Source organism: Triturus cristatus, chromosome 7 (assembly GCF_964204655.1).
Source record: "Triturus cristatus chromosome 7, aTriCri1.1, whole genome shotgun sequence".
NCBI lineage: Eukaryota > Metazoa > Chordata > Amphibia > Caudata > Salamandridae > Triturus > Triturus cristatus.
The window spans coordinates 1,226,287,933-1,226,864,648 of record NC_140590.1 but is presented as its reverse complement, the minus strand read 5'-3'; the positions used below and the strand labels follow the sequence as shown (position 1 = coordinate 1,226,864,648).

Below are 576,716 nucleotides of genomic sequence, written 5' to 3'. Positions count from 1 at the left end.
TCTCCGCAGCCTTTGACAGTATTGATAGCAACAAACTCGGGCAAAACTCTCCAAAATGAAAATTAGGAGCAAACTTCTGAACCAGCTGATTCTACTACATAGCGATACTTGGATCAAAATCAAGCTAGGGGCTGGAGAAAGTATATCACAGAGAATTCCGACAACCAAGGGTCTGAAGTAGGGGTGGGCGGAATTTGCGTAATCGCGTTACGCAAATCTCCGCAAAACGGTAAAAAATCTCCGCGAACATGCAGAAATTCCGCGAACACGCGGAATTGCTTGCTCGCGATGTTCTTTCCTGTTCACAGTTGCTGTTTGCGTGCTCGGGGAGAAATATCTCGCGAACAAGAAAAAATTTCGCGAAGTCGCGGAAAGCAGAATTTTGGGCAATTTCGCGTTCTCCGCGGAACGCGAAATTACCGAAATTCCGCGAGCGGAACGGAATTTACCGCCCAGGCCTAGTCTGAAGCAGGGGTGCATGGTGGCGCCCATCCTGTTCAACCTGTTCTTGGCAGACCCCTCGCCTGAACTGGACAAGTGCAGCTGTCATGCCCCAAACTTTGGCGGTTTCCCCCTATCGAACGTACTATACGCTGATGACCTGGTTCTGATCAGCCATAATCCAATTGGCTTACAACATCTGCTAAATACCACGAGCAACTTCTCTATCAGAAATGGTCTACGAATAAACCTGAGCAAAACTAAAATGATGATTATCAATCCGAAAAATAAACCATACCACTTCCAATGGGTTCTGGAAGGGAAGAAACTCGACGTTGTCAGTGAATTTAAATACTTTGGCATAATTCTGGACACTAAAGGCACATTTCTCCCGCAAAAAGTATCTATAAAAGGCAAAGGAACACTGCTTGCAGTTGCACTAAAAAGCATTAAACAAAAAATAAGCGGCCCAAGCCTTACCCCCTTGTTACAAGTAATCCGTGCAAAACTCCTTACAACCATCAGCTACGGAAGCGAGTGCCTCAGAGGGAGAGACGCTGAGACCCTAGACAGGACAGTTTCGAAGGCAATCAGAATCATTTTTAACCTCCCAGGTTATACATCATCAGCTCAAATCAGGTTAGAGTTCGGCATTTTGAAACAACAAATCGCACGAAAGGGAGCCTACCTGAAATGCTGGCATAAAATCAAAGGAGCAGCACCAGGCTCACTAAATGAATTACTATGGAACGAACTTAACCGAAAAAAAGACTGTGCAGCTCTGATTTATTTAAAGGAGTCCTTGGCCAGCTTGGCCTTAGAAGCTCTCTGAGACACAATTGGGGTTCATAAAACCTTTAAGGAACTTGTCAACAAAACAGTAAAAATGATATCCAATCTCGAAGACAAAGCCTCCCTCTCTGAAAGAGCACATGGATGGTTTGTCATTCAGAGCTATAACAACTTCTCCTCACAAACCTACCTAGAGACTGGATTCACCAGGTCCAAAAAAGAAACATTTCTGAACTTCAGGCTGAGCGTTCTACCCATACTGCCGCATTTACCGCCTTGGAAATGGCCACAGTCTAAAACATCCTGCAGACTGTGTGCAGAGGTTAAGGAAGACATTTTACACATTGTCTACACATGCAAATGCTTAGACAGGGAAAGAAGATCCATATTAAAACCCGCCTTGCACAGACTACGCATCAGAACTTGCAGACAGGCAGTCAAGGCCTGCTTTGAAGGAGAGGATATCCGGCTGGCCTGCTGTCTAGTTCGCTTCCTCGATGAGGCGGGAAAGAAACTAAAGGCGACAGAGAAAGAATATAACATTGAACCAAATGACAGCAACTCATAACCTCCTGTGCATTCATTTTTACTCATATTTTAAAAGTAGTTTTAACTGGTAAGTGCTAACTATTTTTTTAATATTTCAATCTGATGGTTTTAAAGTGTAAAGACATACGCATACTGTAAATTTGAACTGAAACAAATTATGTTCAAGTAAAAAATAAACAACGTAATCAGAGACTGTGACCATAGAAACCTGGATCTGCTACAAGTGATTTAATTCTATTTGACCCGGAACGAAGGAAAAAATCCACAGACGGCCTCAGCATCTCACAGGAATGAAATATTGATGTGACAACACTGTCTGTTTTATCTAGCTATGCATACATTGTTTGCACTATTTTATGATGCCATTTATTTTTCTTGTATGCAATGGTTTTTATTAACTAAGCATATAATAAATATTACTTACTATTATTCCAATCTACAAAAAGGGGGTAAGGATAAGCCCTCAGACCTGAGGTCTATTAGCTTACTGTATATTAGCTTACTGAACACCAGCCATTTTTCTGCAGACAGGTACTAACCAGGTTGCAAACTTGGCTTGCTGACAACCATGTATTGAAAGATGCCCAGGCAGGTTTCAGGAATAAAATAAGTACTATAGATCAGGCCTTTCACTTTAATGTTCTGAGTTAAAAGTTTCTTACCTTAAAGAAAGAACATCTATATTTTGCCTTCATTGACCTTTGGTCAGCCTTTGCGTTCGTCCTAAGGATAGGTTATGGAGGTTGATAGGTAATTATGGGGTCCCAGATGATCTACTCTGGATTCTCAGATTACATTACTGACACCTATTCATAGGTATAGTGGAACAATATTGGTGACCTCACAGATAAGACCCCCCTCCGAAGTGGTGTCATACAGGGCTGTGTACCTGCCCCAACTTTATTTAGTATGCATATCAATTGGGCTGTGAGCTGGCTATCCGTAATTGACCATGATGCCCCAAAATGTGCTGGTATCCCCGTCCTGATTATAATGTCCACTGATGACACCCTACTCATCTCCAGAACCCTGGAGGGACTCCAGAAGAAACTAAATTCATTTAGAGCCTGCCGCAAAAACAGAGGTCTAGAAATAATTCCTGATATGTCCAAATTTATGGGGATTATTTCCCATAGGTCTTTCAGAGGAAAAATTAGAATTGAAGGTGCCCTGAAAGAGCAGACTGCTCAATTTGGTTATCTGGGCATAAGGATGACAGACTCTTTAAAAAGGGGGGGTGCAAATAGACAAAAGTAAGGGCGGACTATACCAGCGCACACTTTTAAGTAATAGGAAACACAAGTCTATGGCTGGAGGGGCTGTGTCATCAGCCCTACAAATCTACCAAGCCACTGCAGCGTTGGCTCATCTCTACAGGGCAGAGATTTAGGGCTTTACAGATGAATCTATACTAACCATTTAGGAGAAAACATTTATTAAAGGTCTTCTCAATTTGCAACAAGGTATCCCATTATTGCAGTTAAGATTTGACTTAGCCCTTAACTCCATCCACTTGGTATCCTTCCTTAAACCATTGCTATACTGAGTGAGGGAATGGTCTACCTCGGAATCAAACACTTATAGATAGGCACTTAGGTATTTGATTAATTGTGATAAAACCATCCATACCACATGGTTAAACATGTCAAAAAGCAGTTTAAACTGCTTAACGTAGGATATATGTGGGCTATCCCGGATGGAGTCACCAAAGGTGATAAGTTGCTCCTAAACAAAATCTAATAGGAACAGGAGCTTATCAGAATTTGGGCTGAGTACAGGGAGGGTTCATTAATAGGGTAAATTCTGCTTCATAAATGCTCACCAAGTTTTGAATCCTATATTCATAGGATATATCCTGTAGGGGTGAAACAAGCATACACCCAGTTTAGACTTGGCACCCTACCCCTGAGATCCCTTACCTCAAGATGGTGCAAAATGGAACGTGACCTAGAGAGTGACCTAGAGAGTTGCCCCTTTTGCCTATCGTTAAAGAAAACAGAGGCCCATTTTCTGCTCTTTTGCCCCAGATACTACATCTTAAGGAAAAAATGGATGATTGCATGGTGTAAACACAACGGTGTAGGACACTATTGGGATATTGTGATTATATAGATATGTTAATAAATATATATATATATATATATATATTCACTGAAAAAACCAAAGGTTTCACACACGTTATAGTTAGGAATTAGCATTTAAAAAACCTTGCAAATTCACTGAAAAAACCATAGGTTTCACACATGTTATAGTTAGCTGGACATTTCACTCGTGAAAAACCAATGAAATTCCCCCGTTATAGTTAGTTCAGCTAACTATAACTCGCGCCCCCGCAATGCACTGCTGATGACGTCACATATTACATCACTCATGACATGGTCAGTGACATCACTCATGACATCACTGATGACATCTCAAATGACATCACTGATGACATCATCCAGTGAATGTGTATTTTTCTGAAAATTAAATATGTTTTATATATGTATATCTCACGGACGATGGAAGAATAAATGGGTATATAAGTGTCTAAATGGATGATTTGTTTTTGAAAAATTGATTGTATAACTGACTGATTAAGTGTATCTTAGTGAATACATGGCTTACTGAGTAATGTTTAAATATGTAAATATCTTTATCAGTCTCTCACTTTGTGTATAAGTGGCTGCATGGGTTGGTGAGTAGCTACATGGGTGTTTATATAGGTTATTAGTTGGTTTTTTTAGTATCAGTGTGAGTGTGTGTATGGTTCGGTGGGGGGTATTACGTACTGCATAGGTACATGAATGAGTGACTCACTGTTTGTATGTGTTGAAGACAGCATGTCTGCAGGACTGTATGGGTGGATGAGTGTGTGCATGGGTGTGTTAGTGAGTGAATGACTGTCTCAATAGTGTCTCTATGAGTAACTACATATGTTTTAAACTAGTATATGTGACTATTGGTGTATATAACTGAGTATATGTGAGAGTGAGAGATTGAAAGAGTTGCTGTATGAATAAGTATGTGTTTCTATAAGTGATTGTTTAAAAGACTAAGTATGTGTAAGTTCCCGTAGAAGTAAGTGTGGTGGTGTGTGTATAAATGTATATGCAAGTAAATGTATGTTTCTTTCTTTATTTTCATGAGTGACTATGTCTGTCAGTAACTCTGTGGATGAGTGGCATTGTGTAACAGGATGTATAGGTGTATGAGTACATATGATGAGTGAGTACATGTATGAGTGACTGTACAGGACTGTTGGTGAATGAGTGGATGTGTATGTGGATCTTAGAATTACTCAAGAGGTTGTTGTAACTGGTATTGGTATGTCCATTTTTTTGAAAATTGTAGTCTCTATTTTTGAATGTGTGTATCAAAGGTTATATTAGGGTGAGAGGAGGTCTGCCACTCTGTCACAAGGATGATGTCATCAGTGATGTCATTTGAGATGTCATCAGTGATGTCATGAGTGATGTCACTGACCATGTCATGAGTGATGTAATATGTGACGTCATCAGCAGTGCATTGCGGGGGCGCGAGTTATAGTTAGCTGAACTAACTATAACGGGGGAATTTCATTGGTTTTTCACGAGTGAAATGTCCAGCTAACTATAACATGTGTGAAACCTATGGTTTTTTCAGTGAATTTGCAAGGTTTTTTAAATGCTAATTCCTAACTATAACGTGTGTGAAACCTTTGGTTTTTTCAGTGAATTTGCAAGGTTTTTTAAATGCTAATTTTTGTATTATTTAATTAAAAAAAAAAATGTTATATTAAAAATAAAATTCCTATGTATTCATTTATATATTATCTGTATCTTTTTATTTGTTTTTGCTTTTTAAAAAAAATTTCAATTAGGATAAAGTTGAACAGTTTTTTTAATTTTTGCAATTAATTTTTCTCCACTTTTTTTTTTTTATATAAATTCTTGGAGTGCGCGCTCTGAGCGCGCTCCTAGTACAATTTTGTAAGTTTTTTATGAATACCGCCATACGTTATTTACGTACGCAAATATACGTTCTAGTGCGCGCTGGGAGCGCACACCCAGTACGTATGCGTACGTACGTACGCATGCGTGCGTGCGTCCTACGCGCTCCACGCGGTTTACTTCTGCATACGCTAAAATTACGCGCAACAACGGTCGCGTATACGCGTGTTCAACGTATGCGCGCTACGTACGCGCATATGACGTATGCACATGCGCTCCTATGCGTTCGCGCATACATAATCACGAGGTGCACGCTCGGAGCTTGCGCAGTGCGCGCACCTCGGGTATATGCATAATAAAACAGCACTTCTTATTGGTTATCATTACTTTCAGTTTCTGATTGTTTCAACACCACACCCAATCCCCTCATGGCAAGTCATGTGATCAAGAATCATCACTTTTGATTGGTTTGAAGTACTTTCAGTTCCAGATTCTTCCCAAACCACACCTACTCCCCTCATTATTAGTTCTGATTCCTTTGGAGAAGGAGCTATTCTGTTGTTGAGAGACAATGGCTGAACAGCAACCATCTTCAGACAGTGACCAGGACACTCTTGAGAGGCAGAGGAACAGGAAGCAGAAAGACAGCTTTATATGGCAGTTTTTCACTTTTCCAGAGGGACAAAAAAAGGTAAATGCACGTAAAGTTACATGTGTACTTTGTCAAAAAGTCTTGTCACGTGGGAATCCTAACAAGAAATATTCTTTTAGCATTCACACTATGTTGAGGCATGTTGACAAAATGCATCCAGTGACTTTTCGTCGAGCTTCTGGAGCAAACCCTCCACCTGCTCTACCGACGACATCTGCAGCAACTCAGCCTAGCACATCTTCGGCTGCTCAGCCGAGCACTTCTTCTGCAGTGGTGCCTTTGCCTTCTTCCACACCTCGTTTTGGACCACCTTGTTTTGCTAGGTTGTCCACACGCTGCACTGATTGCGGTAAACTTATTTCTGTGTGTGAGACCAGTCTTGATCTCATTCAGAGAAAATTTGATGCCCATGAGTGCAAGTAGGCCATAGATGTTTTTTCTTTTTTTTCTTTTTTCTCTTCCTGTTTCCTTCCATTAACTCAAGGGCTCTTTTAAGAGCCACTTCTAAACGAAACCCCCCCAAAAAATTTTTGAGGGATTTTTTTTAAATTTTTTTTTGAGGTGCGCGCACCCTGCGCGCTCCCAAGGTTTTTCTTTAAAATTTTTTTTTTTTTTTAAATTTAATGTACAAGAAGAGGTGAAGAAATGGAAGCATGAAAAGGGAGGATTGAGTAATACTAATATTTTTCACGTATTTTTTTTAAAAAAGAAATTTTTTCGAAAAAAAAATTTTTAAAAGTATTTTGCAAGGGAACAGAATTTTTTTTTAATTTTTTCTTTCCAGTTCTGCAAAAAAAGAAAAAAAGTATTAATATTCAATCATACATTACAAAAAGCATTACATGTTTTTACATATTTTACTACGCAATTTTTTGCCCTTTTTTTGCTGTTTTCAGAATTTTTTATTTTTCACTTAAAATAGTGAAAACAATTGTATTCATCATTTAACAGTGGGCAAAAAAAAAACAATCTGAAAGATTGCTTCAAAAAAGCCCTAAAACTTTCCTCACTAAAATATACCTTGTTAGAAATATTACATATATATTACAAGTACTTCTCTAGATGAATCAAAATTTTCTAGATAAACCGTCTTTAAACCTTGTCGCAAAAGCACACATGCCAAAATAATTTCTGTCAAAGGAGTCCACAATTGTTTTTATTACTTTTCCTTTAGGCCAAATAGTAATTTCAAAATCCTTTTTAAGTGATATCTTCAATTATAATCCTTTAAAATTACAAAAAATGCTTTCTTCAGATGCAGTTTTTAGTTTTCAAAATTTAGGTTTCAGAAAAATTAAGTAAGAATTGGGTAAATCATAAGGCAAACGTTGCTTGAAAATCAATTGGGAATCATTACACAATGTCCAGCCTTTTTCACATTTAAGATAAACTGTGTAATGTCCAGAAGTTACAGTAGGTCCTTCATGAAAAATTATTGCAACTGTAACAAAAGTTTTTCCAGAAATTGATAATTGTTGTCCTGTAAACTTCTTTATTAAAGTATCCAATTTTGAACCATCTGCTCTACAACGTTGCATCATTAAAATTACATACTGACCATATTTCTGTAAAAATAACGTGGAAAACATGTCAGATTTACATTCAGAACATTCCATGTTGTGATTGGCATCTTTAACTAATTTACTAAAAGTCACTGATTTACTTTGTGGTAATGGTAAACATATGAACCTTTCTGAATCAACATTACTACTACATGTGTTCATACAGTTTTCACAGCAATGTTCCCATTTGTAAGAGACACCAAATAAGTTTTCTACTTCTACTCCTTCATCTTCAAGTACACTCAAATATATATTAAGAATTCCTGTGCATCTTGCTGGACATTTTCTTTAAACTGTGTAGAACCACAACATACATCTAAAAGATTTCTAAAATCAGTAGCACTTTCTATTTCAGTTTTATCATTACTCAGCTTCTCATAAAGGAGACTCAGCAGAGAACACAATCTTTTTCCATGATTTACTATTATCTGTTCTAGCAACTTTTCAAGATAAAATACAACATTCAGCACTACATTTGCATAGCAGTTGACACCAGAGCTATTTTCAAAATGGCAACCAACAACCTCTTCATCACTGTCCTTTTTTTTTTGTTCTGTTCATCCACATTACAGATATTCTCAAATCTCCTTTTCCGACAAACAACATGTTTTTCAATCACAGGATACTGACCTAAATGAGGAGCATAGGTTCTTCTTAATCTGTTATACTCCTGCACACAGTTTGTATCAGCACTAACTTTTGAGTCATCAAAGTCTATCATAAATAAACCAGATAATGTTTTCACTCGTGACAAAGCAACATATGCCATACCTTCTTTGAACACAGTAGAACCAATGTTTACAAAAGCACTATCTACAGTCAATCCTTGAGACTTGTGAATAGTTACAGCATATGCTAGAGAAAACGGAAACTGCCTCCTACGTACATATAAGTCTTTCACAAGCATGAAACGAACTGAACAACGACAAATGTCTTTAACTTCTTCTATCTGATCAAATTTTATTTTTAAACATTCAATTCCATCTTTTTTCTGGTAATTAATAAAACCCACAACTCTTTCCATAGCTCCATTCACTAAACCTTTTTCTACATCCAAATTTCTCCTTAAAATCACTCGACAATTCATGCAAACATATAGATTTTTTTCTAATCCAGCTGTTTTGGAAATATTCTTCTCTAGTGAATCCAATTTATTTTTCAGTTTGCCTGTTAATGTAAAAGTAATTCTTTCATGCTGAATTTTGTCCTCTGCTTCCATTTTCTTAATCTCTTCCTTTTCCAATTTCAAAAGTTCCTCGTTGAATATTGAGCACTCACGTAGTGTTGGCATTAAGCAGATCACAGTATTTTTTTCTGCAATGTTCTGGTATATTTTCTCTGCAACTATTTCTTCATTTGGAAATAAGTTATGTAGCAACCGACTCTGTAATGCTTTTTTGCCAACTTCTGTGAGTAGTCCAATACTGATATCTTTCAGAATACTTGCATAATCTTCGTCGTTTGCTTGTCTCATATTGGTAGTGAGTTCTTTGTACTCAAAGAACGACCAAATATTCGCATTACCAATGCTTCCTAATGACTTCTTCGTGTCTTCATGTGTCACAGTATTAAACACTGGTTGTCCTTTAACTGGAGTGAGCTGCAGAAGATCCCTAAAAACTATGACGTGTTTTCCTCCAAATAACACGTCATAGTCTCTCTTAAGAATTTGTTGCATTCTTAAATGCACAAAGGCAAGCATTAAATTTGAAACCATGCTCACCTCATCAATAATGAGAACTTGCATCTTCTTCAACAATCTTGAAACTTCGAGGCATGCTTCTCCAGTTAGCTTGTGGTATTCTATTTTGTTCTCATGCTCCACTGGTAACATTAGCAAGTGATGTAAGGTAATTCCTTTTATGTTATAGGCTGCTAACCCAGTTGGAGCAGTTACCACATAAGACAAATTTGAAGCTGTTTTTTGCTGTAGGTAGCTTCTGATGACTTTTATTAAGAAACTTTTACCAGTTCCAGCTTGTCCACTCACATACATCCTGATTGGTTCAAATGATGTGCATGAGCACTCTTTCTTTTCATGTAGTAATCCATGATCAATTTTTTTGATGACTTCTTCATAAATTTCTTTTTGTTCTTCATTCAGTTGTTGTTCCAGATTTAGTAAGTCGATTGAATCTTCCTGTGCTTGATTCATAGCCGTTTCTACTTCAGTCATGGCTACTGCAGCTTCATTTTCTATGATTGGTTGTCCTAGGGGATCTTGACTAAGTGTTCCTGAACTTTGGCTGTCTTGAGAACTGTCTCTAGCTACTTCAGCTGCAATTTTTGCTTCCTGTTCATTTTCTTCATTTAACATTTGGACATAAGTTGTGAAAGTACTGCATTCTATACTGTCTTTGCTAGCATTAAAAGAATCTTCATAGCTTTGAAATTCTCCGAGTAGTTCGTCCTCTGAACGCCATGGTTTAAACAGCTGTAAAAGAGCCAAGTAGTAAAATTCCTTTTTGTCAGTAGTTTCGCAACTGAGCTTCCTGTGATTTATCAAACTTCCTTTTGTTTGCTTTACCAAACATCCTTCCTCACCAATGACTTTATATTTTCCATTGTTGATGTCTTCTGTGGCTTTCCGTGAATAAATGTAGTTCTGCAGCACTTCATAGAGACACATGTTCTCAAGATGATGACTTCTCTTTGGGTAATATGTGTCCAACATGTTTGATTTCAAAATATCTGTACTTTCTGGGTCATTCTCGGCCAAATATTCAATTTCTCCAACAGATTTCAGTACCCGATTTCTCATTCCTGCAAGGCCTAAGCTTACCCAAATTATTCTTCTGGATTTCGAGTAAAGACTTGCAGATGATAACCTATCTAAGCATTCGTAGGATCCAATTTCTCGATGCGATAACATCTTTAAGCTGAAACTGTACAGCTTCTTACTGACAGTCTTCTCGTGAGAAATCTCTTCCCACATTTCCTTCAATTCTGTTTTCTCAGATTTAGTGATGTAAGATGTCACATACCGAGCAACAGCAATAGAATTGTCTGCCACATACTGAATATCCATGTTAGCATTCCACATGGATAAAATGACTGGGTTGAAGTCATTTATAAATTTTGACTCTTCATTTCTTTTTAGGTTGTAGGTATTTTTGGGAGATTTTCTGGTTATAGTATGTCGCACAGCTGACATAAAACTGTTGACTCTTCCTTTTGAAAGAACAGGTCTAGAAAATCCAAATCGACACTTTGTGTAGAATTTATCTTTCGTCTTGTACTTCCGTCGACAGTATTTTCCACACCGATGACTTTGGAAACGTAAAACTTGCTCTTTTAACTTTTTTTCTTCTGTGCTTTTAGGTATAGCACAGGTTGCATATTCTTCAATGAAAGATAACACTGCTTCATCAGTATCTGTTCCAAACTTTGGGGCATCCTTGATCCACAACAGCATATGAATATGAGGAGCACCTCTTGCCTGGTACTCTTTTCTCCAAAAGAAATCCACTACTTCTCCAAGAGGTAGATTTTTTTTTATTGCAGATGAAGGACATCATAGCCTCAAATCTATGATTGAAATATCTGCAAACATTAACTGGATCCAATGAGCACAGTTCTCCAGCTGTCTTGTATTCAATGTTTTTAATGTTTGAATTTGCCTCTCTTAGAAAATCCAGTAAATCATCCCAAGTGTACTCGGCACAGCTTAGGGTTAGAAACCATGTAGGAGTTCCTAAATTATGTAACATGCATTTTAATTCACCATGGCGTCGGTACCAATATTCATTTGTCCCACGCTGACAAGCCATCAGATTGATCAGTTGTGTTTCCAAATGATCATCTCGGTGCTGCACTTTCTCCATAAAATCCTTAGCAGACACATTTTGTAAATGTACTCCACTTTTTAAAATGTGATTTACTGCATAAGATAATGCAGACAAGTCGCTTTCAAAAAAAGATGGAACAAATAAGGAATACTTTGACGAAATCTTGGATCTTCTGCATATAGTCTTGTAGTCCGATACTCAGAAGCTGGAATCTGTTCTGGACGTTCATCGTATCGTCCTCCTTTTCCTGTAGGAAACAGCTGGGGAAAACATCGAGCTTCCAAGCTCTCCTCCCATACACTCACGGGAGTTCCTTTTGCTTTCTTCATCTGAAACAGATCAATAGTGTCTCCCATAACTTCTTTTGAATGAAGAGGATGTATGCTAAAATGTTCATAAATTTCTTCTTCCTTTGACTTGTCCACTTTTTCAATTTGACCAGTTGGTGTTTCTGTGTCTTCTTGTAAATCTTCTTCTTCTATATAAATTGATTCATACCATTTATTATTTTTTTTCAAATACAAATTTGCTCTTTGTACTTTTCGTACATCCACCAGCTCCTGCCAAATCTTCTTATTCTTTGTAGGTACACCATTAACCAGAATTACTAATGGTTCAGTTTCCAAAGTATCTGCATCAATAGTTTCCATATTTTTTTTCAAATCCAAGGGCAAATACACCACTCTTCCTTTTAAACCTCTCAGTAAATCAGAAGGAGGTAATTTACCAGTTTTGGGCTCCATACGTACTATGGTCTGGAACAGATGAACACATTGAATGAGTATAGACTCATATGTATTCAATTCAGAAAGTTCGGCAGGATTAGCATCCAATTCTAAATTATTATGTACAGCTCTGGTCGGCATTCTATTTTCTTCTAACTTATTATAACAGTATTTACAAATACGCTGATCTTCACCCAATTCAAAACAATTTTCAAGAAATATATATGTTGCAAAATCCTTCCACTTATAATTATCTTCATTTTCACTTTTCTTTTTTTATACAGATCAACATTCCTTGTTTGAATTTTATAATGACTTCTGCGGCAACAAATACAAGTAATATTTGGTCTTTCATTAGAGGTGATAGTAAATTTTGTCATTTCATCCTCAAAATTTTTAGTAATAATGAGTTCTACATTCTGTTCCTCATTTTCCTCATTGACTGTGTCCTTTTCTGCACTTTCTTGTTCTGGACCAAAGTAACAAAACTGAATCTCATCAGTAACCTTCACTACATCTGATACAGATCCACGGAACAGAGCATTATTCAACTCATTCAACTTTACTGCTGGACTTTTAGCAAAATACAATGTTCTCACAAACTTTCTCATTTCAGTATGATGAACAGCCAGCATCCTAAAATGATGAAAAACACTTTTACACACTTTTCTAGATAGACAAGCCAGAGAATGTCCCTGCAAACCAGTATTTTCTCTCACTCTGCATGGATCTAGTGTTTGAAGCACCTTCATCTTCTGTTTTACACTCTTTTTACTATATTCTCTTACGAAGTCACGTAATTTATCAATAGATTCCTGACGCACAGTACAAATACTACTACAGTTCCAAGTGTACACTGGGGCTTTTGGACGTCTCCCCATAGCCTCAGCAGCCATTACTTCTTCCTCATTTCTTGGGACCATTTTCTCTTTTTGCATCACACAACCATCCTTAACTTCATATGCTCTACCATTGGTGTCAACTGCATGCAACAAACTATTACTTTGAAGATAACTCTCTTCATTAAAAAATGGTTCAGTACTTGAACTGTGTTTCCATTCTCCCAAGAACACTTTACAAAAGTTACTTTTTTTCACTTCTCTTTTCCTTTTGCTTTGTGACTTCATTGCATTCACTAATTTATCTAATCTACGCATCCTATTCAAAATTAGAATAAAAAGTTTTCTTTTTATTTCCAAAGCCTTACTTACAATATTTTCTATAATTTTTTTTTTCTTAATAAATTTTGTTTTTTTCTTATATGTTTTCACATCCTTTAGCAAATTTAACATCACTCTTCTATTAAACATTTTTCGACGAATGTTTTTAAAATCAAATTTTCGTGTTAAATCAGTTTGACATACTTCTGATTGTACATTAGCTTTTTTTTGGTGTTGACTGTGTTGTTGCTTTGTACATAAAACTCTCTTTGTTTTACAGTTATTTTTGCCATTTTTTTGTTTTTTGAAAATCTTTTTTAAGAAATCTCTGCTCTGCTTACCAGTAGACTTTTTCTTTTTGCCATCACCAGCTTCTCCTGCTATTTTTTTTTCCCAGTTTTGTCCAGATATACTTGTTGTTGCTTTTCTTTCCTCTTTTTTGTCCTTAAAGGCATTTTTTTTTCACTGTTGCTCAGCAATACCTGCAAGGAACTAAAAAAAAATCCTTTTTGTAATTATAATTCATTAAAATATTTTTTTTTACTTTTCATTTATTTCAAATGTTTTTCCATTTGTCTCTCATTTGTGATTTACTAATATGTGCACAGTGCTAACCACCACAGTTGAAAAAAAACAAGCTGCCCCTTTCCTGCAAGTGCATTTTTTAACAGAACAACTGCAACACAAATTATATCTTTGGCCACAATTACTGTGCGCACACAGCCTCATGGTGTGCTTCTAAGCAGAAAACAGAATTTGATTTGAAAATTCAAAGCACATTTACTACTCTGGTAGATCAAGTGATAATTGCTGTTACAGCCTTACACATTTTCCTTGTAGATCACAGAGGCAGAAAAGAGCACATTTCCTAACAGCTACTTCATACCATAAGTATCTGCAACCTGGTTGAGTGTTTAGAGTAGAGCAAAGAAAATGAGGCCTTGGTGATGTTGAATGTGTTTGCATTACACACAGTCCTGAGTAGTACGCATGGGAGTGTTGGAGAAGCTGCTGCGTGTGTCCCAAGAGTGTGTTTCTGCAGAGTATGTATTGTCAGCTGCAAGAGACATGAGCAAGGAGATTTCCAGAACTGCATGAAGACTGCAGGGATGTATGTAACAGTGCATGTGTGCTAAGGGATAATTTGTGTAAACACAACAGGCTGCCCCTTTCCTGGGACTGCAATTCTTACTGAACAACAACTTCACAAACTAAATCTCTGCCCACAATTCCTGTGCGCACACAGACTCATGCTATGTTTTTTGGAACAAAACAGTGTCCCTGAATAGTACCGAATTACTGTTACAGCCTGACACATTTCCCTTATCATTTACAGAAGCAAAAAAGAGCACATGTCCTAACAGCTCCTTAAGACCATGACCATGTGTTACAGGGTGAGTGATTAGACTAGATCAATTTAAATGAGGCCTTGGTGATGTTGAATGTGTTTGCATTACACAGTGCTATCTAAAACAGCAGACAGAGCTGAGTACTACACATGAGAGTGTTGGAGAAGCTGCTGCGTGTGTGCCAAGAGTGTGTTTCTGAAGACTGTGTATTGTCTGGTGCAAGACAGATGAGCAAAGAGACTTCCAGAACTGCATGAAGACTGCAGGGATATATGTAACAGTGCATGTTTGCTAAGGGATAATTTGTGTAAACACAACAGGCTGCCCCTTTCCTGGGAGTGCATTTCTTACTGAACAACATCTTCACAAATTAAATCTCTGCCCACAATTCCTGTGCGCACACAGACTCATGCCATCATTTTACACACATAACACAGGCTGCCCCTTTCCTGAGACTGCATTTCTTACTGAACAACAAATTCATAAATTAAATCTCTGCCCACAATTCCTGTGTGCACACAGACTCATGCCATCTTTTTACGCACATAACACAGGCTGCCCCTTTCCTGGGACTGCATTTCTTACTGAACAACATCTTCACAAATTAAATCTCTGCCCACAATTCCTGTGCGCACACAGACTCATACTATGTTTTTTGGAACAAAACAGTGTCCCTGAATAGTACCAAATTACTGTTACTGCCTGACACATTTCCCATATCATTTACAGAAGCAGAAAACAGCACATGTCCTAACAGCTCCTAAACACCATGACCATGTGTTACAGGGTGAGTGATTAGACTAGATCAATTTAAATGAGGCCTTGGTGACGTTCAATGTGTTTGCATTACACATTGCTATCTGAAACAGCACACAGAGCTGAGTACTACACATGAGAGTGTTGGAGAAGCTGCTGCGTGTGTGCCAAGAGTGTGTTTCTGAAGACTGTGTATTGTCTGGTGCAAGACAGATGAGCAAAGAGACTTCCAGAACTGCATGAAGACTGCAGGGATGTATGTAACAGTGCATGTGTGCTAAGGGATAATTTGTGTAAACACAACAGGCTGCCCCTTTCCTGGGACTGCATTTCTTACTGAACAACATCTTCACAAATTAAATCTCTGCCCACAATTCCTGTGCGCACACAGACTCATGCCATCATTTTACGCACATAACACAGGCTGCCCCTTTCCTGGGACTGCATTTCTTACTGAACAACAACTTCATAAATTAAATCTCTGGCCACAATTCCTGTGTGCACACAGAGTCATGCCATCATTTTAGGCACATAACACAGGCTGCCCCTTTCCTGGGACTGCATTTCTTACTGAACAACATCTTCACAAATTATATCTCTGCCCACAATTCCTGTGTGCACACAGACTCATGCCATCATTTTAAGCACATAACACAGGCTGCCCCTTTCCTAGGACTGCATTTCTTACTGAACAACAAATTCATAAATTAAATCTCTGCCCACAATTCCTGTGTGCACACAGACTCATGCCATCATTTTACGCACATAACACAGGCTGCCCCTTTCCTGGGACTGCATTTCTTACTGAACAACATCTTCACAAATTAAATCTCTGCCCACAATTCCTGTGTGCACACAGACTCATGCCATCATTTTAAGCACATAACACAGGCTGCCCCTTTCCTAGGACTGCATTTCTTACTGAACAACAAATTCATAAATTAAATCTCTTCCCACAATTCCTGTGTGCACACAGACTCATGCCATCATTTTACGCACATAACACAGGCTGCCCCTTTCCTGGGACTGCATTTCTTACTGAACAACATCTTCACAAATTAAATCTCAGACAACAATTCCTGTGCGCACACAGACTCATGCTATGTTTTTTGGAACAAAACAGTGTCCCTGAATAGTACCAAATTACTGTTACTGCCTGACACATTTCCCATATCATTTACAGAAACAGAAAACAGCACATGTCCTAACAGCTCCTTAACACCATGACCATGTGTTACAGGGTGAGTGATTATACTAGATCAATTTAAATGAGGCCTTGGTGATGTTGAATGTGTTTGCATTACACATTGCTATCTGAAACAGCACACAGAGCTGAGTACTACACATGAGAGTGTTGGAGAAGCTGCTGCGTGTGTGCCAAGAGTGTGTTTTTGAAGACTGTGTATTGTCTGGTGCAAGACAGATGAGCAAAGAGACTTCCAGAACTGCATGAAGACTGCAGGGATGTATGTAACAGTGCATGTGTGCTAAGGGATAATTTGTGTAAACACAACAGGCTGCCCCTTTCCTGGGACTGCATTTCTTACTGAACAACATCTTCACAAATTAAATCTCTGCCCACAATTCCTGTGCGCACACAGACTCATGCCATCATTTTACGCACATAACACAGGCTGCCCCTTTCCTGGGACTGCATTTCTTACTGAACAACAACTTCATAAATTAAATCTCTGCCCACATTTCCTGTGTGCACACAGAGTCATGCCATCATTTCAGGCAAATAACACAGGCTGCCCCTTTCCTAGGACTGCATTTCTTACTGAACAACAACTTCACAAATTAAATCTCAGACAACAATTCCTATATACACACAGACTCATGCTGTGTTGGTAGGCACAAAACACAGGCTGCCCCTTTCCTGGGTTATCAATTCTTAGAGAACTAATGCTTTTTTCAAATGTGCTGCCATTTTCCTCTCTTTTCTTTCAAAGTGATTTCTGCTAAATGCTAACCATCACAATTAAAAAGAAGCTGTCCTTTTCTTTCAACTGCAAGTCTTACTTTTCAACAGCAACACAAATTAAATCTCTGTCAACAATTCTTCTCTGCACACAGACTCATGTTTTGATGGTAGGCACAAAACAGTATTCCTCATTGTTACCAGTACACATTAACTTATGGTGAAAACATACTCCATAATATTTTACATATTCAAAACAGTTATATATCCCAAAACAGAAAATGTAAATCACAACTTTAAACAAATAATCACAATTCTTTTTTTATATCTAAATTAACCACAAACACCCCCTCTCAAACTCATAACTCACCTTTAAAATTAGTTAGTTGTGAAAGAAATGTGGCAGTGACACAGCAGTTTATCAGACCAGAATCTCTGAGCTGAACACCTCTTTCCTCTCAGCAGAACCAGTTAATGGCACAGTTTCCCTCTCTTTTTTCACACATATACATGTTAATTTCAAATCTCAGTGCTTCCCACATTTTTTCAAATGAAATCACACATTTCTATTGGTTGAAAACTTCAACCCCTTTCCAAATGTACCCTTCCCCCAACTTGACTTCTGCCTGCTACCATAGCAACAGGTCATGGAACACAGGTGTGAGCAGAGAGGTCAGAAGTTCAGCAGACAATGTTTCATTTCCAAAGAGCAAGAGTGCTTGACTTTTCAAACCTAACAGCAAATCCAAACTAATGTTCTTTGTTCACACATTTTTCTGAACCAATACAAAACATGCTTTTTAAAATTTAAACATACAGCCTAGTTTTTAGTGTAGAATGGTTTGAAACAGCCAATGAGTTCTTTTTATAAAAAAAAGTATGTGTGCCCCCATTTTTCAACTGTCTTTCATTTCTTTTTGCCTTTCTACTGAAAGACACCTCCTGAGTGCATCCAGATCTCCTTTGAAGATGCTCACAGTGTGGATTGTAGGTCACAGCTATGTCTTCTGGAGTGAAAAATTTGCAGAAAAAAGAGGTATGGTGAGAGACCTTGCTTTGCCAAATGTAGACATTAAATGGATTGGTCAGAGAGGGTTAAAGTGGCACCAATTAATGCCTTTGGTGAAAACCTTTCTACATCTCCCACAGCCTAACCTTATTATTGTGCACTGTGGTGGAAATGACCTAGGCACTTTAACTGGGGTAGGTCTGGAAATGCTTATTAAGGACACCTTTGTGCAATTGATGTCGCTTTTTCCTCAATCTGCCTTTGTATATTCTAACATATGCCAAAGGCAAAAGTGGAACTGGTCCAACCAATTTTGTCCGCAGATTGACAAAGCAAGGAAGCACGTCAACAAATCTATTTCTGCTTTCCTCAGAGACTATGGTATGGGTTCTATATACCACAACAACTTGCGTTACAACATGCAAGACATTTATAGAGGAGATGGTGTACACTTCACTGATGAAGGCAACAGAGTCTTACTCTTGAACTTTAGACTCTGCATCAGTACTTACTTGTAGGTACCAAAAAACAAACAATAAACACAAGGGCTCTTTTTAGAGCCACCTTATATCTAAACACTTAAATGCGATTTTTTATTATTTTTTTTAAAATGTTTTTTTTCGGGTGCGCGCTGGGTGCGCGCACTCGGCGATATTTTTTTTCAAAATATAAATCTTTTTTTTTGCCCTACAAGGTCCTACTGTGACCCCCTTTCAATGCCTAGTGGGTCAATATCTCCCCACTCTGCCCCCTTTTCAAGTTCTCCCCCTTTGTTTATCACCCCCTCTTTATGCGAGAGACAAAATGGCGGCCGCCGCTTCCTGATTTCCACCGATTCGAATGTTTACTGATATCTAAGAACCAATCAGAAGTGCGCTCGCGATCGGCAAGGTGCGCTCACAGGACTTGCTCAGTGCGCGCACGGTACGCGCGTACAGATATATATATATTGTTTTAAATGCTAATTTCTCAGGAAATACTGAACAGATTTACACCAAACCTGCAAAAGGCACTTCATGGACCTTATGGCTACCTCTCTGCCAAATTTCACATAATTCTGTTCAGCCGTTCGGGCTGTAGCTGCGACTAAAGTCCCTATGGAAAAATGCATGGGGAAAACGCGTTTTGGGACCCCCCTTTTTTCTCAGCCCCCGCTTGACGAATCCCCCCGAAACTTTCAGGGTAGGAGCTGAGCGGAGCGCCCCATTAGTTTTGAAAATTTCGCGAGGATTTGTGAACCGGCGCCAAAGTTATTCAAAATAGAATTTTGAGATTTCCTATGGAAACACGGTCCTAACTATAACTACCTACTGGCGACCGCCAGTAGGTAATATATATATATATATATATATATATATATTCTCGCAACCTGTGATGTTCCCTTTTCATTAAACAAGTGGCTACAGAAACTCACCTGTGTGGGCTCCTCATTGCAGGTAACTTTGCTGTTGGATATATATATATATATATATATATATATATATATATATATATATATATATATATATATATATATATATATATATTAGCTACCAAATCCGACTTTCTCCAGAATCAGACACCGACACTCAGGATGCTTTCAGCCGTCCGGCTTGGGTTTTATTTTCTCACGTAACGCGTTTCGGGACGTATCCCTTGCTCACACAATCTAATGTGGACCAAACGTTTCCATTTAAGCAAAAAATACAGGGTCACATGATTCGCTCCTCAATAGATATAAACAACAGACTATTATTGCCATAGCGGTTGATTTCTTCAATACAATGTTATCATGACATAGTGCCAGAAATCTTTCTTATATTCAAATTTATCTCATTTAAATAAAATCAAAAAAATGGATTGGATTTAAAAATTATTTACAAATATTTCATATATTTACATATTTATATTCAAATCAAAACATCCATAAAAAGTAGAGAAAAAGATTTCAAAAGAATAACATTGTAGTCAATAAAAATCTATCAATAATGTATCTCTCGTCTACATCATTACACAAAATCATTTATAACATTATTACACACATCATGATTTAGTCATATAACTCTAGATCCCTTGTCATAGTTGATTTGTCCATCGTTCCTATTTTAGAATCAACGGGATTTTCAATGAATAGTTCATTTATAGTCCATTTTGGTAACCTTTACATCCAGGAACCAAGGCGGAAGAGACAGGGGAAAAGAAGAAAAGAGACTTAATAATATCAAAATGGGACATACACTGATGACATAATTAAACAGTAGGATTCAACTCGATACCCATAAAGTGCTAGTGCTTTGTGCAATTCAATGCTTAAGAGTAAAGTGCTAGTGCCTATCTTTGTGCAAAGAATCGCAATGTTATCACAATAAAGTGCTAGTGCAACATATAAAAGTATCGGGGAGTCCCATAATCACTGTATTACAACAGATGTCCTAAAAACGATTATATTTGGTAGTTTGTAGAAGAAGAAGACAAGAGACGGAGCAATCAATTCATCACAGGATAATTAAAATCAAAATTTAAAACCACAACTTTTTAAAATCAACGTGATTGAGAATGATACCTCTATTTTAAATGTATATGTAGATCTTCTTCAATGTTCATACCATGAGGGCTTTTTGTGTTAAACATGAGTATGTATTTAGACTCTAATTTTCTTAATTTCTTTTCCCTATCACCTCCTCTTTGTTCTTTAGGGACTTGGTCAATGGCAAAGTATGTCAGATCATTAGTATTGCCTTTGTGAAATTCATTTATGTGACGAGCAACCACATAATTTTTGTCATTATTAGTAATCGCCCTAAGATGCTGCAGGATACGCACGTGAACCATATGAATAGTGCTTCCTATATACATCTTTGGGCAAGAGCATTTCAAGACATAAACAACAAATTCACTTTTACAATTCAGTGGCTTTCTTATTTTCCATGGACTATTCAAAAGGGGAGACATTATCTGCTGTGTATTTTTACCGTGTCTACAGGCCTTACATTTAAAACATTTGTGGGAGCCTGGGCTCACTTTAAGCCAACCCCCACCTTTCTTCGCTTCAAAATCTGTTTTAAAAAGGTCATCTCTCATAGATTTAGCACGGTTAAAAGTCAACAAAGGAGTTCGTGTAACCTTCCCCTTTAGAATAGGATCCTGCTTAACAAGGTGCCAGTGTCTACTCAGGCTATCTCTCACTCTAGCCTGGTATGTACTGTAACCAGTAATCATGCGGATCTGACTTCCAGTACTTTTCCGCTTTTCTTCAACTTTTTTAATGTCTGGTTTCAATAATGCACTTCTATCCATGTTGGCTACTTTCAATTGAGCCTGTCTTAACGTTCCCATTTTGTATCCTCTTTGTAGGAATCTGTGGCTCAATGCTTCCTGAGTCTGCCCCAAAGCAGTAGTCTCACTGCAGTTGCGTTTCATTCTCAGATTCTCTGCATAAGGGATACTCATCTTAAGTTTAGTTGGGTGGAAACTAGCTGCATGCAGGATCGAATTTCCTGCAGTTGGTTTTCTGAAAGTGCACGTTTGGATTGAATTTTGTGCAATGTACACCTCTAGATCTAAATAAGTCACTTTCTCTGAGCTTATGTGTTCAGTAAATTTTAAGTTCAATTTGTTTATGTTTATGCTTTCAATAAACTTCTGTGCCGATTCTCTTGATCCGTTCCATATGATGAATAAGTCATCAATGAAACGGATCCATTTAATGACATTTTCTCTCCACTCATTAATGTAATCAACTTTGAGCACCTGCTCCTCCCACCAGCCCATGTGTAGATTGGCATAGCTGGGGGCGAAGCAGGTGCCCATCGCCGTGCCCTTGTTCTGTCTGTAAGTATCACCTCCAAAAAGGAAGTGATTGTTGGTGAGACATAGCCTACACATCTCCAACAGCATATTAGTGTGCTGGTAGAGATTAATAGGTCGCGAATTTAAAAAATGCCTCATCGCCCTTAGACCATCTTCATGGGCAATACTTGTGTACAGACTCACGACGTCCAATGTTATGAGGAGATAAGACTCCTCCCATCTTATATCCTCTAATTGATTTAAGAAATCCCTTGAATCTTGAATATAAGCGGGTAATGCCCTCACATACTGTTGTAAAAATGAGTCTAAATATCTGGAGGTTGGTTCAAAGAGACTGCCAATGGCAGAAATAATGGGACGCCCTGGTGGTTTATCCTTGTGTTTATGAATTTTTGGTATTAAATATAATATAGGTACCACTGGGTTGTCCACCTTCAAAAACAAATATTCTGGTTGATTAATCAACCCAATTCCTCGCCATCGTGCAAGGTCTTTTTGGTATTTGAGTTTGATTTCAATTAGATTGCTATGGGGGACTACAGAATAACATTCTCTATCTCCCAATTGTAATGCTGCTTCATGATTGTATGCTTTAAGGGACCACAACACTAGGTTGCCACCCTTATCAGCTTGCCTTACAACTATGTCCTGTCTACTTTGAATTTTAACCATCACAGATTCATATTTTTTATCAAAACCAGAAGCTTTCTTTAAAAATTCTTTGCTAGAGTTTAGGGATATTTCCTTTAAATCTTTTATTACCAAGTCAGAGTATATATCCAGAGTATCTCTAGGGGTATTGGGTGTGAAACTCGATTTAGGTCTAAAATTCGTGGTAGTGCTGTCAAAAACATCTAAACAAAAAAGTTCATCTGTTTGACTAACTTGACTGACTGAATCTGCCACAGCCATACCATCCCCTTCTCTTATGAGTTGTTGACATTCAAAAAGTACCTGCATGTCCCCAACATCTAGATTTCCTGGTTCCTCACAGACAACTGGTCTCATTTCCTTCCGATTAGTATTTTTTTCATCAAAGAATTTCTGTAGTTTTAGTTTTCTTACAAACTTAAAGAAGTCTATGCGCGTCTGAGTATAGTTGAAATTAGTTCGTTTGCAGAAAGAAAAGCCTAGTGAAAGGATTCTTGTTTCTTCATCCGTTAAAACAAGATCCGTTAAATGTATAACCGTTGACTCTATTTCTTCCAGCCCTTGCGTTGAAATTGTTTCTTCTTCCCTGAACGTAATTCCATGGCTACTCCGTCGGTTTTTTCGCTTGCGTAGCTTTCTTTTCTTTGATTTTGGAACGAGGGACGTTGGTTTTGAGTCCGGTCCTTGTATAAAAAACCAAACTCCTCAATTACCGATGGAGGGTTTACCATAGCCAGTGATTGTGCTCCTCCGTCTTCAGAAAGCGATTCAACATCCGAGCTTGCTACTGAGCTCAGATCCGACGTTTCTCCTGAGATGTTGGGTGGGGTTTTAGTTGTCGCTTCTTTACTTGCTGAGGTCTGTACCTGTGAAAGACGCTGCTTTCTTATTGTATCAAAGCGTCGTGCAAAAGTATAGATTTGACCGAGTAAGTAATCTTGTCTGTCTCGTTGAAACTTAGTTGCTTTTCGTGCCGTTATTGATTGCTCGTACTTAGTTAGGCGGGTTTTGACGTCAGCTTTGAATTTAGCTGTCTCATCCTCTCCCAAACATTTTAGTAACTCCTCTTCCAACATGGTAATTTCAACTAGAATTTTCTCTCGGTCCCTCACAGCATATTTCACCAAGATTTTCATCATGCACTCAGAGGCCTGTGCATTATTGGCTGCCCACTCCTTTAACATTTCGGGATCGGGGTTTTCATACGTAGGGGCTGTCAATACTCGCAGACCTCGGGGAACCCTCCCCACATCCAGGTATCTGCTTAACGACTTGACTTCTCACCACTTAGAAATTTCATTTCGATATATATATATATACACATATATATAATAATACCTACTGGCAGTCGCCAGTAGGTAGTTATAGTTAGGACCTAGTTTCCATTGGAAAAGCATTTTTTGTTTTCTCAATATCTTTGGCGCCTGTTGGCGAATCTTTGCAAAATGCAAAAAACTAGTGGTGTAAATCCGTTCAGTAGATCCTGAGAAATTTGTAAAAGAATACATTTCAATATATAGGGACGCTGTGGAGTCATGACACCTCCCGAGCATGAGCTTCACTGTGATTGGCTGCCAACACTCCAAGACATAGCAAAAAGGAGCTAAAAGGGAAAAGTACAAGACTGGGTCATCCCCCACTCAACAGTTTTGCAACAAAAAAGACCCAACCTATTGAGTACAGGACTACTTTAAGCACTGTGTAGAAAAGGGAATCGAGAGGTATCAAATTAGCCTCTTCAGAACCACCCACAACTATCCAAATTTGTGAGGTGGCTTCCCAATTTACCAGGGTCTGTACTGGTTTAAAACAGTTTTGCAAGAACCCTAGACCAAAGAAGCAGTCACTGTGTTAAAAAAATTAAACAATATGTGAAGAAAACAGTTCCATCACAGGGATATAACGACCCACACCGTGAATCTCAGTGAGAAAAAATGTGCAGAGCAAGGTAGCACCTCACGTGCGCAACACCATAGCGGGCTGACACTGGTTAGATCATCACCAGTACTGCCACGTTTCTCATCATAGGTTGCCACCTTGCTCAAAGAAAACTGGATAACTCAACCAGAAAAAAATCAAAAAAGGTGAAAATATGTGAACATCAACCAAGAAGTGTTGCCAGCAAGTTGGAAAACAAGAAAAGGGGGCAGAGTAGAAACACCCTGAACCCCTAGGCCTGTTCAGGGGGTCCCACAAGGACCCCCAGTGCAAAAAAAAGCATTTAAAAAAAAAAAAAAGTACAACGGAATTCCCGCTGGGGTCGCGAATCCTGTCGATTTTTTTTTTAAAATGAAGCGCGGGCTCCCATGCTTCATTTTAATGAGGCCCCCGGGTGGGCCAGGTCCCTGGGCACTGCCAAAAATATAAGCAGGGGCCCACAGGGCCCCTGCAGCCCCGGGGACTGCCACCCCCAGGGCTTCTTTTTTTAAATAAATATTAAACCTGTGTGGGGGCAAGTGCCCTCCCACACGCACTGGGGACTGCCACCTCCCCGCGGCACTTATCATGTAAATTCGGGGGTCCATTACGGACCCCGAGCCCCGGGGACTACCACCTCCCCGGGGCTTTAATCACATTGAGAGGGGGCCACACAGCCCCCCTCTGGAGCCCTCGATGGCCCTGAGGACCACCACCCCCCAGGGCTGGCTCCTGCAGTGTCCCGGGGTGCCCACTCCCGGGACACTGCTGTTTGCTATGGCAGGGTGGGAGCCATGCAGCTCCCTCCCTGTCATAGCCAACTTGCTTTGGATTTTGGAAGCAAGAGCAGGGAAACCTGCTTTCTCAGCTCCCCATGTGGAAAACAGTGCCACCTTGCGCAGGCGACGGGGAGCCGGCGGGACCGTGGGGGCATTGGGGCTACCCCCACGGTCCCTAACCATGAGGCCAGGTCCCGAGGGATGGGGTCCCCTGGGCCCAAAATGGCCAGGGAGGGGGGTGGTAGTCCCCCCTCCTTCGTTTAAAAAAAAATATATGTATATATAGATTTGGGCATGCTCCGGGGAATGGGGTCCCTGGTGCGAATGTAAATTAATGAATGTGGACGGTTTAAAAAACAAATAATAATAATTTGAGTCGCAACCTTAGTGTGGCGCTCAGTGCGGCCCCTTGGTGTGAACGTGTGGGGTGCGCAGCTCCCAGCGCAGCCCCCTGGTGTGAACATGATGGGTACACGGCCTCTGGTGTGAACGCGCGGGGTGCGCGGTGCTCAGCGCAGCCCCCTAGTGTGAACGCGATGGGTGCGCGGCTCTAGGTCACGCTGGGTGCGCGACTCCTAGCAAAATAATTAACTTTTTTTTATATAAACCTAGGTTATATGTTGGGTTATTGGGTGGCTCTAAAAAGAGCCCTTGTGTTTATTATGAGTTTCTTGCAGCTACATGTAAGTGCGGATGCAGAGCTTTAGGTTGTTGAGAAACACTCTGTTCCCTTCATCAGTGAAGTGTACTCCGTCACTCCTGTATATGCCCTCCACATGGAAACGTAGATTGTTGTTATATATGGAGACCATTCTATGGTCTCTGAGGTAAGCAGAAACAGCTTTATTGACATTCTTTCTAGCTTTCTCAATCTGAGGACAAAATTGATTGGACCACTTCCATTTCTGTCTTTTGAATATGTTATAGTATACAAAGGCGGATTGGGGGAAAAGCAACACCAATTCTGCAAAGGTGTCCTTCATTTGCATTTCCAGACCTACTCCAGTCAATGTGCCTAGGTCATTGCCACCACAGTGCACAATCATGAGGTCAAGGGGTTGGAGATGCAAAAAGGTTTTAGCCAAAGGCATCAATTGTTGGCACTTTAATCTTCTCTGTCCAATCCATTTCATGTCTACATTTTGCACAGCTAGGTCTTTGTCAAAACCTCTGCGTTCAGCATACCTTTTGCACCAACCCAACTATCCACACTGAAAGCATCTTGAAGGAATCTCTGTAGGTAATCAAATGATGTCTGTAGCTGAGGTAGTCAGTTGGTAGAATGAGAGATATCTGCAAAAGATGCTGTTTTTAAGAAAGTAGAGATTTGATTGGCTGTTTTTCGAAGATTATACATTCAAAAATAGGGTGCATTTTACTTTGTTTAAAAAGCATGTTTTTTATTGTTTAGTAAAAAATGTTTGAAAGGTACAGCAGAAAGGGTAAGGGCATATTTTGCAAAAGCAACCACACTTGCTGTTCTTATTTGCTATATTCTGTGGTGAACTTGTAACTTGACAGTTAAGTTAAATATTGCATGAGCGGTTGCTATGGAAACTGGCATTAAGCAAAAGGGGTGAATAAGTCAGATGAAAAGTGTTATTATCTATCACCAATGGAAATGTGTTTTTCAATTTGAAAATCTCTGGGAAGCAATGTGATTTGTTGCTTATGTGTATTTGTATGGCAAAATAGAGGGACATCTTGCCATTACTACATTTTACGTTGCAGAGTCTGGTGATCTATATTGACTGTGTGTAAAAGAAAATCCTGTCTGAGTGTGTGAGATTTTTCATTCAACAGATTTATTTGAAAGGTGAGTTATATATTTTTGAGGTTTATTTAAAATAGATTTGACATTATTGTGAAACTGTGTTGTTTGAAATATATTATTAAATGTAGAGATGTATATTGGGATTATTTTTATAGTACTTGAAGTTTGTTTAAAAACAGTCTGTACAGTTATGTATATAATTTTAAGTCTGTTCAAAGGTATACCTGAATGATGCCTCTTATTTTTAGATGGTTGGTTGAACATGCACTACAAATGTGTATTTTCAAAGATGTTCATATGAGGTGTAGTTTATTAGGCATCATTTTTTCTTCTTTTTACAAAGGTATAGTTTCATGGTACTGCATAAATTTAGATAGATTGGTTAAATGTAGCACAACTTTGCTGTTTGAAAGATAATCATATAAGGTGTTAATACCTAAGTTTCTGTGATTAGTTTGTACAGAAGGTTAAGGGAAATTATGCCATATGTTTTAAGATAGATTGGTGAAATAAGGTGTTGTTAATTTTGCTTCTTTTTGTTGTTTGAGCTAAGGTATAGTTGAATGATGCCACATAACTTTAAATATAATGCTGAAGATGTATAATAAAGTGTGGTTTTAGAAATGCATATAAAAGGTGTTGTTTATTAGTCTTCTTCCTTAAGTCTGTTGAGAGGTATAGTTTGATGATGTCGCATATTTCTAGATTTAATGTTCAAGATGTAGCTCAAAAGTAAACTACCACATTTTACTCTTTCTTGTATGTTGTAGTTATCTACTTAACTAAATAGTATGTCATGACTCATGCATGTGTTCAGATGGTATTTATATAGTTGTATGTATATTTACTGAATTATTGAGAGTTGCTTGACTGATTACTTGAGAAATGATTTACTGATTCGATATTGTGCAATCACCCAGTTTGTATCCAAGCACTACCCATGCATTCATACAATGACTCATGCACTAACTTATGCAGTGGTAATATTTCCAAAGCACTACACATGCAGTCCAGCAATCCCCCTGTCACTCCCTGTGGACTCTTTTAATCATGCTGCCATGTCCTTATGTAATCACTGCGCCAAAACCTAAGCACTTATAAATTCACCATGCTTTCTACTTCCAGCACTTCAAGTATCCAGTCACTATCCATGTACTTGTACAATGACTCAGACATTAACACATGCAGTGCTACAATCAAATGTGCAGTATCCATGCAGTCCCCTAACCACCTCCATAGTACTGATTCACTTCTCCAATTACCCAGGTAGTACCCATGCAGTCCAGCAAGCACACTGTCACTCTCTGTGCACTCCTGCAATCATCCAGCCAGCACCATGTCATTACCTAATCACTGCGCCAAAACCTAAGCACTTATGAATTCGCCATGCTGTCAACTTGCAGCACTCTAAGTATCCAGTCACTATCTATGTACTTGTACAATGACTCAGGCATTAAGACATGCAGTGCTACAATCAAATGTGCACTGTCTATGCAGTCCCCTAACCACCTCCACACTACTGATTCACTCCTCCAATTACCAAGGTAGTACCCATGCAGTCCAGCAGTCACACTGTCGCTCTCCGTCCACTCCTCCAATCATCTAGCCAGTACCATGTACTTATCTAATCACTGCGCCAAAACCCAAGCACTTCACCATGCTGTCAACTTGTGGCACTCTAAGTATACAGTCACTATCCATGTACTTGTACAATGACTCAGGCATTAAGGCATGCAGTGCTACAATCAAATGTGCACTATCTATGCAGTCCCCTAACCACCTCTACACTACTGATTCACTCCTCCAATTACCCAGGTATTACCCATGCAGTCCAGCAATCACACTGTCACTCTCCATCCACTCCTCCAATCATCCAGCCAGTACCATGTCCCTATATAATCACTGCGCCAAAACCCAAGCACTTATAAATTCACCATGCTGTAAACTTCCATCACTCTAAGTATCTAGTCACTATCCATGTACTTGTACAGTGAGTCAGGCATTAACACATGTAGTGCTACAATCAAATGTGCACTATCCATGCAGTCCCCTAACCACCTCCACAGTACTGATTCACTTCTCCAATTACCCAGGTTGTACCCATGCAGTCCAGCAATCACACTGTCACTCTCTGTGCACTCCTGCAATTATCCAGCCAGTACCATGTCCTTATCTAATCACTGTGCCAATACCCAAGCACTTATAAATTCACCATGCACTCACATTGCAGTACTCTAATTATCCAATCACTACCCATGTACTCATGCAATTACCCGGGCACTTATTCATGCACTTCTACATTCTTATTACTGCTAGCTATACAGTTTACTAATCTCCTTATTACTACGTATGCACTCCTTCAATTACCCAGCCAGTCCCAATGTTTTTTTTCTAATCACTCTGCCAAAACCCAAGCACTTATAAATTCACCATGCACTCACATTGCAGTGCTCTAATCATCCATTCAGTACCCATGTACTCATGCAATCACCCAAGCACTTATGCATGCACTTCTACATTCTTTTGACTGCTACCTATAACGTTTACTAATCTCCCTGTTACTACAAATGCATTCCTCCAGTTACACAATCAGTCCCATGTCCTCTGCCAAAACCCAAGCACGTATAAAATCACCATGCACTCTCCTTGCAGTTGTGTAATCATCCAGTTAGTACCCATGTACTCCTATAATAACATAGGCACTAACAAATGTAGACCTACAATTACCTGTGCACTACTCATGCAGTCCAGCCATCTCCCTGTCACTACCCATGTACTCTTAGAATCAATCATGCTCTACACATGTACTCTAGCAATCACCCAGATGTCACCATGCAGTTATTTCTCTTTGCTAACCAAATAAGGTAGTTCTGAAGAGAACAGTTTTTTTTCTTCGTTTTTGTTTTTAGATTTATTTTGTGTTTTTTAAACAATTTTAAGAGTTTTTTAGTGTTTTTTGAAAAACAAAAAAACAAACAGTCAAAACTTTAAATTTTGGGAATTAAAATGTCATTCCAACTGAAAAAAAATAATTAGCGGAAATGATTTTTTCACATACACGCACCATGCACCCATCGCAAACCAAACACGGCCCCTTCCTGACTTTTCCAATATGGCGGCTTGAATTTGTGCACCCACCGTGATAGGTACACAATGGGTACGCGACTCCAGTATTTAAAAAAAATATATATACATATAAAGTGATGTCACTGGCCATGTCATGAATTATGTAATATGTGACGTCATCAGCAGTGCATTGCAGGGGCGCAAGTTATAGTTAACTGAACTAACTATAACGGCGAAATATCTATGGTTTTGTAGGAGTGAAATGTCTAACTAACTATAACGTCCCTGAAACCTATGTTTTCTTTCAGTGAAAATATATATATATATATATATTCACTGAAAAAACCATAGCTTTCACACACGTTATAGTTAGGAATTAGCATTTAAAAAACCTTGCAAATTCACTGAAAAAACCAGAGGTTTCACACATGTTATAGTGAGCTGGACATTTCAGTCGTACAAAACCATTGAAATTCCCCCGTTATAGTTAGTTCAGCTAACTATAACTCGCGCGACCGCAATCCACTGCTGATGACGTCACATATTACATCACTCATGACATGGTCAGTGATATCACTCATGACATCACTGATGACATCTCAAATGACATCACTGATGACATCACTGATGACATCATCCAATGAATATGTGTCTTTCTGAAAAATAAATATTTTTTATATATGTATATCTAAAGGTTAATGGAAGAATAAATGGGTAAATAAGTGTCTAAATGGATGGTTTTGTTTGTAAAATTAATTGTATAACTGACTTATTAACAGTATCTTAGTGAATACAAGTATTAGTGAGTAATGTTTAAATATTTAAATATCTGTATCAGTGTCTCACTTTGTGTATAAGTGGCTGCATGGGTTGGTGAGTAGCTACATGAGTGTGTATATGGGTTATTAGTTCGTTTTTAGAGTATCAGTATGAGTGTCTGTATGGTTCAGTGGGGGATGTTACTTAGCGTATAGATGCATGAATGAGTGACTCACTGTTTGTATGTGTTTTGAAGACAGTATGTGAGCAGGACAGTATGGGTGGATGAGTGTGTATATGGGTAAGTAAGAGAGTGAATGACTGTCTCAATAGTGTCTTTATGAGTAAGTCCATATGTTTTAAACTAGTATATGTGAGTATTGGTGTATATAAGTGAGGATATATGAGAATGAGAGATTGGAAGAGTTCCTGTATAAATAAGTATGTGTTTCTATAAGTGATTGTTTAATAGAGTTAGTATGTGTACGTTTCTGTAGAAGTAAGTGTAGTGGTGTGTGTATAGCTGTATATGCAAGTAAATGGATGTGTATTTGCATGTGTGAGTATGTGTGTGAGTAACTCTATGTATGAGTGTAGGTGTGTAACAGGATGTATGGGTGTATGAGTACATATGATGACTGAGTACATGTATTGAGTGACTATATAGAAGTGTTGATGAATGAGTGGATGCGTATGTAGATTTTGGAATTACTGAATAGGTTGTTCTAACTGGTATTGGTATCTCTATAGTTTTCAAAACTTTAGTTTGTATTTTTCAATGTGTGTATCAAAGTTTATATTAGGATAAGAGGAGGTCTGCCACTCTTACACAAGGATGATGTCATCAGTGATGTCATTTGAGATGTCATCAGTGATGTCATTAGTGATGTCACTGACCATGTCATGAGTGATGTAATATGTGATGTCATCAGCAGTGGATTGCGGTCGCGCGAGTTATAGTTAGCTGAACTAACTATAACGGGGGAATTTCAATGGTTTTGTACAAGTGAAATGTCCAGCTAACTATAACATGTGTGAAACTTATGGTTTTTTCAGTGAATTTGCAAGGTTTTTTAAATGCTAATTCCTAACTATAACGTGTGTGAAACCTATGGTCTTTTCAGTGAATTTGCAAGGTTTTTTAAATGCTAATTCCTAACTATAACGTGTGTGAAACCTATGGTTTTTTTAGTGAATTTGTAAGGTTTTTTAAATGCTAATTTATGTATGTATTATTATATTTTTTATATCTTTATTTTACAATAAACTACCTATGTATATAGTTATAGATTGACTGTATCCTGTAATATGGAATGGCTCAGCTCTTTTTTTTTAATTTGGATAAAGTTGAACAGCATAGTTAATATCTTCTATAAACTTATAAACAGCTTAAAATGTTTTTTTTTGTTTAAGGGTTTTTCCCGGTGCGCGCACCGGCAATTTTTTTTTATTAAACAAAATGGTTTTTTTTTATTTACGAGGTCCTTTAGGGACCCCCTGAGAAGGTCTAGGGGGTCAGGGAGTGTCTTCCCTGCCTCCTTTTCATGTTTTAGAAATCGGGTTAAAAGTAATTCATTTCTGATGCGTGCGTGCACCGTGAGCGCATACGTGCAAGCACCTTGCGCGCACGGCAAGTCATGTGATTACGAAACAACACTTTTCATTGGTTCATAGTAGATTCTGTTCCAGAATCTTCAAACACCACACCCACTCCCCTCAAATAATTCTTCTTATTTCCTGGGACAAGGAGCTGAACAGCTATTCTAGTACAATTTTACTTGAAAATGGCAGACCAGCAGTCTACTTCAGGGAGTGAGGAGGAGACCTTTGTGGTACCACCAAGGCAGACCAAACAAAAAGACTCTTTTATCTGGAAATTCTTCACCTTTCCAGAGGGCCAAAAGAAGGTTAATGCCCCGAAGGTGACATGCACTATTTGTGGAAGTGTGTTATCCAGAGGAGATCCCACCAAGAAATACTCGTTTAGTATTTATTCAATGTTGAGACACTTCAAGACAGTGCATCCTGTACCTTATGCTCGAGAGTCAACAAGAGCCCTAAGTGACAACCCTCCACCTGCTCAGCCGAGCACATCATCTGCGGCCGCAGATTCTCCGTGTACCAGGTCACTGGACATCCGCCCACTTTTCCAGAAGGTGCACATACATTGTAATGTGTGCAATGCTGTTCTTTGCTACGGTGAGAGCAGTATTAACTCGATCGAAAACAAAATACAGCAGCACACATGCTCCAGCCCATAATTTTTTTCATTTATTATTTTTGTTCCTGTTGAACAGTTTTTCATTACCAGTTTTTTTGGTGCTCTAAAAAAATCAAAAAAAATACAAAATTGTTAAAAAACTAAAAAAAAAATACAAAACAAAAAAGACAAAAAAACCTGTTCTTTTCAGAACTCACTTCACTTCTCCAAGAAGAGCTATATTCCTAATATACTGTGTTGTAATTTTATTGAATGAATGTGTAGTGTATACATGAATGATTGAAATGACTGAGTGAAGAGGAGGAAAGGACAGTATGATCAGTCATGAAAGGGAAGTGAAAGACTGACTGCAACAAAAGGACTAAGGGTAGAGGATACAGGTAAGAAGAGTGAATGAGTAAGGGAATTGCAGTGAGTAATGGAGAGTGATGGAGGGGGAGTGAGAAAAGGGGAGTAAGGGACGGAGATAGGAAAAGGGAGTAACAGATGAAGCGGATGAAGTACAGCAGGGTAACGGGATTGAAAGTAAGAGAAGTGGAGTGATGGTGAGATAAGGGGTATGAGGATTAGAAAAGGGGGTAAGGGAAATTGAAAGATGGGGAGTGAGGGTATGGAGGGATTTAGGAAACTGGAGTGAGAGAAAGGGAGTCAGGATTTCAATGAGCAAAGGAGAGTGAGGGAGAGTGAAGGAAAGAATGCGAAAAGGTGAAAGGGTGTGAGATACAGACAGGAGGAAGTGAAGTAGGAGAATAGGAGTGACTATGAGTAAAGGATAGTGACAGTTAGGGAAGGTGAGGGAAGGAGAATGCCATGAGCATGTGGAACCTGGGTGAGTGATTAGACTAGAGCAAATGAAAGGAGCCTTGGTGATGTTGAATGTGTTAGCGTTACACACTGCTATCTGAAATACCACACAGTGCTGAATAGTAAGCATGGGAGTGCAGGAGAAGCAGCTGGCTGTGTGCTATGAGTGTGTTTCTGGAGACTGCGTATTGTCAGGTGCAAGAGAGATCTGCATGGACGCTTGCACAACTGCATGAAGACTGCAGAGATGCATGTAAGATCACCTGTGGTAAGGGTTAATTGGAGTTTTGAACATGTAGGAACTACCTCACCCATTGCAGGAGTGGAAGGAAAATCTACCCTGTTGTTTTCAAATGTGTTAGCATTTGCCTCTCATCTGTGAGATAGTGATTTCTGCTGAATGCTAACCATCACAGTTCAAGAAAACAAGCTGCCCCTTTCCTACGAGTGCAAGTCTTACAGAACAAGAGCAACACAAATTAAATCTCTGACAACAATTCCTGTGTGCACACAGACTCATGATGTGATTCTAGGCACAACACAGTATTCCTGGGTGATACCAGTACACCTTAACTTATGGTGAAGACATACTCCATAATATCTTACAAATTCAAGGCAGTTAAATATCTTCCAAAACATAAAATGTAAAACACAACTTTAAAAGAAGAAACAAATTTCTATTATTTATATCAAAATACACCACATACATCCCCTCTCAAATATAACTCACCTTTAAAAGTAGTTATTTGAGAAAGAAATGTGCCACTCACACAGCAGATTATCAGAGACAGAATCTCTGAGCTGTACTCCTCTCACCAGAACCCCTAAATGGCAAAATTTCCCTCTCTTTTTTCACAGATATACATGTTAACTTCAAATCACATTGCTTCCCACCATTTGTTTTAATGGAAACACACATTTCTATTGGTTGCAAATTTCAACCCTTTCCAAATGATTCATACCCCCAACATGACTTCTGCCTGCTACCATAGCAACAGATGAGGGAACACTGGTGTGAGCAGAGAGGTCAGAAGTTCAGCACACAATGTTTCTAATCCAAAGAGCAAGAGTGCTTGACTTTTCAAACCTAACAGCATATCCAAAGTAATCTTCTGGGGTAACACATTTTTCTGAACCAATACAAAACATGCTTTTAAAAATGTAAACATACAGCCTAGTTTTTAGTGTTGAATGGTCTGAAACAGCCAATGAGTTCTTTTTATTAAAAAAAAAAGTATGTAAGCCTCCATTTTTCAACTATCTTTCTTTTCATATTGCCATTCTACTGAAAGACACCTCCTGAGTGCATCCAGATCTCCTCGAAAGATGTTCACAGTGTGGATTGTAGGTCATATCTATGTCTACTGGAGTGAAGAAAAGTATGAGGAAAAAAGAGGTATTGTGAAAGACCTTGCTTTGCCAAATGTAGAAATTAAATGGATTGGTCAGAGAGGGTTAAAGTGGCACCAATTATTGCCTTTGGTGAAATCCTTTCTACATCTCCCACAGCCTGACCTTATAATTGTGCAATGTGGTGGAAATGACCTAGGCACTTTAACTGGGGTAGGTCTGGAAATGCTTGTTAAGGACACCTTTGTGCAATTGATGTCACTTTTTCCACAAACTACCTTTGTATATTCTAATATATGCCAAAGGCAAAAGTGGAACTGGTCCAACCAATATTGTCCGCAGATTGAGAAATCAAAAAAGCACGTCAATAAGTCTGTTTCTGCTTTCCTCAGAGACTATGGTATGGGTTCTATATACCACAACAACTTGCGTTACAACATGCAAGGCATTTATAGAGGAGACGGTGTACATTTCACAGATGAAGGGAACAGAGTCTTCCTCTTGAACTTTAGACTCTGCATCGGTACTTACTTGTAGGTACAAAAAAAACCTCAATGAACACAACGGCTCTTTTTAGTGCCAACCAACATCTAAACACTTTAACTTGCTTTTTAATTCTATTTTTTTAATGAATTTTTTGCCGCCATGCGCGCACCGTGCGCGCCCCGTGCAATATTGATACATTTGGTTTTTTTTTTTGGGACCTTAGGGGTCTTTCATGGTCCCCCTGAGAAGGCCTAGGGGGTCAGGGACTCTCTACCCTGCCCCCTTTTCACGTTCTCCACTTGTGTTTTTAGCTCTCTTCTGCCTCTAAAACTCAAAATGGCTGCTGGGGGGTGCGCGATGCGCGCATCCCACGATTTTTTGAAAAAAAATAAAATGTTTTTTTCACCCTTCGGGGTCCTTCAGGGACCCCCTGACAAAGGCTAGGGGGTCAGGAACTCTCTACCCTGCCCCCTTTACATGTTCTCCACCTTTCTTTTTCACTGTCACACACAAAATGGCGTCCGACACTTCCTGATTTCGACCGATTGGAATGTTGACTGACATCTAACCACCAATCAGAATTACGATCGCGGACATTTGGTGCGCGCCCCGTGCGAGCACCGTGCGCGCACGGTGCGCGCATATAGATATTTATGTACTTTTAACTGCAATTTTCTCAGGAACTACTGAACAGATTGACACCATATATGCAAAAGGTACATGCCTGACCTGAGGACTACCTCTTTGCCAAATTTCAAGTAATTCTGTTCAGCCGTTCGGGCTGTACCTTCGACTAAAGGTCCTATGGGAAAATGCATGGGGAAAACGCGTTTTGGGACCCCTCTCTTTTCTCAGCCCCCGCTTGACGAATCACCCCGAGACTTTCAGGGTAGGAGCTGAGCGGAGCGCCCCATTAGTTTTGAAATTTCACGAAGATAAGTCAACCGGCGCCAAAGTTATTCAAAATAGAATTTTCAGATTTCCTATGAGAACTCGGTCCTAACTATTACTATCTACTGGCGACCGCCAGTGGATAATATATGTAGTGTTATACTTACCTGCTAAATACTTACTTTTTTTTTGTAAAGGTATGCGTGGTAAAGACATTTGTTGCAAAGGCATGCGTTGTAAAGACGAGGTAATTGAAGTGACTCCTTTGTTAAGGCATGCATTGTAATGGCATGTCTGGCTCTATCATACAACCCCTCCAGGGTAGTGTTTACATGAAGATGAGCATGGGAAAGCAGAATGACAGAGATTTTGACAACTTCATATTTAAAAATATTCGACTGAGAGCCTTAATAGCACATGGACCCAAGCTGAAGAAGGCACACTGCTTCTGGCTTAATACAAGAATGTCCCTAATTCAGTTGAGTTCCATTCATCTTTCTTTTGGTTCTTTAAACCATAAAAGCATACACAGACATTACGGACAAGTAATCAATAACAGTTTAAAAATCAAATTTTGTTTTGTTAAAATATATAAAATCTTAAAACCATTTTTACAAGGTATAAAAATCAATGAAAGAATCAAAAACGATATAATCCCATTCGCAGTCCATTTCTACTAAACCCATATTTGACCATTAGAGAAGGGCTTGCTTGAAAGAAAATTAAAAACGTAGCAGCTGACAGTTTCCCAATAAAAGTACAGGAGCTTCAGAACTCGAATCCATCAACCCAAGAAAATCATAGGACATATCATTGTGTACTGATGGATAATTACAACAGATATATATCCAGTTAAAACAATGTACCCTGCTTTTTCCTGTGTAGCCACACTGTGTAAAAATATTGACTAACACCATATACCACTACCTGGCCATCTCAAAATGTGATAAGCCTCCATGTATGCCCTCATACCCCAGAGAGTGCACAGTGGTTTGGTCCATCCTCGACTGAATCTAACATAGGCAGGACAAATAAGAGGACGTGTTCAACATCCTCAACATATCTAATCAGTTCACAGTCTCTCCTTCAGGGATGATTTTGCTTTGGTATCTAATTCCAAGGTAACAAATGTGCTGCTATTTGCCTCTATCAGATGAACAAGTTACTTACATTCGGTAAATTCTTATCTGGTAGAAACAGGATCTAGCCGCAGATTTCTCATCGACCCTCCCCTTCTGTGAACTCATTTATTTTTACCTACAGTATTCTGCTTGATATTACTGTTTCCATGGCCAGTTTTTGTAAGTGGCTCTGCGTTTATGGAGCGGAATGTAGTCACCGAAGAAACTGACGTCTGCACATCAGGAGGGGCTATATATGGACTCTGTCACATCCGATTGTTGACGTCACTACAGAGTCACACAATGCCCTCTACTGACACGCAGATGTACTACTGAAAACATATGGAACCAGACTGTCACCTGGGGAGAATTCTAAGGTTAGGAATCTGCTGGTAGATTCTGTCTCTTCCAGATATGGCATCACCGAAGGTAGGTAACTTGTTCATCACTGCTGAACTGAAAGTGTGAAATGAATAACTGAGTGAGTGTGACTGAAATGGTGTATTGTATGGAGGACCCTAGGTTCTAATTTGGGAAGCCCAGGCTCGCCTATTGAAGACATGAGAAGTAGAGGAATCCCCAAGAAAGATTTGTGAATTGCTGCATTCCTAAGAGCTCGGAGGAGGCACACTGGGGAAAACAAGCTCCTTTTGCATTTTAAAGACTTCTCTTTGATTCAGTGATAGATCACAAAGGGAATAGATCTGGACACATCTCAGAAAGGGAGATGGGTCCGATAAGAGAATCATAAGGAGGAGGGCTGTTGGGCTGGGATTAACCCTTTGACGCATATATCACTGTGGCTGAAATGCAGGTTTAAACTCTGGTTACATCCATGAATGAAGTTGTGGACAATCAGCTTCAGAATGGTGCCTGGTGTGGCAGACCACTTCCTGGAAAGATAAAAAGTAGAAGTGGCCACTTCAAAAGAAGACCCAGATCCTAAATCACTTTTGGTGTCTGGAACAGGACAATAAGAAAGGGGTTGAGTCCCCCAAAAATGTGTCCTCTGCCAAGCAGCCAGATGGGCTGTTTGAGAAGGGGAAGCTCTGCAAGACTTCTGCCTGTGATGAAGTACCAAAGCCTGGTAGTCTCCCTGCTAGATGAGCAGACACTAACAAGGGAAACCAAGATCACCTGCCCTGGATCCTGGAGCACCATCCCCCGCCTGCTTGCCATAACCAGTGTTTCCTGGGAGGAAGAGGAGAGCATTGAAGGGAACAAGGTCTAGTGGGGAGCCATGTAGAGAGGCCCCTCTATGGTAGGTGTGAGGAGAGCAGCTGTGCACTGATCGGGTCATTGCCTGAGTGCAAGAACAATCCAATTCCCTCTGTATGCCAGGAGAGGGCCCCCATGACCTCAGCCGTGTGAAGTGCATTATGTGAGAAGCACCATGCCCCGACCTCTGCACTACAATGACCCCGTCTCCCATGAGGGGCCACCTGCGAACTTCATTTGATCAGGATGTGAGACTTTTGCCTGCTGTGTTTGGGGCGATCACACAGAAGAATTTCTGCCCCATAGTGAGCAATGTGGACAGCCTGTATTCCAAAGGGTAGTGCCGGTATCAATGTAGTGAAATGTTTGGGTCGTGGCCCAGAATAGAGAATTACTGCTGTCACTAGCAGGTCAAGCCTGCCAACTACTCCTGACTGTTTTCTTGAGGATCATAGTATGCCACTAAGGATGTCTCACCCTCTCTGGAGTCTGACTCGGGAGCAGAAGAACCCCGCCGCAGTTTATTTGGGAAAAGCAACATACCTTTGGTGTCAGTCAAGTAGGAACAGTTCTGATCACTGAAAACTGACCAGTAGTGCCTCTCGTCAGAAAGAGCCTGCGCCGCTGGGTGCTGGTGCATCCATTGTAAGCACCCTGACTTCGCCATACAGGATCCAGACTGGGGTGCACCAATGGAGATCACTGCACCCCTCAACACAGCCTTACCTCCATAGGGGTAAAACCAAAACCGGGCCTTAGGGACCCCTGGGGATTCGCTGCTGAAGGTGCTGTGACACCACAGACAATTTTGACTGAAAACCTAGAGAGTCAAAAGGGAACACTTCAGTATGGCCTAATAGTTTGCATTCCCTGATGCGGCCATCAGTGAATGGGGAATAACCCTGAACACATTACATGAAAGAAAGTGGTTACAGGGTTGTGCCTGATAACTACTAGAGCCCCAACCTCAAGGGGGATTGTGTTGTTCTTGAATGCCGTATTACTTTGTATGTGTAGAATGAGAAATAAAAATGCTACTTTTCTTTTAAACACAAGTATCTGACTAGACATTAATTGGTCGTACTGTCTGCACTTTGAGTTATGAGTTGTGTGCATTAACCTGTATCTACATCCCTCCTGAGAGACCCTTGACTGCTTGACCACACCTACCACTGAGAGTCTAGTGCAGACGGGGTACTTGCCCAGTTGCTCAGGACCCATAGTTAGTCGGGCCTTGGTACATCAGGAGTATATGATCTCAACCACCACGGTGGGGCCCTGCTCCTTCTATGTGTCCTGTTGCCCTCTCAAAGGGGTTCTGACAGCACTGTTTATGTCTTTAAGATCCACTCTGTTCGGCTCTGCTTTTTAGGCTCCTCTCTTTTTCGTCTCATCATCCTTTTTTTGCCTCCTTTCTACGCCCTAGTCTTGTCGGACTGACTCTGTACGGGCTTCCTCTCCCAGCTTGGTGCTGGTATATCCGGTATCATTCCCGAGCATATTCCTGTATACAACACCCATGTTTTTGCATATATATGCTCTTGTACATCGACTTATCAGATTTGTGCTATATGAGTCTCCTTCACCAGTTCGGAGGTGTGGCTGCCTGTATCCTTCATGTTCATGTTGGTGTTGTGTCCTACTTCTCCCATTTGTTCCTGACTATTTATAAAGCTGGGTCATGTTCGTGCTATATAAAACTCTTATCAATAAAATAAATAAATACATGCATTCTGATGAAGGTCTTGGGGTTAGGAGTAGTAAGGAGAAGTGTGTCTCACAATGAACAGTAAGGAGAGTAGAGGAAGGGTCCCAGGGCTGGACAGGCTTTTTATTTCACCAGACATTTCCCTGGTGGGCTGGAGCCTTGAAAGCTGATTTTGCACAGCCAGGTTCATTCCCCGTGCCTCTTCACTTTCCCCAGCTCCTGAGGTTAATTGCATCTGGGCAAGGGGAGACTTCAAGAGAGAGACAAATAGAAGGAGGGGACAGAAAAGCAGACAGCAAGCAACCAGAGAGAGAGAAGAGGGAGAGGAGAGTTGGGCGTGGCCCGGGAGCAGAATAACGTAACTTTGTGTTAACAAGTTTTTGCGCTGCTCAGCTATAGATTTTTCAATCCCACCATTGCAGCATGGCATCTGCCAACATGAACTGCTATGCACTGCTACTTGGTACACAGCTACATATTTACCTCTGTACTGCATTTACGTGACTATTAAAGACGAATGGGCACCTCCCTTTTCTCCCAAAATATTCAGTACATTTTTAAACATCTTGGTGACTAGCAGTTATTACATTGAATACTCCCAACTTTGTCCAAAAGAGAGCAGCAGAGCAATAAGCAAGGCCATGGGAATTATGTGGCAGGGGAGGGTCAAATTATGCAACAGGGATGAGAAATCTTGCACAAAGAAAAGGCATAATATATGGCGTGATCCGGGACATTTTATGGTAGTATTGCATCACTATATTGCCATTCGTGCACTTATTAGCACTGCCTGGGCATTGGTTACACTTAATTAGTACCGGTTTAACATAAAAATTTAGCAATAAGCAACAGAAATGTAACCAGTCTAGCTTTGCAAAGGATCTTCGGATGCGCAGCACCACACGTCATTGTGTTACTAGCAGGGCCAGACTGGAAACCCAAGGCAGCTCTGGAAATATTCTCAGACCAGCCCCTGAAGAAGAACTGCCTGGCCCCTGGAGGCTGGAAATGCTTGCCTGCTGCATTTGTTACTGGGGGCTAATATTCCAGCACCACTGCTAAACCGGCCCCCACCATTACAAAACTGTCCCCCACCCTTCCAGGCTCCCAGGAAAACACCTGATGCCTGGTACGGCCAGTGTGGCCCTGGTTATTAGGAACTTTGAACCATTTGAGCTAGAAACAAAAATTGTTTTTTTTTAAACCTGCAGTTTTTGCAGCACATGATGAATTTGTGTCAAATGCAGCACATCTATAACTATTCAAGAAATGCAGTAGCCACACAATTGCATAATTCCTGTGGCCATGGCAATAAATCCAGAAAAGTGATTGCCCACGAGCACACATTATGGCCAAATGGGAGGCCAGGATTAAAAAACACGTCTCCTGGTTCCATATTTCCAAATAGTCCACTAGACCATAACTGGGGTTCCAGTTATTTTGTTGGCAAGGCAAGGGAGCTGCCCTTCCTAGGGAATCGCCACTCTGTTATCGGCCCTGCTCAGCTTTGGAACATGGTGATTGTTTCCATCCTAAAACTGAGATTAGATGTCAAATATCCTAGTTCAATTTTTAAAATGTACCAGTTGGACCAGGTCCTGTGGCAGTGGGCACTTACTGGTAGATACAGATAATTAGCACTAATGTTTCAAAGCTTAGGACTGTTTCATTTTGTTTGAATACCAGAGTTCATTTTCTAAACTTGTCGCTCAAAATTTGCAATTGCGAGCAGTCAAGGCTTACTCCAGGAAGTGGTAAAGGGATTTGAACTCAAATATAGTATGAAGAGTTATCACACTCGATTAACTTAATCTCTAGCTGAGTTATCTTACAATAACATGATTTAGAGGGGGGATTTAGAATGAACCCCTAAAAATCTGCTTTTTGACTCTTGGTTCCCCTGATCCAACAATAAACATCTTCCAAAGTCTCTGCAAAATAAATGTGTCTCCACACGTGCAGTTTTTCTCCAAAGGCATACATTGTCCTGTGAGGTGATAATGGAAAACTGACCACCCTACTTGGCTCTTGCAGTGATGTCTCGGGCCGTGACTGTGAGGGCCAGGAAAGGGCAATCTCCTTCCGAGGTCTTGCAGCACCAGACCATGGATTTGGAGCCGATGGCAGGTGGGGGGGCACATCCCATGGGCCATGCAGCATGACATCAAAGCTGTGAGGACAGAGAATGAAACCACACTCCCATAGGGCTCACAGCTGTGGATTATGGTGGGGTGTTCCATTGGAAGGAACACACTTCCCCTGGTCTTGCAGGGCTATGCTCTTGTTGTGAGGTCAATAGTAGAGGGCTACCCTGTCTTAGGTGCCCTCTCCTGGGCCTTGCAACACTGGACTATGGTTCCAATGGCTAGGGGAGTAGAGGCCCCTACAATATGCCTCATGGTGTGGCATTCCAGGCTATTGGGAGGGCCCATCTCCCCTGGGCCTTGCAGCCATGCTTATGCGCTGCAAGCAATGTTCCCGCTCATTTGTTTCCCCTGTATGCGGTATTATAATGTCTCTGTGCACTGCAGCCAAGGGTACGTGCGCCACAAAATTGACCATTCACGGGAGGGCAGTGCACAACTACCATCATCAGTGACTTTATTATTGATTCCTGGGGTCAAAAAAGTACATCACACATAAATCACATAAAACACTAAAGACCATAGAACTACTATTGAGATAAAAATACAATGATAAAATCATGAATGAAATGTCAAGTTACAGTATCAAATGATAAAATGATACAGTTTGTACAACATGAAACCCCTACCAATTGGTAATTCCTGATGACTAAGCAGCAAATGCAACAGGGTAGCAACATACAATGTAGTGGATCCAAGGCAATTATCAGCACAATACTGAAACCTTGACCTGATCATGTGATACTTCTGGGAGAGATATCCTTTATGCACTCACTATATCACTCCTAATAATCGAGTAACAGTGCCTCCTGACCTCTCAAAACCAGTGAGTAACTTTATTGATCAACAAATCGTCATCTTTCCTGATTACCAGGGTCAGCCAAGGTATCCGAGTAAGGTGAATTGTGGCCTAATTTTCCCTGCCAGTCTGGAAATATAGAAACCATTTTCAATAATCCCTCTAGAATAAGGCATAGGAGGTATCTCAGCAGTGGGAACACATAGGCCCGATGATCTCATTCCCCACCCCAGACCCGCCACAGGAATACTAATTTGGAAACCCCCAGCCCCACATTGTTACACGAGCAGTTACAAGGAACAGAAAGGACATAACAGGGTAGAATACAGGTGGGTAATAGAGGCTGCATCAGTGAGGCTGTAGAGTACAAAGAGGACCCAACACTTTCACCTCCCCCGGTCGACTAGGAGAGCTCAACACCTACTGTTTCTGCTGTTACACCCATTAAGATTCCCCACTACCTTTAGGAGTGCCTTAAACTGGTCTCTCAGCTCCCCAATTACCCCATCAAACTCTGCAGCATTGCAAAAATCCTTAAATGAAATGCACTAACTTATCTGCATGAGGCCTCTGTTGCAGCAACTTCTAAGAAAATAGCAGAATAGCAATTACAACACTTAATTTCATCCATAACCTGTACATGTGGGGACTTCCAAGTGCTAGCGGTGTGGGGGAGCTCTGAGTTTTCCCCCAGGGAGGTAATGTGAACGCAAGACTGTTTTTTTTAAAACATTCACGGGATACGTTTTACGGACTCAACTGAAGTATGATTAGTATTTTTACTGTTTCTGGGAAGGGGGTTATAATATCTGCACATTCAGACATAAGATTGACAATTCTTTCTATGACAATTGTCTGCTGCCGAATTTAAAGGTTTCTTTGATTTAGAAACCCTCAAGGCCCCATCCACAGCCTTCCTTTTACACATTTATTTGTCTAGTCTATGGATAGCAGATTAAAGTACTACTTAGACACCCAGTCACACATTTATCATAAATTTGTAATCAAAAGCAACCAACCACACGATGCTGTAAAAAGAGAGTATTGTAGCTTCGCCAAACTTAGGGCATATGTACAAGCCGCTATCGCAAACACAGCGTCACTTCTTCCGACATTGTGGTGGCGATAGGGGCATTGCCTTACTTAACGTGGCTTAACGCTGCCTTCTAAATAAGGCCCCCTTTTACGCTATGCTTAGCATAAAAGAGGTGGGCAGTGGGTGTTGCATTGGGGGTTCCACCGCAACACCCATTGATTTTGACACTGCCCCCATGTACAAGGGCAGCATACATAGGAGGCAGCGCCAAAATTAAGACCAGGAAAAGCCGAAACTAGGAGAAAAGCATTATTTCTCCTCGTTTTTTTGCTTTTTTCATGTGTGCTGCCTTGTGCAGCACACATGAAAAAAGTAAACTGCCATGGATTGTTTATGTACAGGAAGGTCCCCCTTCCTGTACATAAACAATCTGGAAAAAGAAATTACATTTTGTTATTTTGTTACTTTCATGTGTGCTGCATGAAGCATCACACAGAAAAGTGACAAAATTGCATTTTAGGATTGTTTATGTATAGGAAGGGACACCTTCTTACACATAAACAATCCTCCCCTGCAAGCAGACACCCTTGCACCATGGTGGAAGGGTGCCTGCCTCGACGCTGCCAGCGCAGGGGGAAATGCAAGGCTGCATCATTTCCTCGTAAATATGGCGCAGCCTTACGTTTCAGAAGTGGCGTATTGAGGCCTTTAGCCTTGGCGGCTAACGCCTCACTCTGCCACTTCACTTGTACATATCCCCCTTAGTCTCTCACTCCAGAAGAGTAATCTACAAGCAGTCACAACTGTGGGGGAATACAATCCTTGTCTTCCATGTCACACATCAATGACAGTGACAGTAAGCTACCCAAGTCTTCCTCTGCACTCTGGCAATGACAACGCGAAGCAGTTTTATGTCTAGGCCTTCCCCGTAGACACTCCTCACATGAAACTTGTCATAAGAAATGAGGTCTGAACTTAAATGATGAGCCTGACGAAGGAGAGGCTGACGTAGCAGTCAGTGTGGCTCAGACCAGCACAGAATTGAGCATCCTGCATACAAACCTTACAGCCTTCCCTCTTTTGGATGCAAAGCAAACAAGTCCCAGAAATGAAGGGTGGAAAGTTGATGACTTAAGGAGCTGGGGGGAAGCCCTGCCATGCCTCTTTCTGGTGCTGATGGGCACAGAATGGGCCATACCAAAATTATTTTTACCTGAATAATTAAAGTACAGAAAGACAGAAGAATCATGTTACAGATGATTACAGTTTTTTTATTATGAAGTCCTGTTCACATCTAGGCCTTTGAGTAATGCTAAAACATAATCAAAGGGCTGGTATTTTTTCTCTTGGAAAGGTGGCAACCCAACCTCTTAATAGGAAAGGGTAACATTAAAAAACACCAGTTGCAAGGGAAGTAGACAGTTAACACATCGGTTTGTTATCTTTCTGTGGAAAGAATGGGGCATTTTGTTTACAAAGGCCCACACAATGAACACTTAAATAGAACTGTATATAAAATTGTCTCAAATCATTGGGAACATTAGCTTTCTGTCTCTGTTTACTTTAATTATTATAAACAAAAAAGGGGGAGATGCTTTCATTATTAGTCAGGGATTATCAACGTAGCCCTGGACCAATTACAAGAAATATGAGGGGAAAACTCATTTCAATGTGTTCTAGAGCTGCATTAATGATCGCTGAGTAATACTTGAAGAAAACAAAGGCCAAACATTCATGTTAAAACATCTGGTACGTTTGCCTCCTAATCAAGAGAAAAATACCAGTCAAAGGTATGCAAACGGCTGTAACATCTCTGTAAGCCTTTGTAACATGAATATTCTGCCCGTGTTTACTTTGACTAGTATTAGTCTGGCATCACTAAAGCAGGATTTAGAACAATACATATTAAGAAATATTAACTGGGGCATAGCCATCGGTAGTGCAGCAGGTACAGTGGCACTGGGCCCAGGGGTATTAAGTGGTCATTGTTCCTAAATGATGGCTTTATTTTACTCGGCAACCAGTGGACAAGAGTGAGGGGGCACTTTTACTTTGCACCAGCACCCATTGCACCATTGTTATTCTACTGGCCTCTCTTGCATGGGCATTGTAGCCATGTTCCAGAGCTGTGAGGCTTGAAAGAGGCTCACCCTCTTTTGGTCATTGCAGCCAGCTGTGGTAAAACACAGACCGGAGGCGGCACCAGTCCATGAGCTTAGCAGAGCAGGAGGAAGGCTATGATGCTCACTGGGGACCTCAGGGGTGTAGCTATCAGTAGTGCACCAGGGCTCATTGATGTTCCGGACCCAATACACCCAGATTATGGATGTATTGTACTGTCCACAAAAAATAGTACACAAAAAGTGATGGATGGAATGTTTGAATTAATCACAGCAACTGATAATCACTCAGGCGGCATCCCACTTCATCGTTATTTTAGACACCATGCTATCTCAGTTTGGACCCAGCCATAATCAAATAAGTCTTGATCCTGCTCCAATGGGAACAGTCCAGACCAAACTACCAGGAGAGGTAGTCTCTGGCGCCAAACACAATCAAACCAGGAGAGGTGTCACCCTAGTTAAGGCTTATCAGCCAGGTATAGCTTGGTTCCAGTGACACAATATTCACTGGACCCACGTTTCGGCATACCCGTCCGACTTAGGGTGACTCACTAAAGTGTAAAAAAAAAGTGAAGGATGGATTGCTGGAATTAATCTCAGTCACTGTTGAGGCTAATGCCCCCTATGTTAAATTGAAGTCCACCAGGGGAGCCTAGCCCCAATTTGAAGATCTCTGCTTATATCATTTGCCTTTATATTTTGTGCACTTCCAGTTTGAGAGATTTTACTTAGCTGATGCAGCACAGATCTATATTGTTATATCCATAGAAGGTTTGTTGAAATTTTTTCTTTTTTTTGGTCTGGTTTAGATGGAAAAATCTATTCATGATGGTAAGATACTGACCAGACACGGCCCAAGAGGCCTGGCTTCTCTCTCATGGAATTTGCAGTCATAGTCCAGCACTGTGAGGCCCAAGGAAATAGACAGTTTAGTGGGCATGGCTCTTAGCATTATTCAAGTGAATTTAAACGTGTGCTTTCCAGGTTTTGTTCAAAATTAGAAGGAATCAAATGAGAGTCAATGTATCTCAAATCTGTTAACTGAATCTGCATCGTGCTAACTTACAAAATTAAATGCACTTTATAACCATGGAAGTGTATACTAATGATTAGTATCAGAACATTTAAAAGCATCAGAGGACATTGATAGGGGTGTTGTAGCCATGGCTCATGGCACATGACTCTAAACCCTTTGAGCCTACATATGATTGTATTCTGGTAGTCTCTGGTGTTTTTCAGTGACTAGAATGATGCATTTAATAGAAGTCAAACTATTTTCAACTGTTTTATTTGCTTTCGTATGGTTTTTGCACACATCCTATCTTGCACTAGGTATCTGGGAAACCATCTTGGATTTTTAAGCCAACGGGCCTCCTTAAGGGCATTTTACATGCTTCAGCACACCTAACTAGTCTTGAAGAAATATGACGACATCATAACACTGTGATAGAACTTCACAAGTCCTCCTTGCTGGCCTGCACCATCTTCAAGCTCAGCTGTATTATCTGTAAAGTTATCACAGTGCATTAAAAGTCCACAACCAGCTACCTATCCCCTCACTCCTTGATGTTATGCGTGGTATTGACACTGTACAGTGGTCCACTGCTTTTGGCTAGACGGTTGATACCCCTGCCTTCATGAATGACAAGCTTGCCATCTCCAGTGGCTCTCCACACACCTGCAGCAAGGACACCTTCAGACAGAAGAAGAAGAAGATGTGCTAAAAAGAGAAAAAATAAGAAAGAGGCATTTTACATCCATGCCCCAAGGATTTGGATTGTTATTCCGATACCCTTCCAGACATCCCAAAATCAGCTCCAATTTAGGAAACAGCAAATACTTAACTTTAAAAAAACGAAATTATGATGCAGTCACGATTAACTTTTTTTAAAAAAAACTCTTGAAATACTCTCCGCTACTTTCCCTCCTCTCCCCAAAGTGTTAAAAAATGTAAAAGAAGCCATTTACCTGTTATCTGCTGCCTCCCCGGCCTGGACGCTCTCCGTCCTGCTCCTCGAGCCATTCTGTAATTAAAAAAACACTATGTTGTAGTCTCTCTGCCCAAGCTAGTCTCCGCTCCCCCAGGCACAGGCATGGGCTTCTCACGGGCTACACTCCGCAGCGGGCCGGAAACAGTGTTTTCCAGGCACTTGGAATGACAGGAGTTGTAGTCTCTGCCTCAGTCTCTCTGCCCAAGCTGGTCTCCGCTCCCCCAGTCAAAAAGTGTATCATCCGTAATATTTACAAGCACAGTTGTGAGAAGTCTCATTGGTCTGCACATGAGAATTTCACGGGGAGGGCAATCATATGCTTCAATTTGGGATACTCCTCGGACTCACCAGCACCAACAGAAGGGTAGCGGACCATTTTAAGACATGGGTGTGCACATTTCAGCAAGAAGCAATTTCCATGTGCTGTTTAAATTTTCCACTATGCCTAAATCCTCAGGTCTGTAACTACAGTAAAACCTCTGATCTACTTGCAAAGCTGTAAACAAAAGTTTAATTACCTCATTCTTGAAGTGACTACCAAACACTGAGTCAAAAGGAAGCGGGATTGCAAAATGGGGGATCAATTCCCTCAGCAATAGATTGGCCTTAGTAAGACTGTCATTTCTCCTGATAGGGTATTCCTCCACTCATCGGGAAAAGAGACAAACTAGCACCAGAATATATTGCAGCCCACTAAACATGGAAATTTTAACAAAATTAAGTTGCACAATGTTAAAATGACCACCTGATCTCCCTATGTGGCTTGTGATAACTACAGTTCTCCCCCTTACATTTAAATGTTGACATGAGGCATATCGGTAACAGAGGTTTGCTGCAATAACATGGAACCAGTGGTTAAAAAAATAAGTGCTTAAGAGACAAGTCATCATGTCTCAGTCTATGTGGGTGGTGTCATGAAAATGTCAGGCAAATCGGGGGCAATATAATATCGACAAACTAAGCCTTCCATCTACTGAAACCCAAACCTAATTTTTAGTACACCGTGCTCTGATCCACCTCTCCAGTTCAGATTCTGGTGCCTCTTCTGGTAAGCTCTTAACCTCTTACCACATATCAGTAAAGTCAATATAAAGTTCATGGAAGTGCCGCTTTCTGACTCGTTCAAATAATCTCCATTGAAGGTGCAAGACCCAAGTGGACAGTATCTAGCTACTTCCGCATACCAATTGCCAGCAGTCACAAAATCACTTCCGCTCTTCCGCTCTTGTGTGCTGCGCACTTCACCATGGCTACTTCGAGCTTCAAGCAAATGCATGGCATGGTGTTCTACTGTGATGAGAGATCCAGACAAGGCCATAACAGCTGCCCAAAAGTATGGTCCATGTCAAACCTATATTAATTATCAATGTAGGTGATGATTATTAAATTGTCAGAGACACAGCAAGCTCCAGTAGAAGTGATAATTTCAGTCAACTGTGTGTAGGTTGCATTGAACAAACAGGAGGCTTCCAGTACAACTTCTAAGGTGCAAATGACATTGGTTGCTTTCAAAATCTCTCTTTCATCTCTTAATCAGGAGCCATCAGCAAGCAGCAAGTAATCAGGGTCTTCCAAAGGGATATCTCGAATTTTGGGTCTTGGCTTGGTACACAGTGCTGTCACATCAAGGCACTCAGGCTTGGTACACAATGCTGTCACATCAATGCACTCATGTTCTAGCCTTTCATCACTATTATCATGAGTAACAGGCAAAAGGCTACAATGTGCCGGGTTGAGATAGGAGCTCCTCCGCAGAGTGATGTTCTCATTCTCTAAAGCGAGGATAACTCGCTCATATCTGGTGAGTCTGCTGTTGGTCATGTGTTAGGGTCAAATGTGGGTGAGTAGAATTTCAACAGTGTGGGACCATAACTGTAAGAGGATACACCTTAACTATAGCCTCACATTGCTGAATGTTGACCCCAACTCTGGCCACCACCTTTAGGCAACCTGGAAATGTTGTGGCTACTGGCTAAAGAGTGGCTGAGAACTATGCAATAGGGCAGTTGGAATTGCCATGTATCTTTGTTAGTACTGATAGGGAGCACCCTTTCCTTGCAAAACAATACAAAATTAAGAGATTTTCTTGCAGCTCATTGAAGGCATCCCTATATTTGTTGTCCCATGGTAGTGGATCCAACACATCTTTGTGTGTAACATTCTGTAGAGGCTTTGCCACAAGAGAAAAGTTGGGAATACACTGACGACAGTAACACGCCATCCCAGAAACATCCTGACTTCTCACTGCGTTTGGAGAAGGTTAATTTGCAATATGGCAGAGATTTTCTCTTAGGACTTATTTCTTGCTCCTTACTCAATATGATGTTCTAGGTATAGGACTTCTTTCTGACAGCACTGTAATTTGGTCAGGGACACTTTATTTCATCCTCTGTCAAATGATCCAACAAGTCAAAAGTATATTTCCTGCATGCCTCTTGGGTTGTCAATGTAATCAGCAGGACATTGATGTACTGAACCAGAACTGAGTTGCATGGCAACTGCAGGGTCTTCAATCTTCAAACAGAAACTGAAAAAGAATCTGAAGGGATTTCTGTATACCCTTGAGGAACTTGGAACCTTGTAAGAACTTTATTTTGGAAATGGAATTCAAAGAGTAACTGACTGTACTCGTGCAACAGTTTGGAAAAGAATGCTTGAAACAGGTTGATAATTCTGAACCACTCAGAATCACAGAGTATTTGGAACAATATCACTATCAGATTTGGTACCACAGGACAACATGAGACAACAATATTACTAATCTTATGCAGGTCCTGCATGTCCACCCAGTTTTGGTTTGGTTTCTGCAGGCCCATGATCGAGTACTGCAGGGGCTGCCTAAGATATTGTTTAGAATGCCTTGTTCTAACATGGACTCAAATGCAGGAGTCGTTCCGGCCATCGCCTCTGGTGAGAGGTTGTACTGGTGTGGTCGGAGATACTCTGCCTTTGGTTTTCTTGTTATTCTCACATATTCAACATTTTAATCAGACCAATGTCTTTGCCAGTAAAATCACAGACTTCCTTCTACACAGAGTCCCTTAAGTCAGAGAGAAAGTCTTAATATGTCAAAACTTGGAACAGGCCAACAAATAGACTCTGGAAATAGTGAATAAACTTAATGCACATCAGGGAAAACGTACTTGTATGTTTACTGAGGATACCTGCGTATGATACTTGGAGGATCTCTATGGTTCATCATCATTGAAGGCTAATTCAGAGCCATGCCCTACCATGGGTTAGTTCTGCGATTGGTTTTCACCCAAAGTGATCGAGCTGATAATTTACCGCCTGAAGATAGACAAGAAAATATTCCAGCAGTCTTAGTTCAGGTAAATAGCGGTTGGTGGGCTAAAGTTTATGGCTACTGTTTGGTTGCACATTCACAACTGGGATCTATCCTCCATCATAGAAAAGCCTTGTAGTGAAACACATTCTGAAAAACGGGAATGCCAGACTTTCCTCACACTACAGATTGATTATTCTCCTTAATATTTCTGAGAAGGTCTTTGCAAAAGTCTTATTGACTCATCTGGAGGAATGGGCTAAAGAAAATACGATCATTCCTATTGAAAAAGGAGGTTTCCATGAAGGAGACTCTATTATTGATCACTGTTATACCCTATGGGTGATTATCAGGAAATCTGTGGCAATGAATCAAAGGCTGTGCTGCTTTTTTTCATAGATTTCTGTACAAGTTTTTATACTGTCCATAGGGGATTACTCCAAGAGAAGGTCACCTCCTGGAAAATATCATATGAGTTACTCTGTATGATCAAGGTATTACATAACAACAACTGCCCTATGTAGAGCTCAATAAAACTGGGTGTCTATCAAGGAGAATTACACTTCAAAATTGCCTCCGGCAGGGGTGCATCTTGACCCATCCCCGTTTTTTTAGCTGGTTTACCCTCAGTTTTAAAATTATGTAAATCATTTTAGCCAAAAGTGAGGGAGGTGCATATTTCATGCCTGTTATATGCAGTCAAACTGATTTTGCTGGAACACAGTCCACTGGGGATACAACGAAAATTGGAATCTCTTGATACTGATAGTAAAGCTAACTCCTTGAAAATAAGTCTGTAGAAAACAAAGATAATGGTGTTTGGCAAAAGGCTAACCAATTTTACATGGGTTTCGAACTCAAACCCTGTGGAAGTGGTAGATTGGTGTAAATATTTGGTGCTGACATTCACTAGGAACAAAAAGTGGGATGCTCGTATAAGTAGTATAAGAACTAGAGCTTTGTTACTAACAGTGGGTTAACCAGATGTATGGGGGTCTTTCTCCGGTCTGCCTTATAAAAAAGTAGGAAGGGAAAATACCTCCTCTCGCCCTGTATGGGGCAGAGGCCCTTGCTCTTGATTTAGCCTTAGTTCGGGATTTGGAGGAAAGTGCAGTTCCTAATGATTTACTCGATTTCCCCCGGGGAACCATGGTTCTGGGTATAAGGAGAGAACTAAACATGGTTCCTTGGCATATAAAGACTAGATCCTGCATGCTGAGGTTCCTGAATGGAGTAGGCCAGGATGAAGAAATATTAAATATTTCTAAGCTATGCTTCCTTGTCAGATATTGCAAGTGGCCTGAGGATGTTCGGCTAAGTATAAGGTATATTAAAGCTGTGTATACCACATGGGGCAATATTTTTACATAGTCTTTCTTCCCTAGTAAAGAACATCAAGCAAATGGCCCAGAAAGTGGGTTACACGGTGGATGTAGCCTACCTACTGGAGAAACACTCAATAAAGTTTTTGTTGCTGATTTTTGGTCTGGAACATGTTTTTTCCTATCTGTCCCTGCTGCTAGATCCTAAGCTTTGTAAAGATATTCTGAAAATGAGATTGGGGTATAACAAAGTACGCAATGCAAATGATGTCTGTGTGTGCTCTCTTAATGTAAAATGCTCTCTATGTCATATTTTGTTGGATTGCACTTTTTACAAGGCTGCTTGTATTCAATTCGATTTGATAAGCTTTATTTCAACATGTAATGTCATAAAAGCAAATATATAAAAACAGTAGGGAATAAAATTCATATCATAAAAGTGCTAAATGCAATATCAATAGAGTAAGAGAGCAATAGCATTGCAGCATACAACACAATAAAATTAAGATGTCTAATACAGATATACCATTTCTACTCCATGGATTGCTTTACTGCCTTGTTCTTGAGTCATAAGAATGTAAAGACTTTAATTACAATGAATATGCTGACATTGAACAAGCTTATCAATCTAAAACAAAGACCCACACAAATGTGCAATGTATCCATCTCATCCTAGAGAAATTTCACAAATCATTCCACTTACTGCTTTAAATATGACCATGTGACCAATAACCTCAGGCAGTTGGTTTGTGGGACTTCAAGAAAGGAAATCGATCAAACCCTCGTATTAAGTTTCTAAGACCATTCATTTTTAAATATCAGTTTCCCTAAGGTTGGATGGAGCGGCACTTCTGCCCCAGATGCAGCTTTATGATGTTACAGTGGGAATTGCCCATTTAATACTGTCAAATAACCAGAGTTGTTAAGATTGTCTAAGCCGGTTTTGATTGCATTAGTTTACTGTTTTTATGATGTTTTATGAATAATTGTCCCGATAACCTTATTGCTAATGATTGACTGGGCTTTGTGGGCTCAATTTAAAGTCTGCATCTCCATGTGCGTTTGAAGCTCAACACCATCCAATGTACAGTTAATCACACAATTCAGTTTACACATAAGATCTCTACCCAATAGATTAACTGGGTTTGAGTCACAAACTAATGACCCTCTTCAAGGGGATCTATCTTCACAGGGACTTTAACTAGGACAGGGGTAGGTTTGGGACTTCTAGAGCTCTCATAGTTGAATGGGTAGTGGAGGTGTCAATGAGAAAGGACATCAAATGACCATTCACCTATCTATCCACATATGCACCACTCTGGTCCACCTCAATCATTGAGCCAAGCATGCAATTTTCCACCCATCTCAAGCATTGTCATTATGATTGATCAGACCCTGAATTTCCTGGGAAACGATCAAAGACTGGGAACTGTTTGAAACTGTCAGAATTTGAAAAGGATTCTGTTGAACTCTGAGGTTCGGACTTACAATAAATCTCTGATTATTTAGATTATGCTGCATTAATGGGGCTTGTGGCATACTAGTGCCTTGAGGTTTTGGCATTTGCATATTATGAGCTAGAATAACATTCACTTTAGGCATTTGGCCATCAAGCTGAATTTGATTCGGGTTCGATCTGCATTCTTGCTTCCAATTGCCCAACGTGTTACATTAAGGAAACAGCATGGTTTTCTTTATCATGGCTATATCCATTCCTCAATTAGGCTCAACAGGCATTCCTCCTCCTCTATCATGTGGGACACCATTCTCATTCGGTATCAACTGACTGCCACCTTGATTACCAACACCCTGCATTCTAGCACCAATTCCAGAACCAGGATTTGCCATAAACGCACCTTTATGAAATCCCTTCTGGGCTAACTTTGTTTAGCCACCATGAATTTCTATTTGACTTTCTTCTGCTTTGCTTACAAATCAGCACAACAATAGTTTGCATATTGCAAGATTTCATCTAAGGTCTTAGACTGCCAACAAATCATATTTTGCTGAACATGCAGGCTTATCTTTGGGCCCAAACCAAGAACAAAATATTATTAGGATTTTACCATTCTATGTTTTCAAAGCCATTATCCTGATTGAAAAACATTCATGAGCTTCTCATAATATGCATGTTCTCCCTGGTGGAGAAGAATGCTCTCCTGTGCGATATTTATGAAGGTTGCAGCACTGAAAATTTTCCATTGTATGACTCATGACAAGAGGGCTGACGGCAAGGGTTGCGTACATGTTTTGTGTGGTTGGTTCTTACTCTGCGGGAACCGTAGTAGGTTCTATCCTGCTGAGTTTCATGTTCTAATTGTGTTTCACTGTCTTGTGAGACGTTATGCTTCTTTCATTTCTGCTCTTAGAGTTAAGCTCTCAAATAAACCCTTTTCTCCTGTTGTTACCCGCTTTGTGAAATACATACTGTCAGTAACAAGGAAATTAACACTTGAATAGTTGAGCTAGTAACATTCTCTGTGACTTTAGCACAATGTATAAGCACAATGTTTATTTTTGTCTGATAGTCTTTTTGAAGTGGGTCGATAGTGCTATTGTATTTTGATTTGAATGTTACATTGTATTTATTATGCAATGGTTTTGAGTGATCTAAGGCATTCATAAGTTGATTTGATTTGAGTCTCAGCTGCACTTAAATGGATGGATCCTTCACTTGAATTAAGGATCACCCTCAACAGTTTAATAACATATCTCTATCTGTGAAGAACATTTTGCCCCACAAGGTTGACGGAGAGCAGTAGATTTGCAAAGGTTTTATTAACAGATTAGCAAATTGAGGCAATCCGCAGATGAGTTTGGGGGCTTCCGAGGAGTAAGGTGCAAAGTTGAAATCTGGTGTTCTATCCGTTAAGAAGAACATCAGGGACAGCAGGTCCTTGAAGGCCAATATTGTGCAGGTGCCTGATGAGGATGAGGGTGAGGCTGTGTAAAATGCTACAGGGAGGAACAGGAGAACGAGGGCTGCAGTATCTCCACTGTCAAGGATCATGCAGATGCCGTCTGTGGCGGTGATGAGTACTGTTTGTGTTCTGTGGTTGGGCCTGAATCCGGACTGCAAGGCATTGAGGAGCTGGCGGTTTTTGAGGTGGTTGGTGAGCTGTTGGTTGATTTGTTTCTCTAAGACCTTTGCTGGGTAGGGTAGGAGGGAGATGGGTCCGTAGTTAGAAATCTTGACTGGGTAAGCAAGTGGTTGCTTGAGCATGGGCATGAAGGTGTCTGGGAATGTGGCTGAGTTGATTGAGGCATTTACGATATGTGTTAGTGCTTCGCTGATTGGAAGGAGTCCTCTGGTGAAGGGGTGGTGGGAGCGAGGGTCAAATGGAGCCTGAGTGGATGATCATCATTGAAAGCAGTTATTTCAAATGTGGTACTGGTGGGAAGCGAGGTCAGGGTTCGGTCTTTGACTAGTGATGGAAAGTTGAGTTGCAACAATCATGAGGTCTAGTTGAAGGTCAAAGTTGCTGTATATGGAGATGATTTTGTTACAGTTGAATTCTGAGAGATTTTTTCAAAGGTCTTGTGTGGGGTTGATATTGTTTGAGGCGGAAGGAGGTGCAGTGAAATCTTTGATGATGGCAAAGATCTACTTGCTGCTGTTAGTGCAGGCATTGATGTTATCTGAAAGAGTAACTGTGTCACTTTCTGTTTCATACCTGAGGTGGTTGCATCTTAGAGGGGATTAAAAGATGTCTTTATCTGTGATTTCTTGACTTGTTCTCCATTTGTGCTCCAGTTGCTTGCAGTGGCGTTTTGTCAGCCGGGGTTCCTCTGTGCACCAGCTGGCCTGTGGTCAGGGTCTTGCTGTTGGGTTGCACTTGAGGGGAGCAAGGGTGTCAGCACATGCGGTGGTGCAGCTGTTGAGATGTTTGATTTATTTCGGCAAGTTCCTGGTGTGCTCTGGCCAGTGTGCGGAAAGGGCAGAAGCCCCTTCCTCTTCTGTGATACTTTTCCGTCTGCAGTTGGAGGTTCCAGTGGTGGTAGGGCTGCGATGGAATCCAAAATCCTCCCTTCGTCACAGACCACAACTCTTACTACCATACTCAATCAATACATTCACTGGTGGGGCCCATAACACCAACATTCACACTTCACTGGTCTGTTTGTCTCGGGAGATGATTATTCCAAACGCTGACATGGAAGGAATGCCTTATAACCTAAAGAAACCATAAATCTGCATAACTATATTTTAACACATCTTATACCAGACCTTCTAAATATCCCTTCCATGTGTCTCTACGGATCTGTGTTAGTTGCGGTTTGGCAACAACTAATATCCTTATTACCTTAAAATTTGAACATTTCTCATAAATAAACAACGCAACTCATTTATGATCAATAACAATTAATCTTTATCTAAATTAATACGATCTGGAAGGAAATATTATTCAAATCACAAATTACCATATTTACCTATTCTGGCTAAATGTCGTCCTCTAAGTCAATCAGGTTGTCTCGCAGCCTGCTACAGTCCCACAGATGGGATAGAGACCATAGGAGCGTACCCGTCAATCAATGCCCATCTAATTGGTTCAGTTCATCAGGAAATTGGGCATCAATTCAGTCCGTCAAAGATTCAGGGAAACAGCTGTCCTGCAGTGTCACTGTCCTCTCCGTCAGCATAATGTCAGGAAATCAAAAAACGCTCTCTACCCTCACTATTCTATCGATTTTATAGGAAAATCAACATAGGATTGTAACAAATATCAATTTTAGACAGTCCACATTGGTGGATCTGGGGTCAGACGGTGAAGTTCTCACATTTTTTCTTAGGTTAGATCATTCCAATTGTCAGTTCCGGTTTAAAGACAGTTCATTGTTCATCTCAGCTTGGCACTGCTCCCAGTGCTGCCTTGGTGGGTACACTCTGCCTGAGGTCAGGAGAAGGCCACTGCTGTTCTTTCTTGCGCAGGCGCATTTCACCCAGAACCCTCGTGGAGCGTCGTCAGTCACGTTAGGTACAGGAGGCAGCCATTTTGTGGCAGGCCCAAATGGTCAACTTAAGCAAAGGAAACACAAAACATAATTAATACATAGAAATGACTAATAAAATGTTATTCCCTCACTAATACCCATATGTGTGAGTATTTATCTAGCGAAAGCTAGACTTAAAGCGATTTATACTTACTTAATAAAGCACAAATCACAAATACATCACAAAAGCAACATATGTCATACAATATTCTAATTATCTATTATTAGTATGCGTACATAATTTAGTTTACATATTAATTGAACCATGCAAATGCAAATCCCACGTGTAATTCATTTATTAGTAAGGTTGATAAGTATTCACTGCAAACCAATTAGTAAAATTACTATTAGTTAATTATTCAAATTAATGTAAACATGCAGAATGGGGGGTTATACAACATGTTTCAATACCCGCTCCAGCAGTGCGGGATGGGTATGTTGAACCTGCAAAGGGTGTGATCTGTCCAGGTCATAGATGCTGGCTTGTTGACTGTGATGTTGCTGATTGAAGAGAAAATCGTGTCCAATAGTTCTCCGACGGTGTGAGTGGGTGCAGTAATGTGCTGGATGAGGCCATGGTTTACAAGGTTTTCAGAGGTGCCATAGAAGTTGGGTCAGTGTGGTCTTCTAGTTGAATGTTAAGGTCTCTGAGGAGGATGAAGGTTCTGGCACTGATGATGAGGGGTGTGACAAAGTCCCTGATGTCTCTGGGTAAAGTTTGAGCAGGGTGCTGGTGGTCTGTATATGAGTATTCTGCCTAGGAAAAATGTGGCTGTGATGTTTATCTTGAACATGAGGTTTTCTATTTGCCTGGTGGGGGTGTCAGTGTAGGTGCTGCTGCATATGGTATCGTTACACATGATAGTGACTTCACCTCCAGGGTTTTGCTGATGTTCTTGCCGAGAGATCTTTTAGCTATTGGGGAATGCTGTAGCAATGTCTGGTGCAGAGGTTGGATTTAGCCATGTTTCTGTGAGGAAGAGCCGGTCAGTAGAGCAGTTGTGCAGTAGGTTCCATATCTCAGTGGCATGTTTTATGAGGAAGCTGGTGTTGAAGACCATGCATGCAAGTGTGGCATGTTCTGTGGGTGTTTTTTGGTCAGCATGAGTGTGAGAGTGAGTAGTTGGCTAGTTTCTGTGAATGTGAGTGAGTGGGATGCTGTGTACTGTTTGTGAGGAGTAGTCTGTGTAGGGTGTGGGAGAGTGCACGAGAAATTACAGGAGGTGCATGTGAATGTATTTTCATGTTGTGTGGTGTGGGAGCAATTCAGAGCACAGAGGAGCATGGTAGGGTAGTAGTGAAGAGGAGGAAAAGCAGGTTTTCTGGTGCTGGATGCAGTTCAAACATGGAGGGGTGAGCTTGCCTTTGGCACGCCCTTGACGTGAAAGTGGGGTGTACGCTAAGTGAGTCCTCTGCACGTCCGTGCTGCAGCCGCCACTAAGCAAGTCCTAGGGGGTACACTGATTTACTGCCATTTCCAATGCATAATTCATTAATTATCGGAAAATGTTCATATTGGGTATTTAGTGCCATGCAAATTGTGTTGGAGTAAAAACTTCTCCTAGCTTTATGGTTGAGGATACATTAATAGAAAGTGTGGCCTTATGCAATACAAGTGTTTATGTGTGTTGCCTTTCAGAAGGGGGTGGGAATTGTTCATCTTGGTTAGGCACTATGTAAAATGGTCTAATTCATCAACATGCACATAAATCTCTGTGTATGGGGAACAGTGCTCTCAGGCCAAATAAAATGTTGGATTCCTGTAGAGATATTCATGGGGTTTTAGTGGACTAATGCAGTTTAGTAATGCATCTCTTATCTATCTGGAAAGCCAAGTCTTCAAACCTAATTGCCATAATTTGGTTTTATAGACCTAGTCATAATTCCAAGCAAGCATGTCTCAAACATTAACATGTTGTTATGTGCTGTGATAGACTCAAAACAGTCATCTCACGGCAGAACCACAACGTATGTAGAAAGTCTGATGTACCAGAGTGACACCTATGGGAAGTATCTGGCATATATGTTTATGTAATCTCCTCAGTGCCAGGAATGTGCGTTGTAGGACTTTGTTTTATCAGTTTGAATCTCTGATTTCTAGAGATCATAGCACATTGCCCCAGTGTGCGTCAATCGGGTTCTTGATCAGGTCAGCATTTCATCCCTCTCTCTCAATGAGTCTGGAGATAGCTGGGTTATCCCAAGTGCAACACAAAAACCTGGTGCACTATCAGTGCAGCTCCTAAAGGCAGTACTCTGGAGGGAAGAAAGGGGGTCCAATGGACCCCACCAGACACCCTCATGCAGGTGGGTGCAGTCACTCACTGCATCTGCAAGGGGATTTCTCTCCCCTATTAAAATTGGAGGCAGTTTGCCGCCTTTACTTTGAAGAAACCGCTCTATATTTAAATTGAATGTGCTGCGCCAAGAGCTGCATGAGTTCGCTGTTACCCTGGATGCAGCACATTCACAGTTATATGGAGCACTCTCCCTGATGGCGCATCTATTTAAAGGTGTGCCGGGGTGTAAACATTGGAAGTACATCATATATGTACAGCCCCTGGCGGCATATGTTTAGGGGCTGTAAACCTGTTTATGGCTTAGTGTTGGCCCCTTTGCTTAGGCCTTTGTTTTACCCGATGGCATGGGTTAGACTTGCCCTTCTTCATCAGGAGAATCATGAATTCAAGAAGGCCTTCATCTAAATTTATTAAATTTATTAGAGATTGGGAATTGATGTGGGGGACCTACATCCATCTTGTACTGCTAGAGACAAAAGCTAACCAATAGTCATCAAAAGGAACCTGGTTAATAGATTATTGTTAGACCCAGCAGTTTTTGGCTGGCTGGGATGCATCGAAGCCAGACATAATACACAGTCATAGTTAGGATGAATATAATACACTTGTCCGTTAACCTGTACCCTCACTTGGGTATTTTGGTACAGAGCAGTCAGGCTTATCTTCAGGGTCAAAGTGCTAAGGTTTGGCACAACAACCCCCTCGTACACTACAAAAAGACTCCCCACCGTATGTATAAAACACGGGTCTTTGTATTACACACACATTGAAATCAAAACAACATACACATTGTATATATGCTTTACGGTTATATGCAACTGTCAAACTTTCTCATTAGCAGCAGAACAACATGAACATATATGTACTGGTCATAGGTATTCACTTGCCCGTTATCCCCTCACCTTCATAAGCAACAACAACTCATGTGAGTACTTCCCCGTGGTGTTAACAATCCAAGCAATCCTTTCCACAATAAAAGCGACAGAAACATATATGCAGCCAGTTCAGAGGTTTCCACTTTCCTGCTTACACATTAGCAGAAAACACAACATCCCAATATTGCACACCCGTATAAGTGTAATGGTCAAGAAATCACAGGTTTCGACTCAGACCCTTAGCCACTCAAACTACACGAGCCAAGGATTCACGTTGTACCCACTGGTGACACTTTGATTAGATTGTCGGGACCACCTACAGTGGAAGGAAACGTTTTCTTGGTTCTGTCTTTCCAGATTAGGCTTTCAGGCACCCAGTGGCACCTTCATGGTGGTGAGATCACTATCCTCCCCGTAGGCAAAATACTGTGATATCAGAATCTTGTACGCTTCCAAATTAGGGAAATGTTTCCTCTCAGGCGGTGGTCAAGCTGCAGTTGCTCCAGGCAGCCAGCAGTGGGTGCACACAAAGCACAACAAGACCCCTTGACTCCCGTCACAATATCCTCAACAACAGAGTACCTTGTGGTGTGGGTCTGGGGGGAGGGAGCCAGCAACCTTGGATTAAGCCACCATGTCAAGCACTGTTGTCATCCCGATCTGGAGGCTGGAGACAGTCTAGGTTTCCAACTTGGGACCCACAGACTTAGCACATGTCCTCCAACACCCCTCAGACACCACACAATATGGAGTGCAAGCTAGCACAGGTTTCTGGTTGCAATCACAGGTCCCTCGGACTCAGCAAACATCCGCATCACTTTTGAAACTCCTCACGTTCTGGCTCCCCAGGTGATCTTTACAAGCACACTACTCTGCACAGAGTGATTACGGCATACGTCAGGTGATCACTTCCACCTGTTTCCACAGCACCCTACGCAGTCCTTGTGATCTTGTGGAAATGGAGAGATCCTTTCTGTCCCTGGGATCACGTGGACAGGAGGCCAGCCAACTGGCCCTTGGAGAGTGCTTAGGGACCCGGGCCATGACAGTTGGCAATTAACTGCAGGCCAGTAACATCTAGAGAAAATCCACCAAGTTATAGTCCCACCCTGGAGCATGACAAGCCCCAGGCCACCACAGGTCTGTGAATAATCCAGTGGCAGTCCCTCCTGCCCCAATGGTTCCTCTTGTCAAGCCTCAGTAGTTATATCCACAATAGCCTTTGAAAATGAGATCAGCTAAAAAGGCCATCTTTAAAATGTACAGGCCCTCTCTAAATGAACACACCATCCAATGCTGTTCACTACAAGTGCATGAAGGGCACCTGTGACCATGCTCTGCCTCTTCCTGACACGCATCCTGCTCCAATGTAGCGAGAAACATGCAGAACCATGGCAAGTAGTTTTTTAAATGCCAAGCCAAGTAACAGTAACCTGCACACAAAGGTCCGCCAGGACAAACCTGTGACACGTTTGAAGGGCACAACCAGTGCTGCAGGCCCACGGAGGAGCATTTGAGTTACATGTTCTAGGTATATTTCATACCCGTAGACAAGGGACTTAGAGTCAACTCAAATCAGCCAATCATGTGTACACCAATCACCAGTATGTATCTGATAAGCACAGCACTTTCGCACTGAATGGCAGTGTCAAAAGCGCTCAAAGTCCCAAGACTACCACATAGATCAGCGGAAATCCAGGAGGGACAAAAGCAAAAAGTTGTGGGATAGCACCATAGAAAGTGCAATTTCCAACAATTATCCTGAGACAACAGTGGTCCCCTTAATCAAGGAAAAAAATATATACCTGTGCATATAATATTGTGGACGATTATTAAATAGTGGAAAATTAGAACCTGTGTGAAATGTGGCAAATAAATCAAAGAAATTAAAAAAAACATATTTGTCATTCAAGAAAAGCGTTGATGTAGAATGCACGATCACACATGGGGTGTGAAACAGTGGAATGATGGCACATGATGCATCAGCTGCTTAAAACAAAAATGCAATATTTTGTAAATATATCATTATGATAAATGGGAGGAGTTATAAAATATGTTGGCATGTTACACATAAAAATCAAGTTTTCTATGAAGCAAGGGTCCAGAGATTATGCATTGAAGTTTAGCTACTAGTATCCTGAGTCCATGGGTCTTATCAAGAAGGGAGGGGCAATGTGGAAAAGGAATCTCCTTTGCACTGTAGAGAGGGAAGGAAATGAGCGGGACCTATACATTTTCTGCCCTTAGTCTTTAGTCATTAGTTCATGCTGGGAGAAGAGTTTCTGTGGTCCCTGCAGAATTTGAGCAATCAACATCAAGGGGCTTATTCACAAGCCCCTTGCGCCGCCGATATGTAACTTTTTCCATATTAAAAGTGATGCACCGGCGGCGCAGTGGGCTTGTAAATAAGCCCCAAAGTCTCTAAGAAGCACAATTGCAGAAAAGAAGTTGAGGTAAAGATATATCCTGTTTAGGATTGCTAGAATTACAGCATCTAGATATACTGTGTAAGGATCCGTTTACAAAGCTGCAGAATCTGTAGTCCGAGACGTGTCTACTCCACACAAAGGGGTCGATTCTGATCTCAGTCGGAAGGGCTGCGAATCGCAGTTGGCTTTGCCTAAACTGACCCGGAGCCCTTGTTTTTGAGCGAATCGTTCACAGTTCCGAACAACCACAAACGATGCCTGGAAACCCTTAGCGCTGACCGAATCGGTTCCGGAAGTCATTCAGATAGATAGAGCCTTTCCAGAGCCAATTCCTACAGCTCTATGGATTCGGTTTCTGAGCGAGCAAGTACGATGAACGATTCAGACAGCCTTCGAATGATTTGGACAGAACAAAAAGGCTGCTGGGATTGGTCTTTTGGAGCCTGTAGCAGTCCCCCCTTCACCCAGGGCCCTCCGAATAAGGCCCATTGGTGTACCCATGGGTCCCCTCTTCCCAACCATGCACAGTGTGCCTTTCACTACGGGGTGCCCACCACAGTGTGAACGATTTCCCCCAACCACCCGTTTCTTCAAGGGTGGCCTTTGTTCACGTTCGGCACACAGGCTCCCATTGAAGCCAATGGGAGCCCCATCGAATCGTATCGGATGCATCTAAATGTATTGTACTCGTTCGGTCGGACTCCCCAAGATCTGAGTCGTATGGAAAGCATTCCGGACCCAAGTTGTTTGGTATGATTTCCGAATGAGATAGGAATCAGGCCCTAAGTGTGAATTACTGGGGTCACTGAGCTACCAAGGACATTTGCTGCACGATGATGGAAGGAACCTAGGTGTCCTCACGGGCCATTTTTTGGAAGGGTCTCCTCGTCTTTTAACCTTCCAGGGATATGTGGATAATCCCATAATCTCTCCCATCTAAAGTTTGCTTTTCTCCTCCCCCTACAATAATGGCCATTAAAGGGATGACAGTAGTTGTGGTTGTAGTGAGGCTGTAGTGATGACAGAGGTCATGGGGCCACTTGCTGAACTGACAGCAAATGAGGGACGTTAACATGTAGAAGGGCACTTGTGATGGTAGTCACCTGCAGAGGAATGTGTTGATTAGTATGTGGCAAAGGTGCCTATATCCCATTCAGCCAACTCCTGTCCATCATTCTTGACTGTCAACTAATAGGAATGTATCACTCATGACCCATCATGGCATTACCAATGCAGGATTTACAGTCGAATTACTATTTTACTTGAACTGTATATGTCATACAGTAAGTTTTAGGTTTTAAATGCAGGTGAAGCCACACAGTATCGTATTTCCATGAAGTTTCCACCATGAACAATTCTACTGGTGATACCTGGAGATATGTGCACGGATATCACCCTTGGCTCAAGCACTATTGTTTAAAACTAGGTGCAGATACTGTTTGCGGTGAATATGGTCGATAGTATTCAGTACAGATGAGGTGCAAAAACATCACACATAATAGACCTTTGTGATTAAGCCTTGTATTTGTTACATTCAATGGTAATTGGGAGAGCTCAGCCAACTCATGATTGGCCCTATAGCGGCAAATACGCCCAGAGCTTTTTCAAGGCGAGATGGACCAATCAAAACTTAGAACAATGGCCATGAAGTATGGCAAATAATGGTGTGTGGCCAATTGGTCGAATGCACGAGTACAATTCTCAAGGTGAATGTTACTGAAACTGATAATCACTGGTCAGGAATATGAAAGCAGGGGGTTGTCATCGTCCATGGAAAGCGTTGAATGCATTTCAACCATTTGCTCACTGGGAGACAGACCGCATGAGATGCTTTCCACTGGCCCATTTTGTGCATTATAGTTGATAGTATGTCATCTATAATGACCCTATTATGGTGTGACAGCTGTATCATGAGCCAATTTTGTAATTTGAAAGACTCAGAGTAATGAAGATTACTGGTAAGTAATCAAGGCATTACTTTTTTTGTCTGTCTTCCTCATCCCAGTCCTCACAGAAATTAGCATATACCCAAGCCATTAAACGGGATTAAATTGCTCAATATAAAAGACAAAAGAGTCTGAATAAACCCCATATTAATATATTTCAGAAAGTGTTATCAAAAACAAAACCTATTCATGGACTGCTGAAAGAACCACAGATCAAAAAGAAGGGGAAAAAAACATCTATCCACCATCCTCAATCTGCAATGAGAGATGAATGTGTGCAGTATCGACCAGGTAGCCATTACACAAATGTCCCTTAGAGAGGCTCCTTTGAATGTCATCCACAAAATGAATATGCCTGTGATGGACTAGCCCTAAACACTGGAGGATACAGATGGTCCTGTCTTTGGATATGTCTTGGAAACAACCATTCTGAACAAACCACATATAGTTGCAGTCGTTGAACGATGACCTTTGCTGGCTAAACCAAGTGTCACAAAAATAGGTAATCCCCCTTCCTAATGGAAACTGTCGTTTCCAGGTATATAGATAACATGCAATGCATATCTAGGGAATGCCAGGGTGTTTCCTGGTCGAAAGACAGGGACAGAAAAAAACTGAAAGTATCAGGTAACGGTACAGATGAAAACAAGAGGAGATTTTAGGAATGAAAATTGGACCAGGTCTTAAAATTATTTTATCATGAAAACATCTTATAACTGTATCATCACAAAGAAAAGCTCCTATCTCTCCCAATCGTCTTCCTGGTGAAAAAGCCACCAGGAAGAAGTACTTTAGTGTCAAAAACATCAAAGAATATATAAGAGAGGGGCTCACAGGGAGACTCTAGAAGGCCGTTTAAAACTAGAGGCAGATCCAGTGAAAGAGCCAGGGAATGGATGACCGGCTTCGTAAGCTGAAAACCCCTAATGAAATGAGAGGCGAAAGCATGAAATTGAACTAGAGTTGAAGGGCCTTGATGACTGCCCATTGACTTCAGGGAGTAGAAACCCAACAACAAAAAAACTTAAATACCCAAGAACTCCCCCTCACAGGAGAAAAAAATCCTCAAATTACAGCATCTGCAGATTTTCTTATATTGCCTTTTGTAGATATTCAAAGTACTCTCCTCTCTGGAATTCTGGATGTAGAAAGCCACCTGTGGAGAGCAACCAAATTCCAAATGTCTTAACCTCTGCATTTCTCCAGAACCCTGGTAAAAAAGTGTTGTACTGTTCTTTCTGGTAAAAGAGGAAAACTCAGCAGTGAGGGATTAATTGGAAATATCCAAGTAGGCTGCACTGCTAGATGGAAAAGAAAAGGACACCAAAGATACTGATCACATGATGAAACCACTAGCAGTGCCTCCACTTTCTCGTCTCGGATCTTGCACAGTATTCTGTTGATTAAGTGGATTGGGGGAAACATGAAAAGAAGACATTTGGGCCACTGGAAACTGATTGTGTCTATCCTCAATGCCCCCGATCTGGTTGGAGGAAGCAGAACCTGAGGAGGAGCGGATACTATGCGGAAGTGAATATATCCACTCAGAGGACCCCGACATTTCTCACAATATCCTGGAACACCAGTAGTAACAGTGACATGGAACTCAAAGAGGGGAATATATGGCTCAGGAGGTCTGCATGACAGTTCTCCCTCCACTGATGATCTATTCCTGTCAAAGATAGAAGGCTCTGCTCATCCCAGGTGCCAATCTGGTCCACCAAGAAGGCTAGTAAGGGGGCCCAAATGTTCCCAGGATGATTCATGTAGGCTGTCATAACCTGATTGTCTGCACAGACGTGCACAGCTTGATCCTTGAGAAATGCCAACAGAGCATTGAGGACCATTAAAAAATCCTTCCAATTGGACAAGGACATTTGTTCCTTTCATTGAACATGGACACTGAACAGAGTAATGGTTAATTGTCACACCCCACCTCAGACTGCTTGTGTCTGCAGTGATTGCGACCAGGAGAGGGAGAGCTAAGGATACACCTCTGCAGAGGTGATAGGAAAAAAGCAGACTTTGCAGTTTATGTATCACATGAGGATAAATCAGAATCAATAGCCCTTTGATCTGAGATCGTGGTTTCCAATGAGACAGGAGGTGGTAGACTGAGGGTGAGTGGCTATGGGCCCCAGGTACCAGATAGAGAGCTGCAGCATATCTCCTATCTCCTGGCACTACTTGACAGTTCTGAAGCTTTCAGAGGCATGACGTCAACTTCTGAAATTGTTATTGAAAAGCATCTCTATAAAGTGCAACTCATGGACCAGCACCACATGTGATTTGCTGGTTAAGAAGAAATTTGTGGTGAGAAAGGCAGGTGCACACTTGCTTTCCCCCTTCTAGTCCCTTAGTAAAAGATATATTGTACTGTTCTTCAGGTACTGGAAAACCAACATTCCATGAGAGTATAGGTAACCCACCAATGGAGCCAAAGTCTTAGTGAATGCCCTTGGAGCAGAGGGTAACTCAAAAGGAAGGACACAAAATTGAAGATGCTGACTCATCCCAAAGACCCTCAGAAATCTCTGAGAGATTGGATTCATGAAAATATGGAGATAGGCATCTAAAAGGTCTATAGAAGCTAAGAACATGACAGAAAGCACCAGAGGAATAATGTTCTGAAGACTCACCATTTTGAATCGTTGATACGGAATGAAGAATTTTACATCTTTCAAATTCAGAACAGGGCGGTACTCTACTCCGTTTTTCTGCACCAGAAACATCAGAAAATTACAGCCCTGACTTCTTTTGTGTTTGGGCACAGTACCCGCTTTGAGAAGGTTTAGAACTCCCTTGCTTGATTAAGGCCTGAAGCTTGGCTTGATTGTGAGGAGATGGGGTCATGATAAAAAATATGTATTTGTCATAAGGTCTATTGGGTAGCATTCGTTTATGAGTCTTAACACCCAAGCATCCAAGACATATGATTGCCAGGCTGTGAAGAAAGCCTTTATTCTTCCTCCCCACTATGTCCGGATAGTCAGGACTTGGATAATGTCAGACTAGTTGGTGGGATAGCTGGCTGCTTCTGTGATTTATTGGAACAGGGAGTCCTATGGTCTCCTCACCTGCTTTGAAAGGACTGGTTGGAACCTCTGGAAGAAGCCTGACCAAATGCTCTTTGCTAACCAAGCTCTCTGGTGTCGGGTGCGTCACTGACCTGGAGAAGAACCCGAACCACAGGAACGAAGAGAAGCTCCCCACACTCCCAGAGGCAGCCTATCTATGAAGCTTTTATATCTACATACAAAAGGCTCACTGAAGGAGATGTGGGGAATACACTCAGGACCAACGAACACCTCTTGATTCCCTCAACGAATTCAGGACTTCACGTCAGAAGGGAAACCATAATTCATAACCTGAGAAAAGGAAGAGAAAAATATCCCTTAAAAGTATTCCACTCTGATATGCTATCTCTGACTTAAGTGAGTCTTAAACGCATATTCTGCAGACATCAAAATTCCACTTACCAGCTGTATGTTTCCAGGAGTACAGTACAAAGTATCCAACTGCGTACAAGCAGCTTCTGTGCTCCTTCACACTTTGCTTTAGTAGATAACAAAAATATTCAAGGCAATCCAAGTCCAGATAGCCAGTAGCAAAAAATTGTTAACTTCAATCAAGTTCCAAATAAAATTATTCTCCACTCAAGAGAGGTCGACGCTTGTCTCTAAGATTCAAAATAAAAGGCTGGACAAAAGCAGCCGCAAGCCAAATTCATTCACAGCCGCCAAAGGGGGACAGCCGCGTCTTACGAGCAAATGCTGGGTAAACAAATGAAACACGTCCGCGAATAAAATGCGGAGGAAACTCGGCCGCGAGTCATAGGAGACGGACGCGGTCGAGGTTACAAACAAAACAAATGGACACGACCGCGAGTTAAAAAAAAAAATACCGCGGTCACGAGTTAGCTATTAACAAAAAAATAAACTGTGCACACAGAGTTCACAAATAAAAAAGGGTACCGCTTGATCTCGGAGTTTGGAACAGGAACTCCACAAGGAATCTTCTGGGCAAAGGCGAAGACACCGGTCAGGATCTGAAAGCCAAGCAAGGGCTCACACAGCTGACTCGCATTTAACAGTTAAGGGAGCGTGTGTATACTCTCTCTCGTCCTTCCAGCAGCATGGCAAGGGAATCTCTATAAAGAATTGTTCATGTCTACAGAACATGCCCTCCCTCTTCACTTGCTATACAGTATTGGGGCCATTTGATAATGCATGAAGCGTGGGCTCTGACATCTGGCCCTTGAAGGAAGGTGCATCAGGGTTAACAATTTAAAATTCTCAAAGGATTTCTAGACAAGTCCCACTAGATATATGGACCAAAATGTTTCACTCCAGAAAAAGGGAGAAATCTTCTACGCAGTGTCTGCCTGGCTGAGATAGAATCTCCAGTCAAAGATGATGATAGAAAGAAGTCTTACTTTTGCTACTCGATTATTGACAGGTTGGAATTGCCACCTTCTCCTAGTTGTAGTTTTTCAGTAAGTGCTGGAAGTCCTGAAAGAGTGATTGGATCATGTAAGTTGTACATGCACCTGCTGAAGAGAGTATAAGATCTCTTTGTTGCTCCTTCCACCTTCTTATCATCCGTATATGGGGAAGCTGCAGCTTACAAAATATTATTTCTGCTTGACGCTGGACCACCCGTCAATTAATCAATCTTAACAGATGAAGAGAACTGTCCAATCATTTTTTTTATAGAGAATATTTCTTCACCAACAACCTTGATAAATTGTTCTTTTAAATGTTTGTTCATTCTTTGGAGAGTAATCCTCAAATGGGCTTATATGTAGGCAAGGCGTCTGGTTCATTTCTTCTGTACTGGCAGAAGAAGTCATTGACCTCCATCAGAACTGCGACCTCAGGAAAATAGAGACTATCCTTCAATGTGCTACCAATTCCCTCAGCTCAGTGCACTGAGCCTTCTGCTCTTTGCAGTGATTAGAATCTATCTCCTGAGAAGTAGATACCTTAGGTACTTTAGTTGCTGGCCACCATTCATGAGGTGCAAATGCTGCATCCACCAGAAACACCAAAAGGACAATGATTTACAAATATATGATAATGAAGTAAAATGAACAAAATTGTCTTGTCATTAATGTCTTTGGGTCAATAATTTAGTGACTGTATGTCTTTCTGAGTAGTGTTAAATGTTACACCATGTATCATTACAGTACATTTAATCACTTTGGGCCCAATTACGACTTTGGCGGTACGGCGTCCACTCATCCTGCCACTGCACCGCCAAAGCCATGGATGGGCCACCCGCCAGATTAGGAGTTTCCTCCTGGATGGTGGCTTTTTTTGGTGTTCCCACAGAGGTACATCTAAAAATGGGCACCGCAATGGGAACGCCAAATACAGTTCCTGAATGGCATGGACTGAAAAGTCCATGTCGTCCAGGAACTGTCATGCATGTACCAAGGGGAGCACATATTGTGTCCCCCTGTGTGCATCCACAGGATGTAGGGCCCCCTTTGTTTCCTGTCTGCCAGGGTTTTCATGGAGAAGAAAAAGAACAGGTATAAATTAAGAATCTTGCAAAATTCCCGCTAGGGATTTTTGCAACTGCTAGCATCAGACACTGCCGCGCCATTTCGTACCTGTTGCATTCCTTAGTGATTGTGCACATTATTTACAGATTTGCCTACAGGTGTCTTTTTAACCCATGATGGACTGTTGTACTACCGTGTGACGCATTCACTCATCAGTTATGTTTGCTTCCATTATCTAGTGCTCTGCAGATCACTGTTAGTTGCACACACTAGTGATTGCTGCCCTCATAATTAGTTGCTCCGTTTTTTTTCATCAAATTAGATTACTAAATCAGATGCATTCACTCCAGGCACGCAAAGCATCACAATGCCAAGGGAATTCTGGCATTCCTGTCAGTAAATGGGTCTGTTACCAATGGAGCACAAGAAGAAAATCCTGTTTAGATTGGCCTGGGTGAACTTGTAATAACACTGCGTAATTTTAGGAATTTTGCATTATGCTTACTACAAAAAATTCAGTAAATACACCAATATTCTCTGCAAAAAATAGAGCTGGAGCAACATGAACAACCAAAACATGAGTTGCTGTTGTTTGTAACATTTATGTTTTTAGTGCTTTTTTAGAACAAAATGCGTCCTCGCATCATAAATTGACGCATGGATGCATTTTGCTCTACAATATAGTGCTAAATTACAGATTTGCAGTATTGAGCATAATTTTGCGCAATCCTCAGAAATATCAAATAATTATTCAAAAGCAAATGAAGCAAATTTTGCACAGACCTAGGGCCCTATTATGGACAGGGCGCACTTTCCCTGTTTGCATCCTGGCGCACATTAAAACAGGTACCCCAGGCACATACAAGGAAAGGGTGCCCTATTACATAGAATGTGCTGGCCTCAGGGCAGCCGCAAGCTTGTGCTGCCCGGGACAGCACATTCATCTGAAAACCTAGCGGCTGCTTTAAAGCCTCTCCATGTTTTCACAGTACAGGTGGCACCCGCCTGCACTTTGAAAGGGGATTAGAGATTCCCTTTCAGGCGGGTGCAATCAGTGACTGCACCCGCCTGCAAGGGGATGTCTGGGGTGTCCATTGGACCCCCTTTCTCCCCTTCAGAGGGCTGCTCTCAGGGGCAGGGCCGGACTGGCCGTAGCGGGCACTGGACAATCCCCAGTGGGCCGCATAGGTGGGGGCCGGTTCTGGGCCCCTGGAGGCCGTTTTTCTTACAGGGCCGAATCATCCCTGTAACAAAATCAGCCAAAAACCGGCCATGGCAAAGAGCTCGGCCACACCCCCAACCACCCGGGGATGGGGGGGGGGGGCGGCTGAGCACTTTGTCGGGCCGGTGGGCAGGTTTTGGTTCCCAGTCCGGCCCTGCTCAGGGGGCGCACTAACAGTGAGCCTCCTGAGAGTTTCTTTGCCTCTGCCCTTGTGTCAGTAATAGCGCATGGGTGCAGAGGCAAAGTGTTTCCCTCATTTACATGGGGCACGCCCCCATGCAAATGAGGGAACTCCCGTGAAGATTGCGCTTGTGCTTTATGTGCGCCTGCGCTATCGGTACTACAGAAGGGGCCGCACAAATGTCTGCGACCCCTTCTGTAATACCAAAGATACCCAGGGGTGCGCAAAGCGGGCGCACATGCACTTTGCGCCCCCTGGGGCACTTTATGTAATAAAGACATTGTGATTAATACCGGTAGAACTCTTGAGTTACTCCAATCCAGAATGTTGTAAGTTTGTGAATCTTGTTATGCCTCCTCATCTCTGCCTGCATTGCCAGAATGTAAAGTTAAGTAACTATAATCTTTGGTTTATTTCCTCTAGAGTGTGGGAAACCAGTGGTTTCCAACCGTATTGTGGGCGGACAGGATGCCGTGAACGGGGAGTGGCCATGGCAGGCCAGTGTGCAGGTGGACCAACGGCACATTTGTGGAGGAGCTCTAATCACCAATAATTGGGTAGTGTCGGCAGCACACTGCTACTACAGGCTGTAAGTAACATTGGCATGACTTTAAAAACCCTTTCACAATCACATATTCGACAGTTTGATGAGCAACTGACTGGGTGATGGAGGGTACCAGGTTCAGGGTACATGTGGCCACTGCAGGCTTGGAGGGTCATTTGGGATTTGGCAGAATGGGAGGACGTCTATACATTGGCAGTGCTCCTGCCCTGATAGTTTGTGGCTCACCCACTCTACTTGGAGTGAAGGGGAGGGCTGGATTTCTGATGATGAAGTTTTGCCGGGTCTACATTGGGAAACGTCTGACATAATGACCTAGCCATCGGATAACCATTGGGTCATACTGACAACTGCCCCCCGCTCCCATTTAGAGTGGTGCGGCCATCATTTGGTGTCTCTGCCTAGAGCCACCATGTGAGTCATGCTTGTCCCAGACAGAAAATCTCCCCATGAGCCCCATGCACAGGGAGAAAACTCTCTGCATGTGGGGTAAGTAGATGTTTTTATTTTCTTAAAAATAAAAAGAAACATTACATTTGTGGCGCCGACTTGGGAAAGCTTCACTACTCACAGTGCAGCATCTCCACTGAAGGTAGAAGGAACCCTGCCTTCCTGGAAGGGATATCTAAGTATGGGAGATGGCTTCCACCAAGAGGCGGAAGCAATGGCCCCTACCTTCTTTTGAGACCTGGCGTATAATCCGCCATACTTGAAATGGCCCTAGTGTAACAAGTACAGGAGACACCTATGATGGGAATGGAAGTGTGCATAGTCCAAAGAGTGTTCGTCATGGCATACCTAATACTAGAAACACTCAAGCATCCCTGCTTGTGTAAGAGTCTGAAGCCACTGGTGAAACATTTCTTTTGAGTTAGGTCAATACACCGCAGCCAGAGATTCTGTTTCTGGTTGATAGCCAAAATGTAGTCAGTGACACACTCGGAAATATGTCCATGGTAAGTTGGCAGTACACCCAGGGCTTTAAGTGAGATGAAAAAACTGGGGGTGGGGGTGGGGGGGGGAGTCTGTCAAAGGGGCGTGGGGATGTAACTAAAGGCCTGGCTTTATGACACATAAACTGAAAATCTGTGCTTAGCACAGTGTGCCACCTGACTAGTATTTTGCTGCTTCTGTACTTGCATCCATTCAGAAAATACAACAAGTAACATTACACATACAACAAGCCAGGACTGTTGGCTTTGTCAATGGTTGATAGTTGCATAAAATAAATAAGCAACAACTATGGCTTTGTTAAATGCTTCAGTTCTGAAATGATGAAACTGAAAGAACTATAACGTGTCTCTTTGAAGTTACATCAAAGGCAGCGAAGGTTGTCACAATTAAGATTTATGTTTTTTCACTGAGGATGAGGGCGAAAATGGAGAGCCCGATAGTGACCCGTATTGGCACCTGCTTTTTAGATGTGCAGGTGCTGCGTTCTGGTAGGAACCAGCCCACATAAAGCCCTGAGTACACCACTTTCAGGACCATGTGTTGCAAGCTCAGACCAAATTTCTCCTTGATGTCAGTTTTCATAGATCTTGAACCCTTGAGTCAATTATGGAAAAAAGTCAGGGGCATATTATCAAGAACGGCGTTAAAATTATTGTCGTTTTAGTGGCAGGAAACTGCCGCTAATGCGGCGATAATGGGCTTGATAATATGCCCTTGAGAATTCCAATAGAAGCCCATGTTCACAACAGAACCTGGGCTTCTATCAAGGGCATATTATCAAGCCCATTATCGCCGCATTAGCGGCAGTTTCCTGCCGCTAAAGCGGCGATAATTTTCACGCCGTTCTTGATATTATGCCCCTCAGTGCTTAATTTCTAAAAGGAGGAGTGCTGGGTCCAAAGCTCTGCTCACTCAGAAGCTCGTGGCCATTGCAATTAAATGTGGGTAGGCCCAATACCATGGCTGGTAGTCTTAAATCCGCCTCATGCCTCTTTAATCTACTGCAATACCTGTGTTTCCCTTGAGACAGTCTTGCCGTCTTTCTCTTCCCCCGTCTTTCGGATCTGTGGGGCAGATTTACAAGCCCCTTGCGCCACTTTTGCGTCATTTTTAACATGGGAAAAATGACGCAAAAGTGGCGCAAGGGGCTTGTAAATCTGCCCCTACATGTTTTCCTTCTCAAGTTGTCTGTAAATATCTGATGCAGCAAACTAAGTGCTCAAGGGGTCAAGACTGATTTGCATATGGCTGGGTTCAAACTGGAACGGCATGGTGAGCAAAAATATACAATGGATTTAGGCCCAGATCTCTGTACTGGGGTGAATGTATGACATTGTTCTGCATTCTGTCCATCTACTGTTGTCATTGCATTTGTCACCCCGAGTGGGACGGGTATACCCAGACGTGGGTCCCGTGCTCTCCATGCCATTGGAATCAAGCTATCCTCGCTGAAGAGGGGTGATACCCCGAAACCGGTCCTAGTATGCTTTTTTCCAGTCCAGGGAGGACCTGACTGTTCCCATGAGGCACAGGGTCAAGGCTGATTTGCATATGGCTGGGTTCAAACTGGAATGGCATGGTGAGCAAAAAAACGATGGATTTAGGCCCACATCTCTGTGCTGGGGTGAATGTATGACATTGTTCTGTATTCTGTCTATCAACTTGTTTTTGCATTTGTCACCCCGAGTGGGAAGGGTATACCCAGACGTGGGTCCCGTGCTCTCCATGCCACTGGAATCAAGCTATCCTGGCTGAAGGGTGATGCCCCGAAACCGGTCCTAGGATGCTTGTTTCCAGTCCAGGGAGGACCTAGCTTGGCAGTTCAGGCTGGACTGTTCCCATGAGGCACAGGGTCAAGACTGGAATGGCATGGTGAGCAAATGTATTTTGAAGACAACATTTTAAGAGATGAAAATTAACGTTTTGGTCCTATTGCTATTTCCACCTCTAGCCGCTGCAGTTAGTTTGGATGTGTTTTGATAATTAACTTTTTGGGAAAATTGGCACTTCCTTGTATACTGGAAGGCCTGCTGATTCTCTGCCCTTGGATTACGAACCACAGGTAACATATATGATTTACAACAAGGTGCATGCATGTCTGTTTTTGCCCTGGGTACTTGGAATAACCAGACGTTAAACTTCTTAAGGGTTCAAGAAGGTCTCTGGCTCACAGTTTTACTCTTTTAGTACTGCCGGACATTTCTTTATTGTGATTTTGTCTTCCGATGGCTTTGTTTTTTAAGATTGTTCTTCCCTTAGTGTGGTTTGACCTTTCAGTGCTTATTGACATCTACTGGTGAGATTAATGCCACTTTCTGTCATCAAACCACACATCAGTGTGGTATCTCTGATATAGGTGTAAGCCAAAGCTACATCCCATGCACCGCAGTCACCAGTTAATGGGTATCTACCTCTTCTTAAATTCTGGCCTAATCACAAGTGATCACTATTGTGTTTTAAAATAATCCTAAATCGACTAAAAATTGTCCAGCATATTATGACGTTTGCAATTGACTTTTTCACAGTGTGCTGTCCCACATAATTCAGTCAACCATTCGCCTGCTTGTCGGTGCAATGGTCTTTACGCCATTCCCGCAGTATGTAGAACTTAACTGAAGCTAAGGATGTACCAACCATCTGTGAGTGTGTGTCTATATGTTTCAGATGTTCCATGTATCCTCAAGCAGAGGCGGGTGCCCTGTTGCCTGCATCGGAATGACCACTCTGGTATGCTGAGCAGTGGGTGTGTATGCCTGGGCATTCCCATACAATGAGATGTATGGTGCACGCCTCAGAGCATTTTCAATACTTAGCGTAAATTTAAGGCCTGGCCCTATGCAGCTTATATGGTGACCAGTGTCAATCATTAAGTATTTTAAAATTGAGACATTTGAGTTTTGAAGGGGTATATTCTTTGTTCAGATGGCTTTATCAGTACAACACAGAGGCAAAAAGATTTTGGTTAAAAAATAACTTAGTTATAAGTGTTCCATACAGGCCAGAGACCATGGCATGATAAAGACCACATACCCGCAGGCTTCCAGCAATGGTATGCATCCATAATTTGGGTGCTTTTAGTCTTGGCATGGGCTTACTGCATATACAGGACCTGATGCTAAAGTCTGTTTGAGTGAGTAATGCTTTGAGGATCGAGAGCAGCACCATGCCAAAAGGTATTTTAATCTAGGTGCAGTAGTCATTTTAACAGTTTGGTCTCTAGCATAGAGGGAAATGTGTAGAAGATTCCATCGTGAAAAGCCTAATTTAGTGCATGGCAATATATTGTCCTCCACCATTTTGTCCAGGCTCCGCTGATAAGAATTCCCAAGTTCCAGAGTCCATTTGAGATCCGCCTGGGTATCAAGGCCTTGCAAACTCGCGTTGTTTATGACGTGGGACATGGGCAAGGCTGTGGATTTGCTCCAATTGATTTTGTAGCCAAAAAAACTGCAGAATTTTTTAATGGTGAACATTACAGGTGATATGGAGGTTGTGTGATTGAACAGTGTCAACAAGATATCATCTGTGCACAAGAATTTACATTGACCCACAGTAGCATCTATATTCTGAATCACTGGAGAGAGTCTAATTGCTACAGAAAGTGATTAAAGTGCAAATAGGATCAAAAGAGAAGATAAGCGAAGGTCTGGCATGTGCCCCATTTGAATTGCACAGTCCTTGACAAAAAAACATGCAGTTCATATCTGCAATGGGGGAGTCATCAAGCCATTGCACCTTACTTTTGAATTCTGCACCCAGACCAAAACATTTCAACATTCTAGCACACTTCTCCCACCAAGAACCACTCTGCCTGTACACGCGTCACGTGTTGGTTGCTTCCTGTGCCCCATTCCCAACACTCCAACATTCTAAGTTGATAGCTCCATTCCACAAGATCAAATGCCTTCTTGGCATCTAAAAAGAAGCCTAAGATTGCTTCTGGGTAGGCTTTAGTTTACCAGAGTAAAGGCACTAACATATGCAACTGATTCGGTGACGAGCGCCCCAGCACTAAACCCGACCAGAGAGTAATGGATCAGTAGGGGTACAACTTTGCAGAGTTGGGTGGCTAATATTTTAGCTAGAAGTTTAACATCAACATTCATTATCTACATTGGCCGGTATCTAGTGCCGTGGTAGTCTAGAGTAATGGTGGCCTTATCGGCAAGAGTCTCAGCGAGCCTGAAGATTTTGCTTCCTTGAACACACAGTACAATATTAGTGCTGTGAGATTGTTGCCTGTCTTATAAAATTACAGAGGAATCTTACTTCTCCCAGGGATTTGGAAGTCAGCAGAGGGCAGATCACATCCTCGATTTCCTCCTCAGTTATTTCATCTCCTGCTAAAGCTCTTCAATCGTCGGCTAAAGTCAGGAGGTGCTGGTAATGAAAGAAATCTTCCTCCTGTGCCTGATTGTCATTATGGGTGGAATCATATAAACATTCATAATAAGAAGCAAATATGTCTTTAATTTGATTTTGTGAGTGTGAATCTGTCCCCCTAAGTCTTTTATTGCTGCTATGGCCAACTGGGATTCTCTGTGGCTAAGCAGTGCCGCTAACAGTCTGCCAGCTTTTTCACCCTGTGCATATCTCTTTGTTTTAATTGACCAGCGCCCCCTCTGTGGTTTCAGTTAAACGGATAATTAAGCAGTCCTTGGCCGATATTAATAGTTGTTCATTATATAGACTTGCTTTCCACGTATATTGCCTACTCAGGGGTATATTCCCAAGAACATGGAATAACTACCACAAGAGTAGCGTAACGCAACTTTCAATATCGCAGCCCATCCTGGGAAAATAACCCCGTGACAACGTGGGATTACCCAAAAAGGTGGTAGCATGCGATAGTCTGCCGAAACTGCGGACAACGTCTGCGATAAAACCACTTAAATGGCGATAAGAACACAAACCACAACACCAAAAAACCTGCTCTGGGCCAAAGCGCGATGAGGAAATCAGTGATAAGCAGCGCCAGGCCTGCAACACACACCTGGCAGGTGGGAAAATCTCTATAAAAGCAAAAAAAACACCCACACACAAACTGATCTACACCCAAGCACCATGGAGGCTAGCCGGAGAAGGCGCAGGGGACAAGCACACCCCGGACGACCGGCCTGGGACCTCGGGGACAGGGAAGGGCAAGGACAAGAAGACGAGGAAGACGAAGTTCAGTACTCAGTCGAACAGGATCATAGTCATGGAACACCATCAGCAACTGTTTGTCACCTCCAACGTGTCACTGGGCACTAAAACTGCAATATGGTGGGACATCGTCGACAAGGTGAATGCCGTCGGAGAGCACAAGCGGACAATGGATGAGGTCAAGAGGTGATAGAATGACATCAAGCGGAAGACCAAGGAGAAACTCTCTGCCAACCAGAAGGCAGCAATGCAGACTGGAGGTGGGGGCCCAGCACCACAGCTGGAGCTGGATGAAATGGAGGAGCTGGTGTCGACAGTCATCAGTGTGGAGATTGTGGCCAGAGTCGGGGGACCAGACACTGCTCGACAGGACACAACACAACCGCAACAGGGTGAGTGACCACCAGGTACTGGGGGCACGGGTGGAGATGGGCACAATGGCACACATGCACAATCAAGCAGATCTATAGACTGTCACAATGTACAAAGCCATGCTGTCTGAATGTCAACTTGTATCATGCGTCTACACACATGTAGCACATTGTAGTGCACCACCTCCCCTTCACATCGTAGGGGCACCATCAACACCTCCTGCAGAGCAGTCCCAGCCACTCTTCACGGATGACGAGGAGCCCAACGCCAGCATCGACACCCAAACCATCCAAGACATCATTGACCTCATCCGCCACTCACCTACAGGCTCGGGTCGGAACTGACGAACATTAGGCACAGTTACTAGCCCGTCCTATCGGATTAGAACATCCTCTTTCCTTTCTTCTATGCTTCTTTTTTGCACCTATTTTTAGCACCCTGAAGTAATTAATTGCTTACAAGATGTGCTTTAAAAAGCTGGAAAAAAATGAGGTCATCGAAATATGCCCTTAGTCTTTAATATTAAATCATGTCAGCACTAAGGACAGTGTCAGTACTGTCCAAGGTGCTGAACCAACAACAACCCGCTGTAGACAGGAGGAACGGATGCGTTTTCTATGCTAAGTTTAGAACTTAATAATTTAATGCATTTATAGCTCAATCTAACTACTTTAAGGACATTGATATGTAGGTAGGCGGCACCTTCTCACGTCCAGGGCGTGCTTCTACCACGAGAAGTTCTGATGATGTGACTAAACGTGAAAAACCGTCTCCAAAGCAAATTTTGCAATAGTCTCCTTTAACATTAGGGATAGTAAACAAAAGTATAAAATGTTGACTTAGCTGTGCGAAGTGGAAATGTTATTGACATCAGATGTGCTTCCATTTGACTAAAAAAAGTTCAGCATCCTCATAAAGAAAATGTGCCATATACATTCAGGGATTTTAGTGGTGAGCTGAATTGTAGAATTGTTTTTAAAAATTCTCCATAGCTTTTTTGTGAGCAATTTTTGTGAACTTCACGAAGTTTACAAACCTCTTGAAAATATGAAAAAGTCTCCAAAATGTAGGTCTTTTTAGGAAGAAAACTGCAATTGACTCGATTTTACCGGCTTGAAAACCGGATGGTAAATTGATTGGGGACAGGGCTAAAAGTGCAATCAGACCCTGGTCTCCAACCACTCCAAGCACAGGTGAGCATGTAATGGCAGGCCACGCCCCCCCCCCCCCCTCCCTAAGCCACGCAATTCACCCCGCACAGGCCCCTGTTTACATTGCCAACTGCTCAGAAAAGGTTGTAAATGCAGGCATTAATCACCACAGAATTGTCAATTCCATACTGAATACCGGTATACCACCTGAAAAAACGGAATTACCCAGTTCCGCCCCCCCCTGTCCCCCATCCCCCCCACCAAAACCAGTATTGTAATTAGGGGTAGAGACACCATCCAGAATGGTTAATTCTGACTACCCGGTATCTCCGCATCTAAACATGCATACGTCTGCAATCAATGGACCATACATCTGTAATCAATGGACAGGACACAATTTAATTGACACCAAATGAACATCATAGAGGTTAGCGATGCTTGTGTTACAGAGCAAGTGGACACAGTGGGGTACCTAAGCCTGTCAAAGGAGGTGGGGTGGGGCTTAGATGGATTTTCTACAAAGGTTTTTTGGGGACAAATTACTAGAAGTGTTCAAGAAATATATTTCTCCAAATGCATTGGTCAATATTTTATTGGTTATATAGTTGAGTGTGGGGCCTTTTCGAGGGGTTCTGGACAGAAAGGATTACTGGGCCTTACCTTGTGTGCGTAAAGTTGTTTACCAATGCAGTCTCAGAGTCACAACTCGATTGCACTCTAATTGAATGAACCAGTTCTCCCTTTAAGGGTTTTAGTGTATAGTAGCCACTGAATGAAATGAAATGAAATTAATGAAATGAAAAAGACCCTTGTATAGCTCATGGCTACCTGGAGGCCTCCCAGCGCTGGGCATGACTAGTGATCAGAGACGACGATATTTAGGGGAACAGGAGTGTTTTTTCAGTTATTTTCGGAAAACAGGGTGGTTGGGTTCCCTGCGGAGATGAAGCAGCGGTGCGTTCCAAAGTTTTACTGCGTTAAGAGAAAAAAGTTGCCCACCGCTTCTGGCCCTCTTAATTCGTGGGGCTTTAATTAAGTGAAGTTCGTCCAAGCAGAGTTTCCTACACTGCTTATACCTGGGCATAGATGGCTTCAGAGACTCAGGGAGAGATTTACTAAGATTTTACGCCCTGTATGTGTAACAAAGTATTTTTTCTGATTTACTTTTCAGCGCTAAACTTGTTTAGCGCTGGAAATAACGCGAATGTAACACAAAGCAGCACATAAAGCTGCTTTGCATTACTTAGCGCCAAGGGGTGTTCCATGGGTGGAGCATGGGCATTAACATGCAACCACCCAAGGGTTCTGACGCTAAACCCCCTTTACTAAATAAACACGGTTTAGCGTCAGAAAACGACGCCCTTTTGAAGTTGGCACAACAAAAGAGAAATGCTTTCATTTCTGCTTCCTTTTCCGACTTTGTACATGTGCTGCACTTATCAGCATGCATACAAAGGGGGAAAAGGGTTAAAGTCAGTCTAGGCAAAATATTTTGTTACCCTTCCAGTATAAAACCTATGCTAGACTCACCGAGATACCCTTGCATGATGGCGCAAAGCTGTCTCTGTGGTGCACGGCAGCTGATTTCAGCACTGGCCTTAGGGAAAGTGTAAGAGAGAGCCATATTTCTGAAAATATGGTGCTCTCCTCCTGTCTCTCTATCATGCAGCGCAGCATAGCGTTTGCAGCTGCTGCACTGTGCTGCATGAGTAAGTGTTAAATCTGGCCCACAGAATGATGGATGACACCATAGATAGCAGTTCACATATCAGTCATCGATTCACTGTTGAAACGAAAAGCACTTTAATAACAGGTTATCTAAAAGGTGCACTTAAAACTGTGACCTGTAACGAAAATCAGAAGGTTCTGGCGAGTGTCTGTGGCTTCAAAGCATTATGCACTATGGCCATTGTTAAAGAATGGGGTAAGTTTTGGGTTCACTTAGGTAACTTTAGTAGTGTTCAGCGTTGGGCCACAGTCAATAGAGAAGAGGGTCAAGACAATAAGATATAATTTGGCAACTATTGCTATGATATATCTTTACATCAATTTGGTGCACCTATAAAGTACGGTCCTGGTGCATTCTATTGTGTATTTAAATCACAAACTTCCACTAATCCTTGATTGATATGAATTCATACACATTACATTTCAATGATATAAAGAACATTTCTTGCAAAATCCCCAGTTTTCATTGCTCGATTCTTTCAATGGACTCAACACGTGCTGTGCGACAGCTTGAATATCACTCCAGCAGGGCATTCACTGGTGCAAGAAATTCCAAGTTTGTAACATGCAGCAATTGAGGATTCTTTGAACAAAAGAAAAGAAAATGGAAGAACAAAAAATAAAAACGATATCCTATTTTCAAGGAAAAGATAGTTACTTGATTTCAATTGATCAATCATAGTTTCCAATCCAACAGTAATTATTTTCACAGTGTAGCACAACGAATCCATACGGACCCTGATACAACTGTGCAACTGTGAAGTATCATAATTCACACCATATGTAAAGTGACTCGCTATGGGGGAGACAAAAATAAAGAGTTCTTTAGTTTCTAAAAGGAGATCATTTTTTTGTGTAAGAAAAACTCCCTCTATGTTTGTGCATCAGAGAGCAAGGCACTCATTTATGGGATTTTGGCATAGGGCAGCTGTTAGACCCGGCCCTCGTAACATAGCCAGACCTGGCCCCTGCACCTCGCACCAGCCCCCAAACCCACGGCCTAGCCGATCCTTCCCACCAGAACTCACACGCACCCAACCCAGACTTCCCGTCCGTGGCCTTCCTCCCTTCGGCCACACCGGGCCCGCGTGCCCACTTCATGCATCAAGATGGCCGCCCAGCCCCAGCGCGACCCGGGCCTAGAGGTGCCACTCCGGCTGGAGGACACCACGCTCCCCTTGGGATGAGAGAGGGAGGAGCAGTTTCTATCACACCTCTGCGCTTCCCTGGGACGGTGGGTTTCGATCGACCTGCCGGCCTCCCCGAGGTCTGGCTCCACGCCTGCTGGGCGTCTGGGACTCCTCCCGACCCAGCCCTGAAAGGATCAAAAGACAATGGCAGGAAACCCCAACAAGCGACCCCCAGGTGACAAGACCCCTGCCTGCACAGACTCCGGACATCAAAGAGGAGTCGCCCTATAACAAGGGGTGCTCTGGGACTGTCCGGCAGATTTCGCCTTGGAACACCTGAGCCCTGCTGAGTGACTCGCGGCTCCCTGAAGATCGTAAGACCTCCGAACTTGTGCTAGAGCCCTGCTGAGTGACTCGCGGCTCCCTGAAGATCGTAAGACCTCCAAACTTGTGCTAGAGCCCTGCTGAGTGACTCGCGGCTCCCTGAAGATCGTAAGACCTCCGAACTTGTGCTTGAGCCCTGCTGAGTGACTCGCGTCTCCCTGAAGATCGTAAGACCTCCGAACTTGTGCTTGAGCCCTGCTGAGTGACTCGCGGCTCCTCGAAGATCGTAAGACCACCGAACTTGTAACCGAGCCCCGCTGAGTGACTCGCGGCTCCCACAGACTCTCTTGGTCCCGCCGGACCCCACGACGACAAGCGTATCCCCCAGCTCGAGGATTGTGAGCTGTGCGCCGGGTACGCTCCTGCATTTGATTCTTATCCACAAAGACTGTCCCGCTACCTCCTAAACCCCCTCCAAGACTCTGTGAGCCCACGCTCTGCTTGTATATATTTGCCTAGCTGATCATAAAGATCTTACCACTTCGATCTGATAAAGATTTGCTCGTAAGAACTCTTCGTGTGGTGTCTCTCTGTCGTGTGGTGCCGAGTGTGCGATCCTAGATACGAGGTTCCTCCCCTGAGGAGTCTCCCGCCAGTGCCCGGCTACGATACCTCGAGGGTGGGTCTCAGGGCAGTCAGGGCCCCCTCCGGGCCCCTCTGAGGTCGCCTTCTAACATTGGTGGCAAGCGACGGGATTCGGGCCCATAATCTAGAGATCGTACCGTGAACGGCTGACGCACTACCGACAAAGATGGCAGAAGGAAACGCCGTGGTTCTCATAGAAAACGACGCCAGTACCGTGTTCCAGGTGGAACAGCTGGAAGAGTACACTCACAAGGAACTAAAACAATTCTGTAAGGAGCTCAGAATCGCTACCACTGGTCTCAACACCAAAGAAGATATGCAAAAGGCACTGAAAGCTTGGGTGGATTCCGGAGCCTCCCGCCCAGAAGGAGCGGGGGAGCCCCACAACGAAGCGGAACCCTCCCAAGGAGAACGCAGCAGCAACCAGGTGCGAGGCTTCGTACCAGACGGGGGCCTATCCCCGGAGGAACTCGCAGACAGAGAAAAAAGTCACCATCACGAGCTCGAATTAGCCAAACTCAAAATAGAGGGCGAGTTGAAATTAGCCGAGAAAAAGCTAGCAGTAGAACAGTTGCGAGTACAAGGAGAACTAGAAGAGAAGAAACTCCAACGAGAACACGAGGGAAGGGGACTTCAACTGGAACATGAACGCAGCCTGAAGGAGATAGAATTGAAAGCGAGAAGCGAAGAAACGCGGCCCTCGGGGAACCGGGAGGCGGCCGCGCCGACGGAGCAGAAGGTCCACATTCCCAAGGATGTGGTCAAAGAATATTACAAAAATGATGACATTCAGCAGTGGTTCCGGGCCTACGAGGTCGCCATGACCTCCCATCGGGTCCCGCAGAAGGATTGGGGGGCTGGGTTATGGGGACGATTCCTGAGCGAAGGAAGAGACACCCTGCTCGACCTACCCACCTCCATGCAAACATCCTATGAACACATGAAAGCGGCCCTCCTCACAAGGTACGGCCTCACCCCGGAGATGTACCGCCAGTGGATCCGGGACTGCAGGAAGATCCCGGGTACCACCTGGGTGGAATATGTGAATTTCTTCAGCCGCGCCTTCGATGGGTGGATCAAGGGCAGCAAGGTATCCACCATGGAAGAACTAACCGACCTTATGTTGTGGGAACACCTGGCGGCCAACTGCTTTGTGGAACTACGCCAGCATCTGCTCGACAGCAAGCTCACGGACCCAAGAAAGCTGGCTGTCGAGGCAGATCGCTGGACCAACACCCGGGTCTCCCGGGGCCTTGTAGGAGAGTACCCCGAGCCAGTCAGGGACCACCCCGCCAGAGAGGGGGGGGGAACCAGGGAGGGCAGAGAGAGTCCCAAGCTAGTCCACCGAAGTCCCAACCTCCGCCTTTCCCGGCACCCCCACCAGCTGTATCCGGCCCCCCCCTTAGACGGGGGCACCAGGTAACCATCACTTGTTTCCGTTGCCAGAAGCCCGGGCATTACGCCAACGACCCTGAATGCCCCATGGCCCCACGCACCACTCCGGCAGCACCCCCTGCTAGACAGATAGCCAATGTAGCCCTGGGGGAGGAGGTTGAGGAGGCCGAGGAGTGGGAACCCGCAGCTATGTCCCTAGTATCCCTAGGAGATAGGGAGATGGTCCCTGGGAGCCTCCTGCCCTCTAACACCAAGAAATATGGGCAGCTCGTAAAGATCAATGGCCACCAAGTAGAAGCCCTCCGTGACACCGGGGCCAGCATCACCGGTGTCCTCAGCCACTTAGTACACGAAGACCAGGTCCTCCCCAATGTCTTTTGCCCTGTCATCTCAGCCGACAACACAGAAAGCCTATGTAAGGTAGCCCTGGTGCCCTTTGAGTGGGGAGGGGTGGTCGGTAAACTAAAAGTTGCAGTGAGAACCTCCCAGCCCGTCGACTGTCTCCTGGGGAACGACCTGGAAAGTTCCCCCTGGGGACAAGTTGAGCGCAAGACCCACCTAGGGATGATGGGCCTCCCTGAGTGGGTGTGCACCACCACTCGATCTATGGCGGCTCGACTGACCCCCCTGAGGGAAGTCGACGATGCCCCGATCTCTGAAGATAGAATGGTCCCAGCCGAGGGTCCCCCCATTCCCCACCAGAAGAGCCGATCGCCAGTGACGAACACCCGCCTTCCGACTCCACCCCAGTCACCGAGGTAGGCGACCTGCCCGAATTAGCCCATTGGCGCCACGAGGGGGGCCCCTCCCAAGAAGAATTCTGCCGAGAACAGGCTACCTGTCCCTCCCTGGTCGGGCCCCGGCAACAGGCAGAGGCCCAGGCCGCAGGCGACCAGACGGGGACGCACCGGGTGTATTGGGAGAATGACCTTCTGTACAGCGAACAGAAGTCGGTGGAGCTAGGGTCCGGCCGGGTGCTGGTGGTACCCCTACGCTTCCGAAACCTCCTCCTGGGCTTGGCCCACGATGTTCCCCTCGCAGGCCACTTGGGCCAGGACAAAACGTACAGTCGCCTCGTGACCCACTTCTACTGGCCCAGAATGAAAGCAGATGTAGGAGCCCACTGCAAGTCCTGTCCCACGTGCCAGGCCAGTGGGAAGAGTGGAGGGAAGAGCAAGGCTCCCCTCCAACCCTTCCCTGTCGTCAGTACCCCTTTTGAGCGGGTCGGGATCGACATTGTAGGGCCCCTGGACCCCCCAACTTCCCAAGGGCACGGGTTCATCTTCGTCCTGGTGGACCTTGCCACCCGTTACCCTGAGGCCATCCCCCTGCGCACCGTCATGGCCCCCGTGGTGGGCCGGGCGTTGATGGGAATCTTCTCCCGCATGGGTTTCCCCCGCGAGGTCGTGAGCGATCGCGGTACCAACTTTATCTCCCGATACATGAAGTCCTTATGGCAACAATGCGGGGTGTCCTATAAGTTCACCACCCCGTGCCACCCCCAAGGAAACGGCCTGGTAGAGCGGTTTAACCGGACTCTGAAGGGGATGATCGCGGGCCTGGAAGAGCCCCTCCGGCGTAAGTGGGACATCCTGCTCCCCTGCCTTCTATTCGCATACCGCGAAGTTCCCCAGAAATCCTTGGGGTTCAGCCCCTTTGTGTTACTCTACGGGCACCCCGTCAGGGAGCCCCTCAGCCTGGTCAAGGAAGGTTGGGAGGCGGCGCCCCGAAGCCCCCCCGAGATGTGTTCCGTTACGTCCTGGCCCTCCGGAACCAGACTAGAAGGTTCCGAGAGATGGCCGAGGCCAACCTGGAGGCAAGTCAGGAGGAGATGAAGCGCTGGTACGACCAGAACGCCACTCTGGTCGAGTTTCAGCCGGGCCAGCAGGTATGGGTCATGGCCCCCGTGAAACCCGGCGCCCTCCAGGATAAATGGACCGGGCCCTTCAAGGTGGTTGAGCGGAAGAGCCAGGTCACGTACTTGGTGGACGTCCAGTCCCCCCGGGACCCCCTCCGGGTCCTCCACGTGAACCGCCTCAAGCCCCACTTTGTGCGAACGGAGCTGAGCCTCCTACTGTCCACGGATGATGGGTCCGAGGAGGAGTCAGATCCTCTCCCGGATCTCCTGTCCACCAAAGAGAAGGACGGCTCCGTAGAAGGAGTGAACCTCGCCCCGTCTCTCACTCCCCAGCAACGTGAAGATTGCCGCCAGCTCCTAGGGCCGTTTTCGGACCTTTTCTCCCTGGTCCCTAGGGTCACCGACTGGTGTGTCCATGACGTGGATACCGGGAACAGTCCGCCAGTGAGACACCGGGCCTACCGAGTCCCTGATCGGGTCCGGTCCTGCATCCAAGCCGAAGTCTCGAAAATGTTGACCCTAGGCGTGATCGAACCCTCCGACAGCCCCTGGGCCAGCCCCGTGGTCCTGGTCCCGAAAGCAGCTGCCCCCGGGGTCGCGCCAGAAATCCGCTTCTGCGTGGACTACCGGGGACTCAATGAAGTCACCCGAGCCGATGCCCACCCCATTCCCTGAGCCGACGAGCTCATTGACCGTCTCGGGGCTGCTCGGTTCCTCAGCACCTTCGATCTCACCTGCGGCTACTGGCAAATTGCGCTCACAGAAGGAGCCAAGGAGCGGTCCGCCTTCTCCACCCCGGATGGGCACTATCGCTTTCGCGTAATGCCCTTCGGGATGAAAAATGCCCCGGCCACCTTCTAGCGACTGGTAAACAGAGTCCTGGCCGGGCTGGAAAAATTCAGTGCCGTGTATCTCGACGATATCGCAGTTTTTAACTCCGAGTGGAGTGAGCACCTCCAGCACCTTCGGAGGGTGCTGACCGCCTTGCGCCAGGCAGGCCTCACCGTGAAAGCCAGTAAGTGCCAGATTGGGCAAGGTTCGGTAACCTACCTGGGGCACCAGGTTGGAAGCGGGCAGGTCGCCCCTCTACAGCCCAAAATCGACGCCATCCTAGCCTGGGAACCCCCCACTACCCAAACGGAGGTCCGAGCCTTTCTGGGCCTCACGGGCTACTACCGGAGATTCATCCGGAATTACGGCAGCTTGGTCAGTCCCCTCACGGGACTCACGTCCAAAAAGCAGCCCAAGAAGGTGCAATGGTCCCCTGCCTGCCAAGAGGCGTTCGAGGCCCTGAGAGCGGCCATGTGTACTGCCCCCGTCCTCCAGGCCCCCGACTACTCCAAAGAGTTTGTGGTACAGACTGATGCTTCTGAGCATGGCATTGGGGCAGTCCTCTCCCAGGTGAATGACCAAGGCCTAGACCAGCCCGTAGCCTTCCTCAGCCGAAGACTGTTGCCCAGGGAACAGAGATGGAGCACCATCGAGCGAGAGGCATTCGCCGTAGTCTGGGCCCTCAAGAAACTACGCCCGTACCTGTTCGGCACCCATTTCAAGGTCCAAACTGACCATCGCCCCTTGCGGTGGCTCATGCAGATGCGAGGGGAAAACCCCAAGCTACTGCGGTGGTCAATCTCCCTCCAGGGGATGGATTTCACCATGGAGCATCGCCCTGGGGCTGACCACGCCAACGCCGATGGCCTCTCCCGGTTCTTCCGCCTCAGCGAAGAGAACCCCCAAGAAGATGGGTAGTTCTCTCCGGCTTTCAGCTGGGGGGGGGCGCATGTTAGACCCGGCCCTCGTAACATAGCCAGACCTGGCCCCTGCACCTCACACCAGCCCCCAAACCCACGGCCTAGCCGATCCTTCCCACCAGAACTCACACGCACCCAACCCAGACTTCCCGTCCGTGGCCTTCCTCCCTTCGGCCACACCGGGCCCGCGTGCCCACTTCATGCATCAAGATGGCCGCCCGGCCCCAGTGCGACCCAGGCCTAGAGGCGCCACTCCGGCTGGAGGACACCATGCTCCCCTTGGGATGAGAGAGGGAGGAGCAGTTTCTATCACACCTCTGCGCTTCCCTGGGACGGTGGGTTTCGGTCGACCTGCCGGCCTCCCCGAGGGCTGGCTCCACGCCTGCTGGGCGTCTGGGACTCCTCCCGACCCAGCCCTGAAAGGATCAAAAGACAATGGCAGGAAACCCCAACAAGCGACCCCCAGGTGACAAGACCCCTACCTGCACAGACTCCGGACATCAAAGAGGAGTCGCCCTATAACAAGGGGTGCTCTGGGACTGTCCGGCAGATTTCGCCTTGGAACACCTGAGCCCTGCTGAGTGACTCGCGGCTCCCTGAAGATCGTAAGACCTCCGAACTTGTGCTAGAGCCCTGCTGAGTGACTCGCGGCTCCCTGAAGATCGTAAGACCTCCGAACTTGTGCTAGAGCCCTGCTGAGTGACTCGCGGCTCCCTGAAGATCGTAAGACCTCCGAACTTGTGCTTGAGCCCTGCTGAGTGACTCGTGGCTCCCTGAAGATCGTAAGACCTCCGAACTTGTGCTTGAGCCCTGCTGAGTGACTCGCGGCTCCTTGAAGATCGTAAGACCACCGAACTTGTAACCGAGCCCCGCTGAGTGACTCGCGGCTCGCACAGACTCTCTTGGTCCCGCCGGACCCCACGACGACAAGCGTATCCCCCAGCTCGAGGATTGTGAGCTGTGCGCCGGGTACGCTCCTGCATTTGATTCTTATCCACAAAGACTGTCCCGCTACCTCCTAAACCCCCTCCAAGACTCTGTGAGCCCACGCTCTGCTTGTATATATTTGCCTAGCTGATCATAAAGATCTTACCACTTCGATCTGATAAAGATTTGCTCGTAAGAACTCTTCGTGTGGTGTCTCTCTGTCGTGTGGTGCCGAGTGTGCGATCCTAGATACGAGGTTCCTCCCCTGAGGAGTCTCCCGCCAGTGCCCGGCTACGATACCTCGAGGGTGGGTCTCAGGGCAGTCAGGGCCCCCTCCGGGCCCCTCTGAGGTCGCCTTCTAACAGCAGCACACCAAGGCACCTTTCTGTACTGCCCTACACCAAAGTGAAAGAGCAGGAATGTACTGTTTTATGCAGGACAGTGGATTCCTGTCCATTCTCCCTGCACTGGTGCTCTTTCAGCAGCCTCTCACCAACGTAGGCACCATTGCACCAAGATTCAAGGGTGCCTCCATTGCATGAAAGATTGTTCTTGTGCAGTAAGGGACACCTTTCCACACAAAATAAATCCTAAGAGGCGTTGTCCTCTTCCTATGTGTGGTGCAGAATGCAGCACACATAGAAAGGAAAAACCACAAGGCGAAATATAAATTTTTCTCCTCATTATGCCTCACCTAATTTTGTAAATCTGGGACATCGTCAAAATCCATTGGTGCTGCTTGTTAAAACCCACCACAATGCCCATGGAACTCCTCCCGGGGTGCAAAGTAAGGCGACGCACCGATTTGCACTATGTTGTCTTACTCAAAATATTTATGAGGCCACTCAAAGCCATGCAAGGTGGCTTTGCTTGGCTTCATAAATAAGATTGAGATCCCTGCTTCACACATGTACCACTTTACGTGGTGGAAAAGTGATGCAGGGTTCTCATAAATAAGCCCCCAAGTCTGTGCAGGTGATGTGCCTGGAGATCTCTGAACGTAAGAAGTGACGCAGAGCGAAAGAGGAAGTGGTCCGTGCCAAACATTGAATGCCGTACTCAGAGCTGTTTCAACCTCCAGCAGCACCATGCCATTGCTGGGCGGGGGTAAAAAAATAGTGCCTATGGCAAGGGTCAGCTATTGGCATGGGTGACCTGTGCCCAGGCACAGTGCTCCATTAACACCCCTCCCTGACCCACAGCTTGGAACTAGCCTAAGGGAGGTGTAGAGATGTGTGTTAAAGGTAAGTCACTGCTTTCATGTAGCCTGCTAGGGACTGGCCTGTGAAAAGGGGTTGCTACCTCATTTTATATTCACCAGCAGTCCTGAGGGCGGCAAATTTATTTCCACCCAAGGAGCTACTGGAGCAAATGCTGGGTCTACCTACAGGTACTGCATTTATCCTGTGGCCTTGCTAAAGTAGAGGAGAGGGTCTCAGGGGGAGGAGGAAGGGCTTTGAGCACCAACCCGTGAGTTGCGGTGCTCAAGAGTGCTACGTGCACAGCTTTATTCTGCAGGCTGCCTTGCCCAGACTGGCTGTCATGCGTCTGTCAGCTGAGTGGATGTGCAGCTGACAACAGTTATAATGCTCTGCTGTTGCGAATGGTGGGGGCCATTGGAGACTCTGCGAAGTGGTGTACGACTCCATTAAGGAAGGGGTGGAGCAGAGGACGGAGACTCCTGAGACCCCCCCCCCAATGCCCATTGCCCACTGCCTATTGTTGCCCATAAATGGACCATAGTAGACTGTAGCAGCACCTGGAAACACTGGGAAAGTGCCTGGAGTGAGAGCACTCACCAAAGCAGGGGGTCAAAATTAGCTGGTGGCTGAAGAGATATCGCAGTTACTCCAGGGAGTGGACGGACCAACCAAGGGCGGAGTACTGGGATTGGAGTAGCGATTGGAGCAAAACTCACAACAGTCTCTGGAGGAGCTGGGGGTGAGCAAGAGGTGAGCAGAAGATGAGATGGAGGTGAGCCACACCACAGCAGGAACAGTGGCACAGGATTGAGCATGGTGGTGGGTGTCAGTGTGTTTTGGGCACCCCCAGAGCTCCCCCATTTCCCTCACATCCTTGCTATCTTACACCTTTATCATTGGGCTCTAGCCAATAGCAAAACATATTCTAAGAATTGGAGAATTACATTAAGAGACTGGAACATTATCCCTTACATATTAACTTGCAGGCTCAACTTCAAATCCGGAGTAGTTTACAAGCAAAAGGAGAGGGGAAAATAAGAAAAACAAGAGTGTGCAACGGGAGACTGGGTGCCCACCCAATGGAGCAAGGAAGATGCAGCCAACTTCCTAGGACCAAGATTCAAAAGGCTGGGTACTACAGCAGTAGGATCACAGGAGAAAAGGCCTCCGTAAAAAATGATTGGAAAGGACAGCCACTATATCAACCAGAAAGAGAAGGGAAGCAAGATACTATCTGCAAATGAGAAAGTAGCATCACAGCAAGGGGGATATAGAAGCTACAGATGACTTGATCCCCAAAAATAACAATAGAGCCATTGTCACACGAGCCATATAGATTAGGCAAGATATACCCTTAAATGCATTAAGAGAATCAACTTGGCCTACCATGGATTCCTCTACATTTCTGAATCTGAAACCCAATAAACTCAAATCCAACAAAAGGCATGTGAGCACAATAGAGTGCAGAAAAGTTGTTGAGAAGCAAGTGTGTGAATATGTATGTGAGTATCTGGGAGAGTTAACACATATGTAATGTTATAGACAATTGTAAAGGGCACGAGTAAGGGGTCTCTCAGTGCTCGGGCAGACCACACAGATCCAGTTTTATATAAATCTACAGATTTAAAAGCCATGGTTTTAGGAGTTTTTTAAATGCGGGTAGATTGATGACGGGGCGTAGATATAGTGGCAGCTTATTCCAATTGTGGGGGGCCAAAAAAGGGAAGGAGCAGCCTCTGTACCTGACAGGAAGTATGCACAGGGGGCGTAATAGCAGTTGCTCAGTGGATATAATGTTGCTAGTAGAAATGTAAGGTTGCAACCTAATTTGTAGGTAACGAGGCCCATTTCCATGAAGAGACCTATGGACCAGACATAAAAGCTTAACAAGGGTGCACTATCTAATATTGAGCCAGTGTAGAGATCTCAATGTGGGTTCAGGAGAGTGAGAGGGTGAGTTGAAAACTAACCACGCTTATGTGTTCTGTATCACCTGAAGCTTGGAAAAATACCATCCTGCATTGCAACCATCAGCGAATTTCCATAGTCCAGGCGTCTCACAATGGGTAAGTGATCATCTGGTCTACAAAAGTAGCCACTGAAAAGCTTTTCTGAGCATACAAATCAGGCCAATCATATTCCGGAGATTGAATTCACATGTTCTTTCATGGACAGATTTTCGTCAGTTAGAACGCTCATGTTTTTTACTGCTTTTTTATGGAATGGGAAAAGTCCCCAGTTCCCTAGGCCACCTGTTGCTGGACCAAAAGGAATGAGCTTCCTGAAAATCAATATCCCTGAGCATACACCACAGGGCAACCCGCAAGAGGATACAAGGTCACATTTTGGGCTGGACTTGGTGGCTAGGACAAATCAGAAGGCAAATTAGACAGAGGAAGGGAACTACCACTAAGCTCAATAAATTAAAAGGGGCATGGTTTAATGGGAACCCTGCACTGAAGCAGCATATGATACAAGCAGTGTTAGAAATTGGGTTTCTTGTTGACAGAGGTGTGTATCCTGTCCAAGCAGGAACGATAATCATAGGCCAGGTGTTAGACCTGATAGCCTTTGTGTGGTCTTCCCCAAACCTTTTGCCTGCTTGTTTCACCCTTTTGATGATTTATTTTTGTTGGCCTTAGGCCTCTGAGTACTTTACCACTGCTAACCAAAGGGTCTGGTCAGCATAATAGCTGAACTTTGGAAGGTTCTGTTGATTGCAAGGAACCCTTGAATATAGCCTGATGTAATATTTTTCACAAACGCCGTGGGGACCTCTCAATCGAGGCTCGATTGAGAGGTCCCCACGGCGACGCTTTATTCGTCCCGGCACTGCATTTTGTGAAAAACATTACATCAGGCTATATTCAAGGGTTTCTTGCAATCAACAGAACCTTCCAAAGTTCAGCTATTATGCTGACCAGACCCTCGGTTCCCTAAGATTCCTCAGCAATTATCCGTTCTGCTAAGAACCTTCCAGGAATAGATGCCCTGTGCTGTACTGTCCCCAGAAACGCTGTCCTGAAGAGACCCCGTATCAAGAGAGGGTCGAAACGTCGTTGACACAAAAACAGAAGAGAGAGCCTATAATAATTTATTCCTTATTGTATACAGCTCTCCTTTTGATGTTGTTTTTCCAATAACCAATTCCCTATTTCTTCACTTGTTTTCACTTAATGTTCACTAAGTTAGGTTATGGTCACTTCACTGGGACTCGCGTATCACACACAATGTGCTATTATATGCATAACTACCAAATGCTTTTTGGATAATGCGATTACATTTGTGGTATAAGTCGTGAATGCAAAATAAATGTGACTTACTTCGGCTGAAGTAAAAAAAAATTGATTTATTGATGTGATGGGCTTTTTTAGACACAATTTATGGTAATGCGTACTTGGACCAATCCAAAGGTCGTATTGAATATTAATAGTGTGATTTTCATTAAGTCTGAGCAAATAATTCTATTTTGCATATCAAAAATTGTTTAACCAAATGAGTTCCTTGTGAACATTTGTTTTTCTGACACAGTAAACTATGGCAGATTTTAGCCACTATGGGGGTGAAGACTTCACTGTTTAAATTTTTAAGGCAATTGTACTGCAACGCAAAAGCAAGGGTTTGTTATGGACTTAAGGGAGAATGCACTGCACCGTTCAACGTGGAGAGGGGGGTTATACAGGGATGCGTCCTGGCACCGTTTTTATTTACATTCTATACCAACGCTTTGGAATAAGCATTGATAGAAAAGTGCCAGGACTTGCCACAAATAAATAACCATTCCATACCCACCCTTCTCTACGCGGACGATTCAGTGTTGATGGCCTGCACACAATCAGGACCCTAAAAGGTACTCACTAGCTATACCGAGTACATTGAGAAGTTGCGCCTACCAGTTAATATTACTAAAACTTTTATAATGAAGTGTGGTAAAAATAGCTCTAGGTGCAGGGGCATTTTTATTGGTAATGAAAAGGTGGAACCTACCATAACTTTTCCTTACGTCTGTATTCTATTTGATAATAAGTGGACATGGTACCAGACAGTAAAAAACAGGAGTCTGCCTTTTGTGAAAGCTACTGCAGCCCTGGCCAATTTCACGAAAAAGTTGGATAGAAAACCACCAGTGGAACTTTACAAATTTATAGGGCAAAATGTATCAGTATAGCAATGTATGGTGCGGGTGTGTAGGGCTACCGTGACATTAAACCTATTTAACAGGTGGAGAATGCTTTCTTAAAATATCTCCTGGCAGTTCCAGATAGTACCTCCACCTACGTATGTCACTCAGAACTAGGATTGCCTTATATTTCAGACTTAATAAAAGTCCAACCAGTTCTCTTGTGGAATAGGATCTGAACTACTCCAAAAACCACTTTGTGATATATTAAAAGATAGCCTTATGTTAGATCAGGCTCTGGAGATTCCTTGGCTGAAATATATAAGAAAAAAAATTATGAATGATTTCAGCCACTCTGAATATTTTAATAATCTTAGAATTTTACAGTCTGTTACCAGAAAGCACCTTACAAAATGTTGTTTGACACATATGGGACAAAAATAGATTTGCTGCCGAGGCAGCTAAATCGTCGGTACAATCTAACCATCTTATACTCACTACTTATGGTACACAGCCGTACTTAAACTTTGCATTAAGTGGGTATGTCCGATTTGTTTTAACCCGTTTTAGATTCAGATTTTTTCATCGTATGATAAGCTTTACTGAATTAAACGATTGGCCCACAACATTAAGTAGTTGCCCATGCGATAAACAATCTTATCAAACAACTATGCATGTGGTTTTATTCGGTAAGTTTTATGTAATGCAAAGAAGGAGATGGATTTTACCTATTTTAAGACTGTTAGGATTGAGACAATGTAGGCCAGCGCTTTTATCATTACATTTTTTAGAAATTGAATGTTTCGCAAAGTCAATAGCATCTTTTTTTAAAAGTATTGTAAACTGCAGGAAAGGAATCTTTATATGAAATTCGCTGGAGATGACAAAATGAATTTGTAAATTATCATTGCAATTGAATGCTGTATTATTGAGTAATTTGTATTTAAAAGTATCCTGTGCACTTTTTTAACATGTAGTATTGATGTTTTAAACTGTATGCTTTTATGATTTTTTGCACACAAATCGAATAAAGCTGGCATTGAATTGAATTGCATTGAATTTGCAGACCCTAAGCACATTTACTACACTTTACTGGGAACTTATTGGTAAATTAAATGGGCCAATTGTGGGTAATTCAATAAAACCAATTTTAGGGGAGTGAGCACAAACACTTTAGCATTGATTAGTCATGACAAAATGCACATAGTCCTACAGCCAACATAAACGAGAACAGCAAAATTAGAGGCAAAACTTTTGGGGGAAGATCACCCTAAGGCTGACAGATCTAACACTCGGAGAAAGCATCAATCTCATTCACTGGTGTATGACCACCTCCAGATTCCAGAATAAGCAAACCAGAATTCCCAACAAGTTAAGTTTGGAGAGATCAGATCCGGGAAAACTGGATAGCAGACAGTCCAACATAAATGGAACAATAAGTAAAAGCGGTAAAGAAATGACCAGGTGCAGAACAGATCAGAATGGTGATGCTCCCCAAGCTCACAGTCAAGCGTGAATACAGGGCGATGTAATAACATCGTAGAAAGAGAGCCATTTACATAGAACATCCAGAGGAAAAGGAGAAAGAAGGAGCAAAAAGAGATAGTTATATGCAGTTCAAATCAGAATAAGTCCGGTGAAGGGAGGATGGAGAATTTTCTAATAGTTTATATGGATGAAAGTCCACTACTTAAGGAATGATTAAAGTATCTCAAGTCACCATACAAAACCTCACAGCCCAGATCTCAAGTGACACCTCGGCAACCTGGCGCAACATTACTTCCATCAGCAGCTGCTTTAAACTCAATGACATCAATTTTATGTTTTGGTGGTGGATACCCTGAATATGACGTCAATCAAAATGGACGTCCAAATAGAAATCCTTTGAAGAATAGTAACATAATGCAAGGAATTGAGAGTAAATTGACAACGAAAAAAGGAGAGTGCACCTCACTGCTTTTGGGCGATAGCATTGAAAAACTGAGGACGCTACTGAGCATTTTACATTCTATGATAACAGGACGGATGCAGATTGAAAAGGATCTAAGGCTACAATTAAGAGGCAAGCCATCAATAGATCTGGTAACTACAACAGAAAATCAGAACACTCACAACATTGGCAGAAACAATGGGGATCAAAGCAATTCACTGCCACACTGTAATTAACCAAGAGAGGCTACAAGCCCTACTTCCAACATTAAAGAGACATTTATAAACACCTCCCAACATCCACCATTTAGTGACCAATTAAAGGATTAATCAAACAGCAATAAAGCAAAAAGCCTATTATCAATGCACTCAGAGACGCTGAGGTGGGATAGCACGGAAGACATTATAGAAGAGAACGGAAGTTCCAAGGCGACTTAGTGCCAGTTTGTGATTAAATATTAGTGAATATTTGTGTTTTGCTATTTTGTCATTGCAAACACTCATGTACAAATGTGTGTTTAATACATTTTGCTATTCCCAGTGGGTCGCAAAGAGACCTACCTCATTAATATTCATCAGGTAGGTTTCGGTTTACGAGCCATTGGAAATTGCAAAACTCATAGGAATGGTGGCCCGCCGGGGTCAGCAGACCACCATGTATGTGATTGCTTTTCAATAAAGCACTGTTTTTTTATATGCAGCCCATTTTTCTTAAAGGAAAACAGGATGCACTTCAAAAATAAAAATGAAGTTTTCCTTTGATTTTTTTAACAGTAGACAGTGGTCCGTGGGACAACTGCTGGCTCTTAAAATGTTTTTACCAACATTCACAAAGGGGAAGGGGCCTTTAGGAACTCATTCCCATTTGTGAATGGGTTACCACCTCTTTGAAGTAGGTGGTAAAATGTGAATGTTTTGCAACCTCATTTCATGAGCAAAACATTCACACATATATAGTACAGCAATTCGGTATTAGGAAGGGATGACCTAAACATGCCCCTTCCTAATACCAAATCACAAACCCATTTTGTGATTTGGTAATAGGTTACTGCATCACAAATTGGGCATTTGTACATTGAAAAAGTCCGTTCTTTATTCGCAAATTCCATTCTGCTAATCGGGCCTTTTGGGAATGAAAAAAACCTTTGTACATCTGGCCCAAAGCTCCTGGAAAACTATTAAGGAGGAACCAAAAATATTTTTGAAAGGGATGTTAGCCAAAATGGTAGCAATCTATTAAATTGTAACCTATTAAATCACAGAGGGTTCAATGCTAAGAATCAGATACCCCAGGGAAGAATACTGAAAGCCCAGAAGAAGTGAGTCCGCATTTACTCAGCAAAAGTAGAGCAGAAGGACAAACCGCAGAGCAATCAGGAACACCAATGACCACTCTTATCTCAGCTCCAAATCAGGTGGAGCTGCTGAATGTGGACTATCAACGTGAACCAAGAGTGGTAATGGAAGATGAGCCTAAGGCTGAGAACATGAATCCCGAAAGAGTAAGTGAAGCTCCTAAGAAGGGCGATTAGAATGCAAGAGTGTCATCAGAAGCATTGGAACGCACCTCAACTAATACAAGTTAACTTCGAGACTGAGTGTGGAAAAACAATGTAATTCTGTACAAGTGGGTCAGCACTGCCGGAATTGGCTGCCGGGCACACAAATGAAGGAAGATACTAGCATTACTGATCATGAATTAAGTTGTGTCAGCTTGGCACAGGGAGGCACTGAGCACATGCTATTCAACCTAAACAGTGCAAACACAGGCAAACAAATCACAAGCCCAAGGGAGCTTTAATGTAAAGGAATTATATTAGAAAGAACATCCATGGAGATATTTACAACACAGCTCGCTGTTTGGTTAGCACAGAGCCATGGATCAACCCCCCAAATAAAATATGAGCCCGACCAAGACAAACTCAGACAACGGCCTAGCAACTAAAAACCTGTGTGATTAACTGAAGGCCTGTTCCGTTTTATTACGGGCTCAATGCAATAGTGAAGGCTCATGTGACAAATAATTAAAAAGGGGTACCCTACTACTGTTATTTGATGCAATCCCAGCACTAGATAACATCAAGTCTAGAGCAGTGATGGCTCCAACGCTATGGCGGAGGAGCGTTGCCCCACTGCTTTTAAGCAGTGCGAAGTAGAAACATAAAATGATAATAACTTTGAGTTATTATCATGTTCTGTTTGTGCTGCTTTGCGGGTGAGTGGGCAGGTGGGCGGAGCTGCTGGACAGGGCAGAAGGGGTTGCCCACACCTAAGTGTGCAATGACTGTTTGGTCTCTCGGGCAGCCCAAACCAGTCATGCACACTTTCCCCGTTCTATAAATCAATAGAGTGAAGGAAGAGCAAGATAATTTACTGAGGTCCTACATCCTATCTCCTCCCAGAGAACAGTTCATTTTTTATCAAAATAAGGGTAGTTCCTCCTATGCCAAGTAAATACAACCAGTTGAATCAGATCGCTAAGGTACGTGTCACTGGAAGATCTGAGAATCATATCTTAGTGCCCTCACACACTTGCATTCATCTATACTCCACATTCCCCATTCTTCCTGCAGGCTGCATTAAAGCTGAAGTGTTTGGTTGCAGGTGGGGGGTGGGCAGGGCTGCTCTATGAGCAGGGCTGGGCAGAGGAGGAGTGGTGTGCCCACTACTGAGTGAGCATGACTGGCCCTCTCGGGCCACACAAACCAGTCATGCACACTTTGCCCTTTTTGTATGCCGGTTGCAATACAGCCTACATGGAGAAAATGGCCCCCCATAGGCGCCTGGCATTGCAGAGTTGTGATTGGCTTACGGGAGAGGAAGGAGGCTGCCTGCTTCCTGTTCCTGCCGGAGGCAGGGGAGCAGGAACAGGTGCCGAGCAGGACTCGCACCGAGAAAACGCGGGACCAAGTTGGCCGGCGGACAGGTACATTTTTAAAATGTATTATTACATTTACTACCCCCCCACACACAATCCCCTGCCACCCCACACGGTATAAATGCCGGCTGCAATGGAACAAACAGCTTATACAGATCTTGAAAACATAGCAACAGCAAACCTAAATGAGACATTCTCTCTGGCATGCCTCAAGCCCTGGACTCACATGAACTCAATTTACATTATAAGAGCCCAGAAAAGGTACACAACTCCATCACAAGAGGCAGAAGTAACGCAAAGTTCCAGACCAGCATATTAGATTGGGGAATGAAAAACTTAAATGGCTGCTTTAAGCCCGATTTACCTTCAAGGCCAGCGCATACCCAAGGTATTGGACAATATACTAGTACGTCCATTGCCTGTTGAAACAGATAGCATCTTTCAAAATAGCTTCTAGTGAGAAAATCGTTCATTATCTGCAGGTTGTAAAAATTAAGGGAGAAGAAAAATAAAAGGGAACAACTTCAGACAATCTCCTTGGAAGAGCCAGCCTGCACAGAATAAAATGGAACGTCCACTCACAAAACAAGTAGACAGAGTAGAACCAAGATGAAGTGGTTGATCGTTTATCCAAAATAAGTACGCTGAATGAAGATCTATCAAGAGTCTCATTCTGGAATAACAATATTAAATCAATGGTCGACCATCAGCAAGTGAAAAATAACGTTCATACAATGTCGCAAAAACAGGTCAACAGTGGGCAGCAGATGAATGAACTCACATGGTATACAAAGGAGTTAAGAACCCTTCGCAAGGAACTCCATAAACACTTAAAACAACGGTACAAGGATGAGCCAAGGGTAAATAACAATTCACTCATAAAACAATAAGTAAATAGAAAATAAAACGCTGGTAAGCTAAATCATAATTTGAGGTTAGGAGAGAGTCTGATATTCTTAATTGGGGCCACAGCATTCTTAAGGTTAGTTTAAAAATTCAAATCATCTGAACTTTCAGTAAATAACATTGATGAGAATTCCTGGGAGATACAATCGTCAAACCTCTTGTATGTTGAATCTCTGCCTAAGGAAATTGTGAGCCTTTTCATCAGATCTAGTGATAGTATGATTCACAAGCAAACTTTAGGATATATGGAACATAAACATTTCGTTTAAAGGAGGAAATGACAAATAAAAATAACTCAGCATTGGACCTGAGCGGAATTCGTAGAGTTTTACACTATGGAACTCCGTGACGTGCCAGAAAAACTCAGTCAAACTCCACAGAGTTCTTCAAGCTGCTGAGTCTGTTCAGTCACGCTGCCCGCACTGATTTTTAGTGCCAGGAGTTTGTCCTGCACCGTAAAATCAGCCCAAATGGCACTACGTGTTATGCCAGAGGGCGTAGACATTCGCCGCGAGCAGCAGCTTCCTCAACGTGAATTGCAGATTTCTCAATGCAAGCGGTCGCAACCTGCCGTGGCCACCCACATTGAGGAATCTTGCCAGGAGGAGGTCTAGTGCGTGATTTTATTCTCACAAGCGCTTGCCAATTTAATGTTGGCGAGTTGCTCGGGAGAAATAACTCTGCTCCGTGTCACTTTGCTGAGTTTTTCAGTACTCTGCAACTCCGCCAGTGGAGTGGAATTCTTCGTCTACCCCTACTCAGCATAAGAAAGATGATTAATTTTCTATGAAAAGAGGGAAAAGAAAGAAATAGAAGAAAGAAGAAAGATTAGAATTTTTATTGTTTCTTATATATTTTACAAATGACAATACCTCTGATTTGTAATTATAATATTGCAATGTTACACCTGTTATTATGATTGTTTTTGTTCTATATATCCTCAAAAAAAAGTATAAAAAAATATTTATATCAGATTAGTGTGTTAGAACAGTAATAATCTTAAGAAGGTCTGGTAGCGAGAGAGAGAGACAGACACGCTTTTATCTTTGTTTTTATCTGTGTATTTTAAACTTTGGAGTAGTCAGGACTCTTCAGAATGGGAGCCGTGCACATGGCCTGCTTCAGGTCATCAAATGCCTATTGACAGCTTGCTGTCCACTGAACCTTTTTGGGCATCTTTTTAGAAGTCAAAGGTGTCACTATTGATCCATACCCTTTGACAAATCTACTATAGTGCCTAGTCAGGCCTAAGAAGGCTCTCACCTGAGTCTGGGTAGTTGGAGCAATCCTTTCCATTAAGGTCTGGATTTTGCTCTGCAAAGGTTGAACCTGGCATCCACCTACAAGGTGGCCCAGGTACACAATCTGACTCAGCCGCGGCTTCTTGGTGCCATTTGAGCAGAGAAACGCAGCCCCTCACAAAGAGGCCAAGTCCACTTCCGGCAGCCAAGCCGAGCCAGTGGCGGGATTCACGAAGTGTTTTAAGTTGAATGCTGCACCAGACGCGCAGCGGACTGAAGGTCTGGTAGAGAGAGAGAGAGACACGCTTTTATCTTTGTTTATATCTGTGTATTTTAAACTTTGGTTTTATCTTGTTTTTTAAACGAAGCATATCCTGCATTAATAACTACTATTTCGGGGCTCTTACCTTTGAGAAATACATCTTTTACACTAGCCTATTTTGCACATCATACAGCATTTGGGGGAAAGTATAAGCTCCCTAGTGGTCAGATATTCAAATTTTACAGTCCAAGGTGACTTTAACTTTCACCTTGAAGCAGCTGATACTACCAATACAAAAGACTTTCACAGAAATGATAAACACATTGGGGCTAATACAACAGACAAAGGGGTCCACACACTGTGCAGGACATACCCTAGATGGGATATGTACCAATGCCACCAACCTAATTATCGCACCTCCAGTTACGATAACCTGATCAGACCTTTAGCTAATTCTCTTCAAATTTGACTATAACAATGTCCAACTAGAAATAAATCCCAGTCAATCGGGTTTTATACGGAAGTGGAATAGCATGCTCTCTAATCCCAACTTACAGAGCGTGGCAGAAGCCCTAAAACCTATTCTGACAGGAAATCCTGTAACTGACAATAATCTTTTTAATAACTGGATACTGTCACTGGCCAATACTTTAGCTCCGCTAAAGAAAAACAATCTCAACAAAAGGTCAACCCCTTGGTTTACCCCCCATCTAAAAGCCCTAAAAGGACAATGTAGGCAATTGGAAAAACAATGGCGAAACACAACAAAGCAGAGGACCTGGGACTTTTTAAACTAGCCCTCAGATCATATCATCAGCAAATTAGAATAGAAAAAAAGACACACTATTCTAATTTGATAACCAGAAAACTATTTTTAATATTGTGAAATCTTTCACAAATCCAAAATGCCTAGACCAAGAAAGTCCCCCATCACAGGACCTATGTGATCAAATTGCTGAGTTCTTTGATAATAAAATCAGAAGAAAGACTTTACGAATATATCATCTCATCCAAATAAAGACCAAGCCTTGGGAACAAAAAGGGAACTCACTTGATTTAAGGAGATTATTTTAGAACAATCCAGCCAAGCCATCCTTGCCTGTAAGTCATGTTCGCCCTTTGATCCATGCCCCTCAAACATTTTACATGCATTGGTGGATACTATAAATCCTGTTATCAACCAGATTATCAATACCACCTTTAGACTAGCAAAAATCCCTGATATTTGGAAAATTGCCGCTGTGAAGCCACTCCAAAAAAAGAATCTTTCTGATCCTGCCACTCTCTCCAACCTCAGACCTATTTCACTACTGCCATGTCTGAGTAAAATTGCTGAGAAATTAGCTAATACCCAACTTAATGACTTCCTGCAAGAAACTAACAACTTACACCCCAGGCATTAGGGTTTCAAACCTGGCCATTCAACAGAATCAGTGCTGCTCCACACCACCAAGACCTTAAGGTTTGCCCTGGATCAGGGTAAGGATGAGGTACTGGTTCTGTGGGATTTATCAGCAGCGTTCGAAACTGTCTCTCATGACATCTTGAGAGACAGGCTTGCACACAGCGGAATCACGAACAAGGCTCTGGCCTGGATCACATCCTTTTTAGAAACAGGCATCAGATTGTAACATTGGGAAGTTACGTTGTCATCGGGGGTCCCCCAGGGCTCATCCCTGAGCCCAACACGTTTTAATCTTTATATGACACCACTTGTCTCTCTGATGGCGACTTTTGATGTTGAATCCATTGCATACACAGATGACACTCAGTCCAATGTATTTAGGCCCAACCAGCAATGGTCCTCAAATTTGGATCCACCTTCCACAACAATAGATACAGTGAGAAATTTGGGAATAAAATTTGACCCCACATTATCTTTCCACAATCAAGCACTTCCTATGGCAGGCATGTGCTTCCAAACAATAAAAACTCGCCGAAAATTCTTCAACCTACTCCAGGTGCCTGCTAGGAAGACTGTGGCAGCAGCCCTAATTTTGTCTCACTTTGAATACTGCAATAGTCTATATGCAGGAACGAAAAATGCGGTCGTGAAAAGATTGCAGGTGGTCCAGAATGCTGCAGCGAGGTTGGTACTTAAACTGCCTGGCGATTCTTCCTCAGCTGCAGCACTCAAAACTCTTCACTGGCTACCTGTCTATAAGAGGATCCTTTTTCTAATCATGACCATCACCTACAAAGCCATAAGAACAACCGGACCGGAATATCTAAGATCCAGAATTAGGCCATATACCACCCAACTTACTTTGCGGTCATCCTCTGAGAATATTTTAACAGTCCCCAATTTCAAACTGAAATCCAGAGGTGGCAAGACTATGGCGGTCCTAGGGACCAAAGCCTGGAATGCCCTGCCGACTCAGCTGAGACACACACAAATGGAAACCAGTTTCAGGAAGCTTTTGAAAACTTGGATCTTCGCTACCCCAAAGCATACGGTGTTATCTCTACTCTAAGTTCCCTCACTTAGCTGTCCTCCCCTCTGCAAATTCCTTTCAGATATCTTATCTTTGCTAAAGCGCCAAGATGCTCCTTGGAGTGAACGCTGCGCTATACATAAACCTTTCATTCATTCATTCATTCAAGAAGCATTGGAGCACCAGGACCAAATGGAGTTCCTGTGTTAGTCTTTAAACAAGACCTGAACTCCTGGATAACCCCTCTGCTAATACTCTATAATGGGATCTTAGCTACGGATACCATTCCTGTCAATTGGAGTGGATCAATTCTGAATCCCATCCACAAGAAGGAGACTACAGACAAACCTCAAAACCTTTCAATGGTAGACCTCTTGGATGTGAAAGTGAAGGCTTTTGCCGAAATGTTGTTGAACGAATTGGAGGTTTGGATCATCTTTTCAAGATTTCAGACAGGTTTCAGAAAAGGCTACAAAACACTGGTTAACATTACAATTATCAATCTACCAGCCAACAAGGATCTAAAACATTAGTCCTTACTACATGTATGTTTCTTCAACGATAGTGCAGCTTTTGAGAGAGTCAATCAGAAAATTCTGTTGAGAAAGTTGAAGGCCTCTGATATACCAGACAAACTATTCAAGGAGATCTGAACTTTACACACCAATAAGGGGGTCCTTATCAAACTGGGCAATTGGACAACGATCTCAAAGAAAACTCCAACCAATAGGGACAGGGAACAAGGTTGTGTGTTGTTGCCAATACTAGTCAATGTATACACTGCCAACCTATTACCATTATTTGCTAACCTGAAAAAGTATCTTCCAAAATAAAGGGGAGAACATGTGCCCCTGTTACAGTATACTGATGACACAGTACTGCTGGACCAACCAGCACCTGGCCTGCAAAGGGCAATAAATGGTCTACAGTAATATAATCAAACAAAAAATCTATAGTACATTTATCGAAATCAAAAATGTTGAAATTCAACAATACTTAGACAAAGCCCAAATGGTGGATAGGAGATCAAAGAATATTGAATATAGGAAACCTGACTTTTACTGGTCATATGGGTAGATAAAAAAAAACATATGGTGAAAAACCTTTTAAGGGCAATTTCCTCTAAAACCAGCTATCTGCAAAATCAATTGAAGAAATTTAGCAAAAATGTAAGCCTGAAAAGTACCTGTATCCTAGAGATATTGAGAGGAAAATTGGCACAGTTAATTCTATATGGGTGCCGATCTGGGGCTTGAAGCTCCATAAAGATATAGAGAAGAAATACCATGCAGATCAGGGTGGTATTTGGCCTACCAAAAGGCACATCAGTTTGTCAACTTTATTGAGATTTTGAAATGGTGGATATAACAACTCTTGCTGATATACAATTTATCAATTATTGCTCTAAATTGAGGAATGCAGCAGAGGTGTCTTTAAAAAGCTTCTCTTGGAAAGAACCAGATTTTCTTCACAACATTCACATTGGGAACAGCAAAATGAATTCGGATAAAATCCTAAATTAGCTACAAATAAGGAATACTGGGAAGACAAGATCGACTGCAGTCCTTTTAAATTGGTCATCAAGTCAACGGCAAAGTTGTCTTTATTCAAGAAGAACCAAGAGGTCTTTCACTACGTTGTCAAGAGTACAGCTGCTTCTGATGTCCTATCCTGCATTGTCTCCACAGCTGTACTTGTTTTTAAACATGAAACAATCTATAAGAAACAAATTCCTAAGATTCAGATGCATGTTGTTACCTCTTAAAACTTTACAATCATGAAAGAACGGTGCTGCATGTGCCTGCTTCAGAGGGTGCGAATATTGCTCGGAATCAATAAAACATGTACTCTGCTTGTGTCCTCTTTTACTGCCCCTTGTAAGGAATTTCCTACATGTTTTTTTCAACAGACCGGGTATAAGGTCAACCAAGGCAGCAATTAATGAGTGCCTGTGAGTGCCTGTGCAAAGTGGATATACAGCTTATGAGCTGTTTATTGAAATTCTTGGATCTAGCTATACATGAGGTGGAGAAAATGGCCCTTCATGCAGTCATGCCCTCTGTATTAATGGACTCGTTTGCCAGTGCAAGTTGAGAGTGAGTGCTTTGTGTGATGTACCCCTGGTTGTACTTGAATGCACTGCTCAAGGCACTATGTTGTAATCCATTTTTAGGTGGACTTACATATTTAACTGGTACTTTAATAATGAATCCAGTGATCCATCTTGAATTTTTGGGTATTAGGTCGAAGATATGCAAGAGGGATTCAGCATAATACCATGAAGCATGTATTAAAAAGCACAGCACTTGGCATTCTATTGATACTATACACATTAAGAGGCCAGTTGCCAGGTTTGGGACTCATCTACGCATTAAGTACTTTAACCATAATTCAATTGATCTTGATGCTAAACCTCTGCACATGACTGATATGACGTTAATATAAATCTAGGTTTTTGTAGGGGGTCAAGTTGGGGGGTTCAGTCTAATACATTTCCTTGATCATGATCATACCTCTTCATTGATTTTACAGCTCGGTTTCGACAACTACTTAATTGTATAGCACTGTGGTGCATCCTGTTTTCGTAAGAGAAAGCACACTTACTTCCTAATGAGAACGTGTATTCCCCCTACAATAAATGTGTTGGACTTAGCTTAAATACTGGAGAACTTGATTTGAATAATGCACTGCACTGCAGTGTAAGTGTTAGATTTGGGTTGTTGGTTGAATGGGGCTTGGGTCCCACAAGAACCACCATCCCTTGCAGGGTGAACCACAAAAAGTCACTACATTAACCTGTGCTTAACCCTGGGTATTTTAATAAATTATTTGACACCAAATGAACATAAATAGAATCAGTAGAATCAGAGTTATGATTTTTAAAAGTGGTTAGTACAAACTACAACCTAATAGATCAAAGTGTCAACCAGGGACATATAGTCTTGTGAGACCGGCTCAAAGTTGAAAAATGTGGCTGATAGTCATATAGCTCTGGTCAAAACTACGGTGAAGTTATGACTTAGGCTGTAGACAAAAACAGTTCCACAAGGTCAGATACCCCTTTGACGAAGGACCGCTGAAACTGTCTTGTTGTTGTGGAGAAGAACGCAGCGGGAGAAGCACCAAAGTCAATCTGACCAGTGATGCACATCGGGCGGATAGGCGAGCAAGTTGGCCTCTGCCTCCTCCTGGTTCGCAGAGCAGTTTTTAGCCAAAGATTGTAGCCCTCACCTTTGGTTGTGGCTATCTGGGCAACTTTAGCACAACGTCCAAGGGTCCAGGACTAGAAGGGCACCCCATGGAGGGTCATGACTCACTCAGGCTGGGTCCAGATGTGGGTTTAAGATGTAGGAAGCTTTTTGTGTCCCTGTGGGTCTGAACAGGAGGCCAGCAAACTAGCCCTGTGAGTCACTCTAGAGGACTTGTGATAGTTGAAGATCCTGTCCTTATCTCCAGGCAGAAGGCCGCAGGGCTGCAGGACAAACAGGGCAGACATCCAGGCAGGTCAGCAGTCTTGTAGAGCAGCAGAGTGGCAATCCTTCTGGCAGTACAGCAGTTCTTCTTTCTGGCACGGTATCCACAGGTCTAGTAGTGTACTGAAGAGATAGGGGCATATTTATGTGAGCTTTGCGTCATGCTTGCACCATGCAACATGATGCATGCGTGACACAAACCTCAAAGTCATATTTATGAAGCTATGCAAAGCCACATTGTGTGGCTCTGAATGGCTTAAAAAACCTTGAGTAAGACAACGCAGCGCAAATCGATGCGTTGCCTTGCTCAGTGCAAAGAAGCCATTCCATGGACGTTGCGCGGGTTCTTCCCACACAACTCCCAATTGTTTTTACCCATTCCCAGATCAGAAAGGACTTGTAAACCAGGGAATGTGCCAAAAAGATATGCCTCCCCAGGTGAGGCCTAATAAGGAGAAATATCTTTATCTTTAAGCTAGCCTAGCCAATGAGGGGTGTTACCCAGAAACCGGTCCCAGTATGCTTGTTTCCAGTCCAGTGAGGACCTGGCTTGGTAGTTCGGGCTGGACTGTTCCCATGAGTAACAGAGCCAAGACTGATTAGCAAAAGGCTGGGCCAAAACTGGGGTGTCGTAGTGAGCAAAATAATAATGGATTTAACTCAGGTCTCTTGACTTGGGGTGAATGTTTGATTTATTAAGCATTCCATCCTTGATTTGTTGCCACAGCACTTTTCACCCTAAGTGGGATGAGGATGCCCAGACATGGGTTCCTTTTTTTTTGGAAATCTGTTTTTATTGTTTTGTTTTAAACAAGAACATTCCTTGGCAATTGACACAATAGGTAAGCAGAGAGTTGAAAACATAAGTGGGGGAGCACCCCGCATCAGGATCAATAACTACTACGTCATGGCCTGCAATCAGGCTTATTTGTGATCACTGTCCCCAGCGGAGCCAACTACAGTCTCTTTGACAGTCCCGATGTAGTCTCATCAGAAGTGCCCAGACATGGGTTCCTTGCTTGCTGTGCCACTGGATTCAAGCTAGCCTGGTTGATGAGGGGTGTTATCCCATAACGGGTCCTAGGATGCGTGTTTCTGGTTCAGTGAGGACCTGGCTTGGCAGTGCAAGCTGGACTGTTCCCACAAGGAACTGGGTCAAGTCTAAGTGGGAAGGGTATGCTCATACGTGGGTCTCTTGCTTGCTGTGCCACAGGGAACAGGGCAGGGTAGTGGCGCTCCCAGTTTTCTGTTACCACAAACTGGTGAAATGTATTGGGTATCACCAAATGACACCTACATTGAGAGGACTGCAAGTTGTGGATTGCATGTACCATGATGCAAAGGAGCAAACTTTTCTGAGATGTGATGTATTGTCTGGCCACGCCCTTTTCCCTGCCCAAAGTGGTTTTCGTAACCTCCTCTACCATTTATCTCACATTCCTAATGGGTTTTTTTTGGTGAAAATTGGATTCCGGCCCATTGATTACACCTCATCCAGCCCGAGCTGGATATTCAGGCGGAGATTCCGACCCAAACTGGAGATTCCAGCCCAACTGCTGACATAAAGATACAACTCGTAAATGACCTGTGTGAATTCCAAAAGAAGTAAAGTTAGACATTTGTCTTGGACTAGCTTTGTGAATCAGGCCCACTGTTTCCAAATCTCTTTTTGTTAAGTATATCCCATTATGAGGAAATCAGATCTCAATATATTTTCATGATTTCCAAAACATTTTGAATTTAGACTTTTTCTAAAATATTTTTGAATTACACTTCTTATGTGTGTGTTTTGTGGCATCTCAAAAAACATTAATGAATAAATATTTTTTTCCATGGCTAAAATGTACATTGTGTAGTCAGCTGAGTAAGCAGCTGCCAGGTAGTCAACGAAAACAGAGTAATTACTGGTGTTGTATACCTATAAGAATACATGTGGTTTTCATGCCTGAGAACAGATAGCAGAACATTCTGTCTCAGTTCTTTGCAGGTGGTGGAGACAAAAATAATGTAAAAATCTTTTAGACTTGGCTGTTGTACAATTGACACACCGGCTGAATAAATGACAAATCATACCTTTAGTCCTCTATTGTCATTTGATATTTAAAATTCCTCAACTGGTCTAGATTCACCACTTTATACTGGGAACAGTGACACATATGGGTTGATGAGATATTGGCACATTCTTTGCATTAGGTTGAATCTGATTTGTTTTAATGTTTTTTTTTAGGGGCTATGCCCAGTCCTCCTACAGAGTCTGCATGGGAATGTATCAGCTATCGATCTCCAATCCTAATTCCGTGTGCTCTGCAGTCAAAAGGATCCTTTACAACCCTCTCTACACTGCCACAGGAACACCTGGGGACATTCTGCTGCTGGAGCTGGACACCACAGTGAACTTCACTGATTTCATCATGCCCATCTGTCTGCCAAAGTCCACCATCGAATTTCCATCTGGCTTAAACTGCTGGGTCACCGGCTGGGGTGACATTGCCAGTTCAAGTGAGTGCACTTGTGGGTTCAGGTAACAGTGACAATGTTAAGCCAAAAGTTCAGTCAGTTACTGCACCTGCTCCCTAAATCTGATTGTAATCTGCAGGCCATAAGGTAGTATCCAGCTTGAACCAAGTCAGCATTCCATCTATCAGACATTGATAAAATAAATACCTTTGAATTAGGTAATAGCAACATCTTCTGATAAACACATATTATTTCTTCAATACTGCTATTCCAATCCTGAAAATGGAGGAGAGAACCTGGGGCCTGATGTATTATGGGCATTTCACAATCTACAATGCACAAATTTCACACCCACTAGTTTGTAAAGTGCATTTTTTAATTGTAGCTTATGTCGTAGTCCATGGCATCACAAAATGTGTATTGACAGAGGTTAGTAGAATTTTCATAATCTGTTGCACACATTCACCTGTGTTTGCTGGGCAGGTACAAAGAAGCACTTCTCTGAAATGTAGAGGTGCTTGAATCTTCTGCTGCAGAGGAGGTATGTGGTGCATGCAAAATGTGGGGGCCACTTGGTGTGAGGCTTTGTGGAGATTTTATTATGTTCACCACACAAGAGGAGCCAAACAAACTACATTACCCAGAGAGACACTGGACTCTCACATCTACAATTGTGGCGCCCATCTTACATCCATTAGGCCTGATATACAAAGGTCAGTTTACATGTGTGGGTCTGAATATAGCATGTTGCTACGCATGATATTACATCGCGTTCCATTACAACACAGTGGTTACAACGATTGTTTGAGCGCGACACCTTTACATTGCACGTCATTAGATTGATTTGCTGTAGGGGGCACGCTGGACTTAGGAATAGTATAATTTACTATTCCAACTCCAGCGTCGGTTGAAATAGTAAATTCTACTATTCCTTAGTTTAGAGGGCCCCTACAGCAAGTCCATCTAATGACTTGCGATGTAAAGGTATTGCGTACAAACAACATGGTCATTGTAACAACCGTGTTGTAAAAACACCGCAATGTAATGGCAGCGTTGTAAACGCTGTTTAGCGTGGGTCTACTCAACTGTAGATCTGCTTTTATACATATGTGTAAATCTCAACTTTTGCTATTCATACTTTCCGAGTGGAGATTTACTCCACATTCCTAGTAGAAATGTAGACTTCAGAATCTCCGCTCCCTCAAATGAGGCTCCCGCGACTGAATTTGCAAGTTTAAAATTACAGTTGGTACCTCTTCACCTGTTTCTGGAGCTCTCAACCCCAAAGGGAGCTTTCCCTGTAAGAAAATTTAGGGCAATTTAATAAAGAGATCCAGAATTGGAGGACACGCGTTCTCCTATCTGGCTGTGAAACGGTGGAACCTCACTTCGGTTCAATTTAAGACCCTCATAGTCCATAAAAGCTTCCCAATTGTTTTTTAAACTTAGCTATTTTAACTTTCTGAACTTTCACGTTTATTCATATTTGGTTCATGTTCTGCACTTGGACATTCTATGTGCTTTAAAACCTTTAAAAATAAATATGTGGCTTCTGGCGCACTGCTGCTCGGAGGATGAAGTCCAGATGTGTCCTGGGGTCCTCAGGACACAAGAAGACCTCACCGCCCCATCAGCTGTGCACCAGAAGCTGCGTTTGCAGCGTGGTGTAAAAAGGGGCGTGGCCTCGGAACACCGCTCTGCAAAGCAGCTCTGTGGCACTTACTGTAGGTACCTGGTGGGCTAGTTGGCCCTCAGGGACCCTCAGGATTAAAGGGGACATAATCCCCCAAGTTACAACGCGCCAGGGGGTGCGTTTGCACATACTGGTGGGAGGGGACAGGGCCTGATATAACAAGTGTGAAAAACACCCCCTGGTGCGTTGTAAATTGGAGGATTAAGTCCCCTTCAATCCTGATGGTCCCTAGGGGCCATCTAGCCCACCAAGGACCTCCAGTAACTGCCACAGAGCTGTGTTGCAGAGAGGTGGTACAAGGCCACGCCCCTTTTTACACCACTCTGCAAAAGCGGCTTCTGGTGCACAGCTGGTGGGGCGATGAGGTCCTCTTGTGTCCTGAGGACCCCAAGACACAAGTGGACTTCAGCTTCCGAGCTGCAGTGCGCAAGAAGCCACATATAGACACAAATGGTTTGATGTACTTTGTAATTGATGCTATTCCACTGAATGTAACAGGTGGAACCGGGAGAAAAAATTAAGAAGACTTGAATCTTGTTATAATATAGAGTTAAATACTAAGATCCCGGAAGGCCTCAATATGGAATAGGATTTCCATAAGCATTTGTAGTTGGTATTGATGTGCTGCCCCTTCATATTCCCTGAGGTTTTAACTGTTTTTTTGTAATTGTGAGTTAATATCTTTTGCATGAGCACTTTTTGTGACAGAGGGTTAATGATGATGTGGTTCCTTGGCCCACTTGGGCAGGATACAAGGTATATTGTATTGTATGAAGGTTAAAAATAACAGTTATTAATTTTTATGCTGCAAGGAAATTGAACTAGCCCACTGGGGCGGTATTTTTGACTCTCGATACAAGGTATATTGTATTGTATGAAGGTTAAAAATAACAGTTATTAATTTTTATGCTGCAAGGAAATTGAACTAGCCCACTGGGGCGGTATTTTTGACTCTCGATACAAGGTATATTGTATTGTATGAAGGTTAAAAATAACAGTTATTAATTTTTATGCTGCAAGGAAATTGAACTAGCCCACTGGGGCTGTATTTTTGACTCACCAGGGTTTGAAATAATGAACGGTGAAAAAGCATATTTTTAAATTTGCTATGTGAATCGAGTAGTTTAATGCAGTTCATAAATAACGTATTGTGGGTAATAGACAGTTGATTGTAGCAGTGCATGAATTAGTGCCTGGGTCCTTGCATGAGTACATGGGTAGTGACTGGTTGATTACAGTGTTGCAAAGAGAGTACATGGTGAATTTATAAGTGCTTGGGTTTTGGCAAAGTGATTAGATAAGTATATGGTGCTGGCGGAGTGATTGGAAGAGTGCACAGAGAGTGACAGGGAGATTGTTGGAGTACATGGGTAGTACCCTGGAGATTATAGCAGTGCATGAGTTAGTCCCTAGTCCATTGCATAAGTACATGGGTAGTGACTGGATGATTAGAGTACTGCAAGGAGAGTGCATGGTGAATGTATAAGTGCTTGGGTTTTGGCGCAGTGATTGGACTGGCTGGGTGTTTGGAGGAGTGTGTAGGTAGTGACAGGGAGATTACTGAATTGTATAGGTAGTGCTCAAGGGATTGTAGAAGTGCATGAGTTAGAAGGGATTGTCAAAGTGCATGAGTTAGTGCCTGGGTCATTGCATGAGTACATGGGTAGTGACTGGATGATTAGAGTACTGCAAGGAGAGTACACGGTGAATTTATAAGTGTTTGGGTTTTGGCAGAGTGATTGGATAAGTACATGGTGCTGGCAAAGTAATTGGAAACGTGCACAGAGAGTGACAGCGGTATTGCTGCACTACATGGGTAGTACTCTGGAGATCTTTGCAATGCATGAATTAGTGCCTAGGCCATTGCATAAGTACATGGGTAGTGACTGGATGATTAGAGTGCTGCAAGGAGAGTGCCTGGTGAATTTATAAGTGCTTGGGTTTTAGCGCAGTGATTTGATAAGTACATGGTACTGGCAGGGTGATTGGAAAAGTGTTCAGGGAGTGAGAGGGGGATTCTGGAGTGCATAAGTAGTGCACTTGGGATTGTAGCAGTGCATGAGTTAGTGTCTGTGCCATTGCATGAGTACATGGGTAGTGACTGCATGATTACAGTGCTGCAAGGAGAGTGCATGCTGAATTTATAAGTACTTGGGTTTTGGCAGAGAGATTGGATAAGTACATGGTACTGACTGGGTGATTGGAGGAGTGAAATGGTAGTGACAGGTATATCACTAGACTGCATAGGTAGTCCTCAGGTGATGGTAGCATTACATCTGTTAATGCCTGGGTCATTGCATGAGTACATGGGTAGTGACTGGATGATTAGAGTGCTGCAAGGAGAGTGCATGGTGAATTTATAAGTGCTTTGGTTTTGGCGACGCCATTAGATAAGTATATGGTGCTGACAGAGTGATTGGAAGAGTGCACAGGAGTGACAGGGGGTTAGCTGGACTGCATGGGTACTGCGCTGGAGATTTTAGCACAGCATGTGTTAGTGCCTGGGTCATCGAATGAGTACATAGGTAGTGACTGCATGATTAGAGTGTTGCAAGGAGAGTTCATGGTGAATTTATAAGTGCTTGGGTTCTGACTGAGGTATTGGATAAGTACATTCTGCTGGCTGGGTGATTGGAGGGGTGCATAGGTAGTGACCAGGGGATTACTGGGGTGCATAGGTAGTCCTCAGAGGATTGTAGCAGTGCATGTGTTAGTGCTTGGGCCATTGAATGAGTACATGGGTAGTGACTGGTTGATTACAGTGCTGCAAAGAGAGTACATGGTGAATTTATAAGTGCTTGGGTTTTGGCGAAGTGATTGGATAAGTATATGGTGCTGGCGGCGTGATTGGAAGAGTGCACAGGGAGTGACAGGGGGATTACTGGACTGCATGGGTAGTGCTCTGGAGATTTTAGCACTGCATGAGTTTGTGCCTGGGCCATTGCATGAGTACATGGGTAGTGACTGAATGATTGAAGTGCTGCAATGAGAGTGCATGGTGAATTTATAAGTGCTTTGGTTTTTGCAAAGTGATTAGATAAGTATATGGTGCTGGAGGGGTGATTGGAAGAGTGCTCAGTGAGTGACAGGGGAATTGCTGGAGTGCATAGGTAGTATTCTTGGGTTTGTAGCAGGGCATGAGTTAGTGCGTAAGTCATTGCATGAGTGCATGGGTAGTGCTTGGATACTAACTTGGTGATTGCACAATATGGAATCACTAAATCATTACTCTTGTAGTTTTAAAATCACATATTCACTACCTTTGCACTCCTGTAATCAATCAGGCACCTCTTAATAGTTCAATAATCATACATACAACTGTATAACTAGAATCTGAATACATAGAGGAATTATCACATGCTATCTAATTAAGTAGATAAGTACAACATACCAGAAAGGGTAATATGTGGTGGTATACTTTTGAGCTACATCTTGACCATTCAAACTACAAATATGCAACATCATCAAACTATACCTCTCAACAGACTTAAGAAAGAAGGGTAATCAACAACACCTTTTATGAGCATTTCTAAAACCACACTTTTATTATACATCTTCACCTTTGTATCTAAAATGATATGGCATCATTCAACTATACCTTTGCTCAAACTACAAAAAGAATCCTAATCAACCACACCTTATTTCACCATTCTATCTTAAAACATATGGCATCATTTAACTTTATCTTCTGTACAAACTAATAACTGAAACCTAATTATTAACACCGTATTTGATCATCTTTCAAACAGCACAGTTGTGTTGCATCTTTACCAGAATGTCTATAACTATGCAGTATCATTCAAGTATTCATTTTGTAGAGAGAAGAACATATTAAGGCTAATAAACTACATCTTATATGAACATCTTTCAAACTACACATTTGTACTGCATCTTCACCCAACAATCTAAACAAATATGCGGCATGATTCAACTATACCTTTGAACAGACTTGACAAAGAAGCTTAATTAATAACATCAGTAATCATCTTAAAAAATACACATATCACTTTACAGACTCTTTTTTAAACAATATTCAAGCACAATGAAACTGATTCCAATATACATCTCTACATTTTAATAATGTATTTCAAACCACAAGGTTTTAAAAAAATGTATAACTCACCTTGCAAATAAATCTGTTGAATGAAAAATCTCACACACACAGACAGGATTTTCTTTTACACACAGTCAATATAATGTACCAGACTCAGCAAGGTTAAACCAGTAATGGCATGGTTTCCCTCTCTTTTTAGACACAAATACACATAAGCAACAAATGACAATGCTTCCTAGAGTTTTTCAAATTGTAAAACACATTTCCATTGGTTACAGATAATAGCTCTTATCAACTGCTTAATGCCAGTTTCCATAGCAACAGCTCATGCAACATTCAACTTAACTGACAGGTCACAAGTTCACCATATTTTCAAGCTCACCACACAATGTTGCAAATGAAACAGCAGGTGTGGTTGCCTTTGCAGAACATGACCTTATCCTTTTTGCTGTACTTTTGAAACATTTTTTACTAACCAATAAGAAACTTGCTTTTTAAACAAAGTAAAGCACCCTATTTTTGAATATACAATGATCTTGAACAGCCAATCAATTCTCTTCTTTCTTAAAAACAGCATCTTCTCTACCATTTTGGATACCTCTCATTCAACTGACTACCTCAGCTACATACATCTTTTGATTACCTACAGACATCCCTTCAAGATGCTTTCTGTGTGGATTATTGAACACAGCTATGTATTCTGGAGCAAAAGGTATGCTGAACACAGAGGTATTGACAAAGACCTAGCATTGCAAAATGTGGACATAAAATGGATTGGCAGAGAGGATCAAAGTGGCAGCAATTGATGCCTTTGGTTAATACCTTTTTTAATTTCCAAGACCCTGACCTCATGATTGTGTACTGTGGTGACAATGACCTAAGCACATTGACTGGGGGTAGGTCTGGACTTGCTAATGAAGAACACCTTTGCAGAATTGATGTTGCTTTTCCCCCAAACTGTCTTTGTATACCCTAACATATGCCAAAGACAGAAATGGAACTGGTCCAATCAATTTTGTCCTCAGATTGAGAAAGCTAGAAAAAATGTCAATAAAGCTGTTTCTGCTTATCTCAGAGAACATAGTATGGGCTCCATCTATAACAACAATCTTCGTTTCAATATGGATGGCATCTACAAAAGTGATGGAGTACATTTCACTGATGAAGGCAACAGAGTGTTTCTCAACAACCTGAAGCTCTGCATCCGCACTTACATGTAGCTACAACAATCTCCCAATGAAAACAAGGGCTCTTTTTAGAGCCACTCAATAACACAACTTATAACCTAGGTTTATATTTAAAAAAATCTTAATTCTTTTTGCTTGGTATAGCGCACCCAGTGTGACTTACAGAGCCGCGCACCGATCGCGTTCACACAAGGGGGCCACGCTCAGAGCCGTGCACCTATCGCGTTCACACTAGGGGGCCGAGCTGAGAGCCGCGCACCCATTGCTTTCACACTAGGGGGCCGCACTGAGACGCTCACCCATCGCGTTCGCACTAGGGGGCCGCGCTGAGAGCTGCACACCCATCGCGTTCACACTAGGGAGCCATGCTAAGAGCCACCCATCCATCGCTTTCACACCAGGGGGCTGTGCTCAGCACCGCGCTAGGGTCTCGACTCCTAATTTTGGAGAAAAATAAAACCATCCACTTCCATTAATTTTAATACTGCCCTGGGGAGGTGGTGGTCCCCTGGGCGTGTGGGGGCTGTGAGCCCCCACGCCGTTTTCAATTAATAATAGAGCCCCGGGGAGGTGACGTTCCTGGGGCCGCATGGGGGGATTGGGACCCCCCACACTTTTTTTTCTTGACAGTGCCCCTGGGACCTGACTCACCTGGGGGCTTCTTTTAAATGAAGCGCGGGAGCCCGTGCTTTGTTTTTTAAAATAATTTCAGCAGGTTGCATGACCCCATCATGATTTCCGCACAAATTAGAAAGGCCTAGGGGGGCAGGGTGTTTCTACGCTGCCACCTTTTCTTGTTTTTTAATGTTTTTTCTACTGTTTTCTTGTGACTCGGTTCTACCGAGTCACAAAATGGCTGACAACAGTTCCTGGTTTCGAGTGTTGGCAGCCAATCAGAGTGAAGCTCGTGCTCGGGAGGGTTACTGAACCCACCGCTGCCCTAGATATCAATATTTTTTCTTTTTCTTATTTCTCAGGAACTACTGAAGGGATTTACACCATTTAACAAAAAGGACTCTTTCTGAACCACGGGCTACCTTTTTGCCAAATTTGGTGTAATTCCATTCAGCAGTTCGGGCTGTAGCTTTGTCTAAAGTTTCCTATAGAAAATGACATGAGGAAAAAGCATTTTGGGACCCCTCTTTTTTCTTGCCCTCTGCTTGGCGAATCACCCCAAAACTTTTAACACAGGAGCTGACTGGAGTGGGCCACTAGTATTGAACATTTCATGAACATTCGTCAACCGGCGGCAACGTTATTGGGAAAAGAAAAAGACAGGTGTTGGAGTATTTATTGTGCACTCCCGGCAGCGCTTTCAGTCTCCATGAAAACTGAACGCCACTGAAGAAAGGTCTTTACCTGAAACGCGTCTGGCATACATAGAGCTATGCTGTTCCTTGATGTTTCCTGCTGGCAGGCTGTTAATGAATTAAAGAGAGCTGTAATCTACCTTCGTGCGGCGTGTCTCTTCAAATGGGTTCCTGTTTGGTTTGATGTAAAGGCGGCCGTCACCCGGTCGCGAAGAGAAGTTCCACCGCTGCGTGCGGGTCAGCTGCGGCACCACGCTGTTGCTGCAGCATTTTTGAACGAAGGTGAGCTGGCGCCCTTACAGGGGGGGTGCGAGCTCGTAGCTCGTTTGGCAGTCACAAAGCGGGGCAGGCTTCATCTTGGACTTTTTGCAAGACTTACAAGTTTAATTTAGAAGACTTTAAGCTATGCACCCACTTGGGTTTACAATGGATTGCACAACATCACCCATAAGGCCATGAGGATGGCCACGCCCATAAGGACAGGTGTTGGAGTATTTATTGTGCACTCCCGGCAGCGCTTTCAGTCTCCATGAAAACTGAACACCACTGAAGAAAGGTCTTTACCTGAAACGCGTCTGGCGTACATAGAGCTATGCTGTCCCTTGATGTTTCCTGCTGGCAGGCTGTTAATGAATTAAAGAGAGCTGTAATCTACCTTCGTGCGGCGTGTCTCTTCAAATGGGTTCCTGTTGGGTTTTGATGTAAAGGCGGCCGTCACCCGGTCGCGAAGACAAATCCCACCGCTGCGTGCGGGTCAGCTGCGGCACCACGCTCTTGCTGCAGCATTTTTGAATGAAGGTGAGCTGGCGCCCTTACAGGGGGGGTGCGAACTCGTAACTCGTTTGGCAGTCACAAAGCGGGGCAGGCTTCATCTTGGACTTTTTGCAAGACTTACAAGTTTAATTTAGAAGACTTTAAGCTATGCACCCACTTGGGTTTACAATGGATTGCACAACATCACCCATAAGGCCATGAGGATGGCCACGCCCATAAGGACAGGTGTTGGAGTATTTATTGTGCACTCCCGGCAGCGCTTTCAGTCTCCATGAAAACTGAACACCACTGAAGAAAGGTCTTTACCTGAAACGCGTCTGGCGTACATAGAGCTATGCTGTTCCTTGATGTTTCCTGCTGGCAGGCTGTTAATTAATTAAAGAGAGCTATAATCTACCTTCGAGCAGCGTGTCTCTTTCAATGGGTTCCTGTTTGGTTTGATGTAAAGGCGGCCGTCACCCGGTCGCGAAGAGAAGTCCCACCGCTGCGTGCGGGTCAGCTGTGGCACCACGCTGTTGCTGCAGCATTTTTGACCGAAGGTGAGCTGGCGCCCTTACAGGGAAGTGCGAGCTCGTAGTTCGTTTGGCAGTCACAAAGCGGGGCAGGCTTCATCTTGGACTTTTTGCAAGACTTACAAGTTTAATTTAGAAGACTTTAAGCTATGCACCCACTTGGGTTTACAATGGATTGCACAACATCACCCATAAGGCCATGAGTATGGCCACGCCCATATGGACAGGTGTTGGAGTATTTATTGTGCACTCCTGGCAGCGCTTTCAGTCTCCATGAAAACTGAACGCCACTGAAGAAAGGTCTTTACCTGAAACGCGTCTGGCGTACATAGAGCTATGCTGTTCCTTGATTAAAGAGAGCTGTAATCTTCCTTCATGCGGCGTGTCTCTTCAAATGGGTTCCTGTTTGGTTTGATATATATATATATATATATACATACATATATGCTAAAAGCTTCAGTAAAATGACCAAAATGACAGCAGGCACTCCAGGAAGCAATTCAAGAAGCTTTTATTTTTCAAAAACACACTGACGCGTTTCAGCCAGAGCCTTTCTCAAAGTGCAAAATATGGATATATATAACCTACTGCAAGTTGCCAGTAGGTAATTATACTTAGGACTTAATTTTCATAGAAAAAAACATTTTTTAAAGCATTTTTTTAATTGCCTATAACTTTGGCGTCCTTTGACCAATCTTCATGAAACTTTCCCCAAAAAAGTGTCAAGGTAGGTTCAGGTTGTCATGGACAGTTTGGGGGTGATCCGTGCAGTGGGGATTGAGAATCTGGGGCATGAAATAAGGGTGTGTTGGAAATGTTAATTCATGTAGGAACCTTTAGCCACAACTACAGCCCAAACTGCTGATAGGACTTACACCACGTTTGGCAGGGAGGTAGATGTTGGTTGAAGGAAGTGCCTTTTTCTAATTTAGTGTAAATCTGTCCAGTATTTTTTGAGAAATGTAAGCTGAAAATTATAGTGACAACCCCGGCCATGGATATTTCATGCCGATTCCATGATTATTTGCGGATGCATGCAAAAACGGGAATGCTGTGATTGGGTGGATGGAACCTGAACAGAAAATTGCGGCTGCCATTTAATTGATCGGGAATGGTTCCCGGGGCAGAACATTTCTGAAAAAGCTAACATAAGGGTGAGAGTGAAGGTACTATGATCCCATGTTTGAGAAATGAGCGTGTTAATGACTCAAGTTATGTGTCCAAAATAGATTTTTTTAATGCACACGATATTCACGTCGACGCTGCGGCCACCAGCATGGCCCCTGTGTACCTTCGCGGGGATGTTGCGATTCCCAACCTCATCGCAAATATTGGTGGAAATATAAAAATATATATCTATATTTGTCCACACTAGCCGGTGACTGTCACACACTTATGTAACTACTCACATATTCACTCAGACACTTATACACCCATTCACATACGCACTCACACACATATATCCAGTAACATACCCGCTCAGATACTGATATACCCACTGTTATATTCATTTAGGTACTTATGCGTGCACTTGCAGACTCACTTGGAGAGTGAGGCACCCATGTACAGACCCACTCAGACACTCATACTCCCACTTACAGACCCAGTGTGAGACTTTTTCTTCCACTGACAACCCACTGATAGTGAGACTCACTCAGACAATTATGCACAAACTCACAGCTCTAGTCACAGGCTCATGTACCCATTCACATACTCAACTAGAGACTCATACACCCACTCACAGACCTATTCAGACACTCATACACCCACTCACAGACCCACTCGGACATTCACACTCCCAGTCTGAGACTCACTTAGATATTCATTCATCGGCTCACTGACCCACTGACTTCACTCAGTGACCTATGCAATCAGTGAGTCTACTCTGATATCCACTCATAGACTTCTATATGCAGTGACAGAGCCACTTAAAGAATTATGGATGCACTGACATAATATAGTAGTAATATAGTACTGAGATATTGATAAATGTATTTAAAGAGTTAATTAGATAGAGATTTATCTAGTGTGATGGTTAGAATTTGTAAGATAGTTATAATTGTGGAATTTGGTGCTGGCTACTGAATTCCTGCTTTTGCTTTGCATTTTCGCGACGTGTCCGCACGGATCGTGATCACAGATATCATTGCTTTCTCCGGAGTCACAGTGAAAACAGAAATTAGGTTTGAGAGATGGTTTTTATAGAATCTCTCGAGAAAAACATGACTTTAGAGAATATTGTAAGAAACGCATAGTGTGTAAAATACTGTAATATGTGTGGATATAAGTGTTTTAGAATTTATAGAAAAGGCATGATTGTTGCGGTTGATGAGATCATTGCAACGTCCCAAATAATTGCGAAAGCGGAAAATAGGTCTGAAAGATGGTTTTTAAAGAAACTTAGTATAAAAATTTGAGTTTCAACATGCTTTGAAAGTAGTATGTATATAGTAATATGTGCAGCGCAAATGATCAGAATGGATTTTTTTACATATTATTTTGAATGTGTTGGTGGTCATTGAATGTCTGCTTTTGTGTTCCAATATCATGACGTATCCGCGGGGATCACAATTACCGATGTGATTGTGGTCTCCGGAGTCACGGCGAAAATAGAAAATAGGTTTTAGAGATGGTTTTTATTGAAACTCTCTAGAAAAATATGATTTTAGAGAATACTGTAAGAAGCCCCTAGGGTATGAAATACTGTAGTATGTGTGGATATATGTGTTTCACACTTAAGAAAAAAGGTGCAATCGTCGCGGTTAACAACGTCGTTGTGATGCCTTGAATAACCACGAAAACCGAAAATAGGTCTGAAGAATGGTTTTTAAAGAAACTTAGTACAAAAATATGAGTTTAAACATGCTTTGAAAAAAGTATGTATATAGTAATATGTGTAGTGCAATGTTCAGAATAAATTTTTTGCATATTATTTTTGGATGTGTTGGTGGTCATTGAATGTCTGCTTTGGTTTTCTGTTTCTGTGACGTATCCATGGGGATCGCGACGTCAATGCACAGATTGTCAAGAACTAAAAAAAAACCTTCAGAAAAAAACGTCACAGTATTTCGGGTAGTAGGATGGTTCTGACAAGAGCTGTTGCATTGGTTGTGTGTATAAAGCTGCAACACAATAGACCGGGTGCAGGGTTTCAGGTTACTTAGAAACACCCTGTTTCCTTCCTCTGTAAAGTGCATGCCATCATTTCTATAATTTCCATGCATGTCAAAATGCAGATTGTTGTTATAGATACAGCCCATGCAATTGTATCTGGGGATTGTAGTAACACCATAGTGTACAATCATGAGCTTAGGAGCTTTGGAATCCACAATTGATGTAACTAAAGCCAGCAACAGATGAAACGTTAACCCTCTCAGGCCAAACAAATTAGTCTCCACATTTGGCAAGTTCATGTCCATACCTCTCTTTTTTGCAGCCTCTTTAACCCAATAGATATAGCTGTGACCCACGAGCCAAACTCCAGGCATTTTAGTAATCAGTAGAAGGATGGAGCTAAATGAGGCAGTTTTCCAAAAGAAAAGCAGTTAAAATGGAGGTGTTTTTTTAAAGATGTATTTCATTGGATGCTGTCAGCATGAATGTGGATGACCTTAGGGGTGATGCGGTGAGGAAATCTTACCCATCGAATTGGTTTGGAAATGGTCATCGACCGAATCGAATCGGGGGAGTCCGACCGACCGAGTATGATAAATCCGGATACTTCCAGATACGATCTGGTTGGACTCCCATTGACTTCTATGGAAGCCTATGTTCCTAACCGCATCATAACCTTGTCCTCGGTCAGGAAGACACATTCCCGATCTGATTTGGAAGGAGCAAATGCCATTAGGAGGCCTTCCCAGGGGCGTAACATAGGCCCCCGCAGTGCTCGGAGTTCCTGCATGTACGCTAACTGTTCAGCATGTGCCATCAGCGAAGACAGTGATTTACTTTTTAAAGAGGCTCTGCTGATGAATGGATTGTGTCAGTTTCCAGAAATAAGCACGCAGACAGATAGCCCACGAGACTGGTGACACTGGTTTTTGTTAGTTTGAATATTGTGTGCTAACAAGCACAGTCTGCAGGACCAGTTGTTTTACGTTTTTTGTTTGTAAAACACATCTCTAAATAAATGCTTTCAAAATGAATAGTTATACACTTCAGATGTATTTGTCTTGCTTTCATTGTAAAAGATGGGTGTAATTAATGGGTCTTGTTAAAGCGTTATGTTCATCAGCTGCCCAGTCTGGGATCTCTGAATGTCCTGCATACGAAGACTTGACTCAATTAAGAAAACAGACAAGCAGCTGACAGGAGATTTTATTCAAGCTGCTGCATAAATGACACAGGTGGTCCGTGCATAGCAGGGTGCATATTGCTCTGATGCAAGTAAGGAAAACCATCCTCCTGCTCACAGGCTGAGTATGCAGCCATTGTACAGTGCAGTGGGCCCCTCATGCCCCTGGGCACTAGTTCCACTGCACCGGCTCCACCAATGATAGCTGTGCCCCTGAGCCTGGTTAAGTCCTCTAGTGCTCTCACAGCCGGCATTGCATACTGTTTGTTTAAAGATGGCTCAGGCCTTCGATACTTTTATGTAAGGTCACTCCATGTCAACAGGAATGCAGTTTTCCACCTTTAATGTTGGATTCAACAACCTAAGCAATTCCTAGCGCTTTCTTTTATCACATCAGTTGACGCTGAAAACAATGATCTGTATATACTACGGGTGCATTGTGTGCTTTGTGACAGGGAATTGACTAGTAACTTTACCCTTTTGTGATATTCTGATAAAGTTCGGAGGTACTGTCATAGGTTGACATTCAAAGAAGCATCCTGCATTTTGCGTTTTTTGCTGTTTTAGGACCTTTCTTTAATATGTGTCTGCTACTGTTACATGCCCATTCTACTGGGGAAGCTGGGTTTATTTGAAGTGTGTCACATCAGATCTCCCCTACTCTACCCCTCCTTGCACCACCTGACACGTCTTTTACTATACTAAGCGCCCAAAACAAGCCTTTCTAAACTCTGACTCTTCCCCTCCACATCCCTTTTTACTCATCCCAACCCTCCCACTACTCCTATGACCTCCAAAAAGTTAATGTCTAAAGCCTTTACTCTTCTATACCTCCACTATCCTTTTCAATCGAAATAACAGATTAACATGTCCACTTCTCAAATTTCATATTTCACTATAATAATTAACCATTAATCCTTTATGGTTTCCAAAGTATTGCGCTACTCGCCGAAAACGCTTCAACACCCCATTAGAGGTAACACGCGCTATATATCTATATGCAAACCTATGTCCCTCTTCCATCCCCTCTGCTACTCTTCTCATTCCAAATAACTGGCTAACATCCACCAATCAAATTACTTCCATATTTCACTGTACTAATTCAAAACTAATCCTTTAATGGGTTTCGGAGTAGCATGCCACTTGCCAAAAAAAGAAGTGCTTTAACACCCCATTAGGGGTAACAAGCACTACATCAATGCAAACCTTTTTTCCCTCTTCTATCCCTCCGCTATCCATCTCAATCCAAATAACTGACTAATATCCACCACTCAAATTACTTCCATTTTTCACTATGCTAATTCACCACTAATCCTTATGGGTTCTGGAGTAGCGTTTTACTCGCCCAGAAAGTGCTTCAACACCCCATTAGGGGTAACAAGTGCTACATAAATGCAAACCTTTTTTCCCTGTTCTATCCCTCCGCTATCCTTCTCAATTTAAAAAACTGACTAATATCCACCACTCAAATTACTTTCAGATTTCACTATACTAATTCACCACTAATCCCTATGGGTTCCGGAGTAGCGTGCTACTCGCCAAGAAAATGTTTCAACACCCCATTAGGGGTAACAAGCACTATATAAATGCTAAACTTTTTTCCCTTTTTTATCCCTCTGCTATCCTTCACAATCCAAATAACTGACTAATATCCACCACTCAAAATACTTTCATATTTCACTATACTAATTCACCACTAATCTTTAATGGGTTCCGGAGTAGCGTGCTACTCGCCGAAAAAAAGCACTTTAACACCCCATCAGAGGTAACATGCGCTATATAAATGCAAACCCTTTTCCCTCTTCCATCCCTCTGCTATCCTTCTCAATCCAAATAACTGACTAACCTAACCACCACTCAAATTACTTTCATATTTCACTATTCTAACTAAACATTAATCCTTTATGGGTTCTGGGGTAGCGTGCTACTCGCCGAAAAAGCACTTCGACGCATCATCAGGGCTAGTAAGCGCTATATAAAATCAATTACAATACAATATACAGATACAGATCCCCTATGGGTATGTGACATAAGGATAGCCCCCGCAGTCCCCTTGGTGCAGGGGGTCCCTTGAGCTCCAGGTGGCCCCCTCCAGCACTGTGGTCCAGAGCATGGGGGGCCCCCTCCATGTAACATGCAAGTGCCCCCTCAAGTTTCGTTACGCCACTGGGCCTTCCTAACCGCATCGTAATCGGGCCCTAGGTGGAAATGCTTTCCTAACCGCATCGGAATAGGGCCCTAGGTAGTGTGTTGGATGCCTTAGCAAAAAGTCTTATTATTGGCTGTTGTTTAAAAAAATAAATGAAATACAGTCATGGATATGCTTTTGAAATCTGTGGAGTAAATCTCACCGGTTGTATCTTATTTGCAAGTAGCATGTTCCTTCTAGAATGTGCTGTGAGCTTGTGACCTACTGTTTTTACTGGGTTACTGATAAAGAGACAGAACATTTTTTTAAAGTTGTGGAATGATGACACAATTTAAGTAATGGCAAGCTTTAATTTCCAACTCAGAAATATGTAATACACTGTTGTCTAGTATTTAAAAAAAAAAATGAAGCTAGATGTAGTTTCAAACTCCGGTTTCTTTCGCGATTTCTCTGCGATGATCGTGAATGCATTGCGAACACACATAGATAGGATTCTCTTTTTGAAAGAGAGGAAAAGGGTTAACAGATACTAACCATTCAGAAGTGGAGATAGTGTAGTCTAAAATGAAAGGCATGATTTCATTTGCTGCCTTTCTCGTGATCACAGAGTGCACAGTTGAAAAGGTTGCTATTTTATGTTTGCTTTGTATGAGAGTGGAGTACCATTCTTGTGCTTAGTTTTTACAAATCCTTACAGTGTCAAACCTATCCACAAACAGCTAAAACAACAATATAATCTATAAACTGAATTCACTGGTATAAACCTAATTGTGTAATCCTTTATAAAAATTGCATTAGAAATGAATATGTACATGGGAGTTTGCTTTAAAAAAGTGTATCACAGAGATATAGTGAAATATATCAGATACACTGTATCTATTAGAGGGTATGTGTTTAAGAAATTAGTGGTAAATATTTTGGAAAGTAATAGAAAAATGAATTAGTGCCTCTTTATTATATTGTGTACTTTATTGAAAACTAATAGTATAGTGTTGTGGAAAGTTGCAATGAGGAACTAAGAATGATTTAAATGTCTAAACATCATGTGCAGAATAGATACATCTGTTACTTGCATTCTGGGAGTTGTAGTACTTTTAGTAACAATATTAAACAGGAGTAGTGTAGTCACAAATAAAAGATGAGAACATATTGTCCACCTGTATATGAATTAGAAATAAGCAATGCTTGTTAGGTATGTATTGGGAAGTGCTTGCCATTGTGGTTTTTTAAATTATATGATGGCTTTGCATATGCTTAGATGGTGACAAATGGTTCTTGTGGTTGCACATAGCTAAATATACGGTCAGACTTTTGAGTTCACTTAAAGATGAAGTGAGGTATATATTTTTGGAAAGATTGCTGGAAGGTGTACATCGATTAAGAAATTGCATATATGTTTACATGGTGATCTATGTTCAGTAAGGCTGATGACAATTTCACATATATGGTGAGGGTGGTGTTTTTTCTTTAAACATGGTTTGTTTAAAATTGATGAGGATTAATAGTGCAGAATGCCTCGGGATTTCTTGACCTATCTTTATTTCGAGTGTAACTTTTGATGAGTAATGCTAAATATATGTTGCTGGTGATGAGAAGATAGATATAGGGGCCCTCAGGCTCCAAAGTCAGTAAAGGACTTAATTTTGGTAACAAGTTAATGCAAAGACATCCTGTGTCTGTGTGATTTCTTATTTGTCAATTTTCAGGGGGCTTGAAAAATCTGATGCTCCTTAACTCTCTTTGATGAACACACATCTGTTTCACAGCAACAGTGACCCAAGGGTACCCCCTACTTTGTCCTGATGAAAACCCTACTGTAAGGACCCTATTGCCTACATACAATCCCTGGGTCGAAACATCGACCGCTTTATTTTGTGTTTATCTTCTTGTCATGTAGCTCCTATAATGGTTATTCAGGATCTGCACATTTAGACAACATACACTGTAGGATTGGTGGCAGACTGACTCTGAACACCCCCACCGGGTATGTTGGCCTTTTGTACCAACTAACTCACAGTGCCACTAGAACCTCCTCTTACCAATGGAAAGAATAGTTCTTGGCAACTATCGTACATGACAACCCTGATCCCTCAGGACTGTGAAAACAATATACTACTTTTTACTCAGTCACTCATGCCCACTTAGCTTCTTCTCAGAGAGATGCATAGAATAAACAGACTGGGTATTTTCAATAAGTTTTTATCGAACAGTTCGAGTGTAGAATGGATGAGCTGCAATAACCGTTAGACAGTATAAGATATAAATGATTAGCAGTACTATAAAGGTAAATGTATGGTATGACTCTATCATCTTACACTAATCATGAATACATACGAATATATAAAACACATGCTAAAAAGATGCGTACTCCTACGATGCCTTCCTAACTAGATGTACCTACATGTACCTAGCATGTGTATGGGTGTTAAGCCAAGAATCCCTCCAGGATTTAGTAAACCCCAGTAACTGAACTGAGAGACTGTGGGACCCCTTCTTGGTCTCGAGTTGGACACCCCGCGAGGGATGTTAGACTACTGCGAGCTGTAGTGTCTGCATGCAGGAACCTCAGCGTCTCTGGTCAGTGTGTCGGCTGGGAAGTCTCAGTCTCCTCTTCCTATCTTAGCAAGATGTGATATATATATACCGATAGATCTCACCAGGGGTCCTACCTCACTGTATTACTCTGACGGCCTAAGGATGACGTCGGCCATTAACTTTATACATAGATATTTTATAAGCGATGGTCGTCTTGCTGTGCTTCCGAGAATCCTCATGCATACTGTATGAGATTTAGAACTAGGGAAAACCCTTGTTCTGAATGCAGTGTCATATCTAGGTAAAAGGTCAGTCCCTGTAAACAGGTATAAGTGCAATGTAGGGAAGAATATAGGTGAAGAGTAATGAAGTTACCGGAGCCTATATTATGGTACCTATTTGGAATATAACATATTCTTGGACAATAGTTATGCATTCACCCTGTCTCCTCCCTATTATGGTTTTGCAAATAGATTAGCCTTGGATAAGGCTGGATTGGCTTCTGATGATTTGGATGTAAATATTGTTCACTGCCCTCCCTTTCTCACTTACCTTCACACTTGCACATTGCGGCACCTTTCCCTCCCTTCCCTCTGGGGCACCGCTTTATGATTGTATCTAACAAATGTGATGTTTTTGAACATGAGAATCCAGTGTGCAAATATGAATAAATATATTTAGGATGAACATTATCGTTTATAATTTATTTAAAAGTTGATGTTGTGTATATGTCATTTCCAAGTTTGTGTTCACTGGGGCCATTTTTTTCTTGTACCGTACTTTACTCAGGTCCTAGTGATGTGTCTGGGTTTACCCTATCGATCTGTAACCCTACAATCATCCAGGCACTAGAGTTGCACTCATCTATTCATCCAACCACTATCTATGTATATATTAAATTATTGAGCCTTAGCCATGCACTTAACTAATAATTTAGGCACTACTCATGCACTCATCCAAACAACCAAATAGTAGTGATATACTCATGCAAACATGCAGGCAGTATCTATGCAGATAGAGAAGTTCTCATATACTCAGGGAATCATCCAGGCACTAACTGTATCCTCATAGAATCACCTAGGCACTCTCTATTCACCAACTCAATCATGCAGGCAGTATTCATGTATTCTACCACACACAGATGTATTTACAAGCTTTAGTGAGGAGTACGAGGTATTTTTGAACTATCTGATCAATAATATATGCAAGCTTTGACACACTCTTTGCATGTACTTGGAAGAATTAGTGTGCCATATGCTTTGATAGAGATTCATGTGCAGATTGTTATATGCACCATTTCCCAAAATTTAAATCTGATACATTTAAGTAGAAAAGTACTGAGATACTAAATACACTACTCACACAGTAGTGAAAGGCACGCAAATAGTTCTTATGTTGTGTTTTTGGATTCACAGTGTTGAGACACTGTATGCACTTCTACACATGGGGCTAAATTTGCAAGAAAGTAATGCAGCATGTAGCCACAAGCCATTTGACTGCACCCTGCTGCATTACTTACCAAGCAGAGGGATGTTTCATATTTACAACAATATGATGGATACCTATGTTCACCACTGTGCGGGCACACAACTGGCTGCCATGTGCCAACATAGGCACCTTGCACCATTCTGCAAGGGTGCCTGTGTTGCGTGGATGATTGTTTTTGTGCAGTAAGGGACACCTTCCTGTAAAAAAACAATCACATTTCCTTTTTCTATGTGTGCTGCAGAATGCAGCACACATAAAAGGAGGAAAAAACAATGAGAAATAAAAGTATTTCTCCCCGTTGCACCTCCCTACACCTCCCCTGGGAAGGCGTAGGATTCTGAAGCATTCCCAGGTTTATGAATCATTGTAAATCTGGGAATGCGGCAAAATCCATGGGTGTTGCATGAGAACACCCACAGCAAAACTCATGGCATGCTCCTTTCACGCAAAGTGCTGCATGAAAAAGGCCCGTATTTACAAGGCCATGAAAAGCCAAGCAGAGTGGCTTTATGTGGGCTTGTAAATATGGAGCATCACATTACACCGCCGGTGTGTCAAAAAATGTGACGCACTGGAAGGTGTATGGGGCTTGTAAATGCGCCTTCTTGGCTTGATGTTCACTTTAAAATTTACTGCAAAAGGGATAAACTGTTCTTTCACCATATATAAGTGAGAAGTGTGAGATGGTGCAGTTGTGTTGTATGACAGGGTGCTAAAATGTTAAAAAGTAACTTTAAAATAAAGTTTTGAGTTTTGCTTTGTGTTTGGTATATTGAAGTAAGTGCATATAGTAATATATCTAAGTTCATCTATAGATTTAAAAGTGCAACATAACATGAAAACTAACTTTGGCCCTAAAACATAAGACTTTGGGTGGTCCTGACTTTCCCTTTGAGATCCGCTCTGACCTGTCAAAAACCACTTTAGATAGGCAGTGGGAACTAGGTCAGAGGATGGAAAAATTTCGTGCCTTAGGTGCAACAGTGCAGATGAGATTTCCTGCCTTTTTGCGTGTTATGTTTAAGAACAAAATGCACAATATTAGATCTTCTCTTGAGGCGGACGAAATGCTGGAGTCACTAAAGGATCTTTCTCGGGGAGGAGCTGGGACCCCTTAAGGGGAAAAGAGGAGAAGAAATGAAAAGGGAAAAAAAGGGAAAAAAAATACATAGTGGAAGTGGTAGTAAACCCCTAATCAGTTAAGGAATCTAATTAGTTTTACATAACAAATAAGGGGGTAAGGAATAAATTGCTCAAGAATAGGAGAAAAGTAAAAAAAGGAAAGAGAATGAAAGAGGAAGAGGCAAAGGAAATGGAAGGAAAAGGGAAAAGGGAGAATAATGGTCTTGATTTACTGGGTGGTTCCCCTTTTTCTCTCCTTTTTTTTTTTTTTTGTTGAAAGATTGTATCCGTGCACAACTTATTATGTAGTTTGGGTGTGGTAGGAGGGGGAGGGTGGAGGAGGAAGAGGGCGTAAAACTGGCAATACATCTGTCCAGTGTAGGTTGGGTAGGGTTTTCCGGGGGGGGAGGGTGTTGCACAGGGTGGCAAGGGTGAAAATAAAAAGAACCCTCAAATGTCCGAGCCCAAAAGAAACTTTAATGTAAACAGCTTAAGATATCGATCAGCATTTTTTGTCCTATGCCCTAAAAAAGGTAGAGAAAGTTGTGACAACAAGGTTGTAGGGAACTTGAAAGAGGCAGGGGGAGGTGATGACTGTGTGAGGAAATGTCTCAGTTAAATATTTTATCCTGGAATGTCAATGGCCTGCGTACCGGGAGTAGGAGAGCAAAGATCTTTCAATATTTGAAAGACTCCCAGGTGCAGGTCATAGTCATTCAGGAGTCACACCCCCTCAAGGGTGAAACAACAGAGATTTTGAAAAAGGAAAAATGGGTGGACAACTTTATTTGTACAGACCAATCAGCAAACATTAAGGGGGTGCTCTTAATCTTTAAAAAACAAGCAAAGGCACAAATTATGGAGTATAGGGAAGATGGGAGCGGTAGGTGGCTCATTGTAAGGCTTAGGCTAGACGGCCTTCTTCTCACCTTGGTCGGGTATTACGGTCCAAATCAGGATGATCCCTCTCATATAAACAACATACGAGATAACTTATTGGCTTTTCATGACCCAGTTATTTGGATGGGGGATTTTAACATAGTCTTAAACCCAAATCTAGATAAGTCTGATAAATCCAGAGCTTGTGTCCTGTCTAGATCTAGACAGGAACTTCTAACAGCAATGTCACAACTGGGGCTAGCAGACGTCTGGAGGGAAAGGGCAGGGGATACACTGGGGGTTTCTTTTCGAAACCTTAAATATAATCATGTGTCTAGGATAGATTATGTTTTTTTTAGTTATAGTCTGAAAGAGTTATTGAAAGACATTTCTTACCTTCCCTCACACCTCTCCGACCATTCGGCCATCTCATTTATATTGAAGCCTGAACACAATTATAGTCACACTTCTTGGTCATTTGATCGTACCATTCTTTTAGAAAATGAGGAAGTTAACTTTTTACGATCAGAGACCCAATATTTTTTGGAGGTAAATATAAATTCTACGGAAATCCACATTATGTGGGACGCTTTAAAAGCCTTCTGGAGGGGGAGTATTACGAACAGAGCTTCTTTTAGAAGGAAGAAATATAGGGAATGTATTGATAACCTGGAAGGGGAAATGAAGATCATAGAAAACACCCTGGACCCCCGAACCAGATCAGGTGTAGACTACGATAGATACAGAGAGTTAAAGTTACAACTAGATAGCATATTACAAGCTAGGGTATCTAGAAAGTGGGAGGCGAGTAAAATCTCTCATTTTGAGTTTGGCGATGCGGCTGGAAAAATTCTTGCTTGGAAAATAAATCCGACCAAGTTCGAAATTACATCAGAGAGATTAGGGTGGAGGGAGAAGTCGCTCCCCGAACCACAAAGGACGAAATAGGAGGTGCCTTCCGGGATTTCTTTCAGGAAATCTATAAATAAGATACCCGGGAGGATAAGGCAGGGAGGGAGGCCTGGTTAGATCAAATTTCCTTGCCAAAGTTATCCCCAGGGCATAGTAGGACGTTGGAGAAAGAGATCTCCGTTGATGAAATTAGGAAGGCTTTGGGGCAAATAAAACAGGGGAAGGCAGCAGGCCCTGATGGGTTACCAGGGGAATTTTATAGGGCCCTTAAAGAGGAGATCGCCCCGGTTTTGGCCTCTGTCTTCAATAACATCCTTTTGGAGGGCAGAGACCCTCCAAAGTCTTGGAACGATGCCACGGTGGTCTTAATACCTAAACCAGGGAAAGATCTGAAAGAGTGTGGGTCATATCGCCCAATTTCGCTCCTCAACAGCGACTATAAAATCTTTGTTGCTATTATGACAACTAGGTTGGGGAAGGTGATAAGCTCTATAATTCATGAAGATCAAAAGGGCTTCATGAAGGGTAGACATTTAGCTGACCTCACGCAAGATCTGGTAGGGGCGATCGATATCGCCACCACTTTTTCTCTGCCACTGGCTGCCTTTACGCTGGACGCAACGAAAGCCTTTGATAGGGTAAATTGGTCCTATTTGGTTGCAGTCATGAAGAAATTCAATTTGCCCAAAAATTTCTGCCGTATGATCTTACTCATATATAAGGCCCCGACAGCAAGGCTCTATGTAAATAACAGAGCCATTTGAAATTTCGAGAGGCACAAGGCAGGGCTGCCCGCTTTCCACCCGCCTTTTTAACCTCTATATTGAACCTTTTGCACAGATTCTTAGAGAGGAGGCTACTATACCATCATTTAGCTTTGGAGGGTGGGAAAAGCGGGTTGCCCTATATGCCGATGATATCCTCATTATGACTTCAAATCTAGATCTGGCTCTTCCTTCAGTGTTCAGGAAGGCAGAAGAGTTTGGTAAATTCTCTGGATATAATATAAACTCAGAGAAAACAGAAATTATGGCCTGGAATTCCCCTAACACTCAGGTGGAAGTAGTATCCTGGCATTAGAATAACCCAAGATATAAGTAAAATCACCACTCACAATCTCGAGCAAATATATAAGGAATATCATAAACAACTAAAGGCATGGAACCATCTCCCGCTATCTATTTTTGGGAGGACAAACCTTCTAAAAATGTCTATCCTACCTAAATACACTTTTTTGTTTAACTCTATCCCTATGGCCTTTGATGTCAAACAAATATCCAAATGTCAACAAGGAATTAACTCTTTTATTTGGAAGTATGGAGCCACGAGATTGGCTTGGAAAAAGTTGAGGAGAAGGAGAGATAAAGGAGGTTTAACGTCACCAGACATCCAATACTATGCTTGGGCATTCCAATTATCCTATTCGAGAATGCTCTTAAAATCACCAATGCACAACCCTAGGGGGAGGATGTTTCGAGCTATGTTAGAGGGGTCTGATCTTCCATCTGACGGCTTCCTGTTTAAGTTTGGAGATCAGAAATTTAAAAAAAAAATTTTTTTAAAAACTCTCCAATCATTGGCTAGGAGTTGGTCCACAATCAGAAAACGAACAGGGTTGTGTTATTTTTCCAACCTAGCACCCATGTGGGACTCGCCAGGCACTCCTTTGTGTCTTAAAGACAGACTGGCAGGTCCAATAAAAGAAGCCGGAATCGTGAATTGGGGAGAGCTGATTGCAGGTGGCTCAATGATACTTTGGGAGGCTTTGCGGGAGAAAGTCGGGCCAGGATTATCTCGCTTTAAATATATGCAGCTGACTAGCTGGGCTCAGATTTTGACAAGAAAGGGAGTCCCCCTGGGAAACTATAGCAATTTAGAAAATCTTTTGGTGACAAGGCCAGGGGGGGAAAGGAGGTTGCATGCTGGTACTGGGCGATCCTGGAGGATATCGACGACGATACCAACCTCCCTGTGGTGTTATGGGGCAGTAATGTCGGCGAACAGTGCCAGCAGCTGTGGCTGAACTCTTTCAGCCTACTATATAAAATTGTGAAGCCAGCCTGGCTGAGGCGGAACCATCTATATACTTTACATCGAGCATATCTGTCTCCCCAAAAGTTAAGCAAATACCAGCATGGGAAAAAATGCGATCTGGTAGAAGCCTCAAATGTGCATATGTTTAAAGAGTGCCCAGTCATTAGCTATTTTTGGGAAGAGGTGATGGAAGCGCTCTCCTCTATTCTAAACATTACACTTAGCATCAATCTCCCCTTGATTATCTTTGGGATTGAAGAAAAGATCTTAGGGCATGCCAGATCCTTCTTGTTTTTTGCGATTCTAATGGCAAGGAGACAGATCTGTAGATTTTGGGTGGATACAGCCCCTCCAACATATATGGGATGGCTATCATCCCTATATGAAGTTTCTAAAGTAGACCTGGCGAGACCCTGTAGCAATAAAAAGAAAATTGCTTTTTGGGATTATCTGAAACAGTGGAAGTAGGCTCCCGGGTTTTTTTTCTTTTCCCCGGGTCCTATGATTATGCCAGCTTCCCTGCTCCATGGATCTACAACAAGGGTCTTTTTTGATTTCCTGGTCCAAACAGGCTGAAATATGCCTAGATGGAGTTTTTGAAGGTCGCCCTCTTTGTGTGCGGTTCTCTCCTTCTTCTGCCAACTTGTTATATGTCTCTTTTGTGCTAATGTCCATAGCACATCGATGGTGGGCAGGACAAGATAGCACAATGTGGTGGTCGGCGGTTTCCTTTTTTCACACATAAGAGTTCGGCAAATGAGGACACAAATAAATAAATAACATGAAAATTGGTTTTGTATTATGTGTAAGTCAGTAGTAAAGTAGTTGGTATGTTGGCTAGGGTATTTTTTTTTTACAGAACAATATCTACATAACTACACATAGTTAGAATGCCTACAAAAGCTTGGATGAAAAAGCAACAGAAACAGCTACAGTTTATCTGCAGAAACAAGTTACAAAAGGGGCAAAGGCAGAAAAAGTGGTCAGTTGCAAAGATTACAAAGAGCCAGGATGGTTAGAAGTAGAGTGATTGTAAATCTACTGAGAAATTTGAAGAAGTTTAGAAGAAGGAGAGGTGCACTGAAACAGAAAGAGTGAGTTGAGAGAGTAGTTGATAAGGCCTTTACTTTGAAGAGGAAGATTTTCATTTTAATTCTAAATCGAATGAAAACTCTTGACAAAATGGTGTTGAGCATGAGGAGACAAAACCAGAAGAAAAGATTACTGAATAGAAGTAACCTTTGTACAGTGTTTAATGGAGAATGGATACATACTTTTAGTAAAGAGACTTACTTTAATGAAGAAAGCTATCTGCAGGAGAACAGATTAGTTTGTGCAATTTATGAAAGAGGATGATGTTAAGAAATTAAGAATGGCAGTCCTATAGTGAAAGAGATGATGATACCTAGAAATGTAGAACAAGTTATTGGAGTAGAGGTACAAGGAAGGCGAAGTCAGGTGCCTGTATAGAAATGGAATTGTAGTAGTGTTTGTAGTTCAACAACAATCCATTGATTTATTAAGGAAATCTCTACATATCTCTCCAAGGCAAAGTTTAATATACAAAATATGTACTTTATAAGGATTGGGTTCTTGCAAGGTTGGATAACAAACAAATGTGCTTGGATAATCACTAGTTAGCTGTACACCACTCAACAATGCAAACTTTAGTTAGGAGACTGTACTATGCGAACACTCCTGCTTTATGTCTGGAAGAAATGAATAGAGCACTTTTGCATGGTAACGTGGCAGACATAGAAAAGGTTAGTGATGATGTGCTGTTTCGTTTCTTTGGTCCTGAGCAGGATTCTAGGGAAAATGAAGAGTTGTTAAGAGGAGGAGTTGCAGAACAATACACAGATATTACAGTTGATAGTTTTGAAAAAGAGATTACAAATTTAAACACAGTATGGTCTCAAAAACTAGAGAATGTTTGTATATGTTGTCGATGCACTCACTAGAAGATTCAAACACAGAGGTGCCAATTCCGATCCGGTAAAAAAATTCCCCGTCCGACTCGTATCCGGATTTTTTTCCGTCCGAATCGTCAAAGTAGCGTACAAACTGCCAAGTACGATTCGAACGGAAAAAAGTCCATACGAATCGCATTGGGAAGATTTCCCCACACGTCCTCGGGTCGGGAAAAGTCACCGACACGTCCCCGGTCGAAAAACCCACCGTGCGGAAAAATAAAGTCCGACAGCGCAAGTACGATCCCTCCCGTCCTCCCCATTTCACAACCGTACGCAAAAAACACCGTCCGAACCGAACTCCCATAGCAACCATGGAGACATGTGCCCGCATACGCGCCGAACACCCCACCACCCCCCCGCCCGCGTATGTACGCACCGAACCCCCACCCCAGCAGTGTATGTACGCCCCGAACCCCCACCCGTGTATGTACGCCCCCGAACCCCCACCCGTGTATGTACGCACCGAACCCCCACCCGTGTATGAACGGACCGAACCCCCCCAGCCGTGTATGTACGCACCGAACCCCCCCCCAGCCGTGTATGTACACACCGAACCCCCACCCGTGTATGTACGCACCGAACCCCCACCCGTGTATGTAGGCCCTGAACCCCCACCCCAGCAGTGTATGTATGCCCGAACCCCCACCCGTGTATGTACGCACCTAACCCCCACCCCAGCACTGTATGTACGCACCAAACCCCCAGCCGTGTATGTACGCATCGAACCCCCACCCCAGCAGTGTATGTACGCCCCGAACCCCCACCCGTGTATGTACGCACCAAACCCCCACCCGTGTATGTACGCATCGAACCCCCACCCCAGCAGTGTATGTATGCCCCGAACCCCCACCCGTGTATGTACGCACCAAACCCCCACCCCAGCACTGTATGTACGCACCGAACCCCCAGCCGTGTATGTACGCATCGAACCCCCACCCCAGCAGTGTATGTACGCCCCGAACCCCCACCCGTGTATGTACGCACCAAACCCCCACCCGTGTATGTACGCATCGAACCCCCACCCCAGCAGTGTATGTACGCCCCGAACCCCCACCCGTGTATGTACGCACCAAACCCCCACCCGTGTATGTACGCATCGAACCCCCACCCCAGCAGTGTATGTACGCACCGAACACCCCCCCCCAGCCGTGTATGTACGCACCAAACCACCACCCGTGTATGTACGGCCGTACCCACACCCCACCAGGGAATGTACGGACCGTACCCCCACCAGTGCATGTACGGACCGTACTGACGCCAAAAACACACGTACTGAACCAGGACAAACCATATTTACACAAGGAGAGTCAATTAGAGTTTCCCCACACCACCAAACATGCCCAACAACTCCACAAACATCACATACACTGACCTGCAACTGCCAAACTGCCAAACAGAGGCCCAAAACTCAATCACTCCTCATAACACACCCACACAAATTTCAAACACAGCCACACCCACAAATGGACCAATAAAAATGGACCACACACACAAACCATGAGCCTTTGCAACAGACCCACTGCTGCCAGAGCCCACAGATGACCCACACCACCATACTTGAACCTCACACTTGCATACCTTCACACAACCACCTACACAAACACCCCCTCATCACATTCACACACACACCTCCACTACCACACCCACACACCCACAGCCATCCACACCCACACCCCCACAACCATCCACACCCACACCCCACGCCATGTCCACCACCAAGAATCCAAAGTTCACAAAGGAGGAGCTGGAGATCCTTGTCGACGAAATCCTCAGAGTCGAGCCACAGCTCTTTGGGACATTGGTCAGACAGACCAGCATATCCGAAAAAACGGCCATGTGGCAGAGGATTGTCGATTCTGTGAATGCTGTTGGGACCACCAGAAGGACCAGGCACGAGTGCCAATCCAGGTGGTACGATCTGCGGAGGACGGTCAAGAGGAAGATGACTGACAATCACAACCAGGGGAACATCACTGGAGGAGGGCCGCCCCCCAGACCGGTACAATACCATCCCTGGGAGGAGAAGGTGATGTCCACGCTGGCGGTGGAGGGACTACACGGACTGCCAGGACTCCCAGACCCTGGTGAGTACACAAACAACTCACCTCACATGGGGGGGATGCCATACACAATCAATCATGCATGCCACTCCCCCCAAGCCACCACCGGACACAACAACACTCCACAAACACACACATGCCACTAGCGCCTCCATGCCCCATGCATCAATCAGGGCCATGCCAAGTCACAGGCCACACAAAACACCAACACAACACAGGATGTGGTCGATGCTGGGAGTGGGGGCATCAAAACTAACATTGAGCAACTCAAAAGCACACAACAATGCCCTCAGCCCATATGGCCCAGGGCACAGCCATACAAACTGTGTGTACCCACACAGTACTGTCTTGCCTGCAAATGGTGGCTGCCATGCAGGATGACATGGGTCTGAAGGCACAATTTGCACATAACAGCAGACAATGAAGATGCATCGCTCTGATAGAGTCTCAGCACACACCGCCACAGCAGCAGCCTACACTCAGACACACTGCCCAATGGGTGCCCGGAGAACAGGAACTAACTCACATGAACAAGCCAATGGCCATTCAAAGACCGGCTAACTGTGTGTGCCCAGGAAGCTGGCCTGAGGTGACAGAGGGTGACAAATAGAGGGAGGGAGAGGGGGAATGAGAGGGAAGGAGACAGAGGGGGACACAGGGAGACAGACAGAGGGAGGGAGTAGGGTGACAGAGGTAGACCGACAGAGGGAGGAGGGTGACAGAGGGAGGGAGGAAGGGAGACACAGGGAGACTAAATCACCCTTGGGTGGTGTGGCCATGTCCACTCGTCAGCCGGTGGACTGTGTGCATGCAGACAAGGTCTGGCAGTGCCTCAAACACCCCCTACCGTAGATGAAGACCGGTCCATGTGTCAATCTGTGCACGAGTCCATCCGTGCTGCAGGCACAGACCTAACCACACACCCAGTATACCCACCCACTGTGTCGGTAAGAACCCTGTCACAAATGCTTCAGTCACCTACCTGCAACATCAAATTGCCTTGGCAAAACACCATTTGGCCACGTACAGTGCAACACGTAAGGCGCCTCTGCATGGCTCGCTATGCCCGCACAGCACTCTGCTGACTGTGTACCCAAATAGATGCATCAACTAAGATTGTGTCACACATGCGTAAAGCCCTGACAGCTGTGGCCAAGGGACATAGCCATGCACAAGTGCACTGTGAGAGGAATGCAGGACAGATCCAACTACCCAGAGGAAGAGTGCCAAATCAGAAATGCATGAAACATGGATGCCACATGTAACACTGTTAACATTGTCTCTCTCACACACAGGTCAATGTCGACGAACACCCCCCAACACTGGGGGGGAAGTCTCACAGGACCAGGCTCCGCGGGATGAGGACCCCACCGCCAGCGATGACTCTCACCACTCCGTGGATGACCCAGACCAACCTGGCCCCTCTGGTGTCCAACCACCTGCAGCACCTGCGTCAGGTACAACTGTGCCAACCACCACCCCCATTCCTGCCACATCCCAGGAGACGTCCAGGAGCCCTGCCCGCACACGACCACCCAGCCAGTCTGCCCAGGAGGGACACGGTCCTCCGGGCACCCAGGAGGAGGCAGGCGGCAACGCAGATGCCATCCCTCAGGGGTCCCGGAGACCCGATGCGCCCACAACGGCAGGCCTGGTGCACGTGGGCAGGGGTGGCGGGAGTGGAGGACGGCGGAGGCACGAACCTGACCAGGCAGCTCAGGACCCGGTAGTGTCCCAGGTCAGCAACATCCTGGATACATACCGGCGTGACACCAGGGGCATGGACCAGATTGCGTCCACCCTCAATGACATCAAGGGGACCCTCCAGGAGATGAAGACCCTGCAGGCCCAGCAACATGCCTGTCAACTGCAACACCAAGGAAGGATGGAGGATAGACAGGCTGAGCTCGTGGCGGTGCAAACCCAAATGACCGGTGTACTCCGTCAGATTGCCGAGAACATGGGCAACCCTCCCTGTGGCACCAGGCGAAGGCCATTACCAGACACAGGGAGGGATCAGGAGGAGGAGGATTCATCCGACGGAGCGTCACAGACATCGTCACGGCCTCCTTCCGAGGGTCCCCGCAGGAAGGTGGGTCGTCCACGAAAAAGACTGTGAGAGTCAGCAGAACATCACCATCTCCCAGGTCACCTGGCCTGGCACCTGGCCCTCTGGCCCAATAGCAGCACATGACATTCTCTGCCACATGGACTTGCTGGTCACTGTCTGACCTATGTTGACGAAGACTGTGGCATGGACTCTGACATTTTGCTACGGCAAGGATACCAACTCCCCCAATGAACTTTGGATTCTACATAGGCCTGGGCGAAGCACTACGCTACGCTCGCGTAGTTTGCGAAGTTCGCGCTACTTCGCGCTACGCGAACTGCACGTAGCACAGTGCGAACACGCGTAGCGTAGTGTTGCGTAGTGCTGCGGTCATTTTTTGCTTGCTCGCGGTCCTCAACGTCAAGTTGGCGACCGCGAGCAAGCAAAATGACATCCTGGCGAGACTTTTTCCTTGTTCGCGATCGCGAGCATGGAAAATAAACCTCCCGGCGAGATTCCCAACGCGAGAAGGTCAGGTTTCTCATTGCGAGGGGTCGCGTATGCTCGCGACCGCTCGCGATGAGAAACTACCAGTTCGCGTTGAGAAAGCTGCAGCTCGAGTAAAAATCTACTCGAGCAGCAGAAAACTACAGCTTGCACTGTGCAAGATGCCATTTTCAATGATTGCACAGTGCCGGTTGCTTGTCCGCACTGTGCAATCATTGAAAACAACATCTTGCACAGTGCGAACATGTTACTTCGCAGTTCGCGAAGTGCTACGCGTAGCTAGCGTAGTGCGAACTTCACTTTGCGTAGCTTCGCGAAGTGCTACTTCGCGAACTACGCCCACCCTTAATTCTACACTCCCGCTGTGCACATCTTGTCATCCCCACAAACCCGTACCCCACCACAAATAAATTAATCACACTTACAAGATGATGCCGTGATTCTGCATTATTACAATACATGTGTGTGTCGTAAAGTCAAAGCATGCCTGATCTCAGAATTAACTCCAACCATCCAAACCGTGGGGCCGCAGTCTTGCCCAGGACACACATGGGTCCCAATGTATCATCTGATACAGACATGGAGTACCATACTCACCTGTGCTGGGCCCAACCAGCTGAGTGGTTCCCGCACAACTGTGGCTACAGACACATTCAGGGGAGCAACAGTCATGCGCAGAGGTCAGGGATCATGTGGAGTGACCTGGCTTGCCGCTCCCAGGTATGTCTAGACATGTGTCCCTACCATGTCCTTCATGCTTGCATCAGGCAGATGTTGAGAATGGTGGCTAGGCCAAGGTTAGATGCATGGAGATGCCAGAATGGAGTTTTGGATCACAGTGCCACATGGTTGTGTTGGGGTTGTGGGCTGCATCATGAGTGTGGGCGTGGATCGAGAAGGTCATCCTGCAGCTGGCTGTGAATCATTCCCCCCATCCCGTTTGGACGTTGATGTGGCCTGGTTGCCCGATGCAGTAGCAGAGCTGTGCAGATGCACTCCGGATATGGACAAGTATCATGGGAGTCGTAAGGCACATGTCCGTAGACTGCAGGGTAGGATTCAACACGGATGTTGTAGTTGCCCTGGGGGATGGTCTCTCTTGCCTTGAGGTGGATGGAACTGTGCATCTTGTGCATAATACAGTTCCCACTCCCTGACAAACCGCTAGCATCTTGTCACTCTACACATAGACACATATGCACCACCTCTGAAAACTATGCCAGACATGCCGCACGCACAGTGGCAACAGGCCACCATTGACAGGGAAGAGGCACCTTGAAGACAGAGGGACAAATTTATTAGTCATGTGTGTTGGAATGACAATGATACACTGTCAACACATACACAGGTCATGTGGATGAACATGTGGGAGCAACACTGGCACCCCCCATTGCAACACAGATGCTGGTATTCCATTGAACTGGCACACAAGTGACGGATAACAGCTAAACACCCCCTGCTGCCACGGAGAGGCTGCTATACACCATTGAGGCCCTGATGGGGCAATCACACACCATGTCAACCCGGTGCAACCTGTATGTTTCCGAGGTCAGTGTTACACACATTGATGGCCTCATCACAATCCCCAATCCCCTGACACATGACAGTCACCAAGTCTGACCATGGCTCCAGGTGAAGCCTGCCCCATGTCATGTTCCCCATGTAGGATCCACATGTATGCAAATTGACCACACATGAACCGGAGAAGTGCACACAGACTACAAACAATTCACACACCCAAAACGCCGTGAGGCATCCCTTACCCTAAGGAGATTTCCAAACTTGCCCGTGCATGTGACGCAGAATCAACACATGTTGCTGTGTTCATGAGGAGTAGCAGGAGCACAACAATGCCACCAGCAGACAGCATGCCCATGGACCTGTGGAAGAGAGACACACAAGGAGTCAGCCCAAAGGAGCACATCCGCAAGCATGTACTCAACACGTATCATGTTGTCAACATGACAGGTGACAATGATGACCCTCGGACAACATCCTTCCATTGCGCCATCACTCGAGTGACACTTCAATACACACCACTGACTCACTTGGCAGACATGCAGATGGACACACACATTGCAACACATGCCACACACGGCCCAATGCGTGCACACTCAGACACTGGAACTCACCACTAAGCAAAGAAGTTGCGTATGAGCCGACTCCGCATGTCCTCCACAGCCTCCTCCTCCTCCACATCACTTGCCCCGTCACCAAGGCCTTCATCCTCCACGGGTGGATGGTCCTGGTCATCTTGATCCAGTATGAGTGGAACAGCTTCCTCCACTGCCATGTTGTGCAGCATGCAGCAGACGATGATGATCTTGCACACCTTCACCGGGGCATATGGGAGTGCTCCGCCGGTCTTGTGGAGGCACCGGAATCGGCTCTTCAGAAGTCCAAACGTCCTCTCAATGACTCTCCTGGTCCGCCCATGGGCGTTGTTGTAGCGGTGCTCGGCAGCCGTGCTGGGGTTGCGGACAGGCGTCATCAGCCATGGCATGTTGGGATAGCCAGCGTCCCCTACAAGGAAACATCATGGACAGAAGTGTGTCAGCACAGGCAGTGAGATTGGAAGATGACGCCAAACACTGAACTGCCAGAGTCTACCCACCAACAATACATGCTCGCTCATTCCGCAGCTGCAGCATCATTTCAGGCAGCCTGCTACGCCTCATGATGAAGGCATCGTGTGCTGATCCTGGAAAGCGAACACAGACATGTGAAATCACCATGTTGGACAGACACACCACAAGGGCATTAATGGAGTGATAATGTTTGCGATTCCTATACACCACCTCCTGTGCCTGTGGTGGTACCAACGCAACATGTGTCCCATCTATGGACCCAATGACATGGGGCATCCCTCCCAGGGCATAGAACTCACGCTTGACATCTGTCAACTGCTCACGAATTGGGAATTTAATGTACTCATCCAGGTGAACCAACATGGCCTCTAAGAAATCATGCAGAACACGGCTGAACATCGTCTGGGACATGCCCCCGACATCAGCAATGGTATGTTGGAACGTACCCGTGGCAAGGAAATGTAGGGCTGCCATCACCTTCAACTTGGGTGTCAGTGCACTGGGATACCTGTGGCGCGGGAGGAGTTGTGCTTCCAGCCGGCCAGTCAACTCATCAATCAACCGTTGGCTGAATCTGTAGCGGCGTATACAGTCCCGTTCATGCAGGGCAGCCATGTCTGGCATACGTCGAGGGAGAGGCGGAGCCCTGCAGTGAAATGGAAGGAACACCGAAGAGTGAGCACTGTACAACGACATTGTCAATGCACTGAGCACATGTTACACAGCCAATACACATATGCCACATTCTGAGTCAGGTCTGTGCCACATTTCCTGGACACGTACGCCAGTCAGGTGACACTCCTACCAAGGGACAGCCACTAACGGAGTGGGGCAAGCTCACGATGACATGGCATGAGACTAGCTGTGGGCCAGTGTAAGTGAACATGCACACGCATCACAGGATTCACAGACATCCACACATGTGCAGAAGTAGTATGCGTATGGTACAGACAGGTTGGTGGATGCGATATGCACTGGTCACATGTCATAGGAATAGGACAGGCCACACACATTGCCTTGGAGGAGTACATGTCGAGACAGAACATACATAGAGAGCATGTGGATATGTACTTGTGTTGATACTCCGTGTAGTTGCATACATACACACCTCATGGCAGATCACATATGTGGGCTGGTGTGCGGAACAGTGTGCCATGGCCATCTACACACAGACACATGTTGGCAGCAGCAACTGCTGATGCATTGGACCACACACCTACAGCAAAATCATGGAAACACATGCCACACACATGACATGGTTGCAGCGTGCAACGCAGCCATACACATGTCATGTGTAATATTCCGTGTTCCTGGCATCAGGGGACAGGTGCGGGTGTCCGTGACTGGGACATGCAAGTGACTCATGGCTCCACTAGTGTGTACGACATGCACACATGTCAAAGGAGTGCAGGGGATGTGTGGTACAATGCGCACCATCACACATGACATGTGTACACAGCTCATTGTACATGTGCTTTGCCCACACCTCAGGGGTATAGTGCCACATCACATCCTGACACACCTGTGTCACACACATGTGGTATTGCACAGACAATGCATTGGTGTCCACCCTTGGCAAAATCTGACCGCTCCATTCCTGTCTGTGTGCCGCCTGTCACCACTGACAGGTGTGAAACGCACCGTACATATGCTCTGAGTGCGTGTATAGGGTCCCTGGGCCAATATGGCCGCTGGCGTATGCGTACGCCACAGTAGTACGGACCGTACAAGCGCTTGTACAGTCCGTACTACTGTGGCGTACGCATACGCCCGCACCCATATTGTGATCCGGACCGTACAAGCGCTTGTACAGTCCGTACTACTGTGGCGTACGCATACGCCCGCACCCATATTGTGATCCGGACCGTACAAGCGCGTGTACAGTCCGTACTACTGTGGCGTACGCATACGCCCGCACCCATATTGTGATCCGGACCGTACAAGCGCTTGTACAGTCCGTACTACTGTGGCGTACGCATACGCCCGCACCCATATTGTGATCCGGACCGTACAAGCGCGTGTACAGTCCGTACTACTGTGGCGTACGCATACGCCAGCGCCCATATTGTGATCCGGACCGTACAAGCGCGTGTACAGTCCGTACTACTGTGGCGTACGCATACGCCAGCGCCCATATTGTGATCCGGACCGTACAAGCGCGTGTACGGTCCGTATCACTGCTTGTGGGGTGCCCTAGGGCGTGGAACGCACCGTACCTGTGTGTAAATGTATGAAAACACATAGGGGACACATGAGGGACAAGTATAAGGGCCTAAATGCATGATGGTTGCCATGGAGACTGAGTTAGATTTTTAAATTTGAGCACCAGGTGCCCAGCAGAAGTCAGTTTGAAAGAATCTACATTGTTGCAATGTGGATGTTGACTTGACATCATCATCAAAACTGAAACCATGCAAAGCCACACACTGGGGTAGGTTTGAAGGGATTGGATGAAACGTAGGATGCAAATGTGACTGACCAATCAATCTGTACTCCTATACATGAACAGGCCAGCCAGGCATATATAAGGCAGCCAGGTCCCATGAGAGAGCACTTGCCTGCACATCCATTCATCCATGACCACTGCTGCTGATAGTGATTCCTCTGGCACCATGTCCAGGACTGTGGAGAGGTCACAGCCATTCACCCAGGAGGAGAACCTTGCCCTGATAGATGTGATCCTCCCACAGTTCCAGAGCCTGTATGGTCGACCAGGGGTTCAGGTGAGTGCAGACTCCACTAGCTTAGACTGTGCCCCTTTTGTGTGCCAGTGACTTCTGGCATTGTGTCCATGTGTGACAGACATGCACTGTTGTTTGGAGTGGGTCCCAGGGTGTGGAAGGCCTCATGTCACCCATGCAGAGCATGCTGTGTTTCCTGTGTGCATTCCTCACTTGCATAGTGCCTACTGTGACAATGAATGCAAGGTGCATGCCACATTCTGCCTGCATACTCCTCCTGGGGATGTTGTTTCCACAGTCCTGATGTGATCCTGTGTTCCCCCCAGTGTGACAGGTGTCAGTACCCATGGATGTGTGTTTGTTCAGTGTACCTGTGCTGTGAGTGTCCAAAGGCCGTGTTCGTCCCCTGCACATTGGTGTGTGTGTAAGTCCCCTGTCATGTGGGTGAGTGCATATGGGGAGTGTTGCACACAAGCAGCATGAGGGATGGATATAGCCTGGCCATCCGATGTGAGCAGGGAGCAGTGCTGTGTGCATGCCGTGCTGAGCCAGCCCCACACCTGTGACACCCCCGTCTACTGGCACATGGGCAGAGTGAGGTGTGTACCCGCAGTTGGCAATGCCATGTGATTGTCCTGTACCTGTGTGTGTCTGTGTACTCTGCTGAGGTAGCATCAGTGTGCTGGGGCAGGTGACTGCTGTGAGGTGCTGTACATAATCCTGGTGTAGCCTGTGAGGCACAGTGTGATCCCTGGTCAGTGAGTGTGTGGTACCCCTCATGCCACCCGTGTACTTTCAATGGCACGTAGTGCATTTGGCCTTCCACAGTGGATAATGTCCCTATGACAAAGGTGCAATTAGTTGCATGCATACCATGGCCTGTTCATAAAGAGGATTGTTCTATATGTGTGTGTCTCTGTGTCTTTGCTCATGTGGATTAATGTATTCTCACTTTTGCATCCTCACAGGTAGGCGCCATTGCCAAGGGGGAGATCTGGAGGGAAGCAGTCAGTGCCGTGAGGGGTACAGAGGGTCGGAGGCGGAGCCTGTCTCAGGTGAGGAAACGCTGGCAGGACATCCGGTGCTGGACGAGGAGGATTGCACGGGTCCTGCTGGGGGACTCACCTGTGAGCCGTAAGAACCGTGGGCGCCGTCGTCTGACCCACATCCAGAAGCGTGTGCTGGCGGTGGTCTTCCCCGATATGGACAGGCGCCTACAGGAGAAGCAGCAGCAGGAAGGGGGTAGGTACATGTGTGTCAGTTGTGTGTCCCCAGCCAATGTAAGTGTGCAGTTGCATGGATACACTGCCAGGGTTTGATTGTGCAGTGCGTCAACTTCTCCCCAAAGTAGCACAGTGCTGTTCTCACTCCCTCCCTTCCCCTCCTTGCCATGTGTTCCCTGGTCTGTCTGTAGCCACTCTTGCACAAGGTTATTTAGGCAGGCAGTTCATGCAGGTGCCCAATGCTAGCAGCATCATGTGTGGGGGTGATGTGCCACAGGTATGGGGACCTTGCGTGTGCCCTGGCCAATTTCAGTCATTGTGGTGTCCATGTCACTTGGCACTGATTGTGAATCACGACATAGGGGTGTGTCTCCAAAATGTACAGCCTTCCAGCATGCATGTCCAATTGTGTGCCCTCTGACATAATGTGCCTGAGTGGGAGGCCTGCTAAGTGCAGGGACGGTTGCTTAATTTGCAGTCATGTCCATCCTGGACCATGGAGGAGTGTGGGCACTACTGTGCCCTGGGGCACCTCTTCCTAGGTATCATGTGCGTCATCCAACAATATGGCCATTCACTGTGTCTTCGCCATGGGTTGGGTAGGGTGGCATTGTACCCTGGGCTCAACTGTTAGGACCTATAGGTTGCTACATGTGTCCACTGTACAGGGGGACCCATTTTGCTTGTGCATACTCACAGTGGGCATTACCTGTGTGTGTTGTTGAGACAATCTGATGATGTTTGCCTGTCAATGATGTGTGGACATGCGCACCAGGGGCTGTGTGTGTACAGTCATGAATTAGTGGAGGCCATGTGTTTTCATCCCAGAGTAAGAGGTGTACATACTTTCTCCGTCTCAATGAGATTGTCTCAGGTGTGGGTGGTTTGTGCGTACAAGGCCTACATGTCAGAAGCTTCATCCTCCTTGCTGGGTTTAGCCTGTGTGTGATGTTTGACTGGACATACGCTCAAGGTGCAGTGACCCAGTCATGTTTGGCCTGGTTTCATGTATTGCCTTTGCAGCATGTGGCAAGAGTAAATGGATATGATTCATGCTCATCCCTTTTTGACGACGCAGTGTGGTGCAGGTGCTGTGCACATTTGTCCCCAGAGGCTGGCTCCTCTGTAAAATTTTAGGTGCAGTGATTTGCTGTTGTGTCATGCTCTCCATTGTGTCTCAGTGGCATGGTGGGGCGACAAACTGTGTGTTCCATGGCATACATGTGTACATTGTTTTGTAGGTGTTACTCCTGTTGCTTTTCAGGCTATGCAATGTGACCTATGTATATTTGACTCATGTGACATATGTGTACAGGTGTCTGATTATCTCCTGTCTCTTCACCTTGCCCACAGCATCGCCGGGGGACACGGAAGGAGACACTAGCACGGACCGGGAGGAGGGATTGAGCACCAGTGCCAGCAGTGCTGTCCTGTCTGGCACATGGAGTGGCACGGAGGCCGAAGGGAGTGAGGCAGAGGACCTGTCGACTGCCAACACAGACTATGACGCAGACGGGTCCGAGGCTGAGCTCCAAGAGGTGGCGGAGTCTAACCCCCCAGCTGATGGCAGCCCTCCACATCCCCCCGCCACCTCAGTTTCCATCACCGGCCTCCCACCTGCTCGTGGCCCTTCCCTCCGTGCTCGGTCCCCACATGTCTCCTTCCTGCCAGGCACCGCACCCCCTGCCCCTGTCACCACTGCTGCGGTGAGTGCGGAGTCTGTGGACATCCTGAGGCAGTTGCAGGTTGGTCAGACTGCGATGCTAAATGTCCTCCATGCCCACACCCAGGTGCTGACCCAGATGGAGGCATACATGGAGGGCATGTCGGCTGCGCAGTCTGACCAACGGCAGTTGCTGAGGTCCATAGACTCCACACTGACTGCAGCACTGGATCTCCTGCAGCGCTGCCTACCCCCCCTACCCCTGCACCATCCACAATTCCCACTCCCGTGCCTGTCCCACGCACATCCAGACGTCAGCGTGCACGCACCCCAACAGACACAGGCACCACACCACCAGGGAAGTCGAAGCGCACACCTCCTGTCACGCACACACAGGGTGAGGAAGGCACACCCACTGGGTCGGGGGGGAAACGTAGAACACGCAGCCACAGTGGGAGTCCGCAGTCCACACAACCCACTCCCTCCAAATCCACTCCCCTTAGCTCTCCTGGCCAACAGTCGGTGACAGCATCATCCACTGCAAGTGTGCCCCCCAGCCCCAGGATGACACCACCCCGCAAGCGGTGGAGGCGGGACCCGGCCAGGGGAGTTGAGTCCCCCACCCTGTCCACACCCTCCCCCAGTGGCGCTGCGACCCATCCCTCTGCCCCCCCCCCTCCTTGGGGCCTGTGGTTCGATTGGGTGCGGGGGAGTCGCTGGGGGAACTTGCCGACGTGTGCAGCGCCATTCTGTCCTCCACCTTTGGCGCTGGCACCCCCCCTGTGGCAGAATCATCCCTCCCTGCACCCACAACACCTACCCTTGCCCCTCCTGTCCCTGCGGTGCCTGTTTCCACCCTCCCCCCTGATGCCCCCTCTTCTGTGGATGAAATGGACATGTGAACTGTGCAGGCAAGCTAGGGGACACACGTCCCGATGTGTACCCCCCCCCGGACTTTGCTGCTGGCCTGGCCCATGGCCCTTGTACATAGTGGACATTTTCTCAGAGATATTTTCCTGCTGAATAAAGCATTTTCTTTTGGTTTTGCACACTGATGCTTTCCTGGACTTGCTGTTGGTGCTGGTGCTCCCTGAGTTGGGGTGGTGATAATGTGTTAGGGGTCTGTGAAATGTTGGAGTGTGCTGCTCATGGGGTGTACCCTGCCATCTGCGTGCCATCACAAAGGTCTCTGCCAATGGTATTTGGTCATGTTTGCTCTCACTGTATGGTGACATTGTCCCAAGGTGTGTTCCATCCTCTGTGGAGCAGGCCATTTTCCCTGCAGGGTGTCTCCCAAATGCTGTGCTGTGCTGTGTCTACATTTCCTGGATGTGTGAGGGTTGCCTTTCAATATAGCCATGCTGGCTCAGCGATGGCTCCACCTGCATCTGGGGTATCGCCCTTGTTGGTCACTGAACTTGTTGATGGGGTATATTGTCCTATGTCTGGGCACTGCTGGGAGGACTCTGCACCCACCCCTCCTGTGTCTGGGCACTGCTGGGAGGACTCTGCACACACCCCTCCTGCGTCTGGCCACTGCTGGGAGGACTCTACACACACCCCTCCTGTCTCTGGGCACTGCTGGGAGGACTCTGCACCCACCCCTCCTATGTCTGGGCACTGCTGGGGGTGTTTGGCACACACCATTCTTATTGCAGGTTAGGTGCGTACATACACGGGTGGGGGTTCGGTGCGTACATACACGGGTGGTGGTTCGGTGCGTACATACACGGGTGGGGGTTCAGGGCGTACATACACTGCTGGGGTGGGGGTTCGGTGCGTACATACACGGGTGGGGATTCGGGGCGTACATACACGGGTGGGGGTTCGGGGGCGTACATACACAGGTGGGGGTTCGGGGCGTACATACACTGCTGGGGTGGGGGTTCGATGCGTACATACACGGGTGGTGGTTCGGTGCGTACATACATGGGTGGGGGTTCGGGGCGTACATACACTGCTGGGGTGGGGGTTCGGTGCGTACATACACGGGTGGGGGTTCGGGGCGTACATACACTGCTGGGGTGGGGGTTCGGGGCGTACATACACGGGTGGGGGTTCGGGGCGTACATACACGGGTGGGGGTTCGGTGCGTACATACACGGGTGGGGGTTCGGGGCGTACATACACTGCTGGGGTGGGGGTTCGGGGCGTACATACACGGGTGGGGGTTCGGGGCGTACATACACGGGTGGGGGTTCGGGGCATACATACACTGCTGGGGTGGGGGTTCGATGCGTACATACACGGGTGGTGGTTCGGTGCGTACATACACGGGTGGGGGTTCGGGGCGTACATACACTGCTGGGGTGGGGGTTCGGTGCGTACATACACGGGTGGGGGTTCAGGGCGTACATACACGGGTGGGGGTTCGGGGCGTACATACACGGGTGGTGGTTCGGTGCGTACATACACGGGTGGGGGTTCGGTGCGTACATACATGGGTGGTGGTTCGGTGCGTACATACACGGGTGGGGGTTCGGTGCGTACATACATGGGTGGGGGTTCGGGGCGTACATACACGGGTGGGGGTTCGGGGCGTACATACACGGGTGGTGGTTCGGTGCGTACATACACGGGTGGGGGTTCGGTGCGTACATACACGGGTGGTGGTTCGGTGCGTACATACACGGGTGGGGGTTCGGTGCGTACATACATGGGTGGGGGTTCGGGGCGTACATACACTGCTGGGGTGGGGGTTCGGGGCGTACATACACGGGTGGTGGTTCGGTGCGTACATACACAGGTGGGGGTTCGGTGCGTTCATACACGGGTGGGGGTTCGGGGCGTACATACACTGCTGGGGTGGGGGTTCGGGGCGTACATACACGGGTGGGGGTTCGGGGCGTACATACACTGCTGGGGTGGGGGTTCGGGCATACATACACGGGTGGGGGTTCGGTGCGTACATACACGGGTGGGGGTTCGGTGCGTACATACACGGGTGGGGGTTCGGGGCGTACATACACTGCTGGGGTGGGGGTTCGGGGCGTACATACACGGGTGGGGGTTCGGGGCGTACATACACTGCTGGGGTGGGGGTTCGGGGCGTACATACACGGGTGGGGGTTCGGGGCGTACATACACTGCTGGGGTGGGGGTTCGGTGCGTACATACACGGGTGGGGGTTCAGGGCGTACATACACTGCTGGGGTGGGGGTTCGGGGCGTACATACACGGGTGGGGGTTCGGGGCGTACATACACTGGTGGGGTGGTGGTTCGGTGCGTACATACACGGGTGGGGGTTCGGGGCGTACATACACTGCTGGGGTGGGGGTTCGGTGCTTACATACACGGGTGGGGGTTCGGGGCGTACATACACTGCTGGGGTGGTGGTTCGGTGCGTACATACACGGGTGGGGGTACGGGCCGTACTTCCACGGGTGGGGGTACGGTCCGTACATACCCCTACCCACGCTCTGCGTGCCTGGGTACGGGCCGTACCCATGCCTTTGGTGGGTGGGTACGGTGCGTCCCCCCATTGTTGCAGTGCCGTGGGATCCGCACCGTACACAGGCCTTGGGGGCGTGGCTACGGGTCGTACCACGCGTACCCCTACATGACCCCAGCAATGCTGGTACGAGCCGTACCAAGGCCTTTCTGACGTGGGTATGGGCCGTACCGCCATTGTTGGAGTGACGTAGGGGGACGCGTGGTACGTTCCGTACCCACGCTCTTGCGGCCTGGGTAGGGTACGTACCGGTTCGCGTGACCATCCACTTCCGTTGTGGCGGACGCTTGCGTTGCTGGCCTCGCCCCCACCCCCTGGAAGTGACCAGGCCCTGATGGTCAGGTATGTCCAGGCCATGTGTGATTTGGTACCATGTGTTGGTGTTGTGTGTCCTGCCCCTGCCCCCCCTTTGCCCCTGGTTGTTGTGCTGACCTTCTGCGGCGTCTGGGTCGGTTCCTGTACGCCAGGTGGACTGCTAGGAGGGCAGGGATGGCACGTAGGTTCGGGTCCATGTCTGTTCGTCGCGTCCAGCTGCTCCTTGCGTGTGTCGTCCTGATTTCCCAGCAGTTTTTGGCAGCCGGTAAATATTTTCCGTGCGGGATGACGTCGGTTCGATTCGTACTTCCTGGTTCGTGAAACGTAGGCTGGATGCGTACCGACGTCAGGTCGGCGCCTTTCAGGATCGGAATTGTGTTTAGTTTCTGTTCGGTCGGTGTTTTGTTCGATTCGTACGGAAATGGTGTTTCCGTGCGAATCGTACTTGCATTTTCGGATGGATTTAGCACCGGGTACGAGTCGGACGGAGATAGGGCTCCGTCCGACGGTTCGTACCCGGTTTTTACCGGATCGGAATTGGCACCAGAGTGTTGACTTGTATTTAACAAGTGAAAAAGTAAATAATAACTTGCAAACGTGTATTAATTTGTAGAGGAACGCTTTAGCTTGTCCATATGGCAGGTTACATGTAAGTAGGGTTAAAATAATTTAGAAGATATTAAAATAAACAATGCATAGATATTAGATACCCATTTATAAGATAATAAAATGCCTGCTGATGTAGAAAAACTATGAAGGGCCAACATTTTAAAAAATCAATATTCATAATTCTTTGCAGCATTGCAAATGGCTTTTATGGACTGCTCTCCAGCACTCACTACAACTGCACAATCCATATAGTATGATGACATCAGGGAAAATTGTGGAGTCAAATCTCGAAGTTGAGATTGGACCTCTGAATGGACTCTTTGCCCCAGTATTGTTGCAGCTGCTATTGAAGTTGAGGATCCTTCTGCCTTGCGTTGCCTTCTTATTGCTTTTACACTATAGCTATGGTATGTTTTTAGATGGTAAAACATGTACTTAGTCGCGCAAGAATATTTTTTATTTATACCCCTAGACAATGTCTTGTGACATATTGTGCATTGCGCAAATCTGCTCACTATGAACTCCTCTTAAAGAATGTTCAAGATATATAAATGGGTGTGTTCTTATTCTTTTAGTTGAAAACTGTATTACCTAATGATATTCTTTTATTTCCGGGTGACATGATTTTCTGTTATGTTTTTGATTTTTTTTGTGGTTTTGTAAAGTTTTAAAATGTTTTGTTCTTTTTTATGGTAACGAAAAATGCAATTGGGACAGAAGGAATTCAAAAAAACATGCACTGAGAAATGAGCAAAAACATATAAAAGGGGAAAAACATTTAGCATATATGATTTTTTGCAGCATTGCAAATAGTTGTAACACATTTATATCAACACTACAGTTCATGCACTATGTGGCCATTCATGAAAACGCTGGAGCCATATCTGTTGTAATAGTCTGAACCTCTGAAGGGACTTTCTGACAGGGAATTGTTGCTGCTGCCACTGATGTAGATGGTCATCCAGTTTCCTTGTGCTAGATCGCCAGTTGTAGACATTATCTTTGATAGGTTTTAAGATTATATAACATGGACTTTATCCCACATTCATAAATTCTACTCATCCCTCTAGAGAGGGTCTTGTTTCAGCTTGAGCATTGCACCAGTTTTGCAACAGTTTTGATTCCCCATGACTTTGGGTAACAATGGGAAGTTTGATGGGTGTTTGGTAGTAATGTTCTATTCGTAAATTCAGATGTTGAAAGTTGTTTTTGAAATTGTTGTTTTTTACAAATGTGTTGTTAAAATAAAATTAAATCAATATGTTACTAAACAGCTAGACTCAAACTTTGTGTAAAATATGTTACACATCAGTTTTACACTTTGTCATTTGTATTCATGACGACTGATGTCATTGCGACCTCGGGTGTAGCTGTGAAGGAGGAAAATGCATTTTTTATGTAGTTATTTGAACAAACAAATACAAAGGGGAAGGTTAAATTAGTATCCTAGTAAATATCAACACTGAAACTTTCTGTAAAAAATGCCTATAAATATCTTTTACACTTTGGCAAAAAACACCCGGTATTTGCAGTGCGTCCTTAGCAATTGCACTCATAGAATCACACAGGCACTCCCTATGCAATCATATAATCATCCAGACACTCCTCATCCACTTACATAATTACCCAGACATTATGCACTCGCTCACAGACCCATAAAGCCACTCACACACCCAGACTCCAACCTATACACCCACTCTCAAAGTTTACAGGCTACAGTTAGGAAATTAAATTAAAAATGCCTTCAAAATTCACTGAGAAAACCAAAGGATACAGGGTTGTTATAATTAGGGATTAACATTTAAAAAACCTTACAGATACTCACATATAATCACTCACCCATACAATTCTGCCGGGAGGCCTTCGGGTCTCGGAGCTTTTCCCGATTGCAATTGCATGGTGGCCGATATAATCTCCTCATCTTCATGATGTTCAAGGAGAAACTCTCTCTGCCCATCTCCCAGCCAGGCAATCACAGTGTCCTCGAAGCAGGAGGCAAAATCCGGCGGTTGGGTTCTATGAGATCTGTAAAGGCCTTTATAGAACTTGCGGAAGGTCTCTACTATGTCCGATGTGCTTCTAAGTAGCTGGCCGTCTTCGCCTTCTATCTCAAGGACCACGTTAGAGAATTGCAGAGGGTGTGTCTCCCTCCCCATAGTGACGCACTTTGTAATATTTCCCTCTAAATCTGCATTCACTTTCAGCTGTCTCCTGATATTCAGCGAGCAGACTGTGCAACTGGGCCTGTCGTTCAGGGGTAGGGGTATGTTGTATCTCGTCTTCCGTTTTTTTGAGTTCCGACTCCAGTCTACGCAGGCTGGCGCAGATATCCAGCAAGATTCCCCCACTCTTCGCAATGCACAGCCCTCGTATGGTAACCTTAAAGGCTTCCCATATAGTGGAATACTGTGTCACCGATTCATTGTTCCGAGGGAAGAAATCAGTGATCTCCTGCTCTAGTTCCTGCTTAAACACTGGGTCATTCAAAGAAAGCGGATTAAGGTGCCAGGCCAGGAAGGGCGAGTCTTCGTGAGGGGGGCAAGGGCGATGAGCACTGGGCAGTGGTTGGAATACGTGCGGGGAAGTGGGAAGCATGCGTGAGCCAGGGAGCGAGAGCTTTGGTGACGAGCCAACTGTTAATTTGAGACCAGCAGGTGTGGGTCATGGTGTAGCAAGTTCCCTCACGCAACTGTGGGTGCAGATGGCACCAGGCATCTATTAGCTCATGGTCAGTAATTATCAGTTTGATGGCAGAATGTGAACTGGAGAAGTGATGTGGTTGCGGGTGTGAGCGGTCCAGTGCAGGGTTCACCGTAACATTGAAGTCGCCACCCCAGACCAGTGAATTCAGTATCTAAAATCTTGCCCCAGAGCACCCGGAAGAATTCCGGGTCGTCTGTGTTTGGACCATAGCAGGATACAAATGTAAAGGACTGGGCGGCCAGTCTGCCCCAGATAATAGTGTATTAAACCTGTTTGTCTGTTAGGCAGCCGATGGGGTGCACAGGAGGGTTTTCTTTACAAGGATACATGTGCCCCGAGTGTAGGAGGAGTAAGAGGAAAAGCATGCATAGCCTGCCCAGCAGGATGCGAAAGTAGTGGGAGCAGAGGGACTGAAGTGTGTCTCCTGCAGCATCGCGCAGTGAACATTATGACGATCTAAATAAGATAGAATGTGGTGACATTTGCGGGGCTCTCCAAGGCCTTGTATGTTCCAGGTGATGAAGTGGTATGCAGGGGATCTTGAGCAGTCAGTCTCGACGCCACCAAGGCGCTCCACTCCCTGGAATGGGACTATCTTGCCTTTGTGCTGCAACGCATGGGATTCCCTACTCCATTTCTAGCCTGGATTAGTCTGTTGTACTCGGGGTTACAAGCTAGAGTCCTGATCAATGGTGTCCAGTCGTCTCCCTTCAGTATAGCTCGGGGCACCCCTCAGGGTTGCCCCCTCTCACCCCTCATTTTTCTACAGCGACTGAGCCCCTTGCGGCCAAAGTCAGGCAACACTTTCAGGATTATACACTGATCTACCCGGAGAGGCAGATACTCTTTTCCCTGTATGCAGATGACCTCACGTTGTACCTGCGAGATCCCGCCGTCAGTCTCAATCCCATTCTTCGCCTCCTCATCCTCTTTGGCCACTTCTCAGGGATCACTATAAATTGGGGAAAGTCCCAGATATATCCTTTGACTGATTCCACCACACAATTCAAGACTGACTACCCATTGACGTGGAGCGCTGATACGATCAAATACCTCGGCATTATCATATCCCGCAACCGAGACGAGCTGATACGTTCCAATTATGGACGGGCACTAGATCTCCTGACCGACAAAATCTACAAATGGGTTGCGATGCCCCTCTCCATGGCTGCTCGGGTATCTCTGATTAAGATGGTCGTACTACCCAAGCTGCTTTATCTCTTCACCAACATCCCCCCAGCCCCTATCCGCTATTTTTTTCAAAGTATCAAAACCCAGTTAATCCGTCTAGTCTGTGGCAGAAAACAACCCAGACTCACCTGGGATGTCCTCACACGACCCTTTGCCGCTGGAGGATGTGAAGTCCCTGATCTAGAGCTTTATTTTGCATGTGCCCAGGCACATTTCGCAGCCTATTGGATGCACCCCCCTTACATGCATCACTTAGCTATAGAAAACAGGTACATGACCCCCACTCCCTGTACGGCGTACCTCAGCACCCCAGCAGTCCCCAGACACCTAGCCACCACCACAGTACAATGCACCACCAGTGCCTGGTGAGAACTGGCATGCAGAACCCAATGCTCTCTGCTCTACTCACCTCTGGCGCCCCTACAGGGACGCCATGATCTTCCAGTCATGCAGGAGGGAGGCTGCCGCCACATGCTACGTAAATTGTCCTTTCTCACCTAGGGCCAACTATACACATATGGGAAATTTAGCACGAGTGAAGAATTCTTCGGCGACGCATCCCCCACCCCCCTGGAATGCTTCTATTATGTATGACTTAGGCAAGATGTGTGTTCTCTTACCCAATCCTTCCCACTCGTACCCCCACCATGCTCCCGCTACATGTCCTCCTGCAACAGACTACTCCCGTGCATGTAGTGTCCCTGCTCTATCGCACCACCCAGAAGGAGCGTGAGAATGATCCCACCCAACCAAAGGCAGATTGGAGGAGGACCTGGGACACCCTCTCACGGACGAACAATGGTCCTTCTGCTGCTGCCAGACTGGCAAAATTTCCTTCAACAGCAGGCTGCACCTCATACACTACAAATACATCCACCGATTATACTATACCCCTGCTCATCTACATCTATTGCGCTTAGGCAACAACGATAAGTGTGATCGATGCGGAGCAGCGGGCGCAGACTTTGGCCACTTGGCCTGGAGCTGTAACCTTGTCCACAAATACTGGAGGGTGGTTCTACAAGCACTGGATAAAATGACAGGTGCTCACATCCCTGCCGACCCTCTCACTGATCTTTTGGGATTTACTGCACCATTGCCTGCCAAGGTACGAAGATACACCTCCTTAGCTCTTCTATTAGCGAAAAGACGAATAGTCTGCCAGTGGGGCAGGGGTCGTGCCCCCAAATTCAAGGACTGGCTGACTGATCTCATATACTGTCAGAAGCAACTGCGCATCTATGCCGAACTATTACCTCCCTCCTCTTGTCCGCAAGAGATCTGGGCTCCCCTCCAGGCCTACCTCCTAGAACACACCATCATCTCCGCCACTGACTCAGACCCTCACCAGGATGGGAAAGTTACACAAGACGTGGGTGGGACTTGAATGACAGGGGCTTTCCAAAAGACCGAGGCACGTTGATTAGAATACCCTTTTGGGACTCGGACTTTACAGGTTATGAGGACGCACTTGAGCGGCGACAATTCTATATTGCAGACTCAGAGACACTTGGATGTAGCGAGAGAATGGTAAAAATGCCATTATGTTCGACAGGTTTCATTGTCGGTTCGTAATGGTTTAAGGCCTGTATTCTGATACCTTCCATAATATCTGCCCACCTGACGCGGCTGGCCCTATGCAGTTGTAGGTGGCTTGCTGTGTTCTTCTCCCCAACTGTAGTAGTCACAACATGTGTCATGACGTGATGCCGGCCCATTGCGTTGTAGGCACTACGCTGTGTCAGAACTATATGGTGTCAATAAAGGTATTTTAAAAAAAAAAAAGTTTGAGGAAGGTTAATAAAGCAATTTTTGAAGCGCAGATTTGACATCAGTAAAGAGATTTCATATGATAATGAGGTAGGTAGGTACTTCTTCAGTATAACCAGAGAACTTCAGGCCCTGTTCACCTCTCCTGATGTCTCCTGGACTTCTGCAGACCACCTCCTGCTTCTGCTTAGTCCTGCATGGTTCTGCATACCACTTACAGGTTCCATATTTCATTTCTCGATTCTGCGGACTACTTCCTGGTTCTCTGGTATCATCAGTGACTGCCCATGCAATAGTGGTGCTACTATGTCCGAATCAGAATTTGCGATTCCTTGTTTTGCAAATGCAAATCTTTCCAATTTGCTATGTCTCATAATCTGTATACAAAGAGACAGTTTAGTGCCTCCTAATGTGTGAGTCTGTAAGAACTGCAACGTCAAGGACAAGCATCAGGGCCTCTATTCCTTTGGAGAGAATCATGCAACAATTGTAGGACAAGCCAGACTTATTATATATATTAAAAAAATTTAATGGAAAGGAGGGCAGGAATAGATCCTACATTGACACTATAGTATTGAGTTCAAAGAAACAAGTTCACAATGCTACTTTTTCAACAGCATTAGCTGAGCCTTAAAATGAGTAATGTATTAGTCTGACTTCATTTATACTTTGCAGCTCAAACAAAACAGAACTTAATAGAATAGAACATAGTATCTGCTGAAACCGAAGGTGAATAATAGGTATGTAGAAAAACAATATAACTAATACCAGTCCCTATCGAATTAGGAATAAACACATTTTGAAAGTAAAGTAGGAATACTGAGGACAAAATAAAAAACCTTCATAGTCAAGTTGAGTTCCTCACGTGGTCACTCAGATAAGATCAATTTGAGGTAGTGGTTGGCATTAGATATTCTTAGAAGAAGAAATCATTTAGCAGGCTTAGAAGCATTCTTTGAAAACCTTTAATGAATTCCTATGTATTGTGGCTTAATGAGGAACTTGCGCTGGGTGATTGGGAACTGGTATGTATAGAATGCAGGAAACGCCGATTTATTAGTTATATAACCAGGTTGATAGCTTGGTTGCTTCTTTAAAAGTTTAAACCTAAACACTTGTTTTCACTCTCAGAGATTCCATGTTTTATGTCCAGACACAGCAGAGGGATGCCCATTCCACCAGCCTGCAGAGGGACAGCATCTCCATCTATGAATGAATATCATCATCATCATCATCAACAAATCTTTATTCGATTGTTACATCATGAAAGATACAGTACAATAAGAAGAAAAGGGAATTTAAAATTAAAGGAAAAAAAAAAAAGTATACATAGGACGCAAATACAACAAAGTCCTCCAAAAGGGACCAGCCCAAGAGGTCATACTAAAACCATATAAAAGTAAATATCTTTGATTGTCTAAAAAATAATAAAGGTAAGAAGACTAGGTATGACAGGACTAGGCAAATCTAGGACTTTGAAACTGAAAGCAATAAGGGATTGTTCCTGTTAACCTGGACCCTACGTATAGCCCAAGACCAACTGAGGAACTTGGCTACAGCAACAACTATGTCCTCTCGAGTGTTAGTTCTTAGAAGACGCATAGCCGTTTTATGTGATCTAGTACCTAAATTAGAGCAGATCGGCTGTAGCCATATCTTCCTGGGGAGAGCAAAGGCTGGGCACACAAACAGAACATGGGCAATGGACTCAACCTGTGATTTACAAATAGAACAGAGTGAATGAATGAATGAATGAATGAATGAATGAATGAATGAATGAATGAAAAAAGTATTTAATAAAGCGCACTGTGGCCACGCGGCTTCCTGGCGCTGAGAGCTCCGGCCAGCAATCACAGAAATAACCCAAAGAGATTAACAGGAGTAAGCCTGAGAAAACAGAAGGGTTTTCAGGGCTTTGCGGAAATGAGAGTAGATAGGGATAGCACGCAAAGACATAGGAAGAGTGTTCCAGAAGCGGGGGGCCAACACAGAGAATCGGGTGCCTCCCGTTCTGGACTTGCGAAACCGGGGAACATTGAGGAGGGCCAAGGAGGAAGAACGAAGAGAGCGGGCAGGACTATAAGAAGAAATCAGAGAGCAGATAAAGACTGGTGCGGAACGAGCAAGAGCCAGGAAAACCAAGCAACCCAGCTTAAAAAGGGATCGCTGATGAACAGGGAGCCAGTGGAGGGACTTGAGTACAGGGGAAATGTGATGAGTGCGAGGAAAATGAAGAATAAGACGGGCAGCCTGATTCTGAATTGCTTGTAGGCGACGAGTTTCATAAGCTGGTATGCCCACATACAGGCTGTTCCCGTAATCAAGACGGGAGGTAATCAGAGCCGAGATAATGATTTTAAGAGCTTCAAAAGAAAAAAAACGAGATATTTTACGAATAAGCCGAAGAGAAAGAAAACAAGAAGAAACAACAGAACTAACTTGGGCGTGCATTGAAAGGTCCTGACTAACCTTAATGCCTAAGGTCCTAACAGAAGAAACTGGTGTGGGAGGGGGACCTAAGGTAGGGGGCCAAAAAGCAGAGGACCATGGACTGGATGAGCCACCCGTCAAGACCAACTCGGTCTTGTCCGGGTTAAGCTTAAGATGATTTGCGCTCATCCAATCAGAAATGAAGACCAAAGTAGAACGGAACTTAGAAAAAGACATAGAAGAAGAGGAAAGATCAAAGACGAGCTGGAGGTCATCTGCGTAGTTATACACTGAGACCCCCAGATCGAGAAGAAAAGTAATAAGAGGATAGATGTAAAGATTAAAAAGAAGAGGAGAAAGAGAGGAGCCTTGGGGGACTCCACAGGAAACTGGATGAGCAGGAGCAGAGAATCCGGAGAGATGAACCGCCTGAGAGCGACCCGAGAGAAAAGACGCAAGCCAGGAGAATGCGGATCCTCGAATGCCTGCCGCGCTGACACGGTCGAGAAGAATGGAATGGTCAACCGTGTCGAACACAGCGGACAGATCGAGGAGGACCAGAGCTTGAGGAAGAGAGGAGTCGGCTTTTGATTTCAACTCGTCAAGGACTGCGAGGACCACCGACTCCGTAGAGTGGCCCGAACGAAAGCCTGCTTGATAGGAAACCAAAAGATGGTTCTCCTCGATGTAAGAGGAGAGGCAAGAAGTGACGTGGCTTTCCAGGATCTTGCCCAGAAAGGGAAGGAGAGAGATAGGCCTAAAGTTGGAGGGAAGAGAAGAATCTAAGCCAGATCTTTTAAGAATAGGCAGCACGATAGCAGATTTGAAAGATAAAGGGACTATGCCCTGGGAGAGAGAAGCATTAAGAAAGGAGAGAGGGGGGACAGGACAGTTAGAGAATAGAGCTCTCAAGATACGTGCCGGGGCGCAGTCGGCCGGAGAGCCAGACTTGATTTTTGTGAGCAGAGTAAGAAATGAATCCAGAGAAATAGAGGAGAAGGAGTCAAGAAAAGAGCGGATGTGCAGGAAGAGGAGAAGAAGAAAAGGAAGAAGAAACAGAAGGGATATTGGATTTGATCTTAACGATCTTCTCGATGAAAAAGTCGTTAAGTGAAGAACAGAGAGCCTGGGAAGGAATAAGATTGGGATTGGCGCGATCAGAAATCGCCAAGTTGTTAACCAGCGAGAAAATCTCTTTGGATTTGTTGGCGGAGAGGGCAACTTGCTCAGAGAAGTACTTGGTTTTGGCCGCAAGGACAGCTCTCTTATATTCATTGAGGAGAAGTTTGTATTTGGCCCTTAGAACCGGGCAGTAGTTACGTCTCCAATGACGCTCAGCCCGTCTAAGGTCCAATTTTAGGGCTTTAAGCTCTTTATTGAACCACTTGTGAGCATCATGAGGGCGAACGGCCTTGATTTTCCTGAGCGGAGCAACCAGATCGCAGGAAGAGGATAACCAAGTGTTGACTGCTTCGGCTTGAGAGTCAAGGGAAAGTTCAGAAAGAACAGGAGTGGAAGAAGCAAGAGAAAGAGAAAGGGAATTGAGATCAACCCGGTTCCAGCTACGTGCAACCATGTTCTTAGGTAAGGAGGGTTTGTGAGGGCCACCAAGGTTTACAGAAAAAGATATGAGGGAGTGATCAGACCAGATACAGGGAAGAATGCTAGGAGAAAGGACCGTGCAGCAAGATGACCAAATTTGGTCAAGTGTATGACCCAAGGCGTGGGTAGGGGCAGTGACATGGGACAAAAAATTAAGACACTGAAGGGTGGCCGAGAAATCTTTGGAGGACGTATCCTCCTTAGGATCGCCCGGCCAGAAATTAAAGTCTCCCAATAGGAGAACCGAGGAATTATTAACCACAAGTGTGGCAAGAAGTTCCTGCAGGGTGGCTACAAACAAGGGCATGTTCTGAGGAGGTCGATACATGAGGACAACTGTGAGGGGAGCTAAGAGATTGAGGGAGCGGGCCACCAAAAAATCCACACTAGGTATAGGAGAGTGGGAAAGAAGCTGAAACTGCAAATTAGAACGGACGATCATGGCCACCCCCCCGCCTACCTTGCCATCAGGGCGATCCGCCCGGAGTGCATAATAGGTGTCGGGGAGAATGGCCAGGAGGTCGGGAAGGGAATCAGAGGAAAACCAGGTCTCAGTAAGGAACAGGAAGTCAGGGGACTCGGTGTTCAGGAGGTTAAATAATTCCAGTCGATGCTTGCCGGCCGAGCGAGTGTTAAGAAGACAAGCAGAGGCAAGATAGGAGAAGGAGGGTGTATGAACAACAGAAGGGGGGTTTACAAAACAAAGAGGGGGAATCGATGAGGCAGAGGACAAGGGAGTGTGACCAGGTGAGAGGATGCCCAGGGAATCAAGGCGCTGCAACAGTGAAGGAGAAAGGGGTACATTAACTGAAAAAGAAAACAGTTGAGCAGAAGAGTATGCCACTAAAGGAGCAGGGTCAGTGGCCCCTGGTCCCCGCCCGTCGCAGACGGGCGCAGACGGGCTTAACTTAGGCGCAACTTCAGCGCGCCTTCGTCGCGCCCGCTGCGCACGTCCGCTGCGCTGCCGATGTTGTAGCGTCATAAATAGGCTGTGCAAAGGTACTATGTGGGCGTGGCTTGGGAGGGAGGGGCCAAAAGGCTGCACCGCCAACCCCAGAACAGCCCAAGATGGCGAGCTCGCCCGTCCCCGCTCCAGCAACCAGGCAGGCGGAGGAGAAGAGCGAGCGGCAAGGGGCATCCAGGAACAAGTGCAGGCACAGGTAAGGAGACTTAAAATGAGGGGAATGCGCAAGTCCAGAGCGCAATCACGCCAGAGTCAGTAAAATGCAGGAGGCAGGCAGGTAACGGTGCTCCCGGCGAGTGCCTCGGGAGATCTGCAAAGCAGGTCAGAGCTGGGCGTAGGCACTGTCAGGCACAGGATATGCTTGCCAGGGGGGGAGGGGCCAAAAGGCTGCACCGCCAACCCCAGAACAGCCCAAGATGGCGAGCTCGCCCGTCCCCGCTTCAGCAGCCAGGCAGGCGGAGGAGAAGAGCGAGCGGCAAGGGGCGTCCAGGAACAAGTGCAGGCACAGGTAAAGAGACTTAAAATGAGGGGAATGCGCAAGTCCAGAGCGCAATCACGCCAGAGTCAGTAAAATGCAGGAGGCAGGCAGGTAACGGTGCTCCCGGCGAGTGCCTCGGGAGATCTGCGAAGCAGGTCAGAGCTGGGCGTAGGCACTGTCAGGCACAGGATATGCTTGCCAGGGGGGGAGGGGCCAAAAGGCTGCACCGCCAACCCCAGAACAGCCCAAGATGGCGAGCTCGCCCGTCCCCGCTCCAGCAGCCAGGCAGGCGGAGGAGAAGAGCGAGCGGCAAGGGGCGTCCAGGAACAAGTGCAGGCACAGGTAAGGAGACTTAAAATGAGGGGAATGCGCAAGTCCAGAGCGCAATCACGCCAGAGTCAGTAAAATGCAGGAGGCAGGCAGGTAACGGTGCTCCCGGCGAGTGCCTCGGGAGATCTGCGACTATCAGTTCCACCCTTCCACTTATAGCTGAAGGAATTGAGCGGTAGAGGCCCCACTCTGAACTGGTGGTATAATTTACGATCCCCTATTTTGGAAATAAAATTCCAATAGGGTTCGAAGCTACCTGAGAGTTTGTGATCCAGGAATAGGCCAGATAGAGAGCTACTATTCGTATCAGACCACAGTTTTCTTAGCCTGGATTCCCAGTATAAAGTTTTAAACTCAAGCTTGCTGGGGAACTGATTGCCCCTGGGGTCCCCCCACAAGTGGCTCAACCCCATTTCCATCAAGCCCTTTTTAACATTTTGGAGCCAAGCGATTCTCTTTTGCGTGTCGAGATTCTTAATGTACCAAAGTGCATTGGCATACGACAGCAACTCGGGGGAGGTCCACAATCTTCTCCAATAGGATAAGGGTCTATTCTCGGCTTCCTCATTAAACACCCTGCACCCCAAATCTAGCAGTAAAGGCAGTATGGGGGTAGATTGCGGGAGGGACGTGAGTGAACGCAAAAACTTATTTTGTGCTTTAACAAGAGGCAAAAGATTGTCAAAGCCCCAAATCTCCGCTCCGTATATGATTGAGGCTCTAACTTTCCCCTTGTGTAGTGCAATTGCAGGACCCACCGATTTTGTGTGTGAAGCTCTGAATTCTTTCAGAATAGCTCCAGCAAGCTGGTTATGTTTCAGGACAAATAAATCTATCTGTGGCTTCCAAGATAGCTTTCTATTCATTGTGATGCCCAAATATGGAAATGTGTCAGTCTGTTCTAAAAGAGTACCATCAAGTGACACTTGACTCTTAATTTTTTTATATTTATGCATCACCATGTACTTAGTCTTTTCGACATTGATTACCAAGTCGTGATCATTGCAAAACACCATGAACCGATCCAAGGCCCTCTGCAGACCAGATTGAGTTTTTGATAAAATGAGGGTGTCGTCTGCAAACATAAGGAGCGGAACCCTGGAACCATCTAAGGTAGGGGCGTCGGTTGGGTGATTAGTATAGTAGGATATAACCCTATTAATATAAAGGGAAAACAGGGTTGGAACTAAAACGCATCCCTGCCTGACGCCTCTATTTACAGGGAATTTATCAGTTGTTTCACCCTGTTGACCCCATCGAACTTGGGCAAAGTGACCTAGGATATGAATGAATACATTTCCTAGGTCACGAAGGCAGAAGATGTGTGCTTTTTGGGTCCCATTAAACAGCAAGGTTTCTCAATATTCCTAATGTCTGTAGTCAATGCTCAGCGTGGGCACACACCTCTCTCCCTGTTCACACCCCCATGGCCAGACGATGATGTGAGAGGGAAAGGAGAAGGAGGGAGAGTGGAAGGGGGAGGGAGACGAGAGAGAAGCAACAAAGAGAGAGGAAGGGAAAGGAGACTCCCACATGTTTGAAAAACAGGCTTCTGCTGGTACTGACCAGTGCAAATACAACATCTTCCCATTGGTCAAACCTTGAGCAAGAGCTCAGGCACTGCTCACTGAAGCAAATTCTTTACTTCTGGGCGCAGCAGCCCACCACGGGACAGAAAGCACAAACGTTTGAAGCCTGGGTGCTTGTGGGAGTAATTTAGTATGACACATCGCTGCATTGACCACCCCCACCCACACACATACACACACTCACCTCCACTCGGAGCAGAGAACTGGAGGTAAAGCGTTCTTGGATCTACAATTGTGAAATGCACCTTCCCCTCCATTAGCATAGGTGCAAAGCAATTAAAGAAGCTTCTAGAAACATCCTAATTCGCTGATGATCAGCTAAGGTTGTTTCTCCAATGAGAGAGTGCAAGCGTCTTCACTAGTACGGGATTAGCAGAGGCACTATATTAGAAGGAATGGAATGTGGATGGACTGGTCTACGAAGGAGAAGTAGCTAGAAGAAGACAGGAAGGGGGTCAGAGGAAGTCGGTCACACAGATTGAGGTTCACACAACAATGGTAAGGAGCTCTCAGGCACTAGTAAATGCATACAATCATCATTCCCGACACACACAATGGGCCTAGCACAGCTCTATACCAGCATAATTACAAAAAAATCTTACCTTGATGTGCCTAATAGTCAAAATACTCCAGCAATGCACATGTTGCCTGGCACTACACTGAAGTGCTGATCATACCGGATATGCAGAAACTGTCACGGCTGGCATGACTCTCAGGTGGGGGAAGATCGCACGGGTGGGTATAATTTCAAATTAAAATAACGTCCATTCAGCGGTCCGGTCCTGTGTTGCGTCATCATCCTCATGGGAAGCAGCTGCAGGCAGCCTCCCTCCCCTCCCCTAAGCCAATCACAACGCTGCAATGGCAGCAATCTGATTGGCTAAGATGCCGACCGCACAGGCCTCAATGGGGAGGCCGTTTTCTCCATGCATGCTGCATGCTACCTACATGGAGAAAACAAGAGAGTGTGCATCACAGGGCCGACGAAACATTCGGCGCTCATAACATTGGGCTAGGCACTCCTTCCTGACCCACCCACCTGCCCCCAACCAGGCATACCCTTCTTCCGCTTTCTCGCAGTGCAAGAAGCAGAAACGTAGAACAGTATTTATACCATTATACATTTCTACTTCTCGCACTGCGAGAAAACAGTGGGGCGACGCTCCTCCGCCCACATGGAGGAACCGCCCCTGAATAAGCATGTGTCACTTTATAAATTACACATAAAAAGTTTCCTGCCATTGTGGGGTATGCTTTAGAAAAAGTGGGTCTTTTCAGTACATTTTAATTTAAAGATTTTAATGTGACTTTTGGTATTACGTATTTGTTCACACTAACACTTTATGTGGCATGTTGAGGGCTCTATGAAAAGTTGCTTTATTTTTTCTTATGTATTTTAGCTGTCTGATTTTCAGTCAAGTAAACATTTGGCACTTTATACATTATGCATAAAAGGTTTTATAAATCAGCCACTTGGGAACACAGTCTAGAAAAATCAGGTAAATCAGTGATGTCATCAGTGATGTCACTGACCATGTCATGAATGATGCAATATGTGACATCATCAGCAGTGCATTGCGGGCGCGTGAGTTATAGTTAGCAGAACTAACTATAATGGAGGAATTTCTATGGTTTTGTACGAGTGAAATGGGCAGCTAACTATAACACCCCTGAAACCTATGGTTTTTTCTGTGAATTTCTAAGGTTTTTTAAATGCTAATTTCTAACTATAACGTCTCTGAAACCTATTTTTTGTTCAGTGAATTTCAAAGGTTTTTTAAATGCTAACTCTTAAGTGTGATAGTGGTTATATCTATTTTTTTGTACTGATTTTCTACAGTTTTTTAACTGTTTATTTATAAATATTTTATTCATTAAATAACATTATAAATTTTTCTGAAAATTGCGAAAAAACATTTTTTAATTAAAACTGAAATATTGATTAATTTTCTTGTTTTCATTTTTTATTTTAATATGTGTATATCATTTTCTTTATAAAAAAAAATCCAATTTTTTTTGCAGTCGCGCACTCAAAGTGTACACATCACGGTGGGTGCGCGCATTCTAGCCGCCATTTTAGAAAAGTCATGAAGGAACCGCGTCTGGTGTGCGACAGCTGCGTGTTTTTCAGTTACATCATAAACATTTAATATCACGTGATATGTGCGATTGGTATGCGACCAGTCTGCGACTCCTGCTCCCGCGCATTCGTGACACATGCGCATTACGGTACGAGATGTTTGCGCGCTTGCGGGTCCCGCGTGACATCATATACGTGCTGGGGCGCGCTGGGTGCGCGACTCCCGCAAAAAAAAATTATGTTCCAAAATGATATGTATGTGTCTTTAATATACATATTAAGGCAAGAGATTATGTAAGATATTCATCAAAATAATATATTTGTACTTATAAGAAACTTATATTATTTTTAAATATATTTTCGCGAAGTCGGGTGCATGCGTTGTGAGTGCAGAAAACCAGGTCAGCAGAGCTGCTGTAGAGCCAGAGAACCAGGTCAGCAGAGCTGCTCTAGAGCCTAAGAACTAGGCCAGCAGAGCTGCTCTAGAGTCAGAGAACCAGGTCAGCAGAGCTGCTTTAGAGGGAGAGAACCAGGTCAGCAGAGCTGCTTTAGAGCCAGAGAACCAGGCCAGCAGAGCTGCTTTAGAGCCAGAGAACCAGGTTAGCAGAGCTGCTTTAGAGCCAGAGAACCAGGTCAGCAGAGCTACTCTAGAGCCAGAGAACCAAATCAGCAGAGCTGCTTTAGAGCCATAGAACCAGGTCAGCAGAGCTGCTTTAGAGCCAGAGAACCAGGTCAGTAGAGCTGCTCTAGAGCCTAAGAAACAGGTCAACAGAGCTGCTCTAGAGCCAGAGAACCAGGTCAGCAGAGCTGCTGCAGAGCCAGAGAAACCAGGTCAGTAGAGCTGCTTTAGAGGGAGAGAACCAGGTCAGCAGAGCTTCTATAGAGCCAGAGAACCATGTAAGCACAACTGCTTCAGAGCCATAGAACTGGGTCAACAGAGCTGCTTTAGAGCCAGAGAACCAGGTCTGCAGAGCTGTTGTAGAGCCAGAGAATTAGATCAGCAGAGCTGCTCTGTAGCATAAGAACTAGGTCAGCAGAGCTGCTCTAGAGCCAGAGAACCAGGTCAGCAGACCTGCTGTAGAGCCAGAGAAACCAGGTCAGCAGAGCTGCTGTAGAGCCAGAGAACCAGGTCAGCAGAGCTGCACTAGAGCCTAAGAACTAGGCCAGCAGAGCTGCTCCAGAGTCAGAGAACCAGGTCAGCAGAGCTGCTGTAGAGCCAGAGAAACCAGGTCAGCAGAGCTGCTTTAGAGGGAGAGAACCAGGTCAGCAGAGCTGCTTTAGAGCCAGAGAACCAGGCCAGCAGAGCTGCTTTAGAGCCAGAGAACCAGGTTAGCACAGCTGCTTTAGAGCCAGAGAACCAGGTCAGCAGAGCTACTCTAGAGCCAGAGAACCAAATCAGCAGAGCTGCTTTAGAGCCATAGAACCAGGTCAGCAGAGCTGCTTTAGAGCCAGAGAACCAGGTCAGTAGAGCTGCTCTAGAGCCTAAGAAACAGGTCAACAGAGCTGCTCTAGAGCCAGAGAACCAGGTCAGCAGAGCTGCTGCAGAGCCAGAGAAACCAGGTCAGTAGAGCTGCTTTAGAGGGAGAGAACCAGGTCAGCAGAGTTTCTATAGAGGCAGAGAACCATGTCAGCACAACTGCTTCAGAGTCATAGAACTGGGTCAACAGAGCTGCTTTAGAGCCAGAGAACCAGGTCTGCAGAGTTGTTGTAGAGCCAGAGAACTAGATCAGCAGAGCTGCTCTGTAGCATAAGAACTAGGTCAGCAGAGCTGCTCTAGAGCCAGAGAACCAGGTCAGCAGACCTGCTGTAGAGCCAGAGAAACCAGGTCAGCAGAGCTGCTTTAGAGAGAGAGAACCAGGTCAGCAGAGCTGCTTTAGAGCCAGAGAACCAGGTCAGCAGAGCTGCTCTAGCTGACACTGACTGACTGACTGACACTGACTGACTGACACTGACTGCCACTGATTGACACTGACTGCCACTGATTGACTGACACTGACTGACTGACACTGATTGACTGACACTGACTGACTGACACTGATTGACTGACACTGACTGACACTGATTGACTGACACTGACAGACTGACTGACACTGACCGACTGACATTGACTGACACTGACTAACTACTCTCTACTACTGACTCTCTACTACTCTCTCTCTCTACTACTCACTCTCTACTACTCACTCTCTACTACTCACTCTCTACTACTCTACTACTCTCTACAACTCACTCTCTACTACTCACTCTCAACTACTCACTCTCTACTACTCTACTACTCACTCTCTACTACTCACTCGCTACTACTCTCTACTACTCACTCTCTACTACTCACTCTCTACTACTCATGCTCTACTACTCATGCTCTACTACTCTCTACTATTCACTCTCTACTACTCACTCTCTACTGCTCACTCTACTACTTTCTACTACTCTCTACCACTCACTCTCTACTACTCTACTACTCACTCTCTACTACTCTCTACTACTCACTCGCTACTACTCTCTACTACTCACTCTCTACTACACTCTCTACTACTCTCTCTCTCTACTACTCTCTACTACTACTCTCTACTATTCACTCTCTACTACTCACTCTCTACTACTCTCTACTACTCACTCTACTACTCTCTGCTGCTCTCTAGCACTCACTCTCTACTACTCTACTACTCTCTCTCTACTACTAACTCTCTACTACTCTCTCTTTACTACTCTCTACTACTCACTCTCTACTACTCACTCTACTACTCTCTACTACTCACTCTCTACTACTCTCTCTCTACTACTCACTCTCTACTATTCACTCTCTACTACTCACTCTCTACTACTCGCTCTCTACTACTTACTCTCCTCTACTCACTCTCTACTACTCGCTCTCTACTACTCTCTACTACTTACTCTCTACTACTCTCTACTACTCTCTCTGCTACTCACTCTCTACTACTCACTCTCTACTACTCTAATACCCTCTACTACCTGCTCTGCTACTCACTCTCTACTATTCTCTACTACTCACTCTACTACTCTCTCCTACTCTCTACCACTCACTCTCTACTACTCTACTACTCACTCTCTTCTACTCTCTCTCTACTACTCACTCTCTACTACTCACTCTACTACTCTAGTACTCACTCTCTACTACTCTCTACTACTCACTCTGTACTACTCACTCTCTACTACTCACTCTCTACTACTCTCTACTGCTCACTCTCCACTACTGATTCTCTACTACTCGCTCTCAAAGACTCTCTACTACTCACTCTACTACTCACTCTCTACTACTCTACTACTCTCCTACTTCTCACTCTCTACTACTCTCTCTACTACTCACTCTCTACTACTCACTCTCTGCTACTCGCTCTCTACTACTCTCTAGTACTCACTCTAATACTCACTCTCTACTACTCTCTTCTACTCACTCTCTACTACTCCACTACTCTCTACTACTCACTCTCTACTACTCAAGCTCTACTACTCTACTACTCTCTACTACTCTCTCTCTACTACTCACTCTCTACTACTCACTCTCTACTACTCTCTACTACTCACTCTCTACTACTCTCTCTACCACTCTCTACTACTCACTCTCTACTACTCTCTACTACTCTCTCTCTACTACTCTCTCTCTACTACTCTCTACTACTCATTCTACAACTCACTCTCTACTACTCACTCGCTACTACTCTCTACTACTCACTCTCTACTACTCTCTACTACTTTCTACTACTCACTCTACTACTCACTCTCTACTTCTCTCTACTACTCTCTACTACTCACTCTCTGATACTTTCTCTACTACTCTCTACTACTCACTCTCTACTCGCTATTATTCGCTCTCCACTCTCTACCTCTCTCTCTACTACTCTCTACCTCTCTACCTCTACCTCTCTACCTCTACACCTCTACCTATACACCTCTACCTCTCTACCTCTCTGTACATGCACACATATGCACATATATATATGCATATGCATTTATATATATGTATGTGTATATATATATACATATTCACTGAAAAAACCATAGGTTTCACACATGTTATAGTTAGCGGAAATTTTACTGATAAAAAACCAATGAAATTCCCCCGTTATAGTTAGTGCAGGCAACTATAACTCACGCGACCGCAATCCTCTGCTGATGCTAATACTGTATTTAGACACTTATTTGCCCATGTCTTCTTCCATACATTTTTAGCTATACATATATTACAAATATTTTTTTTTCATAAAGACACATATGTCATCAGCAGAAGATTGCGGTCGCGTGAGTTATAGTTGCCTGCACTAACTATAACGGGGGAATTTCATTGGTTTTTTATCAGTAAAATTTCCGCTAACTATAACATGTGTGAAACCTATGGTTTTTTCAGTGAATTTGCAAGGTTTTTTAAATGCTAATTCCTAACTATAACGTGTGTGAAACCTATGTTTTTTTCAGTGAATTTGTACGTTTTTTTAAATGCTAAGTTACTTTACGCCATTCGTGGCGTGCGCGCCCACTTAACGCAGTTCGTTCCGTGCGCGCACGGTGCGCTTTGCGCACCGCGCGCCCACTTTACGCATCGGTACTTACTTGTAGGTACCACTAAAAAATCATTTCATAAACACAACGGCTCTTTTTAGAGCCCCCTAATATCTAAACACTTAAATCTGAATTTCATTTATTTTTTTATTTTTTTTTCTACCGTACGCTTACCGTAAGCTTACCGTACGCGTACCCCGTGATTTTTTTAAAAATCAATAAATGTTTTCTTTGTACTTTTCAGTCCTTCTTTGACCCCCTCACAAATGTAAGGGGGTCTGTAACTCTCCTCATTGCCCCCTTTTCTTGTTTTCACTCTTTTTTTTCTGAGTGAAACACACAAAATGGCGGCCGCCGCTTCCTGGTTTCGGCCGATTCGAATGTTTACTAAGATCTAACAGCCAATCAGAATCGCACTCGCGCACGCCACCGTACGCGTACCGTAAGCTTACCGTAAGCGTACGGTAAGCGTACCGTAAGCGGGCTCAGATATATATATTGATTTAAAGTCTATTTTCTCAGAATCTACTGAACAGATTTACACCAAACCTACAAAAGGCACTTCCTTGACATAGGGACTACCTCTCTGCCAAATTTCTAGTAATTCTGTTCAGCCGTTCGGGCTGTAGCTCGTTCTAAAGGTCCTATGGAAAAATGCATGGGAAAAACGCGTTTTGGGACCCCCCTTTTATCTCAGCCCCCGCTTGACGTATCCCCCCGAGACTTTCAGGGTAGGAGCGGAGCGTAGCGCCCCACCTATTTTGAGAAATTCGCGAGGATTCATCGACCGGCGCCAAAGTTATTCAAAATAGAATGTTGCGGATTTCCGATGGAAAAGGGGTCCTAACTATAACTACCTACTGGCGACCGCCAGTAGGTAATATAAACATATAAATATAATCTGCATATCTATATAAATATAAATTCATGCAAACATATACATATACATATATGCATACATATACATGGTATGTACATGAAAGTATGAAAAACTCTAATAACTTAAACGAGGGCGAGACCTATTGCATTTTCAATGCTTGTTTACTTTGATTCCATCAAGAAAGCATTCAGATGTGTCACACATTTTCCATAAATTCTGAATGGTAGCACTCTAGTTTCTCATTAGATCACTGTAGTAAAGCTACTGCTCACCAGGGAAGTCTGCTGCTGGTATTGAAAGTGCATGTTTCAGTCTGCATGTCAGAATTTTTTAATGAAATAGAAGAGGATTTGAGAAGTCACTCAAAATGTGCTCTAATTTTTCTTTTTTCCTCACTAATCATAATTTCTATGGAAAAATGAACCTCCTCATTGTGTTCCTTTTAAATTAAACTACTCACTCTCTACTACTCACTCTCTACTACTCACTCTCTACTACTCTCTACTACTCACTCTCTACTACTCTCTCTACCACTCTCTACTACTCACTCTCTACTACTCTCTACTACTCTCTCTCTACTACTCTCTCTCTACTACTCTCTACTACTCATTCTACAACTCACTCTCTACTACTCACTCGCTACTACTCTCTACTACTCACTCTCTACTACTCTCTACTACTTTCTACTACTCACTCTACTACTCACTCTCTACTTCTCTCTACTACTCTCTACTACTCACTCTCTGATACTTTCTCTACTACTCTCTACTACTCACTCTCTACTCGCTATTATTCGCTCTCTACTCTCTACCTCTCTCTCTACTACTCTCTACCTCTCTACCTCTACCTCTCTACCTCTACACCTCTACCTATACACCTCTACCTCTCTACCTCTCTGTACATGCACACATATGCACATATATATATGCATATGCATTTATTACCTACTGGCGGTCGCCAGTAGGTAGTTATAGTTAGGACCCCTTTTCCATAGGAAATCCGCAACATTCTATTTTGAATAACTTTGGCGCCGGTCGATGAATCCTCGCGAATTTCTCAAAATAGGTGGGGCGCTACGCTCCGCTCCTACCCTGAAAGTCTCGGGGGGATTCGTCAAGCGGGGGCTGAGATAAAAGGGGGGTCCCAAAACGCGTTTTTCCCATGCATTTTTCCATAGGACCTTTAGACAGAGCTACAGCCCGAACGGCTGAACAGAATTACTAGAAATTTGGCAGAGAGGTAGTCCCTATGTCAAGGAAGTGCCTTTTGTAGGTTTGGTGTAAATCTGTTCAGTAGATTCTGAGAAAATAGCCTTTAAATCAATATATATATCTGAGCCCGCTTACGGTACGCTTACCGTACGCTTACCGTACGCGTACGGTGGCGTGCGCGAGCGCGATTCTGATTGGCTCTTAGATCTTAGTAAACATTCGAATCGGCCGAAACCAGGAAGCGGCGTCCGCCATTTTGTCTCTCGCACTGAGTGTTATTTATCAAACATGATGCACAAAAACATGTTACGGGGCTGTTTTGACAACTCCCTCCCACATAGTCATGTTGAGGGAGTCCCCAAACATCCCCCAAGAGCAAAAACGGTTTTATTTTTTTTTCAGCAATTTCGCCGAGTACGCTTACCGTACGCTTACCGTAAGCGTACGGTAAAAAATAGAAATAAAAAAAACACTATCCACACTTACCCCACCCCCTGTGCTTTTGGTGGCCGTAGGCCACCAAATGTACAGGGCTTATTAAAGTTGATAAAAACCGTGCACGGAACGCACTGCGTTAAGTGGGCGCGCACGCCTCGAATGGCGTAAAGTAACTTAGCATTTAAAAAACCGTACAAATTCACTGAAAAAACCATAGGTTTCACACACGTTATAGTTAGGAATTAGCATTTAAAAAACCTTGCAAATTCACTGAAAAAACCATAGGTTTCACACATGTTATAGTTAGCGGAAATTTTACTGATAAAAAACCAATGAAATTGCCCCGTTATAGTTAGTGCTGGCAACTATAACTCACGCGACCGCAATCCTCTGCTGATGCTAATACTGTATTTAGACACTTATTTGCCCATGTCTTCTTCCATACATTTTTAGCTATACATATATTACAAATATTTTTTTTTATAAAGACACATATGTCATCAGCAGAAGATTGCGGTCGCGTGAGTTATAGTTGCCAGCACTAACTATAACGGGGCAATTTCATTGGTTTTTTATCAGTAAAATTTCCGCTAACTATAACATGTGTGAAACCTATGGTTTTTTCAGTGAATATATATGTATGTGTATATATATATACATATATAAACATATAAATATAATCTGCATATCTATATAAATATAAATTCATGCAAACATATACATATACATATATGCATACATATACATGGTATGTACATGAAAGTATGAAAAACTCTAATAACTTAAACGAGGGCGAGACCTATTGCATTTTCAATGCTTGTTTACTTTGATTCCATCAAGAAAGCATTCAGATGTGTCACACATTTTCCATAAATTCTGAATGGTAGCACTCTAGTTTCTCATTAGATCACTGTAGTAAAGCTACTGCTCATCAGGGAAGTCTGCTGCTGGTATTGAAAGTGCATGTTTCAGTCTGCATGTCAGAATTTTTTAATGAAATAGAAGAGGATTTGAGAAGTCACTCAAAATGTGCTCTAATTTTTCTTTTTTCCTCACTAATCATAATTTCTATGGAAAAATGAACCTCCTCATTGTGTTCCTTTTAAATTAAACTACTCACTCTCTACTACTCACTCGCTACTACTTTCTACTACTCACTCTCTACTACTCACTTTCTACTACTCTCTACTACACTACTACTCTCTGCTACTACTCTCTACTACTCACTCTCTACTACTCACTCTCTACTACTCACTCTCTACTACTCTCTACTACTCTCCACCACTCACTCTCTACTACTCTACTACTCACTCTCTACTACTCTCCACTACTCTCTCTCTACTACTCTCTCTCTACTACTCTACAACTCTCTACTACTCTCTACTACTCACTCTCTACTACTCACTCTCTACTACTCTACTACTCTCTACTACTCTCTACTACTCACTCTCTACTACTCACTCTCAACTACTCACTCTACTACTCTCTCTACTACTCACTCTCTACTACTCTCTACTACTCACTCTACTACTCTCTACCACTCACTCTCTACTACTCTCTCTCTCTACTACTCACTCTCTACTACTCACTCTACTACTCTCTACTACTCTCTCTGCTACTCACTCTCTACTACTCTCCACTACTCACTCTCTACTACTCTACTACTCTCTACTACTCTCTCTACTACTCACTCTCTACTGCTCACTCTCTACTACTCTCTACTACTCTCTACTACTCTCTCTCTACTATACACTCTCTACTACTTGCTCTCTACTACTCACTCTACTACTCACTCTACTACTCACTCTCTACTACTCCCTACTACTCACTCTACTACTCACTCTCTACTACTCTCTACTACTCACTCTCTACTACTCCACTACTCTCTACTAATCACTCTCTACTACTCACTCTGTACTACTCACTCTACTACTCACTCTCTACTACTCTCTACTACTCACTCTCTACTACTCTCTCTCTACTACTCACTCTCTACTACTCACTCTCTACTACTCTCTACTACTCTATACTACTCACTCTCTACTACTCTCTACTACTCACTCTCTACTACTCTCTCTCTCTACTACTCTCTACTACTCACTCTACTACTCATTCTCTGCTACTCATTCTCTACTACTCTCTCTCTGCTACTCAGTCTCCACTACTCACTCTCTACTACTCTCTACTACTCACTCTCTAATACTCACTCTCTACTACTCTCTACTACTCACTCTCTACTACTCTCTTCTACTCCCTCTACTACTCACTCTCTACTACTCTCTACTTCTCTCTACTTCTCACTCTCTACTTCTCTCTACTACTCACTCTCTACTACTCAATTCAATTCAATTCAATGTATAGCTTTATTCGAGATAAAAAACTCATAAAAGCATGAAGCATACATAGCATATAAACAATCTCTTATAAAAACTTTTTGTTTAAAAAGAATAAAAAACGTTAAAATACATCCATGATACTGGAGGTCATAAAATTATTTAGCCAATATAAAAGCAGAGAGGCAACATTTTCATAACTGGGAGAGCAAGCAATGGTCTAAATTCTTTTCTCCTATACTACCATTAGACGAGATTTTTTTCTGATGGCCCAAGCCCATCCCAGATATTTGGCAACTGCCACGGCAATGAATGTTGAAGGGCTGGTACAGATAATCCTTAGAGCAATATCGCTCGCTCTTGTGCCCAACTGTTTACACATAGCCTTCAGCCATACACGTCGAGGGACTGAGTAAGCCCCGCACACAAAGAGAAAGTGGGCAATGGTCTCAGACCCTGCTTTACAAACTGGGCAGACTTGAGAACTACCCTCAGCCCATCTTCCAGTTAGTGATCTGATTGGGAGAGACCCCACTCTAAGCTGGAAGTATAACTTCCTGTCCAGGGGTTTGGTTATAATATCCCAATAGGGCTCTAAATAAGGAGATGCTTTTACTTCAAGGAATAGACCCTCCATGGAAGACGGGTTGGCTTCATTCCAGTCCCGATGTTCGACCATTTCCCAGTACTTGGTTTCTATAGTTACTTTGGACGGGAACAGGGCCTCCCCTGGGTTCTCCCAAAGCTCATTCATTCCTAAAGACCCCAACATTTTGCACAATTCCCCCAGCCATCCTATCTTGTGGAACTTGTCGCTATTTATTAGATCCAGGAAGCCCCTTGCATAATGAGCGAGTTCGGGGGTGACCCATATGCGCCGCCAATATAAAATGGGTCTTAATCTAGCAATATCTGAGATGGCTTTTCTGCCTAATTTGCAACGCAGAGGCCTCATGGGTGTGCTTTTGGGGAGGCCAATTAAATTTCGGAGAAACGTATTATCGGCAAGCGTTAGTGGTGCAAGATTCCCATAGCCCCAAAGCTCTGAGCCATAGAGCACCGAACTAATGGCTTTGGCTTCGTATACTTGTAGTACTGGCGCTATGGGTTTGGTCAATGACCTTTTGTGTTCGACACCTATAGTACCAGTGGTTTGGCGGAATTTAAGAGCCGCCATTTCTATATGTTTCCCCCATTTTGCACCTTTAGCTATGTGGATACCCAAGTAAACAAAATCCGAAACCATTTCTACCTTTTGCTGTCCATAAAGAAGTTCCCTCTAAAGCTGGGGTGGGGATTGAATGTCATGAGCTTTGTCTTAGCTACATTTACTTCTAGGCCACGCTCGGCACAAAAGCCCTCAAAGATGTTCAGTGCACGCTGCAGGCCACTCGGGGTTTTGGATAGAATGAGTGTGTCGTCTGCGAATAGTAGAATTGGCACTTTCGCTCCATCCAATGTTGGTGCGTCTACAGAAGCAGACAACATACGCTCCACTACTCCATTGATAAAAAGGGAGAAAAGCATCGGGGCCATAGCGCAGCCTTGGCACACCCCCCGTTCTACCAGGAACTCATCAGTTAGTTGCCCGTGTCTCCCCCACTGAATCTTTGCAGAGTTGCATTCGTGCAATCTCATTACTAGCGATAAAATTTCAGGAGGCATCCCCATCTCAGCTAGGACTTTCCATAACAAGAAGCGAGGCACTAAGTCAAAAGCAGCGCGGAATAAGGCAGCATAGAGGCTGCCCTTCGCCAGCTCTACTGTTTTCCAGTACAATAACGTGAACCGGAAGATCTGGTCAGTCGTGCTTGTCAATTTACGAAAACCTGCTTGATAGAGAGATAGAATGTTTTTCTCTTCCTCCCATACTGAGATTTTAGCCAGGGTCATTTTACCTACAACCTTCTGCACTGTGTCTATAAAGCTGATGGGGCGGTAATTCCCTGGTAGTGTTTTGTCCCCTTTTTTATAAATAGGGATTATTACCGCCCCCAGCCAGGACTTTGGCACCGGAGCCCCTAGTGCTACTGCATTAGCCAGATTCGAGATGTACTTGCCCCAGCGTGATTTCTCGTGAAGAAATACATCTGCAGGCACCCCGTCGGGGCCCGGTGCCTTGCCCCGCGTGACTGAATCTAAGGCTAGTGCTACATCTACGTTGTTGAAGGGGGAGCTTGAAATATGACGTGGGGCACTGATTCCCTATTTCTGTCCTCGAGACGACACCTGTATTGGGGGCCGAAATAATCCAACCAATTGCTCTGCGAGACATGGTTGGAAGGTGGTTCTGGGAGGCCCCCTTTCCCCCACTTGACAATGTTCCAAAATAGTCTGGAGTTTTTTGCGGAGCAGGCAGCTTTAAGTTCTTGCCAGTGTTGCTCGTCCCATTGTTTTTTGGCTATAGTTACACTGGACTTGTATTTCCGCCTTGCTTCCCTGACTGAGGCTGAATCTTTGGACTTAATGGCCAACCCCAAAGAAATTCTAGCTGCCCTACATGTAGCGTTGTACCACCCTGCCACATGCGGACAATTTTTCTTACCCGGGTTCGAACGTACTGCCCTATAAAAATGACCCTTTATTGAATGGAAGAATTCACAATGCAGATTGGTGATCTCGGCTATGTCTGTTCTGTTCCTTGATCCCGTATTCAGAATTGCTTCCATGGCAGTGGAGGTAAGATCTAAATCTGTATTGATGCTTAACAGCGCCTCATGGTTGGCCACAATTTGGGGCCACTTGACTCGCCTCATGTCATTCGTTGGGACGATCTCCGCCAGTGCTTCTGGTGTTAAGTTTTCCCCCTCCATATCCCCCCCACAACAAATGAATGATGCAAAGGGGGTTATGATCGCTCTCTTGTCTGCTGACCACCCTCATGTCTTCCATCAAATGCCAGATCGTTAAACTACAGATGACATAATCAATCCGGCTTTGCAACGGCCATTATCAAATGTATTTGCCCCTTGACCATCACTCAATGTCCTCCCATTCAGAGCTCTAAGCCCCCTTTCGCAGCATAGGGCATTCATCTGTAGTACTTCCGCCGACCATCTGCTCACAGGTTTTAAGTCCAGCTTAGGGATTCCCCATTCAGTATCTACATCTTCTCCTACATGCCAGGCTTCTACTGAAAGGGGCTCATAGGTCATATTCATATCGCCGGCGATTAGTATGTTATTCTCGCTTGGCTGTACACTGATCAAATGGTCAAGTACAGCCAAGACTTGGGATTTCCCTCTGTTATGACTTCTTCTATACAGGTTATAAATATATAGAGGTTCCCCCAGAGACGTACATAACCTAATGAGCTGCAAATCATTATTACCTGTGGGGAGCTCTACTATCTTGACAAAAAGGGCCTGCCGGGCCCAGATAGTTAAACCCCCTTTTGGTCTTCCCTTTGGACCTTTGACAGCCGGGACGGAAAAATTAAGAAAACCCAGGAAGAACAGAGGCTGCAGGCCCATGTCTCCTGGAAAATACAGACGTCGAAATCATTTATGAACGACGCCCATTCTGGTGAAAACATTCTGGGTCCCAGGCCTGCGATATTCCATGAAACTATACTGCCCCTTGCCCTCTTGGGATCTCCCCCCTGTACAACAGTGTCTAGCTGGTGGGCCCCTAGACCACTAGTATTTAGCAAATCGCAAGCCCCAAATAGCTCTTTATTGGCTACTCCTATATCGTTTCTCCCTTGTGGACTAGTCACGGCATCTGCTGCCAAGGATGCGCCTACCAGACCTAGGGGTTCAGTCCCCTCCACCCCTCTGGGGTTCCTACCATTTGGCACCAGATGAACTATTGGCGACTCTCCTAACCCGATTCGGCACAGCGTGCCGGGGGATAGTTTTAATTGGGGACGTGGGAAGTAGTCTGCCGTTAGCTAGAAGTTCTTTACTTACTGGTGGGGCCTTTAGTGATCTTTCCTCGGCAATGATTGTTAAACCCCTAGGATGCAGTCAGTCCACACCCTCCAGACTTGATAGAACCCCATATTGATTGTGTGCTTGAGAATAATAATCAGCCTGCTGGCGGGAAGAATGCCTTGAGCGGCCTACTTGGTTTTGGGATAATGCCCTAGATTGGGCTGCCTGATTAAAAGGTAAAAGCCTGTTATGGCTATGCTGGAATTCTAACAAGGGCTTGGCATTAGTTGCAGAAGCCACTAGACCTCTTGGATAAAAGTAAGTCAGGTCCTGGGTAGAAAATGCACTGCTACCATTTTGGGGGACCAGTTAGTGATGTATCTAACTGCTCTGGTATCACGAAAATTTATAATTACAATGTCCCCATTTATATCCTTAATTCTTTGGCCTAGCCATCGGAGACGCCTGACATGCAGAATTTCACCGCTTATATTTGGCGGTAAAGGGCGATTTTGGCTAAGCCAGAATATGATCTTGTTTTTCAGTTGGTAGAAGGCTTCGTTTCTACCCTCACTCTACTACTCTCTCCTACTCACTGCTACTCTCTCGACTACTCTCTACTACTCTCTCTCTACTCTCTACTCTCTATTACTCATCCCCTACTCTCTACCTCTCTACCTGTCTCTACCTCTCTCTCTACTACTCTCTACCTCTCTACCTCTACCTCTCTACCTCTACGTCTCTACCTCTACACCTCTACCTCTCTACCTCTCTCTACCTCTCTCTACCTCTCTCTACACGCACACATATGCACATATATGCATATGCATTTATATATATGTATGTGTATATATATATAGGCGAAAGCTGAAACGCGTTGTGTTGTGTGCAGTCTATTAAACAAGCTTTAGAACTGCAAATCTCCTGGGAGTCCGTGTTTACTTTCGTACAAGAAAAGTTTGGAGTTTCATATATATATATATATATATATATATATATATATATATATATATATATATATAGATCCTTGAAATTTTCCGTCACGCCAACAATTTAAACAACGAAAATGCAGATCCAAATATATATATATATATATTGCTCTGCTGAAGGCGACACCGTGAGGTCCAGGGGGACTATACTGCCCAGCTTGCCTTGCCCCGCATCATCTGCAACACCTGAAAGTGCCCGGAGGTGCTTTAAAACCTGCTGCGGGCTCCCGCAGTGCGGGACGCGCGCGGGCTTGCCCGGACGAAGCCCGGGCCAAGGGCTGGCCTGTCTGCACCCGTCAGAGGCCAAAGGAGGCCGGGCTGGGCCAACCCTCTGATATTGTTGCTGAGAGGTGCTTGGACAAAAGGTACTGTTGATTCCTTTTTCTGTCATGGCCAACTGCAAGTAGGTGTGGGGGTCGCGGGGTCTTTGGATGCCTTCCTTACACGAGCAGAGTCAGTATTAACCCACGAGATCCTGCTCACAGAAAAGAGACTTTCTTTGGACACTATAGTTGCACAGAAGAGATCTTCAATGGGCGGACTAAGTAGGGCAAAACCCCCCGTAGCTGTTCCCCTAGATACCCTGTCTCTGTTTGGCAACAAGGCGGGTACGTCTTGCCTTGGGAAGGGGGAGGGGGCAAGGGGGAGTTGTGTACAGACTGGTTCAGGGGTCATGCAAAACTGTGTAACTGCTCATGGTACGGAGCTCAGGGAGCGTAGTGTGGATGATATATTGAACCAGGAAATTGTTATCTCGCCCCAGCCATTCATCATAAAACCAATAGCCTCTCCTATAATGCTAGAGGCTCAGTCTGCATTTGTTGATAGGGATGGAGAAGTTATAACAAGGTCCAAAAGGAGCCAAAATGTTATCCCGGTGAAGGCTGGTGAGGCCCAGTCCTCAACTGCTGAAGCGCTTCCTAGGTGCCATGGGGGCCATGGGGGCCATGGGGGTAGTGCTTCGTAAAAGCCCAACTCTAAGCCAAAATCAAAGCCCAGAGCAAAGAAGTATACTGCCAAGACACTTCCACATGAATCCATGGTGACGGATAATAACCAAGGGTCAACAGAGCCTATGATTTGTTCGAGTCTAGTCTCCAACCAACAGACTGGAGAATGTAATAATGACCAGTGGAGCAGATTGGAGTTGTTAATCTCTGTAATACTTGGCCCTATTCGTAATAACCTACGTCTGATTGAGGATAAAGTATCCAGGCCTGAGGCTTTGATTAGTTCACCCGCTAGTGATGTTAATGTGGTGGTGACATCTCCCCCAGAAGTTGTAACAAATAATAACAACTTCCTCCCAATATTGCAAAGACTTGATCAATTAGAATCTACTGTGGCATCTATGTGCACATTGGTTGGGGACACGATTTCATGCTCTGGGGTAAAATCTAAAGATCCAGTCGGGGGTTCAGCTCGTAGTGGGCACTCTGATTCAAGAGAGAGGCCATCTATTAACTGCAACGCTGAACTGTTCAGCTCAGTGAGGAATGGTTTCATTAGAAGCCATGCTAGTGTAGCTGTGCAGAAGCATGGTAGGCCTGAATGTTCTAGCCATTTGGCTAACAAGGATCCGCCTCCTAGTGTTAGCAGGCAAGGTCCCCTTTCCACAGACATTAATGGTATGAACTGGAACAATGGGCACACAATGGGCATAAATGAGCAAGCATCCACACTGTTGTCCCCAAATAGAAAAGTCTGTAATACCCGAGATGATAAGGGGACGTTACACCTTCCAACAGAGTGTGGTCCTTATGTAGCAATCCTCGTGAATGCTCCTCACTTGAGTAATGTGCAAGTTGAATCCCAGTCACAGTTGAAAAACAAAGTTTGTTATTGGCTCTCCCAGAATACTAATTATTTTAAATCAGATCACGGGGACATTTTATTTGTGAAATGAGTTAACTGGGTGGGTCCTCTTTGCAAGTCGCACTATGGCGATTGTATTGTTATTAACTGCAGATCTCCACGAATTACTGGTCGATTGTTGGGGTGGGGGACACTTTCTCCTTATCGGAGGTTCGATCAAGCGATAACTATTTTACTGCTAGGTTTCTTTTATAGACACTGTGATAATAGATGGAGGAACTTTGACGCTCCGTGCACCCACTGAGATACCACCCCTGGAACTGAGTAATAGTTATTATCCCTTGAGTGGTCTAGATTCCCAGGATTGACTGGATAGAGTACCCCCTCCCTGTTACAGCCACAAGAGGTTGGATCTGCTTTAGACCTTGCTGTTATCTCCGGTACTACTCTAGTACCACACATTCATGGTAACTTAGGTTCTTGCGAACAAGTTACTAATACTTTACTCCATCCCCTTTATTGTGACCCTGAATGGGCCAAAAAGTTTAGCAGATCACCCACAGGAAAATGTTTCTGGTTGCCGCGATTTCATATTTTTTTATCTTGGAATGTAGCGGGTCTAAACACGAAGATAATTGACCCAGAATAGGGTAAATTTATGGACGCTTTTCATTTTTGTATTCTACAGGAAACATGGGCAGTAGGGTGTGTCCATAGGGTTGGCTTCACCACATATAGTATCGAAGCGATACAGCCTCCGGTTGCTCGCCCAGCGGGAGGCCGCCTAATATGGGTCAAAAATTCACTGTTCTGTACAGTAAATGTGCTGCATCTTGGTTGTCCTGAGCTACTTGGTTTAGAACTGTCCCTAGGTAAGGGGTCCAAAATAATTATACTCTTTAATATATACAATCGGTTCCACAGCCCACATAGACTCTCAGGGACAATAACATTGTTGGCTAACTACCTTGATTCGATCACGGGAAATCACCGGTTGGTTACCGCCGGTGATCTTAATACAACTTTAGAACCAGTGAATTACATACAGAATCTCATCCTTGAGGGGAATGAGGCTAGGGGGATTGAAAAACTTCAGATTCCACCCGTTAAGAAAACTACAAGGGTGGGGCAACAAGTACTATCGTTCACTATCGCCTATGGTGTTAGAGCCTGTAATGGCAGAACAGACTCTGATAGAGTAGCAGGTCATACTTATAAGAGGGGGGCATCAAAAACTCTGATTGATTATATCCCTGTTGACTTAGATCTGTGGTCACTAGTCAAAGATATGGCCATTATTCATAGGGAAGATTATGATCATAACACTTTGGTGCTTACAATGTCGGGACTTGTTACCCAGTGTAGGCACTCTAGGTCTGAGTCTGCACAGGTCATCACAAATAACAACAATAAGAGAGTCAAATGGCGAATGATCTTAGCCAACTCAAACTCTCTCCCCCAAATATATTCTGTGGTGGAGTGGTCTCTTAAAGTTCTAAGTATCCCCACACTTGGGTTAGGGGCGGTTATGAGTATTTTTCATGAATTAACTACAAGTTTAAAATCTTTTTTTTATAAACAAAGTAACAGAGCTAAGCAGCAAATAATACCCTGGTTCAATGATGCTTGTAAAATGGCTAGGAACGAGCTAATGGTGATGGTAAAAACAAAATCCCATGTGGAAGGTTATATAAACTAGCCGAAAACAAAGCGAAACGGGACTGGGAGTTTGAAAATTGGAAACTGCTTTTAGAAGCTGCTAAAAACAAGAATAGTCAATATTTTTGGCACCTACTGGCAAAGGGATCATCTAATGTGGTAGCACAAACAGACTTTCATATTCAGCCCCACGTATGGGAAGATTACTGTGGGGCATTGTTTGCAGATCAAGGGCCGTTGTTTGCCCCAGCATTAAGTTTTAATCCTTGTGAACAGGTAGTAGCTGATGTTGAAAATATCACTCTTGCGGAAACAATTATGGCCATCAAGTTCCTGCAGAGTGGTAAAGCACCGGGTCTGGACAAGCTTCCGGGAGACCTGTTTAGGGCTGAACTGTCTGTCAGGGGTCCGTTGCTCCAAAGGGTTTACAATACTATTTTGAAGGGGGGTGCAATTTCGGAGACCTGGCGGGGTGCTGAGATTATCCCTATCCACAAAAAGGGCTACAAAGGGTCGTCGGGGAATTACAGCCCATCAGTCTTATTGATGTAACGCAAAAAGAATTCTGTAAAATCATCTTGACTAGAATCCAAAACTGGATAGAGGACAACAATGTTCTGTCAAATCTACAGGCAGAATTCAGGGCCGCAACCAGTACCACGGACCAAGTCTTTAGGTTTCTCCTGTTAATCTGGAAAGAAGTCACAATTAGAGGAGGTCACCTATATGTAGTGTCCGTGGACCTAAAGATCGCCTTTGATTCCATCGACCGTTCCCAACTTTGGCTAGCACTGAGCTCATTGGGTTTACCGACTTTCTTGCTCAGACTCTTGGTTAAGTTACACCAATATACCTTTGCCAGGGTCAGGTGGAATACTGAGGGCTCACTGTCAAACGCCATAGCTGTCAGAAGGGCTTTCGCCAGGGATGCGTTCTTGCTCCTACATTGTTTATCCTCTACATAAATGGCCTAATAGGAAATAGTTTTAATTGCGATGGTGACCCCCCAAAATTGTCTGGAAAGGGTGTGCCCTGTCTGCTTTTTGCAGACGACACACTGCTTATTGCCAGAACACCCTGTGGCATTAAAAATCTTTTAAATAAATTTGCCCTAGTTTGCAAAGATAAGGGTCTAGAAATTAATGGGCTGAAGACCAAATATATGGTCTTTAATCCATATAAGTCTAATAAGAGGAAACTTACCCTGGGCATGCATAGTTTGGAGCAGGTTGGTTCATTTGACTATCTGGGTATCCGTATCAACGATAGGCTGGCATGGACACTGCAGATAGAAAAAAGCATTGTGACCCTTCAGCATGTTGATTGTGCTATAGTTCAAAGGGCTAGAGCTTCCCCCTTTTGGCCAATATCCCCCATTATTGAAATTCATAGGGCTTAGGGTCTAGGTGCGGCCCTCTATGGGGCCGAATTGTGGGGTTTAGAAAACCTGACAGAACTAACTTGTGGTGCTGAAAATAAATTCAGAAGAGCCATTATGAACCTCCCAGTGAATACACCACTACTGCCTCTTAGATTAGATCTTGGCCTAAAACCTATTCACCATTATGCCATTTTGAGGTCAATCCTGTTCTGGTTCAGGGTGTGGATAAGCAAAACACAGGTGCCCCTGAGGGAGGCTTAGGTAGAGTTGACTGCTCTGCATAATCAAACAGGCCGCATTAAGTGGTTTAGTAAGATCAAGGTTTAGTTTACAAAAATTGGGATGGTGCAACTCTGGGAAGACCCAGTGTCTATGACTAAACTTACGATCCTTTCGTCAAAAAAAGGTTCTGGGAACTAATGGTCTCAGAAAGGGTTGACCGGTTTGCACATGGCACTTTGACTGCGGGGTTTTTAAATACCAAAGGAGTATTTGCGTTTGAAGGGTTGAGCTTTGTATGTCCAGTTTACATACGGAACCAACCCTTCCTTTGAATGCATTGAAGAGTTCATGGGTAAACCTGTCTGTTAATTCATTGTGTCTTTTGTGCCATATTTTACCTGAAACCACTGAGCACTTTTTCTTCTGCTATTCCTTTTACGCTGAACTTAGGAAAACTTGTCTGGCTCCAGTATGTCGCATTTTATCTTTTAATTGTCCTTTGGAAGCCATGCGTATATTTAAGTCAGATACCACAAGCTGGTTGGTATTTGCTGTTTCAAAGTTTTTAATGTTTGCATGGTGGAAAAGGTCAAAAATGGGCAAACTTCTTCCTGTGTTGTAGCACTGTTAATATAATTCCAACCAGTTTCAGTGGTATTCTGTTCAGACGCAGGCTAATTTTTTATGGAAAATGCAGAAGATTGTTTTATGAATTATATAAATCACTTTTAATGGTTTTTATACTGCTGCATTTTTTAATGGTATATTGATTTTGTACTGTATTTTAAGCTGTGAATGATCATATTTTTGATCGATTGAATAAAAATAAATGAATAAATACAAAAAATATATATATATATATATATATCCAAGCTTAACTGCTCCTGCCACTTCCGATTCCCACACAGCGGCGGTACGGTGAAGAAGGAGGCGCAGACCCCACAGAACTTCAGGCAAAGTCTAGTTTATTTAGACCCAGCACAACGTGTTTCGGGCTGAAAAGCCCTTGTTCACGTGCAAAATGCAAACATGCCATTTTGGTTTTTATTTTCTAGAGTGAACACACCCCTTGACTAACATCACAGGTCACCTGATCATAGATACAGAGGAAAGACTACATTTTCGTTGATTTGTACAGTTACGACTAAATCCACATGCATATCTTTATATCACATATACATTTCATTTTTAAACATATACATCCATTAAAATTCCATATAAATATGTGCAATTAGCTTATTTTCTTTTGCCTTTTTTCGATAACATTAATTTAGTGAAAAATATATATATAACTGGATAAATCCATCAAATGCTATCAGAATGCAGTCTTATCAAATCTCATATCACCGGATAAATCCTTGTATGGTCATGTGTTAAACTTTATTTATACACCATTGTGTTCTTTCTACTTTTTTTCTTTTCTACCATTCTCCTTGTGCTAAACCCCGTGCTAAAGTGTGCAAAAGAGTGCAAAGATAAAGTGCTCAAATAGGCAACATTTAATTATATACATAGTTGATCCGATTAAATGTAACATAAATGCAAAAAATATATGTAAAAAGCTGTATATCAATAACAGTAAAATGTCCACCAGGGACAAAATACTCTTAAAAACATCCCAAAAATTAAAAAAATGCATTTAAAAGAATCTTTTTTCATTAAGATCAGATCATGAGGGAAAATAAAGGAAATTTTTAATTCATCAATGTTTCTTCAATATTTACAGATTGCTTTACTATATCTAGACATATTGGAAACAACAGTTAAAACCAGTTTTTAAATATGTCTCAATTATATAAAATTATGCATATCATCTGTAGTGTTTAAACCGTTAGGCCATTTACAATCGAACTCTAAAATGAATTTTGTCTCTAATTGCCTAAGCTGGCGTTCCCTATTACCTCCTCTTCTGGATTTCGCCACCGCATTAATGACATAATATGAAAGGCAATATATATCATTGTCATGAGTTCGTTTAAAATGTCGCAAAACAGGATATGCAGGATCGCTGTGGAGAATGGCTCTTATATGCTGCAGTATTCTGACGTGCACCTGCAGCTTTGTACTGCCAATGTAGTTAAGCCCACAGGTGCACGTCAGAACATATACTGCATATTCAGTTTTACAATTGTATGAACCTTGAATGAAAAAAGGAATTCTACTAAAGGGAGTTGAATATTCAGTCATACTACGGCCAAATTTACATGCTCTACAAGTTGCACATTTTCTGAACCCATTAGCCGGTTTTAGCCAGGAAACAGCCTTTCTTGTTTCAGGTGACACCTTGTCTAAGGTAGAGCCCATAGTCCTTCCACGTCTAAATGTAATGATAGGGACATCTGCCATTCCATTGCGGACAATATTGTTGGTAAGTACTATTGGCCAATGTTTTGTTGACGATAGATCTTATTTTACGTTCTTCTCTGTTATACGTTGTAATCAGCCTGGGGGTATTTATTATTTTTATATGAAGAATGAGATACAGGTTCTCTTTTCCCATTATTTTGTGGGTCTAAAAGGCTTGTTCTTGTTCATTTATTGGCCTTCCCTATTGCATCAGCAATTATTTTGTCTGAATATCCTCTGGCTTTTAGTCTGCCATCCAAATCAACCTGGCATAAATGAAAGTCCTCATCATTGCTGCAAATACGTTTTAATCTTAAAATTTCACCATACGTAATGCTAGCAATAAGGTGTTTGGGATGAGAACTAGTGGCATGCAAAGTAATGTTGCCAGCTGTTGGTTTCCCTATATAAAGTGCTTTCAATTGTACCATTGCTGACATACAACCTTACGTCCAAAACGTCCATCTGACTTTTATGTATATGGGAAGTGAATTTAAGATTTAGAGAGTCTTTATTAATCTCATCTACAAATCTATGGGCCTCTTTTTCACCTCCCCTCCATAAAATGAAAACATCATCAATGTATCTCAAATACATAACAATATGAGATTCATATAGCGTCTGGTGAGTGGTTTTGAGGACCCACTCCTCCCACCAGACAACATGCAAGCATGCATAGCTGGGAGAGAAGCAAGCCCCCATCGCCACACCTCTCACTTGTTTGAAAATATCTTTATCAAAAAGAAAAAAGTTATTATTTAGGCACCAACTTATGAGCTCAAGAATCATTTTGTTATGTTTATAAAATGTACTAGCTCTGTTATCCAAAAAGTATTTGACTGCTCTCATACCATGTGTGTGATCTATACTCTTATATAGAGATTTTATATGGAGGGTAATCAAGCATAAATCATCTGTCCAATGCACATTTTCAATCTTTTTGAGAAAGTCACCAGTATCTCTCACATAACTTGGCAACTCCTTTACCAAATGTTGCAGAAATAAATCTATGTACTGGCCAACATTTTCCCCCAAGCTGTTAATTGCCAAGATAATGGGCCTACCGGGGACAGGAAATATATTCTTATGCAGTTTGGGAATCAAATATAAAACAGGTAGTACCGGAAATTCATTGTACATGAACTTATATTCTTCATTGGAAATAAGGCCTTGTCTTTTCCATGGTGCAAGGTATTTCAGCAATGTAATCTTGGCTTTTTCATATTCTTTGGTATTAGATTTTGTGTAGCAGCTTGCTTCATTAAGTTGTCTTAATGCTTCTAAAACATAATCTTTTTTAGGCCACAAAACCAAATTACCTCCCTTATCAGATTTTTTTATAATAACCTCATGATTTTTGTCAAGCTTTTTCACGAACTCATTATATGCCCGTTTTAAAAAAAATAGATTTCTCTCTTTTCTATTTTTATGCACAGTGTGATTTCATTTTTTCAGATCATTTATAATCATGTCATGAAATACATCTATGCTATTTTTTGGCATGAGTGGTACAAAACATGATTTAGACTTAAAAGGACTGATCCCAGCACCTTTTTGCAAGTGATTTATTTCTCTGCGTCTTTCCTGTGTTGCCATATCATTCTCATCTTGTGACGTTGTTTCATCATTAAGTTCATGCAACAAAAGCAAATTAGGAATGTCTGATGCAGCTAGACTAGCCTCTGTTATGTCTTCTTGTCCCGTTATTATGACATTTTTCTCTTTGTGTGATTGAAGGGCAAAGAATTTCTTAAATTTTAGCTTTCGAATGTAGCAATATACATCAATTTGTGTTCGTGCATAATCAAAATAATCCCCAGGACAATAATTAAGACCGAGGGCAAGTAATTGTTCTTCCGCTTTCGTAAGTGTCACTGTAGACAGATTAACAACGCTGTTATCTTTTATCTCCGTGTTTTCTGTTGCCATTGAATTTTCTTTTTTGTATTTTTGTTTCCATCTTTTCCGCTGTTCACGTCTCCTTTTTATCCTTCGGCATCTGCTATATATATATATATTATATATATGTATATATAAAAAAGAAGCAGAGAACTCTGGGTAGTTCTCAAGTTTATGTGGAAAGCAGCTCCTGTATAGAGCACTCTCAACACCAGCGACACTCTAGATCCGCTCACCTTAAATGTCTGCTTTTCTATCAAAGTCTTTAAGCATAGGACTAACACAGTGCCCGCCATGCTGAGGTACAAAGGGACAAAGTCTTTTGACATTTCTACAGCAAATTCTGTAAGCATAGGACTAGCAGAGTGCTGTCCATGCCAAGCTTAAAATGACAAAAGCCATTTACCACTCCAGGCACAGTATTACAGCTTTGAATTAGTAAAATAGCAACCAAGCCAACCTGAAATTAGTAAACACAACCCCTGACACAGTGTTTCGCTCCACTTAGAGCTCTTCAGAGAGGTATAGCTTTGTCCAGACACAAGGGAGCACCCAGTACAAGTCAAAACAATACCCCAAGAGTTGCATTCCACCTAAACTTGAGAACTACCCAGAGTTGTCTGCTACTTTTTTGCATAATTTATTTGTCACTCTAGGCCTGAAAGGGTATTGTTTTGATATATATATATAAATATATATATATATATATATATTTGTTTATGTCTCTGTGTGGGAGAAGTTATATATGTACAACTTCTCCCACCCAATGTTTCCTTCATCAGCGCTTCGGCAGCACTGACTTAAGGATGACAGTTGAAGCCCGTGTAGGTGTTGGGCTCAATGTTTATTCAATTCAATATATAAAAAATCTACGAAGATACATTTAAAAACACAAATAAGGCCAACACGTTTTGCAAGATGCCTTCAACTGGGCCTATTGTATATTCGCAGTGCCTCAGTCTTATTGATTAATATTTCCCACATTACTTTTCATGGCCTCACAACAACTATTGAGCTGATCATAGTACCATAATGGCATATTCTGACATCCAGTTTTTAATACAATCTTATCAAACCAATTTATGTTATGCTCCTATTTCCAAATTACTAATCAATTGATCAATTAATCAATGAATTCTACATACATCAAATTCATGGTTTACTTTTCCCTCCTCTTACTCTGCTCCTCCATAAATAATATGTATGTTAATTGAAAACATTGAATATGGTAGTTCTTAATATGTATATTTTAAAATGATTAGCTATCACTCTTCAAAATATCCCTTTTTGTGTATGTTTACATTAATTTTACATGAAGTCATTTGAGATAGTAATATGTAACCCAGCGACAACTGAGAACAGTTACTGTTGAATCCTAATGATGCATTTGATCAGGAGTGAATCCAGACTGTAACTTTAAACTTCAGGGCTTAAAAATTACCTGAGCCACAAAGAATCTATTGCAGACCCGCAACAGTCACAAAAGTTTGCCAATATCTGATCAGTCTGGAATAACTTAATTTGCATTTTCTTTTATTTGATTACATGTATTTATGAGGACAATTTATACAAAGCTGCTTCCCTAGTGTCCTAATAGTAGCACAACAATGCCTGTACATGCACACCACGAGTTGCGCTAATAATTCCAGAATGGGGGCACTCAGTAGATTTTTGCTCAGTGTCACCCAATTTATTCACAATAGTCCATTTGTTTTCACATCACACCTATATTCAGTTGTTTTTAAGTTTCTTTTAAAACGACCCTTACAGCTACTGTCTTGTGCAAACTATCTTTTTAAAGGGGAAGAATCACACTCTGTGGCTAACTGTTAGAAATCTTGATCCATATGTTTGGCGGCAATGTGCTGGTCCTGGCGGCACAACAGTGGCGATGTGTCGGCTCTGATGCAATGCTTCAGCTTTGACATTGATGCTGTTGTTGAGGGAGATGTGAGGACTTCACCTAAAGAGGATAGCATAGTAGTTGTTCTGAAGGCAGAGCGGAGGATCTGATCCATGCTGAGGCAGTGATGCATTAGTTCTGGTCCTCGCAACAGTGGCGATGAGCTGGTTCCGATCTGCGCTGTGTTGAGGATGCATCCGTGCTGACCATCAAAGGCGGCAATGTTTTGGTTCTTTCTCCAAAGCAGGAATGGGCTGAACAAGCACTTTCTGTTCACTTCCTAGGGCAGTACAGACTCCCAAAGGGCAGAGTCCAGGTTCAAAAGCCGGATAGTTACAAGTCTTTTTTGTCACTCAGTCTTCAATGAGGAGCCAAGCCTGAAAGCCCTTGGAGTCACTCTGGGTTCAAGGGATGGAGGTCCAGTCCTTCTCAGTCAGGCCAGATGGCCAGCAGCCAGCATGTCAGCATAGAAAGAAAGCAATTCTTCCAGAGAAGTGGTCCAGCAGAGCGGCAGTCCTTCAGCAGCACAACAGTCCTGCTTCCTGGCAGAGTCTTCACAGTTCCAGAAGTGTACTGAAGTGGTAGGATCAGAAGTCCAGTTCTTATACCCACCGGTGCCTTTAAAATGGGGGTGACTTCAAAGAAGGGCTTTGATGTGCACTGAGTTCCTACCTTCCTGCTCTGACTCCCGATTCACTACAGGGGGGTATGCAGCCCTTTTGTGTGGGGACAGGACACCGCTCATTCATGTGTAAGTGTAAGGTTGTTCCCAGCTCTTCCCTCACATCCGCTAAGGATGGTCCATCAAATCACACCTAAGCTCCAATTCTGTGTGGGTGTCTAGAGGGAATGCACAAAGCCCAGCTGTCAACCACCCCAGACATATATTGGAGATAATCTACAGGCACACAGAGCTAAGAGCAGAAAAATGCCATATTTCTAAACATGGCATTTTTTAAATTGTAATGATAAATGTAACTTTACCAGTAAAGAGGATTCATCATTATAATTCATAGATACTAAACATGACAGCTCTACCTCTTTCCAATTGGAAATTATAGCTTATTAAGCATTAGGAGGAATTTCCAATGTTAACCTATGAGAGACGGAGGCCTCACAGTAGAGAAAACCGAATTTGGGAGTTTTTCAATCCCGGGACATGTAAAACTTAAAGGTACATGTCCAACCTTTTACTTACAAGACACTCTGCCCAATGGCCTATCTAGGGCCTACTTTAGGGATGAGTTATATGTAATAAAAGGTGTGTTTAAAGCATGAAGGGGTTTTAAATTTTAATTGGCAAGTCACAGTGTAAACTTCACACAGGCTCTGCAGTGGCAGGCCTGAGACATGTTTAAAGGGCTACCTAAGTATGTGGCACAATCAATGCTTAAGGCCCACTAGTAGCATTTAATTTACAGACCCTGACAACCTACAATTCAGCCCTCAACAAGTGCCACCAATGCCTAAAAGACACAAAATGAGGTGCCCTGGCAGACCGCATCAAAGGATGCTCCAACCACAGAAAGAAACTCTTCAGCATCGTCAGTGAGTTCTCCTGCTCACCAGCTACCGATAACACAATCTCTCCTTCCCAAGATATGTGTGTCACCCCGGCAGGCTATTTCTACAACAAGATATACACCATCTACAGTAATTCTAACCCAACCCACTGACCTCTACAACCTCCTCACAGCAACGGGCATCACCCACAACCCGCTCACCGCATGGGAATAACTCATCACACAGAGCACCAGAGCCAACATGAAATCCATCCATACTGAAGCACTCACTGACCCCTGCCCTCTCCTCTTCTTCAACCTCAGGAGCAAGGAAATTAGCTGTGAACTCACCTCCATTCTCAATCCATCCATTTCCACGGCCACCTTCCCTGATGGATGGAAAAACGCAGAGGTCAGACCCCTCCTCAAGAAACCCTCTGCTGCACCCAGAGAACTCAAGAACTGCCACCCCATCTCTCTGCTCCCCTTTCCCAGCAGAGTCCTTGAGAAGGCCATCAATCTTATACTCACCAGACACCTGGAGAGAAACAACCTGCTGGACACCTCCCAATACGGTTTCCGCACCAACCACAGCACTGAGAATACCCTGATCACTGCCATACACAATATCAGAACCCTCCTTGACCAGGAGATACAGCGGTCCTGACCGCACAATACTTTATCCCACCACACACTCATTAAAGGACTCCACCACATGGAGATCCAGGGACATGCCCTCAAATGGATCTCATCCTTCCTCACAAGATGAACCCAGAGAATCCACCTACTATCCTTCACTTCGGAACTCAAGATCACTATCTGTGGCGTCCCTAAAGGTTAATGCCTTAACCCCACCGTGGTCAACACCTACATGATGCCCCTGGTCAACATTGTCAGAACCCATGGCCTCAACAGCATGTCCTATGCTACTGACACCCACCTCATCCTCTCGCTCTCACAGAGATGATGGAAGTGCTGATTTTTGGGAACAACACCACGCTGTGGAACAGCACCTGGTGGCTCCCAGAAGTCGGACCCACACCTACACTGACAGACCTCATAAGGAACCTTGGCATCATCCTGGACAGAAAACTCACCTTGAAATGCCAGGTCAATGTAGTTTTCTCCACCTGCTTCTACACCCTCTGCATGTTCTGATACAACTTCAAATGGCTCCCCGTCAGCACCAGGAAAACTGTCCCTCAAGCCCTAGTCACCAGCTGCCTGGACAATGGCAATGTGCTCTATGCATGAATCACCACCCAACTCCTGAAGAGACTCCAAACGATACAGGACTCAGCTGTCAGGCTCATCCCCAGCCTCCCCAAATGGACCCAGATGACCTCAGGAACCTCCACTGGCTCCTCATCCAGAAAAGATGCCAATTGAAGATGCTGACACATGCCTACAAGTCCCTCTATGACCAAGGACCAGCATACATCAACCACTGCCTGAACTTCCACCAACCATCCAGACACCTGCGCTCTGTCTCCCTCACCTTGCACACACTACCCACATCCACCGAACCTACAGTGGAGGACGAGCCTTCTCCTACCTCACGGCCAAGTCCTTGAATGACCTTCCCATTCACCTACGAACATCATACACTCTCCCGGAATTCAGAAACAGACACCTGGCTTCCCAGCATGAACCTAGCCATGGTCTCTAAATCAGAGTTGATTGATTGATTGACATATAGTGCACCTTACTAGAGACTAATAGATACATTAAATATATCAATTGTGTATAATCCAATCAAACCATGTTTAGGGGAGTGGGCACAAGCACTTTAACACTGGTTAGCAGTGGTATAGGGCACAGAGTCCTAAGACCTACAAAAACAAACAGCAAAGTTTGATGCAAAACGTTTAGGCGAAGACCACCCTAAGGCTGACAAGTCTAACACCAACAAATCAACCTTCCTACTGTATACACATGTGGATTTTGAGGCTACCAAATTAGGCTTTATGGCTCTTAAATGTGGCTCATGGGAGACTTCTGTCACATGTCTGTTGTGGTTACATCAGCAGTTTTCTTAGAATGAATCTTCTATAAAATATTGGTTTGCTTCCACAGCCCCACTTTCAAATCCAAAGACAATGCAAGAAGTAATGGTTCCTCTTATTGGCCAGCCAACCTGCGATCGTCTCTATCACATAGGGTCATATGTGAGCTCCATGAAACCTATAATCCTCAGCGACATGATATGTGCCGGCTATGTGAAGGGTGGAAAAGACTCTTGCCAGGTGAGTGACTTTGAAGTATTAGTTGAACTGTTTTCCATGAAGGAGCAAGTGACCAGGAATGTGTGAAGTTGAGTAAACTGATGATGGTCTGACCATGCATTTTAAGGAATAAGATATCCACTGCTGTTCTTTAATCCACAATGTGAGTCACCTCAGAATTTCATTATTTTATAAAGAAACTCCTTGGTCACTTGTAATAACCTTATAATGTACATTAGCGCCTGGAGGGGGACATAGGGACCTGACCAGCCATTTAGAGCACTGCATTCGCTTGCAATATTTAATATTACCGGTCTAGAAAGGGAGCAGGGTCTGCCTGGCCAACCACCAACATCCCTTGTGTGTTCTGTGAGCAGATAGGGATCACATTTATCTTTAGAGAGCCCTTCCTAACCATACATTTTGGGAGACTACTCTTTTATTCGTAAACTTCAGCCAAACAAATCCACTACTTTTGCTATTTTTATGACAAAATGCATGCTGTACAATAGGCAAATGTTAATGAACGTGTACCACACTCTCCTTTACAGTGATCAAATGTCACACGTGAACGGCTCACAAGTGAAATCAACAGTTGTGAAAGAGGAGACAAAGTGGTTAAAATGGTAGTCAAGGGTATCAAATATTTTTTCTTTTATCTACAGGACATATGTATTTAATCATATTTTGATGTACGGAAACCTGTGGTTTTTAACAGTTTTTTCAGAAGGTCATGGTTTAGCATAAACAAAGGAAAAGAGTCTTTATGCAGTCCTGGGGCCATATTAAAGAAAGTGCCCGTGGGAGCACAATGGGCATGTGCGTCCACTTTGTGCACCCCAAGGCCACTTTGATATTACGGAAGGGGCTGCAAATGCTTGTGCGGCCCTTTCTGTAATACAGATAGTGCTGGCGCACATGTAACATCAGCGATATTTCAAGAGAACACTCCATCATTTGCATGGGGGTGTGGCCCCATGCAATTGAGACAACCTCTTTGCTTCAGCACCCACAGCCTATAATGGACGTGGGTGCAAAGTCAAAGAAGCTGTCAGGAGGCACTCTGTTATACCCTACTTAGTTGTACAACGTACTCCAGCCCTGCTGCATCTAGCTGTTCAGCCAGAGTGTGAGATGGTCATGGAATTTTGGTGTGCCAGTGATGCGTGGAATGCCTGGGTGTCTGAGTGGATGAGTGTTGGCAGTTAGAGATGGGCTGAGCAGCTAGGCAGGCTGCTCCTGGTGGGGCTGGTACCACACTAGGCTGGCTGGAGTCAAGACAGATGTGACCTGTACTGGAGACTGAATAAAGAAGACTTAATAATACCTCCTGGCTCCAGGTGTCTATCTTCATAGATCACAACATAATTTTGGCGACGAGCGGACTTGGATCCTTGAGACTCTTGGTAAAGCACAGAAACAAAGGAACTACAAAGAAACTACAAGTTAAACCACAAGACCCTACAAGCTACTACATCTACAAAGTAAGTATTTCCAGGCAAGCCAGCGCCAGCCCCACCAGTGTCCTTCCAACTGACAGCCCCAACGAACAGTGTCACCACCAAATGACACTACAGCCTGGGAATACTACAGCCACCTATAGGATTACAGTGAGATGGAGGAGTTGTTCAACTACAACCAAATTTGGTGTTCCAGCGACAAAAGGATTACAGTGAGTTGGAGGAGTAGGCACTACAGCCAGATTTGGTGTTCGAGCCACAAAAGGATTACAGTGAGTTGGAGGAGTAGTCACTACAGCCAGATTTGGTGTTCCAGCCACATCTATCTACAAAGACCACAGTGACTTTAATTGAAAAGGTACTATGTCACAACGATCTCCGTACAGTAGTAGCACAGATGGTCAATGTTTGATGCCTGACAGGACTTTCAATCTAGGCAAGTGACGAGTATTTCAACCAAAGTCAGTACATCTACCTTATACTATGTGCTACTGTGCAGCTGCATGTTTGAAGAAACTAGGGACCTGCCTCTACTTAGTCAACCTCTGGATGTCTACTCTAGAGGCGAGATGCCTGCTCCGTGTCTTTGGGCACTCTTGGGCGTCTGCTCGATGGCTCCTGTTTACTTTGGTGCAGAGATATGTACAAGAATTTGCAAGCACAAGTTTTAGCAGCGTATTGCAGTTGGTACACAGTTTGACAAACTACGGTGTCCACACAGCACCCTGCTGTTTACACGACGCTGCACTGGTAGGGGAGGTGGAGTACCAAATCATTCTACAGGTTTTTGTTATTATTTGTCCCTTTACTACATCTTATGCGGGAGGATATGGAGGTAATTGACCAAAACCAGTCTCGTATACCTTTTGAGGTGAGCCTTTTATTTGTTTTCATCGTTACTGGCAGCGCTTCACTCATGTCAGTTTGTCCGCTATCTTTGAAATTCAAAAGTTGCGGTGCGCGCTACATTCAGCACGTGGAGTCTTACCTGTGATGCCTCTGATGTTTCCTCCATGCTGCGTACTTCTGCGAGAGCTACTCTGTGACGCTTGACCATTCCACTGGAGCATTTTGGTGCATTCACGTGCCGTGAGCCACCCGGCGCAACGCCGCAAGCGTGCCGCCATCTTAGGGTTGGTGGTGGCACACAGTCACATAACGTTCCTTGGTGTCCTCTGGTCCTTGTGCCAACCACGTTGCTCAGAGCATGTCTCAATAAAGTTGAATGACATTAAGTCCGAAGTCAATGCTGTGCTTGCGATTCCTGAACATTTTGAAGTATTGTCGTTTTGGGAGTTCTCCTGGAGATCCTCCGTTCCAAGTATGTTGGGTGTAATGTACTTTCAGCATGCTTCTTGCTATGTACAGTATGTCGAGATGGTCTTCGCGCTCCCAGGATCTTTTTGGTTTTCTTGGTGCACAGATGTGTTCTCTAACAAAGAAGAGGATCTTTCTTTATATTCAAATTCTGGCAGTGCACTTTGTTTTGATGTTTGACACTGGACTGTGTTGAGTTGTCACTGGACTGTGTTTTGAGCCCCTCTTACCAAATGTGTGAGTTTCGTTTTCAAGTTCTTTTCCGGCAGCACTCGGGTGAGGAGTCGCTCATCGGTGTGTTGTATAGGGGCATCTTTGTTGGTTTTTTTTAGGGGCATGTTAGATGTTTGGCCTAGAGTGTGGTATACGAAACAAATATAGTTCACAATAGTTAGAGTTTAAGTTAATAAGTGTTTCTTCAGCAGCACATTTGATGTCGTGATGTCACAGGTTTACACTTTTTGTGAGGATGGGTCTTCCTTGATGTCCTGTGGGTGGTCATCACATTGTTCCCATACACGAGGGAAGGTTGTGGGTAACAGCCCTTTGCTCAGTTATGTTTGTTACTCCTACATGGGGGTAAGTAACCTCCACAAGGGGGTTAGGAACTCTTTTCTCATTACATTTTGTTACTCCTACATGGGGGTACATAATCTCCACAAGGGGGTTGGGACATGGGTTCAGTTCCCATACATACACAGTACGTAGGTTAACCCTTACACTGGGTTGGGATATGGTATAGTCCATTAACAGTTGCGCGCAGTACTATTGTACATCCCTTCACGGGCGTTTCTATGGGTGACGACCCATTTGGTTTTTGTTTCCCTTATTCTTGGGATTGAGGTTGTAGGGTATTCTATCTTTTTCGCTACTCTACGTTATGCTTTTTGGCATTTGTGTTGTGGGGTCTTTTACCCTTTGCGTTATAGAACATTACGTCACAGTGTATTATACAAAATGCTACGAACTGTATTTCTTGTAATGTTATGCTTTTGCTTACGCTTCGAAATGTTTTATAATCTCTTTTTAGGGGGGATGGGGGATATTGCTGTTCAAATGTATGTATCTTTACCATCTTTTCTTGCTTTAATGGTTCTTTCTCCTGCGATGTTTTGTCTTTACTTCTGCATCCGAGAGACTTGTACCTTTATTCATGTTTTCTTGTTTATAGTTCTTGCTTGATGTTATATTACTTTCATTTGTCATTTTCTTTGAGGAAAAAGGGATAATGTTATACCCTACTTAGTTGTACAACATGTACTCCAGCCCTGCCGCCTCTAGCTGCTCAGCCAGAGTGTGAGATGGTCATGGAATGTTGGTGTGCCTGTGATGCGTGGAATTCCTGGGTGTCTGAGTGGATGAGTGTTGGCAGTTAGAGATGGGCTGAGCAGCTAGGCAGGCTGCTCCTGGTGGGGCTGGTACCACTCTAGGCTGGCTGGAGTCAAGACAGCTGTGACCTGTACTGGACACTGAATAAAGAAGACTTAATAATACCTCCTGGCTCCAGGTGTCTACCTTCATAGGGCACAACACACACTGAAAGAGCGTCACTAAAAGGTGGCGCAGAGTCAGTGCGCTCCCTGATGGAAGCCCTCTGGAGGGGAAAGGGGTCCAATGGATGCCCCTTGCAGGTGATTGCAGTCACTTACTGCATTCAGCTGCAAAGGGATCTCTAATCCCTCTTTAAAGTGCAGGCAGGTTGATGCCAGCATAGTGAAAAGCGGAATAGCTTTGAAGCAGCTGCTACATATTAAACTTGAATTCGCTGTCCCCAGGGCAGCACAAATGTGTGACTGCCCTGGGGGCAGTGCATTCACTCTAATAGGGTGAACTCTCCCTGTTTGCATACGGAGTACCTATTTAAAGGATAGGAATCTCTTTGTCACCAGGAAAGAGCTGAGGGATAAGTGACTTAATCAAATATTCTTCACTTCTGTCTCATTGTTTCGAGTTAATGGCTATTATGGTTGTGCTTCTTCTCTGGCTTCTACGCTTTTCAACCCAGGAGCCAATCTGGAAGCTCTTCTTCAGGATAGGGAGGTCCAATTCTAATCCCAAATAGGTAGGAAAATGTCTTTTGATAAGGAGTTAGAGTAGGTTCTGTGGAAATAGTACCCTTGTTTTTAGCATGCTGCTTGCCATTGCGAAAGCCAGCATGTACAATTTCTCCTCCCAAAGACCACAACTAAAACAATTTCTTTATATTTAACGGTAAAATTGTTGGTTAGGAGGGGCTCTCTGATGATGAATGTTTTCTCTAGCCTAATATTCCCCCTCAACTACAACTGGGCAAGTTCCAATCCATACACCAGGTGGGGGAACAGAGAGAAATGTGGGTGCATGAATAGACTCTCACCCAAATGTTTTCATGAAAATAACAGTTCCATCCTCCTGCAGATTTTTCACTAGCAACTACTGGTCGGCAAAAGGCTTTCTGGGCTCTCTCCCTTACATTTGGGAAGAAAGGAGTCCAGTCAGCAAACTAAAATGATGTATAACTCTGGGTCAGGCTCTTTAACAAGCAGTGCAGCCCTTGGCATCAGGTATAATGTTATAACATTGCTGATACTTTATCCCATATATATTATGGTCATTTTACTGCAGTAAGAATATGCTGCAGATCTTTAGAGAAACATTATATGTTGTAATCCTCCAAATTGTGGGCCAATGTGATTGAAGGCTACTATAACGCATAATTGGTTAATCCTTTTTTTGACAATCAGCTAGTCCAATATAAAGACCGTATGATGGGGCGTAATTATACAGAGATGCAGACAGCAGAATGCATAAATGGGGTCTTAATTTAAGAGAAGTTATAAAAACTTACAATCCGCCTGGCACGGCAGCCCATTGTGCACCAGCGCCTGGGGAAAAGGAGAAGAATGTGTCGTATTTCATAGATACAGCACATTCCTACCCTTTTCTTTTGATGCAGGGCAGCGCAGCGCAGCAAGATTCCTTGTGGTGCTACCCTGCACAAAAAACCTGGTAAATTAGGCCACTAGTTTTCAGATTAACATTTCAGAGGAAAGTAACCCTTTGCCTGAGCATCTTTTAGGAAGGCTCGAAATCAGACCATGCTTTAAAATATTGGACATTTCATACTTTCATCGATAACCTCAAGTACTAGAATTATATCTGTCGATTCAAGAACCAAGAGAAGCCCAATTATTTGTTTGTCTTCATTATGGTTCTCCTCTAACAACTCCTTTATGTATGCTATCCCCTTGTTATCTAGGGAGACTCTGGAGGACCTCTGGTGTGTGCAGAAGTTCGTGGCACCTGGTTCCTAGCAGGTGTTGTGAGCTGGGGATACGGATGTGCTGTGGCCAACCGTCCTGGAGTCTACACCCGTGTCACTGCTTACACTGAATGGATTCAGCTATATGTGACAAATGTGACATTCCATCAGGGAGTATTCCACAACTTAAGTAGCAGTACAACCAGCACCTCTTCTACAATCTTCTCATTTTTTTATACAATTTTACTGCTTATTTTATTAAATGGAATCTAAAAGTGCATGGACCATGTGGTTTTTCTAGATAGTCACATATTTATTAACCTTCTAGCAAAGATAATTGTATTAAAGAGAAATTCTCCTATGATCATCCACACACCTGACTGGTGCCATAATACATTGATTTACCAAGGGATATTACCCCACAATCAAGGCACAAGCAAGATACCAGATAAAATCCAACAGTGATGAGTGTTAAAACATTTTCTATCATAAATCTCTAAAAACAAAAATAACATTGAAAGTGTACCTTCCTGATCACTTATGGTGATGTCCAAGAGAGAGGGAAGAGGTCTCAAAGGAGTAAGTAAAAGCAGATGTATCATGTATCTCAAATAATGTAAAAAAAAATGATTTTTATTTCAATACTTTAATGCTTGCATCACTTCATCTTACGTTCCATCATAAATCAAATGCTATCTATACATTATTGTTGCTTGTAAACATTATCACAGTGGTTTGCAGGATATTTCAGGGCAGGCCTACTTTTACATTGGCAGAAATCTTTGTTCATGCCCATCCGGGTCAAAATGGGGACTATGTTCTCGGTTGTTGAGTTTTGCCCTCACTCCAGTCCAAAGTTTTCTATCCATTGACCTCATAATTTGGGGAATTTTCAGGCAGCACATAGATCTCATGATCACCTATTTATAAGCTACATCAATGGGCAGATTTATCATTCTTTCACACAACACAGCAACACAAATTGTTTGCATTGAATGAAAGGGAGAGGGCAGAAATGGATGATATCTATCAAGATATGGCACATTCCTGTTCTCTGCCTGCACTGTCACACAATCTGCTGTCTAGTGCCAAAGAAGGCACCCTTGAACCTCCTGCACAGAAATAATCCTCTGAGGCGTTTTACTCTTTGCAACACACTTAAAAAGAGGAACCAAGGAGGTGAAATAAAGATATTTTTCCTCATTGCGCCTCCCTTCAGAAGTCGTAGAATTTTGACGCAACCCCAGGCTTACCAGTTTTGGTAAATCTTGGAATGTGCCAAAATCCATAGGTGGTTATGTTAGTGCGGAGTTGAGTCAAATTTAAATAAATATAGCGCAACCTTCCAATTACGATACTCACAAGATCTGGACCCATTGCCGCACCAATTTCTACTCTCAAGTGATGAATCTTTGCCACAGTATTTTGATCAAAAGAGCTATTTTATCATCAAAATCAAATCTTAAATGCAATTCCAAATTGTAGTCAATAATGAGAGATTTAAGTAGTTTTGAAGGCTTTTATTTTCAGATTAAAAGTTTAGTAAATTCAGATTCTTTATTCTTTAGTCAAATATCAATCAGATTACAGAATTGATAAAAAATGTGGTTAGAGCAGATCATATTAAGATAATACATTCAGTGTGTTGCATATAGGAAAGAATCCCCATTCTAAGAATGGGGCGAAAATGATGTGAGTCAGAACCCATGAAGAGTTCAAAAATGAGAGGCAGAAGTGAGAATAGAGCATTAAGCTCAAAACCAATAATTGCAGAACTTCTTATAAAGCTAGGTACAAAACTAAACTGTACTAACAACACACACTTTTATAAGACAGTACGAATTAATATTGCAAGACATGTGGCTTTTCTCTCTCATCTTCAGAATTCAGTATTCTCCAGAGGGCACATTTCTCTCTCCTTTTCTCACAGGACTTCAGTCATCAACGCAAGCTTCAGCAGGCTGTATCTCTACGTTGCAACAATAAATCTAACTTCACATTGCAAATTTTTAGTTTGCCTTTATTTTCCATGATTTCACTACATTTGCTAACCTAATAAAGCAAAATGTATTTTAATTAAACAATAATCTGTGTAAAAGCATTGCTGAAGTTATGACAACATCTAAGTCAGTCAAATTGAGGTTAAACTATCAAATACATTTGTGCAGGGTTCAGTATATCATAAATGAACATCTAATAATGGAAAAGTCTAGTTAAGGCCTAGTGCGTTTTGCACAATTTGTCTATATGTCATTTCAAAATGCATTTTGGGTTAATAAGTAAAGCCAAAATACCATAATCTATTGATGAATTTTATAGGCAGCTTTTGCATTATCAGTTACATTGGAATACCCATGCTTCACCCATGGAACGCCTTCCCAGGGCAGAGTAATGCAAGGCAGCACTGCCTTGCATTACTTCAGATTTACCAAGCAACGCAGAGCCACACAAGTTGGCCTCCTGTTGCTTGGTAAATCTAACTTTGGTATTGCATTGCTATTGCAACACTGTGCGTGAAATAAGGGCTAATCATTATACCATGATAAATCTGTACCAAATTACCTACAGAAATAAAGCAGGTGGATGCTTCTGGCCCACACTTTCATGGGAATCCAAAAGGTGAAATGAAAGACTTGGTGCTTAAGATAAATTGATTAGTGAGATGAGGATGGACAATCCAGATTCAATAGTCAAGATGCTGCTTGTAAACTGAAATGATCTTGTTTCGAAAGAGATACTTTGTAGAGTATTCAGGAGCCATATTGCAGCTGAATAATGAGAAAATGAGTGGCATGGATTGGAAAAAGGAGCATGAGAAGACAGGCAGAAATACCCCAGGTGAGAAGAAGAAAATGCTTTTTAGGCCAGCGATGTTAGAAAAATAATTCATGTGCTGCAGAAGTTCATGAGAATATACAAGATAGCAAAAATGTAAATCTGTTTGGTTTCCAAGCAGGGCCTAAAATACAGGCTGAAAAAGAATATATTTAAAGGCAGCATTGCTTGATCTAAATTATAACTCTTACACACAGTTGCCAATTTTCCAAATCAGAATGCACAGCATAAGTAGATGTAAACTTACATATGCTAATATGTCTAACACTCCCAGGTCTCAAATGCATCTCCTAAGCTAAGGTAGGCATGAAAGAAAGGTGACAGATGAAACATAGTGCACCCCAAGGGCCTTTTTGATCTCCCAATATCTGTTTATCCCAATATCTGTTTATCTTTTAAGATATGCTACATGAACATGGAGCAAACTAGATTACTATAACAGTATGTTAGTCCCACGTGATAATGAAAATTCAGTTAATTAAGAACATTTGATGGGATAAACTACGGACAAAGCACACTACAAAACTATGGCATGTTATGCTGCCAAATGGAGAATCTGACAATATGTACAGGACTGTTACCACAAAATGAGTGAAGCGGTGTTGACCACATTAAATCTATACAAAATCAAATCAAACACATTTATCTCCAAATAACCAGTATCCCCGTTAAGATGGACTAGCTTCTGCACTTCATGTAACTAGCAAATTTATAATTAAAAATGGGGTTAGGAGATGGTTGTGGTGGGTGAACCATACTAAAGAAACATAAAGCCCTTTGTATCTGTTTTTACATTTTTCCAGTATTCTTTATTTGTAAACCTCTTGCTTTTTAAGGATATTAAGCCCAGGTCTTAAATACAAAATAAATAGGAAATTGGGCTTGCCAGTGTCATGTGTATTAAATGCCCAAATGCAAGCTACTATGCTGTAGAAATTGTATTAATATTTCTTATGCAAAAAAATGTGCCTCAATAGATCATAAATTAACAGGTAAGTGGCATCCATGTTGGTGAATCAGTGCTGGACATGAGAGATTGAATGGTGTCAGCAGCAAATGCAAATGGATTTTAATTCTGGTGTCTTCTAACCCTAGAATAATTGTAATAAGCATTGAAACTGTATGAGTCATGTCCATAATCAATGAACCTTCACATTGTATTTAACAGCATAGTAATCCATCAATTTGTCAAGCATCACTGTCTCATTTGCATAAGGCAAAGAAACAGTCCTTCATCACATTGGAGCAGTGTAATTTTTGGCTCTACCCTTTTACGTTTTGATTATGCCATATCTATGTATACATGGTCTTGTGAATTTGTGTGATTTAATATCATTAACATAAAGTGATGTGCTTGACCAGCTATTGAAGGTGCATTCATTGTATAATCCCAAAATTTACATGATCATGCGTACTAATGTTTTCCATTATAATAATAATCAGATTTGTACAGCGCATGGCTACTCCTAACAGAGAGTCCCAGTGTTAGTGTGCTGAAACAGTGAACAATAGGTCAACCAGACTGAAGGGGAGCTCACTCTAAACAAAAAAGCCAGGTCTTTAATTTCGTTCAGAACACAAGTTCAGAAGGCGCTAGTTGAATGCCTACAGGAAGGGCATTCCATGTTTTAGAAGCGAAATGGCTACAAGAACTGCCATCCCTCCCCTTTGAAATGTTGGAGCAATAGCCATTTTGGCTGATTCTGATCTTAGGTTTCTAGTGGGCACATAGGAATTTCCATAGGGTACTGAGGACATTGGGAGGAGATAGCCTTAAAGCAATAGTAAAGTGCTTTTAAAACGGACTCTATGCCTTATCGGGAGCCAGTGAACCTGCCGCCATGCAGGTCTTGTGGGAGTCTGCCTGGGGAGTTTCAACAGTGTCTGAGCCACTGTATTCTGGACCCACTGCAGTCTATTCAGGATGGGTCTTTGCCATGCCCAGATATAGAATATTTCAATAGTCCAGTCTGGATATGGCAAGTGCTTGGATCACAGACTTCTGGGCTGCCTCTGGAAGGAAATGTAGGATTTTCCTCAGGAATTTCAATATCCCAAAACATTTCCAAGCAAGACAGGTGATCTGAGCATCAAAGGATAAATTTGAATCAAACCAGATACCTAGGTTTTTTACCTTATCCTTGATTATGGGTAGGAGGCCAACATCCATTTGACCAGACGCAGTACCACCGATCCTCAAAACCGCAACGTGGGCTCTAGGGCTGGAACTGGGATCTGAGCCATCATAATATAAACTATTCTAACTCCCCTATCTCAGAACCTAACTATCCTTGCTTTACTGCCAGAACCCTGAGCCATATATCCAAATTTCCTTGCAATTCATCTTTTTAGGGCCTGGGCCTGAGCAATAAAGAGAAGTTAGCATCAAACACACATTTAATTTACAGTGCAGCCCATTTGTCTACACAGTGAACACCAACAAGACAGTAGATGAGGTTGAGTATAGATGTATTTTAAACTCAAAGCCAAGCTGATATACGCTAATCTCAAGAATATGTTGTAATAATACAGAATCACTACTGGCAGACCACATTGTCTAACAAGATCATAGTGTCATCGGATTGCAATTCTCATACATGTCTCCATTTGTGTGGTTTGAGCAGTATTGCAAACTCTTATATAGTCACATACTCATTTGAATAGAACTCTGCATTTATTTTATGACTGTATATGTATCCATAACCATGCATTTAAACGTGCACTGAATTTCTTGCCATGTTAACTTGACCAAAGACCTTAAGCATTTGGATTCTAATGATTAACCTTCAACATGAAAGTTTGCTTGGGTTTAAATGTTTTCATCTTCTTGCAGGTGTGTTCATATGTTCACATTGTTAGTAAAAGGCACATTGTGTATGAGAGAAAGTGAGACTTGAGTGGAGTACTTTTGGCAAGGATGAGAGGTGCTAATGAGCAAAGGGAGGATCACTGTCTGTGCTGCATCTGGAGATTGGAGAAATTCAAGGATGTTCTGATGTGCGGATCAAAAAAGGGGGTTTTGAGTGCAACTGCCTAGTTTTACCGTGAGAAAGGAGAAAAGTACTGAGACACATCATGTGGGATTCTCAAACGTTCTTTGTAGTTTTAATTGTTAGTCACACTTTAGCTTTACTCAGATTGTCTTAGACTTCGAAGGGTACAGACCTCCTTGCTATTCTATTTTTCCATTGTGTAGTTTAGACTGTGCAGTTGCTCTGATTTGGAGACCTTCTACAGATGTTTCTAGAATGCTGACACCTCAATGATTTTTTGGATCATTGGTTAGTTAGACAAATTATATTTCCTCATGCATAGGCGACAGAATCAAAAACCATATACTGACCATAAGACTATGTTTCTCATTTTCTGTATTGCTATCACTTAATTTCTTGAATGCTTCAAGTTACTAAGACTTAATTCTGTTAGATGAGTTGGTGTGCCAGTATTAATTCTGTATTTTTACATATTCTATAGATTATTGTATATCATCTTGGCTTTGAATTTATAAAAAATATATACTTAACCCCATCAACTGACTTGTTGGACTTCACCGTGTAGCCAAATGGGCAGCACTGTAATTTAAATTTGTGTATGATGCTAACTTCTCTTTATTCTTCAGGCACCTAAAAAGATGTAATGCAGGGACATTTTTATATATGGTGCAGTGCTCTGGTAGATGGTAGCAAAACGAGGATGGTTCGGTCCTGAGATAGGGTAGTTAGAATACTTTATGGAACCTTGTTTCGGTTTTGTGGATCGGCAGAGTTCCAGTGGTTCAAAATAGAGTTATAGCAGTGGAGGAGCTTACGCTTAGCTTGCAGTATTTATGGAGATTGAGTGATGTTTGGTGGAGAGGTTTTGAATGTTGTGTGATTGGGGTGCTTAACATGGAGAAGTTAAAGTTGAAATCAGGTCCGATGTGGCCTAATACCCCAGGATAATATTAAAAAGTGTAGAAGACACTGTATCATAATTGTCTGGTAAAGTTTTGTGCTGCCTGTCATGAGACGTCATCGACAGCACGATTGAGACAGGGACATTTACCTTTGTGTGTGAAAGACAGGTGTGGTTATTGTGGTGGATCCATTTGCATAGGGGGTAGCTGGACTAACCAAGGTGATTCACCACAGATCGAGGTTTCATTCGAGTGTGTATTTGAATAAGTTGGGAAGTGTTATTCTGAACCATTTCTTGCTTGATTGAAAACTGTTTATTTCCTTAGTGGAGCAGACAAAGCTATTTGTTGCAATTGCATAGTATTTGTTTGCATGTGTATTACTGAGAGGAGTGGGTTTGTGAACATTGTAACGGAGGGTGAACTGCTGCAAGGAGTGAGATTGATGTCATGGTGTACCGCACTGATGTTGGTCGATTGGTGTAAAGCCATGCTATTCTTGGTTGTCTACATCATAAAGTGTTGCGCTGGTATTGGTTGTTGACTCTAAATAAGAATTGTGGCTAATCTATTATTTCCTGCTTTAAAATGAAATTCTATTTGCGATCATTGACATTTTACTTGAAAATGGAATGCTTTATGGAAATACAAGATTTGATATAGGGAGATGTGCAGATACCTGTAAGAGAGGTAGAAGAGACACCACCCGAAGACACTACAGGTCATTATATGGTGATATATGTAGGGCTCCATACCTGTATTTGGCTTAAACAAGGGCATAAGATCAAAATCACTGAGGAAGAAGGTGCACTGGCATTTCCGTGCTGTGGTACATTTAATGTGAGAATCAATTACTTTTTTATGGAGAATATTATACGAGATGAAACCACAACCTAGAACTACAAAGTTTGAAGCTCTCCATGTTTGGGGGTGTATCAGGGAAGAACTATAAAGGCAATGCAGAACAGAAGAAGTGGAGCACTGACATGATGGAAGAGGGTAAGATATATCCTGCATTAACAAGTGATGAATTTGAGACGGGAAGAAAAGTGAAGAAAAAGAGAGGATGTGTCAATGGAACAAGATGCAAGAAGTGAAAATAGGGACAGTAACTCTAGTGACAGCCTTCTAAACATGTTGTTGTCATAACACCCACCTCTATATAATGAGACACAATCAATGGGCGTTGGAAGTGCTAATGCAAATGGAAATTCTGGAGTGGCTACCGCACCAATAAATATGAACCCTAATGTAACGGGGGCCACCCTCTGAATGTGAATCAAAATCTGATAGGGAGGAATCCAGGGATTTGTGCCCCTGGTACTTCTGTAGCTCCTAATGCTCCAGATGTTCTCACTGTCTCGGTTACCACTGGTCATGTGGTCCCTATACATAACTCTAGTTCCACAAGGAATGTAAGACATAACTTGGCTGTCCTTCCCAAGCTAAAAGTTTCAGAGAATAAAGGATTTGTCTCCTTAGTTGAAATTAATGTGATTTCCCCTTGTGGTGCAACTGCAGAGTCAAAGATGAACCAGAAAGGATTTGGATCTTTAAGGTCATTCCTGCAATTTCCAGTTCTAGGTATGCTTACCTGGGAGCCATCCTTAAATGCACAGAGTAGCACCCTTAGAGAGGGGGCAGCACCTAAATCCCTGAGGTGCAACATAATCTTAATGCTCAGCAATTAGACGAATGGTTGAAGGTTCTTAATGCCATTGTGAACAAGAGCGGAAGCACAGAATTGAGTTAAGGAATGATTAAGTCATCATTGAGGGTAAACTCGGAGGATGTAGGTAAATTAAAACATGAATTGGATTAAATGATAGGTGGAAGTCTTAAATTGGTCCAATTGGATACCTACATAACACTATGGGGTCCACTTTTAACGCAGGTTTTTAATGCATGTAGTTCATAAGGTTTTCTATTAACCTGGTATGAATCTGTAATTGTGCCCATTTTCAAAAAAGGGGACAGGGCGAATTCGGCCTGTTACTGCTCAATATCATTGCTGGACTCCACAGTCAAGGTTATTGGGCGAGTGTTATTAGACAGAATGCAGGCGTGGGCGGAGAAAAAGGCAATCATAAGTGACCTACAATACGGCTTTCACAAGGGGTTGGGAACAGTAGAACAGGGCCATAATTTACATATTCTTCTAGATAAATATACTAGGGCAAAAAGGGGAAGACTATTTTTAACTTTTGTAGATTTAACTGCAGTGTTTGATTGTGTCATCCACAATGAGCTGTGGTTGATTTTAGAGGGCATGGTTGTGTATGTTTTAATAATTTATTTTTTAAGGCAGCTCTATTCAGGGGCAAATGCGAGGGTTCGATACGGATTGGGAGGTAAATGTACCCAGAACTTTGGAGTGCTGAGAGGTATAAGGCAGGGCTGTGTCCTTGCCCCGTTCCTCTTTACACTATATATAAATGCTTTAGAAACTACCTTGGTTAAGGAGTGCAGGGACCTACCGACAGCAGCAATGAGACCTATCCCTGCACTCCTGTATGCGGACGACGCGGTTGTAATGGCCCGTACGCCGCTCGGTCTTCAAAGGGTTGTTAATTCTTTTTCTAACTTCATGTCAAATTTAGGCCTTACCATTAATTGTTCTAAAACGTTTGCAATGAATTACGGGGTAAGACCTACCAAGAAGATTAATACCCTTTTTATTAATTTGAGGGCAATAGAGTGTACTAAAACTTTTTCTTACCTAGGGATTTTATTTGATCAGTCAGGATCATGGACCCAGGCAGTCAAAGCCAGAACCCTGCTGTTCGTAAAGTCCCTGATGGCACTATCAAATTTTAGTAGGAAACTAGGCAGACGCGCACCGTTATAGGGCAAAATGTGTGGCAATAGCCGCCTATGGAGCTGGAATCTGGGGCTAAATCCAACGTAAATTCATTACAGATAGCTGAAAATATGTTTCTTAAGTTTCTACTGACAGTACCGAATAGTACTTTGTCTTATATCTGTCACTTGGAACTGGGATTGCCATACCTAGAGGACACGATTAAGATCCAGCCTGTCCTTCTGTGGCACAGAATTTGGACCGCAGATGTGGCTGCTCTTAATCGCCACATATTGAAAGATGCCCTGGGGATCGATGGGGTTAAACAAATAAGATGGCTAGAATATGCCAAAATATTTTTAGCCAAACTAGGCCATTTGGAATTTTTTTAATAACCCACTTTCTATGTGTAATGTGTCCAGGTAAGACCTTAAAACTAGATGTATGTGCCTCTTGGATGAATGCAGAACCACAAATGAAATGAAAAAATCAATGGTTCAAGCCCACCATCTTACCCTGTTGACCCCAACTATACAACCATATATTTTGTTAATTGCTGACAATTACGACCAATTTCTGCTAGCATGCTTTAGATTGAATATTTTATATAGATTTTTAAGCTTCACTGATCAAAACGATTGGTCAAGAGTTTTATGTAAATGCCCGTGTGATGACATTTCTCTACAGTCAAATATGCATATTTTATTCTTCTGCAAATTTTATTCTATGCCGAGAAGGAGATGGATTATTCCTGTACTAATAAAACTTGATTTGAGACAATGTCGCCCTGCATTTCTGGCATTGCAATTCCTAGAAAAAGAAATTGGTATTGCCCGCGTTATTGCCTTTTTTAAAAATGTTTCTAATTATCGTAAATCCATTACGATGTGATTTTATTTGTGTACTTAATCTATGTCATAAATTGTCATGATATGATCATGTTCTTATAAGGCAATTTTAAATATTTGACATATGTATTGTGCTTTAATGGTTATTCTATACTGTAACCGAATAAAGAGCTTTAATTGATTAGATACTTACTAGAAGAGTGAACTTTTGTTTGTGAGTAGGGAATTTACCAGACAAGCAAGGCAAGACGATGATAAATTGTCTGAAGCAGCTCAGAAATATGAGGTGAACTTGTATCAGATCAAAGTTTTACAGAAACGTCACAGTCTCTGTTTTAGTTATAAAGATATCAAGTGTATGAGAATACCTGGAATCAAATACAAATTTGGGAGTTGATTCAAAACGTTTGGCAGCTGGAATGCGCTATTTACATGGGAATGTAAATGGGTGAAAAAGAAAGGCCAATAGAGATCTATGAGAGAAACACCTCCTCCTGTATGAGAGGAAGCAAGTGCTACAAGATTCCCTTTACGGGAATTACCCATGTACCTTGGAGTAGGAGTGCTCTTGCATCATTTACAAATTATTTTCCAAGATTAAAGGAGAAGCCTATAGAATGCTACAAACAAGTTGAGCATGTTGCGAAAATCTCAAAGGTTTTGTGGACTGATTTAAATACCTTATTTGATATCGTGTTCCGGTTGTATGAAGGAACAATGCTGAGCAATACTCTGCATGCCTTTACTACAAAGTTTTTTCCACACATTTATTTTAGATCGCATATGCTTTTACAACATATACCTTTACCACGCATTGTTAATATATATATTTATATATAAACACTGTATTTGTGGGGGTAGACCTGCCACCCCCCGAACTTACCTTAAAAGCGTGGTAAAGGTATGTGTGGTAAAGGTATACGTTGTAAAAGCATATGCGTTCTAAAACATGTATGGTAAAAAATGTGTGGTAAAGGTACAATGTGGTAAAAACCTTGTTGCAAAGGCTGTTTCCCTGTAGTTCCAAGTGATTTGTGAACAGCATGTGAGACAGCCACAAAGTGGCCCGAGAGAGAGCCAGCAAGGGACCCAATTTCTAATGGCCCATCACCCATAGTAATGAGAAAATATAACCAGGTGATTTAATAAGTGAAGTCTTAAGAAATTGACTGGGACAAGATTGACCGAACTACCAAGGAACTCAAAGAGAACATTTGTGTGTATTATGAGAGATTGTTGAAGGCATTTAAACAGTACAGTGGAATAGAGATGCTAAAGCCCAAATATATGAGACATTTGGGGGGAGATTCTCAAACATTTTGCGTCACAAACGTGATGCCAACCAGCACAAAATGCTTTTTTTCTGATTCACTTTCCAGGGCAAGGCTTGTTTTACACTGGAAAGTACCCAAAGTGACACAAAGTAGCATAAAACGTTCCTTTGCATTACTTTGCCTTAAAAGGGTATAACATTAAAGGTGCATGGGCCTTCCCATGCAGTCACTCATGGTTTGATGCTAAACCCTATCTACTAACATTAATAGACAGGGTTTTGCGACAAACATTAACGTCGCTGAAAAGCAGGTTTTAAAAGGAGAAATGTTTTCATTTCTCCTTTCTTTTCAGATTTTGCATGTGTGCTTAAGTTTAGGCATACAGTCTAGCATTATGGTGCTAAGGTGTGTGACTGGTGCATGACAGTTGAAATCAGTGCCAATATGGTGCTGTCCTGCTATCTCCCTGTCATTCAACGCAGCACAGCATTTTTGGCTACTGGCCTGCATTCCGTGACACTTTTGAGAATCTGGGCCTTTGTGTTTTGGTTTGTGACAGGACTAAGGCCTGAAATTAGCATGATGATTCAGCAGCATTTGATTTATTGGCAGAATAGTTAGTGCAAGGCACATTGTGTATGAGAGATAATGAGGCTCAGGAGGCGTACTTGTGCAAGTATGAGAGGTGCTGATGAACAAAAGGAGGACCACTGTCCTTGTTGCATCTGGAGACAGGAGAAATCCAAGCGCGTTCTGATGTGTGGATCTGCCATGTTTTACCGTGAGAAAGGAGAAAGGCCCGGAGACATATGATGTGAGATACTAGAAATTTCTGTGTAGCTTTAATTGGTGGTCACACTTTATCTTTACTCAGATTCCCTTGGGCTTTGAAGGGTACAGAGCTCCTTGCTTTTTTCCACTGTGTAGCTTTAGGCTTTGCAATTCCTCTGATTTGGAGAACATCTACAGAAGTCTCTTCAATACTGACAACTGCCTGCTTTATTGGATCTAATTGAGGTTTCCTCATTAATACTACTTAGTTAAGAATTAGTTAGATAACTTAGATTTCCTCATACCTAGGTGAGAGAATCGAAAATCATATACTGTGTATAGCCATCACTGAATTTCTTGTATGCTTCATGTTACTAAGACTTAATTTTGTTAGACGATTTAGTCTGCCAGTATTGATTCTGTATTTTTACAACATATTCTTGAGATTAGTGTATATCAGCCTGGGTTTGAATTTGTAATAAATCTATACTTAACCCTATCTACCGACTTGTGGGTCTTCACTGTGCAGCCAAATGGGCTGCACTGTAAATTAAATTTGTACATGATGCATACTTCTCTTTCTTCCTCAGACACCTAAAAATATTCATTGCAGGGAAATTTGGATATATGGCTCAGTTCTCTGGCACTGTGTTTCAATGAGTGTAGGAACAATACAAAACTTTCTGCACAGAGCCCGAAGCTGTGTCACTGAGGATGGGTAACAAGCTTCCATTTGAGTGCAACACAGGCCTTCTGCCAAAGTCTGTATATTTCATAGACGTAAAAGCAGCAGAAGCACTCTTTTATACAAATCCTACTATCTTTTCCCTCTTGGGTGGACTAGTCAAAACTCAGGCTCCATTAGAATGCATCTTAATTTTTTTTAATATAATTTCATCATAAAACACAGTACAAACATTTCTACACACAGTTACATCGATTCAAGGCATTGTAATATTAATCAAAAGCATTGTGCAAAACATAATCCAGACAGTTAGGGGTCACCTACTTCCCAATGTCAAAATAAGACATATTTCGAGCAGTGCCAGCAGAGAACTCTTTACAATTCACCATTGTCTCACGGAAGTCACGGCTCCCCTCTAGCGGCTCCACCATATATGTTATATATGCGATTGTGATCTCCCCAATCCTCTATGGTCCCGCCACCTGAGATGATACCACGAGGGGAGTAATCTGTGTGTCTGAGACTGTGTCAGCGGCGATATTAGAATGGTATTGTTGGTATGGTGCCCAGTAGTTTCTGGGACAGCTTCTAGGAGGTAGTAATTCATTGTATAACTCAGCCTGTGAATTGCAATGCAGCATGTCAGCATGCCAATCTTTAATCAGAGGTAGCAGGATGCCCATCCAGCGCAGTGCTACATGGCGTTTAGCCAGGAGGAGCCCAATAGTGAGTAACGGCCTTACTGTCTTGATAACTGTGAGATCCCACCCCAAGAGGGCTATTTTAGAATCTGGTTCCAAATCAGCACTGATGATTGTGCCCAGCTCCTGAAATACCTTGTCCCAGAATATCTTGATCCCTGGGACACTCCCAGGCAAGGTGCCAGAATCGAGCGTTCTCCGCCCGCACCTATGACAACAGGAGTCCTCCATTAGCCCACACCTAAAGTGACGTGCAGGGGTGCAATACGCTCTGTGCAAAAATGTATAATGGATAAGTCTGACCCTACCATTGAGAGAAACTGACCGGGTACGGGAACAACTATATTGCCACTCCTTGTCACTTAGCGGGGTGCCCAGGTCCCGGTGCCATTCCGATCTGACTCTAAGGATCTCAGAACCAAGAGTAACCTGTAGGCCGGTGTAAAATTTAGTAATCAGCTTGAGGGGCTATTCAACCTTAATGAGGGTAGCAAGTGTGTCCAAAGCTTGCGGTTCCTGTAAGTCGTCGCTCCAAGAGGACGCGCCATGTGTGGCGAGCCCGGAAGAAGTGAAATAGCGCAGTGCCCGCTGGATTTATCTCCGGTCGTTGCAGAGCCTCCCAGGAGGTCAGAACACCATCACAATAGAAATCCCCCATTTTTAGGTCTCGCCTGACCCAGCGCATGCGCTGGTCTGGCGAGACTTATTGAGAGGGCTCCAAAAAGTGCTACCAGGCCAGCCTAGAGCTATAGTGCATATACGCGGGCGGGCGCTTGACCACGATTACTTTCACTTTCGCGGCCGCTTTGCATAGCCAATAGGTCTCGCTTTTGGGACCTTATAAGTATTTAGTTATACAACTGTTGCATAGCTAAACACTTACAAGGTCCCAAAGGCGAGACCTATTGGCTATGCCAATGCTTGTTGTGATACCCACTGATTCTACTGCTTGCCTAGCTCCTACGTCCTGACTTGGCGAGAACCACAAACTCCACTGGAGTGGCATTTCTTGGGAGTACAGGAAGGCCCCCGCCTGCAGATATAATAACCTCTGCCATGGGTGTACCGTAACAGCCAGGGAGTCAAAGACCCACAGTCGCCTAGAGGGAGGGCATGTGAGCAACTGGGGCAATGAGTGCGGTTCTGCTGAATTGCATTACAGATAAAAAAAGAGTATGTCTTGTGGACCATGAATCCAGTAATGAGCGAAGGTACTGTTAGCTGAATTGTAATATTTTTCTAAATCTGGAGCACCAAGCCCGCCAAGCTCGTAAGTTAAAGTAAGGGAGTCCCACCGTATGCAGGGCTGTTTTCCTGCCCACGCAAGCCATATCAGTTGTGTTCACCAGATTTTAAATAGAGATTTAGGTATAAGAATAGGTATATTCTAAAAGAGAAAGAGGAAATGCGGTAGGATTAGCATTTTCATAATCACGTTTCTTCCCATTAATGAGAGAGGGAGCTGTACCCATTTATCTGCATTGTCTACCAGTCTATGTGTGGCTTTACCATAGTTTTCCTGAATCACAATCGCTGGATCAGTGTGTAACTGTACCCCCAAGTACCGCACAGCCTCGTCGGTCCAGCGCAGCGGGAACTCCATAGTGGGTTCCGTGGTGACGGGGTGAGGGGGAATATGATAGGTTTAGTCCAGTTTACATGTAGACCAGAATGTCCACCAAACTGGACCACCTTCCTCAAAATAGGGGACAATTTTTCTTCTGGATCGCGGACATATAGCAGCATGTTATCCGCGTAGCAGAAATGTTAAGGGTGAACCCTGGGAAAGCCAACCCTCTCCGATTGTGATATTCACGAATGGCACAAGCCAAGGGCTCCACAACTATTGCATACAAAAGCAGAGAAAGGGGGCACCCCTGCCGTGTACCGCGTGTAATACAAAATGACGGTGAGACCACGTCTCCAATCCTCACCCTGGCTGTGGGTAATGCATGTAAAAATATATTCCCAACTCTATCTTGCGCAGTACTGCAAACATAAAGCCCCACTCAACAGGCATCGGGAAACACCGCCACGGCTTTGACTTCGGGACTCAGTCTCTGCACCACACCAAACAGAGTCCTCAGGTTGTGAGACAGGTTACTACTAGGGACAAACCCCACCTGTACTGGTTGTATAATACCCGGTAACAATGGGTCCACCCTATTGGCGACGATTTTTGCATAGATCTTTGCATCCACGTTGAGCCGGGACAAGGGCCTATATGAGGAAGAAGTGCTTGGTGATTTTACCGGTTTTAATAAAGTGACAATGATAGCCTCCCGCATGGAAGGCGCCATGATACCTGACTCTGCCATTTCTTTCTATAGCATTTTGAGGTGCGGCATCAGTATATCCAGAAATTCTTTATAAAAGAACATGGAAGACCATCCGCCCCTGGGGCCTTCCCTGCCGCCATCCCATACAATGCCCCTCATATCTCATAGGTCGATAGCGCCGCAATTAAATATTCTCTATGTGCGTTCACTAACCAGGGCATTTTGATGTAGGATAAATATTCCTCTAGGGCCTCGCTATCTGTAGGAATTTGTGAAGTATATAAATTATGATAATATGCACGGAAATGGGTTACAATATCATCCGTGGTGTCAAGTGGACTCCCACTGTCGTCAGACATACCTACCATGGTATCTTGGGTCTCAACAATCCTCCCAACATGGCACCCGGTTGATCCCGCTCCCCGTAAATACGAGCCGTCGCATACTTCCCCATATGTTTGATTTCCTTATAGGCGGTATCCTGAAACTTGGTCAGAGCCCGTTCTAGCTGTCCAATTTCCTTTTCTAAAAGATCCAACATTCCCAAGCGCAGTACTCCTGCATGCTTTGAGATCACCACCCCCTGTATATAGACCTTAAATGTTTCCCAGACCGTAGCAAATGATTGTACGGAGCCAATGTTATTGGAAAGGAACTCTTCTATCGACATTGCCAGTTCCACTGTAAACACAGTGTCCATTAGAGAAAAAGGAGGAAAGCGCCACATGAATGCAGGGACTCGAGTAGCACTGTAGCTTAGTGTTAGTCGAACAGGGGTGTGGTCAGAATATGTGCGTGGGAGGTGTTCGCAGATGAGTGCTCTAGTCTCTAATCCACCAGAGATTCTATATGGGTATGAGTGTTGTGGACAGAGGAGTAGTGTGTATAACCCCGCACTGAAGGAGATCTGTATTTCCAAATATCCAGGAGGCTGTCTGCTTGCATAATGTCCTGTAAGGCCACTGCTGCGGCCGCTGGGCGTCTGGGAGGGCCCTGTGACATATCGAAGTGCGGGTCTAGGATACAATTGAAGTGCCCCCCAAAATCTGTGGGATACCCCTCCATTGTACCAACTTGGCTGCTAGTGACATGTAAAAGTGGGGATTGTCATACTTTGGACCATACAATCCCACTAGTAGGAACTTCAGGTCACCCTTCTTACAAAGAGCTACTGCAAACCTGCTTTGTGGGTCACTCAACATCCCGTCATCTTCACACCCGCCCTTCTATCGACCCATAACAGAACACCTCTAGCATGGGATGTGAAAGCAGAGGAAAAACAGGTCCCTTGCAATGTGCGTTGAACATCTTTGCTACGTTCTTGGGGGAGATGCGTCTCCTGCAAAATTGCGACATTCACAGAGTGTCTTTTGAAGTAAGCACGTTGTCTTTTGAAGTAAGCACGTATTTTTCTGACTTTTCTGCCGTCATTTAAGCCGCGGACATTCCAAGTATTAAGTTAAAGACCCTGTGATCCTATCGCACCTGTGGCCATTCTGCAGAAGTGGTAACTGTGGTAGTTGGAGCCCCATATCTACAGTGTATACTGTGCGACAAAAACAAAACATAAAACCAATTCAATCATGCATGCAACCATCAAGAACATTCCCTCCCATGCCACAAAAACCCACAACATACGCAGCTATTTGCATTCCCCCGGCCCCTCTCCCACCCCAAAAAACAAACAAGAACCCCAAAGAAAAGCATACAAATAGTGTGATACACTTGGGGTTAGATGTTGCCATCAATACTGGTCCCCTTCACCACCATATTTACAATTGGACTACAAACCGGTAAACCCTGAATCCTTATGAGGTGCTAAGTAATATCGTCTATGCACCCAGCCAGATGTGCCTGCCACAGTCAGTCAAACATTATTTGTGGGACCCTTAAACAAGCTGTCTCCCAACAGTACATACAGAGCTTGCTACGCATCAGTTATGCTAGCCCCCCGCATCAAATTGCGCCTGTTACCCATAAAGTGTCATGATCATATATTAGGGAGCCTATTAGGATGGCGGGCAGACCCTAGCGATGCTGGGATCGGCTGCCAGTGGTGCGGGGGTCCCGCACCGGCAATTAGGATGCCACCACCATGGCGGCGGTGGCATGCCCCACCCACAACATTGTGGTGAGCGGTGCTCACAGCACTGCCTGTCTGCACCTTGTGCATTTGCATTCACAACGTGGCAGGCGCCGCGCGGTTCCTGCCACGTTGTGCAATAAAATGCAGGGGATACCATAGGTACCCCATGTGCACCCCCCACGCCCCCAACTCCCTGGAGGCCCGCAACAGGCCCCCCACTGCAGGATCCGCATGCCTTTTCATGGTGGCATTGCCGCCATGGAAAGGCTGCTCTCCGCATGTATGCTAATATGGATGGCGGTGTCTTCTAGGCACCACCACCATATGCAGCCCCTTTTCCGCCCGGTCGACTGGTCGACCAGCGGAAAACTGGCGGACGGTCTTTCTGTCCACCGGAAATGGGTGGCGGGCGGTGTATAATGTCGGGCGGATCTCCACCGCCATACGGGTGGTGGCGATCCGTCCCACATTATAATAGACCCCTAAGTGTCTTCAGCGTGTCAGTTCTTGCAGTCATTCCTCCTGTTCTCAATCTTTAGGAAGGCATGCTGAATCCTCTGTCAGTGAAGCATGTTTCAAGTGCTGCTCTCTGTCCTGAATGGTGCGCAAGACAGCTTTAGGGTCGGTGAAAAAGTGGACTTTAACATCAAGTTTGACTCGTAACTACGCAGGATATAGCATACTGTAGTCTAGGTTCAGGTCCCGAAGCTTCTTTTTTGCTGGGATGAAAAGTCTTCGTGCCTCTTGAACTTATAATGTAAAGTCAGGAAACAATGATGTATGGGAACACTCATGTTGTAGTGATCCCATCTCACGGGCCTTGACGAGGACAGAACCTATGTCTATATAGTTCAGGAAATACGCAATTATGGGACAAGGGGGCGCCCTGGGAATCAGTTTGGGTGCCAGCGAGTGGTGTGGTTGTTCTATTACAAAAATTTCAGAGAAGGTGCTCTGGCCCAAATGTGTGATGAGAAGGTGCTCCACGTACTGCTCCATATTGCCGATATTAATTGACTCAGCCACTCCTATGATGCAAACATTGTTCTGCCTTGACCTCGCTTCAAGGTCTTCGGTCTTTTCTTGGAGCACACGTAAACTATTGTCCCTCTCTTTGTCCATCTCTGCGTCTGCACGCATGACATCTTCCACGTCAGAGACCCGTTGTTCTGCGGTATCAAGTCGTTCCCCATGCTTGTCCAGCCGTTCTGACATGCGGTCCATTCAAAAAGACAGTGCATCGATTTTACCGTCTATTTTGGAGAGACTTTGTTGGATAGTGCGGAATGCCTGTTTCATATCTATATCTGCTCCGGTTTCCAGGTCATCCAGGAAATTGTCGTGTTCAGTAGGAGCGGGGTCCCTTGACCGTGGGGTTTTGCGCAAGTCGAAATGCAGCTTGTCCTTAAGATTATCCGGTTTGCCCAAGTTCAGTGTAGGAGCGCAAGGTAGGTGAGATATGCTGGATTTCTTGTTCTCTTACTATCCCAGTCCCACAGGGACTTACTCCTAGCAGGGTCTAAGACCTGTCACAGGCTATGGGATCAGGTGAGGCTCTTGCACCACAGGTCACTCAGTGCTCACGCCTCTTATTTGATTTTGACTTTGATGTGGAGACCCACTGCACACTGCAGAGCCTATTTTCATGTGTGTGTAATAATCAGCACAGTCTTTACATGGATTTCTGCCCCTAGAAGCAGAAATCCATGCAAGTTATGGGGCAGTGCACAACGTAGGACCCACACAAGTATTTACCAGTCTATGCACAGGGCAGCAGCCCGCCACCGTGTTGCCAGGAAGGCTTCCTCTCCAGCAGAAGAGCAAGTTATATATATGGCAGCTCTGGGCCGTTTCAAGCAGTCGCAAGTCTGTGCCCCGCGGTCTCCTACAGGGATGCTCCCAGCTGAGGCCTGTAACCCCGCTCCTCACCTCGCGGTCTCAGCAGTTCGAAGCAATGCCGGTGGTCCTGCTGCAGGACTCCAGCCAGTGATGCCACTTCCGTGTTTACAAGGGTGCAGCAGGTTCCACGGAGGGACCATTCTCCCAGTATCTCCTCTCCAAGGTGGGCCGCAGAGAAGGCCGGAGCCACAGCAAGGCCTCACGAAATTTCTGTGTAGCTTTAATTGGTGGTCACACTTTATCTTTACTCAGATTCCCTTGGGCTTTGAAGGGTACAGAGCTCCTTGCTTTTTTCCACTGTGTAGCTTTAGGCTTTGCAATTCCTCTGATTTGGAGAACATCTACAGAAGTCTCTTCAATACTGACAACTGCCTGCTTTATTGGATCTAATTGTGGTTTCCTCATTAATACAACTTAGTTAAGAATTAGTTAGATAACTTAGATTTCCTCATACCTAGGTGAGAGAATCGAAAATCATATACTGTGTATAGCCATCACTGAATTTCTTGTATGCTTCATGTTACTAAGACTTAATTTTGTTAGACGATTTAGTCTGCCAGTATTGATTCTGTATTTTTACAACATATTCTTGAGATTACTGTATATCAGCCTGGGTTTGAATTTGTAATAAATCTATACTTAACCCTATCTACCGACTTGTGGGTCTTCACTGTGCAGCCAAATGGGCTGCATTGTAAATTAAATTTGTACATGATGCAAACTTCTCTTTCTTCCTCAGACACCTAAAAATATTAATTGCAGGGAAATTTGGATATATGGCTCAGTTCTCTGGCACTGTGTTTCAATGAGTGTAGGAAAAATACAAAACTTTCTGCACAGAGCCCGAAGCTGTGTCACTGAGGATGGGTAACATGCTTCCATTTGAGTTCAACACAGGCCTTCTGCCAAAGTCTGTATATTTCATAGACGTAAAAGCAGAAGAAGCACTTTTTTATACAAATCCTACTATCTTTTCCATCTTGGGTGGACTAGTCAAAACTCAGGCTCCATTAGAATGCATCTTAATTTTTTTAAATATAATTTCATCATAAAACACAGTACAAACAGTTCTACACACAGTTACATCGATTCAAGGCATTGTAATATTAATCAAAAGCATTGTGCAAAACATAATCCAGACAGTTAGGGGTTACCTACTTCCCAATGTCAAAATAAGACATATTTCGAGCAGTGCCAGCAGAGAACTCTTTACAATTCACCATTGTCTCACGGAAGTCACGGCTCTCCTCTAGCGGCTCCACCATATATGTAATATATGCGATCGTGATCTCCCCAATCTTCTATGGTCCCGCCACCTGAGATGATACCACGAGGGGTGTGGTAAATAAAATTCCTTTACCTGGACTGAATTTGATACAGAAACATTATAAAATAGCTCAGTAAAATGAGAGGCAGAATCCGTGATATTAGAGGTTCGGAATGGGCTTTATTCCAATAATCGATTATAATCGGTTGCTCCAAGTTCCATCACCACGGAGGTTCAGGAAGTGAAGTACATACTTTATTGACAAGAAGTAACTTTTATAGTACATACATTACAATGAAGCGAATGCAGTAGGCGTAACAATTGATAAGGAAAATGACGATTTGTCTGCGTAACCAAAAAATGGGTGTAATAAGGAGTAAAAAGGAACATAATTGGTTATGATGTCATATATAGGTGGATCTATAAGATAATACTTGGCCTAGATGCGCGCGCAGCAGTATGACGTGTGACTAGGGGGTGAAGGGGACTTGACATTAGCTCTACATGTGGAGACGAAAAGTCTGGGGGGTCAAGTCAACCTAATCCCAAATCATATCTAACATCCTATGTTTAAAGAACTATGTTATCCACAAAAGGAAGACTCTCGGACAGAATCTATTCTATACTGACTGTGCGTGCGTGTACAAGCGTCTAAGTGTCTACACTGAATGCGAGGGGGGGTAGGAATATTCCATGGTAACAGGGCTATGAATTACTTGCATGAGGACAGAGAAGCCGGGCCTTTTGCTTGGTAACTGGAAGAATGTTTACTTAAACTACTAGGCAGGAATGCATCGGCTGAGGGGGAAGCAGATAATTCGAAGGTGAAATACAGTTCTTGGCAGAGAATAGGCTGATGTCAGGCTTCGTGAGCCGCGCAGAGAATGAGACAAAGTTCATGGTCACAGATGCAGGCTCAGACTCGAGGTTTCAGAGGCAGAAAGCAAGAGGAGTTTGATGACAGGATCAGGGCCTACTTGCCTGGACTGTAAAATGGCATAAGTGAACCATATAAAGCCGGTGGCCTTTCATATTTAGGAATGGAATATCCGGCCTATTCATGGCGGATCTGACAGAGGACATGTTGACGGTGGACGCACATGTATTTGCGTCTTCATAACTGGAACTGGAGGGAACATACATGTACTTGTGACATGCACATGGAACCGTTGGGGTCCAAGATAGGGGACATAACTGACCAGAAAAATCCATATTTCCACATTCCCTCCTTGTCCCCTACTTGCCCTTCAAGAGATATCAATCTTCATCAATCCATTGATCTGTTCATATAGCACCATTTGTTCTTCTTTCTTCTTTCGTGACGAATGAAATCTTGGTGGTGGAATACACGATGTGGCACACAGACCACAAATCGCTGGTCCACATTGTAGACATAGACAGCAACTGAATAGTATGAGAAGGCCAATACCTAGGAAGGATAAAACTCTCCATCCCCAGGCTGATACCACATTCCAAAACCAACTGGACCAAGTCCAAGTGCCTGGGTTCTGGTGTATCTGGTTTACAATCTTATGAAGGCGAGTGATGGCTTTATATACAGATGGCGAATTTTCTGGTATGAATACGCAGCAGCTTGATCCGATGACCCTACAAGCTCCGCCCCTATCGGCCAGGATGACGTCAAGGACAAGACGATTTTGAAGCACAACAATCCGCATAGCAGACTGCTCTTCCGTTAAATTGCCTAAGGCGGAAATAGTTTCATTCACTACTGCTTCAAGGGTTCTGGTTAATCTACGTATCAGCTTACTATTAGTAACAGTACCTATATAGGGAAAGATGCCTTTATTAAAATCTACATACTTGTCCCATGCCGTCTCAGTGTAATCGACAATGGGGAGATCTCTCCGCTCTCTGTTGTGTACTAAATGAATATTTCTGTAATAATCAGGAGGAGCTAGGAAAACAGGTGGCAAAAGGAATGCAATGTAGCAGGTACCATCCCAATCTAGAGGTAAACGCATATATGCAGTCTGACCACATACAAAGTAGGAATGGCGAGAAGCTCTAAATGAAGATTTGCCTTGATCACTGAATTCTACTATAGTAGAGCATTTACTATGGCCCATATGTATGGAACCAACCTTTCTTACACACAATTCACCCTTCGCTGGGAATACTGACATGGTGGGTAAGACTAGTTCAATTTCGGATACGACATTTAGAATCATGAGATTAGGTGTAAAATTACCTAATCCATATACTTCATTTTCTAGATCAGTTCCTGTTCTTTTGGGGCGACCCTCCTTGTCAGGGTAGCAGACCTTGAGTAAAACTAGGTTCAGGTTTCCCCATACCCAATGATCTTGGTAAACTGCTGTGTCTGAGTCTATGGAATTGATTAAACTGAACCATGCTCCACAGGAGCCATTATGTGTAAATGGGTGTGGAAAGAAAGGCAGGACTCCTTCATAATTCTGGTAGGGAGGGAGCCGACCACACACCCAACAATTGGTGGCGTTACTAGTCTGATGAGAATGATGTAACATACTAATGAAAGTGTTATTGCGCAGCGCAAGTCTATAAGACAATTCATGCGGAGGTAAGTCACTAAAAGAATGTTCAGCAGTACCATTATAAACATGTCTAGAAATAGGGTAATATATGTGCAACAATATACTTGCAGTAATTATTAAAAGACTCAAGAAAAACAAAATTAATAATGTCACTATACAGTGGCTACGCAGTGATTTACAATACGCCTGTCGTTTCAACATTTTCCGGGTATTTTCTCTACTCAGGTCCAAGGGATACATGTCAGAGACAATTCAACCGCTTCACCTTGGAGAGGACTTAAACAATCAAATTGCTCGACTTGTTGGGCCTAAGCTTTAGTTTGTAATTTTCAGAGTTATTCTGTTCAACAAAAGGAAGTTTTGAATCAGTCTGTGAGGGAGTGCAGGGCACAATGTCTATATCCGAGGATAGTCCATGAAATTTCTTGATATGACTTGAATGAATCCAGCCCTTGCGGCCCTCGATCTTCACGGCTGTTCTTGTGGTCAGCAGGACCAACTTGGGTGATTTCCACCTGGGCTCCAGCTGAGTCTTTCGGTCGAAATTCCTCACAAAGACGAGATCACCCGGAACAACGTCATGGGGTTTCACCTCAGTGTTGTCGGGAAAGGCTGCAGCTACCTGTGAACGACAAGATTGTAGTGCAGACATCAAGGAAGCCAAGTAATCTGTCAGCATATTACAGTCAATATCAGTTATTTTGCGTGGTATAGGCGTCCCCCACATATTCGGTGGTCTGCCGAAGATCACCTCATACGGGGATAGCCCTGTTCGAGAGTGTGCTACCATTCTCATGTAAAAGAGTGCAACGGGTAACGCTACTACCCAGTCGACACCTTTCTCTCTGCATATTTTGGACATTCTGATTTTCAGTATCTGGTTATGTCTTTCTACGAGACCTGCTGCCTCGGGATGTCGGACACAGTGGAATTTCCACTGATATCCTAACAGAAGTGAAACGTGTTTCATCAATTCGGATGAGAACGGCTGGCCGTTATCTGAGTGAACAACACGTGGTAAACCGTATCGTGGGAAGAATTCTCGAACCAACTGTTTGGCAGTAGTCGGGGCAGTGTAATCTGAAACCGGGTATGCCTCTGTCCAACGGGACAGAGCGCAGACAACTACGAGAACATATTTGAATCCTCGACATCGTTCCATCTGGATATAGTCCATCTGGAGTACTTCAAAAGGATGATTAGGAGGATGAAATCCACCCTGTTCTACGGGAACGCTTTTTCCTGGGTTGAACTGACAACAGATCATACAGGTACGGACCTTTTGTTTGGCTGCTGCTCGTAAATGTTTATTGAACCAAATGTGTTGAATGCTGTCTAGCATAGCTTTTTCTCCTAGATGTGCTGGACTATGTATAGTGTTAATTATAACTTGGACCATTGAATCAGGAAGGAACCATACAGACTTTTCCTTCATCATCCATCCTTGGTCCGTCTGAATCCCTCCTAATTCAGTCCATTTCTTTATTTCGTCTGGTGTAGCATGTGTCTGTATGTCAATTACGTCAAGAGTAGGATCTTTAACTGTCATACAATGTGTCGGCATTGGGACTATTGTCTTTGTCATGTCGGGGGTTTGAGTTTGAGCAGTCTGTTTAGCTGTTCTGTCAGCTAGATCATTGCCTTGGGAAATGATATCAGTAACCTTCGTATGAGCCTTACATTTCATAATTGATATTGCAGTGGGTAGATGTATTGCATCTAATAAGGCATGAATGAGGGGTCCGTGCTGAATGTGGGCACCGTGAGAAGTTAAATAACCTCTCTCTCGCCACAGCACGCCGAAGTCATGTACAACTCCGAATGCATAACGTGAATCAGTGTATATGTTGACTTTTTTATTTGTGGCTTGAATACAGGCTTGTGTCAGAGCGATAAGCTCTGCGGCTTGAGCTGACAAAGTATTTATACGATTAGTTTCAATGACTTCAGTATCTGTGGTGACTGCGTAAGCGGCCACTAACTCTCCTGTACTTGTTCTCATACATGAACCATCTACATACAATGTCAGGTCTGGATCTGACAATGGGACATCGGTTAAGTCTTGTCTGGGTTTCGTCGTTATTGTAATAACTTCAATACAGTCATGAGCTAGTGGGTCTGTTCCGGTTACTGGCAAAAGTGTGGCAGGATTCAATGTGTTACAGCGTCTGATTTCTATATGTGGCTGAAACAATGTAAGTTCGTACCCTGTAAGTCGCGCTATAGTCAAGTGTTGTGTTTGCGTTCTATTTACAAGAACCTCTACTGCGTGTGGTACTTGAACTGTCAATGGATGTCCTAACACTATGGCATCGCTTTGTCTGATTGCTAAAGCTGTTGCTGCCACTGATTTTAGGCATGCAGGTAAAGCCTGAGCTACGGGATCTAATGTACTAGAAAAATAAGCACATGGTTTGTGTGCTCCTGCTTGTTCCTGTGTGAGTACTGACAAGGCAGTACCTTCGCGTTCTGTAACAAAGAGTGTAAACTGTTTTCTGTAACATGGCGTTGCTAAAACAGGTGCTTGACATAAAGCTTTCTTTAGGCTTTCAAAAGCTTGTGTATGTTCCTGAGTCCAAGGGAGAACAGTCGATGTGGCTGCCTCCTGTGTGGTTAACTGAATGAGTGGTTTTGCTAGAAATGCATACTGAGGGATCCACTGCCTACAGTATGAAGTGAGGCCTATGAAAGCTCGTACCTCCTTTTGTGTCTTGGGTATTGACATGTTTGCTATTAACTGAATGCGGTCGGGTGTAAGCTGCCTTCCCTCCTTGGACAGCGAGTGTCCAAGATAAACAACTCGCTGGACACAGAATTGCAGCTTAGAAGGGGACATCTTGTGCCCCTTTTCGGCTAGAAATTGTAAAACTGTCAGTGATGCTTTCTCACATTCGGGTTCGCTTCTCGCGGTGATCAGTAGATCATCGACATATTGAAGCAGAGCAGTGTTAACTGGCATGTGGATACTGTCAAGTTCTCGTTTCAGTGCTTGGCTATAGATGCTGGGGCTTTCTGTAAATCCTTGAGGTGCGCGGGAGAATTTAAAGCTACGCCCATTTAAACTAAATCCGAACAAATATTGGCTTTCCGGATCTATTGGGACGCTGAAAAAGGCATTCTTGAGATCAATTACAGTAAAGAATGTTGCTTCGGAATCAATAGCTGTCAGTAATGACGAGATATCTGGGACCACAGGAAATTGTGGCACAATGCATTTGTTTAACTCGCGCAGATCAATAACCAATCGATATACTGGCGGGGCTGTGGGATCTGTTCGTTTAAGAATCGGAATTATCGGTGAAATACATACATTGGAGTCTGTTTCCACAACTACTCCTTGGGCAATTAGCTCGTCAATGATTTGTAGTAAAGCCACTACAGCATCTGGTGGTAACTTGTATTGTCGCATTCGTGGTAGCACCACTCCTGCCTTTAATGTGACTCGATATGGTGTAATATTCATGCAACCAACATCAGTAGGGCCTTGTGCCCATAGACGTGTAGGTAAAGTCTGCAGTCGGGGATCCATGTCTCTAGACACATAGTGACCTTTAAAATCACGTAAAAACAACCTTACACCTTCCGGAGAACAACATATTATGGCTCCTAGAGCTTTCAGGGTTTTAATTCCTAACAGATTTTCTGGGCATGATTTAGTAAGCAATAAATCTGTAGTTCGGGTCAGAGGTCCTATCGTAAGTGGAAGAGGCTGTGATACTTCATTAACAATAGGTTTTCCTGAAAAACCAAGGGAAATATTCTGAGAGCCTGAGAGGGGTGCCCCTGGAACTTCACTACGTTTTATAGTTGTTCGACTTGCCCCTGTATCGAGTAAAAAATTTCTATCTTGGCCTAATAATTCACTATGTACATAAGGTCCTTCTTGATCTACAGGAATCTCGATAAGGGGTAAGTCAACTTCCCTCTCTAGGCTAGTTCATGCGTAACGCTGATACTCAGGATATTCATACTGTGCGGTCTGATACATTTGTCGTGTTGTGGTTTGTGTGGCAGCAGCAGGCAACGGTGGTGCAGCTGGCACAAACTGTATTGGCTGTTGTGCGGCTGGCATGGCCTGGGCATGCTGCATAGCTCCTTGTTCATTCTGATCTTGTCTTAGTGGCCGTGATCTTTCTTGTGTTTTACCTATGGTGATATTATGTTTTAAAACTGGACAATCGTGTACGTAATGACCTGGCTTTTTACAATAATTGCATGTCCCTTTTACAGGTCCTGCTGAATCGGAATGTGTCATACCCTTTTTATGTCCTTCAGCTGGAACTGTCTGGGAAACTAGCATTTTCATTTTCGTGTCTTTCATGCGTCTGTGTTCATGTTCTTGTTCCTCTCTAATTCTATTGTGATGGTACTGTAACATTTGTAACATTTGTGATGGAGTGTTACCTTGCCAGGTACTCTCGAATTTTAATACTCTATTCTTTACTGGGGGCAGGGCATTTTCCACTAATTTTGTCACAAACAGATGTGGGTACGATTCGCTACTTGCTTTTATGCCACTATTTATACCAAAACATTTTTCAAATCGGGCATAGTAATCACTAGTGTCTTCATCTTGCTTCTGTTTACAGGCTGAAATTGTACCCCAATCTTCCTTTTTCGTAGTTAATAAACGTGGCAGTACCTGTACTAACAAACCTGGTAATGCTCTAGTTTTATCCCCAAGTCCTGCTCCTGCAGTTCGGGCCTTTTCTTCCGCTTCTAACACTGACCATTCTATCTTTTGGTCTCCTACCTCCCACTCTTTTTCCTTGAGTTTTTCATAAATGCCAGCAGGCATCAATACCTTTAATATTGTCATAATGTCGGGATAGGTATACTCTCCCATGAGTAACATGTCTTTAATTTCTCGGTGAAAACCCGCTGGATCTTTGTCATGACTGGGTACCACTTTCTTCATTTGTAACAATTCTATTTTTGATATGGGCGTATATACAAATACGCGCCTAAACTCGTTGTCCTCGCCTTTTATTGGGTGCACTTCTCGCAAGGGATTCTGTCTATCCATGTGATACGTGGTTCTTTCCTTGACGGGCAATGAGACATGCTCTGAGCATACAAAAAGAATATACTGCTTTCTTGATTCTAGAATTTCTTTAATTAATTTAGTACCTGGACCTCTCCATTTATTCATAAGCAATTCAGTCAATATGTCAGGTAAGGGACCAGGGTCCGAATGCTGACTCCGATATAGTATAATGAGTTGTTGAATCATATAAATCCCAGCTAACCTCTGTTCATCTGGGGTGAGATTCAAAAATGTGCGTACTACTGTATCATCACTATATTTTCCGGGACTGTCCACCCAATGGACAGCTGCCCTGGCTAAATCTTGTTCGTCCATAGAATCAAGAAAATGATAACCCCTTCGTTCTCGGAGTAGCTTGTCGGCGGTTTGGAACGAATGCTCGTTAGACCTTATATTAATTATAGGTATTTGGAAATTCCTGTTATTATCTGGACATATCGGACGTATTGAGTCAGTATGACATCTAGTCTGATTCCTATTACAAGATCTTCCTCTACCTACATAGGCTATGGTGTCCGACTGTCCTGCGGGCAGTCCTGACCCTTCTTCCTCGCTTTGTTCGAACTCGTCTGTCTCTAATCTCTCTTCGTGTAGGCGTTCTATTTCTTTACGGATCTTTCGGCACATGGCTATTATACAATTTTTTTTATCATGTCTCCCTTCTGATATATTCTGGCTCCATCTGGTAAGAGTTTGCATTGCTTCCGGGTCTACCCCCGGTCGGTCTTGATTTCTGATCACACAGTTTATGAGGAAACGTAACAGTTCCCCCTGTATCTCTACTTTCTGGTATTCCATAGCTCTGTTAATACATTCTGGATCTCGCCCTGATTGGACAAAATGATATATATTATCTAGATGCGCAGTCATTCCTGGTAACTTCCCTAAATACACTGCGGCTCGTCTGATACGCAATGATGCCAGGGTCATTTCGTCCTCTTTACCGGGCACCGGGTCATATCTACAATCTATAAGAAGTTCCTTAAGCGCACGGGTACTTACGAGTTTGGGTGTACGTGAATGCGCTGACTCTTGAAAAGTAAGTTTATTTATTCTAGGTGGCGTAGAAAAAATATTGGTGGCACCTCCCGTGGCCCCATCTGGGGTGTCGGGTGTGAAAGGATTCGTCGAACGTGACACAGCAACTATAGGTGTGGACACAGCTATAGAAGTAGCTGTAGGAGCGGATGCAGAAACAGATGTGCTTGCCGGAACTTGTGACTCGATTTGTTGCTGTAGGGATACGGGTGCTGGATCTTGGCGTTGGACCTCCCTGGTATGCGGTCTATGTGGGGCGGAATTAGCATACTCGGGAGCTGCGTCATCTAAATATGAGGAAAGAAAAACATCTTCTGCGGTTCTAGGATGCCCCTTAGGATGTACCTTGATTGGGAATAATGGGGGTGGCAAGTCTTTCGGTATCTCTGGAGTAGCCTTAGGTAATCCTTCGGCCAGAAGGGGATACATACCATTCATAAGGGCATTTCTTTGTCTGTCTACTTGTTCTGATTTCACTCGGATACCTTCCTCAATTAATAGATTTTCTCGATCTTTGTTTGAACTCTCTTTACTCTTCTCTTCCTGTCTACGTGCTTTTTCTGTACGTCTATGAGATTCTTTACGCCATAACTCGACGGCGTCTTTCTGTGACTGTCTGACTTTCCTTTTCCATAACTCTTCCTCGACTTTCATGATGCACTCTGCATCCCAGGTTCCCGCTGCGGGCCACCTCTGACTTTCTGGTAATCCCTTGGTGTAGTCTACCCATAAATCAAGAAATAATATAGCGTCTAAGCCATGTTTGTGATACATGAAGTGCCCTGGAGTATCCCTAGGAGGAATAGGGACGGCTTCTTCGAGTACCCCTTTTCTAGTAGTGATCTGTCTTAATTTCGAAAAGAGCGGCATATTGACAACTGATCTGATACTTAATCTTGAACACACTTAATACGAAAGCACAATAATGAACAACCATTCATACCACAATATGCAGGACGTTTAACACATTAAACATTAAAACATCAAACCTTTGACTGAAACAACAATGATGATCGTCTGCATAACTAATCACCAAGCTTAATTCTTGACAATAACTGGATACTTCGGGATACTTGATATACTGCTAAACAGTACAGATACACTGCTAAAACAGTGCAGACCGGATTTGTGTACCCAAACCCGTCTTGACCGGCACAACCTATGTGCACGTCAGAAATGCCTCCCCAGTAATGGTACTCACCGGGTAGCTTCGGAAACGGAAGGCCTCGGTAACTTGAACTTGAACCGGACTGGACTCGACTCGACTCGTCGGAAACTGGGCTTGACTTCGAACTGGTGGGTCTCTGTATACCTCGGATCTTGCTCTCTCAGCTAGGCTCTGGTCGGGATACTTCGCACTTCTCACCGCCTCGTCTGGGTGTTGATCGCAGTCTCAGTCGCCCCCGCTTGACCGGAGGGAGATACAGGAAATCCTGCTGGTACGCGTTATTGTCCGTCCAGCTGTGGCAGGAGACCGGGCCTGCAACTCACCGCCGGCGCGTGAGATGAGAAAGTGTCCCTATTCGGGCGCCATCATGTGGTAAATAAAATTCCTTTACCTGGACTGAATTTGATACAGAAACATTATAAAATAGCTCAGTAAAATGAGAGGCAGAATCCGTGATATTAGAGGTTCGGAATGGGCTTTATTCCAATAATCGATTATAATCGGTTGCTCCAAGTTCCATCACCACGGAGGTTCAGGAAGTGAAGTACATACTTTATTGACAAGAAGTAACTTTTATAGTACATACATTACAATGAAGCGAATGCAGTAGGCGTAACAATTGATAAGGAAAATGACGATTTGTCTGCGTAACCAAAAAATGGGTGTAATAAGGAGTAAAAAGGAACATAATTGGTTATGATGTCATATATAGGTGGATCTATAAGATAATACTTGGCCTAGATGCGCGCGCAGCAGTATGACGTGTGACTAGGGGGTGAAGGGGACTTGACATTAGCTCTACATGTGGAGACGAAAAGTCTGGGGGGTCAAGTCAACCTAATCCCAAATCATATCTAACATCCTATGTTTAAAGAACTATGTTATCCACAAAAGGAAGACTCTCGGACAGAATCTATTCTATACTGACTGTGCGTGCGTGTACAAGCGTCTAAGTGTCTACACTGAATGCGAGGGGGGGTAGGAATATTCCATGGTAACAGGGCTATGAATTACTTGCATGAGGACAGAGAAGCCGGGCCTTTTGCTTGGTAACTGGAAGAATGTTTACTTAAACTACTAGGCAGGAATGCATCGGCTGAGGGGGAAGCAGATAATTCGAAGGTGAAATACAGTTCTTGGCAGAGAATAGGCTGATGTCAGGCTTCGTGAGCCGCGCAGAGAATGAGACAAAGTTCATGGTCACAGATGCAGGCTCAGACTCGAGGTTTCAGAGGCAGAAAGCAAGAGGAGTTTGATGACAGGATCAGGGCCTACTTGCCTGGACTGTAAAAAGGCATAAGTGAACCATATAAAGCCGGTGGCCTTTCATATTTAGGAATGGAATATCCGGCCTATTCATGGCGGATCTGACAGAGGACATGTTGACGGTGGACGCACATGTATTTGCGTCTTCATAACTGGAACTGGAGGGAACATACATGTACTTGTGACATGCACATGGAACCGTTGGGGTCCAAGATAGGGGACATAACTGACCAGAAAAATCCATATTTCCACAGGGGAGTAATCTGTGTGTCTGAGACTGTGTCAGCGGTGATATTAGAAAGGTATTGTTGGTATGGTGCCCAGTAGTTTCTGGGACAGATTCTAGGAGGTAGTAATTCATTGTATAACTCAGCCTGTGAATTGCAATGCAGCATGTCAGCATGCCAATCTTTAATCAGAGGTAGCAGGATGCCCATCCAGCGCAGTGCTACATGGCGTTTAGCCAGGAGGAGCCCAATAGTGAGTAACGGCCTTACTGTCTTGATAACTGTGAGATCCCACCCCAAGAGGGCTATTTTAGAATCTGGTTCCAAATCAGCACTGATGATTGTGCCCAGCTCCTGAAATACCTTGTCCCAGAATATCTTGATCCCTGGGACACTCCCAGGCAAGGTGCCAGAATCGAGCGTTCTCCGCCCGAACCTATGACAACAGGAGTCCTCCATTAGCCCACACCTAAAGTGACGTGTAGGGGTGCAATACGCTCTGTGCAAAAATGTATAATGGATAAGTCTGACCCTACCATTGAGAGAAACTGACCGGGTACGGGAACAACTATATTGCCACTCCTTGTCACTTAGCGGGGTGCCCAGGTCCCTGTGCCATTCCGATCTGACTCTAAGGATCTCAGAACCAAGAGTAACCTGTAGGCCGGTGTAAAATTTAGTAATCAGCTTGAGGGGCTATTCAACCTTAATGAGGGTAGCAAGTGTGTCCAAAGCTTGCGGTTCCTGTAAGTCGTCGCTCCAGGAGGACGCGCCATGTGTGGCGAGCCCGGAAGAAGTGAAATAGCGCACTGCTCGCTGGATTTATCTCCGGTCGTTGCAGAGCCTCCCAGGAGGTCAGACCACCATCACAATAGAAATCCCCCATTTTTAGGTCTCGCCTGACCAAGCGCATGCGCTGGTCTGGCGAGACTTATTGAGAGGGCTCCAAAAAGTGCTACCAGGCCAGCCTAGAGCTATAGTGCATATACGCGGGCGCGCGCTTGACCACGATTACTTTCACTTTCGCGGCCGCTTTGCATAGCCAATAGGTCTCGCTTTTGGGACCTTATAAGTATTTAGTTATACAACTGTTGCATAGCTAAACACTTACAAGGTCCCAAAGGCGAGACCTATTGGCTATGCCAATGCTTGTTGTGATACCCACTGATTCTAGTGCTTGCCTAGCTCCTACGTCCTGACTTGGCGAGAACCACAAACTCCACTGGAGTGGCATTTCTGGGGAGTACAGGAAGGCCCCCGCCTGCAGATGTAATAACCTCTGCCATGGGTGTACCGTAACAGCCAGGGAGTCAAAGACCCACAGTCGCCTAGAGGGAGGGCATGTGAGCAACTGGGGCAATGAGTGCGGTTCTGCTGAATTGCATTACAGATAAAAAAAGAGTATGTCTTGTGGACCATGAATCCAGTAATGAGCGAAGGTACTGTTAGCTGAATTGTAATATTTTTCTAAATCTGGAGCACCAAGCCCGCCAAGCTCGTAAGTTAAAGTAAGGGAGTCCCACCGTATGCAGGGCTGTTTTCCTGCCCACGCAAGCCATATCAGTTGTGTTCACCAGATTTTAAATAGAGATTTAGGTATAAGAATAGGTATATTCTAAAAGAGAAAGAGGAAATGCGGTAGGATTAGTATTTTCATAATCACGATTCTTCCCATTAATGAGAGAGGGAGCTGTACCCATTTATCTGCATTGTCTACCAGTCTATGTGTGGCTTTACCATAGTTTTCCTGAATCACGATCGCTGGATCAGTGTGTAACTGTACCCCCAAGTATCGCACAGCCTCGTCGGTCCAGCGCAGCAGGAACTCCATAGTGGGTTCCGTGGTGACGGGGTGAGGGGGAATATGATAGGTTTAGTCCAGTTTACATGTAGACCAGAATGTCCACCAAACTGGACCACCTTCCTCAAAATAGGGGACAATTTTTCTTCTGGATCGCGGACATATAGCAGCATGTTATCCGCGTAGCAGAAATGTTAAGGGTGAACCCTGGGAAAGCCAACCCTCTCCGATTGTGATATTCACGAATGGCACAAGCCAAGGGCTCCACAACTATTGCATACAAAAGCAGAGAAAGGGGGCACCCCTGCCGTGTACCGCGTGTAATACAAAATGACGGTGAGACCACGTCTCCAATCCTCACCCTGGCTGTGGGTAATGCATACAGCACTGCCACCAAATGTAAAAATATATTCCCAACTCTATCTTGCGCAGTACTGCAAACATAAAGCCCCACTCAACAGGCATCGGGAAACACAGCCACGGCTTTGACTTCGGGACTCAGTCTCTGCACCACACCAAACAGAGTCCTCAGGTTGTGAGACAGGTTACTACTAGGGACAAACCCCCCCTGTTCTGGTTGTATAATACCCGGTAACAATGGGTCCACCCTATTGGCGAGGATTTTTGCATAGATGTTTGCATCCACGTTGGGCCGGGACAAGGGCCTATTGAGGAACAAGTGCTTGGTGATTTTACCGGTTTTAATAAAGTGACAATGATAGCCTCCCGCATGGAAGGCGCCATGATACCTGACTCTGCCATTTCTTTCTATAGCATTTTGAGGTGCGGCATCAGTATATCCAGAAATTCTTTATAAAAGAACATGGAAGACCATCCAGCCCTGGAGCCTTCCCTGCCGCCATCCCATACAATGCCCCTCGTATCTCATAGGTCGATAGCGGCGCAATTAAATATTCTCTATGTGCGTTCACTAACCAGGGCATTTTGATGTAGGATAAATATTCCTCTAGGACCTCGCTATCTGTAGGAATTTGTGAAGTATATAAATTCTGATAATATGCACGGAAATGGGTTACAATATCATCCGTGGTGTCAAGTAGACTCCCTCTCGTCAGACATACCTACCATTGTATCTTGGGTCTCAACAATCCTCCCAACATGGCACCCGGTTGATCCCGCTCCCCGTAAATACAAGCCGTCGCATACTTCTCCATATGTTTGATTTCCTTATAGGCGGCATCCTGAAACTTGGTCAGAGCCCGTTCTAGCTGTCCAATTTCCTTTTCTAAAAGATCCAACATTCCCCGAGCGCAGTACTCCTGCATGCTTTGAGATCATCACCCCCGTATATAGACCTTAAATGTTTCCCAGACTGTAGCAAATGATTGTACGGAGCCAATGTTAATGGAAAAGAACTCTTCTATCGACATTGCCAGTTCCTCTGTAAACACAGTGTCCATTAGAGAAAAAGGAGGAAAGCGCCACATGAATGCAGGGACTTGAGTAGCACTGTAGCTTAGTGTTAGTCGAACAGGGGAGTGGTCAGAATATGTACGTGGGAGGTGTTCGCAGATGAGTGCTCTAGTCTCTAATCCACCAGAGATTCTATATGGGTATGAGTGTCGTGGACAGAGGAGTAGTGTGTATAACCCCGCACTGAAGGAGATCTGTATCTCCAAATATCCAGGAGGCTGTCTGCTTGCATAATGTCCTGTAAGGCCACTACTGCGGCCGCTGGGCGTCTGGGAGGGCCCTGTGACATATCTAAGTGCGGGTCTAAGATACAATTGAAGACCCCCCCAAAATCTGTGGGATACCCCTCCATTGTACCAACTTGGCTGCTAGTGACATGTAAAAGTGGGGATTGTCATACTTCGGACCATACACTCCCACTAGTAGGAACTTCAGGTCGCCCTTCTTACAAAGAGCTACTGCAAACCTGCTTTGTGGGTCACTCAACATCCCGTCATCTTCACACCCGCCCTTCTATCGATCCATAACAGAACACCTCTAGCATGGGATGTGAAAGCAGAGGAAAAACAGGTCCCTTGCAATGTGCGTTGAACATCTTTGCTACGTTCTTGGGGCAGATGCGTCTCCTGCAAAATTGCGACATTCACAGAATGTCTTTTGAAGTAAGCACGTTGTCTTTTGAAGTAAGCACGTATTTTTCTGACTTTTCTGCTGTCATTTAGGCCGCGGACATTCCAAGTATTTAGTTAAAGACCCTGTGATCCTATCTCACCTGTGGCCATTCTGCAGAAGTGGTAACTGTGGTAGTTGGAGCCCCATATCTACAGTGTATACTGTGCGACAAAAACAAAACATAAAACCAATTCAATCATACATGCAACCATCAAGAACATTCCCTCCCATGCCACAAAAACCCACAACATACGCAGCTATTTGCATTCCCCCAGCCCCTCTCCCACCCCGAAAAACAAACACGAACCCCAAAGAAAAGCATACAAATAGTGTGATACACTTGGGGTTAGATGTTGCCATCAATACTGGTCCCCTTCACCACCATATTTAACGCAAATATGTTCTTATTGTATGGGCACATTCTCAACTCATAAATGCTCTTTTTGCATTGGCACTTTACTAGATTACCACTCTGCTGGTAACAGGGATCAACTTACTGCACATCTCACTCTGTAAATTAGGCTGTCTAACTGTACACGTACTTTATTTTAACTCTGAGGCTGCTACCTTAGAATGCTTTTTACTGCTGGATTTATTGTCTTAACATGTATGAACTTGACCTCTGTTTCATTGATTGAATACTTTTTTATATTGTAAAGGTTTTAAATAACCATGGACAATAAAGCATTACCTTACCTTACCTATCAGTTGAAAGGGAGCACCAAGATGATAGGTAATGAGAAAGGTGGGCAAAGGGGTCCCTGGAATGTCAAATCTTAAAATCTTAGTGTTGAGTTTATTGAGCAGGCATTCCCTTTACGTGATCAACGTAGGTTATAGGGTTCTAGTCAATCCTGACACCTTTTGGCTCTAGTTGTCACCTGCTTGCCTCTGAAGGTGTCTTTTCTACCTGTCAGGGACTGTCTCGTCCATCACCTAGGAGTATGAGTGATTTTATTTTTCTGGTGTCCCATGGAGTCTGGACGCAGGTGTGGCTGGCTCAGTAACCTCTGGGGTTGACTCCTTGGACCTGTCCCACCTCAGTGTTGTGAAAGTGAAAGCCGTCCCCATCTAGAGATGGCACAGTATATGTAGTAGATCAACACTTTGTCAATCTCATTAAGCTGTTCTCATGCCGCCCTTAGGCACTAAGACAACCAGGGGTCAGGCATTTGGAATTTGTCTTCAATTGTCAATCTCTGATGATTAAACAATCTCTAAGTTGGGTCACACAGCTTTGGTTTCCTATCATCTACTCATGTGTTAAATGTCATTTCAATCATGAGGCTCGGCTCCCTTTAATTGGGGTGTCCAGGATCGCTAGGCAGTGGCATCAGGCATAAGTACTCGCACTTCAGTAGTGGGGCACTTGGAAGGCCTTGATCACCATACCCTTCACCTATGAGACAGTCATGTGCCATACTTCATGGGCCCTTAGAACTTCACATGGGCTGGAATCCTTTATCTTGGATTCATGGGCCTTGGTTCCCTGCAATCTGTTTGTGTGCTCATTGGCACGCCAGTGGTTGGACACTGCTTCTGTGAAGTAAAGGATCCTGGGTTCCTAAGAAAATGCCATCAGCTATAACCCCTGGTCTGAAGGGGAAAAGGTTAGAAGAAACCACACCAAGGATGTCAGGTATAAGAGGAGCCATCACAGCAAGTGAAGGTGATACGCCACATTATTCTGCCTCAGGAACAGCTGTATTTCATTGCCCTGAAGTGATGGCCCATTGCCTGTCTTGAGCTTGGATGTCATTGGATGCAAACGCAGCATCTTTATTAAGCTTTGGGGATCACTGTCTGGGTTTGGTGGTGCTCAGGAAGCTCCATATAGTAGGAGAGTTGACCCACTACAACAAGCAGGTGTCTTCCAGATATCCATACTTCTGGGGCCACAGAGCAGGCACTCAGTTTTGGTCATTGTAGGAGACTGTGAGTCGAGGCACAAAATACCTTTTCAAACCTGAGCCTCCCCCATTAGGCTTACTTTAGGAAATACTCATGTTCATTTGGTTTTGTCTTGTTCATGGCCACTCCCCTGTGTCCATTGTGGGCTAATTGGACTGTTTCTGTTAGCACTAGTTCTTCCACTGCTACAAACACCTCCCACCAAATGTTTACTGTGACTTCACCCACATTTCAGTGGAGTAGAGCTTGACACCCTCCATGTGGTAGACATAGTTTACAATGCACAGGTAACCTATGCCATTACAACACAATTTTTACAACACAAAATCCATTACAATGCATGTCATTACACTGCATGCCCTTAGAACGCATTCCCCAAAGTAGCTCCCCGGCATAGTTAGAATAGTAATTTGTGTTGTAATGGATTATGCATTGTAATGGCTTGCGTTGAAAAGACACGTGTTGTTATGGATTTTGCATTGTAAAAAATGCATTGGAATGGCACGCGTTGTAAATGTGTGCGTTGTAACGTGTCCTATTCCTTCCACATGGATCTCCCCACATTCTCTTTTTATGTAGCAGTTACCTGCTGTAGACAGGGATCATTAAACATTTCCTATGTTACCCCTTCCTGGCTTGGGTCACCAGCTAGGAGGACTTCTCCAACCTCTGCATATGTTCTTCATGGACTCAGCCTTTTCCTGATCCTTTCAGATGGCAGCCAGGGGACACCTAGATAGTTAATAGTCAACCACAGAGCCAGCCTCTGTTGATAGTCCTCCATGAGCAGGTATTATTGGAGCTACAACATCCATTTCTTTATGTGAGGAGAAGAAAGTGGTGCTGACCTTTGAATTAGCTGTATCAGTGGTTTTGGGGTTTTTGATCAGTTATCAGGTGGAAGTGGTGGCCATAGATGTATATGTAGCATTTATTAGTGTTTGCAGCCTCCGTGTAGAGGAATCCTTGCCTTATCTGTCACCTCACATAGGCAGAGGGGTAGATGTTCCCTTAGAGTCTTTCTGGAAATGTACCATACATTATTCATCAAGGTTGCCCATCTCTCGTTTTGTCTAAGTAGGCCATTGTGGTTTCCCAATGCAGGCTGACCTTTGTATTCTTGAATGCCTGCAAAAGGCACCCAAGGCAGCTCTATGTTTTTCTAACGTGCTTGTGCAGTGGCTCGTACAGTGGGCAAGGTTTGGATGAAGTATTCACAGTAGTTTCGATAGCCAGAAGCCAGTGTGTTTCAGGCACATTTTGGGGACCTTATGTGGTTCCACAACCCACTTTGACCTCTGCAGCTGATATGATGTATATCAAGAATTCCAGTTCACCATGCACTCCAAAGACAGGATGTTGAAGGATTTATGGCTGTCACCTTTATTGAGTCCTCTTCAATCCTGAAGATCCCACCCGCAAACACAGACATCCCTCCTCTCTTACCTTCTTTTACTTCAATCTCATACCTAGCACTGAGATATAATCCATGGGTTCCACTCAACCTAGCAATTGGATCTACATCAACCAACTACCTTCAATAGAACATACTCCATCAACTGATCACCAGTATCCATGAACACCACCTTTATGTCTTCATGCCGCTCAGAATCTGGTTCATGGACACCTCCTACACCCTCGTAGTCTTGCTTCTGCCCATCAATGTCATAATTCACAAAGATTAGGCTGATAAAACTAGAGGACTAATCTGTCACAGTAACTAAAACTCTCTTGAATTCAAGACCACTGCTGGACACACTTGACAATTGAATACCTTCCACTACAGTCTCAGCATCATACACCCTAACTATTCTCAGGCTGACTAGTAAAGTGACCAATCTCCATTACCTCTCTTATCTTCAGCCATTGCATACTCAAACCAGGCACCTACCCTCCCAGGTACGGCCAACATAGTGCCTAATACATATTTAAACTGCTCTTCAATATTGCGGACACCATCAACACATCATCTATTTATCTAACGTAATCTCTTACCCTTCTGCAGCTCCTAATAATCGAATCACTCTAGATCACTTTAAAATTGTTAAAATGAAATATACAAACTATACATACATGCAAATATATTGCATAGTAATAGTATATAAAAGCAATGACATTCATACTCAACATCATTATATGACGGATGACACTTCTTTCAGTTATAATATCAATTAAAACGTTTGCTTGAATGACTGCAAATTCTTTAAATGATATCAGGACCTGTATTCCTTTGTGATAGGTAGGAACTGGGAGAGCTGTGAGTAGAGGTGCAGGTCGACAGAGCAGGCAGCAAGGAACAGAGGTTATACTGATCCTTGCCATGTATGAAGTAGGAAAAAGAATCAGAATCCACTCCACCACACTACCTTCCTGGGTCCGAACCACCACCAATGTGAATATTGATGCTGGACTGAACCACAGAAGACAAAAGGAGAGAGGTGCAAAAAAACAGAAACTGCAACTGGGGAGATGGACACATGTCTCTCAATAGTGCATTTGCTCCAAAGGAGCAGATATGTGGAGTGGATGATCAAAGTACAGCATCACAGCCTAATGAAAGAGGCAGAGTGGGAGGCAGCAAGGACCAGGTAAGTGTATTTACAGTATACAAATACATTCAGAACAGTAGTAGGCTTACCAGTAGTGGTGGAAATAAAAGCTGTGGCTAGTCCCTGGGCATACCAGGAACCGTTCCCAGAACAAAGAAGTGCCAGGAGTAAGTGCAGGCTGAGAAAACGTCCTGAAAGAGGAGGACATGAAGGAAGCTTGCTGGAGCATAAAAGGGAAGTGGGAAATTAGCAAGAAAGTGGTGGCTCGCCCCACTGCTTTCAGCAGTGGAAATGAAGGGAAATAAATTATAATAACTTGTTGTTATTATCCTTTTATTTGTTCCTGCTGCTGGCGTCATTGCGGGAGTGGCTGCTTTGCTCTCAGGGCAGGGAGGAGGAGTGGTGGGCACTCTGTAAGTGAGCAATGACTGATTTGCCGGTCCTCTCGGGCCAGCAAAACAGTCGTGCATAATTTGCATGTTTTCCACCCAGGCAGCAATCGACCAAGGTGGAGAACATGCCCAGGCTCCCATGCCCTGGCTGAGCACTGAACCACTGAGCTCAGACCAATCACAATGCTTCATTGCAGAGTTGTGATTGGTCAAGGGACTCTGCATGTGCTTCCTGTTCCTGGCTGGGAGAAATGCAGCAAGAAGACAGAGGAGACAAGCGAAGATGACAGAGGAGAGACGCCACGAAGAGTTAGGTGGTTTTTTCATTATTTTTTACAACCCTCTCCCACACACAACACCGCACCCGCCGCCCCACTCCTGATCCTTGCTGGCCACCACTGGTGGGATGTAAAGAACAATTACAGATAGGGGTGGGAGAGTAATGCCTTAACAACACTGAATGATGGACATTGACATAGAAAGAATTGGTTTCTCTTATTGCTACTGCTCTACAAGTCCCAGAAGTACATAGTTCTTATAGCATTTGGGCAATTTCTAAGATGCAGTTCCTAACGAGAAAAGCTTATCATGACCCATAAATGCTATGGTTCATACTTCTGTGGCCTTTTGTGAGTTTAAGGGGCTAATTTCTAGTGCCCTGTAGGGCATAGTCTCCGCTCTTTCCCCCAATGAATCTTAAACCTCTTCTTTGGGAGAAATTTACACTTTTGTAAACCATGTGAGTTGAATGCATTGTTTTTGCCCCTGGCCTTGCATTGGTAACCGAGAGGTCAGATAGTAAAAGTAAACTCTTTGATTTACTTATGTTGTTATTTTTGGTACGATATTATGGTAGCATGATATTAAAGTCCCAATATTTAAGACATTATACATGTTAATACTTCTGAGAAACAGTATTAGTGAGTAACTGAAATTAGGTATGTGCAGAAAGACTATCCTTTGGCTATACATTTGCTATCCTTTGGCTATACATTTAAAGTAACATGTAGAATAAACCCCAAAGAGTATAAATCCTTTCTCCTTACATACAGTAACCCACATACAATATAATGTAACTCATTAAAATATGAATTGCTGGGAGTCACTGCATATGTTTAGCTGGTACATCCAGTGGATTTGATGACAATGCTTGGCTGAAGAAACTGTGCTATCTAGCTAGCAGATCAATTTATGAGTTACTCTAAGTAAGCCACACATATATTCATAACAAGTTATTATGCTTTTAATTTATTTGGGGGCGTGGGAGAATTTGATGCTCTTGGATTTTCAATCGTGTCACTATATAAAAAAATTAGGATGAAGTTTGAGACAACAAATTCTGTAAGCTAATACAAGTTTTATATGTTTGCATATTTTAGTAAGTAATGGTAGTATTTAGTATTTTTAAATTATTAAATGTGTAAGCAAAAAATAAATTTACTTCTAGACATGGGTAGGTGTATCTTTAGGTCCAGCTTTACAGCTGGTGGTCGCTGACCACCTTAGTATCTTTAGGACTCACAGGCGGAAGAAATCTGGGGAGGAACTGAATTGATGTATATGAAATGTTAGTGCACAAAATCAGTATCAACCATTTCCAATGCTTTGTCTACTTGATGGTAAAAACCTCACAGACTCTAAGGGAAATATGTTTACTTGCACTGGTTTATCAACCTCCTGGGTGAAGTGGTAGCTTCCACACTGATCTTCTGAAACTTATATAGTCTAATATACGATATCAAAGTCACAACATATTTCTAGTAGACTTTACCCTCTTATTTAGAGTTAGGCCTGGTGTAACAACAGTGGAGGTATGGCAGATGCTGTAGGAAATCGGGTAGATATCAAGATGACAAGGACCACATATTGGATTGGCTATTCTTTCTCTTCAAGCTCATGTCAAAAGAGTTAATTTAATGTCAGTCAAACCGCTAATTAATAGTCAAGACTCCACCATAATATGTGTATTGACACAGTACAATAACTTAATTTATTTTCTATGAGAAGCATGATGCAAAGAAGGTGAGGTGTGGCGATGGCAGAAAGAAATAAAAAACGGTTTGCAGAGAGCTGTAAACCACGAAATTGGAAGTACGACATTCTAGAAGGATCTGGCAGAAGAACCCTACAGAGACAATTCTGAAATCCCTTAAGTAAATGAGGAGCAGGACAAGTCAATCATTCAGGAGTCAATCAATTTATCTTTATTCTGTTCTCATATGATGATAGAAAAAAACCATAAAAGCACAATTTACAACAATAATTAAAAACAATTTTTCTATCTAATTATTCATTAAATTTAAAGATTAATTTCAGTTAATAATTTCATAACGTCGTTATTAAGCACTGTAAACAAGCGGGAGTTTTTTAAGAAAACTAATATATAATTTAAAAAAGGGAATAAAAAACTTAATCACAATGCAGAATTCATAGTAAGACTTTCTTCAGAGATGCTTTCTATGCCTAATACTAGTTTTCAAAAATTGTGCTATATTTCTCGTAAAACATTCTGTCTCATGCCCCAAATTTTTAAAATAGGTTTGATCTATTTTTTTCTTTGTTCTTTATAGAATTTACAGAACAGGACCACGTGCATCGACGTTTGGGGCGAGACCTCGTCACAGGGACAATTTGATAGATTTTTGGCCCAATCATTCATTTTAGGGAAGCTGACCAAGCGATGGAATACATCTAGCCTAAGCCTTGTTAGCACATATCTGTCGTGCCCACTTAAGATAAATGTTAGATAAGGTTGGATGCCAAGGCTAGATTGCATCATTAAGTTATTTTGTACTGTTCGTTTGTTTGCCTCTGCGGCAAATCTAAGCTCCTCCATGTGGCTCATACATTGTTTTTTAAATATTTTCCTGGGGATTAAAGCTAACAATGTGGGATTTTTATCATACTTTACTAAACCCAGATCAGTCAGGAAATTTTTTACATACTTGAGCCACACAATCTTTAAAACATTCTCAAGACCTAGACTATCTTTCAAAACTTCCCGGTTAATTGATGTTTTTGGGGACGACTAGATGTGATGCCATAATAAGGCCGGTTGGACTTTTATTATGTCTGTGATGTAGGGAATTCCCAATTCTGCGTGGCACAGAAATGTTGAGGTGCCTTGTGGGACTGCCAATAAATATCTTAAAAAGGCATTCTCAACTTTCTGAATTTCATTCACATCACCATATCCCCAGACTCCTGCCCCATATTAAACCTGCGTTACAACAAACAAATGATGGACGGAATGCTGACAATGCAGACATTCTCCCCCAGTCAAGAGATCTGGGTTAAATCCATCGTTCTTTTGCCCACTCCGCCACCCCAGTTCAGACATGGCCATATGCAAATCAGTCTTGACCCTGTGCCTCATGGGAACAGTCCAGCCCGAACTGCCAAGCCATGTCTTCCCTGGAACGGAATCAAGCATCCTAGGACCGGTTTCTGGCTATCAGCCGTCATCAGCCAGGATAGCTTGACTCCAGTGGCGTAGTGAGCACGGGTCCCACGTCTGGGAATACCCATCCCACTTAGGGCGAAAAGCGTTACAACAAACAAATGATGGACGGAATGCTGACAATGCAGACATTCTCCCCCAGTCAAGAGATCTGGGTTAAATCCATCGTTCTTTTGCCCACTCCGCCACCCCAGTTCAGACATGGCCATATGCAAATCAGTCTTGACCCTGTGCCTCATGGGAACAGTCCAGCCCGAACTGCCAAGCCATGTCTTCCCTGGAACGGAATCAAGCATCCTAGGACCGGTTTCTGGCTATCAGCCGTCATCAGCCAGGATAGCTTGACTCCAGTGGCGTAGTGAGCACGGGTCCCACGTCTGGGAATACCCATCCCACTTAGGGCGAAAAGCGTTACAACAAACAAATGATGGACGGAATGCTGACAATGCAGACATTCTCCCCCAGTCAAGAGATCTGGGTTAAATCCATCGTTCTTTTGCCCACTCCGCCACCCCAGTTCAGACATGGCCATATGCAAATCAGTCTTGACCCTGTGCCTCATGGGAACAGTCCAGCCCGAACTGCCAAGCCATGTCTTCCCTGGAACGGAATCAAGCATCCTAGGACCGGTTTCTGGCTATCAGCCGTCATCAGCCAGGATAGCTTGACTCCAGTGGCGTAGTGAGCACGGGTCCCACGTCTGGGAATACCCATCCCACTTAGGGCGAAAAGCGTTACAACAAACAAATGATGGACGGAATGCTGACAATGCAGACATTCTCCCCCAGTCAAGAGATCTGGGTTAAATCCATCGTTCTTTTGCCCACTCCGCCACCCCAGTTCAGACATGGCCATATGCAAATCAGTCTTGACCCTGTGCCTCATGGGAACAGTCCAGCCCGAACTGCCAAGCCATGTCTTCCCTGGAACGGAATCAAGCATCCTAGGACCGGTTTCTGGCTATCAGCCGTCATCAGCCAGGATAGCTTGACTCCAGTGGCGTAGTGAGCACGGGTCCCACGTCTGGGAATACCCATCCCACTTAGGGCGAAAAGCGTTACAACAAACAAATGATGGACGGAATGCTGACAATGCAGACATTCTCCCCCAGTCAAGAGATCTGGGTTAAATCCATCGTTCTTTTGCCCACTCCGCCACCCCAGTTCAGACATGGCCATATGCAAATCAGTCTTGACCCTGTGCCTCATGGGAACAGTCCAGCCCGAACTGCCAAGCCATGTCTTCCCTGGAACGGAATCAAGCATCCTAGGACCGGTTTCTGGCTATCAGCCGTCATCAGCCAGGATAGCTTGACTCCAGTGGCGTAGTGAGCACGGGTCCCACGTCTGGGAATACCCATCCCACTTAGGGCGAAAAGCGTTACAACAAACAAATGATGGACGGAATGCTGACAATGCAGACATTCTCCCCCAGTCAAGAGATCTGGGTTAAATCCATCGTTCTTTTGCCCACTCCGCCACCCCAGTTCAGACATGGCCATATGCAAATCAGTCTTGACCCTGTGCCTCATGGGAACAGTCCAGCCCGAACTGCCAAGCCATGTCTTCCCTGGAACGGAATCAAGCATCCTAGGACCGGTTTCTGGCTATCAGCCGTCATCAGCCAGGATAGCTTGACTCCAGTGGCGTAGTGAGCACGGGTCCCACGTCTGGGAATACCCATCCCACTTAGGGCGAAAAGCGTTACAACAAACAAATGATGGACGGAATGCTGACAATGCAGACATTCTCCCCCAGTCAAGAGATCTGGGTTAAATCCATCGTTCTTTTGCCCACTCCGCCACCCCAGTTCAGACATGGCCATATGCAAATCAGTCTTGACCATGTCTGAACTGGGGTGGCAGAGTGGGCTAAAAAACGGTGATGGATCAAACCCAGATCTGTTGACTGGGTGTGAGTGTTTGATTAGTTCTGATGCTCGGTCCATCACCACTCCTTTTTGTACTGCTTTGTTCGCCATAAGTTGGCAGGGTATGCTCAGACGTGAGTCCCTTGCTCACTTTGTCACTGGATTCAAGCAAGCCTGGCTGAAGACGGCTGAAATGCCAGAAACCGGTCCTAGGAAGCTTGTTTCCGGTCCAGGGAAGGCATGGCTTGGCAGTTCGGGCTGGACTGTTCCCATGAGGCACAGGGTCAGACTGATTTGCATATGGCCATGTCTGAACTGGGGTGGCAGAGTGGGCAAAAAAACGGTGATGGATCAAACCCAGATCTGTTGACTGGGTGTGAGTGTTTGATTAGTTCTGATGCTCGGTCCATCACCACTCCTTTTTGTACTGCTTTGTTCGCCATAAGTTGGCAGGGTATGCTCAGACGTGAGTCCCTTGCTCACTTTGTCACTGGATTCAAGCAAGCCTGGCTGAAGACGGCTGAAATGACAGAAACCGGTCCTAGGAAGCTTGTTTCCGGTCCAGGGAAGGCATGGCTTGGCAGTTCGGGCTGGACTGTTCCCATGAGGCACAGGGTCAGACTGATTTGCATATGGCCATGTCTGAACTGGGGTGGCAGAGTGGGCTAAAAAACGGTGATGGATCAAACCCAGATCTGTTGACTGGGTGTGAGTGTTTGATTAGTTCTGATGCTCGGTCCATCACCACTCCTTTTTGTACTGCCATATTAAACCTGGGCAAAACACTACGCTACGCTCGCGTAGTTTGCGAAGTTTGTGCTACTTCGCACTACGCGAATTGCACGCAGTACAGTGCAAACATGCGTAGCGTAGTGTTGCGTAGTGCAGCGGTCATTTTTTGCTTGCTCGCGGTCCTCAACGTCAAGTTGGCGACCGCGAGCAAGCAAAATGACATCCCGGCGTGACTTTTTCCTCATTCACGATCAGCAACATCAAGTTGGCGATCGCGAGCATGGAAAATAAACCTCCCGGCGAGATTCCCAACGCGAGGAGGTCAGGTTTCTCATTGCGAGTGGTCGCGTATGCTCGCGACCGCTCGCGATGAGAAACTACCAGTTCGCGTTGAGAAAGCTGCCGCTCGAGTAAAAATCTACTCGAGCAGCAGAAAACTACAGCTCGCACTGTGCAAGATGCCGTTTTCAATGACTGCACAGTGCCGGTTGCTTGTCCGCACTGTGCAATCATTGAAAATGACATCTTGCACAGTGCGAACAGGGTACTACGCAGTTCGCGAAGTGCTATGCGTAGCTCGCGTAGTGCGAAGTGCACTTTGCGTAGCTACGCGAAGCGCTACTTCACGAACTATGCCCAGGGTTACCCCATATGTCGCTGTGCTGACACATTTAGCTTGATATATTTGTAACATCTCCGTTGGAGGCTTCTTGCCCAACCTCTGCAAGAAGTTCACCAGAGCTGTTGTTGTCCTCATAAAAAGTAACTTTCTGGCTTTTATTGCTTGACGCCATGAGCCCTTTTTATCAATTAGAATGCCTAGATAAGGGTATGTTTTAGTAGGCTCCACCTTTGTATTTTCTATATAGATATCCTTCTGTTTGCTTCCACCTGTCCCACAACTCATTATAAAAGTTTTGTTGATGTTTATTTTTAAATCTAAATGTACCATATATTTGTAATAGGTATTAAGGGCGCGTTGTAACCCTATCGATGTCCGAGCCATAATTACGGCATCGTCCGCATAGAGTAGGGCAGGTATTGGGCATTTCTGCAACAGTGGTAAGTCCCGGCACTCTTCCAACATGGCTTGTTCCAGGCCGTTTGTATAGAGTGTAAAAAGGAAGGGTGCCAGGACACAGCCCTGCCGAACCCCAATTTCTCCACTTTAAACGACCCCGTACACTCCCCATTAATACCAAACCGCACCCTAGCAGTCGCGTTTCCATAAAGTTCTCTTAAGAAGTTAATTATGGGGATATCCACACCCATTACTTCCAGAGTTCTCCATAATTTAACATGGCTTACACAGTTGAACGCGGCTGTTAGGTCAACGAAGGCCATATACAATATTCCCCCTTTCGCGTTTACGTATTTTCCCATAAGAAGGGTCAAATTAAGGCCTTGCTCAATAGTACCCAATCCTTCCCTGAATCCGAATTGGAGATTCGATAATACATTATTGTCCTCTGCCCACTGTTGGAGACGGTTGAGGACTATGCGACCTGCCACTTTACCCAATGAATCTAACAATGAGATGGGGTGATAACAGGCCGGGTTCTGTCGGTCCCCCTTCTTAAATATCGGAACCAAAATAGATTCCGGCCATGATTTGATAAGTCCAGGTGTGCAGGAAGCTTCTAACACCTCCGTTAATATTGGAGTCCATAGCTCCATGTTGTGCTTGACGAGGTCAGCTGGAACTCCGTCAGGGCCCGGATCCTTTCCCCCTTTACTACCCCTTAGTGCAAGCTCAACCTCTGCTAAGGTGACATCAAGGGCTGTAGGAAAATCTATCGAGCGGGGACAGGGACTGATGTTGACTATACCTGCTATTGCGTAGTTCTCCTCATTGTGCAAGCCAAAGATCTGAGAGAAATGTTCCACCCAGTATTTTTCATCTATTGCGCTTTCTACAGACGGTGTATCTCCTGTTGTTGAAAGAAAGGGGGATTTAACCACTCGCCAGAAGGCGATGCTGTCCTTATTCATACTGGCTTTGTGTAGCTCTTTCCAGGTCTCTTTTTTAGTTCACCTTTTCTTAATTTCACAGCCCCATTATAGGCCTTTCTGAGCTGTCTAATCTCCAGTCTATCCCTGTCCTTTTTGTGTAATGCAGATTTTAAATCGGTATATGCTTTTGTACAATTCTTGTTGAACCATCCCTTACGCTTATCATTCCTCTGTTTCAATTGAACTTTCAGTGATTCCTTAATGTCATTAGTTATCTCCACATAGCTTTTTAAGACTTTATGATGTGGAGTAGAAGAGTCTAAGCACTTCATAATGGAAGTTAGAGATTTTTTAACCACCACTTCTGTAAACTCCTGTGGTTCCATTTTGTTCCATTTTAGGGAATACCCATTTACTTTGTCAATTTCCAAATTTTTTGGCCCGTACATCCTCTTATTCTCACTTCTGCCAGTTTTATAGATAGGATAATGAGACACTCATTGGAAAATGATCACTGATAGTGTTTAGATGCATGCCAAAATTCAGCAGGCGGGAGGCATACCTGTTTGAGATTAGAATAAAATCTATAATTGTGCTTGCCCCTCTGCCATTAAAAGTCTGTGTGAATGGAATTGGTGAGGAAGACAACTCATTCGCAAAACCTATTTCCAAAACAAATAAAATCTCGTTTAGACAGTCGCCGTTGATTGTGTGGGGGAAATGCGGTAGGTCACTATTATTCTCGTCAATCAGGCCACATGTTAAATTATTATTTTTTGTACACAAGGGAAGATTAAAGTCCCCCTTCAGATGAGTAAAACGTTTGAATACAGTTATTCTGAATTTGTAGCAGGGTATTTCTAAGTTGTTTTAAGACATCCACCAAGTATTCCTTCTGTACATTGTTATAAAAATTAACCAATACATACATATCTTGCTTATTCATAGTGAGGGTTATTATTTGATAATTAGGTTCTGACTTTACAAAGGATATTTAATTTATCATCAACAAGTTTGAAATCTATACTGTCAGACCCCCCTTAGCCCTCCCAAAGATGGACGGAATAGCTGGGGTATGATAGGTCTTATATCCCTTAATATGGATTTCAGTTGCAGCCCATGTCTCTTGAAAACAGAGGTCATTACATTTCCCCACAAAATTATGCCATATATAATTGGTCAGTTTCGACCGTAGAATCGATATGTTCCAAAATAAAATTATAAGACTAGCTTAGTTGATGGTAAATACCTGTTTGATATTGACTGTAGTGGGCCTGGGTTGATGTACAACTAAACTCGTGACCGTAGTCATTCCCTGATCAGTCTCTAGACTAGGATTTACTATTGGCCCGCTACTGGACAAGTTGTCATCTGTGCTCATGGTCTGTGGTTCTAGTAGGTAATCACTTTCTGAGTGTGGTCCATACGAGCTAGATTTCGGAATAGGGTCTGCACAGTGTAATCCGAGGGGGATATATCTTACTGTGTTCTTTAACTGCATTTCCTGTGTCTGGGCCAGTCAATCTATCTCTTCCAAACTCGAGAGCATAGTGAACCGGTTCTTAATCGGTAGATTGTAAATGTAATTTTGCCTTGCCTCAATGTTTCTGGTAGTACCACCTCTCTCTCTACCCTAAAGAGTGGTTGATAGAAAAAACCCAATGGCAGTGTGTTAATCCCTCTTGTTGACACAGAGTTGTTTCCTGCAAGCCAGAAGATATTTTTCACCAACAGGGGTGTTTTAAACGTTAAAACCACGCAATCCCCTGGTAGAGTTTTTCTACTTTTGCCTACCCACTGGACCCTCCGGGCCATCTTAAACTCAATAAAGAGTTGTTCAGTGAAGCCGACCTTCATGCTTAGCCAGTGTAGTGCTTAATTTCTAAGCGTTTCCCAGGTTTCGTTTTCTGAAATGCCCAGTTTAGGTACGTTTGCTAGAATGACTGGATACGGTGTTGCTGCTGGGGGTAGGTCTAGATGTTGGCCTCTACTGAGATGGTCATTATGTGCTTCTGGATGCAATGTCCCAGGTTGCGACACTATCTGTTGATTATAGGTAGAATAATTAGGCCTGCGCTCTAAGATTTTATCTGAACTTCTACCCCTTCCACCCCTCTTCTCTGTGGTGTTAAGAGGGTGACCAGTCCTTTTAGATTGGTAAGTGTCTGAGTTGGGCATACGGGTTTTTTCAGGGGAATTACTCTCACTGGGGGTTACAGCATCTTTTCTTCGAGCAATGTGAGAGTGAGTAATTAACGAGTCAGCAATCCTACTTGTTTCCCGATTGTCATTACTCCCCTTGCTAAGATCAATGGGTGTATGTTTTTCGCTACTTCCCTTGTGTAGGTAGTTAGTCAAGGAGGCTTCTATTAAAGAAATTCTTTCTCCCATTTTATCCAGCGAAACTCGTAAATAGAGATCTAATCTTTCGTCCAAGGCTGTTAGATTTTTTAAATCGTTACCATGGAAATCGGTATTTCTATGGGTTTCTTCTTTAGATTTCCAGAAGCCTTTTCTTATCCCCGTTCTTTTTTTCCCCTGCTTAGTTTGTTTGGGATGTTAGAAGTCAGACTCTTAGTTATTTTGATATAATCTATCCCTCCTTCGTGCTCATCATTCCTTTTGTCTATAATGGTCGGATTTCTTTTCTTTTTCTGTGGAGGTTGTCAAAAAGAGTCAGAGTCACTAAGTATTATTTCATCGGATACATTTTGAATGCAACCGTTCTGAGGTAAACTGTCCTTTAGTCTTTGCCCTATAACCTCTGGTGTCTCTATGTCTCTGCCTGGTTCGGAATTAGGACAAGTTGTGCCTGCCACTATTGACTCTTCTACTGAGGATATTTGTTTGTCTAGTGCCCCCATTGCTCCTGTAAGGTAACTCAGTAAAGTTTGCTGTACATCACCCACAGGCTTTTTTAGGAGTCAAAAAGTATGCCTTCAGGAATTCTAAGAACATCACATGTGAAATCTTTAGGGCTCTTGAGGAAACCTATTGGTAACCCATCCTCTGGAGACAATGAAGCACACACTTGCAACTGACTAGGCTGTGCTCTGCCTTCATACAAAGGACTTGTTGCCACTCCGTTGTCCCTGTAGCCAGCTTGGAGTCAGAACAGGGAAGTAAGGAAATTCCAAGTACTTTAAAGGAACACTTCTAGAAACTTCTTCTACTTTAAAGAAGGCACCAGGTACACAAATACGGCCCTCAGACCCAGTCTTCAGTTTACTCTATGGACCTGTGGAAGGATTCTCAGAGGACTACCTGCTGCCATGCCTGCTGTGTTCTCCACAAGACTTCTTTGCTCTACTGCCGCTTCTGCTGTCTAGAGCCTGACTTGAACCCTTAGGTACCTGCCCTGCTGGTTGAGCCCTGCTTTAACACCTGAACCCAGAACTACCAGAGTGATTGCAAGGCTAGTTTGGTGGTGGTGCTAATGGTGCCCAGATAGCCAAACTCCAAAACTTGGGACTTATAAAATATTTGGCTAAAAACTTCTCTGAGAACCAAGGGAAGACCGGGATGAATCTGCTTGTCTATCCACCCAAGGTGCATCGCTGCTCGGCCTGACTTTGTGGTAGCCTACGCTACACTCTTCTCCTCAGCAGCAAGTTCTCTTCAGCAGTCCTTCACCAAAGGGGCATCTGTCCCCCTTGAATTTTCATCAGCTACAGCTTCCTGCCTCATCCAACTGGAGATTTTCAACTTCCAAGAAAGTGACTATGGGTCTGTTTAGAGTGTGTTGGACAAGGTTACTCCGTATCAAACATGATGGATATCCCGTCCACCGTATTATAAGTCCATTATATCCCATAGCACTTGTAATCTGGCAGAAGGGATATCCATCATGCTTGTAACCCCTCCATCAAACTCTAAATCAGGGCGAACGTAGAAAGCTTCACCTCAGCTTCATCCAGCGGCTCTGCCATGATGATGACGATCCCTCCTGGGGCACCGCCTGCAGTCTTGCCCTGCTGAACTTTACCATCTCATATGTTTTTCTTGAAACTTTCTTTAAAATCTGAGCTAAGTGCCGATGAGGCACAATCCACTTTTTTTCCCTGACATATGCTCAATTGCGGTCAACCATATTTTTTTACTTTGACCCGGCCTCAACCGACAATGTCCGCAGTTGGTGCTTTCAGCATTACGGTGCTATATTTTTATTTAAACTTTGAAGATGCATAACTCTGGTTCTCCTGATTGGATATTTGTTGTTTTGATGTTAAATAATTTACTAAAATTTACTCTATTGTTCTAGATTGGTGTGGGATTTTTCTTGTGTTGTAATTTCTCTTTGTACTGTTTGTGTGCTGCTTAAATACTTTACACATTGTCTCTGAGTTAAGCCTGAGCTTTTGAACACCTTCTCAGCCTTTGCTAGGGGGGTATTAATCTGGGTGAAGCCCGGGGTTCCCTTCGCTCTTGAACATTCCTGGCTTGACTCAGAGGGACGGTATTTCCTACTTACGGGGAGACTGGTGGGACAGGAGGTGGCGCTGGGCAATGTATACTCACTTAACCAAGATCAGATCAGTTTCCTGGAGTCTTTTTCTGCTCCATTGGCTCTCCACATGTGCGGACATCTTATTATAGGGGGCGACTTCACTTGTGTCGCAGATGTCGTGGTGGAACGCTCCCACCCCCCATTGCCGGGAACTCAGCCCTACTGTACGGCAAAGGGTTTGCACAATTGGATGTCCCACTGGGGCTCGGGGATACATGGAGACTGCAGCATGCAAGGGACGGGGAATATTATTTATTTTACCGGTGCAGCAGGTACATTCTAGGCTTGACGTCTTCCTCTGTTCCCCAGCCTTTAATAGTTCAGTCTCCCACGCTGAATATCTGGGGCGTACCCTGTCAGACCATAGCCCATTACTAATATTGTGTCAGCCAGCAGGGCAGCACCTTCCGATTCCCACTTGGAAATTACCTCTGTTGTTACTGGATGATGCCCCTTCCGGGACTCGCTGCTTACACTACTTGAAATATATTTCCCCATTAACACTAATACAGCCTCATCCCCCCAGATGGAAGGGGAGGCATTTAAAGTGGTCGTTCGGGGCCATTGTATGGGTCAGGCATGTGGGGTACACAGCGAATTGAGTTGGGAGCTCCTGGAACTGAGGGTAACATTCGCAGACTTGATAACTTACAGGGAGGGGATGAGGCGGCCCGGTGGCTCTACAGGAAGTGTGGGAATGCTATAAGAATGTGTTGGGCAGATTAAGGTGTTACCATTATAAAGACTACTTGGACAGGGTGCAGAGGGAGGAAGGGAGAGCTGGCCACCTAATGGTGAGGCTGATTAAGCCTGAGTTGGGGGGTGCGCCCATTATGCACTGGGCTTGGACTTGGGAGATGTGGTACATGACCCGGACGTAATCAATGACTCATTCCTGATGTACTATGAAAAACTATACAAGACTAAGGCCGTGGCCCCCCTGCAGGATATACAAGACTTTTTTGGGTCCCCTAACGCTCCGTACACTAGAAGATTAAGCCCTGAGGAATTGGGGAGACCTGATCACCTTGCAGGAAGTCAAGGTCGCCATTGCTGCGCTTACACAAGGTAAGACGACAGGGCCTGACGGCCTTCCGTCCAAATTCTACCAGAATTTTGCTGACATGCTAGCCCCACACCTAGTTGCGTTATTTGCAGAGGCATATGAGGGGGGGGTGAGTTGCCAAATTCCACCCAAACGGCACTTGTGGTTCTTCTCCCAAAGTCCAAGAAGCCAAGGGATGGAGTGAGGAATTACAGGCCCCTATCCATGGTTAATTTAGATTTTAAGATCCTGAGCAAGGTGCTGGCAGGAGGGCTACTCCCGCATATGAAGGACCTGATCCACCTGGATCAAAATGGGTTTATATCAGCACGCAACACCTCTCACAACCTCCGTAGACTCTATTCTGTATTGTACCATGTGAAAGCCCCAGCCCACCGACGGGTGGCAGTCCTATTGGTGGACTTGGAGAAGGCTTTTGAAACAGTGGCCTGGGAGTACCTGTTTGAGGTGATGTTGCTAATGGGTCTGGGAGAAGACTGGGGGGGATATTCTCAAGAACGTGCGATAATCATTGCCAAAATCGGTTAATGCAATTTCACATATCGCCGTCTATCGCGGGAAAATAACTCTGTGTTAACGTCGTATTCTGAACATGGCGGTAATATGCGATAGTATCCCAATAACGCGTCAAATATCCACGATAAAAGTCCCGGGACTGAGATAAAAATCAAAACCTAAATGCGAAAAAAGTGACGATGGGCCCAACCGCGATGACAAAATCAGCGATAAGCTGTGCCAGGCCTGCAATTCACACACTTCATGCGTTATAAAATCACTATAAAATCAGAAAAACACACAAACAAAAACAAAACAACTGTGAAGCGCAATTGAGGTAGCCGGAGCAGGAACAGAGGATGACCAGAACCCCACAAGCCCCCCGGAGGACCAGGTTGGGACCTCGGGGTCAGGGAAGGGCAAGGACAAGAAAAAGAGGAAGATGCGGTTCAGTTCGCAGGAAAACAGGATCCTGATAACGGAGGTGATAAAATACCATCAACAACTGTTTGTCACCTCCAATGTGTCATTGGTGACAAAAAATGGAATATGGCAGTCCATTGTAGATAAAGTGAATGCAATCGGAGTGGTGAGGAGGACAATGGAAGAGTTCAAGAGGCGCTGGAATTATGTGAAGCACAAAACCAAGCAGAAACTCGGCAACAACCAGAAGGCAGCAATGCAGACTGGAGGTGGGAGTCTAGCGCCACAGGAGAAACTGGACGAGATGGAGGAAATGGTGTCCACAGTCATCAGTGTGGAGACAGTGGCAGGAGTTGTGAAACTGGACACTGTTCGACAGGAGCTGACACAACAGCAACAGGGTGAGTAACGACCAGGGACTGGGGAGATGGGGGGAGATGGGCACAATGACACACATGCACAATTAAGCATAGCACAGTGCACACCCACAATGACTCTGGAGCATGTCCCTGATCCCCTTGGCACACTGCAGCACACCGAGAAACTGCAAGTAGGCCTCCGTCGACTATGTGCCCAGAGGGAGCCCTCTCAAAACATCACTAATCTCACACCAAGCACATGTGCTGAACCCAGCAAAGCTGCGTGTCCGTGACCCACACTGACAATGCAAGTGACACTGCATGACGATTAGCATGGCTGCAGTCCAATTATTATGACATGGTGCACGCCACAACACTGAGGTGGCTGAATGTTAACCACATCCGCAAAGGAGCAGGTCACACTCTGACACATCCACATGCACAAACAACCCCTGACGTCAACAACACATCTGCGAACAAACCATGCCCAAGAGTCCCAACTCCCAATAAGAGCCTAATTTACCCAAGTCTGCAACATCTCAGCACTGTATAAGCACAGAATTGAAAGGTAAACCGCCTGAAATGGATAAGGGCCTGCAAAATCAGAGCTGCAGGGGCGACTCTCCCACAATGCAGCACACACACATAAGAAGCAGAGTTCATCAAAACTGACATCAATGTGGTACAAACTGCAACACGTTCACAACAGAACAGAGGACACAACTGCTGTCACTTGTGTGTAGAAACTGACCAATCACATTTGGCATAGCAGGGAAATGTGAGATGGTGATGTACAAGTACAAACACACATTCGTGATGTTGCCGAAATGTCCACTGTCCCGCATCAAATAGGCAGCTCCTCCCAAACAGTCACAATGTACATTGTCATGCAGTCTGTATGTAAACATGTACAATGCGTCAATATACATGTGAACACAATATTAAACTGCATCTCCACTTCACATTGCAGAGGCAGAATCAACACCTCCTGCAGAGCAGACTCAACAACTCTTCACTGATGACGAAGAGGACCTCCCCACCTTCGACATGACACCCTCTAACAGCTAATGGACACCCTCAGCACCCTACATTGTGGAGACCTCACCACCTGCACAGACCACACAGCAGGAAGCACCAACCACCACGGGTGTCTCCTAGGACCCACACGAACAAAACAAGGCCTTCCAAGAAAGTGTGTCTGGGTGTCAGGAGAAGATAGCGGATCAGGTGCAGGTGGGATTTTACCTCATGGCAGCCAAACTAGATGCCATACACTGGTGTCTAAGTCCCATCAGGGACCACTTACAGTCCCTAACAGACACCCACAGTCTGCTCCATGCTCTCAAATGATCCATGGATGACATCACTATAGTCCTGACTCTGAGACAAGGACAACAGTCTAGTCAGAGTGGCTCCAGCGGTGGCATTCGGGAGTTGGGACACAGGCGGAGGTCCATGGAGAACATGGAGCGGGTGCAGGTGGAAAGAATGTATGCCACGGCTGCATACCAGCGTGATGTAGCTGGGATCTACCATGCCCTGCAGATCTTCATCATGGCATTGCTGCCACAAGGCCTGGTGCATATGAATGCTGCTGCTGCTTTAACAGCCACATCTCCACCCCTGATGTGTCAGTGCCACCCAGAACTGGAGACAAAACACCACCACCCACATGTGAGGTACATGAAACATCAGAGGACAAAGATGCAGGTCATTCTGCCTTACTGGTAAGAAGGAAGCAGTAACATTCATCTCTGCCATATGGCCTGTTTCTGCTTGGTTCTGCCCTTTGCATTATCACCTTCCACTGTCCCCGATGCACTCTGCGACACTCACCTTGGACCTCGCCATGGACTGCTATATTCTGTTTGGTCACCAATGACACAGCTATCAGACTGCGGACTGAACTCTTCCTCTTCCGATGTACTTGTCATTCCCTGATGGACTCTGGCAGGCCCTCCAGCGGTCAACAATGGAAAGTGGGGTTTGCATGGCCCTGTATTGCTCCAGCTAACACACTCCACTGAATGTGCATTAAACATTCAAATTCGCACAGATGTGTCATGTCTCTGATCATTCAAGTATGAAAGTATGGATGAATCTAGGGTCAGTGATTCCCCCTTACATCCAAGTTGCTCATGTTGTGGGACTTGAGTCACAGGGTGCAACATTACCGATTGCGGCCCGGGTGGCACCAACACTACAACAGAAACACACGCATTAGTCACTTGTCCAGCCCGAGATGCAACCACGCCCAGAGCCCCGGGGTAATTGTTCACACTCACACGCTGGACTGGCATACGCCAGGCCAGCCCACTCCGCTTACTCTTACAGGGGGGTACGACAATGCTAGATGTCCCAGGTCTTCCCTGTAGTGATCTGCTGATCACAGGTCTAGTTGTCAGCATGCCACAGCCTCTCCCTGAGGGCTGGTTTACACCCACACCACACCCATCCAGCAAAGGCATCACAGGACATGTGACCCTGCCAATAAAACAGGCCGGGCACACGTGCTCGAGGCCATTACCACTATCTATCTGAGTGCATCCGTGTGGTCATTATTTATGCATGAGGGCCTAGGGCCCTACCACTTCACATTCCCAACTGCCGGAGGTGACATGATGGCGTCCGCACCACGAGACTCAATCATAAAGGGCCCATGACTTGCGGTGCACAGAGTTGGTGGCAGCCGAGGCACTTTGGCAGGCACGGACCTACCGCCAGGTGACATGGACTTGCGTTGCACAGAGTTGGTGGCAGCCGAGGCACTTTGGCCAGCACGGGCCTAAAGCCTTGTGGCGATGACTTGCGGTGCACTGAGTTAGTGGCACCAGAGCTGAGTGCGTGTGCAGCCTGCGATGATGCATATGCCTCGATACGCCGTCCTGCCAATAAAGATTCAATTAGAATTTTGAGCCCAGCTGGACCGCAGTGTACGCTGAAGGCAGCAGGCTGCACAGACATGACTCAGCGGCGCGGTGCAGCAGGGTGTGCTGGGGGCCTGTGACGAGGAATCCAGCTATCGGCTGAGGAGGTTGAACCGGCATGTGGTGGGCCCTTTCAAAGACACGCCAGTGGCAGCAGGTGACATTGAGGCCTGGGTGTGCAGGGGCTGGCAGTCATCGCTGGGCGGTGGACCAGTCTGGGGACCAGGGCTGTGATGCAGCAGGCGCACAGGATCACGTAGGCACCACAGGTCACAGCGGCGCCCTTGTGGCTGGGTGGGGGGAGTGAAGTTGCATGGGTATCAAGCTGATACAAACTGTGATGCTTACAGGTATGAGAAATCCTGCATCATGAGACCATAACAGAAGTTCATGTGACCGTAACCTTCATTTTCTTTCCTACGAAAGTTACGACCACACGTACTTCTGTAACAGTCTTTTTGTGCAGGATTTGTCTTTCCTGTAAGCATTTCGGTTTGTCCAAGTGCTATGCACTGTACCAGATTAGGTTTGTGACTATACGGACGCTTGACCATTGTCACCATTTGTCCAACAGGTTCCTGGATACAGACTTCCGGAGTATGGATTTGTATTGGGGAGTTCCCGCAGCATATGCAATTACTTGAATCTACACGTTGCCCTGATGAAGTTCCCCCTTGGGTGTTGGCTGTGCTTTTCGTATTGTTTATTTGTGTATTTGTAATAAAGGACTGTTTTTGCACTACTGTTGACTACTGGACTTTATGACCGTGCGCACCCCCATTTCAGTTCTACAACCTTGGATCTGGGGCACAGAGGCGTCTGGCAACGGCTGACGTTGGGGTTGGTTGTGCATGAACACTACAAATTGGAACTGTCATGTGGTGTGGATACAGGGGCCCGCCGTTGCTATTGTGGACATGCATCCAAGACATGTGTGAGGAAGTTTGATAGGGCTGGCTGTGAGACTCTTACGACTCTGGCAGTTGTTGATTGGGAGGTACCGGGGGCCCACAGGTGCAGCACAGCCAGCAGCTTTTTCTGCGGAGGGATGTTATTTGTCTGCTGTGTTGTTACCCTCAGCCTGTAGGTAATGTGGGTCAGGATGCGGAGGATGGTTGTTCTTTTGTGCCTGTAGTGGTGTCAGGAAATTCATGGTTGCCACTGTGATGAATCAGAATCCATGCAATACATTGAAAAAGGCGAGAGTCATTGTCAAACCTTGTTTGGTTAATTTTTGGTATGATTTAGAGTAGGCAATTGCACATTACAAGATGGCCGCTGCATTAGACATAGTTATCATCGCACCTGAAAACACCTGTACAGTTTAGTGGTTAAGGGAAGTGCGCACGGTCACTACTGCGCACTTCAACTGAAGTTTGTTTTGAGTTCACACGTACCTGCCGTTTCTCCTCAGATATTGAATAGGAGAGTACGGTTTTGAACGGAGCAGTTCGTAGCTCGGGAATACGAAGATTCCCGCTTTCAGAATTTAACTGGTGAAGACGTCGTGGGAGAGTCCAGTCTCCCCTTTGTTTCCTGTGAGGGAAGTCTCCTCAGTTTTAGTCACCCGTCGTCTTCTCATCTCGTCAAGCATCCAGTATTCAAAGTTACTTCCACAAGAAGGTTTCCACTCGTTTTGCAACACTTCAAGAGAGAGTCCACGGAGTGTTGAACAGTTACCTGCAACTTCTCTTTCAAGTAAGACCCATCCAAGAGAGTAACGCTTGAAAATAAATGCCAAATGCCAGTTAGCAGAATGTTTCCTACCTGGCGCTAAGGTAGCTCTGCAATTCCCTCTACTGCGCTTACCTTTCCTTTCCTCCCTCTTTACCCTTCCTGGTACCTTTTTGCGCGTTAAAGAACAGAGGACCAAAAGCACTGGCGAAGGACTAGAACCATCAAGAATTTAAGATCACTGATCTGAAAGACACTGTTGAAAAGTGTAATCTATATTGACACCATTTGTGATAGAAGGCATATTTATGAGTAGACTCTACCATAGTAGACAGGGAGGTTCCCGAGTGTTTGACTCATATACACTTCTTTTGATTACAGGGAATTTTAATTTCCTCTATTACAGACCGAGAATCATACACCGACAACACAGCAAATATAGAAGAGTAGCTTATGCTCCTGCTATAGCTGGTAGGGAGATTGAACCCTAGAGAGCTAATAGAAATTGTGTGATAGCATAGTAGACTGTATATTTATGTCCTCTTCCCTTCTGTGTATTAGGCACCCACTCGGCAGTCAGGAACAGCCACAACAGAAGATTCCTGGTAGCAGCACGAGGGTGGTAGCTGAAGAAGGAGTGTCTCTTCTCTGTCCCATTCCCCTTTCCCCCCTATTGGTAACGTTGCTCTGTGAGAAGCGCGGCGGCACCGGTGGGCGGGCATTGGGATCTGCGTCGTTCTGCTTCTGCGAAGACTACTGGGTTCCTGACAAGTGGACAATGACTTCCTCTGGCGTTGAGTCTCAGAGGCTGGTGTGTGTTAGGAACGTCCGCTGTCCTGTTCGTTGTTGCCTCGGTAGTAGTCCGGGGTGTGGTCTGGGGGGCATGGGGGTGGTGGCGGTGGGTGTTGTGGACCTCTTGGGTCTCCGAGCTGCATGATGAGTGTCTTTATGACAAGTGTTGGTCTTCAGATGTGGCTCTGGGCTGGGCTCCCTTTCATACGGCAGGTAGTCGTCCTGCTTTACACCAGTAAGAGGCAGGTGTTAAATACCTGCTGCTAATGCGCCTTATCGCCTGTTTTTGGATCACATCGCAGGTCTGGCTGGTCGTTGAGAATATCGCGAAGTGGTGTTTTCGTGTGTTTTTGCACGGGAAAGCCGACTCTGCATATCATAAGTGTTAATTGTCGCTCTCATCCGTGGCGATGTTTTTTGCGGAAGCTATAGCTGGAAAACTGGCGATATTGGTAGTTTGCACCAGCTTGAGAATGGGGCGATAATTCTTTCGCCACTTTTGCTGTGCTAAAGTGCCGATAACTCTCCGATAAGTCCTTGAGAATATGCCCCTGGGTGCGGTGGGTGCGGCTTCTTTATGTTTCACCTGCAAGAGTTTGGATGGATAGAACTATCTCTCTGCAGTATACGATATACCGGGGGTCACGGCAGGGGTGTCCCCTGTCCCCGCTGCTGTCCGCCATGGCCATTGAACCCCAAGCTGAAAAGTTTCGCTGGGGGGGGGCAGGGATGGGAATATCCCTTGGCGGGCAGCGACAACACATTTCTTTGTGTGCAGATGATCTGCTGATATATTTGTCGGAGGTGGCTGAGGGTGCGGCTGCAGCTTTCCATGTCCTGGACAACTTCACTCGGCTCTCATGCATTAGAGGTAACTGTAGGAGAGTAGGATCTGCTTCACATGGGTACCCCCACTTTTTGCTGGTGTTTCACTGTTTTTCGACCTTAGTCTGGCTGTGGCCCTGCTAATCAGGATGACAGCCTAGCTGCTTCCTCTCTAAAATGGTTTGCATGCACATTAGGTACATATCTAATTGGATTCTGGAGTCCCTTATAAGCCCCTAGTATATGGTATGCTATGTACCTAGGGCATAGGTACCTCAGAGGCCTACCAGGGTCTGAAGCATGTATTATGCCACCCCTGGGAAGCACTCCAAAATGGCACCACAGGTCTGCTACTGCAGCCTGGGTAAGGGTGTGCTTGCACCCCTTATCGTGGTATAGGCTACCTATATCCACATATATATATACAGACACATATAAACCTATAAGTCACTCCTATGGCAGGCCTTGACAATCGTGAAGGCAGAGTGCTTGGTTTTGTGTGAGAGGGTGCCCAAGCATGAGCTGAGCCCCTCTGCAACTTTCGGAAATACTTCCTTATAGCTGTTCTGTGATACAGCCATACCATATACTCTTAAGTGCATTATAACCTCGGGGTACATGCTAACTTTGGAATGGCTGCACCAAAACATGTCGTGTTTGGTGTCAAACGCTTTGGAATACTAACCCCCCCGCCTATTCTTGTGGCGCGGGTAGCATTCCACCCTTCTAGAGGGAGAGACATGTTCACACTGGCTAAACCCGTTAGGACTTTCCTGATCCATGGCATCACAAAATGGATGCCTCTGTTACAGACATGGGTCTGGCCTCCTGCTGACCGAAACTCCGGCAGGGGAGGCCTGGACAATAGGTTTCTTGTCGAAGGGAGGTGTAACCACCTCCCCAGACAGGCAGATGTGTATTGGGGCTGGAAGGCAGCACTCTCTGTTGCGTTGAAGTCCTGCACTGGGGGCACACTTGGTGTCCCTGTGCATACTCCAGTTCAAACCGGTTGCAGGGGCTACCTGCCCCTGCTCTGGCGTGAAACTGGACAAAGGAAATGGGTGTAACCACCCCTCTTTCCAAGCCCACCCATAGGTGGGGCCTTAGAGTTAGTCCATCCGCTTAACTTACTATAGGTATAGGAATCCAGTCCCTAGGACTTTAGATTACCCTGGAAGAAACTCTGCGACATATATCCTGGACCTTCGACTTTCTATCCTGACTAGAAGACTGAAGAAATCTCCATTGGGGTCATGGAGTGACTCCCCTGCTTGGCAGGCACCAAATAAGCAACTGACCGGTCTGTATCGCTGAAGCTCCCGCCGGACGCTGAAGTCTTTGTATCACCAGAGGTAGATTTCCAGTCTTTCCCGAGGCCACCCTGAGTCCACAGCAAAGCTGAGGCACGTGGCTATCGTGGGTGACGTGGAACCGTGACCCATGGACACCGTAAACTTTTGCAGCAACACTATCTTCCTGGTCCTCCTTGAAGTTGTGCTTTGGGCTCCGAGTAGCCCCTGCCTTGAGCACCTCCTGCACCAAAGATTGTTGGCCTCCACTCTATGAGTGACCCGTGGGCCAGCTCCAACTGCGACGGCTTGAGGCTCCTTCGCAGTCACTAGCCCGTTGGCTAGCAGGTCCTCCTGGACCTCGTGACTGAAGAGTCAAGACACCCATCAACTCACCTGAAGCACCCGACATCAGTGGGCATTGGTCCATCCTGCCCTCGGTCACTGGCTAGTGACCCAGACTCTGTCCCCTCTGCTTTCAGGTTCCTTCCATCCCAGATCCAGGCTTGGATCTCCTCGGACACTTCTCCTCTTCACAGCAGCAGCAGTTCTTTGCAGGCTCCCATTGAAATCGACTATGCGACCCGACACCAAAAGACACCTATGCACCCGGTTTCCCTGGGTGAGGTAACTCGAGTACTCTGGTGCTCCTGTGGGTGCTAGCCCTAGAACTTCTTAAATCCAAAAGGGTTTGGTCCTGACTCGATTAGAAGTGTCCCTAATCCTAAAATTTCCAACCGCGACATTGCTCATAGAAGATAACTGGAACCCGCGGTTGTGTTTACACACTGCATACAGTCCCCGTGGGTCCCCTGTGTCACTACCTTGGGTGGTTCCTTGGGGTCCCAGCGATTCTACAGGCTCTAGGCTTTGTGTCTAGTTCAGTTGTGGTTCTTATACCACTTTTTTAGTATATGGTTTGGCACGCCCCTAGGGCCCAAACGTGTATTTGTGCTATTACTGATGATTGCTATCTTGTAACTTAAGTACTTCGAACTCCAGTCTCATAAAGAGACTAGAGGGGTGTATTTTATCCTAAATACATATATTTTAAATATATACCTGGTGTGGTTGTCTTTTCATTGATCATTTAAGAGATTATAGACTGGTAAAACAAGCTGCTTTACATTCCTTCAAGACTTAGCCTGAAGGCTGCTCTCCATAGCTACAACTAGGATAGCTTTCAATAAAGGTTGTCTTTAACCTATCACCATAAGGGGTTGTTTGGACTGATACAAGGTGCCCACTAGAACTAGTGGACAGCATATATCAAGCCACCTTCTCACAGTAACAAGTCCAAGACAGATCTGTTCCTGATAGCGGGACCAACGCACAAACCAGTGACGCTGCCTACCAACATTCTTTGGGCCCAGAGCACCTTTAAATATTTGGGCATCCACATTTATCACAATTTAGATGACTTACGAGATGGGAACCTGGGAGGGGCACTGCGTTCACTTAGTTCCTGCTTTATTTTCTGGTGCACATTACAGTTTCCCATTATAGCACGGATTACCCTGTCTAAAATGGTTATGCTGTCCCGGCTGTTGTAATTCTTCATAAACTTACCGGTATTGATGCTGAGTGTCTGGTTCTGCCCCTTGAACGCTCTTTTGCGAGAGCTGGTTTGGGGGGACAGGCGTCCGAGGGTGTCCCTATCAATTTTACAGCGCCCCATGCTGCAGGGTGGCCTGGGGGTTCCAAATTTCGAACACTATATGTTGGCTGCCCAGCTGCAGTGGTTAGCACAGTGGGTGGAGGGGGTAAATGAGGGAGGCACATGTCTCTCGGACCCGATGTCTAAACCCTAAGCTGGTGACGGCAAAACTGCTGCTGCCATCCACACCTACACCTTACTGCTCCCTGCTGCAACGTACAGCTTTCCAGACATGGAGAAGGTGCTGGGGGGGCGGGGGGGCTGTCAGATATACACCCATGCTGCCCCTCGTGGGGTTGCCACATGCTGACCCACGATCTATATTTATGAGCGAGCAATTGGTGCGGTGATCCGAAGCTGGACTGGACAATGTTGGAGATTGAGGGCTCCTGGGGGTGCCGCTCGCAGAGCGTGCACCCCCGGGTAGCTTCGGGCATATGGTATGGCCCTTTAGACAGGTAGGCATCTGTGATTGGCTGGAACGTTATCGGCGCGAGCTGCGCTCTCCGAACGTTCTATGTGCGACGCCTAGCTTGTGGTGAGGTAGGGCAACGAATTTTGTCGTCTCGCTGGGTCGTTAAAAAAAAAAAAAATTGTACTTTATTTTTCGGCGCAATGGATTCCGCCGCCTCCGTTAAGGAAGCGCTGCGGGTATTATATGAGGCGGGCAGGGAGGACTTGCTAATCCCTGGTGTATTGAGTGAGGCGTGGGTCGGGCTGGAGCAGCGGGGGAGGCAGGCCTCGAAGGGCGTTTCCGCCGCTGTGGCAGCCTGCATTTCAAGCGATGGTTCCCCAGAGCTGGCAGGCAGCGCTATGAGCGCGTTAAAAAACAACTCACCCCCGCCGGTTCGGCCGCCTTCCAGGTCGTCTTCTGCGCATAGAATTGCCGGTGTAACCAGGAGGGGGAGGGGCCGGGCGCGCACACGCGCACTGTCCTCACAAGTCAATGGGGGAAAGAGCCTGGTAAAAAGACGAGCCGGAGGGACAGTGAAGGGCTCGCTAGTTGCTGAAAATGTGGTAAGGGCTCCACCAAGTGGCCAAACTGAAAATAGGCCCATTTTAAAGGAGCTTAGTATTAATAAACAAGTAAAAGACATTGGTATTTTTGCTAAACACGCCAGGCAACAGGACATAATGTCAGATTTGAGCTTGCAGGATAGGGATTTATTGCCAGTTATCGCCAGTAGTCAAGGTGATACCATTATGGGAGGGCACAAATCCCAAATAGAGCAAGTTTTTTGCCCTTTGTTGCCGCCAACGTCTATTAGCAATGAGGAAGAGCCTGCCGTTGTTGTTACAAATGACATGATTCCCCCTTTCCAGTCAGATTATCACAGGGTGTCCGATACCACACGATTGGCGACCGTTCCACAGCCTGACCAACCAGGGCAATGGGTGTGGATTCCTCAAGAAATTAAGGATAAAGACAGGTTGTCGAAACTTCGCAGGGGATCCTCACTAACTGCGAGTTCAAGCGGCTCGCAGTTCTACGTGGGCAAACCTCTGCAAGACACAAGAAAGGGCAGTAGAAACGCTACGGTCAGGCTTCCAACGTCCTGCAACGTCAGAAGCAGGGAGGAGGGAGATTTTTCAGCGAAATTTCCCACGCCGCTGGACGACACAAGAGCTGCATATTTTAAGAAAGTTGTAAATTGGAGGGAGTTTGATGGGGGTATAGGCGATGGGGCACAGCCGAGCTGCAGTGGTAGGAGCGAAAACATAGGGGGAAATGGGGTGGTAGTTCCTGAACAATTTATGGATGATGACGACTCTTTGGAGGAAGGGGAAATATTGGAAGGGGACAATGTACTGGGAGTTTATCAAAATGTCCGGGGGAAAGAGGGGGGGGGGTTGTACTAAAAATTTGTCTAGATTTTATTTCTCGCAGAATAAAATAAACGAGGGCACCCAGCATGGATCATTTTCAAGGCAGCGCAAGGGAGTAAAGAACAGATCAGCGGCTGAAGAGCAGGCGCAAACTCAATCAGGTGAGGTGCATACGCTTTTACCTGCAAAACGCATAAGGGTAGATAAGGGAGTGGGTACTGATATCGAACACAGTAATTCAACCACTGTAAACAAGCGCACACAAGTCTTGGGTGAGACACATGATTTGATTAACAACTCCAAAAGTATAGTGAATGCAGATGATAAGGGAAAATCAGAGTCAGAGGAGAAAGCTGCATCGAAATTTAAACGCCTACCGTATATGGGTTTTTCTATGCCCCTGGGCGCACATCTTAATAAGTCTACTAAGGATAAGATATGGAGGGGAGATTTTATTGATGTTTTTAAACTCCTTCAAAGGGAAATTCAAGCGAAGGAGGGTTCAAAAGAGGAAGCATGGGAATTGTCAAGAAGGCCCAGGGTACCCACAAACATAGATACATGGACTTCAGCCTTTCTCATTTTCGCCAGTGTATACTGCGAAAGATTCCCGGATAGATCGGTGTCACTTTTTAAATACTTAGACACAATTCGAAAGGCAGCTTCGGAATTTGGGGGATACTCGTGGCTACACTATGACGAAGAATTTAGGGCTCGATTAGTTTTGATGCCAGAAAAACCATGGGGAGAAGTTGATAATGAGCTTTGGGTACAATGGATGTATCCCCAGCGGCCCCCTCCTTCCATGCACACAGCTAGCGGTTTAGCGGTTGCTTACCGGCCCTTTCAGAACAGACCCACTCCGGGGGGGGTGGGTAGTTGGGACAAACAACAGTCATCCATTTCCGGGGCATGCTGGAATTTTAACAAAGGGTACTGTGCAAGGAACCCCTGCAAGTATAAACATGAGTGCTCGAAATGCGGAGGTAAGCATGCAGTCTTACAGTGTTTCGGGGAACACGCAAATTGGGGATCCAGTTTTCAAAACAGAGGCAGAGGCTTCATGTTTCAGTCTGGAAACAAGGGCTTCTACGCCAATCAAAGTGGACATCCTATGTGAATGGTTACGTTTTTACCCCGATTCTCAAGAGGCGGCCTTGCTAGCATGGGGCTTTAGGGAGGGCTTCAAATTAGGTTATCAGGGTCCACGTTGTCGCCGTTTTGCTCTGAATTTAAAATCTGTTGACGCCTTTCCACAGGTAGTAAGGGAAAAACTGATGACTGAAGTCCGGGAGGGTAGGATGGCAGGGCCTTTTGACTCATGGCCCCTGGATAATCTTATTGTGTCACCTCTGGGCGTGGTTCCTAAAAAGGCCGCTGGAGAGTTCAGAATGATTCAGCATCTTTCATGGCCTTTAGGTGGCTCTATTAACGATTTTATTTCCAGGGACGATGCTATGGTACAATTTTCATCAATTGATTCAGCCTTCTAGATGATCAGGAAGTCAGGGGAGTATTCTGAGTTAGCGAAATGTGACATCAAATCGGCCTTTAGATTGCTACCTGTACATCCCTCTGATTTTTCCTTGCTGGGAATATTTTTTGAGGGAAAGTTTTTTGTTGACAAGGCCCTTCCTATGGGTTGTGCCATATCGTGCAGACTATTCGAAGCCTTTAGCTCCTTTCTTCAGTGGTGTTTTTCATTTACCACAGGACATACGGGGGTAACACATTACCTAGACGACTTTTTGTTTATAGGCACAGCCAATTCTCAGCAATGCAAGAGAGCTATACAGGATTTTGAAAGTCTGGCCCAAGTTTTAGGGGTACCTCTAGCGGAGGACAAGACAGAAGGTCCCGCTTGTTGCCTTACGTTCTTAGGCATTGAAATAGATACTACTAAAATGCAAGCCAGATTACCGCAGAAAAAGATTCAAGAAATAACTAAACTTTTGGAGCACGCTCGTTGGGCAGCGAAGCTAACTTTGTTGGAAGCCCAATGCTTATTAGGCCATCTAAATTTTGCATGCAAGGTCATTCGTGCAGGCAGATCTTTTTGCAGGCGTTTGGGTTTTTCCATGTCAGGTCTAAAGCTTCCTCACCACAGAATTAGAATAACGGCTCAGATGCGAGCAGACTTTGTGGTTTGGTCGACTTTCTGGTCAGATTTTAATGGCATAACTCTCTGGTCTCTAGATGAAGATTTTATCTGGGAAATGCAGCTTTTTTCCGATGCTTCTGGGGCTAACGGCTTCGGCCTTTTCTGGGAAGGAAAGTGGTGTGCAGAACGTTGGCCGGCCAGATGGGCTACGGAGAAGAAAAGCATAGCCTTTCTGGAATTCTTTCCTTTAATAGTGGCTCTGGCTGTGTGGGGAACGAAGTTGGCAAATAGGACAGTCGTGTTCAACGTAGACAACAGAACAGTGGTTGATTTGATCCATGGTCAAAAACCAAAAGATAAGCACCTATTGAAGTTGTTGCAGATTTTCATGTTAGGCTGTCTTAAGTTTAACATTATTTTCAAGGTGAGGCACATTGCTGGTATTTCAAATAACATCGCGGATGCCCTATCTCGATTCCGTGGCTTGGCGCCAGGAGCAGACAAGCGGAAGACTCCGATACCCAGCGAGATCTGGAATCTGGTGCTGTGAATATGTACCATCTCATCGAGTTCTCTTTAGCAAAGAGTACAAAGCTGGCTTACAGACGAGCTTGGCTGGAGTTTCTAGACTCAGGTGCTGATTTCAGAAGTTTTGATGGGGTGGGTTTAGAACAGCGACGAAGGGATGTGGTGCAGTTAATTATGCTTAACATCCATAAGGGCATTTCTTCTACCACTATAGCCGGTAAGTTAGCCGGTATTTCATTTTATGGAAAATTTTTCTGGGGCTACGAACCATCCGCAGGCGAAATGGGAAGAAGAATTCTTCAGGGCTGGGCTAAGACAAAAAAGAGAGGTTCATACAAGAGAGATCCTATATCCTTACAACTGTTACATAAAATAGTCACTGTACTACAAGAAGTTTGTTTTTCCATATTTGAATGTCATTTATTTAAATTGTGCATGGTTTGGCTCTTTTTCGGGGCTTTCAGAGTCTCCGAGTTGTTGGGAAATGTAGCGAACAACGACATAAGAAAAGAAAGCATATCTTTGATACATTCAAACATAGAGATTTTCCTTCAACATTCTAAAACAGATCAGATGGGAAAAGGTGCTAAAGTAATATTGCAGGCTGTTGGCGGCTTATTATGCCCCGTCCAAGCATGGCTAGATTTTTTGGCAGTTGGCGGGGCAACTACGAAATTTTTTTTTAGACATCAGAATGGGTCACAGCTAACTGCCTTTCAGTTATTGTCCGTTTTACGAAAGGTATTATTAAAAGTGGGCAGGGATCCAGCTAGGTTTGGTACCCATTCCTTTCGTATTGGGGCAGCATCGGAAGCAGTGAGATGGGGATTTACTATCACCGATGTTAAAAAATTGGGTCGGTGGTCATCAGATTGTTGCCTGCGTTATATTAGAAAGTTGGATCGAGACAGTTAATGTCGCGGAGTATTAATTGTCTTTTCTTTTAGGTTGGGCAACAAACTCAGCAGATCATCAACATAGAATCTGGATGGTCGGTCATTCGTTCATCAAATGGGCAGCCAAGCAAGCAGAAAAACGGCATTTTGGGAAGAATTTGGGTTTTTCTTCCGAGGAAGTGCTTTTGTCCTGGTGGGGAAAAAGTGGTATGAGATGGGGACAGTTTGTACCTTTGATGAGTGAGTTATCTGCACACAACAAGCCAGATGTGGTCATCTTGCACCTGGGGGAAAACGATTTGGTACAGTTGTCGGGATTAGGGCTTTTAATTGAGATGAAAACTGACCTTGCACTCTTTTTGAACACTTGGCCTAATACACAGTTGGTGTTAACTGCCTTAATGCCTCGCAGAATATGGAGAGGGGCGGAAAAATTTACTGCCATGGAGCGAGCAAGGAAGAAAGTCAACCGCGAAATGGAACGTTTCTGTATCCTTAATAGTATACATTGGCTTGTACATAATGAGATAACCAAAGATGACTATCAATTTTTCAGGCATGATGGTGTACATCTATCTTTCATTGGCAACGAGATTTATATTTTAAATATAAGAGAAATGATTTTGAAGTTTTTGAATGTAAAAACATGGTGTTGATTTACGCTGTTGCAGCGACAGCGTTTTTTCCTTGTTACAGTTTTCTATAGTATAAGAACTGGTTTTTTAGATTTCCGGCGTAACTCCCCCCCTTTTTTCTCCTCTCCCCTTTCCTCTCCCATCCTCCCCCCCCCCCCTTTTTCTTCTTCCTTATCAACCCAATCTTTTTACGAATGTCATAGACAATGTTTTTTCACTACTTAATAATTCACTGTTTGGCGACAGTTGTTTAGATTTTATGTTTTCTCAAGTACTTCTGGTTTTTTGAAAAATTCTATTTTAATAAATATTTCCCAGTTCTAGCGGCTGTGGTGCTCAGGAAGCTTTCAGAATGTTTTAAATATGTGGCCAATTTAATATACATGGAGAGAGAAAAAGGTTTTTTGGGGGGGGGACAGGAAAAACGCCTGAGTAAGGGTTTTTTCCTGGTGGCAGAGTTGGAGGAGATCAAGACAGGCAGGAAAGGTTTGGGGGCATTAGGAATAGCTTCGGGCAGAGGAAAGCAGGGAGAGAAATTGGAGGCAAGAGTTAGGCAGGAGATGGAGTTAGGGGTTTGGGGAGGAGGATTAGGCTGAACAAGGTGGGGTGGTAGTTGTACGGGGATATTGCCTAGGGGCGGGGGGTGTTAGTTCGGAATATGTTTGATTATGAACTGATGCAATTAGATATCGTATTTGCCTACCTGTCCAATAAAGCGGCCTTTTACCCCAATTTTGAGTCTGGGACATGATTTATTGCCCGATGAGGGCTCCTGGGGGTGCCGCTCGCAGAGCGTGCACCCCCGGGTAGCTTCGGGCATATGGTATGGCCCTTTAGACAGGTAGGCATCTGTGATTGGCTGGAACGTTATCGGCGCGAGCTGCGCTCTCCGAACATTCTATGTGCGACGCCTAGCTTGTGGTGAGGTAGGGCAACGAATTTTGTCCCACCCTCCCACCCATATTATACATATATATATAAAAAAAATAAATAAAAAAAAAAAAGGAGGTTGTCGCTTGGACAGGTGGCAGAGTTGGAGGAGATCAAGACAGGCAGGAAAGGTTTGGGGGCATTAGGAATAGCTTCGGGCAGAGGAAAGCAGGGAGAGAAATTGGAGGCAAGAGTTAGGCAGGAGATGGAGTTAGGGGTTTGGGGAGGAGGATTAGGCTGAACAAGGTGGGGTGGTAGTTGTACGGGGATATTGCCTAGGGGCGGGGGGTGTTAGTTCGGAATATGTTTGATTATGAACTGATGCAATTAGATATCGTATTTGCCTACCTGTCCAATAAAGCGGCCTTTTACCCCAATTTTGAGTCTGGGACATGATTTATTGCCCGATGTTATTTAGACAAAACAGTGACACTATTTGCAGAGCTGGTTGAGTGCTGCAAACTTCATCTGGGTCAGTTCCTTCAATAGGCACTGGCGCACACGTTTGCACAGCTACGGGGCAGCGGCAGAGAGGAATCTGGTTAAGTCTTTATATGCCTTCCTAGTGGACGCTTCTCTCATCCCTCTGGACGGGCTGCGGGCAATGTGGGATAATACTGGGGGACTGGCTCTCACCGACTTGGAGTGGCATAAAGTGTTGCAAAATCAAAAGAAGGTCTCCCAGAACACCTGTTTAAAATACATTCAATTTAACTATACGCACATGACTTACATGACCCCGCACCGGCTTAATGTGGCATTTAGAGGGGAAGTGTGACACTGTCCAAGGTGTGCTTATCCAAATGCTGATTTTCATCACATAACCTGGGAATGCCAATGATTGCGTCCTTTCTGGGAGACAGTGTTGGTCAAAATCAAGGAGGTATTGGGGAGGGAGCTGGCTCCCACGATACAGGTATGTCTGCTGGGCCTCTTTCTTCGACCTCCGAAGCACATAGTCGGGAACAGGTTGGTTGATCTTGCACTAGGCCTTGCTAAGCGCGGAATAGCGATGGAGTGGAAATCGGCGAGGGGGCCACAGTTCGCAGCTTGGAATAATGATGTGATTACATGGGCTGGAGCAGAGGGCAGGATAGTGAGCTGGGAGGAGGCATGGGGAATGAGAAAGCGCCCTATTGCTGAGCAATGGAGAGAGGCTGTGACCGAGTGGGAGAATCCTGGCGGTGATGGCGGGGAGGAGAATGGGCCTGATCAACATAGTTCATAACCTGATGCCATTGCACGAGGTGTCTTCCCGAGACCCTATGGAGCTGTGAGGGTGTGATACTTGAGTGGGATGCACAGAAACCTCAGATTACCACAGGCTGGTTGGCGTAAAGCAGATGGGAAGTACATGTTGGTGGGGTTTCCCCCTTCCACTCCTGGACCTGCTTGTGGGTCATGCCTGCTGCCAATTTCCTGGGACTTTACTGAGGTACTGCATATGCACTACTCCTCTGCACAAGTTACTTTTGGTTTTTTTTTATTAATTGGGGCTTCTTTTCTTTTTTGCCGTTTTTATTTTATTTCACTTTCTCCTCACAATGGCTTGAACTCTATTGGTAGTGTGATGCGAACACAAACCTAAATGTCATATCCGCAAAATGGACTAAATCTGGACGGCTACCCATCTAATAGTTGTAAACTTACTGTAATAGTGGAGCAAGTACTGGTGAATGTAACCATTGAAGGGTGATGTAAATAGCCCCTCAAACTGCTCTGATTAATGCAATGGCTGTTGGGTGGGACGACATACGATTCCTATATAAGCATTATTATACTGAAAGTAAAGAGGCTCGCTAAGCTGCCAGTGGGCTATTGTTGACACTTTTGCACTGCACGATGTGGACTTGTCTGATATTATGTCCTCCTCCAATGTTTTTTCCTTTCTATTTTATGTGTATCCTGTTTGACAATTTGTATAAAATGCCATTAAAAATATTTTTGGGGGGCGTCGCTTGGACGGCAGTGGTAATGGCTGCCTAACTTCGTTGCTCGGCATCGGGAGGAGCGATTTAGGCGCCTTTCTAGGGAAAATACAAGCAGATATTTTGAGAGGATGCCAGTTTCCTGCCTCTAACTACAAGCAGCACATGATGTGATGTGAGGACCTCACATTAAACGCTCGATTGAACAGCAAACCAGAGATGTGGTGAGCGTGTTATGCCCGACTTGAGCTCCACAAAATGGCGATGGGAACGAGATGACTGGGACGTCTATGAGAGAAACGATCAAAACGTATGAAACAGAAGTGGCACTTTACCTTGCCCGTGGATCTCCTAAGCCATGAAGGTGGGTGATGTTGGCTAAACGTCCTGCCTGACCTTGTAATGGCTTCCCTGAAGACCACATTCAGCGCAACCAACGCTGTCTCATCCCCATAGCGCCGTTAAGACAATGTGTTTCCAGTAAATCCCAGTATTACCCAGCGCATTTCTGGACGAATATTAAACTTTTCTGGCATTCACCGGTACCTCAACATCTCCTGACATGAGGGATATCATCAGGGCCTGATTCAAAAATGGTGGCCACATAATCGAGTGCCTGAGAGAAGTAGCACGTACCTACAATCTACACACCATACTGCCTGCTATCTCGGCAATAGCACCCTGATGGCTGATAGTCTTATAACCACACAACAGAACTGCCTCCTGAAGGCCTTTGAGGCCCCTTGCCCACCCATTGACCACTCACTGACAGTACCTGCTGAGGGCTGTATAAAGAAAAAAGGATACGGGCACAACAGCCATTAAAATAGTGTGCCACAGCCAAACCACTGAGGGCACCTGTACTGCTGAGGTCCCACACACTACCTACACAGCCTCTGCAATGCCTCCACTGTAACCCTCCAAGTACCATTTGCGATGGTGCGGTAAGTAGGGCACGCATCAGTCAGTTCCTGGAGGTCTGCCCACGGGTCACTAGATCTACTGGATTTACACACGCCAAAACGCTTGCGCATCACAAGCGCACTCTTAGAACCTCTGCGAGCCCTCGCACCTGCATCACTGGCAGCAAAGGAGAGAGGAAAAGTGCATCAGACCTCTATGAACGGACCATTGATTAAACTGCCCTACTGTGTGAATCTAATGTGGAATCTCATCAACAGCCCCTGAACGCAGGCTCCCTCTTCGGAACCGTGGGATATCAGTGGTATATCGGAACCCAAACCAGACCAGAGGGAACCAACCTACGACAAGCTCCTACACAGCCAGCAGTGCCAATAACACCAGATACACTACCGGTCTGTCTAATACTTGCGCCTCAGCACATTTTAATCCCTCGAATCAGTCTGACAAGTGACTACTGCAAGATGGCTGACAAAGAATCCAGAGCTTCGTTTAAAAAGTCAAAAGCAGAACCCATCATCTCGGACTCTCCAATCAAAGCCAACCCAGATCTAAATAGCACAATGGACATGATTCTAAAGAAATTAGCCGAAGTAAAATCGACGAACCAAAATACTGATGCTATGCAGCCAGAACTCACCGCCATCCGGGAGGACATAAAGTAATGAACTCCAAGATTACCGACGCAGAACAAAGAATAAGCGACTTTGAGGATGTGTCAACCCAAACAAGCAAAGAAGTAAAGCACCTCCGAGAAGTCGCAAGCGACCTCAAAAGACACGCAGGTTAGTTGGAAGACCGAAACAGAAGAGGGAACATACAAATCTTTGGTATTCCGGAGGGCTCAGAGGATGCGGCGGGATCATATGTGGCATTCTTGGAAAACTGGATACCCATGGTCACTGGAATAAAATTCCAACATGGCTTAGAAATGGACAGGGTGCATAGAATTCCAACATTCAATGCCTCAAACAATAAAGGAAATCGCCCAATAATATGTAAACCGTTCCGCTACCAACACACGGAAGCTATCCTAACCTTCACCAGGAAAAATCACCAAGTATCTTGGAAAGGCCATCAAATCAACTTTACACAAGACTACTCCAAGGAAACCGTAGACACAAGAAAGGGATTCCTTATGCTGAGAGGCAAACTGAGAGACAAGAACATCCAATTCTCATTTGCAGGCCCATCCAAATTCAAGATCTTTGAAAGCGGCAAATCATACTTTTTTACTAACCCCAAAGACCTAATGAAGCATCTAGAAGCAGCCCCAACACAGGAAATGGACCTATCCACAGGGATCTCAAACAAACGGAAGCCTTGATATCCTTTGTCTGTATGAGACCGTTCCATCTCTCTCCTCAATATCTTTCTACTTGTACTTAAATGCAGTACCTAGATGCAGAATACTACTAATCTGACGTAGTCTCAGTTGCAGAGTTATATAACAGGTTTTACACAAGGTTACATGTAAAGTTAAATGTTACAACACAATCTCTTGGGTAACAGTCACTTGAATTAGGTGGACAGTAGCGTAGTCCATTATCGTGATATCACATGCTATATCACAGGTATTTTTGTTGGATAACAAGATAGTAAAATAGATAATTTGACTATATTTAGCATGTGCGGTTGTACTACGCAGGTGGTTCAAACTTAGTCATATGCTCCATTACTACACAGGTACGGACTTGGCGCCTTTTCAATCTAATTTCTTAGAGGAAACTAGACCAAGCTGACAACCCCAGTTCAACACCTAGCTCAATATCCTTCTAGGTGTCGGTAGACGGATCTGCCGTCGCAGCTCCTGTTTCTAATTTTTTCAGGGGGAGGGAGCAGAGAGGGGTGGAGGGAGGAGGGACAGAGGATTACAATATTTGTGGTTGTTCTCTTTTTGTTGTATATTAGTTTTACATATTTTTTAAGTTATTTTGCTTCAGCAGATTTGCTCTACTCCCGATACGTGTTTAGTGACAGTGCCATTATGAATAATAAACTAAAATAGTCTTACCAGTTAAACCTCAACAGTATCCTAAGGAACCATTATGCAGGCTTTGAGGGTGGTTCTATACATCCACTCACTAGACTACTCAGACTGATTGTTTCATTTAACGATAATGAGTTTGTCTGATGTTGCAAGCTACATTTATTGCAGAAGACCTGAATATTGTCTCCCTGAATGTGAAGGGACTTAACCATCCTGTTAAACGTAGGAAAATATTTGATTACTTGGCAAAAACCAAAGGGGACATTATACTCCTTCAGGAAATGAAACTATCAGAGGAAGGTACAGGTTTCATTAAACACAACTGGATATCCCATATCTCTTGCTCGTCTGCAGACCACAAGAAAAGAGGTGTTATTACCCTTATAGCCAGAAAATCCAACATTACCAGTGTCTCACACACACATGATAACGAAGGGAGGATGTTAATAACACACTTGAAAAAAGAAGATGACTCAATACATGTCCTCAACGTATATGGCCCTAACTCCGATGAGCCTGAATTCTGGGATAGGGTCTCAACTACAAGAGGGAGCTTTCTCCAAGAGGACCTCATCATATTAGGCGGTGACTTTAATCTACCTTTAGACCCCCTTGTTGACCATCAGTCAAAATGTAGATACCAGCCCACACGTTCACATGAAGTGCTCCATAAACTTTGCTCAAAATTCAATCTGAAGGATTCATGGCACCTTCAACACCCGGACACGAGGGACTATACATTCTACTAAGCCCCACACAATTCCTACACGAGGATTGACTACATTTTAATTTCCGGTGCATTTACACACCTCATAGACCAAACATATATAGCCCCTAAACTAGTTTCAGACCATTCCTGCAATAACACCAAACTAGCAGGTACCCATTCCATAATCCCTCCGAAAAGATGGCGGTTTAATGACGAGGTTCTCTCTAACCCAGCAGACAAAGAAGCGATTGTTAAAGCAATTCAGGACTACATCAAACACAACGATCTGCCAGACACAGACATCTTCACATTGTGGGACACACTAAAGGCGACTATCAGGGGAATACTCATTGGTATCAAGGCGAAAATAAATAAAAACCTAAATTTAGAACTAGATGCACTTGAAAAAGATATTAAACTCCTAGAGTCCTCACATGCCGAGGCGATTGATAACAAAGATATCTTAGATCAACTGTTTAAGAAAAAATATCAATACGACAAAATAGTAAGCAAGAGAGCGGGAGTGTGGATCAACAAATTCAAGGCATTCAAACTTTGTGAGGGAAACAGAGAGGGCAAGTTACTAGCCTCTTACCTCAAACATAAACAGTTCACTGTCTCCTCGATAAAGGGTTCCTATAATAATATCCAAACTAAACAAAAAGAGATCCTGCGAGTCTTTTAATCCTTTTATGAGAATCTGTATAAAAGTAATGTCATTAAATTCAGAAGAATGCACCAGATATTTAGAATCGCTGAACCTACCGAGATTATCAGAAACAGATACTGCAACGCTAGGGAAACCCATCTCTGACAAAGAACTAACTAACTCCATTAAATCCCTTAAAAGTAATGAAGCCTCTGGCCCAAACGTCTTCTCCACTTCCTTTTATAAGGCAATCGATGGTTCCCTTCAACCTATTTTATTAAAAGTATTCAGTGCCAGAGAGGGACGTACTGCGAAATCAATGAGGGAAGCCAACATTATAGTCATACCGAAGGAAGAAAAAGACCCGCTCTTGCCAAAAAATTACAGGCCAATCTCATTGATCAACATAGACTGCAAATTATACGCTAAAATACTAGACACGAGGCTGAACGAGGTGCTCCCTAAACTAATTAGCAATTCCCAGGTTGGCTTCCTCAAATATTGAATATCTAATAACAATACACGGCTGCTATGCCACATACTTGAGCAAGCAAAGTTAAAACCTGACCCAACCATAGCCATCACCCTGGACGCAGAAAAAGCGTTCGACAGGGTATCATGGTCATTTGTGAGACACTGCATGGAGTTCTTCAATCTAGGTAATGCATATATTAACATGGTAATGGCTATGTACACAGACCCTACAGCCCGTATAGCGATCAACGGAGCCCTATCAGATGCCTTCACAATGGAGCAAAGAACAAGACAGGGTTGCCCTCTCTCCCCCGCCCTGTTTCTCCTGGCACTGGAGCCACTAATACAAGATATTAAGTGTAACAAACACATTAATGGAGTAAAATTTGGTGAGTCTAGGGTAAAATTAGCCGCATATGCGATGATATCCTCATAGTCAAGAAGGATCCATGCTCTTCCATTCAGGCCCTAATGAGTACAATAGAAATGTACTCATCCCACTCAGGGTACAAGTTAAACCGAGACAAATCCGAAGTTAAACCCTTGAACATCCACTACACCCGAGAGGTATTAAGTGACTCAGACCTGACATGGCAACCGGGATTTATCAAATATTTCAGAATGGAATTCGATAGCGATATTTTAGAGTCACTACAACAGAATTAATCTAGCACCCTCTGGAAAATAAAAGGCCTCCTCGAAGCATGGTCCCCAATGTTCATTACGTGGTGGTGCAGAATTGAGTCCATCAAGATGATGATCACGCCATTAGTAAACTACCTAATCACCATGCTCCCCTTAATATTATCTGAGGATTTCCACCGGAAGTTAGACACCCTAATATCAAACTTCTTATGGTAAGGTAAAAGAGCTATAATAGGCCTGAAAAAACTCAAATTGGATAAAACTATGGGGGGGGGGGGTCAACATAGCGGACTTCAAACTTTATCGAACAGCATTCCTAGCTAAACAAGGATCGTATTGGCTTGTGCCTCCAGAGGAGTACACCCCAGTCTGGCTTAGAATTGAAAAAATACTACTCAATAACCTTGCCCCAGCAGCCCTCCTCACCTCAAATTTTACCAAAGTCACATGTTCGAAACCCATTTTTAAAAACACAAAGTCTGCACTATTAAAAGGGGATAAAAAACTGGTAACCAGCATCCGCCGATCCAATCTCGAATCCCTTTGGGATAACCATAATATTGTATATAAAGGGAATTCTTTACATTTTAAGTCCTGGATCGATAGGGGTATTTGTTTCCCATACCAATTGTTCGACACAGCATACCCATTAAATTTTAAAGAAATACAGACTAAACACAAATTGGAACCCTTGGAGTTTTACAACTTCTTAAAAATAAAGACAGCAATAACAAAAGCCAAGATACAGTCCTTACCTCCCTCCCTACCACAATACATCGCAAGGATTAATAGGGTAGGACACCAGGTCTCTTGTATCTACAAACTAATCCGGCCCAAACAAACTGCCCTCAATAAGAATCTCATATCATTTTGGGAATCACACTCCTCTTCCCTATTAACAGAAGACGACCGGTCCAAAACATGGTGCTTTGTCTCGAGGGACAACATTTCTCCAGCCCTTTCACAGACAAAATTTTGGCTCCTAAATAAAGCTTACTGGACACCAGCCCGATTACACACACACACACACACTAGATTCGGGATGACCCTAATTGCTGGAATCTCATGGAAGAGAAAGGTGACCTAGCCCATATTTTACTATTTTGCAAATGAGTAAAACCGTTTTGGAACAGTGTTTTCAATTTTATCTCTGAATTATTCTCATGCACCCTCAAAAGAGAACTATCTACACTGACATTTGGTTTCCTCAAGGTAGACTCGCTAAACGACAAGGACAGGGCACTCTTACTCTTAACAGCAGCGGTCAAGATCGTACTGCTTAACTGGAAAGACACGCGAAAGGCATCCTACAAGGGCTGGTTAAACTGGATCTCAAACCTAAGGGGCGCTGACAACACTGCTCTACAGAACTCACTGTGGAAGCCTCCCATCAGACACATGTGAAACAGCCTTGACTTGTACTTTAATTCACATAAACCGCCATAAAGGGATGTCACTTTACACTATAGCCCAATAGAAGCATACCTGTAATTGCATTTCTGATGTCACGGTATTCTTATCTTTCTCCTTTTCAGGACATTTGCTGTAGTTGCTGTATTATGTACTTTTGTATCTTTGTACTGTATTTTACTTATTTTACTTCCTTTATCTTACTTTATTGCACAACAAAGGCGAACCTATGGTGGCTCCTGTAGCCCTACAATTAAGATTTCATAGCGTACAACTTGTAATACGATCTACAATGTATATATTGTCATTTTGCCACCTGGAAGTGTATTACGTCCTCACTGTATGTTTCATATATGTGTATTGATTTCTAGAAACAACCAATAAAAACTTTTGAAAACAAAAAATATTTGTTTTTAACAAGCCTGAGATTTTGAAAAAAGCTACCAAGGGGTTAGGTACAGGTTAATTTATTGAACTTTGTAGTTCACCCTGATAGGGACTGTGAATGTTGTTCATCCCCATTCAACAAACAATCCAAATTCTCACTTTGGGGTTCAGTGGTGTGGATCAGGATTTGTGTTTGTGCAGTGTGATACAGGGATTTGTTTTAGACAAAAATCCATGTAGAGTTGGTCTCCTTTAAGTACTCTTTACCTTTTCCATTGGCTCTTTACTCTAATTCCTGCCTCACTTTTGTGTGCACTTGTTACTCATGTGTGCCAAGATGGAGATTGATATTGATGGCATTGAAAGCTTCAACATGGCTGAGCAGAGAAAATTGTGCAGGCAGAAGGGACTGAAACCACCTAAAGGTGTTCCAAAGTTTGAGTGTCAGATAGCACTTAGAGCCTGAGAGGAGGTCTGCAGAAAACAAGCTGCAGCACAGGAGGATGATGATGAGGTGGATGTACTGGATTTGGAGGCGAAGGAAAAAGATGCTGAGGAGAGCAACTTGACAACAGTTTCAGAGTAGAAGAGAGAGGACCTTCTTTTTCCCTTGGGTTCAGAACCAGAGGAGAGTGGGAGACCCACAGGAGTGAGGTCCCCAACTGGGCCCAGCACAGGAGGTAGTGTGTGTTTCCCCAGTGCCTCCTAAGGACATCTGAGACAGGAGAGCTGAATGAGAGTGACAGCTGCATTTGGCTCCGCTGGAAATGGCAGCAAAAGCAGTGAGGGTGGAAGTGGGTAGAGCCCGAGCCCAGAAGGAGAAATAACGAGCTCTGAATGGAAAGGAACTGTTGCGGGCTCATGAACTAAGGCTGAAGGAGCTGCACATAAAGCTAAAACAAGTAGCAGAATCCAGCAGAAATGCTGGCATCATTCCCCCATGGTCCACTGGAGGGCTGAGGGTCAATCTACCCCAAGCCTGGAGCCCATTTACATGGTGGGAGATGACATAGGCAAACAGTTTTATGCATATGAGGTAGCTCCGCGGGTACAAAAGTGCCCAGAGTAGTACTGGGGTAGCTTATGGAGGCATATGCCTACAGTGGGGAAGGGGACACACCTCACATTTAAGGTATGTGACCGGACAAGGTATGCCCCCATGAAAGCCATTCTTGTTGCTAAATTTTGTCTGATCCTTGAGAGGTACCATCTGATGTTCAAGGACTGTCACAAACTCCAATACCAGTCTTGGATAGATTTCGTGGACTACTTTTTCAAAGCACTGAATGTTTGGGTGAAGGGTAGTAAGGTAGACACTTATGAGCTGTTAAATTTAGTTGCAAGAGAGCACAGGTTCATCGTTGGTTTCCAGAGCTACACCAACACCTAATTGATCACAAGCTCACTGACTCCAGGGAGCTTGCAAGGGAGGTAGATCTCTGGATTAGTACTAGGAGTAATCCTAAGGGGTGTGATTCAAGATCCCTCCAGCAAAGTGACAGGGCGGTATTAGGTGACCTAGACAGGTCCAAGAATAGTGTGGTAGAAAAAGGTTCCCATACCCCTTCCACTGAGAGGAAGATAGTTCTGGTGCGACATGGCCCAGAGTGCCACATTTCCAACATCGGTGCTTTGATTGCCCCCAGTTGGGGCACAAGTAAGGGGACCTGGTCTGCACTAAGAACACACCCATTGCTGGGAGCTCTTCAGGATGCATCCCAATTTCTCACATTGCCAGTGTCCAAGGGGAAAGTAAGGATTCACCAATACCGGTGGACCTTTACTGATAGTGGTGGCGTACACCAGGCTTTGTAATTTGTACCATTGGTCTAAGCCTTTATGAGATACACCGAGAGAGTCAAACTGACAAACAATGTATAATGATAATCAATCCACTTCATTAGACACATCTCAGCAGCACCGCTTCTGGTAATCAGCTGCTACAGTTCTGCACTTCTCAACAAAACATTTAACTGCCAACGATCCACATTCAAACTTAAAAACAAATACATCACAGACAACGAACAGACATATCACAACAGTCCGTTATCACCTGATCAAGGGGTATAGTCACAAGTACGTGTGCTAAACATCACCAAAAAATGCCAATGCAAGTTTCCACATCACAGCCTATCACAGGAAAATAACCCCATGTCAACGTGGAACTCACAACACGGCGGTACCATGCGTTAGTCTGCCAAAAATGCGGCCAATGTCCGTGATACAACCACCGCGATAGAGATAAAAACACAAACCTCAACTCGTAAAAAGACGTGATGTGCCCAAACGCGATAAGAAAACAGCAACAACCAGCGAGAGGCCAGCAATACCCACGCATGATGCAGGAAAAAGCACAAGAGCAGCAACATCAGAAAATGCCACTAAAAAATGACATCTACTGCGGAGTACCACGGATGCACCCTGACAGACTGCAGAGGACAACATGAACTCCACAATCACCACGGAGGAACACCCAGGAATACAGGGCCTGTGGAAGGGCAATGAGAAGAGGAAGATGGGGTACAGTGGCCAGGAAAACCCGATCAGCACCACGGATGAGCCAGAACACCACCACCAACTGTACGTCACCTCCAACGTGTCATTGGCAACAAAGAGGCAAAGATGACACACCACCCCGGACATAAGTATAAGTGCCCCTCGACATTGACAACATGCTGGTAAAAATAGCAATACATCCACAACAGAACACAGGACACAACTGGTGCCTCAAATGTGCACAACATGGCAAATCACATCTGGCAGGAAACTGTGACATGACAATGTACAAGTACAACCTGTTACCTGCAAATATGGTTTATTCACACATGCTGTGCTTTTGGACATTTTGTACTGCCCCATGATTGCCAGGGACGGCCACAATGTGATGTGCTCATGAGAAGAAATTGTCAATGATGGTGTTCCTAAGGCCATTCCTGCCGCAGCTGCAGTGGGATGTGGGCCACCTGCCCCATCGTCACCACCATCATCATCATCGTCCGGTACTTCTGGAGCCATGGGGCATTGGTGCGTACACAGATGTTGTGCAACACACAACATGCAGCGATCATCTTGCACACAATGTCCGGGCTGTACAGGAGCTTTCCACCTGTGCCGTCTAGGCACCAGAAATGTGCCCTCAACACGCCAAATGTGCATTCAAAGATGCCCCTGGTGCATATGTTTGCCGCATTGTACTGCCTCAGGGCGGGTGTGTTCGGGTTTCGGAGGGGTGTCATCATCCAAGGGCAGAGTGCATATCCTTGATTACCTGTGACAGTGCAGGGAGAAAAGAGTCAATACTTGGTTCGGCAGGATGTGATGGCAGGCCCACCAATCCAGTGACACATGTGCTGGCTGTGTGTGGGGTGAGTGTAAGCCAGCCCTCAGGGAGTAGCTGGTGCTGGCAACAACTCCAACAGTCATCAGGCACTCAGAAATGCAATGTAAAAATAACAAGGGGGATGACTTGAGTTGCACAGGGTTAGAGGCCCTGGATGCACAGCAGCCGACACAGGCCACCGCCACGGGACGCTGACCTGCGGGTGACTGGGGTAGGGTCATGAGGGCAGAGCAGGGTCTCGTATGTGTCATAGGTGCCTTCCACTGAGTGTCTCAGGGAGAATGAGAGGTCTACCCCCAGGGCATGATGCAGAGGGCACATGCCAGCTGTGTCCTGCAACATGGCGGATGTGAATGCCACCGACTCATACCAGACACCAAGTCCATATAACTGCCCATTGCTGATGACAACCCCCTGGCCACAGGCTCAGACACCAATGATGTTCCACCGGAGGCTGAAGGTCACTCACGGCGCACAGGGTTAGTGGCACAACGTGTCGCCGGCTTGCGTTGAACAGGGTTAGTTGCACCACGTGTCGCCGGCTTGCATTGAACAGGGTTAGTGGCACCACGTGTCGCAGGCCTGCAATATGGAATTATGCCTCACTGATCGAAGGGAGTCTGGTGCTGTGGCCGCTGCCATGACTTGGGGTCACTGCCATTCAGGATTCAGGACACAGTTCCACATGTGGGACCTACTAGGCCGAAGGGGACGCCGGTGGAGTATGTCAATGAGAAAGGAGTAATTTGGGCATGCGTCGGGGGGGCAGTGATGGTCTGCAGAGGCTGCAGAGGTCGTGGGACTGGTGCTTGGAGCTTGCACCGGCACGTGGTGGGCCCTCTTTGACACACAACGGTGTCGGCAGGTAAGCAGTGTGGCCTTGGAGCGCTAGGGCGGGTAGGCCTGGTCTGGGTATCAGTGTCCTGGGGTGCAGTAGGCACACAGGGTCGCAGGCCCCACTGCCCACGGCATCAGCCTCGTGGCGGACTGCGAAGTGCCGCCCTATAAGTGAAGTTGGCCTTTCCGGGAGAGAACCACGCTTTGTGCCATGGGGTTTTTGTCCACACCCCTTTGCAGCCCTGGGGTACTCAGGGCCAACCCACTAAGCTCACACACACAGGGAGGGATGCAGCGAGCCACATTTCTGCTATCTGACCCACAGCCTGGGGTGACATGTTTGCGTCCACTGTTCATTACTCTCCAGTCACTAGCAGTTGTGGTCTGCATGGACATATCTGTCGTTTGCATTCCCATGTCTGTCCTGCACATCCACGCATCTCTTGTCGTTATGTACATTCCCATTCTCGGGTCACTTGCATCGTTCACAAATGGCTGCATTCCGCATCTTCACACGTTCAGCTGTTGTGTGGCTGTGGGGCCATGATATAGCTGTATTGTGTGCAGGGGTAGCCCATGATCACCATGGGGTAGTGTTGTCATCTCTGGTAGGTGGTCATGTTGATTGACATGTTGTATGTGGTTTGGTCACGTGTGCATTCCCACATTTGTGTATTGTGTGATGGTGGCTTTGAGGTGTGTGGTGTGTTGATCTGGCACTTACCAACGAGCAATCCAGTTCCATATGTGCCATCCTGGAAGCGCTGGTTGATGATGGACTGTTGGAAGATGTAGGAATCGTGCACACTGCCGGGGTAGTTTGCGACGACATTGGTGAACATTCCCCGGTGGTCCACTATTGCCTGCACATTGATGGAATGTGTGTGCTTTCGGTTGCGGTAGTGGTGTGCAGTATCCGCAGGGGGCATGAGTGGGACATGTGTACAATCTATTGCCCCCAACAATGCTGGGAAACTAGCTATGGCATAGAAGCCTTGCTTGGTCTCCTGCTGTTCCTGCGCAGTGTGGGGGAAGTGAACGTACTGGGGTATGAAGCTGATGATGGCATCCAGGACAGGTGTGATGAACTTTGATAGGGCTGGCTGAGAGACCCCTTCGACTCTGGCAGTTGTTGGTTGGAAGGTACCAGGGGACAACAGGTGCAGCACAGCCAGCATAATATGTCTTGTTATTTAGCATATCATTACTTTGCAGCTTTTTACTACACAGTTTATACTTAGCAATTACTGTTACTACGCAAGTTTTTAGTTCACATACCTTTACATTGCAAGTGTTAATGTATGCAAACTAAAAACTTGCCTAGTAATAAAAACAGACATTTACCCCAACACTACACTAAATACTAAATACGAATACACTACCCTACACATTACAAACTCTAAAATACTACCCAAGCCCCCAAACGCAACACTACCCTACACTACATAACACCACAACACTACCCTAAACCCTAAAATTTTGCTCCCTGCACAACCCTCCCCCGGCCCTCAGTCCTGTCCCTACACCCAAACACTACGATGCAGGACACCCCAACACTACCCTAAACCCTAAAACACTACCTTACACTACACTAACACCACACCACAACACTACCCTAAACCCTAAAACACTACCCCCAGCACGACCCTGCCCCTACCCCCAGTCCGTTCCCTACACCCAAACACTACCCTTCACGACCCCTGACACTACCCTAAACCCAAATATACTACTCTACACTACACAAACACAACTACACTACCCTAAAACCTAAAACACTACCCTCAGCACGACCCTGCCCCTACCCTCAGTCAGTTCCCTACACCCAAACACTACCCTTCACGACCCCTGACACTACCCTAAAACCAAATACACTACTCTACACTACACAAACACCACATCACAACCCTAAAACCTAAAACACTACCCCCAGCACGACCCTGCCCCTACACCCAGTCCTGTCCCTACTCCCAAACACTACCCTTCACAACCCCCGACACAACCCTAAACACAACTACACTACCCTAAAACCCCCCCAAAAAAACCTGCACGACCCTCCCCCTAGGACAACGCCCTCGGCTTACCTCTCCTGATGTCCTCCTTGTAGGAGAGGAAACCTATGCATGATTCCGTGGCGCCCATGGCCCCCTCACTTCATTACGAATGGTGCTGCGCTCCCTATCCCTTTTCAGCCGCTCCATGTCACCTCCCCCTGCCGCTTCCCCCTGGGAGGAGTAAGTTGTCTGCATTCATTCTTACACTACTTAATTGCCTCCGAACTCTCCGATGCAAATCCAAGGCAGGTGCGACAACTGACATTTACACAAATATACAACAGCAAGCTGGGGAAATTTGCCCCTTTCCTGTTTGTGCTCCAAATCATCTCCAGCTCCGCTTTGTCATCATGCACCTTCCTGTGTGCGCTCATCCAGTCAGCATCGCATCCTGGTAGGAGTTCTGCCTCATCCGCCTTAGAGCCATTGTTGACCCATTACAGCGCATGCGTAATTACAACTCATACGATGTAACAACTTGCGTAGTAAAGGCTAAGCATTGTTACATGGCATGCGTTGTAACACTTGCAAAGTAATGGTATGCGGGGCAAAGCCTCCGTACTAATGGGTAATTACCCAGCCAGCAGCTTTGTCTGCATATGGATGTTGGTTCTCTGCTGTGTTGGGACCGTCAACCTGTGGGCGATGTGGGTCATGATGCGGATGATGGTTGACCTTTTGAGCCTGTAGTGGGCAATGACTTCCTCGGGCGTTAGGTCTGTGAGAGTGGTGCGTTTTTGGTAGGTCTGCTGTCTTACTCTGCGCTGCCTCTGTGGTGGTCCGGGGGGGGCGGGTCCGGGTCCTGGGGGTGGTGGCAGTCCTGGGGGTGGTGGCTGTGGGTGTTGTGGCCCTGTTGGGGCTCTGAGCTGCATGATGAGTAGCTCCATGACGTAGTTTGTTCTTCGGGCGTGGCTGTGTGCGGGGCTCCGTTGCCTACTGCAGGTAGTCATCCGGCTTTACACCTGCAGGAGGCAGGTGTTAAATACCTGCTGCTACCGCGGCTTATCGCTTGGTTTTGACTCGCATCGCGGATCTGGCAGTTCGTTGTGAAAGTGGTGTTGTGGTTTTTTTATGTGTTTTTGCACGGGAACGCCTACTCTCCATCTCATTAGGGTTAGTTGGTGGTGTCCACCATGGAGATACATTTTGGGGCAGTTTTCGTGGAAATACTGGCATTGTCTGCAGTTTGCACCAGCTTGTGAATGGCGAGTTAAATCTATCTCCAGCTAATTTGGAGATAAGTCCTTGTGAATATCCCCCCAAGTGTGCATTGCAAGCAGAGGTTACTCTCTCCTACACATTGTCAATATTCAGTGATGAAAAAGAAGTAGGACTTTTCAATTTTTAAAACCAATAATTAGGTTTACTATGATGTCCTCACAGGATATTACATCACATGCTACTGGACACAGATCAGAGAACCTTTTGACTTCTTATCCAGAGAGCATCATGAGAAATAAATGATTTGGCAATGGCCAGTTTCAACTCCACTAAGAAATTACTTGAATGCAAGTCCACCTTTACGAAGCAGTAATGTCAATAAGAAATGTTAGTATTTTTTAGCACAATTTGAAATTTACAGCACCAATTCTGAGGCACTCATTTCAGAAAACTACAACTCATTCAGAGACTGGTTTGTATTTCTGGGGTTCAAACCACACCGTCCCCAAAAGTAAAAGAATGACTTAGCAGGCTGTAGGTCTGCCCACAGTCTACTTAATTATATAGGGCTGGCAAGACTCCTTCTGAGAAACTAGTTTGCCCACAGAATGTTTTCCAGGTGTGTTCATGACCCTACCTCTCCAGGCCTCTTTAAAATCATGGTCATGAACCTTGGAGAACGACATTGGGGCCCCAGGCCAAAGTGAAAGGGCAAGAATGCATTGTATTAATGCAATATGGTGCATTCCTGTCCTTTCTCTCTGCACCTGCGCCGTTTCGTCAGCCTAGCTCCAACATAGGCACCTTCCTACATTGCATGTAGAATTGTTTTTGTGTAGGAAGGGGTACTTCCCTTCATAGAAACAATCCTAACAGGTGTTTTCCTCTTTTCATGTGTGCTGCAGACTCACACATGGAAAGAGGAAAAACGATGAGAAATAAACATGTTTTTTCTTGTTACAGTTCACCTTGGGAGGCGTATGGATTTGGTGCTTCCCCAGGTTTACACGATTTTGTGAATCTGGGACAGCGTCAAACTTCATGGGTGTTGTGTGGAAACACCCACCACAGCACTCATGGAATGCCTCTTGAACTCAGAGTAAGGTGACACAGAGATTTGCCCTGTGCCACCTTACTCAAGATTTATGAGGCCACTCAGAGCCAAGCAGAGTGGATTTGCATGGCTTCATAAATCTAATTCAGAGCCCTGCTTCACACATGTACCACTTTACACAGCGGCGTAGCTGGGGGGGGGGGGGGGGGGCAGGCGGTGGGGGCAGTCCACCCCAGGCGGCACTATTTTGGGGGCGGACAAAGGCATTCAGTTAAGGCTCGGCTTGCTTTCGTGGACGTTCGGGGACGGGCAGAGAAGGAATAGGACTCGGGCAATGTCCTCTTCTTTTTTGTGCTGGCAGCTGTCCCCCCCTCTAATCCTATTATTCCCTCTCTTTCTGTCTTGCTCCTCACTTACTGAAAAACGTAACTTGAAGAAACGGTTCACAACCTCTCTTTCCTTCTTTCATTTAATTGCTTCCCTGTGAAATGGATCCAAAAAAGAAAGACACTCTTGCGGGAAATGCCCTTTTACTGACATTATTCTATTCCAAAGTGCAGCGGGATGGAGAGCAATAGAAGGTTTTAAATATGAAAAATAAATACATAACTAAATAAAGCAAGACAGAGTGGTTGCAAAGTGGCCAGATTGGTTTTATTCACATCCAAATACATCAGCCTCACTTTACAGAGTTTGCCAGTGAAGCGCTACTTTTGTTTTCTAGTCTTTCTTTGAACAGCATTGTTGTCCCCAGGTGGGAAAGTGTACCATTCCTGGAGGGACTGCAATACCTGGTTAATGGGTGGATTGGAAAACAAAATGTGTACCATGTCTCTGTGTTTATGGATGTGGTCTTTTTAAACCATACTGCTTACGTTTTGTAAGGATATAAGCAATGGACATAGAAACGGTTCCCTTTAGGGCCCTGTAGTCATGTCCTTAACTTTTTAGGTAAAACCACTCGCTGATTTCTGAATAGTGAGTGAGAGATCATTAAGGTAACCATGTTGTTTCTGCTTACATTTCACATGCTTTACTTAATCTTGCATTCCCTATAAGTGTTTGCTTTTACTTTTTTTGTTAGGCAGCATATTACTCTTATCAAGTGCATAATTTGAATTGAGCCACATCCAAGTGTTTATAGCGGGCACAATTAGGTTGTCGCTGAAGGCAGGGCGAGTTTCTCTCAGTGGGGCAGTATGGTATTCAGTGGGGGAAATGATGTGGCACTATGGCCAGAGCTGTTGAATTTAAAACTCGGTCAGCCTTCATGACCAGTCCACCAGACCACTCTACTGACGGAGCATATTCCCATGCTAGATCTTAGAAGGCCCCACAAGACCTTAGAAGGCTTGATGTCTTAGCACAGGCAAGTGTACCCTAGTGGTGTCAATTGTGAGTTAACCTTGAAGGCCTGTCCACCACAATCCATACCGAAGTTCATCTCCAGTCTTGCAGGCAGGCCTACGAAGCAGCACACCCTAGAGCAACAGTGATCCAGTCACTGTGACTCTGCCACTGAAGTCCCATGAACCTTGAGCAGGTTAGGGTGGTGCGAACGGTGTGACCGCACTGGGTATCTAATTCGGGTGAGTGCATAGTGTTTGCAAGTATATTATGGTTTCAAAAAAACTTGCTGCCTCCTTCCTGGCCTCCAGCAATTTTCAGAAACAATAAAAATGTCATGATAACTTCGGTGATTAATGTTCTTCCTAGAGAGAGATCCAAGTTTTGTCTAGTGGAAGGGTTGACTCCTGGAAAGGTAGCACAGAGGGTTAATGTGCCTGCTGCAAAGAACATGTACCATGCAGATCACAAAGTGCACTGCTTTAATGGGGGGACCATGATGAATGGTCATTTAATGTCAGCTGTAGATGATGGATCCCTGAACAGCGTCATGTATGTGCATGTTTGTATTGTGCTGAAGGGATTACCAGGTAATTGTTCACGCAGCTCTCTGATGGATGTCACATGTGGTTTTTCTGAGTCCCCAGATAGATCATGCAGTCTGTGTGTTCTCTTTTGCACTGCCAGTCACCGGTATATTGAACTGTGTAGCCTTGTACCGTGTCATGTATGTGCATGTATCTTGCATGATCGACGTAACTATTAGCGGCGATACTACGTGTCTCTCGGTCCTCTTTCAAGTGCTTGCCGTCCTTTTTCCCCAGCAAGGCCCCCCCTTACCCGGGGCAGCAATCTGAGGGATAGCCCCGGGCGCCACAAGCTCTAGCTATGCCTCTGACTTTACGTGGCGCTAAAGTGACGCAAAGCTCTCATAAATAACCCCCTGGGTTTTCAGCGGTTGCCAATGAACCTGAAAAACAGCAACGCATTTCCTTGGTTTCAAAGTTGAATTATTGACCTATAGGTAAATTGTGACCTTAATATCAGCTACCAAAATACTGTCCAGTTAAATATAGATTTACTATTATTAATTCTGCTGTAGCAATATTTTGGGAGTTTACATTATTGTTATATTATACGGGTTGATGCTTCAAATCCAATGTTGTGATGCAATACCATACACTTCAACCAATAACTCAACTTCCGGTTTCATTTATCTGACCATGCACCGGTACGTGACACACAATCACCTTTGGCACTTGTCATCATTTGTATTGTTTGAAGTGCCCAGCACAATCTTCAAAGCCAAACCATACAAGATACCTAGGATACGGCACAGAGCGGCAATTCGTCTTTCAGGTTCAACTCCTCCGTTTGACGTAGTGGCTTCTACCAGTATTGTAGGTTGATGCTGTGACTACGGTTGCCACCTTTCTCAAAGAAAATTACAGGCCCTTTTTTGCACGTTTTGAGGTTCTCCAAAGACCTGGGCATTTAAAATCGTCTGTATTCTTTTTAACATGATTTTTCTGTCTTTGTTCACTTTCAGTACCTGTCTGGGGCCATTAACGTAGCCCTAGAGAACATTTTAAAGGGTTTTATTCTTATATTTACTGCTTGAAGTATCAATTGATAAGGGAAAAAACGCAGGCATTCAGTAGTTGTCTTGAATTTTGTACCTGTTGGGACGTTAAAATACTCGTCAAGCTTGTAATAAAACACGGACTAGTGACAACCCTAGCTGTAACATCCTGAACCACAGAAATTACACACTACTGCACATCTATTAGTTCGTTTACATACATTATTGTCACATGGCCTGCAGTACACACCGGTCACTTCTTCCTACGAGCTGTCTAGTCCTTGAAGGTTTCAAGGTTGCTTGCACTACGAACAGTCTCTCACGCCCCACCCAGCTCTGGCAGGCCATGGGCCCTTTGAACGGCTGGCTGAGTAAATATTCGTTATTTTAAATGCAGTGCTGCCTTGGTTTCACGACTGCCCCCTTCTCCACCATCAGATGTAAAGGGAGACACCTCGCTGCAGGGACCGAGCCTCGTGACGCAGAATAAAATATGGCACACTACCCTGGGGGGGTCTGCCCTTCACGCAGGGGTTAACATATGATGGAAAAAAGACTCAATGCCTAAACCCTTAATCATTGCTCTCGAACCATCACGGCGTAATCCAAGGTGAGCGCGGTTGGGTTTGTTTAGGTGTAGCATTCTTCTGCTCCTCTCTGCCGCTAAACAGGTTTATAAAAACAACTCTGCAAGTCACATTAGATGGAATGGAAAACATGAGTGGTCAGCTCTCACTGGCTCAGCCTCGCCTGCACTAGTACATTTGTTTTCAGCGGTCTTAGGCCCTGCCAGGTGTCTGTACCTGTCTCTAGCCACAGCCAGTTCCTATTGTTTACATAGTTGGGCAGCTGTCATCAAAATATCATGCACAGCTTCCTTCTAGGAAAGAGCTGTTTCCACGTCATACTTCTGTGGCCTCTCATCTCTACAGCAACCATTTCTTGGGGCACTGTCTACCGGCTCGCTGCACATCTTCCTGCTCAGCGTCGAGGGTTTAAACAGCTGATCAGACCAATTGTTGTACCTGAGGCAGACGGGACCATAGGAAAGAGGAGATGGCAGTACCAGCCTCGCTGATTGCGGTCCTCTGCACAGGTAAGTCTGTGCCCACCTTCACTTGCGCACATGTTAAGATTTTGCTTATCCTTTGCCTAGGCACAGGTAAGAGTTGTAGCTCCTTCTTCACCTAGGCACAGGTAGGCACAGTTAAGAGCTTGTGGCTCCTTCTATGCACAGGTAGGAGTTTGTAGCTCTTTTATCTAGGCACAGGTAAGAGTTTGTGGCTCCTTCTATGCACAGGTAGGAGTTTGTAGCTCCTTTATCTAGGCACAGGTAAGAGTTTGTGGCTCCTTCATCCAGGCACAGGTAAGAGTTTGTAAGAGTTTTAGCTTCTTTACCAAAGCACAGGTCTTAACTGTTTGCAATTCCTTCACCTAGGCACAGGTAAGAGTTTGTAGTTCCTTCACCTAGGCACACGTAAAAGTTTATAACACAAGTAAGGGTTTGGAAGAGTTTGTAGCTCCTTTAGCTGGGCACAGGTAAGAGTTTGTAAGAGCATTAGCTTCTTCACCAAAACACAGGTAAGTGTATGTCCTTCACCTAGGCACAAGTAAGAGTTTGTATCTCCTTCACCTAGGCATAGGTAAGAGTTTGTAACACAAGTAAGGGTTTGAAACAGTTTATAGCTCCTTTAGCTGGGCACAGGTAAGAGTTTGTAGGTCCTTCACCTAAGCGCAGGTAAGAGTTTGTAACACAAGTAAGGGTTTGGTAGAGCTTGCAACTCCTTTGGGTAGACACAGGTAAGAGTTTGTAGCTCCCTCACCAAGGCACAGGTAAGAGTTTGTAGCTCCTTCACCTAGGCACGGGTAACAGTTTGCAGCTCCTTCGCCAAGCCACATTTTAAGTTTGTAAAAGTTTTAGCTTCTTCTCCTAAGCACAGGTAAGAGTTTGTAGCTCCTTCGCCGAGGCACAGGTGAGGGTTTGTAAGAGTTTGTAGTTCCTTTACCCAGGCGAAACTTTGTAGGAGTTTGTAGCTCCTTCACCTAGGCACAGAGAAGGGTTTTTATGAGTTTGTTGCTCCGTCGCCAAGGTGCAGGCAAGAGTTTGTAGCTCCTTCACCCAGGCACAGGTAAAAGTTTGTAGCTCCTTCAACGAGACACAGGTTTGAGCTCTTTTTAACTGCGCTCACAAACACTTTTTGTTCATATTCCTCTGGGCACAGCCTGGTTATACAAGCTAAATGAGGCACAATACAGTGGCAGGCTGGGGAACAACTTTTGCTTTTATGGCAAGATAGACTGAAAAATCCCCCCAAAGCAGCCCTAAGCCCTGCTGAAATGGTAAACCACACAAATGCCCTGGAGACGAATGGGCAGCTTGTTTGAAGTGCCTACTCTGTTCTATGTGTGGTGAACATTACCTTTTTCCTGAGAGAATGTTATTTCGCATCCCAGCCCTGAGGCCCTGTGTTTGCTTTGAATGCCAAGAGGCCCTACATGAGAGATATTGCTCTGACATACATTACATTACAAGGATATTGTAAGTGACAGAGGAGATCCACAACCTTCTTGAAACAAGTGGACACAGGCTGAGCGCCTTTAGAAGGTAGTGGAATGCGAGGGATTTGGAATTTCTTTTTAATTTACATCTGGGAATACTTTATTCCTTATACTATATGGACACATCAGTAACATTTCCTCAACAACCTTAAATCTGTGTCCCTTTTCTGTTTCACCTAAAATAGATGGTATAGTTGCAGATATGTAGAATAAGAGCTGTCTATGTAATGCAGCATTAAACTACCCAATATACAGCTAGGAATTTCTGACTAATACGTAACTAGTCTCATGTTGGTCACTTTCAAAGACAGATATAGTTCAGACTGTATAGTAATAGAGAGACTCCTGCTTTTTTGTAATAATCTCCAGCCATGACAAAATATTAAATTACTGACATTTTTCTGCAAATAAGCGCTCCTTTCGAGGAAACATGGTTCTGAAAGAAAGAGCCTGCCTTTGATTGTATAAAGAGAAGGATAAGTAGGCTGCATAACCTGTTTTTCACAATTCTACAGGGTGTGGCTGCAGGCATTGTGATCTCCCAACTTAACTATAATAAGTTATTACAGTAGAGCATCATTTTGTTTTATTACAGGTGAATAGACTGAAGTAAGACAATTAGAGACAGGTTTTTACATATATATTGCAGGCATCTATGCATTATAAAGCCATTCTACAAGGGTAGCCTCACTTTAAAGTTGACTTTGTCGAGCAAATCAAAGCATTTCTCAAAGATGTTTAACAACCACAAATGAGTTTGCAAATTTGCTGCACAGTTCAGCTTGCGTCAAGATCTTTTTTAAAACCCCTTGATGTAGACTTCCGGATCAGGCAATGACACATTCCGCTGCTCATTGCTATTGGGGGTGGGTTATTTATTTTCTTTGATTTCTCTAATCTTCTCGTTGATTTGCTACTTTCCATGCTTCATATTTTTAAAAACATATCAAGGTCAATTTAAATCAATCGATGCCTTTGATTACGACCATTTTTGTGCATCTAAGAAAGCACGTTTTGGTTCCTGTTTTGTTACCTGCTTGGGCATTGAAATATGGTATAGCAGGAGTGGGTTTTGCTGTGAGATTTGTGTATTAAACCAATGAATCTTGTGGAGTTCTGTACAGTGTCACTGTAGTGTCATGGCGCTATACAGAGTCAATAATGCATTGCAGGCTTGTTGTAAGAATGAGTTTTTTGAGTTGAAAATATTTTATTGAAAACTATAAAGCACAACAAATATACTATAAATATACAAGGTAAGATATTAAAACGCTAATAATAGAACTAAGACTTCAAATATTGAAACAGAAGGGAAAGAAAATGGACGAGCGACAAGAGGCATCAATAAAGAGCATGTTGCACTTACTACGGGGCAAATCAACTACAACCGGCGATAATTATCTCTAAGCTCACTTAGCGCTAGGATAATTATCGCCGGCTAGCGTGAATTTTTATCGCTGAGATAGCGTGCTATTAGCAACGCTTATCTCAATAGCGATAAAAATACTCACGCTAACAGGCTAACGTGAGATTATCGCTGGAAACCCAGCGATAATCTCACGTTACCTTGTTGATAGGGACAGGCAAACTTAGCCATGATATCCTCCTTCCATAGGATATCATGGCTAAGTCAGAAAAATACCAGACGTAAAAAAGCAGCGTTAACCGCGGTTAGCGCTGCTTTTTTTGTCTCTAACAGGGTTAGCGACATTCTTGATAATAGGAGAAATGTCGCTTAGCGACATTTCTCCTATTATTTTACTCTGGAACGCCCCCTTTGCATCTCATTAGAGATGCAAGGGGAAGCATAGAGTAAAAGGGTGCTAGCATGCAAATTTGCATGTTAGCACCCTGTTGTTGATAGGGCGCTAGTTTTATCTCTGCTTTTTTGGCTTTTAAAGCCAAAAAAGCAGGGATAAAGCCCTTGTTGATATGCCCCAAAGTTCCTAGAGCATAATGTCCATTCCTACCTTAGTAAAATTCAGCCGTTCCTTCCAAGTGTCAAATGGCGGACAACTGATGTAGGACAGATCAGTAAGGCGAGAAATGATGTATTCATGCACACAGAAATTTGCCAAAATGCAACACAATTGTGGTGTTTCATGGTGTAAATCAGTAACAAAGTTCCATCGCCTGATAAATCAAACATATAGCCTAGCAGCAACAGGAGCCATATAGTGCAAGGAAATCATGTGATGCGTCCCAAAAGAAGGAATTATCACCACTATACGCTTTTTCAGCTCACCCACAGCTAAAGTGCTCAAACAGCATGATCCGTAACGGAAAATAACCCCTGGTTTATCTTTTGTGGGGTAAAAGCGAAAACGAGGAGATTATACAATAACAAAATTTTTTCATAAAAGATGTCTAATTAATTCGTTTCAACATATATCTCCTGAACGTTATGCAGGTGTGGGTATATACAAGTAACGTCTGAATTCCTTCCTTGCTTCACATTACCCCCTGGTCCCTTATGTCCTCGTCCCATTCTTAAACAAGTGGAGATAACTATCTCCCGACAGAAAAAAAGAGCAGAGGAATGCTGGACTCTAACCCCGCCCCTCCCACCGGGAGTACATAAGGAGTACTTACCCAGTTTTCCGCCTGTTCTTTTTTTCTGTCTGTCGACAGAAGGTTGCAGCGGTTGCTGGTGCTGCTCCTGCTGGGCTTGAGTGGCTTGCCTCCCTTGGTGCTCCCCATCCAGCTTCCTGGCTGTTCGGTCGGGGTGTCTGCTGTCCTGCCTCCTGACCTGCCTCCTGGCCTGCCGGGCTTGCTGGGAGGCTGGTTTCTTTGTGGCAGTGGACTCTTGGATGCCGGCTGGCCCTTTGCAGCTGGTGGGCCGGCCTCCGGATCTCTTCCGGGTCATGGGGAGCGTCTTCCTGGGTCCTGGCTGGGAGGACGACGCGCTGCGGTTGACTCCTGGCTGTCTACCCGGCCCTGGCGTGGTTCCTGTGGTGAGCCTTGGGCTGATGTGTGGGGGGTCTTGTTCGGGTCTCACAGCCTCCCGGTCCCCCTCCCGGGTAAGTCTTGTGCAGCGGTCTATTTTGTTACCCTTCTTTGCATTCCCAATGCAGGCTGGGTGTGCCTTGTACGGGTCTCGTAGCCTCCTGGTCTCCCTCCTGAGTAAGTCTCGCGTAGCGGTCTATTGTGTTACTCGTCTTTGCAGTCCCAATGCAGGCTACAGCTGCTGATGCCGGAGAGCCGGGTTGAGCCTCGGCGTCCCCTCTGCATTCTGCACTTGTTTTTTTTCTCGTGCCCTCTGCATCTGGGTATGTCCTGGACAGGCTGGCCGTGTTCGCTCGGTTTGGGGATCATTCGCCTGCTGTTCTGCTAGTCGCCGGTTCGGTCCTGGGTTTCGGCACCGTTTGGTCTTCTAGTTGGCTGCTTGGTGTCGCCTCGGGTTTGACTTGTTCTTTTTTCCCCCTTGCATCTCACTCCATGTGGCCTGGAAACGGTGCTTGTAATGGTAAAATTGGAGTATGGGTACTCTGATCCAGGGTGCCTGCTTGTTTCTGAGAAGTGCCGGTGCTGTTCTGTTGTACACATTATGTCATTTTTGAAATGTAGGTATTGCCCCTCTCCAAATGAGGATGTGCCGGTACTCGTTACCAGACTGTACCGGACCCTTCATTTCACTGCCTGGAGATGCAGTTTGTGTCGTGGGGGTTCAGTGACAGACTGTCCTGTGCTTTTTGTGTGCCTGCGATGCGCTACGGGGTGCTGGCTCTGATGGAGGCGCCAGCTTCTCCTATCACTGGCCCACTTGCTGATTCGCTGCTGTTTTGGGGATGTCTCTTTGGGGGGCACCTGCTGGTGGGCTGCCCTTCTGGTTCTCGCGACGGCGGTTGCATGCATTGTCTGGTGCTGCGGGAGGCTTGTCTCCGCGGCCTCCTGCTTGCGCAGCACGCTCTTCTCTGCCTTCCACGCATTGGGGCTCTGCCACTGGGGAGCCTGGGGGTGTCGGGTGTTTGTCCCAGGGCTTCTGGCGTGTGTCTTTGTCCTCTTCATCTGGGCTGCCACTGCTCTCTTCTGCTCTTGGTCATTGTGGTGGTTAAGGCCTGCTTGGTGCCTGGTTGTGTGTCCTCCTGGGGCTGCATGTTGCTGTGGGCTTTGCGGGAGCCTCTTTTGGCGTGTGGCGATAATCCTGTGTCGTGTTCTGTGCAATTCGCTGTTCGCTGGCTTCTGTGGGTTCTTTGCCGTGGCCCTTGTGTTCCCGTGCTGCCTTCTCTGCCACACCTTAGGTGCATTCCACTTGCTTTGGGCCTTGGCTTTGTGGGCAGTGGTGTTTGGGTAGTGGAGGGGGTCGTACTGGGGGTGGTGTTTTAGGGTTTAGGGCAGTGCAGTGGTGTTCGGGCAGTGTAGGGGGTCGTGCTTGGTGTGGTGTATTAGGGTTTAGGGCAGTGCAGAGGTGTTCGGGCAGTGTAGGGGGTCGTGCTGGGGCGGTGGTTTAGGGCAGTGCAGTGGTGTTCGGGCAGTGTAGGGGGTCGTGCTGGGGGTGGTGTTTCAGGGTTTAGTGCAGTGCAGTGGTGTTCGAGCAGTCTAGGGGGTCGTGGTGGGGGTGGTGTTTCAGGGTTTAGGGCAGTGGTATTCGGGCAGTATAGGGGGTCATGCTGGGGTGGTTTTTGATGGTTTAGGGCAGTGGTGTCCGGGCAGTGTAGGGGGTTGTGCAGGGGTGGTGTTTGATGGTTTAGGGCAGTGGTGTTTGGACAGTGTAGGGGGTCTTGCTGAGGGTGATGTTTCAGGGTTTAGGGCAGGGCAGTGGTGTTCGACCAGTGTATGGGGTCATGATGGGGGTGGTGTTTCAGGGTTTAGGGCAGTGCAGCGGTGTTCGGGTAGTGTAGGGGGTTGTGCGGGGCTGGTGTTTCAGAGTTTTGGGGAGTGCAGTGGTGTTCGGGCAGTGTAGCGGGTAGTGCTGGGGCTAGTGTTTCAGGGTTTGGGCAGTGCAGTGGTGTTCGGGCAGTGTAGGGGGACTTGCTGGTGGTGGTGTTTCAGGGTTTAGGGCAGAGAAGTGGTGTTCGGCCAGAGTAGGGGGTCTTGCTGTGGGTGGTGTTTCAGGGTTTAGGGCAGAGCAGAGGTGTTTGGGCAATGTAGGGGATCGTGCTGGGGTTGGTGTTTCAGGGTTTAGAGCAGTGCAGTGGTGTTCGGGCAGAGTAGGGTGTCATGCTGGGGGTTTTGTTTAAAGGTTTAGGGCAGTGGTGTTTGGGCAGTGTATGGGGTCTTGCTGGGGGTGGTGTATCGGGGAATAGGGCAATGGTCTTCGGGCAATGTAGGGGGTCGTGCTGGTACTGGTGTTTCAGGGCTTAGGGCAGTGCAGTGGTGTTCGGGCAGTGTAGGTGGTCGTGCTGGGGCTGGTGTTTCAGGGTTTAGGGCAGTGCAGTGGTGTTCGGGCAGTGCAGGGAGTTGTGCTGGGGCAGGTGTTTCAGGGTTTAGGGCAGTGCTGTGGTGTTCGGGCAGAGTAGGGGGTCGTGCTGGGGGTGTTGTTTCAAGGTTTAGGGCAGTGGTGTTCGGGCAGTGTAGGGGGACTTCCTGGAAGTGGTGTTTCGGGGATTAGGGCAGTGGTCTTCGGGCAGTGTAGGGGGTCGTGCTGGGGCTGATGTTTAGGGTTTAGGTCAGTGCAGTGGTGTTTGGGCAGTGGAGGTGATCGTGCTGGGGCTGGTGTTTCAGGGTTTAGGGCAGCACAGTGGTGTTTGGGCAGTGTAGGGGGTTGTGCTGGTTCTGGTGTTTCAGGGTTTAGGGTAATGCAGTGGTGTTCAGGCAGTGTAAGGGGTCGTGCTGGCTGGTGTTTCAGTGTTTAGGGCAGTGCAGTGGTGTTCGGGCAGTGTAGGGGGTTGTATTGGGGCTGGTGTTTCACGGATTTGGGCAGAGCAGTGGTGTTCGGGCAGTGTAGGGGGCTGTGCTAGTGGAGATGTTTCAGGGTTTAGGGCAGTGCAGTGGTGTTCGGGCAATGTAGTGGGTCTTGCTGGGCGTGGTGTTTCAAGGTTTAGGGCAGTGTTGATTTGGCAGTCGAGGGGGTCTTGCTGGAGGTGATGTTTCATGGGTTAGGGCAGTGCAGTGTTCTTTGGGCAGTGTAGGGGGTTGTGCTGGGGGGGTGGTGTTTCAGGGTTTGGGGGAGTGTGCGGGGTGGTGTTTCAGGGTTTAGGGCAGTGCAGTGGTGTTCGGCAGTTTAGGGGGTTGTGCAGGGTGTGGTGTTTCAGGGTTTAGGGCAGTGCATCGGTGTTTGGGCAGTGTAGGGGGTCGCGCTGGGGGGTGATGTTTCAGGGTTTAGAATAGTGCAGGGGTGTTCTGGCAGTGTAGGGGGTCGTGCTGGGGGTGGGGTTTCAGGGTTTAGGGCAGTGTGCGGGGGTGGTTTTTCAGGGTTTAGGGCAGTGCAGTGGTGTTCGTGCAGTGTAGGGGGTCGTGCTGGGGGGTGGTGTTTCAGGGTTTAGGGCAGTGCAGTGGTGATCGGGAAGTGTAAGGGGTCGTGCTGGGGGTGGTGTTTCAGGGTTTGGGGCAGTATGTGGGGTGGTGTTTCAGGGTTTAGGGCAGTACAGTGGTGTTTGGGCAGTGTAGGGGGTCATGCAGGAGGGTGGTGTTTCAGGGTTTAGGGCAGTGCAGTGGTTTTCGGGAAGTATAGGGGGTCATGCAGGGGGTGGTGTTTCAGGGTTTTGAGCAGCACAGTGGTGTTTGGGCAGTGTAGGGGGTCGTGCATGGGGTGGTGTTTGAGGGATTAGGGCAGTGGTGTTCGGGCAATGTAGGGGGTCGTGCAAGGGTTGGTGTTTCAGGGTTTAGGGCAGTGCAGTGGTGTTCGGGCAGTGTAGGGGGTCGTGGAGGCGTGGTGTTTCAGGGTTTAGTGCAGTGCAGTGGTGTTCGGGCAGTGTAGGGGGTCATGCTGCGGGTGGTGTGTCAGGGTTTATGGCAGTGCAGTGGTGTTTGGGCAGTGTAGTTGGTTGTGCAGGTGCTGGTGTTTCAGGGTTTAGGGCAGTGCAGTTGTGTTCAGGTAGTCTAGGGGGTCGTGCTGGGGCTGGTGTTTCAGGGTTTAGGGCAGTGCAGTGGTGTTTCGGCTGTGCAGGGGGTCGTGCAGGGGCTTATGTTTCAGGGTTTAGGGCAGTGCAGTGAGGTTTTGGGCAGTGTAGGGGGTCGTGCTGGGGGTGAAGTTTCAGGGTATAGGGCAGTGCAGTGGGTTTCAGGCAGCTTAGGGTTCGTGCTGGGGCTGGTGTTTCAGGGTTTAGGGCAGTGGTATTCGTGCAGTGTAGGGGGTCATGCTGGGGCTGGTGTTTTGGGGTTTCGGGCAGTCTAGTGGTGTTCAGGCAGTGTAGGTGGTTGTGCTGGGGCTGGTGTTTCAGGGTTCAGGGCAGTGCAGTGGTGTTCGGGCAGTGTATGGGTCGTGCTGGGGCTGGTGTTACAGGGTTTAGGGCAGTGCAGTGGTGTTTGGACAGTGTAGGAGGTCATGCTGGGGCTGGTGTTTCAGGGTTTAGGACAGTGCAGTGGTGTTCGGGCAGTGTAGGTGGTCGTTCTGGGGCTGGTGTTTCAGGGTTTAGGGCAGTGCAGTGGTGTTCGGGCATTGTAGGGGGTCCTGCTGGATTGCTATTTTAGGGTTTAGGGCAGAGCAGTGGTGTTCGGGCAGTGTAGGGGGGTCGTGCTGGGGCTGGTGTTTCAGGGTTTAGGGCCGTGCCGTGGTTATCGGGCAGTGTTGGGGGTCTTGCTGGGGGTGGTGTTTCAGGGTTTAGGGCAGTGGTGTTCGGGCAGTGTAGGGGGTCTTGCTGGGGATGGTGTTTCAGGGTTTAGGGCAGTGCAGTGGTGTTCGGGCAGTGTAGGGGGTCTTGCTGGGGGTTGTGTTTCAGGTTTTAAGGCAGTGGTATTCGTGCAGTGTAGGGGGTCATGCTGGGGCTGGTGTTTTGGGGTTTAGGGCAGTCTAGTGGTGTTCAGGCAGTGTAGGTGGTTGTGCTGGGGCTGGTGTTTCAGGGTTCAGGGCAGTGCAGTGGTGTTCGGGCAGTGTAGGGGTCGTGCTGGGGCTGGTGTTACAGGGTTTAGGGCAGTGCAGTGGTGTTTGGACAGTGTAGGAGGTCATGCTGGGGCTGGTGTTTCAGGGTTTAGGACAGTGCAGTGGTGTTCGGGCAGTGTAGGTGGTCGTTCTGGGGCTGGTGTTTCAGGGTTTAGGGCAGTGCAGTGGTGTTTGGGCAGAGTAGGGTGTTGTGCTGGGGGTTTTGTTTCAAGATTTAGGGCAGTGGTGTTCAGGCAGTGTATGGGGTCTTGCTGTGGGTGGTGTTTCTGGGATTAGGGCAGCGGTCTTCGGGCAATGTAGGGGGTCGTGCTGGTACTGTGTTTCAGGGATTAGGACAGTGCAGTGGTGTTCGGGCAGTGTAGGTGGTCATGCTGGGGCTGGTGTTTCAGGGTTTAGGGCAGTGCAGTGGTGTTCGGGCAGTGCAGGGGGTTGTGCTGGGGCTGGTGTTTCAGGGTTTAGGGCAATGCAGTGGTGTTCGGGCAGAGTAGGGGGTCGTGCTGGGGGTGTTTTTTCAAGGTTTAGGGCAGAGGTGTTCGGGCAGTGTAGGGGGTCTTGCTGGAAGTGGTGTTTCGGGGATTAGGGCAGTGGTATTCGGGCAGTGTAGGGGGTCGTGCTGGGGCTGGTGTTTCAGGGTTTAGGGCAGTGCAGTTGTGTTTGGGCAGTGTAGGTGGTCGTGCTGGGGCTGGTTGTTGGACTTGGCCTTTCTGGCAGGCTCACCCCTAAACTTTTTGCGAGTATATTAGCTTTTTCCCTATGGGGTACTGGTGGTTTTAGGCCTCTAGGCGCTTTCACACTGTGTCCCAGTGGAAAGTGCAGGCGCTCTGTGTATGGTTTAGTGAGACTGACCTGCCCTCCCATAGGAATGAATGGGGAATGTGTGTGTCCCTGGTACTTCCTGATGCGTGGGGAGTGCAGTGCCGAGTTTGGTATGTGCGAGCTCGTGAGAGGGAATGCTGCGCGATGATGTGTGCGGTGTCAATGTACCTAGTGTGGAAGTGCCACTTCTAGAAGTTGGCATTTCTGTGTGCAGTGTGAGATGAGTGCCTTGTCTGGCGATTGGCTGGCTGAGGTCATGTGATGGGCTAGGGAATCCCCAGAGTCAGGATGAGTCACCCAGTGGTGAATGGGGAGGTCAGCAGCCAGATGGGTGGGAGGAGTACACCTGGGACCTGAATAGGGCTGGGCTTTCCCCACACAATGCTGGCTCCGCCCACTGTGGTGCGACTGATGACCCTGGCCTGTTCTGTGAATAGGGAGAGGGGCTGAGCAAAACAAAGTGCTCAGGAACCAGTTGCATCTGGTTCGCCCCTTCCCTGCACCTTGAAACAAAGGAAACCTGTGTATAAAAAGGGGCTGTGACCCCATGTATGTGGTTCTATTGATCCTAACTTGAGGGGGACCTGCTGCTGCTGGACGCCATGAGAGACCGCGACTAGGGATTGCCTCCCTGCTGGAGGGCCCTGTGAGCTGGCCCCTGGGCCCAGTCTTTGCCCCCCTGAATCTAAAGCCTTTTTCTGGACCTTGCCTGAACCTAGCGCCTGGAAGAGCGCTTTATTTTGCCTTCTTGTGAGAGAAACGCTTTATTTGTGGCAGTGGCTGTGGAGGACGGTGGGTGCCTGCTGCACGAAGCTGCACCGTGTGGGATTCCCCCGATTTGTGCCCCTTTTGAGTGGGAGCCCACCCCGCATTGCGGTGCTCTTGCGGGTGCCTACTCCGCTTATTTTATTAATTGCCTTTGAAACGAAGGTGGGAGCCCACCCCATGCTTCGGTGTGAGAAGAGGAGAGGACCTCCCGCCGGGCCGCTGTCGGCATGACCCGGAAGACAGGCGTCGTAATCTGGCCAATCAGGAGCTGCACGGGGCAGCCAGTCCCAGCGTGGCCCCAGGAGAAGACCCAGGCGGGAGCCCACCCCGCTCTGGGACGTGCACATCCGGCTCCCTCCAGGCTGTCCCGAAGGAGAGCCCCGCAGCCACCGAGGAGCCAGGCGGGAGCCTACCCCGCTCTTACAGACGCCCCAACCGCCGCCGGTGAGGAGAGGAGGCAGCGAGGCAGCGCGACGCTGCTGCCCGGCCTCCGTGGAAGCCGGCGCCCGGGAGAAGGACCTTGCGGAGACAATGTGGGAGTCCCAGGTAAGCGGGACTCCACGTGGTTGTGGTCTCTGCCCCCTGTTCCCCACAGCGGCACCGCTGTTGCGGGCCGCTCCAACGGGGGCACCACTGAAGTGAGCGCCCCTTCGCCCCAGGAGGGTCTTTATTATCCTAGAGCGCTAGTGCGGTCCAACGAAGGGGCCATCATTATTGTTAAAGGGTCCCCCGAGTGGGACTCCAACGGTTGGGGGCACTGTTTGTTAAAGAGCCAGAAAAGGCTCCCACGCCGGGCATTATTTGTTTTAGAGTGCTAGTGCGCTCCAACGTGACACAGTTATTCCCAGAGTCTAGGTGGCTCCAGCCCTGCGCAGTGTTTGTTGTCGAGCCCATGAGGCTCCAACGTGACTGGGGCATATTTCTTTTGCCGATTTAGAGCCCACGAGGCTCCCACGCTGTTCTGGGCATTCCAGAGCCCGGAGAGGGCTCAAGAGCCACACCGGTGCCAGGTTCCGTCAGAGCTGCCCATCACTTAGTGGGCAGCTGCAACGTTTAGGTGGTGCCCTGCGCCCTGCACCTTTTGCGCTTTGCCTTGGCTGCGTTGGCAGCCCAGCCCTGACATTTGGACAAAGGGCGTTTGAGCCCCTGAGAAGCCAGGTTGGCCCGGGGACAGTTTCCCTGTGTTGTGCCCTCACCTAGGGTAAATGGTGACTTTTACATGTGTACTTTTGCGCCTGCGCACTGCCTTTATGCTATTTTCATTCCTAAACTGTGTTTATGCATAGGAGATTATTTTGCTAGTAGAAATTATGCTAGTGAGTTCATGGCCCCCTGCGTGATGTATACCTAAGGTGTTTAGGGATTGCGTAGGGTACACTTACCTTTTACCAGTGGTTACTGGTTGTGCGCTACATTTATTATTTGTTCTACCTTTCTAAATTTACAATTGGTGATTTGTGCTAAAGCTGACAGTGGTCCATGTGGCCCTGTCTTGTGTAAATAGTCCCCTGTAAATTCTGCCCAGTGCCAGTTGGCACAGTGTAATTGGTGTGAATATTATCTAATGTGTTTGGTATAATACAAAGGCTATTTTTATATATTACCTTGTGTGGAGTTTCTTTTGTGGGGGGCCTTGGGTGTTGTTGCTGCGTGCGCGCGCAAACGCTTTACACATTGCCTCCGGGATAAGCCTGACTGCTCGTGCCAAGCTACCAAGGGGGTGAGCAGGGGTTATCATTGGCATGTAACTCCCCAGCCCTGACTAGAGTGGTGGTTTCTGCCTGGCTTTGGCGCAAGCCTCAGTCAACCAGAAATTCAATTTCTAACACTGGTGTTTCAGGGTTTAGGGCAGCGCAGTGGTGTTTGGGCAGTGTAGGGGGTTGTGGTGGGGCTGGTGTTTCAGGGTTTAGGATAATGCAGTGGTGTTCAGGCAGTGCAGGGGGTCATGCTGGCTGGTGTTTCAGTGTTTAGGGCAGTGCAGTGGTGTTCGGGTAGTGTAGGGGGTTGTATTGGGGCTGGTGTTTCAGGGTTTAGGACAGTGCAGTGGTGTTCAGTCAGTGTAGGGGGTCATGCTGGGGCTGGTGTTTCAGGGTTTTTAGGCAGCGCAGTGGTGTTTGGGCAGTGTAGGGGGTTGTCCTAGTGTAGGTGTTTCAGGGTTTAGGACAGTGCAGTGGTGTTCGGGCAATGTGGTGGGTCTTGCTGGGCGTGGTATTTCAGGGTTTAGGGCAATGTTGATTTGGTAGTCTAGGGGGTCTTGCTGGAGGTGATGTTTCATGGGTTAGGGCAGTGCAGTGTTCTTTGGGCAGTGTAGGGGGAAGTGCTGGGGGTAGTGTTTCAGGGTTTAGGGCAGTGCAGTGGTGTTCGGGCAGTGTAGGGGGTCGTGCTGGGGGGTGGTGTTTCAGGGTTTAGGGCAGTGCAGTGGTGTTCGGAAAGTGTAGGGGGTTGTGCTGGGAGGTGGTGTTTCAGGGTTTGGGGCAGTGTGCGGGGTGGTGTTTCAGGGATTAGGGCAGTGCAGTGGTGTTCGGCAGTTTAGGGGATTGTGCAGGGGGTGGTGTTTCAGGGTTTAGGGCAGTGCATCGGTGTTTGGGCAGTGTAGGGGGTCAGGCTGGGGGGTGATGTTTCAGGGTTTAGAACAGTGCAGGGGTGTTCGGGCAGTGTAGGGGGTCGTGTTGGGGGTGGGATTTCAGGGTTTAGGGCAGTGTGCGGGGGTGGTTTTTCAGGGTTTAGGGCAGTGCAGTGGTGTTCGTGCAGTGTAGGGGGTCGTGCTGAGGGTGGTGTTTCAGGGTTTAAGGGCAGTGCAGTGGTGATCGGGAAGTGTAAGGGGTCATGCTGGGGGTGATGTTTCAGGGTTTAAGGCAGTGTGCAGGGTGGTGTTTCAGGGTTTAGGGCACTGCAGTGGTGTTCGGGAAGTATAGGGGGTCATGCAGGGGGTGGTGTTTCAGGGTTTTGAGCAGTGCAGTGGTGTTTGGGCAGTGTAGGGGGTCGTGCATGGGGTGGTGTTTGAGGGTTGAGGGCAGTGGTGTTCGGGCAGTGTAGGGGGTCGTGCAAGGGTTGGTGTTTCAGGGTTTAGGGCAGTGCAGTGGTGTTCGGGCAGTGTAGGGGGTCGTGGAGGGGGTGGTGTTTCAGGGTTTAGGGCAGTGCAGTGGTGTTCGGGCAGTGTAGGGGGTCATGCTGCGGGTGGTGTTTCAGGGTTTATGGCAGTGCAGTGGTGTTCGGGCATTGTAGTTGGTTGTGCAGGTGCTGGTGTTTCAGGGTTTAGGGCAGTGCAAGGAGGTTTCGGGCAGTGTTGGGGGTCAAGCTAGGGATGAAGTTTCAGGGTATAGAGCAGTGCAGTGGGGTTCAGGCAGTTTAGGGTTCATGCTGGGGCTGGTGTTTCAGGGATTAGGGCAGTGCAGTGGGGTTCGGAGAGTGTAGGGGGTCAGTCTGGGGCTGGTGTTTCAGGGTTAATGGCAGTGCAGTGGTGTTCGGGCATTGTAGGGGGTCCTGCTGGATTGCTATTTTAGGGTTTAGGGCAGAGCAGTGGTGTTCGGGCAGTGTAGGGGGTCATGCTGGGGCTTGTGTTTCAGGGTTTAGGGCCATGCAGTCGTGATCGGGCAGTGTCGAGGGATGTGTGGGGTGGTGTTTCAGGGCTTAGGGCAGAGCAGTGGTGTTCGGGCACTGTAGGGGGTCTTGCTGGGAGTGGTGTTTTAGGGTTTAGGGCACTGCAGTGGTGTTCGGGCAGTGTAGAAGGTCATGTAGGGGGTGGTCTTTGAGGGTTTACGGCAGTGCATTGGTGTTCAGGCAGTGTAGGGGGTCATGCAGGGGGCGGTCTTTCAGGGCTTAGGGCAGAGCAGTGGTGTTCGGGCAGTGTAGGGGGTCTTGCTGAGGTGGTGTTTCAGGGTTTAGGGCACTGCAGTGGTGTTCGGGCAGTGTAGGGGGTCGTGCAGGGGGTGGTCTTTCAGGTTTTAGGGCAGTGCATTGGTGTTCGGGCAGTGTAGGGGATCGTGCAGGGGTTGGTGTTTTAGGGTTTAGGGCAATGCAGTGGTTTTCGGGCAGTGTTGGGGGTCTTGCTGGGGGTGGTGTTTCAGGGTTTAGGGCAGTGGTGTTCGGGCAGTGTAGGGGGTCTTGCTGGGGATGGTGTTTCAGGGTTTAGGGCAGTGCAGTGGTGTTCGGGCAGTTTGGGGGATCGTGCTGGGGGTGGTTTTTCAGGGTTTAGGGCAGTGCAGTGGTGTTTGGGCAGTGAAGGGGGTCATGCTGGTGGTGAAGTTTCAGGGTTTAGGGCAGAGCAGTGATGTTCGGACAGTGTAGAGGGTTGTGCATGGGGTGGTGTTTCAGGGTTTAGGGCAGTGCAGTGGTGTTTGGGCAGAGTAGGGGGTTGTGCTGGGGGTGTTGTTTCAAGATTTTGGGCAGTGGTGTTCGGGCAGTGTAGGGGGTCTTGCTGGGGGTGGTGTTTCAGGTTTTAGGGCAGTGGTATTCGTGCAGTGTAGGGGGTCATGCTGGGGCTGGTGTTTCAGGGTTTAGGGTAGTCTAGTGGGGTTCAGGCAGTGTAGGTGGTTGTGCTGGGGCTAGTGTTTCAGGGTTCAGGGCAGTGCAGTGGTGTTCGGGCAGTGTAGGGGTCGTGCTGGGGCTGGTGTTACAGGGTTTAGGGCAGTGAAGTGGTGTTTGGACAGTGTGGGAGGTCATGCTGGGGCTGGTGTTTCAGGGTTTAGGACTGTGCAGTGGTGTTCGGGCAGTGTAGGTGGTCGTTCTGGGGCTGGTGTTTCAGGGTTTAGGGCAGTGCAGTGGTGTTCGGGCAGTGTAGGGGGTCGTGCTGGGGCTGGTGTTTCAGGGTTTTAGGGCAGTGCAGTGGTGTTCGGGCAGTATAGGGGGTTGTACTGGAGATGGTGTTTTAGGGTTTAGGACAGTGTAGTGGTGTTCGGGCTGTGTAGGGGGTCATGCTGTGGCCGGTGTTTCAGCGTTTTGGGCAGAGCAGTGCCGTTCGGGCAGTGTAGGGGGTCTTGCTGGGCATAGTGTTTCAGGGTTTAGGGCAGTGGTGTTCGGGCAGTGTAGGGGGTTGTTAGAATCCGGATTCTCTGGTTAGCACAGGTCGGTACTTGTGTCAAGCATGGAACCTTTCCTCCAGTCAGGGTAATGGGTTGCACTCTAACAATAACCCCTGCGAGCAGACAAGGCGTTATCTCAGGCGTAATGGTTAAGCATTTGTGACCACATACAATAATTCAATGACACCCCCACAAATGGACTCCACACTGGGTTATCAAAAATATACGGTTTTATGTAATCAGACTTATCACAAGACGTAATAACGTTTTAGACGGGCCCACAATAATTTGCAAAAGAGTTCTTGGCTTAGCGTAGGTTTACAAGTTCTGTGCACTTTGTTCCTGGCCGTACACTTCGTACGCGGTAAACTGCTGGGAACGGGTCTCACACGCACTGCAGGCGCTCCAAGAAGGAGCGTACAACCTACGGTGAGATCTGGCACAATACCTGTATCTTTGTTGATTTCGTCACGAAGGCTGCGCAGGCATCGAGTGCGATGTGCGATGCGGTGTCTTCCTGGCGTTGCGTACTACGGTACGTTGGACCTTGGGTGTAGAGGCTCAGGGGGATGGTGCGTTCGTACAGCACTTTCCAGCTTGTTGCGGCGTTCGCGCCGTACCGTGCGCTGGTAACCTTGAATTCGAGCTGCAGGATGCGGACACTCGTACGCTCCACACAGGGCAGACGTACGCGACCACAACACACGCCGCAGCCTTCCCAAATGCAGGGGAAAGGAGCGTATGCAGGCAGTACGGTTCGCAGGGGGATACAAGCGATTGCGAGTCACAGTCCTTCCGTTACGGTGCAAGCTACAGCTCGTAGGGGCCAGATAGTCGCGTTGCTCAGGCCGGACGATACCTTCCTTTGCGGTACGAGCTACGCCTCGTAGAGGGGCCTCAGTCACTTTGCTCGGCCGGACAGCGGGTGCAAGCTTCAGGGGGGTACGCTTCGATTGGGAATAGCACACAGCAGTTCTCTTCAAGATTACTTGGAAAATGATCCATTTTCCCACGCTCTCTCACGGCGGTGAAGTCCACTGGTCCTGGGACTTCGTTCAAGGGGCAAGCTCACTCACAAGCCCTTGGAGATCTTTAGCACAAGTAAAATAAAAGTTTATTTGGTCTTTTCTTCCTCTTCTTCAGCAGCAAGGCAACCCCTGCAGGCCAATCCCCCAAGTCAGTAACAGTACTCCTCCATGCAGCTTTCCCGGTTCCTCCTCGTTGGACAGAGGTTTCTTCTTGGCAGGACAGGATCTGATTTCTTAGGAGCAGGGCTCCTACATTTATACTACAATTCTTTTGTTCTCCCAGGCCAGGGGGGCCCTTGCCTAGTTTAGTCCAGTTCCGGAGCACTTTGTTGACGCGATGCAGGCTTCTTCTTTCAAGGTGCAGGGCAGAGTCATCAGACGCTCCACAGGGGGTGGAGCCGGCATTGTGGTGGCGGAGCACAGCCCTATTCAGAGTCCAGGTGTACTCCTCCCACCCATCTACAGGTCAATCTTTCTATTCACCACCAGGCTACCTAGCCCTCTGGGATTCCCCAGCCCTGTCACTCACACAAGCCAGACAGCAGATACACATCAGCGCAGAGACGGGCTGACATGGTTAGGCCAGCAAATGCCAACTTTCTAAAAGTGGCATTTGCAAATGCTGAATATTAAAATAAACCTTGCTACAAGATGTACCTTATTATTCTGAGTTCAGGCATACTAAACTCGATCTTCTACCATGTTCCCTGGGCCCTTGTAGGATCATAGGATGTAATAATCTTAACAGCCCATTCTGGCCTATGAGAACAGAGTAGCCTTGCAATAGTGAAAAACGAAAATGGCTGTAATTCACTATTAGGACAGGCCACACACATCAGGGCTTGTCCTACCTTATGCTTACAACGCACCCTGCCCTTGGGCCTACCATAAGGGTGACTAACATGAAGTTAAGGGAAGGTTTAGGGACTGGCAAGTGGGTGCACTTGCCCGGTCAGCGTGTCAGTACCAGACTGCACGCAGGTTCTGCAATGGCAGACCTAGACACATTTTACCAGGCCGCTTCTGTGGGTGGCACAATCAGTGCTGCGAGCCCACCAGCGTCATTTGCATTTACACGCCCTGGCACTTCTGTTGCACTTTACTGGCGTCTGATAGTAAACCAAATAAGCCAATAATGGATTCCAACCAACATATACATTTTACATATGGAGCACTTGCACTGTGGCACTGGTTGGCAGTGGCACAGTGCTCTGAGCGGCCAACACCATAAAAACACATGAGGCACAGCGACAAAAAGTGGAAGGGAGACTCACGCCAAGGTGCCAGGTCTAATACGTGTCCCCTACAGCTGAAAAGTGGGGAGAACTACCCTACCCCAGCTAGTTCCTCATCACTAAGGCGGAAAAATCTGGACAGACCGTCAGCATTGGCGTGATCTGTACCAGGGCGATGTTCCACCGTGAAATCCATACCCTGTAGGGAAATGGACTACCTGAACAGCTTTGGATTCTCACCCCTCATATGCATCACCCATCTGAGGGGCCTGTGGTCTGTCTGAACCCGGAAGTGAGACCCAAACAGGTATGGTCTTAGCTTCTTCAGTGCCCAGACCACAGCAAATGCCTCACGCTCTATAGCACTCCATCTCTGTTCCTGTGGAAGTAACCTCCTGCTAAGGAAGGCTACAGGTTGTTCTAGGCCCTCTTCATTAATCTGTGAAAGTACAGCCCCCACACCATGCTCTGAAGCATCTGTCTGAACGATAAACTCTTTGGAGAAGTTGGTAGCCAAGAGCACGGGCGCCGTACACATAGCAGCTTTCAGGGCCTCAAGAGCTTTCTGACAGGTGTCAGTCCAAATCACTTTCCTGGGCTGCTTCCTAGAAGTCAGAGCTGTCAAGGGGGCAACGATGTTGCCATACCCCTTGACAAACCTCCTGTAGTACCCGGTGAGACCTAGGAAGGCTCTCACCTCTGTCTGGGTTTTGGGCGACTCCCAATTCAGGATGGTTTCTATCTTGGGTTGAAGGGGCGCCACCTGGCCGCTCCCAACCTGGTGCCCCAAGTACACCATGGAACCCTGTCTGATCTGACACTTACTCGCCTTTATCATGAGGCCTGCCTTGCGCAGCGCCATCAACACTTCCCAGAGGTGGCGCAGGTGTTCTTCCCAAGTGGAGCTGAACACTGCGATGTCATCCAGGTAGGCAGCACTGAACGAATCCAGTCCAGCCAACACCTGGTTGACCAACCTCTGGAAGGTGGCAGGGGCATTTTTCATTCCAAAGGCCATGACCCGGAACTGGTCGTGCCCATCTGGGGTGGAAAATGCTGCCCTCTCTTTGGCCCCATCGGTCAAGGCGATCTGCCAGTACCCAGACGTTAAATCAAACGTGCTGAGGTACTTGGCAGCCCCTAGCCGATCTATGAGCTCATCAGCTCTGGGAATGGGGTGTGCGTCAGTCCTGGTGACTGAATTGAGTCCTCTGTAGTCCACACAGACCCGGAGTTCAGGTGTGGCTCCCGGCGCTGCAGCCTTTGGGAACAAGACCACTGGGCTGGCCCAAGGACTGCTGGAGGACTCAATTACCCCGAGTGCAAACATCTTGGAGACCTCCTCCTTGATGCATGCCCTCACCCTGTCAGTCACCCTGTAGGTCTTGTGCCTCACGGGTGTACTATCCCCAGTGTCCACATCATGGACGCACCAATCAGTGACACCGGGAACCAGGGAAAACAGATCAGAAATTTGCCCCAGCAATTGGCGACAATCATTCTGTTGCTCAGGGGTCAGGGCGGAAGAGAGGATGACACCATCCACTGACCCATCTTGCTCCTGGGCTGACAAGAGGTCCGGAAGAGGCTCGGTCTCCTCTTCCATCCCAGCATCTGTTGCCAAGAGCATGCCCACTTGGGACCTCTCCAAGTGGGGCTTGAGGCGGTTGACATGGAGGACCCTTAAGGGGTTCCTAGGAGACTTCAAGTCCACCACGTAGGTAACAGGACTGTTGCGCTCCACAACCTCAAAGGGACCGGTCCACTTATCCTGGAGTGCACACGGCTCCACGGGGGCCAAGACCCACACCTTCTGTCCAGGCTGAAGCTCTGCCAGAGTGGCATTCTGGTCGTACCACCACTTCATCTCCTCCTGGCTGGCTTCCAGATTTGCCTCAGCAAGTTGCCTGAATCGCCTAGTCTGATTCCTGAAGGCCAGCATGTAACTATATACATTCTGGGGAGGTTTCCTGGGAGATTGCCCCCAGCCTTCCTTGACCAGACTTAGAGGTCCTCTCACTGGGTGGCCGTACAGTAGCTCAAAGGAACTGAACCCTAGAGACTTCTGTGGCACCTCACGGTAAGCAAAGAGAAGGCATGGTAAGAAGACATCCCACTTACGCCTAATGGGTCCTTCTAGGCCCATTATCATGCCTTTGAGGGTACGGTTGAATCTCTCAACCAACCCGTTTCCTTGGGGGTGGCAAGGTGTAGTGAACTTGTAGGTTACACCACACTCTTGCCAAAGGGATTTCATGTATTTGGACATGAAATTGGTACCCCGGTCAGACACCACCTCTAGAGGGAATCCCACTCTGGAGAAAATTCCCATCAGTGCACGTCCCACCACGGGGGCCATCACTGTCCTCAGAGGGATGGCTTCCGGGTACCGGGTGGCATGGTCCACCAGGACCAGGATGAACCGGTTGCCCCTGGCTGTCCTGGGGTCCAGTGGCCCCACAATGTCAATCCCCACTCGCTGGAATGGGGTACCGACCACAGGGAATGGCTGGAGAGGAGCCTTCTGCTTCCTCCCACTCTTTCCACTTGCCTGGCAAGTCTGGCATGTCCTTCATTGAGCGTCTGAGCTCCTGTGCATTTGAGGCCAATAAACGTGGGTGACAAGCCTTTCAAAGGTCTTGTCCTGCCCCAAATGCCCTGCCAATGGCACATCGTGAGCCAGCCCCAGTAGGAAGGCTCTGAAGTCCTGGGGTACCACCAGCGCACGGGCTGACCGAGGCTCAGAAATCTTAGGCTCTGTATATAGGAGGTCGTTCTCCCAGTAAATGAAATGTGACCCAGACTGATCACCTGCGGCCTGGTCTGCAGCCTGCTGCCGCATACCCATGAGAGAAGGGCATTCTTTCTGCGCCTTACAAAAGTCCTCCCTGGAGGGACCTCCTTCCTGCTGCCAATGGGTCAGCTCAGGCAGGTTTCCCAGTTCAGCTATCTGTTCCCCTGTAGGCTCCAGGGGATCCCCCTCAAGGTCTGCTTCCTCCTGGACCGTGGGAACTTCAGGGGCCGGTTTCCCGCGCACCGTGCTCCTTCTCTCTAAGGCCGGTCCCTGGGCCTCCCTCTCAGGCTCCAGGACTTCTTGATCACCTCTACTGGCTGCCATGGACCGTGTGGTGACACACGCCCAATCCGGCATACCCAACATCTCCAGGTGAGCACTCCGCTCCACCTTAGCCCAAGGTGAGCTCTCCAAATTGTTCCCTAACAGACAGTCTACAGGCATGGCGGGCCTCACAGCTACCTGAAGAGTACCAGAGACCCCCCCCTCTCAAAGGGAACCTGAGCCACCTTGCAGTGACTCTCTGTGTTGTCAGCGGCAGCAACTGGATAGAATGCTCCTGGGACAACCTGCTCTTGAGACACCAGGTGACACTTGACAGCTGTCACACTGGCTCCTGTATCTCTCAGAGCTTCCACTCTACGGCCATTTATGGTCACCCACTGCCTGTATTTCTTAGTGTTCTCAGGCAGCTGGGTTTGGGGGACCACTTCACAGTCTCCTAATGAGACAATGGACATCTCTGTGGGACCCCACCCACCTTGGACACCCATCTCCTCCCCCAAGGCTACACTAGCCACCTGCTGGAGTGGAGCACCAGTGGGTGCTGGTTTACCATAGGAAGGACACTTTACATCAGAGGCAAAATGCCCTATGTTACCACACCTGTAACATTTGATGGGCCCCCTCTGAACAGGAGGAACTGTCGATGCCCGGTCGGTTTCTGGGGTGGGGGAGGCTGAGAACCTTTCCCTTGGTTCCCTTGGGGATTACTTTGGGGCCTTTTTGGGAACTCCCTCTGCTTACCCCTGTCCCCCCCACTCTTCTGCTGGGGACCCTGCCTACTGGCGGAATCTCCAAAGTGACCCTTGTGGACCCTGGCACTGACCCAGCGGTCCGCCTCCTCAGCAAGCTTTCTAGGGTTAGTCAGCCTACTATCAATCAGGTGTTGGTGTAGCTCAGGAAAACAATTACTGGACAAGTGCTCCGATGCCATTAAATCAAGAAGCCCTTGAAAATCATCAACCTTGCTACCCTTCACCCAACCATCCAGTGCTCTGCAAAAATAAGTTACATACTCCACATACGTACTGTTAGGAATCTTTGTGCAACCCCTGAACCTTTGTCTATACAACTCAGGGGTCAACCCATACCTAGTCATCAACGCTGCCTTCATATGGGGATAAGAATTATAAACATCTGAAGGTAAGTCTAGCAGTGTGTCCCGCCCCTCACTAAGGAACCGTCCCCACAACCCCGCTCCCCAATCTTTCTCAGGGACCCGGTGGGAAGACATGGCTACCTCATAGGCCTTGAACCACTGCCCTATGTCATCATTCTTAAAAAATTCCTTAACCACATCCTTGGGTATGTACACCCTTGATTCTGCCTGCACTGACGGTGTGCTGCCACCAGAGGGAGTAGACTCTAAACTTTTAGCTTTTAGATCTAATTCCCTCAACTTCATATTATGCTCCACTTGGATTCTTCTCTCTTCCAGAGCCAGCTTTTTGCTTTCTAGCTCCAGTTGCCCATTCAATTTCAGTTTTGCCATTTCCAGTTCATGCATCCTGGTTTCTTTCCTGTCTGCCAACTCCTCTGGCGACATGCCTCTGCCAAAACTGTGGACGCTTCCTGCTGCTTCAATTATATCTGCCTCTTCATGCGATCTTGACTCCCTCCAGGCTCTCAGCGCCTTGAGCAGATCTGCCTTGAGCTTACATCCAACAATGGGGACTTTGAACTTTTTACAGAAGCCCTTCAGCTGGGCCTTGGTGTAGCTCTCTAGTCTCTCCTCTTCCCATTCAAAATCTTAAATTTCAGAGACGACAGATTCTGCTCTCTCCATAATGACTGAATCAGGCATGATTTCTTCCAACAATGGCGATTTCCAGCCAAACGGAAATTAAAAAGTATGTGGCTATGTTATTGGTCTGAACTCACTATGTGGCGTTTCAAAAAATCACTGTACATAAATCACAAATGCAAATTCAGAATCCCACCGCTGCCACCAATGTTAGAATCCGGATTCTCTGGTTGGCACAGGTAGGTACTTGTGTCAAGCAGGGAACCTTTCCTCCAGTCAGGGTAAGGGGTTACACTCTAACAATAACCCCTGCTCACCCTCTAGGTGCTTGGTGCGAGCAGACAAGGCGTTAGCTCAGTCGTAATGGTTAAGCATTTGTGACCGCATACAATAATTCAATGACACCCCCACAAATGGAGTCCACACTGGGTTATCAAAAATATACGGTTTTAAATAATCAGACTTATCACAAGACTCAATAACGTTTTAGACGGGCCCACAATACTTTGCAAAAGAGTTCTTGGCTTAGCGTAGGTTGACAAGTTATGTGCGCTTTGTTCCTGGCCGTACACTTCGTACGCAGTAAACTGCTGGGAACGGGTCTCACACGCACTGCAGGCACTCCAAGAAGGAGCGTACACCCCACGGTGAGATCTGGCACAGTACCTGTATCTTTGTTGAGTTTGTCACAAAGGCTCTGCGGGCATCCAGTGCGATGTGTGATGTGGTGTCTTCCTGTTGTTGCGTACTACGGTATGTTGGACCTTGGGTGTGCAGGCTCAGGGGGTGCATACGTACGGCACTTTCCAGCCTTTTGCAGCGTTCGTGCCGTACCGTACGATGGTAACCTTGAATTTGAGCTGCAGGATGCGAACACTCGTACGCTCCACACAGGGGAGACGTAGGCCCCTGAAAAATGACACGAGCGCCAAGCCCACCAGAGGGATATAATGTGCATTGATGGACTGCAGGTCCCAGGAAGCATTGGGAAAGCAGCACACCTGAGGCTAATCACAAGCAACTAATGATTTAACATGGGACAGTGCAGACGCACGCAAATGTGGCAGTTTGTGTTCTGGCCTCTGAGGAAGAGGCTTGAGTCCTTGAAACGCGTCAGGCCAGGGGGGCACCATTACGGAGTGTGAATCAGCCTGTTATGAATTAAAAGTGATGTCACTGACCTGTGGAGGAGTGTGGCCTCATCTCTGGGGAAATTTGTGGAAACATTCATCACGGCGCTTCCAGGCCGTGGAGGCGACACACCACCCGGGAGTCAAGTTGGGTCTGAACAAGGAACTTTTCTTTGTGATCGGCGAAGCAGGTTTCTAATTTTAACAGACTGCGTCTCACTCGGGGGCTTAATAGAGAGCTGTGAATTGGCCCCTGAAAAATGACACGAGCGCCAAGCCCACCAGAGGGATATAATGTGCATTGATGGACTGCAGGTCCCAGGAAGCATTGGGAAAGCAGCACACCTGAGGCTAATCACAAGCAACTAATGATTTAACATGGGACAGTGCAGACGCACGCAAATGTGGCAGTTTGTGTTCTGGCCTCTGGGGAAGAGGATTAAGTCCTTGAAACGTGTCAGGCCAGGGGGGCACCATTACGGAGTGTGAATCAGCCTGTTATGAATTAAAAGTGATGTCACTGACCTGTGGAGGAGTGCGGCCTCATCTCTGGGGAAATTTGTGGAAACATATATATATATATATATATATATATATATATATATATATATATATATATATATATATATACATATTCACTGAAAAAAACCATAGCTTTTAGGGAAAGTTATAGTTGGAGATTTCACTCGTACAAAACCTTAGAAATGCCACTGTTATAGTTAGTTCAGCTAACTATAACTCGCGCCTCCGCAATGCACTGCTGATGACATCACATATTACATCAATCATGACATGGTCAGTGACATCACTGATGACATCTCAAATGACATCACCGATGACATCACTGATGACATCATCCAGTGACTGTGTGTTCCTGTAAAGTTTAAATATGTTTACTATATATAGGGAAAGGCGTATTGAAGAATGAGTGGGTGTATAAGTATCTGAATGGATGATTTAATAGGTGCGTGACTGACTCTATAAGTGAGTGATTAAACTTATCTTACTGAATGCATGGGTTAGTGAGGAAACTGTGTGAATGTCTGTATCCACCTTTCTGTTGGTGTGTAAGCGGCTGCATGGGTTTGCGAATAGCTACATGAGTGTCTATATGGGTTATTGATTGGTTGTCTGAGTATCTGTATGGGTGCCTGAGTGTTTGTGTGGGTGGGGTGTGGGTGACTCTATACATAGATGTGTGAGTGGGTGATTCACTGGGTGCATGGTTTCAAGAGTGCATCTGTGATGGACTGTATGGGTGGGTGAGTGTGTGTATGGGTGTGTTAGTGAGTGAATGTATATCTCAGTTTCATATGTGTGAGTAACTACATATGTGAAAGGCAGTATATATATGTGTTGGAGTACATACATTTCTATAAATGAGAGTGTGTGAATGTGAGCGTGACTGTATGGATGAGTCTGTGCTTGTATCAGTGATTTTATAAGAGCGTAAGTATGTGCTAGTATTTGTATGAGTAAGTGAGCTGGTGTGTGTATAACTGTATAGGTGGTTAAATTGCAGTGTTATTAATTATTTGCATGACTGACTAGGTGTGTGAGTACCTCTATGGATGAGTGGCGGTGTGTGAGTTTCTATATAGGTGTATGAGTGCATATGATAGTCCTGTACTGAGTGACCATAATTATGAGTGACTGTGCGGGTGAGTGAGTAGATGTGTGTTTAAACCTAAGAATCAATGAGTGGGAATGTAGTTTTGGTGTTGGAGTGTCTATGGTTTTGAAAATGGCAGTCTGTAATTTAGAGTGGGTGTATCAAAGGTTATATTAGGGTGTGAGAAGATGCATCAATTTATCACATGGATGATGTCATCAGTGATGTCATTTGAGATGTCATCAGTGATGTCACTGACCATGTCATGAGTGATGTAATATGTGACGTCATCAGCAGCGCATTGCGGGGGCACGAGTTATAGTTAGCTGAACTAACTATAACGGGGGGATTTCTATGGTTTTGTACGAGTGAAATGTCCAACTAACTTTAACTTTCCCTAAAACCTATGGTTTTGTTCAGTGAATTTCTAAGGTTTATTAAATGCTAATTTCTAACTACAATGTGCCTGAAACCTATGTTTTTTCAGTGAATTTCTAATGTTTTTTAAATGCTAGTTTCTAACTATGCCTACAGAGGTAGGACATGTTAAGAAAGAAGAAAAAACACACAGAAATAAGCAAAACAAAAGCAGAAAGAAGCAACAGAAGTCCTCAAAGACGAAGAAAATTGCAGGAAGAAGCAAGACATGTGCAACAGAGGAGCAGAAACAGGCCTTGTTACAAAATCATCCGGTGCACACAACTTTTTCAGACGGGTACTGGTGTTAACTGACTCTGACTAGCCAGGCCTAGAGCCAGTGGTATGCTAAATGACACTTATAATACAGTGAAAACACCTACATGCACTAGGGAACACTATGCATGGGGTACCCATGTGATTAGCATGACCTCCTCTGTAAGCCCCTAGTATATAATAGGGCAGGGGGATTAAAACTACCTCTTAAAACGCGTCACGGGATGCGTTTGCACACTGGTGAAGGAAGGGGGGAGCCTGAGGTGACGTGTACAAACACGCCCTGTGGATTGAAGGGGAATTATTTCCCCAACTTAAAACGTGCCACAGGGCGTGTTTGCACACGTCACCTCAGGCCCCGTCCCCTCCCTTCACCACTGTGTAAACACGCCTTGTGGCCGTTTTAAGTTGGGAGATTAAGTCCCCTTGAATCCTGAGGGTCCCTAGGGTCCAACTAGCCCACTAGGTACCTCCAGTAAGCGCCACAGAGCTGCGTTGCTTAGAGGTGTAAAAAGGGGCCCGTCCTAGACCACCTCTCTGCAATGCAGAACAGTGGCACTTACTGGAAGCACCTGGAGGGCTAGGTGGCCCCCAGGAGCCCTCAGGATTAAAGGGGAATTATTTCCCCAACTTAAAACGCGCCACAGGGCGAGTTTGCAAACGTCACCTCAGGCCCCCTGCCCTTCCTTCACCACTGTTTAAACACGCCCTGTGGCTGTTTTAAGTTGGGAGATTAGGTCCCCTTGAATCCTGAGGGTCCCTAGGTTCCAACTAGCCCACTAGGCACCTCCAATAAGCGCCACAGAGCTGCGTTGCAGAGAGGTATAAAAAGGGGCACGGCCTGGACCACCTCTCGGCAACGCAGAACAGAGGCGCTTACTGGAAGCACCTGGTGGGCTAGTTGGCCCCCTGGGGCCCTCAGGACTGAAGGGGAATTATTTCCACTGTGTAAACACGCCCTGTGGCCATTTTAAGTTGGGAGATTAAAACCCCTTGAATCCTGAGGGTCCCTAGGGTCCAACTAGCCCACTAGGTACCTCCAGTAAGCGACATAGAGCTGTGTTGCTGAGAGATGTAAAAAGGGGCGTGGCCTCTGAATACCTCTCTGCAACACAGCTCCCTGGTGCATACTGGAGGTACCTGGTGGGCTAGTTGGCCCCCAGGGACCCTCAGAATTGAAGGGGAATTAATTCCCCAACTTACAACTCGCCAGGGAGCACATTTGCACAGTGGTGAAGGAAGGGCGCGGGGCCTAAGGTGATATGTGTGCAAACATGCTTTGTGGCATGTTATAAGTTGGGGAATTAATTACTCTTCAATCCTGAGGGTCCCTGGGGGCCAACTAGCCCACCAGGTACCTTGTGTCAGCACCAGGGAGCTGCGTTGCAGAGAGGTGTTCATAGGCCACGCCCATTTTTACAACACTCTGCAACGTAGCTCTGTGGCGCTTATTGGAGGTACCTGGTGGGCTATTTGGCCCCCAGGGGACCTCAGGATTGAAGAGGAATTAATTCCCCAACTTAAAATGCGCCACAGGGCGTGTTTGCAAACATGTCACCTCAGGCCCCGCCCCTCCCTTCACCACTGTGCATACGCACCCCGTAGCAAACAGCAGTGTCCCGGGGGTGGGCACCCCGGGACACTGCAGGGGGTGGCGGTCCCCAGAGCCATCACAGGGCTCCAGGAGGCGGGCCACATGGCCCCCCTCCCAACATGTGCAAAGCCCCGGGGAGGTGGTGGTCCCCAGGGCCCGGGGGTCCGTAACGGACCCCCAAATCTTCCTAATTAGAGCCCCGGAGAGGTGGCGGTCCCTGGGGTGTGTGGGGGGTTCGAGCCCCCTCACAGGTAGTTAATTTTTTTTAAACAAGCCAGGGGGTGGCGGGCCCCGGGGCTGCCAGGAGGCCATGTGCTCCCCGCCAATATTTTATAAAAGACCCAGAGGTGGCTGTCCCCGGGGCTTGGGGGGGCCTTTGACCCCCCCATCCAATTACTATTGAAGCTCCGGGGGTGGCGGTTCCCGGGGCTGTGGGGGGCTGTGAGCCCCCCGCAAATCATTTTGAAAAGCCCAAGGGAGTGGCGGTCCTCGGGACTGGGGGGACACTTTGGGCCCCCATCATAATGTAAACATTGCCCCCGGGACTTGGCCTACCCCGGGGCTAATTAAAAAAGAGCGCAGGAGTCCGCGCTTCATTTTTTTCATTTTTGCGTCCGGATCCGCAGATACTCCTCGTATCCCGTGTTTAAAAAAATAATAATCTTTTTTGGGACCTGGGTGCTTGTGGGACCCCCTGAGCAGGCCTAGGGGGTCAGGGGGTTTCTACCCTGCCCCCTTTTTGTGTTTTGCACTAGATGGCTGCCAACACTTCCTGGTTTGAAGTGTTGACAGTCAATTAGCATAAAGCTCATGATCGGGAGGGTGTGCAGATCCTCTGTACCGCTAGATATCACTATCTCTATTTCTTTATATCTCAAAAACTGCTGAACGGATTTACACCATTTTTAAAAAGGTCGCTTTCTTAGCCAAGCAGTACCTTTTTGCCATATTTGGTGTAATTTCGTTCAGCAGTTTTTCCTATCACTGTGTCTAAATTTTTCTATCGGAAATTGATTTTTTGACCTCTATTTGTTTAATCTCTCTGGAACTACCGAACGGATTTACACCATTTAAAAAAAAAGGGCACTTTTTGAACCAAGGTCTACCTTTTTGCAAAATTTGGCATAATTCCGTTCAGCAGTTTGGGCTGTAGCCGTGTCTAAAATTTCTTATGGGAAATAACATGGGGAAAATGCATTTTGGGACCCCCCTTTATTCTCACCCCCGCTTGACGAATCACCCCAAAGCCCTGGGGACATGGTGGTCCCCAGGGCCCGGAGGTCCGTAACGGACCCCCAAATCTTCTTAATTAGAGCCCCGGAAAGGTGGCGGTCCCCGGGGCGTGTGGGGGGTTCGAGCCCCCCCACACAGGTAGTCAATTTTTTTTAAACAAGCCAGGGGGTGGCGGTCCCCGGGGCTGCCGGGGGGCCATGTGCCCACGCCAATATTTAATAAAAGCCCCAGGGGTGGCTGTCCCCGGGGCTTGGGGGGGCCTTTGACCCCCCATCCATTTACTATTGAAGCTCCGGGGGGTGGTGGTTCCCGGGGCTGTGGGGGGCTGTGAGCCCCCCCCACAAATCATTTTGTAAAGCCCCAGGGAGTGGCAGTCCTCAGGACTGGGGGGACCCTTTGGGCCCCCTATCATAATGTAAATGTTGCCCCCGGGACTTGGCCCACCCGGGGGCTAATTCAAAACGGAGCGCAGGAGTCCGCGCTTCATTTTTTTTCATTTTTGCGTCCGGATCCGCAGACACTCCACGTATCCCGTGTTTAAAAAAATAATAATCTTTTTTCGGCCCTGGGGGTCCTTGTGGGACCCCCTGAGCAGGCCTAGGGGGTCAGGGGGTTTCTACCCTGTTGTGTTTTGCACAAGATGGCTGCCAACACTTCCTGGTTTGAAGTGTTGACAGTCAATTAGCATGAAGCTCGTGATCGGGAGGGTGCGCAGATCCTCCGTGCCTCTAGATATCACTATCTTTATTTCTTAATATCTCAAAAACTGCTGAACGGATTTACACCATTTTTAAAAAGGTCGCTTTCTGAGCCAAGCAGTACCTTTTTGCCAAATGTGGTGTAATTCCGTTCAGCAGTTTTTCCTATCACTGTGTCTAAATTTTCCTATCGGAAATTGATTTTTTGACCTCTATTTTTTTAATCTCTCTAGAACTACTGAATGGATTTACACCATTTAAAAAAAAGGGCTCTTTCTGAACCAAGGTCTACCTTTTTGCAAAATTTGGCATAATTCCGTTCAGCAGTTCGGGCTGTAGCCATGTCTAAAATTTCCTATGGGAAATAACATGGGGTAAATGCATTTTGGGACCCCCTTTATTCTCACCCCCGCTTGACGAATCACCCCCAAACTTTCAGGATAGGAGCTGACCAGAACCAGCCATTAGTTTTGAAAATTTTGCGAGGATTCGTCAACCGGCGCCAAAGTTATTGGGAATAGAATGTTACGATTTTCCTATGGATAATAGGTTCTAATTGTAACTACCTACTGGCGACCACCAGTAGGTAATATATATGTATATATATATCCACAATACTTCACCACCATAATCCCCTGGTAGGACGAAGCCAGACCCAGGTATCAGTGCATTTAAGATTTTATTTTCAAATGCCCTGCACCACCGCCATTATGCGTTTCAGCCTCGCAGAGGCCTTGATCACATGATACGCCAATGGAGAGTTTTTTTTACTATTTAAAGTGCTAGTGCTTAACACACGTGATAACACACCCACAAGTAATCATAGACAAAAACAACCTATTGTTATTAGTTCAGGCTGTTGCGATGCAATATATGCCGATGTGCATTACAGTACAATGATTAATATCATGGTGCAAATAAGGCAAACTCAATAAATATTTATAAATAAACATCTAGAGCACAACTATAGCATAAATAAAATTCGATATAGATGCTAAAAAACAGAGCTATAAATTCATATATTAAAAACCAATGTGAATGACCCAAAGATTTAGCAGCAAAGTTGCACTTCTAAACTTTACAGTCAAAGGTTAAAAATTGGTCACCTTATGAAGCTCTATTGCACATAACTAAAATCAAGCTTGAATACTGATTCATATTGGTTACAGCAAAATGGTCATGACAAAATTATTCCATTGCAAAAATATACATAAACGTCCTGCCAAAGTGGGCCATGTGATTTGCCTGTGGAAAAAAGTGCATAGTGCTAGTGCATAAACTACCAATGCTTACACTGGTCCAAATCACAGCCGTGATTGGATGTGCAGTACGAAAAAAGGAAATCTTAAAAGAATACTATGTTAAAAACATATTGGGAGGTGGCAGTGTAATTGTTCTAGAAGATGTGGTGCGAGTGGAATTAAGTGTTTTATAGGTAGGTGAAAAAATACTCACTCGAATTCAACCCCTGGGGTGTCTTACTGTCCAACTCTAAAATGTACCTAGTTTCCATTTGTCTTAGCAGTTGTTCACAATTGCCACCCCTTCTCAATGGCAGGACCATATCAATGACAAAGTACTTCAGATGTGACAAATTGTTGTCATGTTTCTCTCTGAAGTGCCTTGCCACTGGATATGCGGCGTCATTGTTAGTGATGGTTCTGATGTGCTGGAGCACTCACTTGTGCACCTGCAGTTTCGTGCTCCCTACGTACTGCAGGCCACATAAGCACTCCAGCACATACACCGCATATTCAGTCTTGCAATTGAAAGATTTTGTGATTTTGACTGGTTTGGGCTGAAAAGGCGTATGGTATGTAGATGTACTTTTACCGTATTTGCATTCCTTGCAGGTTGCACATTTCAAGAAACCCGTCCTACTGTTAAGCCATGTTTCAGTTGGTCTGATTTCAGGGCTGCTTATGACAAGAGAGTTGCTCATAGAGCGGGCCTTTCTGAAGTTGATACTGGGGGATTTGGCCAGTTGGCTCCCCAGAACAGGATCGTTGCATACTAAGGGCCAGCTTTTATTAATGATCCTGCGCAAGATTTTATGCTGCTTACTAAACATCAGTATGAGGCACGTAGGTTGATCCTGACTATCTCTCATAGCTCCTCTATTGGTGAGTGCAGCAGACCTCTGTATTTTGTTTGATGTGGTCATAGCAGTGTTGAGTATATCTTCAGAATCACTCCTCTCCAGGAATCTCTTTCTACACTCAAATTGTGCTTGTATGCATTCCCTGTCAGAGCTGCATATCCTGCGAATCCGCAGCATCTCCCCAAAGGGGATGCTTTTGATTAAATGTGGCGGAGGATGGCTATGTGCATGTAGGACTGTGATGCCTGCCGTGGGTTTCCTGTGGAGTCTTGTTTCCAGTCTGTTGTTCCTTACAAAGACTTCCACATCCATGTAGAAAATACTCTCCTTACTCATTTGGGCAGTAAACTGAAGGTTAAGATTGTTAATGTTAAGTTGTTCAATAAAGTGCTGTGCAGACTGCCCTGTGCCCTTCCAGATTAAAAACAGGTTGTCTATGTACCTATACCAGCATAAGACATGTGTGTTCAAGGTGTCACCATGGCTTACCATCAGGACCTGCTCCTCCCAGAGTCCAATGTGTAGACAAGCGTAACTCGGAGAGAAGCAGGCCTCCATGGCAACACCCCTGACCTGTTGAAAGACCTGATTTTGGAAGAGAAAATAGTTGTGCTCCAGGCAAATTGAAATCAATGTCAAAAGCATTTTGTTATGCAAATACCTGTTCATGGGGCGTGTGTTTAAAAAGTATTCAGCAGCCTTTAAGCTATCCTTATGATGGATACTCATGTATAATGAAGCTAGATCTAGAGAGATGAGCACACAACCAGGTTCTCATTTCACATGTTTGATTTTACGTAAAAAGTCCCCAGTATACTGTGTATATGAGGCCAATTTCTTAACATGATCTTGAAGAAAAAAGTCAACAAATTTGGATGCATTTTCCATGATGCTACCTTGGGCAGAGATAATGGGCCTGCCCGGGGGTTTGCATGTGTCCTTATGAATTTTGGGAATGAAGTAAATTACAGGAATGATGGGATGTTCTATTTTAAAAAAATGTAAATTCTTCCATGGTCAGCAAACCTGCTGATTTCCATGCCATCAACTTTGAATAAAAGTCATTCCAGGACACTTTTACTGCTTGCATGTCTCTACGTCTGTAGCAGTCTATGTCATTTAAATGGAAGGGGCCTCTTCCATGTAGAGCTTGCGTGGCCATAAAACTACATTGCCCCCTTTATCCAATTGACGGATGATAATATTGTCATCCGCTTGTAATCTATTCATCAATTGGAAATACACATTAACTTGTTTTGTGTATTTTCTTGGGGCACGTGTAGTGGAACAATAAGGTATTTTCAGTTCCGATGTTACGTTGTCATGAAATAAGTCCACATTGTCACATAGCATAATGGGACAGAAAGTAGATTTGGCTTTGAATTTAGTCTGAACCCCACCTCCTGGATGTAAAGGTTGCATGCCTGTAGCAGTGGCAGCTTCGTTGTTTTCATCCTGAAGTTGTTTCATTACCATTAGGAGATCTACATCCCCTGCCGTAAGTGCATCTTCATTTTTCTGCTCATTCAGGACATTCACTGGTCTTCCTTGATTTTGTTTGCCCTGAATCAGATGATGTTTACGCAGTTTTAACTTGCGAACAAATTTGAAAATGTCAATCTGGGTTTGGGCATACTTAAAATCGCTAGGTGGGCTTAAAGAGAGTCCCAAAGCCAGCACCTTTCTGTCATCCTCGCTGAGCACGCATTCAGTTAGGTTTATTACTGACTGTGGGTCTGACCCTTTGATGTTTGTCATTGCTTGCAATTCCATTTTTTGTTTGTTTGTTTTCTGTTGTTTTTGCCGTTGGCACCGCTGTTTGCGCTTGGCCCGTCTTTTTTGATTACATCCTTGCTGGTGTTTGCATTTTGGCCACGAGGTCATAATGTTCTTATTCTGTCCTGCCTTACACAATCCAGTTCCTGGGCAAAACTTGGCTTTGGAAACCCCAATCTTTTTGCTACTGCCAGTTGTTCATTATCGGATTCACTATCTATAGCAGAACTTATATCAGAAGCAGAAGTGGATGCTGGTTTATTACCACTGGCGCTCGGTTGTTCAGGTTTAGGAGCACCTGGTACATTTGCTACTTTCACCGCATCATATTTTTTCGCAAAGGTGAACACACATCCCTGCTCGTAGTCCACCTTGTCTCTTCGGAATTTAAAGGATTGCGTTTTTTTATTTATTCCTCATCCTTCTGTAAGCGAAATATCATATCATCTCTATGTTTTTGAGTCACAGGCAAATTCCCAGCTTTTCTATCTTTACATTCATTTGATCAATTTTTACCTGGAGGGCTGCTCTGTCACTTTAGCATATTTTACAAGTAACACCACCAGTTTGGAAGATGATTCTAAATTGCAGTCCACCCACTCAGCCAACATGCAGGGGTCTGGGTTTTCATAGCTTGGAGCCAATAATATGAGAAGCCCTTTGGGGATTCTTCCCACTTCCAGGTAATGACTTAAGGACTTGCACTCCCACCATTTATCCTGTTAGGTTTAAATCAACTTTTCCAGTTTTTTAAATAGGTCTTTAACACTGTGGTTAACCGGTAGCGCTGCATGATTCTGCGCACTCGTAATTGTCTCCCCGCTGGGAGAATTATCAAACAGTTCATCCGCTGCTGCCCCCCGACTCCTTAGCGCATCAGCGGACATACTGTGCTTGTGTGAGCAAAATTCAAAACTCGGACAAGGAGCCAAGGAGAGTGCCCGTGCCCAGCTCACTCACACTTCTTCACCAGCCACTTGGCAGGCCCTTACCTAAGAAGAGTCACTCTTTCCGCTCGAGTCCTCCGACACGGGCTTCGTTAGGTACTCCGCAGCAAAGGCTATATATATGTTGCCTAGTTATAGTTAGGACCTTGCTTCATTTCAAAAAGCATTATATTTTTGCCAATATCTTAGGCTCCAGTTGCCGAATCTTTTTGAAATTTTCAAAACTAAAGGGGCGCGCCAGTCAGCTTCTGTCTTGGAAGTTTCAGGGTGATTTGTCAAGCGGGAGCCGAGAAAAAAGGGGGTCCCAAAATGAGTTTTCTCCATGTTAATTTCCATAGGAAACTTATGTCGCACCTTCAGTACTAACTGCTTAACGGAATTACACCAAATTTGGCAGAGCGGGAGCTCTCTGTCTAGAATGCACTTTTTGCGATAAATGGTGTAAATCTGTTCAGTAGTACCTGAGAAATTCAGAAATAAAAAAATATCAATATCTGGTGACTGCTGTGGATCCACGATCCCTCCCGATCATGAGCTTCCTGGTTTGGTGTTTTTGACAGCCATCTTGTGATTCAGTTGAACTGAGTCACAAGAAAAAATGTTTAAAAAAGATAAGGGGAAAGGGTAGAAACCCCCTAACCCCCTAGGCCTGCTCAGGGGGTACCACGGGGGATTAACAGCCCTGGGGACCGCCACCTCCCAGGGGGACATTGCAGTTTGCTATGGCATGGTGGGAGGACGGCTCCCGTCATGCCATGGCAAACATCTGCTTTTCTTCATGGAAGCGAGAGCAAGAAAACTGCTCTCGCTTCTATGAAGCAAAGCAGAAATGCTTTTGGGCAAAGGGAGCTGCATGTTAGCAGCTCACTTTGTCCAAAAGCAATGCCAGGTCCTGGAGCTGGTTGGTAATGCAAAGGCAATAGGGCTCCCCCGTGGTCCTGATGTGAGGCCAGGCCCTGAGGGATGTGGTCAACAGGGCCAAAAGTGGCCCAGGTAAAGAGGGCCACGTGGCCCCCTCCCATAAAATATAGATATATTTTTAAAGACGCAAAGCCCCGTGGGATGGGGTCCCGGGGCTAAAAATGGCCTCAGGAGTGGGTCTGCGCGCCCCTCCTCCTTTAAATCTAGATATTGTTTTTTAAAAAAATAGACGTGGCCATGCCCTAGGGGGTGGGGTCCATGGGGCCGACATCGGCCTCGGGAGTGGAGCAGTGGAGCCCCTTTCCCGTTTTTTTTTTTTTTAAATGGCTCCGGCCCTGGGGTTGGGGTCCCTAGGGCCCAAAAAGTATTAAGGGAAGGGGACCACAGAGCCCCCTTCCAAAAAGAACACTGAAAAGACAAGCCAGCATCTCCTGGAGGCCCCGCTCCCTCCCTGTACCACTCTGCAAACGCGCCTCCTCTCATGTTCTGGGTTGGGGGATTAAGTCCCCTTGAATCATAAGGGTCCTTAGTGGCCAACTATCCCACCAGGTGCCTCCAGTCAGCCCCACACAGTGGGATTAATGAGAGGTGATCCAAGGCCATGCCTCCTTTTACCCCACTCTGCAAACACACCTCTTGGTGCACTGCTGGTGGGGCGATGAGGTCCTCTTGTGTCCTGAGGACCTCAAGACTAAAGTGGCCTTCATCCCCCAAGCTGCAGTGCACCAGGAGGCACATTTGCAGAGTGGTGTAAAAAGCGGGTGTGGCCTCTGACCACTCTCAGCAATCCACCTGTGTGGGGCGTGCTAGAGATAACAGGAGGGCGAGTTGGCCTCCAAGGGCCCTTAGGAGGCAAGGGGACTTCATCCCCCAACAATGAGTGTGCCAGGAGGCGCATTTGCAGAGTGGTGGAGAAAGCAGATGTGGCCTGTGTCCACCTCACAGCAATCCCACTATCTGGGGCTTTCTTGAGTTATCAGGTAGGCTAGTTGGCCCCTAAGTACCCCTAGCAGTGAAGGGGACTTTAATCCCCATCCAAGAGCATGCCAGAGAGCTTGTTTGCAGAGTGGTGGGCAAAGGGGGCATGGCCTGCTATGAAAACTTGCCAATCCAGCTGGGTGGGACATACTGATGGTAATAGGAGGGGTAGTTGACCCCCAAAGTTGTCCATGGGGGCAAACTACCCCTCATGTTACCTCTAGTAAGTCCCACACAGTGGGATTGCTAAGAGGTCTTCGGAGGCCATGTCCCCCTTTCTCCACCACTCTACAAATGCAAATCTTGGCAAACTACTTGTTGGGGATAAAGTCCACTGTCCTCCAGAGGGACTTTGGGGGCCAAGAATCCCTCCTGGTACCTCCTGTAAGTCCTACGCAGCGGAATTCCTGAGCGCTGGTCGGAGGCCAAGCCCCCTTTCCCCACCACTCTGAAAATGCGACTACTAGTTGTAATAGGTCTCGGATCTGCGAGAGTTAGAGCTATTGGCATCGTAAATGTAATAGTGTTTTACTAATGTTGGAGTTGAGTGGATGTATGTTGTGTGTAGTGAAAATATGTGGTATGTTGTGCAGTGAAATTATGTGGATATAAAGTATGTGGTATTTAGTGTATAGGAATTATGTAGAGTGGGATTATGTGTTATGGAGACTAATTATGTGATATGGTAGTCTGTTGTGGAGTGGTAACCTCAGGTTTAGTCTTCCTCCTTTCTATAGAAGTTAAAGTGTAAACCCAATGAGACAAAAGAAAGAAGAAACCACTGAGGAGCACATTTGGACCTAGTCAGAGGTTTGAGCAGGGCTACTGGAATTATGCAACTGTTTAACTGCACCGACTTTCGCACAATTATACATTTTCCGCATTTTCCACATAATCCATCATCTGCTGCAACATCTGCAGATTTGAACAAAAAACCTTGATTCTAGCTCAAACATTACCAAAAATGCAGCAACAAGTGTTACGGTGTGGTAGAAGGCCCTTTGCAAACATAGAATGGTCACTTGTGACTTATTGCTAAATGTGGGTGTGAAATTGGTACTAATGGTGTGCAAACCACTCTTTCTTCTTTCCGTGCCTCTCTTACCTCTTTCTTCATTTCTCATGCTTCTTTCTGCACATTTTTCCCTTTTTTTATGAACTTCTCTTGCCTCTTTCTGCACATCTCTTCCGCTTTCTGCACCTCCCTTCTTTCTGCACCTCTCTTGCTTCTTTCTGGACCTCTCTTGCTTTTTTCTTCTGCACCTCCCTTTCCTCTTTCTGCACCACGCTTACTTCTTTCTGCACTTCTCTTGCTTCTTTCTGCAACTCTCTTGCCTCTTTTTGCATCCCTCTTTCTGCACCACTGTTGCCTGTTTCTGTACCTCTCTTGCCTCTTTCTGCACTTATCTTGCCACTTTCTGCACTTCTCTTCCCTCTTTCTGCTTTCTGTTGCTCTCTCTGCACACCTCTTGGCTGTTTCTGCATTTCACTCGGCTCTTTCTGCACCTTTCTTCCTTCTTTCTGCACTCCTCTTGCCTCTTTCTACACCCCTCTTGCTTCTTTCTGCACCTCTATTGGTTCTTTCTGCACCTCTCTTGCAAATTTCTGCACCTATCTTGCCTCGTTCTGCAGCCCTCTTACCTCTTTCTGTAATTCTCTTGCCACTGTCTACTCCCCTGTTCCCTCTTTCTGCACCTCTTTTGCCTGTTTCTGCAACTCTGTTGCCTCTTTTTGCTGTTCTCCTGCCTCCCTCTGCACACCTATTGCTTCTTTCTGTACTTCTCTTGCTTCTTTCAGTATCTATCTTGCTTCTCTCTGCACTCTTCTTGCCTCTTTCTGCACCCCTTTTCCTCTTTATGTACCTCTCTTGCCTGTTTCTGCACCCCTCTTGCATCTTTCTGCACCCCTGTTGCTTCATTCTGTACTTCCCTTGCTTCTTTCTGTACCTCTCTTGCTTCTTTCTGCACCCTTCTTGTCTCTTTCTGCACCCTTTTCTTTATTCTGCACTTCTCTTGCTTCTTTCTGCACCTCTCTTGCTTCTTTCTGCATCCCTCTTGCCTCTTTATGCTTCTTTCTGCCCTCTTGGTGTACCTCTCCTGTCTCTTTCTGTACCTCCCTTGCCTTTTTCTGAATCCCTCTTGCCACTTTCTGCACCCCTCTTGTCTCTTTCTGCACCCCTGTTACTTCATTCTGCACTTCTATTGATTCTCTCTGCACCTCTCTTACTTTGTTCTGCACCCCCTCTTGCCTCTATTTGCTCCCTTCTTCCCTCTTTGTGCACTTCTATTGCCTCTTTCTACACCACTCTTGCCTCTTTCTGCACCTCTGTTGGTTCTTTTGCACTGCTCTTGCTTCTTCCTGCACCTCTCTTGCAAATTTCATTCTGCACCCTTCTTCCCTCTTTCTGCAGCTCTCTTGCCTCTGTCTGCACCCCTGTTCCCTCGTTCTGCACCTCTGTTGCCTCTTTTTGAAGTTCTCTTGCCTCCTGCTGTATGCCTGTTGCTTCTTTCTGTACTTTTCTTGCTTCTTTCTGCACCCCTCTAGCCTCTTCCTGCACCCCTATTGCTTCTTGCTGCACTTCTCTTGCTTCTTTTTGTACCTCTCTTGCTTCCTAATGCACTCCTCTTGCTGAACCCCTTTTCCTTCTTTCTGCACCTCTCTTGCTTATTTCTGTACCCCTGTTGCCTCTTTCTGCACCTCTCTTCCTTCTTTCTACACTCCTCCTACCTCTTTCTGCACCCTTCTTCCCATGTCCTGCACGTCAAGCAATGTTGCAACGCTGTCCTGCAACAAAACTACAGGGCAGGAATGCGCACCATCAATAACATAGTGCACATTCCTGGGCCTCAGTCATGAAAAATGTTGCAGCGATGCGACAAGACAGCGTTGCAACACTTTTCACTACGCCCTTCTTGCGACACCACAGATGTGCAGTATTCACTGGACAGAGCTCCATGCTGCAAGTAATGACAGATACATCTGGAACCCTGACGTATCTGTCTGCGCTAATGTCACGCATTGCTGCAGTTGTGCCACAAGCATGACTCAACTCCAGCAGTGCATTGGGCCAGCCTATACCTGTGGGCCTGCGTCATCCTTATGCCTGCCATTAGGCAGGCATAAGGTACTGACGCAGCACTGTCCCACAATTGTCGCAGTTAAATCAGAGGGATTTCACTGTGCCAATCCTTTGAGGCCTTGTCGCGTGGGAACGCACACCCTGGGTCCATCACACCTGATGCAGGTATGATGTGGTCCAGAGCTTCACAATGTCACACATATGCCTACCTGTGTCACTTTGCAAATGCGGCGCAACGTGGTGCTAGTTTTGCCTGGTCTGTTCTTGAGCAGTGCAAGGGTGTCGGCGCAGTTTTAGATCCATCGGTGGTGGTTGCGTGCTGTGATGTCATTGTAAGCGTTGAGGGAGTGGTGGTGCCGAGGAAGTTGACGAGATGTTCTTCAGAGGCCTTGATCCAGCTGCCAGGGGGGCGATGATGATGGTGGTGTACGGTAGGCATAGTGAAGACGTGATTTTTACAATGATGGTTGATCCAGGAAAGTCCAGTGGTGTGGCTGTAGTTGAAGTTCCCGGTGGCAGAGGAGATGTGCTCGACAGTGTGTTCTGCAATGTGGCTTTCTGCAGTGACTAGCTGCTTGAGTCTGATGTTGGGGAGGTTCCCCAGGAGGGGCTGGTGTTCTGGTCAATGGGGTTGTCCAGGTGGAACTTGAGCTTGCAGAGTAGGATGTCATTGGTGGATGGGAGAGCCTGGTGTGCAATGAGGTCTACAATGGTATCAGAGAATGCGTGTCCATGGCCTCTGCAGATGAGGGTGCTGCAGAGGATGGGGTGGGGGTTGGTCCGGATCTGGAAGTTGAGGTGTTCCATGGTCACCATTGGGTCATTAGAGTGCATGGTCAGTCAGACTGTGCTTGTGCTGGTGATGTTATTGCCTCCCACTGGATGGTCGGGGTGGTCCTTGTGGGTGATTTAGTAGCCCTTAGTGATGGCGATGTCCAGTCCGGAGCAGATGTTGGTCATGGCAGGCAATGTAGCCTCCAGGGTTGATGGTGAGGAGGGTTGTGGCGCCATGGTGGTGGGGTGTCCGAGAGGAAGGGTCCTCGGTGTTGACCGATGTCCAGGAGCCGACGGAAGCAGACTAGTTTGTCTATGGCTTTCCTTTGGCACGGGAGACGTCCATTACAACACAGGCATTCGATCGCAATGCCTTCACAATGCAACTCCAACAACGCTGGTTCCTTTACATCACATTCCATTACAACACATTGTGAGGTCAGTAATGGGGTATTTTTAAGTTTTAAGGTAGGTATGGGTTTCGGGTTTCAGAGATGAAATACGGGGTGTCTTATGGGGTAAAATTTGAAAATTGGGGTGTGTTTTGGGGTCAACCATTACATTTGGGGTGAGCATTTGGGTCAAATATGATTTTTAGGGTGAGTTTTGGGGGCTCAAAGATGACTTTTAGGGTTGAGGGTTTGCTTGGAGTGCACGGGTTAGTTTTAGGGATGCACTCACTGAAGTGGCAATGGTAATGTGTACATCTCCACAATCTAACACCGTCCCTACAGTTACAATATGCCTAGTATTAGTATCCATTGTAATGGAATGCGACATAATGGTATGCGTCATAACTCCATATAAACCTTTGGCACACCAGTGGTACACCCGCTGCGCATGGCCACACAGCGGCCGCCATTGAGAAGTGCTGCAGGGGGACTGGACAGCTGGGAGGTGGGAAACGCCGGAGAGAACACTGGATGGTGCTTGGACGTGGGGGGCAGTGTGTGAGTGGGTGTTGTAAATATTTAAATGAGAGAAATCTTACCTGTAGGCCAGGTCCCATGTCTTCTTTGTTCCTGCTCATGTGACTCTGCTTCCAGGAACAGGAAGTAGGCAGCCAGGCTCCCTCCCCTAAGCCAATCAACACTGCAATGCGGCATTGGGATTGGTCATTGGCACCAGGATGAGCCGCTCAGCCAGGAGCTGGAGGGATGGGCATGTTCTCCATGCAGGCTGTAATGCAGCCTGCATTGTGAACAGGACAGTGCACATGACTGCTTTGGGCTGCCTGAGCGGGCCGACCAAATAGTCACGGTGCACTTGAGTGGGCATGCCACTCTGCCCTTGCCCTTCTCCATGAGTGGAGCAGCCCTACCCACCCTCCCGCCAGTAATGGAAACATGGCATGATCACATCAGGAAGTTGGCTTCATGTGATAATTGTTCCTCATGCACTGCTTGAAAGCGGATGAGCTGCCACTGAGAGTGCGTCATCTACACATGCTAGGCCTGGGCGACTCGCCCCCGGGCCTCCTCCACTATGCATTCCACCTTCTCCTTACCTGGACATTGACACCATGGCGCAACCTGCTGCACTCTCTCCAAATCTGAGATATGTAGGTGAAGTTCCGCAAGCTGCGCCTATATGTCTCTAGTGAACATCATAAACTTTGAAGATATGGTAAATCCACCCTACCCATAATTCATTGCATGAAAACAGTACCACAGTACATTCAATATATACAATTATTAGCTTTGAAATGTGACAAAAGAATTATTTTATTATTTTAGGATTAGGATGTACTCTATGTGGAGCTGACGATGTGAGATTTATGGATGGTCTAATATAGATTTGTAGGTCGAATACCGCAAGCTGCACCTAGAGGTCCCTAGTGAGCATCAAACCTTTGGTCACAAATGGTACTCCCCTAATGCATAGTACCATGAGTAAATTCAAGAAAGCTATTTCCAAAAATACAATTCATAGCTTTGAAATGTGACAAAACAATTATTATTATAATTCTGTTTAAGTTGTACTTCATGTGGAGCTGATGAATGCAAATTTATGGAAGGTCTAATATAAATGTGAAATGTGTAGGTGCAGTACCACAAGCTGCGACTAGATGTCCCTAGTGAGCATCACAAACTTTAAAGATTTGATAAATCCAAATCCACCCTATCCATAATGCATTACATGAAAGACAGTACCACAGTACATTCAATATCTGCAATAATAAGCTTTGAAATGTGACAAAACAAGTACTTCATTAATTTCAGATTAGGCTGTAGTCTATATGGAGCTGATGTAAGGAATTTCATAAAAGGTCTAATATATATGTGTAGGTGCAGTACTGCAACCTGTACCTACAGGTCCCTAGTGAGCATTAAACTTTTTATTGCGTATGGTATTCCTCTAATGCATTGCATGCAAGGCAGTACCTCGAGTATATTCAAATAGCTATATCCATATATAAAAAAATTAACTATGAAAAGAGCCAAAAGAATTGGTATATTATTTATGATTAAGTTGTACTCTATGTAGAGCTGATGAATGGAAATTTACAGAAGTTTTAATATAAATGTGAGATGTGCAGATGCAGTAACACAAATTGTGCCTAGATGTCCCTAGTGAGCATCATAAACTTTGAATATATGGTCAATCTGACGACATGGTCAATCCACCCTGCTCCTAATGCATTGCATGCAAGACAGTACCACAAGTACATTCAAATAGCTATGTCCATATATACAATCATCAGCTATGAAATGTGACAAAACAATTATTATATTAATTCTGATTAAGTTGTACCCTACGAAATTTACAAAAGGTCTGATATAAATGTGAGCTGTGTAGGTGTAGTACCGCAAGCTGTGCCTAAATATTCCTAATGAGTATCATAAACTTTGAAGATATGGTCAATCCACCCTACCCATAATGCATTGCATGTAAAACACTGCCACAGTACATTCAATATATACAATTATTAGCTTTGAAATGCGACAAAGGAATTATTATATTAATTCTGTATTAGGTTGTACTCTATGTGGAGCTGATGTAGGGAAATTTATGGAAGGTCTAACATAGATGTGTAGGTGCAATAAAGCAAGCTGCGCTAAGAGGTCCCTAGTGAGCATCAAACTTTTGGTCACATACGCTAGTCCCCTAATGCATTGCATGCAAGAGAGTACCACAAGTACATTTAAATAGCTATGTGCAAATATACAATTAATAGATTTGAAATTTGATAAAACAATTATTATATTAATTTTGATTAAGTTGTTCTCTATGTGGAGAAGTTGAATGGAAATTTATAGAAGGTATAATATATAAATGTGAGAAGTGTAGGTGCAGTTCCGCAAGGTGCACCTAGATGTCTTTAGTGAACATCATAAACTTTAAAGATATGGTAAATCCACCCTACCCATAATGCATTGCATGAAAGACAGTACCACAGTACATTCAATTTTTGCAATAAGTAGCTTTGAAATGTGACAAAATAATTATTTAATTAATTTCAGATTAGGTTGTACTCTATACGGAGCTGATAAAGGGAATTTCATAAAAGTTCTAATATAGATGTGTAGGTGCAGTACTGCAACCTGTGCCTATAGGTCCCTAGTGAGCATTAAACGCTTGCTCACGTATGGTACTCATCTAATGCATTGCATGCAAGACAGTATCACGAGTATATTCAAATAGCTATGTCCATATATAAATTATTAACTATGAAAAGTGACAAAACAATTGTTATATTAATTCTGATTAAGGTGTACTCTATGTGGAACTGATGAATGGAAATTCACAGATGGTCTAATATAAATGTAAGATGTGTTTTTATTGTTATTTTTATTGTTATTCATACTTGTAAAGTGTACTGTAACCCTACGGGCATCCTGGTTCTGAGATACATGTACACTGCCACCATATGTGCTACAGAAGAGTCAATCCATGTTTGAAATGCTTATACTCTAGGGAAGAGCTAAGTTTTTATTTTTTTACGAAACAGCAAGAGGTCCTGCACCTGTCTCAGTTCAGTGGGAAGACCATTCTATAACCGTGCAGCTGCGATACTGAAGGCTCTTCCCCCCCATTTTGCTCTTTTGATCTTCGGTATTTTTACTAGATTAGCGGAAGAGTAGCGAAGAGTACGGGTAGCAGCATACCAACCAAGGGGCATATCAACAAGCGGCAGCAATAATTATCGCTGGCCGCTCTTAGCGTGAGGAATTTTATCGCCGGCTATCGCAGATAATTATCACCATGCTAGTGCTGTATTAACAACACCTAGCACAATGGCAATAATTATTCCAGTGATAGTGATGTTTTCCATGGAACATCGCTGGTTTTCCAGCGATGTTCCATGGAAAACGGCAATATCCTTGGTGATAATCCTTGGTGATAGGGCCTGTGGTCTTAGCCACACAATCCACCCCCCATGTTAGGTATGCCTTAGCCAGGAATTTAACAGATGTTAAATTCCTGCGTTAAGGCATACTTAACGTGAGTTTAAATATCGCTAACCCTCGTTGCTAATATGAGGAAGCTGGGTTAGCGATATTTACCCAAGGGAGTCTGGTCAGGCATGCCTCCTTTGCATCTCATTAGCGATGCGATGGGACGCGTGCTGACAAGGGGCGCAAATGCAAGGATACACACGCTAGCGTGTCCTTGTTGATAATGCGATAATACGGGCTCTAAAGCGACGATAATATTATCGCCGCACCTTGTTAATATGCCCCCAAATTTGCTCTGCAGCTGTTTAGGCCCAAGCCCATGCAACACCTTAAAAACAATACAGAGTGATTTAAATTGTAGCCTTTGTAATACAGGAAGCCAGTGCAGTTCCGCCAAGGCCCGAGATGCTGATGACCGTCATGGTCTCAGTAGAGCAAGCTTTGCTGCCACCATCTGAATTCTCTGGAGTCTCCCAATCAGATACTTAGGAGACTCCAGTAGCAAAGCATTGCAATAATCCAGACGGCTCAGAATAACACTCCTTACCACTAAAGCTCTGGCCTGGATTGGTAACATCGGCAGAATCTTCCGAAGTACTCGAATGAATGAAAAACTACTCCCCACAATCTTGTTAACTTGAGTCTATAGGTTCAGCTTGTCATTGAAGCTGACTCCTAGGTTTCGTACCGTCTCAGCGGGTACCAAAGGTGCATCCGTGGGGATAGGCCAGAAGCCAATTGGAAGTGCGGAAGGCACATTTCCTTCCGCACACTGTAGGATCTCCGCTTTATTGCTATTAAATTGCAAGGAGTTATTTCTCAGCCATTGTACCGTTTCTTGCATACAGGCATGAAAATTTCCTAAAGAGACAGCATGATCCCCTTCCAATTACACAATAAGCTGAGTGTCATCAGCATAATTCACAAAACTAACATTATGTGACTTGATAATAGCCATCAATGGATTCGTATAAGCATTGAATAATATTGGGCGGATCGCGGACCCCTGGGATACACCATGCCCAATGTCAACAACATCTGATTGATAGGGGGGGAGAGCCACTGCCTGCCGTCTGTTAGCCAGGTAGGATTGAAACCAACTCAGGGCCAGATCCACCACACCCATTCCCCCCAGCCTTGTGTAGATGTGTAGATGCAGTAACACAAGCTGTGCCTAGATGCCCCTAGTGAGCATCATAAACTTTGAAGATATGGTCAATCCACCCTACCCATAATGCATTGCATGCAAGACAGTACCACAAGTACATTCAAATAGCTATGCCCATATATACAATTATCAGCTATGAAATGTGACAAAACAATTATTATATTAATTCTGCTTAAGTTGTACTCTATTTGGAGCTGATGAATCAAAATTTACAGAAGATCTGATATAAATGTGAGATGTGTAGGTGCAGTACTGCAAGCTGTGCATAGATATTCCTAATGAGCATCATAAACTTTGAAGATATGGTCAATCCACTCTATCCATAAGGCATTGCATATAAGACAGTACATTCAAAACAAAAAATTGTTAGCTTTCAAATATGACAAAGGAATTATTATAATAATTCTGGATTAGGTTGTACTCTACGTGGAGCTGATGAAGGGAAATTTATGGAAAGTTGAACATAGATGTGTAGGTGCAGTACTGCAAGCTGCGCCAAGAGGTCACTAGTGAGCATCAAACTTTTGGTCACATATGCTACTCCCCTAATGCATTGCATGCAAGACAGTACCACAGGTACATTCAAATAGCTATGTCCATATGTACAATTATTAACTATGAAATGTGACAAAACAATCATTATATTAATTCTGCTTAAGTTGTACTCTATGTGGAGCTGATGAAATGAAATTTTTAGGAGGTCCAATATAAATGTGATATATGCAAGTGCAGTACCGCAAGCTGCCTCTAGATCTGCCTAGTGAGCATCATAAACTTTGAAGATATGGTAAATCCACCCTACTACTACTACATTTCTTGTGGAATTTTCATTTTGTGCAAAAAAACTGGAAAACCATAGGACATTTAATAAAGGGGATCACAGGTCAAGACAATATAAACTATGAACCAATTCTTTATGGTTTTCCAACATGTACCAAAAGCAAACAAAATATGCTGTGGAAAATATTATCGTGTGTGAAAGAAAGCCTATGGGTCACAAGAAATCTTGGAGTCTGCCAACATAAAAGTTTTGCTACAAAAGACTGTATAAATATTGCTCTTGATAAAGTAATGCTTTTTTATTATGTGGATATTAAAAAACGTGGAAAACAAGAAGCAGAAACAATATGGAAACAAAAGAATTGGGCAGAATGCGTAACCTAAATCTAGGAATACACTTTAGCATAAAGGTGTATTTCCATTATGAAAAACATATCTAGATGGAAAATTGATAGGTTTATGCCTGCGTGCATTACCTAGTCAAGGTCATGTATACCACCCTGAATGGGATTGGTTATTTTATATCTGTAACACCCAAATGTTCTGAATAAAGTATATTTAAAAAAAATAATAATAATCCACCCTACCCATAATGAATTGGATGAAAGACAGTACCACAGTACATTTCAGCTTTGAAACGTGTCAAAAGAATTATATTAATTCCGGATTATGTTGTACTCTGTGGAGCTGACGAAGAGAAATGTATAGGTCTAACATAGATGTGTGGGCGCAGCACCGCAAGCTGCCCCTAGAGGTCCCTAGTGAGCATCAAACTTTTGGTCAAATTTGATCCTCCCTTAATGCATTGCATGCAAGACAGTACCACAAGTACATTCAAATAGCTATATCCATATATACAATGAATAGCTATGAAATGTGACAAAACAATTATAGATTAATTCTGATTAAGTTGTAAACTATGTTAAGCTGATGAAGGAACATTTATAGAAGGTCTTATATAAATATGAGATGTGTAGGTGTGGTACCGCAAGCTGCGCCTAGATGGCCCTAGTGAGCATCATAAACTTTGAAGATATGCCCTCATGACCCTGCCCCATTCTCCCTTAGGTCAGCGTCCCGTGGCGGTGGGCCCGTGTCGGCTGCTGTGCATCCGGGGCCACTGTCCCTGTGCGACTCGAGTCATCCCCCTTGTGATTCTGACATTGCATGTCTGAGTGCATGATGTCTGTTGGACTTGTTGCCAGCACCAGCTACTCCCTGAGGACTGGCTTACACTCACCCTACACACAGCCAGCACAGGTGTCACTGAATCGGTGGGCCTGCCATCACATCCTGCCGAAGCAAGTATTGACTCTTTTCTCCCTGCACTGACACTGGTGATCAAGGATATGCCCTCCTCCCTTGGATGATGACACCCCTCCGGGACCCGAACACACCCGCCCAGAGGCAGTACAATGCAGCCCACATACGCACCACGGGCATCGTTGAATGCACATTTGGCGTGTTGAAGTCACGTTTCAGGTGCCTGGACTGCACAGGTGAGAAACTCCTGTACAGCCCGGACGTCGTGTGCAAGATGATCGTTGCATGTTGTGTGTTGCACAACATCTGTGTTCGCACCAGGGCCCCATGGATCCCAGTTCCAGAGGTACCGGACTATGATGATGGTGATGGGGCTGGTGGCCCACATTCCAATGCAGCTGTGGCAGGAATTGCCCGTAGGAACTACATCATTGACATAATAGATTATGACCATAGTGGAAGAATGTTGTAAAATAGATGGTGATGAAAAAAAGTAACAATAATTTGGCAAAAAAAGTTCATGACAAGACACAATGTCCAGTGTATGAATGTGTATACCTAGCTGTGGCATGGGAAAAGAAACGTCAACCATTGGGTTACTATGGGCATATCGTTTGCGTATAACCCGAAAAGGTAAGCGTGGTAACTGACACTTGTATATTCTATGATTTCAGATACAATTTGAATTTACCTAAGCTTTGAACCATTCATACCAAGGTATGGCACCAGAATATCATGGCCTTAATACTATTTGACAAAAATATAGGGGCATATTCTCAAGGAGCTATCGCCAAGTTACCGGCACGTTAGCTCAGCCAAAGTCACGCTAAATATACCGCCCCATTCACAAGCTGGTGCTAACAGCTGATACCACCAGTTTTTCGGCGATAGCATCCTCAAAAAACATCGCCACAGATGACACCGGCAACTATTGCTAATGAGATGCAGAGTAGGTGTGCCAGAGCAAAAAGCCATGACAACACCACTCCACAACATTCACAACGACCAGCCAGATCGGCGATAAGAACAAAAAACATGCGATAAGGCACGTTAGCTGCAGGAAATTAACAGCTGCTCTGACCTGGTGCAAAGCCGGACAACAACCGTCAGGATAGAGGGAGCCCAGCCCAGAGTCACACCTGAAGAACAACAGATGCCATGGAGCTACTCATCATGCAGCTCGGAGCCCCAAGAGGGCCACGTCACCCACCACCACCAACCCTAGGGCCACCACCCCCACCTGGACCGCCACCGCCCCCCCCACCCGGACCACCACCGAGGCAGCGCTGACAAAGACAGCGGACCTTCAGGAAGCGCACCATCCTCACAGACTTTACTCCAGAGCATGTCATTGCCCACTACAGTCTCAAAAGGACAACCATCCTCCGCATCCTGAACATCATTGCCCACAGGCTGACAGTACAAATACAGCGGACAACCAACATCCCACCTCAGACAAAGCTGCTGGCTGTGCTGCACCTGTTGGCCTCTGGGACATTCCAACCAACAACCACCAGAGTCGGAGGAGTCTCACAGCCAGCCCTATCAAAGTTCATCATGCCTGTCCTGGATGCCATCCTCAGCTTCAGACCTCAGTACCTTCACTTCCCCAACACTTCGCAGGAACAGCTGGAGACAAATCAAGGCTTCTACACCATAGCCGGATTCCTGGCCGTGTTGGGGGCAATTGACTGCACACATGTTCCACTTGTGCCCCCTGTGGATACTGCACACCACTACTGCAACAGAAAGCACAAACATTCCATCAATGTGCAGGCAATAGTGGACCACCGGGGACTCTTCACCAATGTCATCGCCAACTACCCAGGCAGTGTGCACGATTCTTTCATCTTCCGACAGTCCATCATCAACCAGCACTTCCAGGGTGGCACATATGGAACGGGACTGCTCGTTGGTAAGTACCAAATCAACACACCACACATACCACAACCACCAACGCACAAAGCACAACTGTGGGGATGCACACGTGACCAAGCCACATTCGACATGTCAGACTACACGACCACCTACTAGACACGACTACACCACTCCATGGTCATCCTGGGCTACCCCTGCAACCAATACAGACATTACATGGCACCACAGCCACACAATAGCTTGACGTGTGGAGATGTGGAATGCAGCAGTGACTCATGTGAGGCACTGCTCTGCCCTCATGACCCTGCCCCATTCTCCCTCAGGTCAGCGTCCCGTGGCGGTGGGCCCGTGTCGGCTGCTGTGTATCCGGGGCCACTGGCCCTGTGCGACTCGAGTCATCCCCACTTGTGATTCTGACATTGCATGTCTGAGTGCATGATGTCTGTTGGAGTTGTTGCCAGCACCAGCTACTCCCTGAGGACTGGCTTACACTCACCCTACACACAGCCAGCATAGGTGTCACTGAATCGGTGGGCCTGCCATCACATCCTGCCAAACCAAGTATTGACTCTTTTCTCCCTGCACTGTCACAGGTGATCAAGGATATGCACTCTGCCCTTGGATGATGACACCCCGCCGGGACCCGAACACTCCCGCCCAGAGGCAGTTCAATGCAGCCCACATACTCACCGGGGCATCGTTGAATGCACATTTGGCGTGTTGAAGTCACGTTTCAGGTGCCTGGACTGCACAGGTGGGAAACTCCTGTACAGCCCGGACGTCGTGTGCAAGACGATCGTTCCATGTTGTGTGTTGCACAACATCTGTGTTCGCACCAGGGCCCCATGGATCCCAGTTCCAGAGGTACTGGACGATGATGATGGTGATGGGGCAGGTGGCCCACATCCCAATGCAGCTGCGGCAGGAATTGCCCGTAGGAACTACATCATTGACACCTATTTCTCATGAGCACGTCACATTGTATCCATCCGTGGCAATCATGGGACAGTAGAAGATATCCAATTGCACTGCATGTGTGAATAAAATATATTTGCAGGTTACAGGTTGGAATTGTGCATTGTCATGTTACGTATCCCTGGGGTTACAGATGTGATTTGCCTGGTTGTGCACATTTGCCGATCCAGTAGTGTCCTGTGTTCAGTTGTGGAGGGGTTGCTGTTTGTACCGGGATGTTGCCAATGTCGAGGTGCACTTCTGCTTATGTGCATATGCTGCACGGTGGGTGTGTCGCTCCTGCAGATCTGATTTGTCTGCTACTGGTCTCTTTCATGCAGTGTGCCTGTCGGTTTTGTCCTTCCATGGTGCTTGGATGTAGTGGTGTGCATGTTGTCCTCTGCAGTTGGCCAGGGTGCATCCCTGGTACTCCGCTGTTGCTGTATTTTGTTCAGTGCCATTTTCCGTGTGCTGTTCTTGTGCTTGTTCCCGCATTGCGCATGAGTTTGCTGCCCTCGTGGTGCTTATCTCTGCTTTCCTCATCGTGGAAGGGCTAATCGCAGGTTTTCTGGTGTTGTGGTTTGTGTTTTTATCTCCATCGGGGTGGTTGTATCGCGCACAGTCTCCGCGTTTTCGGCAGACTATCGTATGGCACCACCATGTTATGAATTCCACGTTGACACAGGGTTATTTTCCCGCGATGGGCTGCGATATTGAAAGTTGCGTTACTCTACTCTCGCGGTAGTTATCACACATTCTTGTGAATATACCCCCTTGTCTTTTACTGCTTTACATAGTTATGTTTGAGGATAATTCATGACTAAAAAACTTTTCATCAGGAGTCACCAACTCCAACCGCAGGCACTGCTTTTTGACAGTATGTCCCAATAGAATGAGCTGTAATGGTGGGCTGCAACCACCTGTGAAAGCAAATATTACATGATGACATGTTCAGTTTAATATCTTCCATTAAGACTGGTCATTAACCTCAGTGAATTAGATCACATGTTGGAAAGTCTAATGTATGTTTTAAGATTATACATTTAAATAGAAACAGAAAATATACATTTTCTTTGTTGCACCATTTCATGAAGATGCTAAAACTGTACGTTCATTGATAATCTCACCATGCTTTCACTTAGACTACCAGGCCCATTGTGCAGGCTAACAGCATCAAAAGCGTAAAGACTATGTGAAAGGCCCTTATACTAGCTGGCACTGCAGTCATTCCAATCCCCCGGTTCCACAATTATTAATATCCCTCACTACCATTGAGAATGAAGCATAGTTGAACTAAAACTTACAAAAATAAACAATCTAATTCATTACTGTTGTTTGTAATCCTTCCAGGGACTGATTCGTAGGGGCATAGCTTGGTCAGTAAGATTGGGAGTGGGGAGAAAATTGAAGTTCTAATTTCCCAACTATCATGCAGGTCTCTCATGGTAAAATACACTGGGGCTTATTTATGAGCCCTTGCGTCACTTTTGCGCTGCCGGTGTGTCACTTTTTGTGATGCACCAGCGGAGAAAAAAATGTGCCTTCTTGCACCATATTTACAAAGTGACGCATCTAGGTAGATGCGTCACATTGTTAACCCCTGCACCACATTCTACCTGTGCCAGGTATAATGTATGCAGGGGGGCCTTCCCCCGCAAAATGCCTCATAGAAGTGACGCAGTGAAATCTATAGGATTTCACTGCGCCACTTCTAGGACGCAAATGCATCAATATCTTAAGTCTGCCTCATGGCAGGCGTCAGACTGACGTAGGCACATTTAACATGGGACTTGCCCATGTGTAATGACCCATTGCTGGGGTTGCGTCACTTTTGTGACACACTCCAGCAATGCGTAATTTTTGCGCCTACAGATACGCCAGAAATACTGACGTATCTGTAACTGCGACATGATGTGTCATACTGTACGCATCATTGGGGTCGCAAGGAGGGCGCAATGAAAAGTGATGCATGGCTGTTTTCTCACAGCAATGCGCCACTTTTCATAAATAATGGCCTTTATTTAAGAAGTAGAGCATGAGAGGGCTTAAAGGGCAGTGGGAAGGGATAGGAGTGCAGATTGTTAAGAGGGCTTATAAGACACTATGCTGCAAAATAAGAAACAGTTTTAAGAGTTTAAAAACAGAGAGGAGAGAATGTGTGTCTATGTTTTTGTCTGTGTGTGCATGTAAAAATCCTAGGTGACATCATCAGCCACTTCAACATACCAGACTGAAAGCACCTGTACCCAACTATATACTAGAGAATACATATATTAGGGGTATGTAACATCACAAACACCCTCTCCTGCAGCTATGCCCCTACTGGATCAACAGTTTTGGGCCGGACAAACTTGACACCTCCTCAACTCCAGAAACAGGTTTTGTACAGTGGTGCAATGAAACTGTCCCCCCACCATCACTTGGATTGACAATAAAATACAGCCATGAATTGAGGTGAAATGGGCCCCTCATACTTCTGGGCCCTGGTGCCACTGCACCAGCTACACTATTGATAGCTACATACCTGGTTCAGCCTAATTTCACAGGGCTGTGAAGGACACCAGCTTCCAATTTTCTTCATCCAACATTTTCCATCAACTTGATCAACTTGACTTTGTCTTAAGCCACTGATGGTGTCGCAGAGTGTTTTGACTTTGTCCACTTTCTTTATTTTCCAGGGTTCCTTGGAATGGCCTCTGCACAAGGTGAGATGCTTAATATACATATTTTCGAAGATCCTTTTACCCATTGTTTCATTGCTTGATTGTTGATACATGGCCACCAAGCCTTGTATCAGGAGCGCTGTGCAGGCCAAAGCTTCGACCCGGCACTAGTTGATAAAATGATAACAATAAATGTGGAAGATTGTAAGTATTTGTTGGAAAATGTACACATTATCATTGTGTTAAGGATTTCACCAAGTGACCTTGCATACACATGACTATAGGTAAGTTGAGTAAGGCTTTGGAACTTCAGGGTGACTTGCAATGCCTTTGGTGGACTTATTTGTTTGCTTATAATGTATGGCCCCTTCAAAACCCCTCTATCCTCTTTTAAACTTTTGAGTAATGTAAAATACAAGTGGAAAAATAAATCCACCAATTTTGAGCATGTCATTTGTCCTATACATATGTTTGCAGCATTTTTGCATACATTGCATAAATTGCTTTCTAAATTCGAATATGTAATAGTACGCAAATATGTTAGTGTTACAATATTAGGTCATGTTGCATTTGTTATAAATCCCACCATTGAACTCGCATAGTGCAATAAATGAATAAATTATCATCAATGTCAAAATTTTACTCAATTTTTGAAAATCAAAGAAGCGAAATGAATCACTACAGTCATAGACGGAATATATTGTCAGACTTGAATATTTAAATTTACAAAATAGTGGAGCTTCAGCGACTTGAAATGGTTTAGAAACGATTACATAATATTATATTTTTTAAGAGCTTAAATTTCAAATCCAAGACTGTTGTTCTAAAACATCTAAAATTATGTATTTATGTAATTAAAATCCGATGTTAGCCTCCGTTGCAGCACTGACATGAAGAATCATGTCAATCATGCCTGCAAATTACAACTCCACCCTGGCTCTGCTCTCTTCGTGGAAAGATTTTTTCACTGGAAAGTCTAGGTGATGTGTGTGTGTAAAATATTTCATTCTGACCTCCCCTGGTCACACCGGAAAGTATCTGTACGTGTGAGTTTGCAACAAAAAAATCCATTTATGTCAGCTCATTGGATTACGGTACCTGCTGCAGAGGGCTGCATTAGCCTGAAAGTCACATACAAAATTACCCGCAGGGATGGCTTATTTCTTTTATTAATTAATTGGCAGACAACAAAGCGACTTTTGCTAAGCAAGGCATGCAGTATTCAGTCTAGTGGGGAAGCATCGTGGAACCTCCGCCCATCTTTTTCATTGGCTTAGGTGCAAAATGCTGCCTTCCGATTGGTTTTAGGCTTGTTAGTCCCTCCTCCTGACAGCCATGTCCTCATTGTATCGTTCCATGGTTACTGGCCCCTTTACCCCGAACACTATTTTCTCCACTCTGTCCTCCCCTCCCACAGTCTGTGACTTCTCGTCCCCCCTCACCCCCCCCACTCCTGTTTGTGCCTTCTTTCCCGCCCGCACTACCGTTTTCAATGCAATGGGTCTCGCATAAATGTGAGTCCTATTGCATTGCAAATGCTTGTTTCTGAAAGGACTTTCTCCTTCCTACCTGATGTGTGCCTGTTTTGTTCCGTGCACTTCCCTTCCACCCCCACCCAGCTTGTTTGATAATTACGAACATACATTATCAGCGGAGTGCCTGTTTCACAAGAGCCGCACTGATATTGCTTTCATTGTCTTTTCCCAGCGCCTCCACCCATCTCTGCTCTCCCTCCCCTCCCTTGCAATCACTCACCAGGCTCCGGCTTTCTTTCTTTAAATTGATCACTGTGAGGAAATACTTTTCCAACATTAATGATCGTCCTTCTGTGTGAGTGGTGACAAAGGGTCGACACTTATGGTACACTTCCTGTCTTATCTTGGAATTAATTCCAGTGTTTATTTTGCTAGTCGGTGTTCTGGTTGAGAAATTGCGAAAACTCCTGAGGGTTTTCTCTATTAGGCATTGGTAGACCCGAACTATGCTACGCGAATTGCACGTAGCACAGTGCAAAAATGCGTAGCGTAGCGTAGTTCGCATTTTTTGCTCGCTCGTGGTCCTCAACGTCAAGTTGGGGACCGCGAGCGAGCAAAATGACATCCCGGCGAGACTTTTTCCTCGTTCGCGATCAGCAACATTAAGTTGGCAATCGCGAGCGTGGAAAATAAACCTCCCGGTGAAATTCTCAATGCCGGGAGGTCAGCTTTCTCATTGCGAGTGGTCGCGTATGCACGTGACCGCTCGCGATGAGAAACTACCTGTCCGCTTTGAGAAAGCTGCCGCTCGAGTAAAAATCTACTCGAGGGGCAGAACACGACATCTCGCACTGTGCGAGATGCCGTTTTCAATGATTGCACAGTGGGGACAAGCATCCGGCACTGTGCAATCATCCCGAACAGCGCACTATGGAGTTCGCCTAGAGCTACGTGTATCTTGCGTAGTGCGAAGTGCACTTCGCGTAGCTACACGTAGCGCCACTTTGCAAACTACGCCCAGGGTTACTTTAGAAGCACGTCAAAGATGGAATCTGTTAGATCAGCTTCCAAATACATCTCCACCCGACCTTCCGTTTAAGTAAACAGTGGGGCAAACAAAGAAGTTATTATGGACGTAGTAATTATCACAATTACAGTAATATTTTTTTGTCTGAAATTACCTCGTTTCTGTCTGCATAAATTAAAGTTCAGGTTTAAATAGGAACCGTGTTGCAGCATCTGGGTCTATTTTCACATGGCTGCTGCATAACGCGTGGGGTAGGGGGCACGAGGCTGGCTCGAAATAACAGAATGAGTTAAGGCTGTTGAGTTTGTTTGGTGTTTGCAGGCACTATGAGTTCTGTTGTCTGCCTTGTCAATAATTGCATACCAGGCTGTTGTGTCTGGAATGAAGTGTCAACAGCTTTCTAGAGTCAGTGCAAGGGGTTTCAAAGTTACAAATGAATGATATTCATGAAAATGTATTTATTGATATTCATATAATTGATTGTTATTTTGCAACGCCCTTTCACCTAGCAAAAATGCAGTGTTCATGGCTATTGATGCGATCTGGCACCCTCTTTTTGTAATAAAGCCATAAGGCAGCTGCTGCAGCCCTAATGTAGTGAAACACGGGTGTATATTATTTATTTATTTATTAAGAGGCTTATATAACACAGACATGATCCAATAGACAACAGAGTACTTCACACCGGAAGGGTAGTACTAGTTGTAAAAGACAGCTAACTATAAAATATAAAGCAGTATTAATATAGTAACAAGCATTTGCAATGCAATAGATCTCGTATTTGCAATAGTTTGAGCTATTGGCATTGTAAATGACAATGTCTTTTATTTGTGTGTTTGAATACCTGCAAGCGGTGCATAAACACGCACTTTGTACTTCTAGTCCTAGCTTATGAGAAGCGAGGCTGGCAGTAAAAGAGGCGCAGTTACTGCCAGCTGTGCTTCTCATAAGCAACAACTATAAATACAAAGTGCATGCTTACGCACCGCTTGCGGGTTTTCAGATCATAAGTAAAAGGCATTGTCATTTACAATGCCATTAGCTCAAACTACCGCAAATGCGAGACCTATTGCATTGCAAATGCTTGTTTTTTATAGCAGTTGCCTACCCCTTGGGGGTGAAGCAATGCATTACATCCTTTGTAGATATAATGCTGTGAGGGTACCAGTCCCAGTTAGCACTGGGCAAAAAATCTAGACTAATTCAGAATTCACCAGCTAATTGTAGTTGATTTCTGCCCGCAAAGAGGAATGTGGCAAAGCAGAATGACGGAGATTTTAACAAAATCATATTTAAAAATGATCACTCGGCTGAGAGCCTCGACAGCGCAAGGACCCATGTAGAACACAAAATTCTGCTTCTGACTGAATGCAAACAGAGACTAAGGAAAACCACAGAGTGATGGATGTAATGCTAGAATTCATTTCAGACACTGGGACTTATCCCAACCCATCATTATTTTGCACACCATGGCACCTCTGAGGAGAACCAGACGTATGCCAATCAGCCTTGGTCTTGCTCCAAGGGGAACAAATAGTTCAGACTGAAATGAAAGGCCAAGTCCCCTCAAAAGTTTGACATATTTAAGCCTTGTCAGTAGGTGCAGCTTGGTTCCTGTGGCACAGTGAGTAGGTGATCAACATCTGTGCATTCCAATTCCACTTAGGGTGTCGTACTGAGAAAAATGTTAAATTACTTGTGTTACCCCTCTGAGGGGGCATGGTTGGCAAAAACAATGCACTAGATTGGGGCTTACAGTAATTAGCAGTGGCTTACTATTATTCAGGCAATCTACCCACCAGGTTTTTGTTTCCCCATAAGAAGTCAATAGACAGCAGGTGGATGGGCAAGGCTGTTGTCCAATAATTATGTTGTTTTCCTATTAATAAATGCAGGGCATTCTGGGTAACAATCAGTGGACTCCCCCTGCCAAAAGTATAGGGGATCTGGGGGCAAGACCCTGATCTGCTACTTTCAAAGAGGGAAAACGTTTATTTTCTTGGGGGATGAGTGGAGTCTGGCCTTATACCAAGAGGGGTCTGCTCCCCCACACCTTTTACCTGGACTCTAGTAGGTATTCCACTTCCCTTTGGGGCAGGTATATTCAGACCCTCTGTCATTTTCCATTGTTCCAACACCCTGCTTCAGTGTCTGTATTTGCTGCTGAAGTGGGCAGTTTTACTTGTGCCATCTCTGCAGCAGTGCTTGAGAGTGTTTGGAATCTGTACCATGGCAAAGCTGCTGTGAACCATGCCAAAGAGCTGACAGCTAAAATTGTGCAAATGCTAAAACATCACCAAACACTTAACATTCAACCAGAGAACCTATCGTCCCATGGACCTCAGAGCTAGGGGTGTGTATTTGTTGGAACAGAAAAGTCTTATGCATGATAAGAGACCTATACGCCTGCCCTGAGTGCCCAAATGTATTGTTGGCTATATGCCCAATGCTGATTTTTTTGTCATAGGCAAACACGGATCATGCTTGTGCGCCATGACATGGAGCTGTCTCACAGATTGCTGACTTGTTCGACCGAGAGGGGTGCCCTAAGTGCTACCATCATAGTGGTGGAGTCCAGCACTTTCACCAGCAGTTAAGCAGCACAAGCATGGTGGTGGCAGCATACCCCACAGTGATCAGTAGTAGTAAACAGGACCTTTTTACCCTATGTCACTGGAGTGATGTCTACAGGCTCGCTCATCTTATTAAGGTTCAGCTTTTGTGTGTTTAACTCACCACTGACCTACATCAGTGAGAAAGCCCACACCTGCCTGGTGAAGACATGAGGAGAAGAGGAATCCCCCAGACAGATGTGTGGATTGGTGTATTCATAAGAGCCTGGGTGGGGACACAGAACAGACTACCTTTACATTTCATAGACTTCTCTTTGATTCATTGATAGATCTCAAGAAAGGGTCCTGGACACAGCTCAGTAAGGGAGATTGGCCTGAAAGAGAATCACAAAGAGTAGGGTTGGGGGTCTGGGATTAGCCCTTTGATGAACATATCACTGTGGCTGACATCCAGATGTAAACTCTGGTCACTCCCATGAGGTACATTGTGGACAGTAAGATTCAGAGTCGTGCCTGTTGTGGCATAACTTTTTCATGAAGAAAGATAAAAAGGAGAAGTGTCCACTTCAATAGAAGTAGACCCCCAACATAAAACTTTGAAGAGCTAGACCCTAAATCACATTTGATGCTTGAAAAAGGACTATAAGAAAGTGAGGTTGAGTACCCCAAACTGTGTCATCTGCTATGCAGCCAGATGGACTACATGAAAAGGGGAAGATATACAAGACTTCTGCCATTCACTAGGACTGAGGGCCAAAGCCAGATAATCTCCCTGCTGGGTGAGGGGAGATCAACCAGGGAAACCAAGATTACTTCCCTGGAGCCTCGAGCACTATTCCCTGCCTGCTTGCCAAAACCAGTATGCCCTGGGAGAAAAAGGAGAGCTTTGGAGGGAGCGAGGTCCTGTAGAGAGCCCTACTGAGAGGACTCCTCTGAGTAAGGTGTGAGGAGAGCGGCTGTACACTGATCGGGTCATTTCCCGTGTGCACGAACAGGCCAACGAACCCCATATGCCAGTAGAAGTACGCTGTGACGTCAGCTATGTGATGTGCACCATTCAGGAAGCATCAATCACACACCAGTGCGCCACAGTGACCACGTATGTCAGAAGAGGCCACCTGTAAATTTAATAGGGCCGGAGCATTAGACTTTTGCCCACTGTGTTTGGGGCAATCGCACCAAAGAGTTTGTGCCCAATAGTAAGCAATGCGGCAATCCCGTATGTCAGAGGGGCTCTTGTTATAGCTGCGGCTAAATGTTTGGCCCGTGGTCTGGATGAGATTATTACTGCTGTGACATCCAGCCACCACTGGCAAGGACAAAGCTGTCTCATACTAGCCCTAGCAGTGTGGATCTATGTTGTTTCCTTTAGTCATCATCAATTTCTTTATTCGATATTTAAAAAATATCATAAAAGTACAAAAATGCATTAAAAAGAAAACATCATTCGATACATTTCAAATACAATGGGTACACAAAGTTCATTTATCGGCAATTCATTCAGAGTTGACCCCTAGTATTCCTAAGTCTTATTGCGACTTTAATAAAGTTTATAGTGCAAGCCAATGTTAATGGGTTCTCAGACCTTTGTAAGTATAAAAGAGCAACCTTAGCGTGTCTAAACTTCATTTGTTTAAAAATCCTTATTAAAAATCTGCGTCTGGGTACCGAGTAAAAAGGGCATAATAAAACAAAGTGAAGGGTATCCTGCGGAGACCTATTGTCGCAGCCGCAGGTACCCTTCTGTTCAACTGTAAGAGTAAAACCAGGTGGATCGGCCAACAGGTGATGTAAAAGGTTGAACCTAAAACGGGTAATTAAAAACCTGTCCTGAGCGTTATACATAAGGGCGAGATACGGTTCCATTCCTTCTACTGTCTTTACCATACTATGGGCATGAACTGTGGGCTTGCATTCTTCAAGAGCCGCTCTACCTACACTCTCTTTTCCATAAAAGATTCTTTTAACTCTGAGTTTGTCCTCGGGGATTATTGTTGTTGGATTATAAAAAAGGTCCCTGCAACCCAGTCCCTCCAGAGCAGTCCTTACATAATTCAACCACGGAATGCACATTCCCTTGTCTCTGTCCAAGCAATCTCTAATTATTTGTCTGCTCAGACCTGCCTCTGTATTGGTCCAGATTCTTAGCCAGGCCGTAAGGGGTCTAATCTTAATCAGGTCTTCCATGTATGCCCTTCCCAGTTCGGCATGGCTGGTATAAGCCGATATACTTTGGGGGGTTTGGAGGATCTTTCTCAGAAATGTGTTCTCCTCAATCTGTATTTGCTGGGTACATACAAAACCGCAAACTTCTGCCCCATACATTACTTTGGGGCAACAGATTGAGCCATATAAATACATTACCTGTTCTGGGGACCACCTACCCAGCCTGCGCCCGTAACTCATTATGGCCCCTGTGGATGCCACTAGTTTTGAGCAATTAAAAGTTTAAAATTTAAAAGCCCATCAATAAGTATTCCCAGATAGGAAAATGTCTTAACCTTTTCCATGTTGTGTGTGCCTATTTTATATAAAAACTTTTTACAAGGTTTAGACCCAGCCAACAATACAAAGGACTTAGTTAGATTGGCAGATAAATCTAAATTGGCCATAAAACTAACGAACCCATCTAACAAACTATAGAGGCCTTTAGGTGTACGGGCTAAAAGTACCGCGTCATCAGCGTACAACAACACGGGAACCGGTCGGGAACCTACTCTAGGGGTGTCAACATTCAATTTACACAAAGCCTGTTCTAGCTCATTTATATACAGTGAGAAAAGGAACGGGGCCAGAATGCATCTCTGTCTCACCCCGCTCGTGCAAGGGAAAGGTGCCGTAGTATCACCCTCCAAATTAAAACGCACCTTAGCAGAGGTGTTCCAGTGGAGTGCTCTTAAAATATCCACTAGGCCCTGATCTACCCCTAATCTGATCATCAGGTCCCATAACATTTCCCTGTTAACATGATCAAAAGCGGCTGAGAGATCCATGAACCCCAAATATACAGCCTGATCACTTGCAACTGTATATTTAGCCACTAGTAGGTAGAGGTTCAGGCATTGATCTGTAGTTGATTTTCCACTCCTGAACCCATATTGCAGATCCGTGAATATTTGGTGTTCTGCGGCCCAATCTAATAGGCGATTTAAAACTACACGTCCCAAAACTTTAGCTGTCACATCGATTAGAGATATGGGTCGATAACACTGAGGATCATCCTTTTTCCCTTTTTTAAAAATTGGGACTATTGTGGCCTCCGACCAGGATCGTGGCATACCTGTTGCAATTGCTGTGTTTATTACCCTTGTGAGGATTGGGGCCCAGAGGTCAACCCTACTTAAATAGAGATCAGGGGGGATTCCGTCCGGGCCTGGGGCTTTATTTTGTGTCAGCCCTTTAATGCCCACTACCATTTCCTCCAATGTAAATTCAATTTTAGACACCCATGGGCAAGGTCTCCCATCACCCCTAATGTGTCCATCTGAATGATTATACAGTGATTCGAAATGTTTAGACCATTAGTCTGGAAGGATGGATGTGCCGATTACTGGAGCAGTGGTATCCTGGAAACAAGGTTTATTAATTATTTTCCAGAATGCACTTGGGTCTCTTCTATCTGCTGCATCACGTAAATCTTCCCATGTCTGTGATTGTAATGCCAATTTCCTTTGTTTAATTACTTTTTTATATGCGGTCCTGCACTGTGCAATGCGCCTCTTGTCTTTTGGGACTGTTTTGAAACATTCTTTTAGATCTTTGTGGGCCCGAGAACAATTTTTATCAAACCATCTTGGGGAAGATTTTGCTCCCGATAGTCACCCTTCAAAGTGCAGACTGGCTTCTCTAATTACGCTTCATATTGTTCCCACAATAGATTGTTTAAATCCCCGGTAAAGTTTGATTGGGCTAGTTTCCCCCAATGTCTTATCTTATTTTCATTATTTCAATGTCCATGGGATTTTATGTATTTTAAATTAGTTGCTCTCTGTCTTACTCATTAGTCAGCCTTTGGTTACCAGAGTGAATAGTGTATCTTTCTGTCTCCTCTGACGGCCTGTGGCTTAGTAAACACAGTATGAGCTGTATACTAAAATACCCACTACATGCTGATATTGAGTTTGGGGCACGAGCCCAAACGTTGCCTACTTAAGTCTGAGTCCTACCACCTCTCACAAAAATAAGATTAGATATTTTCAACCATTTAAACATGAAGCCATTAGTTACAGGTTCCTCTTTTTAATGTTTTTCATTGTTGCAGTTGTTAAAATACACCAAGGGAAAAACTATACACAGGCACATATGGCACACAATGTCCCACCCACCAGGTGTGATACGATGACACGTAGGGGCTTCATCACAGGACGATCACACCAACTAGATTTATACTATCTTGCGTTGTATGACTACTCTACCACTACTTATTATAAATTACTAGCTTGGAATATTCATTGATGCACGTAGAGAGCAAGCATATTATATTTACTCTAATGTTAAACGTCAGAAAGCGCACATCATTTTCCTCTAGGAGATACAATCACCTTTGCAGAGACCATCAAGCTACAGAAACGATGGCGAGGCCAAGTGTATTCCAATAGCACCCTGGCTCAGGCCAGGGGGGCCATTGGTGTGGGTGCAAGCAGGATCCCCTTCCAACCACTCGCAACAATCCTGGATATGGGTGGTAGAGATGCAGTGGTAGAGGGTCAGTTGGTGGGCAAAAGTGTGCCATTAGGTAGCATCTGTGCACCAAATGTTGACTAGATTGGATTCCTGACCAAACTAATCGGTTTACCTAGCACAGTGAACGTAAAGTATAATGGGGCAGCCCAGTGTCCCTCAGAACCTGGGTACATATAATAATTATTACAATGGGTTCTGTCGGGTCCAACAGCTGCCTAGTGTTTGAAGGAGAACTAATCACTATTAAACATTAGAAGCTCAAACAATAACACAGATCTGTCGGGACACCCCAAACAAGACAACAAGGTAGTAATGTTTTAGACTTTATATATAATCAAAAAATCTGAACTCTCAGCTAGAGAACCTAGCAGGGAATGATCACTCAAATGTTGGTGGAAAACAATGAGAAAAAAGAAGGAAAAATGTCCTTTCTTGAGTCCCCTCACTCACCAGGGTTTCCCCACGGTGACATGCTTCATCATAGGGGCCATCTCAACCCGCTGTGGGTTGAGGCGTGCTACGACTTGCGGAAATACGTAGGAGCACTTTCGTGAGACTATGTATGGTGTGGTGTTATGTATGGAGTGGAGTGAGTTTTAAAAAATATCTAACTAGTGGGCTAAATGACTTTTATTCTTGTTTTCCACCAACATTTGAGTGATCATTCCCTGCTAGTTTCTCTAACTGAGAGTTCAGATTTTTTGATTACATATGATACAGGAGGGCGGACCTAGCTTCTTTTCCCTCTACCTCCCCCCTTTCTTTTGATCTTAGACTTTATATATCCATTAAATGTTGCATGAAATATAAGGCTGTTGTACAGTGTCTTCAAGGACAAAAATAAAAACAAATTGAAACAACTTATATGCGGTTGTGCAACATATATATATGTATATATATATATATATATATATATACATATATATATATATATATATATATATACATTACCTACTGGCGGTCGCCAGTAGGTAGTTATAGTTAGGACCCTCTTACCATAGGAAATCCGCAACATTCTATTTTGAATAACTTTGGCACCGGTCGACGAATCCTCGCAAATTTTTCAAAATAGGTGGGGCGCTACGCTCCGCTCCTACCCTGAAAGTCTCGGGGAGATTCGTCAAGTGAGGGCTGAGATAAAAGGGGGGTCCCAAAACACGTTTTTTCCATGCATTTTTCCATAGGACCTTTAGACACAGCTACAGCCCGAACGGCTGAACAGAATTACTTGAAATTTGGCAGAGAGGTAGTCCTCAGGTCAAGGAAGTGCCTTTTGTAGGTTTGGTGTAAATCTGTTCAATAGATGCTTACCGTGCGCTTACCGTACGCGTATGGTGGCGTGCGCGAGCGCGATTCTGATTGGCTGTTAGATCTTAGTAAACATTCGAATCGGTCGAAACCAGGAAGCGGCGGCCGCCATTTTGTGTATTTCACTCAGAAAAAAAAGGGTGATAACTTGAAAAGGGGGCAAGGAAGAGAGTTACAGACCCCCTAACATTTGTAAGGGGGTCAAAGAAGGACAGAAAAGTACAAAAAAAACATTTATTGATTTTTAAAAAAAATCGCGGGGTACGCGTACGGTAAGCTCACCGTACGCGTACGGTAAAAAAAAAAAAAAAAAAGAAATGAAATGCAGATTTAAGTGTTTAGATATTAGGGGGCTCTAAAAAGAGCCGTTGTGTTTATTAAGTGTTTTTTTAGTGGTACCTACAAGTAAGTACCGATGCAGAGTCTATGGTTCAAGAGGAAGACTCTGTTCCCTTCATCAGTGAAGTGTACACCATCTCCTCTATAAATGTCTTGCATGTTGTAACGCAAGTTGTTGTGGTAAATGGAACCCATACCATAGTCACGGAGGAAAGCAGAAACAGATTTGTTGACGTGCTTTCTTGCTTTGTCAATCTGTGGACAAAAATGATTGGACCAGTTCCATTTTTGCCTTTGGCATATGTTAGAAAACACAAAGGCAGTTTTAGGGAAAAGTGAAAACAGTTGTGCAAAGGTCTCCTTCATAAGCATTTCCAGACCTACCCCAGTCAAAGTGCCTAGGTCATTGCCACCACAGTGCACTATTATGAGGTCAGGGTGTTGGATTTGCATGAAGGATTTCACCAATGGCATCAATTGGTGCCACTTTAACCCTCTCTGACCAATCCATTTAATGTCTACATTTGGCAAAGCAAGGTCTCTCACCATATCTGTTTTCTCTGCATACTTTTCACTCCAGAAGACATAGCTGTGCCCTACAATCCACACTGTGAACATCTTCAAAGGAGAACTGGATGCACTCAGGAGGTGTAATTCAGTAGAATGGTAAAAAGAAATGAAAGACAGTTTGGAAATGGAGGCATACATATTTTTTTTATAAAAAAAATAACTGATTGGCTGTTTCATACCATTCTAGAATAAAAACTAGGCTGTATGTGTAAATTTATAGAAGCATGTTTTGTATTGGTACAGAAAAATGTGTTTCCAAAGAACAGTACTATGGATTTGCTGTTAGGTTTGAAAAGTCAAGCACTCCTGCTCTTTGGAAATGAAACATTGTGTGGCAAACTTCTGACCTAACTCCACACAGCAGTGTTCCATGAGCTGTTGCTATGGTAGCAGGCAGAAGTCAAGTTGGGGGAAGGGTACTAGGCAGAAGTCAAGTTGGGGGAAGGGTACTTTTGGAAAAGGGTTGGGTTTCAACCAATAGAAATGTGTGATTACATTTGAAAAAAAGGGGGAAGCACTGAGATTTGAAATTAACATGTATATGTGTGGAAAAAGAGAGGGAAAGTTTGCCATTATCTGGTTCTGCTGAGAGGAGAGAGGTGTACAGAACAGAGATCCTGGCTCTGATAATCTGCTGTTTGAGTGCCACATTTCTTTCACAACTAACTAATTTTAAAGGTGAGTTTAGAGTTTGAGAGGGGATGTATATGGTAAATTAAGAAATTAATAATAGAATTGGAATTCCTTTTGTTGAAGTTGTGTTTATTATTTTCTGTTTTGGGAGAAATTTAAATGTGAGGAACATGTAAAATAATATGGACTATGTTTTCACGATAAATTAAGGTGTACTGGTAAAAATAAGGAATACTTTAAGGGTTTGAGGTTGCACTCAGTAATGCAAATACATTCAGCATCAGTAAGGCTGGTTGCCCTTGCTGGAGTGTAGTGAGTCACCCAGGTTACACATGTTGCTGGTCTCAGAAAGCTGTTTGGTATTGCTCTGGTGATTTTACATTTGCATTAGATGGAAAGGGGGAGGTATTTTTTTATGCAGAAGCAGACTCTTAGCACACAGCCAGCTGCTTATCCTGTGGAATCATGGATAGTATTCACAACCGAGTGGGGTTTGAGGTTTCAGTTAGTAATGCAAATACATTCAGCATCACTAAGGCTGGTTGCCCTTGCTGGAGTGTAGTCAGTCACCCAGGTTACACATGGTGCTGGTCTCAAAAAGCAGTTTGGACATGTGCTGTTTTCAGAATCTGAAAAGTGGATTCAAAATGTGTCCGTCTGTAAAAGTGTTTATCACTTGCCAAAAAAAAGAGTAGTAAGTGTGCTTTCAAATTGGCAAAGAAATTTCGTTTTGTGACTAATATGAAAACATGACTCTGTGTGCAAATAGGAATTACAGGCAGAGATTTATTGCGTATTGCTCTGGTGATTTTACATTTGCATTAGATGTAAAGGGGGAGCCATTTTTTTGTATGCAGAAGCAGACTCTTAGCACACAGCCAGCTGCTTATCCTGTGGAATCATGCATAGTATTCACAACCGAGTGGGGTTTGAGGTTTCAGTCAGTAATGCAAATACATTCAGCATCACTAAGGCTGGTTGCCCTTGCTGGAGTGTAGTCAGTCACCCAGGTTACACATGGTGCTGGTCTCAAAAAGCAGTTTGGACATGTGCTTTTATCAGAATCTGAAAAGTGGATTCATAATGTGTCAGTCTGTAAAAGTGTTTATCACTTGCCAAAAATAAGAGTAGTAAGTGTGCTTTCAAATTGGCAAAGAAATTTCGTTTTGTGACTAATGTGAAAACATGACTCTGTGTGTAAATAGGAATTACAGGCAGAGATTTATTGCGTATTGCTCTGGTGATTTTACATTTGTATTAGATGGAAAGGGGGAGGTATTTTTTTATGCAGAAGCAGACTCTTAGTACACAGCCAGCTGCTTATCCTGTGGAATCATGCATAGTATTCACAACCGAGTGGGGTTTGAGGTTTCAGTCAGTAATGCAAATACATTCAGCATCACTAAGGCTGGTTGCCCTTGCTGGAGTGTAGTCAGTCACCCAGGTTACACATGGTGCTGGTCTGAAAAAGCAGTTTGGACATGTGCTTTTATCAGAATCTGAAAAGTGGATTCATAATGTGTCAGTCTGTAAAAGTACTTATCACTTGCCCAAAAAAAGAGTAGTAAGTGTGCTTTCAAATTGGCAGAGAAATTTCGTTTTGTGACTAATATGAACACATGACTCTGTGTGCAAATAGGAATTACAGGCAGAGATTTATTGCGTATTGCTCTGGTGATTTTACATTTGCATTAGATGTAAAGGGGGAGCCATTTTTTTGTGCAGAAGCAGACTCTTAGCACACAGCCAGCTGCTTATCCTGTGGAATCATGCATAGTAATGACACCCGAGTGGGGTTTGAGGTTTCAGTCAGTAATGCAAATACATTCAGCATCAGTAAGGCTGGTTGCCCTTGCTGGAGTGTAGTCAGTCACCCAGGTTACACATGTTGCTGGTCTCAGAAAGGTGTTTGGTATTGCTCTGGTGATTTTACATTTGCATTAGATGGAAAGGGGGAGCTATTTTTTTATGCAGAAGCAGACTCTTAGTACACAGCCAGCTGCTTATCCTGTGGAATCATGCATAGTATTCACAACCGAGTGGGGTTTGAGGTTTCAGTCAGTAATGCAAATACATTCAGCATCACTAAGGCTGGTTGCCCTTGCTGGAGTGTAGTCAGTCACCCAGGTTACACATGGTGCTGGTCTGAAAAAGCAGTTTGGACATGTGCTTTTATCAGAATCTGAAAAGTGGATTCATAATGTGTCAGTCTGTAAAAGTACTTATCACTTGCCCAAAAAAAGAGTAGTAAGTGTGCTTTCAAATTGGCAGAGAAATTTCGTTTTGTGACTAATATGAACACATGACTCTGTGTGCAAATAGGAATTACAGGCAGAGATTTATTGCGTATTGCTCTGGTGATTTTACATTTGCATTAGATGTAAAGGGGGAGCCATTTTTTTGTGCAGAAGCAGACTCTTAGCACACAGCCAGCTGCTTATCCTGTGGAATCATGCATAGTAATGACACCCGAGTGGGGTTTGAGGTTTCAGTCAGTAATGCAAATACATTCAGCATCAGTAAGGCTGGTTGCCCTTGCTGGAGTGTAGTCAGTCACCCAGGTTACACATGTTGCTGGTCTCAGAAAGGTGTTTGGTATTGCTCTGGTGATTTTACATTTGCATTAGATGGAAAGGGGGAGCTATTTTTTTATGCAGAAGCAGACTCTTAGCACACACCCAGCTGCTTATCCTGTGGAATCATGCACAGTATTCACAACCGAGTGGGGTTTGAGGTTGCACTTAGTAATGCAAATATATTCAGCATCACTAACGCTGGTTGCCCTTGCTGGAGTGTAGTCAGTCACCCAGGTTACACATGTTGCTGGTCAGAGAAAGCTGTTTGGTATTGCTCTGGTGATTTTACATTTGCATTAGATGGAAAGGGGGTGTTATTTTTTTATGCAGAAGCAGACTCTTAGCACACAACCAGCTGCTTATCCTGTGGAATCATGCACAGTATTCACAACCGAGTGGGGTTTGAGGTTGCAGTCAGTAATGCAAATACATTCTGCATCACTAAGGCTGGTTGCCCTTGCTGGAGTGTAGTCAGTCACCCAGGTTACACATGTTGCTGGTCTGAAAATGTTGTTTGGACATGTGCTTTTTTAAGAATCTAAAAAGTGGATTCATAATGTGTCAGACTGTAAAAGTACTTATCACTTGCCAAAAAAAAGAGTAGTAAGTGTGCTTTCAAATTGGCAAAGAAATTGCGAATTCTGACTAATATGTAAACATGACTCTGTGTGCAAAGAGGAATTACAGGCAGAGATTTATTGCGTATTGCTCTGGTGATTTTACATTTGCATTAGATGGAAAGGGGGACCTATTTTTTTTGTGCAGAAGCAAACTCTTAGCACACACCAGCTGTTTATCCTGTGGAAACATGCACAGTATTCACAACCGAGTGGGGTTTGAGGTTTCAATCAGTAATGCAAATACATTCAGCATCACTAAGGCTGGTTGCCCTTGCTGGAGTGTAGTCAGTCACCCAGGTTACACATGTTGCTGGTCTGAAAAAGCTGTTTGGACATGTGCTGTTTTCAGAATCTGAAAAGTGGATTCAAAATGTGTCAGACTGTAAAAGTACTTATCACTTGCCAAAAAAGTAGTAGAAAGTATGCTTTGCAATTGGCAAAGAAATTTCGTTTTCTGCCTAATTTCAAAGCATGACTCTGTGTGCACACAGGAATTGTTTTTAGATATTTAATTTGTGAAGGTGTTATTGTGATTTTCATTTATAGGAAAGGGGTTTATAGTATTTTAAGATTTGAAAAGATCATAAAAAAATGTAGTAATATATTTAAATAAAATAAAGGAATTTTTTTTTAGTTTTTTTCAGGTATTGCTGAAGAGCAGTGAACAAAATTTAAGATGCCTACAAAATCCAGACTAAAGAAAGACCACAAAAAAAACCTATATTTGAAGACAACTGGAGGACCTAAGTTAGTTGGAGATGCTCATGTTGGGAAAAAGAGAAAATCTTCTGGTAAGCAGGCAAAAGATTTTTTAAAGAACATCTTCAAAAAAAGGAAAAATGTACAAAATGTCTGTACTGGAAAGAATGTTTTCAATAGAAAAGAACAGGAAAAAATTGAGAATTTAGTTAATGCAAATATGCCTTCTGCAACAATAAAGATTAACTTAAACAGAAAAACAGCGTTTAAAGAGATACCTAGAAAAATGTTTCAGAGAAGAGTTATGTCCAATTTGATAAAGGATGTGAAGAAATATAAGAAAAAGGCAAAATATTACAAGAGAAAAAAAGAAATTGAAGCCATTGCAGCAAAGGCATTAGAATTAAAAAGGAAACTATTCATTTTAATTTTGAATAGGATGCGTACATTAGATAAAATGGTTAATGTACTGAAATCACAAAGCAAAAGGAAAAGAGTAGTGAACAGAACAAACTTTTGTAAAGTGTTTTTAGGAGAATGGATGCATAGTTCAAGTAGTGAACCTTTTTTTAATGAAGAGAGTTATTTTCAAAGTAATAGTTTGCTGCATGCATTTGACACCAGAGGTCGTGCTTATGAAGTGAAAAATGGTTGCATAATGGAGAAGGTGATAATGGTTCCAAGAGATGAGGTACAAGTGATGGCGGATGAGGCTATGGGGAGACGTCCTAAAGCCCCAGTGTACACTTGGAATTGTAGTAGTATTTGCACTGTGCGTCAGGAATCTATTGATAAATTTCGTGAGTTTCTAAGAGAATATAGTAAAAAAAGTGTAAAACAGAAGATTAAGGTGCTTCAAAGTCTAGATCCATGTAGAGTGAGAGAGAATACTGGTTTGCAGGGTCATTCTCTGGCTTGTCTATCTAGAAAAGTGTGTAATAGTGTTTTCCATCATTTTAGGATGCTGGCTGTTCATCATACTGAAATGAGAAAGTTTGTGAGATGGTTGTATTTTGCTAAAGGTCCAGCAATAAAGTTAGATGAATTGAATAGGGCTCTGTTCCGTGGATCGGTATCAGATGTAGAGAAGGTTGTTGATGAAATTCAGTTTTGTTACTTTGGTCCTGAACAAGACAGTGCAGAAAAGGACACAGTAAATGAGGAAGAAGTGGAAGATAATGTAGAACCCTCTGTAAGTAAAACATTTAATGATCACATAACAAAATTTGCAATAATCTCTAATGAAAGACCAAATATAACTTGTATTTGTTGCCGCAGAACTCATTATAGAAAACAAACTAGGAATGTTGATCTCTACAGAAAGAGTGAAAATGAAGATAATTATAAGTGGAAGGATTTTGCCACATATATATTTCTTGAAAATGGTTTTGAATTGGGTGAAGATCAGCGTATTTGTAAATACTGTTACAACAAGTTAGAGGAAAATAGAATGCCAACCAGAGCTGTACATAATAATTTAGAATTGGATGTTATTCCTGCCGAACTTTCTGAATTAAATACAAATGAGTCTATACTTATTCAATGTGTTCATCCGTTCCAGACCATAGTACGTATGGAGCCCAAAACTGGTAAATTACCTCCTTCAGATTTACTGAGAGGTTTAAAAGGTAGAGTGGTGTATTTGCCCTTGGATTTGAAAAAAAATATGGAAACTATTGATGCAGATACTTTGGAAACTGAACCATTAGTTATTCTGGTTAATGGTGTACCTACAAAGAATAAGAAGATTTGGCAGGAGCTGGTAGATGTACGGAAAGTACAAAGAGCAAATTTGTATTTGAAAAGGAATAACAAATGGTATGAATCAATTTATATAGAAGAAGAAGAAGAAGATTTACAAGAAGACACAGAAACACCAACTGGACAAATTGAAAAAGTGGACAAGTCAAAGGAAGAAGAAATTTATGAACATTTTAGCATACATCCTCTTCATTCAAAAGAAGTTATGGGAGACAATATTGATCTGTTTCAGATGAAGAAAGCAATAGGAACTCCCGTGAGTGTATGGGAGGAGAGCTTGGAAGCTCGATGTTTTCCCCAGCTGTTTCCTAAAGGAAAAGGAGGACGATACGATGAACGTCCAGAACAGATTCCAGCTTCTGAGTATCGGACTACAAGACTATATGCAGAAGATCCCAGATTTCGACAAAGTATTCCTTATTTGTTCCATCTTTTATTTGAAAGCGACTTGTCTGCACTATCTTATGCAGTAAATCACATTTTAAAAAGTGGAGTACATTTACAAAATGTGTCTGCTAAGGATTTTATGGAGAAAGTGCAGCACCGAGATGATCATTTGGAAACACAACTGATCAATCTGATGGCTTGTCAGCGTGGGACAAATGAATATTGGTACCGACGCCATGGTGAATTAAAATGCATGTTACGAAATTTAGGAACACCAACATGGTTCCTTACCCTAAGCTGTGCTGAGTACGCTTGGGATGATTTACTGGATTTTCTACGAGAGGCAAATTCAAACATTAAAAACATCGAATACAAGACAGCAGGAGAACTGTGCTCATTGGATCCGGTTAATGTTTACAGATATTTCAATCATAGATTTGAGGCTATGATGTCCTTCATCTGCAATAAAAAAAATCCACCTCTAGGAGAAGTAGTGGATTTCTTTTGGAGAAAAGAGTACCAGGCAAGAGGTGCTCCTCATATTCATATGCTGTTGTGGATCAAGGATGCCCCAAAGTTTGGAACAGATACTGATGAAGCAGTGTTATCTTACATTGAAGAATATGCAACATGTGCTATACCAAAAAGCACAGAAGAGAAAAAGTTAAAGGAGCAAGTTTTACGTTTCCAAAGTCATCGGTGTGGAAAATACTGTCGACGGAAATACAAGAGCAAAGATAAATACTACACTAAATGTCGATTTGGATTTCCTAGACCTGTTCTTTCAAATGGAAGAGTAAACAGTTTTATGTCATCTGTGAGCCATACTATCACAAGAAAATCACCTAAGAATACCTACAACCTAAAAAGAAAAGAAGAATCAAAAAATATAAATGACTACAACCCAGTCATTTTATCCATGTGGAATGCTAACATGGATATACAGTATGTAGCTGACAATTCCATTGCTGTTGCTCGATATGTAACGTCTTACATTACTAAATCTGAAAAAAGTGAATTGAAAGAAATGTGGGAAGAGATTTCTCATGAGAAGACTGTCAGTAAGAAGCTGTACAGTTTCAGTTTAAAGATGTTATCGCATCGAGAAATTGGATCCTACGAATGTTCAGATAGGTTATCTTCTGCAAGTCTCTACTCGAAATCAAGAAGAATAATTTGGGCAAGTTTAGGCCTTGCAGCAATGAGAAATCGGGTACTGAAATCTGTTGGAGAAATTGAATATTTGGCCGAGAATGACCCAGAAAGTACAGATATTTTGAAATCAAACATGTTGGACACATATTATCCCAAGAGAAGTCATCATCTGGAGAACATGTGTCTCTATGAAGTGCTGCAGAACTACATTTATTCACGGAAAGCCGCAGAAGACATCAACAATGGAAAATATAAAGTCATTGGTGAGGAAGGGTGTTTGGTGAAGCAAACAAAAGGAAGTTTGATAAATCACAGGAAGCTGAGTTGCGACACTACTGACAAAAAGGAATTTTACTACTTGGCTCTTTTACAGCTGTTTAAACCATGGCGTACAGAGGATGAACTACTGGGAGAATTTCAAAGCTATGAAGATTCATTTAATGCTTGCAAAGACAGCATACAATGCAGTACATTCACAACTTATCTGCAAATGTTAAATGAAGAAATTGAACAGGAAACTACAATTGCAGCAGAAGTAGCTAGAGACAGTTCTCAAGACAGCCAAAGTTCAGGAACACTCAGTCAAGATCCCCTAGGACAACCAATCGTTGAAAATGAAGCATCAATAGCCATGAATGAAGTGGAAACGGCTATGGATCAAGCTCAAGAAGAATTTATAGACTTACAAAATTTGGAAAGACAACTGAATGAAGAGCAGCAACAAATTTATGAAGAGATCAGAAACAAAATTGATCACGGATTTCTACATGAAAAAAAAGAGTGCTCATGCACATCATTTCATCCAATCAGGATGTATGTAAGCGGACAAGCTGGAACTGGAAAAAGTTTCCTAATAAAAGTCATCAGAAGCTACCTACAGAAAAAAACGGATTCTACTTTGTCTTGTGTGGTTACTGCTCCAACTGGGTTAGCAGCATATAACATAAAAGGAATCACCTTACATCGTTTGCTAATGTTACCAGTGGAGCATGAGAACAAAATACAATACAACAAGCTAACTGGAGAAGCATGCTTGGAAGTTTCAAGAGTATTGAAGAAGATGCAAGTTCTCATTATTGATGAGGTGAGCATGGTATCAAACTTAATGCTTGCCTTTGTGCATTTAAGAATGCAGCAAATTCTAAGGACAGACTATGACGTGTTATTTGGTGGAAAACATGTCATAGTTTTTGGGGATCTTCTACAACTTACTCCAGTTAAAGGACAACCAGTGTTTAATACTGTGACACATGAAGACACAAAGAAGTCATTGGGAAGCATCGGTAATGCAAATATTTGGTCCTTCTTTGAGTACAAGGAACTTACTACTAATATGAGGCAAGCAAACGATGAAGAATATGGAAGTATTCTGAAAGATATCAGGATTGGACTACTCACAGAAGTTGGCAAAAAAGCATTACAGAGTCGGCTGCTACATAATTTATTTCCAAAGGAAGAAATAGTTGCAGAGAAGATATACAAGAACATTGCAGAAAAGAAAAGTGTCATCTGCTTAATGCCAACTCTACGTGAATGCTCAATATTCAATGAGGAGCTTTTAAAATTGGAAAAGGAAGATATCAGGAAATTGGAAGCAGTGGAGAAAATTGAGGATGGAAGAATTACTATCACATTAACAGGCACACTGAAAAATAAATTGGATTCACTAGAGAAGAACATTTCCAAAACAGCTGGATTAGAAAAAAATCTATATGTTTGCATGAACTGTAGAGTATTTTTAAGGAGAAATTTGGATGTTGAAAAAGGTTTAGTTAATGGAGCTATGGGAAGAGTTGTGGGTTTTATTAATTATCAGAAAAAAGATGGAATTGAACGTTTAAAAATAAAATTTGATCAGATAGAAGAAGTTAAAGATATTTGTCGTTGTTCAGTTCGTTTCATGGTTGTGAAAGACTTATATGTACGTAGGAAGCAGTTTCCGTTTTCTCTAGCATATGCTGTAACTATTCACAAGTCTCAAGGATTGATTGTAGATTGTGCTTTTGTGAACATTGGTTCAACTGTGTTCAAAGAAGGTATGGCTTATGTAGCTTTGTCACGAGTGAAAACATTATCTGGTTTATTCATGATAGACTTTGATGACTCAAAAGTTAGTGCTGATACAAATTGTGTAAAGGAGTATAATAGATTAAGAAGAACCTATGCTCCTCATTTAGGTCAGTATCCTGTGTTGGAGAAACGTGTAGTTTCTCGTAAAAGGAGAAATGAGAATATCTGTAATGAAGATGTAGAGAGGAGGAAAAAAAGAGGAGTGATGTAATTGCAAGCAAAAAGAAAAAGGAAAATGAAGAAGAGGTTGTAGGATGTCATTTTGAAAATAGCTCTGGTGTCAACTGCTACGCTAATGTAGTGCTGAATGTTGCATTTTATCTGGAAAGTGTGCAAGAGCAGATAATAGTAAATCAGAGAAAAAGATTCTGTTCTGAGTTGAGTCTCCTTTTTCAAAAGCTGAGTAATGATAAAACTCAAATAGAAAGTGCTACTGAAATTAGAAAACTTTTAGATGTATGTTCAGGACGAACACAGTTTTCTCAAAATGTACAGCAAGACGCACAGGAATTCTTGATATTTTTTCTTCAGGTACTGGAAGAAGAAGGGGTTCCCATTGAAAATATGTTTGGTGTCTCTTATAAATGGGAACATAGTTGTGAAAACTGTTACAATACATGTGGCTCTAATGTTGATTCTGAAAGGTTTATTTATTTAACATTGCCAGAAAGTAAAACAGTCACTTTTGCTAAATTAGTTAAAGATGCTAATCATAGCATGGAATGCGGTGAGTGTCAATCTGAAATGTTTTCAACGTTAATTTTAAAGGAATACGGACAGTATGTAATTTTAATGATGCAACGATGTAAAGCTGATGGTTCAAAATTGGATACTTTAATAAAGAAGTTTACAGGACAGCAATTATCAATTTCAGGAAAAACTTTTGTAACAGTTGCAATAATTTTCCATGAAGGACCTACTGTTACTTCTGGACATTACACAGTTTATCTTAAATGTGAAAAAGGCTGGACACTGTGTAATGATTCCCAATTGATTTTCAAGCAATGTTTGCCTTTTGATTTAGCAAATTCCTATCTAATCTTCCTGAAACCTAAATTTTAGAGAGACTTGGCAAGATCTGTACAAAACAATTTTACCATTTTATTGGATTACCATTGGAATTTTCCAAAAAAATGATTTTACAAATTATCATTTGGCCTAATGGAAAGGTAACCAATTGTAATGTGGACTTTTTAAATTTTTAATGAAACTTTGGAAAACCAAAAATTTAGACAAAATCGGTAACATCTGCACAATTTAAATTTTGGAATGTTATTGGATTGCCATTGGAAATTTATTCAAAAAAGATTTTTAAAATTACTATTTGGCCATGAGGAAAGGTAAACAATTGTATTGTGGACTTATTTAATTATTAATTAATCTTTCGGAAACCAAAATGTTACAGAGAATCGGTGAGATCTGTACAATTTAAACTTTAGAATTTTATTGGATTAACATTGGAAATTTAATCAAAAAAGAATTTTAAAATTACTATTTGGCCTAAAGGAAATGGAACCAGATGTATTGTGGAGTTATTTGAGATATATTTTTGTGATTATACTTCTGAAACAAAAATGTCAGATGGTATTTTAAAGAAATAAGTATTGATATTAGATGATATTTTTTAAGAATATTATGCATTTCTATAATGTTATGTTTAAGTAAAAAGAGATTCTGGGCTTTTTTAAAACAATCTTTGAGATTGTTATTTTTTTTTGCCCGCTGTTAAATGATGAATGCAATTGCTTTCACAATTTATAGTGAAATGCAATATATTCTGAAAACAGCAAAAAAAAGGCAAAACATTTTTTGGGAAAATATGTAAATATGTGTACTGTATTATAAAATGTTTTATTAAATATTAATACTTTTTTCTTTTTTTTCAGATTGAGATAGAAAATTTTCGAAAACTTGAACTATTTTTAAAGCAATTAAAATTAAATTTAAATTAATAAATAATTTTTTGAGTGGGTATGGTAAGTCAAAAATTTCATGGTCCCTTTTTTCCACTTCTCCACAATCACATTTTCAGTTTTTCATTGTAGTCTCTCAAGACCTTGTAATGTGATAATTGATTTTTAGTTTAAAAAAAAAAAAAACATTACGCGTACCGTACGCGTACGGTAAAAACAAATAAAAAAAAGTTTAAAAAAATATATAAAAAAAAGTTGAAAGGTAAGGTTGGCTCTTAAAAGAGCCGTTGTGTTCATGCAGGGACAGAGGAAAGAAAGAATGGGAATATTAGTTGTTACGACAAATGTGCTGATCTATTAAATTGTTCACTAGGGCAACACTGGTCTCCCTATGACAAATTAGATCATGACAAGTGGCGCACCGAACTAAAACCCTCGCAAACCGATGGTTGATTTCCAGAGGACGAGAAAAAGGAGATGCTCCCCCCACAGATGAAGGGCTCAGCTGACCTGCCGAAGATGGACTCGGCCCTGCAGATGATGGACCAGGCTGAGCTGCTGTGGATGTGCTTGGTTGACTTACTGAAGGGTTACCTTCAGTATGTCGAGCAAATGTCCTACCGTGTACATCTTGAAGGTGTCTCAACATGGTGTGATTCCCGAAGGAATACTTCTTGTTGGGATTCCCTCTTGAAAGTACACGGCCACAAAGCTTACAAGTCACTAAGGGTGCATTTACCTTTTTCTTGCCCTCTGGAAAAGAAAAATACTCCCATATGAAAGAGCTCTTTTGTTTCCTCCTTCTCTGCCTCAAGGTAGTGCTGCTAGCCTCACTCTCAGAAGAGTTCTGCTGTTCTGCCATCGTATCACAAAGACAACTCAGCTCCTTCTCCTAAGGGATCACAAGCAGAAATGAGGGGAATGGGTGTGGTGTAGGAGAGTTCTAGAACTGAAAGTAGTTTCAACCAATCAAAAGTTGTGTTTCATGATCACATGACCCACCGTGCGCGTACGTTACGCTTACGGAGCGCTTACGGTAAAAGTACGCATGCGCGTAAAAAAGACACGCGCACGCGCGCATGCGCAAAACAGGCCCGCCCCTTCACTTCCGCGTAACATGCGCGTGCAGCATGCGCGTTACGCGCTGCACGCGCGTGACGTACGTCTACGCAAATTGCGTAAATGAACGCAAACAGCGTAGAAATCTAACGTTATGAAAGCAAGACGTGCGCTTACCGTACGCGCACGTTAAAAAAATAATTTAAAAAAAAAAAAAGGGGAAAAAAACCCCACTATGTTATACTAATAAATCTTACCTGTTTAGTTTAAAAAAATGGTAAAAAAAAAATATATATTGTAGAATTTTTAAAATTTAACCATAGTCTTTAAAAAAGGATAGAAAATTAAAATAAAAATATCTTAAAAAAATAAAAAAATAAAAATAAGAATTAGCATTTAAAAAACCTTGCAAATTCACTGAAAAAACCATGGGTTTCACACACGTTATAGTTAGGAATTAGCATTTAAAAAACCTTGCAAATTCAATGAAAAAACCAAAGGTTTCACACATGTTATAGTTAGCTGGACATTTCACTCGTAAAAAACCAATGAAATTCCCCCGTTATAGTTAGTTCAGCTAACTATAACTCGCGCGCCCGCAATGCACTACTGATGACGTCACATATTACATCACTCATGACATGGTCACTGACATCACTCATGACATCACTGATGACATCTCAAATGACATCACTGATGACATCACTGATGACATCATCCAGTGAATGTGTGTTTTTCTGAAAATTAAATGTGTTTTATATATGTATATCTCAAGGTCAATGGAAGAATAAATGGGTATATAAGTGTCTAAATGGATGCTTTGTTTTTGAAAAATGTATTGTGTAACTGACTGATTAAGTGTATCATAGTGAATACATGGCTTACTGAGTAATGTTTAAATATGAAAATATCTGTATCAGTCTCTCACTTTGTGTATAAGTGGCTGCATGGGTTGGTGAGTAGCTTCATGGGTGTCTATATAGGTTATTAGTTGTTTTTTTGAGTATCAGTCTGAGTGTCTGTATGGTTCGGTGGGGGGTATTATGTAGTGCATAGGTGCATGAATGAGTGATTCACTCTTTGTATGTGTTGAAGACAGCATGTGTGCAGGACTGTATGGGTGGATGAGTGTGTGTATGGGTGTGTTAGTGAGTGAATGACTGTCTCAATAGTGTCTTTATGAGTAACTACATATCTATTAAACTAGTATATGTGACTATTGGTGTATATAAGTGAGTATATGTGAGAGTGAGAGATTGAAAGAGTTCCTGTATGAATAAGTATGTGTTTCTATAAGTGATTGTTTATAAGACTAAGTATGTGTAAGTTTCCGTAGAAGTAAGTGTGGTGGTGTGTGTATAACTGTATAAGCTAATAAATGTATGTTTGTTTCTTTATTAGCATGAGTGAGTATGTGTGAGTAACTCTATGGATGAGTGGCATTGTGTAACAGGATGTATAGGTGTATGAGTACATATGATGAGTGAGTGCATGTATGAGTGACTGTATAGGACTGTTGGTGAATGAGTGGATGTGTATGTGGTTCTTAGAATTACTTAAGAGGTTCTTGCAACTGGTATTGGTATGTCCATTGTTTTGAAAATGTTAGTCTCTATTTTTGAATGTGTGTATCAAAGGTTATATTAGGGGAAGAGGAGGTCTGCCACTCTATCACAAGGATGATGTCATCAGTGATGTCATCAGTGATTTCATTTGAGATGTCATCAGTGATGTCATGAGTGATGTCAGTGACCATGTCATGAGTGATGTAATATGTGACGTCATCAGTAGTGCATTGCGGGCGCGCGAGTTATAGTTAGCTGAACTAACTATAACGGGGGAATTTCATTGTTTTTTTACGAGTGAAATGTCCAGCTAACTATAACATGTGTGAAACCTTTGGTTTTTTCATTGAATTTGCAAGGTTTTTTAAATGCTAATTCCTAACTATAACGTGTGTGAAACCCATGGTTTTTTCAGTGAATATATATATACATACACACACACACACACCCATGTAACTGGTACACAATTAAAAAATAACAACAAAAACTTACTGGAACTGGCCATCCAATTGTTACATATATGGTTCACACTAAACACTGTTTTATTCTTCACACTAATTGCAAGAGTGTAGTGACTCTGGTTGTGATATCATTAAGCATCAATGTTTTGACCAAGGATGTATGTGTTAATGGTAAAACATCACAGGGGTCTTCTTCAAGACTGTGAACTGTTCTGTCAACAGCCAAGCGAAATTATAGCAAGTAATTAAGGGCTTTTCTTGTTTCCTGATGAATCATGTAGGATGATGCGGCGTACAACCATGTCCTGCGAGCGAATTACTCAAAATTCTTTAGTGTTCCAGACTGTTAACACTGTTGATAGGGTCCTTCTGTAGTCCTTGGTGGATTCATCGATTTCTATTTAGGCAATATCCTTTGTCAAATTTGGGTACGGTCCTGGCTTGTGTTGCCGAGAGACCTTGTCAAATGAGGGCAGCTAATGCAGCGAAGACACAGCACCGGGAATGAGGACGTCATTGACAGAGCCATTAGTAACGTACCAGTCTACAGATCGCCCCCCCAACCACACTGTAAGAGCAGCAGAGGTGAAAAATAAAAAGGTAATAAAATAACTTATGACCATTTCTTTTCACTGCTGCTTTTAGCCCGATTTGCAGCAGGGAAGGAGTGGTGCCCACTCCATTTCACTTAGGCTGGCTGTCTAGCGATGGCCAGCTTGACATGTGCACTTTAAACCTCTCCAACACAGCTGTCTTAGACAGCTGGGTGGATAAAAGGCAAAGGCCCCCAATGCCTAAAAGAGTGTTAATCCAGCCCGCTCCAACCAATCCAGGTGTTTCCCTCCTGTTGCTTAGCATTAGAGCAGCGTCTGGAGTGGTAGAGGGTAGTCAGCTGAGGCTCTATGACTCGCGCTGAGATTTCTGAAGAGAACACTAAGGACGCGTGTGCAAGTAAAAGTGTTTCTGTTTTATTATTACTTTTTTTTACCAACTGACAGACACTGTGAGAAACTCGCTATGCTTTCAGCCTCAAATTTAGAGCTCACATTCACACCCATTTATAAAACAAACACAGTTGACTTGCCATGATTGAAAACTTTGGCATCAAGCCTTAAGGTTATTGTTGGTTTATCATAGTTCATGTCACAGGGTTAAAACATTCACTTTGCACTGGTGCCCCTCAACTTCCAAATGTCATTGCCTGCCAGTGGGACTGTCCACAACACAACTGTGCATTATTCTTGTCCAGTTCTGTGATTTTATTTTAAATTAAAAGCATCTTGAAAAATGTGTTTTGATACTTTAGAAACATTTTTGAGGTGTTTTAGTCAATAGCCCTTGGATCTTTACCTTTCATGAAACGTTTGTTTTTTAGGTCGAATGACCTTTTGTATCTGGTTTGTGGCGCTCAACTCTGCCCATTGCTTGTGTTGCTTTTCATTTGTTGCTTTTCATTTGTCTATGACAATGTCCTTTAAAAATCCTTGCTTGCTAGTGGTCTGTCCTGCCTCTTTGACCCTCCTTTTTTTCTTCCGTTCCTCCAACGGAGCAGGGACTAGTTACGTTATCATTATGCAATGGTTCTTTATCCTTGAGGGACTCTTTTTTTCTTGGTTTCCTGCTCCGTTACTGTTTACCTGTGTTCAGCTTCGGCGCCATAGCTGCACATATTTTAATATTGCATTCTTCCCTCCCACCTCCTCTTAATGCCAGAGTTGTGTTAGTACTGTCTCCTGCGCCTTTGCTTGTATGTTTTTAGCCTTTTTTTGCAATTTTTGATGTTGATCGTCAGTTGGGCTTCGTTTGGTAAGATATTCATTTGGGTTTGGTCTTCGTTTCATATGTATCAATGAAATTTGGACAACATTTATATTACAGCTTCCCTATCTATCAGCATGGAATGCTTTAGCCAGACTTTAGTACCAGAGCATGCTTTAACCCTCTACACTCCAGAACAGAGCCATCCAGAGCAGATGGCAACCGACGCCAACACACGGTCCCTTGCCGGATCATAGACTGTGTCAGTAAGACTGCAATTTATTCTAAACAGCCTCAAATGCTTGCTGCCTCCTCCTTCTTCCTACTTGTTAACTTTACTGGCCAAGCAGGAGAACGCTTTAACTCTCTACACCCCAGCACAGAGCCATACAGAGCAGACAGCAACTGACGCCAACACACAGTCCCATGTTTTAATTCTTTTAGTCTCTCTGTACTTTAAAAAAATATCTTTGTGAGGGACAGGTCAAATGTCAGTAGGCATTGGCTTCAGTGCTCCATTCCTGCCCTCCAGGATCGGATGTTCATGACACTTTTCAAAGCTTCACTGTTAATTTGCAGAGCATTCTCTCTCCACTCACCTGTAAATTGTTTGCTGTGGAGACTCGCTGCAGCCACTGGTTTACTTTATTGACTGCCAGAGTAAGCTTTAACCCTGGATAATGACAATGAGATCCTGCTAAGTGTACGGTAACCCAAAAATATCTACCCTGACTGGTCTGTAACATATGGGATTTTCCCATATACAGAATTTCCAAAGAGCGAGAGACCCAAGTTAAGCAGGCTGGCCAGGAAGTCCCAGGATTTCCTCTTGATCTCTTTCTTGTGATGCCGAGATGCGTGTAGTCCAACAGCAGATAAGCCTATGGTGTTTTATGCAAGCAGGCTGCTGGACTGCGACAACCTTCTGCTCTGAACCAAAGAACACTGTAGCACACCGCACCAGACTGTTGATCTGGTACCATCAAATATATTCAATCCACGTCGAGTTGATAATGATTGATTTTTATTACAAATTCATAAAAAAACAGTAATTTCCAATTCACAGCCAGCCGACGCGCGTTTCGCCCAATGGGCTTCCTCAAGGCTCCAACACGAGAAAGTTATACATCTATTGGTTCTCAAAAGGTTCCAAATCCTGGTCAATTACTTGTGGTAATTCTTCTCAGTTCTGGAAATTAAGTTCCATCTGTAATCCAGTCAGTAATGTGCGAACGGACCGACTGTGCTAGTGTACCTGTGCTTACCTGTGCTCCTCTGAGGCTTGTGGGGCTGTTGCGCTCTTTGCTGCTCGTTCTTTCTCCCTCCCGCCGCCACTGGACATCGCGGCCGCTGTGTGGGGGGAGATAAAGACTACACCACCCAAGATCCCTTGCCTTAATACCCCGGATGCGGAAGCGACGGATTTCGCACCCACAGGCGCTACAAAAGTAACCCTACCCCCGGCAAAGTGGGGGTTCCTGGCACGAACGGACCGACTGTGCTATTGTCCCAGTGCTTACCTGTGCTCCTCTGAGGCTTGTGGGGCTGTTGCGCTCTTTGCTGCTCATTCTTTCTCCCTCCCGCCGCCGCTGGACATCGCGGCCGCTGTGTGGGGGGAGATAAAGACTACACCACCCAAGATCCCTTGCCTTAATACCCCGGAAGCGGAAGCGACGGATTTCGCGCCCGCAGGCGCTACAAAAGTAACCCCACCCCCCGCGTTGCGGGACCGCGCGCGGGCAGCGCCGGGCTAAGCCTGGGCAAAGGGCGGGCCTTCTGTGGCCGTCTAGGGCCGGAAGAGGCCGGGCTAGGCCTGCTCTCTGTGAACTGCGTAAAGACAAGGTACTGTGCTTAGTGGTGTTTGTTAGGTGTAACCATGGTGAAAAAGAAGTCCACTGGAGCCAAACCAAATGGGGTGGTAGGGGCAACCCTGGACTCATATTTAGTCAGAGATGCTAGTGTCCTGACTGAAGAAATAGAAAGAACTGAAAGGCGCTTGTCGATGGGGATAGGGAATAAGACAACAGCCCTCATCCACGAGACCCTTGATACCCCAGACTTACAAACACAGCAACAATCACCAGGCATTTCCAGGGATCTAGTAGATCAGCTAGAACTCATGACTTCCCCCCCAAACACTATTGAGCATCGTGTGTCCACCTCCCCAATTCATATTCAAGAGCCCCTGGTTGTAGAGGTCTCTCCCTCCCCCCCGGTTTCAATCCAGACAAGACGCACAAGAGCTGGGGGCCCGGCTCTCGCTGTACGATCTAAGAAACAGACTTTGGGACGAATTACTAAATCAGGCTCGGGCCCCCAGCCTCAGGTGGAGGTTTTATCTAACAAACTCTGGGCAGCAATAAAGAATAAATTGGATGTTATATTGGCCCCCATTACTGACAGATTGATATCTATCGAAGATAGATTTTCTATATTGGAAGCGAAGCTTAGCGCCATGACAACAATTGTGCAACCTTCTACCCTGGTGTTGTCGGAAACAAGAATCCCCGACCAACCTCAGAGCTCTGTGCCTGTGTTAATGAAGGAAGCTCCCTCTAATGGTGTTTATTTGCCCCTCCCAGCGGCGGCAGGCTTTTCCACTCACACTTTGATTCCAACATCAACTTTGCTTACCCAAAATTGCCAAATTGCTAATGATCATAATAATGAACTTCCCCCTATCGAGCCTACTCCTACTATGAATGTAAAAAAAACCTTCCCAGGGAAAGGGCTTCCGTTTGTCAGAGAGGCCATTCCTTTGGTTCTTGTTCTTGCCAATGTCCCCCATCTAAGACCGGGTCAAGCAGAGTCAACAACTGCGCTGATGGATAAAGCATTACATTGGCTTAGTAGGAACATGAACATTGGAGGAGTGGGTGGCCGACAACAACTGGCAAGAGAAATTATAATGGCCAGACGTGTTCCATGGCTAGGAAATAACGAGAAAAAATTTGGGGGAGATTGTGTTGCCATTAATTTTGCTACTATGTATGTATTACCTAATGTTCTTGCCAACCTATTGCCACCTCAGAAAAGGGACTCTGGTATAACCCCACTTACATTGGAATTTTTTATCGGTAATCCCAGATCCCTAAGACGAAACGTGACGCAAAAATCATCTAATGGCCTAAATATAGTTACTGGTAGGAGGGCACTTTCAAGTTTTTCTAGTGATCTTAGGCTAGAAAATAGATTTATCGCCTTGACCGATCTGGAGGAATGTGATTGACATAGGGGGAGTGATAACTACCCTGTTCGAACACACCCCCAAGAAAACATGCTGATCGGTGACAGAACTCTAGATGAAACAATTGCCTGTACTAATGCCCGAGTCCTTACGTATACCTCCACGAGTAACCATCAATTATTGGCATCTGTTTGTAATAGGCCAATTGAACAAATGATCCCCTTTGGCAACATAATAAATAATCCTATGGCAATAGTAAGGGGAAAGCCCTTACAAAATACTTCTAATAGTGGTAGCAAAATACAAAATATCCTTGATATCATGGAACATCGCAGGTATTGTCCAGAAAATGTTGTCTCCTGACTGGGGCAACTTTATAGACAAATACGACATTTGTCTATTTCAGGAGTCTTGGGCTGTTGATCCTGTTTTTAGGGCTGGATACCTTAACTTTTACATCCCTGCAAAAAAAAACCCTAAAGGGCGTCCTGTAGGTGGCCTTGTGGCCAGGGTTCGGCAAAACCTAGGCTGTTGTGTAGTATTGTTAAAATCCTCTGATAAAGATATTTTAGTGTTGAAACTCAGTAGGGCTAATGAGAGTACCCTTGCTATTTTTAACGTGTATGCTAGGGGTCAGAGGGGAGGACAAAGTTCAGAGACTATAACATCTCTGGACTTACAATTAGAAAATCTTCCCGTTCATATTATTCCTATTGTAGCAGGGGATTTTAACACTACATTTGAACCATTGGGCAACGAGGTGTAGGAGTTATCAACAGAACAGGACCTTAGATGGGGAATCCCAAGGCTTGATTTATCCCCTGTTAAAAGATGGTCAAAAGTTGCAATCCAACTTAAGGCGTTGTGTCTTGAAAGAGGCCTCAGGGCTGCAAATGAGCGTACCAGATCAGATTCGAAAGGAGTAACTACCTTTGATAATGGGCGCTCTACTAGCCGTATCGACTATATATTGATTGATCTTAGGATATGGCATAGACTTGATGACATGAAGGTAACATGGCGGCTTGAAAGTGATCACAATCCCCTATGTATTGATTTCTGGGCCACGATTAGGGAGGGAGACGTGACCCAAGCTGAGGGAACTATATCCTCGGATTTAGTGATCGCAAATGACAAACGCCATGTAAAATGGAATAAAATAGTTGAACATCCTGAAAAGTTGGAAGCCCTTAAAGTTGAAGTAGTTAAGAGCACCGACTTTCTTATGTCAAGAGTCTCTAGTGTAGAATTCCCACAAATTCTGATAGAAGCCCATACTAGTCTATTTGATAACTTGAAAACATACTTCTTAAAGGATGTGAAGCCAGGGAGACAGGTTTCAAAAACTAACGACGCTAGATGGTTTAATACTTCATGTAGAGTGGCTCGCCAGAAACTGAGTGAAGCTTTAAGATCAAGAGACCACTTGGGGGTAAGAGGTGCAAGGGACCATTATAGGGATGTGCAAAAAAAGGCTGGGACCAAGCATGGTGGCAGGATCTGAGAAGTGCCTGCGCAGCAAAGGATTCGAGAATTTTCTGGAGCATTGTCAACTGGGACAGGGGTGGGCGTCCGGAGCCCCCCCAGAATAATGTTCCTCAGGCACAATGGGTTGAATTTTTTAGACCCCGTACGCTGGTAGCGCAACTGGGGAGGATCTACCATCATATTTTTTTAAATTTTATTCTGGCACAGTGTTTTTTATCAAGGATGTTGAGGTAGCACTTGATTGTGTGGCAAGGGGAAGAGCTCCAGGTATGGAGTGAATTCCGGCCGATGTATTTCTCAGTGATAAGCCAACCTGGTGTCAGTACATAGCCCTTCTTGCTAATGCAGTGGCTAATGGAGCTCCAGTGCCCCCATCTTGGAAAGGTGCTGAGATAATTCCCGTTTTTAAGAAAGGAGACAAATCCCTCCCCAGTAACTACAGGCCCATAAGTCTTATTGATTCAATACAAAAGGTTATGGGTCGTTTAGTGTTAGGAAAAGTACAGACCTGGGAAGAGGATACTAACATTCTGTCCCCATTTCAAGCGGGATTTCGTTCCTGTACCAGCACCACAGACCACATTTTTCGTTTTTTAACTATTTACTGGAGGAATGTGGTCCTGAATGGGGGGTCACTTTACGCTGTCTTCGTAGATCTCAAATTAGCGTTTGATCTGGTCCCTCGGAGGAAATTGTGGGGTGTGCTTGGTGACCTGGGGATGGCTCCGGAATTGATAACACTTCTCGCTCGCTTACATGAGGGCAATTTTGCAAAAGTTAGATGGGGGCGCAGGGGGAGGTTACCGACTCCTTCCCTGTTGGGCGTGGTGTCCGACAGGGGTGTGTGTTGGCTCCTACCCTGTTCTCTTTGTACATCAACGGGGTAGTTGAGTACCTTTTGATGACCCCCACTGATGCTCCCCTACTGGCTGGCAATCATGTCCCTGTCCTCATGTTTGCGGACGATACTTTGCTCATCTCCAGGACACCGAGCGGCCTCCAGAAGGCCATTAATGCATTTGGAGAATTTTGTTCTTTAAGAGGGCTAGAAATAAACACTTCAAAAACCAAGTTCATGGCTTTTAATCAGCACAAATCTTTTAGAGGCAGTATATTATTAAATAATGTGCCCCTAGAACAGGTGAGTGCGTTTACGTACCCTGGTATCTCCCTCCAGAAGGACTTGGGTTGGAATCACCACTTGGATCTTACAGCCCTAAAACTACACCAGCACATAGGGTGTTTGACCAAGAAATATAAGTCCTCTTTTACAAAACCAGTCACTCCTGCCCTAGAAATTTATAACGCTAAAGCGGTGAGCTCGGCCCTTTATGGAGCTGAGCTCTGGGGATTTAACGATATAAAACAGCTAGTAAGATTAGAAAACAAATTTTTACGTAACCTTGCTAGCGTCCCACAAAGCACTCCTACGATCCCGCTTCACCTAGACCTAGGGAGGAAAAATATAGCGGACCTAGCAAAGTTAAGGCCACTCCTTTATTGGAGACGTCTCTGGGTCACTCCGGAACTTGCGCAATATGCCCTGGGTTTTAAGGATGTGATCTTACGGGACCGCTTCCATAGAGTAGGTTGGCTAAAAGAGATCAGGTCCCTACTCATTAAACTGGATCTAGAGACACTTTGGGACAACCCTGAGACGGCAGTCTTCCCATCAAAGGTGCAACTAAAACAGAAATACTGGGAAATGGTTTATGCATCTGTAGTTCACTCCAGTATTTCAACTAACCTAACAGGTCGCTTTCTGGATTCTAAATCGTGGCCAGTGTGTGAGGCCTACTGGGATTTGATCGAGAGGCCCTTTGACCGAAAACTTTATTTTCAGTTCAGGATAGGTAGTCTACCCATCAAGACCTTTACCTGTAAATGGGCTTCTAGAACTGATGACAAATGCCACTGCTGTATGGCAATGGCTGAGACCATTCCCCATGTATTTTTTGTTTGTCCGTTATATGCGGCCCCACGGCGGAGATGGCTGAGGCCGATTTGTATTTTGTTGGGTGCCCGGAGATGTGCTGTTTTTTTTTTTTTTTTTTTGAAAACCTTTATTAACCGCAGTTGCATCAATTGACAATGTAAGTCCTTCGCCAAGGCATCGATTCAGCAATACTAGAATACACACGTTCAGATGGTGAGACACAGCTATTTAGCCGACAACCCGGAGGTCCGGCGGCGGTAATCAGTTGAACATATGCAGAGGAATCAGGTATGTACATTGCGTATAAGTGGGTCGATGGTGCTTTTCTGTATTTCGTCGTGTCTCATCTGAAGCGCATTGCCTGCAAGAGAGGAGGGCGCTGTATGCCAGCCCGCAGTGCAGCGCCGTCAATTAGCCCCTAGGCTCATAGGAGGAATTGCGCTAGGCGCCGGGTGTTCCACCAAATGCCCTGGTCTCCGGGCAACGGAGCCCCGGTGGCTTGCTCTTGGCGTAAGCTGGAGCGCGACGAGGAGGTTGCAGTATAGCTCGCAAGGACGCTCATAGCAACTGTTGCTGTGGTGGAACACGGGTTCAGCCAGGGAGCGTAACCAGTCGCCGAACTGCTCCCCGTGTGTGCAACATGAACGTAGGGGTCAGGGCCAGGGTCGAAAACTCGGGTGGGGACTAGAGTAAGAGGGGTGGGGGGGGAGGTGGAGATCGTTCTGCAGCAGTGTAAGAGGAGACAGGAGCTGTCCAGCGGGGCATAGCCGGGCCGTGTGGGAGGCGCGCCGAGTAGCAGGTCGTGAGGGGGGGGAAGAAGAAGGGGGGGGGGGGGCAGAGGGCCATCGGAGGGGGGGCCAAGAGTTCGCCGCGCTTGTGTCCGCAGTCTGAGATTGTCCTCTCATGTGAGGGAGGTTTTTCTCCACGCCCAGTAAGGGGCATCTGAGCGGGGCGGAATGGTCATATCTTCCCGGGTGTGCCCATGTCCCAGTAGTGCGCGCGCCCTCTCAAGCAGCAGCGGCAGCAAACCCCGCGCGCGCGCCATAGACACACTGTAGGTGATGTCTAGCAGCAATCCCCTGCAGCACAATATGCGAGATGCGCCAGGGGAACAAGCAAGCAGAGGGGGGCGGGAGCTATCCCCGCCATGGTCTCAGGGATGTCGCTATCCAGCCAGTAGTGCATCGATGCCCTCCCAAGGTTCAGGTTATCCCTCGGGTCCGGCAGGCTGCCTGAAAGGTGGTAAGGAGGTCATCCCAAATTTGGGCAATGGGGAACTTCCGGAGCCCCGCAGTTTCCTCACGTAGGAGCACTGCACTCTCCGCCTGCGCCCAGTTTACGAAGGAGGCCCTCCAGTGTCTGATGTGCGGGGGGGCCGTCGCCTTCCAATGCTTGGTGAGTAGGCGTTTGGCCGTTACAAGCCCCATGTCCCAGAAGCGCGCCTGCACCTTATTTGCTTTTGTGTGCTTGTATAGGCCTAAGATGCATGCCTCCCACGTGCGTGGTAGCCGTCCATCAGCACCGTGCTCTATCAGTGACAGCACGTCGTTCCAGTATGTCTGCACACCAGTGCAATGCCAGAGCATATGTAAAAGGTCCGCTCCCGGTAACGAGCACCGTTGGCAGATAGCGTCCGTCCGCGAGAAATATCTATTTATCTTCTCGGGAGTGAGATACGCACGCTGCAGTATGTAATATTGTATGAGTTTGAAGCGGGGGTTGCGTGGAACGTTGGTCGGGCTGGCCAGTATCATCGCCCATTCTTTGTCTGTCCAGTCTCTGCCCCTGTCTGTCGCCCAGCGCTCCCTCAGCACCAAAGTGGACGGTCGCGAATGCGTCAATATTTATTTTTATTTATTTATTTAAGCGATTTCTAAAGCGCCTGGTGACCCAAGGGCATCCCCGCGCTATGTAGCTTGAATCCTGTTGAGAGGGGAGGATTCAAGCTACATAGCGCCTGCGCCAGCCAGTGTATGACATGCGCGCCATTTCCCATAATGTGCAAATATTGGATGAAGGTATGCGCCGGCGGCTCCACCGCCATGTCACCCCAGGAAGCCGTGAGTGTCTGCATGAGGGAGGCATGCAGGAGGAACTGCCCTGCCGGGAGCGCCGTGCCCTCAGCCAGGGCGGCGAACGTCAGCAAGTCGCCATCTTCATACAGGTCACTCAGCGTGTCTACTCCTGCCTGTTCCCATCCTGCCAAGTGGGCCTCTGGTAGCGGTCCCGTCGGGCCAGGCATGCCCAATAGCGGTAACTCTGGGGCGTACGGTGTGGTCGCGCATGTGAGGCGAAGGCACCGCTGGAAACACCTGCGTGCCACTGCCAGGTAGACCTGGGAGGGGCAGGGCGTACGAGTCAGTGGGTGGAACAGCGTGTGGACTTGCGTCCGCGTCCAGGCAGCCGCATGCGAGGCAGTGTCCTCTAGCTGCTTGCCACTCAGCCACCCCGCCACCCATTGCATCTGCGCCGCTAGATAATATAACTCCATATTGGGGACCGCCAAGCCCCCGGAGTCCGTGGGCATGTACAATTTGGCCAACGCTACACGCGGTCTCCCCTTGTTCCAGATGAGGTTGCGCAGCAGTGCCTCCAGGTCGCGGAATAGTTTGGCGGGTACATACAAGGGCAGGTTTGCAAAATAGTACAATAGGCGGGGCAGCACTATCATTTTGGTCAGTGCCACCCGGCTAGGCACGTTGAGGGGCAGGGTGTTCCAGTAGCCAACCTGCGCACGTACAGATGTGATCGCTCTGAGGAGATTCCCGTCCAAAACGTCTGCCGGGGTTCTGTAGATTCTAATCCCCAGGTAGCGGAAAGTGGTGGAGTGCCACTGCAGTCTGTCCCCTCCCAGTCGGACGTCGCACTCAGGCGTCTCCGGGCCAAAGGGGTAGGCTCCCGACTTGGCCCAGTTAACCCTCAGGCCCGATACTGTCTCGAAGATGCGGAATACGTCAGCGAGGGAGGCAGGGATGGCGGTTATGTCCCTGACGTACAGCAGCAGGTCATCTGCGTATAGAGATACCGCGTGCAAGCCATCCGCCAATGGGATTCCCCATTCTAGTCCGTGTGCCCTAAGCGTCGCAGCCAGGGGTTCCATTGCCAGCACGAACAGCAGCGGCGACAGCGGGCAGCCCTGGCGGGTGCCTCTGTGGACCCGGATGGCGTCCGAGAGGATGCGGCCCGTGCGGACCCGGACGGTCGGTCCGCTGTAAAGCAGGGCGCCAGAGATGTGCTGTTGCGCTGAGAATCCTAGGGTCTGATTGTAGTCCTAGTATAGCTATAGCAGTTGCCAAATTCCTGGGCTGGTCCTGGATCATACGCACTCGCACTTTAAATAAAACTATTGCTGCTACCTAATCCTAAGATGTACTTTTTAAATATGATCTGTTTCACCGTGCTGTCTCTCCTCTTTTAACTGTTCTTAAGGTTTTCTAGATACATGACAGTATATGGAATTTAATTATCTTGTATCTTGTAATTGTAAGGTATTATGTGTTATCTATTTATTAAGTTGTGTGATATGTGTTGTATTTATGTGCTTTTATGACAAACTGTCGAAATAAAGCTTTTTGAATTGAATTGCATATAAAAATGAAGGAAATTGTTTATTTTAATTGAAGTATGCACATCTATTAAGGGACCATGATACGTCCAATCAGTAGTGCAAAGTAACGCCCGTGTATCGTCCGGGTTTCCAAAAGTTCTTCTCTGATAAGACTGACTCTAGATGATTGTAACCCGCCTTCAGTATACTAAAGCCCAGAGTACTTTTTGATTTTTTTGCAATGTCCGACACATTTGTAAATTAAATCATATGGTAAAACACATTTACCCATTTGTGCATTTCTAAGTACTTTGCAATGAAACACAGAGCATGTATTACAGCCATTGACTTGATTCTGAAATTGTAAAATCTGTAGAGAGGGCTCAGGTGTTCTGCCTTAAAAATGCTGACCGTGTGCCCTCTAAGCCCCGCCGTTTTACACTTACGGGCCCCACCAAACATGCTGTACATGTCTGACACACTGCCACTAAATGCCTCGGTCGGGGACGCAGGCTTACACTCGCAACACCGTTATGGGACTCTGAGCAACTGGGTAGTTTGTGTAGGAGTAAAGGGTTTGACAAGTGGGATCTTATAGGTATTTCCCGTACAGGTGATCTGTGGGAAAAGTCAGACATTAAATCATTTGCCACACTGCAACAGCAATTCAAATTAGCCGACTCAGAACTCTTCCGCTACACACAGGTTAGGCACGTTCTTTGCACTCATCTGAAACTTGGGGCCACACCACCTGAATCCTCCCTGCTTGAAGATAGAGTCTTAGACGGTCATATCCCTGACAGCACCATTTCATTGATCTATAAAAAGCTGGTCAACAACATGCCAGATCCTCTTCAAGCCCTTCGAGAGAAATGGTCTGCAGACGGCATAGAAATGGATGATGAAGAGTGGCAGGAGGCTGTCTCCTCGTCCAGAGTAGTGGCCATACCAGATCGTCTCCGACTCGTCCAGCTAAAACTCCTCCACAGGTTGTATGTGATGGGGCCCCAACTGGTGCGGATGGGGAGGGCAGACAGGGGGGATTGTAGACGAGGATGTGGCCAGTTGGGTACTTTTATGCACATACTTTGGGAATGTGAACTGATCCACCCCTATTGGTGTACCATTCACGATATTATTAACACTGTCTTATCCGTACGTCTCCGTATGGAAGCCCGCAGGTGCTTTTTAAATATCTGGGAGCCACCAGATTTGAATGTCTGCTTGACGGAATGGGTCACTCTGGGGCTCATACTCGCCAAGAGAAACATTGCCCAGCGGTGGGGAGCGCCACTCCCTCCGACGGTGAGGGTCTGGGAGAAAGACTTGAATTGGGCAATGTTTTGTGAAAAAACAGTGTTTGTAGCCCTTGTCTGGGGCTTGTGGAATTCCTATTGTGGAGATGTATGTCAACCACCCCTTGTCATCGGCAACGAAGATCCCCCCTCACCCTAGACCTTCCAGAGTATATTTTGTACTATGTAAATTGCCTATTGTTCCCGTGAAACCTACTCTATTACTTCGTCCATAATGTGATTGAAATTCTGATGTTTGTTTATTAATAAAAAATATATATATATATATTTTTTTTTAAATGCTGACCAGGCTTGAACTTCCACTAGAGTCCATTGTTTTAGAGTTACTGCATGAATATTTTGAAAGGTTGTATTTAAAATTGAAATGCTTTCACTGAAAAATGAGAGTCAGACCTGGGCCTTGCCAATGAGCATTAATTGCTTGCTGTGTTTAGGTAACTAGCTGAAGCCGGCCTCTGGTGCAATTGCACATGGGCAAAAACAAAACCTTAGCCTAAGTGCTGTCCCTCCACAGTTCATACTCTTCAAATCCCCTTTTTAGGTCTCGTTTACAGACAGCTTTAGCTGTTTTTGTCAAAACTTACAAGATTAATACCAGTTGAGTCGGCTTTGGGTCAGGAAATTTCTTATAATTGGGTTTTCTTTTTGTTTTAATTGGGTCTGGTTCTGCTTTGGCTATGTTTACTTGTTTGCAACGCTTGGGCTCTGTTAGCTGTTTCATCCACAGTTTGCACACCACCTTCTCAAATCCAGTATCAGTGCCTTGGTCCCGCCTAATTTATAAATTTGCCTCCATTGTTCTTATTTATGTACTTAAAGTATACACATATGGACTCATGGTAGCGCTCTATAAAGCATTTAAGAAATCTGTTCGGCAAAGCCAAACAAGTATAAAAGTACAGTGGCCTCTTAGATTGAGACACCACAAAGATAAGTCCAAGACAGGAAGTGGTCAAGGAATGGTAGGGTTATGCACACAACATTTGGGCAGGAGTCTGAGTGGCCAGCTTGTCTAGGTACCATTGTAGCTCTTCTATGAGCTACTTAAATGTCTGGCTTAAAACTAGAATGTGTAGGCACCCCATGGTTTCTTATTGCAATGCTATAAATAAAAACAGGGCAAGAGAACAGGTCACATGTTTAAATCGGAGCAATTGACAAGCTCAAACTGTTTGTCATATAGAGTAGTGCTTTGGCACTGCAGCTTGAACACCAGAAGATCACATGACCACTTTTATTATGAGCAAAGTGGAGTGCAACCAGTTTTCTGGGTCGTCACATTTCCTGAGTGGTTCAGGTACTGTCTCCACCTACCAGGGCCAGACTGGCTGTAGTGGGCACCAGGCATTTCCCCAGTGGGCTGCCAGGGTGGGGGCCGTTTTTGGACCCCTGGGGGGCGATTTTGTTTCGGGCGGCTTTGCAGCATGGCTGCAATATTGGCACCCTATAACAAAAGCGGCAGCGGTGAGACGAGAGTGGTGCTTTCCACAGCCAAGCTGTTTGCCAGGGCCGGGTTTGGTTCCATGCTATCTACCTCGTGCAAAATGTTTTTGCCTAGTTAGAGAAAGTAGGAAACTTCTTCAAGAGAAGTTTACTGTAAAATTGTTCTTATTAAAAATTATCAACATTGGGTGTTGATCATTAGTTTGCACCCTGTAGCTCTGAACTCTGCTTCCTTCTACATGCGTTTAACTGATTTGAGGTTATGTATACGTACTGTAGTTCAATGTTTTACAGTTTTGTTTAACTGCAAAGGAGCATTAACTCAGTCGTGGGTAACGTGATAATGTCCACGTAGCACTTTCATCATCTCATATAATAGTGCGCTGTGCGCATTGCACTGAGATGGTCACTTACTTTAACAACTTCCCCTAAACCAAATTGAGGATGAAACACAATGCTTGTACCTAATGTAGCAATTTAAAAACAAAATCATAATAATAAGTGTTCTTCATAACTGTCTGCATTTAACGGTAACCGTAGAAAAACATTTAGGGGCAGATTTACAAGCCCCCTGCGTCACCACTACGTCACTGTTTGTGATGTACTGGTGGCGCAGGGGGCTCCACCATATTTACAAGAAGAGGAAAAGCCACCCTGCGTGACTTTTCCTCTCCTCGTAAATATGGCCCCTTCACACGCTGCACTGTGCGTTGAAGGGGCGTTCTATGGGTGTTGCTGTGGATGTTCCCACGCAACACCCATGGAACAAGACACATCTCCAGATTTATGAGAAATCGTAAATCTGGAGATGCGTGTGAATGCTATGCCACACTAGAGGTGGCGTAGCGAGGTGCAACGAGGAGAAATGTTTTCATTTCTCCTCGTTTTTTTCCTCTTTCAATGCGTGCTGCATTCTACAGCATGCATTGAAAGAGGAAAAAGCCTCTTGTGATTGTTTTTGTGCAGGAAGGTGTCCCTTCCTGCACAAAAACAATCTCCCCACGACGCAGGCATCCTTGCACCATGGTGCAAGGGTGCCTGCGCCAGCGCATGGCTGCAGTTTGTGCGCCAGCGCAGGGGAAGCACAGAGATGCTACATATTCTTGTAAATATGTCACATCTCTGTGCTGTCCAAACTAACGCTGCGCGCTGCAGCAAAATGACTTGCTGCACCGTGCTGCGTTACTTTGTTGAAAATCTGCCCCTTCGTGTTGTTTGTCGGCTTTGCTGGTTTTGTAGGTCTCATTTGCTCTGAACCAACTTAATTGTATAGGCCTTATGTTGTATGACAGAGAGATATGGAAGATATTGACTTCTTTATAGGTGGTGTCTTATTTTAGGTATGGGTTGTATTGTGCAAATGCATGTTTGTTTTGTAGGTGAATGTTTTATAAGTAATTACATTCTTTGTTTTGCTGTAAAGAAACCACTGCACAACACAAAATACCATTCCACATAATTACACTCCATAACACACAATACCTCTGCACATTATTCCACTCCTTAACACACAATACCACGGCACACAATTTCAGTACACTAAATACCACATAATTACTATCCACATAATTCCACAGCACAGCATGTCAATTAATTCCAGTGCACAAATCCACTTCACACCACAATATTCCATGCAACACAATACTAACAAAAGCCAATCCAACCCACTTAATTCCACTACTCACCACACACATACACTTCACAACACATAGGTAAAATACATTGCCATTTACAATAGCTTTAACTCAAACAAATGCAAGACTTATTGCATTTGCAAAGCTTGTTTGATTTAAAAACAAAATATATTTTAGCACAGGAAGTGCTTGCCATGGCAGATTGTACAGTTATTTGCATTGTAATTTCAAGTTTTGTGTCCTCAACTCAGTGGTTGACTGCCACCATTCTCAGATTCATAAAATGGATGAAATAGCCGAGCTGGGTTTTCAGGACCGGCACATATACCCACCTACATAAAGATGCATATCACATGAATGAAATAGAAAATTTGATTGACTGCACCTTTTACCAGATGGAAGAATATAATATTTGTTTAGTTATTTTAAATGGCGCTGCAGTTTAGGATCAGTGTTATAAGACAAAGAAAATAAAACCTCCATTAAAATGGATGTTTCAGGGCATCCACCAAAAATCATATTTATTCATTGTAAGACAACATATTTCTGTCAGGTCACCATTTCTGTATTTTAATTGTCATTTGAATGAACTTTATTCTGTTTTTTTGTTTTCATAGGGTGGTGCTGGGTACTCATATTGTTTATTTGTCAATGATGAAAAATGTGATAACAGCAGATTCATCCATGCTATGATTTCATACGTGCCTCTACTCAGTTTAAACACTGCACTTCTCTGCTCATTGGCTGAAAAGATTAGGTTTACAGGGCTGAGAAGCGGTGTTCATTGAATAAAAAAATAACTGAGTCTTATGTAGTTTGCAAACATCATTACAAGGACTAGAGAAATACTTTTAAAGTTGTAAGGCCTAGCGGCACTTAGATACAGCCCACAGACCCTGATGGGAATGGCTAAAGCCCTTTCATCCCCCAGGGATAGAAGAAGTAACATCAAACACCATTTGTCCTTTAAATTCTCACACACACACGTTTCACACCCACACACACATACACACACCAAACTCTTTCTCACGTCAACTCACTCTCACCTGCAAGAATGCACACAACATACAGCTTTTTTTTACTTACCTCTGTTGCCTGGGAGGGTCGTATTCCAGCTAGTTTTACTTAATTTTTTGTAACACTAATATTGAATAATATATTGTTATTCACCATTAGTGTCACAAAAAAAATGAATAAACACAAGGGGATTGGAACCCCCTTTTTTTCATCCTTGGCCAACAGGCAGCTGTGCACGATCTCACTTGTTTAGAAAAACATTTATGACTGTTTTAAAAACATCCATGATTGTTTTAAAAACATATCAATTCTAGAAAAAACCCTGGCGTGACCACTTTAATATAAAAGACCCTCACTCCCCCCTACAAATTAGAGGGGAATTTCTTCCAAGCTGAGACGGTGTCCTGCATGCTGAATCTTTGACACGCAGCGATCTGACATCCCTTGCAGGGTATCATCCTCTATGTAGAGACGGGGTCCTTCATTCCAAACCAGCAGGTGAGGGGGCTGGTTCATTCCTAGGGGTTTCTTGGCTACAGATACATATACATGCTAAACATACAGATCTAGGCTAGGTACATTTAGGCAAGTTACTTAGGGAGTGCATTTTTAGGAATATGCAAGTGCTACTGTTTTTATCTGAACTGTTTATGTTCATCTTATTAAAAGTACAGTAGAAATGTATCTATTGTTTGCTATATTGGTACTACCAATCTCTTTTGTATGCTTCTGTCGCCTGATTGTCGCTGCACATATGTTTTACACAAGGCTGGCGCTGGACCAATAAATACTTATTGAAACGTCCTAATCACCATCCTTTGTATTTTCTGAGAGAAAGCAATCACGAGTGTCTGAGCGAAATGTACTATACTGTTTTACATGATCCCTGAGGAATCAGGGTTGTCATGTTCAGTGGTTGCCACAAACTACCTGCACCACTGTAAGATACAGGGGGGTGATAGTGGCACTGCAGAGCTAGCTGGTCTAATGGCTGACATATCCTGTGGGAGTGTCCAGAAGCGGATGGGATACCAGGCCCTCAGTTTAGGTAATCCAAAATGCGCAGGTCCTGAGGGACTTCTAGGAACTACACGACAACAAATAGGAGAATTTGGGCAAAACAGACATCTTAATCAAGTTAATCCACCCGTATAGAGTAAGAGGGAGATTATGCAATTTCTTTAAGAACTTGTCAACCTCTTTAAAGACTTTCTCTAAATTCACTTTAGGGAGTTCTTCTAAGTCTTGCAGTATTGTTCCACCTAGATATCTTACTTCCTTTGATAACCTAACGTCATGAAGATCTTGATCCCATCCATAACTTCTGTTTTGCTGAAGTTGATCTCGTATCCAGACAACTTCCCAAACGTGTACGCCTCTGCCATTAATTTCGGGAGAGCCTGATTGATATCTGAGATAAACAAAATCAGGTTACCGGCATAGAGAGCCAGCTTCCTAGAGAATCAACCGACAGAGAAGGGGATTATTTTCTTATTCTGCCTTAAGCTTAGTGCTAGGCGCTCGACATATAAGTAAAAAAGAATGGATGATAGTGGGCGTCCTTGCCTGGTCCTCCTTCCTAATCTGTACGGGAGCCATGAGGCTGCCATTAACTAGTATTGGCGCTCGAGGCACCCGTATTTTTATCTGAGAACCTTCTGAAATGTTTTGCCAAAAACAAACGCTTTCAATGTCCCTATCAGGTATTTCCAGTTCACCCGATCAAGGGGCTTGGCCGCGTCAAGGGTTATTATCGATAAGGGGACTCCCTGCATTGAGGTAAGGTCTATTGAGCCTATCAGGGTATGTGTGAGATCCTTCATTTGTCTTCCTGGAAGAAAACCCTTCTGGTCTTAATTAATTAAGGACCCAGCTATTTTACTTAAACATGCTGTTAATATACTTGTAAAGATTTTATAGTCGCAGTTCAGCAAAGATATTGGTCGATATGACTGGCACTGCATAGGATCCTTGCCTAGTTTTTAAAATAAGGAAAAAGACAGCCTCATTCCAAGACTCCAGTAATGGTGAGTCACCCCTCAGCATATCATTGAATAGCTCTAACCAGATCAGGATTATCACTTCAGCCAACAATGTATAGATTTCATTCAGAATCGTATCCGACCCAGCTGCTTTCCCCTTTTTAAGTTGTTTAACTGCAGTCAGAATTTCTTCCCTGTTATTTCCTGGTTCAAATATTGTTGGTCTTCAATGCTCAGTTTTGGTAATTGTTTTTCTGTGAGCCAGTGGTCGAACACAGCTTTCTCCACCTCGAGATCTTCTAGATATAAATCCAGAAAGAATTTAGTGAATGCTTTCTCTATCCCTTCCATATCCTCCACTGCCTTATCCCCATCTTCCAACTTGATTTTCCTAATATGGGTTAGAAAATATGGCAAGAGTTAGTAGATGTCACCAAAGTTCAAAAGGATATGTTATATCTCATTGCAGACAATATTTATTATAAAAGTGTATACCTGGAAGAACAAGAAATATCTATAGAAGATGATAGAGAAATTTCAGCTGGACAAATCGAAGGACAACTCCAGGAATGAAGAAATTTATGAACATTATAGTATACATCCTATACATTAAAAGAAGTGATTGGAAAAACTATTGAATTATTGCAAATGAAGAAAGCGAAGGGAACTCCCATGAGTGTTTGGGAAAGAAATTTAGTAGCTCGTTGTTTTCCACAGCTCTTCCCCACTGGAAAAGGTGGAAGATATGATGAACGACTAGTACATATTCCAGCTTCATAATACAGTTCAACAAAATTGTATTCAGAAGATCCAAGATTTCAACAGTGTGTTCCATATTTATTTTATCTTCTGTTTGAAAGTGACTTGTCTGGACTTTCATATTCAGTGAACCACATATTAAAAACAGGTGTTTATCTTACAACATCTTTCTGCACAGGAATTTTTGGACAAAGTTCAACAAAGAGACGATCATTTAGAATCTCAGTTAATTAATTTTATGGCATGTCAACGTGGTACCAATGAGTATCGGTATCGTCATCATGGAGAACTTAAATGTATGTTAAGGAACTTAGGAACCCCTGCGTGGTTTGTTACGCTTAGCTGTGCTGAATACGTGTGGGATGATTTACTTGAATTTCTAAGAGAAGCAAATTCAAATATTAAAAACATTGAATTGAAATGAAGACAGCTGAAGAACTGTGTTCCTTGGATCCTATAAATGCGTGCAGATATTTTAATCATAGGTTTCAAGCTCTGATGTCTTTTATCTGAAATAAAAAATAATCCACCTCTTGGAGAAGTTATTGATTTCTTTTGGAGAAAGGAGTACCAAGCCAAATGTGTTCCTCATATGCACATGCTATTATGGATCAAGAATGCGCCTAAATTTGGAACCAATTCTTATGAAACGGTTTTGTTTTTCATTGAAGAATATGTTACCTGTGGCATTCAGAAAACAGGAAGAGAACGTAGCTTAAGACACAAGTTTTACTGTTTCAAAGTCATCTATGTGGGAAATATTGTTGATGGACGTACAAGTCAAAGGGAACACTTTATATGAAATGTCGTTTTGGATTCCCACATCCAGGAATTTCAAAATGTAGAGTCAACAGTTTCATGTCAGCAGTAAGACATACTATAACTTAGAAATCTCTGAAGAATACTTATGACATAAAAAGAAGTGAATATTCAAATTACATTAATGACTACAATCCAGTGATTTTGACAATGTGGAATGCAAGTATGGATATCCAATATGTTGCATATCATTTGATTGCTGTTGCTCGCTATGTTACATCATTTATAACTAAATCTGAAAAGACAGAGTTGAAAGAAATGTGGGAAGAAATTTCACAAGAGAAGACTCTTAGTCACAAATTGTACAGCTTTAGTTTGAAGAACCTTTTCCAGCGAGAGATTGGGATCTACGAATGTTCGGATTGGTTGAACTCTGCAAGTTTATATCCAAAGTCAAGAGGAATCATTTGGGTAAGTCTAGGTCTTGCTGCAACACAAAATCGAGTATTGAAATCTGTACAAGAAATAGAATACTTAGCTTTGAATGAGCTGGAAACTACAGATATTGTTAAAATATGTTGGATAGGTACTATCCCAAAAGGAGTCCACATCTGGAAAACATATGTCTATATGAAGTACTGCAACATTACAGCTTTAAGAGAAATGTTACAGAAAATATAAATGACAAAAAATATGCAGTTATTGGATGTGATGGATGTTTGGTAAAACATGCCAAAGGAAATCTTATTAATCACAGGAAACTCAGTTGTGATTTTTCTACTTAGTACTTATGCAACTGTTAAAGCCTTGGCGTAGTGAAATGGAATTACTTGGAGATTTTTACTGCTATGAAGATTCTGTTAATGCATGTAAAGATAGCATTGAATGCACAGTTTTCCCACAATATTTACAAATGTTGAATGAAGAGATTGAACAAGAAACTAGTATTGCAGCTGAAATCGCTAGAGTTAGTTCTCAAGATAGTCAAAGTCCTGCTCCACTTAGTGAAGATCTACTAGGACAACCAATTCTTGAAAATAAAGCAGCAATTGCTATGAATGAAGTAGAAATGGCAATGTAACAAGCACAATAGGATATTTTTGATTTGGGAAACTTGGAAGAACAATTAAATATTGAACAGAATTAAATATATCAGCAAGTTACACAACAGACACAGCATGGTTTACTGCCTGAAAAAAAAGAATGCCAATATACATCATTTAAACATATTTGAATGTATATCAGTGGACAAGCTGGAACAGGAAAAAGTTTCTTAATTAAAGTTTTGACCAGTTATCTACATAAAACCACTCAATCACATTTAACTTGTGTTGTAACCGCTCCAACTGGGTTAGCAGCACATAACATTAAAGGGATTACAATACATCGGTTACTCATGCTACCAGTTCAACATGAAAATAAGTTGGAATATCACATGCTATCTGGAGAAGCTTGTTATGAAGTTTCAAGAGTACTAAAGAAAATGAAAACTTCTGATTATTGATGAGGTGAGCATTGTCTCAAACTTAATGCTTGCCTTTGTACATTTAAGAATGCAGCAGATTTTTAAAACAGATTATGATGTTTTATTTTGAGGAAAACATGTAATTGTATTTGGCGATCTATTACAACTTACTCCTGTGAAAGGACAACCAGTTTTTAAAACACTTGTCCATGAAGATACTAAGAAATCTTTGGGAAGTATTGGAAATGTGGACATTTGATCTCTTTTTGAAAATAAAGAACTTATTAGGAATATGCGACAAGCAAGTGATGAACATTATGGGAACATTCTTCAAGATATTAAAATTGGTGCTTTACAAAGTCGACTACTAACAAACTTGTTTCCAAATGAAAATATTGCACCTGAAAAAATGTACAAAAAAATTGAAGAAAATAAATCTGTCTAATGCCAACACTGCAAGAGTTTTCTACATTCAATCAAGAACTTTTGAAACTGGAGAAACAACCAATAGTGAAAATGGAAGCAATTGATAAAATGGAACATAAAGGAGTTACTATTCTTCTCTCAGAGAAATTACAGTCAAAATTGGATGCTTTGGAAAAGTCGGTGTCTAAGACTGCAGGTTCAAAAAAGACTTTACATATGTGTAAACTGTCGGGTAATATTACGTCGTAATTTTGATGTTGAGAAAGGTTTAGTGAATGGAGCAATGGGAAAAGTTGTTGATTATGTGAATTTTCAGAACAAAAATGGAATTACATTTTTGATGAATAAATTTGGTTAGATTGAAGAGGTAAAACAGATTGGACGTTGTGCTTTTTGTTTTTTGCTTGTAAAAGATGTATATGTTCATAGAAAACAGTTTCCCCTTTTTTTTTAGCATATGCAGTGACCATTCATAAATCTCAAGGTTTAAGTGTAGACAGTGCTTTGGTAAATATTGGAAGTACAGTGTTTAAAGAGGGCATGGCATATTTTGCATTGTCTTGACTAAGAACATTATCTGGATTGTATTTGATTGATTTTGATGAGAAAAAGGTTAGTGCAGATGCAAATTGTGTAAGAGAGTATACTCGGTTAAGAAGACTGTATACTCCTAACTTAGGGGAATATCCCATATATGAAAATCATGTAGTATGTCCAAAATGAAAATATGACAAACATTCTAGTGAGGTTGGAAAAAAGAAAACAATTCAAGAGAATGACGAGGCTACAAAGAAAAGAAAAATGGACACTGTTGATAGTCTTGTAGGATACCAGTTAGAAAATAGTTTGGGGATCAACTGCTATGCACATGTAATTGTGAACTGTGTGTTTTATCTAGAAGATCTTCATCATGAAATTAAGGAAATTCAAGAAAAAAGATTCTGCTCTTTATTACATTATATTTTAGAAAAGTTGGAACTGATGGAAATAAATCTATAGTGTTTCTGACATACAACATCTTTTGGATATATGTTTTGGTTCTTCATAATTTATACTTAATGTATAACAAGATGCAAAAGGATTTCTTATGTTTATGCTTGCAGTATTGGAAGATGAAGGAATAGAAATAGAAAATTTGTTTGGAGTAAGTTACAGATGGGATCATAAATGTGAACACTGTTCATTTTGTTCTAACACTCAAATAGACACTGAACAAATCATATATTTGACAATACCAGATTGCAAATCAGTGTCTTTTAAGAAATTAGTAAAAACAGCCAATCAAGATGTGAAATGTTCTCATTGTAAATCAGAAATGTTGTCAACATTATTCATGTAAAGATTTGGACAATGCCATTTTAATGCAACAACGTTGTAGAGCAGATGGAAGAAAATTGGAAACCAAAATTAAAAATGTTGTGGCAAGTTCACTATCAATTTCAGGAAGAACGTTTAAAGCAGTGGCTATTATTTTTAATGATTGACCTACTACAACATCTGCATACTATACTGTTTATTTAACCCCTTCAGCGCGGCGCGGATTACCGCGCCGTGCTGAAGGTTCCGTGTGCGGGCGGGACCGTAACGGAGCGGTTCCGTCATGCGCACAGCGCGACCGACGCGCATGACGGAACCGCTCCGTCACACGCATCGAAGGGGTTAAAGTGCAATTAAGGATGGACACATTGCAATGATGCCCATTTGGAATTCAAATGTCAATTGCCTTACGAATTACCAAATTCTTATCTGATATTTTTGATGTCAAAGTTTTGAAAACATCATTCGGCCTATTGGGAAGATGTGAATACAACTCAATAAGTTTATTTTGGATATTTTGAATGCAAATAGATTTAAAAACATTATTCGGCCTATTGGAAAAATGTGAAGAAATACTGTTTGGATTATAGTTTGTGTTAATTCTTATTGCGTTTGCAAAATTGTCCTTGAAATGAGTAGTTTTTATATTTGATCTTCGTATCATACGCAATATAAATGAGAGTGTATATTTAAGAAAAGGTATTTCAGAGAAGAATATCATTTAATGCAGTTGAAGAATATAATTTAGAAACTGCCGATAGGTATACAGATAGTTGAACTTGTTGTAAATATTTTCAACACAGATTTGGTTTTTTTGCAATCTAACTGATTGTATTTTTTTCCCGCTGTTATATGATGATCAACATTGAAATCACTGTGTATGGTGAAATTCAATAGAATCTGAAAACAGCAAAAGAGGGAAGCTGAATATATTATGAAATTCTAAAATTATGTTGTGTTCCTATCTTTTTCAGATAGTAATCCTAAAGTTTGAAAATATTTTAAATTTAGTTTAAAACGAAACAACTGTAAACTAGTTTCAATGAGTTTGATATCTACTTCAATAAAGAAGGTAAGATGAAATAATATAATAAGAATAATATTATGAATTAATGTTTACAGTCACTTTTGTTGCAGTCATTCCTTTTTACAAACTCTGCCAACTCACTCCTCCAATCACCACAGCACTACCCACGCACTCCTTCAATCACTGAAGCATAACCTATGTACTTACAAAATCAGCCAGGCATTAGCAATCCACACCTTTAATCACGCTGGCAGTACCCATACACTCCTGTAATCACTCAGACATTATTCCTACAGGCTTACAATCACCCATACATTACCTCTGCACTCATGAAATCACCCAGTCATTACCCATGCACTTACATAATCATCCAAGCAATACCCATGCACTCATCCAATCACCCACGCTTCACTCATCCACTCATGCAATAAGCCAAGCACTACCCACGCACTGCTCCAATCACCCATGCACTACCCATGCACTCCTCTAATCCCCCCAACACTAATCATTCACTCCTTCAATTACCCAGCCATTAGCCATGCACTCCTCCAATTATCATGTCACTATGCATGGACTTATAAAATCACCATGCACTATCGTTGCACTCCTCCAATAACCCAGGCACTACTCATCCACTCATGCAATAACCCGGGGACTAACCATGCACTGCTCCAACATGAATGCACTACCCATGCACTCTTCTAATCACCCAGACACTACACATGCACTCATGCAATCATCCAGGCATTACCCATAAACTAATGCAATCAGTCAGGCATTACCCATACACTCTTCCAATCACCCAGACATTACCTATGTACTTACAAAATCACCCATTAAATACCCAGGCACTTACAAAATCACCCAGGTACTACCTGTGCACTCCTCTTATCACGCAGGCACTACTCATCCACTCATGCAATTACCCAGACAATAACCATGCACTGCTCCAATCACCCATTCACTCTTCTAATCACCCAGACACTACTGATTCACTCCTTCAATTACCCAGCCAGTATCCATGCACTCCTCCAATCACCCAGTCACTACCGATGCCCTTATGAAATCACCATGCACTATCCTTGCACTCCTTCAATCACCCAGGCACAAATAATTCACTCATGCAATAACCCAGACAATACTCAAGCACTGCTCCAATCACCCATGCACTACCCATGCACTCTTCTAATCACCCAGACACTACTCATTCACTCCTTAAATTATCCAGCCAGTATCCATGCACTCCTCTAATTACCCAGTCACTACCCATGCACTTATGAAGTCACCATGCACTATCCTTGCACTCCTACAATCACCCAGGCACAACTAATCCACTCATGCAATTACTCAGGCACTAACCATGCACTGCTTTAATCACCATTGCACTACCCTTGCACTCCTCCAATCACCGAGACACTACACATGCACTCATGCAATCATCCAGGCATTACTGATAAACTCATGCAATCACTCAGGTATTACCCATACACTCTTCCTATTACCCATACATTAATTCTGCACTCATGTAATCACCCAGGCATTACCTACACTTAAAAAATCACCCATTCAATACCCATGCACTTACAAAATCACCCAGGCACTACCCATGCACTCCTCCAATCACCCAGGAACTACTCATCCACTCATGCAATCATCCAGGCATTACCCATAAACTAATGCAATCAGTCAGGCATTACCCATGCACTCTTCCAATAACCTATACATTACCTCTGCATTCATGCACTCACCCAGGCATTAACCAAGCACTTACAAAATCACCAAAGAAATACCCATGCACTTACACAATCACCCGGGCACTATCAATGTATTCATCCAATCACCCACGCACTACTCATCCACTCATGTAATAACCCAGGCACAACCCATGCACTGCTCCAATCACACATGCACTACCCATGCACTCCTCTAATCACCCAGACACTACTCGTTCACTCCTATAATTACCCAGCCAGTAGCCATGCACTCCTCCAATCACCCAGTCACTACCCATGCACTTATAAAATCACCATGCACTATTGTTGCACTCTTCCAATCACCCAGGCAACATTAATCCACTCAAGCAATAACCTAGGCACTAACCATGCACTGCTCCAATCACCCATGCACTACCCATGCACTCTTCTAATCACCCAAACACTACACATGCACTCATGTAATCATTCAGTCATTACCCATAAACTAATGCAATCAGTCAGGCATTACCATACACTCTTCCAATCACCCATTCATTACCTATGCACTTACAAAATCACCTATTCAATACCCACGCACTTACAAAATCACCCATGCACTACCCATGCACTCCTCTAATCACCCAGATACTACTCATTCACTCCTTCGATTACCCAGCCAGTAGCCATGTACTCCTTCAATCACCCAGTCACTACCCATGCACTTATAAAATCACCATGTACTATCCTTGCACTCCTCCAATCACCCAGGCACTACCCATGCACTCATGCAATCACCAAGGCATTACCCATGTACCTACAAAATCACCCAAATAATACCCATGCTCTTACAAAATCACCCAGGCATTACAAATGCACTCCTCCAATCACTCATCCACTGATACAATAACCCAGGCACTACCCAAGCACTTATAAAATCTCCACACACTACCGTTGCACTCCTACAATCACCTAGGCACCACTTACGCACTCATGCATTCACCCAGGCATTACCCATATACTAATGCAATCAGTCAGGCATTACCCATGCACTCTTCCAATCACCCATACATTACCTCTGCACTCATGCAATCACCCAGGCATTAACCAAGCACTTACCAAATCACCTAAGCAATACCCATGCACTTAGAATATCACCCAGGCATTACCAATGCACTCATCCAATTACCCATGCACTACTCAGCCACTCATGCAATAACCCAGGCACTACTCATGCGCTGCTCCAATCACCTATGCACTATCCTTGTAGTCTTCCAGTCATAGTCATAGTCATATTTCGCTTTATTCAGTGTCATGACAAAAAACATCTGTAAAAGCAGTTACACAAATTTAAACATCTCTCCATACATTTCATTTCAAAGATTAAGAGCATTGACGAATCCATTTAAAACCGCCACTTCAAATTTTAAAAAAATCTGCCTGTAATATATTCCATGTGTTAAATATGCAAATATGGTCCATGATCTTTATGTGTGCAAATATACACAGTTTATCAGTCCTCCAATCATCCAGGCACTACCCATGCACCCATGTATTCACCCCGATATTATCTATGCACTTCATCATACTACACATACAAATTTGTCTTTTTTTAACCAAGTAGGCGGTTCTAAGAAGAACCATGTTTTTCTTCCTTTTGTTTTATATATTTTTTTTGTTTTTCTAACTCTTTGTTGAATTTTTGGGGTTTTAAAAATAAAAGAACAAACAACAGAATAAAGTGACAAAACTGTTGTCTAAATTTTTGCAATTTAAAAATCATTGCAAAAAAAATATTAAGGGTGGTGGGTTCTTGCAGCAATGGCGTTGATGGACTGTTATAACAGAGAACTTTCTTGCATTTCAGTCAACTTTGCTCCAGACCAGCAAATTCTGGCCTGATATCAGGTCCTCTACTTGAAGATGTAGAACCAGTTAGAGTTCTAGGTCCTGGTTGTTGGTCAACTTGCTGGGCTTGTTCTTCCAGCTCTCGTCTTCGTTGCTCACGAGGATGTATTGTTTGAAGGTGCTTCAGCATAGAGGAAGTACCACGCGAGTATTTTTTCTCAGAGCCCCGAGATACTAGATGTTTGCAGATACTGCAGGTCACCTTTCTCGTATTGACCTTCTTTTCTCCTTCCGCAAAAGTGAAGAAGGCCCACACGACACTCTCCTTTCTTCTTCTTGTTGGTTCCTACAACTCATCTTCTTTACCATGGATGTCAACAGGTGCATTAGAAGATGCAATTTTTGTTGTTTTTCACACAAAAAACACCAAAAAGAGAGCAAGAGCAGTAAACACAAAAGATGTATCTCCTGACAATGTTCTTGAAGAAATGAGAAATTTGGGTGGGGTTCTGTAACTTCTATATTCAAAAGCTTCTTAACCAATGACATTCTTTCTTCTAAAGTCACATGGATTCTAGTGCTCCCATCGCAAGTCTGTAAAAATATATTTAACAATAATGTATCTTGTTTCCAGTTACAAATATATATATTTTTTATAAATAAATTAAGTAATCTCTTGCTATAATATAAATATTAAACTTATATACATATAGATTTAAAACTTAAAAATTTGAGATGGATTGGCCACCTCTGGAACTACGTACGTAACGTTATGTAGGGTCGATATTCACGCAGCTGTCACTTAATGAGCGCACATCCTACACAACTTTACAAATATACCGGCTTGGATTCACACACGTACCAAGACAGGTACACAATCGGTATGTGAATCCACTTTTTTTATAAAAAAAATTAAAAATGTATATCAGTCACAAGGTCTTTATTTCGATTTACATCATAAAAGACATGCTATACATATAAAACACAATCCATAATAAAGTATCCTAGTCTAGTCCATAAAATCCATAAATAAATACATACTAAAAACAAAATAAAAAGTTATTAAAAAAAATAAGAACACATTTCATAATATAATGAACAATAATAATGAACAATATGCTAAACCACCTGCAGCATTATGTGTACTACTGAATTATAGACTCAAATTCCGGGTCCGAATTGACCAAGCCCAACTAACAAATTTAGATACCCCAATGACAATATACTTAGTGGTGTCAGATTTTAGGATTCGACTGGCAACCTGTGCTGATCTTGTTCCCAGTGAACGGCATACAGGCTTTAGCCATACACATCTAGGTTGAATGTACATTGGACAACAAAAAAGGAAGTGATCAGCAGTTTCTACCTCCTCCACACAAAAGGGACATTTATCACTGCCACATAGATTCCATGAACTCGTTACCCCACGAAGAGGGAGGGAGCCAACTCTTAACTGATGATACAATTTGCGATCAGATGGCTTTGTTATGATGTCCCAATATTCATCATACATGGGAACATCCTTGATGACAAGGAATAATACTGTCATGGGGCCACCCAGAGCAGCTGCTAATCTCTTTTCCTTAATCTTACACCAATAGATTTCTTTAAAAAGCTTCTTTGAGGGGAAAACAGTAGTAACAGGATCAACCCATAAGGACCCTAACCCCAAATCAATCAGGGAAGCTTTTACTGCTGATAACCAAGGAATCCCCGACGAACCCCGTAGCCCTTTTACTTCCAAGAGGGCCTTGGCATACATAGACAGTTCTGGTGTCGTCCACAGGCGCCGCCAAAATACAAGTGGTCTATACCGTGCCATGTCCTCCACCGGGTTACAGCCTAGGTCATACAATAGGGGAATACGAGGAGTTGATTGCGGTAACCCTATTGCTGACCTAAGGAATTTGTTCTGGGCAACCTTAAGTTTGGACAAATCACTAAAGCCCCATAACTCCGCCCCATACATAATGGCTGGAAGAATTTTGGAACCATAGATTTTAATCAGTGGAGCCAATGGTTTTGTTAGCGAGTTTCTATGTTCCTTCAACAGGGCTCCGCCAAGTTGGGCGTGCTTAAGGGTAAGGACATCTATCTGGGGTTTCCAACTCAAATTTTCACTAAATGTGACTCCCAAATAAGTAAAAACAGCTGTCTGGTCAAGGATAACCCCACCCATTTTAACCCTTGATTTAACTGATCTTGGACCACGAAGGACCATAAATTTGGTCTTCCCTACGTTAACTTCCAGCTCATGGTCGCGGCAGAAAAGCTCAAAGCGAGACAGAGCAAGCTGTAACCCCTGTCTCGTCTTAGAAATTAAGAGCGTATCGTCCGCGAACATTAGCAAGGGGACTTTCTTGCCAGCAAGGGAAGGTGCATCAGTGGGGAAGTTAGTAAAGTAGTTCATAACCCCGTTAATAAACAGGGAAAACAGGGTGGGAGCCAAAACACACCCTTGTCTAACCCCTTTAGAAACCTCAAACCTATCCGTCACCTCCCCGGGTTTACCCCATCGATCTTTAGCATACGTATGTTCATGCAATTTAATAAGAAGAGCCACCAGCTCTTTGGGCATGCCCATCCCCAATAAAACACCCCACAACTTAATCCTTGGAACAAGATCAAATGCGGACCTTAGGTCCACAAATGCCGCAAAAAGCATGCCACCACCAAGGATAACCTCTTTCCAATACAGGAGCATAACCCTGAACGCTTGGTCTAGGGTTCCAATATGCGACCGAAAACCCACCTGGAGTGGTGTTAATATATCAAAATCGGCCATCCAGCCCTGTATCCTACCCAAAAGTAGGCGGGCAACAATCTTTTGTAACGCATCTATAAGGCTAATTGGATGATAATTGGCCGGGGCAGATCGATCGCCTTTCTTATAGATTGGCAATATCTCTGCCCCTAACCAAGAATCAGGAACTGAAGCTCCATTAGCAAGAGCATTGGCTAGCATGGTCAAATATGGGACCCATAGGTCTTGCTCATGTTTAAATAGGTCTGCGGTGATACAATTGGGCCCCGGTGCTTTGCCACTCGGGATGGCCTTTAAAATAGACTTCACCTCACAGGGGACAAAACCCAGGGGTTCCTCACACATGAGAGACGGTGTCGCAGCTGTAGTCCTACTCTTAAGTTTGAACTAGTTTTCAAAATACAAAACCCACTGCTGTGGCTCCACGTGGGTGGTAGATACCATATCTTGTGGGTGGTTACCCCACTTAAGGAGATACCAAAATTCAGTCATATTCCGCCCATCGCACGCCTGTAGTAACCCCTTCCAGCGAACCTCATCCCAATTCCTTTTAGCTGATAATTGGGCACGTTTATAAATAGCCCTACAGCTACGAATAACATCTGGTAATCTAGATTTAATGGCAACAAGCAAGACTCTTTGAGCCTGTCTACAACCATTGTCATACCAGGATCGGGATCTCAACTCTTTGTTTTTGGAGTTATGGGGAAAACTCTTAACAAAGAAGGATTTAAGCTCCGAGAATAACCCAATATGAATACCGGGAAATTTTCCATTAATCTCAACCTGGGACTCAGAACAATTGAGTTTGTCTAATGTATTAATAAGCAAAATCCTAATCATGGACATAAAACCCTCATTAATAACTATTATAGGCCAGCGTGCCCTTCTTTCATCATTAGTTAAGAATACTTTTGCCTGAACAGTCGGGGCATCATCCATAACAATATCAATAAAACTGTTATCAAGCATGGACAAAACTAGGGGGTTATGGTCACTTTCTGGTCTACATACAACCACCATATCATCAATCATCGACCACAACTCCACATTAACCAGTATATAATCAATACGGGACCCAGATCTTCCATTGTCAAAGGTCACTACCCCAGATCTATCAGACTTCGATCTACCATTAACAGCCCGCGTACCCTTTTCGAGACACAAGCCCTTAATACACAAAGCCGCTTGGGTCCATTTTTGAAAGGGTATCAGCTCCAACTGAGGTATGCCCCACATAGAGTCTTCAGCATCTGTAAGCTTCCCACCATCCACTCCAAGAGGCTCAAAACAGGTGTTGAAGTCCCCAACAACAACCCTGTTAACTTTTTTAGTTATGGTTCCTGTATATTTATATTGTAGAAAATTACCTTGTCATGAAAGATGTAATATGTGATGTCATCAGCAGTGCATTGTGGGTGCGCGAGTTATAGTTATTAGCTCAACTAACTATAACAGCCACATTTTTCTGGATTTGCACAAGTGAAATGTCCAACTAACTATAACGTCCCTGAAACCTGTGTTTTTTTCAGTGAATTTCTATGGTTTTTTTAATGCTAATTTCTAACTATAACGTCCCTAAAACCTATGGTCTTTTTTAGTGGGAAAAAAATAAATATATATATATACATATATATCTATACACACACACACACACACACATTTCCACGGTAATACATTTAAAATATAAAAAATTATGTAAAATAATTATTTTAATTAATTATGTTACACTATATACTTATATATATATATATATATATATATATATATATATATATATATATATATATATATATATATATATATATATATATATATATATATATATATATATATATATATATATATATATATATATATATACAGTATATAGATATATGTATACTTGTGTAGTTCAGAGAGTGATTTAAATGAATGTCAGACTGAAACCCTCTAGCGTTTCCTGAAACGGGGTTATAACATCAAGGAGTTGAAATTAGCCTTGAATAAGGCAAATTGCAACAGTAGGGAAATTTGCCTCCAGGGTAGTACTGTAAACATAACCCCCGATACGGATGTTCTAACTCAGGACACAGGCCCCCCAGATGAAGTTTGACTAATAACCACCTATAGTCGTCAAGAGAAACAGATCAGGAAAATGATTTACACCAACTGGCCCATAGTTCTGTCAGACATGACTTTGTGCCAGAACCTGCCCAAACTTCCTTCTCTTACATTCAGGTGTGCACTCTCTATGCGGGACGCTCTTGTTAAAAGCAGTCCTGCAGTTAGCTCTTCAGCAACGTGGTTATCATCCAGGACAGGTTTCTTCAAATGCACTTCCCGTCGAGCGTGTAAATTCTGGGTCAATACAACAGAATCCACCACAGCTTTTGACCCCAATCCTGTTAAGATCCAGGGCCAATATACCTGCAGGACTGACTATGCAGTCTACATCCCGGAATGTACCTGCCAATTGAAATATGTTGGGAGCACTAATCTCCAAGTGTACAACAGGATACTCCAGAACTTAAGAGCTGTGGTTAATTCAGACCCAAACTACCCAGTTGCCCGACATTTGAAACTTGTCCACAACAATAATCTGAATGACCTGAGGTATTTTGTGATCGGGTCAGTGACCAAATCAATCCGTGGCAGAAACAGGGAGAAACAACTTCGCCAGCTTGAGTCCCATGTTCATCCTACAATTAGATAGGCTGCCTAATGGATTGAACACGGGGGAGGACCTGCATACCTTCTTATAGGTTGGTAATTTACGGGACTTGTGCGTTCCAGACTGATTTTAACCTTTTCAAATCCCGTTCATTTCATGTACTGTTTCTGTTTTGATATACTTTGTATTCACGTATAAATGTATATTTTGTGTCTTGCACTCAGTCATATGTTTATAGTGCACTTGCACTTGACATATCTATGAATTGGGCGTACCGTTGGCCTCACAACTTTCAATTTACATCTTCGCACATTCTTGTTGTTTGCACAATTTTGCACTTGCACTTTACTTTAAGCACTTTTTATAGGGAGTGTGCAATAGAGGTACAACAGTAGTTGACAAACTTTGTGGCAATATAATATGAGTAATATTATTAGATATAACTGTTTTTAATTTAGAGAATGAGGCGCATTTTATCACTATGGTCGGATTTTTAATACTTTTGTATTTATGGACTTGTTATCTTGTGGTTTACAGTTCTACTCTAATTTTTAAACTCATGAATTCACACATGTGGTTACTTTTAAATCATTGTATTTATCATATGTAAGTCAAAGATTGTTTTGCCGTCAAGTCTTTTATACATTTCTATTGCCTAGAGGTGTGGTTGAGAATTATCTACTGAGGATGTGGTCACTATTTAAGGGTTGTAATTGGTCCAGCGCATCATGTGATCAAGACCGTGGAAACGCGGTCAAAATACGTCATGCTGGGCACTTGCTTTTTATCGAATGGATGCTTTTGATTTTTTTACTTTCTGCAAATACAGCACTGCAATTTCACAAACCTATAGTATATAGATATATGTACTTGTGTGTTTACAGAGGTATTTATTTATGTATAATATTAAATATTAGTGGAGTTTATTTGCTTTACAATATATTAAATGTACATTAAAATATTTAACATTTACTTCTTTAAACTCAATTTATAATAAGAAAATAAATATTTTTGTATACTTTTGGATAATATTATTGTCAATTACATTTTTCCAAATATTTTGGTACTTACTATTATAAGTATAGGAGCACGATATTGCGGTAAACAATATTTTTGACACAATATTTTTGTCAATGATATTTGTTTTCACAATATTGTTTCAGTGATCCAAGCTCCCATGTGTCTAGCTTTCTACTGTTAACATTATGCAAAATACAGTCCCAGATGTCCTCGTTTTATAATGTTCTCTTGCCCCTTTCTTTTACCGCTCTTCAAATATTGGTTAGCCAGACAGAACATCTAAGCTGCAATGCCTTACTAAAATCTCACCGTTGGTGCTTATTTGTTGTAGACTTTGTAAAATGCTCTATGGTGGTTCGATGAGTTGTTAGCGCACAACTTATTATTCACAGAATACCTGTCGATTTATGCTGCCATAGGACTCTACCATACACTGTGTTCTGGCTAATAATAAAATTTCTCATCACATAAGTGTTTTATTTACTGCAATAAATTCACAGCCTATAACGTAGGTAATATCCAACGGTATATGTAGTGCATGGAGAAGGGGAGAATTATAGTTAATGGAGAGTGGCAAGTGAGGTGACAAGACTGTGCACAGAAGTGCCCGAGTTATTTATTTGAAAGGTGGTGCATAAGTATAAATGAGTGACTTAAAGTAATATGGAAGTGGTCCGTAAATGATAATTTCAACAGTGAAGTCTAAGTAATGAATTTGTTATGGTTATGCAGTGTAAGATGTATTTGGGAAAAATACATTAAAAATAAGTGTGTAAGTGGTTCATAAATATTAAAATGAAGAGATAACTATCACTGTAGAATTTCTATTGTTTGTGGAGCTTAATTTGAGTTTGTATACCAAACCTAAAGAAAGTTTCCCCAACTATAACTGAGGTCTAACCTTTGTTTATCTGTGAATTCCAATGTTTCTTACAATGTTAGTAACAATTTCATAATATTCGTCCACTTTAATGGAGTAGAGTGAGTTGGGTGTGGTATAAAATCGCAGTGACTAGTGTTGTAAAGTTTGCTCTGGTAAGGTATATTGTGGTATAGTGAAGTGGAGTAAAGTTGAATGAGATATACTGGAGTACTGCATAGTGGAATGCCATACAGCGGAGTGGCAAAGAGAAGAGAAGCATACAGTGGATTAACGTGTAGGGAATTTGTATATAATAGAGTGATGTTTATCAGAGTGGCATAGAGTGTAGTTGTGTATTGTGCACTGGTATGCAGTAGGATGCATGAATTGAGTGTGGTAAAGTGGATTGACGTCCTGTAAATATTGTACAGCGCATTTGCATATCTTGCAGTGGTGTAGAGTGTAGTGCTATACATTGGAGTGTTGTATAGTTCAGAGGCCTATATTGGAATATCATGTACTGAAATAGCGTACAGTACAGAGGAGTGGCGTAAACTGAAATAAAGTACACTGAAGTACTATAGAGTGGAGTGGGTCAAAGTTTAGTGGTGTACAGTGGGCTTACGTAAAGCAGAGTGTGGTACAGTGTAATGTTGTAAAGTCAAATAGCGTGCAATAGAGTGGCGAATATGGGAGTGCCGTATAGAGCAGTGATGCAGAGCGGTATACTGTAAACTACTGTGGGGTGGGGTAGAGTGTAATACAGTACAGTGCAATACTGTATAGTGGATTAGCATGAACTACAGTGAGATAGAGTGAAGAACTGAAGAATTTAGTAGTGTGTTATGTAATAACATTGAGTTTAGTGGCGTTAACTATTTGGATTTAGAGTGGAGTACTATATAGTGGAGTACCATACAGTACAGTGCCGCCCAACTCAAGCTGGTTAATTATACAAGCAAAAGGAACAAATGATGGACGGAATGCTGAACAATGCAAACATTCATCCCAGTCATAAAGATCTTGGTTTAATCCATCGTTCTTTTGCTCAACACCCCACCCCAGTTTGGACCCAGCCATATGCAAATCAGTCTTGACCCTGCCCTTCATGGAAACAGTCCAGCACGAGCTGCCAAGCCAGGTCCTCCCTGGACCAGAAACAAGTATCTTGGGACCAGTTTAGGGGCCTCACCACATATCTGCCAGGCTAGCTTGAATTTAGTGGTGTAGTGAGCACGGGACCCACGTCTGGGCATACCCTTCCCACTTAGGGCAACAAAAGCAAAAGAAACAAATGATGGATCGATTGATGAGCAATCCAAACATTCACCCCCAGTCACAAAGATCTGGCTTTAATCCATTGCTCTTTTGCTCACTATGCCACCCTGGTTTGTCCCCAGGTTAATTATGCAAGTGTATAGTGTAGTCGTTTACCATGAAGTGTGTTCTAGTAGAGTGGTGCAGAATGTACTCTTGTAAAGTGAAAATGCATCCAGTAAATTGTGGTACAGTGCAGTGGCATATACTGCATTCCAGTACAATGGAATGACGTAGAGCATAGTAACAGAGACTGGAATAGTATACACTGTAGATCAGAATCCATGTTATCATTGAGTAACAAAAAAAAATCTATCAAATGGTCTAAACTCAACTCCAATCCAGATACTCTGGCACAAATCTATTGAGTATTTAATCAACATCTAGGCCCCTATGTCAAAGAGCCCCAGAGAGAAAATGTCTTTCCAGAATTGCACCTTGGTCTTTTTAATACCCTGAAAAACGATTGCACAACTGTCACAAGACCTAGGCACATCCAGCTAACTAATATTTTCTAATGGTATAATGGCAATTGCTGTAGAGCTAAGACAGAACTTAATTCAGATTTAATACAGGTTAAAACGCAACTAATTAGAACATCACGTTATAGAGAGTTTGTTACAACCACCAAGCAGAAATCAATAGATGCCAACTGGGTTGAGCTAGTGGCAGCAACAAAGCTAAGAGATTTTAAATCATTTTGGCATATTTTAGCTCATGGCCACTCAAGAAGTTCATCTCATTTGAACCTCCATATTCTTGCTCAAATGTGGATTGATCCCTTCTCCACACTATGTAGAACCCATTAATTTGACTCTGAGAGACATCACTTTATAAATGGTAACTTATCAGTGTCTACACTAGCATGTTATCCGGCCATAAGGCCGGAAGATAAGCCCCCATTTTTTTCCAATTTTGACAAGTGTATGCTTGAAACTTGGAAATACTCTTGGTCCGGATAAGATTCCGGGAGATCACCATCGTTCAGAACCACTATTTTGGGCCCAATATATTAACAAACTCTCTAACAAGATAGCCAAAGGTGGTAGCATTCCAGACTCCTAGTGAGGAGCCAAAGTAATTCCCATCTTTAAAAAGGGAGATAAAAAGCATTCCAGAGACCTATTGGCTTATAAGACGTATAGATAACCTCCCGAAGGTGTTCAGTCATCAGGTTTTGAATAAAATAGAAGACTGGATTTACAATGCTAATATAACAATATGCTACAAGCTGGATTCAGATCAAAAATTATTGACCAGATATTTCACTTAACTCTAATCCAATGGGAACATCTCCGGTTGTCAAAAGACCATTTATATGTGGCTTTTGCTGACCTCAAGATGGCCTTCGATTTGATTATCAGAGTTCTACTATGGCATTCACTCGGACAAATGGGAATGAGCCAGGACTTATTAAACACCATTGTCAGATTGCAAAAGGCAAATTATGCCCATCTGAGATGGAGTCCAAGTGAGTCACTAACTGACCACATTAAAATAGAGAGAGACACCCATCAAGGGTGCGTTTTGGCCCGCACTCTATTTTCATTATATAATGTAATAAGTTCTTTATCTGAATGCACTCACAATTCCACAAAACGAAATGAATGCTCAATTACAGCACTCCTATTTTCTGATGATATCATCTTAATGTCAAGTACCCCTACGGTGCTGCAAAATCTATTAGAACATTTTTCAGACTATTGTATTATCAAGGGGTTAGAAGCGACTCCGACAAAAACTAAATGTATGACTTATAACCCCCATAAATCACACTGTGGCAAATTTAGAATGAAGGGCTCTATGCTCCAGAGGGTGGATGGTTTTGACTATTTTAAAATCAGAGTTCATAACACAAAAACCTATTTGTCCTAGCTGTCTGATAAAAATGTTTTTGTTGCACAGAGCATTTGCAGTTGGATAGATGTACAAAAGAATACCCCTACAAGTGTTTCACCACCAATAGAAATTTACTGAGCTAAAGTACAAAATGCATGTCTGTATGGTGCTGAAATCTGGGGCAATGTCAAAACCAGGGATCTAGCAGTCATGGAGAACTATTTTATTCAATCCTTATTTAACTTACCTCAAATCAAGCCTTTAATTCCCTTTTTCTAAGATATTGGTTTTAAACAGATAAGCAAAGAAGCATCCTTAAGACCATTATTGTTCTGGATCAGAATTTGGCCTACTCCAGAGTTTGATTCTTACAAAAATGCCATAAAGAAGATTCTAGGTAATTATTAGAAATTGAGTCTCAAGTTGGCAGACCTGTGCACCGTGTCTAAGAAGGGACCACAGTCCTATTCAGGGTAAGTCCTTACACAACCTAAATTGTCCTGTGCTCACCCTCTGGTAGCCTGGCACAGAGCAGTCAGGTCTAACTTGAAAGGCACTGTGGTAAAGTACTTGTGCAATAAATCATACAACAACACAGTAAACAAACCACAAAAAAGACTCCACAGCAAGTAAGAAAAAATAGCTTATTATATTCTGAGCAAAACAAGTCCAAAACAATTACAATCAATCAGGTAGAAGTTAAGATATTGAAATAAATGCAATAATGCGCTTAGAAGCAAGTAGTGCTAAAAGGTTAATTTAGGTCACGCTGGACCGGGGCAAATATCAAGTTTGGGCTGACTTCGATGGAGCCCAGGCTGGCTACGAGACCCAAGCAGGCCCTGGAGAACAAAGTACTTCTCCTGGTCGGAATAACAAGATGCATGGTGAGATGGGTTGATCTGTCCCATCCAGTGAAGGTGATGTGTTGAGTTTGAAGAGAAGTGCTGGAGCCACAACGCGCCGATGCCGAAGTGTGGTACGTTGGTTTTCTCCACGCAGTAAAGAAATGCGTCAATCTCCGAAGACTGCTGTGGCAGCGAACACAGCTCCCATGCGTCGGGTTCTCGAGGAACTGCTTTGATGCTGAAAGCAATACGATGATTCTGCTCCTGCAACCAGTCGATGCACTGGTTCTGCTGCATACAGTCAGGAGAAGTAGGAGCAGGGGTAGAGATTTTGATCTCCCTGAGTCTCAAGAAAACGGAGGAAAGCCAACAAGCCCTTGGAGCACACTTGAGGCAGAATCACAGTCCAGCTCTCCTTTAGCAGAGTCAGAGAGCAGCAAGCAGCAGGGCAACAAGCAGGCCTTCAAGATCTTCATTCCAGCTGAGTTCTTTGAGCTGCCTTCTTTTGACAGAGTCCAGTTGTAGATCCAGAAGTGTCTGATATGTGTGGGTCAGGGACACAGTACTTATACCCTAAAGAACCTTTGAAGTAGAGGTGGGATCAAATGCTTGCGTTCCAAAGTGCACACAGATCCCTTTCAACCCAGTCTTGTCTGCCAAGATAACCCTGGGGCGTAAATCAGAGCTTTGTGTATGGACAGGACACCACCTTTTGAAGTGTAAGTGTCCACCCCTCCCATTCCTCCCTGCCCAGGAAGACTCAGCAGAATGCAGAGGAGTTCCCAGAATGAAGATGAGCCTCACCTTCTTGTGTTTGTGACTGTCTAGAGGAAATGCACAGATTGTAGATTTCACCCAACCCAGACGTGTATTGGCGACAGGCTGTAAGGCACAAAAGAGATAAGAGCAGAGAAATGCCCACTTTCTAAAAGCGACATTTCTAAAACAGTTATGTTAAACCCAACTTCATCAGTAAGGAGGCTTTATCAAGACCAATCCAAACATATGAAACATGATACAGCTACTCGGCTCTGATCAGGAATTATATCTTAAAAGTGTATTAAGGAATTCCCAATGCTAGCCTATGAGAGGAGTAGGCCTCACAGTAGTGAAAAATGAAATAGGCTGTTTGGGACATGAAAAACATAAAAGTGTATGTCCTACTTTTTACTTACATAGCACCCTGTCATTTGCATTTCCAAGAGCCTACCTTAGAGGTGACTTATATGTAATAAAAGGAGAGTTTAAGGCTTGGCAAGTAGTTTTAAATGCCGAGTTGAAGAGGCAGTGAACTGCACACACATGCCCTGCAATGGCAGGCCTGAGACAGGTTTGAAAGGCTACTTGTGTGGAAGGCACAATCAGTGATGCCGAGCCACTAGTAGCATTTACTTTACAGGCCCTGGGTATATAGTATACCACTTTACAAAGGACTTCCAAGTAAATGAAATATCTAAAAAAGGTGTATACCAATCATAACATGCTTAGGAAAGAGAGCACAGGCACTTTAGCACTGGTCAGCAGTAGTAAAGTGTACAGTGTCCTAAAGCCAGCAAAATCGAGGTCAGAAAAGTAGAGGGAAGCAGGCAAAACATTGGGGGAAGACTACCATAAGGCAGCAGGTCCATCAGTATGGATAGAGAAAATCTCATCCCATGTCTTGAAGGCAATCTTGAAGCCTTTGGAGTGTCCCCTATGTGGAGTGATCCATCCTCAATCAAGGGCAGCCATAAGGCAGTTGTTAAAGCTGCATTCTATCTTTATCTTGAAGAACAGAATATATGAGAGTCACCCTTACAGTCTAACGGCAGATTTCTGATGTTTAAAGAGTGCCACTTGCTTTCAATATTATATGGATGCCATTACTCCAACCCCCTACAAGAACACTTTACATAAAGCTTAGGTTAGGTACTTTACAGGCAGGTCTGTTCCCAAACAAAAGGAAGGAATCTTCAGATGTGCAGGTATTCTGTCCTTTATGTAAAACCCCTCCTGAAGATAAAAACCATGTATTGATCTTCAGTCCTCTATACAAGAGAGCCTGAAACACCTGGTTAATATCTCTCTGTATTCAGTTAGGCATTAGACATTATCATGTAGCCCCCAGGATTCTACAGACAAAACTGATCCACGTATTGCATTTTCAATTCCGCGAAACTTATACATAATCTGGATCAAACAAAAGATCTGGGTTACCTTCCATGGATCTCTTTCTGTTTTCTTGTTTTCAGACTTTAGTGTAAGTTTGTGGTAAGAATTTTTTCTTTCTATTTTCAGAAGGGTGATTATAAATGTTTGTCCAATACCTGCATTGAACCTGTTTGTATGCTGTAAAGTCCATGGTTATATATGCACTTCTATACTTTGTCAACAGTGCTTGACTTTTTTTAAACTGTTGCACATTTTGCAGTCCTGGATTTTAGCCACTGCATGTACTGATAACTTGGTTTTAAGAGAATTGTATGCTCTTGTGCGGTTTATAAGTGAAACCAAATGTGCTGTTATTTTATAACTTGCGTTTTGTATATTGCTGCTACTGTTTTAAGGGGTTCACCCTGAAATAAACAAACTGACTAGTGACTAGTGTACACTCCAGTCTTGTAGCGCCAAGTGGGCCATACTGGAATAGCATGAAGTGGAACAGCGTATATTGGAGTAGGGTAAAGTGGAATGGTGTTGAGTTGCAAGCACTACAGTTTTGGGGCATCCGTTAAAGTGGCGTACATTAAAGTGTAATAGAATACAGTGGCGAACAGTATAATAGTCTAGAGTATAGTGGTGTTTATTGCAATGATGCGCAGTCCAGTTGGGTTGATTAGAGTGGAGTAATGTACAGTGGATTAATGTACAATGTAGTGGCGTATATTGTAGTGTTATAAAGTGAGTGAGAAGATGTGTGGGTGCTTGTCTGGATATGTGAATGGGTATTTAAGTGATTATGTGGGTGTGTGAGTGAGTGTGTGAGTGCTTGTATGAGTGAATGGCTGTATTGGGAGGCTGTATGGGTAAGTGAGTGAGTGTGTGAGTGATTGTATGGGCAAATAAGTGGGTGTGTATTTAGAGCTATGGGTAAGTGTGTGGCTCTGTCAGTAGCTGTATGGGTAAGTGACTGGTTGTGTGAGTAGCTGTATTGGTGAGTGAGATGTTGTGTGAGTGCCTGTTTGAGTGAGTGGGTGTGTTAGTGGTTCTATGGGTGAGTCAGTAGTTATATGAGTTCTTGTATGGGTCTGTAAATGGGTATGTGAGAGGTTGTGTGGGTACAGAGTGGGTATATGATAGGTTATATAGGAGTGTGAGTGGATGTGTAAGTGCTTCTGTGGGTGATGTCAGTAGTGATGTCATAAGTGATGTCATGTGAGATATCATCAGTGATGTCACTGACCATGTCATGAATGAAGTAATATGTGAGGTAATAAGCAGTGCATATTCAGGGGGCATATGTTAGCTCAGGTATCTATAACTTCTGAATTTCAATGGGTTTTTACTAATGAAATGTAAGCCTAACTATAACTTCCCTGTAACCTTTGTTTTTTAAGTGAATTTCTAAGGCTTTTTTAATGTTGTTTTCTAACTGTAATGTTCGTGTAACCTTTGGTTTTTAATTGAATTTCTATGTTTTTCTAAATGTTATGTCCTAACTGTAACTACTAACCTTTGACAGTGGGTGTATGAGGGAGTGTATAAGTGTCACAGTAGGTCTCTCTGAGTGGGTATGTGAGTGTCTGAGTCAGTCTGTCAGTGGGCATGTGTCTCTGAATGTACCTGTGAGTGGGTACATAAGTGTCTAAGTGGGTCTATGAGTTACTATGTGACTATCTGAGTGGGTCTGTGAGTGGGTGCTTTATTGTCTGAGTTGGTCTGTGTCAGAGCTATCAAAATTCACTAACCTTAATGCCAGAATCCACAGGAGAAGATGAGAGATCCACAATACCCCTCTATGTTAACCAGCACAGGAATATTTCATCCACAATGCTAGGCCTCCACAGGGGGTGAGCGGGATGGGGAAATTGAGAGAGACTGCCTCGGAGTAGACAATGCCAACTTCTAATTCATCAGCAACACCTTCCTTCCCTCACTTCCTATTAGGCTGGATGGGTTGTTTAACATTGAATCTGTGAATACAATAATGTTCAGATTTTAGTCTTACTCCTCTTAGAAAATCTCAGAAAACTCCCATTCATTCGATTGTCATTCACTCTCTTTCATTCTCACTACCAATGATCTGCATCTAATTCCAATTACGTGGGACTCCTGAGGGTTTAGCTTCTCTCAATATTTTATCGACAAGAATTTTCTTTTGTACAATAAACAGTGTTGTTCCAAAAGACTTCTCACTTATATCTTTTTTTTTTTATTTCAAAATACATTATTGAAATTTTTTGGGAAGGAAATACATATACAAAATAATACTGTCTCATGGTTAGCAAACAATATATATATAGGCAAAGTTATCACGTGCACAGTCGCATAGTGGTGTTAATGTGCCTATAGGGATAACAAGAATCTAACCCAAGTAAACGCTAGTAGAAAAGGGAAAGTAAAAAAGAGATAGGCAAACAAAATGAGGGGAAAGGAGAGAAAGAGAAGATAAAGAAGGAAGAGAGGGCTACGGTATTTCAAGCAGTAACTTATATTTCCACAGTTTTACAGTTTTACAGTTTTACAGTTTTACATATGCTGGTGCAGAGGCAGACCCTTCTGGTAGGTCTAGCCTATACCCGCCTATACCCACCTGGTACATGTAATAACAAAAGCATACTGATAAACAAGTGACACAGAGTAAGGCACACGTTATAATATAAGGGCATATGTTGAGGTTCATGGAGGTTCAAAAGAGTCAAGTTAAGTGTGCAGAGTGCTCCACATCATCCTGGTTGAGGGTTTCCACGGCGAGTTTTGTAATGCAATGTTATCTGCCACTCTCAGGTGGGTGATCCAGTTTATCCAGCCTTTAAAGGAAGTTTTGCTAGTCTCCTTCCAATTGGCAAGAACCACTTTCACCGCAGATGTTAGTAACAAGTCAAGAGGGGCTTTATTATAGTCGTTTCTTAGGCTTGCGTTCAAGAATTCCATAGGTAGGGCGAAGAATTCTTTGACCAAAGTACAATTAAACAATCCCTTTAAAAAGGCAAAAAATTCCTTCCAGAATGGTTTTACTATTGAGCAATGAAATATAAGATGGGCTAGATCCCCTGTTTCTTGGTTGCAGTTCCAACATGTTGCGTCTTCACGGAGGCCTAATGAGAAAAGTCGGGCAGGTATCCAGAATGCTTTGTGTAGTAGCCAGAATTTGGTTTGAGAGAGTACCGGGGAGATTGTATTATGTGAGACAGCGCTCCACACTGTGAGCCATGTCTGTTCCTTTGGTGGGACCAAAGATTGCTGCCCCCAAAAGGCTATAGTCTTGTTATTAAGATTAGATGTCTTCGGGCGGAAGAGCTTATAGATCTGGGAGACCTGGTGGCCTAGTTTGTTAATGTTTGACACAAACAATGGGATTGATGGTTGGACGGAGGAAAATTTGGTTTTTGAGAGGGCCGTTTTGATTTTCAGGAAGTTGTAAAATTCAATGACAGCTAGCTTATAACTTGCTTGGAGCTCTGAGAATGTTACTGGGTATGCACCCTTTTCTAGTTGACACGGGAAAGGTTACCTTTATTGCTCGCTGTGTCGAGGGATAAACTCTTGCCTTTGTACCTTATTTTGCTATTGGACCAGAGTGATTCCATATTAGAGCCTTTAATACTACTCTCCAGCTTTTTCAACCCTGAGGAGTGCAATTTTTGTATTTTTAAAGATGGGCTTGGAGGTATGTGGGTAGAGCTTATTTGTTGTGAGGAGTACTAAGGGGCTTAGATTATTGAGGATAGCCCTCTCCACTTCTAGCCACACCGGGGTGAAGCCGGTAGGTGGCGAGATCCAATATGTGCCTTGTTTTGCCAGGAAGGCTAACTGGTATATCCTAAAGTCTGGTAGGTTTACCCTGCCTAGAGTTTTGTCCAGTCTTAATTTTTTTATACTAATTCTTGCTTTCTTCCCGCGCCAGAGAAATTTGGTGATAAGGCTATCTATTTTGTGGTGGAAGTCATCCATAAGAAGGAGCGGAAGCATACTGATGAGATAGTTAACCATCGGGGTGATCATCATTTTAACAGTTTTGACTCTGCCCCACCACGTGATGAATTTTGCAGACCAAGAGTCCAGCAGCTTTTTAACTTTCTCTAGTATTGTTTTCTCATTTTGGTGTAGTGTGTCTAATAGGTTGCTTCCAAATTCAATACCCTGGTATTTGATATAGCCTGTTTGCCAGGTTAAACCCGAATTTCCCGTAATATCTCTTGTTCCATGGACGTTTAGTGGTTTGATTTCTGATTTCTCTCTGTTAAGTTTATAACCTGAGTGGACTGAATATTCTGTAATTGTATCAATTAAGGCTGTTATTGATGTTTTTGGTTGTTCCGTTACTATTAGTATGTCATCTGCGTAAGCAGCTAGTTTCACTTGGGCGCCATTGATATCCACCCCTTTTATGTTTGGATTTAGCTTGATGTCCTGAAACAAGGGCTCCAGTGCAAGTAGGAATAAGGATGGAGAGAGTGGGCATCCTTGTCTAGTGCCCTGCTGCAGACAGAAAGGTCCAGAAAGTGAGCCATTAACAGCAATACGGCTGATGGTATTTTGTATAGAGACTTAACCATACGGATGAAGTTCTCACCAAAGTTAAAAGAGTGCATACATCATTCCAAGAAGGCCCAGGAGACTCTATGAAAGGCCTTCTCGGCGTTTAGTGTGATTGCTACTGCAGGCTCGGATTTGGTGGCAGTATCCTCTAAGATCTGGCATAAAAGTTGGGTATTATCGTTGGACATTCGTGAGCGTAAGAAACCAACTTGGGAGTTGCTTATTAGTTTGGGGATGAGGGTCTTGAGTCTGACTGCTAAAATCTTAGCGTAAATTTTACAGTCTACGTTAATAAGTGATATGGGTCTATAGTTTTTCGGTAATAGATGGTCCTTGCCCTCTTTCGGAATGACTATTATGTTAGCCTCTGGCATTGTGTTTGATGTGATCCCTTTAGATGCTGTGTGGTTAAAGACTTGTTTCAGGTTTGGTTTTAGCTGGTTAAGGAAGGTTTTCTAGAAAGAGGCTGTGAACCCATCTGGCCCAGGGGTTTTGTTGTCTTTCAATGATTTAACTGCCTTTTCAATTTCTATGCTGTTGATTTCCTGTACTAGTTTATTTGTGTCCTCCTTACTTAGTTGTGGCAAGTTGAGTCTATTGAGATAATTGGTACATATATCTACATTGAGGGTCTAATCATTTTTGTAGAGTTCCTGATAGGAGTCTCTAAAGGTTTTAAGAATGTCCTTGTGTTTGGTGTGGGTTTGCTTGTTAGCGTCTTTAATGGCTGGGATGACCTATTGGTTCTGTTTGTGTTTGAGATAGGAGGCAAGAAGTTTCCCTGCTTTATTAGCTTCGCATAGGTTGAGGGCTTTGTACTTATTAACCCACAGTCCTGCTCCTTCGCTTAAAATGTTGTTATACTCATATTTCTTTTGTGTTAGGAGTGTGAGAATCTTGCTATCATGTAAGGATGAGGCGTGGGACAGTTCTAAGTTTTTAATCTGTTGCTCAAGCTGAGTTAGTCTCAGATTTGTACTTTTGTTAATTTTAGTCTTGATTTCAATAATTGTGACCCCAATAGTAGCCTTTAGCGCATCCCAGAGAGTGTCTGTACTGGTCTCAGTTTTGTCATTATGTTTAAGGTAGTCTATTATTGCAGCCGCTATCTTCTTTTTATCTACAGGGTCTGAAAGTATGTTGTTATTAAAACGCCATCTCTTAGGGACGAACTCATTGTGGCAACTGGCTAGTTTTAGGCTAATACAAGAGTGGTCAGACACTAGCCTAGGAGCTTTGCTTGAGTGTTCAATTAAGCTTGTGTGTGTGCCAGAGATGAGAATATAGTCTATCCTGGTGTATGATTTGTGAGGGTTAGAGTAGAAAGTGTAGTCCCTAGTGTCTGGATGTTGAAGGCGCCATGCGTCCTTAAGGTTAAATTTAGAGCAGATATTTTGTAGTACTGCATGCGAGTTCATGGATTGGTAGTGGCAGGTGGATTTTCTGTCTATTATAGGATCTAGTGAAATGCTGAAATCTCCTGCTACCACCATGAGGCCCTCTAGAGGGGCAACTTCCAGCTTATTGGAAACCTCAGTCCAAAAAGCTGAGTTGTCAGCGTTGGGGTCGTATATATTTGCTACATGAATTAGGTCTTCTCCCTTCCTCTCATATCAATGTCAAAAAGATTCTTCAATTCCCTTTTGAAATAGTCTTTAAAAATAGCTATGACTCCTTACTTGAAAAATCGCTCTCCCGAAAGATCCTTTTCACAGGACTTCGGATCCTTTCTTTCCTTTTTATCAAGATTTCCGATTTTGGGTACACCACTTTAAACGCATGCCCGGTTTGCACACCCTACAACTATTAAAGAGGGCGCTCGACTACAAAATAATTTCTTGGTACAAAACTCCTGTCAGAGGGAGCGTGAACAAAAGACACTGCTCCTGAATAATTTTCAGTTGTAGTGTGCCGTTTCAAAAGTGCGCGAGCACATTGAGCAGCTTAGAGTGCTCACGCCCAAAAGACTAGAATGTCAACTTCAAAATACACCAAACATGGCTGCTGCCTAAGGATCAGGGCTTACCGGTTACTCGTTGTCTCTGTCATTGTTCTCCAAAGTTTTCGGACTTCAGTTCCTTTAATTTAAACAAGGTGAGTGAAAGTTTTTTGTGTCATTCACATGAATGAATGTCTTGGCTTTTTCTGACGAACTGCTGAAATTCAAAGCGCTTTTAAGTTCATGACTGCTGTCCTCTTATGAGTTGCAGAACACAGGGTATGTTCAGGATTCTTGACAGTCTGTGAGTGGGCCCATCAGTCTCTGAGGGGTCAGTGAGTGGGTCTGTGAGTGACAGAGTGGGTCTGTGAGTAGGTGCATGAGTATCTGAGTTGGTCTGTGAGTGGCTGTAGAGGTGTGCCAGTGGGTCTATGAGTGAGTGCACGAATGTCTAAGTGGGTCTATGATTGGGTACATTAGTCTCTGAGTGTGTCTGTGAGTGGGTGCATCAGTCTCTGTGAGGGTCTGTGAGTGGGTGCATGAGTGTCTGGGTTGCTTTGTGAGTTGGTGCGTGAGTGTGTCATGGGGTCTGTGAGTATGTGCATGTGTTTCTGAGTGGGTCTGTGAGTGAGTGCATGACTTTCTGAGTGGGTCTGTGAGTCGGCACATCAGTCTCTGAGTGAGTTTATGACTGTGTACATCAGTCTCTCAGTGGATTTGTCAGTGGGTGCATGAGTGTGTCATTGGGTCTATGAGTGTGTGGATGCATTTCTGAATGGGTCTATGAGTGGGTGTATCAGTCTCTGAGTGGGTCTGTGAGTCGGTGCATGAGTCTCTGAATGGGTCTGTGAGTGGGTGCATGCCTTTCTGAGTGGGCCTGTGAGTCAGCCCATCAGTCTCTGAGTGAGTTTGTGAGTGTGTGCATCAGTCTCTCAGTGGATTTGATGCTCTGAGTGGGTCTGTGAGTGAGTGCATGAGTGTTTGAGTGGGTCTGTGAGTGGGTGAGTAATTGTCTGAATGGCTCTGTAAGTGGGTGCATGAGTCTCTGACCGGGTGATTGAGTGGGTTCATGAGTCTCTATGTGGATCTGTGAGTGGGTGCATCAGTCTCTGAGTGGTTCTGTGAGTGGGTGCATCAGTCTCTAAGTAGATCTTGGAGTGGGTGCATGAGACTGAGTAGGTCTGTGAGTGAGTGGATCTATGACTGGGTGCATTAGTCTCTGAATGGATCTCTGAATGGGTGCATAAGTATCTGGGTGGGTCTGTGAGTGAATATGTGAGTCTCTGAATGGGTCTGTGAGTAGATCCATGAGTGCCTGAGTCAGTCTATGAGTGGGTGCATGCGTGTCGGAGTAGGTATGTGAATGGGTGTGTGATTCTATGTGGGTCTGTGAGTACATGCATTAGTGTGTGACTGAATGTATATTTGTAAAACAAAATATCCAGCAAGCTTTGTGACGCCGTCATGCTAAATGGGTGGGCCATGCTGAGTATCACGACAGGTCTGTGACTCCAACCACATGGAAAAAAAGACATTCTCAAAACTCATCCTCCGGGACACAGCCATGGTTTGGAAAATTGTGGTTGCAACTTTTTGCCCAGGTTGTGGCCAGCCAATCATAGCACTTGTCCCGGCACAACAAGTGTCTAAAATTCCCATGTTAATTAACACAGGAGACGCATATTTTTGACCTCCACTTTTTCTCACCCATGCCTAATGGATCGCCACAAAACTTTCCATGCATAACAAGAATCACTAGTGCACTTTTTTGGGAAAACTTTGTGAAGATTCGTCAAACGGCATCAAAGATATAGGCAAGTTAAAAAACACTTTTCCTATGGGAACTAGGTCCTAACTATAACTACCAACTGGCAAAGAAAGAAACAAGAACAAGGATAGTGACAACACTTTTCAACTATAACTTGTGAAATGCCATTCTCTTGTGCGTTCCATGCATTCCACATGTGAAGAGACTAACTTGCCTCCTGCATGCCAATAAATTACTTTGCTGGTATTTTGTACCGCGGGTTCAATACTAAAATTGAACTGGCTTTGCTTAATCAGGTGAGGCTACAGCAGTGTGTGAAACTAAAAGTGAAAAGACTCAAAGTATTTATCTACTGGTGATAGGTTCCTATACTACATAAGGTAGGTGGGCCAGACTTCATGACACAAAGCCCCTCAAGATGAAGTATAAATTGTTTCACAAATAATCAGAGGCCCTGCATCCTTTATGGAAGCTTCACTTGCCTCCAGTCCTATCAAGGCAGAATGGATTGAATCTGTAAACAAACTAAGGGGTGATTTTAAGAAAATGTCAATGAAGAAGACTCCCAGACAGTGTGAGTCATGCAGTGGATCTCTGCCACATGCCTCAAGTTGCCTAGCAAGAAGAAAGATGTGCTCAGCATGCTTTAAAGCAAGTCATATTGCAAAGGTATGGCAATCATCCACACACAATTTAAATTCTTCCAAGCTGCATGTGACAACTTAATGAAAATCTGTTAAGCAGTTAAAGATAGCTCAGATGTATTCCAGAGTGATTGATCTATTCTTGAGGATGGTGCTGAGGGAGAATATGTCTACATAGCTTCTGCACTGGGGGGGCAAAAAAAAAAAAATTCCAGCAACAACTGAAATGTGAACTGCCCATACATGGGTGACGCACAGTTTTGTCATAGAAAGACTACCACCACTTGTAACCGACACTAATGCTGTAGATGACCCACTGCAAGATTGTGCTGATATTTTAAAAGGCAAAAGATATCTAAAAGACTAAAACTCAGGAAGATATATGGACAATTATATTCAACCAGTAGACCTCCAACATCAAAGCATTCCCTTGCATGAACAGGTGGTATCTGAATTGCTCAGGATAATTTAGAAGCGTCAATGAGCCCAACCAATGGGTATCCCTGCTTGTGGTTACCAGAAAACTGAAACACCCAGGAGAAGTGAGAATATGTTTAGACTTGCCAAGCCATGTGATAAAGAAAGAGAAATCACGCCCACACTGGATGATCTCATAAGGGAGGGAAATGCAGCAAATTGTTTCTTTTATTGATCTCCAGGCAGGGTATCACCAGCTCCAACTGCGGAAATCTGCGATATATCAGCACTTTCTCCATCCACTTTGAACTCAGGCAATACCAAATGCCTAAACTCTAGCATATCAAGCACCACCAAAATATTTTGAAAGAAAGTTTGGAAAATTCTCTCTAAAGTTCATGGAGTGGTAAACGCCACAATAATCTAAAAGCACTTTTGACTATAATCAGATAAAGTGGACTCACTCTTCACTGCCAGAAATGTGAGTTCCTCAAACAAAAAATACAGTTTTTTGGGTATAAGTTTACCTCAGAAGCCTTGCACCTGGCTCCAAAAAGGTAAAATATTTCAAGGAACTGTCAGCACATTAAAACATCTGCAGCTTTCTCTGATTTTTTATAGATAGTGAGCAGTTCAAACAGAATCTAGCCGATGAGGGACTTACTAAAGACATACATCATCTGGGCTCTGGCTTGAAGATCAAAAAAGACAATTCTTAAGCAACAAAGAAGCGTTGTTAACCAAAGCCACCATAAAATTTTATGACCCAGGAAACAACACAGTACTGTCTGTAGATGTGATATAGCAAATATGAATGGTGTTTGTACAGTGCAGAGGCAGGTGCAGATTTCGAGTCTCAGATGTATTAAAATGAATGGATCTTTGGCTCCAAATGAGGCATAACATCAACAGTTTAATAGCATATCAGTATCTGTGAAGTTCATTTTGCCCCCACAATGGTGACCAAGGCGTAGATTCGCAAACTATGAAGATTTTATTAGCAAATTACAATCAAAAATCATTCAAATTAGTCTTCCATCAATGACCATCTGGTTATGGCATACGTTAAAAAAATCTGAGTATGTCAGAACAGCCAATACAAAGCCAAATACTTTTGTAGGTAAATCATAAAAGATTCATTTCTCCTGAAAGGTAACGCTTAGCTAATTTTTCAGAAGTGAAGTCAGGGAAGTTTAAGCATCACCAAAATGAAGCCTCTATGGCAGAGCCAAATAAATGTTTCAAGCAAGGACAGGAGAAAAGGGAGAGATTAAGTCCATGAGCAGAAATAACACCATAATAATCTAAAAGCACCTCATTGTTCAGAGAAGCTTGTCTGCCTGCTGTCTGCTGGTGCCGCAAGCCCCAGCCTTCACAAACTCTGCACGCTCACGGAACTCAGCCGAATCTCGCAAAGTTTTCCAGCAACTCTTTGGAATTCTGTGGAGTGAAACTCCGTGAGCTACGCCCAGGCCGAATTTACATTTGGACAGAATTTAGGGTTAATCACGGCAAAGTATACTCTGCCTCTACCGCGAATAATCCCCTCCAACGGCCCTGGGGAATTCAGAGAAATGGCTACAAATCTGCCCAGCCAAATTATATGGGAGTACATGTAGTAATATTTTACTGTTCCTTCCTTGCAGGTAAAACCTGGCGGTAAGGAAAAGTAAAACCATTCTAATGATTCCCTCACCAAGAGAGAAGCCTCCCATGGTGAGGGGAGCATTACTTTTTTTCTTATAAAAAGAAAATTCCATTTTGCGATTTTCTTTTTGAAAAGAAAAAGAGAATACTGTTTGCTGTTGGGCTGCACCCTTCTGATGCAGGCTACTAGCAAAGAGAAAAATGCATTGGTTGTGAAGGTAGTTCCTGCCAATGCCTTTATAAATGACCGCCAGCTAGGCAGTAAATAAAAAATCTGGCAGTCAGAGTAGTCTCAGCCTGGCAGACATAAAGTTCAGGCCAAGGGAGAATACTCCATCCGTCAGTAATTAAATCGGACCCTAAATCATAAAACAAAAAATATTATTCAAAATGACCCTAATGGTACAAAAGACTTAGGGGCCCATTAGGATGTAGGGCGGATCGTCACCGCCCGCATGGCAGTGGTGATCCGCCCTACATCCTTTCCTGCCCGCCACCCATTTCCCCCATGCCATATTAGTATGGCGGGGGACCACGGCGGACGGAAAGACCGTCCACCGGTCACACAGGTGACCGGGCAGAAAAGGGGCCTGCTATGCTGGCGGTGTCTGTTAGACACTGTCAACCATATTAGGACGGCAGCGGAAAGCTGCATTCTGCCTCCACGGAAAGGCATGCAGTCCTTGCTATTGGGGACCCATAGCGGGCCCCCAGGAATTCTGGGGGGTGCACATGGGGCGTACCTATGGTACCCCACAGCATTTGCATGCACAACATAGCAGGCACTGCACGGTGCTTGCCACTTAGTGCATGCAAATGCACAGCATGCATTTTTGGCATTGCGGCGGGTGGTGCTGGAAGCACCACCTGCCGCAATGTTAAAAATGCAGGATGTGCCCGCCAGTGTGGCGGGTGCATCCTAATCTTCCCCACGGAACCGCCGCACCTATGGTGGGCAGTCCCTTTTTACGTCACGATGGCGGGCGGACAAAGTCCGCTCGCCATCCTAATGATGCCCTAAGAATTATACTACAGGACAGGACTATGATGGTAGATGACCCTCAGCCACAAATGCAGGCAGATGGGTGGAGCTATACCAGTCTATTACATGGGTTAAAATGGGAGTACTAATGGAAAAAATTCAAAGAAAATTTGTAGAGAAATCTGCTTCAGAACTAATGCCATGTAAAAGACTAAAATCAAATTTGTGCTTCTCCTTTGCATGTGTAAAATTAGGTATAGATTTAGGCATCACTTGCTCTACAGGGGAACTCAAATTTATTAAAAAAGCACATCTTACCCCCTTCGACGCTCATGACAGAGCGGTTCCATCATGAGCGTCGGTTGCGCTGTGCGCATGACGGAACCGCTCCATCATGGCCCCGCCCGCGCACAGACCCTTCAGCACAGCGCGAAAATCCACGCCGCGCTGAAGGGGTTAAAGATAATAGAATGATAGATATTATGACTACTATTGCTCTACAATGGTTTACTGATAGAATCCCCATGATTTCTCGTAAATCAGAAAGGAAAAATGCTAAACTCGAAAACAGCATCAAATGAACAATTCTAATTTTTGCTCCTACTTGTGCACAATTGCAAAACCATTGATAAATTCACTATTAATATCCTATGTAGTTACTTCAAAGGCAATACTTTACCCTACATAAATCTACTACTAAAATGACACCCCTATTCTTCTACTGGAGCCTTGACCCTAAGAGTGTTTACAAAGTTCAATGTAAGCGTTCAATCATCTGAAAATGTCATAGATTCAGTTCAGCCAAAAACAAAACAAATCTGTCAATTTTCATTGTGGCAGCTTTGATCAAGGAGGTTTTTCTAAAACAATCTGTCCATTCTCAGTCTCCTGTGCTCTCAAGTCAAACTTACTCTCAGCAAAATATGTCCATTCAGGAACTGAGTACCCTTGACTAGGCACCCATATTTTTCTTGATTTTCTTACTACTGACTGTTCACTGACACTGTCACTTGCTCAGTTATCTCTCTGCATTGATGGTTTCTGGGATGCACTCTTTAGGCACAGAATCTTTCGGTTCTTGCCCCCCCCTTGTTCAAACTGCTTGTCCCTTCTTTTGGCTCAGAGTCCATGCTTACAGTTTCTTCCACTTGTTTCACTTTTGGCTTATTCACCACAGGCTTTGCACTTGTTAGGGTTAACTTTGAGACACTTGTGCAGACTCTTCTGCTCCCTCTGACCACTTTGATTGCACTGTAGTTTGATTCTGCAAGTCAGTAGTGGTCGTCATCATGTCTTCTCCAGCTGGTCTCACTCTCCTGGTGTGGGAGGCATGAATCTAGTTCGGAAGGCTTCCAAATTTAACAGCAGTGTTCATTGCCAGAATTAACTGATAAAGGCTATGCTTTCAGGGATCCGGGTACGACTTCCAAAAGTGCATCTTCTCCAAAACCCAGTCACCAGTACTGAGGTCATGTTCTTGCCTTGGAAGGGAAATCACCAACCCAACCTGGTGAGAGAGAGAAGGCCCCACATCACTCAGGCCTTTGAAATAGTCAAAATGAGTATCATCCATAATATTCAAAAGCACAGTTGTGAGAGGTCTTATGGTTCTGCGCAAGAGGATTTCTGGGGAGGACAATCCTGTGCTCTGATTTGGGATGCTTCTCAAACTCATCAGCCCCAACAGAAGGCCAGCAGGCCATGTTAAGGATATGGATGTGCACACTTTAGCAAGGAGCAATTTCAATGTGCTGTTTAAATGTTCCACTATGCCTGAAGCCTCAGGTCTGGAACTACAATGAAACCACCCATCTGCTAACAAAACTGTAAAGAAATGTTTCAGTACCTCATTCTTGAAGTGACAACCACAGACCAATTACAAATGAGCAAGATTCCAAAATGAGGGATCAATTTCCTCAGAAATATCTTGGTCACAGTAAGACTGTCATTTCCCCTAGTGTGGTATGCCTCAACCCATCGGGAAAAGCGAAAAACTACCTCCAAAATACAGTGGAGCCCATGACACATGAGAATTTCAACAAAATCAAGTTTCATGATGTTGAAATGACCACCTGATCTCCCTATGTGGCTTGTTAGAACTACAGTTCTCCTCCCTGCATTAACTATTGGCATTCGGCATATTGGTGACACAGCTCTGCTGCAATAAAATGAAACAAGGTGTTAAACAAATGAGTGCTAAGAAGACTGGCCATTGTGTCTCAGTCTATGTGGGTGGTGCCATGAAAATGTCAGGCCAATAGGGGAAAACATAGAGTCAGAAATACTAAGCCTTCCATCTACTGAAACCCAAAACTTCTCCACATTTTTCATACACCCTGCTCTGGTCCACCTCTTCTGTTCACATTCTGGTGCCTCTTCTGGCATATCAGCAACAGTCAATAAAAGGTTAATGGTAGTGCCACTTTCAGACTGGCTGTATCATCACCACTGAAGTTGGAAGGCCCAAGAGTGCAGTATCTAGCTACTTCTTCCTTATACCAATTGTCAGCAGTCACAAAAAGACTTCCAATTTTGTGTGCTGCACACTTTACTATGCCTACTTCAATAGGTATTTGCAGTGCCTCAAGCAAATTCATACCATTGTGTTGCATTCTGATTGGAGAGCCAGACAAGGTCATAAACGCTTTGGGACCACAACTGTCTAAAATCGTGATACACGCAAACCCGTATTGACTGTCAGAGACACAGAAAGCTCTAGTAAGAGTGATCAGTTTAGCCACCTGTGTAGAGGTTGCATTGTGCAAACATGAGGCTTCCACTACAGCTTCTGAGGTGTAAATGTCATTGGCTGCTTCTAATATCTCTCTCGCATCTCTTAATCAGGAGCCATCCACAAACAGCATATAAACAGGCTCTTCCAGAGGGATATCTCAAATGTCGGGTCTTGACTTGGTACACACTTCTGCCACATCAAGGCACTAATGTTCTAGCCAGAAGTACCTCTGCAGAGTGATGTTCTCTGCAGCGAGGATATCCTTCTCATATCGGGTGAGCAGGGCCAGACTGGGAACATAAACCAGCCTGGCAATTCAGCTGGACCCGATCCCTAGGGGGGGTCCGTGGTGCTAATGAGAAGCAGTGCTGCCACTTTTGTTACAGGGGGCCGGTATTGCAGCATTGTTGCGAAACTGGCCCCAGTAACAAAACCGGCCCCCACCGCTCAAAAAACAGCCTGCACCCTTCCGTCCCACAGGGAAAATGCCCGGTGCCCGCTATGGCCAGTCCGGCCCTGCTGGTGAGTCTGCTGTCTGTCATGTGTTAGGTTCAAATGTGGGTGAGTAGAATTTCAACAGAATGTGGGAGCATAACTGTAAGAGAAAACCCTATAACTATAGCCTCACATTGCTGAGTGCTGACACCAACTCGGGCCATCACCTTTAGGCAACTGTGTGGCTACTGGGTCAAGAGTGTCTTCGAAGTATGCAATAAGACATTTGGAATTACCACAAGTCTGTGTTAGTACTGATAGGGAGCCTTCTTTCCTTTCAAAACAGTGCAAAAAGAAAAGATTTTCTCTCAGCTTTGGGAAGGCATCCCACTATCCCAGAAACATCCTGACCTCTCTCAGTCTTGGGAGGGTTTATTTGCAATATGGCAGAGATTGTCTCTTGAGACCCCTTTCTTGCTCTTTTCTCAGTATGATGTCCTAGGTATAGGACTTCTCTCTGAGAGTACTGTAATTTGGTCAGGGACACTTTATGTCCATTCTCAGTCAAATGATTCAACAAGATAAAAGTATGCTTCTCGGGTTGTCAATGCCATTCATAGGTCATTGATGTACTGAACCAGAATTGAGTTGCACTGCAATAGCAAGGTCTCCAGATTCTTTTTCAATATCTGATTGAAGATTGTAGGGATTTCGTATACCCTTGAGGAAGCTTGCCAGAACTTTATTTTGGAACTGAAACTCAAAGTGAAACCTACTGTCCCCATGCAACAGTATGGAAAAAATGATTGGTAGAGGTCAATGACCCTGAACCACTCAGCATCACAGAGGATTTGGAACAGTATCACTGTCAGATTTTGCTCCACCGGATAACATAGGAGGAAAATATTATTAAACTTTTGCATGACCTGTATGACCACCTCTTTTTGTTTGGTTTCTGCATGCTTATAATCAGGAACTGCAGGTACTTCCTACGATACTGATTAAGATGACTTGCTCTAACATGGACTCATTTATGGGAGTAATTCAACCCATCATCTTTGGTGAGACATTGTTCTGGTGTGGTCTGAAATACTCTGCATTTAGTTTTATTGTTATTCCTACAAGTTCAACATTTTTAATCGGACCAAATGCCTTTGCCAGTATCATTCCAGGCTTCCTTCTTCACGGAGTTCTTTAAATCAGGGAGTAAGTCTTAATCTGTCAAACATAAAACAGTCTAACGACTAGACTCAGGCATAAAGTGAAAACATTTAGTAATGCTCATCAGGGGGCTAATTCAGTGCCACGTCTTATAATGAGTAGGTCTAGGTGGAGTTCGCTGAGTTCCTATTTTCTCATGCCGTTCACATTGATTTTCAGCACCCGGGGCACCATGCGCAGCACAAGAGGGTGCTACTTCTTTTCCTGCTGCTCGAGTAGATTTTATACCCTATGGTAGCTTTCTCAAAGTGAACGGAAGGTTTCTCAATGCGAGCAGTCTCGACCATCCGCGACCGCCTGCGTTGAGAAATCTGACCACCCGCATTGAGAAATCTCGCTAGGAGGTGGATTTTCCTCGCTTTCACTTGCCAACTTGAAATTGGCCACCGCAAGTAGAGGAGCGGAGTTTTTTGGAACTCCACATGATACGCAGAGTATGGAAAAAAGTTTTTCACAAACTCCGCGAATCGATCGGAGTTCACCGCCCAGGCCTAAAGATGGGTACAGTCTACAATTGGTTTTCAGCCACAGAGTTAAACTGACTGCCTGAAACTAAATATGGCAACAGAACCACCTGATATTCCAGCAGTCTTAGTTATGGTAAATAGCGATTGGTGGGCTAGGCTTTATGCACATCTGTTCAAATTGGATAGTAAAAACCAGGATCTATGCTCTATCATGGAAAGGTTCTGTGGTGAAAGCCATTCTTAAAAAAGGGATTGGTAGACTTCCCTCAAACTACAGATTGATTATTCTCCTTTGATACCTTTGATAAGGATTATTCCGGGAGACGCTCACCTCCTGGAAGATATCATATGAGTAACTTTATATAATCCAGGCATTGCATAACTTCAACTGGGCACATGTAGAGCTACATAAAACTGGGTGTTTATCAAGGAGAATTACCATTAGAAATGGCCTCTGGCTGGGGTTCATTTTGACCCAATCCCTTTTTAGGGTGTTTTTGGCGGGTCTACCTTCTGTTTCAAAATTATACATATAATTTTCACCAAAAGTGCAGGTGGTACATATTCCATACCTGTTTTATGCAGGCAATCCGATTTTGATAGATTACACTCCACAAGATTTACAAAGAAAATTAGAGTCTCTCGGTGCTGATAGGAAAGGTAACTCCTTGAAAATAAATCTGTAGAAACCAAAAATAATGCTGTTTGGCAAAAGGCTACCCAATTTTACATGAGTCTCAGCAGGGCCGGCTTTAGGGAAGTACAACTAGTGCAGCCGCACTGGGTGCTGACATGGGAAGGGTGTGCCTTACGATTTAAAAACATCTTCTGCAGAGTTCCTTGTTCGTCCAGTTTCCAGGCAGCATTCAAAATGTCAAGATAACTCTTGTGATTAATGTTCCTGCTAGAGAGAGAGATCAGAGTTTTCTCTAGGGGCAGTTTTGACTCACCATAAAGTAGTACAGAGGGTTAATATGCCTGCTGCAAAGAGCACCTACCGTAAAGATCACAGATCCATATTTTATGTGGATAGCTGAGCAGATTACTGCTTTTGTCGCAGGAATATTGCTTTTGTCACAGAGATTCTTTTGATACCACAGTTCATAAGATACAACCCTGATACAGATCAGTGACTGGTACGAACTTTCATCAAAGAACTGCATGCAAACTGCATAAAATAGGTTGGGACATTCTGTTTTTCCCCTCAGTCTTTTATTATCTATTCCTAAATTGTTGCTGCAGTGTGGTTTTTTTAGGTAGAGGTACATTTTTATTAGTAAAGTCAGCCTTTACCAGTGCTTTAAATCAAATGAAATGTATGTAAGAAAGGGGCGATGGAGAGATGAAGGGCTTTCTTGTCAGCAAACGCAAGTGGTCCCAGGATGTCTGGAATTTATAAGGGAACTTAAAGCTCTGCATACCACATGGGGCACAATAGAAACATGGTTTCCGTTCCCGAGTAAATGAGCATCAAGAGAATGGCCCAGAAAGGTGGTCACACATTGGATGTGGCCTACCTACTGGAGAAACACTCAATAAAGTTTATGTTGCTGACTTTAGGTAGGGGAGAGGTTTTTCCCTATCTGTCCCTGCTGCCAGATCCTAAGCTTTGCAAAGACATTTTGAACATGAGATTGGGGTGCAACCCCATCCTTTCCAGCAAGGAGTGGTGTAACAAAAAATGCAATGCAAATGATGTCTGTGCGTACTCTGTCAATGTAAAATGCTCTTGATGTCACATTTTGCTCTTTTTACTTTTTACAAGGCTGCCTATATTTGATTCAATTTGATAAGCTTTATTTCTGCATGTAATGCCATAAAAGCAAATATATAAAACAGAAGGGAATAAAATACCTATCATAAAAGTGGTAAATATAATATTCTTCAAGTATGAGAGCAATAGCATCACAACATACAACACGATAAAATTAAGAAGTCTAATACAGATATAACATTTCTACTCCATGGACTGATTTACTTACTTGTTCTTAAGTCTTAACGAGGTGAAGATGTTAATTACAATGAATTAATATGCATATTTGAAAGAAATTGAACACACTTATTGATCTAAAACACATTTCCACACAAATTTGAAACATTGCCATCTCATCCTAGTGAAATTTCACAATTCATTCCAATTAGTGCTTTAAACATGACTATGTGACCAATACACTCAGGCAATTGGTTTGTGGGATTTCAGGAAAGGACATCGACTAAACCCTCGTATTAAGTTTTTAGGAAAATTATTTTTTAATATCAGATACCTTAAGGAAGGATGGGGTGGCGCTTCTGCCCGAGGTGCAGTTTTCTGATGTCAAAGTGGGAATTGCACGTTTAATATTGCCAAATAAGCAGAGTTTTTAAGATCTGATTGTCCTAAGACAGTTTTAATTGTATGAATTTATTGTTTTTATGATGTTTTCTGAATAATTGTTCCAATAACCTTACTGTTACTGATTGTCTGGACTTTGGGTACTCAATTTAAAGTCTGCATCTTAATTGTGCATTTGAAGCTCAACACCATCCAATGTACAGTAAATCACACAATTCAGTTTACACAAAAGATCCCTACAGAATAGATTAACAGGGCTTGAGTCACAAACTGATGTCCCTCTTCAAGGGGAACTATCTTTACAGGAACCTTAACTAGTAATGGGGTAGACTAGGGACTTTGACAGGTCTCATAGTAGAATCGGTAGTTCAGGTGTCAAAAAGAAATGAAATGAGGTGGCCATTCACCTCTCCCTCCACATATGTACCACTCTGGTCTACCTCAATAACTGTGGCAAGCATGCAATTTTCCCTCCATCTCAGGAACCGTCATTATGATTGATCAGATCCTACATTTCCTGGAAAATTATCAAAGACTGGGAACTGCTGGAAACTGTCAGAATTTGAAAAAGGATTCTGTTGAACTCTGATGTTCGAACTCACAGTAAATCTCTGGTAATTTAGATTATGCTGCATTTATGAAGGCTTGTGGCATACTAGGGTTCTGAGGTCTTTTCATATTATGAGCTAGGATGACATTCATTTTAAGCATTTGGCCCTCAAGCTGCATTCGATTCAGGTTCTATTAACATTCTTGCTTCCAATTGTCCAACTTTTTGCAATAATGACATGGTCTGGTTTTCTTTATCATGGCTATAACCATTCCTGAATTACGATCACCAGGCATTCCTCTTCCTCTATCCTGTGGGACAACATTCTCATTTTACATCGTCTGACTGCCACCTTAATATCCAACACCCTGCATTCTAGCAACAACACCAGAACCAGGATTTGCCATATACACGCCTTTTGAAATCCCTTCTGGCTAACTTTGTTTAGCCACCATGAATTTCTATTTGGCTTTCTTCTGCCTTGCTTCCAAATTATCACAACAATACTTTGCGTATTGCAAGATTTCATCTAAATGCTTAGACTGCCAACAAATCACATTCTACTGAACAATCAAACTTATCTATGGGTGCAAACTAAGAACAAAAAATTATTAAAAATTCAGCATTGGGGAAAGCTCTCCTATGCAATATGTATGAACGTTGCAGTGCTGGACATTTTCCATTGTATGACTCATGACAAGACGACCGACACCAAGAGCTTTATGCATGTTTATTTTGGTTGGTTTCTTCTCTGTGGGAACCATAGGAGTGTCTAGCCTGTTGAGTTTTATGTCTTATTCATAGGAGGGTGGGCGTACACTGCCTCACATTCCAGCACTTAGTTTGCCCCAATACATCATAGTAAATGCAGTCAGTGCATGATAACACTTACTTGGGTGACAGGCTTTAGTTTTTCACCCTTGTTTGTGCAGCTAGTGCTGTGCATTTCTAGATACGTGTTTCAGGATAGTTGTCCTTCTTCAGTAGAGAGCAACACATTCTTTTTGGGGGTGCTGGAAATGCCGCCCAAAGTCCTTTCAGGTCTCCTTACCACTCGCTGGGTGCAGGTGCATCAACCAGAGTTCATCAGCTCCTTAGCTCAAGGGAACCTTTTCAAACAGGAGGAGGGTGGGCACACAATGCCTAACAACCCAGCACTCAGTTTGTGCCGATGCATCATAGGAAATGCAGTGCATGATAACACTTACTTCGGTGACAGGCTTTAGTTTTTCACCCTTTTTGGTGAAGCTAGTGCTGAGTATCTCTAGACATGCATTTCAATAATTGTTCTAATTGTGTTTCGTTTTCTTAGTTAGACTGGCTCCAATCCACCTTTGAAGGCGGACATCCCTTTGCCCTCGTGAGACCCTATGCTTCTTTTATTTCTGCTCACAGAGTTAATGTCTCGAGCAAGCCCTTTTCTTCTGTCCTTGATTGGATCCTTTATTTGGTTCTGCCTTAGAGGCTTTATTTTCCTGTCACCTGCTGCTTAAACTTTCTTGACTTCACTTCTAAAACCGTACCTTATCATTAGGGAGTTTCCCTTCAGGATAATTTATGATTTGCCTACAATACTTAGCTTGGCTTTGTATTGGCTGTTCTTACCTGCTTGGATTATATTGACTTATGCTGTAACTAGATGATTATTGATGGAAGACAAATTTGACTGATTTGTGTTTGTAATTTGCTAATAAACCTTCATAGTTTGCATATCTCGTACTCTCTGTCATCCATGTGAGGCAAATGTGCATCACAGATATTGATGTGCTGTTAAACTGTTAATGATAGTCCTCAATTTGAGTCAAAGATCCATCTATTTGAGTACCGGTGAGACTTGAGGTTGCACCAGCCTTTGCATGGTGCAAACACCATCCCTATCTGCTATATAATTGCATGAGAAACAGCTTGTGATCTTGGTAGAACAATGGCAGTACCCAGTTTATCACAAACTGAAAACTGTCCTCACAAATATATTAACATGTATTAGAGCTTGTAAATAGATGTGCAGAGGCCGCATCAATGCTTACTAGTATGTGCCTCTAGGTCACTTCTTGGTGACTTTGGATATCCCCTGTAGTCATGTCTCCTGGCTCATGTACAATTACCTGTAACTTGTAGGAAGAACCATGTAATAGTGTACAGAACACAATAATGCCTGCATTTGAGCTATCAAAGAGACACTTTATACAGCAGGATTGTTGACACACAAGCCAGATAAGATAACTCAGTACTAGTTTGTTGCATGCTGCACAACATTGGTTCTAGGCAACAAATAAGGAGCTATGGAACACAAGTGGCTGATGAGGAAGTAGAAGTTGGGCAGGTTTCAGCTGCCATTGTGTTTGGGCACATTACTTCAGAATTAACCTGCATAGTATTGAGCATACTTTACTAATTAATATATACCATAGAACAAATGTTGTAGATTTAAAAAAGCAATAATACAAGTGAATGTTGAACCTATACACCCCTCAAGCCCTGCGGCTGGTCCTACCACTGACCATAACACCATCTTTCTCATCTCCCAATTTTAATGTCCTGTCTGACACCAATTGTTGTGAACTAGAATAAGGTACTTACTCAGGGAACTGACATGCGTGGTCTCCCATACATGCTGATTCTCTGTGAGTGAATTTTCCACTAAGAATCCCACTTTGTGAGAATAATTGTTTTGGCTCTCACATTAAAGAAAGGACCCAATTTCTTGGGCCTTCATGCTGTATCTGACTCTACATTTTGGATGAGCAGACACTCCACCCTGGATCCTGCTCACAAGGGATAATATAATTCTCCCATGGATAAGTACTTTTGCCGTCGAGCCAGTCTTTTGTTTACAGTCCCTCTGAAGTAACTTCTTGTTTTCTATTGTTGTTTTCCACAAAATCCTTACAGGTTCCCTGAGAAAGTACCTTATTCTACTTCACAACAACTGTTGTCACACACAGGGTGTTTTTGATTGTGGATTGATTTAATTGGTTGTAGCCATGATTACACAGTAGAGTGGATGGTCATCATTGCAGCAGTTATTCTGTCTGTGGCAATGGTGGGAAACAAGGTCAGGATTTTCTCTTTGGCTGTGATGAGAAGTTGAGTTGCAACGGTCATGAGGTTTGGTTGAAGGTCAAAGTTGCTGTACATGGAGGTGATTTTGTTACAGAAGAATTCAGCGAGATTTTGCAAAGGTCTTGTGATATTGCAGGTGGAAGCAGGAGGCGCAGTGAAATCTTTGATGGTGGCAAAGATTTCCTTGCAGCTGTTAGTGCCAGAGTTGATGTGATCTGCAAGAGCTGTGAATTTGTTGTTCCATATCTGCTGGTGGTAGCATCTTAGAGCTGATTAGAAGATGTCTTTATCTGTGATGTCTTGACTTGTTCTCCATCTGCGCTCCAGCTTGCAGTGGTGTTTTGTCAGCCAGACTTCCTCTGTGTATCAGCTGGCCTGTGGTTGGCTGCTCTTGCTCTTGCTGTTGGGTTGCCCTTGAGGGGAGCCAGAGTGTCAGCGCATGCGGTGATCTAGCTGTTGAGATGCTTGATGTCTTTCAACAAGTTCCTGGTAGGCTCGGGCCAGTGCGCGGAGAGGGCAAAAGCTCTCTCCTTGTCTGTGATTCTTTCCCATCTGCAGTGGGGAGGTTCTGGTTGTGGTAGGACTGTCGTGGAGTGAGATGGGTATGATCTGTCCAGGTTATAGTTGCTGGCTTGTCAACTGTGATGTTGTTGATTGAGGACAAAATCAGGTCCAACAGTTGTCCAGCGGTGAGGGTGGGTTCAGTAAAATGCTCGATCTGGGCAAGATTTGCAAAGTTTTCAGAAGGGCCTTATAGTTTGGGTCGGTGTTATCTTCTAGGTGAATGTTTAGGTCTCTGAGGAGAATGAAGGTGCTGGTGTTGATGGTGAAGGGTGTAACAAAGTTCCTGATGTCATGGGACAAAGTCTGTGCTAGGTCCTCGTGGTCTGTACATGAGGATTCCACCTAGAGAGAATTTGACCATGATGTGTGCTTTGAACATGAGGTGTTCCATGTAGCTGGCGGAGATGTCCGTGCAGGTGGTGCAGCCAATGGTAATATTCTATATGATGGCAACTCCACCTCCAGGGTTGTATTGATGCTCTTGCCTGGTGATCCTGTAGCCGTTGTGGATGGCTGTAGTGATATCTGGTTCAGAGGTTGGGTTTAGCCATGTTTGCCTAAGAAAGAGCAGATGCAGAGAGTAGTTCTGAAGTAAGTCCCATATCTCAGTGGCGTGTTTAGCAAATGAGCAGGTATTGAGGAGCATGCATGCAAGTCTGGCATGTTCTGTGGGTAGTGTTTGGTCTGTGTGAGCGTGAGTGTGTGGCTAGCTTGTGTGAGTGTGAGCGAGTAGGATGCTGGATACTGTTGGTGCGGGAGTATTGGTTGTAGGATGTGGGAGAGTACATGAGAACTTGCAGGAGGTGCAAGTGAATGCTCATTTTTGTTGTGTTGTGTTGTGTGGTGTGGTGTGGTGTGACAGCAGTGTGGCGATCAGCGGCCAGGGATGAGAGCAGAAAGGATTATGGCAGTGTAGTAGTGGGGAGGGGGAGAACCAGGTTTCATGGCACTGGGAGTGGTCCAGGCATGGACATACCTGCATGCCTTTGGTATGCCAGTAGGGCACTCGCTAAGCGAATCCTCTGCATGTCCGTGCTGCAGCCATCATTAAGCAGGTCCCAGGAGGTGCATTGGATTATTGCTATTACCATTGCATAATTCCTTCTTTACCTGAAAATGTACAGCTTAAATATTTAGTGCGATGCAAATTGTGTTGGAGTAAAAACATCTCTTGGCCCCCTTGATTGAGGACACATTCATACAAAGTGTGGCCTTATGCAATTCTAGGGTATATGTAAATGTGTTGCCATTCAGAAGGGTTAGGGGATTCTTTCTCTTGGTCAGACAATTTAAGAAAAATAGTCTCATTCATGGACATTGTATCGTTCTCTTTGTATGGAGAACACTATTCTTGGTCCAATTTAAAAGTTGGGATTCCTTTGGAGATAGTCATGGGTTGTTAGTGGTCTAATTCTGTTTAGTATTGTATTTCTTATCTATCTGGAAAGCAAAGTCTGCTTACCTAATTGCCATATTTACGTTTTTTAGTTCTAGTCAGCATTCCAGCCAAGCACGTCTCAGATATTAATATGTTGCTTAGTGCTGTGATGGTCTCAAAACGGTTGATGAGTATGTGCCAGAAATCTTGCATCTCAAGGCAGAACCATAATGTATGTAGAACGTCTGATGCCCTGCAGCTCATCTATGGTGGTATCTGACACACATATTTATGTATTCTTCTCAGAGCCAGGAATGTGTGTTGTAGGACTTTTTTGTATTAGTTTGAATCTCTAATTTCTATAGATCATAGTACGATGCTCCAGTGTGCATCAATCAGGTCCTTGATCAGGTCAGAATTGTATCCCTTGCTAAATGAGTATGGAGAAACCTGGCCACCCCAAGTATGCCCCTATGTAGGAGTGTGAAAGCCTTCTTTGCGCTACCAAGTTCAAGAAGTGTTGTAAGAAGCAGGTGTGTCAGACACTCACTCAAGTGAAGATTCACATGCTCACCTCGTTGCATTCCCTATACCAGAAATTGTCTATTAGTGATGGGATTCTGTTGCCTGAGAGAATCAAATGTAAGAAGTTTATACAAGTCACCCATTTCAGTACTCCCACCACTGGCAATCTAGTTGTTTAAACCACCATTGACACTTCCCTAAATAAGGGACTCTACCATTATGGTAGAACTGATGCATAGGTCAGTTAATCATTGGTGTGTGCAGAATAGTTTCATCAATAGTGTTGTGCAGTATCTAATAATCTGTAAAGTCTGTAGGGTTTGCTGTTTTGTCCCAGAAGCTCAGAAGAACTTTCAGGAGAGGGAATCATAGTAAAAGAACACCTCCTCCAAATCCTGGTTCAATGCTGACCTTAACAGGGATAGACGTTCTATTAGAATGATTGAACGTACTTGGAGACAACACCCATCCCCCACAAATCTGACCCTCCTTAGATATGCTAGGTCTAAGTATAAAAAACACATTCGCAACGAAAAGGCCTCCACCTTCCATTCACAACTGGATCGGGCCAAAAATAGACCCAGAGAATTGTTCAGCATTGTTAAAAACCAAACAGCTTCTGCCACCCCCCTCCCCCCCCCCCAAGTTACTGGCCTCAATCGAGAAATGTGAAGAAATTGCTAACTTCTTCTCTGAAAAAAATCAACAAAATGGATCAATCCTTCATCTTAACCCCCCTCCCCCACAGTACCTCACCCCTTTGACATTCCCCCAAAGATTTCCCCTTTTCTACTATTCCCCCTGACGCCTCTCTCCTCCCCGTGTCATTTCCCCGCCTGAACTCTACCCCACCTACAGCCTACTAAAAATCAAAATGCCTCCTGGCATAACTTCCACCCAGTTACCGAATGTGATATCATTGACATCATTACCAGACTTAAACCTTCCTCTCACACCAAAGACCCGCTCCCTGCTAACCTTGTCCAAGATTTAAAACACATCATTGCTCCCTATTGGACCACTACCATCAACTCTTCATTGGCTACGGGTTGTGTCCCTGTCTCCCTCCAACTTGGACAAATCACCCCCATCCTCAAAAATCCTCAAGCAGATCCAAACGACCTTAACAATCACCGTCCTATCTCTAACCTCCCACTTCTCTCTAAAGCCCTTGAAAAATGACGCTTTTAATCTGTTGGACTCATTACAATCAGGCTTTAGAAAGGGCTGCAGTACTGAAACAGCCATGCTTAACGTAATTGACAACATTCATCAATCCCTTGACAAGGGCGAGTCCTCCCTTCTCATTCTCCTCAACCTCTCTGCTGCGTTCGATACTGTCAACCACTCTGCCCTACTTACCACTCCTAAAGATCGTTTCGGCCTTAATGGCTCAGTCCTCAAGTGGTTCTCCTCCTTCTTCCAACATAGAACCCAACAAATTAAAATTATTGATTGCGTCTCTAAACCTAGGCCTGTCTCCCTTGGTGTCCCCCAGGGATCTATACTCTCTCCCTCTCTCCCTCTCTTTTCAACCTCTTCATGGAACCTCTAACCCTCATTCTTAAGCAATCGGGAATCAATTACCACCTCTACGCCGATGACACCCAAATCTATTACAAGATTAAATCACCTCAATGACACCCTGATTAAGATTCAATCCTGGTTCCATCTCAACCACCTCAAACTCAACCCTAAAAAAATGAAATCATCCTCTTCTCGCCAAAAAACAACCTGCTTCCCAGCGAGGCCTGGATCTCGGACCTCTCACCATTTCCAGCTCAGTTAAATCCCTCGGGATTAACATAGACCAGAACCTTAGTCTTTTTTCTCACATAAAAAATGCAGCAAAAGGTGCTCTCTTCACGCTACATCACCTCAAGAAAATCAAACCCTTCATTTCTGCAAATGACTTTAAATCAGTTGACCAATCACTGGTCCTATCGAGAATCGACTATGATAACACCATCCTCGTTGGAACACCTAAAATCCACTGAGCCCCAATCAAATCTGTTCTCAACCTTGCTGCTAGGCTTATCACAGATTGCAAACGGTTTGATCATATCTTCCCTGCCCTCAAATCCCTCAAATGACTCCCCATTGAAGGCAGACCCACCTACAAAACCGCTTGCATCACGCATAAAGTCCTTCATCAAAACACCCCGCGGTACCTATCGGACAAACTCCACAAAGACGGCGGCTCCAGAGAGTTGAGGAGCACCGACACACTCGCTCTCATTCCCCCTATGTTAAATAAGATATCCACACAATCACGCTCCTTCTCTGAAAATGTGCAGACCATCTGGAATTTCCTCCCTATAGAATTACGCTGCAATCCCTCCTACTACAGCTTCAAAAGAGCCCTGAAATTGCACCTTCTCAACAACTACTGGGGTCCTTAATCCCTACATCGGGCACATGTCCCAATCCAGCTTCTCACTGTTTTAGTTTCTCCTCATCGATCATTTGACTTCCTCTTCCCCCCTCTTCCTATAACTACCCCTTTTAACTACCTTTCCCCTCTTATATAACAATAATTCCCTTATATCCCCCAGCCTACACTTACCCAATGCTTCCTCACCCTTCCCCTTTTAATGTCTCCCGCCATTCCTGCTTCCCCCTCCTCCCACTTTAGCCTTACCAACCACACTTGCACTTTTATTCATGACTCGCTGTATCCTAATGTAAATCCGGATGTCATTAGCCCTGGTAATCATTTCGGTCAGTTTTTATTCATCTAAGTTGTCTGTATATGCTACCTCATTATACAAATGTTATTTTGCCATTCTTGCATTATTACTCATGACTCGCTGTATCCTAATGCAAATCTTGATGTAACCATGTAAAGCGCTCTGATACACCAGGGTCCAGCCAGCGCTATATCAAACCTTATAAATAAATAAATAAATAGTAATACTCAGGTAGCAAGTTTTTCCATTTCTGTTTCTGTCTGCAAGAATCATTCCCATTGCATTTTTGTTTACAGGTAGTAAAGTTTGTGATCAGGGATGCCTAGTTCTCCCCATGATCTGAGCTGGAATTTGCACAGAGCTACTCTGCATCTGACCCCAACCTGTACCAAGTCAACCAACATTCAGCCAAAAGCCTTGAACATAGATTGGGTCAATTACACAAGTATTTTTGCGAAGTAGCATGAGAACTGAGGGAGTTGCACGATTTTGATTCTCTCTTCACTTGAAAAGAGAGCTTCTTCCAGACTGTGTTGATATTTTTGACTACAACTTTAGAGATTTCACAATATACATTGCATTAAAATGTTTTAAAAAGTCAGTTCACATGTGGGTAGTGTTGTAGGTGGTCTCCAATTATTTACAACATTGGGTGGTCGTAGCATGATTATGAAGGATTTATCCATTGTAACCTTCTTGCCTGGAGGCAAGGACATCGTTGGGATACAGCAGAACATTGTTAACATAAGGGAGACTGGATGTACACAGTCATGGAGCTTGACATCTCCAACAGGCCCCCTTTTTCATTGGTTACACAATACTACCAACAAAACTGACCACATTATACCCTGCGCTCCTGGCCACATGATCCTATCATCTAACCTATCCCCAAAATCCCCTTACCTTTGCGGGTATCCATCCAAACTACTCCCAACAGACGCAACTCTTGGCAGCTCAGTCTTACCCTCCATACTAACCCCAACAACTGATTCCACTGAAACTTCTGTCTACCACCAAACCTAACCCCAACATGCCCATCACTATACAGGCATGTTATGGCACAAAAAAAGTAATTTGCCAAGTTGTTGCCTTGTTCTTCTTGGCAGTTGGGAAGCAAAGGCCAAAATGGAAAAGAAAACCCGAGGCTGGGGCCAAGGATTGGGGGTATTCCCTTTAATTTTGAAACCTGACATCAGGAACATAGTTAATGTATCTCATGGAACTTGATCAGATCTTCATATGTTGTGACAATCTGGTGGCATAGGTTTTCGGGTGGAGGTTGTGAATATGATTATGGCTTGGCATAGGCTCTATCCCTGATACCTTTGTTTTACCCTATGGCATGGGTTACACTTGGTCTCCTTCATCAGAATCATTAATTTCAGGAAATACCTCTTATAGATTCTACCTCCATTTTGTATTGATAAAACAAGATCTTTCCAATAATTCACAAAGGGACCCGTTTCAATATGAGATTATGAGACAGCAATGGCCCTCTTAATCAAGGAAAATATAAATACCACTGCATACAATATATTGGTGGAGTACTCAATAGTAGAAACAAAAACATGTGTAAAATGAAGCAAGTAAGTCAAACAAATAAAGCCAAAAATATTTGTCATTCAATAAAATGGCGATGTGGGGTGCAAGATCACACAGATGTGAGAAACAGTGGAATGATGGCACATGATGCATAAGTTGCTTAAAAGAAGTATGCAAGATTTGTAAATACACCACTATGACTGAAGAGAAGGAGCTATAAAAATTGCTAGCTTTCTGTTTTGTTGTTATGTAAGTGCATATGAAAAGCAAATATTCTATGAAGCGAGATTATTCATCGAAGTTTCGTTCCTGGTAGTTCGTGTCCATGGGTTTTAACAATAAACGAGGGGCAGTGTAGAAAAGATATCCCCTTCACAATGTAGAGAGGGAAGGAAATGGGCAGGAACTATTAATGTTCTGGTCTTAGTCTTTATGGTAGAGAACCAGGTTAAACAAAACACACATCTGTGAAAATGTCCCTTTTAGTAGAACAATCAAGAGTGTTACAGTGTGATGCATGGCATCGGTTAATGATGGGAGAAGAGGTTCTTTGGTTGCCAAAAATGCTGCAATGTTGTGCATGAGAAGGAGAGAGCCGCATGTAAAGAGATATGTCTCTCTCCTCTCTAGTGCCACCACAGAAGTTTGGTGCCGAATGCCACGCACATACTTTTTCAACACAGTGCAAGACTGTATGCATGAGTCTAGGATAGGTTTTGTACTAGAAGGTTTCCCTTCCAGTACAAAATACTATGCCTAGTTTCTAATTTGGGTGTGTGCTGTACAGTGCAGCACACATGCAAAGTCAGAAAAAAAAGAGAACTGAAAACCTTTCCCCTTTTAACACCTGCCTTCAAGAGGACTTTCTACAACTTCTATTTCTGAGTATCTCCAAGAGCTTGAGACAGAGCTTCCCCCCTGTTCAAGAACTCTCAGGAACATCAGACTTTGCCTTCCTCTGGGAACCTGCATCTGGAACTGTGTGTTTCAGCCACCACAGAGGGAAAAAGCACCCTGACGCCGTCAACGACGCCACTGCGGGCTCCATTACCTGAAGGCACCACAGAGGGCACCACCACACTTCACACCACAACCCTGGTCTCACCCACGACGCCATCTGCCACCGCCACTGAGCTGCTGCTTGCACCGCAACCTGTGGGCACTGCACTCCATGCCCCCTCGCTTCACACCATCGTTCTGGTCTCACCGATGATGACGCTGCAAGATGATATTTGACACCGCTGCCTGCACCGTGGTTTGGGGCACCACTTGTAAGTTACATGACACACCGATCCATCTCACACCACAGTCTTGGCCCACTGACACAAGCACCATCGACTCCAGATTGTCAACCGACGCCGCTGCTTGCACCGCGACCTGTGGGCCTTGCACACTGCATTGCCCCTTGTTGCACCGCTGCCTTGGGTTTACCGACAGTGCTTCAGTAACTATGCTGCCGCTGCCTGCACTGTGACCTGCCAACACCACAACGAGCAATGCCCCACTTCGCACCACAGCCCTGGTCTCTCCAACACAGCTCGACAACTGCCACTGAGCCGCTGACCGCACTGCAACCTGAGGACACCACATGCCGTACCGCTCCACTTCACACCACAGCCTCAATGCCTACCGATGCAGGCGCTCCTGACTTCAACCTCACAGAATTCTAACTGAACATGTGTGACTTCAAGGGCCTGACAACTTCTGCACCTACCTTCAGAACCAACGCCTGCCGCCGCCACTCTTGGATGCTCATAGATAGGTCCCTGTTCCCCTGCATTTCTCAAGGTACTGTTTTTTGGTTCTTCCTGACACCCTAGCTGGTCCGCAACACCACAGCCAGCCTGAACCGTTGGATTTGTTGTTCGCGATGCCATGATATCCCGGGATGGAGCTATCAACTTCAAGGAACTGTATTTAAAGTCTATTTTTGCATTATTCGTATCTTGATAATTGTATGTTCGTTTTTTATAGTTTTGTCTTGTTTTACACAGATAAATATTTTCTATTTCTTTTAAACTGGTGTGATGTCCTTTTTTAGTGTTTTCACTGTATTACTGTGTATTATGTGCAAATGCTTTACACATTGCCTCTGAAATAAATCTGACTGCTTGTGCCAAGCTACCAAGGAGGGGAGCAGGGGTTATTTTAGAAGTGTGACTCTCTTATCCTGACTAGGAAGAAGGATCCCTACTTGGACAGGGTAAGAACCTGCCAATTAGAGAACCCCATTTCTAAAATTCTTTATTTGCATAATGGTGCAGTATCTTTTCTTTGTGGCCGTTTCATTCAGTTTCTGTCCACCGACGTGTAGATTTTCAATGTTGCTTTCTTCATCTGCAAGCATTTTGTACAGGCTGGCATTGCTCTGAGACTCTACCGGTGTCAGCATCGACTCTGCACTCCAACTGCAGCACACGGTGCACACAAAAGCAGTTTGCTAGACCACTGCAAACTCACTAGAAGAGAGCTTTCAGTGTACGGGCTTCATATTCCCTATCTCGGCGCCAGTTTCAGCATCCTACCAACCCAAGTACTTGCCAAAAGTCACACTACACATAGAGAGTAATTTTACACAACTGTATGCTGTATAAGTCAGAACTCAACATTCTAACCCTGCCTTGAACTGATCTCTCTAACGCTTACGTCATAGGCCTACGATATACAGTAGGAACCAAAGGAGTTCCAGCGTTCCTTTATTTACAAGACACTACGGGGATCACAAGAGATAAAAATTAATTGTACCATCAGTGTAAACCCAACTACAAACAAGTTAAGGTCAGTGGTTAGCTCCTCCTTTACCATCTAAACAATATCAATCAATCAAAAACACTTTCTTTCGGCTAAAGTGACCATAAAAGTGCATGTGCATAACAGTAACATTTCATTAGGACAATCCACATGCTCAGACCTCAAATCCTTAGGTTAAAATTGCCATCACATAGGCCAGCGCCCCATAAAATTGACATAAATGTATACAAATATAAAACTATAGTAAAAACATATATAGGTCATATTGCAGCCACAAAGAACACACATAAAACCGTAAAATGTATAAAAGAGGGACCAAGTCCAGTTAAAACATCATGGCATTATGAGTCTGAGAAATGGTATTCAAGTGTTCTGCGTGCACCCCACATAGAAAATAAAAAACGTGACACTGCAAATACAATATGCAGATGAGTATTATATTTCAAAAGTCTAAAGGCCTTCGCGCAGTGCCTGGTTCCCAGGTTTCTGCATAACTGGATCAACCATCGATGCCTGGCCTTCCCACATCCTGGACAAAAAAAGAATACCTGCAATTCTGACTCCTCTACATTGCAGCAGGCCAGACAGTCTAAAGGGGTTGAGCCGGCACATTTGTTAGTGAAGGCACAAAGAAGGCAGGATCCCATACCTAAATTGTAAGTATAGCTTCCTGGCTAGGGCAGAATGGATGTCGCCCAATACTAACTGCAAGATATATTGAACTTTAATTCCCAGAAACCATACGGTGAGAGAGCCAGTTGCAGAATGCCCCTGCAAATGAGAGAGTTTGCACTCCCATTAACTCATTGCCAGTTCCTTCCTGGATATTGTGGGGCAATCTGCCTCAGCATTGTGCCATATGTTCACTCTACCCACAGCCAAAAGTGTGTCCCTGACATGAGCCAACCATAGTAGTTAACTCGCACCATGGAGGCTCAAAATCTCCCTCAACTGTACCCTGTAGTCAACCATTTCTGAGGAGGCCTACAGGTGACGCCAAAATGCAAGAGGTCTAAAATCAATTTCGTCTGCGATTGACCTTACCCCAAGATCCAGGCAAAGCGGTGTCTGATAGCTGTCTGAGAAAGGTGTTCTCAATCTCAGATATAGTGCAGGGAGAACAGTGCCCCCAGATTTCAGCCCTGTACATGGCGGCACCTCTGACTTGTACTTTGTAAGTTTCAACTAACGGGCCAACGGGCTTGTAGGTGGAATTCCTAAGTAACTTAAACAATCCCCCCTTGGTCTGAGCTAACTTTAGACTAGTTTTTTTAATATGAGTTTCCCAATCCAGATTTTCTGTAAAGGTGACCCCGAGATACTCAAATACAGACACCTTCTCCAGTGGAGTACCATCTAACATGGGTTTGGTCTGGTGCTGCTGACTGTATTGAAGACCATGCATTTGGTCCTCTGGTCAATAATCTGAAGCCCTCTGCATTTACAGAAGGCATTGAAGTTGTCGAGGATCCTCTGTAAGCCCATAGGTGATTTAGAGAGAAAAAGAGTATCATCAGCAAACATCAATGCCGGTACTTCATGGCTTGCTATCTTGGGCGCATCAATGTCCTTCCCCTCGATCAATGTCTCTACCAATGCATTTATAAATAGAGAGAAAAGAGTAGGGGCAAGGACACAAACCTGGCAAACTCCTCTATCTATAGGAATAGGAGAGGTGAGCATATTTTCCAAACCTGATTTGGGCATAGTTGCCTTAGTGAAGCCGCTTTAGCAGATGACATAAATAAGGCTGGCACCCCCAAATCACTCAAAATTGTCCACAATTTGTCTCTTGGGACCAAATCAAACGCTGATTTTAAGTCCATGAAGATTAGGTAGAGGCTGCAACCCTCTATAGACACTGTCTTCCAAAACAGGAGTTGGAGCCTGAAGATTTGGTCAATTGTGGACGTATTTTCTCTAAAGGCAGCTTGGAATGGGCTCAGAACTTTACGCTCTTCCATGCAAGTCTGAGGACGACCCAGCAATACACAAGAACATTTTCTTGGGCTGACGTCAATTAGACTTTGAGGTCTATAATTTGTGTGAATAAGTGGTGAGCCCTTTTTATAAATTGGCAAAATCTACTTCCTGTATCGGCAATGTTGGTAGGAGCAGCTCACTGTCTTGTTCTTTTAATGGGTGAATTCTGTGCACTAGACGGAAGAAGAAGGTTATGTGTTTTCTTCATCAGGTGGATGAACACAGGCATCCATTTCTGTCCAGCCTGACCATATGGGTAGCACACTGACTACTCCTGGGCCATGGTGAATAAGTAAAACTGAACAAGACATGTATAGTGAACTATGACAAATTGCTTGTGTTAGCCAAATATCTAGTGTGCATGCGCCACATGAAGAAATTTGAACTGAGCTGTGCCTGCAAGAGAAATTCAGTGCCATCCACAGCAAATGCCAATAGGACAACAATTTACAAATATATGATAACAAAGTAAAGTGAAGAAAATTGTCTTGTCATTAATGCCTTTGGATCAACAATTTAGTAAATGTACTTTTTCTGAGCAGTGTTAAATGTGACATCTTTTATCATTTCAGAACATTCAATCAGACAGTTTTTAGTGCTGCTCTGATTTCAACGATTTGTTATATTCTGATTTGTCATTTTTAAGACCTCCGTTACTAAATTTTTGTTTTTAACTAAGACAACGTGTGAAAAAGCATTGTTATCAATTAACAATCTCGCAAATATCCCCTTGTGATTGCTGCACCTGCTGGCATCAGACACTGCCGCACCATTTTGTAACTGCTGCATTCGTTAGTGATTGTGCGCATTAAAGACACATTCGTCTACCGGTAACTTTTAAACCCATTATAGGCCCCTGTACTTCTGTATGACACATGCTCCCATCTGTTATTGTTGTCTCCATTAGTTAATGCTCTGCAGATTACTGTTAGTTGCCCGCATTAGTAATGGCTGCCCTGCATTCACTGTTGCTTTGATGTTTTTTTTCCTTCACATTAGATTAGTTGCAATCACTCTAGGCATACTACACAGCACAACGCCAAGAGAATTATTGCATTCCTGTTATTAAATGGGTCTGTTGCCTATGGGGCACAAGAGGCAAATCCTGTTTTAAAGTAGGCTCCGGTGAAATTTGAATTACAGTGTCGTAATTTTAGGAAATTTGCATTATTCTTGTTACATGAAATTCATGAAATTACCATTAAACCGGTTGCGTAATTACATCAACGTTCTCTGTAAAAAAAAATGATTACTGTATTTTGTGGCTGTTCTGCTTTAAGTGCTTTTTGATAACAAAATGCTTCCTTGCTTCAAAAATTGACACAAGGACGCATTTTGCTCTAAAATGTAGCGTTAAATGACAGATTGCATTGTTACACATAATTTAGTGCAATTTTTCTGGAATATTGCACAGTAATTCAAAAGCAAACTACGCGAATTCCGCCGCAGCGCTGGGGGGGTTTGCGGGGTTTGCGGCGCCACCATACTCATGACGGAACCACGCCGTCATGAGTCACGGGCGAGCTGTGCTCATGACGGCGTGGTTCCGTCATGACTCCACCCACTTGCGCTGATCGCCCGCACAGGCGGGGAAACAGCGCCGCGTGGGAGGAGCGGCCGCCAACGGCCGCAGCATGACGGAACCACTCCGTCATGAGCACACGGCGCCCGTGGCTCATGACGGCGTGGTTCCGTCAGAAGCATGCAAGGGGTTAACTGGCATTATGATTATTACCGCTAGAGCTCATGAGTTACTCCAATTCAGCCTGCTGTAAGTGTGTGAATCCTGCCCTGCTTCCTCATCTTTGGCCGCATTGCCAGAATGAAGAGTTAAGCAATTATGATCTTTGTTTTGTTTCCTCCAGGGTGTGGAAAACCTGTGGTTTCTGACCGGATAGTGGGCGGACAGGATGCCGTGAACGGGGCGTGGCCATGGCAGGCCAGCGTGCAGGTGTACGGACAGCATATTTGTGGAGGAACTCTAATCACAGACAGCTGGGTGGTGTCCGCGGCACACTGCTACTACGGGCTGTAAGTAAAGTTGGCATGACTTTAAAACCCAGTTCACGATCACATAACTATAAAATAGTGACTAAACTATGACCACCCTAAGCAGGATTATCAGTAGTGACCACCCAAGTATTTCAGGCACGGTTACCAGCGGAAATGCCAGAAAAAAGTGCAACAATATTAAACCCTTACACCTGATTTATGAAGTAAGATTCAAATCTTGACATGCCCGGTGGCACAAAGGACATAACCACAGCAGTTGATCTCCCCATCTCAGCTTGAATTATCATTCTCAGTTTCTGACAATGCACATTTTTCTATCAAATGCCACTTTCTATTGTGGGCAAACAAGCTAAATTTTCCAGAATAAAAACGATATTTGAAATACAAAAACTGCAGTTAAAATATCAGATTCCACTTTTAGGAAATGCACAACACCAAAACAGCAGCTTGTCATTTTCATTGAGTTCTCCCAAAAACAAATGCCTCATGTGGACAGACTACTTTGAATGCCCAGGTATTGCAGTCATATGTAATCGATGCTCACCACAGCACCAAGGATGCCTGTATTATGCCAGTAGCCCCCCATTATACTAGGCCACAGTTGTGCCATGGCTGGAAACCATAAGGGTCAGGGTAAAGACCATATATCAGTCATGACTCCTGTTATTCCAAGAATAGGTAAAGGTAGGCATGTCATGTTCTTAGTATGTCAATGATGGGTGCCACTATGCCACAACTAGACCAAGAATACCCCAAAAAGTTAAGGATGACCATTATTATGCCATTGGCAATAATGCAAGGAACTGCCACGATTATGCCAGAGAAAACACCCTTATGATGGGGCTAGCATACACATTTGGCGGTCCTTGACACCAGGTGTAGCTTTCAGGAAGCAATAGTGGTTATTATGGATGCTCACATAAATGCTGATGAGTGTCCGAATTTTCTTCGGTCTGGATCATACCCTGTTCTCCTCTGGTCTTCGGCTGATCATGCACCAACTGAAATGTTTTCTCTCTAAATCCTGCAGTCCCACACTTTGGTGGGTCAGCACTGATCCCTGCTCAGGCTTCTGCTGCCATACATCTTTTATGGTCCACTGTTCATACACATGTTGTGACTGATTAAACAGGGACTACAACACGGTCAATTTTCTTGTTGGTTAGTTATAATAAAGCAGGGACTACAACATGGTCAATATCCTTGTTGGTTAGTTATATATTGAGATTGGAGATAGACTATCGTATGGCAGGCCCTACAGGCCAACACACAAGCACGGCCAGCACTGGCAAGAGCAGTGGGGCAGAAGCGGGGCGGTGGGAGTGGAAGTAGACAGATGATGGGATAGGTAAAATTAAATTACAAAAATAAATAAAACCACTTACCTTGCGCTCACCGCATCGCCGAGTCTTACCTGTGCCAGCCACACCTGCAGACACAGTGTGTATTTGAGTGTTAGTATGAGTTACGGCCATAGGTTTAGGTGGCTGTCACTCCAAGGGTCTTGAGATGAGCAGTGCTGCCTTCTTTAAGGAGGACCTACTCTCTCAATTAAATACTGGGCTTGACTTCACCTCTGAGAGCTACTTTAAAGGTACTGGCGAGCTATCAGGAGTTCCTGAGCTACTCGTTGGAGACCCCTGATTTTAGACAATAATTTATTTTTGGCTTACTTGTTACTCCTCAAATAGTTTTTTAACTGTTTTTAATAATTTAATGTAAGGTTATTTTCTACAGGGTTTTATTTTTTGTATTGAAGTCCATATCTCCATCATTTTTTATTGCAGAGTGTTGCAGTACCTGTGGTTGGCTATGTGCGGTACTGGACTTAGTCCAGCTCTGAGCTAAAGTAATATCCTATTGTTTTATTTCCCTTTTTGGCTGCTGTAACTTTAGATGTACAGTTTGTGAATATCAATGGGCTTACTATTTTGTGGGTAGTTACACACCCCTCCCTTATACCCTCCTTAACCCTCCCTAAACCCTTAGTACTCCTCCTTAATCAGCTCCCCTTTAATAATGACCATTCCCTATATTCAAGTCATTCTCTTCTGTCCCTACCTCATTTACTACTTGGCTGAACTGCACTGCTGCACCACCATGAGTTTGGCAGTCCTTGGACTGTCAAACTCATAATTAGACCCTGAGTAAGAAGGAGAGTACAGTAATATAATAATATGAAATTAGACTCTGCAATGTCTGTTTTAAATATGTACATTTAAGAAATGGATGTATAAAAATACTGTTACCATATTTGTTTTTTAAAGAATATTTTTTTAACAAGAAGGAGGGACTGGGAACTCATTAAGATCCCGCATACATGCTGCAGATAAATAGTCATAGTTAGGAAGGGTATACAGTTTCTATTAGGATGTGTAATTCTACTCAGGTCAGACCAGTTCTAAAGACTTAGCAGGGAGCGTGACTCTTTATGAACAAATGCCCTAACACACTTAGATAGGTGTCATACTTCATCGTTCAGCCTTTGCTCAATGCCAGGCTGGTGCTGCAATGCCCAATGGGCACCCTCAATGGGGGCTCTTTACAGTAGATCTTTTAATAAGCCGTCTGTGAATGATAGGTGAGTGAGTTTAGGTGTAGAATTGGTGTAGTAAGTGTATGGGTGTGAGGGTAATGTTAAAATAGGACAGGGGGTAGTCCCCAAAACTCATTTTAATGATGGAGTGCTCCTGCTTATATTAAAAATTGTGGCGCTATCTGCTGGAACTAGTTATCTGAGATAGATTTTAGGTAGACATGTTTCAACCTTCAATTCTTGAGATTGACCTGTAGCATAGAAATAAACACCATCATCAAGCACAATTTGCTTTATATTACTTACAACATGAGCTATCACTGCATGAATTGCATAGTTGATCATGCTCAGTCTTCAGCGTTTACCATATTTTTCACACAAGGATGTCACGTGACAGACACCACACGCAAAACATGACACATATAATAAAAAATCCAAAATACTTTGTCCATTGTGGTTAAAACTCACCGTATTTAGGTATTAATAATGACTCCACGAGTCATGTGGGGTCGCACACCAAATTGCGTACTGCAAAACATTGAAATTCAGATCAGAATACCTGAAATCTCAAAATTTATGATAGAGCAGTATTAAAATAATCCTCTCCCATGCAGTAATTGAAAACGGCAGTGCCATACTTACAGAATCCTGAGAGCTTTTTCACTGGCTGACCTACCCTCGCAGACTGACTTGTAACCACCGGTTGGGGTGGAGTCTGATATTTAACCTGTGTTCTGATTGGCTCAACGAGAGCAAGTATCATGTCATGCAGATGCATCCTTTCGCGGCAGCCTTAACAATGGAGCTGATCGTGGAAGGGACTTACCATTACCTGGTGCCATTTTAGAGAGAGGAAGGGAAGTCTCTCTCTCATCTTGGAAAACACGGCGACCATGAGGTAGAGGCTATGGGGGGTATAGAAAAGGTAAATCAAGGTTGGATTTACCATCCGTTCAAAGTTCACATTATGTTTGTAGGACCCCTTCGAAAAATTAGAAGGGGCCAGCCAAAACCAGAGTGTTTTTGTCCTGAATGTTAAATATCTGGAGGTGTTAATGATCATAGTGTGTGGACTGAGATTATTACTACAAAATGCCCCTCTCGGTAGACTACAGACACTATGAAAAGAGTCATCCAGGCTTATGTATATCTCCTCAAATATGTTTCAGAGTGGACACTGTATTCCATGGAACCTCATCATTGAGATCAATAGTGTTAGAGGACAGACAAAATGTCCATTGCTGTTCCTTTCTAAAAAGGGCTATTTGGTTCATGTTTGGATGTGCTCAAGCACCATCCATAATACGTCGTCTGCAGGATGGCCCTGACTCAAGAAGTGCACGTTCATTTTTGTGTTTGATTTTTTGCAGCGGACAGTGCTGTGATGTTCATTGATTCTCAATGTTACTGTCCGAGTGGTCATCCCTACATATTGTTTGCCACACAGGCATGTAATCAAATAGATACAGTTCTTTGAGTTGCAGTTGGTGTGTATTTTTTGTGTCCACACCCAGTACCAGTTCACTTTTGTGTTTGATTTTTTGCAGCGTATAGTGCTGCAATGTTAATTGATTCTCAATTTTACTGGCCAAATGGTCATCCCTACATATTGTTTGCCACACGGGCATGTAATCGAATAGATGCAGGTCTTTGAGTTGCAGTTATTGTGTATTTTTTGTGTTCACACCCAGTCTTATTTCAATCATACTCTCTAGTACTTTCTGTGTAGGTACACACCTGAGTCACAGGGGAAATGTCCCTTTACTGGGGAAAGGTCCCATAGAAGTCTTTGTTCTGGTCCCGTTAGATATTGTGGGCATGTGTGTGTTAGCTTATTCTTCAGATTGGGGTTTGTTTGAATGCAAACCTATGCGGTGGAAAGGACAGCTTTCCAGTCGGCCAATGTTTTTAATGATGGTGCGTATCATGTTTGACTGCGATGTCTAAGTGGTTACACATTTGAGGATGTCTTTGTGTTGTAAAGTGCATAGTTCAAGCAATGTCTCTCCATTGCACTTCCTCACACATTAATGTGCAGTTTTTACACAGTGATGTTGGTATTGTCAGCCCTTGAGCTTGTGTATCAAAATCTTGTTTTGTGTTGCAATAACGTCATAGGCATGGAAACTGCCCATATGATACGTTATTTCATAAGGGTTTTGGGTGATGACTCCCATAGAGTAAAATACTATTTCTGTGTTGGTTTTTTATATGAGCAAGTTTCTAGCTCGTTGCCTACTTTCCTGATCATAAGGTCCAGAAACGGTAGTTCTTTGTCAGTGATTGTTCTGGAGAATCTAAGATAAGGATTCATAGTGTTTACCCAAGTGAAGAATGTCTTACAAGTGGCTCTATCTCGTTTCCAAAAGATAATAATATCATCTATATAGCATTGCCATAGAAGGATATTGGACTCATATGGGTTGTTGGTGCAGAAGATGTATTGTTCCTCAAAGTGTGACATGTAGAGACTGGCTAAACTTGCGGCGAAGGTACTTCCAATGGAAGTACCTTGTGTTTGTTGGTACAGTTGTGTCCCATGTTGGAAAAAATTATCCATGAGGGCTATGGTGGCACATTCCATGATGAAACTGATGGGTGTGGATGATGTCCACTCCTCTGTTAGTAAAGTATTCTCTATTACCTCTAAAGTGGCTCCCTGAGCGATGTTGATGTAAAGTGATTCCATTTCCAGAGTGACCAGTAGGTCTACCGGGTGTGTGTCATTGGTGGATTCAATTACTTTCAGTATATCCCTTGCATCCTGTATGTGGGATAAGGTCTATTTTAAGGTATGTAAAAATGTTCACAGAACCTAGATAATGGTTCCAAGAGGGAATTAATCCCTGAGACTATGGGTCTGCCTGCAGGTGGGGAGATTGCATTGTGAATATTGGGAAGGGTATGGAAATATGGGATCCTGGGGTGTTTATTTACCAAAAAGTCTGCTTCATTCCTTTTGATCCTCCCTTGTGTTTCAGCTGTGGATACCATAGACATTATCTGCGCTTTCAACCATGCTGTGGGGTCCTGGTTGATAGGTGTTTAATATTTGCGCTCAGCAAGGTGTTGAAAACATTCATTCTTATAATCAATGGTGGACATGATTACAGCGGCACCCCCCACTCTGTACAGCCTGTTTTAGAGCAATTTGTTTGTCCTCAGCTAGAGCCCTGACTGCTTCTAGTTCAACCTTTGACATATTGTGAAAACTCTTGGGAAAGTTGTTCCCTTTCTCTTTGAGAACAGCCTGTTCAAATATCAAAGGTTCATGTGATAACATGACAGTACTTGGAGTGAAAGTCGAGGGGTTGCGCAAACCAGAATCTGTCTGCACTGAAGCAGGTTTTTCATGAAAAAATGCTTTTAAGCGTATTTTGCAGAAGAAGTTGTGTATTTTGCAATTTTCTGAAATTGATACATTTTCAGGGTGGGAACGAAGCCCAACCACTTCTGTCAATCAATCAACCAATCAGACTTTTGTAGAGCGCACTACTCACCCGTGAGGGTCTCAAGGCGTTAAGGGGGTGCAGCTACTGCTCGAACAGCCAGGTCTTGAGAAGTCTCCTGAAGGTCAGCAGGTCCTGGGTCTGCTGCAGCTGTATGGGGAGGGTGTTCCATGTCTTGGCGGCGAGGTAGGAGAAGGATCTGCCACCAGTGGAGGTCCTGTGGATGCGTGGGACGGTGGCGAGGGCGAGGTCGGTGGATCGAAGCTGGCGGTTCAGGGTGTAGAGGGAGAGACGTTTGTTGAGGTATGCTAGCCCGGTGTTGTGGAGCGCTTTGTGAGTGTGGGTGAGGAGCTTGAAGGTGATTCTCTAGTTGACTGGGAGCCAGTGCAGGTCTTTCAGGTGGGTAGTGATGTGGGTGTGGTGGGGAATGACGAGAATGAGGCGGGGGAGACGTTCTGTATGCCTTGGAGTATTTTCAGGAGATTGGCCGTGGTTCCTGCATAGAGGGCGTTGCCTTAGTCCAGTCTGCTGCTGACGAGGGCCTGGGTGAATCAGGAGGAAGAGATGGCGTTGGCTTGCTGAGTCATTGAGAGCAATGAATCCAGGATGAACCCCAGGTTGTGTGTGTGGTTGGTGGGTGTGGGTGCAGCTCCCAGGGCGGCTGGCAACCAAGAGTCGTCCCAGGCGGAAGGAGTGGGGCCGAGGATAAGGATCTCTGTCTTGTCTGAGTTGAGTTTCAGGCGGCTGTTCTGCATCCAGTTGGCGACGGCCTTCATTCCTTTGTGGAGGTTGGTTTTGGCGGTGGTGGGGTTCTTAGTGAGTGAGAGGATCAGCTGAGCGCCGTCAGCATAAGAGACGATGTTGAGGCAGTGCGAGCGGACTATGTTGGCGAGCGGTGCCATGTAGACTTTGAAAAGGGTAGGGCTGAGGGATGATCCTTGGGGCCCGCCGCAGATGATCTTGGTGGCTTCAGAACAGAATTGGGGAGGCAGACCCTCTGTGTTCTGTCGGTGAGGAAGGAGGTGGTCCAGTCCAGGGTTTTGTCGCGTATTCCTGCGTGTTTAGGTGTGTGCATAGGGTGTGGTGGCAGACGGTGTCGAAGGCGGCTGAGAGGTCTGGGAGGTTGAGGGCCGTGGTTTTGCCATTGTCCAGTATGGTCCTGATGTCGTCTGTGGCGGCGATGAAGGCAGTTTCGGTGCTGTGATTGCTGCGGAATCCCGATTGAGACGGGTCCAGGATGTTGTTCTCCTCGAGGAAGTGGGTCAGTTGCCTGTTGACGATCTTTTCGATGACTTTCGCCAGGAACGGAAGCAGGGAGATGGGCCGGAGGTGCTTGAGGTCCTTTGGGTCTGCTGTGGGTTTTTTGAGTAGGGCGTTGATCTCGGCATGCTTCCAGCTTTCCAGGAAGGTGGCGGTCTCGAAGGAGCTGTTGATGATCATCCGGAGTTGACGTGCGATGATGCGGTTTGCTTTGTTGAAGATGTGGTGAGGGTAGGGATCAGATGGTGAGTGGATGGTGTTCATGGTCTTGATGGTGTTGCCGTCGTTGATGTGGGACCAGGAGACCAGGTGGTTGGTGAGGCTGGGGGGTGGGGAGTCTGCGGTGTCGGCGGCTGTAGGGGGGTCTGGGCGTTGAAGCTGTCATGGATGTCTGCAATCTTGCGGTGAAAAAAGGTGGCTAAGAAGACTCATAGGTCTTGCGACAGCGGGATGTCGTTGGAGCTGGGGTTGGAGAGTTGCTTCACGATGTTGAAGAGCTCTTTGCTGTTGTGTGCATTGTTGTCGATGCGTTCCTTGAAGGAGGTCCTTTTGGTGGCTCAGATGAGTTGGTGGTGCTTGTGGCTGGAGTTCTTTAGGGCTTTGTGGTTGTCCAGTGTCTGTTCACGGCGCCGCTTTTTCTCGAGTCTTCGGTGAGTCCGCTTGGATTCCTGGAGTTCGGTAGTGAACCAGCTGGCCTTTCTGTCGGTGCGTTTGTTTGAGGGTTTTTTGATCCATTGCCTGAGGTTGCGGGTGGCTGTGTCAGTGAAGTCTGTTGGTGGGTCTCGGGCAAGGTTGATGATGAGCTGGTCTTCGGTGACCTTGTTCCAGCTGAGATGGGGGATCCATTGCGGGTGGTGGTGTGAGGTGGGTTTCTTGAAAGTGAAGTGGACGCAGCGATGTTCGGTCCAGTGGAGTTTGGTGGTGTGGCTAAAGGAGACGTGGTTGCTGATGGAGAGGATGGGGCTGAGCGTGTGTCCGGCGGTGTGGGTGGGGCTCGTGACTAGCTGTTTGTGTCCGAGGATGGCGAGGTTATTGAGCAGAGCGACAGAGTTGCTGTCATCAGCATTCTCAAGGTGGATATTCAGGTCTCCGAGGAGGATGTAGTCTGTGGAAGCAAGAGCGTGGGTGCTGACGATGTCGGAGATGGCGTCGATGAACTGTGGCCGGGGCCTGGGGGGTCTGTAGATGAGTGTCCCTCTGAGGGTGGTGTTGGGATCCATGTGGATCTGGAAGTGCAGGTGTTCTGCAGTGCTGGAGGTGTCTGTTGTGCAGGTCGAGACTATGAGGGTGTTTCTGTAGACGATGGCGATTCCTCCCCCTGATCTGTTGGTGCGGTCCCTTCTGGTGATCTTGTAGCCATCAGGGATGGCTATGGCGATGTCGGGTGCCGAGGAGGGATTCATCCAGGTCTCTGTTAGGAAGGCGATGTCCAGGGAGGCTGCATCGAGTAGGTCCCAGAGTTCGATGGCATGCTTGTGGACGGAGCGGGTGTTGAGAAGCATGTATCTGAGGTGGTTGCGGTCTGCTCTGACCGGTGGGGTAGGACTAGGTCTGTAGTACTTTGTCTTCAGTTTCAGTGAGTCTTCTTGGAGATATATTCACAACTAATCTTTCTTCCCAGAGTGGCTCCATAGTACTATCTCTTGTGGGGGTGGTTCCTGCCACTGTACTCATTTTCGCTGCCCTCGTATTCTTCCTCTCCCCCTGCCCCAACCTCTGTCTAAAAAAGAAGGGTGTTTGGAAAGGATAGTGTGGGCCTTCAGGGAACATCAAATAATGCCACATTGGTGGTCCATGAAAGGGCATCATCCCATAACCGTATGGTGGTTAGAGAGGGGGTGTTTTTCTATTCTGATCGCTATTCCACCTATCCAAGCTAGAATTGCTGTTGGGGCAGTTCTTCCTCCTCCAATAGGATAGGCTCTTGTCTGATGAAATATCCCCTATGTTCTCAACAGAATCTACTTTCAGATAAGGATACATTTTTTCTTTATCAATTTTTTTTTATCCTTTCGTAGTTTCAGTGGCATAGCAAGGGGGGGGCGGTCCGCCATGGGCAGCATGAGTTTTGGGGTGGTGGCCCCTACCCCACCTTACCTGCAGCTGTCGCAGGAACTGCCAGCATCCTCCCGCTCATACTTGCAGTGCTGTCACAGGAATAGCCAGCAGCCCCTCTTTCATGTGGCCACTGGGCAGCAAACGCAGGGACCCCCACAAGTGGCAGAATGTCTAGCTACGCCACAGTGTAGTCTTGTTATCTTCTGTTTAGTCAGATATTCTCTTCTCTTGGTAATTTCACTGTTAATCTCTTCCAGTTTCATTTTATAGGTGGCTAACAGAGTGCTAGTTTTTACGGCTCCTTCAGCTATATTGATCTTGATGATCAATGCGTCACCTAGGAGTTTTACTATATTTATAATCAGTGCCAACCAGTCCCTGGTACACAAAAAGTAATGGTCCCAGGCAGCCTGGAAATGTACCAGGGACTGAATCAAACACAAAAGTGAGCATGCAATTCTCGTGGAAGGGCTATATCCCAGACGACATACGATGGACGTTGCATGAAGCACATCGAAACATGAACCAAAGAGCACGTTTTAGAAGGGAACAATAATGTATATCCGGCTGTCCTCTAACACAATTGGTCACAACGATGAGATTCCATGGAACGAGATGTATGTCTAAATACAGTGTCTACTCTGAAACATAATTGAGGAACATATACATAAGCCTGGATGACTATTTGCATAATGTTTTTAGTCTACCAAGAGGGGCATTTTGTAATAATAATCTCAGACCACACACTATGATCATAACCACCTCCATATATTAAAGATTCAGGACAAAAACTCTCTGGTTTTGACTGGCCTCTTGTAATTTTTTGAAGGGATCCTACAAACATAATGTGCTCTTTGAATGGCTGATAAATCTGACCTTTATTGACCTTTTTCATACCACCCATAGCCTCCACATCATGGCCGCCATATTTTCCAACATGAGAGAGATACTTCCCCTCCTCTCTCCAAAATGACGCCCCGTGATTATCTTTCCCAATCAGCTACATTGTACTTGCTGCTTTGAATGTGTGCATCCATATTACATGACACCTGCTCCCATTGAGCAAAAGGGAATGCGGGTTAAATATCAGACTCTAACCCTGACCAGCAGTTTTGAGTCAGACTGTGAGGATAGGTCAGCCAGTGAAAAAGCTCACAGGATTCTGTAAGTATAGCACTGCCATTTTCAATTACTGCATGAAAGAGCATTATTATGATACCGCTCTCCCGTAATTTTTGAGATTTCAGGTCACCTGATCTTTTTGATGTTGTGTAGCATGCAATTTGTCATGACTCGAGGAGTCGTTATTGATACCTAAATATGTTGAGTTTTAACCACAATCGACACAGTGCTTTGGATTTTTAATTATGTGTGTCACGTTTTGTGTGTGGTGTCTGTCACATCAACGTTTGAAAAATATGGCAAACACTGAAGACTGAGCATGATCAACTATGCAATGCATGCAGTGATATCCCATATCCTAAGTATTATAAAGCAAATTGTGCTTGATGATGGTGTTTATTTGTACGCTATAGGTCAATCTCAAGAATGTTTTCTTTTTTTAACCCAGAAAGGTATGTGTAATTGGGAGTATAGAGAGGAAGTCACTCATTGACACTCCAATCACTATGTAGATTAGGTTATACTGGTCCGGAAGAAAAGCTTCTGGATCATTTGTATGACTAATTGAAGCTTAAAACATGATGACCTAACAACTAACTTAGATAATTAGTTCTCGTAGATAGCGCCACTATTTTTAATGTAGTCAGGAGGACTCTATCATTAACATTTATTTTGGGGAGTACCCCCTGTCCTATTTTTAACATTACACCCCCCATACACTTACTATACAAATCTACACCTAGAGTCACACACCTATCCTTCCCACATGAATTTTGAAAGATCTCCAGTAAAGATCCCCCTTTGAGAGGTCCCATTGGGCATTGCAGCGTCGGCCCAATGTGGAGCCAAAACCCAGTGATGATGCATGACACCTATCTATGGGCCCAATTCACAAAAGTAATCTGAGACAAAATCCTAACTTTATGAATTTTGGTATTCACAAAATGCATTTTGGAGTAGTAAAGTTAGGATTTTGTCTTAAGATTGTCTTAAGTTTTGGTCTTAAAATTCTAACTTAAGTTTACCTTAAGTTAGGATTTTGTCTTAAAACCAAAACTTAAGACTAATTTAAGACAAAATCCTTACTTTACTACTCCTAAATGCATCACTTTCGAGAAGAAGGGTACCTGGCGGGCTGCTGCCCAAGCCAGAGGAGCTGCATTTTCCAAAGCTTTAGGCGCATTGACCAACTTCTCGAAAAAATTGGGGGGACGCCCGATCACCCCCTTATTACAGATTTACGGCGCCAAGTGCGTTTCGACTGCCATATATGGATCTGGGATTTGGGGAATTGAGCAGGCTGATCACATCCAGCGCTCTGAGAATTTATTTTTGCGCTATCTTTTGGCTACCCCACGTGGCACCTCTATATATGTAATGCATAATGAACTTGGCCTGACATACATCACGGACATTATAAAATCTGCTCCTAATATTTTATGGCATAAAGTCTGGACCACCCCCGAAACACACTTTAATAGGGAAATTATCACCGATTGTCTCAGTCTGGATGAGGTTGATAACTTCAAATGGTTGAACTACGTTAGAAACTTGTCACGCTATATAGGGCATCCAGAATTTTTCACCGACCCCTCTACCTTAAACAACATACCTAGAGTTACTTTAAAACGATTAGTCGCCACCCATCTGGCTAGTCGTCGCTGGTCCCTTGAAAACTTTAAGTGCACGGTTGTGGAGTACCAACATTCTACCATCGTTGAAGGGATGCAGCAATATCTATCCTTAATTCCATCCCCCTTCACCCGTACACTTGTGACTCGTTTCCGTACTGATACCTTTTTCAGACTGCTAACATTCCCCAATCAGAATTGCTGGTCCAGAAATTTGGAGAAATGCCCATGCGATGGCTTGTCATTACAATCCAATATTCATTGCATTCTATTTTGTAAGTTTTACCAATTGCCAAGGGTCACTTATTTGAAACCACTGCTTAAATCATGGGGATTACGTTCTTGCAGGACAGCTTATCATAAAATGAAAGCACTAGATAACCCATTAGCCATCGCAGTGGTCTCTATTTACCTGAAAATGATTGTAAGAATAAGGGCATCCATGCAGCCTTAGATGATAAATGCTTTCTTCTATGTTACGCATTTTTTTCCCCCCAAATGAATTTGATAAGGGCTGCTATAATATTGAAATCATGTTCACTATTATCCTTTCTTTTAAATTTTTATGTCATTTATGATATTTTAATCATGATTTTTATTGTACTTTTGATGATAATGTTTTTACATTTCGAATAAAGAAATTTGATTGATTGATTGATTGATACTCCTAAATGCATTTTGTGAACACCGAAAGTCATAAAGTTAGGATTTTGTCTCAGATTACTTTTGTGAATCGGGCCCTTCATGTGTGAGGGCATTTGTTCCTAAAGAGTTGCACTCCCTGTTGACTCTTTAGAATTGGTCTCACCTGTGTAGAATTACACATCCTAATAGAACTGCATACCCCTCCTAACCTTTCTTAAGAATATCCCATAATGGGAAAATTAAATCTCAATATATTTTTCATGGTTTCCAAATATTTTTGATTTTAGACTTTTCAAAAATTATTTTTGAATTGCACTACTTAAGGATGTGTTTTGTGGCCTCCCAAAAAACAATAATGAATATGTATTTTTTTCCAATGGTGAAAATGTACTTTGTGTTGTCAGAGCTGAGAAGGCATCTGCCAGGTGGGCAACTAAAATAGAACAATCCCTGGGGGTTGTATACCTAAAAGAACACATCTTGTTTTGATGCCTGAGAACAGATACATAGCAGAATATTCTGTCTTGATTCTTGGAGGTGGTGGAGAGTGAAATCATTCAGAAAATGTAGAATATGCTTTTGCAGGAGCCCGTTGAATCAATAACACATCGTACATTTGGTTCTCCATTATCATTCGATATCCAAAATTCCTCAACTGGTCCAGACTTACCATTACTGTGAACAGTACTACATATGGATTGATGAGATGTCGGTACCTTCTTTGCATTTGATTGAATCTGAATTGTTTTTTCTGTTTCAGAACCGTTGACCAATCTTCCTACATTGTCTGCTTGGGACTGTATCAGCTCTCAATGTCCAACCCTAATTCGGTGTGCTCTACAGTCAAAAGAATAATTTACAACACTCTCTACACTGGCACAGCATCACTTGGCGACATTCTGCTGTTGGAGTTGAACACTGCAGTGAACTTCACTGATTTCATCATGCCCATCTGCCTGCCAAACTCCACTATCAATTTTCCATCTGGGTTAAACTGCTGGGTCACAGGCTGGGGTGACATTGCCAGTTCAAGTGAGTGTGGTTGTGGGCTCAGGTAACAATGACACCAAGGAGTGTTAAAATTATCAGTCAAATAATTGTTCTGCTGCTAAAATCTGATTGTAAACTGAAGGCCATAAGGAAGTATCCAGCTTGAACCAAGTCAACATTCCATCCGTCAGAGATTGATCAAATGAATACTACTGAATCAAGTAATAGCAACATATTCTGTTAAACAGATATTAATATTACTTCAATGCTACTATTCCAATCCTCAAAAAAAAGGAAGAAAGAACTTGGGCCTGATGTATTATGGGTAGTTCACAATCCACAAAGTACAAATTGTGCACCAACTAGTTTGTAAACAACATTTTGGATGCAGCTGAAGTACTAGTCAGTGGCATCATGAAATGTGTATTGACAGAGGTTGGCAAAATGGTCATATGTGGCACGCATTCACCTCTGTTTGATGGGAGGGTACATAGAAGCATTTCTCTGAAATTCAGAGGTGCTCGAGTCTTCAGGAGGTCAGTGGTGCATGCAGATTGTGAGGGCCAGTTTTTTTGTATGAGGCTTGGTGCGATTGCCCTATTTGCAACATATAACAGAAGCCAAAACAAACTACATTACCCAGAGAGACACTAAACTCTCACAATATTGACAATGGTGATGCACATCTTAGGTCCATTATGCCTGAAACACGAAGGTAAGTTAACATGTGTAGCTCCACTCACCGGCAGGTCTACCGCGACACCTAAGTGTAAATCTCCACTTTTTGCCTTTATCTTTTCCAAGTGGAGATTTACACCACACTTCTACTTCTACATCTGGGTGTAAATCTCCACTTTTTACTATTCATCATTTCCGAGTGGAGATTTGCTCCACAATCCTAGTGAAAAGTTAGACTTCAGAGTCTCCACCCCTTCAAACAAGACTCCTATGGCTGCATTCACAAGTGTAAAATTTCTACAGGTACCTTTCCTCCTGTTTCTAGAGATCTCTGTCCCAAAGAGAGCTCTCCATGTAGGAAAATGTAGGGCAATTTAATAAAGAGATCCAGATTAGGAGGACACTCCTTCTTCCTCAAAGTCTATAAACGCCTCCCAAAAAAGTTCAAAACTTATCTTTTTTAAATTCCCTAACATTAATTTTTATTAGTATGTGGTTGATGTTCAGCACTAGGACATCAGTGTGCATTGGAGACTTTAAAATAAAGAAACATTAAAATACTGTTCAACAGTTTTAACCTAGGACTAGCTGAAGAAAATGATACAATACACTTCCTTGTAAAATTTTATTTTTCTAATTATAAATGAATTTAAATATAATTTGTTTTAAAAATAATATTTATCGCACAATACTTTAAAATTAGAATCCCCAAGCAACATTAACAGTTCTATTTTCATTTATTTGCTAAAACAACATGGTCTAACATTATGTTTTAATTAGGCCTGGTGTGAAATGCCGTTCCGCTCACGGAGTTTGAGGAGTTTTTCCGACTCCATGCTTCTGAGCTTGTTTCTTGCTTGCGCTTGCCAACACTAAGTTGGTGAGCAAAACAAATCTTACTCCAGACCACCTACTGGTGAGATTTCTCAACACAGGCACCCGCTGATGGCCACTACCACTCGCATTGAGAAACCTTCAGTTCACGTTGAGGAAGCTGCCACTCAATTAGAACATCTACTCGAGCAGCAGAAAGAAACAGCGCCCTTGTGTGCTTTACATTGTGCCATTCAGTCTGATTTTCCAGCACAGGACAAACACCCGGCTTACAAATCAGCGTGAACGGCACAACCCAATGTACTTCGCTGCTTGTGGAACTCCACGTAGCGCAACATAGATTTTTCGTCACTACACAGAGTTCCGCTACGCGGAACTCTGTGAAATCCACTCAGGTCTAGTTTTAACTTTATTTTATTCGTATTAGAAGTTTTACAGTAAGTTACCCCATGGCGGTCACCACTTGGTAGTTATATTTAGGACTGTACTTCCATAGAAAATGAGTTTTTTGTGTTGCTAATAACTTTGGTGCTGTTTGACAAATCTTCACAAAACTTTCCAAAATATGCTCCTTTTGCCTAGTTTGCACAAGGATCATTTCAGGCTGATTGGTCAGGCGGGGGCTGAGAAATAAGGGGGTGCCTAAACACGTTTTCCTCATAAGAGCTTTAGATACAACTACAGCCTAAGCCATTGAATGGACTTACACTGAATTTGTTAGAAAGCTGGATTGTTTTTTGTAAGGGTGGGCGGAATTTGCGGAGATGCCTTCCGCAAAATTCCGCGAAATGGCAAGAAATCTCCGTGAACATGCAGAATTTTGCGTGCTCGCGGAGATTTTGCTGCGCCCGTTGTAATTTATGCAGGGTCACTCTCAGGGAGTCAGGGGTAGACGAGCTTCCTTCTTTAACATCTGTTGCCATTTATTTATGTATGAACCAGAGTTATCGCGGAGGTTGCATGCATGGGTCTTGAACAACGCCCAACTTTTGAGTAAAATAAATGCCACTCTGGTGCAGCATCCCTCATACATCTCAAAATTAGAACGGAATGTATCTTGGCCATCATGTCGATGTCAGGGTTGTGGGTCTGGGACATTGAAAGTCATGACCGTGAAGGTGTTTGAATGCTCTACAATATCAACCCCAAATGTTTGTGGAACATTTATTGTGCACTAAAGTTGAGAAACAGAATGAGTATGTAAACGCAAGCAAGCATGTGCCATTAATTCACATTGATTTTTTATTTTGAAAAAAAACGATTTAATGTACTGCATAATACATACCAAATCGAGGAAATGTACTGAACATACATGAATACATTCCAATGCAGTGACGATGCTCGTTTCATACTTAAATGATATGTTAAGCAATCCTTTCCACTGAAATAAAATGTAAGCTAAGGTCGCGCGTCACCAGGTCTGCCACCGCTAACAACGTGGCTGCCTGACTGCAGTGCACAATCATGACCCCATCCCGTATCCAACCCCCACCCAGAACCAGTCCCCCAGAGTAGTGGGCAAATGCCGGGAATATGCCACCATTTCTTTCCAAACGGACGGAGCTTCAATGCGAGTTCACATCATCACATGCCTCTTGTTTATGAGAGTCAGAGGCCGATCAGAGCAGCAGATGAGGAGAAAGCAGCCTCCTGGTCACAGGAACTGCTTGGTTTATAATCTGTAAGTGATTCCTGGTGAGGTTTAATATTACCTCATGCCCCCGAATTCCGTTCCGCTGCGGATCGCAGAAGTATTTGTATTTGTATTTGTAATTGAACTTATACCGCGCAACTATCACCCAACGGGTATCTTGGCGCTCAGACTGTGATGGAGAAAAACTTCTGAACTAACAAAGTGTGTAGCAGCAGTGACAGAAGGAACAAAGGAAGATAGAAGGCGGATACCGATCAAGGAAATGGGAGATTAGGAGGCCATATGCCCTCCCCTGGGAAAGAGCCAGGTCTTCAAACTTCGCCTGAAATCCATCAAGGAGTTAGCCTGTCTAATATTCAGGGGGAGTTCATTCCAAAGTCGCGGAGCCACTATACTAAAGGCCCTACCTCCCATCCTGGCCTTCTTGATCCTACCAGTGTTTAGCAAGAAGGCATTTGATGAACGGAGAGTCCTTTGAGGCTTGTACCAGGATATTTTCTCCTGTAGAGTGGTAGGGCCAAGACCGTGTGCCGCTCTGTAGACAATGCACAGGGATTTAAATTTAGCCCTTTCCACCATGGGAAGCCAATGAAGTTCTTGAAGCGCCAGCGTGGTTGAGGAGCCACGTTTCCTATTCAGCGCCAGTTTGGCTGCCATAGACTGGACCCTCTGCAAACTCTGATAGATGTAAAGAGGAGCTCCTAGATACAGAGAGTTGCAGTAGTCCAGCCTACTTAAGATGATACTACGAACCACCACAGGTCTTTTCTCCACAGGCAGGAGAGGTAGAATCTTCCGTAGGGCTTTCATGAGAGCACAGCACACTCCCACTGTTTTTTTAGCTCGAGTGGCCATCTGTAGATCATTGTCAAACATGACCCCCAGATTCCGCACCGTTGTCACTGGAACAGTGGGTTCCCCATCTGGGGCCATTCTGAGCTCAAAAGGCACGTCTCTTACTCCCGCTGGGGGGCAGTAGAGCACCTCAGTTTTGCCTCCGTTGAATTGCAGTGAGTTAGCCCTGAGCCAGTCCGAGGTCTGACGCATACACTTTTGGAAATCTTCCATATTCAAAGCTCCTTTGCCCTCCAGTGAGAACACTAGTTGGGTATCGTCCGCGTAGTTAATAAGATCGATCCCATACGCTTTGATAATAGGAATTAATGGCTGCAAATAAATGTTGAAGAGGATCGGGCTGATAGCCGATCCCTGAGGAACCCCATGTTCCATCAAGGTCTTACCGGAGGTAAAAGGGGGCAGAGAGACCACCTGTTGTCTCCCTGTGAGATAGGATTGTATCCATCTCAAGGCACATCCCTTCACTCCCAGATACTCCAGCCTATTCAACAGAATTTGGTGGTTTACCGTATCGAAAGCGGCTGACATGTCTAAGAGGACCAAAACTGACGAAAGGCCTCTGTCAGCCCGCATCCGAAGGTTATCCAGCGCCGTGACCAGGGCTGTCTCCGTTCCGTGACCTGGTCTAAAGCCAAACTGGCTCTTATCCAGGAGATGGAACTCCTCCAGATACCCAGAGAGAGATCTGCTCACTACCTTTTCAATAATCTTTATAGGAAAAGGCAGCAGAGAGATGGGTCTGAAACTAGCAGGATCTCCTAGGTCCAGAGAGGGCTTCTTTAGCAGTGGTCTAACTACTGCCAGCTTCCAGGTTTCAGGCACCACCCCTTCCTCCAAAGATTGGCAACATATCTGCCACAGCCGAGGGAACAGAGCCGACGCATGCTCTTTCCAGATCTTATTGGGTAGGGGGTCTAATGGAGACCCGGACCTCACATTCTGTGCATAGTTGTTGAACAACTCATTAGTGAGAGGTATAAAATGCTCCAGTGAGGTTACCATCCCTTGTTCTTCCGGGGACATTTGTCCATTATCATTTAGAGGAGAGGGGCTACACATATTTAACCCCCCTACAATTTTTGCGATTTTCTCCTCGAAATGAGATGCGATTCTGTCGCATAGCGCCTGTGACGTGACCACTTTATTTCCCACACTAGTGGGATTAGAGAGGTCTCTAATGATCTTAAAAAGGGCTCTGGTGCTATTTGGTGCCGACAGAATGGAGTTGATGAAAAAGTCCGTCTTGGCCTTAGCCATTAACTCTTTATACTGAGCTTGTACCCTTTTATAGGCCACTTTATCCTGCTCAGCATAGAGCCTGCGCCATTTTCTTTCCGCCTGTCGACAGGATCTACGTTTTACGCTCAGCTCTTCAGTGTACCATGGTGCAGAATGTTTTAGTCTGGCCTTCAGGTGTTTCAGAGGAACATGCTGATCTAGTACACCGAGGATATAATTCTGATACAAACGATAATTCACGGCCACTGACTCATGCGGATCAAAAGGAGGCAAATTTTGAAAAAGTGGCTCAGCCCTGCTCCTCATGAGTTTTGCCCATTCTCTCCCCATACGATGAGTAACCGGTGGGGGTCTAGTGGTTTTTCCATCAGGTATACAGATCCGAAACTGGATCAGCGAATGATCGGTCCAAGTCTGGGGTAGAATATTAACCACCTCAGTTTCGTTGAGATCAGCAAACAGGAGATCCAGAATGTGCCCTCCTTGATGGGTAGGTTGCTGGACCAACTGATGCAGGCTAAGACTCTCACAGGTTTCCATGAGATCTCTTAGGTGACCATCTAAGGCACCATTCTCCCACATGTTGAAATCCCCCAGGAGCAACATTCTTGAGTGAGTTAGTGACTGGGCCGCAATAACATCCAGGAGCGCTTGATACTGTGTGTTGGAGCTTGGGGGTCTGTAGCAGACCATCCCTGTAAGGAGCCTCCCTCTCTGTTCTTGTAGGGAGAAACCCAGTAGCTCGATACCCGCCACCTCATCCACCTCAAACGGGGCAAAGCCCCAGATATCCTTAAACATCACCCCGACCCCTCCACCCCGTCCAGTAACTCTGGGCTTGTGAAAGATCTTATAGCCCTCCGGGCAAGCAAGCCCTAGTTCTACCGTGGAGTCGTTACTGCACCATGTCTCCGTGAGGAATAACACATCCAAGTGCAGATCCTCCACCATATTAAAGACTTCCTGATGATGTTTTGCCAAGGACCTGCAGTTAATCAGGCCACACTTAAGGACCAGGCTGGTCTGTGGTGTCACAGTACCTTTCTTCCCCCCACTGACCCTGTTCCTTATGACCAATAGTTGCTCCCTAGTATATTTAACTGATCTTACCCCGATTCCCGCATCGTGACTGGTGCTGGGTGCGACCGAGGCGCGGACGGGCGCAGACGGGCTGCGCGCTTGCATGGCCCCTCCTAAATAGAGGGTCTGCTGTGTCGAGTGAACCACTAGAGCGTCAACAAAAATGGCGGCGCTGAGGTGGCACCCGGAAGTGAGGACAATAATTTCTCAGCCGAACGTTGCTGGTGCTCTATCCCTCGCAAACGCGAGAGTGAATCAGATTTTTAAAGTGCGGGTAAGTGCATATATTTTGAAATTCTGTAACAGTCTTCAAGCTGCACACAGTTCACACAGTTCATAATTCATTAAAAACTTCTCCCAACCCCGATAAAAGCCCCACAGATAGTGCAATACAGGTATCGCAAACGCGCTCTCTTATCAGCCCAATCAATCCGTTTCACAGCGCAACACACATTAGTTAAAAGCAGTCTTAGGACTGCGCGCTTGCATGGCCCCTCCTAAATAGAGGGTCTGCTGTGTCGAGTGAACCACTAGAGCGTCAACAAAAATGGCGGCGCTGAGGTGGCAGAAGTTTCATCATTATCGCATTCCGCGTGGAACGCGAAAAAGACGAAATTTCGCAAGTTCCGCGAGCGGAACGGAATTTGACGCCCACCCCTAGTTTTTTGTGTAAATACATTCAGTAGTTTTTTGAGTGATTAATCCCTTGCGTACTTTGCCACTGGATTCAAGTTAGCCTGGCTGAAGAGGGTGTTACCCCGAAACCGGTCCCAGGATGCTTGTTTCCGGTTCAGGGAAGACATGGCTTGGCAGTTCTGGCTGGACTGTTCCCAGGAGGCACAGGGCCAAGACTGATTTGGATATAGCTTTATCTGAACTGGGGTGGCGAAGTGAGCTAAAGAATGATGATGGATTCAACCCAAATCTGTGACTGAGGGTGAGTATCCTAAACGTTTCAGTGATCTGTCAATCTTCTCCTTCTGTTTGCTCACTTAGAAAGGGTAGTGTAGAAGCAGGGTTGGCATCCCTCCTTGATTTAGGGTGGTTGTTATATTTATGCTATGCAACTGTTACAGGGATTCTGCTCAGGAATAAAACTATGCTTGGGACCATAGAACACCAGCATGTAGGAACTGAGTCACCATACCACCTCAGTATCTATCAGCCCGAGTCCGACTAGCTATAGTGCCTCACTTGCCTTCCTAACCTTTCAGAGAGACAAGTGATTTGGCACCCCAGAACATAACACTCGCGACCCTCTCAGAGATCGCGGTAACAGGACACACGCTTTCGCTCTCTCTCTCACTCATACAAGCCCACAATAAGATAAACAAGAGATGCAAAGGAAGTTTATAATATTTATTTAAACTATTGCACTCTAATATGCAGTATTTGCACCACAACTAGAAAACAAATGCATACCAAAAATATCGTTAAGATGGTTCCGCAACCATATACCAGAAAAACTCCCTGTCATATTATAAGACATATCAGCCTAAAGCCCTTACCCCACCTACAGAAGCTAAATGATTATATATAAAACATCTCTGGTATGAGGAGCGGACCCCGTACCTTAGCATACATAGATGGATGTTCTACATCTGGGAAACTGATAAAATGTACGGAACTCCAGCTTTCATTCCACAAAACTCTTGATCACTACGCATTAAATAACTCCTGTTAGAGGGGAGAATTGCTCGAATCGGGATTCCTTTTAAATAACAGGCCAAATTGGGCTTTGAAGCATCACAAACGTCATGGATTTTAACATGTTTACAGGCTAGTGAATGCCGACAGTAGATATGCATTCTTCTCCTGTAATAAAAACTACCCTATTGACACATTCACAATGATATGTAAAGGGAAGTGACTATAATTCTAATTCATAAATGAAGCTGCTTTCAAGGGTTTCATATCTACCTAGAGGGAAATGTTTCATGAAAGCTGTGAATTGAAATGTCGGGATGGGCAGAGAAATTACACCATGTATTATCCACACAGCTAAAGGAGTTTCAGCTATAGTGAATGGAAGTTGTTCCAATTTCTCTGAATGCAACATTGTGTAGATTTAGTTTTTCATGGCTATAAGTTGTTTGTGTGTTAAAATTAACGACAGGAACAAATCACGGCAATTCAAATAGTGCCATGGTACACACCCATTTTTAAGTGTTTGAAGTGTCCTGCTAAATTACATAATAGATCTAAGCTGACATTGTCCATGATACAATGCTGACATGTCATTCTGCACAATATCAATAACAGATGACACAATGTTGTTTAAATTGTAAATATGAGCAGACAGCGTATTAATACTATTATCAACAACAGCATGCACTTTACCCAATTATCTTGGTCAATTTCACTCAAACAAGAAGCAGCTTCCACTTGGATAATTTCCAAATCCAAATCCATATCCATAAATAAATCTTTTAGAACGTTGAGATTTTGAACCTAAAAGAAAATCTGACAAATTCATGTCTTCAGACAGGAGAGAAAGATATTGTTTTACTGCAGACAGTGTAGAGTGTTTCAACTATTGTTGACAACATTTTCCCACTGAATAGGTGGTAACAATACCAGAATGGGGTGATTGAGGATGTCACGTCTTGCTGATTTGAGCCCAGGTGTGGAATTAAGAAAACAAGCACGGCAACCATTAATATCCACCGGCTACAAAAACCACCTACCAGGACCTGAGAACAAGTAATTAAATGTGCTACTATGCACCATGCTATTTAACTGTTTTTCAGTGTAATTTGTCAATCTTTGCCAATTATCAAAGCCGGCATTAGAGGGAATGAGGCATCAATTTCTTTAATTTTTGCCAATCTCAAACAGATAGTCTGTTGGATCATTTCATTCAAGAACGTCATTTTTGTGTGGGAATTAAACAAGCTCTAAATGGAGTTTCTGTTCCCTGTACCTGCCAGGATTTTGTTACCCAAATCAATTTCAAATCAACGATGTCCTTTCAGTTATCATAAGCTTTAAGCGTTAACTGGCTGAGAAATGAAGCTTTATATATGAGCTTAGTCTGAGTAAGCATATATTTTTTGGGTGGGGTGGGAACTATTTTGAAATAATATGATGTGGGGTCTTAGGTGTCATATCCCGTTGAATATGTGAACTTGTCTTTTTGCTTTTTGGAACTCCCTTGTAGGGGAGCTGGGCAATGTTCCCATTATGTATAATTAAAATGTGGATGCTTACCACTGGCTCTGTGCAGAAAATGATTTCCATAATGATGATAATAAAACATATCAGCATAGTTAGCAGAATTAAGATATAGGTCTTCTGATTAAAAAAACAGTATAGTAGTCTGAAAGCACAGAATTTAGTTTTAAAATCCCAATCATCTGACACTAATCCCTGTACTATTACATCACCCATCTAAACAAATATGGTATCCTCAGGTTTCTGTAGTATGTCGAAAGGAACTTTACACCAAACAATCCCATCAGTCACTCGAATGGCTAAAATGGTGACGATGGACAAGTCTCGCTTCAGTTTATGCGAAGAAGAATGGGGGGGCTAACACCTCGTCCACTAGTTCTGTGGCAGAACGTTTTGGGAGGTAATGGCCATTGATTAACAGGAAAACATTGTCACAAATCTATTCCACATTCACAAAAAAAAACAAGGAGAGTATGATCCAGATATCTATCCACGGCGGGACTAGATAAGTGTGTTTCAACCATGAAATAAAAACACAAATCCGAGCTGGAGGCGGTTGGAAAACAAAAGAACTATCTGAAGAAAAATCATCTTGATTCATATAGTACACAAATGTGCTTAGTGGAAGACTGAGGGCTGTGACTCAGCAGTAAGATTTGAAAAATCCAATTGGGAAGGATTCACCTACAGTGGATCCATATAAATGACATCCACTGTAGAAACAGTTATCATTTCTGTCAGGTTGTCGTGGAGGACTCAGGCTCCCCTCCCCCAACCAGGGAGAATCAGCATTGGTGGTGATCATGGGCTGTGAGGGAAAGTCTTGGGGAAGTGTATGAACACTCTGTGGCAAACTACGAAGAATCTGCCACATGGTGTAGTTTGACATTTTTGATGGAGACAAGGCATTTGTCTTTAGAGCCAGGAAGCAGTGGTAAGATGAGAGTTCATGTACCTTGTATGCCAAGGACTTGAACAGGAGCACAGTACATTGGGCCGAATTACCTGCCACATTCTCGTGAAACAGATCTTCAACCTTTGGTAACCAGCCGGAATCTGTAGTTTGTTCTTCAGCCCTTGAAGAGAGAGTCATAGGCAAGTATCTGCTAGACTGGGCGTTATGGAACTTTTGTAGGTCCTGCAAGACACCACAATAATTATCCACATCAAAGGTCGCAGCAGCCGCCTCAATGTTTGGACCGCCAAGGGCAGAAACATACATTCTTATGCCAAAAAGTACTTCGCACGGTGTCCGCTCACCCAGAGATCTTTTGAGAAGGTTATAAAGTGCTTGTTGAACCCAGCAAGATGGTTCAAACAACCATGCCCTGTATCTAATACTCTAGCCATTAAGGACTGCTTTAAGACACAGTTAATTCTTCCCACAACAGAAGTGACCTCAGGCCTATATAGAGAAGAACAACACACCTGTACACCCCTGGACATCATTGAATCCCAGCACAATTTTGAGGCAAAAGCAGGAACCTGGCCTGAATGGAATGCACAGCATGCATAAGTCCCAATGAAAACGTGCAAGTTTTTAATAACGGTTCGAGCGGCAGCAGACAGCTGTGGCCAAATCCGAAGAAATCTAGAGCAGGAATCAACTGCACCTAAAATAAATTTGAACGCAGTATCCAAAATCAGTGGACCACAGTGATCAAGGTAAATACAGCCAAATGGCTTGTTGGAAATTAAAAGATCTGTCTACGGTGGATGAGACACAGTGGAGCCTTTAATTTCCTGACAAATGTCGCAACAAAGGGCATATTTTCTAGTCTGTTAGCATAAGCCTTGCCACCAATAACATTGTTGGAAGAGTGAAATAGTGGCTGCCACTCCTGCATGGACAGAAGCTACACCTTCATGGGTGACAACAATAAAAGCTTGCCTGTGACTTTCATTGGGAATCAGATGATCACCAATACCAGGAAATGGTTACTAAAGGAAAATTCTGGTCATTTAAATGATAAAAGAATATAGAAGGAAGACGCTTCTGTAAAGGGGTGCCATTTTTAATTGCATTAAAGGCAGCCAAGACAGCATTATCGATATGTGTTTTAGAGCATGTGACTGCTGTTATTTCAGCTGTGGCTAATGCAGATTTGGCTGCTTCATCAGCCAGAGAGTTCCCTAAGGCATGTGTTCCCACATGTTAATAACGCAATGTTTGCATGACATGAGTTTTGTGGAATCCAATCCTTAAGATCTTCACTTCAACCCAAAGCAGTTTTTTCTTGATTGCGCTACCCTTAGAATCTCTGAATTCATTTTGTCGTAAAAAATGTAAATTATCATTAAAGGACTGTACACAGTAATACGATACCCACACTATAAGTGTGGGGAATTCGGGATCTATATTTTCAAGTGCAAGAAGCAAAGCCTTCAGTTCAGCTAACTGCACAATGCAGTCTCCTAAAGACTGTGTGCAAGTTGTTTGAGGGTGGAAAATGCCATCCAACAGAGAAACAATAAAAATGGTGAATGCAGCAGAATACTGGTGCTTAGAACCTATGGGAAGTTGAGCTGAACCATCAGTGTAAATGATATATTTGTACTTATCAAGAGGTGAAACTGCAGAAGGAAATAAGTAAACATGCTCATACTGCAGATTTTCTAGTGTTTGTTAAGAAGGGTCAAAGACAAAGTCGACATCAACAGCTTTAAGAATGTAGCGCATTCTATCCATCTAGGATGGAGGGCATTAGTATCAGGTATGCTGGCTTTTGTGTGAGCCTCCAAGGTTGGCACTAGAGGAACTATAATGATGTGTTTTCCTTGAGCATGTGGCCACTCTTTGAGAATGGCCATCTGCACAGCAGTCAATATTTTGTCAGCAGAAACGTCTGTGCATATTAAAGAATAAAGTGATTTAATGCATTGTGCATATTCAGGTATGTATTTTTAAGTGTGTTTGGAGGCTGCAATTGCGCACATTTTTCCAGAAAATGAGGGAAAAGACACTTTCCCTCATTGGTAAGTTCATATCCCAAGAAAAGGACACTCAGAAACGCTATGTTGGATTTTTAAAGTTGAACTTGTAGCCAAGTTCAGCAAAACCTAATATTTTGTGATCAGCTCCGCCTAAGTGGTGGTTTAGTTTGTCGTCCATCAAGTAGATAATATCCATGTAGGACAGAGCATCAGGGTCAACCTCATTAGGATTTGACACAATCGTACTGTAAAAACTCCTGGGCTGTACTTATTGCCCATAGGAAGTCGTGGTTAGCGCATTTGGAAACCCAGGACGCTAAAGTCTGACCAACCATCGCTCTCAGGAGCCAATTTGTGACTGAAAAAGACGTTGGAAATGTCAAATATGATCTTGTATTTTTTACAGACTACATTGTCATTGAGTGCCGTACTATGTGTATTTTGCACTGGAAATGTTCATGTATGACTGTTTAAATGTCTATAGTCTGAGCCAACGCAATAGGAATGATCAGGCTTCAGAACAGGAAAAAGAGGATTATTCATTTGAGAGATACAGAGTTCAATTACTCCCTAGTACTCCAATTGGGAAACAATTTCTTTCACGGGCGCTTTAGCGTACCATTTATTAGGATATTGTGGTTGTACCTGTGGGGTAGACTGTATAGGAATGATATGATAAAGGGAATCTTTAGCTCAACCAACATGATTACGATAACGTGCATGGGACAATGCACAGGCCCATTCGGATGCATAAGCTTGTTTGATTTAGTCAGGGACTAAGTGTGAAAAAGAAGGTAGTATTACATCCTCTACTTGGGATGATGCTAGTACAAATGGTGGGGGCTAATCGACCTCCACCAGTAAAAAGTCTTAAAAGGCTGTTAGGTTGTCCTAGAATATTGCCGTAATGGTGCTTTGAACGTCACCTTCAATTAAAATATCTAAGTGATATGCTCTATCTCGTGGGGCTACGCGGCTGTCTGCGGTTTCAACCATATTAAAAGATTGAGTTGCTTTCGCTACCAGAAACTGGTGGAGAATCTGGCGTACTATGGTGACATCTGTCACGCTGTTTAAGACAGTCACCAACCATCTCCAGCTCAGGAGGAGGGTTCTCACGCTCTGTGGCATATTTAGCATTTAAGGCTGCAACTTTCTTTTTCTGAAAAGGGACTTTATATGGAGGAGGTCCGTCCTACTTATTTATTTTCACGTCAGTCAAGTATTGTGTCTCGCTTTTCGGTTTAACATACTCTTCTTGTCTGTGTTCTGATTGTCCTCCTCTGTCATAATGCTGGTCAGATGATTCCTGAAAGGAATGAGGAGTACAAGTTTTGGGAACCTGATACCTGTCTAGAGTCTTGATCGTTTATAGGAAACTCATGGGTTGGTCTGGCATTCTTGTCAGCACTAGGCTTACCAAGTGTTGGTACTGAAGGTCTGGATCCCAGACTATTGCGTCCTTAAGACAGATACGAATTAGAAATAATGACAGGCAACTCACATTCTCGGTCAGCTAATGCCACCATGGCAAGTCGCTGGCGTAAAGTCAAAGATGCTGCTTCACCTTTAACATTAGAAACAATCATTTTGTAAACAAAAGGAAAATCACATATAAGTTTCACCCCAAATTAACGGCAAGGCCTGCCCCATGCTCACTCTGTATTAGTTTGAGAATGTTCAGTAGAATGGCCATCAAGGGAGTGCCATGACAAAGAGTGTAGAAGTGCCAAAAATATTCCCCCAGGTGTTGCAGTTGACTAGAGTGGGAACCAGTCCAGTGGGTAAATACATAGCTAAAATTCTGTACTCATCTAGTGGTCCCGTAAGGGGAAACAGAGATTCAAGTTGATCAGTTTTTTTGGACAATGCAAAAAGGTGTTTCTTCACAATTAGAGGGCCATTTTCCTATAACTTAATTAACAATCACAGGACAAATTACAGACGCTGCATGCAACTGGACTTGTGCTTGTAGGCCAAGTCTAGCTGAACCAGCTAATAATGTACACAAGTAAATTGAGATAGACATCTGTATAGGACGACAAGAACATAATATTTAAATTGGGTAAATCGGGGTATGGGGTATACCTTGCTAATTTCAGACAAGGAGCTCCATACAAACTGGCTCAGTAAAATGGGGAAGAGCACCATTAAACCAGGCCCGATGCTCCCAGTCTGTAAGAGGAATTTCTGTAAGTGCATAAAGTCTATGAGAGGTAGATGCCGGTGGTGTTGTGTATGTATGAAAAGTATTAGTGTTACCATCCACATCTGGAAATGTGAGCCAGTAATAAAAGACTTCAAAGTGGAACACTGCATTTGCTTCAAATATCAAAATTACCGGAGCTCCTGCATTAGGGACTCCATGTTGTCTTAGATGCACATTGACTGCTGTTCGGCAGTTAGCTACAATAGCAACAGGTTGTGCCATAATCTATTTAAAGCAGATTCAAAGCATAGCAAGCTTGAAAAATTAGCAGAACTAGGTGCTCCTTAAAAACTGTGGAGGATAGATCCCTTACACCACAGAAGTTTCCGGTAAAAGGTGTGAGGGTTTTGTGGACAAGCACAAGCACTGCTCAGGCATCTTCCAAATAAGTACCTGACCAAAATGCTGGTGGTGCCATGTTGCAGGGATTTTGCTCAGGAACAGATCTATGCTTGGGACCATAGAACATCAGCATCTAGGGACTGAGTCACAATACCACCTCAGTTTCTATGAGCCCTAGTGCGACTTTTATAAAGCCTCATTTGAACTCTCAACCTTCCAGAGAGACAAGTGATACGTCACCCCAGAACACAACACTCTGTAACCCTGTCAGGGTTCACCTTAATAGGACACACCCTTTCACTCCCTCACTCGACTTGTCCACAATAAGTTAACCAAGCGGAACAAAGGAAGTTTATAATATTTATTTAAACTATTGTGCTCTAATATGCAGTATTTGTGCCACAATTAGAAAATAAATGCATACCAAAAATATCGTTAGCATGGTTACGCAACCATATACCATAAAAAGCCCAGTCGTATTATAAGACAGATCAGCCTAATTCCCCCCACCTACTGAAGCTAAATGATTATATATCAAAGATCTCTGGGTTGAGTGGCAGACTCTGTACCTTAGCATACATAGATGGATGTTCTGCATCTCAGCTGATGCAGTAATCTTGCCTCAGGACCTTTGCTCAGTGTGTGTTTTTTAGAAGTACCATCCTCAGTTATATGACAAGAGGTGTGCTCACAAACAGCAGCTGCATTCTCTTGTTATCTCTAGGTGCGTTTGTCTGACCAGAGAGAAGGAAAAAGGGCATTGTTCTTTGGCCATGTCTATGGTGTTCAGACTAAATACCAGGAAAATAACAGAGCACAAAAATATATGCAGGTTCTGTGTGAAAATAAAATGTGGCACAAAAGCATGCTAGTTTATGTAGTAACAGATGCAAAAGAAATGCAGCCTACACATGCACAATCGGGCTAACATAGAGAAAACGACAATGGGCCATGTAGGAAACACACGACATGACTACTGACCAGTTAATCCTTTCCTATGTTTCCATACAGAGTACCACACTTACATTTCACATGGCATAGTCCATTCTGCATTAATTGAGTTTTGACCACAGATGTAGATTGTCCTTTTCATCTAAAGCCCCATAGTAATATACAAAGCTGACAAAATAAAGTGCTACTTATGAGCTCCTCTGTCCTTTCTTTTAAAGTGACAAGTATCAAATGCGGAATTTTTTTTACAAACACCAGCTTGGGAAAAATGTATCAGTAGCATCACATTTGCCCATGTTTTCAATTCTCTTAGCAACATTCTGGTAGATATTTAAGCCTTGATATCCAGTACTATTTTTAGTCTTTAACATTTTGGACTTCCATTGTTGCATCCTTTTAAAATTGAATTAGAAATGACCGCTCGCATTAGATCCTTTTAGCACCAAATTTACATTTTTTTAGTGATATGGGACAATATCATGACTCTCACCTCTGGGTCTTTTAAAATATCAATCGGGCTATTTTTGTGATTGGGAATCTGGTCAAACTACTACTGAGTGCCTTGTAGGCCGTTCATTATGCCCTGAGTTGATTTATTTTTTGAACGTTTAAAAAACTAGGTAAATTGGCCCTGGCTTCAGGAGCTGTAATAGCCAGTGTTGAAATGAAATATTTATTTTTCTGATGTACTCCCTGTGGTCCTAACACCTTCTTAATAGTACTTATTTGCTTGGTAAGGTCCTGGTGTCTCTTTCGAGTTATAAATGATTTCCAGGACTTGCACCCGTGTATTCATGATTGTTTAATTGCTTTATCCAGATGAATTAGAACTTATTCTTTAAAATGCACCAATGACCACTCAAGAACCTACACACCCATTAGCAGCAAAACCCGTGTACATCTGCCTTTGTTTTTAAGGTTTGCTGAAGAATTAAGGTGTCACATTTCACCATGATGGTAGATTTGCACATCCAGTAGTAGTCTCGTGAGCACCAAAATGGACCTGCATGTTGCGGCTTGCATCTAGTGTCATCTTCATCTTATGTCCTCACAACCTGAACCTAAGGAGAGAGCCTTTATAGAAGGGGACTGGTTATAATCTTGGGCACTTTGAGGTCATTAAGTGTGGGTCAAACAAACTAGGGAAAGGATAGCATGCCCGACATTGGTCTCTTTTGAGTACTTTAGGCGTACCCTGTGCTACAATCGGCTCAAAAGGCCTGATACTGTTGCAGCACATAAAAGCTCTGTGGTGTTTTTTTCAGGGGGATTACACATCTAGTTGTTTAGGCCAATCAGAGCCCTCTGACATGCCTTACATTTGTTTTATCTCGGTGCCCATCTACTCATTCAAATAATTGTGTTTCTCTTCTTGATTCAAGGTGTTTTCAAGGTACTATATCCATTTTCTCATGTTACTTTTGGGATTGAGTTTTATCAACTACCTACTGCTCTTTTGTAGGTGGCCTTATGATGGCACCAGATGAGCAATTCCTTTGTTCCTTAACGCCTGTGGGTCGTCCATCATCACCATTGTCTCGATTCGGGTCCTTTTTAGCACAAGGTTTAATCATCGAGCCTGCTAAGTTCGACTAACTGGTTGGAAATAGCAGATGTCCATTTCCTATCCAGGGACATGAGTTTGAAGTGCTATTTCATTAATATATGGGGGTTTGGAAAACTCCTCTACCTACACCAGGACCTATGACTTGAGTTGACTTTTCTGCTTTTTGGTTAAACACGTGGCTGCAGCGTGGTGTTGACTTTTGGGTCAGTTTTCCTTTTCTTACATCTCCTGCTCAATTGGTTAGGTGGTTATAGATGGGTTGAATTTTACATTCCTGCTTGGGTGTGTGCTCTCATGCGCTCATGGACTTTTGGGGATTTCTTAGTCCACTTATTAATGGATAAGAATATCTAGTTAATGGTGCCTGCTCCTTTCTAAGACAGATGACTAGTGCATTTGAATAGTCTCTTCAGATTGGTTCTGGTTTTCCTACAGTTATCAAGCATAGGGCATAGAGGATCAGATGCTAAATATTAGAGGCGTTTGCACTGAGAAAATCCTTCATTCTCATACTTCTAAAGAGCATCACATCTCTGCCGTCAATGTTTCATCATTTTAGTTGCTTGAATGTGGAGGAGTGGGTTTCTCACCAAATTCTTTCATAATCACCTTACAGGTACGGTGCATAACATTTTAGTGCAACATACTTCTAGAATTGTTGGTTGCCTTTGTTTGGCCAATTATATCGGGTTAAAACATGGCTATAACCTTATAAAATAAGGACTGCCCCATCAGAGGTAATAAGGGTGTACATGAATACTGTCCAGTCAAACAAAAATGTTTTTCCATATATATATGTTAAAAGTCCAGTTTGGCACGAAGAATGAAAATCCCTATGTCACAAATTTTATTTACAAATACAGTGGTCATGATGGTTAACTAGTGGGGCTGCAATGAGGCAATTGCCTTTCGCAATTCAGTTAGTTAGACTGTATGAAATAAATACAACAATTAAAAGTAGCAAATCCATTTAAGTTCCATTACTGTCCTGAGAGAGGACTTGAAAATAGAAGAGAGACGGGAAGGCAGTAGTAATAAATAAAGGAAGACAACAGAAGAGGAGAACATAGGAGAAAAAAGAAATGAAAGGGAGACAGGAAAGAAAGAAGTTGAAGATGAGGAAGAAAGAGCAATAAAATTGCAGAGCAAAAGAATGAGCAAGAAAGCAGCATGAGAATATTGTCTCAGCAATACAGGAGAAAGACCTGCCGGATATATAGAGTGAGACGAGAGAACATGAGAGGGGAACTGCGAAGGACAATGTTAGAGAAAAAAGAAAGAAGTGGGCTAATGGAGGAAATGGTAATAATAGCACAAATATAGGTGAGTGAGAATTTGAATATTTGAGGGAGGAATGAAAGGAGACAGCAAAACAGGGAACATGGAAGAAAGCTAGAACGATAAGGAACGAGGAGAAAGAATGAAAAAATGTATAGCACCTTTCTCAATTCTACAATCTACTTGCTATCATTATTCCATCCTGCCTTCCATTTCAGATTACAAAAATATTACAGGTTTAGTTATGAGGAAGATTAAAGGCACAAGGATGAGCAATTATAATTGCATCCAAAACAGCTTTATAAGTGTAGATACTACACGCCTCTATTTGAAACATGAAATGGCAATTGCAGCTGCAAGTGTCCTCTGGTAGCACTAAAACAACATCAGTAAAGTGTCTCTCGCATAGAACCTGAATTATCACTCAAATATCAGCTTTCAACATATTTTTTAAATGCAGTAATGTTGTCTGCAAACATTAGAATGCCAATTTCTACAAATGCACGGTTTGTAATAAAATTTAAACTTACCGCTTAGGGCAACAACTCGAATTACCCCCAAACAACATCTTCTGATAAAAAAGAACCTTATTTTGTCCATAACCAACAAATTTCCACTTTTAGTAAACACGTTTGGTCCCCAAACATCAGGTTGTCAGTTTTATCAGTTACACACATTTACTATTGCCACACATTATACCCTTTCTTGTCTTTGCCTAGAAATATATCATATTCCACATTCCATTGCTGCTTATTATATGTCAGTGAAGAGCACCATTATGCTAGTGACAGCCACAATTATACCAAAAATGCACAGATTGTGCCAGGCATAGGCTCCATTATTATTTATTAATGAAGATACCCCCACTAGATATAACATATGGGTAAGAGAAAGTTACCATCCCCCACTGTGGGTGGTACACCCAAGGATAAAGCCCCCAGGAAATCTAATAGCATTCTCTCTTTTTTGACCTTGGAGGTGGGGAAGTTGACTACTGAAATTGCAAGAACTGAACGCAAACTGGGGCTAGAACCATCGCTGAACAGCAAGGAGAGTACAAGCCATCCACAACCTGGTATCACATCTGTTCCCCTTGAACCAAAATCTGTTATTGCCCCGCCTAAGGTGTCTGCGTTACCTCCCCACCCTACTACTGCTGACTCTAATGGGGCTACCCCCAAACCTTCTAGCTCAGCCCGAGCATGCAGAACATCAAGCACAAAGCAGGCAAAAAGACAGTATAAAAAAAGGAATACGCAGAATCACAAGGGAGGAAAGGGCACAGTGGGTTCACTTGAAAAGGCTATCAGAGACATGGTGGAAAAAGTAATCACTGACAAGATAGAGCCCACACTTACAAAAATAACCTCAGACATCATAGACGTCTTACATCAGTGCGTCGATGGCATCTTAAGGAAATGTGAACGCCTGAATGTATGCCATAAAACAGCCGACCCAGCCACTTTTGTTTTTAAAGGTAATACACCGGCGGACCTAGGTATTAAATGTCCTCAACCAAACTTTGGTACTAAAAGACCAAGGGAAGATTTCTCAGTTGCCAGGAGTGCTGTATCCAACTTGCCCTCTGGATCAGCAACTACCACGATAGACATCCCTAGTATAACAGGAGTAACAAATAAGCTTGCTGCTCCTGCTACTATAGGTCAACAGAACCTACCTAGCCCACCCAAACCTGTTCGTCAACCTTTTATTAACTTACCTCCCGAGGCTGCCCCTTTTGTAGCCATTTTGGTAAATGTTCCCCCACTCAAGTCAGGTGAACATGAACATCCGCCCCAATTGCTAGCCAGGGCTAAGTCTTGGGCAAATTCGACCTGCTCAGGAGATAATGAAGTTTCTAATGCCATTATCTCTGTTCGGCGGGTGGGCTGGATCGGGCGAACTGATAAAATAACTGAGGGAGACTGCTTGATAATCAACTTCAATAATCCGGGTGAGGCCCGTAGATTACTCTGGGATGCTTCACCCCTAGAGGGCTTAATTGCTGGGCCCCGTGCTGTACCCCTGGGCTTTTTCTATCCCAAATCTAGACCTCACCCTTTTTCGAACTTGGGTTACGACCAAGGCAGGGGATTCGATAGGACACCTAGCTTGCCCTCCCATCTCGATAACACTCAACCAGAACCAGACTATAGCTGGTTCACGATTAATAGGTTGAGTAATCATAAGGTGGTCACACACATTCCAATGCCCCTTAATAGCACTTTAACCCTGCATAATAGATTCACGCCCTTGACTCAGGCGGATGAACAAAATTGACGCCTAGTCACCAATACCCCTATGCCCAGACAACCTACAGGGAACTGTCCCCCTCTAGGAGTTCCCAGCAGAAGGCCTAAACTCATAAGCTGGAACATAGCCGGCCTTCGCTCAAAAAGGGAGGACAGTGTTTGGCTGAACCTTCTGAACCAACATGACATCATAGCCCTACAAGAAACCTGGGACTGCAATAGTGATTTCTGGGTTCCTGGGTTTACATCTTACTTTGTCCCAGCTACTGGATCCTCCAGTGGAAGGGACAAAGGGGGCATTATGATTTTGATTACTGTCCAACTGGCGGGAACTGTTAAACAAATAATTACTAACTCCCCCAACTTCTTGTGTCTAGAGATCAGCTTAGCCAATGGTCACAAATACTTTCTTATAAATTTTTATAACTCTGTAGCAGACGGACACTCTACTGAGCATCTCTGTTCTCTACAGTCTTTTCTGATTAATTTTAAAGAACGTCAAACCACTTTGTTGCACATTATAATTATGGGGGATTTCAACACACATCTTTGCAGGCTTTCCTGCCACATTGAAGACACTGATTGCCCTACCTCAGGCGATTACCAACACTTTGAACACAACCCTAAAGGACTGGCACTAGAAAACCTCCTTGCGAACGTGGACCTCTACGAACCGGGGTTCAACGCCTACAGTGAAAGGGTTATGACATACAGTGCTAGAAACTCCGACTCCATCATTGATTACATTTTTGTTTCCCCTGGATTATTAAGTTGGGTCGTCTTTTACAACGCAGTTGTGGCCGCGTTCAGTGACCATAACCCAGTCATCCTTGAGCTTGCCAGTTCTGCGGGCCTACTCAAGTAGGGAACAATCAAAATGCCCGAGCTGGCTGTACGGCCCACGGACCAAGGTAGAAGGCTGAAGTGGTCCAAAGTAGTTCCAACTGAGTTCCTCAAGACTCTAAGCAGCAAAGCTCGCTATGAATTAGACATCTGCCAAGACAACTCCAAACAGGGGGAGGATGTAATCACCGCCTTTGATACTTTGTGTGCTTTAATTTCTGACGAACTTACAGTTAAATCCAGGAAAAAGACTCGACCGACCAAGGGCTGGTTTAACAAAGCCTGCTCGAAAGCACACACTTGCCTCCTGAATGAACTAAAAAAATCACCTAGGGACAGAGGGGAAGTTGCCAGACTAAGACAAGAATACTATAATATCATTCACGAACGTAAAGAAGTTCTTAAAAATGATGCCTGGGCCTCACTAATGGAAAAGGCCACCTTAAGAGACAGTTCCAGCTTCTGGGCCATCATAAACAATCTCCTGTTTTCTGGAGAAGCTAATGATACCCTAGAGGCCAACATCAGTGAGGAGGACTGGTTAGCTCATTTTAAAATCATCTATGGGAGTGACCAAATATGTGAAACACCTACTTTCCTTAATTCTAACTCCCCTAAGCCAGCACTCTCCTTTAATATGGAAGAAGTTGAAAAAGCCATAACCAACACAGTAGGGAAGAAAGCGCCAGGCCCAGATGGCGTCCCAGCCGATATGTTCAAGGCAAATGTCTCTTTCTGGGCAAACATTTTGACCAACGTCTTCAATGCCGCCATGAAACATAGCTTGCCTGCCTCCTGGTCACATGCCACCATTATTCCAATCTTTAAGAAAGGCCAGCGGGGAGACCCGAGGTGCTACCGCCCCATCTCATTAATCGACTCGTCTTTTAAAATCTTGGGGAAAGTGATACTGGCAAGGATCGACGAGTGGGCTGCCAGCAATAACATCTTATCAAACGCCCAATACGGGTTTCGTAAGGGGAGAGGGACGGAGGACCAGTGCCTCAACTTACATCTGATCCTAGGCAAATACACAGTGGCATCCAGCGGATCAATCTACCTGGGGTTCATGGACTTGTCCACAGCCTTCGACCTAGTGAATAGGTCCAGGCTGTGGGACATCCTCCTGGAACTGGGGATGGACCCTACCTTGGCTCATTTCTTGGCTGAGGCTCATCGGGACCTAGAAGCGTCCATTAGGATGACGCCGGAAGGAGTTTGTACAGCTGGATTCAAGTCTACCAGAGGGGTGCGACAGGGGTGTATTCTCGCCCCAATACTATTTACACTCTATATTAACCACCTCGAATCCACACTGGAGCTGGCAACTCTCGACGTCCCGCGTTTTGGCGGACTGACCACCCCGGTCCTCCTTTACGCGGACGACGCGGTGCTCGTGGCACGTACTCCTCTTGGGCTACAAAGACTATTGACATCCTTCGATGCCTTTATGATCTCCCTTGATTTAAAAATCAACACAGACAAGTCCCATGTTATGGCTGTAGGCGGCAGAAAAAATAAGGACTTGAAGACCTTCTACTGTGCTAATACTTCTATTTCTAATGTGAGAACTTTCACCTACCTGGGGGTAGTATACGACGATAAGGGCACATGGGCATCTCAAATATCTGTCAAAACTAACGCCATGAAATGAACAGCAGCCGCCATTGTCGGCTTCTCAAAACGTCTGGGTGGAAAGCCAACGGAAGCAATGCTGGCACTCTACAGAGCGAAATCAATCTCAGTAGTAAGGTACGGGGCTTCCATCTGGGGTTATTCCAACAATATAGAACCAATACAGATGGAAGAAAACAGATTTCTACGTATGCTTCTAGGATTACCTCAATCCACAGCCACCTTTTCTGTCCATATGGAACTAGGCCAGGGGTACATCAGTGACACCATCAAACAATCCCCTATCTTGATGTGGTTAAAAACATGGCTGAACTCCAATTTAACTCTGAACCACACAATTATGAGAGACTGCCTACTTCTGGACAATATGAAAAATATCCCGTGGCTAGCATATATTAAAAAAACACTAACATCCCTGGGCCGCCCAGATCTCTTCCATAAACCAGACTGCATCGTTAAGAATGACCTGGAATGGTTCAAAGTAACTTTTTCCCAAGCAAGAGAAATGTAGCGGGAGAGCTGTGAGCTTGCGAAACCCACTGTGAGGGAGCATTATATTTCCAAAACTACACCGGCCATTGAACCTTATTTAATAGTAGTGTCTATTCCATTACATCGCTGGTTATTAACCAAACTAAGACTTAACCAGATTCACTTTCTGCTAAATGACTCGAAGGTATGGGCCAAGCCAGAGGATTTAGCGGCCTGCAAATGTGATGGTTTTTCTTTGCAGGACACTGCTCATTTTATGTTCTTCTGTGGTACATATGATCTGCCCAGGAAAAAGTATATTGTTCCATGGCTTAAGAACAAGGGGTTCGTGCAAATCAAGCCTGCTCTATTTTTCTTAAAAAAATTAGATTCACCACTAACTATGTTTAGTGTCGCTAACTTCCTGGTAGCTGCCTTTCGCCTTAAAAAATGTTCTGTAAATAGATAACTTAACAGTCTTTGACAACACCCGATGTAATTATCGAAACATTTCTGCATTTTTAAAAAAAAGTTTTTTTTTTTTGTTTTTTTTGTAAATATTTTAATTGCTCTATTTTTATAGTGACTGCAACCCGATGTAACTGTACCCCTTAATTATGTATTTCATGTCTACGTGCTTTTTATGATTCGTCATGAATCGAAATAAAGTTGTTTTGAACTGAATTGAACTATAACATATGTTACATATGCATTTCTTTGGAATTCCTGCTAATACTTTCAATATATTGTGTATGAATCCTAAGAAGTCAGTTAAAATGTTATTAATATTTCCTTAAAACAAGGTAATTTAGGGGCACATGCATCAAGCTTCTTTGCGACCGGTAAATAGTCTTTTGGGATGCATGAATCCCAAAGGCATTTGCAAAATAGGTAATCCCAATTTTTGCGATTACCTACTTTGCAAATGCAGTTAGGGAATCGCAATTTGCAATTCCCTAAATGCAATGCAAGAAGCATTCTCAGAATGCGACTTTGTATTGAGGTATCGCAAATTACCATCAACTTCAAGTTGATGGTAATTTGCAATTCCTTAGAAAAATGCACAAAATTGCATCTTTCTAAGTGCCCTTAGGCCATGTGTGTGCACCACATGTACACAAATACAATTTGTGTGTGTGCATCAGGGTGGCCTTTTGGCCCCCTTGCACCCATTCATCCGTGAACTGCCATCACAATTTGCGATTGCCTATTTGGTAATCGCAAATTGCGAATGCTTTCCCATTCATTCCTATGGGCCTCTAGGCTGATAGGAATGAATTGGAAAGTATTCCATAATAGGGAATCGCAATTTGCGATTCGCTAATTGGGAATGTGTAGGAATGCTATTTTTTCTGCGAAACCTACATGCATAAGGAATTGCAATTCGTTAATAGTGATTCCTTAATAATCGCTTTTAAGGAATCGCAATTCCTTTGCTTGATGCATGTGCCCCTTAGAGTTTGATGATTGTGCTCTGGCCCTGGCCCTCACCAAGCTCATGGTATTCATACTCTGTTTAGAATAGATGGAAATGCTGGATTTGCCATGGTGGAGCAGCAGCTGGCTTTGCCGATGTAAACACTTGATCTGTTGCCCCGTCTTCCAATAGGCTGCTAGTCACAGTGGGGTACGCCCTGTTCCCTTTTAAGGCTGAGGCAACCATCACTCTTCTTTCCTACCATGGACTGCCATGCCAGGCAATCCAGTTGAGGAATAGCCACAATGTCCCCATGCAAAGGGAGCAAAATCTGTGTGTATCAGTTCCATTTTAAGACAAACTGCTGATTTGGTGGTTTGTTTTCAGAATACAAACCACTTTGCAGAACAGGTGCCTCAAAATTGGCCCCTACTTACCAGAAGATCAGTGTCTTCAATGGACCCTCTGCGGTAGTGCCTTCATTATAGACACAAAGATCTCCACCTGCTTGGCAGGGATCTCTAAATATGGCGGTCAGTCCTCCACCAGGGAAGCAAAGGCAATAGCAGCTGTAGACCTGGTAGGATGGCATGCCACCCAACAGGCTCTAAAAGAGCCCCAAAATTTTCAAACATCCAAGTCAAAAAATAACTTATTGTATATATATAAAAGACACAGTTTCACATGAATATTTAGAGTCTTATAACAGCAGGACTCAATTAAGGTAATTCAAATGGCTATCAAACCTACACCTATTGTGTGTCAGAATAGAATTGCTAGTAACTTGGAGAGCAACACATAATGGAGAAAAGGATTTGGGGCCAGATTTATATGTTGTCTTGAAGGGAACTCCATTGTGGCAGCTACGGAGTTCCCTCCTTGTCAACACTGTAATCCGCCTGCCCAACCTATATGAGGGTAAGTCCCAGAAGGGAAAGAAAGCAGCAAATGGGGCTGAATCCTCCTGGGAAATAGATGGCTATGTAATGAATAATAGCCCAGACAACATCTCCCCTGGTCACATATTAGTATACATTTAAGGCTCTAATTAGAGGCCATTTAAATGCTCACAACCCTTGTAGTGTGGCCGAAAGGATAGAGAGGCTAATTCCACTTTCTTCTCTTACAGGTGGTCCCACTACCTGAATCAATATCCAGCAGAGTAGGGAGCACCCGTTTCAAAAAGGGAAAGAGAGTATAAGGGATGAGACAGCAAGACCATCATTTCAAGCAGCATGGTTGTTAGAAGATCTGGATTGGACTCTGAGGTACAGAATTACACTGAATTGCTGTGACACACTTTGCACCACTGTCAAGAAGAAAAAACAGATGACAGTAGTATTGAATATTTGAGAGTATTTCTACAATAGGTAATTCTAGTGCCAATACTGTGATGCGGCTTACCCAGTAGGAGAGGAGTTGATGCTGTAAGTAGCCCTCAGGCAATCCAGGAAACTTGCCCGAGTACCAAAGGTGAAATTCACACCTTTCTACAGGAAAGCAGAATCTACCCACTAAAGCCAAAAGTGGAAATTCAAGGTCAGGTAGCAATTTGTCAAGCTAATCAGAGGGGAAGTCAAGAGTACATGAAAAACTATAGCTAAGTCAAAAACCAAGAATTAGCCCAAGACAAAATAAGATTAAGCACAGGGAGTATGAAAAAGAGAAAATAAGGGAACCCAGAAAGAGAAAAACAACACAATTGAGGGAACAGATATACGGATGTGAACTAAAGCGTCAAGCGAAAAAGTCAAAATAACCAATGTTGGAAGGCATAGTCTTTGGTGTTCACTATCTCTTTACAGTGCTCTACCCTCTCTGACCTAGATGATAAGTCCCAGTGCTCTGTCGCCAGAAGCAGCATGCTGCGAACCCACCCTAGAAGCTTTTGCCCTCCATGATTGCAGTCTCTACTTGCCCTTCTTCCATATCATCCATGTTGAACAATTCCTGAGACTCATGTTTGGTGTCTTGTGTCAAAAACTGGAATCACCCACCACCCCAAAGACTACCCACGCTTAGGCTGGTGGAAACATGTTCTAAGAGATTGTTTTACCAGTTTGGTGCCATGGACATAAGCTGCTGGTTCCAGAAGTCACCTGATTCACCATACCCCTTCCATGCTATTAAGTAATGCAATTGTCCCTGATAATACCTTTCGTCTAGTAATTCTTCTACTTCATACCAAGGTGTTGAATCCATGAAAGTAGAAGGAGGAGCTGCTGAAGTAGAACAGGCAGTGTATAATTCAGAGATCTGGCAGTCTTAATTCTAAGACAAATGTCTCAAGGCACTAACTAAGTAGATACAAACTTCCCTGTAAACCAGACTTTGCCTCTACCAGCCCACTAGATTCCCTAGGTCTGCAAATAAAGATTTATTAATAATCCCTTGTAGCCGCACTTCCAGATTCAGAGGTAGATCTTTTCATATCGTGCCCCACTTCACAGGAACAAATTCCTCTGAAATTTGGATGTTCCAATATCCTTCCAAGTTCAAAAGACCTTTAACTGTACTGTACTGATTCTGAGTAGCAAAGTGCTGGGGTACGCCTCTGGGTGTGAGTCAATGCCCTATAGTAAGTGTCCAAAACATAACATAACAATTAATCAGAATCTGGGAAGGCATCCTACAAATCTTGGTGAAAACATGGTATGAGACAACAGGATGCCCAAGTAATCAGCAGACAATCAAACCTTTTCACCTGTCTGAAACACTACCCTGCTCTGCGCTTCCTGTTAGAAAACTTCTAGAAATGAGCTTTAGATGAAATAATGCAGAGTCTTGGACCATACATATGTTTTAAAGTAGCATCTGGACCAAAGGAACTGCAGAGGAGGAGAAGGAAGGTGAAAAAATGTGGGGGGTAAAAACCTCTTGACCGAAACAAAATTGAGAATAACCCAGGGAAGTGTGTAAAGTGTTATTGAATGAGAATTCCGCTATTGGAATCCATTACAACTATCTTTATCAATGGTTAATCAAACAAAATCTAAAATATTGTTCAATGGCATGATTTAATGTTTTTGTCTGCCCATCTGTCTGGGGATGATAACTTGTGGACAGAAAGTGTACTACACCTAATTGCTTAAGCAAAGTTCTCCAACTCTAAGGGAACTAAGAATAGGAAAAAAACACAAAGGTGAGGGAACGGAGATAGAGGTGCGAACTAAACGAGAGTAAAAAAAAATGAACTTGTCAGACACCAACTTTATTGTCCACTACCTTTTTATAGAGCTCTCTCTGACCTGGAAGTCAAGTACCGGTCCTCATGTGGCTGTGGCTGCATGTTTTGTACCTGACCCTGTCTGGGTTTGAGTGTCATGCAGGAATGTAAGGAGGTTGCCAGAGGAGGAGATTTGAGGGCGCTCAGGCAGGTAATGACGAAACACAAATAGACTGTGTTGTTTTGGGGAAAGTCCTTTAAAACTAGACACAGAGATTAAAGAAATTAATCTTTTGGAGAAGGGCACCCAGTGAAGATATTGAAGAAGTGAAGCGCAGGATGCAGTTATCTGGGACCATAGGCTCACTTTTCAGCCTCCCATTTCCCCCTGGAGGCAGGGCCCTCGCACGGCTGCTATAGATATATACTTCACAATGTATTCCAGTGGCATCTTATGGAGTGGAAATCTGGGTTATTGGGGATCCCTTGGTTATTCAGGCAGAGGAAAATCGTTTCTTCAGAAAACCTTTGTCTGGCCCTTGATCTCCTTCCCATTGTATTTGCCACAAGAAGGTGGGTCTAAGTTATTTGAGTAACTGAATTCGACTCGCCCGCCACTGATATGGCTCTCAATTTGGAAGATTGAAGAGGCCTCCTGTTAGACTTGGGGGTCTCTAGTTGGCACAGGTATGCACTTGTGACAAATAGGGACCCTCTCCTCCAATCATGGTTAGGGGGTACACTCCAAAAATAACCCCTGCTCACCCCCTTGGTAGCTTGGCACGAGCAGACAGGCTTATCTCAGAGGCAGTGTGTAAAGCATTTGTGAACACATACAGTAACCAAGTGACAACACTACAGATGGACACCACACAGGTTTTACATCAAAAATAAGTTTTTTTATATAGATTTACCACAAGACCATTAAACGACAAAAACACACAATACTGTTACTTTAAATGGTAGAATTTTGCTTAGTTCTCTTAAGTTCTTAAATGCGACACTTTAAGTCAATGTACCTTTTAGATGCGACACACAGGGCAACGAAAGTGTTGCAACGATGTTGATGCGATGAAGTTTTTGGTGCAAAGAAATAAAGATGTGAAGATCTTCCTGATGCTGCATGCTTCTCCGATGTTGCGAGAAGACTCGACTTGATGCTTCAGATGCAGCGGCGACACAATTTACGCAATGCGATGACAGCGGCCGTGGCAGCGACACTCTTCTCCGACGTTTGCGAGACGCTTCCGCTCGATGCGATGTTGCAGCGGCGACACCCCTTTATGCAATGCGACGACAGCAGCTCCGACGGCTGCACGCTTCTCCGTGGATGCGAGGCGCTTTTCCTGATGCGGTGCAATGCGACAACTACGATGGCTGCAATTAATATTATTATTTTTATTATTTATTTTTGTAGAGCGCATAGTCACCAAGAGGTATCCCAGCGCTAGGAACCCTAATTCTACAGTTCAGCGGACCAGGTGCAGAGAAAAGGAGGGGGGGTGGGGGGGGGGAAACAAAGACTCCGAATAAGGGGAGGGCTTAAGACCTTAGGGAAAGAGATGAGTCTTTAGCTGCTTCCTGAAGCGCAGGTATTGTGATTCGAGTCGCAGGTCGCGGGGGAGCGAGTTCCAGAGGCGTGCAGCTTGGACCGAGAAACGTCTTCCTCCTGATCGAGCTTTCTTGAATCTGGGGGTGTTAATGAAGTTTTCTGTGTCTGAACGGAGGGGTCTTGTAGTTTTATAGCGGGTGATGAATTTGCTAAGAATTGGGGGGCCTTGATTTTGTAGTGATTTGTGGACTAGGCATAAGGCCTTGAATTTGACTCGCTCCCTTATGGGGAGCCAATGGAGGAGTTTGAGAGCAGGTTTAGCAGAGGTTCTGGCAGGGGTATTTGTGATAATCCGGGCAGCGGTGTTCTGGATTCTCTGAAGCTTGTTGAGGGTCGCTTCCGGAGCTCCCAGATAGATCACATTGCTGTAATCAAGCCTCGATACTATTAGGCCTTGGATTAGCAATTTTTGGGAGTTGAAGGGTAGGAGGGGCAGGACTTTCCTCAGAGATTTCAGGAGACCAAAGCAGGTCCCGGCTACCTTCTTTGCCTGTATAGTGAATGAGAGGTCAGTGTCAATCCACACACCCAGACTTTTTACCTCTGTTTTTGGGTCAGGGGGAGGGCCCAGACAGGCTGGCCAGATGTTCGGGGAGAGTGAGATTCCTTTCGGGCCAAGAAGAAGAACCTCAGTCTTCGTCCCATTTAGCTTTAGGGCTGACCTATTCATCCAACGGTGGACCTGCGTGAGGCAATTGTATAGGTCAGCTGAGTGTTGTCTGGGGTGGGACAAAGACACCACTAGTTGCGTGTCGTCAGCGTAGCTGATAACGCGCACTCCGAATGGGGTGATGACCTCCTCCAGTGTGGACATATAGATATTAAATAATGTGGGGCTCAGGGAGGAGCCCTGAGGCACACCACATTGGAGGGGCATTTCGGAGGAGCGGGCGTTCTTCTCCCAGATCTGGTAGGTCCGTTGGGCCAAGAAGGATGAAAGCCAGGACAGGGCTGTGCCTTCCACACCAACTCTTTTGAGTCTTTTGATGAGGAGTTGGTGGTTCACGGTATCGAACGCTGCACTTAGGTCGAGGAGGATCACTGCCACTGATCCTCCCCCATCCAATAGCGCTCTGGCCTCCTCCACCGCTGCCAGGAGGGCGATGTCAGTGCCCTGCCCTGGTCGGAAGCCCGTCTGGGAACTTTTTAGCTTGTTGTTGACCTCCAGAAACTGCGAGAGTTTCCTATTGACCAGTTTTTCAGCGATTTTGCTGACTCCTGGGAGTAAGGAAATGGGCCTGTAATTAGCCAGATTTTCAGGGTCGAGGGATGGTTTCTTCAATAGGGCTTTTACGACGGCCGTCTTCCAACTCGGGGGTACAACTCCTTGTTGGAGTGAGGCGTTGATCAGATGAGTGAGAGGGGGGATGATTGTGGGGGCTACCTCCTTGAGGATCCGGAGTGGAGCAGGGTCCCTAGGGGATCCGCTCTTCATGGATTTAAGCGTGTTTCCTACTTCTTCTGTTGTAACTTGGCCCCACGAGGAGAGACAAGTAGGTGGTGTAGGGCATGGGTGAACGGTTTCTTCACACGGACTCGCAGGGGGAATTGAATCCAGAATTGTTCGGATTTTGTCGTGAAAGAAATTAGCCAGTTGTTGGCATTTCTCCTGATCGGCTTTAGGATCGGAAGGGTATCCCGGTCCCTGTTCTGGGGTTTTTATAAGCTTTTTAAGGATGACATATGATTCCTTGCTAGAGCATCCCGCTTTCTCTATTCTCTCCTGGAAGAACGCGCTTTTAGTTTTTCGGATAGCGATTTTATAGGATAGAAGAGAAGTAGAGTAGATGTTTTTGTTAATTTCCGATTTGTCTCTTCTCCAGGAGCGTTCTGTTCTCTTACACTCCTGGCGCAGAGCTTTGAGCTCTGGGGTGTACCATAGAGCAGAAGATAGTCTTTTAGGATGTTTGAGGGTCGCAGTTTTTGGGAGCAGAGTATCTAGGGATGAGGTGATCCACTCATTAAACTGCTTGTCAGCCATGGTAGGGTCAGAGGAGAACTCGGGGATGGAGTCTGTAAGGGCGGCGGCCCATTCCTCAGGTGACAGTTTGCGCCATCGTCGGTCAGTTACCTGAATTTTAGAGGTTAGGGGGTTCGAAGTGGGAATTTCCCAGGAGATAGGGACCAAAAAATGGTCCGTCCATGGGAGGGTCACGGGTGATTTGGTGGTAATGGTTGCTATATTAGTGAGGATGGGGTCCAATAGGTGTCCCTTCTCATGGGTGGGCTCGTTGTTCACCAGACGGATATTTAGTGATGTTAGGTCTTGCCGGAGGTCAGAGGCTAACCGATCCGTGGGATCCATGAAGTGGAAGTTTATGTCACCTAGCATAAGGAAATTGGAGGTGGACGAAGCTAGTTGTGACACTGATTCGATGACGGCATTGATAAAATTCCCAGGAGCACCTGGGGGGCGGTAGATCAAAAGCCCTGCCAGGGAATGAGCTGGGGAGGTTTGGATGGAGAATTGACAGCTCTCGCAATCCTCGATGTAGGTGTTGGAGGTTCTACAGGTGAATTGTTCCCTGAAAATTATGGCTACCCCCCCCTCCTCTCCCTTTGGGTCTGTGTAAAGCTTGAGAGAGATACCCTGTGGGAAGGGCCGTAACGATGTCCGAGTCGGTGCTATCTGATAGCCATGTTTCCGTTAAAAACAGTAGGTCGAGATCCTGATCTTGAATTAGTAGATTTAATTCGATCGCATGTTTAGGGAGGGAGCGGCAGTTAAGAAGTCCCATCTTCAATGCGGGTTTTGTCGAGTTCAGGGGGGTCGGATTACAGCGCGAACAATTCGCGAAGGTATTACCTTCAATATGCGTGTGGTAGCAGGCAAGGATTTTCTTAGGTTGTAGGGCGCGTAGTGCATCTCCCGTATACATTACTCGATCCTGAGGGCCACCAGGCAGAGTCACTGGGCCTGGGACCGTCTGGGCCCGGACGGGCCCAGACGGGCTTGCCTTTGGCGCGCCTTCGGCGCGCTGACGGCGCGCCCGCTGCGCCCGTCCGCTGCGCTCCCTGAACTGACACATAATTTATGGACGGAAGGAGAAATGGTCGGAGGTGGGCGTGGCCACCCGGAGGGGGCGTGTCCTAGTCTCCTGGCTGCCGGTAATGGCGGCGTGCGCGTGGGTCCTGGGTTTACACAGCGTTCAAATCGGCTGTTGCCAGTGCCACAGGTGAGTGCAGGGGGAGGGGTGCAAAGTGATTTTAAAAACACACAGATTCAATAAATTTTTAAAAAGGTCAATCAAATTTGCTTTTAGCGTCGCTCCCGGCTTCCGCCTCAGGAGAATTAGGGTCCAGTGCAGCTCTTGTGATCCGAGCGCGCTTTTATCTGTTTTTGGTCGGAGGTGGGCGTGGCCACCCGGAGGGGGCGTGTCCTAGTCTCCTCGCTGCCGGTAATGGCGGCGTGCGCGTGGGTCCTGGGTTTACACAGCGTTCAAATCGGCTGTTGCCAGTGCCACAGGTGAGTGCAGGGGGAGGGGTGCAAAGTGATTTTAAAAACACACAGATTCAATAAATTTTTAAAAAGGTCAATCAAATTTGCTTTTAGCGTCGCTCCCGGCTTCCGCCTCAGGAGAATTAGGGTCCAGTGCAGCTCTCGTGATCCGAGCGCGCTTTTATCTGTTTTTGGTCGGAGGTGGGCGTGGCCACCTGGAGGGGGCGTGTCCTAGTCTCCTCGCTGCCGGTAATGGTGGCGTGCGCGTGGGTCCTGGGTTTACACAGCGTTCAAATCGGCTGTTGCCAGTGCCACAGGTGAGTGCAGGGGGAGGGGTGCAAAGTGATTTTAAAAACACACAGATTCAATAAATTTTTAAAAAGGTCAATCAAATTTGCTTTTAGCGTCGCTCCCGGCTTCCGCCTCAGGAGAATTAGGGTCCAGTGCAGCTCTCGTGATCCGAGCGCGCTTTTATCTGTTTTTGGTCGGAGGTGGGCGTGGCCACCCGGAGGGGGCGTGTCCTAGTCTCCTCGCTGCCGGTAATGGCGGCGTGCGCGTGGGTCCTGGGTTTACACAGCGTTCAAATCGGCTGTTGCCAGTGCCACAGGTGAGTGCAGGGGGAGGGGTGCAAAGTGATTTTAAAAACACACAGATTCAATAAATTTTTAAAAAGGTCAATCAAATTTGCTTTTAGCGTCGCTCCCGGCTTCCGCCTCAGGAGAATTAGGGTCCAGTGCAGCTCTCGTGATCCGAGCGCGCTTTTATCTGTTTTTGGTCGGAGGTGGGCGTGGCCACCCGGAGGGGGCGTGTCCTAGTCTCCTCGCTGCCGGTAATGGCGGCGTGCGCGTGGGTCCTGGGTTTACACAGCGTTCAAATCGGCTGTTGCCAGTGCCACAGGTGAGTGCAGGGGGAGGGGTGCAAAGTGATTTTAAAAACACACAGATTCAATAAATTTTTAAAAAGGTCAATCAAATTTGCTTTTAGCGTCGCTCCCGGCTTCCGCCTCAGGAGAATTAGGGTCAAGTGCAGCTCTCGTGATCCGAGCGCGCTTTTATCTGTTTTGGTCGGAGGTGGGCGTGGCCACCCGGAGGGGGCGTGTCCTAGTCTCCTCGCTGCCGGTAATGGCGGCGTGCGCGTGGGTCCTGGGTTTACACAGCGTTCAAATCGGCTGTTGCCAGTGCCACAGGTGAGTGCAGGGGGAGGGGTGCTAAGTGATTTTAAAAACACACAGATTCAATAAATTGCGACACGCTTCTTCCTCGAGACGAGACTCTTCTCTTGATGCGGTGCAATGCATCAGCTACGATGGCTGTGATGGCGACACGCTTCTTCGGCGTTGCAAGACACTTCCTGGATGATGCGAGACGCTTCCCCTCGATGCGATGCTGCAGCAGCGACAGACTTTACGAGATGCAACGACAACAGCTCGGACGGCGACACGCTTCTCCTTCTTGAGTCGCGCTTCCAGCTCCTTGCGACACGCAGTCCCTCAGATAGCCCAACAACAGCAGCAGGCACTTCCAAAGAACTCTGAGGAGCTGGGGGGTGATGTCTGTTGTTCCTGAGACTTCAGCAGGAGGCAAGCTCTATTCCAAGCCCTTGGAGATCCTTCACAAGTTGAGCAAAAGTAGACACAAAGTTCCTTTCTCCTATCTTTGGCAGTAAGGCAACCACTGCAGGCCAATCCCCCAGTTTCAGGGATAGTTTCCTCCTCAGCTTCTTCTGGTTCCTCCCTCAGCAGAGGTACTTCTTGTTTTCCCAAAGTGATCTAAGTTCTTGGGATCAGGGTCCCCCCATGTACGCGCTGGGGGTGCGGCGCGTACATGGGGTGGGGGTACGGCGCGTACATGGGGGGGTACGGCACGTACATGGGGGTACGGCGCGTACATGGGGGTACGGTGTGTACATGGGGGTATGGCGCGTACATGGGGGTATGGCGCGTACTTGCGTGGTATGGCGCGTACATGGGGGGGTACGGCACGTACATGGGGGGGTACGGCGCGTACATGGGGGGGCGTGGGGGGGCCTGTATGACTCGTACCCCTGGGGAATCAGCTTTTACGGCAATTTTTGGCTCCCGTAAAAAAAGAGCCCTACGGAGTGCCGTAGGGACGGATCGTACTTGCTGGTCCGTAAAACGCTGCCTGTCTCCATGCGGACGTTGCGTACGCGCTGTCCAGGATCCGAATTGTAGGTATTTTCTTGCCGGTCGGTGTTTTTTACGATTCGTACGGAAATGGTATTTCTGTACGAATCGTACTTGCGGGTTTGTAAGGTCTTTTTCCCGGGTACGAGTCGGACGGAGAATACACTCCGTACGACCATTCGTACCCGGGTTTTACAGGATCGGAATCGACGCCTTTGTGTTGGCTTAGCACAAAATGTTTTCTATTCTAATTTACTTTCCATTGCAAAACTTTTTTTAAGCTGGAAAGTACCCAGAAGTAATGCAAAGCATTGCGAAGCACTGCTTTGCGTTACTTAACGCCAAGGGGGAGTTACATAGGTGGTACCTGGAAGTTCCCATGCAACCACCCATGTCTTTGGATGAAAACCCTAACTACAAACAATAGTAGACAGGGTTTAGTGCCAAAAGGTTATGCTATTTCAAAACAGGCGTTAAGAGGAGAAATGTTTTTATATCTCTTTTCTTTTCTGACTGGGTATGCTTGCTGCACTGTGCTGCACACATGCAAAGAAGGAAAAGTGGTTACGTGTGTCCAAGCATAGTATTTTGCACAGGAAGGGTACCCTTCCTGTACAAAACTTATGTTAGACTCAAGCACACACCCAAGCGCTATGACGTTAAGGTGTGTGCTTGGTGCACTGTAGCTGAAATCAGTGCTGGTGCTAGGGAGAGGAGAGAGCCATGGGGCATATCAACAAGCAGGCGATAAAAAATTATCGCCGCTTTTGCGGCCGTTTTCGGCCGAAAAGCGGCGATAATTTTATCGCTATATTAGCAAGGTCACGCTAACGCGTGAAACCTTGCTTTAGGTGGGGATTTCTAACGCCCAGCTTTGCATCTCTAATGAGATGCAAAGTGGGCGTTCCTGACCTGGCATGACAGGAGAAATGTCGCTAAGCGACATTTCTCCTATTAGCAAGCCTAACGCTATGAAGCATAGCGTCAGGAAAAGTAACGATAACACCTGTTATCGCTACTTTCCTAACACCTGCTTCAGGACTGACTTAGCCATGATATCCTATGGAAGGAGGATATCATGGCTAAGTTTGTGAGTCCCTATCAACAAGCTAACGTGAGATTATCGCTGGGTTTCCAGCGATAATCTCACGTTAGCCAGTTAGCGCCAGGATTTTTATCGCTGAGGAGATAAGCGTTGCTAATAGCACGCTATCTCAGCGATAAAAATCGGCGCTAGCCGGCGATAATTATCCTGCCGCTAAATGCGCTCAGCGATAATTATCGCCGGTTGTTGTTGATATGCCCCAGAGTCTCTGTAGATATGGCGCTCTCCTGCTTCCTCTGTGTGGCGCAATGCAGCACAACATTTGTTGCCGCGGCGCTGCGTTCCGTGCCTTGTTTGAAAATCTGGGTCTTGGAGTTCATTCACAAGCCAACATCTAGCATTGCATTTTGAAAATGTTCACTTGCATCTTCGAACTGCTTACCAGAGATACCAGCAGCTGACTGTCATCCGCATAGCACATGAAAGGCAGATCAGCAAAGCATGCTTCTGGTTAGTGGGAGAACATTGGAGAAGAGCTTAATGAAGTGCACGAAAAACATTAACAATTAGGAAAAATAGCTGACCTGAAAATGGCATGAACCACAGGAGACTATTAAGGGTCCTCTTATCAATAAAGCAGAGAGGTCGCTCCATGTACTGAAAATATATAAATATATGTAAAGCTAGATTAGGCAGCGAAGAAGAAAAAGGACAACGGCTCGTGAGCACAAAAGACAGTGTCTTCTAGCTTTCGATTTTTAGGGACAGTAAGGGGACAATTTTAAAGAACACTATTATCTCTGCACCAATTCCACTTGCATTTCATTTAAACATTGAAACAGAAAGGTTGTGTGTGTGATTGCTTCTTCTGGGGCTGCCCTCTGGTGGCCATATGAAGCAATCACCATGAAAGATCACTAAGCTGTAGTTTTCATGGGGGAAACGTCGGCGGGAGGGTTTCACCATTTGGAAATACTGTAGATCAGAGGTCTTCAAAGTGGGGAGTGAGCACTTTCTCTTTCAGGCCTGCAAAATGATTAAGAAGCAGTTTCTTGACTTTCCTAGCTGAGCTGTGGGTTCACAGGGTGATAAGGCACCGGATCCGGTCTGCTTTAGATCTGTATGATGCAAGAAGAACTTGTTCTGTGCGGTTCAAGTTGATTCCAGTCCAGGGTTTGTAGCTCACATTCAATCATCATACACGACAGACAGTAGAAGCAGGTAAAATAGTTCATCTAGCTACGGGAGCCGCAGGGAGAGAATATGATTTATTTTCTAATATGGCCTTAAAGAGTATAAACTTTAAAAAAATATATAAGGAAAACATATTTCAATATAGAAAATTGTAAATATCTATTTTATTATATCTCTGCAAGACATGACCACTTGGCTTCATGCATCCATTCAACACGAGGACTAACAGACATGATCCAACAGTTGTTAAGGCGTCCCACAGCCAACATGTGTTTTTCAAGTAGTCACTTCTTTGGCACAGCGTGGGGTGTCAGTGTTGCTAAAGTCAAGCATCTCTTTTGAGCACACCTCAACTCGTCATCTTTAAAATTGGGTCTCGTCTCGTCTGAATGTCTGTCGCTGGGCAGCTTTGACTATGTCTCTCTCACATCCCATTCGCTTCCCTTCTCTCTCGCACTCCATGTCTCCTCTGTCTAACCCTGCAAGTCCCTCCCTTAATGTCATCCCTTTCTCCACATAACTCTCCCAAACTCTTGCAACGCATATTTTGTTTGCTGTCTCACGTTTACTCCCTCTCAGACCCTTCTGCTTTCTCATTCGCCTTCTGTGTTCTTTGTCTGCCCCCTCTGTCTGTCCGTCTGGAACTCTTTCCTCTTTTCCTCGCTGCTTCTTTCTTGCTTTGAACCTGCTACCCCATACTTTCTCTCCGGTGTCGTTGTCTCACTCTTAATCGCGTTCTCTGTCCGTTGTTACTTCTCCCTCCCCATTCACCCACTACACACTTGATGGCACCCCTCCACACGCTGCCCTCCTCCCACTGTCCATTTTTTTGTGTGTGCATATTTATATAGCGCGAACTCGAACCGAAGGTATTGGAGCGCTTTACATAGCACCGTATTTACATTACACATTCAGGCACGGGGAGATTAAGTGATTTGCCCAGAATCACAGGATGTGGAGGCGACCTCGAGGCTCGAACCCTGGTTTCCTACACCAAAGTCGGCAGCGCAGCCGACGGACCACATCCTTTCCATTGTTTATTCCGCCATCCTTGCCCTCCTCTCAATGGCGGCGGTTTGATTTCCACCCACCTCCACCATTATTTCTCGCGCTGCTGTGCAACATATGTAAAAAACATTGACAAAATCAATATTTTTCCCTTAGGCGAAACCTATTGGCTTCACTTGTTTATATTTTGACCTTTATCTGTTTTTAGAGTTCCTTATATTTTTTCCTTCCTTCTCTTTTATATTGCAGGGAGAGGTGTTGTAAATACTGCACTTTCAGGTCCGTTCCCTCCCCCCTGTTTTGGGTTCCCCTCCCTTCCCCTTTACAGTAGTTTGAACCTCAGTAGTTCATTACAAATGTCGATGAGAGAGATGTTGTATTCCCGAGCGAAGCTAGAGGGCGCACTAAATACAGTTCTTCTTGTAATTTGCTGCATTTATGATTCCTTTATAATAGATACCAAAGCTACTGTGCTGTTTGTGTTCGGGAGGAGAGTAGTGCAGAGGCATATATACCAACTATTGAATGCTCTTGCTGTTTTTCCCTAGGCTGGCACACAAGCAGGCTGCCTAGACGCACTAGCAGGCTGTCTAGTGCCACACAAACACTGCCACACATCCAGCTTTTGAAGAAAAATGTCTTCCATTGAGATGGGATAATTAAAAAAAACACAAGAAAGAGATAATAATATTGGGGAACACACCTCAATATACACTGACAAAACAAGCATTTGCAATGCAATCGGTCTCGCTTTTGGGACCTTAGAAGTATTTTACGATGCAGCACATAAACACACATTTCTGCAACGCAGCTTCGTTGACATGCATTTTTAGCACAATGACATACCCAGTTGACGGTAATCCCTACAACACATTAAATACTTTGGAACTTGTCAATGACTCCTGTGAATACTGTTTCTGATTAACAAAAAGCCCCGCATTATTACAGCCAGAGAAGGAAGACACATGAGTGAGGTTACACAGTATGATTTGAGTGGGAAAGGCAATATTTTATGTACAGAGAAAAATAACATGGCTACATTTCGTAGCAAAGCAAACACAAGGAGATGATGGCTGGAGCGCTAATGTGTGTTTGCGTTTTTTTGTTTTACGAAACTGTGCTGAAAAACCTGAAGTGAACCAATATGAGAAATGCTGGATCAGTGGTGAGTTTGCAATAGAATTATGTGGATAGTAATTACGTGGTATTAAGTATAGTGAACTTTTGTGTAGTGGTATTGTTTGTGGAGTAGCATGTATTGAGTGGAATTAGGTTGCGTGGTATTGAATGTTGTGGCATGATGTGGAATTATGTGGTGTGGATTGGAATTGTGTGGAGTTGAATTGTGTTGTGTGAGATTGAGTGGCAATTAGTAAATTATGTTGAGCCGAAATATGTGGTATGGTGTGGAATGAATTATGTGGAGTGTTGCTTTTTGGCATGGAGTAGATTTATGTGGTATGGAGTGGAGTGTAATTTTGTTGTGTGACATGAAATTTATGTGCTGAACTGTGTGGGGTAGCATTGTGTGGAACTGTGTGGCATGGTGTGGAATTATGAGAGTGTAAATCTGAGGCACGTTACGGAGTTGAATTTTGTTGAGTGTAAATATGTCTTTTGGAGCTGAGTGGATATGTGTGAAGTGTAATTATGTAGGTTGGAGTGTAATGTTGTATAGTGTTATTATATGGATTTGAAATCTGTTGCATGGAGTGTAATGGCACTATCTTCCATGGGGTGGTATTATGTGAAGTGGAATTATGTGGCATGGAACAGAGTGGACCCTTTTGGAGTTGAATTTGATGGATTGCCATTATGTGGCATATAGTTTAATGATGCAGAATATAATTGTGTGGTTTGGAATAATGAGATGTTGAAATGTGCTGTGTAGTGGAATGATGTGCATTTGTGTGTTGTGGAATTGTAAGGCACTTAATTGTGTGGCGTTGTGTTGAATTATGTGGAGTTGAATGCTTGTTGTCTTCATAAGCCATGTGAGTGCGTGCGCAGTGTCAATCCGCTGGCTAAATTGTCCAGTGATATATGCAGGCCTTAGATTGTGTTGACTTGGAATGTGCTATGGCCAGAGTTACCAACTTTGAAACCAGGGAACCAAGTTTAAGTCTTAGTATCACCTCCATAGCCTGTGAATCCCACATGACTGCACGTGGTCAGTGTGGGGGTGGGGACTGTCCTTGTTCTTAACAGTGTAGCTAGTGCCCTCTTTGCCAGCTGTTTTAAACCACTAAGATTCCCCTCAAAGTGGTAATGATGAGACTTTTCATAAACTCAAAGAAGACAGAACACATTTCAACTAAAAGTTAGGAAGTGGCTATGTCAGACCCTTTATGGTGGGGGCCATGTGGCAAACAGGTTGATGTCACCATGGTGGTTGATATCATCTGCAACTTATGTCATAGGACACATCCTACTATGGCTCTGTAAACTGTGCCAAGTACAAGCCTTTCTGCACTTGACTCTCAAGCTTGCGAGGGCAAAAAGTCAGACTTCTCAGGGAGTAAGCTAGGAGCAAAATCTCAGAACACAGCACTCAATCAACAGACACAATAAAGTATTGCCTAGTGCTTGTCTTTAATGAAAAGAAAGTACTTTTAATCTCACGGCAGAATGAAATACTGTACAGTTCAATCAATATGACATATAGGGTGACGGAATACTGCATTCTAGATTGAGGCACAGAAATCCCTTCCCTTTTCTGCAATTGTCCTCTTTTTCTACCAGAGCTAAGATTCCTAGTACTAGCGTTCCCACCCTGCTGTAGGAGAAGGAAGAATTAGGCTTCGCTGCAGGCAGCACAAAAGGTTCTCACTGGTTTCAATAACCAATTCTCTTCTACAGTATATCATTTATTGCCAGAGGAAAAATCTACTTTTGGTAACATTACTTCTCCAAAGATGATATCTTTCATAGATGTACATGAAATTCAGTATTTTTCCCCAACATTGGTGTGCAAATCCTGATACAGGCATAATAGAGCTAAACAATCTGGAGCTGGTTGACGGAACCACAGTTTAATCCACATATTCCATATATCATCCTCCACTCTATCCACAAGCATGTGCCCCCTCTTCACAAACATGGCCCCTTCACCCACACACAGCTCCCAGCTTTCCCAGGCCCATATGGGAATACGTAGTCCAGTCCCATTTCTTTCTTTGCTTTCTGGGATTTGTTTCCTGATTTTGTGATAGGATGTTTAAAGAAATTTGCGGGACCTAGGCTTTTGATGTATCCACTGGAGTATTTTGGAATTTTCAACACCAGATTGTGGGCACTATTTTTCATAGCACCCAGTCAAACCACAGCCTCCCCCATAAAGTACACTATAAATCCTATAAAGTTCTGACCAATATAACTGATGTAACGTGGGCTCAAAAATGCTATTTCCCTCTCAACTTTGTAATAGACCTTTACAAGGCCAATAAATCCCTACACCCCAGTAAAAAAAGTATTTTAAGCCAACAAATGAGTCCAAAGAGTTTGCCAATACCTGTCAAACCATCTAATCCTTTGCCAATACCTGTCAGACCATTTGCCACCCAACTCACCCTATTCACGTTACCAGTTCAGCTTACCACAAACTAACAACCGCCATCATACTTATAATAAACTTCCCTCTTCCATGCACACGCCCAAAGTCCTCTTCAAAACTGTCTTCCCTGTCTGAAAGGAAAACCTCAGTTCCCTCTATGCCATCTGCTCTTACAAAATACTCCTCATTGGAAGAAATAAGGATTTTTTCTGAGACACGTGCAGTAGAAATGAACCTACTTCCTAAAAAACTCCTAAAAACAATGCACAGAAGTCACTAGAGAAATCACGATGTTAGATGACATGCATCTGAGTTCTATAGTAATTCATGTTTATTGAGACACTGGGATAAATGTAGCAGCTACAGTAGTCATGATGTATGCAGTATAGTTGTCATCTCACTTGTGCAATTTGTCACACAAGTTAGTCAAAATCAGTTATCAGTCTGGGCTTCAGGAAATTAGGGAACATTTATTCAAGTAAATTAGTTTTGTGCTTCACGCTTAGTCAGGCACATGCTGAACAGGCCTCATGTAAATCAGACGTGCGGGGTGTAAAAGTATGTAATACTGAGCCACAATTACACATTTGGCTGCAGGATTTTGTTCAGATTAGAGAAGGTAATACTCGTGCTTGTGGAAAGATACTTGCTGCCATTTACTTGTTCCTATTTATCAGTTGGAGAGGATTTAATTCGGACAACAAAACTGCATGGGAGAAAACCACAACTAATGCATGACACAAAACAAACCAGATCATAACAGACTGAATCACTAACGCGTTGCATCCTACCCTGTGGGAGCCAGGTATCTGCAAAGTGCTTCTGCGCCTCATCGGGGTCAGTAAGAGCTATATAAATGCTATGCTATATACATTTCGCCCAGGTCTATTGTATATTCGAAATAAGCCCCTCCTCTAAATCTGTTAGCTGCTCCTACGTACCTCGCATGTGCCCCGCTACAGACTACCCTCAGCTGGGGTGACCACAATTTTAAAGCCAAAAACCAGGACATTTCACAAAAACAGAAGGACTACAATTTTACTTCAAGCAAGCGTACAGAATGATAGCGCTCCTCAGCAGAGAATTACATAACAGGCAGTAAGAACATACATACATTGCAATTTTTAAACCCAGTAGCTTCCCTGTTAATTAAATTGCTTTCATGAAACAACTGCTCACTATCACTGCTTTGTAAAACATCTAAAAGCACCTCCAGCCGTTTTCAGTCGACCCTCTTTAAAAAACCGGGACATGAGTTACATTTCTTGAAATCTGCCTGGACAGCTGGTGAAAAAACGGGATCGTCCTGGCAATTCCGGGACACCTGGTCACCCTACCCTCTGCAGCTTCCGTAATTAAAGATGCATTTAAGCTTACCAGGTGATTCGATGTCATAAGAGCCAACAGGGTCCGGAACCGGCTTTCATTTTCCAAATTATTATTTTCAAGCGTGTTATCTCAATGGGTTAGAAACATAACAGAACTACAGCTCCCAGAATACATGAGCCTAAACTAAGTTCCTAATGCCATGTAGTCATTTGGTAACCTTACTTGCCTCCATACACCTACAGCTACATATACAAGTGACCCACACGGCTCCTTCTACAGTACACCATGATGTCTCAATATCTTCCACAGTTCAATGAACACAACCCCCAGTCAGCCTTCACGGACCCCCTCAGCTCACTGTACTGAATTATTCAGGTTCCTTTAGCACCCACCGGTCAATATTACCAGCCCCCCTGGACTCCTTACCCAGTTACACACAGTTACCTCGCACTTGTTCACAACCGGCTTCCAGCTCGCGGCCCACGGGTTGACAGAAAGAATTCTACGCCGCCTCGGACACGCCCTCCAGAAGTTGAAAGGGTAACAGGCAAGTTTCCAGCTTTGCCATTGGAGCATTGATCTGCTTTTCAAATTCATTGCGATAGGTCCCTTCGGCTGATGCAACTGCGGGAAAAGAACAACTACATGGGACAAAAGACACCCCTGCCTGAATTCACGCTTTCACCATTGGCTGATGATAAATGGAAGACGCCCATTGCTACCGTGGTCGTGTTCTCTGTCGTATATATTGACGGTTTCAGTTTCTTTTTATTGTTGCTTAGCTCCACGCACACACTTGGTCGTTGGTCTTGCTATAAAGACTCGTACTTTAAATCTTGAATGTGCTGCATTTTAGTGTTGGGGCTAAAAAGGGAGCCAGAGACGAGAACAGATATTAAATAAATGTAAAACGAAGGAGGACTAGTAGAAACGCAGTCCAAGATAAGCATTTGCAATGCAAGAGGACTCGCGTTTACGTGAGACCTCTTGAATTGCAAACGGGAGTGCGGGTGGGCGGGCGTAATTAAGGCACGAACAACGGGAGTGGGAGGGGCGGGAGAGAAGGCACGGACAGCGGGAGGGGTGGCACGGACACAAAGTAGTGCTCAGGAAATATGCAGTAAAGGGGTCAATAGCCGTGGAAGGAGACATGGCTGTCATAAGGCGGGACTAGCAGCCTCCAAACCAATCAGAAGGCAGCATTTAGAAAGGCCAAAGCCACAAGCCAATGAAAAAGTGGGCGGGGAAGGGGGCGGGGCTTCCCTCACCTATAGTGTATTCTGCATGCCTCGCAAAGCGACAGCGCATGCGCTGCACCGCTAGGAGAGACCTAAAAAGGGCCTCTTAGAAGCAGTGCATCAACCCTAGTAACACCGAATACATTTTTGAAAAAGACTAGATGAGGTTCAAAGTTTATTTGATGTCTATTGTTTTATTTGAGTTGCATTATAAGTTAAAAAAAAATCCAATCTCAAATTACAATTACAATAATGTGTAACACAACAAGCCCTAATCAGTTCTGTCATATTATTTGTAGAATTACCTGTGAGATTAGCAGTGTTGCCAACATTTGTTTCATGGCAATATCATTAATTGCTCATTTCCTCAGAGTAAACTATATTACAGTGATATATACACAATACAGTCTTATAGAAATGTAAGAAGTTATCATCAATCACACATACAGATAATTAAACACAATACAGGTGAAGACAAAAAGGAGGAAACAGAAAGATCATGTCACTTTTGAATTGTAACTTGATCCATAATTGTATGAAATATTTAAAATATTTAGGGGAAGATTTACAAGTCCCTATCGCCAAAACATCGTCACTTTTCAGAAAGTTGTAGTGGCGATAGGCACAAGGCAGCGTTAAGCCACTTAATGTGGCTTAACAGCACATTGGGAATAAGGTCCCCTTTCACGCTATACTTAGCGTGAAAGGGGTGGGCAATGGGTTTTGCGGTGGGCATTCCACTGCAACCCCCATTAATTTTGACGCTGACCCATATTTACAAGGGCAGCGTAAATATGGGGCAGCGACAAAATTAAGACCAGGGAAAACCTGGTCTTAAACCGGCGCAATGAGAAAACTTTTTTCATGTCTCCGCGTTTTTGCTGTTTCCAAGTCTGCTGTGTTGTGCAGCAAAAGAACGTTGGGGGCATATTATCAAGGGCTGGCGATAGAATTATCGCCGCTTTAGCATCTGTTTTCGGGCGAAAAGCGGCGATAATTCTATTGCATTATTAACAAGGATACGCTAGCGCGTGTTTCCTTGATTTAGCTCCCGTTTTTGTCACGACTCGCATCGCATCGATATTGAGATGCAAAGTAAGCGTGGCTGTCAAAACAACATGGGAAAATATCGCTAAGGCAGCTTCGAAATATTAACAAAGAGGCGTAGCGATAATCATAATCGCGCTAACTCTGCCTTACCGCAGGAATTTAACGTCTGCTAAATTCCTGACTACGTCATACCTAAAATGGAAGGTTGATTATGGGGTAAAGGCCACAGGGCCTTATCACCAAGCTTGTCGCCGCTTTAAAAGGGGCATCGCTGGTTTTTCAGCGATGTTCAACCATTTTCCCGCTATCACTGGAATATTTATTACCATAGCGCTAAGCGTTGATAATACAGCGCCAGCTTGGCGATATATTCCAGCAATAGACGGCAATAATAAAAGCGCACTAAGCGCGCTCAGCGATAATTATCGCTGGGGTTTGATAATATGCCCCTTCCTGCACATAAACAATCAATAAATAAAAATTTAATTTTCCAACTTCTATTTGTGCTGCATTAAGCAGCACACATAGAATAGTAAAAACGCCATTCAAAGATTGTGTATGTGCAGGAAAGGAGACCTTCCTGCACATAAACAATGTTCCCCTCAACGCAGACACTCTTGCTCTATGGTGCAAGGGTGGCTGCGCTAGGATACTAAATTTATTGTAACATGCAGGGGGAAATGCAGGTCTGAACCATATTGTTGTAAATATGGTGTAGCCCTGCATTTCATAAGTGGCGGAGCGCAATCCAAGGAGGCTAACGCTGCACTCCGCCACTTCGTAGTTAATATGCCCCTAAGTTTAGCAGCCACAAGATATAAAAAGTTTAAGCTTTGATGTAAGTGAAAAGACAGATTCCCTTATTGACTATATTAAAAAAATCACAGGAAATGCAATGAACTGCATGCCAAAAGTAGCATGGCTGATTACTAATATTTTTTTAATTCAAAAGTATTCATTGGCAGAGAATACCTAATAAAAAGTTTCTTGCATGTATTTTATACGGTATTTTCTATGCTATAGTTTTTCCTGGTATCACTTTGTGGTGAAGAGGTTTATGGGATATCTTCACTAATATGATCATCTATAAATAATGATTTTTTTTTTAATAAACAAAGTGAATGTTATGCAATCAATTTATTTACAAAAAATAAGGTCTTTAGAAACCTATTTCCGGTAACGCTGGGCAAAATGTATATAATACACCTATTGGAAAATTTGCTAAATTCCTAAAAACTTTGGGAAATTCCACATAATGCTGTGGCAAATGGATGTGAGGATACATATCCACTAAAGAGTAACGAACAACTGAGTATGTCCTACCGAGCAGCCATTTTGGGCAACCTGCAGCGGCATGCCTATTTTCCAACACACCCCACCCCACTCCACTTTTACCGTTTTGTTTCTATCTGCTCTATGCTCCTATCTGCTCTATTTTTTCCCTTTTTTACTTTTACCTGGTCCGTTGTGCCAGTGTACCGAGCTGTATTATTTTGTACAATCAGGTTTATGATACCCTCCATCCTGTAGTAAAAATAGATTAAGGCTCCCACTCTCACCCTTGCCAAGGCTACTCAGGTGTGACACTGCACTTTGATTGCCTTATGTTGGTAGCAGGCCAGGCTAGGCTGCAGTTGACAGAATGCCAGACCTAGCTGGAGCAAGTAAGCAGTGCCACTTGAAGAATTTGCACTCCAAGCTGCAGGTCATACACGATTCGGCTTACGTTCTCGATTGGGAGCAGGACCTACTCAGCTTGCTTGGTATTATGGTGCCAGCATGAGGTAAGTAATGTTTATTGAACATTTCATAAACGTATGTATATATATCCACTAAAACCTAAACCCTGCTTTGTCCCCATCAGACGAGAGTGGTCTGTGAGATCACAGTGACATATTAATTGATGGCATGGCAAACACGCATTAAGGATCTAAAATTCAACAACTCACAGAATAGAAATGGATTCTTTTGAACAACATTTTTTTTATCTCCCTGGCCATGGTACCCTGAATGTGGCCTCCGTCCTCGTGCTATCAATATTGAAAATGTAACTGTGCCCATGTCTCCACCCTCCCCTTGTAAATTCTTGTCTAGTTCAGGCCCCTTCCTCCATAGTAAGAGAGATGTACTACTCTCCCTGATGTCACCATCAAATAGTAGTAACTATAGAATATATGCCACATTACACCACCACTCCTAAACCCAAACCTCTTCCTCCTCACCAGATCAGGGATGGTGGTCATCTTACCTATTGCCTGCTGGTAGCCATTGACACAGGGGTTTTCTGTTGCCAAAAGACTAAGGGGGATATTCTCAAGGACCGGCGATACCTACCGCAAACGCCAGTTAGCAGCATTCTTTTTATCGCCACCTAACCCTAAAACTATCGCCATGTTAGCAATGTATTACCAAGCCGTTGCTACATGGCAATAGTATCAGGGAACGGCGGTGAAAACTGCCATTTACATCAGCACGATGGCAATAGGAAATCCGGCGTTAGCAGGCGATAACTACCGATAGGCCCATTAGCGGTAAAAAAACTCAAGCTAGTCAGCCCAACGTGAGATTTTTTTGACTCTAAGGCAAAAAATAGCCAACCTCCATTATAAAATAGGCATAAAACCGCATAAACTGCAGAATGGAGCAGCCAGGGCCAAGTGCAGTACACATCAACAACCCCTGCAAGCCAGCCATCATCCAGGATGACCTGGATGAGAGCCTTGATGCCTCGCTGGACCTGCGTCTGGCGCCTGGAGCCTGAATGCCACGCTGGACCCGCACCTGGAGCTTGGATGCCTCGCTGGACCTGTGTCTGGAGCCTGGATGCCTCGTTGGACCAGCTCCTGGAGCCTGGATGCCTCGCTGGACCTGCGCCTGGAGCCTGGATGCCTAGTTGGACCTGCGTCTGGAGCCTGGATGCCTCGCTGGACCTGCATCTGGAGCCTGGAGTGGGATGCGGAGGAGCTGTGGATTTGATAAGCCGTGGCAGTAGACATAGAGGTGCGACAATCGCCCATACCTAGTGGTAAAGTCTGGCAGGTCGCATAGAGACACGTTGCTGACCTGTGTGAGAAGACCACCTTGCGCACCTTGGAGCTGTCAATAGTAGAGGCCTCCTGCGCCCCAATGTAGGGAGGTCTGCATCGTATACTATAATCCACCACTACACTGGGGTGCACGGAGGAGATTACCAATGGTGGGTGCTGCCTCTCTGCTTCATAGGCCAGATGATGTTGAGCTGGCCGGACGCTATGGAGGGTGAGGCCCCTGAGCTGCACCGAACTTGTGTGGCGTGAGTGCTGAAACTTCACGCCTAGGGGAGCCCTGCTGCATCAAGTGCATCGAGAGGTTCACCCGTAGACTTGGTGGACACAGCTGTACCCAGGCTTGTGAAATCCTTCCTGGCTGAGGCTCCTGCTGGCTGAGTCACAGATTTAGAGAGAGTGCAGCGGATTGCACCATGGTGTCAATGTCCACATAACACATAACATGTGTATTTGTAAAGCGCACGTTCACCACTACGGGTATCTTGGCGCTGAATAACAGATGTTTGTTGTTACCCAACTCAATGGTACTCATTTTATCGACCTCAGATGGATGAAAGGCTGAGTGGACCCTCCCGGATTTTAACCTGTGACCATGAGGTCGAACACAGGCCCCTGCAGTAGACGTATTAGTCCACTGAGCCACCAGACCCGGTCCAGGTAAGGAGAAGGTGGGATGCATAGCGCAGGACGCCTGGGGGTAGAGTCCCCCAGGCCTAGCACACATAGATGACGCACCCCGAGTGTCTGCTCATCGTCTATGGTGGAAGAGCGTCGCCCCACTGCTTTCAAGCAGTGCAGAGGAGGAATAATCATCACATGATGATAATTTACTGATGTAACCTTGCTATATTTCCCTTGCAGGTGGGAGGGTTGGTAGGACTGCTCCAAGCATGGAGCAAGGCATGGGCGGATTGGCATGCCCACTCAAGTGCGCACTGACTGTTTTGTCAGCCCACTCAGGCCGCCCAAAATAGTTGATGCAGCGTGGAAACCCAAATCCTCCCTTCGTCACAGACCAAATATCATAATTTAATTCTAATTTCTAATTTAAAACACTTATAGAGCGCGGCGTACACCTTGCGGTTTCTTGGCGCTGGAGGTTCAGTAACTGAGGAGGAAAGACCGTGGAAGAGTGGAGTAAATTTTTAGACGGGGAAAGCCTGGCTAAAAAGAAAAGTTTTCAGGTCTCTACGGAAGGAGAGGTACTGAGTGGCAGAACGGAGATTATCTGGAAGTGAGTTCCAGAAAATGGGGGCCAAAGTTGAGAAGTTAGAACCGCCCCACTTTTTGCGTGAGAAGCGGGGGGTCTGAAGAAGGGACTTGGAGGAAGACCGGAGATTTCTGGCAGGGACATAGGGTTTAATTAGTGAGGCGATGAAAGCGGGGGCAGTGCCCAGGCGGGCCTGAAAAACCATGCATCCAATCTTAAAAAGGGAGCGTTGTTTCACGGGGAGCCAGTGAAGCTTTTTTAAAAGGGGAGTGGAATGATGGTAGCGTGGAAGGCTGTATATCAGCCTGGCCGCCTGGTTCTGGATAACTTGGAGTCTACGCATACTAACACATTCACTCAATACATTCATTGGTGGGGCCCATAACACCAACATTCACACATTTCTGATCTGCTCATACGGGAGAGATAGATGTTCCAAACGCTGGCATGAAAGGAATACCTTTTGACGTAAAAGAACATATTTACACAAACATTCATTGAATTCTCTTAGTAAACCCTGAACTTCGAGATATTCCTTCCATTTAGTCGAAAGATCAATTTAGTTGTAATGGATAAAGGTGACTTAATCCTTTTAATTTACACTCAATCTTATTCTATTCTCTTTCAATAAATAGCCCAACACATTTGTTTGTTAATCAATAAGCGTGTAAGTATCAATTAATGCCCATCTGTTCGAAAGTCTTTAGTTCATCAAGAAATCGGGCAGCAATTCAGTCTGCTAAAGATTCAGGAAAACAGCTGTCCAGCAGTGTTAGCATCCTCTACGTCAGCATAACGTCAGGAAAGAAAAGATCTGCAACCGCAAGCGATAACCGTCAACTCACTATTCTATCATCTTTTATAATGAATTTAATGTCAAAATGAAACAAATGTCAGTTTTGGGCAGTCTTGATTGGTTGGTTAAGATCGTCCGTTTCGGTTTCCCAAAGTCCATGATGTCACACTGTCAGACATGTTCCATCCGGTTTGTCAAATTTGTCCATTGTTAAAGTTCTTGGCCAATGTCCAGTCGCGATCTTGCTTTGGTATGGGCTGTGAAGATCATGTTGAGGCCACTTGTTCAGGAGCCTGAACATGCGCACTTGGTCTGAAACCTCGTGGAATGGTAGCCGTCTCGTCAAGTACTTTGGTCGGCCATTTTATCGTAGGCCCAAATGGTCAACTTAAGCGAAACAAACACAAAAAGTAATTAAAATATGGAAATAACGAATAAAATGTTTAACCCTCACTAATACCCCTATGTGCATGTAATTATCTTGCATAATAGCGACAATTAAAGCGTTTATATTCACCCAATGATGTAATCTGGTGCAATTTACACAAAAGCAACATGTATCATGCAATATTCTATTTTCCTAGTATTAGTATGCACACGTATATTAGTTCACAAATTATTTTGGCCATGCAAGATGCAAATCCCATGTGTAATTCATACATTAGTAAGATTGATTAGGTATCACTTCAAACAGATTAATATTATTTCAATTAATAGATTATTCTGATTAGTATGAAAATGCAGAAATGGGGGGTGTACAAAATGTTGTACTACCCGCTCCATTAATCCCCCCTTTGGTGATTATATCACCACACCATCAAAATTTTGTATCTCTTTTATGGAGTTTCAAAGTGATTTCTTGCTTTTATTCATAATTCAGTTTCCCCTGTCTCTTCTCTTTTTGCTGACTTATACATATTCTCCTTAACGTCCTCTAATTCTATCTCTTCAAATTCTCTCTCTGTTTCTTATCTTTTCTCCTTAATTTTTCTCTTTTTAACTTTTTCTGATTTATATTCTTTTTACCATGGATACACCCTAATCTTATTATTAATACTGTGAAAATCACACATGTTAATGGAAATAATATTTTGCCTAAAAAGGTACTACCTAAATTTACTAAGAAATCATTAATAGCTGATATTTTCTTTCCGATCTTTTCCCAAACACCTTCAACCTCCAGTGGTGCAATTTCATCATAAAGTTCAGTAATATTTTTAATATAAATTTTCAAATCTTTACTTTCCTCAGGAATGTAAGTACAACAATGTTGAACTTTCAGCATTCCACAGACTCCACCCTCTTTTGCCAATAATATATCAAGGGCAAGTCGATTTTGCTTTACCATGGGACGCATGGCAACCATTTCAGTATTTACCAATAAAAATCTCCAGCGGTGCTTGTTGACAAGCGATCCACTACTGTTGAAAGCCTTCTAATTATGTTTGCATTCAGAGATATTCCCACTGCTGGTATCAATGCTCCAAAGATGTCACCCACAATTTCTGACCAAGATTCTCTTTTACTTTGTGCTAAATAACTACCTAAACTATGTACACCATCTTCTCCTCTATCCATATGAAAAAATCTTCGGAAAAACCAGGCCTACAAAACATGTGCCATACCAATGGTCTGGCAAACGATAATATGCCTTATTCCCGCAAACGAAATATACTCCAGGAAAAACTGGATCTTTTCCACCTTTAAATCCCCATCCTCCCATGATTCGGTATTTATCATGGCACTCACTATTACCTACAAAATAATTATCATATGCAGTCTGATTCCTTCTAATACACAATTTCCCTTTCTGAGGCCAATCTAAAGCCATAGTTGGACTAGCTTCACCTTTCAAGTGTTTTTCCATTTCTACATCCCAGACTGTCTTTTCCACCTTTCCTTCAGATGCCTTTCTTTGCATTTTCAGTCTCCTTTCTTCAACCATATCTAAAAATGTTTTTTCCTCTTTCTTTAAACTGCAAGTCAAATTGTTTTTAAATATATATTCTAATGTTAGTTCTTTAGTCTCTAGGAAAAATTCACCTAATACCTTTGCAGGTTTTACCCTGTTTAGCTTGTTAATTGATGATATTTGTGAAAATATGTTATCTACATCTGAAAAATAATACTCTAATTTCCCTGTTTGATCAAATAAACTAGCTATTACACAACATGTTATTCCATAAGTTACTGGAAGGTGGTGATAAGTCACTCCCTCCGATACAGAGGCAGGTAACTGCATACAAATATTGCAGTCCCGTACGTCCATTGTCGTTACATATTCATACAACAATTTTGAAAACACATTATTAGAAAAATCTGTTATAGACCTGTCTTTATGTAAATAGTATTTATCTATTCTAGTCGGAACTACCTTTTGAATCTTTTCTAAATTAGTTTTGTTTTCACTATGTCCTTCTATTGTATCTATAGTAACCTTAAATGAGATCAGAAGAGCAAGTATGCTCCACAGAAGCATTAGTAATCCTGTACAACAACAACACATTTTACACCATCTTCTCAAGAATATACATCTACCTTTTCTACTATCTGTGTTTGCCATTTTTGCTAAAATGGACAGTGTCTTTTGACTTAGCCTCTTCTACTTCACAACAAGTTTTCTAACCCAAGGCTCTAAGCACCTACTTGGTTCTACCAGTTTTGTCTTTTTCCATATTTTATTGTCTTTCCATCAGTAGGTTTCTTATCTCATTCAGTTTGGCATTTCATCATCTTTCACCTTTCCTTCGTGATCTGAATACAGAGGTGCCGATCACGATCCTGTAAAAACCGGGTACGAACCGTCGGACGGAGCATATTCTCCGTCCGACGCGTACCCGGCCGTCAAAATATACAAACATGGAATTACGATTCGCACGGAAACACCATTTCCGTACGAATCGTAAAAAACCCCGACCGACCAAAATAAACGTACAAATGCGATCCAGGATAGCGCCGACGTGACGTCGGGACGCACGCAGCCTGCCATTCACGAACCAGGAATTACGATTCGCACCAACGTCATCCCGCACGGTGAATATTTTCCGGCTGCCAAAAACTGCCAGGAAATCAGGACGACGCGAACAAGGAGTACCGGTACGCGACGGACAGACAGGACGACGCGAACAAGGAGTACCCATACGCGACAGACAGACATGGACCCGAACCTACGTGTCATCCCGGCCCTCATAGCAGTCGATCTCCTCTACAGGTTCCGACGCAGACGCCACAGAAGGTCAGAACAACAAAGGGAGGGGGGAAAGGGGGGGGGGGTGGCAGGACCAGGGCAGCCCACAAAACCCCCACCCAAGTCACACAGCACACATGCCCTGGACATACCTGACCCTCAGGCCCTGGTCACTACGAGGGGGTGGGGGCGTGTCCAGCTAAGCCAGCGACCGCCACAACGGAAGTTCTTGACGACGCGAACCGGTAACACAACCAGACAGGTACGTCCCGTACCCACGCCTTAAGGGCGTGGGTACGAGTCGTACCATGCCCACACCTACGTCACCCCAACAATGGCGGGACGGCTCGTACCCACGTGGCAAAGGCCTGGGTACGGCCCGCACAAGCATCACATAGCGTGGGGACGGATATGTACGGACCGTACCCCCACCCGCGTATGTATGGAGCGTACCCCCATGCCAACAGTGTAAGTATGACACGTACCCCCACCCGCGTACGTATGGAGCGTACCCCCCACCCCAACAGTGTAAGTACGACACGTACCCCCACCCGCGTATGCAAGGAGCGTACCCCCCATGCCAACAGTGTACGTACGACACATCCCCCCACCCGCGTATGCATGGAGCGTACACCCACCCCAACAGTGTAAGTACGACCCGTACCATCACCCGCGGACGTATGGTGTGTACCCCCCACCCTAACAGTGTAATTATGACCCGTACCCCCTCCCACGTACGTATGGAGCATACCTCCACCCCAACAGTGTAAGTATAACCCGTACCCTCACCCGCGGACGTATGGAGCGTACCCCCCACCCCAACAGTGTAAATACGACACGTACCCCCACCCGCGTATGCAAGGAGCGTACCCCCCACCCCAACAGTGTAAGTACGACACGTACCCCCACCCGTGTATGCAAGGAGCGCACTCCCCATGCCAACAGTGTAAGTACGACCCGTACCCCCACCGGCGTACGTATGGAGCGTTCCTCCACCCCAACAGTGTAAGTACGACCCGTACCCTCACCCGCGGACGTATGGAGCGTACCCCCCACCCCAACAGTGTAAGTACGACACGTACCCCCACCCGCGTATGCAAGGAGCGTACCCCCCACCCCAACAGTGTAAGTACGACACGTACCCCCACCCGCGTATGCAAGGAGCGCACCCCCCATGCCAACAGTGTAAGTACGACACGTACCCCCACCCGCGTATGCATGGAGCGTACCCCCCACCCCAACAGTGTAAGTACGACCCGTACCCCCACCCGCATACGTATGGAGCGTACCCCCATGCCAACAGTGTAAGTACGACACGTACCCCCACCCGCGTACGTATGGAGCATACCCCCCACCCCAACAGTGTAAGTACGACACGTACCCCCACCCGCGTATGCAAGGAGCGTACCCCCCATGCCAACAGTGTATGTACGACACATCCCCCCACCTGCGTATGCATGGAGCGTACCCCCCACCCCAACAGTGTAAGTACGACCCGTACCCCCACCCGCGTACGTATGGAGCGTACCTCCACCCCAACAGTGTAAGTACGACCCGAACCCTCACCCGCGGACGTATGGCGCGTACCCCCCACCCCAACAGTGTAAGTATGACCCGTACCCCCTCCCGCGTACGTATGGAGCATACCTCCACCCCAACAGTGTAAGTACGACCCGTACCCTCACCCGCGGACGTATGGAGCGTGCCCCCCACCCCAACAGTGTAAATACGACACGTACCCCAACCCGCGTATGTATGGAGCATACCCCCCACCCCAACAGTGTAAGTACGACACGTACCCCCACCCGCGTATGCAAGGAGCGTACCCCCCATGCCAACAGTGTACGTACGACACGTCCCCCCACCCGCGTATGTATGGAGCGTACCCCCCACCCCAACAGTGTAAGTACGACCCGTACCCTCACCCGCAGACGTATGGAGCGTACCCCCCACCCCAACAGTGTAAGTACGACCCGCACCCCCATGGAGCGAACCCATACACGTGTATGGACTAAGCGTACATATTGTTAAATAGGAGGGGTGTGTGCCAATCGCTCCCAGCAGTGCCCAGAGTCAGGAGGGGTGGGTGCCTATCACTCCCAGCAGTGCCCAGAGACAGGAGGGGTGTGTGCAGAGTCCTCCCAGCAGTGCCCAGAGACAGGAGGGGTGTGTGCCTAACACTCCCAGCAGTGCCCAGAGACAGGAGGGGTGTGTGCAGAGGCCTCCCAGCAGTGCCCAGAGACAGGAGGGGTGTGTGCAGAGGCCTCCCAGCAGTGCCCAGAGTCAGGAGGGGTGGGTGCCTATCACTCCCAGCAGTGCCCAGAGACTGGAGGGGTGTGTGCAGAGTCCTCCCAGCAGTGCCCAGAGACAGGAGGGGTGGGTGCCTATCACTCCCAGCAGTGCCCAGAGACAGGAGGGGTGTGTGCAGAGTCCTCCCAGCAGTGCCCAGAGACAGGAGGGGTGTGTGCCTATCACTCCCAGCAGTGCCCAGAGACAGGAGGGGTGTGTGCCTAACACTCACAGCAGTGCCCATGAAACGCAAAGGGTGGAGTAGCCACAGATACCATGCCCACAAATTTCAGTCAGGTGCACAAAGACCCTGCAGTACATGTACCACATGTGTGCGAGGCTGGGAGTATACGCATGCATAGCGCAGAAAAGAATACATGGACACATGAAGTCATGTCAATAGTCCACATACACAAGTACAATGACTACCAAGAATGCCACGAATGATGCAGGTGGAGACATCGCTCAGCATGCATGTGCAAAGTAGAAGGAGTCCGTCACACACCCAGCTAATGTACACACAGCTCTGCGCTAAATATTGGGAACACCCTGCAGGGAAGATGTCAGGGTACACAGAGGAAGGAATACACCTTTGGACAATTTCACCATGCAGCAACTGCTTACATGAACACAGAAACCTAGCTAACACCGTGTGATGGCACACAGATCCCAGGGTCCCCCCTATGACCAGCACACTACTACATTTCCCACACAACCAACACATGATCACCACCCAAAATCATGTAGCAGCCCCACCAACAGCAATATCAGAAAAGCAGTAGTGTTCAAAGGAAACAAAAATGGCTTTAATCAGCATGATCAAAAATTGTATGTCCATAGAAAGTTCAATATTTACAAAGCCCATAGGGCAGTCCAGAAGTCACAGCTGGATGGGGGACACAGTGGGATGCGTGTCCTCTAGCTTGCCTGCACAGTTACATTCCGTCGTCTTCAACAGGGGTGAGGGCATCATGGGGGGGGGAAGAAACAGGCACCGCAGGGACAGGAGGGTGAAGGGTAGGCGTCGTGGGTGCAGGGATGGAGGACTCCACCACAGGGGGTGGGGCAGGGCCAAAGGCGGAGGCCAGGATCTCGCTGCACACCTTAGCAAGGTCCTCCAGGGAATCCCCTGCACCCGAAGGAACCACAGGCCCCAAAGGAGGGGGGGGGTCAGAGGGATGGGTCGCAGCACCACTGGGGGAGGGTGTAGACAGGGGGGGGAATCAACCACCCTGACCGAGGACTTCCTTGACCGCGTGCGTGGTGGCGTCACTGTGGGGCTCAGGGACAGAGTGGCCATGAAGGAGTCTTTGGGGGAGATGTGGCCAGGAGAGCTGAGGGGAGGGGATTTGGAGGGAGTGGATTGGGTGGAATGCGGACTCCCACTCTGGCTGCGTGTCACATGTTTGCCCCCCGACCCAGTGGGTGTGCCTACTTCACCCTGTGTGTGCGTGTCAGGAGGTGTGCGGTGGACCTTCCCGGCTGGTGTGGTGCCTGTGTGTGTTGTGGTGGGCACATGCTGACGTCTGGTTGTACGTGGGACAGGCATGGGAGTGGGAAGTGTGGATGGGGCAGGGGTAGGGGGTGGGACGTAGCGCTGCAGGAGACCCACTGCTGCAGTCAGTGTCGAGTCTATCGACCTCAGCTAGCTGCGTTGGTCAGCCTGCGATGAATGAATGCCCTCCAAGTATGCCTCCATGTTGTTGAGGACCTGGCTGTGGCCATGGAGGACATTAAGGATCGCAGCCTGACCAACCTGCAACTGCCGCTGGATATCCACAGACTCGGCATTGGCGGCAGCAGTGGAGACAGGGGCAGGGGTTGCGGTGCCTGGCAGGAAGGAGACATGTGGTGACCGGGCACGTTGGGAAGGGAAACGAGCAAGTGGGAGGTGGCTGATGGCAATGGAGGGGGCGGGGAAAGATGTAGTGCCGCTGTCAGCTGCTGGTGCAGCCGCCGCCCACTCGGAGAGATCATCCTCGGACCCGTCAGCTTCATACTCTGTTGTGCCAGTCGACAGGTCCCCGGCTTCACTCTCCTCCGCCTCAGTCCCACTTGATGTGCCAGCACCGATGTCACCGCTGGCACTGGTGCTCGGTCCCTCTGCTCCGTCTGTGCCCATGTCTCCCTCCGTGTCCCCCGACGATGCTGTGGGCAGGGTGAAGAGACAGAAATTAATCATACACCTGTATACATATGTCACATGAGTCCAATCTACATAGGTCACAGTGCATAGCCTGAAACAAAAGAAGAGTTACATCTACAAAACAAGGTACATATGTAGGGCATGCAAGACACAGTTGTTTGACCCACCATGCCACCGAAAAACTATGGAGAGCATGACACAATAGCAAATGAGATGGAATGGAATTTTGACTGAGGAGCACGGCCCTGGGGACAATCCAGCACTGCATCTGCACCACACAGCGTGGCAGGAAATAGGGATGAGCAGGGACCATATCCAGGAACAAGAGGCACATGCAGCATAGGTTAAACTGAAAACATGCCCACCATGACTGGCCCACTGCACCTTGAGTGCATGTCCAGACAAACATCACACACTGGCCAGTCCTAGCAAGGAGATATCAGGTTGTGACATGAAGGCCATGGCCGCACCACCCACCCCCTACATGAGACTATTATTTGGAGACACAGGAAGCACTTACATCCCTTAGTCTGGGTGAAATACACATGGGATGCAACAAATCAAGGTTGCACACAAAATACCCAAGGTGCGCCTGTCCAAATAATCATGTACAAATGGGCATCATCAGATGATTGTAACAAGACACACAGGCAATGTCCACCGTGAGTATGAACAAGGAAAATCAGGTCAGTCTGTACAGTGGACACTTGTACTACATTTCACGTCAATATACATTTGGCCAGGGGACAATGGCACAGAGCACAACCTATGCTGTAGACACAGAGATTGTCAACATATTCAGATTACACACAAGATACCTAGGAAAATATGCCCCTGGGGACAGTGGTGGCCACACAACTCCATGCTCCTGAATGGGAATGACTGCAACACACGCTACCATCCCTGCACTATGCGTACCGCACACTCATGCACATCATGTCACAGGCCACCACATAGGACATGCGTGCTGTAAGGCCTCACACTTGAGAGACTAACTCCCATGTCTGGACTCAGCATTAGTGCCAACTGACATGGAACCCACAAGACCAGAACTGGACAGGGCACAGGCAAGGTCCCAAAACATGTTACACACCACCCCCACACATGATGCTGCAGGCATTGTACACGTGGAGAAGGTGCCAGGCTACATAACCTTGTGACGGAGTGACTTCACACAGACCAGGGAACACATTGCAAGGAGGGGAAGGGAGGCAGGAGAGCACTGCAATACTGTGGGTAACAGGATCTGCACAGCACCATTAAACCCTGGCAGTGCATCCATGGAACAGTGCACTTACAAATGCTGGTGAAACACAACAAACACACATGTACCTACCCCCTTCCTGCTGCTGCATCTCCTGTAAGCGCCTGTCCAAGTCTGGAAATACCACCGCCAGCACACGCTTGTGGATGTGGGAGAGACGGCGGCGCCCGCGGTTCTTATGGCTCTCAGGTGAGTCCCCCAGCAGGACCCGTACGATCCTCCGCGTCCAGCACCGGATATCCTGCCAGCGTTTCCTCACCTGGGACAGGCTCCGCCTCCGACCATCCGCACTCCTCACGGCACTGACGGCGGTCAGCCAGATCTGCTCCTTGGCAGAGGCGCCTACCTGTGAGGATGAACAAGTGACACTACATCAATACACCTGCAACATGTCACAGAGACACATATGGGAACAAATTAGCTGGTTACAACAAGGCATGTCATGCAGCCAACGCATTGCACCTTTGCCATAGGGACATACTCCTCTGGGGAAATGCAAAAGCACTACGTGCCAGTGAAAGTACACAGGTGGAATGAGGGCAAAGACACAATCAATTATCAAGGCTCACACTGTGCATCACACCCACCCCTCCTGTCTCTGGGCACTGCTGGGAGTGATAGGCACCCACCCCTCCTGTCTCTGGGCACTGCTGGGAGTGATAGGCACCCACCCCTCCTGTCTCTGGGCACTGCTGGGAGGCCTCTGCACACACCCCTCCTGAATCTGGGCACTGCTGGGAGGCCTCTGCACACACCCCTCCTGACTCTGGGCACTGCTGGGAGTGATAGGCACCCACCCCTCCTGCCTCTGGGCACTGCTAGGAGTGATAGGCACACACCCCTCCTGTCTCTGGGCACTGCTGGGAGTGATAGGCACCCACCCCTCCTGTCTCTGGGCACTGCTGGGAGTGATAGGCACCCACCCCTCCTGTCTCTGGGCACTGCTGGGAGTGATAGGCACCCACCCCTCCTGTCTCTGGGCACTGCTGGGAGGACTCTGCACACACCCCTCCTGACTCTGGGCACTGCTGGGAGTGATAGGCACCCACCCCTCCTGTCTCTGGGCACTGCTGGGAGGACTGTGCACACACCCCTCCTGACTCTGGGCACTGCTGGGAGGCCTCTGCACACACCCCTCCTGACTCTGGGCACTGCTGGGAGTGATAGGCACCCACCCCTCCTGTCTCTGGGCACTGCTGGGAGTGATAGGCACCCACCCCTCCTGTCTCTGGGCACTGCTGGGAGACATCAGGCATCCCCCCCCCCGGGACCCCACCTACAGTACATAGTATGTGTGTCACACCTGGACACAATGGCAGAAGTCACAGCCACAAAAAAAGGGACACAGTCTGTGCTAGTAGCTCTGCACTCACCTGATACCCTGGTCGCCCATACAGCAGGGGGTACTGTGGGAGGATCACATCCAGCAATGCCAGCTTCTCCTCCAGGGTGAATGGCTGTGACCTCTCCACAGACCTTGACATGGTTCCAGGGAATCAGGAGCAGCAGCAGTGTGGTAGAATCGAAATATGTGCAGGCAAGTGCTCCCTCATGGGACCTGGCTGCCTTATATCTGCCTTGCTGGCCTGTTTCATGCACAGGAGTACAGAGTGATTGGTCAGTCACATTTGCATCCTATGTTTCCTCCAATCCCTTCAAACCTAGCACAGTCAGTGGGTTCTTATTGTGTTTTTTTCTTCAGCATGATGTCAACCCCACAAACACATTGCAACAAAGTAGATTCATTCCAACTGACTTCTGCTGTGCACCTTCCAGAACAAATTCAAACTTAAAAATTGGTCTCCATGACAACCTGCATGCATGTAGGCCTTAATACTTGTCCCTCATGTGTCCCCTATGTAAAATTGAGCTTCACCCACAGGTACGGTGCGTTCCGGGCCCCTAGGGCACCCCAAATGCATAGCAACGGCCCGTACACGCGTGCGTACATTCACTATCACCGTGGGTGTCCTCACGTATGCGTACTCGTAGTGATAGTGAACGTACAGGCGTGTGTACGGGCCGTACCAGTACGAGTACGCATACGCGAGAACACCCATAGTGGTACAGCCCATACACACGCCTGTACGTTCACTATCACTACGAGTACGCATACGCGAGAACACCCATAGTGATAGTGAACGTACAGGCGTGTGTACGGTCCATACCACTATGGGTGTTCTCGCGTAGGCGTACTCGTACTGGTACGGCCCGTACACACGCCTGTACGTGCACTATCACCATGGGTGTCCTCGCGTATGCGTACTCGTACTGGTACGGCCCGTACACACGCCTGTCCTTCCCCGGAAGACGCCGATCCTCCGTGTCTCCGTAGAGATTTGTGCTCCGAACCCGCTTGGTCGCCTGTCAGTCAAGTCAAAATTAGGTGTACTCACCCTCGTCACCTATCTACCTAAAAGTCGCTTCAGTTCCCCTGACCGAGGGACCCCTGGTACGCTTATCCTATATAGGGAAAACCCCTCTCGTTCACCTTTGGACGACCTCACTACGAGTTCTGGATATCGTGAGGCACCCATCCGCCTGTAGATACTCGCTATCTCTCTGAAATATTACCGCTATCGGGGGCGGTTACGTATAACGCTGGACCACTCCTGTGTGTCCTAGTTCTCGATACGAAGAACGCCTGACCTTTAAGCTGTGTTTGGACTTATTTACCCTTAATGGTGTGCCGGTCCCACCATCTTTGTCCTCCTTTGCCCTGATGAAGGTGCAGCCCCCGTTGGGGTTTGTTCACCGAAACGCGCGTTGGCATTTTGTTATCGCACCTCCGGCTACTACAAACGTGCTTTTTGTGTGCCTTTTTAGCCGCTTGGACTGTTTCTAGTCCACCCCTGTTTAAATTTCAGCCGTTAAATAATTATTCCAATCTACTGCATGTTTTTATGAAGATGTACCAATGTTATATGTCTTTTGATGTGGTTGTTGGATACGTGATTGTATGAATGTTTGTTTGTTTGAAGGAGCATTTTTTTGGGACTGTTAGCAACTCCCTGTATAGAAACTGCATTACCTTGATGTTTTGTTTCACTATTTCTCCCTGATTCATTCTGTTCAATTTTCTACTATATGTAATAAATAAATGAGTTTCACATCTACGTAAATAATAATGATGATATAAAATAAAAAAGACTTTTTTCAAAAAAATTTCCAATTTAGTTAGACCTTATTTGTCTGTTTTCTCTACCTTGATTCGGTTTGCCTCTTGGTGGTGGTCTCCTAAGTATCTGGACCTTTTTTAGGGCCTTAATGTGATCTATTCGTGGCAGGTACTCGCCTTTCCCTTTGAACGGCCCGTACACATGCCTGTACGTGCACAATCACCATGGGTGTCCTCGCGTATGCGTACTCGTACTGGTACGGCCCGTACACACGCCTGTACGTGCACTATAACCATGCGTGTCCTCGCGTATGCGTACTCGTACTGGTACGGCCCGTACACACGCCTGTACGTTCACTATCACTACGAGTACGCATACGCGAGAACACCCATAGTGGTATGGCCCGTACACACGCCTGTACGTTCACTATCACTACGAGTACGCATAGGCGAGGACACCCATAGTGATAGTGAACGTACAGGCATGTGTACGGGCCGTACCAGTACGAGTACTTATACGCGAGGACAACCATGGTGATAGTGAACGTACAGGCGTGTGTACGGTCCGTACCACTATGGGTGTTCTCGCGTATGGGTACTTACTGACCGTACACATGCCTGTACGCTCACCATCACTATGGGTACACATACGGCAGCACTCCCATAGTGATATGGGAAAGTACACAGGCACTCTTAGCAGCAGTACGGCGGTTTTCACACATCACAGTGGTGACAGGCAGCACACAGGAAGGAATAGGGCGGACATACTTGTTCATGGATGGACATCAAGGCATTGTCTGGGCAGTACTACATGTGTGGGGCACAGGTGTGACAGGCTGTGATGTGGCACATTACTCCTGAGTCGAGAAGGCACCAGATGTATGATGAGATGTGTACAGATGTAATGTGTCACGGTGCAATGTGTGCCAGGCATGCCCTTGACTCCTTTGACATGTGTGCATGTCGTACTGCACACTTGGGATGACTGACACTGGCATGGCACGGACACCAACACATGTAAGTGTCCCCTGATGCCCGGTACAGGGGTTACCACACCTGACTTGTCACTACCCACGGTGCACGATGTGACTATGTCATGTATGTGGGGGGGTTTTCCCATTAGGTTGATGTTGGAGCACCCTCAAAAGCTGCAGCTGTTGCAGCAACCAACATGTGTCTGTGTGTAGATTGACATTGCACACTGTTCCGCACACCGTGCCACATGTGGTATCGGATGTGAGGTGCGTATGTATGCATGGGACACGGAGTAGCGTAACAAGGACATGTCTGCATCCTCTCTATGAATGTGTGGTGAGTCATGACATGTGCACCTTCATGGCAAGGTGTGTGGGCTGTCCTAGTGTAATGTCATGTGACCTGTGGCTCTAGTGTTCCGCTACCAGTCTCTGCAATCGACATCCTACTTCTGCTGATGTGTGGGTGTATGTCACTCCTGTCTTGCGTCTGGCTGTTCACTTGCACTGGGACACAGCTAATCCCATGCCATGGCATGTGGAGGTTCTCAATCTCCGTGTGTAGCTGGGTCTTGGTAGGAGTGTCACCTGCCAGCCATACGTGTCCAGGGCATGTGGCACATACCTGACTCTATATGTCGCATATGTGTATAGACAAATTAACATGTGCTCAGGACAAATTATTTGTTGTTGTGGTGCACTCACTCTTCCTTGTCACTTCCAAATTACTGCAGAGCGCCGCCTCTTCCCCGACCAATTCCGGACTTGGCTGCCATGCGGGAGAATGATTGTATCCGGTGCTACCGCTTCCCCCAACGGTTGATTCTGGATTTGACGGCGAGACTGGCACCACACCTGCAACCGCTGCACAGGTATCCTACCGCACTGACACCCAAGCTGAAGGTAATGGCAGCCCTACATTTTCTAGCCACGGGTACCTTTCAAAATACCATAGCTCATGTTGGTGGCATGTCCCAGAGCATGTTCTGCCGTGTGCTGCATGATTTCTTAGAGGCCATATTGATTCACCTGGATGACTTCATACATTTTCCTACCCCTGAAATGTTGACTGGGGTCAAGCGTGGATTCTATGCCCTGGGAGGGATGCCCCATGTCATTGGGTCCATAGATGGGACACATGTTGCTTTGGTACCACCACAGGCACAGGAGGTAGCGTACCGGAATCGCAAGCACTACTACTCCCTCAATGCCCTTGTGGTGTGTCTGTCCAACATGGTGATTTCACATGTCTGTGCTCGTTTTCCAGGGTCAGCACACGATGCCTACATCATGAGGCGTAGCAGGGTGCCTGAAATGATGACGCAGCTGCGCAACGAACGAGCATGTGTTGTTGGTGGGTACAGTCTGTCTGTCCTGTATTTTGGGTAGACTTCCAGCACGACCGCTTCTCCTGTTCTAACGATGTCCATGTGCTTCCCATGTAGGGGACGCTGGCTATCCCAACATGCCATGGCTGATCACACCTCTCCGCAACCCCATCACGCCGGCCCAGCTCCGCTACAACACCGCCCATGGCCGGACAAGGCGAGTGATAGAGAGGACGTTTGGCCTGCTGAAGAGCCGATTCAGGTGCCTACACAAGACCGGCGGCGCACTCCCATATGCCCCGGCGAAGGTCTGCAAAATCTTCATGGTCTGCTGCATGCTGCACAACATGGCAGTTGAGAAAGCTGTGCCACTCATCCTGGATCAAGATGACGAGGACCATCCACCCGTGGAGGACAAAGGGCTTGGCAATGGGGCTAGTGATGTGGAGGATGTGGAGCCGCAAGAGGACATCCGGACTCGGCTCATACGCGACTTCTTTGCTTAGTGGTGAGTACCAGTGTCTGAGTGTGCACGCATTGGTCCCCGTGTGGCATGTGTTGTGATGTGTGTCTCCACCTGCATGTATGGCACGTGAGTCAGAGGTGTGTGTGGGTGTGTCACTGGAGTGATGGTGCCAGTGATGGTTGTATTTCCCCAGTCATAATTGTGACCTAGCATGTTGTCATCCATACATGTGTCGAGTAAATGCACATGCAAGTGGCTGTGCTTTTTGTGGCTGACTTCTTGTGTGTCTCTATTCCCCAGGTACTTGCGCATGCCGTCTGCTGCTTGCATTGTTGTGGCACTGCTATTCCTCATGGACACGTCATCGTGTGCTGACTCAGCGTTACAGGCACGGACACGTTTGGAAGTCTCCTTAGGGTAAGGGATGCATCAGGGGTGTATTGGGTGTGGCAGTTGTTCACGATGTATGCACACTGCCCCTGTCGATGTTTGGTTCCTCTGCAGCCATGTTGCATCACCATGGTACACATGACATACAGCTGGGTACACCTGAATAGATGGTCAGACTTGTTGACAGTCATCAGTGATGGGATAGTGGATTGTGATGATGGCATCAATGTGTGTAACACTGCCCTCGGACACATACGGTTTGCATTGGCTTGACATGCTGTGGGACTTCCACATCAGCGGATCAATGGTGTATGGCAGGCTCTCCGTGAGCAGCTGTGGGTGTTTAGCTGTTAGCCGACACTTGTGTGCCAGTTCCATGGCTATCACGCATTTGTGCTGCAGAAGGGGGGTGCCAGTGTTGGACCCACATGTTACTCCACATGAAGTGTTCATGTGTACTTCAAGTTGCCTCTGCAATCCCGAAAACATGACTAATAAAGGTGTCCCTATGCCTCCAAGGTGCCTCTTCTCAGTCAATGCTGGTGTGTTGCCACGGTGCATCCAGCATGTCTGGCATGGTTTTCCCTGATAGTGGCTATGTGTCTATGTGTCGAGTGGCAAGATGCAAGCTGTGTGTGTGGGATGAGACTGTGTATTGTGCATGATGTCCATGACTGTGTGGGTATTGTGACATGTGCCATCCCCATGCATCCAACGTTGGCCAGGCCCCCATTATCTGCATCCACCGGACTCAAGCTTGCAGGACATGGTTCTGCCACCTGTCTACACATACCTGGGTGCCCCCCAGGACACTGGACATGATCCCTGACCTCTGCGCATGACTGTTGCTGTACTCAATATGTCTGTCATCACGGTTGTGCGGCCACCCCCTCAGCTGGTTGGGCCCATCACGGGTGTGTATGGTGCTCCATGTCTGTCTTGCCTAATACACTGTGACCCGTGTGTCCTGTGCCAGACTCAGGCCCCAGGGTGTGGATGGTTGAAGTCAAAAGAGAACTCAGGCATGTTTAGACTTTACAAGACACATGTAAGCTAATAATGCAACCAGCAGGCATCTTCTCTTCATGGTGTGACTTTTTATTTTAGTGGGGGGGGGGGGGGTATGACATGAGGGGCTTTCCGGGTGTTTGGAATCCAAAGTTCAGTAGGGGAGTTGGTGTCCTTGCCATTTGAAATCCTCAGAGTCCATGCCACAGTCTTTGTCAACATTGGTCAGACAGTGACCAGCAAGGCCATGTGGCAGAGAATGTCTTTTGATGCTGTGCTGCTGTTGCTCCAGTGGGCAAGGTGCCAGGCCAGGTGTCCTGGGAGATGGTGCTGTAGCGCCGACCCTCACGGTCTTTTCCGTGGACGACCCGCCCTCCTGCGGGGACCCTCAGAAGCAGGCCGTGACGATGTTTGGGATGCTCCATCGGATGTTTCCTCCTCCTCCTCCTGATCCCTCCCTGTGGGTGGTGATGTTCTACGCCTTCTGGCACAGGGAGGGTTGCCCATGTTGTCGGCCATCCGACGGAGTGTATCGTGAATTCCCGTGTACACCGTCACGAGCTCAGCCTGTCCGTCCTCCATCCTCCATTGGTGTTGCAGTAGACAGGCATGTAGCTCCGCATGTTGCTGGGCCTGCTGGGTCTTGATCCCCTCGAGGACGGACACAACCTGGGCCAGGCCCGTGGTGTCCTGCCGGTATGTGTCCAGGATGTTTCGGACATGGGAATATACCGGATCCCCAGCCAACTGGTCAGGCTGGCGCCTCCGCCGTCCTCCACTCCCACCATCCCTGCCCACTTGCACCTGGCCTGCCCTTGTGGGCACATCGGGTCTCCGGAACCCCTGAGGGGTGGCATTGGCGTTGTCGCCTGCCTCCTCCTGGCTGCCCGGGACACCGTGTCCCTCCTGGCCAGCCTGGCTGCTTTGTGGTGGTGGGGCAGGGATCCTGGGTGTCTCCTGGGATGTGGCAGGAGTGGGGGTGGTGGTTGGCCCCGTTGTACCTGACGCAGGTGCTGCAGGTCGTTGGACACCAGAGGGGCCAGGTTGGTCGGGGTCGTCCACAGAGTGGTGAGAGTCGTCGCTGCCGGTGGGATCGGCCTCCCGCAGAGCCGGGTCCTGTGAGTCTTCCCCCCCAGTGTTGGGGGGTGAACCACAAGGTTGACCTGTGTGTGAGAGAGACAATGTTAATTTTGGTCCATGCAACATCCATGTTTCATCAGTTTCAAAGTTGGAACATTTCCTCTGGGAATTTGGATCTGTCTTGCATTCCACTCACAGTGCACTTGTGCATGGGTGTGTCCCTTGGGCACAGCTTTGGCGCCTTTAACTATGTGTGGCACAGTCTTACTTGCTGCGTCAAGTGTGACTGCAGTCAGCAGTGGAGTGGGCAGGTGTGGCGAACCGTGCATTGGCGCCTTCCGTGTTGCACTGTACGTGGGCACATAAAGTTGTTACACACACTTATATGATGCAGGTAGCTGTCGTTGTGCTCGTGCACAGGTTGTGACATGGCCCTGTGTTTTGCCATGGAGGAGAGGGGGGGTGCTGGCACTGGCCATCCTTGTCTACATGCACGCAGTCCACCTGCTGACGAGCAGACATTCCCACACATCACATGGCTGATTTGCTCTCCCTGTGTCTCCCTCCCTCTCTGTCCCCCTCTCCCTCCTTCCCTCTGTGTGTCAGCCTCCTCCCTCTGTCCGTCTCCCTGTGTCTCCCTCCCTCTCTCTCCCCCTCTCCCTCCCTCTCTGTCCCCCTCTCCCTCCCTCTGTGTGTCAGCCTCCTCCCTCTGTCCGTCTCCCGGTGTCTCCCTCCCTCTCTGTCCCCCTCTCCCTCCCTCTCTGTCCCCCTCTCCCTCCCTCTGTGTGTCACCCTCTGTCACCTCAGCCCAGCTTCCTGGGCACACACTGTTAGCAGATCTTTGAATGGCCCTTGGCTTGTTGATGTGAGTTTGTTTCTGATCTCCAGGCACCCATTGGGTGTAGTGTGTGTCTCTGCGCTGCTGCTGTGGTGGTGTGTGCTGCCACTCTTTCACAGTGTTGGCTGTTCATTAGCTGCTGTCATGTGCAAAACAGTGCCTTCACCCCCATGTGTTAATGCAAGGCGTCCGCCATTTGCTGGCGAGTCTTTCCTGTGTGGGGACACACTGTTTGTCTGGCTGTGACCTAGGCCATATGGGCAGAGGGCATTGTTGTCTGCTTCTGAGTTGCACTATGTGATTTTTTGGGCCCACCCTCCCGCCATCCGGGTTCCCGTGTCATGTGTTGGTGTCTTCTGTGGCCTGTGACTTGACATTGTCCAGCTGGGTGCATGGGGCATGGTGGCGCCAGTGGCATGTGCGTGTTCATGGAGAGTGGTTGAGTCATGCGATAGCTTGGGGTGGTTCCGTGCCTGTTTGTGAGTTTGGTTGTGGATGACGTTCCCCCCATGTGAGGTGCGTTGTTTGTGTACTCACCCAGGTCTCGGAGTCCTCCTAATCCTGCGACTGCCTCCACCGTCAGTATGGCCATCACCCTCTCCTCCCAGGGATGGTAGTGTACGGGTCTGCGGGACGGCCCTCCTCCAGTGACGTTGGCCTGGTTGTGTTCATCCGTCATCTTGGCTCGGACCCTCCTCCGCAGATCGTACCACCTGGCTTGGCATTCCTGCTTGTTCCTTCTGGTGTCCGCAACAGCATTCACAGCATCGACGATGGTCTGCCACATGGCTGTTTTTTCTGAAATGCTGGTCTGTCTGACCAATGTTCCAAAGAGCTGTGGCTCGACTCTGAGGATTTCATCGACAAGGACCTCCAACTCTCGGTTACTGAACTTTGGATTCTTGTTAGTGGGCATGGTGAGGGGTGTGGGTGTGGATGGTGGGGGGGTGGGTGTGGATGGTTGTGGGTGTGTGGGTGTGGTTGTGCAGGTGTGTGTGTGAATGTGATGAGGGGGTGTTTGTGAAGGTGGTTGTGTGAAGGTGTGCAAGTGTAAGGTGTGGTGAAGCTTCTAGTTTGGTGCTGTAGGTTGTCTGTGGGGTCTGGCAGCAGTGAGTCTGTTGCAAAGGCTCATGGTTTGTGTGTGTGGGCCCTTTTTATTGGTCCATTGGTGGGTGTGGCTGTGTTTGAAGTTTGGGTGGGTGTGTTATAAGGAGTGGTGGTGTTTGGGGCCTCTGTTTGTTTTTGGCAGCTGCAGGTCAGTGAATGTGTTGTTTTAGTGGTTGTTGGACATGTTTAGTGGCTTTGTGCCATTTGAATGGTGTATTCTTGTGTTGTTTTGGTTTGTCCTGGTTGTGTACGTGCATTTTTAGCGTGTGTACGGGGTGTACATGGGCCATTTTGTTGTACAGTGCTGTCCTTGTGTGTGGCTTGGTACGACTCGTACATGCGGTTGTGATGTTGGGGCCTGGGGTGCGCTCCGTACTTAGGAGGTTGTGGTGGGGGTACGACTCTGACGTACACGGGTGTACATACACGGGTGGGGGTACGACTCTAATGTACACGGGTGCACATACACGGGTGGGGGTACGACACGTACAGGGGTGTACATACACAGGTTGGGGTACAACTCTAATGTACACGGGTGCACATACACGGGTGGGGGTACGACACGTACAGGGGCGTACATACACAGGGGGTACGACACGTACAGGGGTGTACATACACGGGTGGGGGTACGACTCTAATGTACACGGGTGCACATACACGGGTGGGGGTACGACACGTACAGGGGTGTACATACACGGGGGTACGACACGTACAGGGGTGTACATACACGGGGGTATGACAAGTACAGGGGTGTACATACACGGAGGGGTATGACACGTACAGGGGTGTACATACACGGGGGTACGACACGTACAGGGGTGTACATACACGGGGGGTAGGACACGTACACGGGTGTACATACACGGGGGTACGACACGTACAGGGGTGTACATACACGGGGGTACGACACATACAGGGGTGTACATACACGGGGATACGACACATACAGGGGTGTACATACACGGGGGTACGACACGTACAGGGGTGTACATACACGGGGGTACGACACATACAGGGGTGTACATACACGGGGGTACGACACGTACAGGGGTGTACATACACGGGTGGGGGTACGACACGTACAGGGGTGTAAATACACGGGGGTACGACACGTACACGGGGGTACATACACGGGTGGGTACGACACGTACACGGGTGTACATACAGGGGGGGGTACGACACGTACAGGGGTGTACATACACAGGGGTACGACACGTACACGGGTGTACATACACGGGGGTACGACACATACACGGGTGTACATACAGGGGGGGTATGACACGTACAGGGGTGTACATACACGGGGGGTACGACACGTACACGGGTGTACATACACGGGGGGGTACGACACGTACACGGGTGTACACACAGGGGGGGTACAACACGTACAGGGGTGTACATACACGGGGGTACGACACGTACACGGGTGTACATACATGGGGGGGTACGACACGAGTGTACATACAGGGGGGGTACGACACATACAGGGGTGTACATACACGGGGGGTACGACACGTACACGGGTGTACATACAGGGGGGTACGACACGCACACGGGTGTACATACAGGGGGGGTACGACACATACACGGGTGTACATACACGGGGGGTAGGACACATACACGGGGTACATACACGGGGGTACGACACGTGCACGGGTGTACATACACGGGGGTACGACACGTACACGGGTGTACATACACGGGTGGGGGTGTACATACACGGGGGGTACGTCTCGAACGTTAGGGGGCTGGGGGGAGTGTTGGGCGCGTATGCGGGCACATGTCTCCATGGTTGCTATGGGAGTTCGGTGCAGACGGTGTTTTTTCCATACGGTTGTTACATCGGACGCACGGGATGGATCGTGATTCCTCGGTCGGACTTGACTTTTCACATTTGTACGGTAAATCGTCCGAGGACGTGTCGGACACATTTTCCGACCCGAGGACGTGTGGGGAATGATTCCCAATGCGATTCGTATGGTCTTTTTCCCATGCGAATCGTAGTTGGCAATTTGTACGGCACTTGTACGATTCGTACGGTAAAAAGACCGGATACGAGTCGTACGGGGAAAATTTTTACCGGATCGTGATCGGCACCAGAATTTGCAAAGGAACAAAATGAGGGGGTTCATTTTGCCATAGAAAAAGATAAAAAAAATTCTGACATGCAGACTGAACCATGCACTTTTAATACCCACTGCAGACTTCCTTGGTGAGCAGTAGCTTTACTACAGTGATCTAATGAGCAACTAGAGTGCTAACATTCAGAATGTATGGCAAATGTGTGACATATCAGAATACCTTCTTGATGGATTCAAAGTAAAAAACTGAAAGCATTTCCTACTGAGGAAACTGCAGTAAATGAGGACATTCATAACAAATAAATCTCCCAAGATATCCACCAGAGACAAAAGAGCCCAAATGCAGCACAAATACCACCCAGATGTAGCCCACGTGTAGCCCAATGACAGAAGTGTGCAAAACACTTTTTATTTTTTGTGCGTTTGCAATTTTATATAGTGCAGACTTGTCAGGTATTGGAATGTTTTACATGAGCATTGGTTACATCACACAAGAACAAATTCATTTTGGTTGTATATAGATATAGATATAGATATAGATATAGATATAGATATAGATATAGATATAGATATAGATATAGATATAGATATACATGCCACAATCCTGAACCACCAACGTCACGGCGATACACAGATACCGACCACAACGTGGGTTTTTCCAAAATGCAGTGCTTTCTTGCAGAAATTCTCAGCATCAATCAAATGTGTTGGCAAATGCCCAGCATGACGCGTTTTGACCGCATTACCACTGAAAAAACCACAGGTTTCAGGGACATTATAGTTAGTTGGATATTTCACTGGTACAAAACCAGAGAAATTCGGCCGTTATAGTTAGTTGACCTGACTACAACTCACGCCTCTGCAATGCACTGCTGATGATGTCACATATTACATCATTTATGACATGGTCAGTAACACCACTGATGACATCTGAAATGTCATCACTGGTGACATCATCTAGTGACTGTGCATTTCTGTACAGTTTAAATATATATATATATATATATATATATATATATATATATATATATATATATATATATATATATATATATATATATATATATATATATATATATATATATATATATATATATATATATATATATATATATAAATATATATATATATACCAAGTTGTTTTGAAGAATGAGTAGGTGTATAAGTGTCTGAATGGATGATTTGGTAGGTGCTTGACTAACTGCATAAGTGAGTGATATGCCGTGTCTTACTGAATGTATTGGTTAGTGATTAAACTGTGTGAATGTCTCTATCAGTCTCCCATTTGGTGTGTAAGTGGCTCCATGGGTTGGTGAGTAGCTACATGAGTGTCTATATGGGTTATTGATTGGTTGTCTGAGTATCTGTGTGGGTGCCTGAGTATCTGTGTGGGTGTGTGGGGTGTGTGTGACTCTCTGCATAGATGTGTGAGGGGGTGATTCAATGGGTGTATGGGTTCAAGGCAGCTGTGTGGGTGGGTGAGTAAGTGTATGGGTGTGTTGGTGAGTGAATGGATGTCTCAGTGTTACTTGTGTGAGTAACTACATATGTGAAAGGCAGTATATGTGAGTGTTAGAGTATATAAATGACTATATGTGAGAGTGAGTGATTGTGAGAGTGGCTGTATGGATGAGTGTGTGCTTGCATCAGTGATTGTATAAGAGAGTAAGTATGTGTTAGTATCTGTATGAATAAGTGGGGTGGTGTGTGTATAACTGTATAGGTGAGCAAATGGGAGTGTGATTGATTCTTTGTATGACTGACTAGGTGTGTGAGTAACTTTTATGGATGAGTGGCAGTGTGTGAGTGTCTGTATAGGTGTATGAGTGCATATGATAGTGCTGTATTGATGAGTGACTGCATGTATGAGTAACTGTATAGGTGAATGAGTGGACATGTGTGTAGACCTGGGAATCAGCGAGTGGGTATGTAGTAACTGGTTTTGGTGTGTCTATGGTTTAAAAAATGGTAGTCTGTATTTTAGAGTGGGTGTATCAAAGGTGATATTAGGGTATGAGGAGGTGCATTAGATTATCACGTGGATGGTGTCATCAGTCATGTCATCAGTGATGTCATTGAGATGTCATCAGTGATGTCATCAGTGATGTCACTGACCATGTCATGAATGATGTAATATGTGCTAAATCTTTTTTCTTTAACAACTCCAAAACTACTAGATGTCATTTGAGGTGTCAGCGATGTCATCAGCGGTGTCACTGACCATGTCATGAATGATGTAACATGAGACGTCATCAGCAGTGCATTGCGGGATTGTAAGTTACAGTTAGCTCAACTAACTATAATGGCCAAATTTCTCTGGTTTTATACGAGTGAAATGTCCAACTAACTATAACGTCCCTGAAACCTGTTGTCTTTTCAGTGAACTTCTAAGGTTTTTTAAATGCTAATTTCTAACTATAAAGTCCCTGAAACCTATGTTTTTTTCAGTGAATTTCTAAAGTTTTTTAAATGCTAATTTCTAACTATACCTACATAGGTAGGACATGTGCAAAAGAGAAAGAAAGCCGTATAAAGAAGCAAGAGAAATGCAGAAAGAGGCAACAGAAGTCCAGAAAGAGGAAGAAAGGTGCAGAAAGAAGCAAGAGATGTGCAGAAAGAACCAACAAAGGTACAGAAAGAGGCCTTGTTGCACAGTCATCCTGTGCCCTGGGCACCCCCTAACGTTTTGCTGACTGGTATTGGTGGTACCTGACTCTGACTGACCCTGGGCTCTGCCTAACCAGGCCCAGAGACAGTGCTGTGATGAAAGACAATTATAATACAGTGAAAACACCTACATACACTAGGGTACACTATGGGTTGGAGTACCCTGTGATAGGCATGATCTCCCCTGTAAGGCCCTAGTACATAATAGGGCAGGGGGATTAAAACTACCTCTAAGACCATAGCATATAATAGGGCATGGCATTTTAGAGGCCAGCAGATCTTTTCTGCACTTGCATGTGTGTACTGCTGAGCCTGAGGTCAGTTTAAAAGTAGCCCTGTGTGTGCAGAAAGAGGCAAGAGAGGTGCAGAAGGAAGCACGATAGGTATAGAAAGAAGCAAGAAAAGTGCAGAAAGAAGCAAGGGCAGTGCAGAAAGAACCAATAGACATGCAAGAAAAGGAAAGAAGGGTGCAGAAAGAGTCAAGAGATGTGCAAACAAAGAGAAGAAGGGTGCAGAAAGAAGAAAGAGAAGTGCAGAAAGAGACAAGTGAGGTGCAGAAGGAGGTAAGATAACTGCAGAAAGAGGCAAGAGAGTTGCAGAGACAGGCAAAAGGGGTGCAGAAAGAGGGAACAGGTATGAAGACAGAGACATGAGAGGAACAGAAAGAGGGAAGAGCAGTACAGAAAGAGGCAAGAGGGATGCAGAAATTTACAACAGAGGTGCAGAAAGAAGCAAAAGCAGTGTAGAACGAACCAATAGAGGTACATAAAGAGGCAAGAGGGGTACAAAAAGAGGCAAGAACAGTGGAGAAAGAAGCAAAAGAGGTGCAGAAAGAGGGAAGAGAGGAGTAGAAAGAGGCAAGAGAGTTGCACAAAGAGGGAAGAAGGGGGCGGTAATAAGCAAGAGGGGTGCAGAAAGAAGCAACAGAGGTGGAGAAAGAAGCAAGAGAAGTACATAAAGAAGTTTCAGAGGTGCAAAAAGAAGCAAAAAGGATGCAGAAAGACATAAGAGGGATTTAGAAAAAGGGAAGAGAGGTGCAGAAAGAGGGAAGAAGGGTGCAGAAAGAGGCAAGAGGGGTACAGAAAGAAGCAAATGTGGTGCATTAAGAGGCAACAAACATGCAGAAAGAGGAAAGAGAGGTGCAGAAAGAAGAAGAGCTGTGCAGAAAGAAGCATCAGAAATACAGAAAGAGGAAAGAGAGGTGCAGAAAGAAGCAAGAGCAGTACAGAAAAAAACAACAGAGGTGCTGACAGAGGCAACAGAGGTACAGAAGGAGGCACGAGGGTACAGAAAGAAGGAACAGAGGTACTGAAAGAGGCACGAGGGGTACAGAAAGAAGAGAAGTGCAGAAAGAAGCAACAGAGGTACTGAAAGAGGCATGAAGGGTGCAGAAAGAGGCAAGAGAAGTACAGAAAGAAGCAAGAGAGATACAGAAAGAGGCAAGAGTGATGCAGAAACAGGAAATAAAGGTGTAGAAAGAGGCAAGAGAGTTGCACAAATAGGGAAGAGGGGTGCAGAAAGAGACAGGAGGGGTGCATAAAGAATTAACAGAGGTGCCAAAAGAGGCAAGAGAGGTGCAGAAAGAAGCAAGTGAAGTGCAGAAAGAGGCAACGGATGTGCAGAAAGACGCAAGTGAGGTGCAGAAACAAGCAAGAGAACTGCAGAAAGAGCTAAGAGAATTGCTGAAAGAAGCAACAGAGGTTTAGAAAAAAGCAAGAGAAGTGCAGAAAGAGGCAAGTGAGGTGCAGAAAGAAGCAAGAGCAGGGCAGACAGAACCAACAGAAGTGCAAAAAGAGGCAAGAAGAGTGCAGAAAAGGTAGGAGAGGCGCACAAAGAGGCAAGAGAGGTACAGAAAGAGACAGGAGGGATGCAAAAAGAAGGAAGGGTAATGCAGAGAGGCAAGAGAATTGCTGAAATAAGCAACAGAGGTATAGGAAGAAGCAAGAGAAGTGCAGAAAGAGACAAGTGAGGTACAGAAAGAAGCAAGAGCTGTGCAGAGGGAACCAACAGAGGTATAAAAAGAGGCAAGGGGTGCAGAAAAAGGTAGGAGGAGTGTACAAAGAGGCAAGAGAGGAACAGAAAGAAGCCAGAGGGTTGCAGAGAGAAGGAAGAAAAGTGTAGAAAGAGGCAAGAGAATTGCTGAAAGAAGCAACAGAGGTGTAGAAAGAAGCAAGAGAAGTGCAAAAAGTGGCAAGTGAGTTGCAGAAAAAAGCAAAAGCAGTGCAGAAAGAACCAACAGAGGTGCTGAAAGATGCGCGAAGGGTGCAGAAAGATCAAGAGAAGTGCAGAAAGAAGCAACAGAGGTACAAAAGAGGCAACAGGGTGCAGAAAGACGTAAGAGGGATACAGAAAAAGGCAAGAGAGGTGCAGAAAGAGACACGAGGGTTACAGAAAGAAGCAAATGAGCTGCAAAAAGATGCAACAGACGTGCAGAAAGAGGGAAGAGAGGTGCAGAAAGTGTGAAAAGATGTGCAGAAAGAGGCAAGAGAAGTGCAGAGAATTAAAGATATGTACAGAAAGAAGCAACAGAAAAGCAGAAAGAGGCAAGAGAGGCACAGAAAGAAGCAAGAGAAGTGCAGAAATTGGCAAGTGAGATGCAGAACAAAGCAAAAGCAGTGCAGAAAGAACCAACAGAGGTGCTGAAAGATGAGCGAAGGGTGCAGCAAGATCAAGAAAAGTGCAGAAAGAAGCAACAAAGGTGCAAAAGAGGCAAAACGGGTGCAGAAAGATGTAAGAGAGATACAGAAAAAGACGAGAGAGGTGCAGAAAGAGGGAAGAAGGGTGCAGAAAGAGGCAAGAGGGGTACAGACAGAAGCAATTGAGGTGCAGAAAGAGGCAACAAACATGCAGAAAGAGGAAAGAGAGGTGCAGAAAGTAGAAGAGGTGTGCAGAAAGAGGCAAGAGAAGTGCAGAAAAAGAAATGTGCAGAAAGAAGCATCAACAGAGGTGCTGAAAGAGGCACGAGGGGTGCAGAAAGAAGGACGAGAAGTGCAGAAAGAAGCAACAGAGGTACTGAAAGAGGCATGAAGGGTGCAGAAAGAGGCAAGAGAAGTGCAGAAAGAAGCAAGGGAGATACAGAAAGAGGCAAGAGTGGTGCAAAAACAGGAAAGAGAGGTGTAGAAAGAGGCAACACAGTTGCACAAATAGGGAAGAGGGATGCAGAACGAGGCAAGAGGGGTGCAGAAAGAATTAACAGAGGTGCCAAAAGAGGCAAGAGAGGTGCAGAAAGAAGCAAGTGAAGTGCAGAAAGAGGCAACAGAGGTGCAGAAAGACAGAAGAGAGGTACACAAACAAGCAAGTGAAGTGCAGAAAGAGCTAAGAGAATTGCTGAAAAAAGCAACAGAGGTTTAGAAAGAAAGAAGAGAAGTGCAGAAAGAGGCAAGTGAGGTACAGAAAAAAAGCAAGCACAGTGCAGAAAGAACCAACAGAGGTATAAAAAGAGTGCAGACAGAAGGACGGGAAGTGTAGAAAGAGGCAAGAGAAGTACAGAAAGAAGCAACAGAGTTGCGAAAGCAGCAAAAAGGGTACAGAAAGACATAAGAGAGATACAGAAAAAGGCAAGAGAGTTGCAGAAAGATGGAAGAAAGGTGCAGAAAGAGGCAAGAGGGGTACAGAAAGAAGCAAATGAGGTGCAGAAAGAGGCAACATACGTGCAGAAAGAGGGAAGAGAGGTGCAGAAAGTAGAAGAGATGTGCAGAAAGAGGCAAGAGAAGTGCAGAGAATTAACGATATGTGCAGAAAGAAGCAACAGAAATGCAGAAAGAGGCAAGAGAGGCACAGAAAGAAGCAAGAGTGGCTTGCACACCATTAGTACCAATGTAACACACACATTTAGCAATAAGTAACAGGCGAGCGTTCTAGGTTTGCAAAGGGCCTTCCACCATGCTGTAACACTTGTCACTGTATTTTTGTAACGTTTGAGCCATTTGAGCTAGAAACAAGGCTTTTTTTGTTCAAATCTGTAGATTAGGGAGCAGATGATGGATTATGTGGCTAATGCGGAAAATGTTTAATTGTGTGAAACTCGGAGCAGCCAAACAGTTCCATAATTCCAGTGGCCCTGCTCATACCTCTGACTTGGTCCACAAGTGCTCCTCAGTGATTCCTTCTTTTTGTCTCACTGAGTTCATAGTTGAGCTTCTATAGAAATGAGGAAGACTAAACCTGAGGTTACCACGCCAGAACACCACATAATTACTCTCCATAACACATCATCCAACTCTACATAATTCCTATACACTAAATACCACATAATTTCTATCCACGTAATTTCACTGCACAACGTACCACATAATTCTACTACACACATCGTACATCCACTCCACTCCAGAAAAACATTATTAAAAAACTTTTACATTTACAATGCCAATAGCTCTTACTCTCGCAAATGCAAACCCTATTACTTTGCAAACACTTCTTTAAATAGTAGTCACGTTTGCAGAGTGGTGGAGAAAGGGTGCTGGGCCTCCGACCAGCACTCAGGAATTCCGCTGCGTAGGATTTACAGGAGGTACCAGAAGGGCTTCTTGACCCCCAAAATCCCTCAGGAGTAAAGTGGACTTCATCCGCCATCCCGTAGTCTGCCAGGAGGCCCGGTTGCAGAATGATGGAGAAATGGGGCATTGCTGCCTAAGACGTCTTAGCAATCCTACTGTATGGGACTTACTGGAGTTAACAAGAGGGGTACTTGGCCCCCAAGGACATCCTTGGGGGCCAACTACCCCTCCTATTACCTCCAATAAGTACCACACAGCAGGATTGCTAAGTTCTCATAACAGGCCATGCCCCCTTTGCCCACCACTCTGCAAACACGCTCCCTGGCATGCTCTTGGAAGGGGAATGTTGAAGTCCCCTTCGCTGCTGGGGGTCCTTTAGGGGCCAACTAGCCTACCTCGTACCTCCAGTAAGCCCCACACAGTGGGATTACTGAGTGGTAGACACCGGCCACGCTCCCTTTTGCAACCATTCTGCAAACAGAATCCCTGGCGCGTTCTAACTTGGGGGATTAAATCCCCTTGAATACTGAGGATCCCTGGGGGCCAACTAGCCCACCAGGTACCTCCAGTAAGCGCCACACAGCTGGATTTCAGAGAGGTGGTCCGAGGCCACGCCCCCTTTTTACACCACTCTGCAAACAGGCCAAATCCAGCCAGATGTGTGAGGATGCACATTAAGGAAGGGGGCGAAAAGTTAGACAATTGGATGTTTTACTCCAGTAGACCTCACAGCAGATACCAAACGTGTGTCCATGTTAAAGTTAGCCCTCTAACAGACCTGATGCTAGGCCCCCACTCCTAAGTAGCCACAGTAATGGCCACGGAGAACCCAAGATTTTTTAGCTGTAGCCTAATGTTTAGATGGAACATGTTTCAGTTTATGTCTAAGGATGGGAGGGAGGGGGGTTGAGGGAAGAAGAAAGCAGGTTGTGAAGCCCTAAAGGGTAAGTATAATTAAACCTCAGAACTCAAAAATACTCTGAGCCACATAGAATCCATTGCAGACCCCCGACAATAATAAAACTTTGCCGATACCTGATCAGTCTGGAATAACCTTATTGCATTTTTTATTTGATTACATGTGGTCATTAAACTATCTGCACAAAGCTGCTTACCTAGTGTCCTAATAATAGCAAAATGATGTCTGAACATGGGCACTACGTGTAGCACTAATAATTCCAGAATGGGGGCTTTCAGTCGATCTGGACTCAGTATCACTCAATTTATTCACAGTAATCCGTTGGTTTTCATATCACTCCTGTTCTACGTTGTTTTTAGGTTCCTTTTAAAACCACCCTTAGAGCTAATGCTTTGTGCAAAATAGCTTTTTAAGGGGAAGAGTCACACGTTGTGGCCAACAAATAAGGCTACCTTCTGCACATGTGGATTTTGAGGCTATCAAACCAGGTTTTATGGCGCTTGAATATAGGCAATGTGAGACTGCTGTCACATATCAGTTGTGGTTACTTAAGCAGTTTTCTTAGAGTGAATCTTCTATAAAGTATCTGTTTATTTCACCAGCTCATCTTTATTATCCAAAGACAATGCAAGAAGTGATGGTCCCACTCATTGACCAACCAACCTGCGATCGTCTCTATCACATAGGGTCCTATGTGAGCTCCATGAAACCTTTAATCCTCAGCGACATGATATGTGCCGGCTATGTGAATGGTGGAAAAGATTCTTGTCAGGTGAGTGAATGTGAGGTATTAGTTTAACTATTTCTCATGAAGTAGCAAGTGACCAAGAATGTGTGATGTTTAAGAAACTGATGATGATCTGACCATGCATTATAAATAGGGCTCCCGGTTTTATGGTATTTATATTTTTGTCATTTCTGTCTGTATTTATCCATATTTATTTTTTACTAATTTTACCTGTATGTATCCATATTTATTTTAGGTTTTGTGAAAAAATTAAGCTGAAATGTGTATATTTCTGCATTTATTTAACCGGTTAATGTTCACTTGTGCCTGAACGCCTGACATGTTTCAATGATATATATACACACTCAGATGATAAAATATGCACCTATAATGAAACATGCACATTTTAGTATCATGGTTGTGCAAATCTACTGCTGTTTAAGGCTCTTTACTAAAATTCCTGTGGTTTTGTAATCTCCTTGGCTGTCAATCTGCACAGCTTTTGGCCTTGCAGTCATGATTGACAACATTCAGAATCACTCGAAAACTACCCAATTTCTGTTTTTATCCACATTTAAAAATAAATACAGACAGGAAAATAAATGGTTTTCTGTCTGTATTTATCTGTAAAAATCAGTAAAAACAGAAAACAGGGAGCCTTAATTATAAAGAATAAACGATCCCCTGCTGACCCTTAATACATACTGCAATTTACCTCAGAGTTCGACTATCTTCTAAATTAACTCCTTGGTCACTTGGAATAACCTTATAATGTAGATTAGCACATGAGGGGGATATTGTGAAATGGCCATCAAGTCAAAGAACTGCCTTTGCAGGCTATATTTAATATTACAGGCCCAGAAAGTTGGCTGGCAAACTACCAACATCCCCTCCTCTGTTCTTGGCAGATAGGGATCACATTTATCATTTAACAGCCCTTCCCAACCATACATTCCAGTAGTGTACCCATTTATGTATGGACTTCAGGTGAAAAAATCCACAACTTTAGCTTTTTTTATGACTAAATACATGCTGTACAATAGACAAATGTTAATGAACATGTACTGCACTCTCGTTCACTGTGATCAAAAAGCATACGTGAATCGTACACTAGGAAATCACCTCCCCCAGGGCACATCCCTAAAAACAATGTCTCATGGAACTCTTTCAAAACCTCTGAGGAAAGTGACAGTCTCAAAACTTCTAGCAGCTCTGAAACCCTCAAACCTCTGCATCGTCCCTCTACCTGCCAATTTCTTCAATGAGATCAAGAAATCTATTCCACCACTTTAGACCCATTGTAAATGCTTGTCTACTTCAAGATACTATCCTTGACTGCCTAAAGTCTGTTTCCCCCATCCTAAAAAAAACAATGGCAGACCACACTGGCCTAAACAAATTCTGCCCTATCTCCAACATTCCAACTCTGGTGAAGCTCCTTGAAAAATGTGTACACATTCAACTCTCTTAGCACATTGAACAATTTCATCTATTTGACCAATTTCAATCTGGCTTACGTTCGGGCATAACATTGAATAGGTTCTTGCACACATTGTGGACTATACAGCAAAAATTTGGATCAGAATGATTCATGCCTCCTATTCCCCCTTTTACCTATCTCCGGCATTCCATGTGGTTAAGCAAGATAACCTACTAGAGTTATTTGAGCATAGGATGGGATTATCAGGATCCATCCTAAACTGTTTTGCCTCATTTCTCCAAAACAAAACTAAAAGATTCAAGGCTAATCAGTCTCTATCTAAGACCACTCTGGTCACATTAGAGGTTTCACAGGGCTCCTCCCTCTCACCTACTCTCTTTAACTTGTTCATGGAGCCTTAATGGAAACTTTGAGTTTATCCAGCATCCACTGTCACAAATACGGTGATGACACCCAATCATACCTGAATGTCTCCGGCCAATAGGACATCAAGTCCCTCATCCTAACTCTACAAAAAAAACTAAATTGGCTTACTTGCAAGCAACTCAAACTAAACACTCTAAAAACTGAATTCCTCCCAATCCCCCTCCCAAACAGTCACCCGTCGTTGAGAAATGGTTGAAGCAACAAACAGCCCTCAACTTCTTGCTACAAGTTATCGATCCTGCTAGATCACTGGGATTAACTCTCAACAAGAACCTTAACAAGCAGAAGTACATCAGTGCTGCCACCAAACAAGTAAACCTCCAAAAGAACATCCTGAGAAAATAAAAACCCTTCATCCCCCTCAATGAGTTCAAGTCTGTCTATTAAAGCCCTAGTGATTCCCAGGTTAGACTATGGAAGTTCACCCCCCTGAAGCTTGCCCAGATCTCAGATGGCTCCTTTAATGGCCTCCCTTAACTCTGCTGCAAGGCTCATCACAGGATCAAAAAGAAACAACGAAGGTTACCTACTGTGCCAGAGAATGCCCGAAGTTCTACAAGGTGTGGGCACCCTGGCTAAAACGATACGATTAGAATATAGGGGTAAACGATGGCCTGCCCCAGCTAACACAGCGCCCGTACTGTACTACCTGTCTTTATGAATGAATAATATGAGAACATTGCCAATGTACTGTGCTATTGCTAACTTGAATGATGGTGTACTTACTCCCTATGTCAATGGTTCCCGATGCATTGTTGAGAAGATTGTAATGCCTGCAGAAAATATTTATAAAAATATTTATTAATTAAAAGAAAAAATCACATCACTAAAAATTTGAAATCCCTCCCTTATTAAGCAAGAACACAGCAAAAAGTTGCCTGCATGACCCATAAAGCCCTACACTTCTACACTTTCATACCCCGAGATACCTCGCTCAGAAACTGGAACTTTCTGGCAGCTTCAGATCCTACAGAAGCTCTAGCACCTTGTTTTTGAAACTGCAGAGATTCTATAAAAATAAAACCTTCAACCAAGCCTTCGCTGGCATCACCCCGAGAATTTGGAACTCTTTGCCCCTTGAAATCAGACTTAATCCCTCAACTGCATCTTTCAAGAAAGAAGTTAAAAATGTCTGCTCTAGAACCTAGGAACTCCTCTCTCTGAAACTATCAACGACAAGCTAACTAGACTCATGTCTACTGTCCAATGTCACTTGTTATGTTATTGATTTTGATCTATTGGTCTTGACACTGAGGTGATCTCTCCCTCTTCTGGGGAGTTGCCTTATCCTGTATTGTTCCTGACTATGATATTATTGGTTCTGTATTTCTCTTCTCTCTTAACATTTCGAAAGCACTAATACCCTAAAGGGTCATGTTTGCGCTGTATAAAACTTTTCAAATAAAATATAAATAAATAAACAGTTGTTAAAGAGGAGACAAAGTGGTTGGAAATGCTTTTCAAGTCTATACAATTTATTTTCTTTTAGCTACAATATGGATTCATACATATACTCATCATCATCATCAACTTTATTTGGTTCTTACAAGAAAATCATAAAAGTTAAACAAACACCATTAAAAAAGACTCCATCAAATAATGTAACACAAACAATATATAATACAGAGTTAAATAGCAAATATATTTGATGGATCCATAGTAAAAACAATTTCATATTACCACGGTAAACCATAAAAATTAATCGCAGCTGGACCTAAGCCTAATTGCAGCCATAAAAAAGCTAAGAGTGTGTAATACTGAGTTGCTTGAAAGCAGTTGTAAAAATATAAAAGCTGGTATAACCTGCTTAAAACTAGCTTTCTCAAGAATGGAAATAATAAAAGACTTTCTTGGAGCCTCATAAAAACTGCAAAACATTAAAAAGTGAATCATATCCTGAGGAGACTTTCCGTCGCAGCCACAGTGTAAGAGCCACTGCCCTCTATATGCACCACGGGGATGGGCTGGGCTAGGAGATAATGAAAGAGGTCCAGACTAAACCGAGTCAGTTAAAAATGGTTGTGAGCACTTTTAAACCATAAGAGATAGGGCTCTGTAAATGGCACCGTCTTTAACAGGAAATACCTATGAACACTGGGCTACCACAACTCCTCTTCTTCCCTGGCCCATGTGCGTATTTTGAAGACGTTCTCCTTTATCCTATTCATATCCCTTCTACATAATCCCTTTGGATTTTCAAATAGATCAGCCCTTCCCATACTGAAAAGACTTTCTATGATATACTTTAACCAGCAAGTACGGTTAGAACAGTCAAGGGAAAGACAATCCCTCAGGATTTCTTCACTTAGGTTGCTACCTTTTTCATCCAGGTTTTCATCCACAATGACAATGGATGATAGGCCAGCACATCTGAAAGGAAAGCCATCTCAAGTTCTCCGTGGGCTATAAACGATGGTATACACTGGGGTAAGCAGAGAAACCATCTCAGAAAAGTGCTTTCAACAGATTGCAATATGTTGTGCTCGATATAAACCCAAATCTCACTCCCATGGGTGACCTTCGATATACATTTTGCTTTGTAAATCTGCAAAAGTGCCCCGATCGGTCTACTTCCTAATCTGGATGCAAAGTTAAGAACAGCTGCAAAAACCCTATCTTTTGACTTGTCAAGGGGCCCCAATTCAGGGCTACATCAAACACCACCCCTAGGTAAGAAGGCCGTCAGTAACCCCCACCAAAAAAGTGCAGGGATTAGCTGGACACTGGCTCACCTGCATGATAAATGATTTGCTGTTATTAAGTAACAATTCCAAATCCTCCATTAAATGTTCAAAGGAGTTCAATAAGCATTGTAGACCCTTAACTGTCCTCGCCAGAAGGACAGCATCATCAGCATACAGAAGGACAGGCAAACTGTGCTTGCCAACCGGAGGGGAGTCAATATTTAATTTCAAAAGGGCCTGCTCCAAGTTATTAATTTATAAATTAAAAAGAAAAGGGCCAGGAAACACCCTTACGGACTGCTCTCTGTATACAAAACTCACGGGATACTTTGAGATCCTTAGAATAGCGTACTACAGCTTTGGTGTCACTATGGCGATCCCTTAAAAATAGAACAGTGTCTCTATTGATGCCGATAGAGAAAACTATCTGCCAAAGCTTGGATCTGTGAATGCTACCAAACTCGGAAGACAGATCCATGAAAGCTAAGTAGATGGTGCCAGTACGGGCTACAGTATACTTGTTCAATAGCATGGACAAATTAAAATTCTGGTCCACCGTTGAACAGCCCGGTCGAAAACCATATCGGACCTTGGTCAGGATATTATTGTCATCTACCCAGCTAGTGGGCCTGTCAAGGATCATGCGGCCCACCACCTTTACAACAGAGTCCAAAAGGAAGATGGGCCTATAACAGTCAGTGCGGACCTGATCTCCCTTTTTAAAAACTGGGACAGTGGTAGATAATGCCAAAGAAGTTTGGTCAGCCAATTATGACCACAGAATTAATAGTTGCAGTGAGTACAGGTACCCAAATGTCCAGGTTAGAAATATAGAGGTCTGATGGAATCCAATCAGGGCCTTATTTTTAGTTAAACTCATTATACCTGCTCTTCCCGCTTGTGCACTAAATATGATCCCAGATTTACCCTCACTAGTCGTTCAGGTTGGAACATGTCCTCAAAGTGACTTATCCAATCATCCATGAAAATATTGTCATCCAGTGAATTTGCTCTGTCTATGGCTCAAAATGGGCTATTGATGATGCTCCAGAACTTAGAGGTATTGCGCACAGTGCTGGCCTCTACCAGGTCTTACCAGGCCTCCTCTTTTAGGGCAGACTTATGCTTTGCCAAGGCAGCCTTATATTGGCTGCAATACCTCTTGACAACCAGGGAATCTCTTGGTGTGGTGCTCAAAGCTCAAAGCTTCCTTCAATCTCCTGGAGGGGCAGGAGTACTCAGAGTCAAACCATCTCAGACCTGTGTAAGAGGGGGACCTGCCTGAGGCCTGCAGTAGATTGGATATAGCTCCTGACGTGCTTCCAAAAGCCTCCAGGATGCCTGAAGGTTTTGCCGCCCTGTCTGAGCAAGTGGGGAACTCCTTGGCACACTGGGTGAGCAGGGACTCATAAACCTGGTCTGGTATATTCTGTACCCACTTCAGTCTCCTCCCCCGTCCATGGCTGTCAGTGCCCCCCTTGCTCCATTATTGGCAAAACATTTTACCCAGGGCCATCCAGTTGAGACACACACCAGGTTATGGTCCCTGTACACGCTATCCTTTATAATAAAATCAAAAATATAAGAAAAAAAAAGTGTAGAAACAAAACTAAAATCAATAAAAGACTCACAACCTCTCCCAGTAAAAGTGGGGACAACATCCTTTTTGTCCGGGGGAAGCTTATTCATAGCAGACAAAAAATCAAACTCATTCAAGATGTTGTTAAGATAGAGCCCAAATGCGTTGCGTGCACACCACATGTCCTTAACCCCCCCATATATGGACATTAAAGTCACCTGCAATGAGAACATTCAAGCAAATCTGCTTCCTCCGGGTCATGTTTCTCAGACAAAAACCCAGCTGTTTAATACTGCATATTTCTGAAGGACTAACTACCGTGTTATAAACGTTTGAAAGCAATAACTTATTTTTCCCCCTAAATATCGACACCTGTAAGTTGGGGTAGTCTTGAGGCAACATGACAGAGCTGACTTGGACAGCTAAAGAAACAAAACTGGCCAAACCCCCCTTCACTCTTCCTGATGTAGAGGGTGTGACTGGCACAAAGAAGGTTTTGTAGCCTTCTAGATAATAACTGTTTATGGTCGTCCATGTCCCCTGGAGGCAGATCACATCAGACCTTCTTAAAAAGGCACTCAGTCTGATGTCAAACTTGCTTGCCAGCCCTGCAAAGTTATATATACTCATATTTTGATGTAGGAATCTTGGTATTTTTTTTGTGTTTTTTTTTACAGGAGGTCAGGGTTTAGAATAAACAAAGGAAAAGAGTATTTATGCCGTCCCAGTATTGTACCACAGGAAGTTCCCCGGGAGTGCACTGGGCATGTGTGCCAGCTTTTTGCGCCCTCAGGGCACTTTGGTATTGCAGAATGGACCGCAGATGCTTGTGCAGCCCCTCCTGTAATACAGATAGCACATGTGCACATGTAGCACCAGCACTATCTCAAGAGAACGTTCCATCATTTACATGGGGACATGGCCCCATGCAAATGGGTCAATCTCTGCCTTGGCACCAGCAGTTTGTTCTTGATGTGGGTGCAAAGGCAAAGAAGCTGTCAGGAGGAACACTGAAAGTTTGTCACAAAAAGGTCGTTCGCTATCAGTGTGCACCCTTTTGCAGCCCTCTGGAGGGGGAAAAGGGGGTCCCATGGATGTCCCAGTCATCCCCTTGCAGGTGGGTGCAGTCACTCACTCCATCCGTCTGCAAAGGGATCTCTAATCCCTCTTTAAAGTGCAGGCAGGTGGCTGCCTGCTTAGTGAAACACGTAGCAGCTTTGAAGTAGCTGCTCTATATTTCACTTGAATCTTCTGCCCCCAGGACAGCACAGAATTGTAGCTGCCCTTGGGGCAGTGCATTCATCTAATAGGGTGTGTTTCACTGTTTGTGCATGGCGCACCAATTTAAAGGAAGGGAATTGTTATAATCTCCATCCTTACACTTGGTATAGCCCAACCCCCCCCCTCCCACTCTGACACAGTTGGTACGCCCGAGCTGTGGAAGCTCACCTTAGAATGTTGTGTAACGTAGGTTCTATGTGACTGAGGAGAGCGGATGACTAGAATAAAGAGAGTCACACTTACCTAGTGTGTGGTCTATCTTTTCATAACACTGGCGACGACTGCGGAGGGGGCAGCTGGTCATCTCCCCTTTTATGTGTTCTCTCCTGCTAAGTGCCCATGTACTAGGCAGTCTTGGGCTTTGGAGTATCATTTTGCTTCTCTGGTGGTGACTCTGTTCCTCTACTCCGGCGCTGTCTGTTCAGGCCAGCTGACATCCCTGCTTCAGGTTTAAGGACAACGATCCTGCCGAGTGGAGAGTTACGAGTCGCCTCAGCGTTCCTGGAAGGAACTGTGACTGAAGCATTTGTGGTGCTGTTCTTTCAGTTTGGGTGACGCTGTCATCTGACACCATCGCTCCAGGCGGAGGGTGAAGGATTTCTGTCAGGAGGTGGAAGTCGTAACAGCGCTTCAGTGAAGGACCGGGTGTGTGCTCCGTGTTCCGTTCCCCTGACTAGCGGAAGCTCTCCGAGTTGGCTGCTGTGCTGTATTCCTGAAGTGGAGGTTTTCCTTCGACATCGTGTGGTAACTCCTGCCTCTGCGGTGTTCACCTCCGGCGCTGGTCTCCGTCCGGCTACTGCTGTTCCTGTGAGTCTGCCTTCCTGAGGGGTCGTTCTGCTCCGCCCCGTTGTGTCGTCTCCGGCGCATCAGCATCTCCAGGGCCGGTCTGCTGTCTCTGTGGTTCACAGCGAAACCTTCCACCGGCGCTCCAATTTTCGACCTGTCTGAAGCCTCCGGACTACAAGTAAGGTCCAACCAGTTTTCTTTAATTGCCTGGCTCGCACACGGTTGTGTGGAATACGCTTCGTGGCTATATATATATATTGCGTGATCATTCTCCTCTGTGATATGCACACAGTGTGTGCATCTCTAAAGCGTGCATCTGCGTGTTCTACTGTGGCACGCACACATACTTGTCAGTTTATGCCTTACTCAAAACAAAAGTACCTCCCATGGTGACTCGCACTCCTTAGTGCGTTTTATTTGGCGTGACTCATTTAATTGTGGAAAGCATAATCCTGCTGTTGCTTTCTTTGCCTCCTGCATCAGTCGGGTTGCCATTAATTGCACTTCCTCTATTTTTGGTCAAGGTTACAAGTATTATAGCGTTTCTTCTTGGTAACCTCACGAAATGGGCACTCCTGGCATGAGTCAACCTCCATCTTTCCTTAACGACTGTGGTGATCCAGAGATACATTGGAAAGATTGGACAAAGCTATTTGAGTCTTATTTAATCGCCATGGGAGGTGAAAGATTCTCTCCTCTGCGCAAACAACACATCTTGTTACACAATTTGGGTGTTCATGGACGGAAAGTTTATGAAACTTTACCTGAACCTGAGTTGGAAGATGATGAAAATTTTGATGTGTATGATATTACTATGATGAAATTGGAGTCACATTTTGGTGACAAGGTCAATGTGGTACTGGAACGCCATAAGTTTTTTAGTCGCACCCAAGGAAAAGGGGGGTCGATTAATAATTACATAGCAGCCCTGAGAGGCCTTACACAATTGTGTGATTTTGGTGACTTGAATGATTCCCTTATAAGAGATCAACTTGTAAGGTGTACAAATAGTGGAAAGGTGCAAGAGAAACTGTTGGCGAAAAATCCATCTCTAAAGGATGCCGTTGCTATTGCACAATCGGTGGAGCACACCGCCAAGTGTGTCAGAGAAATGAAAATTAAAGAGGATGTGGTGGCAGCCATTCAGAGTGAAGGGCCAGAAAGGGAAGTTTTTAAGGTTAACAAGAGAGAAGAGAGTAAAAGCACACCATATAGTAATCCAGGAAGGGAGACCCAAGGGTTGAAATGTTTTAGGTGTGGCAGTAATAACCACCTGGCCAACAGCCCCTTTTGTACTGCACGGGGGTATTATGTAAAAAATGTAATAGAAGAGGACATTTAGCCAGGGTGTGCAGGGAGGGTCCTAGTTCAAGCAGCCCTGCTAGGAGTGTAAATACCAGTGGAGAATCACAAGCTAGATTCGTTTTCCAGGTGAAAGATAGCCAAGAAGTGGAAAGGACAAATTATCCCAAATGTGTCATTCTCATTGACAACAAACCTCTTGAGGTGTATGCGGACTCGTGTTCACCGTTTACGTTGGTTAGTCTAGCTGATTTTGAGAATTCCTTGGGCTGTGACAAGAGTATGCTTGTTCCCCCTGACATATCGCCGGAGGGATACACTAGAGACCCTATCCCTTTGGTGGGAATGGTTAGTAGTCACATAGACTTCAAGGGTAGAACAATTGTAGGCAAGGTGTATGTAGTGGAGAGGGGTGCGAACCTGTTAGGGTGGAAACACCAGAAAGATCTGGGCATCATCCTGGATCCCAACAATGAGAACCAGGTCATCCTAGTAGACATTCCCAATAGCAATAACCTTATACAAGAGGTGTTTCCCGACCTATTCACCGAGAAATTGGGAAAGTTGAAGGATTTCCAACACAGAATAAAAGTCAAGAGGAGTGCCAAACCAGTGGTCCACAGAGCCCGACCAGTTCCCTTCCGTTTGAGAGAAGTCCTCAAAAGTGAGTTAGATAAATTGTGCGACATGGGTGTCATTCAACCAATAGAGGCGTCAGAATGGTTGGCCCCTTTGGTTATTGCATCTAAAGCTAATGGAAGTGGTATTCGTGTTTGTGTGGACTTGCGCAGTCTCAATGACAATATCTGGGTGGAGAGGTTCCCACTGCCCAACATAAATGAGATGCTAAGCACTATGGGGAAAGGTTGTTACTTCTCGGTCATAGACTTATCTATGGCGTACCATCAGGTAGAGTTACATCCTGAGTCAAGACCCCTAACGGCATTTTCATCACCTTTTGGGGCCTACATGTTCATCAGGATGCCCTTCGGACTGGCTTCGGCCGCATCTGTTTTCCAAAAAGTCATGCAAAAGGTATTGGAGGGTACTAAAAATACGCTGTGTTTCCAGGATGACATACTGATGTATGGGGCAACGGAGGAGGAACATGATGATATCCTCAACACAGTGTGCCAGAGATTGTCTAAAGCGGGTTTAACTGTCAAACTGGATAAGTGCAAGATCAAAGTGACCTCTGTGGATTATTTGGGTCACACCATATCTAAGGAGGGGTTTAAACCAAAGCACAGTCTGATTCAAGCGGTCAGGGACGCGGCAAACCCTTCAAGTAAAGAGGAGCTTAAATCCTTCCTAGGCCTTGTTGAATACATGTCAAAGTATGTGAAAAACTTTGCAGATCTGTGTGAAGGCCTACGTGAACTTTTAAAGAAAGACAGAGAATTTGTGTGGGAGGAGAGACATAGTAGGATAGTGAAATCGATAAAAGAGTGTATCCTGGGTTCACCTGCGCTAGGGTCGTTCGACCCACAGAAAAAAACTATCCTCACCACGGATGCATCCAATAAAGGGTTGGGTGCGATGCTGTCACAAAAGGATAAAGGCAAAGATACTATTATAGCTTTTGCATCACGTACCCTAAACTCAGCGGAAAAAAACTATTCAGTCATTGAGAGGGAGGCGTTGGCGTGCTACTGGGCCGTAAATCATTTTAAGTTTTTCCTGTGGGGGATGCAATTTGTTATACATACAGACCACAAGCCTCTGACCTTTATGTTCTCGTCTAAAAGTGTACATAACAATTCCCCGAGAATTTCTAAATGGGTCTTGGGTTTAGAAAACTACTGCTTTAAGGTGGAGTACCTCCCAGGTCCAGAAAATGTGATTGCGGACTATTTATCTAGGGCACCACTGGTGGATTATTCAAGTGAGGAACAGTTGGACGTCCCCATTTTAGCCATACATCTCCCTGCTTTAAGTAAAGAGGAATGGGACGCCAGTGTGAGTGAGGACAGTGAAATGAACATTCTAAAACAGTTTATCCTCAATGGGTGGCCTGAGACTCGCTCACAAGTTCCAGATCCCATCAAGGACTTTTGGGAGGTGAGGTATGAATTGTCAATAGTGTCGGAGGTGGTACATCGTGGGAACAGAGCGGTTCCTCCCAAGAGTTTGAGGAACAAAATTATTGACTTGGCACATGAGGGTCATTTAGGGAGGAGCCTCACTAAGAACAAAGTTAGGAGCTGTTTCTGGTTCCCAAAAATGGACTCTATGGTTGAACAAAAAGTAAGGGAGTGCATCAGCTGTGCTAGTAGTGACAAAAGCAAAGTCACACACAATACTCCCTTATCCCCGGTTGAAGTCCCGGAAATTCCTTGGACAAAACTAGCTGTGGACATTATTGGTCCTATGGAAATCCTGGGTACACAAAAGAGGTTCATGTTTGTTCTGGTTGATTATACCTCTCATTGGGTGAATTTCAAATTTACGTCATCTACCACGACAAGCAACCTTATCTCATTTTTAAAGAGTGTCTTCGTATATGAGGGCATCTCAACTACATTGGTGACAGACAATGGGGTGCAGTTTACTTCAGACACTATGAAGTTGTTTTTAGAGAATCTCAATATAAAGCATGAGAAAACTGCTCTCTATTGCCCAAGAGCCAATGGGTTGGTAGAAAGGGCCAATCGGCTTATCAAAGAGCACATCCAATTGGCCATCACCAGTGGATTCGATGTAGAAGATTCGTTAAGAGAGTGCATCTGGTCATACCATACCACTCCCAATCTTGTCACAGGGGTGTCTCCTTTCGTGTGTTTAAGAGGGAGGGAACCCTGCACCAAAATGAACCCGGGGTGGTTGGGAGGAGGAAGAAGGGTAGTCCCCGACCTTGGTAAGAGTAGAGTGAAGATTGCTCAACACCAACGCAAATACAAAGGATGGTACGACCAGAAGCATGGCGTTAAAGCCCAGGAGTACAAGGATGGCTCCACAGTACAGGTTAAGATGCCCACTCATGTTCCGCCAGGACGCAGCAAGTACCATACACACCAAGGTGTGGTCAAGTGTGGACGCAATGTAGTTCGTCTGGAGAATGGACAGACATGGAGCAAAGACAGAGTGGTTAACTCACCCCAACTGTGAAGCCTTTCCTTTGTTTCCCCACATAAGGAGATGTGTTATAATCTCCATCCTTACACTTGGTATAGCCCAACCCCCCCCCTCCCACTCTGACACAGTTGGTACGCCCGAGCTGTGGAAGCTCACCTTAGAATGTTGTGTAACGTAGGTTCTATGTGACTGAGGAGAGCGGATGACTAGAATAAAGAGAGTCACACTTACCTAGTGTGTGGTCTATCTTTTCATAACAGGAATCTTTGTCAGCAAGAAAGAGGTGGGGAATGAGTGAATTTATCAAGCAGTTTTCCTTTCTGTTTCTTTGTTTTGAGTTAATGGATGTTATGGTGGCCTTTCTTGTCTGACTTCATTGTTTTCAACTGAGGAGTCAATTTGGCCACTGTTGTTTGGGCTAGGGAGGCCCAATTCCCAGTATAAATAGGTAGGAAGAGTTATTTTGATAAGGAGGTAGAGTATGTTCTGTGGAAATAGTCTTCTTGTTCTTAGCATGCTACTTGCAACTATGAAAGCAAGCACGTTTTCTCCACCCAAAGACCACAACTAAGCCAATCTATTGTTTTTAACAGTAGACACCCGAAATTGTTGGTTAGGAGAGGCTCTTGATTGATAATTGTTTTCTCTGGCCTAAAGCCCCCTCACAACTACACCCAGGTAGGCTCCAACCCATACACAAGGTGGGTGAATAGAGAGAACTGTGGGTGCATGTGTAGCCTCTCACCTGAATGCTTTCATGAAATAACAGTTCCATCCTCCTGCAGCCTCTTCACTGGCAATTACTTGTTAATGTAAGGCTATCCGGGCTCTCTCCGCTTACATTTGGTGAGAGGGGATCCACGTTGGCAAAAGAAAAATGGTGCACCACTCTGGGTCAGGCACTTTACCAACTAGTGTAGCCCTTGGAATCAGGTGACAATGCTGTATTATGGCTGGTATTTTATCTCATATTTATTAGGGTAAATTATCTTCAGTAAGAACATGCTATAGATCTTTAGAGCAATATTATATGTTCTAATCCTCCAAATGTTGGTACCAATCAGATTGAAGACCTCCATAATGCATAATTGTTTGCTCCTATTTAGACACACAGCTAGTCCAATATGAAGACCATATGAATGGGTTTAATTACATGGAGAAGAGAGCAGAATGCATAAACATGGTCTTAATTTAAGTGGAGTTATGAAAGCCAAGAAACTGCCTTATTTGAAAGAGCGACTTTTTTAGTAGTGCAACAGGCTGGCCCACCAATTGCGTCAAGAGATGTAAATAGTATTATTGTTTATTATTTCACATTAGCAACTAATTCTCATCCTTTGCTGCTGTGACAAAGGTGACCATGATCTTTTGAGGGTGGCATTGACCTTACATAATAATATCCAGTCTATAGGAAAAAGGTTCTGAATAGTAAAGGTCGAAAGCCTCATTGTAGATGGAAAAAGCCTAAAGTAGCAAAACTTAAGTCTTAGAGCTGATAATTTAATAACTTTAGGTGTCAACCCAATTGTGTTTGTATGTGTTGGAAAGTGGGTTATTAGCAGTGGTACATATGCATCTACCACTGGAAATAAAGCCACTAACACAGTCTAGGGCTCAGAATAGGTCTTAGTAAATTATGTCCATGCTCAACTGTCATGTAGTTCCTACCAATCTGTAGGACCTGCACATTGTTTGTACAACATAAACTAAGTGCTTGGTGTCAAGACTGGTTCCAGACACCCCTACAGGATATGTTGGCCTATAAGCCAGCCACTGTATGCCCCCCTAACCTATCAAGGAGCAAATAGTTTCTGGCAACCTCTGAACATGACAACCCTGACCCCTCATGGATCATGGAAACAGTACAGAACCTTTCGCTCAGTCACTCGTGCTCACTTATTCTCAGAGTAATATACAGAGGATGCATAGTGGGACTTTTTTATTAATATTTATTGAACTAACTGTATTCTTGCATGAAATACTTGTGCTACAATGATTAATAAACAGAAGCAGATCAACGTGATTACAAGCACCAAGAGCGTAAAAACTAGTGGATATAGTTCTATCATGGTGCCAAACAATGTACATATGCAGGCATATAAACAAGACAGTAATCTAGCGTACTCCTACTATGCGAACCCTACTCTAAGTGTACCTAGAGTGTGTTTAGGTGTAGAGCCAAGAATCCCCCCAAGAGACGTTCCAACCCCCTTACCTGATGGGATAGAGTGAAGGACCCCGTCTTGGTCACAAACTGGACACCCCTCACCAGATGTCAGACTGCTGAGTGGAGATTTCTCAGCATGTAAGGACCCTCGGTGTCAGCGGAAGTACCTCCTCTGCTATTCTATCGGGATGCTAAACTTTTATAATAGAAATCAGCCTTGCGATGTATGCATAGATTAGTGATGTTACGGATATATAGATAGCCCTGTTGCTGGTAGATGAAGACAGTGATGTCATTTGTGCGTAGTGTGAAATTAGATCTTGTACCTGATGTTCAGGGCGTTGTGATAATGTTGTGCGAAGCTAGATGTAAAACCAATTTAAGTTTCAGACAAACTCATCCAACAATTTTTTGCTTGTAATTGTGTGCCAAAGGTCACAGAAGGAAATGTTATTTGTGAGGACAAAGAAAAAATTTGCAGCTTTGCTACTTACGCCTAACTCTGGAATATAACACAACCCTTGGTAACTTGGCTGCGAGCAGGCAGGCGTAACCTAGGACACATGGATGTAAACCATTTAAAAACACCAATTCAGTAGCTAATGGAGACACAACCCACAGAAAAAATCCAACACCAATTTATTAAAATACGAAATATTTGTATCTTTAAAGTTACATGTAGGGAAACAGAGATATTCATTTTTAAATATTTACAACTATATAGCACTTAGAAACCTATAGTGCCACTCTGTGACCTCTGGTTATGCTTGACCGGGACAAAGTCAAAGTTTCAGGCTGACTGGGATTGAACCCTGCTCGCACACCCCTCATGGGTGGCCTTGGTCAAACTTCTACCTGCTGACTTTGAAACTTTTCTGGAGCTGTTTCTGCTGGGGTTCCTTGATGCTCTTCACTAGGCTGGATTTAGTGAGGGTTCTCCAGCTTGCTTTTCAGGGAGCTCCTGGTCAAACTCTGGAAGTAGGACCTCATGAGCTTTTCATCGGGATGAGGCAGCAGGTCAGGCCGGCTTGCAGTTGAAGGTGGATGGCTTGGCTCTGGCAGTTGAGTTGGCTCCCCTTATGGAGCTTTTTTCCAAAGTTGCTCCAAACTTCTGGATATCCTTCTTGAACTTCTTCTTGATAGTTCAAAGTGTCCAGAATGCAATCAAAGGGTCAAGAAGCTCCAGGATGGTCCTTGAAAATTTGGGACCATAATTCCTACAATGTACCTGGACAAAACCCTTATAAATCAACTGGACACACTCCAGGCAGGGGAATCTTAGTGTTGATGGTCCAGGTGATCTCTGTTAACCTGTAGAATGCAGGGACTCCACCCTTTATTCCTCTTGAAGCAAGGTACCTCCAAAGGGCTGTAATGCCACGTAATGCAGCAGGCAAAATAAGTCAGAATGCAGGGCCTGATGGTCCAAATCAAATTTCAAGCTTGGGAAAAATAATTCATCGTTTAGTTTCAAGCAGCAGATCTAAGAGGCTCTGCTCCTCTCACATATTTATTCTGTGTTCTCTAGGGTCAAGCAGGAGAGCGCTCCAGTCCAATTAGGTGTAGGGCAGCACCCTAGAGCATGACCACTTTCTCCAAAGTGTGGCATAATCTTCTCCCAGAAAGCACTATTCCTCCAAAATTCAGTATGGCTAAAATATCAGCAGAGGAGCAAGTACTAGTTAAACAAACCCCCAGTATGCCTCATTTCCATAGCTCCCCTCCCCCTACCAATTTTCTAATTCCTAGCCTAAGCCTGCCATCTGACTGGGTCAGAGGGGCTGGTAGGTAGAAGGACATGGAATTCCCTATCTGTCCTATTACCCGTTTCAATCTCCATGCTTTACAATGCCTCACCCCTTTTCTGGCATTTATGTCTCTCTCTCTACCAGATAGCCTCTCCCTGGGTGAGCCACTTATCACTTCATCATAGCAGCCTGGCTAATCCTGTTAAGTCTGATTAATCAGGCAGGGAAGAGGACAGGAAGTCTGCATTTTGACCTACAGGCAAGAAAGTCTTATAATTAATTTTCTGTGCAATTTAGGATAAATTCAACAATGGCATATTGCTGTATTTATCAATGCGATTCTCCTAAGCCCTTGAATGATATCCTAATTCAATTCCTAGCGATAGTTATGCATTCGTAAACTATTGCCATGTTATCGTAGGGTTCTAGGCATCTACAACGGGTAAAGTGCAATGTGCAATTTGTACATCATCAGGACAGGTCAAGCATCTTTTATAAGAGCCCTGCTTATAGTTACATGACCCCCCCCCAACCCTGGGACACCCAGGGGAGACTTTAGGGGTCCTTGAATATGCAAGATAGTGTAGATCCTTACTCCACAGTGCTCCTAAAACCAAAGTCAATTTTGGGAGGCACGTTACTACACATACAAGAGGAAAAGTGAAATGTGCAATTTCTTAATCACCATGGCATATAAAACATCTTATATAATGGCCCTCTGGAAAATGACATGACTCCCCACCCCTGAGACACCTAGGGGACACCCTGGGGGGTACCAAAAAGACCCAAATATTGTAATGTATCACTTCTTAAGTGCCCCTACCACCAACATCAAGTTTGGGCTCTATTTCCACTTAAAAGCAGTGCTGCGACAGTGGGCTGCTTTTAAAATGACCTCAGACTGTCATCTGTGCACACATGCACGCACACTAAAGGCTGCTGGCCCTTAAACTGCATGCCTTATTACATATTGGGGACTTAATGGTAGTTTTAATCTCCCTGCCGTATTATCTACTAGTGACTTATAGGGTAGGTCATGCCAATTCTAGGACTACCCTACACATAATGTACCCGAATAAATGCATGTGTATGCTTTCACTTTTGTTTTCAACATAGCACTGGCACTGGGTCTGCCCAACAGAGCCCAGGGCACTCAGAGTAAGAAAACCAGCATCTAGGGGTCTAAAATGGGGCAAACAATGGGGGATAGTCAAACAGGTCGTGAGTCCTAACAGTGTGGCATCGGAATGTGACAATTATCTAATTCCTTTTGCATATAAAGAGTTGAAGAGTATAACGGCTCAAGGGCTTCGTCCATCGGCTCTTAGCCAGAACAGAAAAAAATCACCATGGTGGCGGAGGGGACTCGTTGAAGATTGTCGAAAACAAACAGTCCCCTTTTTAAAAAAAAGTTCTGCTGAGCGGAAACCCTGAATGAGCTCCACTCCACCACCTCACAACTAGACTAGTGGTCCTGCACTCACTTTCTCTGGGAGTGGGATACTGGGCATACGTTTACGGACCCCAAATTTCTGACCCGAAATCTCATGAGTATGAGTCTACAAGGACAACCAGACCACAGCCAAGGGCTCCACCCGGCCCATTTCCTGCAGCATGGGGCTAGCATGGAATTGTCCTTCTTCTAAACCCACAGCCTAAATGACACCCCCCATAATTCTTTCTATCTAAACACTCACCCTGGTTCCTATTCACTGCCTGCTAGGAGCAGGTGGAACCCTCTATGGGTATTCCGCATGACATTGGAAATTCTGAGTGTACTTTCACTAGGAAAAAAGGGTTCACTGGGTTATTCCCCATTCTGGGGGATTACATCGGAATAGCCAGATTTAGGTGTGTGAATACCGACCTGAAACGTTATTACCAGGCGCACAGTGCCCCCTCCCCAAAATCTGGCCCACTTATAATCTTGGCAATGGTAGGGATGGAGTTTTATGGAAAAATAAATTAATAAACAAGCATGGGCACATTTGTAAGATGTCTAAAAATGTAGGGGATCTAGGGATTCTGGAATTTTGTAACATTAGTAATTCAAAGGGATATATTTATTTGAAAGTCCTTAAGGGCTTACTCATGGTAATAATGCCTTGCGTAATGAATATCATGATATGATACAGCACCAGCAGAGTTCTCCATCAACGGAGAGCCTACTCAGCCATAGGCTGCGATGCACACTCGCCGCTGGCCTCGACAGGTCGCGCCCCATATCTTGGTAGGATTACATCATCGTTATTTGACAGTGAGAAAAAGAAGACATTTTTCAATGTAGTACTTTAATATAATGAGGGCTTGAGCTGGAAACCCGTATTGTCTCATTGAAGTACCAAATTAAGTCATGCTGATAGGTTCTTTTTTTCCCCAGAAAGTTGAGAAGGAAAGAAGTCCTGATTAGTGCTACACAACTAATTCGATTTCAAACTAGATTGCAAGTAGGGCGGTATTTGCTCAGTGCCTAATTTGAGCTGGTGGTTGCAGGTGTTGTCCACCGGCACTATTTATTCGGGACCGCAACTTATTTTTAATCATTAGACTTGGACGCGGTACAGGAGAGAGGAAGACAGCACAGGAGGAAAGGAAGAGAAATACGAAAAAACAGTGAGAAAGGGGTAAAGTAGGGGTGAGAAAGAACCTGCAAGAGTGAGATAGTGGGGGAGATAAAGGGGCATGGCGAGATAAAGGGGCAGGGAGACTATAATGGTGGAAGGAAGAGGTATAAGGTGCAATCAAGATCATACATCCTTGGTAATTGGCACCCCCGACATTCAGTAGCGTCAGCTGAGAAAAATGTGGGTCCTGGCACTTTAATATTTACAAATTAAGCACCGTATTTGCTCATGCATCCATTTCTCCTGTGTTGTTTGCCCGTGTGAACATTAGATACCCTTTGCTATTTGGCCACTAATTTCCAGTAGATAAAATAGCCCATTATTCCAATCTGCACACCCTTGAAGTCTTTTTTAGTGCACTGATCCGAATTTCATAATGCTGCCAAGATCCTCACTCACTGGTTTTGCAGGTATTATTACATTTTTTGCCACTCACTTCTATTCTGAAAAATCCTTTGAATTTTGGATTCCAAGAATGGTTTCTCAATGGAAATATAGTGATTCTTGTAGTAAGAATCGGAGGTTTGAGCGGGAATATTGTTTAATTTTGTTTGTTCAAGCTATGCCACTGGTTTTCAGATTAACATTTCAGAGGAATTAAACCTCTGCCTGAGCATTAATTGAAAATGCTTGAAAACCGACCACGCTTTGAAATGTGAATTCTTTGGTTTCACCCATAACCTCAAGTAATAGAATTGTTTCTGTCGATTCAAGAACAGAGGAAAGTCCAATAGCACCACCTGTTCTATTTGTTTGCCTTCGTTATGTTTCGCCTCTAACATTCCTGTATGTTTGCTACCCCCTTGCCATGTAGGGAGACTCCGGAGGACCCCTGGCGTGTGCAGCAGAGGGCGGCACCTGGTTCCTGGCCGGCGTTGTGAGCTGGGGGTACGGATGCGCTGTGGCCAATCGCCCTGGAGTCTACACCCGTGTCACCGCTTACACCGAATGGATTCAGCGATATGTGACAAATGTGACATTCCACCAGGGGGTTTTCAACGTCACTAGCAGCAGTATAAGCGGCAGCTTTGCTACGACCATTGGCGCGACTAGCGTCATCGGCAAAAACAACAGCAACGTTTTGTGTAGCCTCTTAGCTTTCTTTCTCCCATTTTTACTACTTATTTTATTGATGGAATTCTAAAAGTGCATTGATCATGTGGCTTTCCTAGATATTTAGGGGGAGATTTACTAAGATTTTGCGCCGTGTTTGCATCACAAAAGTGACGCAAATCAGCGCAAAATATGTGAAGCAGCATTTAGTGCTGTTTTGTATTACTCTGGGCCAAGGGAGTGGAGCATGGGCGTTCCCATGCAACCACCCAAGGTTTCTCATGCTAAATCCAATTTACTAAACAAAGTAAACAGGGTTTAGTGTGAGAAAACTGCGCCCTTTTCAAGTAGGTGCAGGAAAGGAGAAATGCTTTCATTTCTCCTTCCTCTTCCGACTTTCATGCATGCTGCACTGTGAGGAGACATACAAAGTGGGAAAAGCTTTGCACCATGTCTGGGGTTCGTATTTTGTACAGGAAGGGTACCCTTCCTGTACAAAACCTATGCTAGACTAATGCACGCACCGTAGCGTTATGGCGCTAAGGTGTGTGCTTGGTAGGGGTAGAAGAGAGCCATATTTCCGAAAACTATGGCGTTCTCCTGCTCCCTCCCTGTCGCGCAATGCAGCGCAGTCTCGCAGGGGGTTGTGCTGCGTTGAATAACTTTTTGGTAAATCTTCCCCTTTGTATCATATTTCTTGTTGTTTTGATGAAGATAACTGTATGACAGAGAAATTCCCCTTTGATCATCCACACACTGACCGGTGCCATAGTAGAATCATTTATCAAGTGATTTTACCACACAATCAAGGCACAAGCAAGATACCAGATGAGATCCAACAGTAATGAGTGTTAGAACGTTTTCTGTCAGAAATCTCTCACTGTCATTTTAAGTTTAAAATGTACCTCCCTAATCACTTATGATGATGTCCATGAGATAAGGAATAGGTGTTGAAGGAGTAAAGTAAGTGCAGACATATCAGCACATGTATCTCAAATAATAATTTAAAAAAATGTTTTTATACTTTCATGCTTGCATCACTACATCCCACCATAAATTAAATATTATCTATACAGTATTGTTGCTTTTATACATTATCATAGCTGCTTGCAGGGTATTTCAGGGCAGGCCTACTCTCACATTGGCATATATCTTTGTTCTTGCTGGTCCGAGTCAAAATGGACGCCATGTTCTCGGTTGTTTCTTTTTTACTTCACTCCAGTCCGACGTTTGCCATCCATGTACCCCCTTATTTCTGGAATTTTGGGCAGCACATAGATCCATGATTACTTATTTGCTTGCCACATTGAAGGCCATATTTATCATTCTTTCACGCAACACAGCAAAACTACTTGCTGCGCTGAGTAAAAGGGAGAGGGCAGGAATGCAGAATATCAATCAAGAGATGGCACATTTCTGCTCTCTGCCCCCTTCCTGCACAAAAACAATCCTATGAGGTTTTTATCTCTTCCTAAGTGTGCTGCAGAATGCAGCACACTTAAAAAAAAGAAACAATGAGGAGAAATAAAGATATTTCTCCTCTTTGTGACTCCCTTGGGAAGATGTAGGATTTTGACGCAATCACAGGTTTACCAGTCTTGGTAAATCTGGGAATGTGCCAAAACTTATGGGTGGTTGCATGGGAATGCCCACCCTCCACCAACGGAACCACTTCCCAGGGCAGACTAATGCAAGGCAGGGACTTGTGCTGCCTTGCATTACTCTAAGTTTGCCAAGCAATGCAGGGCCATGCAAGGAGGCCATGTGATGCTTGGTTAATCTATATTAGGTATAGAGTTGCCCTTGCAATACCATGCGTGACGCAAGGGCAACACAATATACCATGATAAATCTGTCCCCCAGTATCTACATAAGTGAAGAAGGAGTATGCCCCTAGAAACACTTTTATGGGAATCCAAAAGGTGAAATGAAACACTTGATGGGTAAGATAAGTTGATCCCTGAGAGGAGGATGGAAGATCCAGATTCAACAGTCAAAACGCTGCTTCTAAACGGAAATTATCTTCTTCTTTTCAGGTCAAAAAGGAAGTTTATTAGGAAAGCAAGTGATACAGTACAATATATTATGAAGGATGCAAAGAAAAGGAGAACATATAAGATAAAAATATCATGCAAACATTAGTAAGTTGGATTGATAAAGCAGTGCATTATTA

At 44.4% G+C, this 576,716-nt stretch overlaps 2 protein-coding genes across 3 annotated transcripts in view; both read left to right on the top strand.

The window, feature by feature from the left end:
• The window catches only part of LOC146811664 (serine protease 33-like), a 254,445-nt gene extending 47,581 nt beyond the window's left edge, over nt 1–206,864 (top strand). The window contains exons 3-6 of the mRNA XM_085618638.1: nt 73,728–73,893; nt 111,920–112,191; nt 200,401–200,570; nt 206,565–206,864. Coding sequence (XP_085474764.1) covers nt 73,728–73,893; nt 111,920–112,191; nt 200,401–200,570; nt 206,565–206,840 — 884 coding nt within the window. The 3' untranslated portion in view covers nt 206,841–206,864. The remainder of the gene's footprint in view (nt 1–73,727; nt 73,894–111,919; nt 112,192–200,400; nt 200,571–206,564) is intronic.
• A 93,414-nt stretch (nt 206,865–300,278) lies between these two features.
• On the top strand, nt 300,279–575,860 carry LOC146811663 (serine protease 27-like). 2 transcript variants are annotated; one of them, XM_085618635.1, is made up of 6 exons: nt 300,279–300,475; nt 354,265–354,291; nt 459,205–459,370; nt 472,814–473,085; nt 554,253–554,422; nt 574,305–575,860. In XM_085618635.1, the coding sequence occupies exons 1-6, from the start codon at nt 300,436–300,438 to the stop codon at nt 574,632–574,634; spliced, it is 1,005 nt and encodes a 334-aa protein (XP_085474761.1). In that variant the 5' UTR covers nt 300,279–300,435; the 3' UTR covers nt 574,635–575,860. The 2 variants fall into 2 exon arrangements, with proteins under 2 accessions (XP_085474761.1, XP_085474762.1); XM_085618636.1 differs by lacking the exons at nt 554,253–554,422; nt 574,305–575,860 and adding an exon at nt 481,951–482,184.
• Nucleotides 575,861–576,716: the final 856 nt, after the last annotated feature.

Coding starts and splice junctions, on each gene's coding strand:
- LOC146811663 (XM_085618635.1), top strand. CDS start 300,436: ATGGCAGTACCAGCCTCGCTGATTGCGGTCCTCTGCACAG. Junction 459,371..472,813: donor GCACACTGCTACTACGGGCT/GTAAGTAAAGTT, acceptor TTTCTGTTTCAG/AACCGTTGACCAATCTTCCT. Junction 554,423..574,304: donor GTGGAAAAGATTCTTGTCAG/GTGAGTGAATGT, acceptor CTTGCCATGTAG/GGAGACTCCGGAGGACCCCT.